The 576,716-nt window shown below is 38.7% G+C and overlaps 2 protein-coding genes across 2 annotated transcripts; both read right to left on the minus strand.

The window, feature by feature from the left end:
- Positions 1–78,368: 78,368 nt before the first annotated feature.
- On the minus strand, positions 78,369–78,809 carry LOC145010650 (uncharacterized). The gene has a single exon (XM_078969166.1). It carries the CDS (start codon positions 78,807–78,809, stop codon positions 78,369–78,371), a length of 441 nt encoding a protein of 146 aa, XP_078825292.1.
- Positions 78,810–353,102: 274,293 nt separating this feature from the next.
- On the minus strand, positions 353,103–356,017 carry LOC145010651 (uncharacterized). The gene is made up of 5 exons (XM_078969167.1): positions 355,288–356,017; positions 355,058–355,155; positions 354,311–354,937; positions 353,853–354,067; positions 353,103–353,406 (listed from the first exon to the last, which is right to left on the minus strand). Exons 1-5 carry the CDS (start codon positions 356,015–356,017, stop codon positions 353,103–353,105), a joined length of 1,974 nt encoding a protein of 657 aa, XP_078825293.1.
- Between the last annotated feature and the right edge of the window lie 220,699 nt (positions 356,018–576,716).

Genomic DNA, 576,716 nt, shown 5'->3' on the forward strand with positions numbered 1-576,716 from the left:
ATTGTAATTATTATCACTATATATATATATATATATATATATATATATATATATATATATATATATATATATATATATATATATGAAATGGTTGTTGTTTCTTGTTTTTACTATTATGAAATTGTAATGATACTGTACATGACGTCCTCCACCCCAAAACGTATTCCGCCGTTTTCGATTTTGGGGTGTGACAAGTGGAAATGTGAAATTGATTCTTTCATTTGTGGTAATGTCTAAATTTACCAAATAAGGAAAGATCCTCATCACCCAAGTTTTAACTGGACCGAAACTTGGAATCATGCATGTCACACCCCAAAACCAAGAACGGCGGAAACGTTTTGGGGCGGAGGACTTCATGTATAATATTACAACAATGTAAAGTAGTAAACAAGCAACAACATCATCCATTGCATTAATAATATAATTATTATACAAATGTGTTCTGTCAAATTTTGATAAACACTAAAGCATAAATCAAAATGAAAGATAAGTCTTGAACAAGCTCCATCTTCCTTTCTCCTTGCATCGGTACCTGTCTATGATGACCTGAGGATACAAGTAATTTTGAAAGCGAGTATCAGCTTTAAAGCTGGTGAGATCATAAGTATTTAGTGTCTTAATTTGTATGTAAGTATTTGTATGTAAGAATTTGTATATGAACAGTAAGTATGAGGATGTTTCTAAAACAACTGTAAACGTTTGAAAAACCCTAGAAATCCCTATAATTCCTACTAATAAAAACAGGAGTCTTCTACCAAGACTTAACTGTACTGAATTTAGTCTTCTACCAAGACCTATCTATAATGGTATTTCCCGTTGGTACTTGGGCAAATAACAATGTTATCTAAAGACATCCGTGGATGTACATTTACCTCTGTTGCTAACAGCTGGGTATAGGAATAGTCAGTCCCCAATAGTATACCTATAATGGTTTCAACCGTTGACATCCGTGGATGTGCTTTTACCTCTGTAGCTAACAAAGATTCTAGGAATGGTCAGTCCCGCAATGTATCCTTGGGTACTAGGATATTAAATCGAATCTATCTCGTTGATTATGTGATTGAATCACAAGGTAAAGATAAGAATGAGGATTATATAATAGAATCTACACATATAAAATGTACTAGTAATTCTTGTAAGTGTACTCATGTAGATGTGATCATGTAATTGTACTTATGTAAGTGTGATCATGTAATAGTATAGTAATGTACTGTTATGTTATAGCTGTAGTGTATGTGCTCTCTATCTAGCATGTATAGTAACGTACTGTAATGTTCTAGCTGTAGTGTACGTGCTCTCTGTCTAGCAAGTATAGTAATGTAATGTAATGTTCTTGCTGTAGTGTACATGCTCTCTATCTAGCAAGTATAAACTCATGAATGAACTGACTCATTGTATGGTATCGCATTCTAGTAATAGTTCTAGTATCATCCTAAACTACCCATATGGTAGTTTACTAGTAATCTAACTGGTACGTATGGACATGGATGTATACCCTTGCTACCCAAGGGCATGGGATGAAATCGAAGGACCTTTTATGACTATATATGTACATATGATATATAACTAATATTTAAACGACTTTCGGATGAATACTCGATATCCCACCAGACCACATCTCAAGCGCGAAAAGGAAATAGGGTGGATAGCCTTCCTAAGTCTTTTAAACATTTCTTATATAAATATACATATAGAGGCATGCAATTTATAATATAAAAGCATAAACAAGTTTTGTAAAACATTTGGAACATAATTATTATCTTAAGTAAAGATCGACTTGATGTCAATTTATAAAACAATTTGAAGGCATGGGTTTGATAAAACAGTTTAGTATAAAGAAACATTTCTTTGAACACAATTGTAAATAAGTTTGAAATGTAATATACAGAGTAAACTATACAGTGTAATAAGGAAATTAAAACATATAAAATGTTTATAAAAATCATTTGAAGTAACGGTTTGGTAAAACGGCTAATGAGTAGCCAAATCATTTGAATGTTGTATATTAATCACATGTGATTTATGTAATAACTAGCATAATTCTACTTGTTAATCACATGTGATTGATATAATAACTAGCATGATTCTACTTGTATCCCCCCCTATAAAACATTTAAGAATAGTTTAAAACATTAGTTAAGGGGGTATGAACTCACCTGCAGTAAGTGACTGGACTTGAACGGACTGTTATCGTAAGGAAGGATCGGGCAAGTGCTTGGTGTCAAGTGAAGACTTTAGACACACACAATGATCCTAATTACATATGAAGACATACGTATATAAATAATTAGTGATTAAATCACTAATTATACAAGTATAAACATTTAAACGCGAGGAAAACACCTTTTGTCAAGTGCTAGGAGGCTAATGGGTTGCAACAAAGGAGTGCAATGCCCCTAATGGGAGTTTAGGGTCTAAAGAACATATGTTTTGGAGTTTACAGCCCAGGGGAGTAAACTCCTGGCCTTAAACTCTCCTTAGGGTCACTAAATGGAGCTTAGAATTACTACAACTCTAGTGGTGAATTGTTTCAAGGTTAAATCAAGTGTTTGGGTGCCATATTAACTCCCTTAAGGAGTTTACGGCCTTGGGACCATATTCCCTTGGAGTTTACGGCTGTAAACTCCCTTGGGAGGGTGATTATGGTGTTTTCAAGTCTCAAACATTTCAAGGTAATGATCTATGTTGGCTTCTAGTCATAAGGAAAGAGTTAGGGTGTCATTTGACCCCTTTATAGGTGTTTACGACCCAAGAGTTTGTCTTGGGCATAAAATCCTCAATACTAGTGATTTCTTATGTTTTCTAGGCATTAAACACTTTAGGGTACTTGTCCTTAATTAAGCCTAACCCTTAGGAAGTGTTTCAAAGCATTTTTGCACTTAAATATGGAGTTCACGGCCCAAGAACTCCTTGGCCGTGAACTCACTTTCATCATTGTTTCCTAATGATTTTGGTGTCCTAAATATGAAATGAAGGCTTCTAGTTCGTGTTCTAAAGCTTTGAGGGTCATTGGAACCCTTTAGGACCTTAAAAGGGAGTTTACTCCTCAAGAACATTCTTGGGTGGTAAACTCCCTAGTCCAGTTGTTTTTATATGTAATTGATGTTTCTAAACATAATCTAAGCTATATAACATACATAGATCGAAGTACTCACAAGTTGGGATAAAAACCCGAAGATCCGTGAGAGAGAATTTTGGCTTCTCTCTAATTGGAATTCAACTAATGAACTATTTGGTTCAGTTTTCTATATATAGTCCTGGGATTTTTGGCAGAAAATGTTTCTATTCTCGGAATGAACTCTAATATCCTAGAGTATTCGAATAACAGTGTTGCACGAAACTCTAGTGCATCCACTCTCCTAATATCTCCTTAAGTGTAAAATCCTGAAAACTGCCAAACTTATACTCGAAATCTGAGTTTTCACTGTAACTGTTCTACTTCTATTGGCTTCAAATGCTTTGTTCAGAATGGAAATTTCGGGTTGTCACATCATCCCCCTGTTGAAGGGAATTTCGAACCGAAATTAGAATTTAGTCAAGGAAGTATGTACGAATGATCGAGTTGCGAGGAGGAAACATCCTAATCGATTGGTTCTAGTGCACTTAAGTGAAATCGGGTTCTCGGTTGGAATCCCAACGAACCTTCACTATCAGGCGATGGCGCTGCTTCGTCCGCTTGACCTCTCAGTCGAGGGTCACTACGGTTCTAATACGAAGGCGAGGATCTCGACGAGTGGACTTACAAGAGTCCTAATGGAAAGGTATGGTTTCACGATCGAGACGCGAAGAGTAGGATGTACGTTACTGAGTTTGCGGAGTAGGTCTATTTTGTGCGAGGCATAGGACCAATCCTGATAAGAAGCTCGGAGGTCCTGTCTATCTTGGATTTAGCTTTCCACGCTTTACGAGACGTATTAAGCTGTTCCTGAGGAAGACTTCCTAAAGAATTTGGTCACTCATTTGGAATCTCTAAGGTTTCTTTTTCTTGTTTAACTTCCAAGACAAAGGCCACCCCTTGCTGGGTCAAAGTCGTACGGGTTTCTATAGTTTGCGAGAAGTGCTAAATGAACTATGATAGTAGGTCGGTAAGACCTGGAATTTGGCGAAAGGCTGTCGGCATCTCTGGTGTCGATAGATGCTCAACGGTTTTGACAAATTGAAAGAGTACTCATAATTTCCCACGTTACTAACAGTGTGTCATAGAAATTTGACTTTTCAATTTCAAACTTGTGCCTAGAGAACTTCACTAAAAGTTCCTCTTAAGGTAATGTTTCCATGGGTTTTCTTCTTACTACGAGGGTAGATAAGTAAGTCATTACATGGAGAAATGACAAATTGATCCAAGTAAGAAAGACGTACCCTATTCATTTAGCTCATGAAAACTATGGGTTATTGGTCCTATCCGAAGGGTATCACTACGGACTCGAAGTGTCCGCATCGAGTTCGGAAGGTAGTCTTCCGGACATCCTTCCCTAACACTCAAACTGGTGATATTCGGATCTCAGATCCATTTCTGAAAGTAATTCTTTCCTTGCGTTTGCTCAACCATTTCATCTATGTGGGGAAGAGATAACAATTCCTACTGAAAATCTTGACGGAGTCCTCGATATTCGAGGCACATACGATGCAATCCGTCGATCTTTGGGAGAATAAGACTGGAGGTTCTCCAGGGTGAGAAGTCTAGTCTTCTTATTCTATTGATGTGCAGTTCGTTAAGTTGTTTGTACTGTTCTGATATCTCCGTAGGTGTTTAGACTATAGGGCGATCTGTTTACAAGGGTCGCACTGGGTTCTAAGTTTGTTCACATGACGATTCGATTACTCGTAGGATTAGGCAGTTCTCCGTCCTGAAGTTCATATTAGGATTCATACCTGGTTTCACAATCACAATTTCGTGTATACGAGTCGTATATAATTAAGATTGAAAAGGTAGTCGAATAACTGATTCTTCTTTAAGCACACATCCCAATGGGGAAAAAGAACTTAAAGTGGAATCATCAATTCTAAACCTGTAGAACCTTGATTATATATCACTTTTGTGCATACATTCCTCAGTGATAGATCAGTCGTATGAATCCTTGGATTGAACTTGACGTACTGCACGAGTGGTACTTCGGGGGTTTCATCGGAAAAGAAAAGAACCATGAGGTACTCCATGCATGAGTACTTCGGCATTCTGATATTACGGCTTCGCTGGACAAGCGATCTAGAAGAAAGAGATGTACGTATGAAGCTGTTTTTGTGAGGATCCAATTGAATCGAGTCTCATGATAATGTCGGAATCATACTGAAACATAAAGACATTAGATTTGAACATAAGTCGTTTTACAGACAAAACACAACCGTGCAACCATCAACAAAGTTCCTACTAGACTATTGATGCTAGAAAGGTATACTACAAAAGACAAGTATACACAGCACGAGCATCCCTAAACCTACGGAATCTCACAAAAGATAGGACTCTAGTTGCACTAGTTTGGGATAGTTTATAAGTCTGTTACAACGAAACGCCTAAATTACATTAACGTGGTTCCGGAGCAGGCTCTCTTGCAACTGTGATCCTGAGAATTTTCCCGTCTTCGCCAGAGTTCTGCGTTATCGGGCAATCCTTCTTGAGGTGTCCAATTTCACTGCATTGGTGACATATCTGGACAGCACTCACATCAGTGGAGGAAGTGAAGTGTCGAGTAGGAGTTATGGCGACACGGTTGCTTTCGTTGATCTTCCCTCTTAGGCAATTTCTGTAATAGTGCCCTACCTCACCACAACTATAGCAAACTAGGCTTGCTCCAGTGGTGGAGGTAGTTCTACAGAAACGAGCAATGTGTCCCATCTTGTTGCAATTATTGCATTGGCAGGCTCGACAAATTCCCTTGTGGTGGTGGTTGCATCGGTCGCACTTCGGGAGTGTTCCTTTATATGGTCTGCTCGATACTAGGATGGCAGAGGTTTCTACTTGTGGTTGTTGCCTGGAAATTCTCTGAAATCATTAGCATTCCACTTTGGCTTGACGTTTTCTTTTCTTGAACTCTGAGTTGTTGTTTTGGGTTGTGGCGACTGTTACTATTTGTTGATTCCTCGGATCGTTAATGCGATCGGGATTGTTAACTCCAGTCTTGTTTGCGCTGGCAGTGCTGCGATTTGCAAGGACTGCTGTCACGGCAGCTGCAACTGCGGCTTGGAAAGTTGCAGCGTCCATAGGAGAAGTAGAGGTTTCATTGCTTGGATGGTTGTTTCTGGATGGCGACATGATTCTGTAACATGAAAGACAAGGAATTTGTGAGCGATTATGGTTGAGTCTAGACGTAGTTCGGCTGTTTATGTAACGAATAGAAGTATGTTCTCGAAAGTTTGACCTACATCCCTATGATGCAGTCATAGTACAGATTGAAGGTATGATTACGAAGGTTTGACCTACATCCCTATGATGCAATCCTAGTACGGAATGGAAGTGAGTTTGTAGAATGGTCTCAAGACATTTGACGTTCGAGCTGAGGTATCTTGGGATGGTGAATAAAAAGATCCAACCACTGAAAAAGACTTGGAAATGTCTCCAGAGCTAAATTACTATAGTCCAATGACTTCACTAAAGCATGTTTCAGATAGACCCCATTGAAAGTATGATAAGAGTACTTGAATAAAGAATGACACAGAAGTTAGCCTGCTGCCAATATCTTGATATTCACGACGTAAAGATTCGGGAAAATGACCTTGTAAAGGTCTTACATCATATCAGAAGAGAAGATGGTTCTTGACAGCATAAAGACCTAACTAAAGTACTTACGGTACAAGATAATTTCATAGAAAATGCCACATCAGGTATAGACAGAAAAACACGATTCCTTTTTTTAAGGAAAATAAAGTAAAGCATCTGCTACTGGTGACGGTTATCCTTATGGTGAACTCTCAGTTCAGCCAATTGACGTTCTACATCAAGTAGGTTTCTTTCGTACAGTCTCTGGCATACTCGGAGCTCTATGACTTCGGCTCGTGATTCAGCCAGTGCTTCCAGTAGGGTTTCCTAGTTTCTCTCTGATCTCTCATGAGCATCTTCTAGACGAATGGTGTGGAGGGTATGCATTCTCGCATCGGCGACAACTTCGGTAATCTGATGTAGGGTTGTCCTGCCTCGAATCTCATTTCGGCCACTCTGCGGACCAAGATTGGCAAGATTCTATCTGTTGAGCCCCCATTGCTCAAGTCGTAAAAGCTTCGGTCGCCATTAAATGGCATGGGCTGATCTTGTCCTTGGTTCCTTGTTTCCAAGCATTCCACCCACTCAGGGTTCGGGCCATGAAAAGCCGGACGGGGGTTAGGAATTGGAAAGGGAGCTGCTCGGGGTAGGTTCTCAACCTTGATGGGTTTTGAGCATTCTAACACTTCCTAAGTGTACATGCAACCCTAATAACCTTGGATCTATGTTTGTCTAATTATCATGCAAAGTTGAATTCCAAGGTTATATTCCTATCTAGTATACATGGGGAACAATTTTAACTTAAAGTATAGATAGAATAACTTACCTTGTTGTTGTTTGTGTTCCTTGAAACCTTGTGAGCCTAGCACCCCAAGTGTGATGCCTCAAATGCTTCACACAACACCAAATGCTCTTGGAAGAACTTATGAGAGAACACACACTTCTTCAAAATCGGCCAAGCCCTCTTATTTCTTAGTGTAGCCGATTTTGGGTGGAGAACATGTTACTTATATAGTGTTGACACATCTAGGGTTAAACCCTAATGTGTCATGACTCTTCATTTCCATGACCCATTGGTTTGTAACTCCCATGGAGCATCCATGGAGCATCCTATGGGTGGAACCCAACTTGATAGTCCATGGAGCCTTTTAGCCCACTATACAAGATATGGATGATTTACATAATCAACCCATATATTTAATTAGTTATCTTTTGATCACATAAATAATTCTAAATTAATCCTTGATCAAACTAATCAAATAATATTATTAATATATTAGAACTTATAATATATTAATAATCTCCAAGTGTTATTTCTCTCATTTAGTCTATCGAATTGCATGATGCCATGCAACCCAAATGGACCATGCTGGGTCGGGTCAAGTACATACCAGAAATAGTTATGGACTTAGACACCTTATCCAACAGTCTCCCACTTGGATAAGTCTAATAACTATTACTGAAAATATAACTTCAGGAACCGATCGGCAATCGTAGCTCTTTACAAGGTTTCTCGAAACTGAGAATATGATGGTACGCCATTTAAGATAAGTGATCATATAATCCTCTGTTCTAGATATCAGTCGGACAAATACATGGAACAATGTCTTACTTATTGTCCAACAATTTGTTTCCCGATTTCCGATTTGTTTGACAAAGAAATTCATTGAACACATCAATTTAGTTCTGACCGGGCCCGGTACATAGGTCAAAACAAAATCATCGAGGGGCCCAGATATCAGCTTCTAATCCAAGAAGGAACAGATAAACTTCGACTCATATGTTTGTTCTACTACTCATTGAATTACACACAAGAGCGAGATTTATAACATCGAGTTACCAATGCATTTTTCGTACAATCAATGCATAGCCAACTTGTAAGTAACAAATCATATCTCTAGGTTTGAAGACTTATATGATATTACCGTCTCACGATCACTTGAGATAGAATTCCACGAAGTGATTCCAGTGAGCGTGGGTTGAGTCCAATGCTCAGAACTTATGAGCACTCATGATTGTTGTAGCCTTGTCCCAGACCTCTACAACCAAACATGACAGTCTTGATTCATACCTACTTCCGACATATGACCGACTGTGGAGGTTTGAATAATATGTTATACCAAACAAAATTATTCTGGAAGTCAAAACATGCAAAAGAAATATAGTAAACGATCGACAAGAGATAGTAACACTTTACTCATAAATAAAACACTTTTATTCATCATCAAATGTCAATTACACTTTACAAATTTCGAGGTTATCTAACTACTAAATCTAATATCATCCTTCAGCCCTATGCTCCGAGCATGCTGGAGATGCTTAACCCGAGTCAGTCCCTTCGTGAGGGGATCTGCCGGATTCTCATCTGATGATACCTTCTTTGCCACGAGGAGTCCTTCTTCAATCCGATGTTTGATGAAATGGTATTTTCTGTCGATGTGTTTGGATCTCCCGTGATCCCTTGGTTCCTTGGCTAAGGCAACAGCACTTTCACTATCACAGAAAATTTCCATTGGCTCTTTAATAGCTGGTACAACTCCAAGGTCTCCAATGAAGTTCCTCAGCCATAACGCCTCCTTTTCCACCTCGCTAGCTGCAATATACTCTGATTCACAAGTAGAATCTGCCACTGTCTCTTGCTTGGAACTCTTCCAAGAAATTGCTCCTCCATTTAGGGTAAAGACCCAGCCCGACTGAGAGCGGAAGTTATCCCTATCAGTCTGGAAGCTAGCATCACTATACCCTACAACTCTCAAGTCATCACTCCCACCGAGGGTAAGGACCCAGTCCTTAGTCCTTCGTAGGTACTTGAGAATATTCTTTACCGCAGTCCAGTGTGCCTTGCCAGGGTTCCCCTGAAACCTGCTAACCATGCTCAGGGCAAAAGCTACATCAGGTCGAGTACACGTCATAGCATACATGATCGATCCTTCAGCCGAAGCATAAGGTACTCGACTCATTTGTGCTATCTCAGCCTCAGTGCTAGGGCTTTGTGTCTTACTCAGATTGGCATTACTCTGGATGGGCAACTCTCCTTTCTTGGAGTCTTGCATTCTGAATCTCTTCAGAACCTTCTCCAAGTAGGTACTTTGACTAAGTCGAATTAGCCTTTTACTCCGATCTCTCAAGATCCTTATCCCCAAAATATAGCCAGCTTCACCAAGGTCCTTCATAGCGAAACACTTTCCAAGCCAGGACTTTACTTCCTACAGGGTTGGAATGTCGTTTCCTATGAGTAGTATGTCATCCACATACAATACCAAAAAGCTAACTATACTCCCACTAGCCTTGACATATACACAAGATTCATCTTCACTCCTAGAAAAGCCAAATTCCTTGACCTTTTCATCAAAGCAAAGATTCCATCTGCGAGGTGCTTGCTTTAATCCATAAATGGATTTCTCAAGCTTACACACTCTATTAGGGTACTTGTTGCTGACAAAACCCTCTGGCTGACTCATGTAAACATCTTTAGCCAACTTCCCATTAAGGAAAGCGGTTTTGACATCCATTTGCCAAATTTCATAGTCATGAAATGCGGCTATGGCTAACAGAACCCGAATAGACTTGATCTTGGCTACCGGAGAAAAGGTCTCATCATAATCCACTCCAGGAATTTGAGAGAAGCCCTTTGCAACCAGTCTAGCCTTATAAGTGTGTACTTTACCATCCATGTCGGTCTTCTTCTTGAAGACCCATTTGCACCCTACAGTCTTTCGACCTCCTACATTCTCAACCATGTTCCAAACTTGATTGTCATACATGGATTGTATCTCGCTATCCATAGCCTCTTTCCATTTAGCAGACTCGAGGCTTTCCATGGCTTCCTCGTAGCTGTTAGGGTCATCTTGACTTACTAGTGTCCCATCACTAATAAGTGTCTCACCTTCTGCAGTAATATGGAATCCATAGTAATGCTCAGGTGCACTCCTAACTCTCGTGGAACGCCTCAGAGGTACTGATTCGTCAATTGGCTCAACAGGAGTTTCCTCCTCAAGTTGAGGGCTAGAGTTTGAAGTTCCTTCACCACCTGACTCTTGAATTTCTTCAAGATCAACTTGCCTCCCACTGTCTCCTTGGCTTATAAACTCTCTTTCTCGAAAGACTCCTCTTCTTGCTACAAAGACCACATTGTCACTAGGTCTGTAGAAGAGGTAAACAAAGGATTGTTGTGGGTAGCCGATGAAAATACACCTCTCGCTTCGGGGTTCGAGCATATCATGAGTCTCGCGTCTCACGAAAGCCTCGCAACCCCAAATCTTGATGTGGTCTAGTTTAGGTACTTTACCAGTCCACATCTCGTGAGGAGTTTTGGCAACTTTCTTTGTAGGGACTAGATTAAGGATATGGGCGGTAGTCTCTAAGGCATACCCCCAGAATGAGATTGGTAGCAAGGCTCGACTCATCATGGAATGAACCATGTCCAACAAGGTTCGATTACGCCTCTCAGCCACACCATTCAACTGCGGTGTCCTGGGAGGTATCAATTGTGAGACAATTCCACATTCCCTTAGATAGTCGAGGAACTCTGAACTAAGATACTCACCACCCCGATCGGATCGAAGCATCTTAATGTTCCTGCCCAATTGATTCTCGACTTCCTGTTTAAATTCCTTAAACTTCTCGAAAGTCTCTGACTTATGCTTGATTAAGTAAACATATCCATATCTACTATAATCATCAGTAAAAGTCAAATAATAACGATTAGCATCCCTTGTGGCATGTTTGAATGGTCCACACACATCCGAGTGTATAAGGTCCAACAAACCTTCACCCCTTTCACACGAGCCTGTGAAGGGTGACTTTGTCATTTTTCCAAGTAAGCATGATTCGCAACTATCATTTGACTTTAGGTCAAACGACTCCAAGACTCCATCCTTTTGGAGTTGGCCTATGCGTTTCTTGCTTATATGTCCAAGACGACAATGCCATAATGATGCTTTATCCAAGTTATTATTATTAGTAGAATCAATACACATAACATTATTTCCTAAGTTATCTACAACAGATACAGCTTCATACACACCATCACAAGGTAATGCTTTAAAATAAAGTACATTATTAAAGAAAGCATTAATCGAACCAACTTCATTATCAAACGAAAAGGTGAAACCTTGTTTGTACAATGCATGAAAGGAAATAATATTTCTTGCCATTTCTGGCGAATAACAACATTTATTCAAATCTAAATTTAACCCACTACTTAGCGATAAAGTATAAACTCCAATCTTGGTGACAGGTGTAACTTTCCTATTCCCCATGATTAAGTTTATTCTTCCTTGCTCCACATTCTCACTTCTTCCTAGTCCCTGCAAGTCACAACAAATATGAATACCGCAACCGGTATCAAGGACCCAAGATTTCGAATGGGGTGAGTTATTAGAAATGATAGTGTAAATACCTGCATGGTTGGGTTTGACTTTCCCATCCTTCACATCCTGCTGGTACTTTGGGCAGTTCCGCTTCCAATGAGCTTTTTCATGGCAATAGAAGCATTCAGCCTCTTTTGGGTCAGAAGAAGGAGTAATGAAACCTTTCTTGGTTCCACTTGAAGAAGAGTCATCAAGGGTCCGAGCCTTGGTACCCTTCGAAGATCTCTTTCTCTTCCTCCCTTGACTTTGCCCAATTGCCAAGACCGGAGTTGAGTCTGGAGTAGGAGTGATAGCAACCGACTTCCCCTTAAGACCTGTTTCTGCGGTCTTGAGATGTCCCTGAAGTTTGCTGAGGGTGACCTCTTCCTTGTTCATGTGATATGTCATGCAGAATTGATCATAGCACGATGGTAAGGAGTGCAAAATGATATCTATTGCAAGCTCCTCAGGGATGTTCACATTGAGCTTCAACAAACGATCCACATACCTTTGCATTTTCTGCATGTGGCTCGTGACGGACTCTCCGTCCTTCATCATGGTTGTTATCATGGAGCAGATGACTTCGTACCTCTCTTGTCGTGCCCTTTGAAGGTATCTTTCCATCAAATCTTGGTGCATTTCATAAGGGTAGAAATCTTCATAAGACATTTGGAGTTCAGCTGTCATTGTGGCCAACATGATGCAAGCCACCTTGGTTGCATCTCGAGATCTCCTAGGGAGTTGCAGTGTACTCATCAATTTCCTTAAGCTCCTTGTCAAGGACATATTCTTTGTTCTCGTAACGGGTAATCATCCTGATGTTTCTGATCCATTTATTGAAGTTGGATCCATCAAAGGTGACTTTCCCACACAAACTCATAAGAGTAAAGGAGCCATTAGGATTCGAGCCAGATGCATTATTTGAAGACATCTGAAAGAGAAGAACAAGTTTAGTTTAGACTTAAGAGAGTCCTTAATAAAACACCCAAATGTAATATTAAGGCTAGGATCCAATCACAATATAATATAACTTAGAAGAGGTATGCCGTAATCTAAGCTATACCATATTTGAAAGGTAGGTGAATGACGATTCACCAATTTCCACCACGAAAACCGAAATATTAGATATTTAGTTTTTATTGGTTTTAGAAATTCCTAGATTCTTTGAGATCCAATGAACTTTTCAAAGGCATGTTTCAATCTCGAGAGTGCCCTCCATGTTTTGTGACTGGGATACCGAGGATCACAAAACGAGGTGTGAAGTAACCATGCAAATCACTTGGTACCCTTAAAGTTTATCACTCAATCGATGTGCCGGTAAACCACACACGCTCCACCGATACTATAATAAACCTTAAGTCACCCTTTACCTACCTTGTTAAGTCCAAGTTAGTGTGCCGGTTAACCACACACGCTCCACCAACGACTTAGACAAAGTGTAAAGTGTAATTTCATGGATTAGCACCTTATTCACATTTTCCTAAAGTAACTAAGATTGGGAATTTAATAAACATTTAGTTACTTTTTTATATTCATCATACTTTGAATGAGAATTTATAAGTCCTTGTCTTACCCGTTCGGCTAACGACCCTCCACCAGTCAAGCAAGCGGTGGGTGAGAATATACACCCATTAAGTCACCATTTTATAGGCAACAACCTTATACCCACCTTATAGACCGGCTTCGTGAATGAGGCGTACTAGCGGTAAGACGACTTTATTCTTATACATATATATATATATATATAATTATTAAATCATCATAATATAAGTATAAGGGTTGAATTTTAACTTTTAAAATTCTAGGGGTTGGAACTTAAAGTTTTAACTTAACTTTACTTGTTCCAAAACTTGAGGGAAAGTTTTGTAACTTTCAAAACTTTTCATTTCTTGTAACTTATGAGTTTAATAGTGTAATAAAATGAAGACTCTTCATTTTTCTAACTCTTGTGTTTTTAATGGTTTTAAAAACACAAGAGTTAGAAAAATGAAGACTCTTCATTTTTCTAACTCTTGTGTTTTTAATGGTTTTAATACAAGTGTGACTCTTGGTTTTCCATAACTTAAGGATAAGTTATGGACTCCATTAAAACACATTATGATCAAGAATTAATCTACCACATAGGTTACAAATAATTCCTATGATCATCTAAAACATCATAAGAACAAGAACATGAATATGAACACAATCAAAAATTACATTTAAAACTTTGTAATTTTGATAAGTAGTTGTTGTAAATGAATTAGCAAGGACATTACACCACCAAAAACAAGTTTTCAATTACCAAAACAGTTTAGGGTAATGTTTCTAATTCATTTCCAGCAACTAAATCGAAATTTTGCACTCAGTCGACCCTACTCGCCGAGTGCATGAACTCACTCGCCGAGTTGGTTGAAGATACTCATGAACTCGACGAGTCCCCCCGATAGACTCGACGAGTCCATTCGCAGACAGTAAGATTTCCGATTCTGTTTTCAACTTTTAACCACAAATAAGAGCAAACAAGCCTAGGCTCTGATACCAATGATGGGTTTTGAGCATTCTAACACTTCCTAAGTGTACATGCAACCCTAATAACCTTGGATCTATGTTTGTCTAATTATCATGCAAAGTTGAATTCCAAGGTTATATTCCTATCTAGTATACATGGGGAACAATTTTAACTTAAAGTATAGATAGAATAACTTACCTTGTTGTTGTTTGTGTTCCTTGAAACCTTGTGAGCCTAGCACCCCAAGTGTGATGCCTCAAATGCTTCACACAACACCAAATGCTCTTGGAAGAACTTATGAGAGAACACACACTTCTTCAAAATCGGCCAAGCCCTCTTATTTCTTAGTGTAGCCGATTTTGGGTGGAGAACATGTTACTTATATAGTGTTGACACATCTAGGGTTAAACCCTAATGTGTCATGACTCTTCATTTCCATGACCCATGGGTTTGTAACTCCCATGGAGCATCCATGGAGCATCCTATGGGTGGAACCCAACTTGATAGTCCATGGAGCCTTTTAGCCCACTATACAAGATATGGATGATTTACATAATCAACCCATATATTTAATTAGTTATCTTTTGATCACATAATTAATTCTAAATTAATCCTTGATCAAACTAATCAAATAATATTATTAATATATTAGAACTTATAATATATTAATAATCTCCAAGTGTTATTTCTCTCATTTAGTCTATCCAATTGCATGATGCCATGCAACCCAAATGGACCATGCCGGGTCGGGTCAAGTACATACCAGAAATAGTTATGGACTTAGACACCTTATCCAACAAACCTCTGGTTCAGAGTTAGCACCATACGAAAAGTCTTCATCATGGTGATCATTCCAGGGGGATAGGATGATCATTCTCTAGTTCTTCTCCAAAGCAACCAGCTATGACTTCGTTCGGAAGATACTGGTTGCCGAGGGGATGGAGTCCAGCTATGTTTTCTATGCGAGAATTTAGGGTAGGAGAATAATTATTAGACGAACTATCTAGATAATTATTTAGAAAACCTTCATCAGTTACATCGCTATTTGTGAAGTGCATACCAGCTATGTGTAATCTAAACAGGATAGACCTTCGAATAAGTGACCTTAATTCCAAATTCACACAGAATAGGGGTAAGGCAAAATTTTCACAGATTCTAAGTCTATAACATCCTAATTACATATAGCCTTAGTGTATCCACTTAGCAACTATCAACTTAGTAATGAAGATCCCGTCTTAGTTCTCAAGTATAAAGTACTTATAGTAACACCAAATACTCCTATAGTATTTTAATTTTTAATGTTATGTTCTATTGTTCTCATTGTGGTAGGGTTGGTAAGATTTTAGCATTGTTGCAACCACATAATTAAACTTAAGCACATGCTAGTCAACCCTCAGAAAAGATCGAGTCAATCTTCGAAATATGTGCCTGTTCGGAGTCTGACAAAGTCAAGTTTGCCGCCTGCACTTTCCTTGATAAAGCCCTGACTTGGTGGAACGGCCGAGTTAAATCCTTAACCTTACCCGTAGCAAATGCCATGGGTTGGGAAGCTATGAAGGAGCTTCTTCTTGCAGAATACTGTCCTCGAGGCGAAATTCAGAAACTGGAACACGAACTCTGGAACCTTAAGATGAAGGGTTCCAATATAACAGCTTATACTTCAAGATTCTATGACTTGGCATTACTCTCTCCGGGAATGGTTACCCCGGAGAGTAAAAAGATCGAGAGATTCATCTGGGGATTGACCCAGCCAACAAAAGGGAATGTCTTGGCTACGAAGCCAGATACGTACGACAGCGCTAAATGTCTTGCGAAAATCTTGATCGATCACGAAGACAACTCTGATGAGGAAACTACCACTCCCGAGTCGGACACAAGTGGAGGTGAAAGTAAAAAGAAATCTCGGAACAAGCGAAAGGCCCAGAGTACGAGAGGGTCTTCTAAGAAACAACAAAAGGTAGCAGTCCATGCTGCTACTACCCCTATTACTGTCTCAGCTGTTGGATCTACAACCCAAACTCCCACCAGTGGATACACTGGTACCCTTCCTTGGTGTGGTAAGTTCAACTACCATCACCGCATCCCTGGTCCATGTCGCGAAAGGAGCTACGACAACTGTGGCAAGAAGGGCCATCTGTCTCGAACCTGCAGAAAACCGGCCAAGTCAACGAACCAATCATCGGGAGCAGGAATCAGTCCAGCCTGCTACAATTGTGGTGAAGCAGGGCACTTCAAAAGGAATTTCCCCAAGGCAACTACCACCACTGATCCCTCTATCGCCGCAGGTATACTTCTCTTTGATAACTCTTATACCTGCAACTCTTTTCGATTCCCGTGTTTGAAGGAAAAACCTGTTATCTATCTATTCGAATGTTCTCTAAACTCAACCCTTCGTATGTGATCGAAATGTGCATCATCGAGACGACTAACCAATGAGATGGAGAACACTAACTTCGTACCTATAGATTGAATCCTCAGTCCAGAGGACTATTCTATTCCATTCGGTTAAATAGGAAACCTTTCGCGATAATACTTTGATGCTACATTTAACATGGAATGACAGAGTCTCATTCATGTTGTTATCCTGGTTTCGAGAGGGTCGCCCGTCTATATCTCTTCCTCGACCTAACTCTCATGATCTTCGACATCGAACTTTCGTATTGTTTCATGCTTTGAAACTCAAGAGTTTTTCTGGTACGAATTACCACATTCCTCGTTTCTGTGATCATCTAGAAACGAGAAGTTAGTAGCTCTTTCTACTAAATGTCTGTCCCGAAGAGTTTCCGGGAATTTCATTCGAACATCTAAAGTTTAGTTCCATGCCATACTCTTCGAAATCTTCGTAGAGACCCAATTCCACTTGAGCAAGTGATGATGCAAAATATCGAATCCATTCGTGTCTCATTTCAAACTCATGATCTATATCCTATTCTTTGAATTTCGGGACGAAATTCCCTCTAACGGGGGGATAATGTAACAACCCGAAATTTGTTCGTCACCAAAACCCGTTCTACCCGGAAAGTCGCCGTTATCGGATTCGTTCCGTTTTCTCTTTGGAGTTAATCGTATAAACTTATATGTTTATTTTATTCTAATGAGTGTCTAAATCACTCAGGAACTTATGTAATTAGCCCAAAAACATTTATTTCATGAGTTTTTATAATATTCCCGTCGGGTGACGGAAACTCAATCGGGTGCGACCAAAAGCCGGGTTTAGCGTCGGTATCAGGTAGAATTCCACCGCGTGCAAATTTTAGGAACTATATAAATGTGTTTCAGGTTTCATTTGAAGCTTTTCCTTCTCTCACTACTCTCTCTCTAACCTCTCTCCTAAATCCAAGTTTAAGGGTCCAAAACTCAAATTTAAGGCTTCAAATCTCTAAGGTACATTCCTTGGCTTGTATTGTAACCTTCTTAGCCTTCAAATCCGAATTCAAAACATAATTTGTGACCACATAGATGAGTTTACGGGCATGGAGCATTCATGGGCCGTAAACTCACAATAAGTGGGTTTTTGATCCCTTAAACCCCTCCTTGACAAGTTTGGGACTTAGATAAGGCTAAATGGCTTCAAGATATGGACTCTAAACATGTAAAACATAATTTTTGTGATGTTTGAAGGAGTTTACGGCCAAGGATCATTCTTGGGCCGTAAACTCATATAATTAGGGTTTTCATGCCCTTAAACCCTTCCAAATCAATTCTATGGCCTAGATATGAATTATAGGACCTTGATTCTAGCATTTGGACACTTGAAACATGAATTTTGGGGGATTTAGATGAGTTCACGGCCAAGGAGAGTGCTTGGGCCGTAAACTCCCCAAAACTTGACATAAATCCAATTCTAAGGTGTTAGAAAGCCATTCAACACCACCAAAAGCCTTGGAATAAACCAAGGGACCAACCAAAAATACTTTGAGGGCCTAAAACACATCATTTGTGGGATTTCTAAGGGTTTACGGCCAAGGCTTGTTCTTGGGCCGTAAACTCCAATATTTTTGGTGTTAGAATGCAAACTAAACACCCCTAAGGCTCTTAGATGAATTTTAGAAGTCCTTCCATGCAAGTTTTAGACGTTGAAACACTTTGTAGCACCCTATATTAGAGTTTACAGCCATGAAGGGGGTTTCATGGGCCGTAAACTCCATAAACACCCCAAAAGTCCCTTGCAAACTCATAATAGGACTTGGATAAATTCTACCAATCACATGTGATTTGTTCTAGCACCATTTAACATCATTTTCTTGGGTAAATAGGGGTTTATGGCCTTCGAGCTATGCTAGGCCATAAACTCCCATAAAGGGGGTCTATTTGATGTTTTGTAATCATTCCAAGTACTTAAACCAAGTTTAGAAATTATCCCCTAAGTGTTGGAAGTCCAAATTGCACCATAAACCACCCATCATGAGTTTACGGCCGTAAACTCATGGAGATGGGTGTTTTGGACGTAAACTCCCTAAAGGGGGGTGTTCCTTTGATGTCCCAACTCATTTCCCAAGTCCCTTGTGTCATTCATGTCCCTAAACGCCACCCGGGTCCTTCCAAATACTTGTATCGGAGTGTTATCGCGACTTGAAGCATTTGTCCCTATCCAACAATCAATCTAAGTCCTAATTAGATACAAATGTGTATCTTTACATGATAATTAGGAACCTCGTGTGTTTACAAGTTCCGAATCAACTCTTAGCATCCAAACCGTCTCGTACCTCGTCCGGTGAGTTCATACCCCTACGGCTTTTTCACTGTTTTTAATGTTTTCAGGGGGGGAATACAAGCAAACTATAACTGTTTTCCAATCACAACATTAATGTGTTTCAAACAATATCTGACAAACCTATAAACTCTTTTACTCCTTATGTATTATGCTAAGAATAAGGAATGACTATTCGATTTCAACTAAATGGATTTTAGTTAAGGAAACAATCAAACTAATCAAATTATTATGGGAATAATTTGGGGGTCTTTACTATTCTTTCTATCATATACTGATGTCTATATCAAGTTATTAGATAAACTATGTCTGATTCAGTTTATCTCCGTATCATTTTAATGCATTGTCAGATAATTTCATGTATGTATCTATACTTTACTGTATTATGTTTCACAATCTTCTGTATATCGATATCTTACAAGAACCCTGTGAATAGTTTATTACTAGTTTGTGAGATAGTCACTACCCTTTATGGATGATCAGTAAATCCTCCCCGGAAGTGTAACCAGAGTCTCCTGGAGGGAGAGCGCGAAATTTGTGAATAGATCTATTCGGGACTGACAATCCCACACCTTAACTACTAGTTACAGTTAGGCGGGCACGCCTAGGGTGACAAATTTCTGGATATCGTTCGACGTCTGACAAACGTCAAGGAGGTCACGTTGTCGTATTAGTATGGTTACCCGACTCACAATATGTATTAATACCAGCTTATTCACAGTTTGGGTTCAGAAACTATATCTCGTTCGGGATAGTGATCCCATGGTTTTGCATCTATATTTTATATCTAGTTCGGGATAGTGATCCCATGGTTTTATGCTTATAACTTGTACGGGATGTCTTTCGCCATGGTCTTTAACTATATCTTATACGGGATAGTGATCCCATGGTTTTGTATCTATAACTTATACGGGATAGTGATCCCATGGTTTTCTAAATCTATATCTTATACAGGGTAATGATCCCAAGGTTTTGTATCTATATCTTATACGTGATAGTGATCCCATGGTTTTCCAAATCAGTATCTTATTCGGGATAGTGATCCCATGGTTTCAATCTATATTTACATATATACATCAACTTATCTCGTGGTTAGTCCGGGATGATAGTTCCATGATATTAAACCTGTACTTTCAGATGTGTCAAACTATCTTATATGTCTTTCGGGATAGTAATCCCAAGATTTTCATTATATAGTTTTGGGTGTTAAACTATACTTTGTGTTATACAACCTATCTTACAATTAGGAAAATATGGGATTTTCCTGGGGAAAAATACAATACATAATCGAATTGGAAACCAATGATAACTTAACCAACTTCACATAAGAAAATATGAGATTTTCTTGGATAACAAACTTTTTCGGAAACTAAAGGAAACCGATACATTTTCATAAAACAAAACCGCTTATGAACTCACCAGCTTTATGCTGATTTTCAAACCGCTTGTATTCTCAGGTCCAAGTTAGACAGGTACCCGGTGATCTCTTTTGATGAAGACGGAGTGCGTGGAAGACTCGTCTCAACTTTTGTTAATATGATGCATATGTATATCTTGTATAACTTTACTTTTGAACAAATGTAAACTTTCATATATATGTAATGTAATGTTTGTTTACTGTGATTACTATGTACATTGGATTTGATACACAACTTGGAGTCAACCCCGGGGACGTTTCCGCCTTTGGTTTTTGGGGTGTGACACACACACATATATATAAACTCCGGTGTGCATGTGTACAAATCATGCCCGCGCCTTCCCGCAATCATCGCTGGTAGCTAAAACACATAACACATAACACTGTAAGCATAAATGCTTTGTGAGTTCCCCAAAATTCCACTCTAACACATAATAGCCACTCGAGGTTGTAACTCTGTTGACCCTCAGGTCTATGTGTCTCAGTGGGGCCCTCCAGCCCCAACTCTCTATGGGCCCTCTGGCCCTAACTCTGTGGACCCGAAAGTCCTAACTCTGTGGACTTAAAGGTCCTAACTCTGTAACTCTGAATCATACATAACACATATCAATATAAATCGTAGCACATAAATAACATGCAATTACACTGGCATATAACTCTAAAATACTCTATCACATAACTCGGGTATCTCGGTAATCTCTGACTCGGTAATGCTGGTCTGACCTCCGCCTAATCAAAATAAATACCCTAATTATTATAACTCTCAAAGGCTGGACTATGTCTTCTTATGACACTGTCAGAATGGTAAAAGACCATTTTACCCCTCTCATATCTCAAAGGCCCCACAATAGACCATACCCTGAAAGTCAACTCAAAGTCAACTTTTCGGGTTATGCTGCACGTACCAGATGTGTACGTTGGGCGTACCCGGCTGCCTCTCAGGATCGTGGGACGCTACCTAGTACGCGGCGTGTACTCGGATTACGCCCGATGTACTACCAACTTCAGCACCTTAAATCTTTTAGGTCTTAAACGGTTAAGACCCATGTCCAACTTTTAGATCTGACCATTTCTGAGCCTCTTAAACCATAAAGTCGATGACTTTAAGCCTTTGCATGGCTGAATAAGTCACTAGCACCGAAAACATTTCATTCTATAACCCTAGAAAGCATAGAACTCAAGCATGACCTCCTATCAACGACCAAGATGCGAACTTTGTGGATCTAGACCTCAAATACCACTGAAAAAGGACAGATCTCGGACCATGAAGAACCTTACACTCATAAAGTCTCCACCTTTAGGGTTTTTAACCCTGGAAATGGCACATGCAACAACAAACCAAAATGAAGAGGAAACTTTTAAACTTTATACCTCTAAAGCAGCTCCTTTCTCTGTAGATCTCAGATCCAAACTTGCTTTTCAAGCTTTTAGTCTCGACAAGCTCCTTTCTTCCTTCTTCACTAACACACCAAGGTACTATTAGCTCCAAGTACACACACACTCACTAAGGGCGATGAAAGGCTCTCTCTTAGGGTTTTACTCACTGATATCGAGGCTGAGAAATGAGCCTTAGCATCCTTTAAATAGTGCACAACACATAATTAGGGTTTTGCAGTTGGGCTGGGTACGCCCGATGTAACTCTTGGTATGCCCAGCGTACCTTGGCGATAACACGTTCTTTTTAAGCGCTTGAGTACGCGCAGCGTACCCCTGTGGTACACCCAACATACTCTCTTGCTAAACAAATGTTCACTCAAGGGCTAAGTATGTACAAACACAAAGACCAAGGATGAAAGAAGAATACCCGAATCTCGGGGTGGTACACCATATGGCAAGAAATCAAGATTAAGAAAGTTCGGTCCATAAGAGTTTGGATTTGTTGCAAACTTTAGTTTTGACGAATTCGTATGGATAGGAACAAATAAACCATTAAAATCTAAGTGTAATATGATTCCTTCCTTCATGAAGATGATTGTGAGGAAATGCTTTCATCAAGAGATATTTTAAGAAGATAGTGATTGTAAAATTGTATTCTCGAATTCGATAATGGTCACGGTATCCCTTTCCATGATTCGAATTGTGAGATTTGGCAATTAGTCTGAATTATTTAGACACACATATGAGCTATCTAAAGCAAAGGTGTACAAGACTAACAAGCTTGATAATAGATTATCAAAGTATTAAGTATTAGAAATATGAACTTAAGAAATTCAATAGGTACTGTTTTTCTGAAAGTTAAGTTGTTTTCTGAATACATGTCAAAGCTAGTGGGAGCATAAGTGATATGCTATTATAATCATCATGATTGTGGGAGCATAAATATTGTTCTTGTATGATTATTAAGGCAAGTATTTCAAGTTAGCAATATTAATTATATAAAACAAGAGTTATACTTTGCAAAGTCGTAAGGTTGAATAGTTGTTTTGCAATAAATAACGGAGAGAGTATTCTGCTTCATTTCAAATCTAAAGGCTTAGGTTGTGGAATGTTAATAAATGAAATCAAAGGGTACATAGTGTGTTGTTAGTTCGAATTGTGAGAACGTGACACATCAAATATTATGCCAAAAGATTCATAAAGTATCGTATCTTTTATTATCGTGTCCTATACGCTTCGGGTATAGGATCGATTGTGAATGCTATAATATTTCACCATTCTAAAATTTTCCAATTTTCTAGCGCATTTAGAGGGAAAAAGGACTAGAATCGGTTTTGACTAATATAATTAAACAACTATCAAAGGACGATCCAAAGCTCGCTGAGGATTGGTCGCCTCTGAGTAGTTGGAAGTATGATATTGGATGGACCATATCGACATTATTATGAATAGATAAGATTTTATTAAGAATGAGTTGTCATATGGTGAATATGGAAATAGTTCCATATTGGGAGTTGGATATTGAGAGTCTATGTCTAGATTAGAGAATTTTATGCAAAAGGATGTTCAAAGGAATGTACTTTGAGAGAGAAACATCATGTCTAGAGAAATGTATTGTAACAATCACAAATAGAGAACTTTGCAATTCATTGGCAATAGTCATTGTGACCTTAGTGCAGTGACATTAAAAAAAAGGATCATTGCGTAAAATGTTAGAATCTAACATATTCTATAAGTGGCAAGAATTTGATATTCTTACACTTATGATAAGTATTGGGAATTGTGAAATGAGTATGATTGAAAATGTGTTCATTTGATCTATTTCACAAAGTAAGGACCATAGGTAAACATTGTGTGCATGCTAAGAGCATGGGACAACTATAGTTATAATTCAAGTAAGAAGTTGATTACCCGAAACAACAAATAATGAGTGATCAATATGGTGATAGATAAAAGGTGTCTTAGTTAGACTCAAAGGTTTAAGGCCATATGGGTTTAGTATTATTCTTATATTTCACTTTGCATGTTTTGACTTCCTGAATAATTCAACTGCTTAAGAATAGTCAAATTATTCGAACAGGCCGCAGTCATTCATATGTTGGAAGTAGATATGAATTAAGACTATCATGAATTAGTGTGTGAATTGTCTAAAGAGTATTAGATATAAGCAAATGTTTGCTGCAACGTTCATGAGTGCTTATGAATATGATTTGATCATTGGATTAAACCCATGCTCACAAGAATCACTACATGGATTTCATCACGCGTGATTGTGAGTCGATAATATTGTATATTCTTGAAACCGAGATGTGTGAGTTGTATCTTGAGAATCGATTGCACATTGATAATATGTAAACGCACCAGTAACTTGGTGTTATAAAACATATTGTTGTATCTGATTCGGTAAGTGAGTGCAAGCAAGCATTGAATCAAATTTTATCCGTTCCTTTTATCCAATGTAGGATAAAAGCGATATATGTGGGCCCCTTGATATTTTAGTGATGGCACCTAAGCGCTTAGTCAAGACGGGACTAAATTGATGTGTTCAATTGTAGTCTGTTTTCAGTCATCATAAATCGGAAGTCGGGAAATAGTACAGAGAGAATGGTTAAGTTCATGTCTCATATCTATACGATATCTAGAATGGAGGAATATATGATCCCTTATCTAAAGGACACGCGTATCTGATAAGATCAGAGTTGATAGCGGCTTTGGAAAGCTACGAATGCAAATCAGGATCTGAAGTCAGACGTAGAATAGTTATTTGACTTATCGAAGTGGGAGACTGTTGGATTAGTGTCTAAGTCCATAACTATTTTGGTATGTACCTCACCCAATGGTGCATGGTACTTTTGGGTTGCCTTCACCAAAGCAACTTGATAGGATGAATTATGGAGAGAAAGGATTAATTATGATTTATTAATATATTATAAGAATAATATATTAAAGGAGAAATCATATTGTTTAATTAATATTAGTCAAGAATTAATAAGAATTAAGTTTGTGGCTAAAAGACATTAATTAAACTTGAGGGACTAGAACTCTCAATTGTGTGATAGTTGAATATTGGGCTAATGGTGTCACACCCCTAAACCAAGAACGACGGAAACGTTTTGGGGCGGAGGACGTCATGTAAGTATCATAACACAGTAAATGTAAATAAGCAAACAACATCATCCATTGCATTAAATATATAATTTTAATACAAGCGTGTTCTGTACAGTATAGACACCAAAAATAATGTATATCAAAATAATAAGATGAGTCTTGAATGCGCTCCATCTTCTCAAAAGCTGGCCTCGGTACCTGTCTATTGATGACCTGAGAATACAAGTTATTTTGAAAGAGTTTATCAGCATTAAGCTGGTGAGTTCATAAGTAGTTTAGTGTCGGTATTTGTCATTCAAAAATGTTTGAACATGTATCAAGTATAAGTTTGTAAAATGTATGTAAAGGTTTGCAATTGTTTGTAACCGTTTGAATCTCTCAGAAAAACCTATATTTTCTATTAAAGTAGCCTTCTACCAAGGCTTAACTGTTTTGTATGCTCGTTTGATGTAAAAGTGTGTAATTTCCCAAATGTAACTATCATTTAACAAAATATAGTTTGTACATAAATGTTTAAGTGAGGTTATCACTAAAAATATGAAATGGGTAAATCATTGTAGTACTGTAGCCTTGTATTATAAGAACTACTGTTGTACTAACTACCTTAAACCGGATTTATATTAAGGCATTACGTGATAAATTGCACCATACTATCGACTAGTAACAACGACAAATGAATGGTCGTAATAACGGAATGACGTTTGGCACCCGCAGACCTGCAGGTCCGGCTGTAGCTAGCAGCAAGGTGTAGGATTGTCAATCCAGTATAGATCTATACGCAAACTCACGCTCTCCCATCAAGAGAATTCTGGCTACAACTCGAGCCATGACAATTAAGTCATGCTCCGATTTAAATCACAATAATAAAGTATTCATGTATATGTACCGTTTCTCGTTCTAGTATAGTTGTATATGTATTGTTTCTAGCATCATTGTATATGTATTGTTTCTAGCATCATTTTATATGTATTGTTTCTAGCATAGTTGTATATGTATTGTTTCTAGTATATGTATTGTTTCTAGTATATGTATTGTGTTACCCCGATGGTAACTAGCTATTGATGTACTGATAAATATGAATACGGAAGTACTTTTATGTCTATACATGTATATATGATATATAACTAATATTGAAACGACCTTCGGATGGTCACCCGAAATCCCACCAGACCACATCTCAGTGCGCGAAAAGGAAATAGGGTGGATGGCCTTCCTAAGCCCTTTAAACATTACTTATATATATATATATACATATATGGGCATGCAATTTATAAGAAGTAAAACAAAGTTTAATAAAAGCATTTGATAAGTAAAAAGAGTTTGTAAAACATTTGAAGTGAAACACTTTGATAAACAGTTGAACAGTGATGAAATCATTGGTTTTCTAGTTATTAATCACATGTGATTAATGCAATCACATGTGATTTATGTAATAACTATAAGTATTTGACTTGTATTCCCCCCCCCCCCATAAAGTATTTAAAACATTTAAAAGTATTTCAAAGGTTGATTTAAGGGGTATGAACTCACTTGTGGTGAGTAGATTGAATTGATGTATCGGGTACCGTGCTAAGTGGCAAACGGAGACTTGTTCACACGTTCGAGCCTAGTTATCATATAATAAGCATATATATAACTAATTAGCCACATAATAACTTAACAAAGTAAGTTAACACAATTAGGAACATGTATACACTTTATATAAGTGTTATAGGTCCTAATGGCTGTATCTAAGTTGATACGGGACAAGGCAAAAGGGTTTAAAGCACAAATGGCCTTGTATATGAGTTCACCACCCAAAAAAACCTACCCATTGGAGTTTACGGCGATGAACCCATGGGTTTACGGCCGTGAACTCCTCACATGGAGGTTTTGGGTGTTTTGAAGTCTTATCTTGGTCCTAGAATAAGCCTAGCCTTGTTGGAATAATACTTGAAGTAGTTTAAGGCCTTGGAATGCTCCTTTGGGGAGTTTATGGCCAAAGGACCATATCCCCTAGAGTTTACGGTCGTAAAATCCTGTGGGGTGTTGTTTTAAATTCATTTAAGGCCCTTGCATGTGTAGGATAGCTTCCATGCTTTTATCTAAGGCTAAAGGGGACAAGATGCACACATTTGTGTCATTACTTGGAGTTTAGGGCCCAAGATATGTTCCTTGGCCGTAAACTCCTTTTAAGGAGTGATTATGTTGTCTTTTGTTCTCCATTCAAGTCCCATGTGTTCAAGGGTAATTGCCTTAGGGCCTTAGGGGTGTTTAGGGTGCATTTTTCCCTTAGAAAAGGGGTATATGGCCCAAGATCTTTCCTTGGCCATAAACTCCTATAAATCTATGAGGTGAGTTAGGGCACACTTTGTCCCTTGGAAATGGGGTTTACGGCCCAAGAAACCCTTGGCCGTAAACTCCAAAAGCCTTATGATCTTGGATGATTTTTGACATGTAACAATGTTATAAAGCATTTAACAAACATTAAAACACATTTAGGAAAGTAGACTCGCAATCCGGGATGAAAACCCGAAGATACGTCAGAGAGAATTGGCTTTTCTCTAGTTGGAATTGTGAATAATGAATTAATTAAATTCAGAAGTCTATTTATAGTCCTGGAATATTTTGACAGAAAATATTTTTATTCCGGAAGTTGGAATATAACATTATGAAACTTACCATGTCCAAGTTTCACAATTACAGGAGCATCCACTCTCCTGATATGTCCATAAATGTAAACCCTAATGTACCCAAACTTGTTCGGACAAGTCTAGAAGTTATAGAAACTGGACTAGCTTCTATTGAATAGATAATGTTTGTACAAATGGAAATTTCGGGTTGTCACATCATCCCCCCGTTAGAAGGAATTTCGTCCCGAAATTAGAATTTAAGCAAATAAGAAGTTAGAAAGAACTAAGCGAAAAGATGAGGATATTTCAGTTTCATCTGATCCTCGCGTTCCTAAGTGAATTCCAGTCCTCGCTTGGCATTCCAGCGAACCTTCACGATAGGGATACGGCTTTGCTTCGTATTCTTGACATCACGGTCCATGATCTCTACAGGTTCTTCCACGAAGTTGAGGCTCTCGTTGATCTCGATCTCGTTGAGTGGGATTACGAGAGTCTCGTCGGACAGACACTTTTTCAAGTTAGATACATGGAATGTAGAATGTACGTTACGAAGTGTGTCGGGTAGATCAAGTTTGTAAGCTACAGGGCCGACTCTTGCGAGAATCTCAAAAGGCCCTATGTACCTAGGATTAAGCTTCCCACGCTTACCGAAGCGTATCAAGCCCTTCCAGGGTGAGACTTTGAGAAGGACTCGGTCTCCCACCTGAAATTCCAAAGGTTTTCTTCGTTTATCAGCGTAGCTCTTTTGTCGGTCTCTAGAGGCTTTCAATAGTTCACGAATCTGAACGATCTTCTCTGTCGTTTCCCGAATGATTTCCGGACCAGTGAGAATACTGTTGGAAGATTGCCCCCTAGCTAATTGGGTATCACCCACCTCAGCCCAACATAGAGGGGATCTGCACTTTCGGCCGTAGAGAGCTTCAAATGGTGCTACCTTTATGCTCGTGTGATAACTGTTGTTGTAGGAAAATTCGACGAGTGGTAAATGAGTATCCCACGCTTTTCCAAAGTCAATTACACAAGCACGCAACATATCTTCTAAAGTCTGGATCATCCTCTCACTCTGTCCGTCAGTCTGTGGATGGTAGGTTGTGCTCATGACCAGCCTTGTTCCCAGGAAATGTTGCAGTGATTGCCAGAATCTTGAGGTGAACCTACTATCTCGATCGGAGATAATGGATATCGGTACACCATGTAGCCGTACGATTTCCCTAATGTATGTTCTCGTAAGTTTCTCCATCTTGTCAGTTTCTTTGATAGGCAGGAAGTGTGCAGACTTGGTCAATCTATCAACGATGACCCATATGGTATCAAGTCCACCCATTGTCTTGGGAAACTTGATTATGAAATCCATAGTGATCCGCTCCCACTTCCATTCTGGAATCTCTGGTTGTTGTAGTAAGCCGGAGGGCTTCTGGTACTCGACCTTAACCTTTGCGTAAGTAAGGCATTTACTTACGAAGGTAGCAATCTCTGCTCTCATATTAGGCCACCAGTATAGCTTTTTAAGATCCAGATACATCTTATCTGAACCTGGGTGGACGGAATACCGAGTGTTGTGCGCCTCGGTCATGACTAAGTCTCGGAAACCACCGTGTTTCGGTGTCCAGATCCGGTCCATGAGGTATAAGGCTCCGTCACCCTTGGCTTCTAAATTCTTGTCCATTCCTCTAAGGGATTCACTCATCACATTTTCAGGTTTCATGGCTTCAAGTTGGGCCGTCTGAATTTGATTAGACAAGTGTGAATGGATGGTTATCGATAATGACTTGACTTTGCGACCAGAATATTCTTTCCGACTCAGGGCGTCTCCTACCACGTTGGCTTTACCCAGATGATAACGAACATCGCATTCGTAATCACTGAGTAGTTCGACCCACCGTCATTATCTCATGTTGAGCTCCTTCTGATCGAATATGTGTTGTAAACTCTTTTGGTCGGTAAAGATAGTGCTCTTCGTTCAATACAAGTAATGTCTCCAGATCTTCAGAGCAAACACCACTGCTCCCAGTTCAAGATCGTGTGTCGTATAGTTAACTTCGTGTGTCTTCAACTGTCTGGAGGCGTAGGCGATGACCTTACCTCTCTGCATCAGAACACACCCGAGCCCTCGGTTCGATGCATTGCAATAGACTATGAAGTCTTCTATCCCTTCGGGGAGAGATAGTATTGGAGCGGTGCATAAGGCTCGCTTGAGCGTTTGGAACGCTCTCTCTTGTTTCTCTGCCCAGTCAAAGGCCACGCCTTTCTGGGTCAGGGTTGTAGGAGGTTTCGCTATTCGGGAGAAGTTCTGAATGAATCTGCGGTAGTAGCCAGCAAGACCTAGAAATTGACGAATTTATGTCAGCATCTTGGGTGCTGACCAGTTCTCAATGGCTTTAATTTTGGATGGGTCCACGTGGATTCCCTCTTCGCTTACCACGTGTCCTAAGAATTCGACTCTTTGGATCCAAAATTCACATTTCGAGAACTTCGCATAAAGTTTCTCCGTTCGTAAAGTCCCTAAAACTAATCGTAGGTGATTGCCATGCTCTTCTTTACTTCGGGAGTAGATCAAGATGTCGTCAATGAAAACGATGACGAACTGATCCAAGTAAGGTCGGCATACTCTGTTCATCAGGTCCATGAAAACTGCTGGTGCATTGGTCAATCCGAATGGAATCACCACGAACTCGTAGTGTCCGTAACGAGTTCGGAAGGCTGTCTTCGGCACATCCTCCTCTAGCACTCGTAACTGGTGATATCCGGACCTTAGATCAATTTTGGAAAAATAGTTCGCTCCTTGCAGTTGGTCAAATAGATCGTCTATGCGAGGCAGAGGGTAACGATTTTTGACCGTCAGTTTGTTGAGTTCTCTGTAGTCGATACACATACGGAATGATCCGTCTTTCTTCTTAATGAACAAGACCGGTGCTCCCCAAGGTGAGAAGCTTGGTCTTATGAAGCCCTTGCTGAGTAGTTCGTTAAGTTGACCAGATAATTCCTGCATCTCTGCTGGTGCTAAGCGGTAGGGAGACTTGGCTAATGGGGTAGCTCCTGGGACTAAGTCGATTCTGAACTCGACATATCGTTACGGAGGTAATCCAGGTAGTTCTTCTGGGAAAATATCGGGGAAGTCGCTCACTACTGGAATGTTTTTGAGTTCTTTCGTTTCGAGGTTCGTGTTGACGACGTGAGCAAGGAATGCGTGGTATTCTTTGCACAGATATTTCTGTGCTTGAATACTTGATATAATGTGAAGACTCGCACCCGGTTTGTCGCCATAGACTATAAGAATTTCGTTAGACGGAAGGTTTAGTCGGACTGCTTTCTCGAAGCACATGATGTCGGCGCAATGAAGACTCAACCAATCCATGTCGATGATGACGTCGAAACTTTTTATGGAGACCGGCATGAAGTCGATTGGGAATGAATGGTTATCTAGGGTTAGGATACATCCTAAGTATATGCTACTGGTGTTTTCTGTTTTTCCATTAGCCATTTCTACTGTGAATTGTTCTTTAAGTGCGTGTGCTTGTGGTTTAAGCATTCGAGCAAATTTGTGGTTCACGAAGCTTCGCTCCGCTCCACTATCGAACATAATGCATGCATAGGAGTTAACGAGGAGGAACGTACCAGTCACCACTGTCGGGTCAGCGACTGCTTCCCCGTGGCCTATAGCTAGTACCCTCCCTGCTCCTCCAACATTTCTCGCTTTGGGGAAGTCCCTCTTATAGTGGCCTGTTTCGCCACATCCATAGCAAGTTGGACTCACTCCAGAGCCAGGGACTTACGTGATCGGTTGCGCCGGGAATTTACAGAAACGGACGGTGTGTCCTTTCCTGTTGCAGTTAGAGCACTGCATTTCACGGCAGGGGCCGTTGTGGTGGAAGTTGCATTTGTTGCACTTCGGTAAACTTCCAGCATACTGCTTCGTCGGAGCAGTAGCAGCAGGGGTTACCGCGGCATGTACTGCCACAATTTGCTGCTTCTTGGTAGCTCGCTGCCTCTTCTTGTCATCCCAGAACTTCCGCTTGGTGTCAGTGGGTTTGGAAGGCTTCGAGATGGCAAGGGTTTTTGTGGTTGCAGGGGTTTTGATACCATGGTCAATGAGTCGTTGTGCCAGTCGCTTGGCACTATCGAAGGTAGCGGGGTTTGATGATAGGACATTCCCCTGATACGAAGGAACTAGCCCCCATATGTACCTTTCAATCTTCTTCCCTTCAGTGGGAACCATATTAGGGCAGAGGGCCACCAATAATGTTGGTGCCCTTCATGGTCAGGCTCCAAAGCTCCTGCTCTAGTTTCTGGATCTCGCCCTTCGGGCAGTATTCCTCAATCATGAGGTCTTTCATTGTATCCCAGCCTATGTCGTTGGCCACGACGAGAGTTAGAGATTTAACGTGGCTGTTCCACCACATCAGTGCCTTCCCTTCGAAGGTGCATGTGGCATATTTGACTTTGCTCGCAGCAGGGCAAGAACAAATTTCGAAGACTGATTCAGTCTTCTCGAACCATTGCGAGAGAGCAATGACTCCGCCGTTCCCATGGAAGGGTTTCAGCTTACAGTTGGTGAAATCCTTGTAAGAGCACTCTCTCGAGCGCACAGGAGTTTCAACCGGAATGGAGTTAACCGGGGTTCCACATCTGCTGGCATCAGTAGAGTGATACTGTGCCATGGCAGTTGCCACTGCTGCAGCTACGGCAGCATTTAGGGCAGTTGTATCGATGACCGGAGGTGGTGGAGGTGTAGGGTTATTCCGGGTAGATTTGCGAGGAGGCATCTTTCAACTATTAAGTTTATAAAGATGAGAAAAGAGTAAGAACCAATCTGTAAGTAATGTGCGAATGACACATGGACTAACTAACCATAGCCCAACAATTGAATGAGTGTTTGTGTTTATAACCAGAAAGATGTGTAGGAAAACCCAAATGTAAAGATTCTTCCCACTGAGTAAGTAGTTGTCAATAATACTGGTATTACTGATGTAATGAGTTTAATGAAAATTGACCTAACAGTAGGTGTTACATTATACCATACGGAAAGTTTGACAGTTCTTAGATTCCTAATTAGAGTACTGAAAGTTAGGAATATTTTACAGATAGTGCTACTTAGAGCACAGATGTTAAAGGCTAATCCTTAACCCAAAAGGTAATGATGTACTAGACATCATCTAACGGCGATGAGTATTCCTCGGGAGAACCTTGAGGTGTCTCATTTGACGTACCACCTCTTGAAGGTGTCGCTCATGAGCCCTTTGACGAGCTCGAAGTTCCATGACTTCTGCTTGAGAGGCAACCAGACGTTGTTGTAGGGTTTCATTGATTCTCCGGGTCCGTTCCATATCTTCTTCGAGACGGCGAATGCGGACTATATTGACACCAGAGTTGGCATCAATCTCCACGATCCGGTCGATGGCTGCTCGACCTTGCTCGACATTACGAGCTATTCTGCGGATAATGACAGGTAGATCTCGGTCAGCAGAGCCACCATCGCTGAAGTTGTAAAAGGTTCGGCCCTCAAAGTATGGTAAGGGTTGACCCTGTTCGTCACTCCAGCGATTCAAGTTATCTACCCACAAGGGAGTGGGACCTAGAAAAGCTGGTCGAGGGTTGTTGTTCGGGGCTTGACCTACTGGAGGTAGGTTGTTGACTTCGGGCTCAGAGTCTGATCCATCTGAGAAGCCTTCAGCTTGATGATCATCCAACGGATTAGGTGTTCATCGTCAGACTCTGCTTCGAGCCATCCTGCGTTGCCTTCATTTGGAAAGTACGGGTCGCCGTGATGGAATCCAACCATTTAAATCTACGCGAGAAGAGAGGTATAAAGATATAGAATACAAGTAGTTGGTAGTACAAAATACATTTATAGTATTTTAAGTTTAGTTTCTATTGATCTTCTTGTAGTATTGTTGGTAAGTTTTTAGACTTGTTAACACATCACAACCATTCTAGGGAATATGCTAATCACTCCTCGGACCAGCATAGTTGATCAGGCTATGCCATTCCCAGGACTGACCATATATCCCCGAGCTTACCTGTAATATTTAACAATCGTAATACTTTTGTTCTTGTCGTTGTGACACTGGTTTTAGTAGAATGTAGACTAGTATACTTAATTAATTATTTTAGTATTTTAAGTATAGACTCTTGGTCAGAGTGTTTTAATCCCAAATGGGTTTATAGTTTAGTATATCTTTTATGGGTTGATACACTTGATTCACTATAAACAATGCTCTGATACCAATCTCTCACACCCCAAAACCAAGAACGGCGGAAACGTTCTGGGGCGGAGGACGTCATGTAAGTATCACAACAGAGTAAATGTAAATAAGCAAACAACATCATCCATTGCATTAAATATATAATTTTAATACAAGCGTGTTCTGTATAGTATAGACACCAAAAATAATGTATATCAAAATAATAAGATGAGTCTTGAATGCGCTCCATCTTCTCAAAAGCTGGCCTCGGTACCTGTCTACTGATGACCTGAGAATACAAGTTATTTTGAAAGAGTTTATCAGCATTAAGATGGTGAGTTCATAAGTAGTTTAGTGTCGGTATTTGTCATTCAAAAAAGTTTGAACATGTATCAAGTATAAGTTTGTAAAATGTATGTAAAGGTTTGCAATTGTTTGTAAAAGTTTGAATCTCTCAGAAAAACCTATATTTTCTATTAAAGTAGCCTTCTACCAAGGCTTAACTATTTTGTATGCTCGTTTGATGTAAAAGTGTGTAATTTCCCAAATGTAACTGTCATTTAACAAAATATAGTTTGTACATAAATGTTTAAGTGAGGTTATCACTTAAAATATGAAATGGGTAAATCATTGTAGTACTGTAGCCTTGTATTATAAGGACTATTGTTGTACTAACTACCTTAAACCGGATTTATATTAAGGCATTACGTGATAAATTGCACCATACTATCGACTAGTAACAACGACAAATGAATGGTCGTAATAACGGAATGACGTTTGGCACCCACAGACCTGCAGGTCCGGCTGTAGCTAGCAGCAAGGTGTAGGATTGTCAATCTAGTATAGATCTATACGCAAACTCACGCTCTCCCATCAAGAGAATTCTGGCTACAACTCGAGCCATGACAATTAAGTCATGCTCCGATTTAAATCACAATAATAAAGTATTCATGTATATGTACTGTTTCTCGTTCTAGTATAGTTGTATATGTATTGTTTCTAGCATCATTGTATATGTATTGTTTCTAGCATCATTGTATATGTATTGTTTCTAGCATCATTGTATATGTATTGTTTCCAGCATCATTGTATATGTATTGTTTCAAGCATCATTGTATATGTATTGTTTCTAGCATCATTGTATATGTATTGTTTTTAGCATAGTTGTATATATATTATTTCTAGTATATGTATTGTTTCTAGTATATGTATTGTGTTACCCCGATGGTAACTAGCTATTGATGTACTGATAAATATGAATATGGAAGTACTTTTATGTCTATACATGTATATATGATATATAACTAATACTGAAACGACCTTCGGATGGTCACCCGAAATCCCACTAGACCACATCTCAGTGCGCGAAAAGGAAATAGGGCGGATGGCCTTCCTAAGCCCTTTAAACATTACTTATATATATATATATATATATATATATATATATATATACATATATGGGCATGCAATTTATAAGAAGTAAAACAAAGTTTAATAAAAGCATTTGATAAGTAAAAAGAGTTTGTAAAACATTTGAAGTGAAACAGTTTGAGAAACAGTTGAACAGTGATAAAATCATTGGTTTTCTAGTTATTAATCACATGTGATTAATGCAATCACATGTGATTTATGTAATAACTATAAGTATTTGACTTGTATTCCCCCCCCCCCATAAAGTATTTAAAACATTTAAAAGTATTTCAAAGGTTGATTTAAGGGGTATGAACTCACTTGTGGTGAGTAGATTGAATTGATGTATCGGGTACCGTGCTAAGTGGCAAACGGAGACTTGTTCACACGTTCGAGCCTAGTTATCATATAATAAGCATATATATAACTAATTAGCCACATAATAACTTAAAAAAGTAAGTTAACACAATTAGGAACATGTATACACTTTATATAAGTGTTATAGGTCCTAATGGCTGTATCTAAGTTGATACGGGACAAGGCAAAAGGGTTTAAAGCACAAATGGCCTTGTATATGAGTTCACCACCCAACAAAACCTACCCATTGGAGTTTACGGCGATGAAACCATGGGTTTATGGCCGTGAACTCCTCACATGGAGGTTTTGGGTGTTTTGAAGTCTTATCTTGGTCCTAGAATAAGCCTAGCCTTGTTGGAATAATACTTGAAGTAGTTTAAGTCCTTGGAATGCTCCTTTGGGGAGTTTACGGCCAAAGGACCATATCCCCAAGAGTTTACGGCCATAAACTCCTATGGGGTGTTGTTTTAAATTCATTTGAGGCCCTTGCATGTGTAGGATAGCTTCCATGCTTTTATCTAAGGCTAAAGGGGACAAGATGCACACATTTGTGTCATTACTTGGAGTTTACGGCCCAAGATATGTTCCTTGGCTATAAACTACTTTTAAGGAGTGATTATGTTGTCTTTTGTTCTCCATTCAAGTCCCATGTGTTCAAGGGTAATTGTCTTAAGGCCTTAGTGGTGTTTAGGGTGCATTTTTCCCTTAGAAAAGGGGTTTACGGCCCAAGTGTAACAACCTGAAATTTCCGTATCATTTATAGTAACTCTTTCGTAGTACAATTCGCGAAACCGATCGTCGTTCCGACTTCGATTTCCGATCTTCCATTTAATTAAGTCATTATCTGGTACACATTTAAAATGACTTAATGGGTATCTTAATACATTTAGAAATCATTTTAGCACCCAACTTTAGTGATCGGAATATTTCTAGAAATTACCGTATCGGCTTACGGTAACTAAATCGGGTACGACCAAAAACCCCGTCTAACGCCGGTATCGGGTAGAATTCCACCGTGTCCAAAACTTAAACACTATATAAACATGTTTAAGACTTCATTTGAAGCCTTTGGCCAATCTCTCACTAAACTCTTACAACCTCTCTCCTCAAGCTAGAATTAAGGTCCAAATCTCAAGTTTAAGGCTTCAAATCTTTAAGGTAACCTCCCTAACATGTTATTCAACACCTTTAGCCTTCAAATTGATGAATTAATTGAGTTTTAGGACCAAGAACATGAGTTTACGGCCAAGGAGCAAGCTTGGGCCGTAAACTCCATTTAATGGGGTTTTAAGCCCTTAAACTCCTTCCTAGACTCAATTAGACTTTAGATATGACTATGGGACTTCAAGATACGTACTTAGAACATTTAAAACTATGATTTTGAGCCATTTAAAGGAGTTTACGGCCAAGGCATAAGCTTCGGCCGTAAACTCAAGTAAAAGGGGTTTTTCATGCCCTAAAACCCTTCCAAATCACTCCTATGGCTTAGATATGAATTGTAGGACCTTGGTTTTAGCATTTGGACACTTGAAACATGAATTTTGTGGGACTTATGTGAGTTTACGGCCAAGGATAGTGCTTGGGCCGTAAACTCCCCAAAATGTGACATAAATCCAATTCTAAGGTGTTAGAAAGCCATCCAACACCACCAAAAGCCTTGGAATAAATCAAGGGACCAACCAAAAATACTTTAAGGGTCTAAAACACATCAATTGTGGGACTTATAAGAGTTTACGGCCAAGGCTTGTTCTTGGGCCGTAAAGTCCAAAACTTTTGGTGTTAGAATGCTAACTAAACACCCATAAGGCCCTTTAATGAATTTTAGAAGCCCTTCTATGCAAGTTCTAGACCTTGAAACACTTTGTATGACCCTACATTAGAGTTTACAGCCATGAGGAGGGTCTCATGGGCCGCAAACTCCATAACACCCCTCAAATGTCACATAAAACTCATGCTAAGTCTTGGAATAATTCTATTAATCACATGTGATTTGTTTTAACAACATTTAACACCATTTTCATGAAGATTAAGGAGTTTACGGCCAGGAGCCTGTACTGGACCGTAAACTCCCATATAATAATCATTTTGATGATTTAAATTCATCCCAAGTGTTCCAATGCAATTTAGATAATCCATTCTAGCAACCCCTATGTCCATTTGAGCCCCTAAACCATCAAAACCACACTCACATGAGTTTACGGCCGTAAACTCATGTATGTGTGTATTCCATAGTTGTAAACTCATTTAAATGTTTACTTATGGAGAGTAAACTCAAGTCCCAAGTCCCTAGTGCCATTACAAGTCCGAAGATGTCACCCGAGTCACTCCAAACACTCGTTTTGAGGTGTTTAACCTCATTGGAGTGCAATGTTCCATATGATTAGTGAATGTATCTCTAATTGTATATATATGGACATTATAGCATTTTACATAGGGTCATCGCGAGTAATCAAACCCCGAACCGACATATAGCATTCAAAACCGACACGTTTCCGAGTCCGGTGAGCTCATACCCCTACCCTTTTTCAATGTTTTCACTGTTTTCAGGGGGGAACACAAGCAAAGTATAAGGAAATTCTTGTACTCAAATCATGTTTTCAAATGTGTGTTTCATATCCTTATACTTTTATAACCGATAACTACAACTGATAACAGATCGAATCTACAGATCACGTAACATATATTTGTGAAATAAGTCTTTAAACTAGTATGTTTTACATGTATTTCACAAATGGTTTTCCACATTTTATCAGTTAAAAGCATGACATTAAAACATTTGAATATAATACCTGTACACTGTTTTGTCCTCGGTAACACTCCACGCACATACGCGAGTGGAGGACTTTCATATTACTACTAGTAAATTTGTTATTCCGGTACGATTGGAGACACGTCCTCGGAGAACACTCCACCTGTATTACGCGAGTGGAGGACTACACCCATAACCAGAATCTCTGGTATTTAGAGAGCGTGACTTGAGTGTATAGATCTATACGGGGCTGACTACCCCACACCTGGCTGCTAGCTACAGCCGAACCGAAATGGTTCAAGGCTGACGAAAGTCATAAGTATGTGGACGACTTATTGCCACATGTGGACTACTTATTGCCACAGGTTTCAGTCTATTGTATGGTTATGGAACTCGCAATTAGGATAACAGAGATTTACTTACAGTAATAATGGATTACTTTATATATCGTTTACATCGTTTACATCTTTTACATCTTTTACTTACTGTAACTAACATTCAGGAAGGTACGGGACCTTCCTGGGGAAAACATGGAATCTAATCATGATTACATCTTTTACATCTTTCACATCGTTTACATAAGATACATACATGCAGGAAAGCATGGGGCTTTCCTGGGTAACACTTACATAACTAGAAAGAGTCACAGAATGGATAACATTACATCTTTTATAATTTGTAACATACAATAAGGAAAGTATGGGACTTTCCTGGTAACACATGATAAGTAAACAGAACAGTTTAACCAGTCAGATAACCAACTATACATTTTCACATGAGTAAACATGTTTTCAGTGTACAAACTCACTATACTTTACATTTGTGAAACAATAACCAACTTTTAAGGAAATACGGAATTTTCTTGGTGTAAATTACATTTCGGAAACAGAAAGGAAACCGATACATTTTCGTAAAACAAAACAGCTTATGAACTCACCAGCTTTATGCTGATTTTCAAACTGCTTGTGTTCTCAGGTCAGCGTTAGAACAGGTACCCGAAGATCCTTTTTCATGAAGGCGGTGTACATGAAGACCCGTTACATTTTGTCTATATATACTATGTATCACAACTGTACAAACTTTACTTTTGAAACAACTGTAAAACTGTTATTATGTAATGTAATGCTTGTTTTACCTTACTTACTATGTACATTGGATTTGATACTCACCACGGTAGTCAACCCCGGAAATGTATTCCGCCTTCGGTTTTCGGGGTGTGACAGATTGGTATCAGAGCCCTTGTTTATAGTGAATAAAGTATACCGAACCTTACATGGTATAAAACTATAAACACTAAAGGGCCTAAGTGCTCTGAATTAAAAGTATCTTCAAAATATAAGTATTTTCAAAAGTATACAAGTATACCGAACCGTCGCCATCCGTAGCCACAAGTAGAACGGAACATAAGTAAATGGGTGTTGTGTACTACGGTTAAACCTGGGCAGTTATGTAGTCGTGTCTAGGGTCAATATAGCCTGGCCAACTATATTCATTCGAGACATGTCCAACATGTGCTTGGGAGTGACTGTGGTATGTGACATGCCTAAAACTTACCCTAATATCCCAAACATCGAATCATTGTCGTAAACAACTCATGAAATACTATGGGAGTATTTCTCGACCTCGATCCTCTGTAATAATCCTCATTCGAGTAGTTCTCTGTGATCACTCTTAGCGATAAATTATATGTTCGATAACTCTTTCCTGCTTTATCGCTTACTCGAATCATATAACTGTCATATCTATCGATTCAATGTAGAGGACTTACCATCCTCTTTTCCTTGATCTTATTAGATCAAGATGCCTCCCCGAAAGAGACCTAGCTCAAAGAACAACAACAATCCTTCCTCTCCGCCACCTCCTCCTCAGTTCGATCTAGCATCACTCCAGACGATGATGACAGCTGCAATGGTAGCAGCTATGTCACAAATGAACCCTAGTGGTTCAAGTGGCAGTCCTCAATCTCAAAACCCTGAAGGTAGCCAGGGACACCAAAGAGGGGGTTCCTACAAGGATTTCATGAACGCAAAACCAACATCCTTTAATGGCGCTGGAGGTGTCATTTCCTTATCTCGATGGTTCGAGAAAATAGAGTCCATCTTTGAAATCTGTGCTTGTGCGGAGTCCAATAAAGTCAAATTTGCAGCCTGTACCTTCGCGGATAAAGCTTTGACTTGGTGGAATGGCCGAGTCAAATCTCTGACCTTACCCACAGCCAATGCCATGGGCTGGGAAGCCATGAAGGAACTTCTCATTGCTGAGTATTGCCCCCGTGGTGAAATGCAGAAATTAGAGCACGAGCTCTGGAACCTGAAGATGAAAAGTTCCGACATTGCTGCATATACTTCCCGATTTGATGATCTTGCACTTCTCTGCCCGGGATTAGTCACTCCTGAAAACAAAAAGATCGAAAGGTTCGTTTGGGGATTATCTCAACCAATAAAGAGTCATGTTCTGGCTGCTCGTCCGGATACCTACGATAGTGCCAAGACCTTAGCACAAATTCTAATTGATCACAACAACGATATTAAGGAAATCACTACCACTTCTGAGCCGACTCAAAGGAGTGGTGAAAAGAGGAAATTCTGGAAGAAGAAGAGGGGTCAATCTTCTCAAGGATCATCCAAGAAACAACAGACGGTAGCAGTCCATGCTGCTACTACTACTCCTGTTGTTGCTGTTTCTGCCATGGGATCCACTGCCTCAACTCCTACCAGTAAATATGCTGGTAACCTTCCTCTGTGTGACAAGTGTAAATACCACCATCATACTGGTCCCTGTCGAGAATTGTCTTGCACCAACTGTGGTAAGAAAGGGCACACAGTTCGGTACTGCAGAACCCCTACTCAATCAGCTAACCAATCATCGGGAGCAGGTGTTAGTCAAGCCTGCTACAACTGTGGCGAAGTTGGGCACTTTAAAAGGGATTGTCCCAAGAAGTCAACTGCTGGTAACACTGGAAGGGTCCTAACCATGGGACGGGAGGAAGCAGTTGCTGATCCCACTGTTGTTTCGGGTACGTTCCTTCTCGACAATTCACATGCTAGTATTCTTTTCGATTCGGGTGCTGAAAGGAGTTTTGTTAGTCATGCATTCAAACATAATCTAAAACCAAATCCTCAACCACTAACTGAAACGTTTACCGTCGAAATGGCTAATGGTGAGAAAGAAAGCGCTAACGACGTATTCATAGGTTGTACGCTTACCCTAAATGATCACTCATTTCCTATAGACCTCATGCCCGTTTCCATTAAGAGCTTTGATGTTATCGTTGGCATGGATTGGTTGAGTCCCAATCATGCTGACATTCTTTGTTACGAAAAAGCTATCCGTCTCAATCTTCCTTCGAATCAAACTCTCATAATCTATGGCGATAAACCCAGTTCCAACCTTCATATCATTTCTTGCATCAAAGCTCGAAAGCTCCTTCGAAAGGAGTGTGTTGCATTCTTAGCTCATGTGATCAATGAGAAACAAGAGGTTAGAGACCTTGCGAGCATTCCCGAAGTCTGTAACTTTCCCGATGTGTTTCCCGAAGAACTTCCAGGGATTCCTCCCGAACGTCAGGTCGAATTCCGTATTGACCTAATTCCTAGAGCTACTCCCGTAGCAAAATCTCCGTATCGCTTAGCTCCGAAAGAAATGCAGGAGTTGTCCAGTCAACTCAATGAGTTACTCAGTAAAGGATTCATTAGACCAAGTTCCTCACCCTGGCGAGCTCCGATTCTATTTGTCAAAAAGAAAGATGGGTCTTTTCGGATGTGTATCGACTATCGTGAACTGAACAAGTTAACCGTCAAGAACCGATATCCTCTTCCAAGAATAGACGACCTCTTCGATCAACTCCAGGGAGCCAGCTACTTTTCTAAGATAGACCTTCGATCAGGGTACCACCAGTTACGAGTCCAGGAGAATGATGTTCCCAAGACAGCTTTTAGGACTCGGTATGGACACTACGAATTCGTAGTGATGCCCTTCGGTCTAACCAATGCACCGGCTGTGTTCATGGACCTGATGAACCGGGTGTGCCGTCCCTTCTTAGACAAATTCGTCATCGTGTTCATTGACGACATTCTCGTTTACTCCCGAAGCGAGGAAGACCACAAGCAACACTTGAGGCTAATGTTGGAAACCCTTAGATCCGAAAAGCTATATGCGAAATTTTCCAAATGTGAATTCTGGATACGGAAGGTAACTTTCCTCGGTCACATAGTAAGCAAGGAGGGTATTCATGTAGATCCTTCCAAGACTAAAGCGATAGAGAATTGGTCGGCACCGAAAACACCCACAGAAATTCGTCAATTCTTGGGTCTCGCCAGCTACTATCGACGATTCATTCAGAACTTTTCCAAAATCGCCAAACCTTTAACCACTCTAACACAGAAAGGTGTACCCTTTTGTTGGAGTGATAAACAAGAAACTGCATTCCAAACGTTGAAGAGAGCCTTATGCAGCGCGCCTATTCTATCTCTGCCTGAAGGGACAGAGGATTTCGTTGTCTACTGCGATGCGTCTAATCAAGGTTTAGGTTGTGTGCTTATGCGAAGAGGAAAGGTGATTGCCTATGCCTCTAGACAGCTGAAAGCACACGAGGTCAACTATACCACACATGACTTGGAACTAGGAGCAGTAATCTTCGCATTGAAGATTTGGAGACATTATCTCTACGGAACCAAATGTACGATCTTCACTGATCACAAGAGTTTACAGCACATCTTTAATCAAAAAGACTTAAACATGAGGCAACGGCGATGGGTAGAATTACTCAGTGATTATGAGTGTGAAATCCGTTACCACCCCGGCAAGGCCAATGTGGTAGCAGATGCCCTTAGCCGAAAGGATAGTGCAGGCCACAAAGTGAGGAACCAGACGATGCCCATCCATTCCAACTTACCAATGCAAATCCGAGAAGCTCAAGATACAGCCCTCAAACCTGAGAACATGTCAGATGAAACCTTGAGAGGGATGGAAAAGAAACTTGAGATCAGAAGTGACAGAGTTCACTGTTTCATGAATCGAATCTGGATTCCCAAATCTGGAGGATTCAGGGAAATAGTCATGGAGGAAGCACACAGAACCAAATACTCTGTTCACCCGGGTTCGGACAAGATGTACCTAGATCTCAAGAAACAATACTGGTGGCCAAACATGAAAGCTGAGATAGCTACATTCGTGGGCAAGTGTCTGACTTGCGCCAAAGTCAAAGTCGAACATCAGAAACCTTCAGGTCTACTCCAACAACCCGAAATCCCCGAGTGGAAATGGGAGATGATTACCATGGACTTCATCACCAAACTACCCAAGTGTTCTAGTGGGTACGATACCATTTGGGTAATTGTCGATCGTTTGTCAAAATCCGCTCACTTCATCCCAATTAAAGAATCATACAAGATGGAGAAACTCGCACGAATCTACATCCAGGAGGTAGTACGTCTTCATGGTGTACCTGTATCCATTATCTCCGATCGAGATAGTAGGTTTACCTCCAGATTCTGGCAATCCCTTCAGAAAGCCCTTGGATCCAAACTAGATATGAGCACGGCGTATCATCCTCAGACCGATGGACAGAGTGAGAGAACAATCCAAACCCTGGAGGACATGCTTCGGGCATGCGTCGTTGACTTTGGAAAGTCGTGGGATACACATCTATCCTTGATCGAGTTCTCGTACAACAACAGTTACCACACCAGCATTAGGGTTGCTCCGTTCGAAGCCCTATACGGTCGTAAGTGCAGATCCCCTCTGTGCTGGGCCGAGGTGGGGGATACACAGTTAGCCAGGAGTCGAGTCCCCGAGAGTGCTCTCACTGGTCCTGAAATCATCCGCGAAACCACCGAAAATATCATTCAAATCCGTAATCGTCTGAAAGCCTCACGTAATCGTCAAAAGAGTTATGCTGATAATCATCGGAAACCACTAGAATTCCAGGTTGGAGACGGAGTCATGTTAAAAGTCTCGCCCTGGAAAGGCACTGTACGCTTTGGTAAGCATGGGAAACTTAATCCAAGGTATATTGGACCCTTTGAGATCCTTTCCAGGATTGGTCCAGTTGCCTATAAACTCCACTTACCTCACGAACTCAGTAACATTCGTCCTGTCTTCAATGTTTCAAATCTCAAAAAGTGCCTATCCGATGAAACCCTAACCATTCCTTTAGACGAGATTGAGATCAATGAAAACCTCAACTTTGTGGAGGAACCGATCGAAATCATGGATCGAGAAGTCAAACGTACAAAACAAAGTCGCATCCCGTTAGTGAAGGTTCACTGGAATGCCAAGCAGGGACCGGAATTCACTTGGGAACGGGAAAACTCAATGAAACAAAAGTATCCCCAACTCTTTTCTTATCCATGATTTGTATCTTGTCTTCTGTTCTAAACCTTGAATTTCGGGACAAAATTCCCTTTAACGGGGGGATAATGTAACAACCCGAAATTTCCGTATCATTTATAGTAACTCTTTCGTAGTACAATTCGCGTAACCGATCATCGTTCCGACTTCGATTTCCGATCTTCCATTTAATTAAGTCATTATCTGGTACACATTTAAAATGACTTAATGGGTGTCTTAATACATTTAGAAATCATTTTAGCACCCAACTTTAGTGATCGGAATATTTCTAGAAATTACCGTATCGGCTTACGGTAACTAAATCGGGTACGACCTAAAACCCCGTCTAACGCCGGTATCGGGTAGAATTCCACCGTGTCCAAAACTTAAACACTATATAAACATGTTTAAGACTTCATTTGAAGCCTTTGGCCAATCTCTCACTAAACTCTTACAACCTCTCTCCTCAAGCTAGAATTAAGGTCCAAATCTCAAGTTTAAGGCTTCAAATCTTTAAGGTAACCTCCCTAACATGTTATTCAACACCTTTAGCCTTCAAATTGATGAATTAATTGAGTTTTAGGACCAAGAACATGAGTTTACGGCCAAGGAGCAAGCTTGGGCCGTAAACTCCATTTAATGGGGTTTTAAGCCCTTAAACTCCTTCCTAGACTCAATTAGACTTTAGATATGACTATGGGAATTCAAGATACGTACTTAGAACATTTAAAACTATGATTTTGAGCCATTTAAAGGAGTTTACGGTCAAGGCATAAGCTTAGGCCGTAAACTCAAGTAAAAGGGGTTTTTCATGCCCTAAAACCCTTCCAAATCACTCCTATGGCTTAGATATGAATTGTAGGACCTTGGTTTTAGCATTTGGACACTTGAAACATGAATTTTGTGGGACTTATGTGAGTTTACGGCCAAGGATAGTGCTTGGGCTGTAAACTCCCCAAAATGTGACATAAATCCAATTCTAAGGTGTTAGAAAGCCATCCAACACCACCAAAAGCCTTGGAATAAATCAAGGGACCAACCAAAAATACTTTAAGGGTCTAAAACACATCAATTGTGGGACTTATAAGAGTCTACGGCCAAGGCTTGTTCTTGGGCCGTAAACTCCAAAACTTTTGGTGTTAGAATGCAAACTAAACACCCATAAGGCCCTTAAATGAATTTTAGAAGCCCTTCTATGCAAGTTCTAGACCTTGAAACACTTTGTATGACCCTACATTAGAGTTTACGGCCATGAGGAGGGTCTCATGGGCCGTAAACTCCATAAAACCCCTCAAATGTCACATAAAACTCATGCTAAGTCTTGGAATAATTCTATTAATCACATGTGATTTGTTTTAACAACATTTAACACCATTTTCATGAAGATTAAGGAGTTTACGGCCAGGAGCCTATACTGGGCCGTAAACTCCCATATAATAATCATTTTGATGATTTAAATTCATCCCAAGTGTTCCAATGCAATTTAGATAATCCATTCTAGCAACCCCTATGTCCATTTGAGCCCCTAAACCATCAAAACCACACTCACATGAGTTTACGGCCGTAAACTCATGTATGTGTGTATTCCATAGTTGTAAACTCATTTAAATCTTTACTTATGGAGAGTAAACTCAAGTCCCAAGTCCCTAGTGCCATTACAAGTCCGAAGATGTCACCCGGGTCACTCCAAACACTCGTTTTGAGGTGTTTAACCTCATTGGAGTGCAATGTTCCATATGATTAGTGAATGTATCTCTAATTGTATATATATGGACATTATATCATTTTACATAGGGTCATCGCGAGTAATCAAACCCCGAACCGACGTATAGCATTCAAAACCGACACGTTTCCGAGTCCGGTGAGTTCATACCCCTACCCTTTTTCACTATTTTCACTGTTTTCAGGGGGGAACACAAGCAAAGTACAAGGAAATTCTTGTACTCAAATCATGTTTTCAAATGTGTTTTTCATATCCTTATACTTTTATAACCGATAACTACAACTGATAACAGATCGAATCTACAGATCACGTAACATATATTTGTGAAATAAGTCTTTAAACTAGTATGTTTTACATGTATTTCACAAATGGTTTTCCACATTTTATCAGTTAAAAGCATGACATTAAAACATTTGAATATAATACCTGTACACTGTTTTGTCCTCGGTAACACTCCACGCACATACACGAGTGGAGGACTTTCATATTATTACTAGTAAATTTGTTATTCCGGTAGGATTGGAGACACGTCCTCGGAGAACACTCCACCTGGATTACGCGAGTGGAGGACTACACCCATAACCAGAATCTCTGGTATTTAGAGAGCGTGACTTGAGTGTATAGATCTATACGGGGCTGACTACCCCACACCTGGCTGCTAACTACAGCCGAACCGAAATGGTTCAAGGGTGACGAAAGTCATAAGTATATGGACGACTTATTGCCACAGGTTTCAGTCTATTGTATGGTTATGGAACTCGCAATTAGGATAAAAGAGATTTACTTACAGTAATAATGGATTACTTTATATATCGTTTACATCGTTTACATCTTTTACATCTTTTACATCTTTTACTTACTGTAACTAACATTCAGGAAGGTACGGGACCTTCCTGGGGAAAACATGGAATCTAATCATGATTACATCTTTTACATCTTTCACATCGTTTACATAAGATACATACATGCAGGAAAGCATGGGGCTTTCCTGGGTAACACTTACATAACTAGAAAGAGTCACAGAATGGATAACATTACATCTTTTATAATTTGTAACATACAATAAGGAAAGTATGGGACTTTCCTGGTAACACATGATAAGTAAACAGAACAGTTTAACCAGTCAGATAACCAACTATACATTTTCACATGAGTAAACATGTTTTCAGTGTACAAACTCACTATACTTTACATTTGTGATACAATAACCAACTTTTAAGGAAATACGGAATTTTCTTGGTGTACATAACATATCAGAAACAGAAAGGAAACCGATACATTTTCATAAAACAAAACCGCTTATGAGCTCACCAGCTTTATGCTGATTTTCAAACCGCTTGTGTTCTCAGGTCAGCGTTAGAACAGGTACCCGAAGATCATTTTGCATGAAGACGGTGTACATGAAGACCCGTTACATTTTGTCTATATATACTATGTATCACAACTGTACAAACTTTACTTTTGAAACAACTGTAAAACTGTTATTATGTAATGTAATGCTTGTTTTACTTTACTTACTATGTACATTGGATTTGATACTCAACACGGTAGTCAACCTCGGAAATGTATTCCGCCTTCGGTTTTCGGGGTGTGACACCAAGATCTTTCCTTGGCCGTAAACTCCTATAAATCTATGATTTTGAAGTGTTTTGAAGTCCAAAATAAGCACAAGTATTAGTGGGTAAAGTCCTTAGGCTTTAGGAGGTGAGTTAGGGCACACTTTGTCCCATGGAAATGGGGTTTACGGCCCAAGAAACCCTTGGCCGTAAACTCCAAAAGCCTTATGATCTTGGATGATTTTGGACATGTAACAATGTTATAAAGCATTTAATAAACATTAAAACACATTTAGGAAAGTAGACTCACAATCCAGGATGAAAACCCGAAGATCCATCAGAGAGAATTGGCTTTTCTCTAGTTGGAATTGTGAATAATGAATCAATTATATTTAGAAGTCTATTTATAGTCCTGGAATATTTTGACAGAAAATATTTTTATTCCGGAAGTCGGACTATAACATTATGAAACTTACCATGTCCAAGTTTCACAATTATAGGAGCATCCACTCTCCTGATATGTCCAGAAATGTAAACCCTAGTGTACCCAAACTTGTTCGGACAAGTCTGAAAGTTATAGAAACTGGACTAGCTTCTATTGAATAGATAATGTTCGTACAAATGGAAATTTCGGGTTGTCACAAATGGACTCCATATTAGAGGAGTGGACGGATTCTATGGGGGAAACCCATTAGAAATCGTCCAAGGCCTTTAAGAAAGGAGTCCATGGTTTGCTTAGGGCCTAAGCATCCAAATTAGGGTTTCCTTGTTAGATAACGCTAATAGCCTCACTATTTAAGGACCCCTTGGGCACCAAAAAGTGGGCAACTGAATCCTTAGGGTTTCTACACGTTTTTGGGTGTCTTCTCTCTCCTTATTCTTCATCCTCTTGCTCTTGGTGTTTGTGAACCATTAGAGGAGTGACATTTGTGACTCTAAGCTTTCTAAAGTCATTACAAGGAGGATTTGAGATTGTTATTGCTACATAACAATCAACGTAATATCTTAAACCCATTATTATGTTAATATTGATTATCATATACTTGATTTAGGGTTTAAAGTCTTGGATGAATAGCATGTACAATAGAGAACCCTAGATCCAAGCATTAGGGTTTGTATGAGCACATAGGACGTTCTTATGGCTAAAACCCATCAAATTTTTCATCTTTGGAAAGTTAAGACTAGTTCCTTGTTCACGTGTATATGTGATTCAAGTGAAGGACTAAGGGATCTAGTACACATTCTTGTGCATTGGCCAAAGTCCACCTCAAAAGATCGATACGATTATTCGTCATAATTTACCAAAGCTCAGTAAATATGGTTATATTTATAAGCCTAAGTGTAATTCTGAGACATTGGAAAAGGTTCCAATGTATGGCAGACCGAATAAAAGTTTCTCAAATCTGAAAAGATGGGAGAGTACTTTAGTATCATCTGATCATCTTAATGATGAAGAGACCTTATCACAATTCATCCTCTAAGTGCATTCTGATAGCTATGAAGAGGAGCTATGAATTGTAGAAGTGGTTAAATCAAGAAGATGAGTCATATTTCATTCCAAAACAATTCTTAGAGTCATACTCCGAGAATGTAATTTGAGTGACATGTCTTAAAGAAAGTTTAAAACACTTGTCAAATGTAAGAATAAAAGCTTTCTACTCTTCTACATTTGAAATTGGTAAGTTGTGATGTTTTAGACAAAACAAAGACCAACTAAGGTCAATTGTGTGAAGTGTTTGTTTTGACTAGAATCCACACTATCTCTTGAATATCTGACAAGAAAGTCTTATATGTCAACAGGACAGTGGGAGTCCTAAGGGTCTTGAAAGTCTCAAGAACTAATCAAGAATAAAACCAGAAGTTCTTCACTAGCACATGACTTGAGGTTTATAACCAATCGTGTTGACATATTATGTGCCCATTCCAATTAAAGTTGGCTTTTCATATGAGTTCTTAGAGTTCTCAATTGGTTGCACAACAACTTGGAAGCAATGGGGGGCCCTTGAGCTGCCAGATGGCAAGAAATTAAGATTGAATTCAGTCCATATGAGTTTGGAGTTGTCATTATCCTTATCTTGTGACTATGGTTTTGAAAATTCACATGGATAAAAACACATACACCATTAAATTTAAGTGTCATAAGGTTTCTCTCCGATTCATGAAAATGATGGTGAGGAAGCACTTTCACTAAGTAGATTTTAACTAGATACCAATTGTGATATTTACATTCTCAAAGTCGTTAGTGGAGCGTGTGTGGTTAACCGGCAGAAGTGGAAAAGGACTAAACAATTGAGACTATGATTATGGCATCCCTTTCCATAGTTCTTAAATTGTTTAGACACACTTGTGCGCTATCTAATGAAAGGCATATGATTTTGATAAAGTCTTATCAAATCAATCTAGTATCATAAATCTGAACTTTGGTAAAAAGTCAATAAAGTATTGATTTCTAGAAGTCCAACTAATTTCTGAGTACATGTCAAAGCTAGTGGGAGCATAAGTGTTATGCTAATAATCATCATGTTAGTGGGAGCATGATAATTATGATATGTATTGCAAGTTAGCAGTGTTAATTATAGAAAAAAAAAAGTTTCAATTCGTTCAAAAAATGGTGTTTTGCTATAATTAAAGGAGAGGAAATTATACTTCGTTTCAATTCTAAAAGCTTAGATTGAGATTTTAATCAAACTTAGTCAAGAATATATATGAATTTCATAAGGAAATTCTATATATCGGTTCATTATTTGCGTTCTAAAATTTGATTATGATTACGACATCCCTTTTCATAATCTGAATTGTGAGAACTTGGCAAATTGAAATGGAAATATTATAGCAAAAGATTGGTTTAGTGTTTATGTGAGACATCATGAATCGTGTTCCATATGCTTCGGAAATAGGATCGGTTACATGTGATATATTCCTCTTTTCTAAAATTTTCCAAATGCTTGGGTCATTAAGAAGGGGAAAGGTCTAGAATTTGATATGACTAAAAGGATTAAGCAATTGTAGAGGACAATCTAAGGTTTACCAAAGATTGGTTGCTCATGGACAGTTGCAAGTATAGTGTTAATTGTTGGAAGGAACATATTGACATATTTTGAAAAGAGGCAACTCTTGTTCAGAATTGATAGTCAAAAGGGGAATGTGGAAATGATCCCATTGGTGGAAGTTGCTCAATAAATATGTGTACGATTAGGAAACTTAATGAAAGAAGGATGTTTCCAAGGAGTTAATCTCCTTTTGAATGCTCTGTAATGTTTGTTGTCAAGTCTTTGTGACTTTGTGCATAATCATTACAAAAGAATCATTGCATATAAGTTTAGAATCTAACAGATTTCGGAAAAATGGTATGAATTTGGAATTCCTGCATTTGCCATAACAATTCGGGACTGTGAAATTAGAATCATTGAATGTTTGGTCAATTGGTTTATTTCACAAAGTAAGGATCATAGACAAACATAGAGTGCATACTTGGTGTATGACAAAGCTATTGTTTAGAAAAAACATAGTGTACATGCTTGGAGCATGGGACAACTAGTGTTTTTAATTCAAGTATAAAGTTGATAAAACCGAAACAATAAATAATGAGTAATCACTATGGTGATAAATAAAAGGTGTTTTATTTATATTCATAGGTTTTGATACCATATTAGATTCAATTAATGTTGTGTTTCATTTTGTATGTTTTGACTTCCAGAATAAACTAGGTTATTCTTCCGGTATGACTAAGTTATTCAAACCATCCACATTCGGTTATATGCTGGAAGTAGATATGAATCAAGAATGTCATGGGTTGGCATGTAGAGGTCTAAGTAAGTGGACAAAGTTGTGCTACAACACCCATGAGTGCTCATTAGTTCTGAGTATTGGATTCAACCCGCGCTTAATGGAATCAATTCATGGTTTTTATCACGAGTGATCATGAGACGGTAATATCTTATATTCTTCAAACCTAGATATATGAGTTGTTACTATGAGTTGGGTGTACATTGATTGCATGAAAACGCATTCGGTAACTCGATGTTATAAAATGTGCCTTTGTGTATGATTCAACAAGTAGTAGAACAAGCCATATGAGTCGAAGTTTATCCATTCCTTTTACCTTCGGGATAAAAGAGATATATGTGGGCCCCTCGATGATTTAATGATGATCGATGTGAGTTGTCACACCCCGAAAACCGAAGGCGGAATACATTTCCGGGGTTGACTACCGTGTTGAGTATCAAATCCAATGTACATAGTAAGTAAAGTAAAACAAGCATTACATTACATAATAACAGTTTTACAGTTGTTTCAAAAGTAAAGTTTGTACAATTGTGATACATAGTATATATAGACAAAATGTAACGGGTCTTCATGTACACCATCTTCATGCAAAATGATCTTCGGATACCTGTTCTAACGCTGACCTGAGAACACAAGCGGTTTGAAAATCAGCATAAAGCTGGTGAGCTCATAAGCGGTTTTGTTTTACGAAAATGTATCGGTTTCCTTTCTGTTTCTGAAATGTTATGTACACCAAGAAAATCCCGTATTTTCTTAAAAGTTGGTTATTGTTTCACAAATGTAAAGTATAGTAAGTTTGTACACTGAAAACATGTTTACTCATGTCAAAATGTATAGTTGGTTATCTGACTGGTTAAACTGTTCTGTTTACTTATCATGTGTAACCAGGAAAGTCCCATACTTTCCTTATTGTATCTTACAAATTGTAAAAGATGTAATGTTATCCATTCTGCGACTCTTTCTAGTTATGTAAGTGTTACCCAGGAAAGCCCCATGCTTTCCTGCATGTATGTATCTTATGTAAACGATGTGAAAGATGTAAAAGATGTATTCGTGATTAGATTCCATGTTTTCCCCAGGAAGGTCCCGTACCTTCCTGAATGTTAGTTACAGTAAGTAAAAGATGTAAAAGATGTAAACGATGTATAAAGCAATCCATTATTACTGTAAGTAAATCTCTGTTATCGTAATTGCGAGTTCCATAACCATACAATAGACTGAAACCTGTGGCAATAAGTAGTCCACATGTGGCAATAAGTCGTCCACATACTTATGACTTTCGTCACCCTTGAACCATTTCGATTCGGCTGTAGCTAGCAGCCAGGTGTGGGGTAGTCAGCCCCGTATAGATCTATACACTCAAGTCACGCTCTCTAAATACCAGAGATTCTGGTTATGGGTGTAGTCCTCCACTCGCGTAATCCAGGTGGAGTGTTCTCCGAGGACGTGTCTCCAATCATACCGGAATAACAAATTTACTAGTAATAATATGAAAGTCCTCCACTCGCGTATGTGCGTGGAGTGTTACCGAGGACAAAACAGTGTATAGGTATTATATTCAAATATTTTAATGTCATGCTTTTAACTGATAAAATGTGGAAAACCATTTGTGAAATATATGTAAAACATACTAGTTTAAAGACTTATTTCACAAATATATGTTACGAAATCTGTATGTTCGATCTGTTATCAGTTGTAGTTATCAGTTATAAAAGCATAAGAATATGAAACACACATGTGAAAACATGTTATGAGTACAACAATTCTCTTGTACTTTGCTTGTGTTCCCCCCCTGAAAACAGTGAAAACAGTGAAAAAGGGTAGGGGTATGAACTCACCGGACTCGGAAACGTGTCGGTTTTGAATGCTATACGTCGGTTCGGGGTTTGATTACTCGCGATGACCCTATGTAAAATGATATAATTTCCATATATATACAATTAGAGATACATTCACTAATCATATGGAACATTACACTCCAATGAGGTTAAACACTTCAAAACGAGCGTTTGGAGTGACCCGGGTGACATCTTTGGATTTGTAATGACACAAGGGACTTGGGACTTGAGTTTACTCCCCATAAGTAAACATTTTAAAGAGTTTACAACATTGGAACACCCACATACATGAGTTTACGGCCGTAAACTCATGTGGGTGAGGTTTTGGTGTTTTAAGGGCTCAAATGGACTTAGGGATTGCTAGAAATAATTATCTAAACACCTTGGAACACTTGGAATAGATTTACAACATTTAAAACATGAGTTTACGGCCACACTCATAGAGTTTACGGCCGTAAACTCACAATGGCTAAGAAAAATTGATCTAAGCTACTTAGGGCAATCACATGTGATTCAAACTAATTTTCTAAGCATTGTTATGAATTTAGAACATCAATTAAGACCTTTGTTGGAGTTTACGGCCTAGAGGTATGTTCTAAGGCCGTAAACTCTCTTTTATCATTGAAAAAGATAGTTTTTGGTGTTTAAAACAATCACATGTGATTCTAGAAATTTGTACAAGCCATTTGGGTGTGTTTGATGCATTTTAAACATTGTTTTATGAGTTTACGGCCAAGGGTATGTTCCTAGGCCGTAAACTCTCATAAATCATACTTTTGTTGTGTTTCAATCCTTTAAACCATTTTTAGATGCATCTAGATTTTACCACAAAGCCATAGATTGAGTTTGGAAGCATTTGAACATGTTTAAAGGCCTTAAATCACCCTTTTAGAGGAGTTTACGGCCCAAGAGTATGTCTTGGCCGTAAACTCTTCTTTATTACTCAAAAATCAAGTTTAAAGTGTTCCAAGTCTAGATTAGCAAGTCCATGGTTCATGTCTAAGTCCCAACTAGGTTTTGGAAGGGTTAATTAGCTTAAATACCCCTTGTATATGAGTTTACGGACCAAGAATGTTCCTTGGCCGTAAACTCACTTTTGTCCCTCTAAATCCATGTTCCACATGTTATAAGTTCTTCCCTTTAAGCCCTTAAGTCATATCTAGTGTCCAACTATGCAAAGGAAGGGTTTTAGGGCTTAAAAACCCTTGAAATATGAGTTTACGGCCCATGAATGTTCTATGGCCGTAAACTCATGAATGTTTGGCCTAATTCATGTCTTAAACTCGAAATTGAATGTCAAATATGTTATAGATTAAGGCTAGGAAGGTACCTTAGAGATTAGAAGCCTTAATTTTGAGTTTTGATCCCTTAAACTTGGATTAGGAGAGAGGTGGGAAATGTTTAGTGATAATTTGGCCAAAGGCTTCAAATGAAGTCCTAAACACGTTTATATAGTTTTTAGGTTTTGGACACGGTGGAATTCTACCCGATACCGGCGTTAGACGGGGTTTTTGGTCGTACCCGATTGAGTTACCGTAACCCGATACGGTAAATTTTAGAATTATTCCGATCACTAAAGTTGAGTGTTAAAATGATTTCTAAATGTATTAAGACACCCATTTAGTCATTTTAAATGTGTACTAATTAATGACTTAATTAAACGGAGAAATCGGAAATCGGAAATCGGAATGACGATCGGTTGCGCGAGTTGATTTATGAAGAAGTTACATTAAAATGAAGCGGAAATTTCGGGTTGTTCCATTATCCCCCCGTTAAAGGGAATTTCGTCCCGAAATTCAAGTTTAGAACATAAGACAAGATACAAATCATGGATAAGAAAAGAGTTGTGGATACTTCTGTTTCATTGAGTCTTCCCGTTCCCAAGTGAATTCCGGTCCCCGCTTGGCATTCCAGCGAACCTTCACTAACGGGATGCGACTTTGTTTTGTACGTTTGACTTCTCGATCCATGATTTCGATTGGTTCCTCCACAAAGTTGAGTTTTTCATTGATCTCGATCTCGTCTAAGGGAATTGTTAGGGTTTCATCGGATAGGCACTTTTTAAGATTTGAAACATGGAAGACAGGATGAATGTTACTGAGTTCATGAGGTAAATGAAGTTTATAGGCAACTGGACCAATCCTGGAGAGGATCTCAAAGGGTCCAATGTACCTCGGATTAAGTTTCCCACGCTTGCCAAAGCGTACAGTGCCTTTCCAGGGCGAGACTTTCAACAGGACACGATCTCCAACCTGGAATTCTAGTGGTTTCCGACGATTATCAGCGTAACTCTTTTGACGATCACGTGAGGCTTTCAGTCGGTTACGGATTTGAATGATCTTTTCGGTGGTTTCACGGATGATTTCAGGACCAATGAGAGCACTGTCGGGGACTCGACTCCTGGCTAACTGTGTATCCCCCACCTCGGCTCAGCACAGAGGGGATCTGCACTTACGACCGTATAGGGCTTCGAACGGAGCAGCCCTAATGCTGGTGTGGTAACTGTTGTTGTATGAGAACTCGATCAAGGATAGGTGTGTATCCCACGACTTTCCAAAGTCAATGACACATGCCCGAAGCATGTCCTCCAGGGTTTGGATTGTTCTCTCACTCTGTCCATCGGTCTGAGGATGATACACCGTGCTCATATCTAGTTTGGTTCCAAGGGCTTTCTGAAGAGATTGCCAGAATCTGGAGGTAAACCTACTATCTCGATCAGAGATAATGGATACAGGTACACCATGAAAACGTACTACTTCCTGAATGTAGATTCGCGCGAGTCTCTCCATCTTGTATGATTCTTTAATCGGGATGAAGTGAGCGGATTTTGTCAAATGATCGACAATTACCCAAATGGTGTCGTACCCACTAGAACACTTGGGTAGTTTGGTGATGAAGTCCATGGTAATCATCTCCCATTTCCACTCGGGAATTTCGGGTTGTTGAAGCAGACCTGAAGGCTTCTGATGTTCGACTTTGACCTTGGCGCAAGTCAGACATTTGCCCACAAATGTAGCTATCTCAGCTTTCATGTTCGGCCACCAGTATTGTTTCTCGAGATCCAGATACATCTTGTCCGAACCTGGGTGAACAAAGTATTTGGTTCTATGTGCTTCCTCCATGACTATTTCCCTGAATCCACCGGATTTGGGAATCCAGATTCGATTCATGAAACAGTGAACTCCGTCACCTCTGATCTCCAGTTTCTTTTCCATTCCTCTCAAGGTTTCATCTGACACGCTTTCAGGTTTGAGGGCTGCACACTGAGCTTCTCGGATTTGCATAGGTAAGTTGGAATGGATGGTCATCGTCTGGTTCTTCACTTTGTGGCTTGTACTATCCTTTCGGCTAAGGGCATCTGCTACCACATTGGCCTTGCCGGGGTGGTAACGGATTTCACACTCATAGTCACTGAGTAATTCTACCCATCGCCGTTGCCTCATGTTTAAGTCTTTTTGATTAAATATGTGCTGCAGACTCTTGTGATCAGTGAAGATTGTGCACTTGGTTCCGTAGAGATAATGTATCCAAATCTTCAATGCGAAGACTACTGCTCCTAGCTCCAAGTCATGTGTGGTATAGTTGACTTCGTGTGCTTTCAGCTGTCTAGAGGCATAGGCAATCACCTTTCCTCTTTGCATAAGCACACAGCCTAAACCTTGATTAGACGCATCGCAATAGACAACGAAGTCCTCTATCCCTTCTGGCAGAGACAGAACAGGCGCGCTGCATAAGGCTCTCTTCAACGTTTGGAATGCAGTTTCTTGCTTATCACTCCAACAAAAGGGTACACCTTTCTGTGTTAGAGTGGTTAACGGTTTGGCGATTTTGGAAAAGTTCTGAATGAATCGTCCATAGTAGCCGGCGAGACCTAAGAATTGATGAATTTCCGTGGGTGTTTTTGGTGCCGACCAACTCTCTATCGCTTTAATCTTGGAAGGATCTACAAGAATACCCTCCTCGCTTACTACGTGACCGAGGAAAGTTACCTTCCGTAACCAGAATTCACATTTGGAAAATTTTGCGTAAAGATTTTCGGATCTAAGAGTTTCCAACACTAGCCTCAAGTGTTGTTTATGGTCTTCTTCACTTCGGGAGTAGACGAGGATGTCATCAATGAACACGATAACGAATTTGTCTAGGAAGGGACGGCACACCCGGTTCATCAGGTCCATGAACACAGCCGGTGCATTGGTTAGACCGAAGGGCATCACTACAAACTCATAGTGTCCATACCGAGTCCTAAAAGCTGTCTTGGAAACATCATTCTCCTGGACTCGTAACTGGTGGTACCCCGACCGAAGGTCTATCTTAGAGAAGTAACTGGCTCCCTGGAGTTGATCGAAGAGGTCGTCTATTCTTGGAAGAGGATATCGGTTCTGAACGGTTAACTTGTTCAGCACACGATAGTCGATACACATCCGAAAGGATCCATCTTTCTTTTTGACAAACAGAATCGGAGCTCCCCAGGGTGAGGAACTCGGCCTAATGAATCCTTTACTGAGCAACTCATTGAGTTGACTGGATAACTCCTGCATTTCTGCGGGAGCTAAGCGATACGGGGATTTTGCTACGGGAGTAGCTCCAGGAATTAGGTCAATACGGAACTCGACCTGACGTTCGGGAGGAATCCCTGGAAGTTCTTCGGGAAACACATCGGGAAAGTTACAGACTTCGGGAATGCTCGCGAGGTCTCTAACTTCTTGTTTCTCGTTGATCACATGAGTTAAGAATGCAACACACTCCTTTCGAAGGATTTTTCGAGCTTTGATGCAAGAAATGATATGAAGGTTGGAACTGGGTTTATCGCCATAGATTACGAGAGTTTGATCCGAAGGAAGATTGAGACGGATAGCTTTTTCGTAACAAAGAATGTCAGCATGATTGGGACTCAACCAATCCATGCCAACGATAACATCAAAGCTCTTAATGGAAACCGGCATGAGGTCTATAGGAAATGAGTGATCATTTAGGGTAAGCGTACAACCTATGAATACGTCGTTAGCGCTTTCTTTCTCACCATTAGCCATCTCGACGGTAAACGTTTCAGTTAGTGGTTGAGGATTTGGTTTTAGATTATGTTTGAATGCATGACTAACAAAACTCCTTTCAGCACCCGAATCGAAAAGAATACTAGCATATGAGTTGTCGAGAAGGAACGTACCCGAAACAACAGTGGGATCGGCAACTGCTTCCTCCCTTCCCATGGTCAGAACCCTTCCAGTGTTACCAGCAGTTGACTTCTTGGTACAATCCCTTTTAAAGTGCCCGACTTCACCACAGTTGTAGCAGGCTTGACTAACACCTGCTCCTGATGATTGGTTAGCTGATTGAGTAGGGGTTCTGCAGTACCGAACTGTGTGCCCTTTCTTACCACAGTTGGTGCAAGACAATTCTCGACAGGGACCAGGATGATGATGGTATTTACACTTGTCAGAGAAGTGTGAGATCATCAAATCGGGAAGTATATGCAGCAATGTCGGAACCTTTCATCTTCAGGTTCCAGAGCTCGTGCTCTAATTTCTGCATTTCACCACGGGGGCAATACTCAGCAATGAGAAGTTCCTTCATGGCTTCCCAGCCCATGGCATTGGCTACGGGTAAGGTCAGAGATTTGACTCGGCCATTCCACCAAGTCAAAGCTTTATCCGCGAAGGTACAGGCTGCAAATTTGACTTTATCGGATTCCGCACAAGCACAGATTTCAAAGATGGAATTGATTTTCTCGAACCATCGAGATAAAGAAATGACACCTCCAGCGCCATTAAAGGATGTTGGTTTCGCATTCATGAAATCCTTATAGGAACCCCCTCTTTGGTGTCCCTGGCTACCCTCAGGATTTTGAGATTGAGTACCACCACCCGAACCACTACGGTTCATTTGTGACATAGCTGCTACCATTGCAGCTGTCATCATTGTCTGAACTGATGCTAGGTCAAACTGGGGAGGAGGTGGCGGCGAGGAAGGATTGTTGTTGTTCTTTGAGCTAGGTCTCTTTCGGGGAGGCATCTTGATCTAATAAGATCAAGGAAAAGAGGATGGTAAGTCCTCTACATTGAATCGATAGATATGACAGTTATATGATTTGAGTAAGCGATAAAGCAGGAAAGAGTTATCGAACAAATAATTTATCGATAAGAGTGATCACAGGGAAACCACTTGAATAAGGACTACTACAAAGGATCGGGATCGAGAAATACTCCCATAGTATTTCATGAATTGTTTACGACAATGATTCGATGTTTGGGATATTAGGGTAAGTTTTAGGCATGCCACATACCACAGTCACTCCCAAGCACATGTTGGTCGTGTCTCGAATGAATATAGTTGGCCAGGCCATATTGACCCTAGACACGACTCCATAACTGCCCAGGTTTAACCGTAGTACACAACACCCATTTACTTATGTTCTGTTCTACTTGTGGTTACGGATGGCGACGGTTTGGTATACTTGTATACTTTTGAAAATACTTGTAGTTTGAAGATACTTTTAATTCAGAGCACTTAGGCCCTTTAGTGTTTATAGTTTTATACCATGTAAGGTTTGGTATACTTTATTCACTATAAACAAGGTCTCTGATACCAATCTGTCACACCCCGAAAACCGAAGGCGGAATACATTTCCGGGGTTGACTACCGTGTTGAGTATCAAATCCAATGTACATAGTAAGTAAAGTAAAACAAGCATTACATTACATAATAACAATTTTACAGTTGTTTCAAAAGTAAAGTTTGTACAGTTGTGATACATAGTATATATAGACAAAATGTAACGGGTCTTCATGTACACCGTCTTCATGCAAAATGATCTTCGGGTACCTGTTCTAACGCTGACCTGAGAACACAAGCGGTTTGAAAATCAGCATAAAGCTGGTGAGCTCATAAGCGGTTTTCTTTTACGAAAATGTATCGGTTTCCTTTCTGTTTCTGAAATGTTATGTACACCAAGAAAATCCCGTATTTTCTTAAAAGTTGGTTATTGTTTCACAAATGTAAAGTATAGTAAGTTTGTACACTGAAAACATGTTTACTCATGTGAAAATGTATAGTTGGTTATCTGACTGGTTAAACTGTTCTGTTTACTTATCATGTGTTACCAGGAAAGTCCCATACTTTCCTTATTGTATGTTACAAATTGTAAAAGATGTAATGTTATCCATTCTGCGACTCTTTCTAGTTATGTAAGTGTTACCCAGGAAAGCCCCATGCTTTCCTGCATGTATGTATCTTATGTAAACGATGTGAAAGATGTAAAAGATGTATTCGTGATTAGATTCCATGTTTTCCCCAGGAAGGTCCCGTACCTTCCTGAATGTTAGTTACAGTAAGTAAAAGATGTAAAAGATGTAAACGATGTAAACGATGTATAAAGTAATCCATTATTACTGTAAGTAAATCTTTGTTATCCTAATTGCGAGTTCCATAACCATACAATAGACTGAAACCTGTGGCAATAAGTAGTCCACATGTGGCAATAAGTCGTCCACATACTTATGACTTTCGTCACCCTTGAACCATTTCGATTCGGCTGTAGCTAGCAGCCAGGTGTGGGGTAGTCAGCCCCGTATAGATCTATACACTCAAGTCACGCTCTCTAAATACCAGAGATTCTGGTTATGGGTGTAGTCCTCCACTCGCGTAATCCAGGTGGAGTGTTCTCCGAGGACGTGTCTCCAATCATACCGGAATAACAAATTTACTAGTAATAATATGAAAGTCCTCCACTCGCGTATGTGCGTGGAGTGTTACCGAGGACAAAACAGTGTACAGGTATTATATTCAAATATTTTAATGTCATGCTTTTAACTGATAAAATGTGGAAAACCATTTGTGAAATATATGTAAAACATACTAGTTTAAAGACTTATTTCACAAATATATGTTACGAAATCTGTATGTTCGATCTGTTATCAGTTGTAGTTATCAGTTATAAAAGCATAAGAATATGAAACACACATGTGAAAACATGTTATGAGTACAAGAATTCTCTTGTACTTTGCTTGTGTTCCCCCCTGAAAACAGTGAAAACAGTGAAAAAGGGTAGGGGTATGAACTCACCGGACTCGGAAACGTGTCGGTTTTGAATGCTATACGTCAGTTCGGGGTTTGATTACTCGCAATGACCCTATGTAAAATGATATAATGTCCATATATATACAATTAGAGATACATTCACTAATCATATGGAACATTACACTCCAATGAGGTTAAACACTTCAAAACGAGCGTTTGGAGTGACCCGGGTGACATCTTTGGATTTGTAATGACACAAGGGACTTGGGACTTGAGTTTACTCCCCATAAGTAAACATTTTAAAGAGTTTACAACATTGGAACACCCACATACATGAGTTTACGGCCGTAAACTCATGTGGGTGAGGTTTTGGTGTTTTAAGGGCTCAAATGGACTTAGGGATTGCTAGAAATAATTATCTAAACACCTTGGAACACTTGGAATAGATTTAAAACATTTAAAACATGAGTTTACGGCCACACTCATAGAGTTTACGGCCGTAAACTCACAATGGCTAAGAAAAATTCATCTAAGCTACTTAGAGCAATCACATGTGATTCAAACTAATTTTCTAAGCATTGTTATGAATTTAGAACATCAATTAAGACCTTTGTTGGAGTTTACGGCCTAGAGGTATGTTCTAAGGCCGTAAACTCTCTTTTATCATTGAAAAAGATAGTTTTTGGTGTTTAAAACAATCACATGTGATTCTAGAAATTTGTACAAGCCATTTGGGTGTGTTTGATGCATTTTAAACATTGTTTTATGAGTTTACGGACAAGGGTATGTTCCTAGGCCGTAAACTCTCATAAATCATACTTTTGTTGTGTTTCAATCCTTTAAACCATTTTTAGATGCATCTAGATTTTACCACAAAGCCATAGATTGAGTTTGGAAGCACTTGAACATGTTTAAAGGCTTTAAATCACCCTTTTAGAGGAGTTTACGGCCCAAGAGTATGTCTTGGCCATAAACTCTTCTTTATTACTCAAAAATCAAGTTTAAAGTGTTCCAAGTCTAGATTAGCAAGTCCATGGTTCATGTCTAAGTCCCAACTAGGTTTTGGAAGGGTTAATTAGCTTAAATACCCCTTGTATATGAGTTTACGGCCCAAGAATGTTCCTTGGCCGTACACTCACTTTTGTCCCTCTAAATCCATGTTCTACATGTTATAAGTTCTTTCCTTTAAGCCCTTAAGTCATATCTAGTGTCCAACTATGCAAAGGAAGGGTTTTAGGGCTTAAAAACCCTTGAAATATGAGTTTACGGCCCATGAATGTTCTATGGCCGTAAACTCATGAATGTTTGGCCTAATTCATGTCTTAAACTCGAAATTGAATGTCAAATATGTTATAGATTAAGGCTAGGAAGGTACCTTAGAGATTAGAAGCCTTAATTTTGAGTTTTGATCCCTTAAACTTGGATTAGGAGAGAGGTGGGAAATGTTTAGTGATAATTTGGCCAAAGGCTTCAAATGAAGTCCTAAACACGTTTATATAGTGTTTAGGTTTTGGACACGGTGGAATTCTACCCGATACCGGCGTTAGACGGGGTTTTTGGTCGTACCCGATTGAGTTACCGTAACCCGATACGGTAAATTTTAGAATTATTCCGATCACTAAAGTTGAGTGTTAAAATGATTTCTAAATGTATTAAGACACCCATTTAGTCATTTTAAATGTGTACTAATTAATGACTTAATTAAACGGAGAAATCGGAAATCGGAAATCGGAATGACGATCGGTTGCGCGAGTTGATTTATGAAGTTACATTAAAATGAAGCGGAAATTCCGGGTTGTTACATGAGTGCTTGGGCAAGCCGGGACTGATTTGATCTATTCAATCAGTCAGTCATCATGAATTGGAAATCAGGAAACAAAAAAGGACAGAGAGAATGATATTAATCCATGACTCAGTCCATATGATATCTAGAATGGAGGAATATATGATCCCTTATCTAATGGATAAGTCATTGACAAAGGTCAAAGTCCATCGACAAGGTCAGAGTTCAACAAAAGCTTTTGAGAGCTACGATTTCAAGTTGGTTCTTGAAGTCATACGCAATAATAGTTTTAGACTTATCCAAGTGGGAAACTGTTGGATTAATATCTAAGTCCATAATTGTAATTGTTAACACTTGACCCGACCTGGCATGGTCCATTTGGGTTGCATGGCATCAAGACAATTGGATTGACAAGATGAGGAAAAAGGATACTAATGATTTATATTAATATATTATAGGTTCTAATATATTAATATATAATCATATTATTTAATTAGTATTAATCAAGAATTAATTTATAATTAATTAAATGATCAAAAGGAACTAATTAAGTATGGACTCTTAGATATATATATGTGTGGTGGCCCAAGGTCATTTATGTTGGGCTAAGCTTCATGGATAGTCCATGGAGTGTTTCACCCATGGATCATATGAAATGATAGGTGATGGGTTTAAACCTAATCTCCACACTATATAGAGATGTCCGTCATTGGTGAAATTGGCGCTAGTGTGTGTACATAAAAGGGCAATGCCGATTTACTAAAGAGAACCAAAGTATCCTTATTCTCAAGGTTATTCCAAGTGTTCATGGTGTTGTGTGAACCATTTGAGGTGTCACACTTGGGGCACTAGGCACTCAAGCTTCATGAAGACAAGTTAGATCAAAAAAAGGTATGTAATCTATCTATTTTATTACCCAAGTATATGATGTGTGTATGCTAGTATAGGGTAATATCTTGGAAACTTCATATTTGCATGTATAATAGAGAAAACATAGATCCAAGGTATTTAGGGTTGTATGTGCACCATAGGATGTTGTAGTATACTAAAACCCAACAGACAGGAAGCGGGAAACACATTATAGTACAACTAACATTGAACAATTATAGATTGTCTGTAGATCTTGCTGCTCAACTTAGGTGGACAACAATATCCTTGGTCGTCGTTAGATTAATGGTCCTTAGGAAGTTTTATCTAGGAACATAGGATCAACTTGTCTTGCCACTTATAGCATGTCGAAAATTTGTCACAATTTTTCGTGCTTAAGTGGACCACAATACCGGCAATCGATAATATCTATTCATTAAGGGGAAGGTACTAACAAATGGATTAAGACTGTCTAGCAACTTTGATCCCAAATATTTTTGTTTTTCTTAAATTTGTTCATAGTTTTCCTCTATGCACAAATTTAGGGAGAGAATTTAAAAATAATAATAATAATAATAATAATAATAATAATAATAATAATAATAATAATAATAATAATAATAATAACAATAATAATAATAATAATAATAATAAAATAAAAAAATTCAAAAATCATACAAAAATCAGAAAAATTCAAAAATCAAACAAAAAAATAGAAAATTCAAAATTTAAAAACTAATAGTGTTATTTCTATTTTAGTTTTTTCAGAAAATATCAAAAATCCAAAAATATTTTTTGTGTGATAATTTTTCTTTTAGTTTTGCTTAGGCTTGAAAAGTGAATTCATGTGTAGATGAGACTCATGGCGACTGTATCGACATTTCTGAGTTAAGGCTTTGTCCGTGATCATCGATGAATTTTAATTCGAAGGAGCCACAAATGAAGATTATTCTTTAAACATTAAATCCTTCAACCCTAGAAGCAAGGTTAAGCTGCGACTGAAGACTATGTGACAGATTGTATTGAAGCCTCCTCAATCAGTTTGCTGCTATCTATAAACCTGCGGAAGTGATCCAGAAGATTTGTTCTCTCTGAAGATTCTCAAACTGAAAGCGCCATCTTTCATGAATCTCTACAGGAAGCCTCCTCACCCAATATGCATTCAATGTCAAATTCTACATAAATCCCAACTGCTCAAGATGAAGTCACTTATTGAAGATTCATATGTTCATCTTGATGCTGTGAAAAAATTTGAAGATTAATGCTGAAGCCAAGCTCCCAATGAAGATTAACAAGAAAAGCCAGCTACTTTTTAGGGGGAGTTTGTTGGGCCAATTAGAAAAGAAAGCTATAAACCAAAGGGTAGATTGTTGGGTCAAAAATATGGTTTATACTTTGCTTTTCTAAGAAAATATATTTTTCTGTAATTTTGTGGATGTGTACGGCTACACATGTGTGTGCGGCCGCACACCCTGTGTACGGGCCACACAGGTGTGTGCAGCTGTACACTCGTGTGCTGCTGGTGTCCCATGTCTCATATATATAGGGAGAGTAGTGTAAGGCTAGAAAAGAGAGACAAGGAGAGCACGTTCTATAGAGAGAAACTAGACAGAAGAATTGTGTGTGTGATAGAATCTTATGTGTTGCAGCATCATTCTTATCGTTGAATACATCACAAGATTCATATTATTCTTCTTCTCCTTCTCTTTTATTTGATCTGACATCATCCAATTGATTGGATTCCGCACCATCAATTAGATTTGATTGATACACAAGCAGATCAGGGACTTACATGACCAATGGTTCATGCCCGGTAAGAACCAAATTGATGTGTTCAGTTTAGTTCTTAGTCAAACAAATCGGAAATCGGGAAACAAACTGATGGAAAATAAGTACGATTTTGTTCCTATCTGGAACAGGGGATTATATGATCACTTATCTAAAATGACATTTCATAGTTGAACTGAGTTTTAAGAGATACCGCTTCTATGAAACTTTTATTGATGAGTAAAATAGATATGGTTATGCCTACTTAATCAAGCATAATAAAGAAACCTTTGAATTAGTTGGGAAGGAACATTAAGATGCTCCGATCCCATGGAGGAGGAGAGTATCTAAGTAAAGATTTCCTTTACTATCTTAAGGAATGTGGAATTGTTCCACAATTGACACCTCCCAGAACACCACAACTTAATGGTGTGGCTAAGAGGCGCAATCAAACCTTTTTGGACATGGTTCGTTCCCTCTTGAGTCAAGTTCCATTACCTATCTCATTCTAGGGGTATGCCTTAGAGACTACCATCCATATCTTTAATCTAGTCCCTACCAAGATGTAAGTCCCAAAAACTATAGATCCAAATCAGTGATCAATTAAGGCAAACAATCAAACAAAGTGTAGAAGGATTAGAAGAATAATTAATCCAAGCATGCACACATCTATTACGAATAAATGTCAGGTACACCTTGGGAAAACACAAACATACGTCACTGACGTCTCTATACAACCGACACAGACACTCTATTTGTAGGACCACCAGCCGCACACATGTGTACATCCGCACACGTATGTATAGCCGCACACATGTGTATGGCCGCACACATGTGTATGGCCGCACACAGAATGTGTAGCCACACATACGTGTAGGGCCGCTCACACTCGCTAACATACTACAACCAACATAGCAAACCCCAAGACCCTACCAAGACCTATACAAGATGAATCACTAGCTCAAACCACAAAATTCTGATCTAACAATCTCCCCCTTGGTTTGAGCTAGCATGGACTCAGGTCTTCTTCGATCAGAAGCACGTCAGAATTATATAGATAGATGCCTATCCCAAACCAACAAATTTTGACCTAACAGTCTTCCCCTTTGTTTGAGGCTAGCATAGACTCTGTCTTTCTAATCAGCATCATCAAGGTGTGCTTGTATCGCTTCCTGAATTGCAGAAGATCCTTAGCATCAAACAAGACGAATACTGTAATCGCTATCTTGAAACTTGATCATTGCAGTTGCGCAAGACTCTTCGACTGTGGTCTTGAACTTGTCACCAAATTCTGCAATAAGTTTGTTCTTCAAGTCAGAGTAGCGTGCTGATAGGGCACCAACATTAAGCTGGAGATTGGAGATCTGTTTAGACTTCTGAAAGTTTTCTCCTTCAAGCTCGGAAACTCGAATATCGTGGTTTCCGATCAGAACGTCTTTCTCGATGATCTTCTGTTTAAGAGTAGTGATCTCCTCCTTGAGCTCTGAGATAGATGCGCCTGCTCCCCCTAAACTTCCTTCACTTATTGATATTTATTTTCCACGAGGTAAAGAATCTGAATCTTGAGAAATAAATTAATAATATCAAAAATTAATTTTGTCAATTAATTTTGTATCAAAAATTAATTTTTGTTTTGTTTTTAAAATTAATTTTGTCAATCAATCTTGAGAAATGAAGCTCAAGATGTACTTTTCTCAAGTACATCATGAGAAAAGTACAACTACTGCAGAGTTCTGACACAAAGCAACTAGTACAAACTGACACAACTTAGTTGCTATAAATAGTACTCCTTCTACCAGCACAAGAGTGTGCTGCCGAACACATGAGTGCGGCCGCACACACATGTGTGGCAGTACACATTACAAGAAAACACACAATCACTGCAAAATGATTCCTAGCTCAAATCACAAAATTATGTTATTTCAGTCTCCCCCTTGGTTTGAGACTAGCATAGTCTTGTCTTCACTCCTTTGGCTCCTCAACAGGCTTCTCAAACAGCCTCATATCTGATCTCCCCATCGATCCCATCCATAATCTTCCATTTATGATTGTAGACACCATTATAGTGTATTCTTTAGCAGCAGCTTCCATTACGTCTTTTCTGCAGATTATCTGGTGACGAGCCAGAGTCCGAATATCCCTTTCTTGAAAACAAAGAAGATCTTTTGCATTAATCAGCCTCAAAACTTGTTCTTGATCCTTGAATTTGATAGCAGCAGTTGCAGTTTCTTCATCGTATGCCCAAAATTCCATATTGTCATGATATCCCTCCTTGAATGCTGAGGGAATGGAATTTCGTTTTGCTTTTTTGTTGCAGGCCATAAAATAATCTTCATAGGTTTGCTTGTTTCTGTGTCGAGAACATCCTTATCCTTTCGATAAAAGGCTTTGGCAGTCTTTATAATGGGAAAATTTTCTTTGACCTACCTATCAAGGAACCTCTTAAAGTTAGATTCACTTGGATCTTGCGAGGGATTTTGAAAGGGGACCCTAGATAATGCAAGAATTGAAATCATGGGTGCTTTTGTAACACTCAGATATTCCTGAGTTTCGCTTTACCACCCACAAATTCATTTCTGGATCGAAAGCCCACATACGGATACCAGATCTATCGCCATACTTGTCGCCAAACTTTCTCTTTTTCAAATCTGCTACAGTCAGAGCAGGGTCTTTTGCTTTGTGATTTTCATTGGTATTTTTGATGAATAAAAGTACTTCACGTTGATTTGCAGTCACAATTCTTTTGCCCTGTTTGATTGTGATTCTGGCTCTGCTTCCTTCAGGTTCTTTTTCAAATCTGTTGACAATTGTAGTTGTTCTTGGAGCAGGTGGGTTAACAGGTAGATCATCAGTTGCAGGAGGTGATTGAACAGAAGGAGGATCAACTACTCCATGAGGCTGTTGGAAGAGGGCTTTAACTTTTTCACCAAAAGTATCATAAAATACGTTCTTGAGATTGAGATAATTAGCTAGAACAGATCCAAGACTCGTTTGTAGATCATTGATTTGTTTGGTCTTTTCTTCATCCTTTGCCCTGAGCTCAAAGATATGTGCATAATGTTGATCCATTTGAATTGACTTTTCAATGAGCTGTTGGCGAAAACTCCAATTTCCTCTTGGAGATCAGACAAAGAGAATTTGTCATCATCTGACCGACCCTCGTTAAATGATGTTCCTTTCCTGCGTGAAGAGGTTGGACTAGATTGAGCCAGATGTTTTACTAATCTGATAGAAGCTTCATCTAGAGAAGTTCGAGTTGGAGAATATTCTGGAATAGAAGAGGATCCACCAGTCTCAAACATGGTACTTGGACCTTCATCAGACTGCTTTGGAGGAGAGTGAGTAGAGGTTGTAGTGATTGTTGAAATAACTTGAGGAGCACATTTTACAGAGGGTAACTCCAGACTTTCAAGATATTAGCTTGTTCTTATGGAAGTCTGAGAAGTCCAAGGTTCAGATAAGACAGAAATGATTGGAGATGATGTTGAGACAAGTGACACAGACGGAAGAATCTCTGATGTCACATCTCCTTGACTTGTTGTGACCTCCAAGGGCTTTGAGGTAGAGAGTAGAATTTTGAGAACATTTCCTTCATCTCTAGTCTTAGTTGGTAAAGAAGCAACTTCATTGACTTTATTTACACGGTTGCTGGGAATGTCAAGAAAAGGAACAAAATCTTCATCACCAAAATCAAATTCTATGTTTGTTGGAATGTCATCATTGATTCCTATAAAGTCGATTTCTTTCAAAAATTTCACATCTTCATAAAGATCATCGTCATCATCCTCTCGAGAAGCTTTTGAATCATTTGCTTTCTGATTATCATGCTCATCAGCTACATAAGCTGTGGGAGAGTGATGAATCTCCTCCACTTTAGGCCCGGAGGGGGAGAGAGAAATATCTTCATTTTCCATTGGCATGGATTGTTCTGCTGATTCTTCTCTGACATCCTCTTTAAAAATTGCAAATTTTATTAATGGAAATTTTCCTTCAAATACGAACTTTCCGCCTCTCTTTTGCTTCATTAGTCCAAAGGCACTTGGACCAATGGATTTGAAATCCAGAGTATCATTTCCTCTCTGCAACTCGGGGTGAGTTACGTTAAGGATAATTTGTAAAAATCTTGGATACATACAAAATTTGTCTCTTTTTCTCCCTTCAAGATTTAGTATCATTTCATTCATTATGAATTTTGAGAAATTAAACACAAAACCTGCTGCCAATGCTGCAATGGCACCAGTGTTGGCTAGAGAAATCTTGTTTGCTCCTGATCTCCGACCCGAAATGCAACTCACGAACACATGAACCAAAAGCTTCCAGCATGGAGGAAGAAACTTCTTGATTGTAGGAGGAAAATTTCCTTCGTATCCCTTATGCTCTAAAATTTCCTCAATTTGTTGAATGTCAATCTCCATGGGGTACTTAGGTCTGTCCTCAATTTGAAGAGATTCTCTAATAATGCTTTCTGTTACTAGAATTTTCTTGTCTTCCATTGTTGCTTCTAGTAATTTTTCACCTCGATCATTCTTCTTTACAACAACATTTCTCTAGAAATCCTTAATCAAACTTTGGTAGATAGCAGGATTTGTAATTAGGGCATGAACCAAGCAGGATTTCTTGAAGCCATCCACAATGAATTTTAAGTCATTGTGGACTGCAGGAGGGTCTTCGAGAACAATTGCAGAATTATGAGCTTTAGCAAATTCCAAGTCTCCCATGTTAATCTGAAAGTGAACACACAAAGTTATTAGTACAAAACAATAAAAATGAAGCCACACACATGATTACACACAGCCGTACACATGCAAGTGTGCGGCCGCAACCGCACATCCACAAAATTATGCAGCCGCACACGCCTGTGTGCGATTATTTTTGAAGACAAACAATTTTTTGTGAAGATCCAACAGCAAACAATCAAGATCTAACAACAAACAATGAAAATTTTTACCGAGTTCCTAAGAATTTACCGAGTCAAATCTTTGATTTCACAAGAAATTTTTGGAATTAAGAATGAGATATAGAGAGAAACAGTGTGCATGTGCGGTTGAGGCAAAAGTAAATGATGGTGAAAAAGGCTCACCGCACACATGCTTTATATATGCACAAAATTTTCAACTTCTCCCCTTTATCTTTTAATCATTAACGCCGATGCCCCTTTCACTCACCATTTTCTCAAAATGAATTATTTTGAGGATTAATGTGAAATTAATTTCAAAATTCCTAATAAACTAAAACTTATTAAAAAAAATTAAACAATAAAAATAAGAATAAAAATTAAAAATACTAAAAAAAATTAAAAATAGAGTAGAATAAAAATTTGATAAGGAATAAACTATTCAATTTAAACCTATATAAACTGTTTTAACTTGATGAGGTTTAGGGATCAAAGTTTTTAGACAACCATTATCCGCTTGTCGGTACCTTTCATATTCACATCTTTATCTGGTCGATTGTCGGTATTGTTATCCACTTAAACACGAAAAATTGTGACAAAATTAGGACACAGTAATGAGTGACAAGACAATGTGATCCTAAGTTCCTAGATAATATATCTTAAGGACCATTCTGCTGACGATGACCACGGATATTGTTGTCCACCTAAATTGAGCAACGAGATCTATAGACAATCTGTGAGTGTTCAATTTTAATTTTACTGGAACATGTTTCCCACTTCCAGATATGCCCGGGTAATCAAGGACTTCCAGAGTACTCCTTACATCGGATGAGCAGACCATCATTAGGGGAGAAGATAGATTCAGAGTATTATCACTTATAGTGCATATGCTGTGTACCAGGTCGGATTGTTAGTCACGCAAAGGAGACAACATATGGCTAACAGATAAGACGAATTTCATATATGTATATGTATAATATGCATAGAAATAGAGTTGCATATGTTACAGTCCAGGTCAGATCTCTTTCAATCACGCAGAGGAGGTAACATATGACTAACAGACAGAAAGAAAGAAAATGATTTTATACAGACCTAATTTATCGGAATTTACCAGTTGCCCCATCAATACCGGAATTAAGGATAGAATCCGAACATGGAGGAAAAGTTAAACCAAGGTTCCAAATACGGGTTCATTTAATGTGACGAGTAGATTCCCATATATATCTCCATGCTCAACCTATCCGAGCGTCGTATTATCAGACTGAACGGATCTAACTAGATCAAGGTTCGTCAAGTCTATAGATTCCTTAAGTTCAACTCTGCCTAGTCATGTTCATTTAAAATCTTTTGTGCCTACTGACACATCAAACCAGAGCATAGACCCTTCAACTTTGGGTACGTTACACAAACTCAGGTTGCCTGTTATCACATAATCATATCACTTCCCCGAACATCTCCCTCAAACATAATTTCTAATTTTTAATGTTTTTAGATTTTCTATTTTTTAATTTTTTGGATTTTCTATTTTTAATGTTTTTGGATTTTCTATTTTTTAATGTTTTTGGATTTTCTATTTTTTCCCCCTAAATTTGTGCATAAAAATAAAATAAAATAAAATGCGCAAATTTATGCTAAAAAAATAAAGAAATAAAATAAAAAACTAATCCTCAAAACGAATAATTTTTAGAAAATTAACCATCACAACGAATCGAGCTTTGTTAAAAGGCTTGGTGAACAGATCTGCTACATTATTATCAGAGCGGACCTGTTCTAGCCGAATGAGCAAACGCTCATAACATTCTCGAATAAAATGAATGTTGTTGTCGATGTGCTTGGTTTTTGAGTGTTGGACCGGGTTTTAGGCAATTTGAATCGCAACCTCATTATCCCAAAAAATAGGGCTTTCTTAAAAATTCAAACCATAGTCCAACAACTGATGTTGGATCCAAATGACTTGAGAACAACAAGCAGATGCAACAACATATTCCGCTTCTACTGTTGAGGTTGAGACTGTGTGCTGCTTCTTGCACTGCCATGACACAAGTCTATCTCCCATAAATTGGCATCCTCCTGATGTTTATTTTCTATCAAGCTCACACCCGCCATAATTGCTGTCAGCAAAAGCATAAAGATCAAATTCGGGATTTTTCGGATACCAAAGACCTAGTTTTGGGCACCCTTTGAGATACCGAAAAATCCTTTTAACACCAATTAAATGAGAGAGTTTAGGATTAGCCTGGTAGTGAGCACATTGACAGACCGCAAACATGACGTATGGGCGACTAGCAGTAAGATACATGAGTGATCCGATCATTGATCGATAATGAGTTTGATCTACGGATTCACCCTCAAGATCAGGAGTCAGAAGAGGCCGTTCCGCCATGGGCGTAAGAGCAGGTTTTGCATCTCGAAACCCGAACTTCTCCAGTACATCTTCCACATATTTTTCTTGATGAATAAGGATTCCGGTTGAAGATTGTTTGACCCGAAGCTGCAAAAACGTGGTCATTTCCCCAAGTGAACTCATCTCAAAGCGCTTCTTCATCACCGCTTCAAACTCCTTGCAAATTTGTTGGCTTGTCGACCTGAAAATGATGTCGTCCAGATAAATTTGAATGAGAATTTGATCTAGACCGACATGCTTCATAAATAAGGTTTGATCAATGGTGCCTCGGAAATAGCCGTGATTGAGCAAATGTTGAGTAAGAGTAGCATACCAAGCTCGAGGAGCTTGATGCAATCCATACAAATCTTTGTCTAACTTATAAACATGGTTTGAAAGAGATGAGGTAACAAAACCAGGTGGTTGGTCAATGTAAATCTCCTCCTTGACTTTGCCGTACAAGAAATCCGTCTTGACGTCCATTTGGTATACAGTAAAGTTCATGTAGGAAGCATAAGAAAGGATGACACGAATGACTTCCAAACGAGCAACCGAAGCATAAACTTCCGGATAATCAAGACCCTCAACCTGTCGAAACCCTCGAATCACCAATCTTGCCTTGTTGCACATAATGACACTTGAATCGTCTTGTTTATTTTGAAATACCCAACGAGTATCAAGAGATTTCTTTCCTTTTGGTAGCTCCACCAATTTCCAGACTCCGAGTTTCTCAAATTGATTTAATTCATCATGTATGGCTTCAACCCAGTTGGGCTCATTCAGAGCCATTTCCACAGATTTGGGTTCTATTTGAGAGATGAAGCAAGAGTAGAGACATGTATTAACATCCCTACTTTGACTTCTCGTTTGAAAACCGTCGCCCAACTGGCCAATCATGTTCTCTATCGGATGATCTCGCTGAATATGTGTAGGGATCTGATAGCTATTATCATTCATAGAAACAGGAAGATTATCACTATTAACCGCTCCATCATTTGCTGTATGATCCATAGAGAATGAACAAGGTTCGTTTGAAGAATCTGCTACAAACTCTTCTGCAATGTTTTCTGGAAAGAGAAGTTCCATCAAATTTGAAGTTACAGAGGAAGTCTCGTGGTTCATGAACTCTCTTTCCATCGGAGTTAAAGAAGTAACAATAGCATCGGGAGAAGGTTGTTGAGGAGACTCAGAAGATTCAAAATGAGCACACATTGAATTTTCAAATTGTTAATAGATCCTTCTTGATTATCTGAACACACATTGAATGATTTGAAAAGAGATGTGTAGTCAAATAACCAATCACGACCCACTCTTGCATCTGTCTCATTTTCCTCGAGCCAACGAACATCAAAGGATTCTACAATCTATTTAGTCTTCTTATTGTAAACCTTGTATGCAATTCGAGCAGCATATCCAACAAAGTAACAGTCATCGTCTTTGGCATTGAATTTGGGATTGGATTCCAAGTGGAGAAGGGTGCAAGGGCAGCCAAATACTCGGAAATGACTGACATATGGTTTGTGTCCAAATAGAATCTCATACGGTGTCTTCATTATGGATTTCTTGATTAGCACATGATTCTGAACATAACACGCGGTGTTAATCGCCTCTGCCCAAAAGAATATAGGAAGCTTGGAATCACATAGCATCGTCCTTGCGGCATCTTTTAGAGTTCGATTCTAACGTTCGGCAACCCCATTTTGTTGTGGTGTTCGAACAGAACTGAACTGACACACAATCCCTTTCTCAGCGCAAAAATGATCAACAACAGCGTTCTTGAACTCTGTTCCACTATCAGTACGCAACTCTTTCACTCGATTTGTAGTCTGATTTTCGATCATCACAATGAATCTTTGGATAAGGTCAGGAATTTCAGCTTTGTTAGACAGAAAGAAAACCCAAGTGAAACGAGAGTAATCATCTATCACAACAAGGCAGAAAGAGTTGCGATTGATGCTTAGAACATTATCCGGACCAAATAAATCCATATGCAATAACTCGAGCACTTGACTTATGGAGTTTATTTGCTTTGGAAAGTGTGGTTTCCGATGATGTTTTCCCTGAGCGCATGAAACACATTTTTCAAAAGTAATGAAGTCTTTAATGGGTAGCCCGTGCACCAATTCATTCTTCGCAAGCCGATTCAAGTTCTTTGCATTTGCATGACCGAGATGACGATGCCACATCATTGCATTTTGTTCAGAAGCTTTGGAGAAGAGACAAGTGACATCGTCAGGGAAGTTGCTATTCATGTCTATAATGTAGGCATTTCCATCCCGCTTAGATCTAACAAGAATCCAATCTTCAGGGATAACAATGCCAGGCTTTAAGATCAGACATTCCTTATCTGTGAAATGAGTAGAGTAGCCCTTGACATATATTTGGGATACACTCAGCAAGCTGTGCTTCAGTTCCGGAGCAAAGTTAACATTCTCAAAATTCAACACTCCATTAGAAACAGTTCCTCTTTGAGTAATTTTTCCACCCTCTCCACCTGCAAAAGAAACATACCCCCCATTAAATGTTTGAATGTCATGCAATTGGGATATGTCTCCAGTCATGTGCCGGGAGCAGCCGCTGTCGACATACCAAGGTCTGGCGACATTCCTCTGCAACTATCCCTACACGATGAATGAAATTATTTAGTTTTGGGAACCCAGGTCATCACAATCCTGGGTTGACTCTTTCCTTTTACTAAATGTTCATTTGATTCTTTCTTGGCTTTTGAATTAGTGGGAAATGGAGATTGATTTGAAAAATATTTTGGAATCCACTGAAGGTTTGTTTTTGAAAATTTGTTAGTTTACTTCGAACTGGTGGATTTTCTACTTGAAGAGTTAGAAAATCCTGTCCTGTTCTTTGAAAAATTCGACTTAGGCTTAGCCTGAGTTGATTTTGGCAAACATCTGTTATTTTTACAAAAAACCTTTTTACTCTCTTGAAATTTTTTGTTTAATGTTGTATTCAAGTCTCCATTTCTAGAATGAGATCTGGGAATTCTTCTAGTTAAAGATCGTCCCCGAAATTCATTCTGATCTCTTTTTGTTGTATGAGATACAAACATCCGGTTTGTACAATTTGTTGCAATGTGTCTAGCAGTGCCACAGTTAAAACAAATTTGTTTGTTTTTAATAGTTTTGGCAATGCTGTTGACAACGTTATTCTTTCCTTTTCCATTATTATCACTTTTACACTTGCAATATTCATCACATGATTGAGTAACAGATGTGTTAGATGCAGAAACATGTAAAACAGGTTTAGCATTTTGATCAGAAACAACACTATGAGAAACAACATTATCATACTGAAATAAAATACCACCCGACACAAAAACACTTGTGTTTGATTTTGACAGAGATTCATTATTGAAATTAACACCAGACTCAATTACAACATTATTTGTCTCAAAAGATTCAGCTGCATGCTCCCCATAAACTATGGAAATATGTGCACTTGAGGTAGAAATGTTAGTATGCAAACTCTCATAATTAGACTGTATTTCCTACTCAGAAGCTGACTTTCCATACACAATGCAAGGTTCTCTGTTAATTTCTTCTTGAGTCAAGGGAATAGCAGTATAATTGTGATTGAAAGGAGGAGGGACACTCTCAAAACCTAATCCGACTTTTATTTGATTACCATGAGTGATATCTCTCCAGTGCGATTGACCTTCGATTAATTTTGCAATTTTTTCACTTGACACATCGAATTTTTTGAAATTAAATTCAGCCTTTTCAAAACAATTTTTTTAATGTGTCAAGTTCCATGGTTACATCAGCAAGTTTTCTTTTGAGATGATCATAGTTCTCGCATTTATTGTTGTAATCTTCTTCCAATTTTTTAAAGTCTTTTGTTTTATTTTCTAATTGAGTTTTTAAGGGCTTTTGATTTTTTCTAAGAGTATATCCCTCATATTTTAAGTCCTCGTTCTCTCTTTTGATTATCTCAATTTGATCTCCCAAAAACTTAACAGTTTTAATACAAGATTGAGAACAACCGAATTCACTAACCTCAGATTTGATTGGTTCAGGACTGGTCTATACCATGAATGCAAATTGCAAATTCATCATCTCCTCCTCTAGATCTGCTTCCATTTATTCACTTGCATCATTGACTTGAGCAAGATTTGCCTTTTCAGGTCCCGAAATGTTTAGGGCCTGAACTTGATTTTCCCAGTTGAACGATTGAGCTACCATTGCCATGTTTGCAGACTGATTGTTTAAAGATGATCCTCTGTTGTTGCTGTGAACGTAAGTTACTGGCACCATGGTTCTTTTGGAGTTTTCTTGCTGTTTTGGACATTCCCTTGCAAAGTGTCCTGGTTCGTGACAATTATAACAACGCAACTTTCCTTTGCTAAACCCCATCTTTTTATCTGAATTTACACCCCAGTTGTTCTTTCCTGTCTTTTTTAAGAATTGGTTAGCCCTGAATACTACCATTGCCATTTGCCAAGTAATATCCATCTCTTCCACATCTTCAGGATGGATTTGATCAAGATCAGTGAATGAGAGTTGTGGAGAGAGCTCTCCAGCAACAAAGGCATTGTAGCAGTTCACTAACCCAGTAGCTAGAGCCATATTTTCCACTTTTTCTTTTGTAAATGAACATTGGGAACCAATTCCATGAGATTGAACTGAAACACATGTGGAAGGACTAACACTAGAACCAACTTGAGATATGTTTTAAAGGATTTGAGTTTGTTACATTTTAGGTATGTTGTATGGTATGTTTTGATGGGCTGCATAAGATTGAACTTGGGGAACCTAGATTTGAGTATTTTGATGGGTGGTGAAACTTGAGAAAGCAATGTTGTTGTTTTGAATTCCAAGATTGGCTGTAGAGTACGAAGTGACATGGTTGATGTCTCTTTGTTTATCATCAAGATCGCAAGCTTTGATATTGTTTCAGATATGCTTAAACAGTTCATGTCTTTTGTCTATTTAATCACCAAGACATTCATGTCCCATTATTTTGGAAGAGAATTTAGTAACTTCTTGTTGATTTCAGACCTAGTAACCATCACACATGCAGAGCTCATTTCAGTGGTTAGTGTGATAAATCTTTGCAATTGATTTTCCAATGTTTCTCCAAATACATAATTGAACATGTTGAATTTCTGTCGGAGCATGTCTTGTCGACTTTGTTTCATGTCTTCATTTCCTTCGTAGACTTCTATGAGTGCTTCCCATAATGCTTTTGCTGATGTATATTCACAAAACCCTTGTGCAATCTCAGGAGACAACACCACAGTGAGTGTGGCAAGTGCCTTCTCTTGTTCTTCAACTCTTTCAAAGTCATCATCAGTGTAATTTTCAATCTGTTTGTCAATTACCGTGCCATCTTCTAGAGTAGAAGTAATCCTAATTGGTCCTCTTAAAATACTTCTCCAAATTTTGAAATCCTTCATTTTGATGTACTTTTCAATTCGGTATTTCCATTCAGGAAATCCTTCAGCTGATAGCAATCTAGGAATACGAGTAGTGGTTCCCATAATTGCATCCAAATCGCGATGAGCAATCATGCATTGAGATTCCATTTGAGCTATCTTCAACCGCACACTAACACTCAATTGCACTCAACCGCACACTAACACTCAACCGCAAACTAACACTCAACCGCACTCACTTTCCAACCGTACACGTGTAACCACACACAATTTAACAGCAAACGCTACACTTGTAACCGTACACACTTCAGCAGCAAACACCAACCGCACACAGCAAATATCAACCGCACACAAAAATATTGGCCGCAGACAAGGTAGCCGCACACTTCTTCAAAGAATACGCTCCACCGCACACTATTGGCAGCAAACCTTCAACAGTTGGCAGCAAACCTTCAATAGTTGGCAGCAAATCTTCAATAGTTCTTCGATCAAAATTCTTAAAAACAATGAAATTTTTGCACTCTCACACTCAAAAATAACTTCAATTGATACCAAATTAGCTCTGATACCAATTGTAAGTCCCAAAAACTATAGATCCAAATCAGTGATCAATTAAGGCAAATAATCAAACAGAGTGTAGAAGGAGTAGAAGAAGAATTAATCCAAGCATGCACACATCTATTACGAATAAATGACAGGTACACCTTGGGAAAACACACACACATACTTCGCTAACGTCTCTATACAACCAACATAGACATACTCTATTTATAGGACCACCAGCCGCACACATGTGTACAGCCGCACACGTGTGTACAGCCGCACACATGTGTATGGCCGCACACAGAGTGTGCATCCGCACACACGTGTATGGCCGCACACAGAGTTTGCAGCCACACATATGAGTAGGGCCGCACACACTCGCTAACATACTACAACCAACATAGCAAACCGCAAGACCCTACCAAGACCTATACAAGATGAATTCCTAGCTCAAACCACAAAATTCTGACGTAACACAAGAAGGTTGCCAAAACACCTTCATGAGACGTGATACTCAGAATATGCTCGAACCTCATAGTGAGCGGTGTATTTTCATCGGCTACCTGCATAAATCTTTTGGTTACTTCTCCTACATACCTAGTGAGAATGTTGTCTTTGTGGTAAGGAGAGGGGTCTTTCGCGAGAGAAAATTTATAAGCTAAGGAAACAGTGGGAGGTAAATTGACCTTGAAGAGCTTCAAGAGTCTAGTGGTGAAAGAACCTCAAATTTGTGACAACCCGAATTTGACCATGAAGAGCTTCAAGAGTCAAGGGTCTATACGAGAGTTCTAAGCCTAGTACAGTAAATGATGGTGTGTTAGGATTCGTTAGCTTAAGTTCTTTGACTGGAAATCAGCCGCTACCACCTTCCCAAGGGGTTTACGGTCGCAAACTAGGGTTTACGGCCATAAACCCATGGCTAGCCATGAACTCTCTCCATTAATATGAAGATCCTTCGCTTTTCTTAATTATTTAAATCTCCAAGTCAAGAACTCTCATTGCTCTCTCAAGTATCAACAAGATTTTCATCCTTTTTCTTCAGAAACATAAGTGATTCATCCCTTTTTCTAGCTAATCTGCATAACCATATGAATCCTTTGAATCACATCTAGAAATTCAACACTTTTGGTTTAGATCTTCAATATCATCATCTTTCACCAAGAACACCAAGAGCACACACTTGTTCTTGGTGGCTGTGAACCCCCTTTAAGCTTCCAAAACATAAGTATTCTTTACATATACTAGTTATCCATTAGAAGCTCTTGAATAACAACTAAGAATCAACCATTTTATGCATGAACATCAACATTTTATGGTTGTAAACCTTTCGTATGGTCATAAACCCTTCTTAGTTCATGAGTTGGCCATGAACCCTTCAAGCCATGGCCGAAAACCCTTGGCCATTAACACTCTTGGGCCGTAAAAGCAATGTTCGTAAACACCGTTGTGTGGCCACGAACACCCTTTATACAATCATATGTGATCGTAACACTTCATTCTAAGTGTTTCCTAGTCCCTAAGGTTGTTCCCTTACAAGATTAATTGTTATACACACTAATGATATACATATATGTGTCATTATATGCTTAATAGGATCCGTTTGTGCTCAAGACTTCCCTTGGCATAAATAGCATTCTATATCGATCTTTCATTTGAATCACTCACTACAAGTGAGTTCATACCCCTACAACTAAGATTTTAAATAATTTTAAATGATCTTAAGGGGGGGGGGGGGATACAAGTATAACACAATGAAATTGTGTTAATCATTTTACATATGAAAACAACATTCAAAAGGATTTCTTATACTCAAACTTGTTGAAAACTTTTTTAAAGCTTATATAAACTTTTTTATATCAAATCATATCTGTCTATATATTTACGTATAAGTATGGTTTAACAGAACAACAGCTAGCTGAGTCTAGGGTTGAATCAAGTACCAACCAGAACAACTCCCCTCGCGAGAAGAGTCTACTCTACTCTGTCAGTTGGATATAAATTAGGCCTACATATAGACTCTAGTACTAACTTCCTGCTTATGCTTAAAACCTTGAACTTTCAGTGTATTAGGTCTTAGTGCTGTCAAAATTTTCTCATTTCTGGTTTGATGTAAGACCTACTCCAAGGTTAATTTTCCCAAACTTATGCATCTATAATGCCAATGATATTGAGAAGCATCTAGTGTCATGGGAATTGTGTATCCTAATGCTTTCATCCTTCCATTTTAGATCTATATTTCAATCATACTCTCCTTTTTTTGTTGGGCTATGGTGATTTAGTCCATAGACCACTCTGATTATTCTCACTATTGAATGCTTACTATCGTCTTCATCTTTGTAAACTTTTAGTTGAAAAATGCCTCCGTGAATAATGACAAGAAGCAACCCCCCGATAACTCTAACTCAACCACCACCTCCACCACAATACGATCTTGCAGCTCTCGAAGTTGCGGTATTTGCGGTTGTTACGGCAGCCTTAGCTCAATTCAGCACTAGCAGTAGTAGCGGGAGTGGAGCAATTGTACATTCAACTCAAGGTGATGCTCCCGTGCGCTCTAGAGAGTGCTCGTATTAGGACTTCACCAACTACAAACCTAGAGCCTTCAACGGCAGCGGTAGGACCATTTCACTATCGCAGTCACTCGAAAAGTATGAGTCGATCATCGAGATCTGCTCGTGCCCGGAAGGAAGCAAAGTAAAATTTGTTACCTGCACCTTCTCGGATAGAGCCCTAACATGGTGGAATAGCCATGTCAAGTCACTTACTCTGGTAGTAGCTAATGAATAAGTTTGTGAAGCTCTGAAGGAGCTTATGATTGAGGAATACTGCCCGAGGGGCGAGGTTAAGAAACTTGAAAAGGAGCTTTGGAGCCTAACCATGAAGGATTCCGACATAGTTGCCTACACCGTCAGGTTCAGTGATCTGGTGGCCTTATGTTCGAGGATGGTCCCTACTAAGGGAAAAGAGGTCGAGAGGTGTGTTTCGGGGCTAGTGCGTCCGTTCCAAGGGAATATCTTAACTTTAAACCCCACTACATTTGACAGTGCCAAACGATTAGCACAGTGGATCATCGATCACGGAGTCCACACACCGGCAATGACAACAACCCTTGCCATCTCAGAACCATCCAAAGCCGCAAACAACAAGCGGATGTTTTGGGACAAGAAGAAAGCAAACATGACACATAACTCTACCAAGAAGCAACAGGTCGTGGATGTTCATGTCGTGATAGCACCTACTACCACTGCGCTAATGAAGCGGTTTGCGGGAAGCTTTCCAAAGTGCAACAAGTGCAGCTTCCACCACAACGGGCCTTGTCAGGAAATGCATTCTGTTAACTTCAACAGGAAGGGGAACACTGCCTGTTTCTGCAAATCTCTGGCTAAGCGAATCACTCAATTCCCCAGCATTGGAGTGGGCTAGGCTTGCTATAGATGTGGCGAGGTGGGTCACTACAAGAGGAAGTGCTCGAATGTGACAACCCGATATTTCAACTCTATGTAACGACCTAAAAAGTCAAGTATTGTAACCACTCTTGATATAATGAAATTAACTTCGAAAATAAAATGTCAAAAAGTCTCTAATTAATTACCTACTATGTTAGATGTCATTAAACCGTGATCGTACGTAAAAAGAAGGCCCAAATCTGACTTCGTATAAGGAAGTTATGAATTTTCCAAGTTCTTCTTAGCAACAGACAGCTAAAAACTCGAAACGGAGATTGAGCGACTTTTGGCCGGAATGACCTAAATGAGAGTCGAAGGTCTCGACAATGGTTTTTCAACGGTAAAAAGTCTGGAAAAAATAGACGTTGGATAATGAGTTATGAGTTTCTAACGAAATTTTCTTACCGCGACCTTTTAAAAATAAATAATAAAAATAATTTCAAAATTTTCCGATGGAATCTAAACGAAAGTTGTAGAGCATAGTCTCACCTATGCGTGGATATAAAGAACGTCGAAAACGGAGTTCGTCTGAAGAAGATATCAATTTTTGAAGTTTATTAAATAATAAAAATATAAATTTTATATTAAATTTTGGTATTATCTAAAGGAGGAGTCACCAGGCCGATCCGAGTTAAGCCCAGCGTACACTCGTACGCCCAGCATACTCGAGGCCTAGGCCTCGGATCGTCCACGTCTCCCCCCTATGCGAGGCTATGCCCCGTCTCATCCAAAGCTCCAAGGCAGTCGAGGAGGCGGTCACACATGATGCACGTGTACGCCCAGCGTACCGAGGCGGTTCCCAATTTCTCTCATCTTTCTTGCGTTTTGTCCTCATTTTCCGTGCACATGATATCCTAAAGCTCCGGTTTCCTTGCTCAAGTCCCGAAGTTCATTTGTGCTCCCGAGATTCCCGAGAATCCCGAGAAAATCCGCTTTCTCGAGTCGAAATTCTGCTCGGTTTTCATCTCACCTTCTTCGATCTTTCAAGTGAGTTCATACCCCTATAATCCGCACATTTAAATGTTTTACAAATGCTTTTATATGCTTTTAAGGGGGGGAAATACAAGTAAAACACACGATTATTACCGTGTGTTATATAAAGTTTCATTATACACTTTTTATCAATAGAATCATATGTAATTCATGACTATTATAGGGAAACTTTCGTATGCAAAATATACCACGATAACATCTTATCTTTTGAAATGAGAAATGATTTATGTGTATATATAAATCAAACACTCTGCTTATACTGTATGTATATGTCTCCATCTTGGGCACTACAAAAATTATACTTTTCATAACAAGTGAGCATTTCACTAGGGATTACTATACAAACGAGACACACTCTTAGAAAACTATAATAGGTATAGTTTTACGAGAACACCACGAACTTTTACATATTAGAAATACTATTTCAAGAAGTTTCTTTCATATACAAGAACAAACGAACATTTTCACACGTAAATCTATTTTATACTAAGTTTTGTGAGACATTAAACTTCACGTACGTTCGAGTACACATTTCAAGTCCTGTATTATATACAAGAATCCCTTGGAGTGGGAGCATAGTGTTTGTGTATAGATCTATACGGGATTGACAACCCCGCACCCTGACTGTTAGCTACAGCACAGTATTTGGGGTGAAAAACGTCAGAACATTCCAACGCCTGAAGAACATTGTGTATAGGCATTTCTAGTAAAATAGCATGGTTATAAAACTAACATGAAGTCACCCGCCCCCGAACGTTTCCGCCGTTCCGGTTTGGGGGTTTAACAGATTGGTATCAGAGCATTGCTTATAGTGAACTAAGTATATCAGACCACATAAGATATACAAACTATAAATGCTTAGGGACTCAAAGTCTCTGACAAAACGTTTATACATGTAAAACCTTGTTTCATTTAAATAGATTATTTTGGGTCATAAAAATACAAAATACTTGCATACAATGATATATTTTCATGGTTAGAACTATACAAAAAGTATTAAGACGAGTTGGACACTACGATTAGTTCTGGATATATGTAATCAAATTTGGGACGAATATAGCCTAATCAACTATATTTATCCAAGATTGGACTAACGTATGTCGAGGAATGATAGTAGTGAGCAACAAGTTAAAGCTTACCAAAATAGACACTAGTATCAAACATAAAAATTTAAATACTATAGGAGTATTTGGTGCATGCAATAGTTTAATTAACATGTTTAGTGTTACATGCTTTCAAATTTTGTTCAAATCTTATAACCCTATGCTCGTATAGTCAAATGGTTGGATTCCACCAACCAGGGGACCCCTACTACCCGAACAAGGGAAATGGAGGATGGGTAGAGGAGGATCCCGAAGAGGATGAGGAACTTATCGAGTTGGAAGAAGGCGATGACTCTGGTACGAACTCAGAACCAAAAGTAGTCGACCCTCCAGCCATTAGGAGGAACTTCCAGGGACCGACTCCCGTTTAGGGAAGTCACCTCCACCATTGGAGCCAACAACAAGGGATACGCTCTCCCTACGGTATGTGTCAGAACTTCTACGACATCAGGACGGAGGTTCAGCCGACCGAGCACTCCCAGTCATGGTAGGCAAACTGACCAACTAGTCCTATCAATCGGGGGTCCAAGCAAATCGACTTTGTGAAGTCAACGTGGAAGTAAAAGTTCACACTTCTGACATCCATCGACTGGATATGTTGCAGGATGACACCCATCTCCATGCAGACGCATTCCAAACACAAATGATTGCAGACCTCGCAGAGTTGAGGGAACAGCAAGCTGCCTTCGATAGGCGTCTTATGGAATCAAAGAAATCAGATGCGCAGTCAAGCTCCAAGCGCAACCCACGTCGCAAGTAGTGCTTGCCAAAATCCCAAATTTTGTTATAAGTTAGGACCTCGGCTAAAAGTTTTATTTTCTTAAACTTTGTAACCAGAGACCCTTTTAGGGGTCAAATTTTCGTGATCGTTGTATCATCTATTATATTAATATAATTGGCACGCTATTATTACTACATTTAGTATTTCGTTCAATCTTCAAAATATTATTTAAAAACCATACGCTTGTTTCATATATTCGGATTTACGAATAAATTTCATTCTTCTATCATTGAGACTCATACTATCATCTGTTGCTGAACTATAACGATTTAGTTCATGAGACACATTCATTTTCTATACTATGGAATTCTTACCTTTGTCTTTTCAATCTATAGTTGAAGGATGCCTCCGCGTAGAAATCCAAGACGAAACAACGGTGGGGAAGCACCGATGCCACCACCGCCTCCACCTCCTCAATTTGATGTTGTCATGTTCCAAGCAGTAGTCACCGCAGCTGTGGCGGCTGCCATGTCATAGATCAATACCCATGTTACTACTGGTTCAGGAATTGGCACACTTCCTTCCAACCATGGCGAGAGTCGTGGGCAACCCCGAGAGTGCACCTGTAAAGACTTTACGAATGCCAAACCACGGATGTTTAATGGAACTGGCGGTGTGATGATTTTGAGGCAGTGGATTGAAAGGACAGAATCAGTCTTTAAAATCTTCTCCTATCCCGAGCACAGCAAATTCAAGTTTGCAACTTACAAACTTATTGATAGACCTTTAATTTGGTGGAATGGCCACATTAAGGTACTTACTTTGATAGTGGCGAATTCAATAAGCTGGGAGAGCTTAAAAATCATGCCGATGAGAGAGTACCGTCCACGAGGACAGATTCAAAAACTCGAGCATGATCTCTGGACTCTTGGAATGATTGGTACCGACATAGCAACTTATACCAACAAATTATGCGATCTGGCAATCCTTTGCCCAAATATGATTGCTCCTAAGAGCAAGAAAATAGAGAGATACATTTGGGGACTATCGCCCCAAATTCATTCAAGCGTGTTAGCTTCAAAACCTGACACTTTTGAAGGTGCCAAACAGTCTGGCACAATCTCTTATTGATCACGGAAGTCATCAGATTTCAACAATTTATGCACCAGAACCACAAAAGGGAAACAACAACAACAATAACAAGAAAAGAGGATGGAATAAGGGAAAGGGTGGGTCTTCCCAAGAATCCTCGAAGAAACAACAACTAGTTATAGTGAATGCAGCTACTGTACCTACTACCGTTCCTACAAATCTCTACCCAACAAAGCCTTATGTAGGTAACCTTCCAAAGTGCACCAAATGCAATTACCTCCACAATGGACCTTGTCGGGAAATGCAGTGATCCAACTGCAATAGAAATGGAAATACTGTCTATTTCTGCAAAGCCCCCGTAAAGCCGATCATTCAAGTTCCCAATGTTGGTGTAGGCCAAGCTTGCTACGGTTGTGGCGAGGTGAGTCACTACAAAAGAAACTGCCTGAAGGCAGCGAATACCGGCGGAGTGGGAAGAGTTTTGGCTATAGATCACGAAGAAGCCGTAGCTGATCCTACAGTAGTTGTTGGTACGTTTCTTCTCAATAATTCATATGCATGCATACTATTCGATAGTGGAGTAGAGAGAAGCTTCGTGATCCAAAACTTTATTCACTTACTTAAACATAAACCTAGCATGTTAGAAAAATCATTCACTGTATAAATGGAAAATGGAAAAACGGAAAACACTAACTTCATATACATAAGTTGTACATTAACTTTAGACTGTCATTCTTTCCCAATCAACCTCATGTCAGTCCAAATTAAAAGTTTCGACGTCATAGTTGGCATGGATTGGTTAAGTCTTCTTCGCACCGACATCATGTGCATTGAAAAAGCAGTTCGCCTTAATCTCCCTAACGATGAAACATTAGTCATTTACGGTGACAAATCAAGTACAAACCTTCGCATCATTTCGTGCATCCAAGCTCGAAAGTGTTTACGGAAGGATTATCATGCATTTCTTGCACACATCATCGATAAAAGGCAGGAAGTAAAGGACATTAAGAGCATTCCAGAAGTATGCAACTTTCCCGATATCTTTCCAGAAGAACTACCGGGATTACCACCACAACGCCAAGTCGAGTTCAGAATCGACTTAGTTCCAGGGGCTACCCCAGTAGCAAAATCGCCTTATCGTCTGGCATCAGTAGAGATACAAGAACTTTCCAGTTAGCTTTACGAACTCCACCAAAAAGGATTCATTAGACCAAGCTTCTCACCTTGGGGCGCACCGGTGTTTTTTGTAAAGAAGAAAGTGATGGGTTTTGAGCATTCTAACACTTCCTAAGTGTACATGCAACCCTAATAACCTTGGATCTATGTTTGTCTAATTATCATGCAAAGTTGAATTCCAAGGTTATATTCCTATCTAGCATACATGGGGAACAATTTTAACTTAAAGTATAGATATAATAACTTACCTTGTTGTTGTTTGTGTTCCTTGAAACCTTGTGAGCCTAGCACCCTAAGTGTGATGCCTCAAATGCTTCACACAACACCAAATGCTCTTGGAAGAACTTATGAGAGAACACACACTTCTCAAAAATTGACCAAGCCCTCTTGTTTCTTAGTGTAGCCGATTTTAGGTAGAGAACATGTTTGTTATATAGTGTTGACACATCTAGGGTTACACCCTAATGTGTCATGACTCTTCATTTCCATGACCCATTGGTTTGTAACTCCCATGGAGCATCCATGGAGCATCCTATGGGTGGAACCCAACTTGATAGTCCATTGAGCCTTTTAGCCCACTATACAAGATATGGATGTTTACATAATCAACCCATATATTTAATTAGTTATCTTTTGATCACATAATTAATTCTAAATTAATTCTTGATCAAACTAATCAAATAATATTATTAATATATTAGAACTTATAATATATTAATAATCTCCAAGTGTTATTTCTCTGATTTAGTCTATCCAATTGCATGATGCCATGCAACCCAAATGGACCATGCCGGGTCGGGTCAAGTACATACTAGAAATAGTTATGGACTTAGACACCTTATCCAACAGTCTCCCACTTGGATAAGTCTAATAACTATTACTGCAAATATGACTTCAAGAACCGATCGGCAATCGTAGCTCTTTTCAAGGTTTCTCGAAACTGAGAAGATGATGGTACGCCATTTAAGATAAGTGATCATATAATCCTCTGTTCTAGATATCAGTCGGGCAAATACACGGAACAATGTCTTACTTATTGTCCAACAGTTTGTTTCCCGATTTCCGATTTGTTTGACAAAGAACTTCATTGAACACATCAATTTAGTTCTGACCAGGCCCAGTACATAGGTCAAAACAAAATCATCGAGGGGCCCAGATATCAGCTTCTAATCCAAGAAGGAACAGATAAACTTCGACTCATATGTTTGTTCTACTACTCATTGAATTACACACAAGAGCGCGATTTATAACATCGAGTTACCAATGCATTTTTCGTACAATCAATGCATAACCAACTTGTAAGTAACAAATCATATCTCTAGGTTTAAAGACTTATATGATATTACCGTCTCACGATCACTCGAGATAGAATTCCATGAAGTGATTCCAGTGAGCGTGGGTTGAGTCCAATGCTCAGAACTTTTGAGCACTCATGATTGCTGTAGCCTTGTCCAAGACCTCTACAACCAAACATGACAGTCTTGATTCATATCTACTTCCGACATATCACCGACTGTGGAGGTTTGAATAATATGTTATACCAAACAAAAATTATTCTGGAAGTCAAAACATGCAAAAGAAATATAGTAAACGATCGACAAGAGATAGCAACACTTTACTCATAAATAAAACACTTTTATTCATCATCAGATGTCAATTACACTTTACAAATTTCGAGGTTATCTAACTACTAAATTTAATATCATCCTTCAGCCCTATGCTCCGAGCATGCTGGAGATGCTTAACCCGAGTCAGTCCTTTCGTGAGGGGATCTGTCGGATTCTTATCTGATGATACCCTCTTTGCCACGAGGAGTCCTTCTTCGATCCGATGTCTGATGAAATGGTATTTTCTGTCGATGTGTCTGGATCTCCCGTGATCCCTTGGTTCCTTGGCTAAGGCAACAGCACTTTCACTATCACAGAAAATTTCCATTGGCTCTTTAATAGCTGATACAACTCCAAGGTCTCCAATGAAGTTCCTCAGCCATAACGCCTCCTTTGCCACCTCGCTAGCTGCAATATACTCTGATTCACAAGTAGAATCTTCCACTGTCTCTTGCTTGGAACTCTTCTAAGAAACTGCTCCTCCATTTAGGGTAAAGACCCAGCCCGACTGAGAGCGGAAGTTATCCCTATCAGTCTGGAAGCTAGCATCACTATACCCTACAACTCTCAAGTCATCACTCCCACCGAGGGTAAGGACCCAGTCCTTAGTCCTTCGTAGGTACTTGAGAATATTCTTTACCGCAGTCCAGTGTGCCTTTCCAGGGTTCCCCTGAAACCTGCTAACCATGCTCAGGGCAAAAGATACATCAGGTCAAGTACACGTCATAGCATACATGATCGATCCTACAGCCGAAGCATAAGGTACTCGACTCATTTGTGCTATCTCAGCCTCAGTGCTAGGGCTTTGTGTCTTACTCGGTTTGGCGTTACTCTGGATGGGCAACTCTCCTTTCTTGGAGTCTTGCATTCTGAATCTCTTCAGCACCTTATCCAAGTAGGTACTTTGACTAAGTCCAATTAGTCTTTTACTCCGATCTCTCAAGATCCTTATCCCTAAAATATAGGCAGCTTCACCAAGGTCCTTCATAGCGAAACACTTTCCAAGCCAGGACTTTACTTCCTGCAGGGTTGGAATGTCATTTCCTATGAGTAGTATGTCATCCACATACAATACCAAAAAGCTAACTATACTCCCACTAGCCTTGACATACACACAAGATTCATCTTCACTCCTAGAAAAGCCAAATTCCTTTACCTTTTCATAAAAAAAGATTCCATCTGCGAGGTGCTTGCTTTAATCCATAAATGGACTTCTTAAGCTTACACACTCTATTAGGGTACTCGTTGCTGACAAAACCCTCTGGCTGACTCATGTAAACATCTTCAGCCAACTTTCCATTAAGGAAAGCGGTTTTGACATGCATTTGCCAAATTTCATAGTCATGAAATGCGGCTATGGCTAACAGAACCCGAATAGACTTAATCTTGGCTACCTGAGAAAAGGTCTCATCATAATCCACTCCAGGAATTTGAGAGAAGCCCTTTGCAAGCAGTCTAGCCTTATAAGTGTGTACTTTACCATCCATGTCGGTCTTCTTCTTGAAGACCCATTTGCACCCTACAGTCTTTCGACTTGGTACATTCTCAACCAAGTTCCAAACTTGATTGTCATACATGGATTGTATCTCGCTATCCATAGCCTCTTTCCATTTAGCAGACTCGGGGCCTGCCATGGCTTCCTCGTAGCTGTTAGGGTCATCTTGACTTACTAGTGTTCCATCACTAATAAGTGTCTCAGCTTCTGCAGTAATATGGAATCCATAGTAATGCTCAGGTGCACTCCTAACTCTCGTGGAACGCCTCAGAGGTACAGATTCGTCAATTGTCTCAACAGGAGTTTCCTCCTCAAGTTGAGGGCTAGAGTTTGAAGTTCCATCACCACTTGACTCTTGAATTTCTACAAGATCAATTTGCCTCCCACTGTCTCCTTGGCTTATAAACTCTCTTTCTCGAAAGACTCCTCTTCTTGCTACAAAGACCACATTATCACTAGGTCTGTAGAATAGGTAACCAAAGGATTGTTGTGGGTAGCCGATGAAAATGCACCTCTCGCTTCGGGGTTCGAGCTTATCATGAGTCTCGCGTCTCACGAAAGCCTCGCAACACCAAATCTTGATGTGGTCAAGTTTAGGTACTTTACCAGTCCACATCTCGTGAGGAGTTTTGGCAACTTTATTTGTAGGGACTAGATTAAGGATATGGGCGGCAGTCTCTAAGGCATACCCCCAGAATGAGATTGGTAGCGAAGCTCGACTCATCATGGAACGAACCATGTCCAACAAGGTTCGATTACGCCTCTCAGCCACACCATTCAACTGCGGTGTCCTGGGAGGTGTCAATTGTGAGACAATCCCACATTCCCTTAGATAGTCGAGGAACTCTGAACTAAGATACTCACCACCCCGATCGGATCGAAGCATCTTAATGTTCCTGCCCAATTGATTCTCGACTTCCTGTTTAAATTCCTTAAACTTTTCGAAAGTCTCTGACTTATGCTTGATTAAGTAGACATATCCATATCTACTGTAATCATCAGTAAAAGTCAAATAATAACGATTAGCATCCCTTGTGGCATGTTTGAATGGTCCACACACATCCATGTGTATAAGGTCCAACAAACCTTCACCCCTTTCACACGAGCCTGTGAAGGGTGACTTTGTCATTTTTCCAAGTAAGCATGATTCGCAACTATCATTTGACTTTAGTTCAAATGACTCCAAGACTCCATCCTTTTGGAGTTGGCCTATGCGTTTCTTGCTTATATGTCCAAGACAACAATGCCATAATGATGCTTTATCCAAGTTATTATTATTAGTAGAATCAATACACAAAACATTATTTCCTGAGTTATCTACAACAGACACAGCTTCATACACACCATCACAAGGTAATGCTTTAAAATAAAGAACATTATTAAAGAAAGCATCAATAGAACCAACTTCATTATTAAACGAAAAGGTAAACCCTTGTTTGTACAAAGCATGAAAGGAAATAATATTTCTTGCCATACCTGGCGAGTAACAACACTTATTCAAATCTAAACTAAACCCACTACTTAGCGATAAAGTATAAACTCCAATCTTGGTGACAGGTGAAGCTTTCCTATTCCCCATGATCAAGTTTATTCTTCCTTGCTCCACATTCTCACTTCTTCTTAGTCCCTGCAAGTCACAAAAAATATGAATACCACAACCGGTATCAAGGACCCAAGATTTAGAATGGGGTGAGTTATTAGAAATGATAGTGTAAATACCTGCATGGTTGGGTTTGACTTTCCCATCCTTCACATCCTGCTGGTACTTTGGGCAGTTCCGCTTCCAATGAGCTTTTTCATGGCAATAGAAGCATTCAGCCTCTTTTGGGTCAGAAGAAGGAGTAATGAAACCTTTCTTGGTTCCACTTGAAGAAGAGCCATCAAGGGTCCGAGCCTTGGTACCCTTCGAAGATCTCTTTCTCTTCCTCCCTCGATTTTTCCCGATTGCCAAAACCGGAGTTGAGTTTGGAGTAGGAGTGATAGCAACCGACTTCCCTTTAAGACCTGTTTCTGCAGTCTTGAGAAGTCCCTGAAGTTTGCTGAGGGTGACCTCTTCCTTGTTCATGTGATATGTCATGCGGAATTGATCATAGCACGATGGTAAGGAGTGAAAAATGATATCTATTGCAAGCTCCTCTGGAAAGTTCACATTAAGCTTCAGCAAACGATCCACATACCTTTGCATTTTCTGCATGTGGCTCGTGACGGAATCTCCGTCCTTCATCATGGTTGTTATCATGGAGCAGATGATTTCGTACCTCTCTTGTCGTGCACTTTGATGGTATCTTTCCATCAAATCTTGGTGCATTTCATAAGGGTAGAAATCCTCATAGGACTTTTGGAGTTCTACTGTCATTGTGGCCAACATGATGCATGCCACCTTGGTTGCATCTCTTTTATGAGTATGAAAGTCAGCGATCTCCTGGGGAGTTGCAGTGGACTCATCAATTTCCTTAAGCTCCTTGTCAAGGACATATTCTTTGTCCTCGTAGCGGGTAATCATCCTGATGTTTCTGATCCATTCATTGAAGTTGGATCCATCAAAGGTGACTTTCCCACACAAACTCATAAGAGTAAAGGAGCCATTAGGATTCGAGCCAGAAGCATTATTTTAAGACATCTGAAAGAGAAGAATAAGTTTAGTATAGATTTAAGAGAGTCCTTAATAAAACACCCAAATGTAATATTAAGGCTAGGATCCAATCACAATATAATATAACTTAGAAGAGGTATGCCGTAATCTAAGCTATACTATATTTGAAAGGTAGGTGAATGACGATTCACCAATTTCCACCACGAAAATCGAAATATTAGATATTAGGTTTTATTGGATTTTTAGAAATTCCTAGATTCTTTGAGATTCAATGAACTTTTCAAAGGCATGTTTCAATCTCGAGAGTGCCCTCCAAGTTTTGTGACTGGGATACCGAGGATCACAAAACGAGGTGTGAAGTAACCATGCAAATCACTTGGTACCCTTAAAGTTTATCACTCAATCGATGTGCCGGTAAACCACACACGCTCCACCGATACTATAATAAACCTTAAGTCACCCTTTACCTACCTTGTTAAGTCCAAGTTAGTGTGTCGGTTAACCACACACGCTCCACCAACGACTTAGACAAAGTGTAAAGTGTAATTTCATGGATTAGCACCTTATTCACATTTTCCTAAAGTAACTAAGATTGGGAATTTAATAAAACATTTTAGTTACTTTATAATATTCATCATACTTTGAATGAGAGTTTATAAGTCGTTGTCTTACCTGTTCGGCTAACGACCCTCCACCAGTCAAGCAAGCGGTGTGTGAGAGTAGACACCCATTAAGTCACCATTTTATAGGCAACAACCTTATACCCACCTTATAGACCGGCTTCGTGAATGAGGCGTACTAGCGGTAAGACGACTTTATTCTTATACATATATATATATATATATATATATATATATATATATATATATATATATATATATATATATATAATTATTAAATCATCATAATATAAGTATAACGGTTGAATTTTAACTTTTAAAATTCTAGGGGTTGGAACTTAAAGTTTTAACTTAACTTTTTTTGTTCCAAAACTTGAGGGCAAGTTTTGTAACTTTCAAAACTTTTCATTTCTTGTAACTTCTGAGTTTAATAGAGTAATAAAATGAAGAATCTTCATTTTTGTAACTCTTGTGTTTGTTTTAATGGTTTTAATTCAAGTGTGACTCTTGGTTTTCCATAACTTGAGGACAAGTTATGGACTCCATTAAAACACATTATAATCAAGAATTAATCTACCACATAGGTTACAAATAATTCCTATGATCATCTAAAACATCATAAGAACAAGAACATGAATATGAACACAATCAAAAATTACATTTAAAACTTTGTAATTTTGATAACTAGTTGTTGTAAATGAATTAGCAAAGACATTACACCACCAAAAACAAGTTTTCAATTACCAAAACAGTTTAGGGTAATGTTTCTAATTCATTCCCAGCAACTAAATCGAAATTCTGCAATCAGTCGACCCTACTCGCCGAGTGCATGAACTCACTCGCCGAGTTGGTTGAATATACTCATGAACTCGACAAGTCCCCCCTATAGACTCGACGAGTCCATTCGCAGACAACAAGATTTTCGATTCTTTTTCAACTTTTAAGCACAAATAAGAGCAAACAAGCCTAGGCTCTGATACGACTGATGGGTTTTGAGCATTCTAACACTTCCTAAGTGTACATGCAACCCTAATAACCTTGGATCTATGTTTGTCTAATTATCATGCAAAGTTGAATTCCAAGGTTATATTCCTATCTAGCATACATGGGGAACAATTTTAACTTAAAGTATAGATAGAATAACTTACCTTGTTGTTGTTTGTGTTCCTTGAAACCTTGTGAGCCTAGCACCCCAAGTGTGATGCCTCAAATGCTTCACACAACACCAAATGCTCTTGGAAGAACTTATGAGAGAACACACACTTCTCAAAAATTGGCCAAGCCCTCTTGTTTCTTAGCGTAGCCGATTTTAGGTAGAGAACATGTTTCTTATATAGTGTTGACACATCTAGGGTTACACCCTAATGTGTCATGACTCTTCATTTTCATGACCCATGGGTTTGTAACTCCCATGGAGCATCCATGGAGCATCCTATGGGTGGAACCCAACTTGATAGTCCATGGAGCCTTTTAGCCCACTATACAAGATATGGATGATTTACATAATCAACCCATATATTTAATTAGTTATCTTTTGATCACATAATTAATTCTAAATTAATTCTTGATCAAACTAATCAAATAATATTATTAATATATTAGAACTTATAATATATTAATAATCTCCAAGTGTTATTTCTCTCATTTAGTCTATCCAATTGCATGATGCCATGCAACCCAAATGGACCATGCCGAGTCGGGTCAAGTACATACCAGAAATAGTTATGGACTTAGACACCTTATCTAACAGAAAGACGGGTCATTCCATATGTGCATTGACTACAGAGAACTGAACAAACTTACTGTCAAAAATCGTTACCCTCTGCCCCGCATTGAAGACCTATTTGATCAACTTCAAGGAGCGAAATACTTCTCGAAGATAGATCTACGATCCGGATATCACCAATTACGAGTGCTAGAGGAGGATATTCCCAAGACAGCCTTCTGAACCAGTTATGGACACTACGAATTTGTAGTGATGCCATTCGGATTAACCAACGCACCAACGGTATTCATGGTCCTAATGAATAGAGTATGTCATCCTTACTTGGATCAGTTCGTCATCGTCTTCATCGATGATACACTTATCTACTCCCGAAGTAAGGAAGAGCATATTCAGCACGTACGAAGACTCTTAGAAACACTACGATCAGAGAAGCTCTACGCGAAGTTCTCTAAATGCGAATGTTGGATTCGAAGAGTCGAATATTTGGGCCACGTTGTTCGAGAAAAGGGGATACACATGGACCCCTCCAAAATTTAGGTCATTGAGAACTGGTCAGCACGGAAGACACCTACATAGATTCGTCAATTTCTAGGTCTCGATGGCTACTATCGCAGATTCATAAAGAACTTCACTAGCACTGCGAAACCTCTTACTACATTAACCCAAAAAGGTGTGGCCTTTGACAGGGAAGCAAAACAAGAGAAGGCGTTCCAAACACTGAAATAGGCCTTGTGCACCGCATCGATACTATCCCTCTCCGAAGGGATAGAAGATTTTGTAGTGTATTGCGATGCATCAAATGAAGGACATGGTTGTTTTCTAATGCAAATAGGGAAGGTTATTGCATATGCCTCCCGTCAGCTTAAGATACACGAAATAAATTATACAACACACGATCTTAAGTTAAGAGCAGTGGTATTTGCTCTGAAGATCTAGAGACACTACCTGTACGAAACGAAGAGTACTATTTCCACCGACCACAAGATCCTTCAACACATTTTTTATCAAAAGGAGCTCAACATACGACAACGACGATGGGTTGAGCTACTCAATGACTACGAATGTGAAATTCGTTATCATCCTGGCAAGGTCAATGTAGTAGCTGACGCCCTTAGTCGAAAAGAATACACTGGTCGGAGAGTCAAATCTCTGACTATGAATATCTATTCCCACTTATGCACACAAATTAAGGAGGCTAAAGTGGAAGCTTTGCAACCTGAACATGTGACGGGTGAATCCCCGAGAGGAATGGAAAAGAATCTAGAAATCAAGGGTGGTGGAGCATATTATCTCATAGACCGTATCTGGACACTGAGACATGGTGGCTTCAGAGATGTGGTCATGACCGAAGCACACAACATGAGGTATTCCGTTCACCTAGGTTCAGATAAAATGTATCTGGATCTTAAGAAACTGTACTTGTGGCCTAACATGAAAGTAGAAATTGCTACCTTCGTAAGTAAATGTCTTACTTGCGCTAAGGTTAAGGTCGAGTATCAGAAACCTTCAGGATTACTACAACAACTGGAGATACCGGAATGGAAATGGGAACGGATTACTATGGAATTCATAATCAAGTTGCCCAAGACAACGGGTGGACTTGATACCATATGGGTCATCGTCGACAGATTGACCAAATCCATGCATTTTCTACCAATCAAGGAGAGTGACAAGATGGAAAGGCTTACAAGAACTTACATAAGGGAAATAGTGCGACTGCATGGTGTTCCAATGTCCATAAACTTCGATAGAGATAGTAGATTTACTTCAAGGTTCTAGCAGTCACTACAAAGTTCCCTAGTGACTAGGCTAGACAAGAGTACAGCCTACCATCCACAAACAGACGGGAAAGTGAGAGAACGATACAAACTTTGGAAGATATGCTGAGAGCCTATGTGATTGACTTTGGAAAGGCATGGGATATCCATTTACCCCTTGTCGAATTTTCATACAATAATAGTGTAACATCCGGATTTTACCAGGTATCTTGTAAGTTTAATTTTGTGGTATTGTGAGGGGGACTCGGCGAGTTGGAGCTCAGACTCGCCGAGTAGGGACGCGGATTTGGGCAATGGAGCGCGCCTGGACTCGGCGAGTCCAGGATATGGACTCGGCGAGTCTGCGCTGTGTAATGAAACCCTAAATTTCCGGGTTTGAGGCCTATTTAAAGGGCCTTATGGTCGTCATTTGTGCTCACCCAACCCTCAGTGAGAGACCCTTGTGTTCTTGAGCGATTTGTGAAGAGAAAGGAGCATTTCTTGACCTTGTGTGTGTTATTTAGCAAGAAGAAGGAGACTCTAGGCAAGAGGAAGCAAAGGAGGTTGCTATTTCGTGGATTTGGGGCTTAGATCATCACTCTAGAGGTATGATCTCGGACTATTTTCTGTTTGGTGAAGCATTATGCAATTTAGGGCTTATGATGGTCATTTATGGGATGATTTGGTGCCCATTGGTTCCCTCCTTGAGTTGAGGTTATGGATCTAGACCCATAGAGGTCCAGAGAGTCTCACTCATCAAGCTTTATGTATGACAATGGAGTCCATGACCTTGTGTTGTAGTAAATGAGTCAAAAACATCATATATGGTCATATAGAGGTTGTATGTGCATCAAGATTGTAACTTTACGTGCTAAATGAGCTTGGAGGGACTGGATCTATGGATTAATGGACTGGATCTGACCTTTAGAGCAAGATTGAGTTAGTGCATGGCACGGACTCGCCGAGTCCGAAGAACAGACTCGGCGAGTAGCATGAATGTTGCCCGACCACATAGTGAGTGGCCTCGCCGAGTTGGGGAGGGTGGACTTAGTGAGTCAAGGGGGAGTCAGAATGGACCGGTGGATTGAGTCAAACTGGACTCGCCGAGTTGTTTTGAGACTCGGCGAGTTGAGTCGTGGTGGCCCCACAACTCATGCCAGGTGGAACTCGTCGAGTTGAGTGAATGCTCGACGTGTCAAGGGAGGATTCCAGGGAAATTGGTGTATACGCCCAGACTCGCCGAGTCGCCTTGGTACTCGCCGAGTCCGGTCAGAGTTGACCGTTGACCGTTGACCAGAGTTGACCAGTGTTGACTCCTTATTGATAGTCAACCTTAGAGATATAAAGTGTTAATTAGAAGCATATAATGTTATAGGAGGATTAGAGCTCGGAGGATCGAGCACGAGGGATTTCCATGATTCGTGAGATACCGAGATACGCGAGGTGAGTCTTCTCACTATACTTTACCTTGAGTAGGTAACCAGAGTTATGTGATAGAGTATTTGTATGCTATGTATGTTGTGTGTTGTACTGCATGATTTCTATGTGATTTATGTGGTGCATGTTTATCAGAGCTAGAACTTGAGGGTTCATAGAGTTTGGGTGCACGGACCCACAGAGTTATAGCCTAGAGTGGCTAATATGTGTTATATGTGGTATTTTGGGGAACTCACTAAGCCTTGTGCTTACAGTATTGATGTTATTTGTTTAAGGTACTAGTGATGACCGCGGGAAGGCGCCGGCTTGATCCGTATACACACACGTTCGGAGCTTGATATTATGATCTTGGGATTTTGTACTGTTTTGTTGGATAATTAAAATGGTTGTTTTTATGAATATCGATGGAATTATGTTTTATAAAAATTGAAAAAATTTGTTTGAAATTTTCGGTGTTACAAATTGGTATCAGAGCCTTGGTTTGAGGGATTCGGGTACACCTTCGGGGGTATTTGAACTCAAACGGAGGAATTGAAGAGATATTTCAAAATAAAACCAAAATTTTCTAAGAGTAAAAGATTTTCCAGGAAGAAACGTGTGTACGATCAGCCAGCGCCCGAACGGTGAATTCCCAAAATACCTTTATATTATGTGATAATTATTATTAATGTGATGTGTTTGCATGCTAGAGTAGGCTAGGTATTGCTAATAGGACTAGAGTGGCCTGTTTTGTGATGCCTTAGCCTAGGGAGGGGTGAGCTGCTATGAGATGCTGAGAGTAATTAGGTAGCAGCTAGGGCTTTGTGTGAGATCTGTTACAAAGTGATTTAAGTATAATAGACTACTTGGGGATTGGGATCCGAAGAGGAAGATTTGGGGTGCGTACTGTAACGGTACGGACAGTAGTATTGGGCTCGTACTACTGAAAGCACCGGTGCGGTACACAGTCCAAATAAGAATCTTCGGATGCCAAGGATCAAGGAGGGGTGGATTGTCGAATGTAAGAGTGTTCGAGTGAAGTCTAATTATCGCATGTTGTATGTCAGAGGTTGATCATGGTGAGGACATGTCATATGCCAGAGGATGCCGGAGCTAGTGATGAGGAGATTCGACATATCATTCATGAGGAGGTGGCTGTGGTCATCAGAGATGAGATACCAGAGATGTTCGGGTCTATTAAGACCGCGTTGATTGAGACATTTGACGAGCGCTATGCTGCTCTTTCTGAGGCTGCGGTTGCAGCGGCTACCGCAGCGATTGCTGCGGCAAGACCCCAGGGAGGTGATGCGACATTGTTTAGGGAGTTCAGCAACACCAAGCCACCAGAGTTTGATGGTACGCAGGATCCGGTGGCAGCTATGAGGTGGATATCTGATATGGAGGGATGCTTCTTCACTTGCTCGTCCCCTAAGCATTTGAAGGTTCGGTTCGCGCTGAACCAGCTTCGCTTGGGAGCGAAGGACTGGTGGAAGTTTGTGACGGCACACTTCACACCAACTGAGCTTTCGGCAGTGACCTGGGAGAGGTTCACTACCATGTTCCGAGATGAGTACGTTCCTCAGGTGGAGAGGGAGCGTCTGGCATAGGAGTTTCTGACCCTCAAGCAGGGTACCGAGTCAGTTACAGCGATCACGAGGAAGTTTCATGAGAGGGCGATGTTCTGCCCTGAGCACGTGTCCACCGAGCAGGCACATATGAGCCGTTACCTGAGCATTCTGAGACGGGATATTCGGGAGTTCGCTGCGAACTCCTCGTATCGGACATTTGCCGAGCTTCAGGCAAATGCTCGGAAGAGGGAGATTGAGCTTGAGACTCAGGCCAGGGAGGAGGCGGAGTCTCTAGGGAGGGATCGGCAGCCGGCACAGTCCCAGCCGGTAGCTAAGCGGGCCAAGCCCGCTGATCTCAGACCCGGGAGCCAGAAGGGCCGCACTTGTGGAAAGTGCGGCAAGGGTCACGATGGAGTCTGTCGATCAGGGTCTTGCTACAAATGTGGCAAGGAGGGGCATATGGCCAAGGACTGCCCCAAGGGATTTACAGTGTGCTTCCACTGCAACCAGACCGGACACCGGAAGGCAGAGTGTCCGCTGCTGCGCGGAGCATCTTAGGGGTTTGCTCCCGCCGCCATCAGAGCTACTGCTACAGAGAGTCGGCCCGTGAAGGCCGAGGCACCGAGGGCTCGGGGGAGAGCCTTTCAGCTGACTGCAGAAGAGGTCCGCGCTGCACCCGACGTTGTGGCTGGTACGCTTCCTTTTTATTATTTATTTATGGTGTTGAGATATTATGCTTATATTATGCTATGCATAGGTACCTTCCTTGTGAATTCTGTACCTGCTTTAGTGTTATTTGACTCGGGTGCGAGTCGATCTTTTGTATCTTTGACATTTAGTCATCATATCAGTGTTAGTCGTGGGGCACTGAGTCGGCCCCTGCGGGTTTCCATAGCTGCCGACAGAGTGATTTGTGCCACAGAGGTCCTCCGGGGATGTGTATTGGAGATTTTTGGGGTTGAGTTCCCGATCGACCCGATTCCTATTGCGATGGGTGATGTCTGTGTTATAGTGGGCATGGACTGGTTGAGCCGATTCGGTGCGGTTATCGATTGCGAGCGTCAGCTGGTGACTATATGAGATCCTAGTAGGGGAGTTCTTTCGGTTTACAGCGAGGGTACACGTTCTGGATCAGCCTTTCGTTCGGCTGCTAGGGCGAGGCAGTGTTTACAGCAGGGCTGTAAGGGTTTCGTGGCGTATGTGATGGATACGCGAGTGATCTCCGAGAGACCGAGTTCGGTGGATGAAGTTCCGGTGGTGCGTGAGTTTCCAGATGTCTTTCCCGAAGAGTTACCAGGTGTGCCTCCCGTGAGGCAAGTGGAGTTTGGTATCGATTTGGTTCCGGGAGCCGCGCCTATCGCTAAGGTGTCGTATCGCCTTGCGCCTCCAGAGATGCAAGAGTTATCCTCGCAGCTTCAGGAGCTACTGGGGAAGGGGTTTATTCGGCTGAGTAGCTCGCCGTGGGGAGCACCCATCCTGTTTGTGAAGAAGAAAGATGGCTCGCATTGCATGTGTATTGATTACCGGGAATTGAATAAGCTGACGGTCAAGAACCGTTACCCGTTGCCGAGGATCGACGATTTATTCAATCAGTTACAGGGAGCATCTTGGTTCTCCAAGATTGATTTGAGGTTGGGCTATCATCAGGTGAGAGTTCGGGACGAGGACGTCCAGAAGACAGCATTCAGGATGCGTTATGGGCATTATGAGTTTGTGGTGATGCCTTTTGGGGTCACCAATGCCCCGGCTGTGTTTATGGACCTCATGAAGAGGGTATGTCGGCCGATGTTGGATCGGTCGGTGATTGTGTTCATCGATGATATTCTGGTATATTCGAGATCTAGAGAGCAGCACGAGGAGCATTTGAGGGAGGTTCTTGGAGTTTTGAGATCGGAGAAACTTTATGCAAAGTTTTCCAAGTGCGATTTTTGGTTGCGGGAGGTCCAGTTTCTGGGACATCTCGTTAACCAGAAGGGGATATTGGTTGATCCGGCCAAGGTTGACGCAGTGATGAGGTGGGAGGTGCCAAGGTCGTCTTCTGAGATTCGGAGTTTCCTTGGGTTGGCAGGGTATTATCGGAGGTTTATTAAGGATTTCTCCAAGATTGCGGTTCCACTCACCAGATTGACCCGGATGGGTGTTACATTTTTATGGGGTCCCGAGCAGCAGACCTCCTTTGAGACGCTTCGCCAGAGGTTGTGTGAAGCTCCGGTATTAGCTCTTCCGGAAGGGATGGAAGGTTTTGTGGTATTCTGTGATGCATCGATTTTAGGACTGGGAGCGGTACTGATGCAGAAGGGACATGTGATAGCATATGCATCGAGGCAGTTGAAGCCTCACGAGACAAGGTACCCCACATATGATTTGGAGTTGGGGGCAGTGGTGTTCGCCCTCAAGATTTGGCGACACTACTTGTATGGGGTTCGTTGTACGATTTACACAGACCATAAGAGCTTGAAGTACTTGATGGATCAGCCTAACCTAAATATGCGGCAAAGGAGGTGGTTAGATATGGTCAAGGATTATGATTGCGAGATCTTGTACCACCCGGGCAAGGCTAATGTGGTAGCCGACGCGTTGAGTCGCAGGGCGGAGAGTACTCCACTGCGAAATGTATGTTTGAGATTGACCGTGATAGCTCCAGTTCTGGACGCCATTCGTGGGGCACAGGTCGAGGCGGTGCGTCCGGAGATGCAGAAGAGAGAGCGGGTCGTTGGGTTGGTTTCTGAGTTTGTATCGGATAGTCGAGGGCTTATGACTTATCAGGGCCGGATCTGGGTACCGTTTGTGGGCGGTACGCGTACTACATTGATGGAGGAGGCTCATAGATTGAAATTCTCGATCCATCCCGGGGCTACAAAGATGTATTTGGACTTAAGAAAGGAGTATTGGTGGCCTTGTATGAAGAGGGATGTCGCATGGTTTGTCGAAAGGTGTTTGACCTGTCGAAGGGTAAAGGCCGAACACCAGAGACCGCATGGCAAGTTGCAGCCATTGGAGGTTCCCGAGTGGAAATGGGAACAAATCACTATGGATTTCATCACCAAATTGCCGAGGACTGCCAGAGGAGTCGATGCAATTTGGGTGATTGTGGATAGGTTGACAAAGAGCGCTCACTTTCTTGCCATCGGTGAGAGTTCTTCAGCGGAGAAGTTGGCGGAGATTTATGTGAGGGAGGTTGTATCTCAGCATGGGGTGCCGATCTCGATTGTTTCAGACCGTGATGTGCGTTTCACTTCCCGGTTCTGGAAGAAATTTCATGAGGAGGTGGGTACTAAGCTGCATTTTAGTACCGCATATCACCCCTAGACCGACGGCCAGAGTGAGCGGACGATTCAGACACTTGAGGACATGCTTCGAGCATGTGTATTGGACTTCGCGGGTAGTTGGGATACGTATTTGCCCTTGGCAGAGTTTTCCTACAATAACAGCCATCATTCGAGCATCGGTATGCCGCCCTTTAAGCTGTTGTATGGTAGGAGGTGTCGGACTCCCATTTGTTGGGGAGAGGTTGGCCAAAGGGTGATGGGCAGTACAGAGATCGTGAATCAGACGACAGAGCAGATACAACTGGTCAGACAGAGGTTATTGACCGCTCAGAGCCGACAAAAGAGTTATGCAGATAGGCGCCGGTCCGAGCTGGAATTTCAGGTCGGCGACTTCGTTCTCCTGAAGGTTTCTCCTTGGAAAGTAGTGATCCGGTTCAGGAAGAGGGGCAAATTGGGGTCCCGGTTTATAGGTCCGTTTCGTGTGATTGCAAGGGTAGGCCGGGTAGCCTATCGGCTGGAGTTACCAGCAGAGTTGGGGCAGATTCACAACACTTTTCATGTATCGCAGTTGAGGAAATGTATAGCCGATGAGTCGGCAGTGGTTCCATTAGAGGATATTCAGGTAGATGCAAGCCTGAATTATGCTGAGAGACCAGTGGCCATTAGGGATCGGAAGATCAAGATTTTGAGGAACACGGAGGTACCTCAAGTATTGGTTCAGTGGCAACATCGGAGGGGATCAGAAATGACCTGGGAGCCGGAGGGTATGATGCGGGAGCAGCATCCGGAGCTGTTTTAGAGCAAGACTTCGAGGGCGAAGTCTAGTTCTAGTGGGGGAGAGTTGTAACATCCGGATTTTTACCAGGTATCTTGTAAGTTTAATTTTGTGGTATTGTGAGGGGGACTCGGCAAGTTGGAGCTCAGACTCGCCGAGTAGGGACGCAGATTTGGGCAATGGAGCGCGCCTGGACTCGGCGAGTCTGCACTGTGTAATGAAACCCTAAATTTCCGGGTTTGAGGCCTATTTAAAGGGCCTTATGGCCATCATTTGTGCTCACCCAACCCTCAGTGAGAGACCCTTGTGTTCTTGAGCGATTTGTGAAGAGAAAGGAGCATTTCTTGACCTTGTGTGTGTTATTTAGCAAGAAGAAGGAGACTCTAGGCAAGAGGAAGCAAAGGAGGTTGCTATTTCGTGGATTTGGGGCTTAGATCATCACTCTAGAGGTATGATCTCGGACTATTTTCTGTTTGGTGAAGCATTATGCAATTTAGGGCTTATGATGGTCATTTATGGGATGATTTGGTGCCCATTGGTTCCCTCCTTGAGTTGAGGTTATGGATCTGGACCCATAGAGGTCCAGATAGTCTCACTCATCAAGCTTTATGTATGACAATGGAGTCCATGACCTTGTGTTGTAGTAAATGAGTCAAAAACATCATATATGGTCATATAGAGGTTGTATGTGCATCAAGATTGTAACTTTACGTGCTAAATGAGCTTGGAGGGACTGGATCTATGGATTAATGGACTGGATTTGACCTTTAGAGCAATATTGAGTCAGTGCATGGCACGGACTCGCCGAGTCCGAAGAACAGACTCGGCGAGTAGCATGAATGTTGCCCGGACACACAGTGAGTGGCCTCGCCGAGTTGGGGAGGGTGGACTTAGTGAGTCAAGGGGGAGTCAGAATGGACCGGTGGATTGAGTCAAACTGGACTCGCCGAGTTGTTTTGAGACTCGGCGAGTTGAGTCGTGGTGGCCCCACAACTCATGCCAGGTGGAACTCGTCAAGTTGAGTGAATGCTCGACGTATCAAGGGAGGATTCCAGGGAAATTGGTGTATACGCCCAGACTCGCCGAGTCGCCTTGGTACTCGCCGAGTCCGGTCAGAGTTGACCGTTGACGTTGACCAGAGTTGACCAGTGTTGACTCCTTATTGATAGTCAATCTTAGAGATATAAAGTGTTAATTAGAAGCATATAATGTTATAGGAGGATTAGAGCTCGGAGGATTTGAGCACGAGGGATTTCCAGGATTCGTGAGATACCGAGATACGCGAGGTGAGTCTTCTCACTATACTTTACCTTGAGTAGGTAACCAGAGTTATGTGATAGAGTATTTGTATGCTATGTATGTTGTGTGTTGTACTGCATGATTTCTATGTGATTTATGTGGTGCATGTTTATCAGAGCTAGAACCTGAGGGTTCACAGAGTTTGGGTGCACGGACCCACAGAGTTATAGCCTAGAGTGGCTAATATGTGTTATATGTGGTATTTTGGGGAACTCACTAAGCCTTGTGCTTACAGTGTTGATGTTATTTGTTTCAGGTACTAGTGATGACCGCAGGAAGGCGCCGGCTTGATCCGTATACACACACGTTCGGAGCTTGATATTATGATCTTGGGATTTTGTACTGTTTTGTTGGATAATTAAAATGGTTGTTTTTATGAATATCGATGGAATTATGTTTTATAAAAATTGAAAAAATTTGTTTGAAATTTTCGGTGTTACAAATAGTTATCATACGAGCATAAAGGTTACTCCATTTGAAGCCCTCTATGGCCGTAAGTGCAGGTCCCCTCTGTGCTGGACTGAAGTTGGCGACACACAGTTAGCTAAAGGACGAGATCCTGAAAGCACTCTCACCGGTCTGGAAATCATACGGGAAATGAGAGGGAAGATGGTTTAGATTCGTGAATGGTTGAAAGCCTCTAGAGATCGACAGAAAAGCTACGCTGACCAAAAGAGGAAACCTTTGGAATTCCAGGTAGGAGACCGCATTCTATTGAAGGTCTCAGTGTGGAAAGGCTTAATATGCTTTTGAAAGTGTGGAAAGCTAAATCCAAGATACGTAGGGCCTTTCGAGATTCTCGCTAGAATCAGCCCTGTAGTTTACAAACTTAATCTACCACGTGAACTTAGTAACATACATCCAACCATCCAAGTCTCAAACTTGAAAAAGTGTATGTCCGATTAGACTCTTGTTATCCCACTCAACGAGATCGAGATCAATGAGAGCCTCAACTTCGTAGAAGAACCGGTAGAAGTCATGGACCGAGAGGTCAAACAAATGAAACAAAGTCGCATACCCATCGCGAAGGTTCGCTGGAACGCCAAACGAGGACCTGAATTCACTTGGGAACGCGAAGATCAGATGAAACAAAAGTACCCACATCTTTTTCTCTGATTCACAAGTATCTTTCTTACTTTAAATTTCGCGACGAAATTTCCTCTAACGGGGGGATGATGTGACAACCCGATATTTCAACTCGATGTAACGACCTAAAAAGTCAAGTATTGTAACCACTTTTGATACAATGAAATTAACTTCAAAAATAAAATGTCCAAAAGTCTCTAATTAATTCCTACTATGTTAGATATCATTAAACCGTAATCGTACATAAAAAGAACGCCCAAATATGACTTCGTATAATGAAGTTATGAATTTTCCATGTACGGCTTAGCAACCAGATACCTAAAAACTCGAAACAGAGATCGAGCGTCTTTTGGCCGGAATGACCTAAATGAGAATCGAAGGTCTCGATAATGGTTTTTCAACGATAAAAAGTCTGGCAAAAACAGACGTTGGATAATGAAGTATGCATTTCCAACGAAATTTTCTTACCGCGACCTTTTAAAAATAAATAATAAAAATAATTTCAAGATTTGTTGACAGCATCTAAACCAAAGTTGTAGAGTGCAGTCTGACCTACGCGTCGATATAAAGAACGTCAAAAACGGAGTTCATATGAAGAAGATGTGAATTTTTGAAGTTTATTAAATAATAAAAATATAAATTTTATATTAAATTTCGGTATTATCCGAAGGACAAGTCACCAAGCCTATCAGAGTTACGCCCAGCGAACACTCGTACGCCCAGCGTACTCGAGGCCTATGCCTCGGATCATCCACATCACACCCTATGCAACGCTATGCCCCATCCCATCCGAAGCTCCAAGGCAGTTGAGGAGGCGGTCACACATGACGCACGTGTACGCCCAGCGTACAGAGGCAGTTCACAGCCCCTATAAAAGGAATGCGAGGGTTCCGAAGAAAAGGCCCAATTCCTTTCATCTCTCTTGCGTTTTGCTCGTTTTCCGTGCACGTGATATCCCGAAGCCTTGGTTTCCTTGCTCAAGTCCAAAAGGTTGTTTATGCTCTCGAGTTTCCCGAGAATCCCGAGAAAATCCACTTTCTCGAGTCGAAATTCTGCTCGGTTTTCATCTCGCCTTCTTCGATCTTTGAAGTGAGTTCATACCCCTATAATCCGCACTTTTAAATGTTTTATAAATGCTTTTATATGCTTTTAAGGGGGGAAATACAAGTAAAACACACGATTATTACCGTGTGTTATATAAAGTTTCATTATACACTTTTTATCAATAGTATCATATGTGATTAATGACTATTATAGGGAAACTTTCGTATGCAAAATATACCACGATAATATCTTATCTTTTGAAATGAGAAATGATTTATGTATATATATATATATATATATATATATATATATATATATATATATATATATATATATATATATATATGTACATATATAAATCAAACACTTTGCTTATACTGTATGTATATGTGTCCATCTTGGGCATTACAAAAATTAGACTTTTCATAACATGTGAGCATTTCACTAGAGATTACTATACAAACGAGACACACTTTTAGAAAACTATAATAGGTATAGTTTTACGAGAACATCACGAACTTTTACATATTAGAAATACTATTTCAAGAAATTACTTTCATATACAAGAACAAACGAACATTTTCACACGTAAATCTGTTTTATACTAAGTTTTGTGTGACATTAAAGTTCACGTACGTTCAAGTACACATTTCAAGTCCTTTATTATATACCAGAATCCCTTGGAGAGGGAGCATGGTGTTCGTATATAGATCTATATGGGATTGACAACCCCGCACCCTAACTGTTAGCTATAGTACACCATTTGGGGTGACAAATGTCAGAACATTCTAACGCCTGAAGAACGTTGTGTATAGACATTTCTAGTCAAATAGCATGGTTATAAAACTCACATGAAGTCATCCGCCCCCGAACATTTCCGTCGTTCCAGTTTGGGGGTGTGACACCGAAGGTAAGGAAAACTGGGAGAGTGGGAAGGGTTGTTGGCAATAGGTCACGAGGAAGCGGTAGCAGACCCTATAATGGTCACTGGTACGTTTCTCCTCGATAATTCTTATGCATGCATACTGTTTGATAGTGGAACGGAGATGAGCTTCGTGAACCAAAAATTTGCACACTTAATTAAACAAAAATCACGTGCACCGAATGAGTCGTTCAGTATAGCATTGGCTTACGGGAAGACTAATTGCACTAGCTATATATACATGCATGCATACTATTCGTCAATACCCTTGTTTTCATGTCTTCATGTAATCGATCTCCATTATTGTGGTCCACTTAAACACGAAACATTTGTGACAGAATTTGGACAATTTACGAACATGACATTTTAACCCTTATTCATAAATAAATTTCCTTGAGACCATTTAACTGACTACAACCAGGGATATTGTTGTCCACCTAAATTGAGCAACGAGATCTATAGAAAATCTGTATGTGTTGAATTTTAATTTTACTAGAACGTGTTTCCTGCTTCCTGATATGCCCCATCATTCAAAGACTTCTGGAATACTCCTTACACCAGGTGAGCATACAATATTAAGAGAGAAGATAGATTTAGAATGCATATGCTATACATTCATGTGGGATCACTTCCAATCAAATAGAGGATGAAACATGTGACTAACTGAACTTTTAGAGGTATTGCGAAGAGAATGATGCATATACTGTGTACCAGGTCGGATTACGAGTCACGCAGCGGAGACAGTATATGGCTAACATATAGAAATAATTGCATAGAGAGAAGATGCAAAGAGATAGAACTGCATATGTTACAGTCCAGGTCAGATCTCTTGATCACACAGAGGAGGGAACATATGACTAATAAACAGAAAGCAAGAAAATAACCTTCTACAGACCTATTTTATCGGAATTCCCCATTCACCCCTATCAAAATCAGAATTAAGGACAGAATCCGCACATTGAGGAAAAGTTAAGCCACATTTCTAGATATGAGTTTTTTTAATGTGACCAGTAGATTCTCATGTATATCTCCCTTCTCAACCTATCCGAGCGTCGTATTGTCAGGCTAAACGGATCTAACTAGTTCAATGTTTGTCAAGTCCTTGAATTCCTTAAGTTCGACTCTTCCTAGTCAAGTCCATTTAAAATCTTTCATGCCTACCAGGGCATCGAGCATAGAGTGTAGACAATGCAATTTTGGTACGTTGTGTAGATTTAGATTGCCCGTTATCACTTGATAATGTCGTTTCCCGTCACAACACCTACAAACAATATTGTTAGCAACATTTTTAATTTTCTAGATTTTTTATTGTTTTTGGATATTTGAATTTTTATTGTTTTTGGATTTTTGGATTTGTTATTGTGTTTTGGATTTTTGATTATTTCTCCCCCTAAATGTGTGCATTGGTGAGAATGAAAATAAAAAAGAAATAAGATGCGCAAAAATTAGACTAACCTATCTACAAAAACTAAAAATAAAAAATTAAGAAAAATAAAGAAAAACTTAAAAAAAAAAAAACATAAAAACTTAATCCTCAAAACAAATCATTTTCAAAAATCCCACAAGCACATCGAATCGAGCTTTGTTAAAAGGTTTAGTGAATAGATCCGCCACATTATTAGAAGTGGGAAGCTGTTCCAGCCGGATGAGTGAACTTTCATAACAATCTCTGATGAAATGAATTTTAGTATTGATGTGCTTGGTTTTAGAATGTTGGATTGGATTTTTGGCAATTTGAATTGCGGCCTCATTATCATAGTAAATAGGGGTTTCTAAGTAATTCAAACCGTAATCCAACAACTGATGTTGGATCCAGATAACTTGAGAGTAACACGTAGATGCAACAACGTATTCCGCCTTCGTTGTTGAGGTTGAGACAGTGTGTTGTTTCTTGCACAGCCACGACGCTAGCCTTTCACCAAGATATTGACACCCTCCTAAAGTAGGTTTCCTGTCAAGCTCACAACCTCCATAATTACTTTCAGCAAAAGCATATAAATAAAATTCAGAAATCTTTGAATACCAACGACCCAACTTTGGGTTGCCTTTGATATACCGAAAAATTCTTGACAACCATATGATGTGAAAGTTTAGGATTAGCCTGATAACGTACGCATTGACAAACTGCAAACATGATGTCTGGACGGCTTGCTGTAAGATACATCAACGATCCGATCATCGATCTGTAGAGTATCTGATTTACGGAATCGCCATCAGTATCTGGAGTCAGAAGAGGTCTTTCACCCATTGGCGTCGTTGCAATGGGTATTATGAGTAGTTCTCTAATAATTAGAAATTGATGATAGTACTTAAAGTACTTGAAAAAACTCACATATTATAACGACAAGGAAAACTTTTTTATTAAAAAGTTCCAAACAAAATGCTATTAATGTTGATTCTATAATGTTGACATATAAAATGTACTTGAAATTAACTAAATTAGCGATGTACGATTTCTTTTAACAATGGTAAGTTGATAACCTTTCCGAAGAAATAAAGCCAAATTTTATTAGGCTCGTCTATATTTTTCAAAATATAAAATTTAAATCTTAATAAAATAAAACGTTAAAATAATAAAAAGACAAGCTTTCGAAAACACCTAATAATAAATTTTATCGCATTTGAAATATACAAATCCTTGATTTTTTTTTAATTACCATCAAATTAATTACGAGAACTAGGAAACGTATTCGCGTCATAATTTTTTTTTTTTTTATTATTATTATTTTTTTATATATATATATATATGGTTTTTTTATTTTTTTATTATATTTTTTTTTTATTTTTTTTTTTTATATATATATGGCATTGATAAATGTATACTTTTAATTAATGCATTTAAAATGATCAAATCCTTGAAATTTATCTTTGACAAAAAGACATCACTCTGCCCCTTAATTTTCTATAATATCCATATTTCTCACCCGTTTAATAATTTACAAGACAGCATTATGGTAAATCCCACTGCCACCCATAACTCTTTGTATGTTTGTAACCTTACCCTCAAGTGCCAAAAAGCTATGCATTAAAACTTCTTTTTCTAAAGGAAGGTTTTATAAAATAAGATAAACATTGATTTTATGTAAAAATTATTGGGACCTTGAACCTTTCAAAATAAAGAAGCTTGATATCATGGTTATATATGACGTGAGGTATAGCCTCAAGGCTAGGGACGGACATGGAGGATTTTGGAGTGGTCCGGGCAACTATTCGACTTTATTTTATAAGAGTAAAAGGATTAAAATTTTATTTTTGCATTGAGATGTAACAACTATTATAGTTTATAGGTAAAAAAAGCAATTTTGTGCAAAAAATATTAAAATAAAAAATTGATATCGATACTGCTACACATTAATGCGTTCATTCCGGATCAATATCAAACATCAAAATTTATGAGACATAACAAAAGAATCAATGTCACACCCCCAAACCGGAACGATGGAAATGTTCGGGGGCGGATGACGTCATGTACAGTATCACAATAATTGAATAATAGTAATCAAAGTAAAAACAACTATTGCATTGATAATGTAGTGTTTACATTGTGTTTGCAATATTGTTTGTATGACATCAAAATGTATAATAAAAACTATAGACCAGACACCATGAATGCTCCGTCTTCTCAAAACCCTGCGGTGTACATGTCTACTGGTTCCCAGTGAATACAAGTGATCTTGAAAATCTATCAACATTTAAGTTGGTGAGTTCACAAATATGTCTTAGTGATGGAATGTTTGTCTTTGCTTCGTTGAAAAACATTAGTATGATCCTCCAGAAAATCTAATATTTTCTTTAGTGAATGAAGCGTAGTCTTAAGCTATAAGACCAAAATATATGTTTGTTACTGTACTCTGTAATAGTATATTATAGTATTATAAATGAGTAAAATTATATCATGAAAGTTTCCCTAAACTGCATGTTATACTAGTGTACTCTATACTAGGGAAGTAGCGTAACGTAGTAGTGTTTGTATGAAAATATTTGTATGAATGTCTGGATCCCACCAGTTGTACTGTAAAATAGTGTATTGTAGTTTCATTATTTAAAATAAAACCATTTAAGTAGTGTTAATCCCGTAAATAATGTTTTATTTAATACTATTGTGAGTTTCATATAATCATGCTAAACTGACTAGTGGCATGTACGACATTCTTCAAGCGTCGGAATGTTATGACATTTGTCACCCAGGCCTATCTACTTAACTGTAGCTAACAGTTTAGGTATGGATTGTCAGTCCTGTATAGATCTATACACAAATTCATGATCTGCCTCCATGAGACTCTGGTTATAATTTATAGGACATGAACGTGTACCCTAGTAGTTACAATTGAAGTAGTGCCTCACAACCTTGTATTAACTACTTTACATGTAGTGTTATAGTGTTCTCTTGTACTTGAAAAAGTATGAATCACCTTGTAGCAATGTACTTTGAAATAGTGAAATGATGTAGTGTTCCATAAACTATACCTATAATAGTTTATATACCCATTTCTGTTTAGTATTCTTGAACTTGTAAAATAGTGTAATGATTCCCAAACTATAGTTATTATTCTTTAAATGTATGTTCTCGTTTCGTTTATTGAACTTAGTAAAATTACATAGTGGTTCACAAAATATACCAATTATAGTTTAAATGTATGCTCTATAATGAACTGAAAACCTTTGCAATTTAACAATGTGTATAAAGTGGTAGTAAGAGATTTTGCGAAAAATACCCTTTTGCTTGACATGTTACAAAAGGATTAAAAATATATAAAAATACTTTTTGATAAAATGCATCGATAATTATATTTTAAACAATTGAAAATGGTTTGAAACGGTTTGAAATCAATTTTTATTAACACAAGAGTCCTTGTCTTCTACTTGTATCCCCCCTTGCCCTAAAAACATTGAAAATTAGTGAAAACATAGGGGTATGAACTCACATGGAGTGCGTGTTCGTGTTCAGGTAGCGAAACTACATAGATGATCCTCGGGCTAGCGTGCATGGAAATAACGGTATCCTAATAATATTTAAACACGTAATCATATTTAATTTAGCGAAATAATTTATCAAAGTATTAGACAACACTTAATTTATGTAAGGAATACTTACAAAAATTATCGAGAATTATTTGGAATGTTGCTTGGTATTTTCAGTATGAAAGTAGGTCCAAAAGGAGAGTTTTTGGTGCAATTGTGGATGATTTTGGTACTGACCAAAATCAGTCTTTGGCCCAGGAAGGGTTCTCGGTCAGGGAGGATTTCATAATGGTGGTTCTCGGTCTAGATGGTTTTAGGTCAACTTGAAGATTTGAAGATTGTTCTTGGTGTTCTTGGTGAAAATTATGAAGATTTGAAGGATTTTGCTTGAAGATTTGAAGATTCTTGGATGATACTTAAGAACAAAATGAGTGTGTTTTCGGTTTGAAAAGTGAGTAATGACTTATTTTTTGAGTGAAATCATATATATATATATATATATATATATATATATATATATATATATATATATATGTAACACCCCAATTTTGGTATGATATTTATATTGTTATTTATTTTTATATTTTCTTCAAGTGTTAAGAGGAACTCGACGAGTCAGTAGCCGAACTTGTCGATTTGGGTCTCGATTTCGAGCACGTTTAAGTTGGCGACTCGGCGAGTCCATATCCCGGACTCTGCGATTCCGCTAGTCTGGATGAAACCCTAATTTCAAGGGTTTGAACCCTATATAAACAACTTTTGGGGGCCTCAAGTCAGCCCCAATCACCCCTCAAAGCTTCATTCTCGAAAACCCTAGAGTCCTTTTTGCATTTTGTGTGATTTTTGGTGTGTTCTTTGAATATTTTGAGAGATAAAGGAAGGTAGATCAAGAGGAGAAGAAGGAGATCCTAGATCCTTGAGGAATTTCAGAAGAAAGTAAGGTATATCTTGGACCTTTTCTGTTTCTATTCTTAAATCTCCTTTATGAAGCCATTCTTGAACCATTTCTTAGCTTAGTAGTAGCATAGAGGACTCATGGAGTTGATTAACCTTCAGATCTAGCTAGATTTGATTTCCAGGAGCTTAGATCTAGCACCTTTATGGATCCATTTTGCATGAAAGCTCTAGATCTACTATTATAGTGTGCTTTTAACCTTAAAACCTTCATTTGATGTTATTTACACGTAAAGTTGGGAACTTTACGTGTAAATCAAGTCCCAAGAACCCAAATCTGTTAATGGCATGGATTAGTTTCAAGCAAAATCGAGTGTATAGTATTTGCATGCATACGACTTGGCGAGTCGTTCTTCTGACTCGGCGAGTCGAGTTGCAAGTCCCCTGTGTTTCCTTTTTCGAGTTATGCTGAGTGGAACCAGTGAGTGAGAAGTAGACTCGGTGAGCTAGATGGTTAGACTCATTCATGGAAGAACTCGGTGAGTCAATGCCCTGACTCGGCGAGTCCAAGGCCATCTTCGTACTTCAAGAACAGACTCGACGAGTTGTTCGTACAACTCGGCGAGTTACAGCTAGAATGATCATCTGAGGAAGGAGAACTCGACGAGTTGTTCTTACAACTCGGTGAATCGGATGCAAATTGTCAGAGTATTAGTAGAGAAGAGGAACTTGCCGAGTTTGCGCCAAAACTCGACGAGTAGTAGCGAGTGGAATCAAGGAAGTAAGAGTAAGGACTCGACGAGTTGGCGGCCCAACTCGACGACTCAGGTCAACTGAATGTTGACTTTGATAATTAGGTTGACTTGGACCAGGGGTAGGAGAGTCATTTTACCCTCAGTATTATTATTATCAGTATTTGATTGATGGTGCTCATGGATATTATAGCCGGGGTGAAACCGGAGACGCAGCAGAGAGATTCTGGAGCAGTCCTTTCAGCAGCTAGGCTACGAGGTGAGTTTTCTTCCAGTAGGAACGGATCCAAGGCCACAATGCCGGCCCGTTTAGTTAGTAGTAGTTTCCGGACTTCGATCTGATGCAATTGTTAGTGTGTTTGATGCCTTCGTGGCTCAGACAGGATTTATGTGTTATGTGTTATGGGCTACAGCGTGACGTAGTATGCAGTATATGAGCTTATGATCATGTGTGTTATGCTAGTCGATATGTGTTTATGCTATGCTGTGATAAGTTAGTTCTTGACTTCGGTCTGATGCAGTCAGTTCCGGACTTCGGTCCGATGCAGCTAGTTTCGGACATCGGTCCGATGCAGGGGATAAGGTCCCAGTCAGTTCCCGACTACGGTCCGATATAGTTTACGGGCTTCGGCCCGATGTAGTGGGCAAGGCCTAGTACATGTTTATATGTGATTGTATGGTATGTGGTAGTTTGGGGAGCTCACTAAGCTTCGTGCTTACAGTTTTAGTTTTGGTTTCAGGTACTTCCGCATGTAAGGGGAAGAGCTCGGGATGATGGCATCACACACACCACAACTTTAGTCTTTATCCTGGGAGTTTGTTTTGATTTGTGTTTTGATTTGATGCAGTTGTTTCACAACATTTTATTATGAGTTGAGATATTTGACAAATGGTCTTTATGATATGACAAACAGTATATGCTTTTTATTACTATTTAAACAAAAATTTTGGGTCGTATTTTTGGGATGTTTCAAGTTGGTATCAGAGCATTGGTTTAAGGGATGCAGTCATACTTCCGGTTGTGTCTGAACTCAAACTAAGGAAATGGTAAAATGTTTTTCGGAAGAAAAGAGTTTTAGAAAAGTAATAAGAATTTTTTTTTAGAAAGATAAAAACCTTGAAAAGAGAAACGGGGTGTGGTGCATGTGATTAGTCAAGCTCAAGTAAGTACTCCCAAATTACCCATACAAGTTATGTTATGAATATCAGCTTCAGTTTCAGTATCAGTAGAACAACATGCTAGTATTGAACTAAGGATCTAGGAGGATGCCTTATATGTCTGATTTATGTGTTTTAGCCTTATAAGAATTGCATACTAGCATAGAGTAGTCAGTAGTAGGATAGCCGATTTAGGTTATGCCTGATAATTTGAACTTAGCATTGTATGTTAGTATTGTTTCCCTCTTATGAGGATAGAATTGCTTGAGTGGTCTCCTATGTCTGAATGCTGCTTGCTTTGTGCTTTGTGGGACTCTAAGTGATGGGGTTAGCCATCAGGTGAATGCATCATGTCACATGTGAACAAGGTTGAATAATCTCAGAGTGCTAGATTTAGCCCTATTGCGTAGCTCTTGTCTGAGTATAGCCGTTATAGGGATGAGTCTTTTACTCGAAGGATTATCTGAGCCTCGCCGCATGTGGTGGTATTCAGGTGATGGCTAATTGGCATCACAGGGAGGCTTTCACCAACTGAGGAGTGGATCGGGTATAGTCAGAGAATTCACTAGGGCAAGCCTAGGATGAGAGTAGTAGAGATTATTAGCAGTAATAGTGACTTGGTGGAGTCAAGGCAGTACTTAAGGAAAGTACAGATAGATGTGGAAGGTAGTATGGGCTCGTACTACTGGAAGTAGAGGATCCGTACTCGAATCAAGGAAAGCTGAGATGAGATCGGGAAACTTGTGGTAGTAGTGATTCCTCGAGATATATCAGTGTTCCTGACATTTATTATGTTGTGTTTCAGAATGGTGGTATTATGCCCTAGACCAGCAGTCGGCAGTTTAGGTGCCGGAGAGGGATCAGGACCAGGCCCGGAGGCCGGTCAGTTGGATGAGCAGACTAGGGAGTTTCTCTCTTCAGAGATTACTCGCACCATACTTGAGCAGACTCTTGTGATCTTTGGTTCAATCAAGGAGGGTATCCTGGAGTTGATGGATGAGAGACTGTGTACTTTCTGTGCTGAGGTAGCGGCCATGATGGGGTCGCGCACGCTTACCTTCAGGGAGTTCCGTGCATGTGGATCTCCAGATTGCGATGGGGCGAGGGACCCCATAGTGAACACCAGATGGTTGGCAGATGTGGCCAACGCCTTCCGCACTAGCAGATGTCCCGAGGGGGACAAGGTCAGATTTGCGTCCTGTCTTCTGAAGGACAGGGCACGGGATTGGTAGGAGGAGATTGGTCATGCCATCGGGGATGATGCAACCTTGGATGCCATGACCTGGGCAAAATTTACTACCAGATTCAGAGCCGAGTTTGCACCGGTTATTGAATTGAAGTAGTTAGCCCGCGAGTTTCAGGATCTTACCCAGACTACTGAGACGGTGGCAGAAATTACCGCCAAGTTCAGGGAGAGGGCACTTCTCGTTCCCTAGTACGTGGCTGATGAGGAAATGAAGAAGGCTCATTATCATGAGATACTACGGAGTAATATCCGCCAGTTCGTGAGCCGGTCCAGCTGTAAAACGCTGGATGACATGATTGCTAGGGCTCGAGAAAGAAAGAGATTGACCTTGAGATGGAGAGGAAGAGGAAGCTGGAGGCGGCTCCAGGTACAGGTAATGCGTGCAAAAATCCCACGGGTTCAGATCATAGAGCCAGGAGTCAGCAGAGCCACGCTCGGTGTGGCAAGTGTGGGAGATTGCACGATGGGGCGTGCAAGGCAGGGAGTGCCGGTTGCTACAAGTGCGGCCGGACTGGGCATATGAGCAGAAATTGTACAGCCACTACCACCGCCGTTTCATCATTAGATATGATTTGCTTCCATTGCAATCAGAGGGGAAATAAAAAGTCCCAGTGTCCAAGTTTAGCTGCTGTAGGGAAGGTGTCAGCACTAGCTCCTGCTACTTTGAGGATTTCAGATGGCTGTCAGGGCCGAGGCGAGACGCCGGTGGCGAAGAGTAGGGCTTTTCAACTGACAGTAGAGGAGGCGCGAGCGACTGCTGATGTGGTGGCGGGTATGTATTTTTCCCTTATCTCAGTGTTTATTTCTTCATTGTTTCTTATGGTTATATCTTTTTTATAGGGATCGTTCACAGTGAACGGCATCTCAACTACAGTATTGTTTGATTCGGGAGCTACCCGATCATTCGTCTCTCTTGCACTTAGCAAGAGGTTTAGCAGAGCTCTAGGGGAGCTAGATTGTCCACTTGAGGTTGAGATTGCAGCTGATAGGATCGTTAGGGTGGCAAGGGTGCACAGAGGGTGCTCTCTGCAGTTGTTCGATGAAAATTTTCCGATGGACTTGGTCCCTATTCTCCTGTGAGGGAATAAAGTCATAGTAGGCATGGATTGGCTAAGCCCGAATGGGGCGGTGATTGATTGCGAGTTACAGTTAGTGAGAGTACGCACTCCCAGTGGGGGAGAGTTAGTGATTCAGGGAGAGAAGCCACAGCGCGGGCCAGTTTTGTGTTCAGCAGCGAGGGCAAGACGCTACTTTCAACAGGGTTGTGTCGGCTATATTGCGTATGTCTGAGATGCCCGGGAGAAGGGAAAGATAACAGTTGATGATGTTCCAGTGGTGCGAGATTACTCGGATGTATTTCCGGAGGAATTACCGGGGGTACCTCCTGAGAGATAGGTTGAGTTCGGGATTGATCTAGTCCCTGGTGCTGCTCCGATTGCCAGGGCACTGTATCTGTTGGCTCCCCCAGAGATGCAGGAGTTGTCTACGCTGCTGCAAGAGTTGCTGGACAAGGGATTTATCAGGCCGAGCAGTTCGCCCTGGCGTGCACCGATTTTATTCGTGAAGAAAAAGGACGGGTCGCACCGTATGTATATCGACTACCGGGAGCTGAATAAGGTAACGGTGAAGAACCGTTACCCAGTTACGAGGATAGATGATTTGTTTGATCAGCTTCAGGGAGCATCCTGGTTCTCCAAGATTGATTTACGCTCTGAATATCACCAGATGCGGGTCAGAGATGAGGATGTGCAGAAGACCGCCTTTATGACTAGGTATGGTCATTATGAGTTTGTGGTGATGCCATTTGGGCTCACCAATGCTCCGGCCGCATTCATGGACCTCATGAACCGCGTGTACAGGTCGATGCTGGATCGGTCTGTGATAGTATTCATAGACGATATCTTGGTGTATTCCAAGACTCAGGAGCAGCGTAAGGAACACCTGAGAGAGGTGCTAGAAGTTTTGAGGAGGGAGAAACTTTTCGCGAAGTTCTCCAAGTGTGTGTTTTGGTTGTGCGAGGTGCAGTTCCTTGGTCACCTCGTCAACCAGAAGGGTATTTCGGTTGATCTGGCCAAGATTGAGGCTGTGATGCAGTGGGAGGTTCCGAGGTCTCCATCCGAGATTCGAAGTTTCCTAGGATTGGCAGGGTATTATAGGAGATTCATCCAGGATTTCTCCAAGATAGTAGTACCGCTCACCCGACTGACCAAGAAGTCGGTAGCGTTTCGTTGGGGGCCTGAGTAGCAGGTAGCGTTTGAGACCCTCAGGTAGAGATTGTGTGAGACACCGATTCTTACCCTACCAGAGGGAGTGGAGGAGTTTTAAGTCTACTGTGATGCCTCGATCACAGGTATAGGAGTAGTGTTAATGCAGCGAGGCCGTGTGATAACTTATGCCTCGAGACAGTTGAGGCCTCACGAAGCTAATTATCCTACACATGATTTAGAGTTGGGGGCAGTGGTGTTTTCCCTCAAGATTTGGAGACATTACCTTTATGGGGTTCGTTGTACCATTTACACGGATCACAAGAGCTTGAGGTACCTCATGGATCAGCCGAATTTGAACATGAGGCAGAGGCGATGGTTGGATGTGTTAAAGGATTACGACTATGAGATCCTTTATCAGCCGGGGAAAGCCAACGTAGTGGCCGATGCCTTGAGCCGCAAGGCAGTAGTGGCCCCGATCAGAGACAATTGTTTGAGGATGATGGTGATTGCTCCATTATTCGAGCAAATTAAGGAGGCACAGGTAGAAGGCCCCAAGGAGGAGAGACAGAAGTGTGAGAGAATCGTGGGCCGAGTAGCTTCTTTTGACTATGATAGTAGAGGATTGTTCACCCTTCACGGGAGAGTTTGGGTGCCGTATTGGGGCGGAGTACGACAAGTGTTGATGGATGAGGCCTATAAGTCTCGATTTTACATTCATCCAGGGACTACGAAGATGTATAGAGATCTTCAACCCTATTATTGGTGGCCCTGCATGAAGCAGGATGTTGCCTGGTATGTGGAGAGGTGCCTGACCTGCAGGAAGGTTAAGGCAGAACACCAGAGACCTCACGGCAAGATGCAGCGGTTAGACATTCCGGTGTGTAAATGGGAAGACATTACCATGGATTTCATCACAAAGCTTCCTAGGACTGCGCGTGGGGTGGATTCTATATGGTTTATTGTGGATCGGTTGACGAAGATTGCACATTTTATACCGATCCAGTAGAGCATATCAGTAGAAAAGTTAGCTGATATTTATGTGAGGGAGGTGGTGGCACGTCATGGAGTGCCTGTTTCAGTGGTGTTAGAGCGAGATTCCTGTTTCGCTTCCAGATTCTGGAAGCGGTTTCACGACGAGATGGGTACTCGTCTCCATTTTAGCACCGCTTTCCATCCTCAGACGGACGGACACAGTAAGAGAACGATTCAGACCCTCGAGGACATGCTGTGGGCATGTGTTCTAGACTTCGGTGGTAGTTGGGATATGTACCTTCCGTTAGCAGAATTTTCGGATAACAACAATTACCACGCGAGTATCGATCGACCTCCTTTCGAAATGCTCTATGGGAGGAAGTGCAGGATCCCGATTTGTTGGAGCGAGGTCGGTCAGTGAGTCATTGGGAGCACCGAGGTGGTGCCCAAAACGACAGAATTGATCCAGAAGGTTCGTGGCAGACTGCAGACTTCTCAGAGTCGACAGAAGAGCTACACTGATAGGAGGCGTTCAGATTTGGAGTTTCAGGTGGGCGATATGGTCCTCCTGAAGGTATCGCCCTGGAAGGGTGTTATCAGGTTTCGGAAGAGGGGCAAGCTGGGCCCCAGGTTTATTGGTCCTTTTATGGTTTTGGCCCGGGTGGGTCGGGTTGCTTATCAGTTGGATCTTCCGTCAAAGCTTAGCCAAATCCATAACACTTTCCATGTTTCTCAGCTGAGGAAGTGTTTGGTGGACGAGTCAGCAATAGTGCCCATTAAGGATATTCAGGTTGATAGCAGCCTGAATTATGTCGAGAAGCCAGTTGCGATCTTGGATCGGAAGGTGAAGACCTTGAGGAACAAGGTGATTAAGTTGGTAAAGGTACACTGGCAGCACCGGAAGGGTTCTAAGTAGACGTGGGAGTCTGAGGAGGACATGCGGGGGCATTACCCCGAATTGTTCTTAGATTCAGCAGCAGCAGACTTCGAGGACGAAGTCTGAGACAAGTGGGGGAGGCTTGTAACACCCCAATTCTAGTATGATATTTATGTTGTTATTTATTGTTATATTTTGTTCAAGTGTTAAGGGGAACTCGACGAGTCAGTAGTCGGACTCATCGAGTTGGGTCGCGATATCGAGCATGTTTAAGTTGGCGACTCGGCGAGTCCATAACCCGGACTCGGCGAGTCCTCCAGTCTGGATGAAACCCTAATTTCAAGGGTTTGCACCCTATATAAACAACTTTTGGGGGCCTCAAGTCAGCCCCCATCACCCCTCAGAGCTTCATTCTCGAAAACCCTAGAGTCCTTTTTGCATTTTGTGTGATTTTTGGTGTGTTCTTTGAAGATTTTGAGAGATAAAGGAAGATAGATCAAGAGGAGAAGAAGGAGATCCTAGATCCTTGAGGAATTTTAGAAGAAGGTAAGGTATATCTTGGCCCTTTTCTGTTTCTATGCATAAATCTCCTTTGTGAAGCCATTCTTGAACCATTTCTTAGGTTAGTAGTACCATAGAGGACTCATGGAGTTGATTAACCTTTAGATCTAGCTAGATTTGATTTTCAGGAGCTTAGATCTAGCACCTTTATGGATCCATTTTGCATGAAAGCTCTAGATCTACTATTATAGTGTGATTTTAACCATAAAACCTTCATTTTGATGTTATTTACACGTAAAGTTGGGAACATTACGTGTAAATCAAGTCCCAGGAACCCAGATCTATTAATGGCATGGATTAGTTTCAAGCAGAATCGAGTGTATAGTATTTTCATGCATACGACTCGGCGAGTCGTTCTTCTCATTCAGCGAGTCGAGTCGCAAGTCCCCTGTGTTTCCTTTTTCGAGTTATGCCGAGTGGAACGAGTGAGTGAGAAGTGGACTCGGTGAGCTAGAGGGTTAGAATCATTCGTGGAAGAACTTGGCGAGTCAATGCCTTGACTCGGCGAATCCAAGGCCATCTTCATACTTCAAGAACAGACTCAACGAGTTGTTCATACAACTCGGCGAGTCACAACTAGAATGATCATTTGAGGTAGGAGAACTCGACGAGTTGTTCTTACAACTCGGCGAGTCGGATGCAGATTGTCAGAGTGTTAGTAGCGAAGAGGAACTCGTCGAGTTTGCGCCAAAACTCGAGGAGGAGTAGCGAGTGGAATCAAGGAAGTAAGAGTAAGGACTCGACAAGTTGGCGGCCCAACTCGATGAGTCAGGACAACTGAATGTTGACTTTGATAATTAGGTTGACTTAGACCAGGGGTTGGAGAGTCATTTTACCCTCAGTATTATTATTATCAGTATTTGATTGATGGTGGTCATGGATATTGTAGCCGGGGTGAAACCGGAGACGTAGCAGACAGATACCGGAGTAGTCCTTTCAGCAGCTAGGCTACGAGGTAAGTTTCCTTCTAGTAGGAATGGATCTAAGGCCACAATGCCGGCCCGTTTAGTTAGTAGTAGTTTCCGGACTTCGGTCCGATGCAGTTGTTAGTGTGTTTGATGCCTGCGTGGCTCAGACAGGATTTATGTGTTATGTGTTATGGGCTACGGCCTGACGTAGTAGGCAGTATATGAGTTTATGATCATGTGTGTTATGCTAGTCGATATGTGTTTATGCTATGCTATGATCAGTTAGTTCCGGACTTCGGTCTGATGCAGTCAGTTCCGTACTTCGGTCCGATGCAGCTAGTTCCGGACATCGGTCCGATGCAGGGGAGAAGGTCCCAGTCAGTTCTGGACTACGGTCCGATGCAATTTCCAGGCTTCGGCCCGATGTAGTGGGCAAGGCCCAGTACGTGTTTATATGTTATTGTATGGTATGTGGTAGTTTGGGGGAGCTCACTAAGCTTCATGCTTACAATTTTAGTTTTGATTTCAGGTACTTCCGCAAGTAAGGGGAAGAGCTCGGGATGATGGCATCGCACACACCACAGCTTCGGTCTTTATCCTGGGAGTTTGTTTTGATTTGTATTTTGATTTGATACAGTTGTTTCACAACATTTTATTATGAGTTGAGATATTTAACACAGGGTCTTTATGAGATGACAAACAGTATAGGATTTTTATTACTATTTAAACAAAATTTGTGGGTTATATTTTTGGGATGTTTCAATATACTGAGAGGGTTTTCGGTCTGAGGGGAGTTTTTGGCTTAAAAGGGGTTTTTGGTGTGAAGGTTCTCGGCTCCAAGAAGACAAGTTTTGATTTTTAAGTGCATTTTGAACTTAACAAAATAAATAAAACTCGAAATTTTATTTAAAAGGTTTTGACTTTTATTAACTTGAAAACAACTGGTTGTTACATTATTCCCCCATTAGAGGGAATTATGTCCCAAAATTCTTTTTCTAGTGAATACATCATGAACTAAGGAAAAGATGTGGGTACTTTTGTTTCATTTGAGCTTCTCGCTCCCAACTGAATTCAGGTCCCCGATTGGCATTCCAGTGAACCTTCACTATTTGTAGGCGACTTTGTTTCGATTGTTTAACTTCCCTATCCTTGATTTATATTGGTTCTTTCATAAATTGTGGACTCTCATTTATCTCGATTTCACCGAGTGGAATCACAAGAATCTCATCAGAAAGGAACTTCTTTAGGTTGGGCACGTAGAAGATAGGGTGTATGTTATTAAGGTATTGTGGTAGACGGAGTGTGTAAGCTATCGGGCTGATTATAGCGAGAATCTACAACGGCAGAATGTACCTTGGATTTAGCTTTTAACGCTTTCAAAAGTGTATCATGCCCTTCCAGGGTAAGACCTTCAATAGAAATCGGTCACCAACCTGGAATTCCCAGGGTTTTCGGCTCTTGTGTGCATAGGTCTTCTCCCTGTCTCTAGAGGCTTTCAGTCGTTCTTGGATTTGAATGATCTTCTCTTTCGTTTCTATAATGATCTTTGGGACAGTGATAGTGCTGTCAGGAAATTGTCCTTTAGCTAACTGCGTGTCACCCACCTCAGCCCAATACATAGTGGATCTACACTTGCGGCCATAGAGGGCTTCAAATGGGGCAGCCTTGATGCTAGTGTGATAGTTAATGCTATATGAAAACTCAACAAGTGGAAAATGGGTATCCTATGCCTTAACAAAGTCGATCACACAAGCTCTCAGCGTGTCTTCTAGTGTTTGAATGGTTCTCTCACTAAGCCCGTTAGTTTGTGGGTGGTAGGTTGTACTCATGTCTAGCCTAGCTCCTAAAGCTTCCTGAAGTGACTGCCAGAATCTTGAAGTGAATCTATTGTCTCTAACAGAGAGTAGATATTTGTGCGCCATGCAGTCGTACTATCTCTCTAATGTTAGTTTTGGTCAGTTTCTCCATCTTATCTGTTTCCTTGATTGGTAGGAAGTGTGTGGCCTTGGTTAACCTATCAACAATTACCCAAATGGTGTCATGACCACCAGTTGTCTTGGGTAACTTGGTTATGAAATCGATTGTAATCCACTCCCACTTCCACTCAGGGATGCTTGGTTGTTGAAGTAAACTTGAGGGCTTTTGCTATTCTACCTTGAATTTGGCACAAGTTTGACACTTTCCCACCTAAGTAGCAATCTCTACTTTCATGTTCGGCCACCAATGAAGTTTCTAGAGGTCCAGATACATCTTGTATGAAACTGGATGAACGGAGTATCGTTTCTTGTGTGCTTCATTCATGACCACATCAATGTAACCACCGAACTTTGGGGTCCAGATCCGGTTCATGGAATAACGACCTTCGTCTCACTTGATCTCTAAGTTCTTCTCCATTCCTCTTAGAGCTTCACCCGCCACATTTTCTGACTTTAAGGCTTCCAGCTGAGCCTCTATAATTTGTATGGATATATGTGAATGGATGGTCATGGTTAGTGCTCTTACTCTGCGACCTGAGTACTCCTTTCGGATAAGGGCATCAACTACTACATTTGCTTTGCCAGGCTGATAACGAATTTCACATTCGTAGTCATTAAGTAACTCTACCCATTGCCGGTGTCTCATGTTAAGCTCCTTGTTTTTCGAGTATGTGTTGTAGGATTTTGTGATCGGTGAAGATGGTGCACTTTGTACCATAGAGGTAGTGCCCCTAGAACTTCATATCAAATATTACTTCTCCCAACTCGAGATCATGAGTGGTGTAGTAGACCTCGTGTTCCTTTTAGTTGTCTCAAGGCATAGGCAATAACCTTTCCTCATTGCATAAGCAGACATCCTAGCCCTTGATTGGATGCATCGCAATATACAACGAAATCCTCAGTCCCTTCTGGAAGAGACAAGATAGGTGCGCTGCACAGGGCTCGCTTCAATGTTTGGAACACATTGTCTTGTTTTTCTCCCCAACAAAAAGTTTCCCCCTTCTGAGTCAGGTTAGTAAGCAGTTTAGCGATTTTGGAGACGTTTTGTATAAATATGCGATAGTAGGCAGTAAGACCCAAGAACTGACGGATCTCTATGGGCATTCTTGGTGCCGACTAGTTCTCTATCGCCCAAATTTTGGAGGCGTCCACATGTATTCCTTCTTCACTGACCACGTGACTGAGGAAAGTTAGCTTGCTAATCCAAAATTCACACTTTGAGAAATTCAAGTATAGCTTCTCCGCCCTTAATGATTCTAGAATGTAACATTTGGTTCCTACTAGAGTAAGAAGAAGGAGGAGCTAGAAGGTTCAAGGAATCATTATATCTAAGGTTCAAGCTACATTTCCAGCCACTTAAATGTATAAAGTTTCTTCCTTGACTTTCCTATTGCTAGATCTCTCCATGTTCGAGTTTTGGGCCATCTTTAAGCAATTTTGTGAACCTTTTTTGAGTATGGAGTGTGATCTTAAGTTGTAACTTCATATCCATATCCCTTTCAGCCCCTATAGCCAGAAACTTCACAAATTTATTATGCTTGAACCTTCCCTTTGGCGTAGACGTCATTTTAGAGTTGGAAATGGTGTTTATGCTCATTACACCTTGCACGCACATAAAGTTTGTAACTTTACGTGTAATATGGACCTTAGGAGGTCAGATCTACGTTTTAGATGTGTTAAGACCGACTAAAAGTGGGTGGATGGATTTGGAAATTGAGGGACTCGGCGAGTCGCTCATACGACTAGGCGAGTTTGGTCGTGACTTCCTTAATCCTTTCCGATATTTAGCAACTTGTAGAGTTTTGAAGAGGACTCAATAATTTAGGCTCATTTATGGACTTGAAGATCATGGAACTCGGCGAGTTCAAGAACAAAATCCATGAGTTCAAGGCGATGTCCCAACTCTATGAAGAAGAACTCGACGAGTATAAGGAAGAACTCGATGAATCAATGACTAAACACTTATACTAGTATAAAGTGGGACATGATGAGCTCAATGGTGAACTCAACGAGTAATGAGCAAAAGGTCCCGATTCTGTATCAAGAAGAACTTGGCGAGTTCTTGAATGAAACGAAGAGTATGAGCGATGTTCCACTACTTTTAGGTTTATGGAACTCGATGAGTTGGGGGACCAATTCCGTGAGTTAGGTCAACCAAATCTTGACCTAGACCAAAAGTTGACTTTGACCTGGGTGTTCACCTTGACTTTGACTTTGATCCTGAGTTGACCCTTGAAAGGGTTAAGAGTATGAAATGGTAATTAAGGAAGGTTATTATGTGTTGGAGTTTGAGAGGAGTTGATGTTAACACCAAGGATAGTTCAGACACTTCACGACATTGAGGTGAGTTACCTTCCAGTAGAAGTGGGTCTAAGGCACCAAGATCGGCCTACTAGTAAGAGTTATTGTAAAGGTAATTGCCTTCGTGATAATTATCTAGTATGTTGTTATCTGTTATGATTGTGTTCTGGCCTGATATGATCTTATGTGATAGTAGGTAGTAGGGGAGTAGTCCCCGTGTTACGTTCTTAAGGACTGGAGGTACTTCGGGCACTCTAGATATGCTGGACGGTATGATTATGATATGTTATTATGTGCTAGTCATAGGGGGTGAAATAGTCCGCGTAGCCAGTTGAGTTAAACTGGAGGGTAGGTCGGCACCCTAGAATTGCCATACATGGTGGGTTGGCACCCTAGAATTGCCAAACAGGGTAGGTTGACACCCAGAATTGCCAGACAGGGAAGGTTGGGTACCCCAGAAATGCCCGAAAGTATGTTAGATAGGTGATATGTGGTATGATGGGGGAACTCACTAAGCTTCGTGCTTAGAGTTTCTAGTTTTGTTTTGATTTACCTCTTCATCGAAGGAAAAGGAGTTGACACGGTAGTAGCGCATCAGACACACAAGATTTCCGCAGTATGAGATTCTTGGGATTGTACACCTGACATTATTACTATTTTTATGATATGGTTTTGAGACATGTGATTGTGGTTTATGAAATGATATGACTTGATGATGTTTTCTTATAAATGTCTTTCTAAAACTTATATCAAAATTGAAATTTTTGGTCATGAAAATTGGGATGTTACAAGTTGGTATCAGAGCCTTGGTTTGAGGGATTTAGACACTCTCTCAGGAGTGTCTGAACTCAAATCAAGGGGTTGAAATATTTTCACAAATAGAATAGTTTTTCCCAAAGTTAAAGTAAAGTGTTTTGAGAAAGAACAAGGTGTGTGATGCGTGCAACCGGCCGATCTCAAGTATGTTTATTCCCCAAGATACATATACATTTTATGTTATGATATGATATGATTAAGAGAACTGCATGCTAGATTAGGGATAATGATCTAGGAAGGATTCATGTTATGTCTATTGTATGTGTATGAGAACTGCATGCTAGATTAGGGATAAGGATCTAGGAAGATGTTTGATATGCCTTTTATATGTGCTTATTGAGCCACATGATAGTACTAATTATTCAGTGATATGATAGTCTGGACTGGATTTTCATGGTCTTGTTTGCTCAATGCCCGAATGCTACTTGCTTTGTGCTATTAGGAGTTCTAGCTATCTTTAATTAACTAGTAAACGAAATCATTACATTACATATTGTGAGGTCTAAGTAATTTCAGAAGGATAGGTCTAACCCTATTTCACAAATATGGTCTGAGTCTAATCGTTGTAGGGTAGGACCTCTCATTCGAAGGATTATCTTGTCTTAGTGATATGTAATGGTATTCGCAAGCTAGATAGGTGAAGGTAGCAGGGACTTCTTACGCAGCTGATGTCAGAGAGTGAGTTGGAGTTACCCTAAGGTAAGCCTAGGATGAGATTAGCACATAGTGTAGCAATATTAGGAGGGACTTGGTGAACTCAAAAAAATCCTTGAGGAAAGTACGGATAGATGTGGAACGTAGTATGGGCCTATATTACTAAAAACAGAGGATTTATACTGGAGTCAATGAGGTCTGATATGGAACTAGGGAACATGTAGAGTATGTGAGACCTCTCAAGATTATGTATAACCCTAGCACTGATGTATTTTGTTCCAGAATGTTAGTAATTACGTGTTACAGAGAAGGAGGATCGGGATTAGGATAGGGATCAGGTTCGGGTTTAGGTTCCGATCGAATTGATGAGGGACTATGCGAGTTCATAGAGTCTGAGATCACCAGGGCATTCTTGAGTCGACCCCGGTGATTTTCGGGTCGATCAAGGAAGGGATCCTCGAGCTGATGGAGGATCGCCTCAGGGCGTTCAGGAGAAACATGGCATCTGACCACGTAGGGACACGTATACTCTCCTTCAAGGACTTCAGGGGATGTGGTGAGCCCGACCTCCTTGGTGTGAAGGACCCCATTGTTGCCCAAAGGCAGATCATAGACATGGAGTCTGCTCAATTGATGAGCTGCTTCCCTGAGGGGTCGAAGGTCAGGTATGCTTCACGTTATTTAAGGGACATAACTAGATATTGGTGGGAGTCAGTTGATGACTCTTTGATAGCCTCACCTATTGAGAGTATGACTTGGTATGACTTGGTGTGACTTTATGACCAGGTTTAGGACTGAATTTGTGCCGATTGTGGAGCTTTAGCACTTGGCCAGGGAGTTTTTGAACATGAGACAAATGACTGAGATGGTGGAGGAGATTATCACTAAGTTCCGGGAGAGGGCCTTATTGGTGCCTCGGTATACGGGGGATGAGGAGATGCTGAAGAGCCACTATGATGACATGTTGAGAGCCGACACTCGGAAGTAGGTCAGCTACTCGACATGCCCCACATTGGAGGATATGATTTTGAGTGAGAGGGAGAGCGATATTGATATAGAGCATATCAGGAAGAGGAAGGTAGGGGATGGACAGGTTACTAGGGTTACAGGGAAGAAACCTAAGGGATCCCACACTAGGTCGAAGGGCCAGTTAGGCCAGAGCCGCTGTAGGAATGCGACAAGCCACATGAGGGAGTTTTTAGATTGGGATAATCAGGCTAATAGAAGTACGGCAAGACCGGGCACTTTAGTAAGGATTGTACTACCCCTACCCCCACATTCCAAACAACATACCTGATTTGCTTCCATAGCAATCAGAAGAGCCATAAAAAGTCCGACTGCCCGAGATTCATAACATCATCAGTGCCAGTAGCGGCACTAGCTCCAGCGACCATGCGGCTTACGGATGGCCGACAGGGAAAGACACATACTCCAGTGTGAGGAGCCAGGCTTTCCAGTTGATCACTGAGGAGGCATGTGTCGTGCTCGACGTGGTGACGAGTATGTTTTCTTCTCCTTAGCTCTTATTATATGGCGTTGATGATATTTATGTATATGTTTTATGTGTTGTTTAGGATTGTTCCATGTGAATTGTATCCCAGTTAACGTATTATTCGACTCGGGGGCTACCCAATCGTTTTTCTCTCCTTTCCTTAGGAAGAGGTTTCTTGAGTCTTCGGGCATGTTGGATTGCCCTCTAAGGGTCAAGATTACTGACAACTGATCAATTCGAGCATCAATGGTTTTCAGATATTATGTTCTAAGGTTGTATGAGGAGCGATACTTGGTAGACTTGGTTCCAATTATGTTACGTGGGAACAAGTTTATCATAGGCATGGATTAGTTGAGACCTAATGGGGTAGTGATCGACTGCGAGCAGTAGTTGGTACGGGTCATGACCCCAAGTGGGGGAGAGCTGTGATCCAGGGCGAGAGGCCACAACATGGACCAACTTTATGCTCAGCAGCGAGGGCTATGCGCTACCTTCAGCAGGGTTGTGTAAGGTATGTTTCCTACATTATGGATACCCTAGGGGTGGGTCAGGCAACTGTGAGTGAAGTACTAGTGGTGCAAGAGTACGTGGATGTATACCCAGAGGAGTTACCTAGAATACCTCCGGAGAGGCAGGTAGAGTTCAGGATCATCCTGGTCCGTGTGTCGCTCCGATAGCCAAGGCACCAGATTTGTTGGCTCCTCCTGAGATGCAGGAGTTCTCTACACAGCTTCAAGATCTGTTAGATAATGGATTCATTAGGCCGAGCAGTTCACCCTGGGGAGCCCTGATCCTATTTGTGAAGAAAAAGGATGGGTTGCATCGGATGTGTATAGATTACCCGGAGTTGAACTAGGTAACGGTGAAGAACCGTTACCCACTCTCGAGGATTGATGATCTCTTCAACCAGCTACAGGGGGCATCTTGGTTTTCAAAGATAGATTTGCATTCAGGCTACCATTAGACGAGGGTCAGAGATGAGGATGTACAAAAAATACTTTTCGGACTAACTATGGCCACTACGACTTCGTGATGATGCCCTTTGGGCTCACCAATGCTCCTGCCGCGTTCATGGACCTCATAAACCACGTACGCAGACCGATGTTAGATCGGTATGTGATAGTTTTCTTTGATGATATCTTGGTTTCTTCCAAGACGTAGGAGCAACATGAGGAGCACTTGCGAGAGGTTTTGGATACCTTGAGGAGGGAGATCTTGTATGCCAAGTTCTCCAAGTGCGAGTTCTGGTTGTACGAGGTGCAGTTGCTTTGGCACATTGTCAACCAGAACGGTATTCTGGTCAACCAGCAAAAAGTAGAGGCCGTGATGAGATGGGAGGTTCTGAAGTCTCCATCTGAGATTAAGAGTTTCCTGGGATTGGCAGGCTATTATTGGAGATTCATTCGGGACTTCTCCAAGATAGTCATACCCTTTACCTGGCTGACGAAGAAAGTTGTGGTTTTACGATGGGGGCCTGAGCAACAAGCAACCTTTGAGACACTGAGACAGAGACTATGCGAGGCACCGATCCTAGCCCTACCAAAGGGTGTGAAGGATTTTGTAGTATACTTCGATGTGTCCATTTCAGTTTTGGGCGTGGTATTGATGGAGAGGGTGCATGTTATCGCTTACGCCTTGAGGCAACTGAAGCCTTAAAAGGTGAACTACCCGACACATGATCTAGAGTTGGGGGCAGTCGTTTTCACCCTCAACATTGGGTGACACTACCTCTATGGGGTCCGATGTATCATTTACATCGATAACAAGAGTTTGAGGTACCTCATAGATCAGCCGAATCTGAACATGAGGCAGCGTCAATGGCTAGATGTAGTGAAGGATTACGATTATATGATTATCTACCACCCGGGGAAGGCCAACATTATGGCCGATGCGCTTCATTGTAGGGAAGCCCCTATCAGAGACATTTGCTTGAGGATAACAGTGGTGACTCCACTTTGGGAGCGGATCCGAGAGGCACAAGTTGAAGGCGTGAAGGAGGAGAGCCAGAAGTGCAAGCAGATCTTAGGCCAGGTGGCCTCGTTTAACTAATACAACCATGGGCTGCTGACCCTGCATGGGAGGATCTGAGTCCTGTATTAGGGAGGAGTACGACGGAGTTTGATGCATGAGGTGCAAAAGTCCAGGTTCTCTATCCATCCCGGGGCAATGAAGATGTACAAATATCTTCGTCCTGATTACTGGTGGCCCTGCATGAAGCGGTATGTAGCCTGGTATGTCGAGAGGTGCCTGAATTTTAGAAAGGTCAATGTTGAGCACTAGAGGCCTCATGGCAAGACACTGTCGTTGGATGTCCCTATGAGGAAATAGGAAGATATTAATATAGATTTCATCATGAAGCTTCCGCAGACCGCACGGGGAGTGGATTCAATTTTGGGTCATCATGGATCGATTGACCAAGAGCAACCATTTCATTCCGTTCCATGAGAGCATTTCGGCCGAGAAGCTAGCTGACATCTATATTAGAGAGGTAGTAGGATGAAACAGAGTGCCAGCCCCCGTGATTTCTAATAGAGATGTGCAGTTTCCTTCCAGAATCTGGAAGAAGTTTGATGTCGAGTAGGGTACTCGTTTGCATTTTAGCCCCGCTTTTCACCCGCACACAGATGGTCAGAATGCATTTTACACTTCTGTGATAGCTGTGATACCTACCTTCCATTGGCAGAGTTTACTTACAATAATAGCTACCACGTGAGTATTAACCGCCCTCCCTTCAAGATGCTATAAAAGAGGAAGTGCCGAACCCCGATATGATGGGGTGAGGTTGGACAAAGTGTCATGGGGAGTACCGAAGTGGTACTGAAGACTACGGAGAGAATCCAGCAAGTCCAGAGCAGGCTTCTGATTTCTCAGAGTTTGCAGAAAAGCTATACCGACAATCGTGGTTCAGACCTAGAGTTCTAGGTTGGGGATATGGTCCTCCTGAAGGTGTCACCTTGGAAAGGTGTCATCCGGTTCAGGAAGCGGGGCATTTTGGGCCCCAGGTACATTGGACCTTTTAGGGTTGCAGCCCGGGTGGGCAAGGTCGTTTATAGGCTGGATCTACCAGCCGACCTAGCAATATTCATATACCCTTTCACGTAACCCAACTGTGGAAAAACCTGGTAGACGATTATGCAGTAGAGCCTCTAGAGGATATTCAGGTGGATGACATCCTACACTACATCGAGTCACCAATATTTATCCTCGATAGGAAGACGAAAGGTCTGAGGAACAACATGTTCGAGCTGGTGAAAGTGCAATGGAAGCACCACAAGGGCTTACAATGGACTTGGGAGCTGGAGGACAAGATGAGGGAGCACTACCCCGAGCTTTTTCCAGATGCAGCAGTAGACTTCAAGGACGGAGTCTAAAATAAGCGAGGAAGATTTATAACGCCTAGCTCCTGGTAGAGGAAGAAGAAGGAGGAGCTAGAAGGCTCAAGGAAGCAGTAGATCTAATGTTTAAGCTACATTTGCAACTCCTTAAATGTATAATGTTGTTTCCTTGACTTTCGTATTAGTATATCTCTCCATGTTTGATTTTAGGGCCATCTTTAAGCAATTTTGTGAATCTTTTTTTAGTATGGAGTGTGATATGAAGTTGTAACTTAAGATCCATATCACTTTCAGCCCTTGTAGCCATAAAGTTCACGGATTTATTACGCATGAATCCTTCCTTTTGGCCTACCCTTAATTTTAGACTTGGAAATGTTGTTTTTTTCTCTTAACACCTTGTATACACGCAAATTTTGTAACTTCATGTGTAATATGGACCCTAGGAGGCTAGATCTACGTTTTAGATGTGTTAAGCCCGACTGAAAGTGGCTGTATCGATTTGTGACATTAAGGGACTCGGCGAGTCGCTCATACAACTTGACGAGTTAGATCGCAGCTTCCCCAATCCTTTCTAATATTGAGCACCTTGTTGAGTTTTGATGAGGAATCAACAAGTTGGGTTCATTTATACACTTGAAGAACATGGAACTCGAGTTCAAGGAAGAACTTGACGAGTTCAAGGAAGAAGAACTTGACGAGTTCAAGGAAGAACTCGGTGAGTCAAGGACTAAACACTTCTACTAGTATAAAGCGGGAGTCGACGAGCTCAATGGTGAACTTGACAATTCAAGGACTAAACACTTCTACTAGTATAAAGCGGGAGTCGACGAGCTCAATTGTGAACTCGGCGAGTAATGAGCAAAAGGTCTCGATTATGTATGAAGAAGAATTTGGTGCGTTCTAGAAAGGCTCAACAAGTAGGAGCGAAGACCTACTACTTTGAGGCTTATAGAAGTCTACGAGTTTGGGGACCAACTTGGAGAGTTAGGTCAACCAGATCTTGACGTTGACCAAAGGTTGACTTTGACCACAGTGCTGACCATGACTTAGACTTTGACTTGAGTTGACCCTTGAAAGGGTTAAGAATATGAAATGGTAATAAAGGAAGGTTATTATGTGTAGGAGTTTGATAGGAGTTGATCCCAACACTGATGACAGTTCAGACACTTCACGACATTGAGTTACGTTACCTTCCACTAGAAGAGGGTATAAGGCACTATGGCCGGCCCACTAATAAGAGTTATAGTAAAGATAAGTGTCTTCATGATAATTGTCTTGTATGTTGTTATCTGTTATGATTTTGTTCTAGCCTGATATGATGTTATGTGATCGTAGGTAGTAGGGGGAATAGTCCCCGTGTTACGTTCTTAAGGATTGGAGGGTACTGCGGGCACCCTAGATATGCTTGACGGTATGATTATGATATATTATTATGTGCTAGTAATAGGCGGTGAAATAGTCCCTGTAGCCAGTTGAGTTAAACTGGAGGGTAGGTCGGCACCCTAGAATTGCCATACATGGTCGGTTAGCACCCTAGAATTGCCAGAGAAGGTCGGTCAGCACCGTAGAATTGCCATACAGGATACGTCAGGCACAACAAAAATGCACGACAATATGTTAGATATGTGATATTTGCTGTGATGGGGGAACTCACTAAGCTTTGTCTTAGAGTTTTTAGTTTGTTTTCATGTACCTCTTTATCGAATGGGAAGGAGCTGACATAGTAGCAGTGCATCACACACACAGGATTTCGATAGTATAAGATTCTTGGGATTGTACTCTGACATTATTACTATTTTTGTGATATGGTTTTGAGACATGTGATTGTGGTTTATGAAATGATATGACTTGATTATGTTTTCTTATAAATTTCTTTCTAAAACTTATATCAAAAATGAAATTTTTGGTCTTGAAAATTGGGATGATACATAGAACTGGTCTCAAGTGTTGAGTATGTTCTTCCTTGCTTCGTGAATAGATAAGTATATCATATATGAATACTACCACAAATTTTTCTAAGAAAGGACAGCACACCTGATTTATTAAGTCAATGAACACGGCGGGTGCATTTGTCAGATCGAAGGGTATCACTACAAACTCGTAGTGCCATAACAAGATTGGTCGATCATTGAAAAGTAGCTCGTTTCTAGGAGTTGGTGGAACAGATCGTCTATTTGCGGTAGAGGGTAGCGGTTCTTAATAGTGAGCTTGTTTAGTTCATGGTAGTTTGTGCATATTCAGAAAGATCCATCATTCTTCTTCAGGAACAAGACTGGTGCTCCCTAGGGTGAGAAGCTCGGTCTGATGAATCCCTTACTAAGCAGTTCGTTTAGCTTACTGGATAATTCATGCATCTCTGTTGGTGCTAGACGATACATGGATTTAGCTACAGGGGTAGCTCCAGGAATGCTCTCGAGGTTTGTTACCTACTTAGCATTTAGGACGAACTCCAGAGAGATCATCGGGAAAGACGTGAAGAAAATTACAAACTTCAGGAACGCTCTCGAGGTCTGTTTACTTCTTGTTTTTCATCCATAATGTTGGTTAAGAATGTGTTTTATTCCTTGTGTAAGTATTTTTGGGCTTTGATGCAAGAGATGATGTGAAGGCTCGTACTGGGTTTGTCACCATAGATGATGAGGATTTCTTCATTTAAGAGATTAAGGCGAATGACCTTCTTATAGCATAGAATATTGGCACAGTGAGGACTTAGCCAATCCATGTCGATGATGGCGTCAAAATTTTTTATTGAGACCGACATAAGGTCGATTAGGAAAGAGTTATCATTTAGTGTCAGGGTGCAACCTATGTATATGTCGTTAGTGCTTCCGGTTTTCCCATTGGCCATTTCGATGGTGAAGGTTTCGTTTAGAGATTTTGGTTTTTATTTGAGAAGGTGCTTAAATATGTGGCTCAGAAAACTACTCTCCGCATCACTATCAAATAGTATGCATTCTTAAGAGTTATTGAGGAGAAACATACCCGTGAACATTGTAGGATCCGCTATTGCGTCCTCCTGTCTCATGGCCATCACTCGTCCTGCACCGCCCGTGTTCTTTGTCTTAGGAAAAATCCATCTTGTAGTGCCCAGATTCACCACACCCATAGCAGGCTTGGCTTACTCTAGTTATGGGGTCTGGGTGTTGGATTGTGTCGGTGCTTTATAGAAACGGATTGTGTGCCCCTACTTGTTGCAGTTGTTGCACTGTATCTATCGGCAAGGTCCGTGGTGGTGGAAATTGCATTTGTTGCACCTCAGGAGGTTCCCAGCATATCGACTGGGAGGTACTTGAGCTAGAGGAATGGTAGCAGGAATAGTGGCAAGAACAGTAGTAGCGTAAACAACAATATTTTGCTGTTTCTTTGAGGGTTCTTCAGATGACTGCCCTTTTCTACTAGGGTCTATGCCAGACTATTTGCGTTATCAAAAGTAAGTAAGTTCGTAGCGATTACATTCCCTTGGATTTGAGGAGAGAGTCCCCATATGTATATTTTTACTTTCTTGCTTTTTGGGGTGACCATACCGCGTCACATAGTAGCCAGGTCACTCAATCTGGCAGTATATGCAGCAATATAAAAGTCCTTCATTGTCAGACCCCTGAGCTCCTGCTCTAGCTTTTGCACCTCACCCCTTGGGCATTCTTCTACTAATATTAGTTCCTTTAAGTCATCCCAGCTCATGGAATTAGCTATTAGGAGGGCCAATGACTTGACTTGGTTTTTCCACCAAGTGAGAGCTATGTCTGTGAAAGTGCATGATGCAAATTTAACTTTGCTATTTATAGGGCACACAAGGATTTTGAGTACCGATCCGGTTGTAACATCCCGAAACCCAGGTAAGCTTTTTAACCCTTCTAATTTTGCAAGTTGTCAAGATAAGTCCCTTAAGTTGAACATTGGACTTATGAGTACGCTGGGCGTAATCAGGTGTACACCGCACGTAATCACGCACTTATTTTGGACACAGACTCACTTGGGTACGTTGGGCGTACGTAGGGTTACGCTGGGCGTAATGTGCCCAGATGCAAACCCTAATTATGGCATGTGCAGTATAAAAGGAACGTTAAGTCCTTTACACCCTGCCACCATACTGTTGGAATAGTGTCTAAGGCTGCAACTATATTTGGTAAATACTTGACCCGATTGAGCATGGTCCTTTTGGGTTGCCTTCACCATAGCAACTGATGGGTTTTGAGCATTCTAACACTTCCTAAGTGTACATGCAACCCTAATAACCTTGGATCTATGTTTGTCTAATTATCATGCAAAGTTGAATTCCAAGGTTATATTCCTATCTAGCATACATGGGGAATAATTTTAACGTAAAGCATAGATAGAATAACTTACCTTGTTGTTGTTAGTGTTTCTTGAAACCTTGTGAGCCTAGCACCCCAAGTGTGATGCCTCAAATGCTTCACACAACACCAAATGCTCTTGGAAGAACTTATGAGAGAACACACACTTCTCAAAATCGGCCAAGCCCTCTTATTTCTTAGTGTAGTCGATTTTAGGTGGAGAACATGTTACTTATATAGTGTTGACACATCTAGGGTTAAACCCTAATGTGTCATGACTCTTCATTTCCATGACCCATGGGTTTGTAACTCCCATGGAGCATCCATGGAGCATCCTATGGGTGGAACCCAACTTGATAGTCCATGGAGCCTTTTAGCCCACTATACAAGATATGGATGATTTACATAATCAACCCATATATTTAATTAGTTATCTTTTGATCACTTAATTAATTCTAAATTAATTCTTGATCAAACGAATCAAATAATATTATTAATATATTAGAACTTATAATATATTAATAATCTCCAAGTGTTATTTCTCTCATTTAGTCTATCCAATTGCATGGTGCCATGCAACCCAAATGGACCATGTCGGGTCGGGTCAAGTACATATCAGAAATAGTTATGGAGTTAGACACCTTATCCAACAGTCTCCCACTTGGATAAGTCTAGTAACTATTACTGCAAGTATGACTTCAGGAATCGATCGGCAATCGTAGCATTTTACAGGATTTCTCGAAACTGAGAAGATGATGGTACGCCATTTAAGATAAGTGATCATATAATCCTCTGTTCTAGATATCAGTCGGACAAATACATGGAACAATGTCTTACTTATTGTCCAAAAATTTGTTTCCCGATTTCCGATTTGTTTGACAAAGAACTTCATTGAACACATCAATTTTATTTCTGACTGGGCCCGGTACATAGGTCAAAACAAAATCATCGAGGGGCCCAGATATCAGCTTCTAATCCAAGAAGGAACATATAGACTTCGACTCATATGTTTGTTCTACTACTCATTGAATTACACACAAGAGCGCGATTTATAACATCGAGTTACCAATGCATTTTTCGTACAATCAATGCATAACCAACTTGTAAGTAACAAATCATATCTCTAGGTTTAAAGACTTATATGATATTACCGTCTCACGATCACTCGAGATAGAATTCCATGAAGTGATTCCAGTGAGCGTGGGTTGAGTCCAATGCTCAGAACTTATGAGCACTCATGATTGTTGTAGCCTTGTCCAAGACCTCTACAACCAAACATGACAGTCTTGATTCATACCTACTTCCGACATATGACCGACTGTGGAGGTTTGAATAATATGTTATACCAAACAAAATTATTCTGGAAGTCAAAACATGCAAAAGAAATATAGTAAACGATCGACAAGAGATAGCAACACTTTACTCATAAATAAAACACTTTTATTCATCATCAAATGTCAATTACACTTTACAAATTTTGAGGTTATCTAACTACTAAATCTAATATCATCCTTCAGCCCTATGCTCCGAGCATGCTGGAGATGCTTAACCCGAGTCAGTCCCTTCGTGAGGGGATCTGCCGGATTCTCATCTGATGATACCCTCTTTGCCACGAGGAGTCCTTCCTCGATTCGATGTCTGATGAAATGGTATTTTCTGTCGATGTGTCTGGATCTCTCGTGATCCCTTGGTTCCTTGGCTAAGGCAACAGCACTTTCACCATCACAGAAAATTTCCATTGGCTCTTTTATAGCTGGTACAACTCCAAGGTCTCCAATGATGTTCCTCAGCCATAACGCCTCCTTTGCCGCCTCGCTAGCTGCAATATACTCTGATTCACAAGTAGAATCTGCCACTGTCTCTTGCTTGGAACTCTTCCAAGAAATTGCTCCTGCATTTAGGGTAAAGACCCAGCCCGACTGAAAGTGGAAGTTATCCCTATCAGTCTGGAAGCTAGCATCACTGTACCCTACAACTCTCAAGTCATCACTCCCACCGAGGGTAAGGACCCAGTCCTTGGTCCTTCGTAGGTACTTGAGAATATTCTTTACCGCAGTCCAGTGTGCCTTGCCAGGGTTCCCCTGAAACCTGCTAACCATGCTCAGGGCAAAAGCTACATCAGGTCGAGTACACGTCATAGCATACATGATCGATCCTACAGCCGAAGCATAAGGTAGTCGACTCATTTGTGCTATCTCAGCCTCAGTGCTAGGGCTTTGTGTCTTACTCAGTTTGGCGTTACTCTGGATGGACAACTCTCCTTTCTTGGAGTATTGAATTCTGAATCTCTTCAGAACCTTATCCAAGTAGGTACTTTGACTAAGTCCAATTAGTCTTTTACTCCGATCTCTCAAGATCCTTATCCCCAAGATATAGGCAGCTTCACCAAGGTCCTTCATAGCGAAACACTTTCCAAGCCAGGACTTTACTTCCTGCAGGGTTGGAATGTTGTTTCGTATGAGTAGTATGTCATCCACATACAATACCAAAAAGCTAACTATACTCCCACTAGCCTTGACATATACACAAGATTCATCTTCACTCCTAGAAAAGCCAAATTCCTTGACCTTTTCATCAAAGCAAAGATTCCATCTGCGAGGTGCTTGCTTTAATCCATAAATGGACTTCTCAAGCTTACACACTCTATTAGGGTACTCGTTGCTGACAAAACCCTCTGGCTGACTCATGTAAACATCTTCAGCCAACTTCCCATTAAGGAAAGCGGTTTTGACATCCATTTGCCAAATTTCATAGTCATGAAATGCGGCTATGGCTAACAGAACCCGAATAGACTTAATCTTGGCAACCGGAGAAAAGGTCTCATCATAATCCACTCCAGGAATTTGAGAGAAGCCCTTTGCAACCAGTCTAGCCTTATAAGTGTGTACTTTACCATCCATGTCGGTCTTCTTCTTGAAGACCCATTTGCACCCTACAGTCTTTCAACCTGGTACATTCTCAACCAAGTTCCAAACTTGATTGTCATACATGGATTGTATCTCGCTATCCATAGCCTCTTTCCATTTAGCAGACTCGGGGCCTTCCATGGCTTCCTCGTAGCTGTTAGGGTCATCTTGACTTACTAGTGTCCCATCACTAATAAGTGTCTCACCTTTTGCAGTAATATGGAAACCATAGTAATGCTCAGGTGCATTCCTAACTCTCGTGGAACGCCTCAGAGGTACAGATTCGTCAATTGGCTCAACAGGAGTTTCCTCCTCAAGTTGAGGGCTAGAGTTTGAAGTTCCTTCACCACTTGACTCTTGAATTTCTTCAAGATCAACTTGCCTCCCACTGTCTCCTTGGCTTATAAACTCTCTTTGTCGAAAGACTCCTCTTCTTGCTACAAAGACCACATTGTCACTAGGTCTATAGAAGAGGTAACCAAAGGATTGCTGTGGGTAGCCGATGAAAATACACCTCTCGCTTCGGGGTTCGAGCTTATCATGAGTCTCGCGTCTCACGAAAGCCTCGCAACCCCAAATCTTGATGTGGTCTAGTTTAGTACTTTACCAGTCCACATCTCGTGAGGAGTTTTGGCAACTTTCTTTGTAGGGACTAGATTAAGGATATGGGCGGCAGTCTCTAAGGCATACCCCCAGAATGAGATTGGTAGCAAAGCTCGACTCATCATGGAACGAACCATGTCCAACAAGGTTCGATTACGCCTCTCAGCCACACCATTCAACTGCGGTGTCCTGGGAGGTGTCAATTGTGAGACAATCCCACATTCCCTTAGATAGTCGAGGAACTCTGAACTAAGATACTCACCACCCCGATCGGATCGAAGCATCTTAATGTTTCTACCCAATTGATTCTCGACTTCCTGTTTAAATTCCTTAAACTTCTCGAAAGTCTCTGACTTATGCTTGATTAAGTAGACATATCCATATCTACTGTAATCATCAGTAAAAGTCAAATAATAACGATTAGCATCCCTTGTGGCATGTTTGAATGGTCCACACACATCCGTGTGTATAAGGTCCAACAAACCTTCACCCCTTTCACACGAGCCTATGAAGGGTGACTTTGTCATTTTTCCAAGTAAGCATGATTCGCAACTATCATTTGACTTTAGGTCAAACGACTCCAAGACTCCATCCTTTTGGAGTTGGCCTATGCGTTTCTTGCTTATATGTCCAAGACGACAATGCCAAAATGATGCTTTATCCAAGTTATTATTATTAGTAGAATCAATACACAAAACATTATTTCCTAAGTTATCTACAACAGATACAGCTTCATACACACCATCACAAGGTAATGCTTTAAAATAAAGAACATTATTAAAGAAAGCATTAATCGAACCAACTTCATTATCAAACGAAAAGGTGAAACCTTGTTTGTACAATGCATGAAAGGAAATAATATTTCTTGCCATTTCTGGCGAATAACAACATTTATTCAAATCTAAATTTAACCCACTACTTAGCGATAAAGTATAAACTCCAATCTTGGTGACAGGTGTAACTTTCCTATTCCCCATGATCAAGTTTATTCTTCCTTGCTCCACATTCTCACTTCTTCTTAGTCCCTGCAAGTCACAACAAATATGAATACCGCAACCGGTATCAAGGACCCAAGATTTCGAATGGGGTGAGTTATTAGAAAGGATAGTGTAAATACCTGCATGGTTGGGTTTGACTTTCCCATCCTTCACATCCTGCTGGTACTTTGGGCAGTTCCGCTTCCAATGAGCTTTTTCATGGCAATAGAAGCATTCAGCCTCTTTTGGGTCAGAAGAAGGAGTAATGAAACCTTTCTTGGTTCCATTTGAAGAAGAGCCATCAAGGGTCCGAGCCTTGGTACCCTTCGAAGATCTCTTTCTCTTCCTCCCTCGACTTTGCCCGATTGCCAAGACCGGAGTTGAGTCTGGAGTAGGAGTGATAGCAACCGACTTCCCCTTAAGACCTGTTTCTACGGTTTTGAGAAGTCCCTGAAGTTTGCTGAGGGTGACCTCTTCCTTGTTCATGTGATATGTCAGGCGAAATTGATCATAGCACGATGGTAAGGAGTGCAAAATGATATCTATTGCAAGCTCCTCAGGGAAGTTCACATTGAGCTTCAGCAAACGATACACATACCTTTGCATTTTCTGCATGTGGCTCGTGACGGACTCTCCGTCCTTCATCATGGTTGTTATCATGGAGCAGATGACTTCGTACCTCTCTTGTCGTGCACTTTGATGGTATCTTTCCATCAAATCTTGGTGCATTTCATAAGGGTAGTAATCCTCATAAGACTTTTGGAGTTTAGCTGTCATGGTGGCCAACATGATGCAAACCACCTTGATTGCATCTCTTTCATGAGTATGAAAGTCAGCGATCTCCTGTGGAGTTGCAGTGGACTCATCAATTTCCTTAAGCTCCTTGTCAAGGATATATTCTTTGTCCTCGTAGCGGGTAATCATCCTGATGTTTCTCATCCATTTATTGAAGTTGGATCCATCAAAGGTGACTTTCCCACACAAACTCATAAGAGTAAAGGAGCCATTAGGATTCGAGCCAGAAGCATTATTTGAAGACATCTGAAAGAGAAGAACAAGTTTAGTTTAGATTTAAGAGAATCCTTAATAAAACACCCAAATGTAATATTAAGGCTAGGATCCAATCACAATATAATATAACTTAGAAGAGGTATGCCGTAATCTAAGCTATACCATATTTGAAAGGTAGGTGAATGACGATTCACCAATTTCCACCACGAAAACCGAAATATTAGATATTTAGTTTTTATTGGTTTTAGAAATTCCTAGATTCTTTGAGATCCAATGAACTTTTCAAAGGCATGTTTCAATCTCGAGAGTGCCCTCCAAGTTTTGTGACTGGGATGCCGAGGATCACAAAACGAGGTGTGAAGTAACGATGCAAATCACTTGGTACCCTTAAAGTTTATCACTCAATCGATGTGCCGGTAAACCACACACGCTCCACCGATACTATGTTTGTCTAATTATCATGCAAAGTTGGATTCCAAGGTTATATTCCTATCTAGCATACATGGGGAACAATTTTATCATAAAGTATAGATAGAATAACTTACCTTGTTGTTGTTTGTGTTCCTTGAAACCATGTGAGCCTAGCACCCCAAGTGTGATGCCTCAAATGCTTCACACAACACAAAATGCTCTTGGAAGAACTTATGAGAGTATACACACTTCTTAAAATCGGCCAAGCCCTCTTATTTCTTAGTGTAGCCCATTTTAGGTGGAGAACATGTTACTTATATAGTGTTGACACATCTAGGGTTAAACCCTAATGTGTCATGACTCTTCATTTCCATGACCCATGGGTTTGTAACTCCCATGGAGCATCCATGGAGCATCCTATGGGTGGAACCCAACTTGATAGTCCATGGAGCCTTTTAGCCCACTATACAAGATATGGATGATTTATATAATCAACCCATATATTTAATTAGTTATCTTTTGATCACTTAATTAATTGTAAATTAATTCTTGATCAAACTAATCAAATAATATTATTAATACATTAGAACTTATAATATATTAATAATCTCCAAGTGTTATTTCTCTCATTTAGTCTATCCAATTGCATGGTGCCATGCAACCCAAATGGACCATGCCGGGTCGGGTCAAGTATATACTAGAAATAGTTATGGACTTAGACACCTTATCCAACAGTCTCCCACTTAGATAAGTCTAATAACTATTACTGCAAGTATGACTTCAGGAACCGATCGGCAATCGTAGCTCTTTACAAGGTTTCTCGAAACTGAGAAGATGATGGTACGCCATTTAAGATAAGTGATCATATAATCCTCTGTTCTAGATATCAGTCGGACAAATACATGGAACAATGTCTTACTTATTGTCCAACAGTTTGTTTCCCGATTTCCGATTTGTTTGACAAAGAACTTCATTGAACACATCAATTTTAGTTCTGACCGGGCCCGGTACATAGGTCAAAACAAAATCATCGAGGGGCCCAAATATCAGCTTCTAATCCAAGAAGGAACAGATAAACTTCGACTCATATGTTTGTTCTACTACTCATTGAATTACACACAAGAGCGCGATTTATAACATCGAGTTACCAATGCATTTTTCGTACAATCAATGCATAACCAACTTGTAAGTAACAAATCATATCTCTAGGTTTAAAGACTTATATGATATTACCGTCTCACGATCACTCGAGATAGAATTCCATGAAGTGATTCCAGTGAGCGTGGGTTGAGTCCAATGCTCAGAACTTATGAGCACTCATGATTGTTGTAGCCTTGTCCAAGACCTCTACAACCAAACATGACAGTCTTGATTCATACCTACTTCCGACATATGACCGACTGTGGAGGTTTGAATAATATGTTATACCAAACAAAATTATTTAGGAAGTCAAAACATGCAAAAGAAATATAGTAAACGATCGACAAGAGATAGCAACACTTTACTCATAAATAAAACACTTTTATTCATCATCAAATGTCAATTACACTTTACAAATTTTGAGGTTATCTAACTACTAAATCTAATATCATCCTTCAGCCCTATGCTCCGAGCATGCTGGAGATGCTTGATCCGAGTCAGTCCCTTCGTGAGGGGATCTGCCGGATTCTCATCTGATGATACCCTCTTTGCCACGAGGAGTCCTTCTTCGATCCGATGTATGATGAAATGGTATTTTCTGTCGATGTGTCTGGATCTCCCGTGATCCCTTGGTTCCTTGGCTAAGGCAACAGCAGTTTCACTATCACAGAAAATTTCCATTGGCTCTTTAATAGTTGGTACAACTCCAAGGTCTCCAATGAAGTTCCTCAGCCATAACGCCTCCTTTGCCGCCTCGCTAGCTGCAATATACTCTGATTTACAAGTAGAATCTGCCACTGTCTCTTGCTTGGAACTCTTCCAAGAACTTGCTCCTCCATTTAGGGTAAAGACCCAGCCCGACTGAGAGTGGAAGTTATCCCTATCAGTCTGGAAGCTAGCATCACTATACCCTACAACTCTCAAGTCATCACTCCCACCGAGGGTAAGGACCCAGTCCTTAGTCCTTCGTAGGTACTTGAGAATATTCTTTACCGTAGTCCAGTGTGCCTTGCCAGGGTTCCCCTGAAACCTGCTAACCATGCTCAGGGCAAAAGCTACATCAGGTCGAGTACACGTCATAGCATACATGATCGATCCTACAGCCGAAGCATAAGGTATTCAACTCATTTGTGCTATTTCAGCCTCAGTGCTAGGGCTTTGTGTCTTACTCAGTTTGGCGTTACTCTGGATGGCCAACTCTCCTTTCTTGGAGTCTTTCATTCTGAATCTCTTCGGAACCTTCTCCAAGTAGGTACTTTGACTAAGTCCAATTAGTCTTTTACTCCGATCTCTCAAGATCCTTATCCCCAAAATATAGGCAACTTCACCAAGGTCCTTCATAGCGAAACACTTTCCAAGCCAGGACTTTACTTCCTGCAGGGTTGGAATGTCGTTTCCTATGAGTAGTATGTCATCCACATACAATACCAAAAAGCTAACTATACTCCCACTAGCCTTGACATATACACAAGATTCATCTTCACTCCTAGAAAAGCCAAGTTCCTTGACCTTTTCATCAAAGCAAAGATTCCATCTGCGAGGTGCTTGCTTTAATCCATAAATGGACTTCTCAAGCTTACACACTCTATTAGGGTACTCGTTGCTGACAAAACCCTCTGGCTGTTTCATGTAAACATCTTCAGCCAACTTCCCATTAAGGAAAGCGGTTTTGACATCCATTTGCCAAATTTCGTAGTCATGAAATGCGGCTATGTCTAACAGAACCCGAATAGACTTAATCTTGGCTACCGGAGAAAAGGTCTCATCATAATCCACTCCAGAAATTTGAGAGAAGCCCTTTGCAACCAGTCTAGCCTTATAAGTGTGTACTTTACCATCTATGTTGGTCTTCTTCTTGAAGACCCATTTGCACCCTACAGTCTTTCGACCTGGTACATTCTCAACCAAGTTCCAAACATGATTGTCATACATGGATTGTATCTCGCTATCCATAGCCTCTTTCCATTTAGCAGACTCGGGGCCTGCCATGGCTTCCTCGTAGCTGTTAGGGTCATCTTGACTTACTAGTGTCCCATCACTAATAAGTGTCTCACCTTCTGCAGTAATATGGAAACCATAGTAATGCTCAGGTGCATTCCTAACTCTCGTGGAACGCCTCAGAGGTACAGATTCGTCAATTGGCTCAACAGGAGTTTCCTCCTCAAGTTGAGGGCTAGAGTTTGAAGTTCCTTCACCACTTGACTCTTGAATTTCTTCAAGATCAAATTGCCTCCCACTATCTCCTTGGCTTATAAACTCTCTTCCTCGAAAGACTCCTCTTCTTGCTACAAAGGCCACATTGTCACTAGGTCTGTAGAAGAGGTAACCAAAGGATTGCTGTGGGTAGCCGATGAAAATACACCTCTCGCTTCGGGGTTCGAGCTTATCATGAGTCTCGCGTCTCACGAAAGCCTCGCAACCCCAAATCTTGATGTGGTCTAGTTTAGGTACTTTACCAGTCCACATCTTGTGAGGAGTTTTGGCAACTTTCTTTGTAGGGACTAGATTAAGGATATGGGTGGCAGTCTCTAAGGCATACCCCCAGAATGAGATTGGTAGCAAAGCTCGACTTATCATGGAACGAACCATGTCCAACAAGGTTCGATTACGCCTCTCAGCCACACCATTCAACTGCGGTGTCCTGGGAGGTGTCAATTGTGAGACAATCCCACATTCCCTTAGATAGTCGAGGAACTCTGAACTAAGATACTCACCACCCCAATCGGATCGAAGCATCTTAATGTTCCTGCCCAATTGATTCTCGACTTCCTGCTTAAATTCCTTAAACTTCTCGAAAGTCTCTGACTTATGCTTGATTAAGTAGACATATCCATATCCACTGTAATCATCAGTAAAAGTCAAATAATAACGATTAGCATCGCTTGTGGCATGTTTGAATGGCCCACACACATCCGTGTGTATAAGGTCCAACAAACCTTCACCTCTTTCACACGAGCCTGTGAAGGGTGACTTTGTCATTTTTCCAAGTAAGCATGATTCGCAACTATCATTTCACTTTAGGTCAAACGACTCCAAGACTCCATCCTTTTGGAGTTGGCCTATGCGTTTCTTGCTTATATGTCCAAGACGACAATGCCATAATGATGCTTTATCCAAGTTATTATTATTAGTAGAATCAATACAAAAAACATTATTTCCTAAGTTATCTACAACAGATACAGCTTCATACACACCATCACAAGGTAATGCTTTAAAATAAAGTACATTATTAAAGAAAGCATTAATCGAACCAACTTCATTATCAAACGAAAAGGTGAAACCTTGTTTGTACAATGCATGAAAGGAAATAATATTTCTTGCCATTTCTGGCGAATAACAACATTTATTCAAATCTAAATTTAACCCACTACTTAGCGATAAAGTATAAACTCCAATCTTTGTGACAGGTGTAACTTTCCTATTCCCCATGATTAAGTTTATTCTTCCTTGCTCCACATTCTCACTTCTTCCTAGTCCCTGCAAGTCACAACAAATATGAATACCGCAACCGGTATCAAGGACCTAAGATTTCGAATGTGGTGAGTTATTAGAAATGATAGTGTAAATACCTGCATGGTTGGGTTTGACTTTCCCATCCTTCACATGCTGCTGGTACTTTGGGCAGTTCCGCTTCCAATGAGCTTTTTCATGGCAATAGAAGCATTCAGCCTCTTTTGGGTCAGAAGAAGGAGTGATGAAACCTTTCTTGGTTCCACTTGAAGAAGAGCCATCAAGGGTCCGAGCCTTGGTACCCTTCGAAGATCTCTTTCTCTTCCTCCCTCGACTTTGCCCGATTGCCAAGACCGGAGTTGAGTCTGGAGTAGGAGTGATAGCAACCGACTTCCCCTTCAGACCTGTTTCTGCGGTCTTGAGAAGTCCTTGAAATTTGCTGAGGGTGACCTCTTCCTTGTTCATGTGATATGTCATGCGGAATTGATCATAGCACGATGGTAAGGAGTGCAAAATAATATCTATTGCAAGCTCCTCAGGAAAGTTCACATTAAGCTTCAGCAAACGATCCACATACCTTTGCATTTTTGCATGTGGCTTGTGACGGACTCTCCGTCCTTCATCATGGTTGTTATCATGGAGCAGATGACTTCGTACCTCTCTTGTCGTGCACTTTGATGGTATCTTTCCATCAAATCTTGGTGCATTTCATAAGGGTAGAAATCTTCATAAGACTTTTGGAGTTCAGCTGTCATTGTGGCCAACATGATGCAAGCCACCTTGGTTGCATCTCTTTCATGAGTATGAAAGTCAGCGATCTCCTGTGGAGTTGCAGTGGACTCATCAATTTCCTTAAGCTCCTTGTTAAGGACATATTCTTTGTCCTCGTAGCAGGTAATCATCCTGATGTTTCTGATCCATTTGTTGAAGTTGGATCCATCAAAGGTGACTTTCCCACACAAACTCATAAGAGTAAAGGAGCCATTAGGATTCGAGCCAGAAGCATTATTTGAAGACATTTGAAAGAGAAGAACAAGTTTAGTATAGATTTAAGAGAGTCCTTAATAAAACACCCAAATGTAATATTAAGGCTAGGATCCAATTACAATATAATATAACTTAGAAGAGGTATGTCGTAATCTAAGCTATACCATATTTGAAAGGTAGGTGAATGACGATTCACCAATTTCCACCACGAAAACCGAAATATTAGATATTTAGTTTTTATTGGTTTTAGAAATTCCTAGATTCTTTGAGATCCAATGAACTTTTCAAAGGCATGTTTCAATCTCGAGAGTGCCCTCCAAGTTTTGTGACTGGGATGCCGAGGATCACAAAACGAGGTGTGAAGTAACCATGCAAATCACTTGGAACCCTTAAAGTTTATCACTCAATCGATGTGCCGGTAAACCACACACGCTCCACCGATACTATAATAAACCTTAATTCACCCTTTACCTACCTTGTTAAGTCCAAGTTAGTGTGCCGGTTAACCACACACGCTCCACCAACGACTTAGACAAAGTGTAAAGTGTAATTTCATGGATTAGCACCTTATTCACATTTTCCTAAAGTAACTAAGATTGGGAATTTAATAAAACATTTTAGTTACTTTATAATATTCATCATACTTTGAATGAGAATTTATAAGTCCTTGTCTTACCCGTTCAGCTAACGACCCTCCACCAGTGAAGCAAGCGGTGGGTGAGAATATACACCCTTTAAGTCACCATTTTATAGGCAACAACCTTATACCCACCTTATAGACCAGCTTCGTGAATGAGGCGTACTAGCGGTAAGACGACTTTATTCTTATACATATATATATATAATTATTAAATCATCATAATATAAGTATAAGGGTTGAATTTTAACTTTTAAAATTCTAAGGGTTGGAACTTAAAGTTTTAACTTAACTTTACTTGTTCCAAAACTTGAGGGCAAGTTTTGTAACTTTCAAAACTTTTCATTTCTTGTAACTTATGAGTTTAATAGAGTAATAAAATGAAGACTCTTCATTTTTCTAACTCTTGTGTTTGTTTTAATGGTTTTAACTCAAGTGTGACTCTTGGTTTTCCATAACTTAAGGATAAGTTATGGACTCCATTAAAACACATTATGATCAAGAATTAATCTACCACATAGGTTACAAATAATTCCTATGATCATCTAAAACTTCATAAGAACATGAACATGAATATGAACACAATCAAAAATTACATTTAAAACTTTGTAATTTTGATAACTAGTTGTTGTAAATGAATTAGCAAAAACATTACACCACCAAAAACAAGTTTTCAATTACCAAAACAGTTTAGGGTAATGTTTCTAATTCATTTCCAGCAACTGAATCGAAATTCTGCAATCAGTCGACCCTACTCGCCGAGTGCATGAACTGACTCGCCGAGTTTGTTGAAGATACTCATGAACTTGACGAGTCCCCCCTATAGACTCGACGAGTCCATTCGCAGACAGCAAGATTTCCGATTCTATTTTCAACTTTTAAGCACAAATAAGAGCAAACAAGCCTAGGCTCTGATACCACTGATGGGTTTTGAGCATTCTAACACTTCCTAAGTGTACATGCAACCCTAATAACCTTGGATCTATGTTTGTCTAATTATCATGCAAAGTTGGATTCCAAGGTTATATTCCTATCTAGCATACATGGGGAACAATTTTATCATAAAGTATAGATAGAATAACTTACCTTGTTGTTGTTTGTGTTCCTTGAAACCTTGTGAGCCTAGCACCCCAAGTGTGATGCCTCAAATGCTTCACACAACACCAAATGCTCTTGGAAGAACTTATGAGAGTATACACACTTCTCAAAATCGGCCAAGCCCTCTTATTTCTTAGTGTAGCCAATTTTAGGTGCAGAACATGTTACTTATATAGTGTTGGCACATCTAGGGTTAAACCCTAATGTGTCATGACTCTTCATTTCCATGACCCATGGGTTTGTAACTCCCATGGAGCATCCATGGAGCATCCTATGGGTGGAACCCAACTTGATAGTCCATGGAGCCTTTTAGTCCACTATACAAGATATGGATGATTTATATAATCAACCCATATATTTAATTAGTTAACTTTTGATCACTTAATTAATTCTAAATTAATTCTTGATCAAACTAATCAAATAATATTATTAATACATTAGAACTTATAATATATTAATAATCTCCAAGTGTTATTTCTCTCACTTAGTCTATCCAATTGCATGGTGCCATGCAACCCAAATGGACCATGCCGGGTCGGGTCAAGTACATACCAGAAATAGTTATGGACTTAGACACCTTATCCAACAACTATAATAAACCTTAAGTCACCCTTTACCTACCTTGTTAAGTCCAAGTTAGTGTGCCGGTTAACCACACACGCTCCACCAACGACTTAGACAAAGTGTAAAGTGTAATTTCATGGATTAGCACCTTATTCACATTTTCCTAAAGTAACTAAGATTGGGAATTTAATAAACATTTAGTTACTTTATTGTATTCATCATACTTTGAATGAGAATTTATAAGTCCTTGTCTTACCCGTTCGGCTAACGACCCTCCACCAGTCAAGCAAGCGGTGGGTGAGAATATACACCCATTAAGTCACCATTTTATAGGCAACAACCTTATACCCACCTTATAGACCGGCTTCGTGAATGAGGCGTACTAGCGGTAAGACGACTTTACTCTTATACATACATATATATATATATATATATATATATATATATATATATAATTATTAAATCATCATAATATAAGTATTAGGGTTGAATTTTAACTTTTAAAATTCTAGGGGTTGGAACTTAAAGTTTTAACTTAACTTTGCTTGTTCCAAAACTTGAGGGCAAGTTTTGTAACTTTCAAAACTTTTCATTTCTTGTAACTTATGAGTTTAATAGAGTAGTAAAATGAAGACTCTTCATTTTTCTAACTCTTGTATTTGTTTTAATGGTTTTAACTCAAGTGTGACTCTTGGTTTTCCATAACTTAAGGATAAGTTATGGACTCCATTAAAACACATTATGATCAAGAATTAATCTACCACATAGGTTACAAATAATTCCTATGATCATCTAAAACTTCATAAGAACATGAACATGAATATGAACACAATCAAAAATTACATTTAAAACTTTGTAATTTTGATAACTAGTTGTTGTAAATGAATTAGCAAAGACATTACACCACCAAAAACAAGTTTTCAATTACCAAAACAGCTTAGGGTAATGTTTCTAATTCATTTCCAGCAACTGAATCGAAATTCTGCAATCAGTCGACCCTACTCGCCGAGTGCATGAACTGACTCGCCGAGTTTGTTGAAGATACTCATGAACTTGACGAGTCCCCCCTATAGACTCGACGAGTCCATTCGCAGACAGCAAGATTTCCGATTCTATTTTCAACTTTTAAGCACAAATAAGAGCAAACAAGCCTAGGCTCTGATACCACTGATGGGTTTTGAGCATTCTAACACTTCCTAAGTGTACATGCAACCCTAATAACCTTGGATCTATGTTTGTCTAATTATCATGCAAAGTTGGATTCCAAGGTTATATTCCTATCTAGCATACATGGGGAACAATTTTATCATAAAGTATAGATAGAATAACTTACCTTGTTGTTGTTTGTGTTCCTTGAAACCTTGTGAGCCTAGCACCCCAAGTGTGATGCCTCAAATGCTTCACACAACACCAAATGCTCTTGGAAGAACTTATGAGAGTATACACACTTCTCAAAATCGGCCAAGCCCTCTTATTTCTTAGTGTAGCCAATTTTAGGTGCAGAACATGTTACTTATATAGTGTTGGCACATCTAGGGTTAAACCCTAATGTGTAATGACTCTTCATTTCCATGACCCATGGGTTTGTAACTCCCATGGAGCATCCATGGAGCATCCTATGGGTGGAACCCAACTTGATAGTCCATGGAGCCTTTTAGTCCACTATACAAGATATGGATGATTTATATAATCAACCCATATATTTAATTAGTTATCTTTTGATCACTTAATTAATTCTAAATTAATTCTTGATCAAACTAATCAAATAATATTATTAATACATTAGAACTTATAATATATTAATAATCTCCAAGTGTTATTTCTCTCACTTAGTCTATCCAATTGCATGGTGCCATGCAACCCAAATGGACCATGCCGGGTCGGGTCAAGTACATACCAGAAATAGTTATGGACTTAGACACCTTATCCAACAACTATAATAAACCTTAAGTCACCCTTTACCTACCTTGTTAAGTCCAAGTTAGTGTGCCGGTTAACCACACACGCTCCACCAACGACTTAGACAAAGTGTAAAGTGTAATTTCATGGATTAGCACCTTATTCACATTTTCCTAAAGTAACTAAGATTGGGAATTTAATAAACATTTAGTTACTTTATTATATTCATCATACTTTGAATGATAATTTATAAGTCCTTGTCTTACCCGTTCGGCTAACGACCCTCCACCAGTCAAGCAAGCGGTGGGTGAGAATATACACCCATTAAGTCACCATTTTATAGGCAACAACCTTATACCCACCTTATAGACCGGCTTCGTGAATGAGGCGTACTAGCGGTAAGACGACTTTACTCTTATACATATATATATATATATATATATATATATATATATATATATATATATATATATATAATTATTAAATCATCATAATATAAGTATTAGGGTTGAATTTTAACTTTTAAAATTCTAGGGGTTGGAACTTAAAGTTTTAACTTAACTTTGCTTGTTCCAAAACTTGAGGGCAAGTTTTGTAACTTTCAAAACTTTTCATTTCTTGTAACTTATGAGTTTAATAGAGTAATAAAATGAAGACTCTTCATTTTTCTAACTCTTGTATTTGTTTTAATGGTTTTAACTCAAGTGTGACTCTTGGTTTTCCATAACTTAAGGATAAGTTATGGACTCCATTAAAACACATTATGATCAAGAATTAATCTACCACATAGGTTACAAATAATTACTATGATCATCTAAAACATCATAAGAACAAGAACATGAATATGAACACAATCAAAAATTACATTTAAAACTTTGTAATTTTGATAACTAGTTGTTGTAAATGAATTAGGAAAGACATTACACCACCAAAAACAAGTTTTCAATTACCAAAACAGTTTAGGGTAATGTTTCTAATTCATTTCCAGCAACTGAATCGAAATTCTGCACTCAGTTGACCCTACTCGCCGAGTGCATGAACTCACTCGCCGAGTTGGTTGAAGATACTCATGAACTCGACGAGTCCCCCCCTATAGACTCGACGAGTCCATTCCCAGACAGCAAGATTTCCGATTATGTTTTCAACTTTTAAGCACAAATAAGAGCAAACAAGCCTAGACTCTGATACCACTAATGGGTTTTGAGCATTCTAACACTTCCTAAGTGTACATGCAACCCTAATAACCTTGGATCTATGTTTGTCTAATTATCATGCAAAGTTGAATTCCAAGGTTATATTCCTATCTAGCATACATGGGGAACAATTTTAACATAAAGTATAGATAGAATAACTTACCTTGTTGTTGTTAGTGTTCCTTGAAACCTTGTGATCCTAGCACCCCAAGTGTGATGCCTCAAATGCTTCACACAACACCAAATGCTCTTGGAAGAACTTATGAGAGAACACACACTTCTCAAAATCAGCCAAGCCCTCTTATTTCTTAGTGTAGTCGATTTTAGGTGGAGAACATGTTACTTATATAGTGTTGACACATCTAGGGTTAAACCCTAATGTGTCATGACTCTTCATTTCCATGACCCATGGGTTTGTAACTCCCATGGAGCATCCATGGAGCATCCTATGGGTGGAACCCAACTTGATAGTCCATGGAGCCTTTTAGCCCACTATACAAGATATGAATGATTTACATAATCAACCCATATATTTAATTAGTTATCTTTTGATCACTTAATTAATTCTAAATTAATTCTTGATCAAACTAATCAAATAATATTATTAATATATTAGAACTTATAATATATTAATAATCTCCAAGTGTTATTTCTCTCATTTAGTCTATCCAATTGCATAGTGCCATGCAACCCAAATGGACCATGCTGGGTCGGGTCAAGTACATACCAGAAATAGTTATGGACTTAGACACCTTATCCAACAGCAACTTGATAGGATGATTTGCAATGAGAGTTGGAATATTATAAGGAATAATAATATTGTTATTTGATTAATATAAGTCATAAATTAATTAGGAATTAATTTCGTGACTTAAAGAGATTAATTAAATAGAAGGGCATAAACTGTCAAGTGTATGATACTTGTACTTTGGGCTATAATCCCTTAAGGATAAAGGGTGGATGGTTTTGAGGCTTTGGATAGAGCATGAAATTGTCCAAGGCTTATCATTAGGGTATTGGATTGCTTAGAGCCTATGTTATCCAATTAGGGTTTAAGGGTGAAACCCGTAGGAGAGTTACAAGTATAAATAGACCCTAGGGGTCATGGAAATCGGTAACCGCTTGTCTCGAAAGAAACCCTGACCGATTTCTTCTTCCCCTCTCCTCTCTCTATAATCATCCGCTTGCTAGTTGGTGTTTGCAAGCCATTAGAGGAGTGACAATTGTGACTCTAAGCTCCAAGGACAACAAGATTCAAGCAAACAACTTAAGGTAATCTTCTAGATCTGTTTTTCTTATGTTATTACCTAGATCTATCGTTCAAAAGACTTGGATTCAATGGATGTTCAATTAGAGAAACCTAGATCCAAGCATTAGGGTATGTATGTGCACATAGGAATGTTCATATGGCCAAAACTCATAAGTGGTATCAGAGCGAAGATTGGTTTCTATTGAATTGATGCATTGGTTGCTTGTTTGATGCTTGCAAAATTTGAATTTTGTGTTCCTGCCTGATGAACTCGGCGAGTTCCATAGTGGACTCGGCGAGTCCATTGTGGTACTCGGCGAGTTTGAGCGTCAGAAAGAGCTAATTTCGGGATTTCTTGTTGTTTATCCTTTGGATACTTACCTTAATCATATTAGGTCAATATAAATCCGATTTTAAGATATATTTGAGTATATCCTTGACCTAATTGAAGATATTTATCAATTAATTAAATATTAGTTTCCTTATGTGATAATTGATTAATTATTTTAATTGAATTGGTAAATTGTTTTGCAAGAAATAATTAAATAAATCAAATATGGATAATTATGATGATTAAATGTTAATTTAGATTATTTGTTATTTGATCCCCTGTGTTTTGAAAAGTTTAAAACCTGCCCTCAAGTTTTGAAATTTATGTTTTATGATTCAAAGTTTAATTTGGACAATTTAAATTTCAAAACCTAGAAATTTACAAGTTTAAAATTCAACTCTATACTAATATAATATTACAAGATTAATATATATATATATATATATATATATATATATATAATTAAAATGCTAGTCTTAACGTTAGTAGGCCTCATTGACGAAGCCGGTCTATAAGGTGGGTATAAGCTTGCTGCCTATAAAATGGCGCTTAATGGGTGTACACTCACACCCACTGCTTGCTTGATCGGTGGAGGGTCGTTAGCCGAACGGGTAGGATAGGGCAATCTTATCTCCTCATTAAAAGTATAATATGAAATACAAAGTAACTACATATTTTTCAAAAATTCCCAATCCTAGTTACTTTAGGAAAAGTGAATTGATGCAATCCCATGAAATTACACTTTGCACCCTTGCTAAGAAGTTAGTGGAGCGGCTGTGGTTTACCGGCACACTAATTGATTCTAAGCAAAAGTGGCAAAGGGTGATTCATGTTTTATCATAGTTCGATGGAGCGTGTGTGGTTTACCGGCACATCGAATATGTGATTGTTACAATGAAGACACCATGTGAATTTGCATGGTAATTCACACCCACTTTGTGATCCTCGGCATCCCAGTCACAAATGAGAGGGAAATATTGAGATTTAAACATGCCATTGAAAAGTTTCAATGAATTTCATCCAAACCTAGGAATTCTCAATACATTTGGAACTTAATGTTATGTTTTCATGGTGGAGAATTAGTGAATCGTCATTCACTTTCCTTCAAATTGTTTGCATGTTAGATTACGACATCCCTTTTCTAATATGTAAATATTATTGTTGGATCCTAGCCCTCATTTTTCTTGGGTAATAATTAGGGATCCAAATTCTAATCTGTCTTTGTCCTTTCTATTTGTAGATGTTGAACGCGAACAACGTTGCTGCTAGCTCGTTCACATTGATGAGCCTTTGCTAAAAGTTGACTTTCTATGGGATGAACTGCAGTGAATGGATAAGATACATTCGCACGATTACTCGCTACGAGGACAAGGAGTATGTCCTCGATGAGAAGCTCAAGAAGATCAATCCTGAAATTGCTACTCCGGCTGAAATCACCGCTTTTGAAACTCATGAGCGTGATCCAACGAAGGTACATTGCATCATGATAGCCACTATGAACTCCGAATTCAGTCCTACGAGGACATGTATCCATACGAAATGCACCAAGACTTGTTGGAGAGATACCACAAAAACACGAGGCAAGAACATTATGAGATCTTCACTAACATGATCTCCGCTAAAATGGGTCACGGTGAATCTCTAATCGTGCACCTGCAAAAGATGCAAAGGTATGTCAATCCTCCTCGCAAGTTGAATGATGACTTTGGGGAAGACTTGGCAATCGACATGGTGCTTCACTCCTTGCCTCTGTGTTACAACCAATTTAGGATGACCTACCACATGAACAAAGAAGAGGTCACCCTATGTAAGCTCCAAGGTCTCCTTAGGGTTGCTGAGAGCAACCTAAAAGACAAGTCTGTAGCACCCACTCCCAATCCACCCGCTGCTCCTGTTTTGGCCATTGGGCAAGGAAGAGGCAAGAAGAGGAAGGCTCCGTCTAAGATCCACCGCAAGGGAAAGTACCGAGATGGTCCCTCCTCTATTGGGACCAAAGTTGATCCCGTTAAGCCTAACTCTAACCCAAAGGAGGCCGAGTGCCACCATTGCCATAAAATAGGGCATTGGAAGAGAAGTTGCCCAGAATACCTGCAAGCTATCAAGGAAGGAACAATCAAGCCGTCTTTCATAGGTATATAGACAATTAAATCTAGTGATTCATCTCATGCTATTTCTTGGGTCCTCGATACCGGGTGTGGTTACCACATTTGTTCTGAATTGTAGGGACTAAGAAGAAATAGGGATGTGGAGCATGGAAGAATAAATCTAATCATGGGGAACAGAAGATCGTCGTCTGTGACCAAGATTGGAGTGTATTCTCTAGTGCTTAGGAATGGTTTATGTTTAGATTTGAACAATTGTTGCTATTTTCCAGAAATGGCAAGAAACATCATTTCATTTCATGGTTTGTTTAGACAAGGATTTAGATTTTCTTTTAATAATGAGAATGGTTCTATTTGTGCTTATCTATATGGTGTCTTATATTTTGAAGCAATACCATGTAATGGAATTTATGAAACTGTTATGATTTTAGATAACCTAGGAAATGATGTTTTATGCATGGATTCTTCCAATAGTATGGATAAAGCATCCTTGTGGCATTGTCATCTTGGACATGTCAATAAGAAGCGCATAGCCCAACTCCAAAAGGATGGAGTGTTGGAGTCATTTGACCTTAGGGAAGATGACACATGCGAGTCTTGTTTACTTGGAAAGATGACCAAGTCACCCTTCACTAGCACATGTGAAAGGGGTGAGGGTTTATTGGGCCTAGTACAGACCGATGTATGTGGACCGTTTAGATCAACCACAAAGGATGGGAACCACTTCTATGTGACTTTTACTGATGACTATAGTAGATATGGGTATATCTACTTAATCAAGCAAAAGTCAGAAACATCTGAAAAGTCCAAAGAGTTCAAGAATGAAGTGGAGAATCAATTGGGTAGGAAAATCAAGATGCTTCGATCCGATCGAGGAGGAGAGTACCTAAGTCTTGAATTCCACGACTATCTAAAAGGGTGTGGAATAGTTTCACAATTGACGCCACCTAGGACACCACAATTGAATGGTATGGCAGAAAGGCGTAATCGAACCTTGTTAGACATGGTCTGCTCTATGATGAGTCGTGCTTCATTATCTATCTCATTCTGGGGGTATGCCTTAGAAACTGCCGCCCATATCCTTAACCGAGTCCCTACTAAGAAGGTTGCCAAAACACCTCACAAGATGTGGACAGGGAAAGCTCCCTCGTTAGCACCTATCAAGGTTTGGGGTTGCGAGGTTTTCGTAAGACGAGATACTCACGGCAAGATCGAACTTCATAGTGAGCGATGTATTTTCATCGGCTACCTGTAGAAATCCTTTGGATCTCTCTTCTATAGACCGAAAGACAATGTTGTCTTTGTTGCGAGGAGAGGAGTTTTACGAGAGCGAGAACTCATAAGGCAAGGAGACAGTGGGAGACAAATTGAGCTTGAAGAGATTCAAAAGTCGATAAATGAAGGAACCTCTACCACTGGCACGCAACCCGAGGAGGAAACTCCGGTTGAATCGATTGACGAGTCCTTACCTCTTAGACGTTCCGATAGGGTTAGTGTTAAACCCCAGTTTTATGGCTTTCATATTACTACCGAAGGGGACACGTATATTAGTGATGGTACACTAATAAATCTAGATGAACCTAATAGCTGTAAGGAAGCCACGGCAGGCCCAGAGTCTACAAAATGGAAAGAGGCAATGGACAACGAGATCCAGTCCATATATGACAACCAAGTTTGGAATTTAGTTGTTTACATACCCGGACGTAAGAGCATTGGGTGCAAATGGATCTTCAAGAAGAAGACTGACGTGGATGGTAACGTACACACATATAAGGCACGATTGATTGCGAAGGGTTTTACTCAAACTCCCGGAGTTGACTATGATGAGACCTTCTCACCAGTTGCAAAGATAAAATCTATTAGAGTGATGCTAGCGATTTCTGCATTTCATGATTATGAGATTTGGCAAATGGATGTCAAAACCGCTTTCCTTAATGGGAATTTGGCTGAGGATGTTTACATGTCTCAGCCAGAGGGTTTTGTTGATCCGAAGCATCCAAATAGAGTGTGTAAGCTTGAGAAGTCCATTTATGGACTTAAGCAAGCGTCTCGCAGATGGAATCTTTGCTTCGATGAGAAAGTCAAAGAGTTTGGATTTGTACGAAGTGAAGACGAATCATGTGTATATGTCAAAGCCAGCGGGAGTATAGTTAGCTTTCTCGTTTTGTATGTCGATGACATACTGCTCATAGGAAACGACATCCCAACACTGCAAGAGGTTAAGTCCTGGCTTGGGAAGTGGTTCGCTATGAAGGACCTCGGAGAGGCTTCCTATATTCTAGGAATAAGGATTGTGAGAGAACGAAGTAAGAGACTAATAGGACTTAGTCAGAACACTTACTTAGATAATGTACAAAAACGTTTTTGCATGGAAAACTCGAAGAAGTGAGAATTACCGATACAATATAATGCCAAGCTGAGTAAGACTCAAAGTCCGAGTACCGAAGCCGAAATAGCATAAATGAACCGAGTACCATACGCTTCCGCAGTTGGCTCAATCATGTATGCTATGACTTGTACTCTCCTGATGTAGCCTTTGCTTTGAGCATGGTTAGTAGATATCAAGGGAACCCTGGCAGAGCCCATTGGATTGCGGTCAAGAATATCCTTAAGTACCTTCGGAGGACCAAGGTATGGTTTTCAGTCCTCGGAGGGAGTTACGACTTGAAGGTGAAAGGGTATAGTGATGCCAACTTTCAGACTGATAGGGACAACTACCGTTCGCATTCGGGCTGGGTCTTTACCCAGAATGGAGGAGCAGTAACTTGGAAAAGTTCCAAGCAAGAAACCGTAGCTGATTCAACGTCCGAATCAGAGTACATCGCAGAAAGCGAAGCGTCAAAAGAGGCAATATGGTCAAAGAACTTTATTGGTGAACTTGGAGTTGTACCTACCATAAAGGAGCCCATGGAGATTTTCTGTGATAATGAAGGAGTGGTTGCCTTGACCAAAGAACTGAGGGATCATGGTAGATCTCGACATATCGACATAAAATATCACTTTCTAAGACATCGTGTAGAAGAAGGACAACTCGTGTTGAAGAGGATATCATCAGAAGATAACCCAGCAAATTCGCTTACGAAGGGACTGAGCAGGGTTAAGCACTTACAACATGCTAGGAGTATTGGGCTGAAGGATGATATTAGTATATATTAGATAGTATTAGAAACGTATGATAGATAAATGTAATTAACATTTGATGATTAAATAAAAGAGTATTATTTATGAGTAATGTTATTGTCTTATGTTAATTGTTTAACTATTGTTTCTCTTTGCATGTTTTGACTTCCAGAATAATTGAGTTTATTAAGAATAATCGAATTATTCAAATTGTCCGCAATCGTTCATATATTGGAAGTAGGTATGAATGAAGATTGTCATGAATTGGTGTGTAGATTGTCTAAATGGTATTAGACATAGCAAAAGTTTGCTGCAACGTTCATGAGTGCTTATGAACTAGTTTTGAGCATTGGAATGTGATAAAAGGGTGATCGCAAGACAATAATATCATATGGTACTAAAACCTAGATATATGGTTTGTTATTTGTTAATTGGTTATACATTGATAATGCTAAACCGGATCAGTAACTTGATGTTATAAAACGCATTGTTGTGTATAGTTGGTTAATGAATAAGTAAATGCATATAAGTCGAAGTTTATCTGTTACTTTTATCCTAAGAAGGTAAGAGCGATATCTCGGCCGCTCGATGATTTGATTTGACTTATGTACCAGGCCCGGTCAGAACTGAATTGATGTGTTCGATTAAGTTCTATGTCAAATAAATCTGAGATTGAGAAACCAATTGCAAGAAAAATTGGTTCCATAGAATTGTCAGCATGATATCTAAACAGAGGACTGTACGATCCCTTATCTAAAGGACAAGATTGATGAGATCAGAGTTTGATAGCGTCTTTGAGAGCTACGATTGCTAATCGATATATATAGTTACTAGACGTATCCAAGTGGGAGACTGTTGGAATAGTGTCTAAGGCTACAACTATATTTCATAAATACTTGACCCGATTGAGCATGGTCCTTTTGGGTTGCCTTCACCATAGCAACTTGATAGGATGATTTGCAATGAGAGTTGGAATATTATAAGGAATAATAATATTGTTATTTGATTAATATAAGTCATAAATTAATTAGGAATTAATTTCGTGACTTAAAGAGATTAATTAAATAGAAGGGCATAAACTGTCAAGTGTATGATACTTGTACTTTGGGCTATAATCCCTTAAGGATAAAGGGTGGATGGTTTTGAGGCTTTGGATAGAGCATGAAATTGTCCAAGGCTTATCATTAGGGTATTGGATTGCTTAGAGCCTATGTTATCCAATTAGGGTTTAAGGGTGAAACCCGTAGGAGAGTTACAAGTATAAATAGACCCTAGGGGTCATGGAAATAGGTAACCGCTTGTCTCGAAAGAAACCCTGACCGATTTCTTCCTTCCCTCTCCTCTCTCTATAATCATCCTCTTGCTAGTTGGTGTTTGTAAGCCATTAGAGGAGTGACAATTGCTAGTTGGTGTTTGTAAGCCATTAGAGGAGTGAAAAAAGACTTGGATTCAATGCATGTTCAATTAGAGAAACCTAGATCCAGGCATTAGGGTTTGTATGTGCACATAGGAATGTTCATATGGCCAAAACCCATTACATACTTCATTGAGTTAGCCCTAAGAGAGCAGAAAATCCGTTTTGAGCTTGTGTGTGTGTTCTTAAGCTTGAAGGTGCCTTCTTAAGGTGAAGAAGGAGAAGCGGATGCCATTGTTGGAGCTAGAAGTTGAAGAGCAAGAGTAGATCCGAGTTCTATAGAGTTTGGAGCTCCTTTTTGAGGTAAAAACCTCAAAGCTTTCCTTGCATTTCATGAGTTTTGTTTATGGACCCGTTTTAAGGGTTTTTGGTTCAAAGGTGGAGACTTTTTGTGCAAAGGGTCTCCATAAGCTTAAATCTGGCCTTTTCCTAGTGTATTATGTGATGAAAGTTCATAAAAATCCAATCTTGGGCATGGATATTAAGTCATGCATGAGATATGGACTTAATATGGAAAGAGGAAAGGTGTTTTGAGGTTGTAAGGGCCTTTATAGCCATGAAAAGGCTTAAAGGTTCCGACTTTATGGAATAAGAGGTTTTGAGGAATTCTGATCTGGAAGTTGGAGAAGTGGCTTAACCGTTTAAAACCAAAATCCATACAATAGCTGAACTGGGACTTACGCTGGATGTAATCCCAGTGCGTGCAGCGTAAGGGATCGCACACCTCGATTCTGTGAAGGCACCGGCTACGCCCAACGTACATGTTAGGTACACGCAGCGTAACCCAAAGGGTTGACTTTTGTTGACTTTTAGGGTATTTAAGCCATAAGAGGGGTAAAATGATCTTTTACCCTCCTGAGAATGATAGGAAAGGAAAGAGTCTAGCCTTGGGGAAATATATTAACGTGAAGTGTTTGTTATGATTAGGCAGAGGCTAGAACTGATTCACAAAGTTCGATATTATCTGAGATACCGAGGGGAGTCTTCTCACTATACTGTACCTGGAAGGGTACCTATGTGTGACTAGAAGGTCTTGTATGATATGATGTATGTGCTATATGCAGTTATATGATATGTATGTGCTATGTATGTTATGTATGATAAGAACCGAAAGGTGAAGATGACATTTATGTATTATTTATGTTATGTATGCTAAGGACCGGAAGGTCAAGAGGATACAGACTGGAAGGTCGATACGGGTAGGACCGGAAGGTCTACCGGAGTGCGGGACGGACGTCCCCTGACACACCTGGATTGGAAGATGCCATAGAGTATGTCCTGGAAAGGCGTATGTGTGGTATGTGGTATTTTGGGGAACTCACTAAGCATTTATGCTTACAGTGTTGTGTTATGTGTTTCAGGTACTAGTAAAGATCGCGGGAAGGCGCCGACTTGACTCATACACAAACCGATGGATTTGGATATGTTTTGATCGTGGGGTGTAATGTTATGGATTGATATGTGATAAAAATGATACTTTTATAACTATTATGAATGACAATGTGTTTTAAATGTGAAAAATTGTTTTGAAAATTTACGTCATTACAAGTTGGTATCAGGGCCTTGGTTTGAGGGATTCGGGCGCATCTTCGGATGAATCTGAACTCAAACTGAGGAATTGAGAAAGTTTTATATAAAATAAACAATTTTTCTTAAAGAGTAAAAGGTTTTGAAGAAAACAAGACAGAGCAGTGTGTATGATCAGCCAGTGCCTAAACGGTGATTTCCCAAAATAACCTTACATTATGTGTTATGAGATATGTTATGATATGATATGTATGCTAGAGTTGGCTTGGTATTCATATTAGGACTAGAGCGGCCTGATTTTTAAATCCTTAGCCTACGAAGGATTTTGCTGTTATGTGATGCTTAAGAGCGAATAGGTAGCAACGAGGAGCTCATGAGAGCTCTATTGAAGGGTAGCCTATGCTAATGAGATGTAGAAGTACTTGTGATCTGGGATCCAAGGAGGAGGACTTGGGATGAATACTGATGCGGTGTGAGCGGTAGTATAAGGGCCCGTACTACCGAAGGCACCATATTAGTGTGCAGTCCAAGTAAGAATCCTTTGGGTACTGGGGAACAAGTAGGAATGTGTTATCGAGTGTGAGTATGCTCAAGCGGTTCTCTGCTATTTTATGTTGTATTTCAGAGAGACATCGTGGTCGGAACATGCCACACACCCATGAGCAGTGGTGTTAGCGAGGAGGAGATTCGCAGGCTGATTCATGAGGAGGTGGCTGCTGCCATCAGGGCCGAGATTCCAGAGATGTTCGGGTCTATCAAGACCACATTGATTGAGACCTTTGACAAGCAGTATGTAGCAGTGACTGACGCTGTGGATGCTGCAGCTACTGTTGTTGTTGTTGCTGCTAGACCTCAGGGAGGTGCCTCGTTGTTGTTTCGGGATTTCAGCAACACGAAGACACCAGAGTTCGATGGAACGCAGGGCCCGATTGCTGCGATGAGGTGGATCTCTAATATCAAGAGATGTTTCTACATGTGTTCTTGTCCAGAGCAGTTAAGGGTACGGTTCGCTCTGAACCAGCTCCGCTTGGGAGCGAAAGATTGGTGGATGTTCATGACGGAGAACTTCACTCTGACAGAGATTTCTGAGGTCACCTGGGAGAGGTTCACAGCCATGTTCAAGGACAAGTATGTTCCCTCGGTGGAGAGCGAACAGTTCATTCAGGAGTTCTTGACCCTCAAGCAGGGTACTGATTTTGTTCAGTTGTTACTAGGATGTTTCATGAGAGGGCGATGTTCTGCCCTGAGCAGGTGTCCACCGAGCAGGCATGCATGAGCCAGCATTTGGGCGTTTTGAGGAGGGATATCCAGGAGTTCATATCGAACTCGACTTACCGGACATTTATAGAGCTTCAGGCAAATGCCCGGAAGAGGGAGATTAAGTTGGAGTCGCAGGCCAGGGAGGAGGCTGAGTCTCAAAGGATGGATCGGCGGCCGGCACAGTCTCAGCCGGCAGCCAAGCGGGCCAAGCCCACCGATTCGAGTTCTGGGGGCCGGAAGGGCCGCACTTTCGGAAAGTGTGGCAAGGGACACGATGGGGTTTGTCGTTCTGGTGCTTCCTACAAATATGGTAAGGAGGGGCATATCGCCAAGGATTGCCCCAAGGGATTTATGGTGTGTTTTCATTCCAACCAGACGGGTCACCGGAAGCCTGAGTTCCTGCAGTTACATCGGGGATGAGCACATGGATCCACACCTACTGCTAAGGGTATTGATGTTCGGCAGGCAAAGGTCGAGGCATCGCAGGCTCGCGGGAGAGCCTTCTAGTTGACAACAGAGGAGGTCCGTGCAATGTCCGATGTCGTGGTCGGTATGTGTTCTTTCCTTTACTTATGTTAAATATGAAGTGTTGTGGATATATTATGATATGTGTAGGTACTTTTCTTGTAAATTTTGTACCTGCTTTGGTGTTATTTGACTCGGGTGCGAGTCGGTCATTTGTTTCATTGGAATTTAGTCAGCACATTAGTATCCAATGAGAGGCAATGAGTCGGCCTCTAAGAGTCTCTATAGCTAACAAGTGAGCGGTGTATGCCACGAATGTGATTCCAGGATGTAGACTTGAGATATTCGGTGTATAGTTCCCAATTGATCTAGTCTCGGTATCGATGGGGGACATATGTGTCATACTGGGCATGGATTGGTTGAGCCGGTTTGGGGTCGTTATAGACTGCGAGAGTCAGTTGGTGATGATACGAGACCCTAGTGGGGGAGTACTTACGGTGTACGGTGAGGGTACCCGTCCTGAGTCAACATTTTTTGTCACACCCCAAAACCAAGAACGGCGGAAACGTTCTGGGGCGGAGGACGTCATGTAAAGTATCACAACACAGTAAATGTAAATAAGCAAACAACATCATCCATTGCATTAAATATATAATTTTAATACAAGCGTGTTCTGTACAATATAGACACCAAAAATAATGTATATCAAAATAATAAGATGAGTCTTCAATGCGCTCCATCTTCTCAAAAGTTGGCCTCGGTACCTGTCTACTGATGACCTGAGAATACAAGTTATTTTGAAAGAGTTTATCAGCATTAATCTGGTGAGTTCATAAGTATTTTAGTGTCAATGTTTTTTTGTCAAAATGTTTGAACCTGTCTCAATGTATAAGTTTGTAAAAATGTAAGTAAGTGTTTGAAAGTGTTTGTAAAAGTTTGAAACTCTCAGAAAAACCTATATTTTCTATTAAAGTAACCTTCTACCAAGGCTTAACTGTTCTGTACGTTCGTTTGATGTAAAAGTGTGTAATTTCCCCAAGTGTAACTATCATTTAACAAAATATAGTTTGTACATTAACGTTTAAGTGAGGTTATCACTAAAATATGTAATCGGTAAATCATTGTAGTACTGTAGTTTTGTATGATAAGAACTACTGTTGTATTAACTACCTTAAACCGGATTTATATTAAGGCATTATGTGATAAATTGCACCATACTATCGACTAGTAACAACGACATAATGAATGGTCGTAATAACGGAATGACGTTTGGCACCCGCAGACCTGCAGGTCCGGCTGTAGCTAGCAGCAAGGTGTAGGATTGTCAATCCAGTATAGATCTATACGCATACTCACGCTCTCCCTCCAAAAGAATTCTGGCTACAACTCGAGCCATGACATTTAAGTCATGCTCCGATTTAAATCACAATAATTAATGTATTCATGTATATGTAATGTTTCTTGTTCTAGTATAGTTGTATATGTATTGTTTCTAGCATCATTGCATATGTATTGTTTCTAGTATAGTTGTATATGTATTGTTTCTAGCATCGTTGTATATGTATTGTTTCTAGTATAGATGTATATGTATTGTATTACCCCGATGGTAACTAGCTATCGATGTACTGGTAAATATGAATATGGAAGTACTTTTTATGTCTATACATGTATATATGATATATAACTAATATGGAAACGACCCTCGGATGGTCACCCGAAATCCCACCAGACCACATCTCAGTGCGCGAAAAGGAAATAGGGCGGATGGCCTTCCTAAGCCCTTTAAACATTACTTATATATATACATATATGGGCATGCAATTTATAAGAAGTAAAACAATGTTTAATAAAAGCATTTGATAAGTAAAAAGAGTTTGTAAAACATTTTGAAGTGAAACAGTTTGATAAACAGTTGAACAGTGATAAAATCATTGGTTTTCTAGTTATTAATCACATGTGATTAATGCAATCACATGTGATTGATGTAATAACTATAAGTATTTGACTTGTATTCCCCCCATAAAGTATTTAAAACATTTAAAAGTATTTCAAAGGTTGATTAAAGGGGTATGAACTCACTTGTGGTGAGTAGACTGAATTTGATGTATCGGGTACCGTGCTATGTGGCAAATGGAGACTTGTTCACATGTTCGAGCCTAGTTATCATATAATGAGAATATATATAACTAATTAGCCAAATAATAACATAACCAAGTAAGTTAAGACACTTAGGAACATGTATACACTTTATATAAGTGTTATAGGTCCTAATGGTTGCATCTAAGTTGATACGGGACAAGTAAAAAGGGGTTTAAAGCACAAATGGCCTTGTATATGAGTTCACCAGCCAACAAACCCCACCCTTTGGAGTTTAAGGCCATGAACCCATGAGTTTACGGCCGTAAACTCCTCACATGGTGGTTTTGGGTGTTTTGAGGTGTTATCTTGATCCTAGAATAAGCCTAGCCTTGTTGGAATGATCTTTGAAGTAGTTTAAGGCCTTGGAATGCTCCTTTGGGGAGTTTACGGCCAAAGGACCATATCCCCTAGAGTTTACAGCCGTAAACTCCTATGGGGTGTTGGTTTTAATTCTTTTGAGGCCCTTGCATATGTAGGATAGCTTCCATGTTTTTATCTAAGGCTAAAGGGGACAAGAGACACAAATTTGTGCCTTCACTTGGCGTTTACGGCCCAATATATGTTCCTTGGCCATAAACTCCCTTTAAGGAGTGATTTTGATGTCTTTTGAACCCCATTCAAGTCCCATGTGTTCAAGGGTAATTGTCTTAAAGCCTTAGGGGTGTTTAGGGCATCTTTAACACTTGAAAAAGGGGTTTACGGCCCAAGATCCTTCCTTGGCCGTAAACTCCTAAAACCTTATGATTTTGAAGTGTTTTGGTGTCCAAATTAAGCACAAGTATTAAAGGGTAATTGTCCTTAGGCTTAAGGTGGTTTAGGGCACTTATAGCCCTTAAAAAGGGGTTTACGGCCCAAGAGAGTTCCTTGGCCGTAAACTCCTATAACTTGTGTTTCTTGAATGATTTCTAGCCTCTAATGATCATACACTAAGTCCTTAACTAGTTTCTTAACAAGAAAATGGGACTAGGTAGCCTTTAGGCTTCGTTTTGGAGTTTACTCCCCAAGAACGTTCTTGGGCGGTAAACTCTTGGATCTTGTAGTTTAGACATGTAATTGATGTTATAAAGCATACAAGAAGTATTGAAACACATTTAGGAAGGTAGACTCACAATCCGTGATGAAAACCCGAAGATCCGTCAGAGAGAATTGGCTTTTCTCTAGTTGGAATTGTGAATAATGAATTAATTAAATTCAGAAATCTATTTATAGTCCTGGAATATTTTGACAGAAAATATTTTTATTCCGAAAGTCAGACTATAACATTATGAAACTTACAATGTGCACGTTTCACAATTATAGGATCATCCACTCTCCTAATATGTCCAGAAACGTAAACCCTAATGTACACAAACTTGTTCGGACAAGTCTGAAAATCATTGAAACTGGACTAGCTTCTATTGAATAGATAATGTTCGTACAAATGGAAATTTTGGGTTGTCACATCATCCCCCGTTAGAAGGAATTTCGTCCTGAAATTAGAATTTAAGCAAATAAGAAGTTACAAATAACTAAGCGGAAAGATGAGGGTATTTCAGTTTCATCTGATCCTCGCGTTCCGAAGTGAATTCCGGTCCTCGCTTGGTGTTCCAGTGAACCTTCACGATAGGTATACGACTTTGTTTCGTCTGCGTGACCTCACGGTCCATGATTTCTACAGGTTCTTCCACGAAGTTGAGGCTCTCGTTGATCTCGATCTCATCGAGTGGGATTACGAGAGTCTCATCGGACAGAGACTTTTTCAAGTTAGATACGTGGAATGTAGAATGTACGTTACGAAGTGTGTCAGGTAGATGAAGTTTGTAAGCTATGGGGCCGACTCTTGCGAGAATCTAGAAAGGCCCTATGTACCTAGGATTAAACTTCCCACGCTTACCGAAGCGTATCAAGCCCTTCCAGGGTGAGACTTTGAGAAGGACTCGGTCTCCCACCTGAAATTCCAAAGGTTTTCTGCGTTTGTCAGCGTAGCTCTTTTGTCGGTCTCTAGAGGCTTTCAATCGTTCACGGATCTGAACGATCTTCTCTGTCGTTTCCCGAATGATTTCCGGACCAGTGAGAGTACTGTCAGATGCTTGCCCCCTAGCTAATTGGGTATCACCCACCTCAGCCCAGCACAGAGGGGATCTGCACTTTCGGCCGTAGAGAGCTTCAAATGGTGCTGCCTTTATGCTCGTGTGATAACTGTTGTTGTAGGAAAATTCGACGAGGGGTAAATGAGTATCCCACGCTTTTCCAAAGTCAATTACACAAGCACGCAACATATCTTCTAAAGTCTGGATTGTCCTCTCACTCTGTCCGTCAGTCTGTGGATGGTAGGCTGTGCTCATGTCCAGCCTTGTTCCTAGGGAATGTTGCACTGATTGCCAGAATCTTGAGGTGAACCTACTATCTCGATCGGAGATAATGGATATAGGCACACCATGGAGCCATACGATTTCCCTAATGTATGTTCTCGTAAGTTTCTCCATCTTGTCGGTTTCTTTGATATGCAGGAAGTGTGCAGACTTGGTCAATCTATCAACGATGACCCATATGGTATCAAGTCCACCCGTTGTCTTGGGAAACTTGGTTATGAAATCCATAGTGATCCGCTCCCACTTCCATTATGGAATCTCTGGTTGTTGCAGTAAACCAGAGTGCTTCTGGTACTCGACCTTTACCTTTGCGCAAGTAAGGCATTTACTTACGAAGGTAGCAATCTCTGCTTTCATATTAGGCCACCAGTATAGCTTTTTAAGATCCAGATACATCTTATCTGAACCTGCGCCTCGGTCATGACTAAGTCTCGGAAACCACCGTGTTTCGGTGTCCAGATCCGATCCATGAAGTATAAGGCTCCGTCACCCTTGGCTTCTAAATTCTTGTCCATTCCTCTGAGGGATTCACTCATCACATTTTCAGGTTTCATGGCTTCAAGTTGGGCCGCCTGAATTTGGTTAGACAAGTGTGAATGGATGGTCATTGACAATGACTTGACTCTGTGACCAGAATATTCCTTTCGACTTAGGGCGTCTACTACTACGTTGGCTTTACCCGGATGATAACGAATATCGCATTCGTAATCACTGAGTAGCTCGACCCACTGTCGTTGTCTCATGTTGAGCTCCTTCTAATCGAATATGTGTTGGAAACTCTTGTGGTCGGTAAAGATAGTGCTCTTTGTTCCATACAAGTAATGTCTCCAGATCTTCAGAGAAAACACCACTGCTCCCAGTTCAAGATTGTGGGTCGTATAGTTAACTTCGTGTGTCTTCAACTGTCTAGAGGCGTAGGCGATGACCTTACCTCGCTGCATCAGAACACACCCGAGCCCTTGGTTCGATGCATCGCAATAGACTACGAAGTCTTCTATCCCTTGGGGGGGGAGATAGTATTGGTGCGGTGCACAAGGCTCGCTTGAGCGTTTGGAACGCTCTCTCTTGTTTCTCTTCCCAGTCAAAGGCCACGCCTTTCTGGGTCAGGGTTGTAAGAGGTTTCGCTATTCGGGAGAAGTTCTGAATGAATCTGCGGTAGTAGCCAGCAAGACCTAGAAATTGACGAATTTATGTCGGTGTCTTGGGTGCTGACCAGTTCTCAATGACTTTAATTTTGGATGGGTCCACGTGGATTCCCTCTTCGCTTACCACGTGTCCTAATAATTCGACTCTTCGGATCCAAAATTCACATTTCGAAACTTCGCATAAAGTTTCTCCGTTCATAAAGTTCCTAAAACTAGTCGTAGGTGATCGCCATGCTCTTCCTTACTTCGGGAGTAGATCAGGATGTCGTCAATGAAAACGATGACGAACTGATCCAAGTAAGGTCGGCATACTCTGTTCATCAGGTCCGTGAAAACTGCTGGCGCATTGGTCAATCCGAATGGCATCACCACGAACTCGTAATGTCCGTAACGAGTTCGGAAGGCTGTCTTTGGAACATCCTCCTCGAGCACTCGTAACTGGTGATATCCGGATCTTAGATCAATTTTGGAAAAATAGCTCGCCCCTTGCAGTTGGTCAAATAGATCGTCTATGCGAGGCAGAGGGTAACGATTTTTGACCGTCAGTTTGTTGAGTTCTCTGTAGTCGATACACATACGGAATGATCCGTCTTTCTTCTTAACGAACAAGACCGGCGCTCCCCAAGGTGAAAAGCTTGGTTTGATGAATCCCTTGCTGAGCTGTTCGTTAAGTTGACCAGATAATTCCTGCATCTCTGCTGGTGCTAGACGGTAGGGCGACTTGGCTACTGGGGTAGCTCCTGGGACTTAGTCGATTCTGAACTCGACCTGTCGTTGCGGAGGTAATCCAGGTAGTTCTTCTGGGAAAATGTCAGGGAAGTCGCTCACTACTGGAATGTTCTTTAGTTCTTTCGTTTCGAGGTTCGTGTCGACGACATGAGCAAGGAATGCGTGGTATTCTTTGCGCAGATATTTCTGTGCTTGAATAATTGATATGATGCGAAGACTCGCACCAGGTTTGTCACCGTAGACTATAAGAGTTTCATTAGACGGAAGGTTTTGTCGGACTACTTTCTCGAAGCACATGATGTCGGCGCGATGAAGACTCAACCAATCCATGTTGATGATGGCGTCGAAACTTTTTATTGAGACCGGCATGAGGTCGATTGGGAATGAATGGTTATCTAGGGTTAGGATACATCCTAAGTATATGCTACTGGTGTTTTTTGTTTTTCCATTAGCCATTTCTACTGTGAATTGTTCTTTAAGTGCGTGTGGTTGTGGTTTAAGCATGCGAGCAAATTTGTGGTTCACGAAGCTTCGCTCCGCTCCACTATCGAACAGAATGCATGCATAGGAGTTATCGAGGAGGAACGTACCATTCACCACTGTCGGGTTAGCAACTGCTTCCCCGTGGCCTATAGCCAGTACCCTCCCTGCTCCTCCAACATTTCTCGCTTTGGGGCAGTCCCTTTTATAGTGGCCTGTTTCGCCACATCCATAGCAAGCTGGACTCGCGCCAGAGCCAAGGACTTGCGTGATCGGTTGCGCCGGGAACTTACAGAAACGGACGGTGTGTCCTTTCCTGTGGCAGGGGCCGTTGTGGTGGAAGTTGCATTTGTTGCACTTCGGCAAACTTCCAGCATACTGCTTCGTCGGAGCAGTAGTAGCAGCAGGGGTTACCGTGGCATGTACTGCCACAATTTGTTGCTTCTTGGCAGCTCGCTGCCTCTTCTTGTCATCCCAGAACTTCCGCTTTGTGTCAGCGGGTTTGGAGGGTTCTGAGATGCCTAGGGTTGTTGTGGTTGCAGGGGTTTTGACACCATTGTCAATAAGTCGCTGTGCCAGTCGCTTGGCACTGTCGAAGGTAGCAGGGTTTGATGATAGGATATTTCCCTGATACGGAGGCACTAGCCCCCATATTTACCGTTGAATCTTCTTCCCTTCAGTGGGAACCATATTAGGGCAGAGGGCCACCAGTTCGCTAAATCGGGCAGTGTAAGCGATAATGTTGGTGCCCTTCATGGTCAGGCTCCACAGCTCCTGCTCTAGTTTTTGGATCTCGCCCCTCGGGCAGTATTCCTCAATCATGAGGTCTTTCATCGTATCCCAGCCTATGTCATTGGCCACGACGAGAGTTAGAGATTTAACGTGGCTGTTCCACCACATCAGTGCCTTCCCTTCGAAGGTGCATGCGGCATATTTGACTTTGCTCGCAGCAGGGCAAGAACAAATTTCGAAGACTGATTCAGTCTTCTCGAACCATTGCGAGAGAGCAATGACTCCGCTGGTCCCATGAAAGGACTTCGGCTTGCATTGGTGAAATCCTTGTAAGAGCACTCTCTCGGGCGCACAGGAGTTTCAACTGGAATGGAGTTCACAGGGGTTCCAACTCTGTTGGCATTAGTAGAGTGATACTGTGCCATGGCAGTTGCCACCGCTGCAGCTACGGCAACATTTAGGGCTGTTGTATCGATGACCGGAGGTGGTGGAGGTGGTGTAGGGTTATTCCGGGGAGATTTGCGAGGAGGCATCTTTCAGCTATAAGTTTATAAAGATGAGAAAAGTGGTAAGAATCAATTTGTAAGTAATGTGTGAATGACACATGGACTAACTAACCATAGCCCAACAATTGAATGAGTGTTTGAGATCATAACCAGAAAGATGTGTAGGAAAACCCAAATGTAAAGATTCTTCCCACAGAGTAGGTAGTTGTCAATAGTACTGGTATTACTGATGTAATGAGTTCAAATGAAAATTGACCTAATAGTAGGTCTTACATCATACCATACGAAAAGTTTGACAGTTCTTAGATTCCTAATTAGAGTACTGAAAGTTAGGAATATTTTACAGATAAGTGCTACCTAGAGCACAGATGTTTAAGGCTAATCCTTAACCCAAAAGATAATGATGTACTCGACATCATCTAACGGCGATGAGTATTCCTCGGGAGAACCCTGAGGTCTCTCATTTGTCGGACCACCTCTTGAAGGTGTCGTTCATGAGCCCTTTGACGAGCTCGAAGTTCCATGACTTCTGCTTGAGAGGCAACCAGACGTTGCTATAGAGTTTCATTGATTCTCTGGGTCCGTTCCATGTCTTCTTTGAGACGGCGAATGCAGACGGTGTTGACGCCAGAGTTGGAATCAATATCCACGACCCGGACGATGGCTGCTCGACATTACGAGCTATTTTGCGGAATATGACAGGTAGAGCTCGGTCAGCAGAGCCACCATCGCTAATGTTGTAAAAGGTTCGGTCCCTAAAAGTATGGTAAGGGTTGACCCTGTTCGTCGCTCCAGCGATTCAAGTTATCTACCCACAAGGGAGTGGGACCTAGAAAAGCTGGTTGAGGGTTGTTGTTCGGGGCTTGACCTAATGGAGGTAGGTTGTTGACTTCGGGCTTAGAGTCTGATCCATCCGAGAAGCCTTCAGCTTGATGATCATTTAACGGGATTGGGTGATCATCGTCAGACTCTGCTTCGAGCCATCTTGCGTTGCCTTCATTTGGAAAGTACGGGTCACCGCGATGGAATCCAGTCATTTAAATCTACGCGAGAAGAGAGGTATAAGGATATAGTATACATGTAGTTGGTAGTACAAAATACACCTATAGTATTTTAAGTTTGGTTTCTATTGATCTTCTTGTAGTATTGTTGGTAAGTTTTTAGACTTGTTAACACATCACAACCATTCTAGGGCATATGCTAATCACTCCTCGGACCAGCATTGTTGATCAGGCTATGCCATTCCCAGGACTGACCATATATCCCCGAGCTTACCTGTGATATTTAACAATCGTAATACTTTTGTTCTTGTCGTTCTGACACTGGTTATACTAGAATGTAGACTAGTATACTTAATTAATTATTTTAGTATTTTAAGTATAGACTCTTGGTCAGAGTGTTTTAATCCCAAATGGGTTTATAGTTTAGTATATCTTTTATGGGTTGATATACTTGATTCACTATAAACAATGCTTTGATACCAATCTGTCACACCCCAAAACCAAGAACGGCGGAAACATTCTGGGGCGGAGGACGTCATGTAAAGCATCACAACACAGTAAATGTAAATAAGCAAACAACATCATCCATTGCATTAAATATACAATTTTAATACAAGCATCGTCTGTACAGTATAGACACCAAAAATAATGTATATCAAAATAATAAGATGGGTCTTGAATGTGCTCCATCTTCTCAAAAGCTGGCCTCAGTACCTGTCTACTGATGACCTGAGAATACAAGTTATATTGAAAGAGTTTATCGGCATTAAGCTGGTGAGTTCATAAGTATTTTAGTGTCAATGTTTGTTGTCAAAACCTTTGAACCTGTCTCAATGTATAAGTTTGTAAAAATGTAAGTAATTGTTTGAAAGTCTTTGTAAAAGTTTGAATCTCTCAGAAAAACCTATATTTTCTATTAAAGTAACCTTCTACCAAGGCTTAACTGTTCTGTACGTTCGTTTGATGTAAACGTTTGTAATTTCCCCAAGTGTAACTATCATTTAACAAAATATAGTTTGTACAATAACGTTTAAGTGAGGTTATCACTAAAATATGTAATGGGTAAATCATTGTAGTACTGTAGTTTTGTATGATAAGAACTACTGTTGTACTAACTACCTTAAACCGGATTTATATTAAGGAATTATGTGATAAATTGCACCATACTATCGACTAGTAACAACGACATAATGAATGGTCGTAATAGCGGAATGACGTTTGGCACCCACAGACCTGCAGGTCCGGCTGTAGCTAGCAGCAAGGTGTAGGATTGTCAATCTAGTATAGATCTATACGCAAACTCACGCTCTCCCTCCAAGAGAATTTTGGCTACAACTCGAGCCATGACATTTAAGTCATGCTCCGATTTAAATCACAATAATTAAAGTATTCATGTATATGTAATGTTTCTCGTTCTAGTATAGTTGTATATGTATTGTTTCTAGCATCATTGTATATGTATTGTTTCTAGTATAGTTGTATATGTATTGTTTCTAGCATCGTTGTATATGTATTGTTTCTAGCATCGTTGTATATGTATTGTTTCTAGTATAGATGTATATGTATTGTATTACCCCGATGGTAACTAGCTATCGATGTACTGGTAAATATGAATATGGAAGTACTTTTTATGTCTATACATGTATATATTATATATAACTAATATGGAAACGACCCTCGGATGGTCACCCGAAATCCCACCAGACCACATCTCAGTGCGCGAAAAGGAAATAGGGCGGATGGCCTTCCTAAGCCCTTTAAACATTACTTATATATATACATATATGGGCATGCAATTTATAAGATGTAAAACAATGTTTAATAAAAGCATTTGATAAGTAAAAAGAGTTTGTAAAACATTTTGAAGTGAAACAGTTTGATAAACAGTTGAACAGTGATAAAATCAATTGTTTTTTGGTTATTAATCACATGCGATTAATGCAATCACATGTGATTGATGTAATAAGTATAAGTATTTGACTTGTATTCCCCCCATAAAGTATTTAAAACATTTAAAAGTATTTCAAAGGTTGATTAAAGGGGTATGAACTCACTTGTGGTGAGTAGACTGAATTTGATGTATCGGGTACCGTGCTATGTGGCAAACGGAGACTTGTTCACATGTTCGAGCCTAGTTATCATATAATGAGCATATATATAACTAATTAGCCAAAAAATAACTTAACCAAGTAAGTTAAGACACTTAGGAACATGTATACACTTTATAAAAGTGTTATAGGTCCTAATGGTTGCATCTAAGTTGATACGGGACAAGGCAAAAGGGGTTTAAAGCACAAATGGCCTTGTATATGAGTTCACCACCCAACAAACCCCACCCTTTGGAGTTTACGGCCATGAACCCATGATTTTACGGACGTGAACTCCTCACATGGTGGTTTTGGGTGTTTTGAGGTGTTATCTTGATCCTAGAATAAGCCTAGCCTTGTTGGAATGATCTATGAAGTAGTTTAAGGCCTTGGAATGCTCCTTTGGGGAGTTTACGGCCAAAGGACCATATCCCCTAGAGTTTACGGCCGTAAACTCCTATGGGGTGTTGGTTTTAATTCTTTTGAGGCCCTTGCATATGTAGGATAGCTTCCATGTTTTTATCTAAGGCGAAAGGGGACAAGAGGCACACATTTGTGCCTTCACTTGGAGTTTACGGCACAAGATATGTTCCTTGGTCGTAAACTCCCTTTAAGGAGTGATTTTGATGTCTTTTGATCCCCATTCAAGTCCCATGTGTTCAAGGGTAATTGTCTTAAAGCCTTAGGGGTGTTTAGGCCTTCTTTAACACTTGAAAAAGGGGTTTACAGCCCAATATCCTTCCTTGGCCATAAACTCCTAAAACCTTATGATTTTGAAGTGTTTTGGTGTCCAAATTAAGCACAAGTATTAGAGGGTAATTGTCCTTAGGCTTAAGGGGTGGTTTAGGGAACTTATAGCCCTTAAAAAGGGGTTTACGGCCCAAGAGAGTTCCTTGGCCGTAAACTCCTATAACTTGTGTTTCTTGAATGATTTTTAGCCTCTAATGATCATACACTAAGTCCTTAACTAGTTTCTTAACAAGAAAATGGGACTAGGTAGCCTTTAGGCTTCGTTTTGGAGTTTACTCCCCAAGAACGTTCTTGGGCAGTAAACTCTCGGATCTTGCAGTTTAGACATGTAATTGATGTTATAAAGCATATAAGAAGTATTGAAACACATTTAGGAAAGTAGACTCACAATCCGTGATGAAAACCCGAAGATCCGTCAGAGAGAATTGGCTTTTCTCTAGTTGGAATTGTGAATAATGAATTAATTAAATTCAGAAATCTATTTATAGTCCTGGAATATTTTGACAGAAAATATTTTTATTCCGAAAGTTGGACTATAACATTATGAAACTTACAATGTTCACGTTTCACAATTACAAGAGCATCCATTCTCCTGATATGTCCAGAAATGTAAACCCTATTGTACACAAATTTGTTCGGACAAGTCTGAAAATCACTGAAACTGGACTAGCTTCTATTGAATAGATAATGTTTGTACAAATGGAAATTTCGTGTTGTCACATTTTTTTCGGCTCTTAGCTCAAGACAGAGTGTACAGCAGGGTTGTAGTGGGTGTGTGGCCTATGTGATGGACATGCGAGTGGCCTTTGGGAGGCCAAGTTCGATTGATGAGGTCCCGGTAGTGTGCGAATTCCCGGATGTTTGTCCCGAGGAATTTCCATGTGTGCCTCCCAAGAGGATAGTAGAGTTCCGTATTGAGTTACTTCCTGGGGCAGCACCTATCACCAAGGCGCCCTACCGCCTTACACCACCAGAGATGCAGGAGTTATCCTCACAGCTTCAGGAGCTGATGGGGAAGGGATTTATCAGACCGAGTAGCTCACCTTAGGGAGCGCTGATCCTTTTTGTCAAGAAAAAGGATGGTTCACACTGGATGTGCATTGATTACCGGGAGTTGAACAACTTGACGGTCAAGAACCGTTATCCGTTACTGAGGATCGACGATCTGTTTGATCAGTTGCAGGCAGTGTCTTGGTTCTCCAAGATAGACTTGAGGTCGGGATATCACTAGATGAAGGTTCGGGATGAAGATATCCAGAAGACGACATTCAGAACTCGTTATGGGTATTATGAGTTCGTGGTGATGCCTTTTGGGCTCACCAATACACCGGAAGCGTTCATGGATCTCATGAACAGGGTGTGTAGGTCGATGCTGGATCGATCGGTGATCGTGTTCATTGATGATATTTTGGTGTACTCGAGATCTAGAGAGCAGCACGAGGAACATCTGAGGGAGATTCTCGGGGTGTTAAGGTAACAGAGGCTCTTCGCCAAATTCGACAAGTGTGATTTTTGGTTACGAAAGGTCCAGTTCTTGGGAACCTCGTTAACCAGGAAGGGATATTGGTCGATCTGGCGAAGATTGAGGTAGTTATGAGATGGGGGGTGCCGAGATCACCCACCGAGATTAGAAGCTTCCAAGGGTTGGCCGGCTATTATCGGACATTTATCCGGGATTTCTCCAAGATCATCATGCTTGTCACCAAGTTGACCCAGAAGGGTGTTGCTTTTTCATGGGGTCTGGAGCAGCAGGCCTCATTTGAGACACTTCATCAGAGATTGTGAGAAGCCCCGGTGCTAGCACTCCCGGAAGGGATGGAGTATTTTGTGGTGTATTGGGACGCATCAATATTGGGGATGGGTGCAGTACTGATGCAGAGGGGGCATGTGATAGCATATGCATCGAGGCAGCTGAAGCCTTATGAGACGAGATATCCCACCCACATGTTAGAGTTGGGGGCGGTGGTGCTCACCCTCAAGATATGGCGTCACTATTTGTATGGGGTTCGGTGTACCATTTACATGGACCACAGGAGTTTGAAGTATTTGCTGGACCAGCCCAATCTGAACATGCGCCAGCGGAAATGGTTGGACGTGGTAAAGGATTACGATTGTGACATCCTGTACCACCCAGGCAAGGCGAACATTGTAGCTGATGCTCTGAGCTGTAGGGCGGAGAGTTCCCCGATTCGGGATATTTGTATGCGGATGACAGTGATGACTCTAGTGTTGGACACCATTCAAGGGGCCCAGGCGGAGGCCGTGAGACCAGAAAACCGCAAAAGGGAGCGGGTGATCGAACAAGTATCAGAGTTCATTACCGATAGTCGAGGGCTTATGACCTTTCAGGGTCAGGGTTGGGTACCGTTTGTGGGTGGAACGCATACCATCTTGATGGAGGAGGCGCATAGATCGAGGTTCTCAATCCATCCCGGGGCTACAAAGATGTACTTGGATTTGAAGAAGGATTATTGGTGGCCATGTATGAAGAGGGATATAGCATGGTTTGTTGAGTGGTGCTTAACATGTCGAAGGGTTAAGGCTGAGCACCAGCGACCGCATGGCTTGTTGCAGCCACTTGAGATTCCCGAGTGGAATTGGGAACTGATTAGCATGGATTTTATCACCAAATTGTTGAGGACTGCTAGGGGTGTCGATGCAATTTGGGTGATTGTGGATAGGTTGTCGAAGAGCACTCACTTTGTTGCTATCAGTGAGAGCTCTTCTGCTGAGAGGTTGGCAGAGTTGTACGTAAGGGAGGTGGTATCGCGATATGGAGTACCGATCTCGATCGTCTAAGATCGAGATGTCGTTTCACTTCCAGATTCTGGAAGAAATTTCATGAGGAATTTGGTATGAGGTTGCACTTTAGTACCGTATACCACCCACAGACTGACGAGCAGAGCGAGCGTAGAATTCAGACGCTTGAGGACATGCTTCGGGCATGTTTATTGGACTTCGGAGGGAGTTGGGATACGTATTTACCCTTGGCTGAGTTTTCCTCTAACAACAACCATCTTTCGAGCATTGGTACGCCACCCTTTGAGTTGTTGTATGAGAGGAGGTGTCAGACTCCCATTTGCTGGGGTGAGGTACGACACCGTGTGATGGGTAGTACAAAGATAGTGCTCCAAAAGATAGAGCAGATACAACAGGTCAGACAGACGTTATTGACCGCTCAGAGTCACCAGAAGAGTTACGCGGATAGGAGTCGATCGGAGCTCCATTTTCAGGTCAGAGATCTTGTACTCCTGAAAGTGTCTCCTTGGAAAGGAGTGATCCGTTTCAGGAAGAGGGGCAAGTTGGGGCCCCAATATATTTGTGCGTTTAAGGTGATCGCGAGGGTGGGCAGAGTAGTTTATCGCTTGGAGCTACCTGCGGAGTTGGACCAGATTCATGATACTTTCCATGTGTCGTAGTTGAGGAAGTGCATAGCCGACGAGTCGGCCGTGGTACCATTGGAGGATATCTAGGTGGACACGAATCTGAATTATGTCGACAATCCAATCGCAATCGTGGATCGAAAGATCAAGGTTCTGAGAAACAAGGAGGGCACTTAGTTTTGGTTCAGTGGCATCATCGGAGAGGGTTCGAGCTGACTTGGGAACTGGAGTCGGAGATGCGAGAGCAGCATCCGGACTTATTTTTGACATGAGACTTCGAGGGAGAAGTCTGGTTCTAGTGAGGGAGAATTTTAACATCTTGAAACTCAGGTAAGCTTTATAACCCTTCTACTTTTGCAAGTTGTCAAGATAAGTCCCCTAAGTTGAACATTGGACTTATGAGTACGCTGGGTGTAATCAGGTGTATGCTGCGTGTACTCGCGCGCTTATTTTGGACGTGGACTCGCTTCGGTACGCTGGGTCTACCCAGGGTTACACTGGGCGTAAGGTGCCCAAATACAAACCCTAATTATGGCTTGTACACTATAAAATGAACGTTAAGTCCATTACCCCCAGCCACCATACTTCATTGAGTGAGCCCTAAGAGAGAAGAAAACCCGTTTTGAGCTTGTGTGTGTGTGTTCTTAAGCTTGAAGGTGCCTTCTTAAGGTGAAGAAGGAGAAGAGGAAGCCATTGTTGGAGCTAGAAGTTGGAGAGAAAGAGTAGATCCGAGTTTTATAGAGGTTGGAGCTCCTTTTTGAGGTAAAAAGCTCAAAGCTTTCCTTGCATTTCATGAGTTTTGTTTATGGACCCATTTTTAGGGTTTTTGGTTCAAAGATGGAGACTTTGTGCAAAGGGTCTCCATAAGCTTAGATCTTGTGACAACCCGAAATTTCTATTCTGCACAACATGTCAAGTCAATAAAAGTCAGAACAGTTACTGTTAATTTTCGAACTTTTTGGAATAAGTTTGAGTATTTCAAGATTAACAGTTTAGGAGATATTAGGAGAGAGGATGCCCTAGGGTTTATTGTGCAACAATAAACTTTCAAAACATCAAAATTTTAGAGTTTACGACCTAAACAAGGAGTTTACGATCGTAAACCCTAATGGGAAGTGGTATAAAGGTGACACGTAGTTATTTTTATCACGTTTCCAACTTTCAAGATCCAAATCCCAAACTCTCTCAAGTATCATCCAAAGATTTCATCCAAATCTTCTTCTAATAAGTGTTTCCAACCCTTTCAAGTTAGCATATCACTTCATCTAGTGATTTAACACACTTCTAACTGTGAAATCATTCCAAAATGTTGATTCTTCAATTTACACCAAAAACGCCAAGAACACACACTAGTGTTCTTGGCCTTTTGGTACCTTTCAAGCTTCCAACTAGTAAGTATTCCTACCCTAGTGTATTGTAAGGCTTGTTGTACTTCTATAAATCAAAGAAACTCCAGGAAACACCAAGATCAAAGGTGTTTATGGTTTAAGAACTCCTTGAACCTTAAACCCTTATTTAAGGGCCAAAGTGTGCCTTAGTCCCTTCCGTCCTTGTGAAACTAGTCTAGATCCCTCCTTATTGTGTATAGGACTTGAAAACATGAAAATACCACTTTCCATATGGGTTTACGGTAGTAAACCCAAAAGGAAATGGTCTTGGGGCCGTAGACTCCTCAAATGAGTGTAATGATGCCCTAATCACTTCCAAAGGCCTAACCATTAAGTGGATATGCTCCAAAGGACTTGCAAAACCTCAAAACACCTTATGGTCAAAGAGTGATGAGTTTACAACCGTAAACTCTTGAGTTTACGACCGTAAACTCTTGATTTTATGATCGTAAACTCATTGGGTAATGGTCATGAAAACCGTAAACTCTAAAGGAGTTTACCCTTGAACCCCAAACACAATAGCAAGGTCCTTTAGCACTTAGATGCAATCCTTATGACTCGTAGCACTTATATAATGTGTTTAAACATGCCTTAGGATGTCTTAACTTTGTCAATTAGTGGTTTAAAGTCTAATTGAATACATATATGTGTGATTATATGTTAACTAGGATCATTGGGTGTGAATAACTCTTCACTTGTCACCTAGCTATCCTACATCATTCAGTTCATCCAAACCACCATCTACATGTGAGTTCATACACCTCAATCAATTTTTTAAATTATTTTAAATGATTTAATGAGGGAGGGGGAAGAAGTAGAAAACAACATGTTAATGAGTCAATCATATGTAATTTATAACTGTGTTTTCATCCAGCTGATTTCACATACTTCAAAATGGGATGCATGAAATGGTTTTCTATCTTAAAAATACTTTGTTATCAAATGTATTACTTTTGAAATATTTATTAAAATGACATTAAGTCATTGTTATTTATTGTTCAAAACTCTTAAATGTCTTACGAAACCATTTTCATCTTGTTGATCAAAAGTATATCTATACACTTATGTTCTTATATATATATATATATATATATATATATATATATATATATATATATATATATATACATATATATATATATATGTATGTATTGATATGATAGCTTTCATCCTTCATTCAGTTCCCTCAATCTTGTGTAGCAAGGGTGTATAAACCTTCTTGACATCAATTACCTTCTAGTAAACTATTATAGGGATAGTTAGGGGATACAAAACATTATTCCTATTACAAGGAATTACACCAGAGTCAGTTCATTCATGAGTCTGTACTAAATGCTATATGAAGAGATACACTTACATGGATACTTGTACCTAGATACTATATGTTGAGATACTATTACATATCATACGAGTAGTTTAGTTCTATCTATCCTAGTACAAAAGGATACTATACAGGACTAACCATTTCGGCACCCACCTGTTAGCAGCAGAGGTAATGGACATCTACGGATGCCTACGGTTAATACTTATACTAGGGGTACCTTTACGGGACTAACCATTCCTTCGACCTGTTGTTAGCTACAGAGGAAAATTAACATCTACAGATGTTTAAGGTTAATACTTTTCGGCAGTCGCGATGTCGTGTTTATCCTAATACAAAAGGATAATACTTATATGGCAATATTTTCCCTATTACCCATATTTTCTAATACATTCACATAAACGATGAGGTAGACTATATATTGTTAATAGTAGTCATATAGGGGAAAAACCATCTTTATTACTTTCAAAACATTCAAGTCTTGGTAGAAGACTACATTTATACTAGTAGGAAATATGGGATTTTCTTGGGTTTTCATACATATATCAAATATTCATTAAAAGATTTACATGGCATTCATAACAACTTTCCTAAACAGAATCATGACACTTAAATACTTATGAATTCACCAGCTTTATGTTGATCTACTCTTTCAAAATAACTTTTATTCTCAAGTCACCAGTAGACAGGTACGATGACCAGGTTTTGACAAGACGGAGCACAAACAAGACTCGTCTTTTATTTTGATTACATATTTTGGTGTCTTATTACTATTAAAGAACACACATGTATTAAAACTTTACTTTTAATGTGATGGATGATGTTGTTGCTTGTTTACTACTTTGCATTGTTGTGATATTGTATATGACGTCCTCCACCCCTGAATGTTTCCGCTATTCTTGGTTTTGGGGTGTGACAAATCTGGCCTTTACCAGTGTATTATGTGATGAAAGTTCATAAAAATCCAATCTTGTTCGTGGATATTGAGTCATGCATGAGATATGGACTTAATATGGAATGAGGAAAGGTGTTTTGAGGGTGTAAGGGCCTTTACAGCCACGCAAAGGCTTTAAGGTCCTGACTTTATGGAATAAGAGGTTTTGAGGGAGTCAGATCTGGAAGTTGGAGAAGTGGCTTAACCGCTTAAGACCAAAATACATACAATAGCTGAACTGGGACTTACACTGGGCATAATCCCAGTACGCGCATCGTAAGGGGTCGCGTACCCCGATATTGTGAAGGCACTGGGTACGCCCAGTGTAGATGTTGGGTATGTGCAGCGTAACCCGAAGGGTTCACTTTTGTTGACTTTTAGGGTTTGGTAAACTTTAGGGTATTTAAGCCATGAGAGGGGTAAAATGGTCTTTTACCCTCCATAGAATTATAGGAAAGGAAGGAGTCTAGCCTTGGGGAAATGTATTAATGTGATGTGTTTGTTATGATTAGGAGTAGGCTAGACCCGATTCACAGAGTTCGAGATTATCCGAGATACCGAGGTGAATATTCTCACTATACTATATACCTGGAAAGGTACCTATGTGTGACCAGAAGGTCTTGTATAATATGATGTATGTGCTATATGCAGTTATGTGATATGTATGTGATATGTATGTTATGTATGAAAAGGACAGAAAGGTTAATATGACATTTATGTGTTATGTATTTTATGTATACTAAGGACCGGAAGGTCAAGACGATATGGACTGAAAGGTCAAGAGGATACGGACCGGGAGGTCGATACGGGTAGGACCAGAATGTCTATCGGAGTGCGGGATGGAAGTCCCCTGGGACACCTGGGTCGGAAGGTCCCATAGAGTATGGCCTGGAAAGGCGTATGTGTGGTATGTGGTATTTTGGGGAACTCACTAAGCATTTATGCTTACAGTGTTGTGTGATGTGTTTCAGGTACTAGTGACGATCGCGGAAAGGCGACAGCTTGACTTGTACACACACCGATGGATTTGGATATGTTCTGATCTTGGGATGTAATGTTATGGATTGATATCTGATACAAATTAAATTTTTACAACTATTATGAATGAAAGTGTGTTTTAAATGTGAAAAATTGTTTTGAAAATTTATGTCATTACACCGGTCTTCTCGAACCAACATGTTAAAGCTATGACACCTCTGATGCCATCAAAGGATCTGCGTTTAGCGTTCGTGAAGTATTTATAGGAGCACTCCCTCGGTTACCCATTACTATCACTATGATTAGAAGGGTTGGCACCACTACCTGCCCCACTAGTGCCGCTTGCATTTATTTGTGTCATGGATGCTGCCACGGAGGTGGTTACCGCTGCTTAGAACACAACACGGTTATATTGAGGAGGTACCGGTGGTGGTTGATTCGTTAGTGGGTTGTTGTTCTTCCTGTTGGAGTTCTTTGGAGGCATCATTCCCTATAATGATTTAAGAGAAAATGATATAAGTCCTATATAGTTGTCATGAGTCAAGAGACATTGACAAGATATATCATATCCTGACTATTGTAGTGTTCTATTAAGCGATTTATAGTGGAAGTCTGCTAATATAAGTAAAAAATTGCAAAATTCGTTTCATGAAATTTATAGCAACACTTGAAATGAATTTGTGTAGTGTGATTCATGCTTGATCCTCCTATAATCAGATAGTGTATACTAACTACATATAACTAAGACTAAATAGGTATTCGAATAAGTGATCCTACTCTAAGTCCACAACCAAACAAGGAATAGGAAGTAAAGCTAAATCACCTATTCTAGGTATATAGAAGCTTACTTATATATAATTTATATGTATACATTTAGCAATTATAGATCTATCAGCAAGGTTTCTTTGTTTTCACATGTTCGATTCTAGTGTTATAGTGCTATAATATACTCTAATAATGTTTTAACTTTTATGTTTGGTTCTAGTGTTCCTTTGTTTAGAGTTGGTAAGTTTTATACTTGTTGCAACACCACTATCACTTCCAAACACATGTTGATCATATCTCAAATAATTATAGTTGATTAGGCTATATTTATCCCAGATATGATTAAATAACTGTCCAGGTTTGACCGTAGTGTCCAACTCATCCAAATACTTTTATGTAGTTTCTTATTGTGATATTGTTTCTGGTATGTATTCATGTTTGTATATTTCTTATAAAATACTTATATTTTAAAAGTACACTTTTAGTCAGAGCACTTCGGCCCCATTGTATTTATAGTTGTATATCATACATGGTTTGATATACTTAGTTCACTATAAACAAACACTCTGATACTAATTTGTCACACCCCCAAACCGGAACGGAGGAAACGTTCGGGGGCGGAGGACGTTAGATACAATGTCATAACAATTCAATAATAGTAATCAAAGTAACAACAACCATTGCATTGATAATATAGTGTTTACATTATGTTTGCAACATTATTTGTATAACATCAAAATGTATAACAAAAACTATAGAGGAGACACCATGAATGCTTTCGTCTTCTCAAAAACCTGTAGTGTACCTATCTACTGGTTCACTGTGAATACAAGTGATTTTGAAACTCTATCAACATTTAAGTTTGTAAGTTCATAAGTATGTTTTAGTGATGGAAATATTTTCTTTGTTTCTTTAAAAAACCTTAGTATGATCCTCCAGAAAATCCAATATTTTCTTCAGTAAATGAAGTGTAGTCTTAGGCCTTAGGACCAAAATGTATGTTTGTTACTGTACTCTGTAATACTATACTGTAGTCTTATTAATGAATAAAACCATATCATGAATGTTTCCCTAAACCGTATATTGTACTAATGTACTCTATACTAGGGAAGTAGTGTACCGTAATAGTGTTTGTATGAAAATCTTTGTATGAATGCTTGGATCTTACCAGCTATAATGTAAAATGGTGTATTGTATTTTTATTATTTAAAATAAAACCATTAAAGTAGTGTTAATCCCATTAAAAATGTATTATTTAATACTATTGTGAGTTTCATGTAACCATGCTAAAGTAACTAGCGGCCTCTACATAGTTCTTCAAGTGTCGGAATGTTATGACATTTGTCACCCAGGCCTGCCGGCCTAACTGTAGCTAACAGTCTAGGTGCGAGATTGTTAGTCCCGTATAGATCTATACACAAATTCACACTCTCCCTCCAGGAGACTCTGGTTAAAATTTATAAGACTTGAACCTGTACCATGGTGGGTATAATTAAAGTAGTGTCTTACAACCCTATATTAACTAGTTTAAGTGTAGTGTTATAATGTTCTCTTGTACTTGAATCTATATGAATCACCACGTAGCAGTGTACTTTGTAATGTAAAATAATTATACTTAAATGATTATTTTATAGGATATCCTTGAAATAGTGAAATGATGTAGTGCTCCATAAACTATACCTATAATAGGTTATATACTTGTTTCCGTTTAGTATTCTTGTTTGACATCCCAAATTTCGAGTCTAAAATTTTCGTTTGTAATTCAGTAATTAGTAAAATTGTTTACTAAAAACATTGTCAATATTGTTTCATATCAATATCAATATCAGTTAAATAATAATATCTGTTATACATTAAATAAAAAAAATACATGTATTTATCATATATAGTAAAACAAAGTGTATATCAATATTATTTAATGATACTATCATTTCGGAGATACGGTAAGACATATAAATTATATAATGTGTTAAAATAATATGCATGTTTTGTTATATATTTCTATTACATTAAGTACTATAATAACAACAAAATATATATAATAGAATTTTTAAAAATAAACTTTATAACATCAATTTTTATATTGATAAAAAAAGCATAAATATAAGTTTGTTAAAGATATGAGATTTCATAAGATATTTTTAGTGGGTTATATAGAGAAATACCTTTAAATAAAGTTAGATTTTTTTATAGATTTGATTTATATTATGTTACTTTCTTTAGTGGTTAAATGTATGTGGTTTCATATTGTGTATATATTTAATCAACAAAATATATATATATATATATATATATATATATATATATATATATATATATATATATATATATATATATATATATATATATATATATATATATATATATATAACCGTTGAAATGTTTGAAACAAGTTTAATGGTTAAATGTATAAAAAAAAATAAAAAATATTGTTGGTAAAATATAAACACAAAACGAAATATGTTTACCCTTAGTATGTTTGGTCCTTCTTCTTCTTGATATAAACTTCCTTGATAGCCAATACGAGAGCACAGGAGTTGGATCATGAGGCTTTACTATGTAAACTTCATTGGTCTTCAACATATCATCTAACTTCATCATGGTTTTTTTTCCATATTATTACTCCGAAGGAAATGGAAATTCAAGACACTCTAGCATATCAATGTATGATTTGATTATCAGTATATATACACTGATAGAAGTTGCCTCATGTATCTTGCATCCTATAAGGGCTTTGAGTCTGTCAAATCGCTTTGTCCTAGTCTGTTCAAGGAAAATTTCCTTGAGCTGATTGGCCAATGAAAATTTCCTATAGTTCGCAAAGTTCTTTTCAAACTCTAGAATGTTTGAGATGTTTTGCATAATTATCTCTTACATCAGGCCGATTTAGCTGGATGAATCTTAGGAGGAGCTTTATCTAACACATATTCTTTATTATCTTAGTACAGCCGGTTGGAAGAACCTTTTTAGAACAATTTTTTATTTATTTTATTTCATTTTTAATTATAAGGTAAATTACTTAAAGTAATTAGTTGTTAAAAGATAAGCAAAATATACATATACTAAAATGGGATTTCTCTAAATTTCCCTTGAGCCTATAATAAAATTGTAGTATCAAATTATGTGTATGATAATTTTTGATAGACGAAGAATAAAGCATACTATTATAAAATAAAAATTATACATGTGTATATGTAAAAGATAATAGTTATGTAATTAAAGTAATAAAAAATTTGAAGGTCATTAACATTCACATAATAAATTTTCCTTTAAAGATCATAATTTTATTAAATATAACAAAAAGACCATAGACTAGAATAACAATAACGAGTTGTAATGCCATTATATATATATATATATATATATATATATATATATATATATATATATATATATATATATATATATATATATATATATATATATATATATATATATATGAATGTTTTTTTTACCACTTATTACACTCTCATTCAATTTGTCAAATGTTATTTTATAGTAATTTTGAATTGATTTTTTTCCACAAATCATTGTATGAGTTTTGTATTTATTAAATTTCATATAATATTATAATGTAATAATTGCAATAAATATAGTAATAAAATGAATATTAATTTATGTAACATCTTGAGATTTGACTGATATTTTCAAACACTCTTCTATCTTTTCCTTGTCATTTAAAGTCCTTGGGGTTGGAAGTGAAGAGCCAAGATAAGTTGAAGGACCAAGTTTCCAAACTTGGGCCAAAAGGGAGTACAATACGCGTACATAAGAGTACGCTAAGCGTATTAAGGCTTGCCTTAGTACGCTGGGCGTACTAACGTCTGGGTGAAACCCTAATATTTAGGGTTCGGCGCCTATATAAGCAACATAATGAGTACCAATCCCCTTTAAGCTCAACGTCCACATATCAAACTCGTCTTTCCCAAACCCTAGCCTTCCCTTTTGTGTGTTTAAGCTTATTTGTGTGTTCTTGAGTGCTTTAAGAGGAAATAATTGCATCAAAGAGTTGAAGGAAGAGACCAAGCTTGTACATCTAAAGTTAGCTCGTGCTCAAGAAGATCCAGAAGGTATAAAGTTCTAAACTTTATGCTTATATGATTGGGTCTCTCCATTTTGCTTTAAAAGTCCCATTTCTTGTCCCCGAAACCACAAGGTGGTGCATGTTGTGTTTTGGACAAAAAGGATTGTCCTTTTAGACTCTTGAAGGGAACTTGAATGATAAAAATGAGGCCGCATTAGCTGAATATGTCCCATGCATGGAAAATAAGGCCTTAATGGATTAAGACCAAGCATTAAAAACTTTATGGACGTCCATAGTGATAAAGTGTACGACTTTACGGATTCTAGGCATGATAGGTCTCTAGATCTGAAGTTTGGGCTTAAGTGCTTAAGCCATTAAGTGCCAAATGAGGTTTTGACAAATTATGCAGTACGCCTAACGTAAATCAAATACGCCCAGCGTACTGGGTCAACCACCCTGATGGTGGTAAACGATTGGATGAGTATGCCCCGTGTACCCAAAGGAGTACACCCCACGAACGTCCTCTGTTAGGATTTTGACAAATGGGCTTCGGGTTTTGGGTTGTTTATGGACTAAATGGAATTGGGCCTTTGTTGGAGATTGTAAATAAAATATTTTGTGCCAGGTAGTGATAGTGGATAATGGGGTTAGGCCCAATTAGGAGGTTGGGCCCAATTTAGTAAATTCATCCGATAATGGGCATTTATATGGACTTTCAAGTCAAAGATTGGGTATTTGGGCGTTGGCCCAATAACGAGAGTGGACTTAATGAATGGTGTGGCATTTAATCAAGAATGTTATTTTGGGTATTAATTTTGGTGTTAATTGTGTAACAGTTTGGGATTCCCGGTGAGACAACAGACATAGATTTACAATATTTAAGTACTACTAGCGAGGTGAGTTATCCTCACTATATCAACAAGGTCTAAGGCACCAAGGCCGGACAATTATGGATTATATCTGGTTATGGCACATTATGTTTATTGGTTTGCATCCTGGTAGTTAGGTTGAATATATGTTATTCTTAGTGACTTGGTTAGGTCAATGTCCTAGTCATAGGGTGGTATTATCTGATATGCTAGTATGATCTGTTAGACTAATATCCTGATCAATTGTTGTCTATAGACTATTTTGTGATTATCTGTTATATATGTGCACATGTTTGTTTGCCGGTTAAGGCTTATATGCTTTGTGCGGAGGCCAACAGACCTGGGCATTGCAACCTGTTGGTTGTGGGCCCTGAGTATTCCATCACGATGATGATTGGACTCATAGTATGTGGTCATTCGAACCTGTTAGTTGTGGGTCTGGGGTATTCCAACCCGATGGTTGACTAGACCCATAGTATGCTGTTTATGATTATATGTATATTTGTTGGATAAGTTGTCTAAGTCCATAACTTATTTGGTATATACTTGACCCGACCCGGTATGGTCCATTTGGGTTGCATCTCATCCAAACTATTTATGGATAATTTTATGAGAGTTATACACATATGATTATTAATATATTATAAGTTATAATATATTAATATGAAGTCATGTTATTTAATTAGTCTTAGTCTTAAATTAATTATGAATTAATTTAGAACTTAAAAGGAAGACTAATTAGATTGTGGGCTATTGGTTTTATATGGTGTGGGCTAACACTCATTTGTTAATGGGCTAAGCTTGTATGGAAGTCCATGGATGATCCATGGAGCTTTTAACCCATGGATCCTTGGAAAAGGAAAGGTCATGGGTTATTAGGGTTTCACCTTAACCTTGCACACTATATAAGCATGCTTATGTAGCATGAAATGGTGCCTAAGTGTAATTAGTGAACTAGTGTGTGTGAGCTTGTGTGTGGCTGAAATATACAAGTGTATACACTCTCTCAAAGTTTTCCAAGAGTTTGTGGTGTTTTGTGATTCCATTTGAAGCATTCACACTATTGGTGCTTGGCCCACAAACTCCTCAAGAACCAAACTCATCAAAAAGGTATGTAATCTCTTCTAACTCTTTATGTTGAAATGTTCCCCATGCCATGTTAGATAGGTTATAAACCTTGGAAAAATTATTATTTTGCATGTATTTAGACAAACATAGATCCAAGGTTTATTAGGGTTGCATGCACACTTAGGAAGTGTTAGATTGCTCAAAACCCAACAGTGGTATCAGAGCCTAGGCTTGCTTGTTTGATACTTGATGCAAAATAGTTGAAAACGTCTAAAAACTTGTTGTTTGACTGATGAACTCGCCGAGTCCATGGGGGGACTCGCCGAGTCCATGTGTATCTTCAACCTACTCGCCGAGTAGGTTCATGCACTCGACGAGTAGGATCGACAGAGTGCATATTTTCGACTTTTGCTGCTGGAAATGGACTAGAAACATTATCCTAAACTGTTTTGGTGTTTTAAAACTTATTTTAGTTGGTGTAATGGTTGTTCTAATCCATTTACAATAGCATATATCAAAATTCTATATTTTATGTGTTCATATAATTCTTGAAATTTTGATGATCATGTTCATGTTCTTATGAATTTAGATAATGATAGGAATTATTTGCTGAATTGTTTAGAATTAATTCTTGATCATTTATTTGTTTTAATGGAGTCCATAATTTGTCCTCAAGTTATGGATTTCCAAAGGTCACTTTTATTTAACACACACTTAAAACACATAAGTTACATGAAAATGAAGAATCTTCATTTTTATGAACCTTTAATTCATAAGTTATGAAATGAAGAGTTTTGCATAGTTACAAAACTTGCCCTCAAGTTTTGGAATTTGAAAAAGTTTCACACACTTTAATAAACTTTAATTCCAACACTTAGAATTTTAAAAGTTAAAATTCAACACTTATACTATTTATAACATTAATGGTTAATTATTATATATATATATATATATATATATATATATATATATATATATATATATATATATGTATAAGAACAAGTCGTTTTACCGTTAGTAGGCCTCATTCACGAAGCCGGTCTATAAGGTGGGTATAAGGTTGTTGCATATAAAATAGCGACTTAATGGGTGTATACTCTCACCCACCGCTTGCTTGATCGGTGGAGGGTCGTTAGCCGAACGGGTAGGACAATGACTTTAAATTCTTATTAAAAGTATAATGATTATTATAAAGTAACTAAATATTTTTTTATTTAATTCCCAATCTTAGTTACTTTAGGAAAGATGTGAATTTGGTGCTAGCCCATGGAATTCACACTTTGTACCTTACCAAGTCGTTGGTGGAGCGTGTGTGGTTAACCGGCACACTAACTTGGACTAGTAAGGACCACGAAGGGTGACCTAATGTTTGTCATAGATCAATGGAGCGTGTGTGGTTAACCGGCACATTGATTAGGTGATAATATTAAGGGTACCAAGTGAATTGGTATGGTTATTCACACCTTGTTTTGTGATCCTCGGCATCCCAGTCACAAAATTTGAGAGGGCACACTCGAGATTGAAACATGCCATTGAAAAGTTCAATGAATCTCAAAAGATCTAGGAATTTCAAATCCAATTAAAACCTAATAAATTATTTCGTTTTTCATGGTGGAAATCGGTGAATCGTCATTCGCCTACTTTCAAATATTTTATAGCTTGGATTACGGCATCCCTCTTCCAAATTATAAAATATTGTGTTGGGTCCTAGCCTTAATATTTCATATTGGGTGTTATATTAAGGACTTTGAATCAACTAACTTGATTTTCTCCCATTATAGATGTCTGGTTCAGACAACTATGATCTTCCCAAATCTCATGAAGATGGTGTCACTCAACATCATGCTTCACTTCCTCCACCTCCTCCAATTATTCTCCCTCACCCACAAGTTCTTGAAAAGTATAAAGTCACTCAATCCCTATTGGCAAGCATAGTCTATGTGTGCTCACATCTTGAAGATAAATTCACATATTGACAAGCCGGGAGAGTTGGGTGTCAACGTCTTGTGAAAGTTGGATGTTCAATCACTTTCTTGGCAACAAAGTGAGTCCCTTTGGGACTACTATGAGACAGACTATGACATGACCCTTAATGATCTTATCTATTTGCTTTGTGCTGCGGAATCAGCAATGATTTGGAACACTAGTAAAGAAAATTTGATTAAAAGAACAACTTCCCAAGTCTTAAATGGACATTGACAATGGTAGCATTGGATATCTAGAAAAGCATTTCTCTTCCCAATGGAAATGGATCGGCCATAGTCAACTCGGTTGACCAAATGGTAAAGAGAAAGGCTAAGTCTGAGATAGTCTCATGTGCCATTACCAAAGGATCCATATGTTTTATTGCCAAAGGGAGGGACATTGATTGCGAAGCTGCCATATTTACCTGAAAGATCATAAGATAGATCAAGTCAAAAAGTTTGACTCTACTTCAGTTAAAGTCCAATGACTAACTCTATTGAGTTCCTATTTGGAGATTCTTATTACATAATGTGCATGGGTCACATGTTGATGTTTTTAAGAATCAAAAGAAAAAATAGGAAGCTTAAAGTAAGTATATGTTGATTCTGATTGCGAAGGTGGGTTTCGATCGCATGGTTCGGTAATCAGAATGTTGAGCTATTGCTTAAGAGTTATAATATATTGCTTATGAATAGATAACGAAAAGGTTTTCATGTGGATTGTAAGGATAAGTTTTTCCGCAAAGTTTAAAATAAAAGAAAAAAAGGGTTTTAGTTTTATTTATTTTAAAAAATATCCTTACAATGGCATCTGTAGAAAATTGTTGCTTATATGTTTCCAGTAATAGCAATATTGGAAAGTGGATTTGATTCTTTCACTTGTGGTAGTGTCTGAATTTACCAAATGAAGAAAGTTTTTCATCACCCAAGTTTCAATTGGACAGAAACTTGGAATCATACAAGTTGTATTGTATGATGAATGAGAATTTTCATCTTTGAAAATTAAGACTAATTCTTTGATCACATGTATATGTGAGTCACTTGAAGGACTAAGGAATTAGGTACACTAGGTTTGCGTTGGTCAAGGTCAACCACAAAGATTGATTTGTCATGATTAGTAAATATGATTATACTTATAAGGTTAATTATAATTCTGTAACATTGGAAAGGTTACAATGTATGACAAAACAAATGAGAAGAGTCAAATTAGTCAAACTGATATCCTGATCAATTGTTGTCTATAGACTATTATGTGATTATCTGTTATATATATGTGCACATGTTTGTTTGGCGGTTAAAGCTTATATGCTTTGTGCGGAGGCCAACAGACCTAGGCATTGGAACCTATTGGTTGTGGGCCCTGAGTATTCCATCGCGATGATGATTGGACTCATAGTATGTGGGCATTCGAACCTGTTAGTTGTGGGTCTGGGGTATTCCAACCTGATGGTTGACTAGACCCATAGTATGATGTTTATGATTATATGTATATTTGTTGGATAAGGTGTCTAAGTTCATAACTTATTTGGTATATACTTGACCCGACCCGGCATGGTCCATTTGGGTTGCATCTCATCCAAACTATTTATGGATAATTTTATGAGAGTTATACACATATGATTATTAATATATTATAAGTTATAATATATTAATATGAAGTCATGTTATTTAATTAGTCTTAGTATTAAATTAATTATGAATTAATTTAGAAATTAAAAGGAAGACTAATTAGATTGTGGGTTATTGCTTTTATATGATGTGGGCTAACACTCATTTGTTAATGGGCTAGGCTTGTATGGAAGTCCATGGATGATCCATGGAGCTTTTAACCCATGGATCCTTGGAAAAGGAAAGGTCATGGGTTATTAGGGTTTCAACTTAACCATGCACACTATATAAGCATGCTTATGGAGCATGAAATGGTGCCTAAGTGTAATTAGTGAACTAGTGTGTGTGAGCTTGTGTGTGGCTGAAATATACAAGTGTATACACTCTCTCAAAGTTTTCCAAGAGTTTGTGGTGTTTTGTGATTCCATTTGAGGCATTCACACTATTGGTGCTTGGCCCTCAAACTCCTCAAGAACCAAACTTATCAAAAAGGTATGTAATCTCTTCTAACTCTTTATGTTGAAATTTTCCCATGCCATGTTAGATAGGTTATAAACCTTGGAAAAATTATTATTTTGCATGTATTTAGACAAACATAGATCCAAGGTTTATTAGGGTTGCATGTACACTTAGGAAGTGTTAGATTGCTCAAAACCCAACAATATTATCATGGGTATGGGTATTTTGGCGGTAGCTCACTTAGCTTTCGGGCTTATAGTTTTAATTTTTTTTATTTCAGGTACTTCTGGTGATCGTGGGAAAGCGAATGCATGATTATACCGCTCCTCCTGTTGTTATGATTTCATGATTTGATACTAGGATACTCTGATATTTATTATTTTGAAAACAAATTATGTAATGTTAAATGGTTTTAAGTGTTTTGGAAAAGTTTAAATTTGCCATGACTTTTATGGGTGTTACAAGTTGGTATCAGAACCTTGGTTTTAGTGAATTGGAGGAACATTCGTTTGAATCTAGTCTCAAATTGAGGAAAGATTTTCAAAGTGGTTTTTAAATGGTTTTCAAAATAAGTAAAGGAGGATGCAGGCTTTACAATCAGTCGGTGCCGGTAAGTAAACCCCAAAATACCATACAGTTATTTGATTATGTGATACGTTAGAACAACATGTTAGTACTAGGCTAGGGATTTTCAGGAAGTGCATGATAGAATTTCATGATTACATGATGCCTTCTAGCATAGGGATTTCCTTTTATGAGATTGACGTCATTACTGTAGTTGCTGGTGTATGTATCACGATTGTACATAATTAAGATCTTATAGCCCTAGAATCTTTGACTTGGCCTTATGTTCTGTTTGTATTGATTAGGCTTAGGGTAGGATCCGATATTCGAAAGTCTATAGGGTCCAGCGTTATTTATGCTTAGCATACACTAGTGCTTCAGGGGTTAGTTGAAGTCTCATGGATGAGTGAGGTCAAGTGACCACCACATGCATGTATAGTATTAGGGTGTTGTGATGATACTTGAGACAAATATGGGTAGGTGTGGAACATAGTATGGGTTCGTACTACTGAAAGCACAGGACCCAAATATGTAGCAAGGATGTGACAAACCCTAGGATTTAGTTGGGAATTGGTTTACAGTTATTTGTGCGGACTGTCTGATATCTTCCTGTTATATTTTCAGTATGGCGGTTACGATGCGTTTTGTATCTGGATCCGGATCAGGATCAGGAGGCCCCAACAGTGCCTAAGGTTATTGGCCAACATGGGCCATTGTTGACAAAGGATCGAGTCAGGGAGATCATCTGCAAGGAGGTGGTTGAGATTATTCGGGGACAGATTCCAAAGTTGTTTGGGTCTATCAAGACCGCTATGATTGAGTACTTCGATGACATATATGCAACCCTTGCGGAGACGGTTGCCGCTGTAACCACATCGAGTGTATCAGCGACTAGGGGAGGAGTAGGAGCCACTCGGGGCTTCGAATACAAGGACTTCGATAACACGAAGGCCCCTACTTTTGATGGGAATTAGGATCCCATTAAGGCTATGAGGTGGATTTCAGATGTGGAGGGATCTTTCTTTACTTGCTCGTGTCTTACTGACCAACAGGTTAGGTGTGCTCTAAACCTACTAAGGTCCAAGGCCAAGGATTGGTAGAGGTTGAAGACAACATCATACAGTGATAATCAGAGAGTTGCTCCTGGGAGCAGTTCATCAATATGTTTCACGCCCGATACATTCCACGAGTTGAGCGGGAACAATTGTCTCATGAGTTTTTGAGTTTGTGACATGATCGGGAGTCAGTGTCAGAGATCACCCGTATGTTCACTGAGAGGGCAATGTTCTGCCCAGAGTTTGCTTCCGAGCAAGCTCAGATGACTTGTTATCTAAGCATGCTCAAGATGGACATTCATGAGTTTGTTGTTACACGACGATGTGATACTCTTCTGGATTTACAGGAGGCATTGGGTGGCGTGAGTTGGAGATTGAACTGCAGTTCAGGGAGCATCGTTAGGCCCCAGCATAGTCTCAACCAGCACCGAAGTGGTCTAAGACCGCTGATACAATGATTAGGGGACAACCAGGCTGCACTTGTGGGAAGTGCAGAAAGGCTCATTCAGGGATGTGTCGATCAGGGAGTGGGTGCCATAGATGTGGCAAGCAGGGCCATCTGGCCAAGGATTGCAGGTTGCAGACTTCGGTTTCAAGAGTTAGACTTTGTTATCATTATGAGTAGTTGGTGATGGGTTTTGGTCATAAGACATCCTATGTGCTCATACAAACCCTAATGCTTGGATCTAGGTTTCTCTATTGTACATGCTTTGAATCCAAGACTATAAACCCTAATTCTAGCATGCAAGTAATCATATTAACATGTAATTAGGTTTAAGATCATACCTTGATTGTTATGTAGCAATAACAATCCCAATTCCTCCTTGTATTGACTTTGGAAGGCTTAGAGTCACAAGTGTCACTCCTCTAATGGTTCACAAACACCATAAGCAAGAGGATGAAGAGGAGAGAGGATGGAGGCTGCCAAAAACGTGTGTAAACCCTTACAAGAAGCTTAGCCACGTTTTTGAGCCTTAAGGGGTCTTTATATACTTGGGCTATTAGGGTTATCTAACAAGGAAACCCTAATTTGGATGCTTAAGCCCTAAGCAACCCATAAACTCCTTTAATTAAGCCCATGGACAATTTCCTTATGGGTTTCCCATTAGAATTCATCCATCCCTTAATATAAGGCAATCCATGGCCCAAATCATAATTATCTTATAATTACAATTCCAGTCCCTTAAGTTTAATTAATCTCATTTAGTCACAAAACTAATTACCAATTAATTATTGACTAATATTAATTAAACAATATGATTTCTCCTTTAATATATTATTCTGATAATACATTAATAAATCATATTTAATCCTTACTCTCCATAAATCATCCTATCAAGTTGCTTTGGTGAAGGCAACCCAAAAGGACGATGCACCATCGGGTCAAGTACATACCAAAATAGTTATGGACTTAGACACTAATCCAACAGTCTCCCACTTGGATAAGTCTAACAACTATTCTGCATATGACTTCAGATCCTGATCTGCAATCGTAGCTTTCCAAAGCCGCTGTCAACTCTGATCATATCAGATACGCGTGTCCTTAGATAAGGGATCATATATTCCTCCATTCTAGATATCGTATGAGATATGATTTCAAATCATTCTCTTTGTACTATATCTCGATTTCCGATTTATGACGACAGACTAATTGAACAAATCAAATTAGCCCTAGCCCGACCGAGCATTTAGGTATGTCATCACTAAACCATCGAGGGGCCCAAAGATATCGCTTTTATTCTTTGAATAAAAGGAACGGATAAACTTTGATACAATGCTTGCTTGCACTCACTCACCGAATTACACACAACAATATGTTTTATAACACCAAGTTACTAGTGCATTTACATATTATCAATGTGCAACCGATTCGCAAGATACAACTCACATATCTCGGTTTCAAGAATATAAGATGTTATCGTCTCACCAATCACTCGTAATACAATTCATGAAGTGATCCAAGTGAGCGTGGGTTTAATCCAATGCTCAAATCATATTCATAAGCACTCATAAACGTTGCAGCAAACATTTGCTTATGTCTAATACTCTTCTAGACAATCCACACACCAATTCACGACAGTCTTCATTCATATCTACTTCCAACATATGAACGACTGTGGCCCGTTTGAATAATTCGATTATTCTTAATAAACTCAATTATTCTGGAAGTCAAAACATGCAAGGTGAAACACAAGAATAATACTAATCCCATATGGCCTCAAACCTTTGAGTATAAACAAAACACGTTTTATTTATCACCATATTGATTACTCATTATTTGTCGTTTCGGGTAATCAACTTCTTACTTGAATTCCAACACTTGTCCCATGCTCCTAGCATGCACACAATGTTTACCTATGGTTCTTACTTTTGTGAAATAGACAAATTGAACACATTTCCAATCATTCTCATTTTACAACTCCAAATCCATTTTCTTAAGTGTAAGAATATCAAATTCTTGTTACTTATAGAATATACTAGATTCTAACACTTTATGCAACGATCCTTTTGTAATGTCACTGCACCAAAGTCTCAAAGACTATTGCCAATGATATTACAAAGTCCTCTAACGTAGATTGTTACAAGACAATTCCTTAGATATGATGTCTCTCACTCAAAGTACATTCCTTTGAACATCCTTTTGCATAAAAGTTTCTAATCTAGACATAGATTTTCAATATTCAATTCCCAATATAGATACATTTCCATATTTTCCATATGACAACTTATTTTTAATAGAATCTTATCTATTCCTAATAATGTCGATATGGTCCATCCAATATGGAAACATTTCCATAATTTCCAATACTATACTTCCAACTACTCACAAGCGACCAATCCTCGTCGAACTTTGGATTGTCCTTTGATAGTTGTTTAATTATTTTAGTCAAAACCGATTCTAGTCCCCTTTCCCTCTCAATGTGCTAGACATTTGGAAAATTTTAGAATAGTCAAACATTAAAGCATTTGCAATCGATCCTATACCCGAAGCGTATGGGACACGACGCATAATGTTTTATTTGCTATGTTCTCAAAATTCGAATTGTGAAGAGGAATGCCGTAATCATAATCGAAATTTTAAGAACACACTATGTACCCTTGACTAAGTTTATTAACATTTCTCAACCTAATCCTTTAGATTTGAAATGAAGCATAATATTCTCTCCCTTAATTATAGCAAAACAACCTTTCAACTCTTACAACTTTGCAAAGTATGACTCTTGTTTTCTATAATTAATATTACCAACTATGCAATACGTGCCTTAATAATCATACAATCATAACATTTATGCTCCCACTATCATGATCATGATGATTATTATAAAACATAACACTTATGCTCCCACTAGCTTCGACATGTATTCATAAACATCTTAACTTTCAGAAAAACAATACTTATTGAATTTCTTAAGTTCATGTTTCTAATACTTAGTGCTTTGATAATCTTTTATCAAGGCTTCTTGAACTTATACACTTTTGCCTTAGATAGTTCATATGTGTGTCTTAACAATTAAGACTAATTGCCAAACCTCACAATTCAAATTATGGAAAGGGATGCCGTAACCATGATCGAATTCGAGAATGCAATTTTACAATCACTATCTTTTAAAATCTTTCTTAGTGAAAGCATTTTCTCACAATCATTTTCATGAAGGAGGAAATCTTATGACACTTAGATTTAAACGGTGTATGTGTTCCTATCCATGTGAATTTGTTAAAACCAAAGTTTACGACAAATTCAAACTCATATGGATCGAACTTTCTTAATCTTGATTTCTTGCCTTATGGTAGCACAGCTACCCACCACGTCTTCCAAGTAGTTAAGCAGCTCACCTTTTTCCTATCAATGTACTTTCCATTGATCAAGCTCCTTGCCTTTTATGCATTCAAATGAGAACTCATAGGACTCATATGCATAATTAACTCGATTGGATTGGCACAGAAACAAAATAATGTCTTCACGATAGGTTGTAAACCTCAACTCGTGTGGTAGTGATGATCGATAAGGTTTATTTGATTTGTTCTTAAAACTTTTCAAGACTATTAAGACTCCCACTGACTCCTTGACATATATGATTCTCTTATCAAAACATTTCTTAACAAACAAATATTCAAGAGTTAGTGTAGATTTTATCAAAACAAAACACTTCATAATTTTGGTCTTAGTTGGTCTTTGTCTTATCCAAGACATCACAACTTTCCACAATTGATGAATGTTATAAACCTTCTTAATACTATTCACTCAATGTCACAATCTTGACTTTAAGACTTGTTTTGGAACGAAGCATGATTAACTTCTTGATTTGACCATTTCTTAAATCTTTGATTCCTCTTCTTGGACATACAATTGTACCAAGACTCAGTTAGAGGATCAATTGAGATATGGTTCTTAATCATTAAGACCTATCATAAAGAATAAAAGCTACTCTCCCTTCTTCTTAGAATGGAGAACCTCTTATCTTTCTGCCTACTTGATTCTTCTTATTCGTTTTGCTATTGATCTAAACCCTTTAATCAATTCAAAATTACACTTAATCTTATAAGTATAATCATATTTACTAAACCTTTAGTAAATCATGACGAATATCTTTGTTACTCTTATGGTGAACTTGATCAACACACAACTTTGTGTACTCGATCTGCTAGTCCTTCACTTGACACTTTGTCAACGAATTAGTCTAATTATCAAATATGAAATTTCTCATTCATCATGCAACCAAGTTCCATGATTCCAAGTTTCTGTCCAATTGAAACTTGGGCGATGAGAAACTCTCCCTATTTGGTAAATTCTTGACTTTCCATAACACAATAAGAAACAAATCCATTATTGCTAATAATTTTAACATCAATTTTTCATACACACCATTGTAAGGATAAATAAATAAAATTTAAAATCAAAAATTTATTTTATTGCGGAAAAATTTGTCCTTACAATGCAACTCATTGAAAAACTTATGCTAATACATCTTTCTTAGCAATCTAATTCTAACTCTAAGTAGTAGCTCAAGAATCTAATCTTCGAGAAATGCGATCGAAATCCATTCCTTCACGATTAGATTCTGTTCACTTCTTCCCTTAAGCTTCTTTTCTTTTCTTTGATCCTTCTAAACATCAATTGTAATCTTATCACATTATGTATTCAGAATCTAGAATGAAGCTTAAAAGAGTTAGTCAATGGATTTTACCTAAATTAGAGCCATACGTTTCGACTCTCCCATCTCTTAGATCTCTTAGGTAAATAGGGCAGCTTCGTCTCCAATGCCCCTTCTCTTGGTAATAAATGCAAATTGACTCTTTTTGGAATAGGACATGGAACTACTTCAGACATCGCCTTTCTCTTATGATAAATCTTTTCAATCATAGCATATCTTTCGTTGCCATTGTCTATATCCATAGAGGTCTCGAAGGCAGATTCACCAATCAACTTTGCTTTTCTATTGCGCCAAACCATTGCTGATTCAGCAGCAATAAGTATATAGGTGAGATCTATAAGGGTCACGTCGCGGTTCATCATATAGTACTCTCTTACGAACTCACTATATGAGTTAGGAAGTGATTGAAGAACCCAATCAACAACCATCTCTTCACCGACAACGGATCCTATCATTCTTAACCTATCAATGTGTGACTTCATCCCTAAGACGTGTGCACACACCGACTTTCCCTCTTTATGTTTACTTGCCAAAAGGGCTTGAGTGATATTGAACTTTTTCAATTTTACAATCTTGTGGGTTAGGGAGAATAATTGGAGGAGGAGGAGGAAGTGAAGCATGATTTCTTGTTCCTCGATCGAATCGTGGAATATCATCTTCATGTGGAATGCTTGTTCCACGGAATTTGAGAAGACCATAGTTGTCGAACTTTGACATCGGGAGAAAAACGAATTCAAGTTAGTTGATTGATTGAGTCCTTGGTAAATCACCCAATTGAAATTCCAAGGCTAGGACCCAACACAATATCCTACAACTCGGGAGAGGGATGTCGTAACCCAAATTACAGAACATTTGAAGGTAAGTCAATGACGATTCACTAATTTCCACCATGAAAAACAAAAAAGAAATTTAAGTTTTAAATCTATGAAAACTCCTAGATCCTTTGAGATTCATTGAACATTTCAATGGCATGTTTAAATCTCGATATGCCCCTCTTGTTTGTGACTGGGATGCCGAGGATCACAAAGCGGGTGTGAATAACCATGCAAACTACATGATGCCCTCACATGTTACAATCACCTATTCGATGTGCCGGTAAACCACACACGCTCCACCGAACTATGACAAACATTGAGTCACCCTTTGCTACCTTTGCTTAGAACCATTTAGTGTGCCGGTAAACCACACACGCTCCACTAACGTCTTCGCAAGGGCACAAAGTGTAATTTCATGGAATTGCATCAATTCACTTTTACCTAAGTAACTAAGATTGGGAATTTGAAAAACATTTAGTTACTTTGTATTTCATTATACTTATAATGGAAGGTTTCGTCCTATCTTACCCGTTCGGCTAACGACCCTCCACTAGTCAAGAGTGCGGTGGGTAAGAGTGGATACCCATTCAATCCCCATTTTATAGGCAATTTCCTTAAACACTCCTTATAGACCAGTTTCGTGAATGAGGCCTACTAACGTTAAGACTGACTTTTACTCATACATATATATATATAATGTTAGACTTTTAATGTTATATATAGTATAGAGTGTATTTTATACTTTTAAAATACTATATGGTTAACTTTAACAATTACACTTTTAATTCAATTAAAAGGTTAACCTAAACTTTTATGGATTTATTAAACCTCTTTTAATTATACTCCTTAATTAATTAGTAAAACCATAAGGGTGTGATTTGAACTTTTCAAAACATTACTAGAGTTTTAGAATTTAACATTTCTAATTAAACCTTTCTATCAACTTTTAAATTCCAAAACTTGAGGGCAAGTTTTGAAACCTTTTTCAAAACATTAGGGTTTTAACTATTTAAATTTAAAAACTCCAAAACTTTTGGGTTCAAATTTAAACTATAAAACCTAAAGGGAAAAATATGAAACTTTTCATAACAACAAGGATGAAATAACAAATAATCTAAACTAACATTTAGTTACATAATTATCCATATTTGATTTGTTTAATGATTTCTTGCAAAACAATTTATCAATTTACTCAAAATAATTAATCAATTATCCTATAAGGAAACAATTATCTTGTTAATTGATAATTATCTTTAATTAGATCAAGAATATAGTCATATATATCATAAAATCGGATTTATATTGATCTAACATGATAAGGTAACTATCCATATGCAAAAACAGCAAGAAATCTCGAGATAAGCATTATCTGACGAGTTGACTCGTCGATTCAGGCATGGACTCGGCGAGTTCAGCCTCTACAATCCAAAAAATCGAATTTTTCAGTTATACAATGCATCAATACAATTGAAACCAAGCTAGGCTCTGATACCACTGATGGGTTTTGGTTATAAGACATCCTATGTGCTCATACAAACCCTAATGCTTGGATCTAGGTTTCTCTATTGTACATGCTTTGAATCCAAGACTATAAACCCTAATTCTAGCATGCAAGTAATCATATTAACATGTAATTAGGTTTATGATCATACCTTGATTGTTATGTAGCAATAACAATCCCAATTCCTCCTTGTATTGACTTTGGAAGGCTTAGAGTCACAAGTGTCACTCCTCTAATGGTTCACAAACACCATAAGCAAGAGGATGAAGAGGAGAGAGGATGGAGGCTGCCAATTGACTTTGGAAGGCTTAGCCACGTTTTTGAGCCTTAAGGGGTCTTTATATACTTGGGCTATTAGGGTTATCTAACAAGGAAACCCTAATTTGGATGCTTAAGCCCTAAGCAACCCATAAACTCCTTTAATTAAGCCCATGGACGACTTCCTTATGGGTATCCCATTAGAATTCGTCCATCCCTTAATATAAGGCAATCCATGGCCCAAATCATAATTATCTTATAATTACAATTCCAGTCCCTTAAGTTTAATTAATCTCATTTAGTCACAAAACTAATTACCAATTAATTATTGACTAATATTAATTAAACAATATGATTTCTCCTTTAATATATTATTCTCATAATACATTAATAAATCATATTTAATCCTTACTCTCCATAAATCATCCTATCAAGTTGCTTTGGTGAAGGCAACCCAAAAGGACCATGCACCATCGGGTCAAGTACATACCAAAATAGTTATGGACTTAGACACTAATCCAACAGTTGGGCCATATGAAAGCCCAATGCCCTATTCTAGCCTCCAGGCCAACGTACGATCCAGCACCGGTTACATTGAGGATTGCAGATGGCAAGCCAATTAAGGTCGAGCCTCTAAAGGCTCAGGGGCGTGCCTTCCAGCTTACGGTTGAGGTTGCCAGGGCAGCACCGGATGTGGTTGCTGGTATGTTTCTATCCTTTATCTCATTTATTATATATTTGTTATGCTTAACTGTTGTACTTGTATTCAGGTATGTTTTTTAGTGAACGCCATTCTTGCATTGGTTTTATTTGACTCGGTGGCAAGTCGGCCATTTGTGTCTCAGACTTTCAGTGGGGAGTTCAGTGTGTTAGTAGGTGTACTTGAGTGTTTGTTGTGAGTCTCTATCGCCCACTTACACGGGGATTATGCCTCTTTGGTCTATCAAGGATTCTACTTGGAGATCATCGGAGTATCCTTTCTGATAGACTTGATTCCTATTCCCATGGGGGATGCATGTGTTATTGTGGGGATGGATTAGCTTAGCTGATTCAGTGCGATGATAGATTGTGAGGGCCAGTGGGTGGCAGTTCGAACCCAAAGTGGGGGAGAACTGAGGGTATATGGCGAGGGCACCAGAGTGGGATCAGGGTTCTGTTGGGATTTGAGTATTCTAAGATTCCTAAGTGTACATGCAACCCTAAATACCTTGGATCTATGTTTTCTCTATTATACATGAAAATATGAACTTTCCAGGGTATTCAACCTAACTAGCATAATAACATGATTCATATTAATATATCAAGTTAGAATTATATACCTCTTTGATTTAGAAAGTATTCATGAATCTTGAGTGCCTAGTGCCCCAAGTGTGACACGTCAATTGGTTCACACAACACCAAATACACATGGAATGACTTGAGAGAAATTGGAACACTTCATAAAATTGGCTTGCCCTTTCTATCACTCATAGTCCCGATTTCTTAAACCATGGGATTCTTTTATATGGTGGTTGTTAGGGTTACACCATATAACTCATAACTTTACCCATTCCTTATGCTCCATGGATTTTAACTTCCATGGAGTATCCATGGGTCACCCCATGGACTTAGTGCAACATCAGGAATCTTGGGTCACAAGCCAACATATATAAGAAGGAATGATTTACACAATCAACCCATATATTTAATTAGTCTCCTTTTGATCACTTAATTATTTACAAATTAATTCTTGATCAATACTAATTAAATAACCTTATTAATATATTAGAACTTATAATATATTAACAAACCTTAAGTGTTATTTCTCTCATTATAGTATATCCAAATGCATGATGCCATGCAACCCAAATGGACCATGCCAGTTTCGGTCAAGTCTTACCAATTATAGTTATGGACTTAGACATTAATCCAACAGTCTCCCACTTGTATAAGTCTAAAACTATTATTGCGTATGACTTCAAGAACCGACTGGAAATTGTAGCTCTCAAAAGCTTCTATCGAACTCTTACCTTGTCGATGAACTCTCACCTTTTTCAATGACTTCTCCATTAGATTACGGATGATATATTCCTCCATTCTAGATATCATATGGACTGAGACATGGATTATAATCATTCTCTCTATCCATTTGTTGTTTTTCGATTTCCGATTTATGACGATTGACTAATTGAACAAATCAAATTAGTCCAAGCCCGGCCGATCACTTAGATTTGTCATCAGCAAATCATCGAGGGGCCCACATATATCTCTTTAATTTCGAAGGTAAAAGGAATGGATAAACGTCGACTCATATGGCTTGTTCTACTACTTGTTGAATCATACACAAAGGAACGTTTTATAACATCAAGTTACTGAATGCGTTTTCGTGCAATCAATGTAGAACCAACTCAGAGTAACAACTCATATTTCTAGGTTTGAAGAATATAAGATATTATCATCTCATGATCACTCATCATAAAATCCATGAAGTGATTCCAATGAGCGCGGGTTGAATCCAATACTCAGAACTTATGAGCACTCATGAGTGTTGTATCCCTTTTTCCAACATCTTAGACCTCTACAAGCGAACCCATGACAGTCTTAATTCATAACTACTTCCAACATATGTCGAACTATGGATGGTTTGTATAACTTAGACATCCAGAACAATAACCTAGTTATTCATGAAGTTAAAACATGCAAAGTGAAACACAATAATAATTTAATCCAATATGGTATCAAAACCTATGAACATAAATAAAACATCTTTTATTTATCACCATATGACTATTCATTGTATACTATTTCAGCTATCAACTTTATATTTGAATTTAAAACAATACTTGAACCATGTTCCAAGCATGTACACTATGTTTTCTAAACACTAGTCATGCCATACACAAGGTATGCATACTATTTTTATCTATGATCTTTACTTTGTGAAATAGATAAACTGAACATAACTCCAATGATCCTCTTTTAACAGTCCCAAATCCTTACTGCAAATGCAAGAATTCCAAATTCATGCCATTTACTGAAATCTCTTAGATTCTAAACTTATATGCATTGATCCTCTTGTAATGATTATGCACAAATTTAGAAAGACTTGACAACAACCATTATAGAGCATTCCAAAGGAAATCAGCTCCATGGAAACATTCTTCTTGCATTAAGTTTCATAATCTTACACAAATTGAATAATTTCTAAATTTGAAACATTTCCAGATTCCATTTTGACTATCACTTCAGAACAAGAGTTGCCTCCTTACATATTATATCAATATGGTCCTTCCAGAATTATAACTATACTTCCAACTGTCCTTGAGCAACCAATCTTTGATAAACCTTAGATTGTCTTCGACAACTGTTTAATCCTTTTAGTCATATCCAATTCTAAACCTTTTCCCTTCTTAATTCCCCAAGCATTTGGAAAATTTTAGAAAGGATGAATATAGCACATGCAATTGATCCTATATCCGAAGCATATGGGAGACGATTCATGATGTCTCACATAAAGACTAAAGCAGTCTTTTTCTATAACATTTCCATTTCAATTTGCCAAGTTCACATAATTCTGATTATGTAAAGGGATGTTGTAATCATAATCGAATTTGAGAACGCAAATAATGGACCCATATACAAAACTTCCTTATGTTGAGCCATTCCAACATCAAATTCATATATATATATATATATATATATATATATATATATATATATATATATACCCTTGACTAAATATGATTAAAACCTCAATCTAAGCTTTTAGATTTGAGATGAAGTATAATTTCCTCTCCCTTAATTATAGCAAAACAACTCTTTCCCAATTGAAATTTTTTGTTTTCTATAATTAACATTACTAACTTCCAATACTTATCATAATTATCATGCTCCCACTATCATGATGATAATTAGCATAACACTTATGCTTCCACTAGCTTTGACATGTACTTAGAAATCAGCTGGACTTCTAGAAATCAAAATTTTATTGACTTTCTTACCAAAGTTCAGATTTATGATACTAGATTGCTTTGATAAAACCTTATCATAATCATACACCTTATCTTAGATAGCTTATAGGAGTGTCTAAATAATTTTAAGAACTATGAAAAGGGATGTCGTAATCATAGTCTTGATCATTTAGACCTTTTCCACTTCTCACAAGTCCATGGTAGTGTTATCGGTTAATCACACACACTCCACTAACGACTTTGAGAATGAAAATATCACAATTACTATCTAGCTAAAATCTACTCAGTGAAATTGTTTCCTCACCATCATTTTCATGAACCGGAGAGAAACCTTATGACACTTAGATCTAATGGTGTATGTGTTCTTATCCATATGAATTGTCAAAACCATACTCACAAGACAAGGATAATGACAAATCCAAACTCATATGGACTAAACTTAATCTTAATTTCTTGCCACTTGGTAGCTCAAGGGTCTGCCATTGCTTCCAAGTTGTTGTGCAACCAATTGAGAACTCTAAGAACTCATATGCAAATCCAACTTTAATTGAAATAGGCTCAGAATATGTCAACACGATAGGTTATGAACCTCAAGTCGTGTGCTAGTGAAGAACTTCGGGTTTTATTCCTTATTAGTTCTTGAGACTTTCAAGACCTTTAAGACTCCCACTGTCCTCTTGACATATAAGACTTTCTTTTCAGATATTGAAGAGATAGTGTGGATTCTAATCAAGACAAACACTTCAAACAATTGGCCTTAGTTGGGCTATGTTTTATCCAAAACATCACAACTTACCAATTTCAAATGTAGAAGAGTAGAAAAATTTTACTCTTACATTTGACAAGTGTTTTAAACATTCTTTAAGACGTGTCACTCAAGTTACAATCTTAGAGTACAACTCTCAGAATTGTTTTGGAATGAAGTGTCACTCATCTTTTTGATTTAACCATTTCAATAATTCATAGCTCCTCTTCTTAGCTATCAGAATGCACTTAAAGGATGAATTGTGATAAGGTCTCATAATCATTAAGATGATCATATAGCATGACACTAAAGTACTCTCCCATATTTTTAGATTTGAGAAACCTTTATCTTTCTGCCTAAGTTGATTCTTCTTATTCGCTCTGCCTTACATTGAAACTTTTCCACTGTTTCAGAAATCTACTAAAACTTGTAAGTATAACCATATTTACTAAACTTAAGTAAATCATGACGAATAGTCTAATCGATCTTTTGTGGAGGACTTAATCGGTGCACAAGCATGTGTACTCGATCCCTTAGTCCGTTACTTGACTCACACATCCATGTGAACAAGTAGTTAGTCTTAATTTTCCAAAGATGAAAACTTCTCATTCATCATGCTATACAACTTGCATGATTCCAAGTTCCGGTACAATTGAAACTTGGGTGATGAGGATCTTTCCTTATTTGGTAAATTTAGACATTACCACAAATGAAAGAATTAATTTCATATTTCCACTCTTGCTATTAACGAAATCATATAAGAAACAATTTTTTCACAAACGCCATTGTAAGGATATTTTAAAATAAATAAAATCAAAATTTTTCCTTTTCTTTTAAAAACTTTGCGGAAAAACTATCCTTACAGTGCAAAAGCACATGAAAAGTTTGTTGTTATCTATTCGTAAGTATTATATTATAACTCCTAAGAAGTAGCTCAAGAATCCGATCTTGAAACTATGTGATAGAAATCCGTTTACGCGATCAGATTCAGCATATTCTTGCTTTAAGTTTCTTCACTTTTCTTTGATTCTTAAAACATCAACATGTGACCTAGTCACATCATGTATCAAGAATCTCAGAATAGAAACTTAGCAGAGTTAAATAGTGGACTTTACCTGAAGTTGAGTCAAACATGTTGACTTTAACATCCTTTGGTAAACTTGGCAGCTTCACAACTACTTCCCCTTCCTTTGGCAATATAAACATATGGACCCTTTGGTAAAGTATGCAGGACTATCACAGACTTAGTTTTTTCTCTTTACCATTTGGTCAACCGAGTTGACTATGGCCAATCCCTTTCCATTGGGAAGAGAGAGCTTTACTGGATATCTAATTTCATTATTGTCAATGTCCACAAGTTTTAGGAAGTGGATCTTAGCAAATAGATAAGATCATTAAGGGTCTTATCATAATCTGCTTCATAGGTGTCCTAAAGGAACTCACTATGTGACTTTTAAAGTAGTTAAGCCACCAACTTTCTCAAGACTTTGGCACCCAACTCTCCCAGCTTGTCAATATGTGACTACATCTCCAAGATGTGATCACACATAGACCTTTTCTTACCTATAGGGCTTGAGTGACCTTAAACTTTTCAATAACTTGTGCGTTAGGGAGAACAATTAGAGGAGGTGAAAGAAGTATGATTTCCATGGGACATCATCTTCATTTAGGAAAACTTGTTTCAAGAGATATGGGAAGATCATCGTTTTGGGAGATATTCAAGATAGTTGATTTAGAGTCCTTAATATAACACCCAATATGAAATATTAAGGCTAGGACCCAACACAATACTTTATAACTTGGAAGAGGGATGTTGTAATCCAAGCTATAAAATATTTGAAGGTAGCTGAATGACGATTTACCAATTTCCACCAAGACAAATGAAATGTATTATTAGGTTTTAATTGGTTTTGAAACTCCTAGATCTTTGAGATTCATTGAACTTTTCAATTGCATGCTTCAATCTCGAGTGTGCCCTTCAAGTTTTGTGACTGGGATGCCGAGGATCACAAAACAAGGTGTGAATAACCATGCAAATATACTTGGTACGCTTAAGTGTTTACCCCTCAATCAATGTGTCGGGTAACCACACATGCTTCATCGATACAATGATAAACATTAAGTTACCCTTTGCCTACCTTGTTAAATATGAGTTAGTGTGTCGGTTAACCACACACGCTCCACTGACCGACTTAAACAAATTGCAAAGTGTAATTTCATGGATTAGCATCTTATTCACATTTTCCTAAGTAACTAAGATTAGGTATTTATAAAAGGTTTAGTTACTTAGTATTTATCATTAATACTTTTAATGAAGGGATAATTATAGTCCTTGTCCTACCTGTTCGGCTAACGACCCTCCACCAGTCAAGGAAGCGGTGGGTGAGAGTGGACACCCATTAAACTGTCATTTTATAGGCAGTAACCTTATACCCCCCTTATAGACCAGCTTCGTGAATGACGCCTAGTAACGGTAAAACTGACTTTACTCTTATACATACATACATATATATATATATATATATATATATATATATATATATATATATATTATTAACTTATAGTATTATAAAGTATAAGGCTTGAATTTTAACTTTTAAAATTCTAAGGGCTAATTTGGAATTAAAGTATTCAGAAGTGAAAACTTTTCAAATTCCAAAACTTGAGGGCAAATTTTGAAACTATTCAAAACTAATTAATTCCATAACTTATGTGTTTAAAGAGTTTTAATTAAAAGACTCTTCAAGTTCGATAACTTGAGGACAAGTTATTCAACATCCCTATTCATACATGGCCTCAAATAGTCTATTCTCAGGTCCAAATACATCTTAGTGGCCCCGGGATGGATCGAGAACCTCGATCTATGTGTCTCCTCCATCAAGGTGGTACATGCCCCACCAACAAATGACACCTAAATTTAACCCTAAAAGGTCATCAGTGTTGGATATAATGTGTAAGTCCATAACTATATTTGGTATGTACTTGACCCAACCCGACATGGTCCATTTGGGTTGCATGGCATCATGTACTTGGATATACTAAATGAGAGAAATAAGACACTTATGGTTTATTAATATATTATAAGTACCAATATATTAATAATAAGGATAATAATATTTAGTTAGTGTTGATCAATAATTAATTTAGAATTAATTATGTGATCAAAAGAAGACTAATTAAATATATGGGTTGATTGTGTCAATCATCCATAACCTATATAGTGGGCCAAGGCTCCATGGATTATCAAGTTGGGTTAAACCCATAAGATGCTCCATGGATGCTCCATGAGAGTTACATAACCCATGAGTTATGGAAATTAAATGTCATGACAATTAGGGTTTACATGGTGTAATCCTAATTGTAACATACTATATAAAGAAAGTTATTATTCACCATTTTCGGCCATTGGAGTGAATCAAAGAGGGCTCGCCAACATTGTAAGAAGTCCTATTGTCTTAAGAGTTTATTCCGAGTGTACTTGGTGTTGTGTGAAGCATTTGAGGCATCACACTTGTGGTGCTAGGATCACAATGTTTCAAAGGAATCCAAGTCACAAAGAGGTATGTAATTCTTATTAACTATTAGAATAAAAGATCCCCATGTATGCTAGATAGGATTATGAACCCTGAAAAATCATTTTGCATGTATCTTAGTTAAACATAGATCCACGATTTCTAGGGTTTCATGTACACCATAGGAGTGTTAGAGTGCTTAAAACCCAAAAGTGGTATCAGAGCCTAGGCTTATTTGTTTGATACTTGATGCAAAATAGATGAAAAACAAATTTTTCTTGTTCACTGCACGTATGAACTCGCCGAGTCCATGCAGGGACTCGACGAGTCCATGAAGAAATGTGTGCTATTCATCGAGTCCGTTGATGCACTCGACGAGTAGATGCTATAGTGTTCATATTTTCGAGTTATGCTGCTATAAATGGACTAGAAACATTACCCTAAACCGTTTTGGTGTTTTAAAACTTGTTTTAGTTGGTGTAATGTTTATGCTAATCCATTTACAATGGATATAATAAAAAATTACAAGTTTTATATATAATTTTGTTATGATTCTTGAAATTCTTGATAATCATGTTCTTGAAATTCTTGATAATCATGTTCTTGAACTTATGAATTTAGATGATCATAAGAATTGTTTATAACCTCCATGTTAGTTAATTCTTGATCATTATGTGTTTTAATGGAGTACATAATTTGTGCTCAAGTTATGGAAAACCAACAGTCACACTTGAATTAAAACCATTAAAATAAGACAACAGTTATAAAAATGAAGAGTCTTCATTTTAATACACTAATAAACTCATAGTTTATGAGAAATGAAAAGTTTTAAAAGTTTACAAAACTTGCCCTCAAGTTTTGGAAAAATTAAAGTCATAATTAAAACTTTAGTTCCAACCCTTAGAATTTTAAATATTAAAATTCAACCCTTTTACTTTATAATATTATAAGTGAATAATAATTGCATATGTATAAGATAAAAGTCGTTTTACTATTAGTATGCCTCATTCACGAAGCTGGTCTATAAGGGGGTATAAGGTTGTTGCCTATAAAATGGTAAATTAATGGATGTCTATTCTCATCCACCGCTTCGTTGATCGGTGAAGGGTCGTTAGCCGAAAAGGTAGAATAAGGACTATAATTTTCATAATAAGTATTATGAATATACTAAAGTAACTAAACATTTATTAATTCCCAATCTTAGTTACTTTAGGAAAACATGAATAAGCTGCTAATCCATGAAATTACACTTTGCACTTTGATGAGGTCATTAGTGGAGCGTGTGTGGTTAACCGGCACACTAACTTGGACTTATCAAGGTAGGAAAAGGGTGACTTAATGTTTATCATAGTATCGTTGGAGTGTGTGTGGTTAACCGGCACTTCGATTGATGGGTAATAAATTAAGTGTACCAAGTAATTTGCATGGTTACTTCACACCTTGTTTTATGATCATCGGCATCCCAATCACAAAACTTGAAAGGGCACACTCGAGATTGAAACATGTCATTGAAAAGTTCAATGAATCTCAAAGAACTTAGGAATTTCTAAGCCAATAAAAACCTAACTAGATTTATTCCGTTTTATGGTGGAAATTAGTGAATCGTCATTCACCTACCTTCAAATATGTTATAGCTTGGATTACGAAATCCCTCTTCTAAGTTATAAAATATTGTGTTGGGTCCTATCCTTAATATAACATTTGGGTGCTTTATTAAGGATTATCCTGAAATCTAATCTAAGCTTATTCTTTCATTTCAGATGTCTTCCAAAAACAATGCTTCTAGCTCAAACCCTACTGACTCCCTCTCTCTCATGAACCTTTGTGGGAGAGTCATCTTTGATGGATCCAATTTTATGCATTGGATCAGAAACATCAGGATGGTTACTCACTATGAGGACAAAGAATATGTCCTTGATAGGGAGGTGATGGAGATTAATGAGGCAACTACTACCCAAGAGGAGATTGCTGCATTTCAGGCACATGAAAGGGATACTACCAAAGTAGCATGTATCATGACTGCCACAATGACAGTTGAGCTCCAAAAGTCCTATGAGGACTATTACCATTTTGAGATGCATGTGGACTTCATGGAGCGACAACATCAAAGTACTCATCAAGAGAGGTATGAAATAATCTCCTCCATAATAACCACCCAAATGAAGGACAATGAGTCCCTCACGACCCACATGCAGAAAATGCAAAGATTTGTGGATCGCTTGAAGAAACTGAATGTTGACTTTCCTGAGGTGTTAGCAATAGATATCATTTTGCACTCCTTAGCTTCATGTTATGATCAATTTAGAATGACATACCACATGAATAAGGAAGAAGTTACACTTAGTAAACTTCAAGGACTCTTAAAGATTGCAGAAGGTAGTCTTAAGGGTAAGTTGGGTGTTCCTACTCCTCCTACTCCTACTGCGGCTAATGTCTTGCCAATCGAGCATGGCAAAGGTAAGAAGAGAAATAACCCATATAAGGGTACCAAGGGTAACAACCTTGAAATCTCCTCTTCAAGAAAAACTAAGAAAGGTTTTTTCACTCCTTCTCCTAACCCTAATGAGGCTGCATGCTTCTGTTGCCATGAAAAGTCGCATTGGAAGCGAAACTGCCCTAAATACCAGCAAGATCTTAAGGATGGGAAAGTAAAACCCAACCATGCAGGTATACACACTATATTGTCTAATTACTCACCTCATTCTAAGTCTTGGGTCCTTGATATAGGTTGTGGAATTCACATATGTTCTGATAAACGTAATCATGGCGAATAGGAAAGTTTCACATGTAACCAAGATTGGAGTTTATTCCTTGTTACTAGATAGTGGGTTTACATTAGACTTTAATAAATGTTGATATTTTCCAAAAATGGCAACAAATGTTATTTCCTTTCATGCATTGTATAAAAAAGGGTTCACCTTTTATTTTGATAATAAAAGTGGTGGTATTGATGCTTTCTATAATGGTGTTCTTTACTTAAAGCATTACCTTGTGATGGTGTGTATGAAATTGTATATGTTGTAGATAACTTAGGAAATAATGTATTGTGTATCGATTCTTCCGCTAGCTTAGATAAAGCATCTTTATGGCATTGTCGTCTTGGACATGTAAGCAAGAAATGCATAGGCCAACTCCAAAAGGATGGAGTCTTGGAATCATTCAACCTAAAGCCGGATGATAGTTGTGAATCTTGTCTACTTGGAAAAATGACAAAGTCACCTTTTACTCGCACTTCTGCTAGGGGCGAAGGTTTGTTGGATCTCATACACACAAATGTGTGTGGACCCTTCAAAACCACCACTAGAGATGCTAATAACTTCTATATGACTTTTATTGATGAGTTTAATAGATATGGGTATGTATACTTAATCAAACATAAGTCGGAAACCTTTGATAAATTCAAAGAGTTTAAGCAAGAAGTTGAGAATCAGTTGGACAGGAACATTAAGATGCTTCGATCCGATCGAGGTGGTGAGTATCTTAGTACCGAGTTCCTTGACTATCTTAAGGAATGTGGTATAGTCTCACAATTGACACCTCCCAGAACACCATAGTTGAATGTTGTAGCTGAGAGGCGTAATCAAACCATATTGGACATCGTTCATTCCACGATGAGTCGAGTTTCGCTACCAATCTAATATTGGGGTTATGCCTTAGAGACTGCCGCGCATATCCTTAACCTGGTCCCTACAAAGAAGGTTGCCAAAACTCCTCATGAGATGTGGACTGGAAAAGTTCCAAATATAGACCACATTAAGGTTTGGGGTTATGAGGATTTCGTGTGATGCGAGACTCACGACAAGATCGAACCTCGAAGTAAGAGGTGTATTTTGATCGGCTACTATCACACACCAAAACCAAGAACAAAGGAAATGTTATGGGGTGGAGGACATCATGTACAGTATCACAACAACTGAAAGTAGTAAACAAGCAACAACATCATCCATTGCATTAACAATATAATTTTAATACAAGTATTCTGTCAAACTATAATAGACACTAAAGTATAAAAAATGAAAGATGAGTCTTGAACGAGCTCCATCTTCTCTAAACCTTGCATCGGTACTTGTCTACTGTTGACCTGAGGATACAAGTTATTTTGAAAGAGAATATCAACTTTAAAGCTGGTGAGATCATAAGAATTAATGCATCTTAATTTGTATGTAAGTATTTGGTTGACAAGTAATGAAAGACAGGAAAATATTTTGAAAGAAAGTTCGTGTAAGTATGAAAATGTTTGTAAAACAACTGTAAACGTTTGAAAAACTCTATAAATCCCTATAATTTCTACTATATTAAAAGGGAGTCTTCAACAAAGACCCAACTGTTCTAAATGTAGTCTTTTACCAAGACTTAACTGTTTTGTATGTTCTATTCTTGTAAAAGTGTGTAATTTCCCCCAAGTGTAACTATCATTAACAAAATATAGTTTGTACATTAATGTTTATGTGAAATGATCACTAACTATATGTAAAGGGTAAATTAATGTAGTACTGTAGTGTTGTATAATAGGAACTACAACTGTATTAACTAACTTAAACCAGATTTATATTATGGTATTATGTGATTAATTGTACCATACTATCAACTAGGTAACACAAAGATGTAGGTCGTAAAAAGGTATGATGTTTGGCACCCGCAGACGTGCAAGTCCGGCTATAGCTAGCAGCAAGGTGTAAGATAGTGAATCCAATATAGATTTATACGCAAACTCATGCTCTCCCTCTAAGAGACTCTAGCTATAACTCGGGCCATGATATTGAAGGCATGCTCTGATACAGTGGATAACAATTATGTTAAAGTATTCATGTATATGTAATGTATTGTTAATCGTTCTAGTATCGTTTTATATGTTCTCTTTCCATTATAGTTGTATATGTTCTCTTTCTAGTATAGTTGTATATGTTTTTCTTCTAGTATAGTTGTATATTGTGACAACCCGAAATTTCCATTCTGTACAAACTATATCACTTCAATAGAAGTAGTAGTAGTCATAGTTAATTTCAGACTCTTCGTATAAGTTTGAGAAATTCAGGGTTTACACTTCAGGAAATATCAGGAGAGCAGGTGCACTTGGGTTTTGTGCAACACTGTTATTCCACCACTCTATTTTATTAGGGATCATTTCGGGAATAAAAATATTTTCTGCCAAAATATCTTAGGACTATAAATAGATTTCTAAACCAAAATCATTCATTATTCACATTTCCGACTAGAGAAAAGCCATTTTCTCTCTGACGGATCTTCGGGTTTTTATACCAAAACGAGAGTAACTCTTTATAGTAATGTTAGAAAGCTTTATATGTGTCTATAACATGATTTAGAAGGCTAAAACATGATATCTAGGAGTTTACACCCCAAGGTGTTCTTGAGCGGTAAACTCCCGAAACGAAGCCAAAACCGACGCTTGTGTTATGATAAGGCCTTAGATGTTTATGTATGCATGTTAGGGACAAGAAAGCAAGCCAAAATCCACCCAAGATTGGGAGTTTACAACCCAGAACTCTCTTAGGCCGTAAACTCCATATTCTAACACCAAATGGTGTTTTGAGGACACTAGGACTTAAGGGTTGTATCTACGCTATTTTCCCAAGTAGCATAAGGTCTTAAACACATCAAATGACACAAAAAAAGTGAGTTTACGGCCCAAGAGATGCTTAGGCCATAAACTCCATTTAAATGGACAAAAGAGTGTTTTCAAGACACTTAAAGCCCTAGACCCCTTCATGGAATTGTTTCCGACAAAAATGAAGAACCAAAATACATAAAAATCACTCATCAAAGTGAGTTTACGGCCAAGAGAATGCTCTTGGGCCGTAAACTCAAAAGAATGGACCCAAAGTGTGCCTAGGGTTCTCATTAGCTTTAAACAATTGTCTAGAACATATCCTTCAAATGCAAGAGACTTGAAAACAACAAAAACCCACCATACTTAGAGTAAACTCTCATATGGGGTCCTTTGGAAATCCTAAATACAAATACCATGTCCCAAAATAGCTTAGATGCAATCCTTATGGCTTAAAATACTTATATAAAGTGTTTATTATGCCTAGGATGTCTTAAAGATTATCAATTAGTCAATTGTGTCTAATTGAGTGCATATATGGGTGATTATATGTTCACTAGGATCATAGTGTGTTCACAAGTCCTCGCTTGACACCTTGCCATCCGATACCGTTCATTTCATTCCAATCACCAACTACAGGTGAGTTCATACCCCTAATCAATGTTTTAAATGATTTTAAATGCTTTAAAGGGGGGGAATACAAGTAGAAACAAACATGTTATTAAATCATTGTTATGTATTTTATAACTGTGTTTGTCATTTAACAGATTTCACACACTACAAAATGTGATGCATGAAATGGTTTTAAATATTAAAAACGCATTGTTATCAATTGTTTTACCTTTGAAATGTATATCAAAAATGACATCAAGTCAATGGTAATTATTGGTTCAAAACCCATAAGATGTCTTATAAAACCATTTTACATTATTAAACTAAGCTATGCATCTACACTTATGTTCTTATATATGTATTGATGTTATAGTTTACAGTTTTCATTTAGTTTCTCACACCCTTGAGTAGTAAGAGTGTATAAACCTACTTGAACAACCAATTACCTTCCAGCAAACTATCATAGGGATAATTTGGAGATATCAAACATAATTCCTATTACAAGGAATCACACAAGAGTCAGTTCATTCATGAGTCTATACCAGTACATTACCTGATACATGAGTACCTTTACATTTGATTACATGATACATGAGTACGTTACATATACTTACATGATACATGAATATCATACATGAATACTGTTACTTAGATACATTATCCTGTACTCAATTACATGGATACTTGTACCTAGAGTTATTAGGAAGATTTATTCGTACCTTCTTTGTAAATTTTCCTGCCTATCCCAGTTCAATGGGATATCTATACGGGACTAACCATTCTGGAACCCAGCTGTTAGCAACACTAGGTGATGAACATCTACGGATGTCTAAGGTTGTTTCTAATATTAGGAGTCAGTTACGGAACTAACCATTCCTCCATCTCCTGTTGCAACAGGGGATGAGATGAAAATCTTCGGATGATCATTAGGTTAACGCTGTTATGGGATTAACCCCCTTCCACCCTGTTGCCGCTACAGAGGGTGAGTGGACAAATCTTCGGATGTTCATTAGGGTATATAGGTCGTGTTAACCCTAGTACCTTGGGATAACAATTACATATGATGTGTTAGTCCTAGTACCTAGTGAGAACACTTACAGTAGTACATTTTCCTGTTTACTTTATTTTCTGATTCTTTCACATAAACAATGAGTTAGACTAAGTACTTTAGTACTAAACAATTAAAGGAAAACTATCATTTTACTTACAAAACATTCGGGTCTTGGTAGAATACTACATCTCAAACTGATAGAAAATAAGGGATTTTCTAGGGTTTTTCATACGTACATCAACATTTTCATTTACCAATTTACATGGCCTTTATAACAGATTTTCACAAACAAGGCAATGACACTTATATACTTATGAATTCACCCGCTTTAAAGCTGATACTCGTTTTCAAAATAACTTGTATTCTTAGGTCATCAGTAGACAGGTACGGAGGCCAGGTTTTGAGAAGACGGAGCAGACAAGTCTCGTCTTTTATTTTGATAGTATATTTTTGGTGTCTTACTACAATGAAAGAAACACACATGTATTAAAACTTTACTAATAATTCAATGGATGATGTTGTTGCTTGTTTATTATATTACACTGTTGTGATACTGCACATGACATCCTCCACCCCTGAACGTTTCCACCGTTCGTGCTTTTGGGGTGTGACAAATTGGTATCAGAGCATTGTTTATAGTGAACTAAGTATATCAACCCATAAAAGATATACTAACTATAAATACATGGGATTAAAACACTCTGTCTAAGAGTTTTACTTTTAAATAATAAAATATTTAACAAAGTATACGTGCCTGCATTCATACTAAAACCAGTGTCACAATGACAAGAACAAAAGTATTACGATTGTTGAACATCACAAGTGAGCCTGGGGATATATAGTCAGTCTTCAGAATAGCATAGCCTGATCAAATATGTTGGTCCGAGGAGTGATTAGCATATGCCCAAGAATGGTTGTGATGTGACAACAAGTCTAAAAACTTACCAACACAACCATAAAGAAATACCATATGGGTATTTGATCTTACTATAATTATCTTAGTTAGTTCGTCTATTTAAACTATTTCTTATATCCCTTTTCTCGCGTAGATTAAGATGGTTGGATTTCACCATGGCGATCCGTACTTCCCAAACCAAGGCAATGCTGGTTGGCTAGAGGCAGAACCAAAATATGATCACCCAATTCCTTTGGATGATCACCATGCTAAGGGCTTTTCCGATAGTTCGGACTCGGAGCTAGAAGTCAACAACCTACGCTGACTTGCTCAAAACCCAAACCTGAACCCTCGTCCTGTGTTTCAAGGACCCACACCCTTGTGGGCCATTAACTTGACTGAATGGAGTCAGGAACAAGGTCAACCCATTCCCTATAATGGAGACCGAAGTTTCTACAACCTCACTGATGGAGGTTCTGCTGATAGAGTCCTACCAATCATGGTGCGTACGATTTCTCGAAACACGATCATCGCTTAAGCAACTAACAATCAAGTTTCGGAAGTTGACGCCAATTCTGGTGTTAACACTGTCCACATTCGCCAACTAGAGTCTGCTCATGAAAGGACTCTAGTCTGCAATGCAAATCTGCAGAGGGAACTTGCTGAAACCCGAGCAGAAGTTAAAGAACTTCGAGCTCAGCAAGCAAGGTCGGACAGGCGTATAAGGGACATTGAACGTCTACTGTCGGGATCGAGGACTCATGCTAGCAGTTCCCGTCGCCGATAGAATATCGTCATCTCATCTTTTGGATATAACCTGTTTTATGTAAAACTTTGGGCTAATTTCCTATCTGTATAAATCTTAGACCTGTTAGGTCTTCATCTAGTCTTATTTTTGTCAAAATTTCCATCTTGGTTGATGTAAGTCCTACTTTTAGGCCATTTTTTCCGAACTTGTTACATTTGTAATTCCAGTATTTTTGACAGATATCTAATTATATGGAAATTATTATCCAAATGTTGTCACTTTCAGTTAGTTATTCTATTCATTATGTTGTTGGACTATGGGGAGTTAGTCCATGGGACACATTCATAAATCATTTATTCTTATCCATGTCGTCATCTTTTAAACGTATAGTTAAAGATGCTGCCACGTAGAAGTACAAGGCGTAGTCCAATCAACGAAACACCGATACCACCGCCTCCTCCACCACCATAACCGCAACCTCAACCTCCTCTACCACCTAACCCCTTTGATGCCAACATGTTTCAGGCGGCTTTCACAGCAGCAGTTGCAGCTACTGTGTCAGCAATCAACACTCTTGTCCCTAGTGGATCGGGAACAGGTGCACCTCCCTCGAACCACGGCGAAAGCCATGGACATCCTCGGGAATGCACTTACAAGGATTTCACGAATGCCAAACCCCGCAGCTTCAATGGAACTGGGGGTGTTATGGTGTTAAGGTAGTGGATCGAGAAGATGGAATCTGTCTTCGAGATCTGTGGATGCCAAGAAGGCAACAAGGTCAAGTTTGCAACTTGTACCTTCTCTGACAGAGCATGAACATGGTGGAACGGCCATGTTAAATATCTGACTCTGGTGGTAGCCTATTCCATCAGTTGGAAACACTTGAAGGACATGCTGATGAGAGAGTACTGTCCTCGGGGAGAAATACAAAAACTCGAGCAGGAACTCTGGAACCTGCAAATGGTTGGATCTGACATAGGAACCTACACGAATAGGTTCTGTGATCTAGCAAACTTATGCCCTGACATGGTTGCTCCCCAGAGAAAAAAGATAGAAAGATATATCTGGGGGCTGTCGCCCCAGATCCAATCAAGTGTTATAGCTTCCAGGCCTATTACTTTTGATAGCGCCAAAGAGCTAGCACAATCTCTCATCGATCACCGCAAACCTCAGAACCCATCAATCCCTATACCCGTACCACAAAAGCCCAACCCCGACCACAACAAGAAGGGGTCGAATAAGAGGAAAAGAGGCGCTTCACAAGGATCCTCCAATAAACAACAACTTGTGGAGATTAATGCTGCCACAGTGACTCCTATTGTCCCTACGAACCCCTTACCAACAAAAACTTATGCTGGAACCTTTCCGAAGTGCACCAGGTGCAACTTCAACCACCACAGACCTTGCAAGGAGATGTTCTGCTCTAACTGCAACAGGAAGGGGCACACCGTCCGTTACTGCAAGGCTCCAACAGCTCAAGCCACCCAGGTTCCTAACACCGGTATGGGCCAAGCTTGCTACGGATGTAGCAAAGTAGGCCATTACAAGAGGAACTGTCCTAAAGTAGGGACGACTGGAGAAGTGGGAAGAGTTATGGCCCTAAGTCACGAGGAAGCAGTAGCTGATCCTATGATAGTTACTGGTACGTTCCTCCTCGATAACTCATATGCTTGCATACTTTTCGATAGTGGAGCCGAGAAAAGTTTTGTAAGACACAAATTTGCACACCTGCTTAAACAAAAACCATGTGCATTAGATAATTCATTCACGGTAGAAATGGCTAACGGGAAAACAGAGAGTACAAACTGCATATACGTAGGTTGTACCTTAGCTTTAGATGGCCATACTTTCAAGATAGATCTCATGCCAGTCACAATTAAATGTTTTGACGTTATCATCGGTATGGATTGGTTGAGTCTTCTTCGCGCCGACATCTTGTGCTTTGAAAAAGAAATTCGTCTTAACCTTCCTAACAACGAAACCTTAATTATCTACGGCGACAAACCTAGTACGAGCCTTCGTATCATTTCGTGCATTCAAGCCCAGAAGTGCTTGCGAAAGGAATATCATGCATTCCTAGCACACGTCGTCGATACCAGTCAAGAACTAAAGGACATCCAGAAAATCCCAGAAGTACGCGACTTTCCCGACATATTCCCAGAAGAACTTCCCGGTTTACCACCACAACGCCAAGTCGAGTTCCGAATCGACTTAGTGCCAGGAGCTACCCCAGTAGCCAAATCTCCTTATCGTTTGGCACCGACCGAGATGCAGGAACTTTCCAGTCAACTTAACGAACTTCTCAAGAGGGGATTCATTCGACCAAGCTTATCACCATGGGGAGCACCGGTCTTGTTCGTCAAGAAGAAAGATGGATTGTTTCGCATGTGCATCGACTATAGAGAACTCAACAAACTTACCATTAAAAATCGTTATCCCTTGCCCCGCATTGACGATTTGTTTGATCAACTTCAAGGATCCAACTACTTCTCGAAGATAGATATGCGATCCGAATATCACCAACTACGAGTGTTAGAGGAGGATGTTCCCAAAACAGCCTTCCGAACTCGTTATGCGCACTACAAGTTTGTAGTGATGCCATTCGGATTAACTAACGCACCCGCTGTATTCATGGATCTGATGAATAGGGTGTGTCGTCCTTACTTGGATCAGTTCATCATAGTCTTCATTGATGACATACTCATCTACTCTCGAAGTAAGGAGGAACATAGTCAACATATCCGTAAAATCTTAGAAACATTGCGAGCGGAGAAGCTCTACGCGAAGTTCTCGAAGTGCGAATTTTGGATTCGACGAGTTGAATTTTTGGGCCATGTGGTTAGCGAAGAAGGTATACACGTGGACCCCTCCAAGATCAAAGCCATTGAGAACTGGTCAGCACCAAAGACACCTACAGAAATTCGTCAATTTCTAGGTCTACCTAGCGACTATCGCAGGTTCATTCAGAACTTCTCCAGCATAGTGAAACCACTTACAACCCTGACCCAGAAAGGCATTGCCTTTGATTGGGAAGAGAAACAGGAAAGAGCGTTCCAAACGCTCAAACGAGCTTTGTGCACCGCCCCGATACTATCCCTCCCTGAAGGGATAGAAGACTTCATTGTCTATTGCGATGCATCCAACCAAGGTCTCGGATGTGTTCTGATGCAGCGACGTAAAGTCATCGCCTATGCCTCGAGACAGCTGAAGACACATGAGGTGAACTACACAACCCACGATCTTGAACTAGGAGCAGTTGTGTTCGCTCTGAAGATCTGGCGACATTACCTATATGGTACAAAAAGCACAATCTTTACGGACCATAAGAGTCTACAACACATTTTCGACCAGAAAGAGCTAAACATGAGACAACGACGGTGGGTCGAGCTACTTAGCGATTACGAATATGAAATTCGTTATCATCCGGGTAAAGCCAATGTAGTAGCCGACGCCCTAAGTCCGAAAGAATATACTGGTCGTAGAGTCAAATCTTTGACTCTAACTATCCATTCACACTTGTCCACGCAAATTAAGGAGGCTCAGCTCGACGCTTTGAAACCTAAAAACGTGGCTGGTGAATCCCTTAGAGGGATGGATAAGAACTTCGAAGTCAAGGGTGGCGGAGCCTTATACCTCATGAATCGGATCTGGACATCGAAACACGGTGGTTTCAGAGACTTGGTCATGACCGAAGCTCACAACACTCGTTATTCCGTCCACCCGGGTTGAGATAAGATGTATCTGGATCTTAAAAAGCTATACTGGTGGCCTAACATGAAAGCAGATATTGTTACCTTCGTGAGTAAATGCCTTACATGCGCAAAGGTCAAGGTCGAATACCAGAAACCCTCCGGTCTTCTACAACAACCGGAAATACCAGAATGGAAGTGGGAGCGGATCACTATGGACTTCATAACCAAGTTGCCCAAGACGACGGGTGGACTTGATTCCATATGGGTCATCGTTGATAGACTGACTAAGTCTGCACACTTCCTACCGATCAAAGAAACAGACACGATGGAGAAACTTACCAGAACTTACATTAGGGAGATTGTAAGGCTGCACGGTGTTCCTTTATCTGTCATCTCGGACCGAGATAGTAGATTCACATCGAGGTTATGGCAGTCATTACAAAGTTCCCTAGGAACTAGGCTGGACATGAGTATAGCCTACCATCCACAGACCGACGGGCAAAGTGAGAGGACTATCCAAACCTTAGAAGATATGTTGCGTGCCTGTGTGATTGACTTTGTAAAATCTTGGGATACTCATTTTGTAAGACCCCATTCACTAAAATTACCATAAAGCCAAACATGCTACATGCATATTCATAATTATAATTCACACTAGTGGTCTAAATACAAAAGCATGGATACAAACCAACTAAAAGGGTTTTTACAAAGTTTCATAACTAGTTGTATAAATACATAACTACCCAGGAATTTATAATCCATATACATATATGTATACCAAGTAAAAACGTAGTAGTGTCAACTACTCTAAGTCCTCCAACATAGCGTGTTTACTCTGGATGCTTATCACCTGAAATAGTTAAACACTAAAAGGGATAAGTGGGCGTCACTTAGTGAGTTCAAAAATAGATACAATATAATGCTATGCCATATACATAACAATATGACAGGAACAAAAAGAAACAAAGGACAACAAAGGCTTATACGTGTATCAAATGAAGGACTTTCCAAATCAATAAACGGTTAGATTCAAAGGATTACAATAATTAAGACACAATAATTTAGGATCATAAGCATCATAAATTCCAGCCCAAGAGGCACATAAAACACAATCCCTTTTAATCATGTTGCTAGAATATACAGGCTTTCAGCCCTACCTAGCCCGAAGCCAATACCAAAGTGATACGAGTCATGCTCTACATGGTCAAAGGCACAAAGCCAATACCAAAGTGATACGAGTCATGCTCTACATGGCCAAAGGCATCAAAATCAATATCAAGTAATAACCACTTAGATCAATAACACAAGAAAGCACATTGCACATATAACACATAACATACAATTGTCCCTATATTGAACTCACTATGCTGTAACCGAATATTGCGATAAAATTCCTCTTTTTCTGATGAAATTACACCATCCTCAGGCCTCTAAAACCTTCAATTATACCCCTGGAGTTCATATTTCAAATTTCATAAGCAATTACTCAACTACTCTCAAGTTATGTTGTTTTCAATTTAGAAATTTTAGTTTTTGTTCTTTGTATAGCTGTCACTTGCAGATCTGTTTTACCCTTATTAAATGTCAAAATAACTAATAAATTATACATATTAATAAAATAGACTCTTATATCTTTCTAATGCCACTGACCTCACATTTTTATGATTTTTCTATAATTTACTATGAATTTTACAAAACAGCATCCTAAAGCTGTCAAAATGTTCCAAAGCTGTCAAAATTCAGCCTTACTGCACTGAACATATAGCTGTTTTCACCCCTTTTAAGTCCGGAATTAGATTTTGGTTTTAAAACAAAAATTAAAGTAGACATTCTCAGCTTTCCAGGGATATATAGCACATCTCCATACGATTTTTCTATAATGTTTGGTGATTTTTACAAAAACAGGACAATTATACCCTTTATAATTTCATTTTACCCTTTACATGATCAAACCTCATGATCAATATCACCAAGTTCTTCTTTTACAATGATAACACTGAATATTTTAGTAATCCATTCTAATTCAAGTATAAACCATGGGTTTCATTATTAATTTTCACTAATTACTCTTAAACCATATGATTAATTCTCAAGTTTACATGTAGTTACTTGATTTCCATTTAAGATTCTAGGTTAATAACATAAACTCATGCCTAATTTCATTAAATCAGTGGTAAACCCACTTTGATCAAACCCTAATCTCTTAATAACTCACTAATTACAAGGGTTAATCCAAAAATTAAGAGTTCATACCTTGATTACTAGACTTGATACTTCAAGAACACTCAAAATCTTGATTTAATCTTCAAAACTTGATCAAGATTGATCATGTATGTGAAAATCTCCCATAGGGATGGTGACGAACTGAAAATGGCAGGAAAATGACTCAAAATCGTGTTTCAATGGGTAAAAACCCGAGTTGGGTCGGGTTTGACCCGGTTTGGGTACCCGTTTTACCCCTAAACACTAAAAATTGCATAACTTTTCGCTCGAAACTCCGTTTTCGATGAGGTTTTCGCCTGTACGTTTCTAACGAGATAATTTACAACTTCCAATAAAAATATCCCAGAAAAGATCTTCCAATAAAATCAGATTTAATTATTTTTAACTTAGACGTTATACTTTCGTTAATTCCGATAGTTGACTTTTTGATCGGAATCATATAAGACTTTCCTATCACCTCTAATACATTCCAAATGATTCTAAACTTAGTTTAACTTCAAATATTATAAACCTATTTCGTTATAAATCAACGCTTAAAACCATACCGAAAATAATATATATATATATATATATATATATATATATATATATATATATATATATATATATATATATTTAAACGCTTACAATTCTATTTTACTATAACTACCTACTTTAAACGTTTAAAACAACATAATATATAATAATATTCATTTTTAAACTAACAATCATATGAAACATGATAATTAAACAAGGTTACTAAAGTGTATGTTACACATTTACCCCTAGTCGAATTTTCCTACAACAACAGTTATGACACGAGCATAAAGGCAGCTCCATTCGAGGCCCTCTATGGCCGAAAGTGCAGGTCCCCTCTGTGCTGGGCTGAAGTGGGTGATACCCAGTTAGCTAAGGGACGAGTTCCCGAAAGCACTCTCACGGGTCCGGAAATTATTCGGGAAGCGACAGAGAAGATCGCTCAAATTCGTGAACGATTAAAAGCCTCTAGAGACCGACAGAAAAGCTACGCTGACAAGCGTAGTAAACCTTTGGATTTCCAGGTGGGCGACCGAGTCCTACTGAAAGTCTCACCGTGGAAGGGCTTGATACGCTTTGGAAAGCGTGGGAAGCTCAATCCAAGATACATAGGGCCTTTTGAGATTCTGGCGAGAATCGGCCCTGTAGCTTACAAACTCAATCTACCGCAAGAACTCAGTAATGTACATCTTACCTTCCACGTCTCAAACTTGAAAAAGTGTCTATCCGATGAGACTCTTGTTATACCACTCGACGATATCGAGATCAACGAGAGCCTCAACTTCGTGGAGGAACCAGTAGAGATCATGGACCGAGAGGTCAAGCGAACAAAACAGAGCCGTATCCCGATAGTGAAGGTGCTCTGGAACGCAAAGCGTGGACCGGAATTCACTTGGGAACGTGAGGATCAGATGAAACTGAAATACCCTCACCTTTTTGTTTAGTTATTTGTAATTCTTATTTGCTTAAATTCTAATTTCGGGATGAAATTCCTTCTAACGGGGGGGTGATGTGACAACCCAAAATTTCCATTCTATACAAACTATATCACTTCAATAGAAGTAGTAGCAGTCACAGTTAATTTTCAGACTCTTCGCGTAAGTTTGAGAAATTCAGGGTTTACACTTCAGGAAATATCAGGAGAGTAGGTGCACTTGGGTTTTGTGCAACACTGTTATTCCACCACTCTATTTTATTAGGGATCATTTCAGGAATAAAAATATTTTCTGCCAAAATATCTCATGACTATAAATAGATTTCTAAACCAAAATCATTCATTATTCACATTTCCGACTAGAGAAAAGCCATTTTCTCTCTGACGGATCTTTGGGTTTTTATACCAAAACATGAGTAACTCTTTATAGTAATGTTAGAAAGCTTTATATGTGTCTATAACATGATTTAGAAGGCTAAAACATGAAATCTAGGAGTTTACACCCCAAGGTGTTCTTGAGCGGTAAACTCCTGAAACGAAGCCAAAACCGACACTTGTGTTATGATAAGGCCTTAGATGTTTATGTATGCATGTTAGGGACAAGAAAGCAAGCTAAAATCCACCCAAGATTGGGAGTTTATGGCCCAGAACTCTCTTAGGCCGTAAACTCCATATTCTAACACCAAATGGTGTTTTGAGGACACTAGGACTTAAGGCTTGTATCTAGGATATTTTCCCAAGTAGCATATGGTCTTAAACACATCAAATGACACAAACAAAAGTGAGTTTAAGGCCCAAGAGAAGCTTAGTCCATAAACTCCATTTAAATGGACAAAAGGGTGTTTTCAAGAGACCTAAAGCCCTAGACCCCTTCATGGAATTGTTTCCCACAAAAATGAAGAACCAAAATACATAAAAATCACTCATCAAAGTGAGTTTATGGCCAAGAGAATGCTCTTGGGCCATAAACTCAAAAGAATGGCACCAAAGTGTGCCTAGGGTTCTCATTAGCTTTAAACAATTGTCTAGAACATATCCTTCAAATGCAAGAGACTTGAAAACAACAAAAACCCACCATACTTAGAGTTTATGGCCGTAAACTCTAAGGGAAATGGCCTTGAGGCCATAAACTCCTAATTGGAGTACTTCTAGACCTTAAACCCTTCCAAGGACTTAGCCACTAAGTTAGAACAATTATAGAAAGCATTTGGGACTTCAAAACACACCAAACACACATGTTTGGGATTTTACGGCTGTAAACTCAAGAGTTTACGACCGTAAACTCCATGTGTGATGGTTTATAGAGAGTAAACTCTCATATGGGGTCCTTTGGAAACCCTAAACACAAATACCCTATCCCACAATAGCTTAGATGCAATCCTTATGGCTTAAAATACTTATATAAAGTGTTTATTATGCTTAGGATGTCTTAAACATTATCAATTAGTTAACTGTGTCTAATTGACTGCATATATGGGTGATTATATGTTCATTAGGATTGTAGTGTGTTCACAAGTCCTCGCTTGACACCTAGCCATCCGATACCGTTCATTTCATTCCAATCACCAACTACAGGTGAGTTCATACCCCTAATCAATGTTTTAAATGATTTTAAATACTTTAAAGGGGTGGAATACAAGTAGAAACCAACATGTTATTAAATCTTTGTTATGTATTTTATAAATGTGTTTGTCATTTAACAGATTTCACATACTACAAAATGTGATGCATGAAATGGTTTTAAATATTAAAAACGCATTGTTATCAATTATTTTACCTTTGAAATGTATATCAAAAATGACATCAAGTCATTATTAATTATTGTTTCAAAACCCATAAGATGTCTTATAAAACCATTTTACATTATTAAACTAAGCTATGCATGTACACTTATGTTCTTATATATGTATTGATGTTATAGTTTACAGTTTTCATTTAGTTTCTCACACCCTTGAGTAGTAAGAGTGTATAAACCTACTTGAACAACCAATTACCTTCCAGCAAACTATCATAGGGATAATTTGGAGATATCAAACATAATTCCTATTACAAGGAATCACACAAGAGTCAGTTCATTCATGAGTCTATACCAGTACATTACCTGATACATGAGTACCTTTACATTTGATTACATGATACATGAGTACGTTTACATATACTTACATGATACATGAATACCATACATGAATACTATTACTTAGATACATTATCCTGTACTCACTTACGTGTAAATTTTCCTGCCTATCCCAGTTCAATGGGATGTCTATACGGGACTAACATTCCGGAACCCAGCTGTTAGCAACACTGGGTGATGAACATCTACGGATGTCGAAGGTTGTTTCTGATATTAGGAGTCAGTTACGGAACTAACCATTCCTCCATCTCCTGTTGCAACAGGGGATGAGATGAAAATCTTCGGATGATCATTAGGTTAACGTTGTTATGGGATTAACCCCCCTTCCACCCTGCTGCCGCTACAGAGGGTGAGTGGACAAATCTTCGGATGTTCATTAGGTTATATAGGTCGTGTTAACCCTAGTACCTTGGGATAACAATTACATACGATGTGTTAGTCCTAGTACCTAGTGACAACACTTACAGTAGTACATTTTCCTGTTTACTTTATTTTGTTATTCTTTCATATAAACGATGAGTTAGACTAAGTACTTTAGTACTAAACAGGTTGCACATGTAGAAACAATCACAAACAAGGCAATGACACTTATATACTTATGAATTCACCAACTTTAAAGCTGATGCTCGCTTTCAAAATAACTTGTATTCTCAGGTCATTAGTAAACAGGTACGGAGGCCAGGTTTTGAGAATACGGAGCAGACAAGTCTCGTCTTTTATTTTGATTGTATATTTTTGGTGTCTTACTACAATGAAAGAAACACACATGTATTAAAACTTTACTTATAATTCAATGGATGATGTTGTTGCTTGTTTATTATATTACACTGTTGCGATACTGCACATGACGTCCTCCACCCCTGAACATTTCCGTCGTTCGTGGTTTGGGGTGTGAAATATATGTTCTCTTTCAAGATGTATCTATGTAAATGTAATCATGTAAACATATCTATGTAATAGTATAGTAATATATTGTAATGTTCTACATGTGCTAGCTATAATGTGTGATCTCTCTCTGTCTAGCATGTATTGACTCATGAATGAAGTGATTCATTGTATGATATTGCATTCTAGTAATAGTTTTAGTATCTTCCTAAACTACCCATATTATAGGTTACTAGTAATTTAACTGTTACGTATGAACATGGATGTATACCCTTGCGACCCAAGGGCATTGGATGAAATGGAAGGACTTTTATGACTATATATGTGCATAAGATATATAACTAATATTTAAACAATCTTCAGACGAATACCCGATGTCCCACCAGACCACATCTCAAGCGTGAAAAGGAAATAGGGTGGATAGCCTTCCTAAGTCTTTTAAATAATTCTTCTATAACTATACATATATAGGCATGAAATTGATAAAATAAAAGCATAAAATAAGTTTTATTATCTAGGAAAAGATCAACTTGATGTCAATCTATAAAAAGGTTTGAAAGCATGGGTTTGATAAAACAGTTTAGTTATAAAGAAACATTTGTTTGAAACACAATTGTAAATGAATTTGAAATGAAACATACAGAGTAAAATGTACAATTTAATAAGGAGTTTTAAAAATATAAAGTGTTTATGAAAAACATTAGAAGGAAACTGTTTGGTAAAACGGCTAATGAGTAGCCAATCATTTGAATGCAGCTTATTAATCACATGTGATTGATATAATAAGTAGCATGATTCTACTTGTATTCCCACCCCCCCCCCCATAAAGTATTTAAAAACATTTAAAATATTGATTAATGGGTATGAACTCACCTGTTGTGAGTGGTACTGATGAACTGAAGAGGTAGAACTGCTAGGAGTCAAGTGAAGACTTTAGACACACACAATGGTCCTAATTACATATGAAGACATATGTATATAAACAATTAGTGATTATAACACTAATTAAACATGTATAAACATCCTAATGCGAGGAAAACACTTTGGTCGAGTGCTAGGAGGCTAATGGGTTGCAACAAAGGAGTGCAAGACCTCTTACAGCAGTTTATGGTCTAAAGACCATGTGTGTTGGAGTTTATGGCCCAGGGGAGTAAACTCCTGGCCGTAAACTCTCTATTGGGGCACTAAATGAATCTCAAAGGTATTAATACTTAAGTGGTGAAGTGCTTCAATGGTTAAATTAGTGTTTGGGTGGGTTTAGGGCCCTAAAATGGCCTTGCTTAATATTCATGGCCTTGGGAGCAAAGCCCTTGGAGATTACAGTCGTAATCTCCCATGGAAGGGTGTTTTTGGTGATTTCAAGTCCCTAATATAACTAAGAATAAATCAAGGCAATTGTCCAAGGCTTTAGGAGTGATTAAAGCACCTTTTGGACCTATTGTTTGGAATTCACGGCCCTAGAACTTCTTGGGCTGTGAACACCTTACTCTTGGTGTTCTAAGGTTATTTTCTAGTCCTAAACACATTAGGGTACAAGTCCAAACAAGTTTCATTGCTTAAGGAAAGCATTTAGGGCATTTTGGCACCATAAAATGGAGTTCACGGCCCAAGAACTTCCATGGCCGTGAACTCACTTTTAGCCCTTGATTCTTAATGTTTTTGATGTCTAAACAAGCCATGGGTAGTTTCTAGGGCTTTCCAAGGTTTGGAGGGACATTGGGCACACTTTGGCCCTTATAAAAGAGTTTACTCCACAAGGTGTTCTTGGGCGGTAAACTCTCGAATCATACTGTTTTGATATGATTTTGATGTTATTAAACACAATCTTAGCTATATAATACAACTAGATAGAAGTACTCATGATTTGGGATGAAAACCCGAAGATCCGCGAGAGAGAAAATGGCTTTTCTCTAGTTGGAAATGCAACTAATGAATAAACATGGTTCAAAATCCTATATATAGTCCTGGGATTTTCGGCAGAAAATATTTTTATTCAGGCATTGAATTCTAATATCAACGAGCATTGGAATAATGGAGTTGCACAAAACCCTAGTGCATCTACTCTCCTAATATCTCCTTAAGTGTAAATCCTAAAATACTCCAAACTTATTCCAAAAGTCTGAAAATTTACTTCAACTTTTCTAACTTCTATTGACTTTTAGGGTTTGACCGAGTGGAAATTTCGGGTTATCACAACATCCCGTTGTTAAAGGGAATTTCGTCCCGAAATTAGAATTTAGGTAAGGAAGTAGGTATGAAGGATCGAGTCGATAGGTGGGAAACTTCCTAATCGATTGGTTCTCGCGCTCCTAAGTGAAATCGGGTCCTCGGTTGGTATCCCAACGAACCTTCACTATAGGGAGGCGGTTCTACTTCGTCCGCTTGACCACTTGGTCGAGGGTCACTACGGTTCTAATATGAAGACGAGGATCTCGTTAATCTCGATCTCGTCGTGTGTGCTTACGAGATTCCTAATGGAAAGGTACGGTTTCAAGATCAAGACACGAACAGTAAAATGTATGTTACTGTGTTCGTGGAGTAGGTCTAGTTTGTGGGATACAGGACCGATTCTGGTAAGAGTCTCGGAGATCCTGACTATCTTGGATTTAGCTTTCCACGCTTTACGTAGTGCATTAAGCCATTCCTAGAGTGACTTTTCTTAAAGAACTTGGTCTCTCACTTGGAATCTCCAAGGTTTTTTTTTCTTGTTTAACTTCCCAGACAAGGACCACCCCCTGCTGGGTCAAAGTCGTAAAGTTTTCTGTGATTTGCGAGGAGTTTTGGATGAACTGTGATAGTAGGTCCACAAGACCTAGAATTTAGCGAATTCCTGTCGGCGTCTCTGGTGTTGACAAATTCTCAATGGTTTTGATAAATTGACAGAGTACTCAAGAATTTCCACATCACTAATAGTGTGTCTTAGGAACTTTTGACTCTTTAATTCCAAAACTCGTGTTCAGAGAACGTTGCGAAAAGTATCTCCAAGGGTAATGTTTCTGCGGGTTCCTTCTTACTATGAGGGCATATAAGTAAGTCGTTACATGGAGAATGACCAACTGATCCAAGTAAGAAAGACAAAATCTATTCATTAAACTCATGAATGCTTCAGGCGTATTAGTCCTATCCAAGGAGTATCACTACGGACTCGAAGTGTCCGCATCGAGTTCAGAAGGTGGTCTTTCGGACATCCTTCCCTAACACTCAAACTGCTGATATGCAGATCATAGGTCCATTTCTGAAAGTAATTCTTTCCTTGCGTTTGCTCAACCAATTCATCTATGTGAGGCAGAAACAATGATTTCTAATGGAAAAATCTGGATGGAGCCCTCGATGGCCGAGGCATATATGATGCAATCCGTCGATCTCTGGAAGAATAAGACAGGAGCTCTCCAAGGTGAGAATCCTAGTCTTCCAATTCTATTTCTGCGTAGTTCGGTAAGTTGTCCGAACTGTTCTTTTATCTCCGTAGGTGTTTAGACTGAAGGGTAATCTATTTACAGAAGTCTTACTGGGTTCTAAGTTTGTTCACATGAGGATGCTATTACTCGAGTCCTGGATAGTTCTCCATCCTGAAGTTCATTTTAGATTCCATACTTGGTTCAACGATCACCATCTCATGTATATGAGTCGTATATTGATGGGTTTTGGTCATAAGAACATCCTACGTGCTCATGCAAACCCTAATGCTTGGATCTAGGTTTCTCTATTGTACATTCAAGTTATCTAAGACTATATACCCTAATTCTAACATATAGAAATCGATATTAACATATAATTTGGTTTAAGATATTACCTTGATTGTTATGTAGCAATAACAATCCCAATTCCTCCTTGTATTGACTTTAGAAAGCTTAGAGTCACAAATGTAACTCCTCTAATGGTTCACAAACACCATAAGTAAGAGGATGAAGAGGAGAGAGGATGGAGGATGCCCAAAACATGTTCTAACCCTAGAAGAAGTCTTCCCCACGTTTTTGGGTCATAAGGGGTCTTTATATAGTGAGGTTGTTAGGGTTATCTAAGAAGGAAACCCTAATTTGCATGCTTAAACCCTAAGCAACCCATAGACTCCTTTAATTAAGGCCTAGGATGATTTCCTTATGGGCTTCCCCATAGAATTCGTCCACTCCTTATAATTACAATTCCAGTCCCTTAAGTTTATTAATCTCTTTTAGTCACAAAACTAATTACCAATTAATTATTGACTAATATTAATTAAACAATATGATTTCTCCTTTAATATATTATTCTCATAATATATCAATAAATCATATTTAATCCTTTCTCTCCATAATTCATCCTATCAAGTTGCTTTGGTGAAGGCAACCCAAAAGGACCATGCACCATCGGGTCAAGTACATACCAAAATAGTTATGGACTTAGACACTAATCCAACAGTCTCCCACTTGGATAAGTCTAATAACTATTATGCGTATGACTTCAGATCCTGATCTGCAATCGTAGCTTTCCAAAGCCGCTGTCAACTCTAATCCTATCAGATACGTGTGTCCTTTAGATAAGGGATCATATATTCCTCCATTCTAGATATCGTAAGACATGATTTCTAATCATTTTCTTTGTACTATTTCTCGATTCCCGATTTATGACGACTAACTAATTGAACAAATCAAATTATCCCTATCCCGACCGAGCATTTATGTTTGTCATCACTAAATCATCGAGGGGCCAAAATTTATCACTTTTATCCTTCTTTGGATAAAAAGAACGGATAAAATTTGATACAATGCTTGCTTGCACTCACTCACCGAATCACACACAACAATATATTTTATAACACCAAGTTACTAGTGCGTTTACATATTTTCAATGTGCAACCGATTCGCAAGACACAACTCACACATCTCGGTTTCAAGAATATAAGATGTTATCGTCTCACCAATCACTCGTGATACAATTCATGGAGTGATCCTAAGTGAGCGTGGGTTTAATCCAATGCTCAAATCTTATTCATAATCACTCATGAACATTGCAGCAAACATTTACTTATGTCTAATACTCTTTTAGACAATCCACACACCAATTCACGACAGTCTTCATTCATACCTACTTCGAACATATGAACAAATGTGGCCCGTTCGAATAATTTGACTGTTCTTAACCAATTAAATTATTCAGGAAGTCAAAACATGCAAAGTGAAACACAAGAATAATACTAATCCCATATGGCCTCAAACCTTTGAGTATAAATAAAACTCCTTTTATTTATCACCATATCGATTACTCATTATTTGTGGTTTCGGGTAATCAACTTCTTACTTGAATTATTACACTTGTCCCATGCTCCTAGCATGCACACAATGTTTACCTATGGTTCTTACCTTGTGAAATATATCAAATTGAACACATTTCCAATCATTCTCATTTCACAACTCCAAATCTTTTTTCATAAGTGAGAGAATATCAAACTCTTGCTACTTATAGAATATGCTAGATTCTAACATTCTATGCAATGATTCTTTCGTAATTTCACTGCACCAAAGTCACAAAGACTATTGCCAATGAAAATACAAAGTCCTCTATCGGAGATTGTTACAAGACAATTCCTTAGATATGATGTCTCTCACTCAAAGTACATTCCTTTGAACATCCTTTTGCATAAAAGTTTCTAATCTAGTAATAAATTTCTCAATATTCAATTTCCCAATATGGACACATTTCCATATTTTCCATATGACAACTCATTCTTAATAGAATCTTATCTATTTGTAACAATGTCGATATGGTCCATCCAATATGGAAACATTTCCATATTTTCCATATGACAACTTATTAATAGAATCTTTTCTATTCATAATAATGTCGATATGGTCCATTCAATACCATGCTTCTAACTACTCATAAGCAACCAATCCTCGTTGAATTTTGGATTATCCTTTGATAGTTGTTTAATTATTTTAGTCAAAACCGATTCTAGTTCTTTTTCCCTCTAAATGCGCTAGACATTTTGAAAATTTTTAGAATGATCGAACATTAAAGCATTTGTTGTCGATCCTATACCCGAAGCATATGGGACACGACGCATAATGTCTTATTTGCTATGTTCTCAAAATTCGAATTGTGAAGAGGAATGCCGTAATCATAATCGAAATTTTAAGAACACACTATGTACCTTTCTCAAGCTAAGCCTTCATATTTGGAATGAATCATAATATTCTCTCCCTTAATTATAGCAAAACAACTTTACAACCCTTACCAGTTTGCAAGGTATAACTCTTGTTTTCTATAATTAATATTGCCAACTTGCAATACGTGCCTTAATAATCATACAACCATAACATTTATGCTCCCACTATCATGATGATTATTATAAAACATAATACTTATGCTCCCACTAGCTTCGACATGTATTCATAAACATCTTAACTTTCAGAAAAACAATACCTGTTGAATTTCTTAAGTCCATGTTTCTAATACTTAATGCTTTGATAATATTTTATCAAGGCCTCTTAAACTTATACATCTTTTCCTTAGATAGCTCATATGTGTATCTAAACAATTAAGACTAGTTGCCAAACCTCACAATTCAAATCATGGAAAGGGATACCGTAACCATAATCAAATTCGAGAATGCAATTTTACAATCACTATCTTCTTAAAATCTTTCTTAGTGAAAGCATTTCCTCACAATCATTTTGAGGAAGGAGGAAATCTTATGACACTTAGATTTAAACGGTGTATGTGCTCATATCCATGTGAATTTGTTAAAACCAATGTTTACGACAAGTAGTTAAGCAGCTCACCTTTTCCTATCAATGTACCTTTCATTGATCAAGGTGCCTTTCCTTTTATGCATTCAAAATGAGAACTCATAGAACTCACATGCATAATTAACTCAATTGGAAACAGCACAGAAACAAAATAATGTCAACACGATAGGTTGTAAACCTCAACTTGTGTGCTAGTGATGATCGATAAGGTTTATTTAATTTGTTCTTCAAACCTTTCAAGACCATTAAGACTCCCACTGACTCTTTGACATATAAGATTCTCTTGTCAATAACCATTTCTTGACAAAACAAATATTCAAGAGTTACTGTAGCTTTTATCAAAACACTTCATAAATTGGTCCTAGTTGGCCTTTGTCTTATCCAAGACATCACAACTTTCCACATTTGATGAATGTTATAAACCTTCTTAATACTTTTTCACTCAATGTCACAATCTTAACTTTAAAACTTCATATTGGAACAAAGTATGATTGACTTTTTTATTTAACCATTTCTTCAATTCTTGATTCCTCTTCTTAAACATAGAGTTGTACTAAGAGTCACTTAGAGGATCATTTGAGATATGGTTCTTAATCATTAAGTCCTATCATAAAACATAAAAGCTACACTCCCTTCTTCTTAGAATGGAGAAATTTTTATCTTTCTGCCTACTTGATTCTTCTTATTCGTTTTGCTATTGATTTAAACATTTTTAATCAATTCTGAATTACACTTAATCTTATAAGTATAATCATATTTACTAAACTTTTAGTAAATCATGATGAATGTCTTTTTACTATTATGGTGGACTTTGACCATCACACAACATTGTGTACTCGATCTCCTACTCCTTCACTTGACACTTTGTCAACGAATTAGTCTAATTTCCAAACATGAAATTTCTCATTCATCATGCAACCAAGTTGCGTGATTCCAAATTTCTGTCCAATTGAAACTTGGGCGATGACAAACTCTCCCTATTTGGTAAATTCTCGACTTTTCCATAAACACCATAAATAAGAATCATATCCATTTGTTGTAGAAATATTCAAACATCAATTTTCATAACGATTTCATTGCAAGGAAGTAAACAAATAAGTACATAAGTCAAACCAAAATTTATTTTATTTATAAAAGCAGCGGAAAACATTTGTCCTTAAAATGGAAAATCCATTGAAAACTATGTATTTAAAAATTTTCTAACAACTCTATCATAACTATCTAAGCTCAAAATCGAATCTTCAAGTCCATGCGATCAAGATCCATTTCTTGTAATTAGATTCATCTTGCTCTTTCACCAAGCTTCCTTTCTTTTCACCGATCCTACAAAACATTCAAATGCAATCTTATCAGATCATGTATTAAGAATCAACAAATTGGAACTTAATTTAGATAGTGGATTTTACCTGAAGCACAGCCATACTCTTTGACTCTCCCATCTTTGGAATCTTCAGGCTCTTGGGGCAGATTGCTATCCAACGCCCTTTCTTTTGGTAGCAAACGCAGGTGGGTTCTCCTAGAACATCCTTGGAAGCATGGTCGGTTGACTTTCCTAACAAATACGCTCCATTGCATTGCCAAATCATTTCTGATTCAGCAGCAATGAGCATGTAAGTTAGGTCAATGAGGTTGTCGTCATGATCCATCATATAATACTTTCTTTTGAACTCATTATATGATTCAGGAATTGACTGCAAAGCCCAATTTACAGCCAACTCATTTGGGAATGACACACCCAACATTATCAACCTATCAATGTGTGATTTCATTCCTAGAACGTGGGCACACACGGGTTTACCATCTTCATGTTTCATTTCCATTAGGGCTTTAGTGATGTTGAACCTTTCAATTCTTCGATCTTGTGGGTTAGGGAGAACAATTGGAGGAGGTGGAGGAAGTGAAGCATGATATCTTGTTCCTCGATCGAATCGTGGAATACCATCTTCATGTGGAATGTTTGTTCCACAGTATTGGGGAAGACCATAGTTGTCGAACTTTGACATCTACAAAACGGGAGAAACAAATTCATGTTAGTTGATTGATTGAGTCCTTGGTAAATCACCCAAAGGAAATTCCAAGTTTAGGACCCAACACAATACACTACAACCTAGAAAAGGGATGTTGTAATCTAGTTGCAGAATATTTGAAGGTAAGTGAATGACGATTCACTAATTTCCACCATGAAAAACGAAAAATAAATTTAAGTTTTAAATCTATGAAAACTCCTAGACCCTTTGGGATTCATTGAACATTTCAATGGCATGTTTAAATCTCGATATGCCCCTCTTGTCACTGGGATGCCGAGGATCACAAAGCGGGTGTGAATAACCATGCAAACTTACATGGTGCCCTCTCATGTTACAGTCACCTATTCGATGTGCTGATAAACCACACACGCTCCACCGAACTATGACAAACATTGAGTCACCCTTTGCTACCTTTGCTTAGAACCATTTAGTGTGCCGGTAAAGGACACACGCTCCACTAACGTCTTCGCAAGGGCACAAAGTGTAATTTCATGGAATTGCATCAATTCACTTTGCCTAAGTAACTAAGATTGGGAATTTGAAAAAAATTTAGTTACTTTTGTACTTCATCATACTTATAATGGAAGGTTTCGTCCAATGCTACCCATTCGGCTAACGACCCTCCACTAGTGAAGAGTGCGGTGGGTAAGAGTGGATACCCATTCAATCGCCATATTATAGGCAATTTCCTTAAACACCCCTTATAGACCAGCTTCGTGAATGAGGCCTACTAACGGTAATACTGACTTTTACTCATACATACATATATATATATATATATATATATATATATATATATATATATATATATATATATATAATGTTAGACTTTTAATGTTAAATATAGTATAGGGTGTATTTTACACTTTTAAAATACTAGGTGGTCAAATTTAACAATTATACTTTTAATTCAATTAGATTGTAAACCTAAACTTTTATGGATTTATTAAATCTCCTTTAATTATACACCTTAATTAATTAATAAAACCATAAGCGTGTGATTTGAACTTTTCAAAACGATACTAGGGTTTTAGAATTTAACATTCCTAATTAAACCTTTAATCAAGTTTTAAATTCCAAAACTTGAGGGCAAGTTTTGAAACATTTCAAAACATTAGGGTTTAGAATTTAAATATACATCAAAATTAAACTATTAATCAAAAGTTAAATTCCAAAACTTGAGCGCAAGTTTTGAAACCTTTTTTCAAAACATTAGGGTTTTAACTATTTAAATTTCAAAACAACAAAACTTTTGAGTTCAAATTTAAACTATAAAACTTAAAGGGGAAAATATGAAACTTTTCATAACACAAGGATCAAATAACAAATAATCTAAATATATACTTAATTACATAATTATCCATATTTGATTTATTTAATGATTTCTTGCAAAACAATTTACCAATTTAATCAAAATAATTAATCAATTATCACATAAGGAAACAAATATTTTATTAATTGATAATTATCTTCAATTATATCAAGAATATACTCATATATATCAAAAAATCGGATTTATACTGATCTAATACGATAACGCAACTATCCTTAAGCAAAAACAGCAAGAAATCCTGAAGTTTGCTCCATCTGATGAGTTGACTCGTCGAGTCAAGCATGGACTCGTCGAGTCAGCATGGACTCCGCGAGTTCAGCTATGGACTCGGTGAGTCCAGCCCCCAGAAACACAAAACACGAATTTTTCAAACATATAATGCATCAATACAATAGAAACCAATCTAGGCTCTAATACCACTGATGGGTTTTGGTCATAAGAACATCCTATGTGCTCATGCAAACCCTAAGGCTTGGATCTAGGTTTCTCTATTGTACATGCAAGTTATCCAAGACTATAAACCCTAATTCTAACATATGGAAATCAATATTAACATATAATTAGATTTAAGATATTACCTTGATTGTTATGTAGCAATAACAATCCCAATTCCTCCTTGTATTGACTTTAGAAAGCTTAGAGTCACAAATGTCACTCCTCTAATGGTTCACAAACATCATAAGGAAGAGGATGAAGAGGAGAGAGGATGGAGGCTGCCCAAAACGTATTTTAACCCTAGAGGAAGTCTTCCCCACGTTTTTGGGTCATAAGGGGTCTTTATATAGTGAGGCTGTTAGGGTTATCTAACAAGGAAACCCTAATTTGGATGCTTAAGCCCTAAGCAACCCATAGACTCCTTTAATTAAGGCCTTGGCCAATTTCCTTATGGGCTTCCCCATAGAATTCGTCCACTCCTTAATTTAAGACAATCCATAGCGCAAATTGCAATTATCTTATAATTACAATTCCAGTCCCTTAAGTTTAATTAATCTCTTTTAGTCACAAAACTGATTACCAATTATTTATTGACTAATATTAATTAAACAATATGATTTCTCCTTTAATATATTATTCTCATAATATATTAATAAATCATATTTAATCCTTTCTCTCCATAATTCATCCTATCAAGTTGCTTTGGTGAAGGCAACCCAAAAGGACCATGCACCATTGGGTCAAGTACATACCGAAATAGTTATGGACTTAGACAATAATCCAACATATATAACTAAGATTGAAATATAGTCGAATAACTGATTATTCTTTAAGCTCACATCCTATCGAGGAAAAAGAAGTTAAAGCGGAATCATCAATTTTAAACCTGCAGAACCTTGATTATATATCGCCCCTATGTATACATTCTTCAGCGACAGATCAACTGTGTGGATCTTTGAATTGAACTTGACGTATTGTACAAGTGGTACTTCAGGGATTTCTTCGGAAGGAAAAGAATTATGAGGTACTCCATGCTTGAGTACTTCGGTGTTTTGATATGACGACTTCGTTGGAAAAGCGATTTCGAAGAAAAAGATGTACGTATGATGCTGGTATTGTGCGGATTTAATCAAACCTAGTTAGATGATAATGTCGGAATCATAAGGAAAATCAAAGACATTAGATTTGAACATAAGACGTAACTGACAAAACACAAATGAGTTACCATCAATAGAGTTTCAATACTTTAGACTTACTACAAGACTATTGTTGCGTATTAGGTATACTACTAAAGACAAGTATACGCAGCACGAGTATCCCTATACTGACAGGATCCCGCAAAACATTAGACTCTGGTTGCACTAGCTTTGGATGGTTTATAAGTCTACTACAACGAAACGCCTAAATTACATTAACGATGTTCCTACATAGTTTCTCCTGCAGCTGTGATCATGAGAATCTTCCCATCAGCACCCGAGTTCTTCGCTATCGGGCAATCCTTCTTGAGGTATCCCATTTCACCGCATTGGTAACATATCTGGACAGCACCAACATTGGTGGTGGAAGTGAGGTATTTATCCAGTGTTATGTGGACACGAGTGTCTTCCGCATTACTCCACCTTGGAAAATGCTTCCTAAAGCGTTTGGCTTTATCACTAATTTTGTGTGGAGGCTTGGTCCCGATGACAGGGACTTGAGTGATGGGTCGTGCTGGTGCTCCACAGTTACGAGCATGGTGCCCTATCTTTAGGCTATAGCAACATTGCATCTCATGGAAATCCCCATGATGAAGGAAACTACACTTATCACACTTCGGGAGTTTCCCTCGTATGGCATGCTCGGTACGTGGATGGTAGGGGTTTCCACCTGTTGTTGCATGGCAAGTTTTTGGGATTTCTTGCATTCTTTCTGGGCTTGGCACTTTTGTTTCTTGTTCTCTGCTTTTCGGCTTTGCGAGCCTGTGACTGTTACCGTTTGACGACTTCCTGGATGGATACCACGATTGGAAACTTCAACCCCATCATCAGCATTGATTGTTCTAGTAGCGCTACGGTGCGCAAGGACAGCGGTTACGGTAGCCATCACAGCAGCTGTAACTATTGTTTGGAAAGTAGCGGCGTCCATAGGAAAAGTGGAGGTTTCGTTGTTTGGCTGGTTGCTTCTGGATGAAGAGATGATTCTGTAAAACGTAAGATAAGGATTTGGTGAGCGATTATGGTTGACCCTAGATCTACTTTGATTTTTCCAGTAAAGAGTAAGAGTATGCTCTTGAAAGTTTGACCTACGTCCTTATGATGCAGTCCTAGCATGGAATGGAAGTGTGTCCGCGAAGGTTTGACCTACATCCCTATGATGCAGTACTAGCAATGGGTAGAAGTAAGTTTGTAGAATGGTGTTAAGACGTTTGTTGTTCAAGCCGAGGTATCTTTGGTTGGTGAATAACATGATCCAACCACTGAAAGAGACTTGGAAATGTCTCCGGAGTTAAATTACTATAGTCCAATGACTTGACTAAAGCATGTTTCAGATAGACTCTAATGAAAGTATGATAAGAGTACTTGAATAAAGAACGACACAGGAGTTAGCCAACTGTCAATATCTTTGATATTCATGACGTACAACTTTGGGAAAATGACCTTGTAAAATGGTCTTACATCATATCCAGGGAAGATAGTTCTTGACAGCATAAGGACCTAACCAAAAGTACTTACAGTACAAGATAGTTTCATAGAAAATGCCACATCAGGCATAGATAGAAAAACAATTCCTTTTAACAAGGAAAATAAAGTAAAACATCTATTATTGGCGACGGTCATGCCTATGGTGAACTCTCAGTTCATCCAGTTGACGCTCCACATCAAGTAGGTGTCTTTCGTACACTCTCTGGTGCACACGGAGTTCTATGACTTCGTCTCATGATTCAGCCAATGCTTGTAGCAGGGTTTCATGGTTTTTATCTGATCTCTCGCGAGCATCTTCTAGATGAACGGTGTGGAGGGTACGCATTCTCGAATCGGCGATAACTTCAGTGATCTGATGTAGGGCTGTCCTGCCTTGAATTTCATTTCAGGCCACTCTACGGACCAAGATTGGCAAGATTCTGTCTGCTGAGCCCCCATTTCTCAGGTCATAAAAGTTTCGGTCACCATGAAATGGCATGGAATGATCTTGTACTTGGCTCCATGTTTCCAAGCATTCCACCCATGGAGGCATCGGGCCATGAAAAGCTAGATGAGGGTTAGGAATTGGAACAGGAGCTGCCTAGGGTAGGTTCTCAACTTCGGGTTTGGAGTTAGCATTGTCCGAATGGTCTTCATCATGGTGATCATTCACAAGGATGGGATGATCATTCTCTAGTTCTTCTACAAACCATCTAGCACTGATTTCGTTCGAAAGGTACTGGTTGATGTGGGGATGGAGTCCAGCCATGTTATCTATGCGAGAATTGGGGTAAGAGAATAATTAGTAGACGAACTATCTAGATAATTATTTAGAAAATCATCATTAGTTACATCGCTATTTATGAAGTGCATACCAGTTATATGTAATCGAAACAGGATAGGCCTACAAATAAGTGACCTTAACTCCAAATACACACAGAATAGGGGTAAAGTAAAATTTTCACAGATTCTAAGCCTATAACATCCTAATTACATATAGCCTTAGTGTATCTACTTAGCAACTATCAACTTGGTAATGAAGATCCCGTTTTAGTTCTCAAGTATAAAGTACTTATAGTAACACCAAATACCCCTATAATATTTTAAGTTTAACGTTATGTTCTACTGTTCTCATTGTGGTAGGGTTGATAAGATTTTTGATTTGTTGCAACCGCACAATTACACTTAGGCACATGCTAGTCAACCCTCGGATAATATAGGTGATTAGGCTATATCTTCCCAGTTTTGACCATATATCTCTAAGTCCACCTGTGTTGCCCAACAATCGTAATTCTTTTGTACTATCCTAGTGACACTGATTTTAGTATGAATGCAGCATGTATACTAAATTACATATTTTACTATTTAAAGTACAAACTCTCGGTCAGAGTATTTTTAATCCCTATGTATTTACAGTTAGTATATCTTTTATGGGTTGATATACTTAATTCACTATAAACAATGCTCTGATACCAATCTGTCACACCCCAAAACCAAGAACGGCGGAAATGTTCTAGTGCATAGGACGTCATGTACAGTATCACAACAATGAAAACTAGTAAACAAGCAACAACATCATCCATTGCATTCACAATATAATTTTAATACAAGTGTTCTGTCAAACTATATTAGACACTAAAGTATAAACAAAATGAAAGATGAGTCTTGAATGAGCTCCATATTCTCTAAACCTTTCATCGGTACCTGTCTACTGTTGACCTGACGATACAAGTTATTTTCAAAGAGAGTATCATCTTTAGAGCCGGTGAGATCATAAGTATTAATGTGTCTTAATTTGTATGTAAGTATTTGGTTGACGTGTAATGAAAGACTGGAAAATGTTTTGAAAGAAAGTTCGTGTAAGTATGAAAATGTTTGTAAAACAACTGTAAATGTTTGAAAAACTCTAGAAATCCCTATTATTTCTACTATATTAAAAGGGAGTCTTCTACCAAGACCCAACTATTCTAAATGTAGTCGTCTACCAAGACTTAACTGTTTTGTATATTCTCTTCTTATAAAAGTGTGTAATTATCCCCAAGTGTAACTATAATTAACAAAATATAGTTTGTGCATTAATGTTTAAGTGAAATGATCAATAACTATTTGTAGAGGGTTAATTAATGTAGTACTGTAGTGTTGTATTATAGGAACTACTGTTGTACTAACTACCTTAAACCAGATTTATATTAAGGTATTATGTGATTAATTGTACCATACTATCGACTAGGTAAATGGACGATGTAGGTCGAAAAAAGGTATGACGTTTGGCACCCGCAGACCTGTAGGTCCGGCTGTAGCTAGCAGCAAGGTGTAGGATAGTCAATCCAGTATAGATCTATACGCAAACTCACGATCTCCCTCCAAGAGACTCTGGCTACAACTCGGGTCATGACATTGAAGGCATGCTCCAATATAGTGGATCGCAATTATGTTAACGTATTCATGTATATGTAATGTATTTTTAGTCGTTCTAGTATCGTTGTACATGTTCTCTTTCAATTATAGCTGTATATGTTCTCTTTCTAGCATAGTTGTATACGTTCTTCTTCTAGTATAGTTGTATATGTAGTACTATAGTGTTGTATTATAGGAACTACTGCTATACTAAATACCTTAAACCGGATTTATATTAAGGTATTATGTGACTAATTGTACCATACTATTGACTTGGTAACACGACGATGTAGGTCGAAAAAAGGTATGACGTTTGGCACGTGCAGACCTGCAGATCCGGCTGTAGCTAGCAGCAAGGTGTAGGATAGTCAATCTAGTATAGATCTATACGCAAACTTATGCTCTCCCTCCAAGAGACTCTGGCTACAACTCGAGCCATGACATTGAAGGCATGCTCCGATACATTGGATCACAATTATGTTAACGTATTCATGTATATATAATGTATTGTTAATCGTTCTAGTATCGTTGTATATGTTCCCTTTCCAGTATAGTTGTATATGTTCTCTTTCTAGTATAGTTGTATATGTTCTTCTTCTAGTATAGTTACATATGTTCTCTTTCTAGATGTATCTATGTAAATGTAATCATGTAAACATATCAATGTAATAATATAGTAATATACTGTAATGTTCTACGTGTGCTAGCTGTAATGTGTGTTCTCTCTCTATCTAGCCTTTATTGAATCATGAATGAACTGACTCATTGTATGATATCACATTCTAATAATAGTTCTAGTATCTTCCTAAACTACCCATATGGTATCTTACTAGTAATTTAACTGTTAAGTATGAACATGGATGTATACCCTTGCTACACAAGGGCACTGGATGAACTGTACGAACTTTTATGAATATATATGTACATAAGATATATAACTAATATTTAAACAACCTTCGGACGGATACCCGATGTCCCACCACACCACATCTCAAGCGCGAAAAGGAAATAGGGTGGATAGCCTTCCTATGTCTTTTAAACATTTCTTATATCACTTTACATATATAGGCATGCAATTGATAAAACAAAAGCATAAAATAAGTTTTATTATCTAAGAAAAGATCGACTTGATGTCAATCTATAAAAAGGTTTGAAAGCATGGGTTTGATAAAACAGTTTAATTATAAAGAAACATTTGTTTGAAACACAATTGTAAATGAATTTGAAATGAAACATAAAGAGTAAAATGTACATTTTAATAAGGAGTTTCAATCAAAATAAAGTGTTTTTGAAAAACATTTGAAGGAAAGTGGTTGGTAAAACGGCTAATGAGTAGCCAATTATTTGAATGCTGCTTATTAATCACATGTGATTGATATAATAAGTAGCATTTAAAAGATTGATTAAGAGGTATGAACTCACCTGTTGTGAGTGGTACTTATGAATTGAAGAGGTAGAATTGCTAGGTTTCAAGTGAAGACTTTAGACACACACAATGGTCCTAATTACATATGAAGACATATGTATATAAACAATTAGTGATTATAACACTAATTAAACATGTATAAACATCCTAATGTGAGGAAAATACTTTGGTCGAGTGCTAGGAGACAATGGGTTGCAACAAAGGAGTGCAAGACCTCTTACGACAGTTTATGGTCTAAAGACCATGTGTGTTGGAGTTTACAGCCTAGGGAAGTAAACTCCTGGTCGTAATCTCTCTATTGGAGCACTAAATGAATCTCAAAGCTATTAAAACTTAAGTAGTGAAGTGCTTCAATGCTTAAACAAGTCGTTGGGTGGGTTTAAGGCCCTAAAATGGCCTTGCTTAATGTTCACAACCTTGGGACCAAACCCCTTGGAGATTACGGCCGTAATCTCCCATGGAAGGGTGTTTTTGGTGATTTAAAGTCCCTAATATAACTAAGAATAAATCAAGGCAATTATCCAAGGGTTTAGGAGTGATTAAAGCACCTTTTGGCCCATCTGTTTGGAGTTCACGGCCCTGGAACTTCTTGGGCCGTGAACACATTACTCTTGGTGTTCTAAGGTTGTTTTCTAGTCCTAAACACATTAGGGTTCAAGTCCAAACTAGTTTCATTGCATAAGGAAAGCATTTTGGGCATTTTGGCACCTTAAAATGGAGTTCACGGCCCAAGAACTTCCTTGGCCGTGCACTCACTTTTAGCCCTTGATTCTTAATGTTTTTGATGTATAAACAAGCCATGGGTAGTTTCTAGGTTCAGTTCCAAGGTTTGGAGGGACATTGGGCACACTTTGGCCCTTATAAAAGAGTTTACTCCCCAAGGTGTTGTTGGGCGGTAAACTCTCGAATCTTGCTGTTTTGATATGATTTTGATGTTATTAAACACATTCTAAGCTATACAATACAACTAAATAGAAGTAATCACGATTTGGGATGAAAATCCGAAGATCCGCGAGACAGGAAATGGCTTTTCTCTAGTTGGAAATGTAACTAATGAATAAATATGGTTCAGAATCCTATATATAGTCCTGGGATTTTTGGTAGAATATATTTTTATTCAGACATTGAATTCTATTATCAATGAGCTTTGGAATAATTGAGTTGCACAAAACCCAAGTGCATCCACTCTCCTGATACCTCCTTAAGTGAACATCCTGAAATAATCCAAACTTATTCCAAAAGTCTGAAAATTTACTGCAACTGTTCTAACTTCTATTGACTTTTAGGGTTTGACCGAATGGACATTTCGGGTTGTCACAACTACCTACATAGATCTTTAGGTTATATCTTCTACAGACCCAGTGACAATGTGGTCTTTGTTGCAACAAGAGAAGTCTTTCGAGAGAGAGAGAGAGCTCATAAGTTAAGGAGGCAGTGGGAGGCAAGTTGACCTCGAGGAAATTCAAGAGTCAAGCGGTGAAGGAACCTCAAACCCTAGCTTTCAACCTGAGGAGGAAACTCCTGTTGAGCCGACTGATGAGTCCATACGTCTGAGGCGTTCCACCAGAGTTAGGAATGCACCTTAGCATTATTATGGTTTCCATATTACTGTAGAAGGTGATACCCTTATCAGTGATAATATACGGATAAATCTGGAAGAGCCTAATAGGTACACGGAAGCCATGGCAAGCCCTGAGTCTGCTAAACGGAAAGAGGCTATGGATAGCGAGATACAATCCATGTATGACAATCAAGTTTTCAACTTGGTTGACAATGTACCAGGTCGTAAGACAGTAGGGTGCAAATTGATCTTCAAGAACATGGATGGTAATATACACACTTACAAGGCACAATTGGTTGCAAAGGGAAATTCACAAACTCCAGGAGTTGATTATGATGAGACCTTTGCACCAGTGGCCAAGATTAAGTCTATTACGGTTCTGTTAGCCATTGTTGCATTTCATGACTATGAAATATGGCAAATGGATGTCAAAACCGCTTTCCTTAATGGAAAGTTCGCTGAGGATGTTTACATGGTTCAGCCAGAGGGTTTTGTATGCACATAATACACTAATAGGGTGTGTAAGCTTGAAAAATCCATATATGGATTGAAAAAATCACCTCGCAGATGGAATCTTTGCTTCGATGAGAAAGTCAAAGAGTTTGGTTTTTCGAGATGTGAAGATGAATCATGTATATATGTCAAGGCTAGTTGGAGTATAGTTAGCTTTTTGGTACTGTAGGTGGATGACATACTGCTCATAGAAAAATGACATCCCAACCTTGCAGGAAGTGAAATCCTGGCTTGGGAAATGTTTCGTTGTGAAAGACCTAGGAGAAGCTACCTATATCCTCGGGATAAAGATTTTGAGAAACAGGAGTAAAAGACTGATTGGAGTTAGTCAGATTACTTACTTGGACAAAGTGCTGAAGAGGTTCAGTATGGAAAATTCCAAGAAATGAGATTTACCTATTAAGTGTAATGCCAGACTGAGTAAAACTTAGAGCCCAAGTACAGGTGAAGAGATAGTTCAGATGAGTCGAGTCCCATATGCTTGGGTTGTAGGCTCGATCATGTATGATATGACATGTACTCGTCCTAATGTTGGTTTTTCTTTAAGCACGGTTAGAATATATTAGAGTAATCATGGCAAGGCTCACTGGACTACAATAAAGAATATTCTTAAGTACGTACAAAGGACTAAGGACTGGGTGCTTACCATTGGTGGAAGTGATGACTTGAATGTAGCAGGGTATAGTGATGCTAGATTTCAGACTGCTAGGGATAATTTCGGCTCTCATTCGGGTTGGGTCTTTACCCTCAATGGAGGGGCAATTACTTGGAAAAGATCCAAGCAAGATACAGTTGCTGATTCCACTTGTGAATTAGAGTATATAGCAGCAAGTGAAGCAGAAAAGGAGGCTATATGTATAAGGAACTTCATCGGAGACCTTGGAGTTGTACCAGCTATTAAGGAGCCCATGGAAATTTTATGTGATAGTGAAAGTGCAGTTGCCTTAGCAAAGGAACCAACGGATCACGGGAGATCTAGGCACATCGATAGAAAATATCATTTCATCAGACATCGAATAGAAGAAGGAATCCTCGTGGCAAACAAGGTATCATCAGATGAGAACCTGGCAGATCCCCTCACGAAGGCACTAAGTAGGGTTAAACATCTTCAGCATGCTAGGAGCATAGTGCTAAGAGATGATATTAGTTTTTAGAAGTTAGATAATTCTAAAATAGGTAAAATGTAATTGATATTTGATGATAAATAAAATTTTTTATTTATGAGTAAAATGTTTCTATCTCTTGTCAATCATTTACTAGTATTTCTTTTTGCATGTTTTTGACTTCCAGAATAATTATGTTATAGTATATATCATATTATTGAAATTCTCCACATTCAGTCATATGTTGGAAGTACATATGAATCAAGACTGTCATGGGTTGGTTTGTAGAGCTCCAAGATGTTTGACAAAGGGGGCTACAACACTCATGAGTGCTCATAAGCTCTAAGTATTGGATTAAACCCATGCTCACTGGTATCACTTCATGGAATTTATCTTGAGTGATCGTGAGATGGTAATATCATAAAAGTCTTCAAACCTAGACATATGATTTGTTACCTATGAGTTGGTTACGCATTGATTGTACGAAAACGCATTGGTAAGTCGATGTTATAAATCGTACCTTTATGTGTAATTCAACAAGTAGTAGAGCAAACATATGAGTTGAAGTTCATTTGTTCCTTCTTGGATTAGAAGCGATATTTGGTCCCCTCGGTGATTTTGTTTTGACCTATGTACCAGGCCCTGTGAGAACTAAGTTGATATGTTTAATTAAGTTCTATGTAAAAGAAATCGGAAATTAGGAAACAACTACTACACAACAGAAAGACATTGTTCCATGTGTTTTTCAGAATGATATCTAGAACAAAGGATTATATGATCACTTATCTAAAATGACACACCATCATCTTCTCAATTCCGAGACACCTTGAAAGAGATACGATTGTTGATCGGTTCCTGAAGTCATACTTGCAACTATAGTTATTAGACTTATGCAAGTGGGAGACTGTTGGATATAGTGTCTAAGTCCATAACTATATTTGGTATATACTTGACCCGACCCAGCGTGGTCCATTTGGGTTGCATGGCATCATGCACTTGGATAGACTAAATGAGAGAAATAAGACACTTATGGTTTATTAATATATTATAATTACTAATATATTAATAATAAGAATAATAATATGTAGTTAGTATTGATGACTAATTAATTTAGAATTAATTATGTGATCAAAAGAAGATTAATTAAATATATGGGTTGATTGTGTCAATCATGTTGGGTTATGAGCATTCTAACACTCCTAAGTGTACATGCAACCCTAAATACCTTGGATCTATGTTTTCTCTATTATACATGCAAATATGAACATCCAAGGTATTATCCTAATCTAGCATACAAAACTAATGGATATAACAAGATAGAATACATACCTCTTTGATAGTGCTTGTCTTCATGAAGCTTGAGTGCCTAGTGCCCCAAGTGTGACACCTCAAATGGTTCACCCAACACCATAAGCACTTGGAATAACTTAGAGAGAAATTAGAACACTTCATGAAATCGTCTAGCCCTCATACATACACATAGTCACGATTTCTTGAGCCATGGGTTTCTTTTATATGGTGGCTATTAGGGTTACACCATGTAACTCATGACTTTACCCATTCCTTATGCTCCATGGATTTTAACCTCCATGGAGTATCCATGGGTCACCCCATGGACTTAGTCCAACATAAGGAATCTTGGATCACAAGCCCACATATATAAGAATGAATGATTTACACAATCAACCCATATATTTAATTAGTCTCCTTTTGATCACTTAATGAATTCCAAATTAATTCTTGATCAATACTAATTAAATAACCTTATTAATATATTAGAACTTATAATATATTAACAAACCTTAAGTGTTATTTCTCTCATTTTAGTCTATCCAAGTGCATGATGCCATGCAACCCAAATGGACCATGTCGGGTCGGGTCAAGTCTTACCAATTATAGTTATGGACTTAGACATTAATCCAACAGTCTCCCACTTGGATAAGTCTAAAACTATTATTGCGTATGACTTCAGGAACCAACTGGCAATCGTAGCTCTCAAAAGCTTCTGTCGAACTCTGACCTTGTAGATGAACTCTGATCTTGTCAATGACTTGTCCATTAGATAAGGGATCATATATTCCTCCATTCTAGATATCATATGGACTGAGACATGGATTATAATCATTCTCTCTGTCCATTTGTTGTTTCCCGATTTCCGATTTATGACGACTGACTAATTAAACAAATCAAATCAGTCCTGGCCCGGCCGAGCACTTCCATTTGTCATCATCAAATCATCGAGGGGCCCACAGATATCGCTTTTATCCTGAAGGTAAAAGGAATGGATAAACTTCGACTCATATGGCTTGTTCTACTACTTGTTGAATCATACACAAAGACACGTTTTCTAACATCGAGTTACCAATGCGTTTCGTGTAATCAATGTACTATCAACTCATAGTAACAACTCATATCTCTAGGTTTGAAGAATATAAGATATTATCATCTCATGATCACTCGTGATAAAACCCATGAAGTGATTCCAATGAGCGCGGGTTGAATCCAATACTCAGAACTTATGAGCACTCATGAGTGTTGTAGCCCTTTGTCCAACATCTTAGACCTCTACAAGCCAACCCATGACAGTCTTAATTCATATCTACTTCAAACATATGACCGACTATGGATGGTTTGAATAACTTAGTCATTCCGGAAGAATAACCTAGTTTATTCGGGAAGTCAAAACATGAAAAGTGAAACACAATAATAATTGAATCCAATATGGTCTCAGAACTTATGAATATAAATAAAACACCTTTTATTTATCACCATATGATTACACATTAATCATTGTATACTGTTTCAGCTATCAACATTATTCTTGAATTTAAAACAATAGTTGTCCCATGCTCCAAGCATGCACACTATGTTTTCTAAACACTAGTCATGCCATACACCAAGTATGCATAATATGTTTGTCTATGATCTTTATTTTGTGAACTAGATCAAATGAACATAACTTCAATGATTCTCTTTTCACACTCCCAAATCCTTACTGCAAATGCAAGAATTCCAAATTCATGTCATTTACTGAAATCTGTTAGATTCTAAACTTATATGCATCGATCCTCTTGTAATGATTATGCACAAAGTCAGAAAGACTTAACAACAATCATTACAGAGCATTCCAAAGGAGATCAAGTCCTTGGAACCATCCTTCTTGCATTAGGTTTCCTTAATCTTACACAGATTGAAAATTCTAACTTTGAAACATTTCCAGATTCCATTTCGACTATCACTTCTGAACAAGAGTTGCCTCCTTACAGATTATGTCAATATGGTCCTTCTAGAATTATCACTATACTTTTAACTGTCCTTGAGCAACCAATCTTTGGTAAACCTTAGATTGTCCTCGACAATTGTTTAATCCTTTTAGTCATATCCAGTTCTAAACCTTTTCCCTTCTTAATGCCCCAGGCATTTGGAAATTTTTAGAAAGGATGAATATAGCACATGTAATCGATCCTATATCCGAAGCATATGGGACACGATTCATGATGTCTCACATAAAGACTAAACCAGTCTTTTGCTATAACATTTCCATTTCTATTTGCCAAGTTCTCATAATTCATATTATGAAAAGGGATGTCGTAATCATAATCGAATTTTAGAACGCAAATAATGGAACCATATACAGAATTTCCTTATGTTGAGCCATTCCAACATGAAATTCATATATATCCTTGACTAAATGATTAAAACCTCACGATCTAAGCTTATAGATTTGAGATGAAGTATAATTTCCACTCCCTTAATTATAGGAAAACAACTTTTTCCCAATTGAAACCTTTTGTTTTCTATAATTAACATTGCTAGCTTGCAATACTTATTGTAATTATCATGCTCCCACTAACATGATGATTATTAGCATAACACTTATGCTCCCACTAGCTTTGACATGTACTCAGAAAGCTCGACTTCTAGAAATCAATACTTTATTGACTTTCTGACCAAAGTTCAGATTTCTGATACTAGATTGTTTTGATAAGACTTTATCAAAAAACATACACCTTCCCTTAGATAGCACATTTGTGTGTCTAAACAATTATGAAGAGGGATGCCGTAATCATAATGGTTAGACCTTTTTGCCACTTCTCACAAGTCCAAGTTAGTGTGCCGGTAAACCACACACGCTCCACTAACGACTTTGAGAATGCAAATATCCCAATTGCTATCTAGCTAAAATCTACTTAGTGGAAGTGTTTCCTCACCATCATTTTCATGAATCGGAGAGAAACTTTATGACACTTAGATTTAATGGTGTATGTGTTCTTATCCGTGTGAATTTTTCAAAACCATAGTCACAAGACAAGGATAATGACAAATCCAAACTCATATGGACTGAACTCAATCTTTATTTCTTGCCACCTGGTAGCTCAAGGGCCTACCATTGCTTCCAAGTTGTTGTGCAACACATTGAGAACTCTAAGAACTCATATACAAAGCCAACTTTAACTAGAATGGGCACAGAATATGTCAACACGATAGGTTATAAACCTCAAGTCGTGTGCTAGTGAAGAACTTCAGGTTTCATTCTTGATTAGTTCTTGAGACTTTCAAGACCTTTAAGACTCCCACTGTCCTCTTGACCTATAAGACTTCCTTGTCAAACATCCAAGAGATAGTGTGGATTCTAATCAAGACAAACACTTCACACAATTGGCCTTAATTGGTCTTTGTTTTATCCAAAACATCACAACTTACCAATTTCAAATGTACAAGAGTGGAAAACTTTTACTCTTACATTTGACAAGTGTTTTAAACCTTCTTTGAGACATGTCACTCATGTTACAATCTTAGAGTATAACTCTAAAATTTTTTGTGGAACGAAGTATGACTCATCTTCTTGATTTAACCATTTCAACAATTCAAGTTCCTCTTCTTAGTCATAAGAATGCACTAAGATTTCCTTAGAGAACTAATTGTGCTATGGTTTCTTAATCATTAAGATGATCACAAAGCTGATACTAAAGTACTCTCCCATCTTTTCAGATTTGAGAAACTTTTATACTTCTGCCTAATTTGATTCTTCTTATTCGCTCTGCCATGGATTGGAACCTTTTCCAATGTCTCAGAGTTACACTTAAGCTTGTAAGTATAATCATATTTACTGAGCTTTAGTAAACTATGACGAATAGCCTTACATCTTTTGTGGTGGACTTAATCAGTGCACATGACTATGTACTCGATCCCTTAGTCCATTACTTGACTCACACATCCATGTGAACAAGTAATTAGTCTTAATTTTTCCAATACTTGAAAGTTCTCATTCATCATGCTATACAACTTGCATGATTCCAAGTTCCGGTCCAATTGAGACTTGGGTGATGAGAATCTTTCCTTATTTGGTAAATTTAGACATTACCACAAATGAAAGAATCAATTTCATATTTCCACTCTTGCTATTAATTGAATCATATAAGCAACAATTTTTGCTCAAATACCATTGTAAGGATATTTTTAAAATAAATAAAATCAAAATTTTCTTTTATTTTAAAACTATGCGGAAAAACTTATCCTTACAATCCATATGAAAACTTGTTGTTATCTATTCCTTAGCAATATCTCATAACTCCTAAGAATTAGCTCAAGAATCCGATTTTTCAAACTACGCGATAGAAATCCATCTATGCGATCAGATTCAGCATATTCTTTCTTTAAGTTCCTTTACTTTTCTTTGATTCCTAAAACATTACCATGTGACCCAGTCACATCATGTATCAGGAATCTGAAAATAGAAACTTAACAGAGTTAGAATAGTGGACTTTTACCTGAAGTAGAGTCAATCTTATTGACTTTAACATCCTTAGGTAAATTAGGCAGCTTCGCAACTAATGACCCTTACTTTGGCAATATAAACATATGGACCCTTTGATAATGATATACGGGACTATCACAGACTTAGCCTTTTTCTCTTTACCATTTGTTCAACCGAGTTGACTATGGCCGATCCCTTTCCATTGGGAAGAGAATGCTTTTTCTGTATTTCCAGTGTCACCATTGTCAATGTCCATAAAGTTTCAGGAAGTTGATCTTAACAATAGATAAGATCATTAAGGGTCTTGTCATAGTCTATTTCATAGGTCTCCCAAAGGAACTCACTATGTGACTTAGAAAGTGATTGAACCACCAACTTTCTCAAGACTTTGACACCCAACTCTCCCGACTTGTCAATATGTGACTACATCTCCAAGATGTGACCACACCTAGACCTTGCCTTGCCATTAGGGCTTGAGTGACCTTAAACTTTTCAAGAACTTGTGGGGTAGGGAGAATAATTGGAGGAGGTGAAAGAAGTATGATTTCCATGGGATATCATCTTCATTAGGAATGCTTGTTTCAAGAGATTTGGGAAGATCACAAATGTCTAAAACAGACATGTTTTGGGAGATATTCAAGATAGTTGATCTTAAAGTCCTTAATATGACACCCAATATGAAATATTAAGGCTAGGACCCAACAAACTATCTTATAACTTAGAAGAGGTATGCCGTAATCCAAGCTATAAAACAATTTGAAGGTAGGTGAATGACGATTCACCAATTTCCACCAAGATAAACGAAATGTATTATTAGGTTTTAATTGGCTTTGAAACTCCTAGATCTTTTGAGATTCATTGAACTGTTCAATGGCATGTTTCAATCTCGAGTGTGCCCTTCAGGTTTTGTGTCTGGGATGCCGAGGATCACAAAACAAGGTGTGAAGTAACCATGCAAATTACTTGGTACCCTTAAGTGTTTACCCCTCAATCGATGTGCCGGTTAACCACACACGCTCCATCGATACTATGATAAACATTAAGTTACCCTTTGCCTACCTTGTTAAATACGAGTTAGTGTGCCGGTTAACCACACACGCTCCACTAACCGACTTAAACAAAGTGCAAAGTGTAATTTCATGGATTAGCACCTTATTCACATTTTCCTAAGTAACTAAGATTGGGTATTATTAAGAGTTTAGTTACTTAGTATTTATCATTAATGCTTTTAATGAAGGGAGAATTATAGTCATGTCAAACCCGTTCGGCTAACGACCCTCCACCAGTCAAGCAAGCGGTGGGTGAGAGTGGACACCCATTAAGTTGCCATTTTATAGGCAACAACCTTATACCCACCTTATAGACCGGCTTCGTGAATGAGCCGTACTAGCGGTAAGACCGATGTTACTCTTATACATATATATTATTAACTTATAATATTATAAAGTATAAGGGTTGAATTTTAACTTTTAAAATTCTAAGGGCTAACTTGGAATTAAAGTATTCATAAGAGAAAACTTTACAAATTCCAAAACTTGAGGGCAAGTTTTGAAACTATTCAAAACTAATTAATTCCATAACTTATGTATTTAAAGTAGTTTTAATCCAAAAACTCTTCAAGTTCCATAACTTGTGGACAAATTATGGAAGACTTTAAACTAATAAAGAATTAACCTTTTTCTTTATTTTATAACTTATGGAATTAATTAAGGTTACATATTTTATTTATTTATTTATTAATGAAGTGACTCTTGAACCTCCATAACTTAAGGACAAGACTCTTCATCTTTTGTAACCATTGCCAACTTTTATGAGTTTTTATGAAACTTAAATGTGACTTTTCATATAACTTGAGGACAAGTTACAAAAACACATTTTAGAATCAACTCTTAGATTAATTTGGATTGAAAACAACTTTTTCACTCAACTTTTCTATTAATCTAAGCAACTCATAAGAACAAGATAATTCAAATCAAACTTTTTCATGTAATTAGTCTAACCTTTAAACTAATACAAAACATGAATCTATTGACAATTATCTTTGAAAATGGATTAGCATGAACATTACCACATTAAAAAACAAGTTTATAAGTTCAAAACAACTTAGGGTAATGTTCCTAGTCCATTTCTAGCCAAAAACCTCGAAGATATGCTGTCTGGGGTCCAACTCGTCGAGTGCATGAACACAACTCGGCGAGTTGGATGCATTTTGCCTTGGACTCATCGAGTTCCTTCATGGACTCAGCGAGTCAGCTGAGCTGACAGCATCAAAACTCGATTTTTCAGCTTCTATTGCAGGTATAACAAGAAAACAAGCCTAGGCTCTGATACCACTGTTGGGTTATGAGCATTCTAACACTCCTAAGTGTACATGCAACCCTAAATACCTTGGATCTATGTTTTCTCTATTATACATGCAAATATGAACATCCAAGGTATTATCCTAATCTAGCATACAAAAATAATGGATATAACAAGATAGAATACATACCTCTTTGATAGTGCTTGTCTTCATGAAGCTTGAGTGCCTAGTGCCCCAAGTGTGACACCTCAAATGGTTCACACAACACCATAAGCACTTGGAATAACTTAGAGAGAAATTAGAACACTTCATGAAATCGTCTAGCCCTCATACATACACATAGTCACGATTTCTTGAGCCATGGGTTTCTTTTATATGGTCGCTATTAGGGTTACACCATGTAACTCATGACTTTACCCATTCCTTTTGCTCCATGGATTTTAACCTCCATGGAGTATCCATGGGTCACCCCATGGACTTAGTCCAACATAAGGAATCTTGGATCACAAGCCCACATATATAAGAATGAATGATTTACACAATCAACCCATATATTTAATTAGTCTCCTTTTGATCACTTAATTAATTCCAAATTAATTCTTGATCAATACTAATTAAATAACCTTATTAATATATTAGAACTTATAATATATTAACAAACCTTAAGTGTTATTTCTCACATTTTAGTCTATCCAAGTGCATGATGCCATGCAACCCAAATGGACCATGTCGGGTCGGGTCAAGTCTTACCAATTATAGTTATGGACTTAGACATTAATCCAACAAATCATTCATAAGTTATATAGTGGGCCAAGGTTCCATGGATTATCAAGTTAGGTTAAACCCATAAGATGCGCCATGGGAGTTACATAACCCATGGGTCATGGAAATGAAAGGTCATGACAATTTGGGTTTACATGGTGTAACCCTAATTGTAACATACTATATAAAGAAGCTATTATTCACCATTTTCAGCCACTAGAGTGAATCAAAGAGGGCTAGCCGAAATTCTAAGAAGTCTTATTCTATTAAGAGTTTATTCCAAGTGTACTTGGTGTTGTGTGAAGCATTTGAGGCATCACACTTGAGGTGCTAGGCTCACAAGGTTTCAAAGGAATCCAAGCTACAAAGAGGTATGTAATTGTTACTAAGTATTAGAAGAAAAGATCCCCATATATGCTAGATAGCATTATGAACCTTGGAAAATCATTTTTCATGTATCTTAGTCAGACATAGATCCAAGGTTTCAACAGTTGCATGTACACCATAGGATTGTTAGAATGATCAAAACCCAACAATAAGCCCTCGAATATCGGTAACGAACTCCGACACTTTCCCAACCACTCGCTCTCTTGCAGTTCTCTTGTCTCACGGCATCTGCCTGGGACTCTCGAATGGTATCCAAAATCGGAGTCTTCACTGTCATCCTCAAACAAATATCTCCTATCGGGGCACTCTCCGCCCTATGACTCAAGGCATTGGCTAAAATGTTATCTTTGCCCGGGTGGTAAAAAATCTCGCAGTCATAATCCTTTACCATGTCCAACTATCTTCTCTAGCATATATTTAGGTTGGGCAGATCCATCAAGTACTTCAAACTCTTGTGGTCTGTGTATATGATACATTGAACCCCATATAAATAATGATGCCATATCTTGATGGCGAACATCACAACCCCCAACTCCAAATCATGGGTGGGATATCTCACCTCGTGAGGCTTCAACTACCTCGATGTGTACGCTATCACGTGCCCTCTCTGCATAAGCACTGCCCCCAACCCTGATGCCGATGCATCACAATATACGACAAAATCCTCCATCTCTTCCGGGAGGGTTTATACCGGGGCTTCGCACAATCTCTGATGAAGAGTCTCAAATGAGGCCTGCTGCTCTGGACCCGAACTAAAAGTCACGCCCTTCTGGGTCAACCTGGTGGGAGGAATGACAATCTTGGACAAATCCCTGATAAATCTAAGATAGTAGCCGGTCAACCCTAGAAAACTTCTAATCTTGGTAGGGGATTTCGGCACTTCCTATCTCATAACCGCCTCAATCTTGGCCGGATCGACTAATATCCCATTCTGGTTAACAAGGTGCCGCAAGAACTGGACCTCTCATAACCAGAAATATGACTTGGAGAATTTGGTGAAAAGCCTCTCCGACCTCAATACTTCGAGAATCTCTCTCAGATGCTCCACATGCTGCTCTCTAGACCTTGAATATACTAGAATATCGTTGATAAACACAATCACCGACAGATCCAATATCGGCCTGCACACCCTGTTCATGACGTCCATGAACGATGTCGGTGCATTGGTGAGCCAAAAAGGCATCAGCACGAACTCGTAATGCCCATAACGAGTCCTGAATGTTGTCTTCTAGATATCCTCATCCTGCACTCTCATCTGATGATATCCAGACCTCAAATCTATCTTGGAGAACCAAGACTCTCCCTGCAACTGATCAAACATATCATCGATCCCCGGTAACGGATAATGGTTCTTCACCGTCAACTTGTTCAACTCCCGGTAATCATTGGACATCCGGTGTGAACCATCCTTTTCTTGACATAACGGATTGGCGCTCCCCACGGCGAGCTACTAGGTCTAATAAACCACTTTCCAAGATGCTCCTGAAGCTGCGAGGATAACTCCTGCATCTCTGGCGGAGCAAGGCGATAAGGCACCTTCGTGATAGGCGCTGCCCCCGGAACCAAATCGATGCGGAACTCCACCTGCCTCTCAGGAGGCACACCTGACAACTACTCGGGAAACACATCCGGGAACTCACGCATTATCGGAACATCATCAATCAAACTTAGCCTCTCCGGGGCCACTAGTGTATCCATCGCATAAGCTACAAACCCATTGCAGCCCTGCTGTAAACTCTGTCTCGCTCTAGCAGCCGAACAAAATGCTGACCCACATCGGGTACCCTCGCCATATACCATCGACACTCCCCCACTAGGGTCTCGTATCATCACTATTTGCCGCTTGCAGTCTATAACCGCCCCAAATCGGCTCAACTAATCCATGCCCACTATAATGCAAACATCCCCCATCGCAATCGGGACCAGATCTATCGGAATACTGATGTGCTGACTAAACGCTAATGACACAAATGATCGACTCGCACCCGAGTCAAATAACACCAAAGCAGACACAGAGTTCACAAGAAAAGTACCTACGTATATCATAAAATGATTGGATAAGGTGCCTAAGTCCATAACTATTTTCGGTATGTACTTGACCCGACCTGGCATGGTCCATTTGGGTTGCATGGCACCATGCAATTGGATAGACTAAATGAGAGAAATAACATTTGGAGATTATTAATATATTATAAGTTCTAATATATTAATAATATTATTTGATTAGTTTGATCAAGAATTAATTTAGAATTAATTAAGTGATCAAAAGATAACTAATTAAATATAAGGGTTGATAATGTAAATCATCCATATCTTCTATAGTGGGCTAAGAGGCTCCATGGATTATCAAGTTGGGTTCCACCCATACGATGCTCCATGGGAGTTACAAACCCATGTGTCATGGAAATGAAGATTCATGACACATTAGGGTTTACATGGTGTAACCCTAGATGTGTCAACACTATATAAGAATCTTATTCTCCACCAAAATCATACATACACATATGAAACAAGAGGGCTAGGCCAATTTCAAGAAGTGTGTATTCTCTCAAAAGTCTTTCCAAGAGCATTTGGTGTTGTGTGAAGCATTTGAGGCATCACACTTGGGGTGCTAGGCTCACAAGGTTTCAAGGAATATAAGCAACAACAAGGAAAGTTATTCTATCTATCATTCAACTTAAAAATTGTTCCCCATGTATGCTAGATAGGAATATAGCCTTGGAATTCAACTTTGCATGATAATTAGACAAACATAGATCCAAGGTTATTAGGGTTGCATGTACACTTAGGAAGTGTTAGAATGCTCAAAACCCATCAGTGGTATCAGAGCCTAGGCTTGTTTGTTTGTTATTCGTGCTAAAAAGTTGAAAAAAGTCGAAAAACTAATTGTCTGACTGCTGGACTCGTCGAGTCCATGGGGGGACTCGTCGAGTTCACTTGTATCCTCAACCTACTCATCGAGTAAGTTCATGCACTCGGCGAGTAGGGTCCACAGAGTGCATATTTTCGACTTTAGTTGCTGGAAATGGATTAGAAACATTACCCTAAACTATTTTGGTACTTGAAAACTTTTTTTAGATGGTGTAATGTCTTTGCTAATTCATTTACAACGACTAGTTATCAAAATTACAAAGTTTTAAGTGTAATTTTTATTTATGAAAGTGTTCATATTCATTTTCTTGTTCTTATGATGTTTAGATGATCATAGGAATTATTTGTAACCTATATGGTAGTTTAATTCTTGATCATAATGTGTTTTAATGGAGTCCATAACTTGTCCTCAAGTTATGGAAAACCAAAAGTCACTTGAATTATAAACCATTAAAAGAACACAAGAGTTAGAAAAAATGAAGAGTCTTCATTTTTATTACTCTATTAAACTCATAAGTTACAAGAAATGAAAAGTTTTGAAAGTTTACAAAACTTGTCGTCATGTTTTGGAACAAGTAAAGTCTTGTTAAAACTTTAGTTCCAACCCTTAGAATTCTAAAAGTTAAAATTCAACCCTTATACTTATATTATTATAATTTAATAATTGTATATATATATATGTATAAGAACAAAGTCGTCTTACCGCTAGTACGCCTCATTCATGAAGTCGGTCTATAAGGTGGGTATAAGGTTGTTGCCTATAAAATGGCAACTTAATGGGTGTCCACTCTCACCCACCGCTCGCTTGACTAGTGGAGGGTCGTTAGCCGAACGGTTAAGACAAGGACTTATAAATTCTCATTAAAAGTATGATGAATATTATAAAGTAACTAAATGTTTTATTAAATTCCCAATCTTAGTTACTTTAGGAAAATGTTAATAAGGTGCTAATCCATGAAATTACACTTTACACTTTGTTTAAGTCGTTGGTGGAGCGTGTGTGGTTAACCGACACACTAACTTGGACTTAACAAGGTAGGTAAAGGGTGACTTAAGGTTTATTATAGTATCGGTGGAGCGTGTGTGGTTTACCGGCACATCGATTGAGTGATAAACTTTAAGGGTACCATGTGATTTTCATGGTTACTTCACACCTCGTTTTGTGATCCTCGGTATCCCAGTCACAAAACTTGGAGGGCACACTCGACATTGAAACATGCCTTTGAAAAGTTCATTGAATCTCAAAGAATCTAGGATTTTCTAAGAACCAATCAAAAACCTAATATCTAATATTTCGGTTTTCGTGGTGGAAATTGGTGAATCGTCATTCACCTACCTTTCAAATATGTTATAGCTTGGATTACGGCATACCTCTTCTATGTTATCATATATTGTGATTGGATCCTAGCCTTAATATTACATTTGGTTGTTTTATTAAGGACTCTGTTAGTATCTAAACTAATCTTGTCCTCTTCCTTCCGATGTCTTCAAACAATGCTGCTTCTGGCTCTAATCCTAATGGCTCCTTTACCCTTATGAACTTGTGCAGGAAAGTCACTTTTGATGGATCCAACTTTAATGAGTGGATCAGAAACATCAGGATGATTACCCACTACGAGGAAAAAGAATATGTCCTTGACAAGGAGCTTAAGGAGATTGATGAGACCACTGCAACTCCTCAAGAGATCGCTGACTTTCAGGCACATGAAAGGGATGCTACGGAAGTGGCATGCATCATGATGGCCATGATGATAGTGGAACTCCAAAAGTCCTATGAAGATTTATACCCTTATGAAATGCACCAAGATTTGATGGAAAGATACCATCAAAGTGCACGATAAGAGAGGTATGAAATCATCTACTCCATGATAACAAACTTGATGAAGGACGGGGATTCCGTCACAAGCCACATGCAGAAAATGCAAAGGTATGTGGATCGATTGCTGAAGCTTAATGTGAACTTCACTGAGGAGCTTGCAATAGATATAATTTTGCGCTCCTTACCATCGTGTTATGATCAATTCCACATGACATATCACATGAATAAGGAAGAGGTCACACTCAACAAACTTCAGGGACTTCTCAAGACCGCTGAATCAGGTCTTAAGGGGAAGTCGGTTATTAACACTCCTACTCCAAACTCCACTCCGGTTTCGCAATCGGGAAATGTCGAGGGAAGAAGAGAAAGAGTTCTTTGAAGGGTACCAAGGTTAGGACACTTGATGGCTCTTCTTCAAGTGGAACCAAGAAAGGATTCGTCACTCCTTCTTCTGACCCAAAAGAGGCTGAATACTTCTATTGCCATGAAAAATCACATTGGAAGCAGAACTGCCCAAAATACCAACAAGATGTGAAGGATGGGAAAGTTAAACCCAACCATGCAGGTATTTACACTATCATTTCTAATAACTCACCCTATTCTAAATCTTGGGTCCTTGATACCGGTTGTGGTATTCACATTTGTTGTGACTTGCAGGGACTAAGAAGAAGTGAGAATGTGGAGCAAGGAAGAGTAAACTTAATCATGGGAAAGTTACACCTGTCACCAAGATTGGAGTTTATACTTTATCGCTAAGTAGTGGGTTAAATTTAGATTTGAATAAATGTTGTTATTCGCCAGAAATGGCAAGAAATATTATTTCCTTTCATGCATTGAACAAACAAGGTTTCACTTTTTCATTTGATAATGAAGTTGGTTCGATTAATGCTTTCTTTAATAATGTTCTTTATTTTAAAGCATTACCTTGTGATGGTGTGTATGAAGCTGTATCTGTTGTAGATAACTTAGTAAATAATGTTTTGTGTATTGATTCTCTTAATAATAATAACTTGGATAAAGCATCATTATGGCATTGTCGTCTTGGACACATAAGAAAGAAACGCATAGGCCAACTCCAAAAGGATGGAGTCTTGGAGTCATTTGACCTAAAGTCAGATGATAGTTGCGAATCATGCTTACTTGGAAAAATGAAAAAGTCACCCTTCACAGGCTCGTGTGAGAGGGGTGAAGGATTGTTGGACCTTGTACACACGGATGTGTGTGGAACATTCAAACATGCCACAAGGGATGCTAATCGTTATTATTTGACTTTTACTGATGATTACAGTAAATATGGATATGTCTACTTAATCAAGCATAAGTCAGAGACATTCGAAAGGTTTAAGGAACTTAAACAGGAAGTCGAGAATCAATTGGGCAGGAACATTAAGATGCTTCGATCCGATTGAGGAGGTGAGTATCTTAGTTCAGAGTTCCTCGACTATCTAAGGGAATGTGGGATTGTCTCACAATTGACACCTCCCAGGACACCGCAGTTGAATGGTGTGGCTGAGAGGCGTAATCGAACCTAGTTAGACATGGTTCGTTCCATGATGAGTCGAGCTTCGCTACCAATCTCATTCTGGGGGTATGCCTTAGAGACTGCCGCCCATATCCTTAATCTACTCCCTACAAAGAAAGTTGCCAAAACTCCTCACGAGATGTGGACTGGTAAAGTACCCAAACTAGATCACATCAAGCTTTGGGGTTGCAAGGCTTTCGTGAGAAACGAGACTCATGATAAGCTCGATCCTCGAAGCGAGAGGTGTATTTTCATCGGCTACCCACAGCAATCCTTTGGTTACCTCTTCTACAGACCTAGTGATAATGTGCTCTTTGTAGCAAGAAGAGGAGTCTTTCGAGAAAGAGAGTTTATAAGCCAAGGAGACAGTGGGAAGCAAATTGATGTTGAAGAAATTCAAGAGTCAAGTGGTGAAGGAACTTTAAACACTAGCCCTTAACTTGAGGAGGAAACTCATGTTGAGCCAATTGACGAATCTGTACCTCCGAGGTGTTCCACGAGAGTTAGGTGTGAACCTGAACATTACTATGGATTCCATATTACTGTAGAAGGTGAGACACTTATTAGTGATGGGACACTAGTAGGTCAAGATGAACCTAACAGCTACGAGGAAGCCATGGCAGGCCCCGAGTCTGCTAAATGGAAAGAGGCTATGGATAGCGAGATAGAATCCATGTATGACAATCAAGTTTGGAACTTGGTTGAGAATGTACCAGGTCGTAAGACAGTAGGGTGAAAATGGATCTTCAAGAAGAAGACTGACATGGATGGTAATGTACACACTTATAAGGCGCAATTGGTCACAAAAGGATTCTCTCAAATTCCTGGAGTGCATTATGATGAGACCTTTTCTCCAGTAGCCAAGATTAAGTCTACTAGGGTTATGTTAGCCATAGCTGCATTTCATGACTATGAAATTTGGTAAATGGATGTAAAAACGGTTTTCCTTAATGGAAAGTTAGATGATGATGTTTACATGAGTCAGCCAGAAGGTTTTGTCAGCAACGAGTACCCCTAATAGAGTGTGTAAGCTTGAGAAATCCATTTATGGATTAAAGCAAGCACCTCGCAGATGGAATCTTTGCTTTGATGAAAAGGTCAAGGAATTTGGCTTTTCTAGGAGTGAAGATGAATCTTGTGTGTATGTCAAGGCTAGTGGGAGTATAGTTAGCTTTTTGGTATTGTATGTGGATGACATACTACTCATAGGAAACGACATCCCAACCCTGGCTTGGGAAGTGTTTCACTATGAAGGACCTTGGTGAAGCCGTCTATATTCTAGGGATAAGGATCTTGAGAGATCGGAGTAAAAGACTAATTGGACTTAGTCAGAGTACCTACTTGGATAAGGTGCTGAAGAGATTCAGCATGCAGGACTCCAAGAAAGGAGAGTTACCTATCCAGAGTAACGCTAGATTGAGTAAGACACAAAGCCCTAGCATTGAGGCTGATATAGCAGAAATGAGTCGAATACCTTATGCTTCCGCTGTAGGATCGATCATGTATGCTATGACGTCTACTTGACCTGATGTAGCCTTTTCCCTGATCTTGGTTAGCAGGTATCAGGGGAACCCTGGCAAAGCACACTGGACTGTGGTAAAGAATATCCTCAAGTACCTACCAAGGACTAAGGACTGGGTCCTTACCCTCGGTGGGAGTGATGACTTGATTGTTGTAGGGTATAGTGATGCTAGCTTCCAGACTGATAGGGATAATTTCCGCTCTCACTCGGGCTGGGTCTTTACCCTAAATGGAAGAGCAATTTGTTGGAAGAGTTCCAAGCAAGAGACAGTGGCTGATTCAACTTGTGAATCAGAGTATATTGCAGCGAGCGAGGCGGCAAAGGAGGCTATATGGCTAAAGAACTTCATCGGAGACCTTGGAGTTTTACCAACTATTAAAGAGCCAATGGAAATTTTCTGTGATAGTGAAAGCGTTGTTGCCTTAGCCAAGGAACCAAGGGATCACGGGAGATCCAGGAACATCGACAGAAAATACCATTTCATTAGACATCGAATAGAAGGACTCCTCATGGCAAAGAGGGTATCATCAGATAAGAACCCAGCAGATCCCCTCACGAAGGGATTGACTCGGGTTAATCATCTCCAGCATGCTCAGAGCATAGGGCTGAAGGATGATATTAGATTTAGTAGTTATATAACCTCGAAATTTGTAAAGTGTAATTGACATTAGATGATGAATAAAAGGTGTTTTATTTATGAGTAAAGTGTTGCTATCTCTTGTCAATCGTTTACTATATTTCTTTCGCATGTTTTGACTTCCAGAATAATTTTGTTTGGTATAACATATTATTCAAACCTCCACAGTCGGTCATATGTCGGAAGTAGGTATGAATCAAGACTGTCATGATTGGTTGCAGAGGTCTAAGGTGTTGGACAAGGCTACAACAATCATGAGTGCTCATAAGTTTTGAGCATTGGACACAACCCACGCTCACTGGAATCACTTTATGGAATTCTATCTCGAGTGATCGTGAGACGGTAATATCATATAAGTCTTCATACGAAGAGATGTGATTTGTTACTTACAAGTTGGTTATGCATTGATTGTATGAAAACGCATTGCTAACTCGATGTTATAAAACGTGCTTTTGTGTATGATTCAATGAGTGGTAGAACAAACGTATGAGTCGAATTTTATCTGTTCCTTCTTGGATTAGAAGCTGATATCTGGGCCCCTCGATGATTTTTTTTTGACCTATGTATCGGGCCCGGTCAGAACTAAGTTGATGTGTTCAATTAAGTTCTTTGTCAAACAAATCGGAAATCGGGAAACAAACTGTTGGACAATAAGTAAGACATTGTTCCATGTATTTGTCCGGCTGATATCTAGAACAGAGGATTATATGATCACTTACCTTAAATAGCAAACCATCATCTTCTCAGTTCCGAGAAACCTTGAAAAGAGTTGCGATTGTCGATCGGTTCCTGTAGTCATATTTGCAGTAATAGTTATTAGACTTATCCAAGTGGGAGACTGTTGGATAAGGTGTCTAAGTCCATAACTATTTCTGGTATGTACTTGACCCGACCCGGCATGGTCCATTTGGGTTGCATGGCACCATGTAATTGGATAGACTAAATGAGAGAAATAACATATAGAGATTATTAATATATTATAAGTTCTAATATATTAATAATATTATTTGATTAGTTTGATCAAGAATTAATTTAGAATTAATTAAGTGATCAAAAGATAATTAATTAAATATATGGGTTGATTATGTAAATCATCCATATCTTGTATAGTGGGCTAAGAGGCTCCATGGATTATCAAGTTGGGTTCCACCCATAGGATGCTCTGTGGATGCTCCATGGGAGTTACAAACCCATGGGTCATGGAAATGAAGAGTCATGACACATTAGGGTTTACATGGTGTAACCCTTGATGTGTCAACACTATATAAGAATCTTATTCTCCACCAAAATCATATATACACATATGAAACAAGAGGGCTAGGCCGATTTCAAGAAGTGTGTATTCTCTCAAAAGTCTTTCCAAGAGGATTTGGTGTTGTGTGAAGCATTTGAGGCATCACACTTGGGGTGCTAGGCTCACAAGGTTTCAAGGAACATAAGCAACAACAAGGTAAGTTATTCTATCTATCATTCAAGTTAAAAACTATTCCCCATGTATGCTAGATAGGAATATAACCTTGGAATTCAACTTTGCATGATAATTAGACAAACATAGATCCAACGTTATTAGGGTTTCATGTACACTTAGGAAGTGTTAGAATGCTCAAAACCGATCAAAAATAAGCACAATATCTCAACTCAGCATCAATAAATGAAAGAATACATACCAGGCACGACGTCGGGCACTGCACGGACCTCCTCCGCTGTTAATTAGAAGGTTCTCCCTCTTGCCTCAGGTGCTTCGGCCTTTATTGGTCAGACCTCCCCCATGCATGGACCTCCCCCATGCTGCACTTCCTACAAGTGCAACCCATCGTGCCTCTAAATCTCGAATCGGCGGGCTTGGCCCGCTTGGCTGCCGATGGAGACTATATCGGCCGTCTATCCTTCCCCTGAGACTCGGCCTCCTCCCTGGCCTGCGTCACCAGCTCAATTTCCCTATTCCGGGCATTTTCCTGGAGCATATCAAATGTCCGGTAAGTCGAGTTCACCACGAACTCCCGGATGTCCCTCCTCAAAATGCTCAAATACCGTCTGATGCGTGCCTGCTCAAACGACATGTGATTAGGGTAAAAGAACACCCTCTCATGGAACATCCGTGTAATCACAGTCACTGACTCCGTCCCCTGCTTAATGGACAAAAACTCATGTTCCAACCATTCCCTCCCTACCACGGGAACATACTCGTCTTTGAACATGGTGGTAAACCTCTCCCAGGTCACCTCAGAAATCTATGCTCCGGAAGTTCACCATCACAAACTTTCACCAGTCCTTCGCTCCCAAGCAAAGTTGGTTCAGTGCAAACCGAAACCTCAGATGCTCCGGAAACGAACAGGTGTAGAAGCATCCCTCAATATCAGAAATCCATCTCATCACAACTTATTACACTCAATTGACAATTTAAAACATATATTTCACAACTTAGTATAAAATTTACAATTTAATGCATAAAATTATGCATTCGCAACCATATTTTCAATTTAATAGACTTGTTCTTAACTAATTCACAACTTAAAACTTATAAAACACATGAACTCACTGTTTAAAACATATATTTTCTAACAAATAATAGTTAACACAAAATTCATTTAAACTTCATAACTCAATACAGTCAATTCACAGTTAAACAGAAAATTCACAACTTAATGTAGTCAGTTTAAAATTTAAAACACAAAAATCAGAATTTAATATACAAAATTCAGAGCTTAATATAGTCAGTTCATGGTTTAAACAGAAAATTCACATCTTAATACAGTAAATTCACGGTTTAAAAAACAAAGTAATAGCTTAATATAGAACATTCATATTCTAATACACAAAAATTATGCATTAACAACTATATTATCAAGTTAAAACTCTTAATGCAGTCAATTCACGGGTTAATGCACAAGATTCACAGTTTAATCCAATCAATTAATTCACAGTCTAATAAACAAAATTCAAAACTTAATATAGTTAATTCAAAATTTAAATAGAAAATTCATAGCTTAGTACATTTAATTTACAGTTAAACAAAAATATCATAAATTAATACACAAAACTCATAGCTTTATATAGTAAATTCATAGTTTAATAAAAAAAAAGTATACAATCACAACTTAATAACTTACCAAATTTCATTGAGGCATTTCCTCAAACAACTCGTGTGTATTTTTTTTTTAGAACTTCATTTTGCATCATCACTAGAGACCATATCTTATGTAGTGTTGGAATTACTGCCAACCTCCATGAAATACACCAACTTTGGTTTTAATTAGACTATATGTATGAAAATTCACAAAAAAAAATGACATTCATTATACCATGAATGTCAAATTATTACCGTTATTAATCTTATAAAACATTAAATTTCTAAAATACAACATTCATTATAATGTGATTTTCAAAACAATAACATTATTAATTATACAAAAATTACGTTTCTTGAAAACTATCCATCAATCATAGTTGAATAGTCTATTAACTAACCAATACTATCAAATTGCATCTTATTCAATTGATGAAACATAAGTTTTTTTTTTATTCATGAACACAATTTATAATTTAATTTAACATTATGTTATTAAATAAATAAAAGTCATTACATTCAATTGTTTTCATTATAATGATTATAATGAACATAAACAATAAAAGTATTATAAAAGCATATAACACAATTGATTATTTCACAACAATCTCTGTTTCAATTACATGCTTCATCTTCTTCGAAGAAAATATCAATTAATGAAGTATGTATATTATATACTATTAAAAAATAAGGCCACTCTCTCCTTAAGTAAACAAGCACAAGGAAGCATACTTACATTAATTCTGTTAAAACTAAAATAATCATAACCTTGTAAACCAAACAATAGACCTTTTATTCCTACTAATATAAAACTAGGTATTTATACAACATACAAAGATGAGTAAAATCAAGAGTTATTAACTTGATAATAAATTATTACTCCAAATTGAACACCATTTGTGATCATGATCTAGAAAGCAAAAACTAGTATCATTTCTTATCTTATTTTTTGTCATACATTCCATTACATCACATGACAATTATCTAAAAATTAGATCGAAAGCTTTTATATAATAAACACACGATGTTTAAAATCTATCAATCATAGTTAAAGAGTGTTTATTTAAAAAAGCAATTGATGTCTAAGATTTCTAAAGGGAAAATGACATAAATGCGCTACGAACTTTCTAGGTTTTACCCGCTAAGTTCCTAAAGTTTTTGTCGAGCTTTATGGGTCCCTAAACTAAAATATGACCTGCTCTTTTAGTCCCTCTTAACCTGAAATAGCCGGCTCAGTGACCTTTTAGACCAAAAAAACTCATTTTGTGCCTCTATAAAGCCAAAAAAATTAGTTCGAGAATCAATTCGTAAAAAAAAAAAAAACTCTTATTTTCTTCTAAAGCTGATTCACACTCAATTTATATTGATCCCCAAACTAATATATATATATATATATATATATATATATATATATATATATATATATATATATATATATATATATATATATATATATATATATATTTTGCTTTATAGGGGCACAATGTGAGTTTTTTTGGTCTAAAATGTCATTGAACCGGCTATTACAGGTTGATAGGGATTATAAGAGCAAGTCATGTCCTAGTTTAGGGACCCTTAAAGTCTAAAAAAAACTTTAAGCACTTAACGGGTAAACCCGAGAAAGTTCGTAGGGTATTTTTGTCATTTTCGCATTTCTAAATCATAGAGTTTGTCTAACATATCTAAATCATAGAGTTTGATTGATTACCTTATTCTTCAGTTTAGACTCAAGTTGTTGGAGGAGGACGATCGTGGTGAAGAAGAGGAGTGGCAACAAAGGAGTTTGCGACTGGTGGAGAAGGGGTGGTGGTGGTGGATTTTGTCGTGAACTAAAATTTATTATCACTAGCTACTAAACCTCACTTTAAACTTTGATTTAGATCCGATATGTTAGAGGAGAGAGACGACTGTCAAGAAGAGAATCGACGAAAGTGGAGGTTGCGATTGGTTGAGTATTTTGGCCCATGGTAGAAAAAGCAATGGGGGAAGATGAGTGTTGGGATTTTCTAGAAAGCTGAAAAGGAAGGAAAGAGAACGACATATTTTCACGGAAGGGATTATGGAAATTGGCTAGTAATTTTTCTATATTTACAATAATGCCACTGTGCGTTTATTTTAAACAATTTAAAATGCTTCTCATTGTTCTTAACTTTTAAGGATTCTCATTTGAACTTTCACACACACACACAACACATATATATATATATATATATATATATATATATATATATATATATATATATATGACGAAGATTTTAGGTTGCCATATAATTTTCGTTCATAGTTGAGGACTTAGTACATATCTTTCCAATGTCTTTACTTTAAAAAATTAAGGCCTCAACCCCCAACAAATGTGTCAGCTAATGGATTATGAAGGTAATGTACTTTTATTATTATTACTAGGTGTGAGACCAGTGTATTACACAAATTGATTTAAAAAAGATTAAACATTAAATTAAAACGTAAATAGAAAATATTTTTTAATGTACAACATTAAAATAGAAAGGAAGAAATGCATTTATTGCAATTTAATATTATATATATGATATTTAATATTTATGTTTTTAATTTTAATAATTTAAACAAATCAAAAATTGACAACTGGATAATATTTATTTTAAAAATACTACAACATGATAAGTGTTAAAACTAATGAGAAATTAACATGTGGCCAAAAAATCTTGATTTATTATTATTATTATTATTATTATTATTATTATTATTATTATTATTTCGACAACATCTTATTCGAATGAACATTGCAAATTATGATTCAGTAATAGAAGTCATTAGTTCTATATATCAATATTCTACCACTTTCAAATTTAAAATTAAAACCATCCCGATAAAATGCATAAGAAAAATAATGTGTTATTTTTTTTTTGCTATTTTTAATAAAAACAAACAACTAACAATAGAAAACACAAGCTCGTAGTCCCAATCCTCGTGCAACAACTCTCTCTGTTGCCCATAATAAAGTTGACCTCACCTCCACATGCATTAGTTTCATACTTCCCTTTAGTCAACGTACATAAAGAAAAATATTAGTATTACATCCTATGGCTCGAACTCAAGACTTAGAAGCGAAAGTACATGAAGTGTGACATACCGTCGGTTTGGATAGTTATACTTTCCGTGCCTTTTTACTATGTCACTCCTGCAAATTTAAATTTAGGTTATAAATAATAATTATTATAATTAAATCCTTGATTAAGATAATATATAGTTTTGCGTGCTGCAGACTATATAATATAAGTTTCCTATTAAGGAAAAATCAATCAAATTATCTATAAATCATAAAAATAATATATATATATATATATATATATATATATATATATATATATATATATATATATATATATGTGTGTGTGTGTGTGTGTGTATAGTACACGTCGTACCGATCACGAAAAATTATATTTTTAAGAAATCCGACTCTGTTTGAATTAAATATGATTTTTATAAAATATAAATATCTACTACGCACAATGAATTTGTGACATTAAAAGGTACGAAGAAAATGATTGACTTTTTAGTAAAGTCACCTAAGAGACAATTGTAGTACTCTTTATGACAACGATTTTGGTTAAAGAACACTAAAATCGGAGTTCGTAGGAGATAGTTATGATTTTTAGCAAAATCATTAAATCTTACAAAAATAGGAACATAAAATAAAGTTACAATTAGTTGATAGTGTCTAAAGGAAAATTATAGATTTCATCGAGAGCTTTCCGAGGATATAAAGAACGTAAAAAACAGACTCTGTATGAAGAAGTCATTGAGTTTACAAAACCTGTGAGTTTTCTCCCGCGCAATGCATGCCAAGTGCGCGATGCGCACTTCTAGAAGGTGAAAAAGCAGACCACGAAGAGGCCGACATGTGGTACAAAGTGAGTGGCGAGACGTAGCCTTAAGATGCACAATGTGCACCCATTGTGCATGTCGTGCACCCCAAAAGCAACTATAAATAGGAGGCCAAGCCTCATTCCCTTCGATTTTAGCCCATTTTCCTTTAGTTTTAGACTTTGGTGAAGCACTGCGATCATTAAAATAGTAGTAGCTAGTGAGTAGATGCTCTGCCAGTGTAATTTAATGACTTTTGTCAGAAAAATATTTGTAACTTAAGCTACACTCTATCACTTTCATTGTAACTTATATTTATAGTCATAAGTCATTATTATGAGCCTATAAATAAGATTTATCAGTAATTTCATGTCGCTATACTGATTGATCTACTTATGGGGACGACTGTTGGGTGACAACAAAACAAGTTAAGTGGTTCAATGTAACATCCGGGAGTTCATGTATTATTTTTATCATTTATTTTTGGAGTCTAAGAGAGAGACTCGACGAGTTGATGCCTAGACTCGTCGAGTAGGGTCGCGTGGTGATGGTTGGATTAATGAGTGGACTCGACGAGTCGGTGAGGGGACTCGACAAGTCCGTGCTGGCGACTAAAACCCTAATTTCCCAGGTCTGAGCCCTATTTAAACGACCTTATAACCCTTCAGTGCGGCTACCTTCATCCTTGAGAGCACCAGAGCACCTGAGAGTCCTTGTGAGTGAGAAAAGAGGCCATTGTTCATCATCCTTGTGTGTTTTAGCAAGAAAGGAAGAGGAAGGTCAAGCTATGAGAGTTGGAGAGCTTGGATCTACTTTCATATGGGCAAAGGAAACTATTTGAGGTATTATTTAGAGCTTATTCTCGTCTTTTTGTTGATATAGTCAAATCTAGGGTTTCTTCATGCCTTGGTTAGCTTGTATTTGGAGTGTGAGAGGTCCCATGGGGAATTGGTACCTATATCTGGACCTTAAAAGGTCCAGAGAGTCCCAAATGCTCGACTTTATGCCTTTCCTTTTGAGTTGTGGACTTAGGTTACCATTTTAGTGTCATTTCACCAAAAAAAGCCTTGTAGGCGTTGCATGGGTGCCAAGATGTGACCATTACATGATTGCCATGTTTGGGAAGGTGAGATCTATAGATTAGACAAGTAGAACTGACCTGAAAAACCTATTTGAGTTCGAGCATGGAATGAACTCGCCGAGTCCATGAGCAGACTCGACGAGTCGGACCGGGTTGCCCGGTGAGTCACACAGTTGATGCCTCGCCGAGTTGCAAGAGTGACTCAGAGAATCAGAGGGGGATTTAGGGGACTTGAGTTCACCGGTTGACTTGTGATGACTTAAAGGCATTAGTCAAATTAATTTAGGAAGGTATTAATGTTGGGTTTTGAGCAATCTAACACTTCCTAAGTGTGCATGCAACCATAATAAACCTTGGATCTATGTTTGTCTAAATACATACAAAATAATATAATTTTCCAAGGTTCATAACCTATCTAACATGGCATGGGTACTTTTAAACATAAAAGAATTAGATGAGATTACATACCTTTTGATGATGAGTTTAATTTCTAAGGAGTTTGAAGGCCAAGCACCAATAGTGTGAATGCCTCAAATGGAATCACAAATCACCACAAACTCTTGGAAAACTTTGAGACAGTGTATACACACTATAAAATCGGTCACACACAAACACACACACTCTAGTGACCCTAGTTTCACTAGTGGCTATTTCATGCAACATAAGCATGCTTATATAGTGTACATGATTAGGGTGAAACCCTAATAACCCATGACCTTTCCTTTTCCAAGGATCCATGGGTTAAAAGCTCAATGGATCATCCATGGACTTCCATACAAGCCTAGCCCATTAACAAATGAGTGTTAGCCCACACTCTATAAAATATAATAGCCCAGAATTTAATTAGTCTTCCTTTTAATCTCTAAATTAATTCATAATTAATTTAAGACTAACACTAATTAAATAACTTCATATTAATATATTATAACTTACAATATATTGATAGACATATGTGTATAACTCTCATAAAATTATCCATAAAATATTTTGGATGAAATGCAACCCAAATAGACCATGCCGGGTCAGGTCAAGTATATACCAAATAATTTATGGACTTAGACACCTTATCCAACAGACTCCCACTTAGATAAGTCTAATAACTATATTTGTATATGTTACTTCAGGAACCAACCAGCAATCGTAGCTCTCGAAAACTCTGTTGAACTATGCAGTGCCATTTTAGATAAGTGATCGTATAATCCTCTGTTCTCATGATATCAGTCGGACAAATACATGGAACAACGTCGTACTTATTGTCCAGCAGTTTGTTTCCCGATTTTTGATTTGTTTGACAAAGAACTTAATCGACCACATCAATTTAGTTCTGACCAGCCCGTACGTAGGTTACAACAAAATCATCGAGGGGCCCAGATATCGCTTCTATTTCTAGAAGGAACAGATAAACTTTGACTCATATACTTGTTCTACTACTTGTTGAATTGTACACAAAGGCACGTTTTATAACATCAAGTTACTGATGCGTTTACGTGCAATCAATGCACAACCAACTCATAGGTAACAACTCATATCTCTAGGTTTGAAGATTTATATGATATTACTATGTCACGATCACCCGAGATAAATTCCATGAAGTGATACAAGTGAGTGTGGGTTTATTCCAATACTCATAACTTATGAGCACTCATGAATGTTGTAGCAACCATTGCTATGACTAAACCTATTTAGCCATCTACAAACCCGATTCATGACAGTCTTGATTCATAGCTACTTCCAACATATTAACGACTGTGGAGTGTTTAAATAACTTAGTCATTCGGAAAGAATAACCTAGCTATTTTGGAAGTCAAAACATGCAAAGTGAAACACAATAATAATCGAATCAAATATGGTCTCAGAACCCTTTTGAATATAAATAGAACCACCTTTTATTTATCACCATATTGATTGCACATTATTCATTGTATAATGTTTCAAACAATCAACTTAAGATTTGAATAAAAGCAACAGTCGTCCCATGCTCCTAGCATGTACACTTTGTTTTTCTAAACAATAGTTATGCAATACTCCAAGTATGCACACTATGTTTGTCTATGATCATTACTTTGTGAAGTAGATCAATTGAACATGATTCCAATGATACTCATTTCACAATCCCATATCCTTATTGTAAATGTGAGAATCCCCGATTCCTGTCATTTACCAAAAATCTGTTAGATTTTAAACTTTTATGCAATGTTCCTCTTGTAATGATTATTCACAAAGTCACCAAAACATTGTAAGCAGTCATTACATAGTATTCCAAAGAAGGTCAACTTCTATGGAACGGAAGTCTCATATTCAAAGTACATTGCTTTGAACATCCTTCTTGCATTAAGGTTTTCTAATCTTACATAGATTGAAAAACTTCCACCTATGGAGACATTTCCATAGTCCCATTTTGACTATCACTTCCGAACAAGAGTTACTTCTTTTCAGAACATGTCAATGCGGTCCTTTCCGACAACTGACATCATACTTCCAACTTTCCCTAAGCAACCAATCTTTGGCGAACCTCAGATTGTCCTCGACAATTGCTTAATCACTTTAGTCATATCCAGTTCTAGACATTTCCCTTCTCAATGTCTTAAGCATTTTTAAAATTTAGAAAAGATGAATATTATAGCACATGCAATCGATCCTATATCCGAAGCATATGGGACACGATTCATGATGTTTGACATAAAGACATGATACTAGACCAGTCTTTTGCTACAATATATATATATATATATATATATATATATATATATATATATATTTTATTTGCCATGTTTTTCAAAATTTAACTATGAAGAGGGATGCCGTAATCATAATCAAATTTTGAAAACGCAATATATATAGAATTTCTTCAAGTTGAACTATTCCAACACAAAATTCATATATATTCTTGACTAAAGATTAAAATTTCAATCTAAGCTTCTAGAATTGAAATGAAGTATAATTTTATCTCCTTTAATTATAGCAAAACAACTTTTCAACCCTTGCAACTTCACGAATTGAAACTTTGTTTTTTATAATTAACATTGCTAACTTGCAATACTAATCATAATTATCATGCTCCCACTAACATGATGATTATTAGCATAACACTTATGCTCCCACTAACTCTGACATATTTCCAGAAATCTGTTGGACTTCTGAAATTTAGATTCATACACTCTTTCTTAGATAGCTCACATGTGTGTCTAAACAATTTTTAGAACTATGAAAAGGGATGCCGTAATCATAGTCTCAATTGCTTAGGCATTTGCCATTTCTCACAAGTCCATGTTAGTGTGTCGGTTAACCACACACGCTCCACTAACGACTTTTGAAAATGCAAATAACACAATTGATATCTACGTAAAATCTACTTAGTGAAAGCGTTTCCTCACCATCATTTTCATGAATCGGAGAGAAACCTTATGACACTTAGATTTTATAGTGTATGAGTTCCTATCCATGTGAATTTGTCAAAACCATAATCACAAGATAAGGTTAGTGACAAATTCAGCCTTACATGGATTAAACATGTTCAATCTTAGTTTCTTGTCGCCTTGGTAGCACAAAGCCCACCAATGCTTTCAAGTTGAACTTTGATAACTCACATGCAAATTCAACTTATTTGAAGTAAGTCCAGAAATAAGAATTATGTCAACATGATAGGTTGCAAACCTTAAGTCGTGTGCTAGTGATAAATTACAGGTTTTAGTCTTGATTAAATCTTGAAACTCTTTCATGATCTTTAAGGCTCCCACTGTCCCCTTGACATATAAGTTTCCCCAGTCAAGAACCATTCCTGGACAAAACAAATATTCAAGGGATAGTGCGGATTCTTATCAAGACTAACACTTTACACAATTGGTCTTAGTTGGTTTGTGTCTCATCCAAGACATCACAACTTACCAACCTCAAATGTACAAGGGTAGAAACATTTTACACTACATTTGATAAGTGTTTTAAACCTTACTTTATGTCACTCAAGGTTACAATCTTGGAGTATGACTCTAAGAATTGTTTTGGAACGAAGTATGACTCATCTTCTTGATTTTAACCAATCCAAGAATTCATGACCTCTCTTCTTAGCCATAACAATGCACTAAGACGTCTTTAGAGTATGAATTTATGATATGGTTTCATAATCATTAAGATGATCATGAAATATGATACTAAAGTACTCTCCCATCCTTTCAGATTTGAGAAACTTTATTTTTCTGCCTAATTTGATTCTTCTCATTTGTTTTGTCATACATTGCATCCTTTCAAATGTTAAAGAATTATACTTAACCTTATAAGTATAATCATATTTACTAATATTTAGTAAATCATGACAAATCAATCTTTGTGGTGGACCTTGACTAGCACACACCCAGTGTACCTAATTCCTTAGTCCTTCAATTGACTCACATATACATGTGATCAAAGAATTAGTCTTAATTTTCAAAGATGAAAATTCTCATTCATCATACAATACAACTTGTATGATTCCAAGTTTCTGTCCAATTGAAACTTGGGTGATGAAAAACATTCTTCATTTGGTAAATTCAGACACTACCACAAATGAAAGAATCAAATCCACTTTCCAATATTGCTATTACTGGAAACATATAAGCAACAATTTTCCACAGATGCCATTGCAAGGATATTTTTAATAAATAAATAAAATTAAAACCCTTTTTTTATTTTATTTTAAAACTTTGCGGAAAAACTTATCCTTACAATCCACGTGAAAACCTTGTTGTTATCTATTCATAAGCAATATATTATAACTCTTAAGCAACAGCTCAAAATTTTGATTACCGAACCATGCGATCGAAACCCACCTTCGCAATCAGAATCAACATATACATACTTTAAGCTTCCTATCTTTTCTTTGATTCTTAAAACATCAGCATGTGACCCATTCACATTATGTAATAAGAATCTCCAAACAGGAATTTAATAGAGTTAGACAGTGGAATTTACCCGAAGTAGAGTCAAATCTCTTGACTTGATCAACCTTATGACCTTTCAGGTGAATAGGGTAGCTTCGCAACCAATGCCCCTTCCTTTGGCAACAAAACACATGGATCCTTTGGTAATGGCACATGAGACTATCTCAGACTTAGCCTTTCTCTTTACCATTTGGTCAACCGAGTTGACTATGGCCAATCCCTTTCCATTGGGAAGAGAAATGCTTTTCTAGATATCCAATGCTACCATTGCCAATGTCCATTTAAGGTTTGGGAAGTTGATCTTCTAACAAAATTTGCTTTACTAGTGTTCCAAATGATTGTTGATTCCGCAGTACAAAGCAAATAGATAAGATCATTAAGGGTCATATCATAGTCTGTCTCATAGTAATCCCAAAGAGACTCACTATGTTACTAGGAAAGTGATTGAACATCCAACTTTCACGAGACTTTGACACCCAACTCTCCCAGCTTGCCAATAGGGATTGAGTGACTTTAAACTTTTTAAGAACTTGTGGGTGAGGGAGAATAATTAGAGGAGGTGGAGGAAGTGAAACATGATGTTGAGGGACACCATCTTCAAGAGATTTAGGAAGATCATAGTTGTTTGAACCAAACATCTATAATGGGAGAAAATCAAGTTAGTTGATTCAAAATCCTTAATATAACACCCAATATGAAATATTAAGGCTAGGATCCAACACAATATTTTATAACTTGGAAGAGGGATGCCGTAATCCAAGCTATAAAATATTTGAAGGTAGGCGAATGACGATTCACCAATTTCCACCATGAAAAACGAAATAATTTATTAAGTTTTAATTGGATTTGAAATTCCTAGATCTTTTGAGATTCATTGAACTTTTCAATGGCATGTTTCAATCTTGACTGTGCCCTCTCAAATTTTGTGACTGGGATGCCGAGGATCACAAAACAAGGTGTGAATAACCATACCAATTCACTTGGTACCCTTAATATTATCACCTAATCTATGTGTCGGTTAACCACACACGCTCCATTGATCTATGACAAATATTAAGTCACCCTTCGTGGTCCTTACTAGTCCAAGTTAGTGTGCCGGTTAACCACACACGCTCCACCAACGACTTGGTAAGGTAGAAAGTGTGAATTCCATGGGCTAGCACCAAATTCACATTTTTCCTAAAGTAACTAAGATTGGGAATTAAATAAAAAAATATTTAGTTTATAATAATCATTATACTTAACGATAATTTATAAGTCATTGTCTTACCCGTTCGGCTAATGACCCTCCACCGATCAAGCAAGCGGTGGGTGAGAGTGGACACCCATTAAGTCGCCATTTTATAGGCAACAACCTTATACCCACCTTATAGACCGGTTTTGTGAATGAGGCCTACTAACGGTAAAACAACTTGTTCTTATACACACACATATATATATATATATATATATATATATATATATATATAATTAACCATTAATGTTATAAATAGTATAAGTGTTGAATTTTAACTTTTAAAATTCTAAGTATTGGAATTAAAGTTTATTAAAGTGTGTGAAACTTTTCCAAATTCCAAAACTTGAGGGCATGTTTTGTAACTCTTCAAAACTTTTGGATATTCATAACTTATGAGTTTTAATTAAGTGTTTAATACTTTTAATGAATAGACTCTTGGAAATCCATGACCTGAGGACAAGTTATGAAGTCCATAAAATATTTATGGGAAAAACTCTTCAAGAAAATGTAACCAATAACTTCTTAAAAAAAAACATTTAAAAGAAAACCTCTTGGAATTCCATAACTTGAGGACAAATTAAGAATTCCATTAGAACACATTAAGATCAAGAATTAACTAACAAACAATTTGCAAATAATTCCTATGATCTAACAAAACTCATGAACATGAACATCCACATCAACAATTTCAAGAATCATATGAACACATATAAACTTGAAATTTTGATTATAACTTTGAAATTGGTCCACCATCATCATTACCACATCAAAAACAGGTTTTATGAGTCGAAAACAGTCTAAGGTAACGATTCTAGACCAATTCCAGCACCAAAACTCGAAGATATACTGTCTGGGGGTCCAACTCGTCGAGTTGGATGAGTTTTGCCTTGGACTCGTCGAGTCCCTTCATGGACTCGACGAGTCAGCTGTGCAGACAGCATAAAATCTTTGATTTTCAGCAATTTGCATCATGTATTCAAACAAGCAAGCCTAGGCTTTGATACCACTGTTGGGTTTTGAGCAATCTAAGACTTCCTAAGTGTGCATGCAACCCTAATAAACCTTGGATCTATGTTTGTCTAAATACATGCAAAAGAATATAATTTTACAAGGTTCATAACCTATCTAACATGGCATGGGTACTTTTAAACATAAAAGAATTAGATGAGATTACATACCTTTTGATGATGAGTTTAATTCCTAAGGAGTTTGAGGGCCAAGCACCAATAGTGTGAATGCCTCAAATGGAATCACAAATCACCACAAACTCTTGGAAAACTTTGAGAGAGTGTATACACACTATAAAATCGGTCACACACAAACACACACACTCTAGTGACCCTAGTTTCACTAGTGGCTATTTCATGCAACATAAGCATGCTTATATAGTGTACATGATTAGGGTGAAACCCTAATAACCCATGACCTTGCCTTTTCCAAGGATCCATGGGTTAATAGATCCATGGATCATCCATGGACTTCCATACAAGCCTAGCCCATTAACAAATGAGTGTTAGCCCACACTATATAAAATATAATAGCCCACAATTTAATTAGTCTTCCTTTTAATCTCTAAATTAATTCATAATTAATTTAAGACTAACACTAATTAAATAACTTCATATTAATATATTATAACTTACAATATATTAATTGACATATGTGTATAACTCTCATAAATTATCCATAAATAGTTTGGATGAAATGCAACACAAATGGACCATGCCGGGTCGGGTCAAGTATATACCAAATAAGTTATGGACTTAGACACCTTATCCAACAATTAATTAGAGATGTATTTGTGCTATAGGAGGAAGCTAGGTCGAAGGATTGAGCATGAGTGATTATTCGACATCTTCGAGGTGAGTCTTCTCACTATGCCTTACCCGATGGGGTGATTATGTGTGACCGGAAGATCTTATGTGTATGATGAAAATGTGATGTATGTTGTATATGTTGTATGTTATGATATGAGTATGATGATATGGACTGGAAGGTCAACAGAGTTATGGGATGGAAATCCCCTGAGACACCTGGATCAGAAGATCCCATAGAGCTATGGTCTGGAAAGGCGTATGTGCAGTACGTGGTATTTTAGGGAACTCACTAAGCATTATTGCTTACTGTTTGCATGTTATGTGTTTCAGGTGCCAGTGATGATCGCGGGAAGGCGCCGACATGATCAGTACACACTTATGGTGGAGATGTTTTGAGATTCTGGGGATTTTGATTTGTACTTATGTTATGTAAAAACAATTGATACACGTTTTTGAGAATTGTAATTGGGGTATTTTAAGTAAATTAAAATGCAAAATTGTTTTGAAATTTCACGGTGTTACAAGTTGGTATTAGAGCTTTGGTTTGAGGGATTCAGATTCACTTGCGGGTGTATTTGAACTCAAACTGAGGATTTGAGAAACATTTTCATAAAAGAAACAATTTTTCCAAAAAGTATAAGAATTTGAGGAAAGCAGAAAGAAGAAGTGTGTACGATCAGCTAGCGCCCGAATGGTGATTTCCCAAAATAGCCTTACATTATGTGTTATGAGATATGATATGAGATGTTATGCATGCTAGAGTAGGCTAGGTATTCATGTTAGGACTAGAGTGGCCTGATTTGTGATTCCTTAGCCTAGGAGATCTCTGTTGCTAAGAGTTGCTTCAGAGCGAGTAGGTAGCAGTGAGGAGCTTATGAGAGGCTTACCGAAGGGTAGCCTATGCTAGCGAGATGTTGAGTATTTGTGAGCTAGGATCCTAGGAGGAGGGCTTGGGGTGAATATTGATGCTGTGTGGGTGGTAGTATTGGGCCCGTACTATTGAAGACATCGGATCAGTGCGCAGTCCAAGTAAGAATCCTTAGGGTACTAAGGAGCAAGTAGGGTTGATTTATCGAGTGCAAGTATACTCTAGCGAGTCCCTGATATTTTTATGCTGTATTTCAAAGGCATCATGGTTGGGACATGCCACAGATCGGGGACTAGCGAGGGTGGTGTGAGCGATGAGGAGATCCGCCAGATGATTCATGATGAGGTGGTTGCAGCCATACCAGCTGAGATACTAGAGATCTTCGAGTCTATCAAGACCATGCTGATTGAGACTTTTGATGAGCGGTACGCTGCACTTACTGACGCTGCTGTTGTCGCGGCCACTGCAGTCGTCACTGCTACCAGGCCACAAGGTGGTGACTCGTTGCTGTATAGGGAGTTCAGTAACGCGAAGCCACCGGATTTTGATGGGACGCAGGATTTTATTGCTACGATGAGATGGATATCTAATATTGAGGGATTCTTCTACACATGTTCGTGTCCAGAGCATCCGAGGGTTCGGTTTGCACTTAAGCAGCTTCGCTTGGGAGAGAAGGATTGGTAGAAATTTGTGATGGTGCATCTTACTTCTGCGGAGATCTCAGCGGTGACCTTGGAGAGGTTCACCATTATGTTCAGAGATGAGTACGTTCCCTCGGTGGAAAGGGAACGGTTGGCCCATGAGTTCTTGACCCTCAAGTAGGGTACTGAGTTAGTTACTGTGATCACCAGGAAGTTTCATGAGAGGGCGATGTTCTGCCCTGAGCACATGTCGTATGAGCAGGCACGCATGAGCCGATACTTGAGCATTCTGAGGAGGAGCGTTTGGGAGTTCATATCAAACTCGACATACGAGACATTTGCTGAGCTTCAGGAAAATGCCCAGAAGAGGGAGATTGAGTTGGAGACTCAGGCTAGGGAGGAGGCCAAGTCTTAGGGGTTGGATAGGCGGTCGGCATAGTCATAGTTGGCAGCCAAGCTGGCAAAGCTTTCCGATTCGAGATCTAGAGGCTGGAAGGACTGCACTTGCGGAAAGTGCGGTATGCGACACGATGGAGTTTGTCGATCTGGTGCTAGCTACAAATGAGGCAAGGAGGGGCATATAGCCAAGGACTGCCCCAAGGGATTCATGGTTTTGCTTTCATTGCAACCAGACGGGCCATCGGAAGGTTGAGTGTCTACAACTACGGGGGACAGCATAGGGAGCACAGTAGGGATCTGCCCCTGTCACTGTGCACGCTAATAAGGTTCGGCCAGTGAAGGCCGAGGCACCCAAGGCTCGTGGGAAATCCTTCCAATTGATAGCGGAGGAGGTCCGCGCGGCACCCGACGTCCTGGCTGGTACATATTCAGTTATTATTTGTTTATGCTGAGATCTTTTGTTTATATTATGATATGCATAGGTAGTTTCCTTGTGAATTCTATAGCTACTTTGGTGTTGTTTGACTCGGTTCCAAGTCGGTTATTTGTTTCATTAGCATTCAGTGGACACATCAGTATCCAACAAGAGGTGATGAGTTGATCTCTATGAGTTTTTATAGCTAACGAGCGAGTAGTGTATGGCACAGACATGATTCGAGGGTGTGTGCTTGAGATTTTTGGCATTGGGTTTCCAATAGATTTGGTCCCGATTTCGATGGGGGACGTATGTGTCATCGTGGGCATGGATTGGTTGAGCCGATTTGGGACTGTGATAGACTGTGAGCAGCAATTGGTGATGACTCGAGATCCTAGTGGGGGAGTGCTGGCAGTCTATGGCGAGGGAACTCGAAGTGGGTCAGCGTTCTATTTGGTTGCCAAAGCGAGGCATAGTTTGCTGCAGGGTTGCAAGGGGTTCGTAGCTTATGTGATGGATACGAGGACTGATTCGGAGAAACTGAGATCAGTTGACGAGGTTCCGATAGTGTGCGAGTTCCTGGATGTTTTCCCGAGGAGTTGTCGGGTGTGCCTCCCGAAAGGCAGGTAGAGTTCCATATCGATTTGGTTCCGGGGGCAGCACCTATCGCCAAGGAGAACTATCGCCTTGCACCTCTAGAGATGCATGAGTTATCCTCACAGCTTAAGGAGCTGTTGAGGAAGGGGTATATTCGGCTGAGTAGCTCGCCGTGGGGACTGCCAATCCTTTTTGTTAAGAAAAAGGATGGTTCACAACGGATGTGTATTGATTATCGGGAGTTGAACAAGTTAACAGTCAAGAACTGTTATCCGTTACTGAGAATTCATGATATGTTTGATTAGCTTTAGGGGGCATCTTGGTTTACCAAGATAGACTTGAGGTCTGGATATCATCAGATGAGGGTGCATGATGAAGATATCCAGAAGACAGCGTTTAAGACTCGATATGGGCACTATGAGTTTGTGGTGATGCCTTTTGGGCTCACCAATGCTGCAGAAGTGTTCATGGATCTCATGAACAGAGTATGTTAGCTGATGTTGGATCGATCGGTGATTGTGTTTATTGATGATATTCTAGTGTATTCTAGATCCCGAAAACAGCATGAGGAGCATTTGAGGGAGATCCTCGGGGTATTGAGGTCGGAGAGGCTTTATGCCAAATTCTCCATGTGTGATTTTTGGTTACGAGAGGTCCAATTCATGGGGCATCTCGTTAGTCAAAATGGGATATTGGTTGACCCGACCAAGATTGAAGTAGTCATGACTTGGGAAGTGCTGAAGTCCGCCATGGAGATCAAGAGTTTTCTGGGGTTGGCTAGTTATTATCGGAGATTCATTCAGGATTTCTCCAAGATTGCAGTGCCACTCACTAGGTTGACCCGGAAGGTTGTTGCTTTTTCATGGGGTCCAGAGCAGCAGACCTCGTTTGAGACTCTTTGCTAAAAGTTATGCGAAGCCCCGGTGTTATCCCTTCCAGAGGGAGTTGAGGATTTTGTATTATACTGTGATACATCGATATCATGGTTAGGTGCAGTTCTTATGCAGAGAGGGCATGTGATAGCATATGCATCGAGGCAGTTGAAGCCTCATGAGGCGAGGTATCCCACTCACGATCTGGAGTTGGGAGCGGTAGTGTTCGCTCTCAAGATCTGGTGCAACTATTTGTACGGGGTTCGGTGTACCATTTACACGGACCACAAGAGTTTGAAGTATTTGATGGATCAGCCCAACCTAAATATGCTACAGAGGAAATGGTTGGATGTGGTGAAGGGTTACGATTGTGAGATCATGTACCACCCGGGCAAGGCCAATGTGGTAGCCAATGCCCTAAGTCGGAGGGCATAGAGTGTTCCAATACGAGGTATGTGTAAGAGAAGGACTGTGATGACTCCGGTGTTAGATACCATACGTGAGGCTCATGCAGAGGTGGTGAGACCAAAGAACCACAAAAAGGAGCGAGTGATTGGGCAGGTATCTGAGTTTGTGACTGATACCCGAGGATTATGACTTTTCATGGTTGGATCTGTGTGTCGTCTATTGGCGGGGCATGAAATGTTTTGATGGAGGAGGTGCATAGATCGAGATTCTCAATCCATCTCGGGGACACTAAAATGTATTTGGATCTAAAGAGAGACTATTGGTGGCCTTGTATGAAGAGAGATGTTGTGTGGGTTGCAGAGAGGTGCTTGAACTGTCGTCAAGTTAAGGCCGAGCACCAGCATCCGCATGGCACGTTGCAGCCACTTGAGGTTCCCCAGTGGAGGTGGGGACATATTTCTATGGATTTCTTCACCAAACTGCCAACAACCCCAAGGGGTGTCGATGCAATTTGGGTGATTGTGGATCGATTGACAAAAAGTGCTCACTTCCTTGCTACCAGTGAGAATTTTCTGTAGAGAAGTTCGCAGGAATATATGTGAGGGAGGTGGTTTCTCGGTATGGGGTGCCGATTTCGATTGCGTACGATCGAGATGTACGTTTTACTTCCAGGTTCTGGAATAAGTTTTATGAGGAGTTGGGTACGAGGTTGCATTTAAGCACTGCTTATCACCCTCAGACCGACGGTCAGAGTGAGCGGACTATCAAGACACTCGAGGACATGCTTTAGGAATGTGTATTAGACTTCGGAGGAAGTTGGGACACTTATCTGCCTTTGGCTGTGTTTTCCTATAACAACAGCCACCATTCGAGCATCGGTATGCCTCCCTTCGATCTTTTTTATGGAAGGAGGTGTCGGCCTCCCATTTGTTGGAGAGAGGTAGGACAGCGTGTGATGGGTAGTACGGAGATAGTACTCTAGACGGATGAGCAGATTCAGCAGGTCAAGCAGCGGTTGGTGACGGTCCAGAGTCGCTAGAAGAGCTATGCTGATAGGCGTCGCTTAGAGCTCGAGTTTTAGGTTGGTGATTTCGTTCTCTTCAAGGTATCACCTTGGAAAGGTGTGACTCGATTTAGGAAGAGAGGAAAGTTGGGACCTCGATATATCGGTCCATTCAGGGTAACAACAAGGGTGGGAAAAGTAGCGTATCGTTTGGAGCTACCTGTCGAGCTGAGTCAGATTCATGATACCTTCCACGTGTCTCAGTTGAGGAAGTGTATTGCTGATGAGTCAGCAGTGGTTCCATTAGAGGACATTCAGGTGGATGCGAGCCTGAAATATGTTGAGAGGCCAATCACGATCCGACATAGGAGAATCAAGGTTCTGAGGAACAAGGAGGTGTCCCTGGTTCAGGCCCAGTGGAAACATCGGAAAAAGGTCTGAGCTAACTTGGGAGCCGGAGTTAGAGATGTAGGAGCAGTATCCATAATTGTTTGTAGAGCGAGACTTCGAGGGTGAAGACTGATTCTAGTGGGGGAGAATTGTAACATCCAAGATTTTAGGTATTATTTTTATCATTTATTTTTGGAATCTAAGAGAGAGGGACTCAACGAGTTGATGCCTAGACTCGTCGAGTAGGGTCGCATGGTGATGACTAGCTTATTGAGTGGACTTGACGAGTCGGTGAGGGGACTCAATGAGTCCATGCTGACAACTAAAACCCTAATTTCCTGGGTCTAAGCCCTATTTAAACGACCTTATAACCCTTCATTGCGGCTACTTTCGTCCTTGAGAGCACCAGAGCAACTAAGAGTCCTTGTGAGTGAGAAAAGAGGCCATTGTTCATCATCCTTATGTGTTTTAGCAAGAAGGGATGAGGAAGGTCAAGCTAGGAGAGTTGGAGAGCTTGGATCTACTTTCATTTGGGCAGAGGAAGCTATTTGAGATATTATTCAGAGCTTATTCTTGAGTTTTTGTTGATATAGTCAAATCTAGGGTTTCTTCATGCCTTGATTAGCTTGTACTTGGAGTGTGAGAGGTCCCATGGGGAATTGGTACATAGATCTGGAGCTTAGAAGGTCCAGAGAGTCCCAAATGCTATGCTTTAAGCCTTTCCTTTTGAGTTGTGGACTTAGGTTACCATTTTAGAGGTCATTTCACCAAAAGATGCCTTGTAGGCATTGCATGGGTGCCAAGATGTGACCTTTACATGATTATCATGTTTTGGAAGGTCAGATCTATAGATTAGAGAAGCAGATCTGACCTCAAAAAGCCATTTGAGTTCAAGCATGGAATGAACTCGACGAGTCGGACCGGGTTATCCAGTGACTCACACAGTTGATGACTCGCTGAGTTGGAAGAGCGACTCAGAGAGTTAGAGGAGGATTTAGGGGACTTGAGTTCACGTCTGAACTCACTGAGTCAGTGCTTGACCAGAGTTGACTTGTCATGACTTAAGGGTATTAGTCAAATTAAGTCAGGAAGATATTACTTAGAGATGTATTTATGCTATAGGAGGAAGCTAGGTCGGAGGATTGAGCGCGACTGATTATTCTACATCTTCGAGGTGAGTCTTCTCACTATCCCTTACCCGATGGGGTGATTATGTGAGACTACCCGATGGGGTGATTATGTGTGACCGGAAGGTCTTATGTGTATGATGAAAATTTAATGTATGTTGTATATGTTATATGTTATGATATGAGTATGATGATATGGACCGGAAGGTCAACAGACTTATGGTATGGAAATCCCCTGAGACACCTAGATCGGAAGATCCCATAGAGCTATGGCCTGGAAAGGCGTATGAGCAGTACGTGGTATTTTGGGGAACTCACTAAGCATTATTGCTTACCGTTTGCGTGTTATGTGTTTCAGGTACCAGTGATGATCGCGGGATGGTGCCAGCATGATCAGTACACACTTATGGTGGAGATGTTTTGAGATTCTGGTGTTTTTTATTTGTACTTATGTTATGTAAAAAGGATTGATACACGTTTTTAGAATTGTAATTGGGGTATTTTTATTAAATTAAAATGAAAAATTGTTTTGAAATTTCATGGTGTTACATTCAGACAAATATAAAAAAAAGTTCGATGAACTTGTGGAAATAAAACATCTGAAAAAGTAAATCAAGCGAACACAATGTTTAACGTGGTTCGTTCAAGGTGAATTACATCCATTGGTGAATGAGAGAGAGAGAGAGAGAGAGAGAGAGAGAGATTGAGAGTGAGAGAGAGAGAGAGAGAGAGAGAGAGAGAAAGAGAGAAAGAGAGAGAGAGAGAGAGAGAGAGAGAGAGAAAGTATGATAGGATTTTATTAACTTCCAAGAACAAATACAATCACACTCAAATGTTACACCTCACTTGATCTCTCAGAATAAAAGAATCTCTCTTGCTTACTAACTAATCCAAATGACTGCTCCCAACCTTACAGTGATTAGTCTCTTGAAATTTCAACACACTTCATAATGATGGAGATATGAGTCTATTTATACTTGGGGTGTCATACCAAAAACCCTAATGGGCCAATCCTATTGGCCGATAGACCCATGAATGGTGACAACCAATCATATTCTGCCATACAGCTAATGGGTTTTGAGAACAATAACATTCCTCTGTGTTCATGCAACCCTAATTGATTTGGATCTAATATTTTCTCTACTTATACATGCAAATAGAATTTCCAAAGAAATAATCCTAAACTAGTATACAATTTTAGAAATTAATATCAAAACTAGGGTCTAATTGTGCCCTCTCTTGTTATCCCGTAATAATAAGTAATCTAATGATGATCTTGACTCTCGAAAGATTAACTGCCTCACACGTTGCACCTCTAATTGAATCACAAACACCAATAGCAAGAGATTGGTTAAAGAGGGGTAGAAATCGGCTAGGGTTTCTCTTTTGTGAAGAAGTGGCCGAATTCTAGAGGTTTAAATACTTGTGGCCGCTAGGGGTTCCTGGTAAAACCCTAATTCTGTACTTAGGCTCCAAGTAGCCTATGGACCTCCCTTTTGGAAGGCCTTGGACATTTTCTAAAAGGCCTCCTATAGATGTCATCAAACACTTTCAAAGGGAGTCCACCAGTCCAATACTACAACTATCATTGATTTGAAATATCAGTCCCCATACTTTTAATCAGTTCCTTTAATCTCAAAATTAATACCAAATTAATTTCTGATTAAATACTAATTAAATAATATGATTTCCCAAGAATATATTATTCTTATAATATATTAATAAATCATTAAATAACCTCTCTCTCTCCAAAGTCATATTCTCAAGTTGCTATCGTGAAGACAACCTAAAAGGACCATGCTACTATTAGATCAAGTAGATACTGATTATAGTTTTGGGCTTAGACACCTAATCCAGTAGTCTCCCACTTGAATAAGTTTAAGAACTAAAATTGCAAGTATGACTTCAGAATCTGATTAGAAATCATAGCTTTCAAAAGTCCTTTAGATAAGGGATTATATAATCCTCTGTTCTACAAGATATCACATGGGCAAAGACATAGAACATAATCATTCTAAATGTCCAACAATTGGTTTCACGATTTCTGATTTTTCTGACATAGAAGTTAATTGAACACACCAATTTTGTCCTGAATGGGCTCGACACATAATTCAACAAAAAATCATCGAGGGGCCCAAGATATATCTTTTACCCTTTAGGATAAAAGGATCAGATCAACTTTGACTTATATGCATGTACTATTTACTTATTAAATCGTACACAACAATGCGTTTTATAACACTAAGTTACTTACGCGTTTATACATTATCAATGCACAACGTATTCATAAACAACAATTCGTATATCGCGGTTTAAAGATTATACGATATTATCATCTCACAATCACTCGTGAGAAATTCTATGAAGTGATTCAAATGAGTGTGAGTTTAATCCAATACTCAAATCTTATTTCAAGAGTACTCATGAACTTTGCAGCAAACCTTTTCTATGTCTAAGCACTTAGACAATCTAGAAGCCGAGTCATGATAGTTTTCATTCACTACTTCCAAAGTATGATCGATAGTCGATAATTTTAACAATTCAGTTATTCTAGAAGTAAAACTACCAAAAGCTAAACACAAAATAAATAATTGACAAAAGATAGTAAACTTTACTCATAAATAAAACTTCCATTAGTTAATCATCAAATGTGAATTGAATTTATGTTGTTACAAGATTCTAACTATCTATCTAATCACTAAAACTAATATCGTCCTTCAGAGCAATGCTCCTTGGATGTTGAATGTGCTTAATCCTACTTACACCCTTTGTGAGGGATCTGAAGGATTCTCTTCTGATGATACCCTCTTCACCACGAGAAGTCCTTATCCACGATGTCTGATAAAATGATATTTCCTATTGCTATTCCTGGATCTTCTACGATCCCTTGATTCCTTGGTTAAGGAAACTGCTCTGTCATTATCACATAAAATTTCCATAGACTCCTTTATGGATAGCACAACTTCAAGGTCTCCGATAAAGTTCTTCAACCATATTAACTCCCTTGACACTTCCGTCACAACTATGTACTCTGATTCACACATTGAATCATCCACAGTCTCCTGTTTGGAATTTTTTTTGTTGGTTTTTGTGCATTCTAACACTTACTAAGTGTACATGCTGATGAGTTTTTGTCATAAGAACATCCTATGTGCTAACATATGATAAGCAATATAACATATAATTATGGTTTAGATCATACCTTGATTGTTATGTAGAAATAACAATCCCAAATCCTTCTTGTATTGACTTTAGAAACCTTAGAGTCACAAATGTCACTCCTCTAATGGTTCACAAACACCAAGAGCAAGAGGATGGAGAAGAGAAGAGAAGGAGGCTGCCCAAAATCGTCCAAAACCCTAGAGAACAAGTTCACCACGTTTTTGGGACATAAGGGCTCTATATATAGTGAGGCTATTAGGGTTATCTAATAAGGAAACTCTAATTTGGATGCTTAAGCCCTAAGAAACCCATGACTCCTTTATTTAAGGCCCTTGGATGATTTCTTATGGGTTTCCCCATAGAATTCGTCCAACCTAATAATATAAGGCAATCCATAGCCCAATTGCAATTATCTTATAATTACAATTCCAACCCCTTAAGTTTAATTAATCTCTTTTAGTCACAAACTTAATTCTTATTAATTCTTGACTAATATTAATTAAACAATATGATTTCTCCTTTAATATATTATTCACATAATATATTAATAAATCATATTTAATCCTTTCTCTCCATAATTCATCCTATCAAGTTGCTTTGGTGAAGGCAAACTAAAAGGACCATGCACCATCGGGTCAAGTACATACCAAAATAGTTATGGACTTAGACACTAATCCAACAGTCTCCCAGTTGGATAAGTCTAATAATTATTCTACGTATGACTTCAGATCCTGATCTGCAATCGTAGCTTTCCAAAGTTGTTGTCAACTCTGATCCTATCAGATACGCGTATCCTTTATATAGGGGATCATATATTCCTCCATTCTAGATATCATAAAAGATATGATTTCAAAATCATTCTTTCTGTACTATTTCTCGATTTCCGATTTATGACGACTGCCTAATTGAACAAATCAAATTAGCCCTAGCCCGGCCAAGCATTTACGTTTGTCATCACTAAACCATCGAGGGTCCCAAAGATATCGCTTTTATCCTACTTTGGATAAAAGGAACGGATAAACTTTGACTCAATGCTTGCTTGCAGTCACTCACCGAATCACACACAACAATATGTGTTATGACACCAAGTTACGGGTGCATCTACATATTATTAATGTGCAACTGACTCGCAAGATACAACTCACACATCTCGGTTTCAAGAATATAAGATGTTATCGTCTCACTAATCACTCGTGACAGAATCCATGAAGTGATCCAAGTGAGCATGGGTTTAATCCAATGCTCAAATCATATTTATAAGCACTCATGAACGTTGCAACAGACATTTTCTTATGTCTAATGCTATTTAGACAATCCACACACCAAGTCATGACAATCTTCATTCATACCTACTTCCAACATATGAACGGCTATGGCCCGTTCGAATAATTTGATTGTTTTGAACCAATTAAATTATTCAGGAAGTCAAAACATGCAAAGTGAAACACAAGAATAATACTAATCCCATATGTCCTCAAACCTTTGAGTATAAATAAAACACCTTTTATTTATCACCATATCGATTACGCATTATGTGTTGTTTCGGGTAATCAACTTCTTACATGAATTTCTACACTTGTCCCATGCTCTTAGCATGCACACAATGTTTAACTATGGTTCTTACTTTGTGAAATAGATCAAATGAACACATTTCCAATCATACTCATTTCACAACTCCCAATCCATATCACAAGTGTAAGAATATCAAATTCTTTCCACTTATAGAATATGTTAGATTCTAACATTTTATGCAAAGATACTCTTGCAATGTCACTGCACTAAGGTCACAATGACTATTGCTAATGAAATTACAAAGTTCTTTATGATTGTTACAATACAATTCCATAGACATGATGTCTCTCACTCAAAGTACATTTCTTTGAACATCCTTTTGCATAAAAGTTTCTAATCCAGACATAGACTCCCAATATGGAAACCTTTCCATACTTTCCATATCACAATTCATTCTTAATAGAATCTTATCTATTCATAATAATGTCGATATGCTCCATCCAATATCATACTTCTAACTACTCACAAGCGACCAATCCTCGACAAACTTTGGATTGTCCTTTGATAGTTATTTAATTATCTTAGTCAAAACCGATTCTTGTCCTTTTCCCCTCTAAATGCGCTAGACATTTGGAAAATTTTAGAATGGTCAAATATTCTAGCATTTGCAATCGATCCTATACCCGAAGCGTATGGGACACGATTCACAATGTCTTACATAAAGATTTGATACTTTTTATCAATCTTCTGCCACAATTTTTTATGTGCTACATTCTCATAATTCGAAATATGAAGAGGGATTCCATAATCATAATCGAAATTTTGAGAACTATGTACTCTTGACTAAATTTATTAACATTCCACAACCTAAGCCTTTAGATTTAAAATGAAGCATAATATTCTCTCCCTTAATTATAGCAAAACTACTATTCATCCCTTAACTTTTCGAGGTATGACTCTTGTTTTTCTATAATTAATATTGCTAACTTGCTATACTTGCCTTAATAATCATACAATCATAACATTTATGCTCCCACTATCATGATGATTATTATAAACATAACACTTATGCTCCCACTAGCTTTGACATGTGTTCAGAAAACAGCTTAACTTACAGAAAAGCAATACCTATTGAATTTCTTAAGTTAATGCTTTGATAATCCTTTATCAAGGCTTCTTAATCTCATAGAGTTTTATCCAAGATAGCTCATATGTGTTTTAAACAATTAAGACTAATTTCCAAGTCTCACAATTCGAATCATGGAGAGGGATACCGTAACCATAATCAAATTTGAGAATGCAATTTTACAATTGCTATCTTCTTAAAATCTCTCTTAGTGAAAGCACTTCCTCACTGTCATTTTCATGAAGGAGGGAATCTTATGACACATAGATTTTTAATGGTGTATGTGTGTGTTCCTATCCATGTGAATTTGTCAAAACCAAAGTTTGCGACAAATCCAAACTCTTATGGACCGAACTTTCTTAATCTTGATTTCTTTGCCTTATGGTAACACGTTGCCTACCATGTCTTCCAAGTACTTAAGCAGCTTACGCTTTCCTATTAATGTACTTTTCATTGATTAAGGTGCCTGCCTTTTATGCGTTCAAATGAAAACTCATAGAACTCATATGCATAATTAACTTAATTGGAATGGCATAGAAACAAAATAGTGTCAACACGATAGGTTGTAAACCTCAACTTGTGTTCTAGTGATGATCGATAAGGTTTATTTTGATTTGTTCTTGAAACCTTTCAAGACCATTAGAACTCCTACTGACTCATTGACATATAAGATTCTCTTGTCAATAAACATTTCTTGACAAACAAATATTCAAGAGTTAGTGTAGTTTTTATCATTACACTTCATAAATTGGTCCTAGTTGGTCTTTGTCTTATCCAAGACATCACAACTTTCCACATTTGATGAATGTCATAAACCTTCTTAATACTTATCACTTAATGTCACAATCTTAACTCTAAGACTAATTTTGGAACGAAGTATGATTGACTTCTTGATTTAACCATTTCTTCAATTCTTGATTCCTTTTCTTAGACATACAATTTTACGAAGACTTACTTAGAGGATCAATTGAGATATGGTTCTTAATCATTAAGACCTATCATAAAGCATAAAAGGTACTCTCCTTTCTTCTTAGAATGGAGAAACTTTTATCTTTCTGCCTACTTGATTCTACTTGTTCGTTCTACTATTGATTTAAACATTTTCAATCAATTCAGAATTACACTTAATCTTATAAGTATAATCATACTTACTAAACTTTTAGTAAATCATGATGAATATCTTGGTTACTCTTATGGTGGACTTGATCAATACGCAACTTTGTATACTTGATCTCCTAGTCCTTCACTTGACACGTTGTCAATGAATTAGTCTAATTTCCAAATGTGAAATTTCTCATTCATCATGCAACCAAGTTGCATGATTCTAGGTTTCTGTTCAATTGAAACTTGGGAGATGAGAAACTCTCCTTATTTGGTAAATTTTGACATTTCCATAATTAAGAATCAGATATTGCTAATAATAGAAACATTCAAACATCAATTTCTCATACACGCCATTGCAAGGATAAATAAATAATATAAAGACAAAATTTATTTTATTGCGGAAAATTTTTGTCCTTACAGTGCAATTCATTGAAAAACTATGCTAATACATATTTCTTAGCAATCTAATTCTAACTCTAAGTAGTAGCTCAAGAATCTAATCTTCAAGTAATGCGATCGAAATCCATTTCTTCACGTTGAGATTCTACTCACTTCTTCCCTTAAGCTTCCTCTCTTATCTTCGATCCTACAAAACATCAATTGTAATCTTATCACATTATGTATTAAGAATCTAGAATAGGAGCTTAAAAGAGTTAGTCAATGGATTTTACCTAAAGTAGAGCCATACGTTTTGACTCTCCCATCTCTTAGATCTCTTAGGTAAATAGGGCAGACTTGTATCCGACGCCCTTTCTCTTGGCAGAAAACGCAGGTCGGTTCTCCTAGAACATCCTCGGAAGCATGATTGGTTGACTCTTCCAACAAATATGATCCATTGCTTTGCCAAACCATTTCTGATTCAGTAGCAATGAGCATGTAAGTTAGGTCAATGAGGTTTCCATCATGATCCATCATATAATACTTTCTTTTCAACTCATTATACAATTCAGGGAGGGACTATAGAACCCAGCCTATAGCCAACTCATCAGGGAATGACACACCTAACATTATCAACCTATCGATGTGTGATTTCATTCCTAGAAGGTGGGCACACACGGGTTTACCATCTTCATGTTTCATTTCTAAAAGGGTTCTAGTGACATTGAACCTTTCAATTCTTCGATCTTGTGGGTTAGGGAGAATAATTTGAGGAGGTGGAGGAAGTGAAGCATGATTTCTTGTTCCTCGATCGAATAGTGGAATATCATCTTCATGTGAAAAGCTTGTTCCACGAGATTTGGGAAAACCATAGTTGTCGAACTCTAACATCTACAAAACGGTAGAAAACATAAATTCAAGTTAGTTGATAGATTTAGTCCTTAGTAAATCAACCAAATGAGATACTAAGGCTAGGACCCAACACAATACACCACAACCTAGAAAAGGGATGCCGTAATCTAGTTGCAGAATATTTGAAGGTAAGTGAATGACAATTCACTAATTTCCACCATGAAAAATGAAAAATAAATTTATGTTTTAAATCTATGAAAACTCCTAGATCCTTTGAGATTCATTGAACATTTCAATGGCATGTTTAAATCTTGATATGCCCCTCTAGTTTGTGACTAGGATGCCGAGGATCACAAAGCGGTTGTGAATAACCATGCAAACTTACATGGTTCCCTCAAATGTTACGGTCACCTATTCGATGTGCCAGTAAACCACACACACTCCACCGAACTAGGACAAACATTGAGTCACCCTTTTCTACCTTTTCTTAGAATCATTTAATATGTCGGTAAACCATACAAACTCCACTAACGTCTTCGCAAGGGCACAAAGTGTAATTTCATGCAATTGCATTAATTCACTTTTGCCTAAGTAACTAAGATTGGGAATTTGTAAAACATTTAGTTACTTTTGTACTTCATTATACTTATAATGGAAAGTTTTGTCCTATCCTACCCGTTCGGCTAACGACCCTCCACTAGTTAAGAGTGCGGTGGGTAAGAGTGGATACCCATTTAATCGCCATTTTATAGGCGATTTCCTTAAACACCCCTTATAGACCAGCTTCGTGAATGAGGCCTACTAACGGTAAGACTGACTTTTAATCATACATATATATAATGTTAGACATTTAATGTTATTTATAGTATAGGGTGTATTTTACACTTTTAAAATACTAGGTGGTCAAATTTAACAATTATATTTTTTAATTCAATTAAATTGTAAACCAAAACTTGTATGGATTTATTAAACCTCTTTTAATTATACACCTTAATTAATTAATAAAACCATAAGGGTGTGATTTGAACTTTTCAAAACAATGCTAGACTTTTAGAATTTAACATTCCTAATTAAACCTTTAATCAACTTTTAAATTCTAAAACTTGAGGGCAAGTTTTGAAACATTTCAAAACATTTAGATTTAGAATTTAAATATATATCAAATTAAACTTTTATTCAAAATTTAAATTCCAAACGTTGAGGGCATGTTTTGAAACCTTTTCAAAACATTAGGGTTTTAACCATTTAAATTTCAAAACTAAACTTTTGAGTTTAAATTTAAACTATAAAACCTAAAGGGAAAAATTGAAACTTTTCATAATACAAGGATCAAATAACAAATAATATAAATTAAGCAATTAATTTCATCGTTATCTATATTTGACCTAATTTCAACTTCTTGCAAAATAAGTTACCAACTTAATACAAATAATCAACTTTAATCATATAAGGAAGTTATTATCTAATCAATTGGTAATTATCTTTTGTTTAATCAAGGATATACTCATAAAATTGATTAAAATCGAATTTTATTGATCAGAAATAGATAAGGAAATTATCCATGAGAAAAACAGCAAGAAATCCCGAAATCCCCTCTTTCTGACACTCGAACTTGGTGAGTACCCAATTGGACTCGCCCACTCCACAATGGGACTCGCCCAGTTCATCAGGCAGGTTGGCTAAAAACGATTTTTGCATATTGAATAAACACATAATGCATCAATACAATAGAAACCAATCTAGTCTCTGATACCACTGATGAGTTTTGTCATAAGAACATCCTATGTGCTCATACAAACCCTAATGCTTGGATCTAGGATTCTCTGTTGTACATGCAAGTTATCCAAGACTATAAACCCTAGATCTAGCATATGATAATCAATATAACATATAATTAGGGTTTACATCATACCTTGATTGTTATGCAGCAATACCGATCCCAAATCTGTCTTGTATTGACTTTAGAAAGCTTAGAGTAACAAATGTCACTCCTCTAATGGTTCACAAACACCAAGAGCAAGAGGATGAAGAAGAGAAGAGAAGGAGGATTCCCAAAATCATCCAAAACCCTAGAGAACAAGTTCACCAAGTTTTTAGGGCATAAGGGCTCTATATATAGTGAGGCTATTAGGGTTATCTAGCAAGGAAACCCTAATTTGGATGCTTAAGCCCTAAGCAACCCATGGACTCCTTTATTTAAGGCCCTTGGATGACTTCTTATGGGTTTCCCCATAGAATTCGTCCAACCTAATAATATTAGGCAATCCATAGCCCAATTGCAATTATCCTATAATTACAATTTCAGTCCCTTAAGTTTAATTAATCTCTTTTAGTCACAAACTTAATTCTTATTAGTTCTTCACTAATATTAATTAAACGATATGATTTCTCCTTTAATATATTATGCACATAATATATTAATAAATCATATTTAATCCTTTCTCTCCATAATTCATCCTATCAAGTTGCTTTGGTGAAGGCAACCCAAAAGGACCATGCACCATCGGGTCAAGTACATACCAAAATAGTTATGGACTTAGACACTAATACAACACATGCAACCCTAATAACCTTGGATCTATGTTTGTCTAATTATCATGCAAAGTTGATTTACAAGGCTATGATCCTATCTAGCATACATGGGGAACAATTCTAAATTATATAATAGATAGAATTACATACCTTGTTGTTGAAAGTGTTCCTTGAAACCTTGTGAGCCTAGCACCTCAAGTGTGATGCCTTAAATGCTTCACACAACACCAAATGAAAAGTATAAACTTGAGAGAATACTCTAAGAAACTCAAAATTAACCAAGCCCTCTTGTTTCTCTTGTGTGTAGCCGATTTTAGGGAGAGACATGGTCCTTATATAGTGTGTTGCATTAGGTAAATCCCTAATGTAACATGACTATTCATTTCTCAATCCATGGGTTAACTCCATGGAGCATCCTATGCGTGGAACCCAAATTGATAATCCATGGAGCGTTTTAGCCCACTATATAACATATGGAAGATTTGCATAATCTTATCCATATATTTAATTAGTTATTCTTATGATGACTTAATTAATTCTAAATTAATTATTGATCAAAACTATCTAAATAATATTATTAATATATTATAACTTATAACATATTAATAAACCATATGTGTTATTTATCTCATTTAGTTTATCCAATTGCATGGTGCCATGCAACCCAAATGGACCATGCCGGGTCGGGTCATGTATTTACCAGAAATAGTTATGGACTTAGACACCTTATTCAACAGTCTCCCACTTGGATAAGTCGAATAACTATACCTGCGATACTTCAGGACCATATTGGCAATCGTAGCTCTTTCAAGGTCTCTCGGAACTCAGAAGATGTTGAAAGGCCATTTAAGATAAGTGATCCTATAATCCTCTATTCTAGATATCAGCCGAACAAATACATGGAACAATGCTTTACTTATTGTCGAGCAGTTTGTTTCCCGATTTCCGATTTCTTAGACAAAGAACTTAATTGAACACATCAACTTAGTTTTGATCGGACCCGGTACATAGGTCAAAACAAAATCAATCGAGGGGCCCAGATATCAGATTCTAATCCAAGAAGGAACAGATAAACTTCGACTCATATGTTTGTTCTACCACTCATTGAATTACACACAAACGCACGTTTTATAACATCGAGTTACCAATTCGTTTTCGTACAATCAATGCATAACCAACTCGTAAGTAACAAATCATATCTCTGGGTTTGAAGACTTATATGATAATACCGTCTCACGATCACTCGACATAAAATTCTATGAATTCATTCCAGTGACGTGGGTGGTGTCCAATGCTCAGAACTTATGAGCACTCATGATTGTTGTAGCCATGTCGAAGACCTTAGACCTCTGCAACCAATCATGATAGACTTGATTCATACCCACTTCCGACATATGACCGACTGTGAAGGTTTGAATAATATGATATACCAATCACAATTATTTTGGAATTCAAAACATGCAAAAAGAAATTATAGTAAACGATTGACAAAAGATAGTAACACTTTACTCATAAATAAACACAAGTTTTATTCATTATCAAATGTCAATTACACTTTACAAATTTCATAATTTATCTAACTACTAAAACCTATATCATCCGTCAGCCCTATGCTCCGAGCATGATGGAGATGCTTAACCCTACTCAGTCCCTTCGTGAGGGGATCTGCTGGGTTCTCATCCGATGATACCCTATTTTCCATGAGGATTCCTTCTTCTATGCGATGTCTGATAAAATGATATTTTCTGTCGATGTGTCTGGATCTCCCGAGATCCCTTGATTCCTTGGTTAAGGCAACCGCACTTTCACTATCACAAAAATTTTTTGTGGGCTCCTTTATAGCTGGTACAAGTACAAGGTCTCCAATGAAGTTCTTTAGCCATATTGCCTCCTTTGCTACCTTGCTCACTGCTATATACTCTGATTCACAAGTGGAATCAACCACTGTCTCCTGCTTGGAACTCTTCCAAGTGATTGCTCCTCTGTTTAAGGTAAAGACCCAGCCCGACTGAGAGCAGAAATTATCCCTATCAGTCTGGAAGCTAGCATCAATATACCCTACAACCCTTAAGTCATCACTCCTACCGAGGGTAAGGACCCAATCCTTAGTCCTCCGTAGGTACTTGTGGATATTCTTTACCATAGTCTAGTGTGCCTTGCCAGGATTCCCCTGATACTTGCTAACCAAGCTCAAGGCAAAAGCTAGATCAGGTCGAGTACACGTCATAGCATACATGATCGAGCCTACTGCTGAAGCATAAGGTACTTGACTCATTTCTGCTATCTCAGCCTCGGTACTTGGGCTTTGTGTCTTACTAAATCTAGCGTTACTCTGGATGGGTAACTCTCTTTTCTTGGAGTTTTGCATGCTGAATCTCTTCAACACCTTGTCAGAGTATGTACTTTGACTAAGTCGAATTAGTCTTTTACTTCGGTTTCTCAAAATCCTTATCCCTAGAATATAGGCAGCTTCTCCAAGGTCCTTCATAGAGAAACACTTCCCAAGCCAATACTTAACTTCCTGCAGATTTGGGATGTCATTTCCTATGAGTATTATGTTATCCACATACAATACCAAAAAGCTAACTATACTCCCACTAGCCTTGACACAAACACAAGATTCATCTTCACTCCTAGAAAAGCCAAATTCCTGGACCTTTTCATCAAAGCAAAGATTCCATCTGCGAGGTGCTTGATTTAATCCATAAATGGATTTCTCAAGCTTACACACTCTATTAGGGTACTCGTTATTGACAAAACCTTTTGGCTGACTCATGTAAACATTTTCAGTCAACTTTCGATTAAGGAAAGCGGTTTTTACATCCATTTGCCATATTTCATAGTCATGAAATGCAGCTATGGCTAACATAACCCTAATAGACTTAATATTGGCTAATGGAGAAAAAGTATCATCATAATCCACTCCAGGAATTTGAGAGAAGCCCTTAGCAACCAGTCGAGCCTTATAAGTGTGTACATTACCATCCATGTCGGTCTTCTTCTTGAAGATCCATTTGCACCCTACAATCTTATGACCTGGTACATTTTCAACCAAGTTCCAAACTTGATTGTCATGCATGGATTGTATCTCGCTATCCATAGCCTCTTTCCATTTAGCAGACTCGGGGCCTTCCATGGCTTCCTCGTAGCTGTTAGGTTCATCCAGACCTACTAGTGTGTCATCACTCATAAGTGTCTCACCTTCCGCAGTAATATGGGAACCATAGTAATGCTCAGGTGCATTCCGTACTCTCATGGAACGCCTCAGAGGTATAGATTCGTCAATTGGCTCAAGAGGAGTTTCCTCCTCAAGTTGAGGGATAGGGTTTGAATTTCCTTCACCACTTGACTCTTGAAGTTCTTCAAGGTCAATTTGCCTCCCACAGTCTCCTTGGCTTATAAATTCTCTCTCTGGAAGGACTCCTCTTCTTGCTATAAAGACCACATTTTCCCTAGGTCTGTAGAAGAGGTAACCAAAGGATCTATGTGGGTAGCTGATGAAAATACACCTCTCGCTTTGGGGTTCTAGCTTATCATGAGACTCGTGCCTCACAACCCAAAATCTTGACGTAGTCTAGTTTAGGTACTTTACCAGTCCACATCTCGTGAGGAGTTTTGACAACTTTCTTTGTAGGGACTAGATTAATAATATGGGCGGCAGTTTCTAAGGCATACCCCCAGAATGAGATTGGTAGCGAAGCTCGACTCATCATGGAACGAACCATATCCAACAAGGCTCGATTACGCCTCTCAGCCACACCATTCAACTGCGGTGTCCTGGGAGGTGTCAATTGTGAGACAATCCCGTATTCCCTAAGATAGTCGAGGTACTCTGAACTAAGATACTCACCACCTCGATTGGATCGAAGCATCTTAATGTTCCTGCCCAATTGATTCTCGACTTCCTATTTGAATTCCTTAAACCTTTCGAAAGTCTCTAACTTATGCTTGATTAAGTAGACATATCAATATCTACTATAATCATCAGTAAAAGTCAAATAATAACGATTAGCATCCCTTGTGGCATGTTTGAATGGTCCACACACATCCGTGTGTACAAGGTCTAACAAACCTTCACCCTTCTCACAAGAACCTGTGAAGGGTGACTTTGTTATTTTTCCAAGTAAGCATGATTCGTAACTATCATCAAACTTTAGGTCAAATGACTCCAAGACTCCATCCTTTTTGAGTTGGCCTATGTGTTTCTTGCATATATGTTGAAGATGACAATGATATAGTGATGCTTTATCCAAGTTATTATTATTAGGAGAATCAATACACAAAACATCATTTCCTAAGTTATCTACAACAGATACAGTTTCATACACACCATCACAAGGTAATGCTTTAAAATAAAGACTATTATTAAAGAAAGCATTAATCGAACCAACTTCATTATAAAATGAAAAGGTAAAACCTTGTTTATACAATGCATGAAAGGAAATAATATTTCTTGCCACTTCTGGCGAGTAACAACATTTATTCAAATCCAAACTAAACCTACTACTTAGCGATAAAGTATAAACTCCAATCTTGGTGACAGGTGAAGCTTTCCTGTTTCTCATTATCAAGTTTATTCTTCGTTGCTCCACATTCTCACTTCTTCTTAGTCCGTGTAAATCAGAACATAGATGAATACCACAACCGTTATCAAGGACCCATGAGTTAGAATGGGGCGAGTTAGTAGATAAGATAGTGTAAATATCTGCATGGTTGGGTTTAATTTTCCCATCCTTCACATCCTGCTGGTACTTTGGGCAGTTCCGCTTCCAATGTGCCTTTTAATGGCAATAGAAGCATTCAGCCTCTTTTGGGTCAGAAGAAGGAGTGATGAAACCTTTCGTGGTTCCACTTGAAGAAGAGTCATCAAGGGTCCTAACCTTGGTACCCTTCGAAGAACTCTTTCTCTTCTTCCCTTGTCCTTTTCCGATTGTCAAGACAAGGGCAGAGTTGGTAGGAGTAGGAGTAGTAATAACCGTCTTACCCTGAAGACCACTTTCCGCGGTCTTTAAGAGTCCTTGAATTTTTTTGAGAGTGACCTATTCCTTGTTCATGTGGTATGTCATGCGGAATTGATCATAACATGAGGGTAAGGAGTGCAAAATAATATCTATTGCTAGCTCCTCGGGGAAGTTCACATTAAGCTTCAGCAAGCGGTCCACAAATCTTTGCATTTTCTGCATGTGGCCCGTGATGGGTTCTCCATCCTTCATTCGGGTTGTTATCATGAAGGAGATGATTTCATACCTCTCTTTTCATGCACTTTGGTGGTATCTTTCCATCAAATCTTGGTGCATTTCAAAAGGGTAGTAGTCCTCGTAGGACTTTTGGAGATCGGTTGTCATAGTGGCCATCATGATGCATGCCACCTTGGTGGCATCCCTTTCATGTGCCCTAAAGTCAGCGGTCTCTTGAGGAGTAGCAACTGTCTCGTCAATCTCCTTAAGCTCCTTATCGAGGACATATTCTTTATCCTCGTAGCGGGTAATCATTCGGATGTTTCTGATCCATTCATTAAAGTTGGATCCATCAAAAATGACTTTCCCACACAAGTTCATAAGAGAAAAGGAGCCATTAGGATTATAGCCAGAAGCAGCAGTGTTTGCAGACATTTGAAATGAAAAAAAGTTTAGTTTAGAAATAGGAATAGTCCTTAATAAAACACCCAAATATAGTATTAACGCTAGGACACAATCACAGTATATTATACTTAGAAGAGGTATGTCGTAATCTAAGTAACAACATATTTGAAAGGTAGGTGAATGACGATTCACCAATTTACACCAAAGTTAAAATATTAAAATATTTAATTTGGTTCTTAGAAGAGGTATGTCGTAATCTAAGTAATAACATATTTGAAAGGTAGGTGAATGACGATTCACCAATTTACACCAAAGTCGGAATATTAAAATATTTAATTTGGTTCTTAGAAACTCCTAGATTCTTTTGAGATTCAATGAACTTTTCAAAGGCATGTTTCAATCTCGAGTGTGCCCTCCAAGTTTTGTGACTGGGATGCCGAGGATCACAGAACGAGGTGTGAAGTAACCATGCAAATTACTTGGTACTCTTAATAAATTACCCCTCAATCGATGTGCCGGTTAACCACACACGCTCCATCGATACTATGATAAATATTAAGTCAACCTTTACCTACCTTGTTAAGTCCAAGTTAGTGTGCCGGTTAACCACACACGCTCCACTAACGACTTAGACAAAGTGTAAAGTGTAATTTCATGGATTAGCACCTTATTCACATTTTTCCAAAAGTAACTAAGATTGGGAATTTAATAAAACATTTAGTTACTTTATAATATTCATCATACTTTTAATGAGAATTTATAAGCCCTTGTCCTACCCATTTGACTAACGACCCTCCACCGATCAAGCAAGCGGTGGGTGAGAGTGGACACCCATTAAGTTGCCATTTTATAGGCAACAACCTTATACCTACCTTATAGACCGGCTTCGTGAATGAGGCGTACTAGTGGTAAGACGACTTTGACCTTATACATACATATATATGTATATATATATATATATATATATATATATATATATATATATGTATATATATATATATATATATATATATATATATATATATATATAATTAACTTATAATATTATAAGTATAAGGGTTGAATTTTAACTTTTAAAATTCTAAGGGTTGGAACTAAAGTTTTAATCAAGACTTTACTTGTTCCAAAACTTGAGGGCAAGGTTTGTAAACTTTAAGGATTTTTCATTTCTTGTAACTTATGAGTTTATTAGGGTATTCAAAATGAAGACTCTTCATTTTATAACCCATGCGTACTTTTAATGGTATTAAAGCAAAGTGAATTTTGGTTTTCCATAACTTGAGGACAAGTTATGGACTCCATTAAAACACATAAAGATCATGAATTAATCTACCACATAGGTTACAAATAATTCCTATGATCATCTAAACATCATAAGATCAAGAACATGAATATGAACACTTTCATGAATCAAAAAATTACACTTAAAAACTTGTAATTTGGATAACTTGTTGTTGTAAATGGATTAACATGAACATTAGACCAACTAAAACAAGTTCTAAAACACCAAAACAGTTTGGGGTAATATTCCTAGTCAATTTCCAGCAACAAGAACCAAAATTCTGAAAACTGCAACCTCTACTCGTCGAGTGCATGAACTGACTCAACGAGTAGCTTGCATTTGGTCATGGACTCGTCGAGTCCCCCCATGGACTCGGCGAGTTCATACGGGCAGAAAGAAGAAAACTTGATTTTTCAAGGAGTTTGCACAAAAATCAAACAAGCAAGCCGACGCTCTGATACCACTGTTGGGTTTTGAGTATTCTAACACTTCCTAAGTGTACATGCAACCCTAAAAACCTTGGGTCTATGTTTGTCTAATTATCATGCAAAGTTGATTTCCAAGGCTATGATCCTATCTAGCATACATGGGGAACAATTACATAACTTGTTGTTGAAAGTGTTCCTTGAAACCATGTGAGCCTAGTGTGATGCCTCAAATGCTTTACACAACACCAAATGCAAAGTATAAACTTGAGAGAATACTCTAACACACTCAAAATCGGCCAAGCCCTCTTGTTTCTCTTGTGTGTAGCCGATTTTGGGGAGAGACATGGTCCTTATATAGTGTGTTGCATTAGGTAAAACCCTAATGTAACATGACTCTTCATTTGTCAATCCATGGGTTAACTCCAGGGAGCATCCTATGGGTGGAATGCAACTTGATAATCCATAGAGCCTTTTAGCCCACTATATAAGATATAGAAGATTTACATAATCTTATCCATATATTTAATTAGTTATTCTTTTGATCACTTAATTAATTCTAAATTAAGTATTGATCAAAACTAACTAAATAATATTATTAATATATTAGAACTTATAACATATTAATAAACCATATGTGTTATTTCTCTCATTTAGTTTATCCAATTACATGGTGCCATGCAACCCAAATGGACCATGTCGGGTCGGGTCAAGTATTTACCAGAAATAGTTATGGACTTAGACACCTTATCCAACATTTTTCCAGGTCACAACTCCATTTAGGGTAAACACCCAGTCCGACTAAGAAAGAAAATTATATCTATTGTTCTGAAAGTTGGCATCACTATACCATGTATCTCTCAAGTCTTCACTTCTACCAAGTACAAGAACCCAATCCTTAGTCCTTTGTAAATACTTAAGAATGTTCTTAACTACTATCATGTGAGCTTTACCTAGGATCCATTGATATCGACTTACCATGCTCAACGTAAAAGCCACATCTGGGCCAGTACATGTTACAGCATACATGATCGAGCCAACTACGGAAGCATATGGAAATCGACTCATTTAAGCTATCTCAATATCAGTACTCGGACTTTGAGTCTTACTCAACTTGGTATTGCTATCGATCGGTAACTCCTCTTTCTTGGAATTCTACATGCTAAAACGTTTTAACACCTTATCCAAGTAAGTACATTAATTAAGTCCTATTAGTATTTTACTCCTATTTCTCAAAATCTTGATCCCTAGGATATAAACAGCTTCCCCTAGATCTATCATAGTGAAACACTTTCCAATCGAGGGCTTAACTTCCTGTAAGGTCGAAACTGTTGGATTAGGTGTCTAACCCATAACTATAATTGGTATATACTTGACCAGAGAGTAGCATAGTCCGTTTGGGTTGCATATTACTAGGACAATTTGATAGGATGGAGTTTTGAGAAAAGGTTATTTATGATTTATTAATATATTATAAGTTCTAATATGTTAAAATGAAATCATATTATTTAATTAGTATTGACCAAGAATTAATTTAGTGATCAAAAGAGATAATTAAACATATGGGGATTGATTTGGTTAATCATTCATTCTTATGGTGTGAGCCAATGATCCATGATTCTTTAGGTTACGCTAAACCAATGTTAGAACCCACATATGGTCCATGGGGTTTTAAACCCATGGAGCCTATGTAATATGGAAGGTCATGGACATTAGCGTTTACATTGTGTAACCCTAATCTTGCTACACTATTTAAGAAGCCCTTTAGCATCCAAAATGGGCTACTACATACACTAGTATTCTTGGAGATCATTGAGACAATTTTTTTTAGTATATTCTCTCAAAAGTCATCCTTGTCCTAGGTGTGTTGTGATTCTTTTTGAGGTGCAACACTTGGGGCACTAAGTTTTTAAAGGCCAAACTCAAAAATTTCTACAAGCTACAACAAATATGTAGTTATATAACTCTCTTTTATGTTGACTATGTCGTTTCCATGCTAGTTGTAGGCTTAAATCTCTAGAAACAATATTGCATGTATATTTAGAGAAAACATAGATTCTAAGCTTTTAGGGTTGTATGTGCACCATAGGATGTTGTAGTATACCAAAACCCATCAGTCGTATCAGAGCCATGGGTGGTTTTCTATTAGATTTGATGCAAAATGTGTTATTTTTCAATGCTGAAATGCTATCTGACTGCCCTACTCGATGATTCCATACTTGGACTCGACGAGTAGGATGACTTTTTCCTTGGACTCATCGAGTCCAGTATGTGGCTCATCGAGTTGCCTATCCAGATGTCACAACTAGGAATTCTAAGGTTTTTGTAAACATTAACAAGAGTAACATTTGTGGCTAAAACATTAAAGTTTGCATGATGTTTATTCGATGACAAGAAAATTCCATCAACCACTCTATACAAACACTTCAAATGGTCAACAAAAGATTGTAAACCCTAAAAATCCTGGTTTAAGTCCATTATGGACTAGGATTTCCTTATTGGGCATAATAGACCAATAAGCCTCCAATCTGATTATTTTGGGCGTAGCATCCTTAAATGGGCCCTAATTGGACCCTCTTTTATGAAACTTAACATTTTGGGCCATAATGGACCCTAAATGAATTGGTTTACCTTAATGAGCCTTGTTGGACCATAAAAAATCCAATTCATCCTAATAGGCCACAAAACCATTCTTTTATGCAAGAGTGCGCCGTAAACCCACCTAAGGGCCCAATGGGTTGAAAAACAACAATTTGGGCTTCATATTATCGGACTAAAGCACTAAAGGCCCAAACCACTTCTCTTCTTTCTCCCTCTCGGCCCAACTATATATATATATATATATATATATATATATATATATATATATATATATATATATATATATTAAGAGATTTAACTTATATAGCCACCTCTTTATTACACAACAAATAACCATGCATTTCTCATGTATCCATACACCCATCAGTTCAACTCTCTTCGACCACCCCCCCCCTCTCCTTTTCTTCTTCGGTCGAGAGTAAGAGGAAAACACACACATACCTTCAAATTTCCTCCAAAACTCGCTCAAGTTTTCAAAGAGCAACTCGTTCTTCAATTCCTTTAAATTTTGAGATTTAGACTGTTTCCAAGGGGATTTTTCACCACAATCACTATCATTGATAATTTGTTATCAAAAACCAACACCTTATTTCATTTTAACACCAAGAACTCCTCCATAGAGAGTTTTATTCCACGATCACACCTTACAAGCTTTATAAGCTCGAGATCCACATCAAGGTGTTGCTAGGACCAAAAATCTTCTTCACATCTTCTTCAAAACCGAAACAACTAAGCAGAGTGAGTTCATATGTGACAACCCGAAATTTCCATTTGTACGAACATTATCTATTCAATAGAAGCTAGTCCAGTTTCAGTGATTTTCAGACTTGTCCGAACAAGTTTGTGTACATTAGGGTTTACGTTTCTGGATATATCAGGAGAGTGGATGCTCCTGTATTTGTGAAACTTGAACATTCCAAGTTTCATAATGTTATAGTCCAACTTACGGAATAAAAATATTTTCTGTCAAAATATTTCAGGACTATAAATAGATTTCTGAATTTAATTAATTCATTTTTCACAATTCCAGCTAGAGAAAATCCATTTTCTCTCTGACGGATCTTCGGGTTTCATCCTGGATTGTGATTCTACTTTCCTAAATGTGTTTTAATGTTTTTTATATGATTTATAACATTGTTTACATGTCTAAAATACAAGATCCGGGAGCTTACGGCCCAAGAACATTCTTGGGGTGTAAACTCCAAAATGAAGCCTAAAGGCTTCCTAGTCCCGATTCCTTGTTAGAAAACTTGTTTAGGACTTAAGGTATAAAAATTTGAGGCTAGAAATCAACCAAGAAACCCTAGTTATAGGAGTTTACGGCCAAGGATATCTCTTGGGCTGTAAACCCCTTTTTAAGGGCTATAAGTGCCCTACATCACCCTTAAAGCTTTAAGACATTACCCTTTAATACTTAGGACTTGAATGGGGAGTAAACTACATCAAAATCACCCCTTAAAGGGAATTTACGACCAAGGAACATCTCTTGGGCCGTAAACTCCAAGTAAAGGCACAAAAGTGTGCCTAATGTTCCCCTTAGCCTTAAGCAAAAACATGGAAGTTATCCTACATGTGCAAGTGCCTTAAATGAATTAAAACCAACACCCCATAGGAGTTTACGTCCGTAAACTCTAGGGGATATGTTACTTTGGCCATAAACTCCCCAAAGGAGCATTCCAAGGCCTTAAACTACTTCAAGGATTATTCCAACAAGGCTAGGCTTATTCTAGGATCAATATAGCACTTCAAAACACCCAAAACCACCAAGTGAGGAGTTCACAGCCGTAAACTCATGAGTTCATGGCCGTAAACTCCAAAGGGTGGGGTTTGTTGGGTGGTGAACTCATATACAAGGTCATTGGTGCATTAAACCCCTTTTGCCTTGTCCCGTATCAACTTAGATGCAACCATTCGGACCTATAACACTTATATGAAGTGTTTACATGTTCCTAAGTGTCTCAACTTACTTTGTTAAGTTATTATTTGGCTTATTAGTTATATATATTCTCATTATATGATAACTAGGCTCGAATGTGTGAACAACTCTCCGTTAGCCACCTAGCACGGTACCCGATACTTCAATCCAATCAACTCACCACATGTGAGTTTCAAATCCCTTTAATCAACCTTTAAAATACTTTTAAATGTTTTAAATACTTTACGGGGGGGATACAAGTTAAATACTTATAGTTATTGCATCAATCACATGTGATTGCATTAATCACATGTGATTAATAACTAGAAAACCAATAATTTTATCACTGTTCAAACTGTTTTACTTCAAAATATTTTACAAACTCTTTTACTTATCAAATGCATTTATTAAACTTTGTTTTACTTCTTATAAATTGCATGCCCATATATGTATAGATATATAAGTAATGTTTAAAGGGCTTAGGAAGGCCATCCACACTATTTCCTTTTCGCGCACTGAGATGTGGTCTGGTGGGATTTCGGGTGACCATCCGAGGGTCGTTTCAATATTAGTTATATATCATATATACATGTATAGACATAAAAGTACTTCTATTTTCATACTTATCAGTACATCAATAGCTAGTTACCATCGGGGTAACACAGAACATATACAACTATACTAGAAACAGTACATATACAACTATACTAGAAACAGTACTAGAAACATCACATATACAACTATACTAGAAACAGTACATATACAACTATACTAGAAGCAGTACATATACAACTATACTAGAAATAGTACATATACAACTATACTAGAAGCAGTACATATACAACTATAATAGAAACAGTACATATACAACTATACTAGAAACAGTACATATACCACTATACTAGAACGAGAAACATTACATATACATGAACGCGTTAACAATTGTGATCCACTGTGTTGGAGCATGCCTTAAATGTAATGGCCCGAGTTGTAGCCAGAATTCTCTTGGAGGGAGAGCGTGAGTTTGCGTATAGATCTATACTGGATTGACTATCCTACACCTTGCTGCAAGCTACAGCCGAACCTACAGGTCTGCGGGTGCCAAACGTCATTCCGTTATTACGACCAGTCATTATGTCGTTGTTACCAGTCGATAGCATGGTGCAATTTATCACATTATACCTTAATATAAATCCGGTTTAAGGTAGTTAGTACAGCAGTAGTTCTTATAATACAAAACTACAGTACTACAATGATTTACCCATTACATATTTTAGTGATAACCTCACTTAAACGTTAATGTACAAACTATATTTTGTTATATGATAGTTACACTTGGGAAATTACACACTTTTACATCAAACGAGCATACAGAACAGTTAAGCCTTGGTAGAAGGTTACTTTAATAGAAAATATAGGTTTTTCTAAGAGATTCAAACTTTTACAAACACTTTCAAACACTTACTTACATTTTTACAAACTTATACATTGAGACAGGTTCAAATGTTTTGACAACAAACATTGACACTAAAATACTTATGAACTCACCAGCTTAATGTTGATAAACTCTTTCAAAATAACTTGTATTCTCAGGTCATCAGTAGACAGGTACCGAGGCCAGCTTTTGAGAAGATGGAGCGCATCCAAGACTCATCTTATTATTTTGTTATACATTATTTTTGGTGTCTATACTGTAAAGAACACGCTTGTATTAAAATTATATATTTAATGCAATGGATGATGTTGTTTTCTTATTTACATTTATTGTGTTGTGATACTTTACATGACGTCCTCCGCCCCAGAACATTTCCGCAGTTCTTGGTTTTGGGGTGTGACAGATTGGTATCAGAGCACTGTTTATAGTGAATCAAGTATATCAACCCATAAAAGATATACTAAACTATAAACCTATTTGGGATTAAAACACTCTGACCAAGAGTCTATACTTTAAATACTAAAATATTTAATTAAGTATACTAGTCTACATTCATACTAAATGTGACAACTGCCAATTCAGGTCATTCTTGGACTCATGCATCTTTATAATAACCATTCTTGCACAACATGCCATGACCTAGTAGTATAAATTAGGTCAAAAGTCTTGCATAAAATAGGATCCAACTAAGGTTTAGGACTAATATACTTGATATTTACAATTCTAGTAAGTTGCTTAGCTACAATAGGAAATGCCAATACTATAATTACAATAAAGCTTCAAGCTTTGTTATAATTGAAATAGGGTATAAAACTCTAAAAATAAATTAAAACATTCTAATTATACTTCAACATGTTGTTGAATATCAAACAATATTCCAAAAACCCTAAAGAGCCAAAAATCCAAAGTCATAAATTATAAAGCTTAAAAACTTTATAAAATTTGGCTATAAACTTCCTAATATCAAATTTTATTAATCAAATTATGGATTATACCAATGAACTAGAAATATAAATTACAAGTATTAATCATAAATTATTTGTTGAAAACAAGATTTTTAAATAAATCAAATTGCTTAATAAACATTTTATAAAAATGAATGTTTTTATATAAAATATAGGAGGGAAGTTTATAAAGTTTAAAATTTAGGAGAGAGGAGGCCAAAATACATGCAAAAACCGGCCATCACCTCTCCCCATACCCTCTCTCTTCCCCAAAACACAATCATTAAGCTTAAACCCTTACTCCACCTCTTCCCTCTTCACTCTCTCACTTCACTCTCTTCACACACTTCACTTTCTTCTTCCCTCTCTCTAAACTCACGAAAATCCTCTCATTTCTCTGAAAAATTTCGAGATTGTGAAGCCCTTGAAGTGTTCTTACTTCTCTCAAGGTCAAAACCAAGGTAAACAACAACATCTTCTTCCATAGTTTCATGGTTACCTCTTTTTCTTCTTAGTCTTCTCTACTTTTCGGATTCTATACCTTTCCATGGCTAGAAATCTTTATTCTCCCCTTGTGGTTTGTAGATTCTCACCATAACACAATGCATGTGTTAGATATGGTGAAAATCCGGGATCAAACCCATGCAAGGAATGGAAAAGATGCACATATGATCATGTGACATCAAAACCTAATATTTCATGTTCTTCTCCATTTCTTTTGTGTTCATGCATGAAAAAAAGCATTTAAACCATTTCTAGTACATCTTGGATGCTCATTCATTCCATGCATGTGTTAGAAATCGGGCCTTACCAAAGACATGCATGATGTTCTTGTTGAAATACCCTAATAATGCACACAAGCAAACATGCAATCTGCCAGATTACTTTGTTCGATTTTGAACAGTCATAACTCAGTCATTTCTTAACCAAATCATGATATTCTTTTTGTATTGGTTAGTTCCACGAGTTAAGTTTCAAAGCCAACTGGTATCACTGTAAAATATTAAATATCCGATTTTTAGCAGATTTTACAAAAAGGTTGCGCATACAGCTCTTTTTCTATGATCACTATTTTTATCTTGCTTAAACAATGGCCTTAAACCCAACCATAAATATGAGGAAAAATACCTTAGAAACTTAACATATCTAGTGAATTGTGGTTAAAATTTCGTGGCTTAAAATACCACTGAATGGACTACAAAAATTCATGAACTTCAGCCACATCTACACTTCATGCATTATTGCATGCAACTTTTCTTAAATTGTTTGAAATCATTACCCTCATTTCTCTTCTGAATACATTTTTTTACATTTTTCCTTCTGAAAGCCCTTGCATGCATGAGATAATCTGGAAAATTTCAAGAGCTTTTGTTATTTGTTTGATTTATTAGAATTATTGCTAAAACTAAGGGCATAAATCATATAAAATACTTCTAGAGGTCAATAAATCGTAAATAAATTCATGGATGATCCTTATGGGGAATAATGACCCCTCACCAAATTTCAGCAATTTTTGTTACTGTTTCATTTGATTTCTAATTTTCTTTTATTTAGGACATGATAAATTACAAAACCACTTTATAGGATGTGAAAATTGTATCTAACAATTTTCGCATACCTTGCCTGTGATGGGTGACTCCAGAAAATAATTTCAAGATTGTCCATCATGTTTTACTATTTTTCCCAATTTTTGGTAATTATAATGGTCTAAAAATAGGAGAAATAGTTCTGATTATCCAAAATTCATGAAAATTTACTAGGATATAATATTATAGAGTAGGAGGTTACTTAAAAATTTTGAATATTTTTCTCTACTGTAAACTATTTTTCTCTTATTTTCTAAAGTTAATTGCACTAAAATACACTTAAATATCCATAAATACCCAAAACCCGTTTATTCATTATGAAAACTACTTTTGATATTTTTCCGAAGATATTTATACTGTAAATGATGTTACAAAAATTTATGGTGATTTATTTTAACTGTTTAATATTATTTCTTTAATTAATGACTATTTAAAGGAATAAAGCAAGGAAAAATAGAAATACCCACTGAAAAATATCTTTTATATTTTTCCCAGCCTATTTATGTATAATAACAATTAAATAAAAAGTTTGGGTAATTTTGGAAACTGTTTTCTATTTATTTCAATTTTTATTGAAATAAATGCTCAAAAATCATAAAATATAATTAAACAGCTTGAAAATCTATTTTTATAATTTTCCCAGCTTAGTATTGTGTAATAACAGTTAAATAAAAAGTTTGAGAATTTTTATCCCTCGAATGCTATTTTCGTGAATTTATGTTGTATTAAGGACTTAAAAATTTGGAAAGTTTATATTTCAAGGTTGTAGTTAATCGCCCGACATATAGAATTTCATTACTTCAGAAAAAGTGTAACTAATTGATATAAAATCCAATACTAAAACATAAATTGGCATTTCCCTATATGTAGAGTTTAGTATATTAGCATTAGATATCGACTTGGAAACTCACTAGTGCGTGTGTTTGATGTCGTAGGATCCCGGTAGTAAGACATTGGTGCATCCCGAAGTACCGCTTGTGTCTACACAAAACATCGTGAGTATTCACACACTCCCCTATTTTCGGTTTTTATGTTTTGGGGTGGAAAAGCATGTCCAGAAAAACTACTGTTTGCATGTTGTATTTAAATTGAATTGTATCAAACATGATTGCTATTGTATTGCTATGTTTCTTTATGTATGTCTATGCAACACGGAACATGAGAACTTATCGTACTAAGGCCCTTCCCTTATCTCTAACCATTAACTCTTTGAGCCAATGGTCGTTATGGATAGCGCTATTAGGAATTGACAACTCCTCACTCGCCCGAATCGCTGGAGTGCATGATACCATATTCATCTATGGAACAATAAGCATAGATTTCGATAGGGCTTCAGTCATAGGTTTGGTTGAGACTCATTGTTTGCTCATACACATACAAACGTGTTTCCCGTTCTAGCAATAACTTGTATACCTTAATAGCAATCAACTTTGTTTTATCATTAAAGCAATGTACTTGTACTTACGAAAAGCATTATTGTACCCTCGATTTATAAACTTGTGATACTCACCAACTATTTTCATAGTTGACGCTCGTTTTACATGCTTTTTTAGGAATAAATTAGTAAGTGGGTGTAAAGATTCATCATCATAGAACATGCTGCATCGTGTTGAAGCTATTATGAAGCTATATTTTGAACAATGTTATTTTGAAAAACTTGTATTTTGATTCTTTTGAAGCTATGGGTTGTAAACTTTTAAATACTACTATGGTGATGTATCTTTATCTTTTGCATTGAAACCGTTATCGTTGTCATACCTTGCGTTTCCGCTGTAGCGGGGTGTGACAGAAGTGGTATCAGAGCTAAAGTTATAGAGAACATCGGTTTTTCTTTAAGAAATCACAACCTATAACTGAAACTTACAAAGAAATTCTTTTTACATCAAACATATTACTAGTATAATTAGGTCGGGAGTTGTATTATTGGACCTTGATTAAACATAGCCTGATCACCTATGTTTAATTAAGAAAAGATTTATACAAAGCTTGAGCTAATTATAATGGGAATATGTTCAACAAAAATATTTGAGAAAACTTTATTTCAAAATTTCAAAAGGTTAATTTTGGTGTGTGTAAGCATTGCATATTATAGGCATGCATTGTCATTTATTTCATATCTCATTGAAACTATGTCATAGTCCACTATGTCAACATCGTCATCTTCCCGCGCTACCGCCTCAGCCGATGAATCCGGCTACGTCACTGTTATCCCTCGACGTAATCCCCCCGCCTCGGTAGAATAAGACCCATCAGAGGATACGGAAGATACTGGGAACTCGGTGGAGATCAGCAATGACAACGCCCCGAGTCAACGACGCGAGGCATCACCGACATCGGTGTTGCCACAGCCACCGCTCTATGGACTTTGCATTTGGAGGACAACGAGGAAGAGTGTTCCCATTCCAGGAAGGATACCCGCCAGCACAGCAGGACATGGCACGGCAGGACCTAGCGGAGCAGAACCCAGCGATGCAGGACCGAGAGCACCCTCACCTCAGCAAGTCATAGGGATACCTGTCAGACAGCCAGGTATGACCCCGGAGGAGTCCCGGAGATTGCAGTCGATAGCAGCGGGCCTACGTCACAGTCTCGTTGTGATAGCTGGGCATCGAGAAGTTTTGGATGAAGTCTTGGCAGGAATGGAAATCCTGTATCAGCATTCGATGGAGATTGCTGACACTGCTAGTGCTACTAGACGAGAGGCAGGTCATGCGATGACAACATATTATGTGTTTGGTGGGCTGTTCCTGATTGTGGTGTTGATGCTTCTTGTTGGGATAGCGATTGGCTTTTGGTTCTGATTTCAGTATTTTGTTTTATTTTGTTTTGAAATGAAAACCCATGTTGGGTGTCTTTTGGGAAAAATATTTAAAACTTTATTTTGGGATTGACGTATTGGTTTGGTTTTAAGATTATTTCAAACGGTAATGAAAAATTTTATTTTATGTTTGAAAACTTTTACTATGAGGTCAAACCCTAAAATTTATTTGGTAAATGGTTGAATAAAAGAGATTTTTCTTTTCTTTCCTTTCTCAAATCTATATGCATAGTATTAATGCAACCCATTAATTTGACAACACTTACGGTTTTCAAAATGGTAGTGAAATACATATTATACATTATTTTATGTATTTATACGTATTTCTTCTCCTGTGTCATAGAACCATGTCAGGAAGGCCTAATCGCGGGCGCCCACAGAACGAAACGCCCGATGTTGCTCAAATGGTAGCACAACAACTCATGCAAGCAATCCCAAACATTGTTACTCAAGTAACTGCAGGACTTAATGCTAACCAAGGAAGTAGTGGAGGAAACCGGGGAAACAATGAAAGAGAATGCAACTACAAGTCCTTTATGGCCTGTAAACCTAAGGAGTTCCATGGAAAGGAAGGTGCGGTCGGGTTACTGAAATGGATTGACAGCATGGAGTCGGTCCTTCACATTAGCAAATGCCTTGAGCGCAACAAAGTTGAGTATGCATCTTGCCTATTCCAAGATAGGGCATTAACCTGGTGGAATACTCTAGTGCAAACCCGAGGCCGTACAGCAGCATATCAGCTAACTTGGGAAGACCTAAAGAAGCTGCTGCTAGAGGAGTATTGTCCCAAGGATGAACTTCAGAAACTTGAATATGAATTCTGGAACCATTCTATGGTTGGAACACAAATAGAGAAGTACACAGTCCGATTTCATGAACTAGCAAAACTAGTACCTCACATGGTTACTCCTGAGGAGAAACGGATAGATCGTTACATCTGGGGTCTGGCACCAGAGATTCGGGGAATGGTTACCCAGCAAACCCAACTACCATTCAAAGTGCAGTAAGCCTGGCAAATCGACTAACCAATGATGTGATAAGGATGGGAGCATCAGCAAAGGAAAGCTCTAGTAGCAAGAGGAAGCCAACAAATCAAGGAGAGAAGAAGTATGGAGGCAAGTCAGGGAGGAAGCAGAAAGTCTCAAGAAAATTTATGGTAAGAGCCCAGGAGCAAGAACCAGTGAAAACTCAAGGACAAGAAGTGCAGGAGCGAAAGCAGTACTCAGGGCCGCTTTCGAAGTGCAATAAGTGTAACTTCCATCACAAGGGAGCTTGCCCGGTGTGCCAAAACTGTAAGCAAACAGGCCATTACTCGAAGTATTGTAAGGTGAATAAGGAGGGAAAAAGGACATGTTACGAGTGCGGGAGTACTGATCATCTCCGTAGAGCATGTCCTAAACTGAACAATGGACCTGTTAACAATGGACAAGGCCAAGCCAGGCAAAACTTTCAAGGAAATCAAGTTGGACAGCCAAGAGGTGTAGCCTTTGTGATTGGTGCAGAAGAAGCTCGTCAGAACCCTGAAGTGATAACAGGTACGTTCCTCCTGAACAACCATTTTGCATCAGTAATATTAGATGCGGGAGCAGATAGGAGTTTTGTTTCTTTAGCATTTAGACCGTTAATTGGCTTGAAATCGGTAAAGATGAGGAATGCTTATGCTATTGAACTTGCTAATGGGTATGAAATTAGGGCTAGTGATATAATTCCTGGTTGCACTTTGAATTTAGCTGATAAACTCTTTAGCATTGACCTAATTCCTATAGAGCTATGTAGTTTTGATGTGATAGTAGGGATGGATTGGTTATCCAAAAATAGAGCGGACATTGGTTGTTATGAGAAAGTCATCAGAGTGCCTCTCCCTAATGGAGAAACCCTTATCATACACGGTGAGAAGCCAGGAAGAAGTTTAAACATAGTATCAAGCGTGAAGGTTCATAAGTACCTAAAGAAGAATTGTATTGCATTCATAGCCCACGTGCTAGAAAGAGAACCTGAAGCTAAGCAACTCAAGGAGATTCCAGTGGTTCAAAACTATCCCGAAGTATTTCCGGAGGAATTGCCCGGTCTACCCCCTTATAGACAGGTCGAATTTCGGAGAGACTTAATTCCCGGAGCGGCACCGGTAGCAAAAGCACCATATCGCCTTGCACCATCCGAGATGCAAGAACTATCTGGACAACTTCAAGAACTTCTAGACAAAGGGTTTATTCGACCAAGTTCTTCACCTTGGGGAGCCCCAGTGTTATTCATCAAAAAGAAAGATGGTTCGTTCCGAATGTGCATTGATTACAGAGAATTGAACAAGTTGACAATCAAGAATCGATATCCCCTCCCTAGAATAGATGACTTGTTCGATCAGTTGCAGGGCGCTTCCTACTTCTCAAAAATCGACCTTCGGTTAGGGTATCATCAGCTAAGAATTCACGAAGAGGACATTCACAAAACAGCATTTAAAACCCGTTATGGACATTATGAGTTCTTAGTCATGCCTTTTGGACTAACGAACGCACCCGCTGTATTCATGGATTTGATGAATAGGGTCTGTAGACCATACCTAGACAGGTTTGTAATTGTATTTATCGATGACATACTTGTTTACTCGCGGACCAAAGAAGATCACAATAGACATCTAAAGCTAGTGTTGGAGCTGTTGAAGGAACAGAAATTGTATGCCAAGTTCACTAAGTGTGAATTTTGGATTCGGGAAGTACATTTTCTTGGTCATGTGATCGGTGAAAGAGGAATCCATGTAGATCCAGCTAAGATAGAGGCAATCAAAAAATGGGAGGCCCCCAAAACCCCGACAGAAATACGACAATTCCTAGGATTAGCTGGGTACTACAGACGCTTCATTGAGAATTTCTATAGGATTGCTCAACCATTAACATCTTGGACACAAAAGGATAGAAAATTTCTCTGGGAAGAGAAACACAAAGAGGCGTTTCAAATCCTGAAAAACAAGCTGTGCAATGCACCAATTCTGGCTTTACCAGAAGGATTAGAGAACTTTGTGGTGTATTGTGATGCGTCTCACAAGGATTAGGATGTGTGCTAATGCAAAAAGATAAGGTCATTGAATATGCTTCCAGACAACTCAAACCGCACGAGAAGAATTATACCACCCATGATCTAGAACTAGGAGCAATAGTTTTCGCCCTTAAGATATGGAGGCATTATTTGTACGGAACCAAGTGCACCATTTATACCGATCACAAAAGCCTTCAGCATATCCTAGATCAGAAAATGTTAAACATGCAGCAAAGAAGATGGGTAGAGTTGTTTAGTGATTATGATTGTGAGATACGATATCACCCAGGGAAGGCTAACGTAGTAGCCGACGCTCTTAGTAGGAAAGAAAGAGTGAAACCTTCCCATATGAGAGCTTTGGGAATGGTAATTCAGACAAGCTTGAAATCTCAAATCATTAATGCCCAGGAGAAAGCGTTATGCAAGGAAAATCTTCCAGGCGAAACTTTACATGGTTTGGAAGAAAGATTTGAAACCAAACCTGATGGAGTTCGTTATTTTAAAGACAGGGTTTGGATTCCAAGGGTTAACAACCTGAGAGACATGGTACTAGAGGAGTCTCATTGATCTAAATACTCCATCCACCCTGGAGCAGATAAGATGTACAAGGATCTTAAAGAGTACTATTGGTGGCCTGGAATGAAAAAGGATATTGCCTTGTACGTTGGGAAGTGTTTGACATGCTCAATAGTCAAAGCTGAACATCAGAAACCATCCGGGTTGTTGCAACAACCTGAAATTCCCCAATGGAAATGGGAGCAAATATCTATGGACTTTGTTACCAAACTTCCTAGAACTGCTAAAGGTCATGACTCAATTTGGGTCATAGTGGATCGACTAACGAAATCTGCACACTTTCTCCCCATTCGAGAATATTTCAAGATGGAAAAATTGGCCCAAATCTACATCGACAAAATTGTTTCTCTGCATGGTGTACCCCTATCTATCATTTCTGATAGAGATAGTCATTTTACATCTCTATTTTGGTGGATGTTACAGAGGGCACTAGGAACCAAGACAGATTTGAGCACAGCTTACCACCCTCAGATAGATGGGCAAACAGAGAGAACAATACAAACATTGGAAGACATGCTACGAGCGTGTGTTATTGAGTTCAAAGGAAATTGGGATACTCATTTACCCCTAATTGAGTTTTCCTACAATAACAGTTACCACACGAGTATCCAATGTGCTCCATATGAAGCATTGTATGGACGCAAGTGTCGTTCGCCATTATGCTGGACAGAAATCAGAGACAGACAGTTGACTAGAGTCGAACTTATCCAAGAAACATCCGACAAGATTGCTATCATCAAGGATAAGCTTAAAGCTGCTAGAGATCGTCATAAAAGTTATGAGGATAATCGTCGAAAACCATTAGAATTCCAAGTAGGAGACAAGGTACTTTTAAAAGTGTCGCCTTGGAAAGCGCTTGTGCGTTTTGGTAAGAAAGGAAAACTAAGCCCGAGATATGTTGGACCCTTTGAAATCCTTGAAAGGATTGGTCCAGTAGCGTATAAACTCCAATTGCCCCAAGAGTTAAGCGCCATTCACGACACATTCCACGTCTCCAACCTTAAGAAATGTCTAGCCGACGAAACATTGATAGTACCCCTGGAGGAAATTAAGATCAATGATAAGCTAAGCTTCGTTGAGGAACCGATAGAAATCCTTGACAGGGAGGTAAAACAACTTAAGCGGAGTAAGATCCCGATTGTGAAAGTTCGATGGAACTCAAAACGCGGGCCGGAGTACACCTGGGAGCGCGAGGACTTCATAAAGGAAAAGTATCTGCAACTTTTCCCTTGCGATGACAAGCGATGACATAGAATGAATTTCGGGACGAAATTCTTTTTAAGTGGGGGATACTGTGATAATTGCCAATTCAGGTCATTCTTGGACTCATGCATCTTTATAATAACCATTCATGCACAACATGCCATGACCTAGTAGTATAAATTAGGTCAAAAATCTTGCATAAACTAGGATCCAACTAAGGTCTAGGACTAATATACTTGATACTTACAATTCTAGTAAGTTGCTTAGCTACAATAGGAAATGCCAATACTATAATTAGAATAAAGCTTCAAGCTTTGTTATAATTGAAATAGGGTATAAAACTCTAAAAATAAATTAAAACATTCTAATTATACTTCAACATGTTGTTGAATATCAAACAATATTCCAAAAACCCTAAAGAGCCAAAAATCCAAAGTTATAAATTATAAAGCTTAAAAACTTTATAAAATTTGGCTATAAACTTCCTAATATCAAATTTTATTAATCAAATTATGGATTATACCAATGAACTAGAAATATAAATTACAAGTATTAATCATAAATTATTTGTTGAAAACAAGATTTTTAAATAAATCAAATTGCTTAATAAACATTTTATAAAAATGAATGTTTTTATATAAAATATAGGAGGGAAGTTTATAAAGTTTAAAATTTAGGAGAGAGGAGGCCAAAATGCATGCAAAAACCGGCCATCACCTCTCCCCATGCCCTCTCTCTTCCCCAAAACACAATCATTAAGCTTAAACCCTTACTCCACCTCTTCCCTCTTCACTCTCTCACTTCACTCTCTTCACACACTTCACTCTCTTCTTCCCTCTCTCTAAAATCACGAAAATCCTCTCATTTCTCTGCAAAATTTCGAGATTGTGAAGCCCTTGAAGTGTTCTTATTTCTCTCAAGGTCAAAACCAAGGTAAACAACATCTTCTTCCATAGTTTCATGGTTAAACCTCTTTTTCTTCTTAGTCTTCTCTAATTTTCGGATTCTATGCCTTTCCATGGCTAGAAGTCTTTATTCTCCCCTTGTGGTTTGTAGATTCTCACCATAACACAATGCATGTGTTAGAGATGGTGAAAATCCGGGATCAAACCCATGCAAGGAGTGGAAAAGATGCACATATGATCATGTGACATCAAAACCTAATATTTCATGTTCTTCTCCATTTATTTTGTGTTCATGCATGAACAAAAGCATTTAAACCATTTCTAGTACATCTTGGATGCTCATTCATTCCATGCATGTGTTAGAAATCGGGCCTTACCAAAGACATGCATGATGTTCTTGTTGAAATACCCTAATAATGCACACAAGCAAACATGCAATCTGCCAGATTACTTTGTTCGACTTTGAACAGTCATAACTCAGTCATTTCTTAACCAAATCATGCTATTATTTTTGTATTGGTTAGTTCCACGAGTTAACTTTCAAACCCAACTGGTCTCACTGTAAAATATTAAATATCCGATTTTTAGCAGATTTTACAAAAAGGTTGCGCATACAGCTCTTTTTCTGTGATCACTATTTTTATCTTGCTTAAACAATGGCCTTAAACCCAACCATAAATCTGAGAAAAAATACCTTAGAAACTTAACATATCTAGTGAATTATGGTTAAAATTTCGTGGCTTAAAACCACACTGAATGGACTACAAAAATTCATGAACTTCAGCCACATCTACACTTCATGCATTATTGCATGCAACTTTTCTTAAATTGTTTGAAATCATTACCCTCAATCCTCTTCTGAATACATTTTTTTACATTTTTCCTTTTGAAAGCCCTTGCACGCATGAGATAATCTGGAAAATTTCAAGAGCTTTTGTTATTTCTTTGAATTATTAGAATTATTGCTAAAACCAAGGGCATAAATCATATAAAATACTTCCAGAGGTCAATAAATCCTAAATAAATTCATGGATGATCCCTATGATGAATAATGACCCCTCACCAAATTTTAGCAACTTTTTGTTACTATTTCATATGATTTCTAATTTTCTTTTATTTAGGACACGATAAATTACAAAACCACTTTATAGGATGTGAAAATTGTATCTAACAATTTTCGCATACCTTACCTGTGATGGGTGACTCCAGAAAATAATTTCAAGATTTTCCATCATGTTTTACTATTTTTCGCAATTTTTGGTAATTATAATGGTCTAAAAATGGGAGAAATAGTTCTTATTATCCAAAATTCATGAAAATTTAACAGGATATAATATTATAGAGTAGGAGGTTACATAAAAATTTTGAATATTTTTCTCTACTGTAAACTATTTTTTTTCTTATTTTCTAAAGTTAATTGCACTAAAATACACTTAAATATACATAAATACCCAAAACCAGTTTATATATTATGAAAACCACTTTTGATATTTTTCCCAGGATATTTATACTGTAAATGATGTTACAAAAATTTATGATGATTTATTTTAACTGTTTAATATTATTTCTGTAATTAATGACTATTTAAAGGAATAAAGCAAAGAAAAATAGAAATACCCACTGAAAAATATCTTTTATATTTTTCCCAGCCTATTTATGTATAATAACAATTAAATAAAAAGTTTGGGTAATTTTGGAAACTGTTTTCTATTTATTTCAATTTTTATTGAAATAAATGCTCAAAAATCATAAAATATAATTAAACAGCTTGGAAATCCATTTTTATAATTTTTCCCAGCTTAGTATTGTGTAATAACAGTTAAATAAAAAGTTTGAGAATTTTATCCCTCGAATGCTATTTTCGTGAATTTATGTTGTAATAAGGACTTAAAAATTTGGAAAGTTTATATTTCAAGGTTGTAGTTAATCGCCCGACATATAGAATTTCATTACTTCAGAAAAAGTGTAACTAATTGATATAAAATCCAATACTAAAACATAAATTGGCATTTCCCTATATGTAGAGTTTAGTATATTAGCATTAGATATCGACATGGAAACTCACTAGTGCGTGTGTTTGATGTCGTAGGATCCCGGTAGTAAGACGTTGGTGCATGCCGAAGTACTGCTTGTGTCTACACAAAACATCGTGAGTATTCACGCACTCCCCTATTTTCGGTTTTTATGTTTTGGGGTGGAAAAGCATGTCCAGAAAAACTACTGTTTGCATGTTGTATTTAAATTGAATTGTATCAAACATGATTGCTATTGTATTGCTATGTTTCTTTATGTATGTCTATGCAACACGGAACATGAGAACTTATCGTACTAAGGCCCTTCCCTTATCTCTAACCATTAACTTTTTGAGCCCATGGTCGTTATGGATAGCGCTATTAGGAATTGACAACTCCTCAATCGCCCGAATCGCTGGAGTGCATGATACCATATTCATCTATGGAACGATAAGCATAGATCTCGATAGGGCTTCAGTCATAGGTTTGGTTGAGACTCATTGTTTGCTCATACACATACAAACGCGTTTCCCGTTCTAGCAATAACTTGTATACCTTAATAGCAATCAACTTTGTTTTATCATTAAAGCAATGTACTTGTACTTACGAAAAGCATTATTGTACCCTCGATTTATAAACTTGTGATACTCACCAACTATTTTCATAGTTGACGCTCGTTTTACATGCTTTTTCAGGAAGTAATTAGTAAGTGGATGTAAAGATTCATCATCATAGAGCATGCTGCATCGTGTTGAAGCTATTATGAAGCTATATTTTGAACAATGTTATTTTGAAAAACTTGTATTTTGTTTCTTTTGAAGCTATGGGTTGTAAACTTTTAAATACTGCTATGGTGATGTATCTTTATCTTTTGCATTGAAACCGTTATCGCTTTCATACCTTGCGTTTCCGCTTTAGCGGGGTGTGACACTAAAACCAGTGTCACAACGACAAGAACAAAAGTATTACGATTGTTAAATATCACAGGTAAGCTCGGGGATATATGGTCAGTCATGGGAATGGCATAGGCTGATCAACTATGCTGGTCCTAGTAGTGATTAGCATATGCCCTAGAATGGTTGTGATGTGTTAACAAGTCTAAAAACTTACCAACAATACCACAAGAAGATCAGTAGAACCTAAACTTAAAATACTATAGATGTATTTTGTACTACTAACTACATATATACTATATCTTTATACATCTCTTCTCGTGTAGATTTAAATGGCTGGATTCCATCACGGTGAGCCGTACTCTCCAAATGAAGGCAACGCAGGATGGCTCGAAGCAGAGTCTGACGATGAACACCAAATTCTGTTGGATGATCATCAAGCTGATGGCTTCTCAGATGGATCAAACTCTGAGCCCGAAGTCAACAACCTACCTCCAGTAGGTCAAGCCCCGAACAACAACCCTCGACCAGCTTTTCCAGGTCCCACTCCCATGTGGGTAGATAACTAGAATCGCTGGAGTGACGAACAGGGTCAACCCTTACCATACTTTGGGGACCGAACCTTTTACAACGTCAGCGATGGTGGCTCTGCTGACCGAGCTCTACCTGTCATTATCCGCAGAATAGCTCGTAATGTCGAGCAAGGTTGAGCAGCCATCAACCTGGTTGTGGAGATTGATGCCAACTCTGGTGTCAACACAGTCCGCATTCGTCGTCTCGAAGAAGACATGGAACGGACCCGGAGAACCAATGAAACCCTACAACAACATCTGATTGCCTCTCAACCAGAAGTCATGGAACTTCGAGCTCGTCAAAGGGCTCATGAACGACACCTTCAAGAGGTGGTTCTTCAAATGAGAGACCTCAGGGTTCTCCTGAGGAATGCTCATCGCCGTTAGATGATGTCTAGTACATCATTCTCTTTTGGATTAAGGATTAGCCTTTAACATCAGTGCTCTAAGTAGCACTTATCTGTAAAATATTCGTAACTTTCAGTACTCTAACTAGGAATATAAGAACTGTCAAACTTTCCGTATGGTATGATGTAAGACCTGCTGTTTGGTCAATTTTCGTTGAACCCGTTACATCAGTAATACCATTATTATTGACAACTACCTACTCTATGGGAAGAATCTTTACATTTGGGTTTTTCCTACGCATCTTCCTGGTTATGATCTCAATCACTCATTCAATTGTTGGGCTATGGTTAGTTAGTCCATGTGTCATTCGCCCATTACTTACAAATTGATTCTTACCACTTTTCTCATCTTTATAAACTTATAGCTGAAAGATGCCTCCTCGCAAATCTTCCCGGAATAATCCTACACCTACACCGCCTCCACCACCTCCGGTCATCGATACAGTAGCCCTAAATGCTGCCGTAGCTGCAGCAGTGGCAACTGCCATGGCACAGTATCACTCTACTGATGCCAGCAGAGGTGGAACCCCTATAAACTCTATTCCGGTTGAAACTCCTGTGCGCTCAAGAGAGTGCTCCTACAAGGATTTCACCAACTGCAAGCCGAAGTCTTTTCATGGGACCGGCGGAGTCATTGCTCTCTTGCAATGGTTCGAGAAGACTGAAACAGTCTTCGAAATTTGTTCTTGCCCTGCTGTGAGCAAGGTCAAATATGCCGCATGAACCTTCGAAGGGAAGGCACTAACGTGGTGGAACGGCCACGTTAAATCTCTAACTCTATTCATGGCCAACGACATAGGCTGGGATACGATGAAATACCTCATGATCGAGGAATACTGCCCGAGGGGCGAGATCCAGAAACTAGAGCAGGAGCTTTGGAGCCTGACCATGAAGGGCACCAACATTGTTTCTTACACCGCCAGATTCAGCGAACTGGTGGCCCTCTGCCCAAATATGGTTCCCACTGAAGGGAAAAAGATCGAACGATACATATGGGGGCTGGTGCCTCCGTATCAGGGGAATGTCCTAGCATCGAACTCCGCTACCTTCAACAGTGCCAAGCGACTGGCACAACAACTCATTGACCATGGTGTCAAAACCCTTGCAACCACAACAACCCTAGCCATCTCGGAACCCTCCAAACCCGCTAACACCAAGCGGAAGTTCTGGGATGACAAGAAGAGGCAGCGAGCTGCCAAGAAGCAGCAAATTGTGGCAGTACATGTCGCGGTAACCCGTGCTGCTGCTACTGGTCCGATAAAGAAGTATGCTGGAAGTTTGCCAAAGTGCAACAAATGCAACTTCCACCACAACGGCCCCTTCCGTGAAATGCAGTGCTCTAACTGCATCAGGAAAGGACATACCGTACGTTTCTGTAAGTTCCCGGCACAGCTGATCACACAAGTCCCCGGCTCCGGTGCGAGCCCAACCTGCTATGGATGTGGTGAAACAGGCCACTATAAGAGGGACCGCCCCAAAGCGAGAAATACTGGAGGATCAGGGAGGGTACTAGCTATAGGCCACGGGGAAGCAGTTGCTGACCCGACAGTGGTAACTGGTACGTTCCTCCTCGATAACTCCTATGCATGCATTCTGTTCGATAGTGGAGCGGAGCGAAGCTTCGTGAACCACAAATTTGCTCGCATGCTTAAACAACAACCACACGCACTTAAAGAACAATTCACAGTAGAAATGGCTAATTGAAAAATAGAAAACACCAGTAGCATATACTTAGGATGTACCCTAACTCTAGATAACCATTCATTCCCAATCAACCTCATGCCGGTCTCAATAAAAAGCTTCGACGTTATCATCGGCATGGATTGGTTGAGTCTTCATCGTGTCGACATCATGTACTTCGAGAAAGCAGTCCATTTAAACCTTCCGTCTAACGAAACTCTTGTAGTCTACGGCGAAAAACCTGGTGCGAGTCTTCGCATTATATCAAGTATTCAAGTACAGAAATATCTGCGCAAAGAATACCACGCATTCCTTGCTCACGTCGTCGACACAAACCTCAAAACGAAAGAACTAAAGAACATTCCAATAGTGAGCGACTTCCCCGAAATTTTCCCAGAAGAACTACCTGGATTACCTCCGCAACGACAGGTCGAGTTCAGAATCGACTTAGTCCCAGGAGCTACCCTAGTAGCCAAGTCGCCTTACCGCTTAGCACCAACAGAAATGCAGGAATTATCTGGTCAACTTAACGAACTACTCAGCAAGGGCTTCATAAGACCAAGATTCTCACCTTGGGGAGCACTGGTCTTGTTCGTTAAGAAGAAAGACGGATCATTCCGTATGTGTATCGACTACAGAGAACTCAACAAACTGACGGTCAAAAATCGTTACCCTCTGTCGCGCATAGACGATCTATTTGACCAACTGCAAGGGGCGAACTATCTTTCCAAAATTGATCTAAGATCTGGATATCACCAGTTACGGGTACTAGAGGAGGATGTTCCAAAGACAGCCTTCCGAACTCGTTACGGACACTACGAGTTCGTGGTGATGCCATTCGGATTAACCAATGCGCTAGCAGTCTTCATGGACCTGATGAACAGAGTATGCTGACCTTACTTGGATCAGTTCGTCATCGTTTTCATTGACGACATCCTGATTTACTCCCGAAGTAAAGAAGAGCATGGCAATCACCTACGATTAGTTTTAGGAACTTTACGAACGGAGAAACTTTATGCGAAGTTCTCGAAATGTGAATTTTGGATCTGAAGACTTGAATTCTTAGGACACGTGGTAAGCGAAGAGGGAATCCACGTGGACCCATCCAAAATTAAAGCCATTGAGAACTGGTCAGCACCGAAGACGCCTACTAAAATTCGTCAATTTCTAGGCCTCGCTGGCTACTACCGCAGATTCATTCAGAACTTCTCCCGAATAGCGAAACCTCTTACAACCCTGACCCAGAAAGGCGTGGCCTTTGACTGGGAAGAGAAACAAGAGAGAGCGTTCCAAACGCTCAAGCGAGCCTTGTGTACCACGCCGATACTATCTCTCCCTGAAGGGATAGAAGACTTCGTAGTCTATTCCGATGCATCGAACCAAGGGCTCGGGTGTGTTCTGATCCAGTGAGGTAAGATCATCGCCTATGCCTCCAGACAGTTGAAGACACACGAAGTTAACTACACGACCCACGATCTTGCACTAGGAGCAGTAGTGTTTGCTCTGAAGATCTGGAGACATTACTTGTATGGAACGAAGAGCACTATCTTTACCGACCACAAGAGTTTACAACACATATTCGATCAGAAGGAGCTCAACATCAGACAACGACGGTGGGTCGAGCTACTCAGTGATTCCGAATGCGACATTCGTTATCATCCGGGTAAAGCCAACGTAGTAGCAGACGTCCTAAGTCGGAAGGAATATTGTAGTCGCAGAGTCAAGTCATTGTCAATAACCATCCATTCACACTTGTCTAATCAAAAATTCAGGCGGCCCAACTTGAAGCCATGAAACCTGAAAATGTGACAAGTGAATCCCTTAGAGGAATGGACAAGAATTTAGAAGCCAAGGGTGACAGAGCCTTATAATTCATGGACCGGATCTGGACACCGAAACACGGTGGTTTCCGAGACTTGGTCATGACCGAGGCGCACAACACTCGGTATTCCGTCCACCCAGGTTCAGATAAGATGTATCTGGATCTTAAAAAGCTATACTGGTGGCCTAATATGTAAGCAGAGATTGCTACCTTCGTAAGTAAATGCCTTACTTGCGCAAAGGTTAAGGTGGAGTACCAGAAGCCCTCCGGTTTATTGCAGCAACCATAGATTCTAGAATGGAAGTGGAACGGATCACTATGGATTTCATAACCAAGTTGCCCAAGACAACGGGTGGACTTGATACCAAATGGGTCATCGTTGATAGATTGACCAAGTCTGCACACTTCCTGCCAATCAAAGAAACCGACAAGATGGAGAAACTTACGAGAACATACATTAGGGAAATCGTACGACTACATGGTGTGCCTATATCCATTATCTCCGATAGAGATAGTAGGTTCACCTCAAGATTCTGGCAATCACTGCAACATTCCCTGGGAACAAGGTTGGACATAAGCACAGCCTACCATCCACAGACTGACGGACAGAGTGAGAGAACAATCCAGACTTTAGAGGATATGTTGCGTGCTTGTGTAATTGACTTTGGAAAAGCATGGGATACTCATTTACCCCTTGTCGAATTCTCCTACAACAACAGTTATCACACGAGCATAAAGGCAGCACCATTTGAAGCCCTCTACAGCCGAAAGTGCATATCCCCTCTGTGCTGGGCTGAGGTGAGTGATACCCAATTGGCTCAGGGGCAAGGTTCCGACAGTACTCTCACCGGTCCGGAAATCATTCGGGAAACGATAGAGAAAATTGTTCAGATTCGTGAACGATTGAAAGCCTCTAGAGACCGACAAAAGAGCTACGCTGATAAACGCAGGAAACCTTTGGAATTTCAGGTGGGAGACCAAGTCCTTCTCAAAGTCTCACCCTGGAAGGGCTTGATACGCTTCGGTAAGCATGGGAAGCTTAATCCTAGGTACATAGGGCCTTTCAAGATTCTCGCAAGAGTCGGCCCTATAGCTTACAAACTCGATCTACCCGACACACTTCGTAACGTACATTCTACATTCCACGTATCTAAATTGAAAAAGTGTCTGTCCGACGAGACTCCCGTAATCCTACTCGAAGAGATCGAGATCTAAGAGAGCCCCAACTTCGTGGAAGAACCTGTAGAGATCATGGACCGTGAGGTCAAACAGACGAAACAAAGCCGTATCCCTATTGTGAAGGTTCGCTGGAACGCCAAGCGAGGACCAGAATTCACTTGGGAACGCGAGGATCAGATGAAACTAAAATACCCTCATCTTTTCGCTTAGTTATTTGTAACTTCTTATTTGCTTAAATTCTAATTTCAGGATGAAATTCCTTCTAACGGGGGGATGATGTGACAACCCGAAATTTCCATTTGTACGAACATTATCTATTCAATAGAAGCTAGTCCAGTTTCAGTGATTTTCAGACTTGTCCGGACAAGTTTGTGTACATTATATCAGGAGAGTGGATGCTCCTGTATTTGTGAAACTTGAACATTCCAAGTTTCATAATGTTATATTCCAACTTACAGAATAAAAATATTTTCTGTCAAAATATTTCAGGACTATAAATAGATTTATGAATTTAATTAATTCATTATTCACAATTCCAACTAGAGAAAAGCCATTTTCTCTCTGACGGATCTTTGGGTTTTCATCCCGGATTGTGAGTCTACTTTCCTAAATGTGTTTTAATGTTTGTTATATGTTTTATAACATTTTTTACATGTCTAAAATACAAGATCTGGGAGCTTACGGCCCAAGAACGTTCTTGGGGTGTAAACTCCAAAACAAAGCCTAAAGGCTTCATAGTCCTGATTCCTTTTTAGACAACTTGTTTAGGACCTAAGGTATAAACATTTGAGGCTAGAAATCAACCAAGAAACCCTAGTTATAGGAGTTTACGGCCAAGGATATCTCTTGGGCTGTAAACCCCTTTTTAAGGGCTATAAGTGCCCTAAATCACCCTTATAGCTTTAAGACATTACCCTTTAATACTTAGGACTTGAATGGGGAGTAAACTACATCAAAATCACCCCTTAAAGGGAGTTTACGGCAAAGGAACATCTCTTGGGCCGTAAACTCCAAGTAAAGGCACAAAAATGTGCCTAATGTTCCCATTAGCCTTAAGCAAAAACACGGAAGTTATCCTACATGTGCAAGTGCCTTAAAAGAATTAAAACCAACACCCCATAGGAGTTTACGGCCGTACACTCTAGGGGATATGGTCCTTTGGCCATAAACTCCCCAAAGGAGCATTCCAAGGCCATAAACTACTTCAAGGATTATTCCAACAAGGCTAGGCTTATTCTAGGATCAATATAGCACTACAAAACACCCAAAACCACCAAGTGAGGAGTTCACGGCCGTAAACTCATGAGTTCACGGCCGTAAACTCCAAAGGGTGGGGTTTGTTGGGTGGTGAACTCATATACAAGGTCATTGGTGCATTAAACCCCTTTTGCCTTGACCCGTATCAACTTAGATGCAACCATTAGGACCTATAACACTTATATGAAGTGTTTACATGTTCCTAAGTGTCTCAACTCACTTTTTTAAGTTATTATTTGGCTATTTAGTTATATATATGATCATTATATGATAACTAGGCTCGAACGTGTGAACAAGTCTCCGTTTGCCACCTAGCACAGTACCCGATACTTCAATCCAATCAACTCACCACATGTGAGTTTCATACCCCTTTAATCAAACTTTGAAATACTTTTAAATGTTTGAAATACTTTACGGGGGGCGGGGGGATACAAGTTAAATACTTATAGTTATTGCATCAATCACATGTGATTGCATTAATCACATGTGATTGCATTAATCACATGTGATTAATAACTAGAAAACCAATGATTTTATCTCTGTTCAAACTGTTTTACTTCAAAATATTTTACAAACTCTTTTACTTATCAAATGATTTTATTAAGCTTTGTTTTACTTCTTATAAATTGCATGCCCATATATGTATAGATATATAAGTAATGTTTAAAGGGCTTAGGAAGGCTACCCGCCCTATTTCCTTTTCGCGCACTGAGATGTGCTCTGGTGGGATTTCGGGTGACCATCCGAGGGTCGTTTCAATATTAGTTATATATCATATATACATGTATAGACATAAAAGTACTTCCATATTCATACTTATCAGTACATCAACAGCTAGTTACCATCAGGGCCACACAGAACATATACAACTATACTAGAAACGATACATATACAACTATACTAGAAGCAGTACACATACAACTATACTAGAAACAGTACATATACAACTATACTAGAAACAGCACATATACAACTATACTAGAAACAGTACATATACAACTATACTAGAAGTAGTACATATACAACTATACTAGAAACAGTACATATACAACTATACTAGAAGCAGTACATATACAACTATAATAGAAATAGTACATACACAACTATACTAGAAACAGTACATATACCACTATACTAGAACGAGAAACATTACATATACATGAACGCGTTAACAATTGTGATCCACTGTGTCGGAGCATACCTTAAATGTCATGGCCCGAGTTGTAGCCAGAATTCTCTTGGAGGGAGAGCGTGAGTTTGCGTATAGATCTATACTGGATTGACTATCCTACACCTTGCTGCTAGCTACAGCCGGACCTGCAGGTCTGCGGGGGCCAAACGTCATTCCGTTATTATGACCATTCATTATGTCGTTGTTACCAGTCGATAGCATGGTGCAATTTATCACATTATACCTTAATATAAATCCGGTTTAAGGTAGTTAGTACAAAAGTAGTTCTTATAATACAAAACTACAGTACTACAATGATTTACCCATTACATATTTTAGTGATAACCTCACTTAAACGTTAATGTACAAACTATATTTTGTTAGATGATAGTTACACTTGGGAAATTACACACTTTTACATCAAACCAGCATACAGAACAGTTAAGCCTTGGTAGAAGGTTACTTCAATAGAAAATATAGGTTTTTTTGAGAGATTCAAACTTTTACAAACACTTTCAAACACTTACTTACATTTTTACAAACTTATACATTGAGACAGGTTCAAACGTTTTTACAACAAACATTGACACTAAAATACTTATGAACTCACCAGCTTAATGCTGATAAACTCTTTCAAAATAACTTGTATTCTCAGGTCATCAGTAGACAGGTACCGAGGCCAACTTTTGAGAAGATGGAGCGCATCCAAGACTCTTCTTATTATTTTGTTATACATTATTTTTGGTGTCTATACTGTACAGAACACGCTTGTATTAAAATTATATATTTAATGCAATGGATGATGTTGTTTGCTTATTTAGATTTACTGTGTTATGATACTTTACATGACGTCCTCAGCCCCAGAACGTTTCCGCCATTCTTGGTTTTGGGGTGTGACATCATACCACCTTGTTTTCATTTTTTACTTGTTTTAGGGGGGGGGGGGGAATTAAAACATTATGTGATGATCTATGTGTGTTTTCATGTTATGTGTGATTTCTTTAGTTTTTGGTTGTGATAATATGAAATATTTTAGATATTTCAAGATATATAGCAAAAAAGGGTGAAAGAATCATAAACAAAAACATAATAAAAAAACATACATCATAGATATAAGGGTCCTTAAGTTTATAAAGTGAAAAACAAAGCCAATGAACCTTAAAAGTGTCATTTTTGCAAAAATAACAAAGATTGGGTGTAAATTGTAAATTATCAGTTGTATGGGGGTTATAAGGTGTTTATTTGTATAAAAACTGATATTTATGAAAACCATACTTTTAAAAGGGCCGAAAACATAAATTTTAGCTTATTTGGCCTTAAATTGGGCCTCACGAGTTATTGGGCCAAAGGTTGCGAAAAAATTGAAACTTTGAGGGGCAGGATTGTAAAACTCAACAAACCATTAGTCTAAAACGTAAAAAACTACTTCAGTGGTTGAAAATGATTTTATTACCAAATTGGACTACAAATGTAAAGTTTTTTATTTTGGGGTCAAAATTGTAATACTTACGGAAATTGGTCCAAAAATGTAAACTTTTTACAAATAAAGGTTGGCAATGAGCAGTGCAATAGTTTTGGACTGAAATTACTATTCAAATAAAGTTTGAGTGGAAAATGTCAAGAAAAATGGTTCAAGGGCCAAAAATGTCAATTTTTATAAAAAGCGACTAGAAGTGCCATTTTTAAAGAAAAAGGGGCCAAAATGGTCAATCTAAATGTTTTTGGGCCAAATTAACGATTATGAATGTTTGGGTTAAAAATATCAAGCTTATAACACATGATTATATATATATATATATATATATATATATGTATATATATATATATATATATATATATATATATATATATATATATATATATAACTAAAGCTTTGTTATAATTAAAACGTTAAGATATTATTTTTAAAACATTTTAAATAAACATTTAGCATACAACAAATACCAACAATATGAACTTAAACTCGATAAAACATAAGCGATTCAATGGTTGGGCTCAAATACCTTCTATTTTTGCTATTAGGCTTTTTTGGCCCAATATCATGATTTTTTGGCCCAATATAATTTCACATGTTTATTAGGCCTCAGGTGACCCAATTACATGCCTAATGGATCATCAATGGCTTTTGCTATTGGGCCATAGGAGCCCATTTGCATTGCTAGTAAGGTTCAATTCAATCATATGCGTGATGGGCTAATGTGTCCGTCTCATACTCGACAACCTATAATAACATACATGATTAGTGGGCCCCCGTAGTCCTCTTCTCTTCGTCTGTTAGGCTTACCTTTTTTTAAGTAAACATAAATCAGGTCGTTAAACAAGATTATTCAATTTTGTTTGGATTTAGTAAGTAATAAATGGGCAACACCAATAAGTGTCGCCCGTAGTCTGTAGTTATAATCTAAGTCTCTTGGAGGGAGAGCGAGAGTTTGCGTGTAGATCTATATGGGGGTGACTCCCCCACACCTAAATTGTTCACTACAGTTAGAGTCGGCCAGTCTAGGGTGACAAAATCTTAATTCAACACCGGCATTCGCAAGAATTCCATGACATGCGAATTAATAATTATTATGCATGGTTATAACGACTCACATAGAGATCCAATGCCATCTAAGTAATCATGGAGAAGCATATTCATTCGATTGTGACGATACAATAATACAAAAAGATCATACTATTCATATCGGAAAACATCGGGTTTTCGGGGGAACAACCTTATTCACTTTTAATTTCAATAACTATAATATGAGAATTTATTATGAGAAACATATCATTTTTACACGTTTTGAAATCATTTACGCGTATACTTATGGATCATCACATCTATTTCGTGAACAATTGTTGTTTCAGAAAATATCGGATTTTCTGGGTTTTAAAAACTATACAAAACATTTTCGTATCAAACCAACTTATGAACTCACTAACATTATATATGTTGACCGTTTTCAAAATAACTTGTATTCACATGTAACAGATACGCTGAAGAAAATTACCAAGTATGTTAGTATGTTATGTTTTATGACTCTAGCAATTAATGCTATGGATATGTAATATTTAGACAATGTACTTGATGTGAACAAGGTCAGTTGTAATGTATTAATGCATGGTGATGTTTATGTCATGATTCATGTATATTCATTGTGATGATATTTCCATGTAAGTCACGCCAGCCCTCAGACCTTCCCGCCGTCTGGTTCGGGGGTGTGACACCAGACAACAATTTTTCGAGTTTAATTTGGCCTGTTTTGGATTAGAATCATTACCACAAAATGTTTTAGTTCATAAAATCTTATTTTTGCTGATATGGTAAGGATGATTATCATCTGAATAAAGATAATTATCAATGTTTCATGATTTGTACTAGTTTATATGATTAGGCTAATTTCTTGAAATTTGTTTGATATGAATTATCTTAACTTATGAGTTTCATTAGATAATAGACAAATAGTTTGATTTTGTTAGTTACAATTTTTTGATCTAAATGCTTTTGAAGAAATCCATGACTTGTCCTCAAGTTATGGAAAGTGAAAACTCTCATTTTTAAATGTCATCATAAAATGGTTTTAAGTCTTCCATATCTTGATGTGAACAAGGTCAGTTGTAATGTATTAATGCATGGTGATGTTTATGTCATGATTCATGTATATTCATTGTGATGATATTTCCATGTAAGTCACGCCAGCCCTCAGACCTTCCCGCCGTCTGGTTCGGGGGTGTGACACCAGACAACAATTTTTCGAGTTTAATTTGGCCTGTTTTGGATTAGAATCATTACCACAAAATGTTTTAGTTCATAAAATCTTATTTTTGCTGATATGGTAAGGATGATTATCATCTGAATAAAGATAATTATCAATGTTTCATGATTTGTACTAGTTTATATGATTAGGCTAATTTCTTGAAATTTGTTTGATATGAATTATCTTAACTTATGAGTTTCATTAGATAATATACAAATAGTTTGATTTTGTTAGTTACAATTTTTTGATCTAAATGCTTTTGAAGAAATCCATGACTTGTCCTCAAGTTATGGAAAGTGAAAACTCTCATTTTTAAATGTCATCATAAAATGGTTTTAAGTCTTCCATATCTTGTCGTCAAGTTATGGAATATGAAAAGTTTTTCATAAATGTTTTATGAACTCCATAACTTGTCCTCAAATTATGGAAAATCAAGAGTCTTTTCATAAAACCTATATTACACTCATAAGTAATGGACACCAAATGTTTTTGAATAGTTCAAAAATTGGTCTCAAGTTTTGGAATTTGTAAATGCAAAGTCTCACTTTGAAACATTTAATTCCAAACACTAGAATTTTAAAAGTTAATATTCAACCCTTATACTATTATAATCTTATAGGTTTAATATATATATATATATATATATATATATATATATATATATATATATATATATATATATATATATATATATATATATATATAAGAGTAAATTCAGTCTTACCGTTAGTAAGCCTCAATCACGAAACTGGTGTATAAGGGGCTTTAAGGTTACTGCCTATAAAATGGCAGTTTAATGGATGTCCACTCTCACCTATCACTTCCTTGACTGGTGGAGGGTCATTAACCAAACAGGTTTGATAGGCCATTAATTCTCATTCAAAGTATAATGAAAATTATAATGTAACTAAACTTTTATTAAATTCCCAATTTTAGTTACTTTAGGAAAAATGTGAATTTCCTGCTAACCCGTGAAATTGCACTTTGCACTTTGTTAAGTCATTGGTGACGCGTGTGTGTTAATCATATATCAATGGAGCGTATGTGGTTAACCGACACATTGATTTCATATTGTGATTTCATTAAGGACTACTATGTGACAATCCATGACATGACCCTTATTGATCTTACCTATTTGCTTATTGCTGCTGAATAACCAATGATTTGGCACCCCGGAAAAAGAATTTGATTGGAAGATCTACTTCTCAAACTTCCGTGGACATTGACAATGGTAACATTAGAAGTCCAAAAAAGATTTCTCTTTTCAATGAGAATGATCGGCCTTAGTCAACGCAGTCGACCATATATTAAAGAGAAAGGCTAAGTGTGAGATTGTCTCATGTGCTAATGCAAAAGAAGCCATTTGTTTCTACTGCCATTTGAAGGGACATTGGAAGCGAAGCTCCACTGACTACCTGAAAGATCTGAGAGAAGGTAGAATGAAAAAGTTTGATTCTGCTTCAGGTAAGTCAACTTTCTGACTCGATTATGTTCCTTATTGTTGATTCTTAATACATAATGTGAAAAGATTGCATTTTGATGTTTTGTAGGATCATGCAAAAGGAAGGAAGCTTAAAGGAAGATTATGTTGAATCTAGTCACAAAGATGGATTTCAATCGCATGGTTTGATGATCGGATTTTTGAGCTGCTTGCTTAAGAGTTATGATAGATCACTTAAAAATTTGAAATAACATAGTTTATCATTTATAATTGCGTTGTAAGGAAAAATGTTTCCGCATTTTATAAATAAATAAAATTTTATTTTATTTTATATTATATCTCCTTGCAATGGTATTTGTTAAAATTGATGTTTGTGTTTTTTTATGTTACCAATATGAATTTGATTCTTTCGTTTGTGGTAGTGTCGAGAATTTTCCAAATAAGGAATGATTCTCCTCACCGAAGTTTCAATTGGATAGAAACTTGGAATCATGCAACTTGTAGTGTGTGAGGAATGACAACCTTCATTTTTGGTAGATTAAGACTAATTTCTTGTTCGCATGTATATGTGACTCAAGTGAAAAACTAGGGGATCGGCTACAATGGGTGTGCGCTGGTCAGGTCCAACTCAAAGAAAGATAAGAGTATTTGTCATGATTTACTAATGTTTGGTAAATATGGTTATATACTTACAAATTTAAGTATCATTCTGAAAAAGATAAAAGTTTCTCCAATCTGAAAAAGATGGGAGAGTACTTTAGTATCTTGTTTTATGATCATCTTAATGACTATGAAAAACCATATCACAATTGATCCTCTAAGGACATCTTACTGAATTTGTATGGATAAGAAGAGGAATCGTGAATTATTGAAATGGTTAAATCTAACCGATGAGTCATACTTCGTTCCAAAATCAAGTCTTAGAGTCACACTCCAAGATTGAGCCTTGAGTGACACAATCTTATGAAAGGTTTATAACTATTGTCAAATGTAGAGTGGAATGTTTTCTACTCTTGTATATTTGAAATTGGTAAGCTGTGATGTCTTGGATAAGACAAAGACCAACTAAGCCCAATTGTGTGAAGTGTTAGTCTTGATTAGAATCCGCACTAAATCTTGATTATTTGTCTGTCAAGTAATGTTCCTTGAAAAAGTGAATCTTATATGTCAAGATGTTAGTGGGAGTGTTAAAGATCTTGAAAGTTTGAAGAAGTAATCAAGGGTGAACCTGTTGTTAATGACTAGCACATGACTTGAGGCTTGTAACCTATCGTCTTGACATGTTGGTGAGATGAAAATACTCTATGATCGTTTAGATCTTACACAGTTTTATCACAATCATGCATAAAAAATAATAAACAAAAGAATGAACCAACAATGAGCTGAATCATTCAATATATTCACGCCTCAGCAGAGCTCGATGAAGAACTTCCACTATGCACTAAGATGCATGCAAGCATCTATAAATACTTAAACCCTAATAATTAAATCACGTATGGACAAGCCTAATCCGGATACAAAACTTGCTAAGGAACGAGCCCAAGACACAACACATACAGACCAAACAATCTCCCCCTTTGCGTCAATTGGGGCGAGACCTTACTTCGGCTTACATGAACTTGTAGCACCAACTTTTTTCGCGGTTTTGAACATGTAAGGGATGATGGCCAAAAGAGTTTGTCTAAAATGGATATATCAGTGGATCATGTCATTGAAGTATTTCTTATCACTTTCAGAATTTTGGTTGCATCCACTGATGATCCCCAGAACATGCTCCAGACAAGAGGTGGTGTAAAGATTTTTGTCAGCCAGAGCAAATAAACATTTCTGGCCTTATACCCTGGTGAACATGACTGAGTTTCGCTTCCGTTCAATCTTCCCCATCTGTATTTTATTCAAATCACTTGCAGAGCCAACTGGGATGATGGTGGTCTTCTTTCTGAGAACACTTACAACTTCCTGATCCAGCTTGGCAACCTCCAAGATGTAACACACCGACATCCTCTTGAAGTGGTCTATGATTGGCTCATATTCCTTTTCATTGGCGAGGAAGATGTTGTGCAAGATGATCTAATCATGAGGATTTAGGTTGGGAAGATCAGCGAGAGAAATGGCATGTTTGGCCTTATCAAATTCCCTTAAGACTTTGAATCTGACATTTGTGAAGTTACCCACCCGAACGGGTTTGAGGACCCGAACGTTGATAATCTTCTTTGCACTCCACGTCTGATATTGAGGTTGAGCAGTCTTCAGATAGATATCAATAAGTTACCTATCAACCTTTGGGTGAGGATGAGGGACTTCAGCTATGTGGGAGAATGCATGAAAGATGAAAGCCTTTCAATTCAAGGGCATGTCGAACTGAGAATCAACCGAATTGACCCTGTCCAAGGAGATCACGGGTTCAAGCCAAAGGATGATGGGGGACTCGATAGCTTCTTTAACAAGCTCTTCAAGAGTCCAAGAAGGGAATAGGGTTTTTCCGCTTTCAAGGAGATCATGAGCCTCCTTCATCATCCTTTCATTTTATTCGGCCTCCCTAGTAATCCTGGCATTTGTATCAAGTTCCTTTTCCATGGCCTGTTTCTTCAAAATGTCGACAATGGTTTCTTTGTCTTCACTCTCATCACTGTCATCAAGAACCCTTTTACCTTTGTATTGAGCACCCGAACGTGATGCAAGGGCAGTAGTTGGTGGTTCGGTTGCATTAGGTGGAACTGATGAAGAAACTGGAAGTGGTTGAGATTGAGCTGTGGAAGCGGGAGAGGTTAAGATTGATCTTTACCCTTTGAAGTCTTTTCTCCCCCTTGTTTTGGATGGACCACTTGTTCAGGAAGCCCCTCAATTTGCAAAGAAAGGAAACGGCAGGAGCAAGCTTCTCAGCAATAGTTCGCCTCACCGAGTAGTTGAGGATCAGGTCATGAGCTTCGATTATATTTGAGAGGGCTCCGTGGACAACTGAAACACAACTTTTTACCATTTCACGCTCGGACCGAAGAGATTCAACCTCATTTTCTAATTGCGAAAGTTCATGACTCGTTACTTGGAGCTCGGTCATTTTGCGGGCAAGCTCATCCTTGGAAGAAGATTCCGTTGCAAGGGCTTGTTGGAACTTAAGCAGACGATCTTCAACGGATGACTGAAATAATTGGTTGTCGTCTATGAGGGTTTGACGAAGACTCGTGAAATGCTGGTTTTCTATTTCTAGGGAAGTGCCATCTTCTCTACAACCGAACTAACCTTGGTTGCATTAGTTGCGGCTGCCCCCTGCAAAGACTCCAAAATGATGTTAGCATCTTGAAATAGTTTTTCGACTTTTTCGGTCGCAACAACACAAGCCTTTGTTGATTTGTCGATGGTAGCAGTAGCGGAGTTGATTGAGGCTTCATGTTCCTGGGTGAAATTATCAACCATCCCCTGAATGGAAGCTTCGCAGATACGGAACAGAGAGGAGGAGGAAGAAGCGATGAGATTATCAATCTTCTCGTGAAGTTACTTGATGTGCTTTTTTGTGACAGGAGCATCATCATAATCATCGCTTTGAACCTGGTAAGGACTGTAGTAAATGGAGTCGAAAGTCATATCTTCCCCTCCTAGAAAAGTCTTGGTTTCGGCTGAGTGAGTGGGAGATAAAGATGATGTGGATGGTTCGGTTGTAGGAGTAGGTTCGGGTGCTGAAGTTGGTTTAGGTGTAGCTGTAGGTTCGGGTGCTAAAGTACGATCCCACGTATCAGATACGTTTGTTCGAACTCCAATAGTGGTTGATTTTGTGGCTTCAGTGAAAACGCATGGTGGTATAGGAATAAAAGTGGGTGGAATGTAAGTAGAGGTAGTTATGGGGGGGAATAGAAATAGAAAAGGTTATGGTGGGCATGGAAATAGAAATGGTGATAGGTGGAGAGGAGATAGGTTTGGTTGTAACAGGTACCTCATGTATAGGAGATCGGGGAGGAGAGTCACCTCGAATCGACTACTCTGAGTCTGAACCATCATCCTCTGATTCGCTCGAGGAAGAAGCAACAACGAGTTTTCGTTTAGGCTGTGTTTTCTTCTTCTTCGGTGGAGGCGATTGAGCTGCATTGGTGGACTTTCTCTTCTTAGGAGTAGGACCTTTCGCTCCTTTTGCCACTTTCTTGATCTTCCCTTTACTAATTTCTTGCCCATGGTAGCAGGTTTGTCTGCGTCATTGATGGATTGAATCATCTCGGCATTCAGCTCTATCGGACACGAAGGAGGAAACTCCTTGTAGGTTTTGAAGATTCGGCTCTCCTTCGATACACCAGCATACATGGACTCTGGAATGGAGCCAACAAAAATAAATTTTGACGGATCAGTGACTATTGTCTTCGTGGTATGAAACACACCAATCGAGGAAAGAGGAGAATTGGCCACAGTGGGGACATGATATTTGTCCATCGCCCATTTGGTGACGAGCATCCAAAATATGGCATAGGAGACTTCGATATGCCGAGAGGTAGAGGCAAGGCTTTGAATCAACTGCTGCCAAAGAACCGAGCCATAGTCGAGATTGACCCCATGATACAGCCCATAAAGAATGGTCATGAATAACCAGCTGGCCCCGTCAGAACCTGCACTCCACTCAGATAATCCTTTGAATAAGATCATGAAAAAGCCATTCCATTGAGGAGGAAGGCATGACTTCTTGAATTTCATCACGGTTGTGAGGATTTCTGTGTAACCGATGTTGTAAAAGATGGAGAAAAGTTGACGCACAAAGATTGAATCAGGGTTAACCCTCGATTCGTCAGGTTGAAACCCTATAATCCAGCAAAATTGCTGCTTTGAGATGGAGGTTTTGTTTTCAAGAATATCGAAGTCGATTCGATCAACAAATTTCTCGTAGTGAGCAGTGGAGAAGACCTGCAAGAGAGTTTCCATTGGCAGGATTTCAACCTTGGAGAGTGCGAGAATTAGTGAAGAGTATTTGAGACACTCCAATATGGGATACATAAAGGCATAATAAGATATTGGGTTGAGATCGATGACCAAGCTTTGCTGAGGTCTGATAGGGAGAATGGTAGATCGAGAAGAGGTTTCATGAACTGAGGAGGAATCCGCCATAGTTGAATGCTTCAAAGAAGAAGATGAACAGTGGGAGAAAAACCTTTGTTTGCCTTCAGAAATGTGGGTTGCAGTGAAGAGGGAAAACATCCAGTGTTGAATCCTTTATATCGGTTATGGAGGAGAGAGAAAAATTCGCTCAAAAATCTTCTAGGAACTCGAAACGGCACTTGATTTGATTGAAAATTGACAGTTAGCATCCCCGATGATTACGCATGAGAGAGAATATTGTTTCCTTTTAGCACGTGTGCCCATCAAATCACTCTTGAACTCGTTAATCTTCCGGCTGAGTCAGCATCTTATCTTTTAAATGAGTTGTCATCAGGAAAGAAAAGCAAAGACTTATAAACACCACAGCATCCCCTTGTTGAGTATTTAATGAATAACCGAAGCTTCATAAGGGAAAGTAGCTGGTAGAGAACTGAACCAGACTTTTGTAAAATCAAAGATTTTCGTGCATAGAGTGTCAAAGATAAATAAATAAAGGGATATCTACGTGGGAATTTGTGATGTCAATATAGACACGAAACAGTGGATCCTGGGCACAAATCTCTTCCTTCAAAGTCATGAGAGACTTTAAAGTATCTGTGTGGTTTCCAGTTGAATTACGATCAAGCACTTGTTAAGAAGTGTTGAAAGGTATCTTTTGATGAGGCTTAAATGGGTGGCTTTCGCTTCAGTTCAGAATTTTGGATGTTGACATAAGACCGAAACCAAACGGAGTACCTGTGAGACCGTTGTGGTCTGTTGAACAAGTAGGTTGGACTATATTCAATGGTACAACCGAACGGAGTACCTGTGAGACCGTTGTGGTGTGTGAGATCGTTATGGTATTTAGCAATTTCATAAGAATCACACAAAAAGAAAAGTAGAGATGTCATGGTACAACCACAGGGGTGGTTTCGTTAAATCATGTGTAAAAACTAGAGCAATTTTAATTGTTCACCATCATTGCACAACAGGTATTGAATGTTGGGTTTCACTTAGCACGTAGTGACACGAAGCTAAGATCATTAACAAAATGATTCTGTAACCATAAACCTCAGTGGTTATATCTGAGAGTCTTAAGGGTTATGTTTATGAGCCGAAATATAATGTACAAAAATTATTGAGATGTTGTAAGGAAACCAAAGTACCTCTGCTATAAAAATAGTAACTAAGCAGAAAACTCTTCACTCATATGAGAGAAGAGTAAGGTAGCTCTTGATTAGAATAAATTTAGCAGCCTAATTGGGAAGACAAAGTTTGTATATACTCAATCAGTAAGGCTTTATTCAAAATCAAGTGAGGCTTTGGACAACATGCAGCAGCATGCATCTGGGGACACATAGGTAGTATAAAGTGTGAGAATGATACCTGCCACATCAATATTCCAGAAACCGCTAACGTGAACAGAAGTAAAGATAAAAAAAGAGAAAATATTTTTGGAATTTCGATATGTTAGTAAAGACAGGAACAAAACAAAAGTATACAACCAAAGACATCACCTTTTTGAGAGAAGCGAAAATAAGTGTAGTGGGACCGAACCCTCAATAGGTTGAGCATTCGGTTCATTTCGGTTCCCGTGTGAACCACGCCCGAAATAGACCAAGCATTTCGTTCATTTTTCTTTCAATTTTTAGTTTCGAGAAGGTGTTTTTGGTACTGAATCTGATTCCATCATACCTAGGCCTTGTAGGATTTTATTGAAACTTTCTTTAGCAAGGGCTTTGGTGAAGATGTCCGCCAGTTGATCAGTGGTTCGAACAAAGTGAATTTTGATGTTTCTATCTTCTACATGATCCTTAATAAAGTGATACTTGAGTGAGATATGCTTGGTCTTGGAATGTTGTACTGGGTTATGAAAGACCCTAATTGCACTTTCTGAGTTACAATATAGTGGGATTTTTTTCATATTGAGTCCATAATCCCGGAGTTGACTTTGGATCCAAATTACTTGTGATGTGCAGGAGGCGGCTGCAATGTACTCTGCTTCAGCTGTGGATAGAGAAACACATGTTTGTTTCTTCGATTGCCAGCTAACCAAGTTCCCATCTAGGAATTGGAAGCCTCCTGTGGTGCTTTTTCGATCTAGTCCACATCCTCCTAAGTCTGCATCTAAGTAGGCTTGAACAAAGAAGCCTGAGTTTGAGGGATACCAGAGACCGACAGAGGTGGTTCACTTCAAATACGGGAAGATATTCTTCACTGCTAGCATGTGTGGTTCACGAGGATTTGCTCGAAACCTAGCACAATAGCATACTGAAAACATTATATTGGGCCTGCTAGCTGTGAGGTACATTTGTGAACCAATCATTTGGCAATATAGCGTGATGTCGACTACTAGTTTCTCCAAAGATGATGTGAGCTTGGTGCCAAATGCCATAGGGACTTTGACCTTTAAATCTCCCATCATGCCGAATTTAGCAAGGAGAGTCTTTGTGTATGCTTCCTCATTGATACAGATGCCTTCGGGTCCCTGTCTAATATTTAAACCAAGGAAAAACTTAATCAGACCCATTGAGCTCATTCCAAATTTAGTCTCCATCAACTTCCTGAATTCAGCTGTTAGGCTAGGATTCGTGGAGCCGAAGATGATGTCATCGACATAGATTTGAACGATCATAAGGTGGTTACCTTCCTTTTTACGAAAGAAGGTTAGGTCAACCGAACCTTGTTTGAATTTAGACATCTTTAAAAACATAGTTAATGTTTCATACCATGCCCTAGGATCTTGTTTCAGACCATAAACTGCTTTATCCAAGATGTAGCAGTGATTTGGATGCTTTTCATTTACGAACCCAGGAGGTTGCTCCAAGTACACGGTATCTTCAAGTTCGCCATTTAGAAAAGCACACTTTGCATCCATCTGGTAGACCTCAAAGTTCTTGTGTGCAACATAGGCAAGAATATTCGAACGGATTCTAACCTTGAAACTGGAGCGAATGTCTCTTCGTAATCGATTCCTTCTTCCTGCCAGTATCCATTCACCACTACCCAAGCCTTTTTCCGGATCACATTTCCCTCCTTGTCCAGTTTGTTTCTGAATACCCATTTGAGACCGACAACCGAGGCATCTTTTGGGGTTGGAATAATTCGCCAGTATTTATTTCTTTCGAACTCATTGAGTTCGTCTTGTATTACCTGAACCCAATCAGAGTGATCGAGAGCAGTATTGATGGTCTTCAGCTCTATTTTGGAGATGAATGTATTAAACATGCAGAATTCAACATTGGAGAATAGAGCAGTTTGCTTTGCCTTTAGCTGTGATCGAGTTAGAACCTTTTCTGGAGCATCACCTACTATTTGAGATACATGATGATCTCTGGTCCATTTGGTGAGAGGAGGATAATTTGGATCATAAGAAGGATCCAATTCAGCATTTACCTCTTCTTCCAACTTTGATTGGAAATCATCATCATAGAGGTTATTGTAATTCTCCCCTTTGACAGATGATGAAACAGGTGGATGTGAACCAAAAAATCCTTCGTCTACTAGGCTTTCGGTTCGTTCCGGACATTCGGGTGCAACAGGGCTTTTGGGTCGTTCTGGACTTTCGGGTGCAACCGGGCTTTTGGGTGCGACCGGGCTTTCGGTTGTGACCGGGCTTTTGGTTCCATCAAAGATTGGATTCTCCCCCTGGATTTGTGAGTCCTGTTGATCTGAAAAGGATTGATTCTCCCCGTCGACTGAAGTATTGCTCTGAGGAGGTTTGTTTGTAACCGGTTCTTCTTCTGCCATTTGTTTGGCTGCGTCTTCGATAACCTTCTTAAGATTATCCACTTTGGTGTCTGCTGCCTTAGCTTCGGAATGAATAGCCTTCTCAGGTTTATCAAATAAATCCATGAACTGGTCAAAAATATTGGCGATTGACCCTGTGACTTGACCGGTTTGAGAGAAAATGTCTCTAATTGTTCCTTCGGTAGTCTTCACCTTCTTGGCATAATTGTCATCGAATGTTACATAATAGGTTATTTCAATACATTTAGAACGCTTATTCAAAACCCTGTACGCCTTTGAAGTAAGAGAGTATCCCATAAAGATACCTTCATCGGCTTTGACATTGAATTTGTTGCGATGCTCCTTGGAGTTGAAGATGAAGCACCTTGAGCCGAACACACGGAAGAATTTGACATTCAGCTTCCTGTTATTATGAATCTCATAGGGTGTGAGAGAGAAACGCTTATTGAGATAAGAACTGTTTTGAGTGTAGCAGGCTGCAACAATGGCATCTGCCCAAAAATATAGAGGAAGGGAGGCGAAACACAGCATGGTTCGGGCCACCTCGCACATGGATCGGTTTCGCCTTTCGATAATTCCGTTCTGTTGAGGTGTATAGGGGGCTGAGAAGTTGTGACTGGTACCTTTTTCTTCTAAGAAATATTCGAATTCTTTGTTCTTGAATTCTAGACCATTGTTGCTTCTAATGTTTCGAACGACCTTTCTCAGTTGCACTTCAACCTGCTTGATAAAGATCTTCAGCTTGGGACTCTCATCAGATTTGAGATTTAGAAAGAATACCCGTGTAAACCTTGAGAAGTCATCAATAATAACAAGGATGTACTTGTTACCGCCAATGCTCTCGATTGATGATGGACTACATAAGTCGATGTGAAGCAACTCAAGTGGTTCAACAACTTTTGTGTTTATGGTCGTTAGGTGACTTTGGCAACTTTGCTTCCCCATTTCACAAGCAGCACATAAATGTTCTCGATCGAACTTAAGTAGTTGAAGACCCCGAACATGATCATCGATGATTAGCTTGTTGATATCTTTGAAGTTGACGTGCATGAGTCTTCGGTCCCACAACCAGCTTTTGTCTGAATGGGATTTAGACAATAGACATATGGATGGATTTCCTTTGATTGGGATGAGATTCAGAGGGAACATTTCACCTTTTCGTTCTAACTTGAGAATAATTTTGTTGCACCTTTTCTCTATTATTTCTGAACGTTCGTCATCGAACGAAACCTTGAGACCTGTACCTCCAACCAGTTGGGACACACTGATGTGGTTATGCTGCAATCCTTCTACATAAGCCACCTTCCTGAATGTAAAGTCTCCATTGGTTATCATCCCATAACCCTTTATCATTCCAAAGGAATTGTTACCAAACTTGACGTTACCACCGTTTTGAAGGGACTGAAACTCCCTTAGCTCTTCCTTTCTTCCTGTCATGTGACGTGAGCAACCACTGTCTATGTACGATTCTTCATCAAACTGCTCGTCACATATAACATGCAAAAATTAAGCAGATTTAGGAACCCAAATTTTCTTAGGACCTCGTGAGCCTTTCACAGAAACAGGAATAACAAGAGAAGCATCAACAAAATAAGTTCGTTTTGTTAATGTTGTTTCATATTTCCTCTTAATAGTAAACACCTTGATTTTATTTGAGTTAGTTTCAAGTTTTTTGGATTTAGGTTAAGGAGTTTGGACTTTGGATTGCTTTCGGTCCTCATTTGCTGAGGAAATCTTCCTTTTTTCTTTCAAATCCTTCATTGATTGTGAGCGAGAATTAAGCTTAGAAGAAGAATGAGAACGAGATGAGTTAGAGGAATAAGAATTAGAATGAGAATTTTTCCTAACTTGAGGTTTGAAATGATCCTTTCATTTTTGATCTTTTGAGGGGCTGAAGCCGAACTTTCGGTTGCAGTTTGTTGTTGGGCCGAAACTGCCTTTTCGGTTGTTGTGAGTTGTTGGACCGAAACTGGGTCTTCTGCTATAAAAGCTTTATGGACCGAACTCTGGTCTTTGTCTGTTGTTGTTTGGTGGACGGAACCCAAGCTTTCGATTGCTGTTGCTGTCAGGAACGAACCTAACCGTTCGGTCTTGTTCTTTCTGTGGCCCGAAAGTCTTCTTTCGGTCCTTTTGATCCATCCGACTGGGGCTCCGTTTATACTTATTCTCTTCTCCTTTTGTCTTGGAGTTTCTATTAAAGTGAGTGTAGTGAGGATTTTGGGAGCGCCAACATTGCTTTTGCTCTGAGAGATTTTTCTTGTATCTTAGATTCCTCTGGAGCTTTTGATTGTTCACCTGTTTCGGTTGTTTGTGAATATTTGCCTTCTGTTTCAGCTTCTGGACAACATGTTCACTTTTCATGGAAGAGGTTTCGCTTGTAGAAGAGACGTATTACACTGAAACCTCTTTTGTGCCACTGGTACTGGGTACGTCAAAGTTGGCAGGTTTATTAGGTGGTTCTACCATGTATCTTCCTTTTACCTTCCATGATGTTCGCTCCGACAGACCAACTGTTTCATTTGCATTGTCTGTCGGTACAGACCAGAAAAACTCATCACAACCATCTGCATTATCTTCATTCACCAATGCAATGAGTGCGGCTGTTTGATGTTCGGTTACTCATGTGACCTTATAAACCTAATTTGAGTGGTTCTTACCTTTTGGTATAAAACATATTTTTTTTAAGGATTGGGGACTTAATTTTGGAAAAACGAGCGAATTCCACAGAATTTTCAGAAATCAAGTTTTTGTGGTTTTCAGATTAGCTCCTAATAAAGTCTGAACAGTCAACCTCATCATCTATAGAGATTTCACTCATATCATCGTCCTCATTAAGTTCAGATGCATTTTCAACATCAATTTTATTTTCTGAACTCAATTTGGTACTCAATGAGTGAAATTTTTGTATGGTTTCGGCTCTGAGTTTCATCCTATCATTTTCGTCCAAAAGGTTTTTAAGCATGTCCTTATGGTCTTTGGACTTTATAAAAGATTCAATTTTGTCCAGAACAAACATATAAGTGGGATTTACATCATCTGAAGATACAACACTTTCACAGTTGTATGCTTCGGCATCAATTTCATCCTCCTTTAGCTCAAGAAAGGGTAAAATCATGCGATGTAATTTCTGGCCAATAAAGTCTTTTTGCAGTCAAACAAAAAATATTTCTCTGGTTTAACAATTTAAGATTGTCTCTTTGCAAATAGATATTTTCATCCCTAGACCTAACCAGCTCCAACTCCTTCTGCTCAATCCACATTCTTCGCTCCTCACTCTTAGATGACATCCTGCTCATTTGGTCAGTAAGATTAGAATTCACGACTCGTGTTTGAGTTAAACAACTATCGAGATTTGAAATTCTTGAATTCAAGTTATTTAGTTCTTTTTCATATGATGTTTGTGGGATTTTAAATGACACAGAAATGGATTGTACCTTCTTGATCAGTTGATCAAGTTCATTGATATGCACACTAAGAGGCTTCACTGTAAAGTATACATCCTCTCGCTCCTTAGTCACTTCGTTTTCACTATCGGTGTTGTATCCCCTCATATGGGATACATCTGTCACCATCAAACATCTTCCACTAGCGTCACCACTCTTCGCCACATAAGCCTTTCCATGAGAAGGCTTTCTCACTTCATCATCTTCTGAGTCGGTCGACCACACATGTACGCCACCGAACTCATCATCATCTACCGAACCCTGCACAATTAGAGCGTTTATAGAGGGATTAGTAGCAACTTTCTTCCATTTAATCTCCTCCAATCATTTCCCTCCATAGTAAAAACAGCTGACAACTGAATCAACTTCACCCTCCGCTTCTTTCTTTGGTTCTTCAGTCTTTGGCTCCTCTTTCACCTTTTCAGAGTTGTAGTTACCTTGACAATTTCGGTTTTTGTTGTTAGGAAACTTCTTCTTGATGAACCTCCTGGGATTTGACACCATCATTGCATAATCTTCAGATGTCAGATCGTAGTCTCCTAGATTCAGATCTTCTTCTTCTGCTATGCATTGACCTTTTGATAGAAGGGCCAAGGAACCAAATTTTGAAAACACGCTCTTCTCTTGTAGCATAATCTTTTCTTGTTATTTCAGAATCCCCAGAAGTTTCACCAAAGAATATGACTTAAACTGTTTGTGTGCTTTAACTGTCGACACAACCACCCTCCATTCGGGTCTTATGCCATTTAGAAAAGTGACCTTCTATTCGATGAGCTTTCTTTCTATGTCATGTTTTATCATCTTAATGAGAAGATGATTGAACCGATCAACTGTTTGTGTAACAAACTCCTCTGGCTTTTGCTTGAACTCTCCAAATTCTGAGAGAAGTAGGGTTTGAATCGAGTGCTCCAGATCTTCATATGTGGAATAAAGTTCTCGAAGCCAATCCCAGATTTCCTTTGCTGTACCACATGAACTGACCAACCGAAACATGTCAGATTGAAAGGCGAATCCAATTAGTCTCAATGCCTTAATGTTGCATTGGAACTTTTCCTTTTCGTCCCGAGTTACGTCCTTCACATCTTTTAAAAGATCATTGTAATCCTTCTGAGTTTTAATGATTCTTGAAGTGCTTGAGTTAGCGAATGGGCCAACGGTGATTGCTTCCCATATCAGATACCCATTATCTTCCAATCCAATAACGTAATCTTCAAAATGGTGCATCCGCACTTTGTAGTCTTGAACGTAGAGAATTAGGATCTTGGTTGTTGATCTGATGTTGTTAGAGATGTTTGGGTTATGAGCATTCTAACACTCCTAAGTGTACATGCAACCCTAAATACCTTGGATCTATGTTTTCTCTATTATACATGCAAATATGAACATCCAAGGTATTATCCTAATATAGCATACAAAACAACGGATATAACAAGATAGAATACATACCTTTTCATGTAGAAAGTCTTCATGAAGCTTGAGTGCCTAGTGCCCCAAGTGTGACACCTCAAATGGTTCACACAACACCAAATACACTTGGAATAACTTGAGAGAATTCTACACTTCATGAAAATCGGCCAGCCCTCTCTAGAATGATCCTAGTGGTTGACTTTGTGAAGAAGAAGATCTTTATATAGTGTTACAATTAGGGTAAACCCTAATTGTCATGACTTTCCATTTCCTTGGATCCATGGGTTCAAATACACCATGGAGCATCCATGGAGCATCATATGGGTTTTGGCCCAACTAGATAATCCATGGAGCATTAGCCCACTATACAAGTATGGATGATTTACACAATCAACCCATATATTTAATTAGTCTTCTTTTGATCACTTAATTTATCCTAGATTAATTCTTGATCAATACTAATTAAATAATCTTATTATTCTTATTATTAATATACTAGAACTTATAATATATTAATAACCATAAGTGTCTTATTTCTCTTATTATAGTCTTATCCAAATGCATGATACCATGCAACCCAAATGGACCATGCTGGGTCAGGTCAAGTCTTACCAATTATAGTTATGAACTTAGACATTAATCCAACAGTCTCCCACTTGGATAAGTCTAAAACTATTATTGCGTATGACTTCAAGAATCGACCGGCAATCGTAGCTCTCAAAAGCTTCTGTCGAACTTTCACCTTGTAGATGAACTCTAACCTTTGTCAATGACTTGTCCATTAGATAAGGGATCATATATTCCTCCATTATAGATATCATATGGACTGAGACATGGATTATAATCATTCTCTCTGTCCATTTGTTGTTTCCTGATTTCCGAGTTATGACGACTGACTAATTGAACAAATCAAATCAGTCCTGGGCCGGCTGAGCACTTCCATTTGTCATCATCAAATCATCAAGGGGCCAACATATATCGCTTTTATCCTGAAGGTAAAAGGAATGGATAAACTTTGACTCATATGGCTTTTTCTACTACATGTTGAATCATACACAAAGACACGTTTTATAGCACCAAGTTACCAAATGCGTTTTCATGCAATCAATGTACTATCAAATCATAGTAACAACTCATATCTCTAGGTTTGAATAATATAAGATATTATCGTCTCATGATCACTCGTGATAAAATCCATGAAGTGATTCCAATGAGCGCGGGTTGAATCCAATACTCAGAACTTATGAGCACTCATGAGTGTTGTAGCCCTTTGTCCAACAACTTAGACCTCTACAAGCCAACCCATGACAGTCTTAATTCATATCTACTTCCAACATATGACCGACTGTGGATGGTTTGAATAACTTAGTCATTCCGGAAGAATAACCTAGTTTATTTAGGAAGTCAAAACATGCAAAGTGAAAGACAATAATAATTGAATCCAATATGGTATCAAAACCTATGAACATAAATAAAACACCTTTTATTTATCAACATATGATTGCACATTATTCATTGTATACTGTTTCAGCTATCAACTTTATTCTTGAATTTAAAACAATAGTTGTCCCATGCTCCAAGCATGTACACTATGTTTTCTAAAACTAGTCATGTCATACACCAAGTATGCTTACTATGTTTGTCTATGATCTTTACTTTGTGAACTAGATCCATTGAACATAACTTCAATGATTCTCTTTTCACACTCCCAAATCCTTACTGCGAATACAAGAATTCCAAATTGATGTCATTTACTGAAATCTGTTAGTTTCTAAACTTATATGCATTGATCCTCTTTTAATGATTATGCACAAAGTCAGAAAGACTTGACAACAACCATTACAGAGCATTCCAAAGGAGATCAGCTCCTTAGAAACATCCTTCTTGCATTAAGTTTCCTAATCATGAACAGATTGAAAATTTTAACTTTGAAACATTTCCAGATTCCATTTTGACTGTCACTTCTGAACAAGAGTTGCCTCCTTACAGATTATGTCAATATGGTCCTTCCAGAATTATCACTATACTTCCGAATGTCCTTGAGCAACCAATCTTTGGTAAGCCTTAGATTATCCTCGACAATTGTTTAATACTTTTAGTCATATCCTGTTCTAAACTTTTTCCCTTCTTAATGCTCCATGCATTTGGAAATTTTTTAGAAATGATGAACATAGCACATGTAATCGATCATATATCCGAAGCATATGGGACACGATTCATGATGTGTCACATAAAGACTAAACCAGTCTTTTGCTATAACATTTCCATTTCTATTTGCCAAGTTCTCATAATTCAGATTATGAAAAGGGATGTCGTAATCATAATCGAATTTTAGAACGCAAATAATGGACCCATATACAGAATTTCCTTACGTTGATCCATTCCAACATGTAATCGATCCTATATCCGAAACGTATGGGACACGATTCATGATGTGTCACATAAAGACTAAACCAGTCTTTTGCTATAACATTTCCATTTCTATTTGCCAAGTTCTCATAATTCAGATTATGAAAAGGGATGCCGTAATCATAATCGAATTTTAGAACGCAAATAATGGACCCATATACAGAATTTCCTTACGTTGATCCATTCCAACATGAAATTCATATATATTTCCTTGACTAAATGATTAAAGCCTCACGATCTAAGCTTATTGATTTGAGATGAAGTATAATTTCCTCTCCCTTAATTATAGCAAAAACAACTTTTCCCAATTGAAACCTTTTGTTTTCTATAACTAACATTGCTCACTTGCAATACTTATCATAATTATCATGCTCCCACTAACATGATGATTATTAGCATAACACTTATACTCCCACTAGATTTGACATGTACACAGAAATCAACTGACTTTCTTACCAAAGTTCAGACCTTTTTGCCACTTCTCACAAGTCCAGGTTAGTGTGCCGGTAAACCACACACGCTCCACTAACGACTTTGAGAATGCAAATATCACAATTGCTATGTAGCTAAAATCTACTTAGTGAAAGTGTTTCCTCACCATCATTTTCATGAATCGGAGAGAAACCTTATACCACTTAGATTTAATTGTGTATGTGTTCTTATCCATGTGAATTGTCAAAACCATAGTCACAAGACACGGATAATGATAAATCCAAACTCATATGGACTGAACTCAATCTTAATTTCTTGCCACCTGGTAGCTTAAGGGCCTGCAATTGCTTCGAAGTTGTTGTGCAACCAATTGAGAACTCTAAGAACTCATATGTAAAGCCAACTTTAATTGGAATGGGCACATAATATGTCAACACGATAGGTTATAAACCTTAAGTCATGGGCTAGTGAAGAACTCTAGGTTTTATTCTTGATTAGTTCTTGAGACTTTCAAGACCTTTAAGACTCCCACTGTCCTCTTGACCTATAAGACTCCCTTGTCAAACATCCAAGAGATAGTGTGGATTCTAACCAAGACAAACACTTCACACAATTGGCCTAAGTTGGTCTTTGTTTTATCCAAAACATCACAACTTACCAATTTCAAATGTACAAGAGTAGAAAACTTTTACTCTTACATTTGACAAGTGTTTTAAACCTTCTTTGAGACATGTCACTCGAGTTACAATCTTGGAGTATGACTCAAAGAATTGTTTTTGGAACGAAGTATGAATCATCTTCTTGAGTTAACCACTTCAACAATTCATAGTTCTTCTTCTTAGGTATAAGAAAGTACTTAGAGGATGAATTGTGATAAGGTCTCTAAATCATTAAGATGATCATAAAAACTGATAGGAAAGTACTCCCCCATCTTTTCAGATTTGAGAAACTTGTATCCTTCTGCCTAATTTGATTCTTCTTATTCGTTCTGCCTTACATTGGAACCTTTTTCCAATGTCTCAGAATTACACTTAAGCTTGTAAGTATAACCATATTTACTGAACTTTAGTAAATTATGACGAATAATCTTATTGATCTTTTTCTGGTGGACTTGACCAGTGCACAAGAATGTGTACTCGATCCCTTAGTCCTTTACTTGACTCACACATCCATGTGAACAAGTAATTAGTCTTAATTTTCCAATACTTGAAAGTTCTCATTCATCATGCTATACAACTTGCATGATTCCAAGTTCCGATCCAATTGAGACTTGGGTGATGAGAATCTTTTCTTATTTGTTAAATTTGGACATTACCACAAATGAACGAATCAATTTCATATTTCCACTCTTGCTATTAATGGAATCATATAAGCAACAATTTTTCCACAAATGCCATTGTAAGGATATTTTAAAATAAATAAAATCATGATTTTTCCCTTTATTTTAAAAACTTAGCAGAAAAACTTATCCTTACAATCCATATGAAAAAATTGTTGTTATCTATTCCAAAGCAACATCTCATAACTCCTAAGAAGTAGCTCAAGAATCCGATCTTCAAACTACGCGATAGAAATCCATCTACGCGATCAGATTCAACATATTCTTTCTTTAAGTTTCTTCACTATTCTTTGGTTCTTAAAACATCACCATGTGACCCGGTCACGTCATGTATCAAGAATCTCAGAATAGAAACTTAGCTGAGTTAGATAGTGGACTTTACCTGAAGTAGAGTCAAACTTATTGACTTTAACATCTTTAGGTAAATTTTGCAGCTTCGCAACTAATGACCATTCCTTTGGCAATATAAACACATGGACCCTTTGATAATGGTACACGGGACTATCATAGACTTAACTTTTGTCTCTACCATTTGGTCAACCGAGTTGACTATGGCCGATCCCTTTCCATTGGGAAGAGAGAGCTTTACTAGATATCCAATGTCATCATTATCAATGTCCATAAAATTTTAAGAAGTTGATCTTAGAAAATAGATAAGATCATTAAGGGTCTTGTCATAGTATGTTTCATAGGTGTTCCAAAAGAACTCACTGTGTGACTTAGAGAGTATTTGAACCACCAACATTCTCAAGACTTTGACACCCTTCTCTCCCGGCATGTCAATATGTGACTACATCTCCAATATTATACATATATACATCTCTAATATGACGCGTACTAGCGGTAAGACTGACTTTACTCTTATACATATATACATTATTAACTTATAATATTATAAAGTATAAGGGTTGAATTTTAACTCCTAGAATTCTAAGGGCTAACTTGGAATTAACGTATTCATAAGAGAAAACATTACAAATTCCAAAACTTTAGGGCAAGTTTTGAAACTATTCAAAACTAATTAATTCCATAACTTATGTGTTTAAAGTAGTTTTAATCCAAAAACTCTTTAAGTTCCATAACTTGAGGACAAGTTATGGAAGACTTTAAACTAATAAAAGAATTAACTTTTCATTATTTTATCAGTTATGGAATTAATTAAGGTTACAGTTTTTATTATTTATTATTGAATGAAGAGACTCTTGGTCCTCCATAACTTGAGGACAAATTATGGAGTCATAACACCAATTAATTAGAACTAGACTCTTCATTTTGTAACCTTTGCCAACTTTTATGAGTTTTATGAAACTTAAATGTGACTGTTCATATAACTTGAGGACATGTTACAAAAACACATTTTAGAATCAACTCTTAGATTAATTTGGATTGAAAACAAGTATTTCACTCAGCTTTTCTATTAATCTAAGCAACTCATAAGAACAAGATAATTCAAATCAAACTTTTTCATGTAATTAGTCTAAACCTTAAACTAATACAAAACATGAATCTATTGACAATTATCTTTGAAATTGGATTAGCATGAACATTACCACATCAAAAAACAAGTTTATAAGTTCAAAACCATCTTAGGGTAATGTTCCTAGTCCAATTGCAGCCAAAAAAGTCGAATTTATGCTATCTGGGGGTCCAACTCGTCGAGTGCACGAACCAACTCGGCGAGTTGGATGCTTTTCGCCTTGGACTCGGTGAGTCCATTCATGCTTTTCGCTAGGCAGATAGCATCAAACCTCGATTTTTCAGCTCCATTTGCAAGTATAACAAGAAAACAAGCCTAGGCTCTGATACCACTGTTGGGTTATGAGCATTCTAACACTCCTAAGTGTACATGCAACCCCAAATACCTTGGATCTATGTTTTCTCTATTATACATGCAAATATGAACATCCAAGGTATTACCCTAACCTAGCATACAAAATAATGCATATAACAAGATAGAATACATGGCTTTTCATGTAGAAAGTCTTCATGATGCTTGAGTGCCTAGTTCCCCAAGTGTGACACCTTAAATGGTTCACACAACACCAAATACACTTGGAATAACTTGAAAGAATTCTACATTTCATGAAAATCGGCTAGCCCTCTCTAGAATGATCATAGTGGCCGATTTTGTCAAGAATAATATCTTTATATAGTGTTACAATTAGGGTAAACCCTAATTGTCATGACTTTCCATTTCCTTGGATCCATGGGTTCAAATACACCATGGAGCATCCATGGTGCATCATATGGGTTTTGGCCCAACTAGATAATCCATGGAGCATTAGCCCACTATAAAAGTATGGATGATTTACACAATCAACCCATATATTTAATTAGTCTTCTTTTGATCACTTAATTAATCCTAGATTAATTCTTGATCAATACTAATTAAATAATCTTATTATTCTTATTATTAATATACTAGAACTTATAATATATTAATAACCATAAGTGTCTTATTTCTCTCATTATAGTCTTACCTAAATGCATGATGCCATGCAACCCAAATGGACCATGCCGGGTCGGGTCAAGTCTTACTAATTATAGTTATGGACTTAGACATTAATCCACCAGTTGATGGGATTGGATTGAGAATCATCCATGCTTGATCGTTTAACCTGTTATAAGATCAAACTCTATAATACGTAATATTAGGGCAAGATTAATAATCAATGACATACGTCAATGGAGTGATGGCTCAATAAATATCAATGAATGCGGAATGAACCCTAATCACTTCTTTGACAGAAGAGATGTGTATGAATTACACAGCCTCCTGCTCTGATACCAACTGATGAGATGAAAATACTCTTTGATCTTTTAGATCTTACACAGGTTTGTCAGAAACATGCAAACAAAAGAATGAACCAACAATGAGTTGAGTGATTCAATATATTCACGCCTCAGCAGAGCTCGATGAAGAACTTCCACTATAGAGGCTTTTAGGGTTACCAACAATATCAACAATAAACGTTATGAATAATCGACTAAACCGCTACGTACTAAGATGCATGCAAGCATCTATAAATACTTAAACCCTAATAATTAAATCACGGATGGACAAGCCCAATCTGGATACAAAACTGGGCTATGGAACGAGCCCAAGACACAACATATAGAGACCCAACACATATTATTGTTGTTATACCCATTCCATTTAAGTTGACTATGCATGTGAGTTCTATTAGTTCTCAATTATTTGCATAAGGCAACAACTTGGAAGCAATGGTAGGCCCTTGTGTTGCCAGGTGGCAACAAATTAAAATTGAACAAGTTCAGTCCATATGAGTTTGGATTTGTCATTAATCTTATCTTGTGATTATGGTTATGACAAATTCACTTGGATAGGAACACATACACCATAAAATCTAGGTGTCATAAGGTTTCTCTCCAATTCATGAAAATGATTCTGAGGAAACGCTTTCACTGTGTAGAATTTAATAGTTAGCAATTGTGATATTTGCATCTCCAATTCAATTATGATTACGCTATCCCTTTTCATATTTTGAATTGTGAGGAATGGCAAAAGGTCTAAACATTTGAGACTTATTGCTATAAGTTATAAAATTGTTTAGACACACATGTAAGCTATCGAAGGAATGGTGTATGATTTTGAGAAGCCTAGATAAAGTCTCATCAAAGCATGTCATATCAGAAATCTGAACTTTGGTAATGAAACACAATAAGTATTGATTTCGAGAAGTCCATATGAATTCTGAATACATGTCAAAGCTAGTGCAAGCATAAGTGTTATGCTAGTAAAATAATAATTATTATTATAGTGGGAACATAATTATTATGGTAAGTGTTGGAAGTTAGCAATGTTAATTATAGAAAACAAAGGTTTCAATTCGCAAGTTGAAGGGTTGAAAAGTTGTTTTGCTATAATTAAGGGAGAGGAATTTATACTTCATTTCAATTCTAAAAACTTAGTTTAAGAATTTAATAAATTTTAATCGAATATACATGATAGTTATCTTGGAATGGTTCAACATAAGGAAATTCTATTTATGGAAATGTTAATTACGTTCTCAAAAGTTGATTATGATTACAACATCCCTCTTCATAATTTGAAATGTGAGAATATGGAAAATAGAAATATTATAGCAAAAGACTGATGAAGTATCGTGTCTTTATGTTAGACATTATGAATTGCATCCCATATGCTTCGGGTATAGGATCAATAACATATGCTACAATATTCTCGTGTTCTAAATTTTAGAAATACCTAGGGCATTGAGAGGCAAAAAAAGACTAGAACAATATTGTAACATCCGGGAATTCGGAGTATATTTTTAACCTTACTTCTCCTTCTAATTGTCAAGTATGATCCATAAAATAGAAATTGTCACAGATGAGTACGCTGGGCGTACAAGGGAATATGTTGCGCGTCCTCATGTGATTAAGTTGGACGCGGTAGCCACACGGTACGTTGGGCGTACCTTAAGCTACGCTGGGCGTAGTGTGCCCATACTCAAAACCCTAATTAAGAGAGAGGCCTTATATATAGAATGAGAGGGTCTCCTTTCCAGCCGCATTCTTCAGTCAAAAACCCTCTCAAACCCTTATACACCTATTCTCGAGCTTGATATGGCCTTGATGAGCTTATATGTGTTCTTGTGGACTCTTGGGAGTTAAGAAGGAGCATGGAAGAGAATGGAATTGAAGTCTAGGCTTTGGATCTGAGCTTTCCTGAGGCTAGAGCACCAGTTGAAGGGTGAGATTAGGCCTTAGGGAAAACCCATTTATTATTGGAACTTGGTAGGCCGAATGGGTTAGGGCAAGAATGGGCCGGTAAATGGTCTATCTTTAGACCTAGTAAGCAAAAGGTTGGACTCAGTTCCTAATTGGGTTAATTGTGGGAGTTGACACAGAGTTAGAGATTGGTGTTTAGCAGCAGCGCGACTAGAGGTGGATTCTTCATGCAAGGTGAGTTTTCTCACTATACTGTACCCGGAAGGGGCTTTTTATTGCGTGACCGGAAGGTCGGATATGTTATGAGTTATATGCATTGGGAAGGTTGGAAATGTTATGAGATATATGCATTGTATGTGATAAGTCAATCGTTTATATGTGCTATGTATGATATTCTTGATATGGGCCGGAAGGCATTATGATATGGGCTGGAAGGCATTATGTTATGGGCCGAAAGGCGAATATGTTATGGGCCGGAAGGCGTTGTGATATGGACCGTAAGGTTGACGTGGGTAGGAACGGAAGGTTACCTAGTCGGGACGGAAGTCCCCTGAGACATATGGATCGGAAGGTCAGGGCCTGGAAAGGCGTATGTGCGTAACTAGTATTTTGGGGAACTCACTACGCATTTATGCTTACAGTTGTTGTCATATATGTTTCAGGTACTAGGGAGGACCGTTGGAAGGCGCCAACGTGATCTGTACACACTGACGGAAGAATTGTTTTATGATCTTGGGATGTATTTTTGTTACGACGGAATTTGTTAAACATGGGATTTTCCAATATTAAATGATGGTTTATGTTGTTTGAAAAATGAAAAATTGTTTTTGAAAAACCTGAGCGTTACAAGTTGGTATTAGAGCCTTGGTTTGAGGGATTCGGCTACACCTTCGGGAGTAATTGAACTCAAACCGAGGATTTGAGAAAAAAAAAATTTCTAATAATAAAAGCATAAGATTTTTTAAGAGGTTTTGAGATAACCAAAGAAGGAGCAGTGTCTACAGTCAGCTAGCGCCCGAACGGTAAAATCCCCAATATACTCTTACGTTAAGTATTATGATATGTGATATGCTATGACATATGAGGAGTTACGTTATGCATGTTAGAGTAGGCTAGGTATTCATGATAGGACTAGAGTCGCCTGATTTGTGATGCCTTAGCCTAGGAGATTGTTGCTGCTACGAGATGCTTGAGAGCGAGTAGGTAGTAGTGAGGAGCTCATGAGAAATTTGCCGAAGGGTAGCCTATGATAGCGAAATATAGAGTACTTGTGAGTTGGGATCCTGGGAGGAGGACATGGGGTGAATGTTGATGCAGTGTAGGTGGTAGTATTGGGCCTGTACTACCAAAAACACTGTATCAATGCGCAGTCCAAGTAAGAATCCTTAGGGTACCAAGGAGCAAGTAGGATTGGGTGTTCGAGTGCGAGTATACTCGAACGAGTCTCTGGTATCTTGTGTGTTGTGCATCAGAGACATCATGGTGGGTATATGTCACCCAAAGAACAGAGGAGCGAGAGATGACAAGATTCATGGGTTGATTCATGAGGAGGTGGCTGCAGCCATGCAGAAAAGTTATACCCGAGATATTTAGGTCTATTGAGACCACATTGATCGAGACGTTCGATGAACGGTATGCCGTGGATTTAGATCATGATGTTGTTGCAGCCGTCATAGCTACTAGGCCACACGGGGAGGTACCTCGTCGCTGTACTGATAGTTCAGCAACACGAAGCCACCAGAATTGATAGGATTCAGGGTCCGATAGCAGATTGAGGAGTGATGCCATGGTTCGAGTACCATGCATTGTAACGTATTAAGGAGTAGTGTCATGGTTCGAATACCATGCGTTGTAGTAGATTGAGAATAGACGTCATGGTTTGGTTATCATGGTTCGTAGTGAATGACGCTTGTTGTTCTCCGGTTATCCGGACATGGTTGAATATGCGGGGATTGCGCGCGATGAGGTTTAAAGCCTAAGGGCCATGATCGAGCCGGAAGAGGCATCCTTTGAGAGGGAGGCCGAGAGCATTTCAAATATTTTTGGTAAGATGTCAGACATAGTCGCAAGACTCAAGGATAAGTATAGTTGGTTACGGCTTGAGAAGAGCAAGCAGCCGAGAGAAAGGGGACACTTTCTGTGACCTGAGTGGTGCTATTCTCGCTTCCTGTGGGGAAGCCTATGAGGTATGAGAATTAGGTGTTTGGGGTTAGGAGTAAACCCTGCGTGTCATCGTTGATGGCGATCTTCGACCAGAGTTTTTGGCAGAGTGTCTGCCGCGAGAAATGGTATACCATGAGCAGGTTGTTGGTGGGACTGAGATGGGCAGGAACAGGATGCACCCTACTTGAGTATAGTAGGACGTATGCTAACTGCAGCAAGGGGTGACCCAGAAGAGTATAGCGGGGCGATGACCCTTATGTCTATGTTAGGCATTGAGTATGGGAGTGGTGACCCTGCTCTTGTGATGATTCATGTGTTGGTGGAGAATGTGAGGATGAGGAGTATGATGATTCGAAATTTCCAGGTTGATAGTCCAGATTATTACTGGACAACTGAGATGTTCGGTAGTGGATGGTATGAGATTTTGGAGGGACTAGAGGTGGCCATGACGAGAAGTTCCTAGGGACTCTATCGGAGATTTATGGGACTTTAGGGTTGCTTGATCCCTATGTAGGGAGATCACGGGGCGTCGTGTAGCGCCTTCCAAGAGTAGTTGCGATATTTTGGTAGAAACTGTCGGTGGGATAGATGTTAGTGCGTCAATTGGTGATGGTTCGAACCCTAAGTGGGGGAGAACCGGACTTTATGGAGAGTACCAAAGAATTGCTCAAGGGCGGTTAGAAATCTGGATATAGAGACCTGCGGTTCGGAATCATGAGACCAAGGTTATTATTAGACAAGGTGAAGTGCAGAGTGAGATTAGATATGAGGTACCTTATGAGTACGAATGTGTATCTCCACGGTAGGTGGCCATTGGCCGAGAATCTGGTGGTGGTGAAGGATGTTAAAAGTGGTAAGCTTGTAGGGAGGGTATTGGCAACTGAGGACTTATGGTTCGGTGTATGGATTGTTTTATTCCCTTTTAAGGTAATTGGGAGATAATCGGGCAGCCAACTCCCGGGTCGGTATGTGTATTCTTGTTTGGGTTGTGAACAGTAAAGGAAGAACTTCGGATGGTCATCAACGCGTTCTGAAACGTTAGCGATTACTTCGTGTTCTAATGGAGTGTTTGAATACACCAAGGCTGCGCGTTGGGTAAAATGAAGGATTATTTATGAGATTCGGAGAGAATGTATTTATGTACCTGTGGGATGCTGAAAATCAAAGTCAGTGGTTGAGGCAGGACTTCGATATGTATTGCAATGGTGGTTCGTGGAATCTGAGTATAATGCCTTGTTTTCCGAATTAATTTTAAGAAGTCTTGAGTTGTGACGGCAGGTGGTGTATCGAGTTTCTATGACTCCAGTGAGAGCCTTCGGGTAGTGTCATCAAGAGGGATTATTTAGAAGAGAGGACGTTATGATGCTACGGGGAGCCGTGGTACTCACTAGCCAGAGGATGTTGTGATTCTACGACAAGCCGTAGTATTCTCTAGTCAGCAAGAGGTGGTTATGAGGGAATACTCTTTTAATAGAGCACGATACATGAGGATCTTGGGCTTGAGTAGCCCTAGTATTGAGTTTTTGGGGTCTCCACCGTTGATGGGTATCATTATGTTCGTATTGAGTGGTGATTGTCGCATCATGAGGGAATTGGAAAGGTGGTATTTGCGTTGGGCACAGGATGAGACATGGAATAAACGTTTCATTGGGACATGAGGTTCCAACGATTGGTACGAACTAAACTCTTAAGTTGAGTTGGCATTAATGGTGTGTGGGTACACGAAGTGAGATTCTAGAATTCTGAGACGAGTTCCGTGATAAGAGGAAGGATTATTACTATCACCCGATATCTTAGACCTGGGTAGGGTCGGTTTGCGGATACAGGAAATGCCATGGGGAAACATGATACGATTCTATCGGGAGTATACTATTCGGTTGGAGTAAAGAGGACCTTGTGTATTATGTATCACTGGGCAAAGGGAGCTGATACAAGAGTGAAGTTAGGGAAAGTTTTCAGCTGAGAGGCTAGCGAAATTGTTCGAGAGAGAGGTGGTATCGTGGCATGGAGTGTCGGATCCGATTGCTTCAGATCGAGATGTGCGCTTCTCTTCCAGGTTCTGGAAGAGATTTTATGAGGATTTGGGACACATTTTTTGTGACAACCCGAAATTTCCATTTTGTACAAACTATATCACTTCAATAGAAGTTGTAGCAGTCACATTTAATTTTCTGACTCTTTGCGTAAGTTTGAGAAACTCAGGGTTTACACTACAGGAAATATCAGGAAAGTGGGTGCACTAGGGTTTTGTGCAACACTGTTATTCCAACACTCTATTTTATTAGGGATCATTTCAGGAATAAAAATATTTTCTGCCAAAATATCTCAGGACTATAAATAGATTTCTAAGCCAAAATCATTCATTATTTACATTTCCGACTAGAGAAAAGCCATTTTCTCTCTGACGGATCTTTGGGTTTTTATACCAAAATGTGAGTAACTCTTTATAGTAATGTTAGAAAGCTTTATACGTGTCTATAACATGATTTAGAAGGCTAAAACATGAAATCTAGGAGTTTACACCCCAAGGTGTTCTTGAGTGGTAAACTCCCGAAACGAAGCCAAAACTGACACTTGTGTTATAATAAGGCCTTAGATGTTTATGTATGCATGTTAGAGACAAGAAAGAAAGCCAAAATCCACCCAAGATTGGGAGTTTACGGCCCAGAACTCTCTTAGGTCGTAAACTCCATATTCTAACACTAAATGGTGTTTTGAGGACACTAGGACTTTAAGGCTTGTATCTAGGCTATTTCCCCAAGTAGCACAAGGTCTTAAACACATCAAATGACACAAACAAAAGTGAGTTTACGGCCCAAGAGAAGCTTAGGCCGTAAACTCCATTTAAATGGACAAAAGTGTGTTTTCATGACACCTAAAACCCTAGGCCTTTACAAGAAATTGTTACACACTTAATGGAGGGACCAAACCACATCAAAATCACTTAAACAAGTAAGTTTACGGCCAAGACATGGTTCTTGGTTCGTAAACTCCTAAAAAGGGCACAAAGGTGTGCCTAATGCCTTCATATGCTAGGAATAAAAGTCCAGAACATAACCCACAAGTACAAGAGGCTTGAAAACAACAAAAACCCACATTACTTAGAGTTTACGGCCGTAAACTCTAAGGGTAATGGCCTTGAGGCCGTAAACTCCTAATTAGAGTACTTCTAGACCCTAAACCCTTCCAAGGACTTAACCACTAAGTTTGAACAATTCTAGAAAGCATTTGGGACTTCAAAACACACCAAACACACATGTTTGGGAGTTTACGGATGTAAACTCAAGAGTTTACAACCGTAAACTCCATGTGTGATGGTTTACAGAGAGTAAACTCTCATATAGGGTCCTTTGGAAACCCTAAACACAAATACCATGTCCCACAATAGCTTAGATGCAATCCTTATGGCTTAAAACACTTATATAAAGTGTTTATTATGTCTAGGATGTGTTAAACATTATCAATTAGTCATTTGAGTCTAATTGAGTGCATATATGTGTGATTATATGTTCATTAGGATCGTAGTGTGTTCATAAGTCCTCGCTTGACACCTAGCAATCCGATACCGTTCAGTTCATTCCAATCACCAACTACAGGTGAGTTCATACCCTAATCAATGTTTTAAATGATTTTTAAATTCTTTAAAGGGGGGGGGGAAACAAGTAGAAACAAACATGTTATTAAATCATTGTTATGTATTTTCTAACTGTGTTTGTCGTTTAAACAGATTTCACATACTACAAAATGTGATACATGAAATGGTTTTAAATCTTAAAAATGCATTGTTATCTATTGTTTTACCTTTGAAATGTATATTGAAATGACATCAAGTCATTGTTAATTATTGTTCAAAAACCCATAAGATGTCTTATAAAACCATTTTACATTATTGAACTAAACTATGCATGTACACTTATATTCTTATATATGTATGAATGTAATAGTTTACAGTTTTCATTTACTTTCTCACACCCTTGAGTAGTAAGAGTGTATAAAGCTACTTGAACAACCAATTACCTTCCAGCAAACTATCATAGGGATAATTTGGAGATATCAAACACAATTCCTATTACAAGGAATCACACAAGAGTCACTTCATTCATGAGTCTATACCAGTACATTAGCTGATACATGAGTACCTTTGCAATTGATTACATGATACATGAGTACGTTTACATATACTTACATGATACATGAATACGCATACATGAATGCATTACATGAGTACCTTTACGTAGATACACTTAATTATGTACATTAACCTGAATACTTGTATCTCGAATTGCGAGGATGATTTATTAGTACCTTCTGTTTAAATCTTCCTGCATATCCCTAGTACCTCGGGATATCTAAACAGGACCCTATCCCCAGTACCTCGGGATACCTAGATGGGCCTCTATCCCACAGTACCTCGGGATATACGTACGGGACTAACCATTCCGGAACCCATCTGTTAGCAACAACGGGTGATGAACATCTACGGATGCCTACGGTTATTACTTATATTAGGAGTCAGTTACGAAACTAGCCATTCCTCCATCTCCGGTTGCAACAGGGGATGATATGAAAATCTTCGGATGATCATTAGGTTAACGTTGTTATGGGTTTAACCCCCATTCCACCCTGCTGCATCTACAGAGGGTGAGTGGATAATCTTCGGATGTTCAATAGGTTATATAGGTCGTGTTAACACTAGTACATTGGGATAACAGTGACATAAGATGTGTTAGTCCTAGTACGTAGTGACAACACTTACAGTAGTACATTTTCCTGTTTACTTTATTTTGTGATTCTTTCACATAAACGATGAGTTAGACTAAGTACTTTAGTACTAAACAATTAAAGGGAAAACTATCATTTTACTTACAGAACATTCGGGTCTTGGTAGAAGACTACATTTCATACTTATAGAAAATAAGGGTTTTTCTAGGGTTTTCATACGTGCATCAACATTCTCATTCAACGATTTACATGGTCTTTATAACAGATTTTCACAAACAAGGCAATGACACTTATATACTTATGAATTCACCAACTTTAAAGCTGATACTCGCTTTCAAAATAACTTGTATTCTCAGGTCATCAGTAGACAGGTACGGAGGCCAGGTTTTTGAGAAGACGGAGCAGACAAGTCTCGTCTTTTATTTTGATTGTATATTTTTGGTGTCTTACCACAATGAAAGAAACACACATGTATTAAAACTTTACTTATAATGCAATGGATGATGTTGTTGCTTGTTTATTATATTACACTGTTGTGATACTGCACATGACATCCTCCACCCCTGAACGTTTCCGCCGTTCGTGGTTTTAGGGTGCGACATTTTTGCACTTGACTGAGTTCTCTTACAACAACAGCCATCACTCGAGCATCGGTATGCCACCCTTTGAGCTGTTGTGCAGAAGGAAGTGTCAGACCCCTTTTTCTTTATGGAGTGGTACGGGTAACGATTGATGGGTAGTACAGAGATAGTGCTTCAGATATCAGAGCAGATTCAGCAGGTCAGACATAGATTGTTGACTGTTCATAGTTTCCAGAAGAGTTATGCGGATAGGAGACGATCTGAGCTCGAATTCCAGGTCGGTATTTCTGCACTCCTAAACGTATCTCCTTGGATAGGAGTGATTCGATTCAGGAAGAGGGGTAAGTAGGGGCCCGATATATCGGGCTGTTTAGAGTGATCACGAGGGTAGGCAAGGTAGCATACTTTTGGAGCTACCTGTGGAGTTGGATCTGATTCATGATACCTTCCACGTGTCTTCTGAGGAAGGGTATAGCCGATGAGTCGGCAATGGTTCCACTGGAGGATATCCAAGTGGATGCGAGTCTGAATTTGTGCCGGAAGACCTGTTGCGATGGTGGATCAGAGGAGAAGCGAGTTATTGTGGTTTGGCATTCGAGGGTGAATATCATGGTGATCGTTTGAGTAGGCGGTCTGGCAGCGGGTCTAACCACTAGCATTTCAAGATTTTGGGTTTGAGTGTGTTAGCTTCGGAGTGGTTGGATTAGTTTTGATTTTTGGGGGTTCTGTGTGGGTTAAGTTGTCCATGGTAGAAGATTTCGGTATTGTATGAGATTCTTCCATTGGTACCGTTCCGAGGCAGTATAAATTTATATGTGGCCAGGGGGCGATTTCGAGGGAGAAATCTAATTCAAGTGGGGAGAATTGTTACATCCGGGAATTCGGAGTATATTTTTAACCTTGCTTCTCCTTCTAATTGTCAAGTATGATCCATAAAATAGAAATTGTCACAGATGAGTACGCTGGGCGTACAAGGGAGTACGTTGTGCGTACTCATGTGATTAAGTTGGATGCGGTAGCCACACGGTACGCTGGGCGTAGTGTGCCCAGACTCAAAAACCCTAATTAAGAGAGAGGCCTTATATATAGAATGAGAGGGTCTCATTTGCAGCAGCATTCTTCAGTCAAAAACCCTCTCAAACCCTTATACACCTGTTCTCGAGCTTGCTATGGCCTTGATGAGCTTATGTGTGTTCTTGTGGACTCTTGGGAGTTAAGAAGGAGCATGGAAGCGAATGGAATTGAAGTCTAGGCTTTGGATCTGAGCTTTCCAGAGGCTAGAGCACCAGTTGAAGGGTGAGATTAGGCCTTGGGGAAAACCCATTTATTATTGGACCTTGGTAGGCCGAATGGGTTAGGGCAAGAATAGGCTGGTAAATGGTCTATCTTTAGACCTAGTAAGCGAAAGGTCGGACTCAGTTCCTAATTGGGTTAATTGTGGGAGTTGACACAGAGTTAGAGATTGGTGTTTAGCAGCAGCGCGACTAGAGGTGGATTCTTCATGCAAGGTGAGTTTTCTCACTATACTGTACCAGGAAGGGGATTTTTATTGTGTGACCGGACGGTCGGATATATTATGAGTTATATGCATTGTGAAGGTCGGAAATGATATGAGATATATGCATTGTATGTGATAAGTCAATTGTTTATATGTGCTATGTATGATATGCTTGATATGGGCCGGAAGACATTATCATATGGGACGGAAGGCATTATGTTATGGGCCGGAAGGAGAATATGTTACGGTCCAGAAGGCGTTGTGATATGGACCGTAAGGTTGACGTGGGTAGGACCGGAAGGTTACCTAGTCGGGATGGAAGTTCCCTAAGACATATGGACCGGAAGGTCAGAGCCTGGAAAGGCGTATGTGCGTAAGTAGTATTTTGGGGAACTCACTAAGCATTTATGCTTACAGTTGTTGTGTTATATGTTTCAGGTACTAGCGAGGACCATGGGAAGGCGCCGACATGATCTGTACACACTGACGGAAGAATTGTTTTATGATCTTGGGATGTATTTTTGTTACGATGGAATTTGTTAAATATGGGATTTTCCAATATTAAATGATGGTTTACGTTGTTTGAAAAATGAAAAATTGTTTTTGAAAAATCTGAGCGTTACAAGTATATGACTACAGTGGTGAACAATGGTTATGGACAATCTAAGGTTCGCCAAGGATTGGTCGCTGAAGGATAGTTGGAAGTATAGTAATGGATGGAACATATTGATATTATTATGGATAGAAAATATTTTATTAATAATGAGTTGTCGTATGGGAAGATATTGTGACAACCCGAAATTTAAGTCTGAGTCTGTAAACGGCTAGTTCACCGCGGATCTTTGTATCTTGACCAAATGAATTTGCATGCTTATTATGTAGTAGAAATATAACTTCTTTTCAAATGAAATACTATATGAAAGGATTATCCTATCTCAAATCATGGAAAATGTCGACCAAAACTTAAAGCGCAATTGTAACTTTGGTTAACGAAAAAAAATAAAAATAAAAAAAATCGTTCGTGTTGCTGAAACCCTGGAAAGTAAGATCTGTTACATAACATGACCAGATAAATTTCACGACATCAAAAATTAAAAATACGAAGAAGAATCTATTTCCAAGACAAAATAAATGTTATGCATTTAAAATAAATAAATAATAATAATAATAATAAATGTTGTAAACCAATGCAGCCCACGTTTCTCCCTCCTTCTCCTACGTCTCTATCCATGTTTTGGACTTTGTGAAAGTCAAACCTCTCCCCTTTGAGGTGGTGCAAAATTTCTTTTCTTGAACTAAAATGGTAGTAAGCTTAAAGGGTGAAAGTGACCAAGTTTTGTTTGTTTGTCGTTGGACTAACCCACGATTACCTTAAAACTTCACCCTCCCACCATTGTTGGATCGTTCAACACCACCTCACCTCCATTTCCCTCCTTCTCCTTGATTTTCTGTCAAAAAAAAGAAGAATAAGAAGAAGAATCAGGGGCTGCCACCCTTGACCACCCCCGCCACCACCTTCGTCGACCTTCCTCATCCATCGTAAGTCGCTCTCCCTCTTCCTCTTACTTTTACGTTCTTTGTTGCTTTGTTTCGCCATATACCTCAACTAGCCAAAGAAACCAAAACATTGTCGTTTTACTTTGAGTTTTCTTCACAGTGGCCATCAAATCCTTGCCTTAATTCTTTCGTCATCATAGAAAATTTCCAATCATAGTGGGTCACACCAAGAGGTGTAAATCTCGTTGAATAAGTTCAAACTTTCGGTAACCCATGCATGTGGGGTTCGAATGAATGCCTAGGAAGAAAAAAATATATATATTTTGCAGGGTTTTAATATCATACCAATTCATAAAACGTTCCCCCCTCACTTGTCGAAAACATTTTCATTTCAGCCCCTATGGTCTTGTATCTTACATTTTGTTCGAAAATAGAAGAGTACTAGGGAGCCACTGTTTCAATTGCTACCCTCGTAAAAAGAACAGGAGAACCAAGCTCAAACTTCCATTTCAAATAAATTTAATCAGCCCCTCCCTTGGAAATGTTAACAAAAGTAGTCCCACATTCTCAAACTTGATGTAAATTAGTTAGGATTAGCCCCTTAATTGATTTATTTTTACAATACAGTTCCAGTTTTGGGCCGTTGCTAGTTCGTGTTCTCGCAGTGTTCCACGACTCAATTCTTATATCTAGTTAATACGGAATCACGCTACGAAGGTGAGTGTTACGGCCCCTTTTTATGTTTTATTATTTTGTGGGGAATACATGTGGAATATATATAAATATATTTTCCGGGTATGAAATGTGTTTATAAACATGCTAAATCTATATATCGGTTATGGAATATGCATATAAAAATATATCTAGTTTTAATACTTATTATTGTCAAAATAATGTATTATAAACCGATTTCTTTACAAAATACATGCGTTTAAAAATATTATTAGTCATGTGCATAAATTTTTACTTACATCGAGCATATACAAACATATTTATTAATTATATATGTACAAAAGTGACTGACATATATTTTTACAGATTTATCGAACTTATTCAGCTTTTATAGTGAAAGTTTACCGTATAACCTAGTTAATGGCCTCTATAGTGAGACAAAATTCATTACCTAAGTTTAACAAATTAGTATTCCCATTTAACTATAACCATTAATCCTCGGAGCGAGATACGTATGTATAGATCTATACGGGTTGACACCCCCACCTGCGGTTGCTAGCTACAACCTCGACTGATCAATCGAAGCGGGTGAATATTTATCCTTGGTATAACTACGACGTCTAATTAAGCGTTGTGCAGGGATTATAACTGGTCACATAGCTCGGTTATAGGACTCACTATAGGCATTAACCAGACTCTTTAACTAGAAACCACGGATTCGGTTTCTCTATTTATCCAGCATTTTAAGTATGGACTTACTTATGGTTTAACTCTTTATCAAGTATTTAGTATGGATTACTTATGGTTTATATATTTATCAAACATTTTAAGTATGGATTTACTTATGGTTTATCTCTTAGCAAACATTTCAATCACGAATTTGTTTATGATTTCTTTCTTTATCAAACCTGGTTTTAAACACTAAAGAAATACTTTCTAGACTTATAAAGTGTCATCACTACGGTTAGCAGAAAACCTGTAACTCTCATCAACCTTGTGTTGACCCTCAAATCACATGTATTCTCAGGAGATCAGTGAACCAACCTTTAACAGAAGATTTGTTCATGGATTTTCGGGCAATCTAGTCTCATTTAGTTTTTGTTATGTCGGCCTACTTGTTAAGGCGAATTTATGAACCTATTAATATATGTATGAACCTTGTATTCGAACTTCAAACTTGAATGTAATTGCTATGTTGTTATTGTTGTAACTTGTGATGTATATTCAATTCGCTTGTGATCCATGAACTAAGTCGCACAGCCCGGTGTATTCCGCCACCTCGGCCGGGGGTGTGACAGATATGGAATGTTTCCATATTGGGAGTTGGATATTAAGTATACATGAGAAAGTTAGAACCTTTTATGCAAGAAGGATGTTCAAATTAATGTACTTTGAATTTTAGACTTCACTTCCTTGGAATTGTAATATAGTTGGTCAAGTCTCTGTGACTTTTGGTACCGTGACATTACAAAGGCTGCATTACATTATATTTTAGTAGTGACAAGAATTTTGAATTCTTACACTTGCAATAAAGATTTGGAATTGTGAAATGAGCATCATTGAAATGTTTCAATTGATCTATTTCACAAAGTTAGGACCTTAGACAAACATATTGTGTATGCTTGGAGCATGGCATAACTATTGTTTTAATTCAAGTATTAAGTTGATTATTTGAAACATTATACAATAAATAACGAGTAAGTAATATGACACTCAAAATATTTGGGGCATATAGGATTAGCATTATTATTATGTTTCACTTTGCATGTTTTGACTTCCCGAATAACTAGGTTATTCAAACCATCAACAATCGATGTGATTCCGTTTAAGGTGTGTTGTGACTCCGTTTGAGGTGCAACACTTGGGGCACTATGTTCTTAAAGGCCAAACTCAAGTACTCTTAAAAGCTACAAGAAAGAGGTAATTCTATAACTCTCTTTTATGATGACTATGTCATTTCCATGCTAGTTGTAGGCTTAAAGCCTTAGAAACAATATTTCATGTATAATTATATAAAAAGCTTTTAGGGTTGAATGTGTACCATAGTATGTTGTAGTATACCAAAACCCATTAGGAACGTCAATTCCTATGAGCAGTATGTTATCGATATACAAGAATAGAAAGCTAAGTATACACCCACTATCTTTAGCATACACACATGACTAATCCTCACTCCTAGAGAAACCAAAATCATTGACTTTCTCATCGAAGTAAAGATTCCATCAGCGAGATGCTTGCTTCAATCCATAAATGTATTTCTGAAGCTTGCACACTCTATAATGGTATTTAGCATCCAAAAAGCTTTTTGGCAGACACATGTTAACATTTTCAGCCAGCTTCCCATTAAGGAAAGCGATTTTGAAATCCATATGAACTTGGCCACTTGTGAGAAGGTCTCATCATACTTAACCCCTGATGTTTGATGTAAGTTCTTCACAACCTGTCGTGCCTTCAACATATTCACCTTTTCATCCATGTTGGTATTCTTCTTGAAGATCCATTTGCACCTAACTATCTTCGACCTGGTACATTATCAACCAAGTTCCAAACATGATTGACATAAATGGACTGGATCTTGCTGTCCATTGCCTATTTCCATTTTGCAGACTTTAGGCCTGCCATGGCTTCCTTGTAGTTAGTAGGCTCATCCAAATTTACTAGTGTACAATCACTGATAAATGTATCACGTTCTATAGTAATATGGAAACCATAAAACTATGGTGCCATTCTAACTTGAGTGGAATGTCGAAGAGGTAATGACTCATCAGTCAGTTCAATAAGAATCTCTTCCTATGGTTAAGCGCTATTGTTAGAGGTTACTTCATCGCTTGAATCTTGAAGCTCTTCAAGATCAATTGTCCTCCCACTGTCCTCTTGGCATATGATTTCTCTCTCACAGAAAACCCCTATCTTTTCTACAAAGACCACGTTATCACTAGTCCTGTAGAAAACATATCCAGAGGATTTCTATGGATAGCTGATGAAAATATACCGCTCACTTCGATGTTCAAGTTTGTTGTGAGTCTCTCGTCCTAAGAAAGCTCCACAAACCCAAACCATGATATGTGCCAACGAGGGAACTTTCCCTGTCCACATACCGTGAGGTTATTTGGCGACCTTCTTTGTTAGGACAAGATTGAGGATATAGGCAGCAGTCTCTAAGGCATACCCCCAAAACAATATCGGAAGCGAAGCTCGACTTATCATGGAGCGAAACATGTCTAACAAGGTTTGATTACAATTCATAGTTACACCATTTAGTTGCGGTGTCCTAGGAGGTGCCAATTGTGAAACAATTCTACATTCCTTAAGATAGTCGTGGAACTTGATACTAAGATACTTACCACCCTTATCGGATCTGAGCATCTTTATCTTCCTGTCCAATTGATTCTCTACTTCTTGCTTAAACTCATTGAAATTTTCAACTATTTTTGACTTATTCTTGATCTAGTAGATATATCCATATTTGCTATAATCATTTGTAAAAGTCACATAGAAGTGTTAGCATCCCTTATAGTGTATCTGGGGGGCCCACAAACATTTGTGTATATGAGATCCAATAATCTCTCACCTCTTTCATAAGTACCAGTGAAAGGTGAGTTAGTCATCTTTCCAAGCAAACATGACTCGCACGTGTAATCTGACCTAAGGTCAAATCACTCTAACACTCCATCCTTTTGGAGTTAGGCTATGTGTTTCTTGTTGACATGCCCAAGATGAGAATGCCACAAGAATGCCTTGTCTAAACGATTAGATGAATCAATATGCAACACATTATTTCGTAAGTTATATACGACGGGTTTATTGTAGTCTAACATCCTTATGATGGACATACAACCACAATGCTTTGGCTTTAGGTATTCTCTAATTATACCTGTAATATTCTTTCTCCAAAAGATGAAGCCTAACTAGCATGCAACTTTGACATATGAATCATAACAACTAGTTAGATGATTACCACTTGTTGTAGCTTGTAGAACTTGGCCTTATAAGAGCTTAGCACATCAAGTGTGATTCCTCAATCACATCACAAACACCACCAACCATTGGATGATAATCAGATAGTTTTAGGAGTCACCAAAGTCCACTATCTTCTTCTTGGAATACTTGTGTATCGATTTTGGAGCTAAGGGAACACATTTATAGTGTAGAATTCCAAGGGTCACTTGTAAATCCTAATTCATAAACTTAGGATTTTAATCCAATAATACTTCATGGAATCTCATATAAACTTAGTCTGTTACTAATCAATAATGGATCATTACCCCAAAGCAAATGTATCACTCATTTACATAACAAGTTCGTGTTTATTTAATAAGTCTCTTTTTATTACATAATTAATTCCAAATTAAATCCTAATCAATACCAATTAAATAATATGGTTTCTTAAATAATATATTATTCTTATAATATATTAATAAATCAAAAATAGCCTCTTTCTTAAATATCCATCCTATCAAATTGTTATGGTGAAGGCAACCCAAAATGGACCATGCTCTTATCGGTTCAAGTACATACCAACTATAGTTATGGGCTTAGACACCTAATCCAACAGTATCCCACTTCGATAAGTCTAATAATTATAATTACCAATGCTTCTTCAAAATATGATTAGCAATATGAGCTCTAAAAATCCGATGTTGAACTCTGACGTGTCCCTTAGATAAGGGATCATATAATCCTTTGTTCTTCAAGATAACGTGCGGACAAAGACATCGAATAATGTCGTACGCTTTATTCAACAATATGTTTCCTGATTTCTGATTTGTTTGATATAGAACTTCATTGAACACATCAATTGAGTCCTGACCGAGCCCAACACATAAGTGAAAACAAAATCACCGATGGGCCCAATATATTACTCTTAATCTTCTTAGGATAAAAGGAACATATAAACTTCTACTGATATGCTTGTGCTAGCTACTCGTTGGTTCATACACAAAAATATGTTTTATAACATCAAGTTACTGATACATTTCCATATTACCAATGTACAATCAGTTTGTAATCAATAACTCATATATCTTTGTTTGAAGACTAAACAATATTATCGTCTCACAATCACTCATGATAAATTCCATGAAGTGATTCATGTGAGCATGAGTTTAATCCAATGCTCAAATCTTATTTCGGGAGCACTCATGAATGTTGTAGCAAAGTTATTCTATGTCTAACACCTTAGACAATCTTACAAAATCATTCATGACAGTCTAGTCTCATAACCTACTTCCAAATTATGGTTGACTATGGATAATTTGAATAATCTTATTATCCTAGAAGTCAAAACATGAAAAAGTGAAACAATAGTAAACAATTGACACAATAAAATATCTTTACTTATAAATAAAACTCTTTTAATCCAATCATCAAATGTCAACTACATTTTAGCTATTAGAAGTTTGTAAAAATCTATCTAATCACTAAAACTAATATCGTCCTTCAACACGATACTCCTAGAGTGCTGCAAGTGTTTAACGCTACTCAATCCCTTCTTAAAGGGATCTGTTGGGTTCTCCTATGACGATACCCCTTCACAAAAAGGAGTCCTTCTACTTGATTTCTTATGAAGTGATATTTTATGTCGATATGTTTGGATCTTCTACGATCCCTTGGATCCTTGGTTAAGGCAACCGCACCCTTGTTGTCACAGAAAATCCCTATATGCTCTTTTACATTTAGTACAAATGCAAGGTCTCCAATGTAGTTCTTTAGCCATATCGCCTCTTTCAACGCTTTACTTTCTACTACGTACTCTGATTCGCATGTTGACTAAGCTACAGTTTCCTATTTGGAAATTTTGCATGTTACTGTTCCTCTATTTAGCGTAAATACCCAGCACGACTGAGATAGGAAATTATATCTACCGGTCTGAAAACTAGCATCACTATACGCTGTCACTATCAATTCATTACTCCCACTGAGGATAAGGACCCAATCCTTAGTCCTTCGTAGGTACTTAAGAATGTTCTTTACCGCAGTCCAGTGAACTTTACCAAGATTCCCTTGATATCGACTAACCACGCTCAAACCAAAATGTAACGACCCAATTTTCATGTCCAAAAATTTCATTTTTATAAATTCCTTTAATTAAAACATTCGTAGGAAAACATTGTCAAATCATAACATCTCATAAACTGGCTAGCATGGCTAGGTGCTAAATTATCTTTGCGGTCCTATCGACTGATAGTCCGGGACTATTTCATCTCGTACTACTGTCACATAATATCGTAATATGGTAGCCGACATTATGGCCGTAGACCCACCGCTACTGGAAGCTAACTCACCTCGTAAGGCTGATTGTTGGAAAACCACTTGACAACTGTGTGACTGCTACTCCGGTAACCATGCAGCTATAATCCTACAAAACACACAGTTACAACTCGTCGAGTAAGGTATGCCCAAGTCTCATACCTCAATTTCCAACATACAACTCTTGACCAAAAGGTAGATCTAAGATCCTTCAATTGTTCTAGCACATAAAGTTACAAACTTTATGTCCATGCGTGGGACTTTGAGCTCAAATGGTCATAAAATAAGCTCTTATGATGCATGGGACCTTAGATGGGTGCAAAAGTAACCCCTAACTGCCTTGTGACTCCCTTAATGGCTTGATTTTGAAGTCTCAACCCCTAACCATGCTTGCAATCATGGTTGGTCACCAAAAATGGCTTATAAAAGCCGTAAATCTCCCCAAAAAGGGATCTAAAAAATGAAAGAGCAAGGTTACAACTTTATACCTCCAATGAACTGTGGAAGATGCACAAACTCGGGTTCCCTTGGTCTTCATTTGTTTCCTCAATCCTATCCCTTCATCCTTATGGTCACAACTAGCAAGATCCACCAAAAATGCCTTAGTTCTTCTCAAAAACGCCTAGAGTTTGCTTAAGGGAATTGTATGGACAACGCCTCATCTAGGGAATTGTATGGACAACGCCTACTCGCCGAGTCCGGATGCAGACTCGTCGAGTAGGTCATTATACTTTTGTGTCCAATAGGCTCCGACTCGACGAGTTGGACCTCAAATCACTGAGTCCAAGGTTAAAATGCAAGATACTAGAATAAAATACATACAGGAACTAGGTGCTAGAAATCTGTCCCACTTATTTTAGACTTTGTCCTCGAAGTTTGCTATTTGTTCCTGGAAGAGTTCTTGATAATTCTCCATCATCTCGTCTTTCGGATCCCACGTCCATTCCAAGCCCTTTCGACGCTGCCATTGCACCTTCACCAGCTCAACCTTCTTGATCCACAGATCCTTCGACTTTCGATCGAGGATCACCACAGGTTGCTCAATGTACTTCATACTGTCATCAACGTGAATATCCTATAGGGGCAGCACTATCGAGTCGTCCACCAGGCATTTGCATAGCTGGGAGACGTGGAAGGTGCTATGAATCTGACTAAGTTCGGTTGGTAGGTCCAGGCGATACGCCAACTTGGCCACCCGGGCTATGACCTTGAAAGGTCCAATATACCTACGGCCTAACTTGCCCCACTTCCTAAATCGGATGACGACTTTCCATGGCGACACCTTCAGAAGAACCATATCCCAGAACTGGAAATCCAGGTCTAAACGACGCTTGTCAGCATAGCTTTTCTGCTGACTCTATGCAGTTTGAAGTATGCTCTTGACCTGATGAATCCTTTCTATCATCTTTAGCACTACTTCGGTGCTCATTATGACCCTCAGGCCGACCTCACCTCAGCATATTGGGGTCCTGCACTTCCTCCCATATAACATCTGAAAGGAAGGACGATCGATACTCGTGTGGTAGTTGTTCTTGTAGGAGAACTCTGCCAATGGAAGGTAAGTATCTTAACTACCACCAAAATGTAACACACACACACACACACCCGCAACATATCTTCCAGGGTCTGGATGGTCCGCTTGCTCTGGCCATCTTTCTGCGGGTGAAAGGCGGTGCTGAAATGCAGACGAGTATCCAACTCGTCGTGGAATTTCTTCCAAAACCTGTAAGTAAACCGAACATCCCAATCAAAAATCACGGAGACTAACACCTCGTTTCGAGCTACCACCTCTCGAATATAGATATCGGCCAGCTTCTCGTCCGATATGCTCTCCTTGATCAGTATAAAGTGGGCACTCTTGGTCAACCGATGCACGATGACCCATATGGAATCCACTCCTGTGCGGTCCTAGGAAGCTTGCTAATGAAATCCATAGTAATATATTCCCACTTCCACAGGGGAATATCCAACGGCTACATCTTGTCGCGTGGCCTCTGGTGCTCAGCCTTGACCTTCCTGGATGTCAATCACTACTCCACATGCCATGCTACAGCCCACTTCATGAAGGGCCACCAATAATCAAGAAAAAGATCCATACACATCTTTATTGCCCTGGGATGAATGGAGAATCGGGATTTGTGTGCCTCCTCCATCAGAACCTGGCACATGTCTTCAAGGTATGGAACCCACACCCTGCAGTGTAGTGTCAATAATCCCCTGTTGTTAAAGTCAAAGGAGGAAACCTGACCCACTATACGCTAACTCTTCCGATGTTCCTCCTTCATATCCTCCTGTTGGGCCTCTCAGATCTGCTCCAATAATGGGGTACTGCTGTCATCCGCATGCAGATATCTCTGATCGGTGCTGCCTTGCAGCTAAGCGCATCTGCCACCACATTGGCCTTCCTTGGGTGTAAAGGATTTCGCAATCAGAATCTTTCACCACGTCCGACCACCGACACTGCCTCATGTTCAGATTTTGGCTGATCCATGAGATACCTCTGGCTCTTGTGGTCCGTGTAAATGGTACAACGAACCCCATAGAGGTAATGACATCAAATCTTGAGGGCAAAAACAACAGCCCACAGTTCCACATCATGCGTTGGATAATTCGCCTCATGAGGCTTCATCTGCCTCGAAGCGTATGCAATAACGTGCCCTCTCTACATCAAAACCATGCCGAAACTCGAAGAAGACGCGTCACAATATACCATAAAATCATCTACGCCCTCAGGTAGGCTAGGATCGGTGCCTGGCACAATCACTGTCTCAGAGTCTTGAATGCGATCTGCTGCTCGGGTCCCCAATGGAAAACTACGACCTTATTTGTCAGCCGAGTCAAGGGTACGACTATCTTGGAGAAATCCTGGATGATACTCCGATAGTAGCCAGCTAAACCCAGGAAACCTCCAATCTCATCGCGACCTCCAACTTGGCCGGGTCGACCAGAATCTCATTCTGATTGACAAGGTGCCCAAGAAACTGCGCCTCGCGTAACCAGAACTCACACTTGGAGAACTTGGCGTACAAACTCTCCCTCCTCAGAGTATCCAAAAACATTTTCAGGTGATCCGCATGTTGCTCTTGCTTCTTGGAGTAAACCAAGATATCATCAATAAACACTATCACGGACCGATCCAGCATTGGCCTACATGTGCAGTTCATGAGATCCACGAACATGGAAGGAGCATTGGTGAGTGCGAGGGGCATCACCAGGAACTCATAATGGCCTTAGCGCGTCCGAAACGCTATCTTCTATACATCCTCTTACCTGACCATCATCTGATGATATCCTGAATGCAGATCAATCTTGGAGAACCAAGATGCTCCCTGTAGCTAGTCAAAGAGGTCATCAATCCTCGGGAATGGGTAACGGTTCTTCATCGTTACCTTATTTAGCTCCCGATAATCTATACACATCCAATGCGACCCATCCTTCTTCTTCACAAACAGAGTTGGGGCTCCCTAAGGCGAACAACTCGGACTGATAAATCCTCTGTCTAGCAGTTCCTGCAGCTGCATAAAAAACTCCTCCGTCTCGGGGGGAGCTAATCGATATGGTGCATTGGCTATCGGTGCCTCACCAGGGACTAGGTCGATCCTGAACTCCACCTATCGCTTTGGAGGTGTCCCAGGAAGCTCCGCTGGGAACACATCTCCGTAGTCTCGCACCACCAGAACGTCACTCACCGCCACCTCATCCGCCTCTCGGGTATCCGTGACATTGGCAACATATCTTGCGCAACCCTACTGAAGGTAACTCCTGGCCCTCGGTGCCTAACATAAGGCTAGTCCTCGTGGTGGTCTCTCTCCCTGAATCACCACCTCTCCTCCACTTTGGGTCCTGATCTGCACCAACTGATGTGCGTAGTCGATCACTGCCCCATTAGGGCTTAGCCAATCCATGCCGATAAAAACCTTGTTCCCCCGTAAAGGTATGGGAACCAAGTCTACTAGGTAGCACTCCTCGAATAATCTTATCACATAATCTTAGAATATCGTTGATGCTCGCACCGATCGACCATCAGCAATCTCTACCTCTAAAGGGCAATCCAACATACCCGAAGACTCGGGAAACCTCTTGCTAAGCACCAGAGAAACAAAAGATCAAGTGGCACCTAAATAAAACAACACCTGCATAGGTATACCGTTCACATGGAACGACCCTAAACATGCATATACAGAGCATATATCGATATCATGAATCATCATATAAATAGATCAGAGGGGAAGAATCATACCCGTCACCACATCTAGCGCGGTGCGTGCATCCACTGTAGTCAACTCGAAAGCCCGGCTCCTAACCACTGGAGCCTCCTGTAACACCTGGGTTTCAGGTCTAAGCATTTTTGACAATGTAATAGTCTAGGTCAACTATTGTAACTCTTTTTGAATTAATAAAGATGAAATATTTAAGTATTATGTGAATTATGTGTATTTATGTGCTTATTATTTAATTATAAATGTATAATTAATAAGGAATAAAAATAAGAATCAAAATTAAAGTGTGAGATAACTCGATATCTTTATATAAAGTTGTAGTGGTCAAAACAAGGATTCTGGGGATATAGAGAACACCGAAATCTGAGTTATAACAAAGAAGTTATGACCTGTTGAAGTTTCGCGATAGAATCGACACGATACCGGAAAGTGTAAATAGTGAATTTACGATAGAACAAGATTTAGGCATAGTGATCTAAATGAAAGTTGTCGAATACGCTAATCTGAGAGCATCCATAAGAAGAACTCCCAAATCTGCCTTGTAATTCCCTTAACGGCTTGATTCTGAAGTCTCAACCCCCAACCATGCTTGCAATCATGGTTGGTCACCAAAAATGGCTTATAAAAGCCCTAAATCTCCCCAAAAAGGGATCTAACAAATGAAAGAGCAAGGTTACAGATTTATACCTCCAATGAACTGTGGAAGATGCACAAACTTGGGTTCGCTTGATGATTACTTGTTTCCTCAAGCCTTTCCCTTCCTCCTTATGGTCACAACTAGCAAGTTCCACCAAAAATGCCTTAGTTCTTCTAAAAACTGGCTAGGGTTTGCTTAAAGGGAGTTCTGGAAGCATCGGGGAGGAATGGGAGACTGAATAAGTGGTTTAAATAAGGTGCAAACCCTCATCTAGGGTTTTGTCCGGATATCACCTACTCACCGAGTCTGGACGCGAACTTGTCGAGTACGTCATTAAACTTCTGTGTCCAATACACTTCGACTCGACGAGTTGGACCTCAAATCGCCGAGTCCAAAGTAAAAATGCAAGATACTAGAATAAAATACATACCAGGAATCTGGTGCTACACAAAAGCTACATTAAGGCGAGTACATGTCATGGTACACATGATGGAACCAACGGTGGAAGCATATGTTACTAAACTCAACATCTGTACTCGGACTCTGAGTCTTACTCAACTTGGTATTGCTCAGGATATGTAATTCTCCTTCGTTGGAGTTCTCCATGTTGAAATGTTTCAACACCTTGTCCACGTAGGCACTTTGACTAAGTCCTATTAGTCTTTACCTTATTTCTCGAAATCCTTATCCCTAGAATGTAAGCAGTTTCCCCGAGGTCCTTCATAGGGAAACATTTCCCAATCCAGGACTTAACTTCCTGCAAAGTTGGGACGTCGTTTCCTGTAAGCAGTATGTCATCTGCATACAATACAAGAAATCTATCTATACTCCCACTAGCTTTGACATATACACATGACTCATCCTTGCTTCTGGAAAAGCCAAACCGTTTGAGTTTCTCATTGAAACAAAGATTCAATCTACAAGATGCTTGTTTCAATCCATATATGGATTTATCATGCTTACCCACTCTATTAGCTTACTTTTCATTGACAAAACCGTCTTGCTAACTCATGTAACCATCTTCAGCCAACTTCCCATTTGGGTAAGCGGTTTTGACATCTATTTTCAATATTTCATAATCATGAAATGTAGCTATTCGTAGCATAACCCTTATAAACTTGATTTTGGCCACCACTAAGAAGGTCTCTTTATTGTCAACTCCAAGAGTTTGAGTGAAGCCCTTCGCTACCAATCATGCCTTATATAGTTGTACTTTCCCATCCATGTTGGTCATCTTCTTGAAGATCCATTTTAAACTGACCGTCTTATGACATGGTTCGTTGTCAACCAAGTTCCAAAATTGATTGTCATACATGGGTTGAATCTCGCTATCCATTTCCTCTTTCCATTTTACTCACTCGGGGCCTACCATGGCTTCCTTGTAGTTGTTAGGTTCATCAAAATTTACCAGTGTACTATCATTGATAAAAGTATCACCTTCAGTAGTAATATGGAAACCATAAACTCAGGTGTCACACCCCATAACCGGAACGGCGGAAACGTTCGGGGGTGTAGGACGTCATGTTTTATATCACAAGGCATGCATCATAGTAAGAAAAGTAATGAACAACCATTTAATTAGAAAAAAATTGTTTATAGAGTGTGTGTTCACAAAACATAGAGTACATAAGTAAATAAGAAAAACAAGACTTGAAGCTATATTGCGCTATCTTCTGAATTCCTAGCGCGAGTACCTGACTACTAGTTTCCTGAGAATACAAGTTATTTGAAAGAGTTTATCAACAATTAATCTAGCGAGTTCATATGATTTTAGTGATGTAAGTAAGTTGTAGAAAGTTTTTGTAAAATTTATTTAAAAAATGTAGTAAGTTGTAAGTTATGTAAGTTGTAAGTTACATTTAGAAACGTTCTCTTGTTCTTCTAGAAAATCCTATATATCCTGCGTTGATGAAAGATAAGTAAAAATGACTCTACAATCCTTTCTATAGTACTAAACAGATACAAGTTATATAAAACTTAGAGTAAACAAGCAATCAATTGTGATGATGCTCCTGTAGAGATTGTGGCAGCTGAAGATAAAATGATGGAGCTGTAGTTTGCGTTGATGGTATCTTCTTCTCATGAACCTAATACAACTGAGGTAGGTTTACCATCACGCTCTCAAGCATGTATTGATTATGTTAAAATTCTGCATGAGAGAATTGAGATATTAGGTAGTGAAGTAGAAAGCCTTAAGATTCTCCGTGAACTTAATGACTCACTAAAAAGGGAAGTAGAAGACCTTATATATGAGGGTTACCAACACAAAAAAGGTCAAAAACCACTTAAAGCCCAGTTGGTGGTTTGGTCTAGGCTTTGCATTGTAATAGTGTTTGCGTATTAATATAGTATTTTGGGTAGGTTTACTGTGTGTTTACACGTCTGTAATGAGTTTACGGTCGTAAACACCTTACAACCGTAAACTCTTTCCGATCGTAGTTCCCTATATATAGAGGGCTAGTCAGTTGTGTTTTGTTGTTGATGCCTAATAGCTCACGATCGTATATCGAGTTGTACCATACGTTTTTCAGTAACAGAATATGTGCAAGCTTGATTTCTTTTCTTCTCTACTCCTATTCTCGTTTCTGTGATTGTGTTTGTTATTGATCACTGGTAAGATCCATTCCCTGGACCTTAGAATTGGTAAATGCGAAAATTATGATTATGTAATGAAACAGAACGCTAAACTTGTGGCTAAAATTGAATCTGTAAAGGGAAAATTTGAAACCGCTGATTTTGATTTTAGGAAATTTGATGTCTTGAGTCAGGTAGTTCCAAGTATGATAGACCATTGCATGCAATTTAAACGAAATCAATCAAAGCGTCTAGGTTATAATGAAGTGCCTCCTCATTTCAATCATTCATATCAGCATTAAGCCCTTGTCCAAGGAAGAGATGGCCAATGAACCATTCATGGTTTATGGCAAGCGATCTGGTTTTGTTTCGGGAGGATTTATTAATGTTGAAAGTACTAACATTTCTACTTCTCTTGCAGATCAATCCTAGAATCAGTCAAAGCACGAAGTTGAAGGATCTGTTTCTGAAAATAAAGCTGAGTCTAACCCTGAAGCTTTAGTTTTCCATAAAGACACTATTTTTTCTAATGTTTCAAATGACAATGTTTTTTGTGGTGGTGTTTGTATTGTTTCTAATAGTGTTTCAGATTTTTTGGAATGTCTACTTTGAACAATTTGGTTGACAGTTCTGATGTGTGTGATAATAAGTTTGAAGAACCACCAATTTCACAATCTTCTCCATCTAATGTACCCTCATTTACCTCACAACCTAATTCTTATCCATGTTCTTGTGAAAGAAGCAAGGGTGTTGGGATGGAAAACAAATCTGATCAATGTAGCACAAGTTATAACAATAACAAACAAATTTGTTTCAATTGCGGAGTTGGTGGCCATATAGGTAGAAATTGTCAAAATCGTATGTTTGTACATTTCGAATTTCCAAGAGGAGAAAACGAATTCAGAGGAAGGTCTTTAACTAGAAAGTCCTCTAGAAATCGTTCCCAGAATGATCATTGGAGAAATGATCGGAGTAGAAAACAGGCCGTTTTTCAAAAACATAAAACGGTTTTTTATCACAAAGTCCCAGGCAGTTTTCCAAAACCGAGCATGGTCAAGCCAAGGTCGGTTTCGTCAAGAAGCGGTAGTGGGTCTTCAACCAACTATGGTAGAAAATCCACATGCATCAAGCAAAGTAATAAACATTCAATCTCAAAATTACCCAGGACTATTAGAAAACCAAATTATCAATGGCTGCCCAAACTGGCTTCCAATTCTTAATATGTGTCCTCTGAAAAATCCGAAAATTATCAATCTGAAAAGGCATCGGGGCCACCCAGGAAAATAATGAAATGGGTTCCCAAATCTAATTAAACCTGCACATTTTGCAGGGATAATTGCGGGGGAGTGTCGTCAGACCATTGTTCGTCGATTGCTGTTGTTCCCAACATACGAAAGGAGATATCGCCCAACTACACAATATTCAATCATTTAATGGGGGATACATCTCCTTTGCGGGTGGAGAAAGTGGCAAGATCACTCAAAGAAGAACTATCACAAATGGGTTTTTAAGTTTCGAGAATGTTAATTTTACTCCCGAACTGAAGCATAGTCTGTTAAGTGTATATCAGATCTGTGACAAGGGCTATTCTACGCATTTCACTAATAAGGAATGCATGATTCTCAAGCCATGCTTTGTTATCCCAGAAGAGTTGATACTTGTAAAATCTAAAAGCGATGGGAATGCCTATATCATTCATATGAATAACAATCTTCGAAAACAAGTTACGTGCCTTTTCTCCAAGATCTCCGAACAAACTGCAATGCTGTGGCATAGAAGACTAGGTCATGCCATTACCAAGAACTTGAACCGTCTTGCGAAAAATGAGATGGTCCATGGATTTCCTATCAAAGACTTTATCACGTTCGAAAAGTGTGTGTCATGGGCCCAAGGCAAGCATCATAGAAAACCACACCTTCCAAAACAGGTCAACTCAATTAGCCAGGTGCTTCAATTGTTACGTATGGATTTTTTGGGATCAATAAATGTTCTCAGCATCAACAAAAATTCTTATTTCCTGGTTGTGATTGATGATTTCTCTCGGTTTACATGGGTTGTCTTTCTATCCAACAAACCTGGAGTTGCTGATTTGATTAAGAAATTCATAGTATTAATTGAGAACCAGACTTACAATCGGATGACGGCGCTTCGTAGCGACAATGGAACAGAGTTCAAGAATTCTGTGCTCGATCACTTTTGCACAGAAAAGGGTATCATGCGTCAATAAAGCTCTTCTCACACACCCCAACAAAATGGTATTGCTGAATGGAGAAACAGAACGTTAAAATACGCCGCAAGGACGATGCTGTGTGATTCAAAACTGCCAGTTTTCTTTTGGGCTGAGGCAATAAACACTGCCTGCTATGTTCAAAATCGTGTGTTGATCAACAAAGCTCAGATGAAGACCCCATATGAAATTCTATATAGTCACAAGCCATCTGTCAGTCATTTCTGTGTATTTGGCTGTCCTTGCACCCTTCTTCACTTAGATACCAACCCGAAGTTTAATGCCACGTCCGATGACTATTACTTCATAGGGTATGCTACTCGCACTGCCTATAGGGTCTACAATAAAAAGACAAAACAGATTGTGGAATCTTATGACATGCGTTGGTTGGTAGAAAATGAGACGGACGCTGGAGTAGGTATGGATTGGTTGTTTGATTATACATCGCTGTTCAAATCAATAAATGTGTCTTCGAGTGGCTCATTTGGATATGTTTCTATTTTGAATAATATTTCTAAAGATGAAGAAAAAGAAGTTGTCTACAGACATCCATCTGCATCCTCTTCATCATCCAAGGGGAAGTCCCCGATTTCGTCTAAGGGGGAGTCCTCTACTATGCCTTAGGGGAAGTCCTCTGTTATGCCTGAGGGGGATTCCTCTGCTATACCTGAGGAGGAGTCATCTATGCAACATGATAGTCCTAAATCTCCAGCCCAAAATGATACTCATGATGCTGAAGCTACGTCACTTTTCCTATAGAAAGAGAGTTCGTGCCTAATGATGCTTCCGCTGCCTCTTTGAATTTTATGGAACTACTCTTTCCCGAACATATCTCAAATGAGTTTGTAGCAGAGCCCTCTGGAGCGGCTCAATCAGAAAATGAAGTAGGTATCAACATTCACACTCTTCCTGTCTCTCTCAATGATATCAGCCAAGAGATACCCTCAAGGATTCAACCCGATCATCCGATCGATAACATTAATGGTCAGTTGGGCGACAATGTTAAAACTAGAAGTCATAGTGGAGATGTTAATACTTGTCTTTACTCTTCCTTTATCTCTCAAATAGAGCCCAGGAATGTCGAAATGGCTCTGAATGAGCCCGGCTGGGTAGATGCAATGCATGAGGAACTACATCAATTTGAAAAACTCGGTGTTTGGAAGTTAGTTGAGTTACAAAAGGGCAAGAAGTCTCTTGACACACGATGAGTTTATCACAATAATCAGGACGATTTAGAGGTTATTATGCGAAATAAAGCTTGATTGGTGGATCGCGGGTTTCGACAAGTCGAGGGTCTTGATTACACTGAACTTTATGCTCCAGTAGCTTGCTTGGAGGCCATTTGTATCTTCTTAGCATATCCTTCTTACATGAACTTTACCGTGTATCAAATGGACATCAAGAATGCCTTCTTGTATGGCATGGTGAAGGAAGAAATCTACGTTGATCATCAAGAATGCCTTCTTGTATGGGTTACATCATGCTCCTCGAGCGTGGTATGAAACTCTAACAAAGCATTTGCTCGAGCATGGTTACTCTTGTGGCACTATCGATCAGAGTTTGTTGATCAAGCATGTCGGCAATGATCAGATACTTGTGCAAATCTATGTTGAAGACATTATCTTTGGGTCGACTAGTCTGGAACTCTGCAAAGAATTCGAAGGTGTAATGAAGAAGCGGTTTAAAATGAGTTCATTAGGAGATTCATGAGAAGTTCGGGTTTCACGACGCTAAATCTGCCTCAACACCGATGGATGAACGACCTCTTCTGATTCCAAATCCAAACGGTGAATCCGTAGATCAGACCCACTATCAATCGATGATCGAATCTCTGATGTATCTTACTATATGCTGACTTGACATCATGTTTGCAATTTGTCAGTGCGCACGTTATCAGTCTAATGCTAACCTTTCACATCTTATTGTTGTCAAAAGAATTTTTCGGTATATCAAAGGCAGCCCAAAATTGGGTCTTTCGTATCTAAAGAATTCCGGATTTGATATATATGCTTTTGCTGACAGTAATTATGGAGGTTGTGAGGTTGACAGGAAATCAACCTCAGGAGGGTGTCAATACCTAGGTGACATACTAGTTTTTTGGCAATGTAAGAAGCAACACACCGTCTCAACTTCCATAGTAGAGGCGGAATATGTTGCTGCATCGGCATGCTGTTCTCAAGTTATCTATATCCAACATCAGCTGTTGGGTTATGGTTTAAATTATTTAGAAACCCCCATTTACTGTGATAATGAGGCCGCCATTCAAATTGCTAAAAATCCAGTCCAACACTCTAAAACCAAGCACATCGACATTAAAATTCACTTTATCAGAGATTGTTATGAGCGTTAACTAATCCGGCTGGAACAGGTCCCTACTGCTAATAATGTGGTAGATTTGTTCACAAAGCCATTTAACAAAGCTTGTTTCAATGCGTTTGTGGCTTTTCTGAAAATGATTCGTTTTGAGGATTAAGTTTTTTTTATTTTTCTTTTCTTAATTGTTATTTTTTAATTTTTTTTTGGTAGGATAGATTAAATTTGTGCATTTTATTTTCATTTTATTTTATTTCATTTTATTTCATTTTATTTAAATCTCACCCATGCACAAATATAGGGGGAGAAATAATCAAAAATCCAAAAACAATAAATAAAATAAATAACAAAATCCAAAAACATTAAAAAAATCCGAAAATAAAAAATGTTGTTGTTACTCTTGTTTGCAGCTGTTGTGATGGAAAATGAAATTAGCAAGCGATAACGAGCAGTCTGAATCTACGTAACATACCTAAGTTGAATCGTCTACACTCTTTGCTCGATGTGTTGGTAGGCATGAAAGTTTTTAAATGGACTTGACTAGGGAAAGTTGAACCTAATGAATTTAAGGACTTGACAAATTTTGACATAGTTAGATCCGTTTAGCTTGACATCACGACGCTCGGATAGGTTGAGCAGGGAGATATACATGGGAATCTATCGGTCACACTAAATAACCCGTATCTAGAACTGTGGATTCACTTTTCCTCGATGTGCGGATTCTGTCCTTAATTCCGATTGGATGGGGTGACTAGGGAATTCCGATAAACTAGGTCTGTAGAAGGTTATTTTCTTTCTTTCTGTCTATTAGACATATCTTGGCTCCTTTGCGTGATCGAGAGATCCGACCTAGACTGTAGCATATGCAACTCTATCTCTCTGCATCTTCTATCTATGCGATTCTTTCTATCTGTTAGCCATATAATGTCTCCTCTGCGTAACTCAAAATCCGACCTAGTACACAACATATGCAACGTTCTCTTCTCAATCCCTCTGAAACATCAGTTAGCCATATGTTTCATTCTTTGCACGATTGGAAGAGACTCGACCTGGATGTATATCGTATGCATTCTAAATCTATCTTCTCTCTTGATAATTGTCTGCTCACCCGGTCTAAGGAGTATTTTGGAAGTCCTTGATGGCTAGGGCATGCGAGGGAGTGAGAAACACGTTCTAATACAATTAAAATTGAACACATACAGGTTGTTTGTAGATCTCGCTTCTCAATTTAGGTGGACAACAATATCCCTGGTCATAGTCAACTGAATGGTCATAAGAAAATTTTATTTAAGAATTAGGGCCAATCATGATAATAAAGAATTATAATCATCTATATGAGTATGTATCATGTCATTAGTAAATTGTCCAAAAATTGTCACAAATTTTTCGTGTTTAAGTGGACCACAATACTGACGATCGATCAGAAGAAGATGTGAAGATAAGAGAACCGACAAGTGGAATAAGGCTGACCAAGAACTTTGATCCCAACGTCAAAAATTCATTCTCTATAATTAAATCTTAAGATGTACATTTTAGTTGGAGTTAAACTATTTTATTTTAATTTTACTTTTATTTTTTATTTTTTATTATATTAACTGTTAAAAATTTATAAGTTATTTTTAATTTTAAATTTTGCAAAGTTAATTTAATTTAATTTTATTTTTAGTTTTAGTTTTAATATTAATCCTCAAAAGGAATTGTTTTAAAAAATTTTAAATTTTTTTTGGACTGTGTTGGACCTTGCTTTATACTGTGTTGCTATCAGGTAAATGTAAAATGGGTATAAATGAGAGTTTACCGCCAGAATCTTCATCAGTTTCATAATTCCGGCCGCAAACACCCGCCCATTCTCTCTCTCTCTCTCTCTCTCTCTCTCTCTCTCTCTCTCTCTCTCTCTCTCTTCGAAAGTTTTTCCTTCAAATCTTGTGAAATTAATGCGATGGTCTCGAAGGTAATGACTTTCGGACCAGGAATATGTATCTTGTTGCGTGATTCACCGTGTTTTTTAGGCCGAAATCGAAAGAAGAAGGTTGTCGAAGCTTGCGGCCGTAACATGCTTGTGACCGTAAACTCCTCACATGGTCAATGGTACACGGTCAAGGGTTTACGGCTGTAAACCCTTGTTGACCGTAAACTTATTTGTTGACCGTAAACATTATTGTTGACCGCAAACTCCAATGTTGACTGAAAAATTTGACTTTGACCTAATTTTAAAATTGTTGTTTCATTATTGGGATCAAAATTAAATCATTTAAACTTTTGTTGCTTGTTTGGTTTTTCTTGTCTTACTTGGGTTGGTTAGTGTAGGTCAATGGTGAACCTCAAATTTGCGGACATGGATAATCTGGCTATTGTTTTGGCGGATCCTCCAGCTGTTCACTCGGACCTCAAGTCGATGATCCACAGACTTAGGGAATATTGTTTGGCATCAGCCATCACTGTGAATCCGGTTGTTTACCAGAATTTGATCAGAGAGTTCTCGGCGACTGCTAAGATGGAAATGGATGATGATGGTGTTGTTGTTATTAATGCTGCTGTAAAAGGATGGGATATTGTAATCACTGAGAGCTTTATCGGACATGCGTTGCTGATTGACGATCAACCAAGTTTTCCACGGAGATTGGGATTGAGGATGCTCAGAAAACTCTAAGTAGGATGGGATATGAAGTCACTTCACCTCTAACTTTGAAGAAGCTCTTAACTCCATAATTGACATTTTTGTCACATATGTTTGTTGGCTGCATTTCAGGAAGATGATCAAGAGCTGATGAAATTTCTCTAAGGAATATTGGAGCGATTGTTTCCCTTGCTGCTGGAGTAAAGTTCAACTTTTCAAGATTTATCTTGAATTAGTTTGTTGTAAATATCAGAGCCTCAACCCGGATACTTTCTTATTGTATTCCAGGTTCATTCAACTGTTTATCAATACCTAGTTTCCAGATATGGTGAAGGAAGGCGATACTCTTGATATGAAATCTTTGGGACCTCACACTATGGGGCTAATCAAGCAAAACCGGAAAGGAAAAGTTATTTTTCAAGGAAAGTATCCTCTAGAGAAGTTTGGAAAGATCGTTGAACTAAATGAGTCCTCAGAATCTTTTGGATCTTTTGACAAGGCATCTTCTGAGCGTGTACCTTCTGAGAAATCATCTCCAAATGACGATGTTATTATAGTATATGCTCACGCTCAAAGTGATTATGAAGGAATGACTGTGGAAACTAAGATGGAAGCTGAGGGAGATAGAATTGATTCTTTTGATGATCTTGATCTTACTGGATTTGACAATAACGATATTGTTGCGTCTCTTGCAAGTGGTTGTAATTTTGTGACAAATGAGAACCTTGACTCGATTTTCAACAACATCAATGAAGTTGTTACTCCACCAACACAGACAAGGGAGCTTGATGAAGTTCTTGAGACTACACCTCCTACCACAAACCAAATGGAGAATATTTCCACTCCAATGGAGACTGTTATTGGATTTCCTCCTCCTGTTTCTGTTCCTCCTACTATAGAGCAATTTTTGAGTGATCTTACAACGACGCATATTGGTCAACCCCCATTTAAAAGAAGAAGAAGGGATCCAAGGCAGAGTGATCTAATTGCGAATCTTTTTAGTGGCCTTCCAGTACCACCTACCACTACTCCTAGTCTTACTACAATGAAACTCTTTACTGTAGGACCAGACAACACTTTTGAAGTTGGTGGATCTTCTTTTCTACCAGGGTTTTCTCCTCCTCGACCTGATCATGATGCTGCTTCCGCCAGATTAGCCATGCATTTGGCTGAGGAGCAATTTTTAATGCCTCCCCCTCGTGGTAAAGGTATTTCTATTGGGGCAATAGTTCTGGAGAAGAATATCACTATCCCTGGGTTGCAGAAGGAGATATTAGTGCTTAGTCAGAAGAATATTGAGCTTGATATTCATGTTTCAAATCTCCAAGTGGAAAATTCAAAGCTTATTGTTTAAGTATCTGAACTTCAATATGACAATTCAAAGCTCGGTGTGCAACTAGATGATCTTCTTAAGGTCAAAGTAGATTTCTGATCTGCAAGACCATTTCAATCTTTTGACTTCATGTTATTTTGAGCTAAAGAAGAAGCTTGAGGAAGACTTCAGTGAAAAATATCAAACGTTTGCCAATGAATACAAAATTAATCTACACACTCAAGCCTTTCTGGTTACCATGCCAACTGGTCATACATCAGGGGTTGTTAATCGCGTTGAGGAGGAGCCTTCCCAAGCTCCTCATGTTTTATCAATAATACGTGATGCGCAGGAAGAAGCAGCTAAGAGGGGACAACTATTCTTTAAAAGAAACCCTAAACAGAATGCTTCTTGGGATGAACCTACAGTTACAGTTACTGATCTTGAGGTTGTTCGATTTAGAGATACATTTGGTGACAGATCCAAAATTGTTTCTTGGGGATTTCATGAACCTATTAAGATGTGGATTGTACTAAGAAAAAGTGGCAACTCTGAGCATTACAAAGATAGTCATGATTTCAACTCATCGACAAGGGTAGATTTGATAGAATTGTCACGAGCTCCTTTTCGAATCTCACAGACAATCCACAGGTGACTTAGTTCAAAAACTTCCTTGAGGATTAGGTTAAAAAGGGGTTTCCTGCCATGAAAACTATTGAATCCATTATGTTGGAGCATCCTGATATTATTGATCCTAAGACTGACAAACCTCTGCAAGTTGTGATGTGGCCTGCAAGTAAACAGGTTAAACAATTACCTATGCTTCAGAACTATCAAGATGGATCTCTAGGCTCAATGGAGTGTTAGGTTTTCGATGAGATTACATCAGCTCCTGTAATGAAGCTCAATAATGGATGCATCCATCTCTATAACTGAAGAGACTTGTTACAATTCCGAAAGTGGGACATTCATCACCTGAGCAACTTTCAGATATTGGTTGCAGAGGATATTTTTGAGGATGCTGCGAAAGTATATACCACCATGGTTGGTGAGATTCTTAATAAACGTACGTAGAATGGGGTGATGGGGCAAGTAGACATTATAAAGGTTAACTTCAAGCTAGCACCAAACCAAGGGGAGATTAAAAGGCTCAATTGATGGTTTGGTCTAGGCTTTGCATTGTAATAGTGGTTGCGTTTTAATAGAGTATTTTGGGTAGGTTTACTATGTGTTTACACGTCGATAATGAGTTTACGGCCGTAAAAACCTTACGACCGTAAACTCTTTTCGTTCGTAGTTCCCCATATATAAAGGGTTAGTCAGTCGTATTTTGTTGTTGATGCCTAATAGTTCACGGTCGTATATCGAGTCGTACAAGACGTTTTCAGTAATAGAATGTGTGCAAGCTTGATTTCTAATATTCTCTACTATTATTCTCATTTCTGTGATTGTGTTTGCTATTGATCATTGGTAAAATCCATTCCCAGGAGCTTACAAAACTTCACTTTATTCCCTTCTGGGTGTGAACAGATTTCGAAGACCGAATCTGTTTTCTCGAATCATCGCATCAGAGCAATGAATCCACTATTTCTATTAAAGAATAGGGGTTTGCAGTTGCTGAAGTCCTTATAAGAGCACTCTTTTGAGTGAATCTGTTTTCTCGAATCATCGCATCAGAGCAAAACATCACTTTGAGTAGAATGAACAAGTGTTACTGTAACATCCCAAAAATACAGATCAAAAATTTCACTTTTAAATACGTCATTATAAAACCAACAGTGTAATAAAACATTTGTAATGTCATGTCATGTCAAAACCAAAGTAGAAATAATTAAACATGTTATCATAAAACAATATCAGAGTGTAATCCCAAAGATCTCATGTGCGGAAAACCATAGTGTGATGCGCTGCGATCAAGCCGGCTCCTTTCCTTTAGACAACAAGTACCTTAAACCAAAACTGAAAACCGTAAGCACAAAGCTTAGTGAGTTCCCCCATCATACCACATACCATACAATCATATCACATACATACTATTAGGCATTTCTGGGGGGCCCGGGCCTACCCGATACGGCGATTCTGGGGTGTCTGACTACCCTTCGGTCCTAACAACCGAACTCTATTACTATCACATACGACATATCATGCTAGCATATAACATATCAGGTAGTAGCAAACCTAGATGATATCACAAAGACAATAATCTATCATACATCTCCTACTGGTGGGCCGACATTGTGGCCTTAGACCACCGCTCCTGGAAGGTAACTCACCTCATACTGCTGACGTCCGTAGACACAACCCCACACTACTGAAGTCCCGCAAACTTAACCCCAACTGCTGGATGACAGATTCCCGAACTGTCAACACCAAAATCATACCCAATTAATAATTGGGTCCCAACACATAACCATAAATACATACTTGGATAATTACTACATTACCCTAAGATTGGCTTTATTCAAACCCAAAGCCCAAACCATAGGTCCAAAGCAAACTAGGAATCAAAACCCAACATATGGCCTAATTTACTAAATTGGGCCCAAATCCTTACAAGGTCTTACCATAAGGCCAAATCATTTAGTCCAGTCCAACATTCAACATTCTAATGTCCCAAAATCACATAATCATAAAGGCCCAAACTATGGCCCAATTTTCCAAATTGGGCCCAACCCCTTACATGGGCTTTACCATAGGCCCATTAAATTATTTTAGTCCAATTGCATGATCTTGTATGGTCCATTATTATCTCAGTTATTTACGCCCAATAGAAAGGCCCAATAATAAACCCAAGTGAAATTAGGGTTTCACATAAATGACGATTAGGGTTAAGTTTCCTACTTAACCCGTTAAGGACTTAATCCTCTAAGGACTTAATCAATTAAGTCCAATATTGCTTGGATTACTTTTTTGCCAATGATTATTATTTATTATCTCAAGTTATTAAATAATTCCCTGCGTGTCCCGATTACTTCCCAAATTAGCGTTTTGATGGCATTAGAGTTTTCCAAACCAAATATTAGCCCATTTATCAATTTGTTGGGCTTTTAGGTCCATTAGGGCTTTATTGGGCCTATTAATCCCACTAAAATATTGTTAAGCCCATTAGGGTTTTATTATGTCCATGAGAGTCCATTAAGCTTCATTAGGCCCATTTGAGCTTCTTTGGTCCCATTAGGGTTTCAAGCACCCCAAACTAATCAACACCACGAGACAAAGCACACCGCCACCCGACACGATGGCCGGTGGCGGAAGGAGGCGGCAGCCACCACCCTAAGGTGGTTTTTAGTTTCTTTTCATTATTAAATTTGTGATTTACACTTTACAATGTTGGAACTCAAAATAAGCACATACACTAAACAACATAACACACACATACAGCCACCCTATGGTGGCCGGTGGTGGTAGAAGGTGTAGCCGTCACCCTATGGTGGTGGTGATGCCTTTTCCAACAATCCAATCAACACCCACATGCATCAACACGCCTACAGCTTGGAGAGGGAAGCCTACCACCCACTTGGTGGCGTATGGCGACGGCAATGGTGATTTCACGTCGGTAACCACCACCTCGTGGTGGTGGTAGTGGTTCCTTTGGGTTCCCTGTCGAATAGCTCCCCCACACTCGAATCTTGAAGCAGAATCACATCCACATGAACTCACGAAAAATTGCAGCAACGATTCACGGTGGTGGCTCGACTGGTCTCGGTGGTTTTGGGTAGAGGGAGTCGTCGGCGAGAGATCAACCAAGAGAAACAGCAGCGCAACTGTGGAATGAAACAGAGACGAAGGAGATTGGCAACCCAAATAGAGAACCACAGCAGCACGATCCTTGATCTCCCGACCAACCCGCATCTACTCGTGGCTCCTTGGTCATCAACGGAGGTGGTGGTGATCGAACTCTAAATCACAGCGGCGGTAGCTCCGGTCCACGAAGTGGCGAGTGGGCGAAGCCTCAACTGACAGCAAATGAAGAAGGATAATGGGGGACAAAGGACGGTCGTTCGATGGTCGTTAGCTGATTAGGAGCGTGGTGGTGGCGGCTCCGGTGATGGGGGCATAAGGGGGATAACGGCCGCTACAAAAGGGAGGGTTTTGGGTTAGGGTTTTACTGATAATGAGGCTATATACTCGGCTCCACTTTGGAGTTTTCCATAATCGCAATAACAGTCCCTCCATGCCCTTTTTCTTACGTATTAAGTCCCATAAAGTACCAAACAACCCTCAATATCTTAATTATGATATAATCAACCCTTCCACCTCATTTCCTTTTAAAATTAAGTTCAAATAATTACCACGGAGCCCCTGACTTCATAAATATTATAAAATGAGTCCCAAACTCACGTTTTTAGCCCCCAACTTCTAAAAATATGGCAATTACTCCTCGAACCCAACACCCCGCATATAAAATTATTTATCTTAGGGTAGCCGTGAAATCATTCCTTACCAATCCTTCCATACCAAGCCACTCTAGTAACATAGTCATCTTCTTGGGTACACCCTAGCCTTCCAAGGGTAGCCGTGACCAATCTTCGCAAAGCCCTACAATATGTAGGTGAACGAATTCCTTGAAACAAGATTACATCCACTTCATCTGAATCTACTATCTCGAGATGTTCTGATTCCCCGACAGACCACTCATACTGAATCATTATCATTGAATCTAGTCCGTTCGTCCATCAACATGCTACTCAACTTATGATAGCTTTAGGTTCTCACTATCAACCGGGTTCACAGACCTAATTTTCTTTGTATATCACTTGTACCTGGTCAAGGCCTAGATACTCCTGTTGTGAGTGACTTGTCACTCCCTAATAATCCAGCTATTTTGTGAGTACTTGCAACCTGAAACAAAAATACTAATACTGCCCAAACACTAAAACTGCCCGAACACTGGACTACCTGAAGCAGTATATGTTGCTACATAGCTGCTTACCAAAGGCTACCGAGACCTCCTAGGTCTTAATTCGCTTGTTAATCCTCTGAAATATTGGGTTTACACCCGGCTGCGGAGCCAAAGGACTCACTACTTAGTCACCTCACACGAGTTCTGAACGAAATCCTTCTCTGGAACTAGTTGCCACTAGTTATCATGACACTGTGCTATACTACTTTCTGATATAACCCATTGGGTCCATACGTCGAATCCTAACATCTTCAAATCCAAGGCTGAAAGTGATTGCTACCTGACCAACGGTACTCGCATGTCCCGAAGTAGTCTGTTGCTTCTCTGATCTCCCAACTGTAGTGACGCTCCTACAGTCCTATCACTAGCTCAACCAAATCTAATCCATCTGGGTAATTTCGAAATCCAATCCATGGATTTCCTTATCCTTACTGCTACACCCGAACTGGTGGGTACTACTGTTCCATCTACGTCCTGATGCACTCACACCATCTACTAACCTAGTCAACGTTACCGCTACACTCGCAGTCTCACAACACTTTATCATTATCTGACCGCTAGTGAATGCTACGGCTACCCCCGCAGTCTTACAACACCTTCCATACTATCTAACTACTAGTGAATGCTATGGCTACCCCCACAGTCTTACAACACCTTCCATACTATCTGACTACTAGTGAATGCTACGACTACCCCCGTAGTCTTACAACACTTTCCATACCAGGTCGGATACGCACTCGACTTGACACATCATTGAACTAGAGTCCTAACCGGAACTCTGACGTGGTTCCCGAAACCTGCTATCACGTGACCCCATTGTATCACTATCGTACCCATGCCCGTGATCAAAGCGTCACAGTAAACCATGAAATCATCTACACCCTCTTGCAGGGTGAGAATTAGTGCCTTGCACAACTGCTGTCTGAGAGTATTGAATGCTACCTGCTATTCAGGCCCTCGACGAAAGGCCATCGACTTCTTGGTCAGTCGGGCCAAAAGAACCACAATCTTGGAGAAGTCACATGTAAATCTACGGTAGTAGCCCGCTACACCCAGGGAATTCTGAATCTCAGATGGAGACCTCGGAATCTCCCACTGCATCATGCCCTCTATCTTGGCCGAATCAACTAGAACACCCTTCTGGTTGACAAGGTGCCCAAGAGATTGCACCCCGCGCAACCAAAACTCACATTTGGAGGACTTTATAAAAAGTCTCTCCCCCACTTAGATTCGACTAAGTCTTCACTGTACGCAAGAATTGAAGGATTCCCAATCCTTCTCGCGCTCTAATATCCTACTGATGACAACCTGTGCCTGCCAGTGCTAGCGTTTAATCACCGATTAAACCTTGAGATCTCACATCCTCGGAAATCTCGATGAGTACTCTTGACATCTGATCCAGTCTGACACCTCGATCCATCTATCATGTTGTCAATTGAAGGTCTCAATCTTCACTCTGGCTAACGAATCCTCATTCTCATTTCCAATCCTGCAGTACCACTGAACTGTAACCGAACACATCCCATGCAAAAATACAATTATCCTGAACATGCGATGACCAAACACTTATGCATCTAACACCCGCAACTGGCACTACCCTTTTCATGTCACCAGCTCTGTCCTAGCAATGATAGTGCCTTGAGCCCCAAATTTCATCCATAGATAATTACCGACCATACCTGAACAATGATAGAATCCCTGAACGCTGACTTCATTGGAGAACAATCACTCCTACCCTGATCGAGTATCCTCTGAATAATACTCTTGCATAGACCCCGACAAAGATCCGGAATGATAATGGTACGCACGAAATCCACTCCGCAAGATGCACCCTTCTGTGGGTTCATTAAGGACCTTTCGGCATGCAAGATGACCTATATGATCCTTGATAACCCAAACACTAGCAGGAAACCGACCCGAGATCTAACTTATCCAAACTCATTCATAACTCCAACGTGATACGTATCCCCAACATCCATCTAGTAGTACTAGAAGATGACATACCCACAACATTTGGAGGAATACTAATCACCTTATGCTGACATGACCAACCCCACTACCCTGTAGCAGACTAAATGCTTGGAGTGACAAAATCCCTTGTACACTATCTTGTACGTGCTGCACGGACTCTGGCCCTGCTAGCCCTTCACCCGATGATCAGAAATCATGGGTCTCTTCCTGAGACCCCTTTATATATGCACCTGGCACACACCTCTCTTTCCAGGGTGTTCCTAAATCGATCCCGCATCTGCAACTCTTGGAAATCGTATCCTTCAGGGTCTGACACCCTGTCATGCTCACTAGCTCGCTTGCCAATGGCTAAGCTGCAACAACTGGAACATCCTCTATCCCAAACTGGGTCACATACTCTTCCCTAAAGCTTCTTAGATTCTCCAACACTCTCACTGATTCGAGTATGGATCCTGTGCTTTCAGTAGTACTGGCCCAATACTACCCTCCACACCTATCCATACTTTCCTCAGCAATTATCCCGGATCCTCCAAGTGACTTCCTCAACTGATACACCCAAGTCTAACTGAGCCTCACTACTAACTCACTGAAATATATATCCTAGGCTTCCCTAGATTCCCGAACTTACCCAGCCCTCATCTACCGAAGGATTCCCAGTAATGTCAACTAGCTACCTCATGAATATAGCCACATGCAACAGAGATCAGATAATCCTTCAAGTAACAGACTCATCCCTATAACAGTTAGACTCAAATGAGAGTTGCGTAATAGAGTCAAATCTATCACCCTAAGATTATCCAGCCTGTGCCACATGTGACTTATCATATTCACTTAATAGCTAGCTCACATTAACAACAGCCTCACAAAGCACAAAGCAAACAACATTCAGACAATGGAAAATCTAACCATCATATTTCAATCAACACATTTTATCCTCTAATCAGGAATCTGTACATGCAATTTAAAGGCTCATATAATCAGGCATAACCTAAACAGGCTATCCTATCACTGACTGAACAGTACTAGCATGCAAGTCTACAAGCACATACAATAGGCATGTAAGGCATCCTCCTAGATCCTTAACCCTAATCTAGCATGCAGTTCTCATAATCATATCATATCATATCATATCATGTATGGGTATCTTAGGGAAAACTAACTTGAGCTCGGCTGATTGCACGCATCACACATTTTGTTCTTCTCAAAGTTCTCGTCTCTTTAAAGATTCTTTTCAAACGCCTTTTTATAAAATAGTTTTACTTTTGAAAATTTTCATACCAAGCCCTTAGTTTGAGTTCAAACACACCCGAGAGTATGTCCGAATCCATCAAACCAAGGCTCTGATAGCAACTTATTAGATCCCAAAAATACAGAACAAAAATTTCACTTTTAAATACGTCATTATAAAACCAACAGTGTAATAAAACATTTGTAATGTCATGTCCTGTCAAAACCAAAGTAGAAATAATTAAACATGCTATCATAAAAACAATATCAGAGTGTAATCCCAAAGATCTCATGTGCGGAAAACCATAGTGTTATGTGATGCGATCAAGCCGGCTTCTTTCCTTTAGACACGAAGTACCTGAAACCAAAACTGAAAACTGTAAGCACAAAGCTTAGTGAGTTCCCCCATCATACCACATACCATACAATCATATCACATACATACTACCAGGCATTTCTGGGGTGCCCGGGCCTACCCGGTACGGCCATTCTGGGGTGCCGACCTACCCATGCGACCATTCTGGGGTGCCGTCCTTCCCATGTCAAGCCATTCTGGGGCGCTGACCTACCCATGTCGAGCATTCTGGGGTGCTGACTACACTTCGGTCCTAACAACCGACCGTCGGGGACTATTTCACCCCCTACTACTACTATCACATATAACACAACATAAACATATTATCAGACATATCTGGGGTGCTTGAGCTACCCTTCGGTCCTAACAACCGAACTCGGGGACTGGTCCCCTCCTACTACCTCTATCACATATAACATAACAGGCCAGCATGCAACATATCATCACATACTATCACACGTACCTGGGGTGTCTGAGTACCCTTCGGTCCTAACAACCGAACTCTATTACTATCACATACGACATATCATGCTAGCATATAACATATCAGGTAGTAGCAAACCTAGATGATATCACAAAGACAATCATCTATCATACATCTCCTACTAGTGGAAGGTAACTCACTTCATATTGCTGAAGTTCGTAGACACAACCCCACACTGCTGAAGTCCCGCAGACTCAACCGCAGCTGTTGGATGACAGATTCCCGAACTGTCGACACCAAAATAACACCCAAATAATCATTGGGTCCCAACACATAACCATATATACATACTTGGATAATTACTACATTACCCTAAGATTGGCTTTATTCAAACCCAAAGCCCAAAGCAAACAAGGAATCAAAGCCCAGCATATGGCCCAATTTTCTAAATTGGGCCCAAATCCTTACAAGGTCTTACCATAAGGCCAAATCATTTAGTCCAGTCCAACATTCAACATTCTAATGGCCCAAAATCACATGATCATAAAGGCCCAAACTATGGCCCAATTTTCCAAATTGGGCCCAACCCCTTACATGGGCTTTACCCTAGGCCCATTAAATTATTTTAGTCCAATTGCATGATCTTGGATGGTCCATTATTATCTCAGTTACTTAGGCCCAATAGAAGGGCCCAATAATAAACCCAAGCGACATTGGGGTTTCACATAAATGACGATTAGGGTTAAGTTTCCTACTTAACCCACTAAGGACTTAATCCTCTAAGGACTTAATTAATTAAGCCCAATATTGCTTGGATTAATTTTTTTGCCAATGATTATTATTTATTATCTCAAGTTATTAAATAATTCCCCGCGTGTCCGGATTACTTCCCAAATTAGGGTTTTGATGGAATTAGAGTTTTCCAAACCAAATATTAGCCCATTTATCAATTTGTTTGGCTTTTAGGTCCATTAGGGCTTTGTTGGGCCTATTAATCTCAATTAAATATTGTTAAGCCCATTAGGGTTTTAGTATGTCCATTAGAGTCCATTAAGCTTCATTAGGCCCATTTGAGCTTCTTTGGTCCCATTAGGGTTTCAAACACCCCAAACTAATCAACACCACGAGACAAAGCACACCGCCACCCGACACGACGGCTGGTGGCGGCAGGAGGCGGCAGCTACCACCCTAAGGTGGTGGTTTTTAGTTTCTTTCCATTATTAAAATAAGAACATACACTAAACAACATAAACACACACATACAGCCACCGTATGGTGGCCGGTGGTGGTAGAAGGGGGCAGCCACCACCCTATGGTGGTGGTGATGCCTTTTCCAGTAATCCAGTCAACACCCACATGCATCAACATGCCTACAGCTTGGAGAGGGAAACCAACCACCCACTTGGTGGCGTATGGCGGCGGCAGTGGTGATTTCACATCGGCAACCACCACCTCATGGTGGTGGTAGTGGTTCCTTTGGGTTCCCTGACGAATAGCTCCCCCACACTCGAATATTGAAGCATAATCACATCCACATGGACTCACGAAAAACAGCAGCAACGATTCACGGTGGTGGCTCGACTGGTCTCGGTGGTTTTGGGTAGAGCGAGTCGTCGGCGAGAGATCGACCAAGAGAATCGGCAACGCAACTGTGGAATGAAACAGAGACGAAGGAGATTGGCAACCGAACCAAAGAACCACGACAGCACGATCCTTGATCTCCCGACCAACCCGCATCGACTCGTGGCTCCTTGGTCTTCAACGGAGGTGGTGGTGATCGAAGTGTAACTCACAGCGGCAGTAGCTTCGGTCCACGAAGTAGCGAGTGGGCGGTGCCTCAACTGACAGTGAATGAAGAAGGATAATGCGGAAAAAAGGACGGTCGTCCGATGGTCGTTAGCTGATTAGGAGCGTGGTGGCGGCGGCTCCGGTGAAGGGGGCATAAGGGGGATGACAGCCGCTACATAAGGGAGGGTTTTGGGATAGGGTTTGACTGATAATGAGACTATATACTAGGCTCCACTTTGGAGTTTTCAATAATGGCAATAAAAGTTCCTCCATGCCCTTTTTCTTACAAATTAAGTCCCATAAACTACCAAACAACCCTCAATATCTTAATTATGACATAATCAAACCTTCCACCTCATTTCCTTTTAAAATTAAGTTCAAATAATTACCACAGAGCCCCTGACTTCATAAATATTATAAAATGAGTCACAAACTCACGTTTTTAGCCCCCAACTTCTAAAAATATGGCAACTACTCCTCGAACCCAACACCCCGCATATATAATTATTTATCTTACGGCTACTATTCGCTCATTTTTTATTTAATTATTTAGTAAATAAACAGGGCTTTACAGTTCCACCTTTGCTGAAACCGGCAGGATGATTCTGATCTATTACTGGTGCCACAGCCGCAGCTACTGCAGCATTCAGAGTTGCCGCATCGACTTTTGGAGAAGGTGTCGGAGTTATCGGAGTGGCGTGTCTAGCTGATCGTCGTGGAGGCATCTTGCTAAAAATGATACAAGATGAAAGGAAATGAGTCTATAGCAGTGGATAAAAGACGAAAGCTGAAAGACTGGATGTATCAAGTCCTGATTTCTATAGGGTTCTAGAAAAAATTCACAAAAGAGTCTATATCTAATAAACTCTATGAATTTGAAATAACTATCCTCGAATGAATATCTGTTGCCTGAATAACTGTTACCAGTTGCATGAGAGAAATTAATCCTACCATATAGTGTGAGTAGTGTCTCCACTCCTTCATTAAATTACCAAGATTATTATTTATTAGTGTGACGTAAAAAACGTTATGAACTTGCTCATGTTCCTCGTGTGAGTAGTGTGACGTAAAAAACGTTATGAACTTGCTCATGTTCCTCCTTGAATCTTCTGTTGTCTGGGTTTGTCGTGCAAGAATGAATGTGACTAAAGAATCTGTGAGATTTAGGGTAACTTTATGGGGTGATCCTTATAGAGTCATGCTTACAATTGTAAAATGTATATAAGTTGTATATAATTTAAGATTAGATAGGCCTTCGAATAAATGATCCTACTCCAAAACCGCAACCTAAAGGCGAATGGTAGTGAAGCGTAGATCAAATATTCTAAGTCTATAAGATCTAAATTATATAAAACCTTGGGAGTATACATTGTAAGATTATATGCCTATCCGTAAGGGTCTTTTAAGTTATGATGCAAGTTGTTTATATAGTGCCTAAAATACTACTATAGTATTTTAACATAATGTACTTGTTCTGGAATATTCTTGACTGGTGCGAGGTATGTTTTAAGATTGTTTCAACACCACATCACTCTCAAGCACATGTCAGTCACATCTCGAATGAATATAGTTGATCAGGGTATATTGACCGTAGTTATGATTACATAACTTTCCAGGTTTGACAACAGTGTTCAACCTTTAAATACTTTAGTTCTGTTCTCCTTATGATACTCGTTCTAGTATGTATACATGTATAAGCAAGTAGGTATATTTTTATAACTTATCGTTATACTCTTAAAATATATCATTTTCTTGAGCACTTAAATCCCATTGTATTTATAGTTGTATATATTTTATCGGTTGATATACTTAGTTCACTATAAACAATTCTCTAATACCAATCTGTCACACCCCAAAACCGGAACGGCTGAAACGTTCGGGGGTGTAGGACATCATGTTTAGTATCACAAGGCATGCATCATAGTAAGCAAAGTAATGAACGACCATTTCATTAGAAAGAAAGTGTTTACAATGTGTGTTTTCACAAAGCATAGAGTACATAAGCAAATAACAAAACAAGACTTGAAGCGATATTGCTGCATCTTCTGAATTCCCAGCGCGAGTATCTATCTACTAGTTTCCTGATAATACAAGTTATTTAAAAGAGTTTGTCAGCAATTAAGCTGGTAAGTTCATAAGATTTTAGTGATGTATGCAAGTTGTATAAAGTTGTTGAAAATGTAGTAGAACATGAAGTAAGTTATAAGCGCTATTTTTAGAAAAGTTCGCCTATTCCTCTAGAAAACCCAATATTTCCTACTTAGATGAAAGATACGTAAAAATGATTCTACAATCGTTTCTATGAGTACTAAATGAATACAAGTTATATACAACTTGGAGTAAACAAACAATCGACTATGTGCATCTGCCCTAAATCCACAACCCAACGACGAACATGAAGTAAAGTGGAAAGCAGACATCCGATGTAGAGTATTCGTTTGTTACTCATGGAGTTAATTGTAATAGTTCCTTTATAATTTATGAAAAATATTCTTTAAGAAAACCCTTATTTCTTATAGTAAAATAGTGACCACAGTAATTACTTGTATAATCACTTAGTTTATATTGGCTATACATAATTTAATATTGAATAGATAGTTAATTGGGTGTATCTAATTTAATATTGAATAGATAGTTAATTGGGTGTATCTGCCCTAAGCCCACAATGCAACAAGGAACAAGAAGTAAGGCGGAAGGCACACATCCAACGACCTACTGGGTATTAATGATGTATAACCATGATGCATAAACCAAGGTATAATAGAGTCAATCACCTAAAGTCCTTTAACTCTACACTGGTTTAATAAAATGGATTAAACCCTTTATTGGGAAGTTTCTAGTTTTGTATACTGAAAGATATGATTTGAAAAGTATGCTTTGTACTAGAAAACTATGCATTGAATTTGTATCCTATGACCTGACCCATACTTGTTACCCCTTATGATGACTTAATGTGTACATAACATATATATATATATATATATATATATATATATATATATATATATATATATAACTAAAATAAAAAATATAATAGGTTGGGTAAGTCTGCTCTAAGCCCACAACCCAACGAGGAATAGGAAATAAGGCGGAAGTCACACATCCTATTATCTGTCGGATACCATTTATATATATCCCTTAATGTAAACATTAACGAATCATAAGGTTAGCATTATGGTCCCTTTCTACTGTGTGTACTAGACCCGACTGTTCCGTTCGTCATTTGTAAAATATAAGTACTGTAGTATTGTAATAAGTGACTATTATGGTACTAATTGCCTTAGATTGAGTTTTAAGGTATAATGTGATGGCCAAATCCCATACTAAAGGCTCTCCCTGTCAAAAGATTCTAGGAACCAAACGCGACCCCTGCAATAACTGCAAGCCATGAACATCCACATTATGATTATATGATCATGTATACCCAATACATCTATCACATTTTGTTTAAAACAATGCGTTAGTGATTCATTGGTATAGTTAGATCCTGTAATTGTTCCATGCTATAGCACCTTATTATGTTTGTTCTGTTATCGTGTATTGAATCTAGAATGAATTGACTCTCTAAACTATACCCATTATAGTTTACTAGGATTCTACTTGAACTGTTATTGAAAAGACTCATTTTACTACCAAGTTATGTTTGAACTTTAAAAATAGATTTTTGCAAAACTATAAAGCAACATAACTATAAACTAGTTTTTGAAATGTTTTGACTACTTAACGAAGACATAAACAACATTTTGAACTATATTTTTAAAAAATAATTAAATAATTATAATAGTGTTCAACTTGTAGTCCCACCCTCAAAAGCATTTGAAATAGCTAAAACATTCATTATAGGGTATGAACTCACCTGATGTGGTGATTCAAACTGGTCAGCCTGTAAGGATGAGAAGTTCCGTGAATGAACTCCCGAGACACAATACGTCCTAAATGGCATATAATGACACACATGGGCATGAATATAATGTTTATAAACAACTATATGAAATGAAACACCTTCCGGGACTAGGAAACACCTTGACCAAGTGTTGGAATCACATGTGATTCAACAAAGGAAGGTAGAATGGCACTCATATGAGTTTACTACCATGGGTTTATGGCCCAAGGGAGTTTGCAGCTGTAAAATCATGGTCAATCATGTATAATATCAAGTTTGAAGGCTAGGGAAGCTTTAGGGACTTTTGCTCTACACTAGGATTAGGAAGACTACCTTCTTTGAGGCCTTTGATGAGTTTACAGACATATGTAGTTTACAAACATAAACTCATGGAAACCTATGATTATGAGAGTTGTTTAAGGTCCTAAACACATCCATGAAGGGTCTTGGTTGACTATGTTTGCATCTAGCAGGGTTAATGGTCAAAATGGCAACCTTAAAGGGGTATACAGCCATAGGATTGCTTGACCGTAAACTCCATTTGATCATGTGTTCTTGATGTTTTTAAGTGTCTAAACATGAGTCCTAGCTAGATATGAAGTATAAGGAAGATCACTTACGATATAGAAGATTGAAATGGTTGATATTAGCCAAGAACACTAGTGTGTTCTTGGTGTAACTTGAGGATCTAAACAAACATGATTTCCACGGATGAAATCAATGTATGTAGCTAGTTAATAAGATGTATCAACTAATCAAGGGATAGAGTACTTTCTCTTTTGAATATCTAAGGTGAAAGTCTTGATGATACTTTAGAGGATTTGGAGGAAAAATCGGCCAAGGAAGGAAGAAATGACTAGAAATGACCCAAAGCCTTATATATGCTCTTGAGTTTACGGCAACATGAGTTTACGACCGTAAACTCATGGTCTTGTGGCCATGACCTCATTTAGATGAGGTTGAGGTTCTATTTGCTACACTGTGGGTCTAGAAGGTACTTTCTAACACTTATTCCTTAAGTGTATTAGGCTCAAAACTCCTTAGAATGACCTTTAACTAGGTTAGAACTCAGTACTAATGAGTTTGACACTCAGTTGAGTTGATTAACTCGGCTTTAAAAGTAAAAAATTTTCAGGTTGTCACATCAGGTGCCATTCTAACTCTACTGGAATGTCTCAGAGGTAAGGACTCGCCAACTAGTTCAACGGGAGTTTCTGTTGCATAAGGTGTCTAAGTCCATAACTATTTCTGGTATGTACTTGACCCGACCCGGCATGGTCCATTTGGGTTTCATGGCACCATGCAATTGGATAGACTAAATGAGAGAAATAACACTTGGAGATTATTAATATATTATAAGTTCTAATATATTGATAATATTATTTGATTAGTTTGATCAAGAATTAATTTAGAATTAATTAAGTGGTCAAAAGATAACTAATTAAATATATGGATTGATTATGTAAATCATCCATATCTTGTATAGTGGGCTAAGAGGCTCCGTGGATTATCAAGTTGGGTTCCACCCATAGGATGCTTCATGGGTGTTACAAACCCATAGGTCATGGAAATGAAGAGTCATGACACATTAGGGTTTACATGGGGTAACCCTAGATGTGTCAACACTATATAAGAATCCTGTTCTCCACCAAAATCTGCTACGCATATGAAACAAGAGGGCTAGGCCGATTTCAAGAAGTGTGTATTACCTCAGAATTCTTTCCAAGAGCATTTGGTGTTGTGTGAAGCATTTGAGGCATCACACTTAGGGTGCTAGGCTCACAAGGTTTCAAGGAACGTAAGCAACAACAATGTAAGTTATTCTATCTTTCATTCAAACTAAAATAGTTCCCCATGTATGCTAGATAGGAATATACCCTTAGAATTCAACTTTGCGTGCATGATAATTAGACAAACATAGATCCAAGGTTATTAGGGTTGCATGTACACTTAGGAAGTGTTACAATGCTCAAAACCCGTCAGTGGTATCACAACCTAGGCTTGTTTGTTTGTTATTTGTGCTAAAATGTTGAAAAAAGTCGAAAAACTTGTTGTCTGCCTGATGAACTCGCCGAGTCCATGGGGGGACTTGCTGAGTTCACTTGTATCTTCAACCTACTCGCCAAGTAGGTTCATGCACTCGGCGAGTAGGAGCCACAAAGTGCAGATTTTCAACTTTAGTTGCTGGAAATGGACTAGAAACATTACCCTAAACTGTTTTGGTACTTGAAAACTTGTTTTAGATGGTGTAATGTCTTTGCTAATTCATTTACAACAAGTAGTTATCAAAATTACAAAGTTTTAAGTGTAATTTTGATTCATGAAAGTGTTCATATTCATGTTCTTGATCTTATGATGTTTAGATTATCATAAGAATTATTTGTAACCTATGTGGTAGATTAATTCTTGATCATAATGTGTTTTAATGGAGTCCGTAACTTTTCTTCAGGTTATGGAAAACCAAAAGTCACTTGAATATAAACCATTAAAGGAACACAAGAGTTATAAAAATGAAGAGTCTTCATTTTGTTACTTTATTAAACTCATAAGTTACAAGAAATGAAAAGTTTTGAAAGTTTACAAAACTTGCCCTCAAGTTTTGGAAAAAGTAAAGTCATGTTAAAACTTTAGTTCCAACCATTAGAATTTTAAAAGTTAAAATTGAACCCTTATACTTATATTATTATAATTTAATAATTATATATATATGTATAACAACAAAGTCGTCTTACCGCTAGTACGCCTCATCCACGAAGCCGGTCTATAAGGTGGGTATAAGGTTATTGCCTTTAAAATGGCAACTTAATGGGTGTCGACTCTCACCCACCGCTTGCTTGACTGGTCTAGGGTCGTTAGCCGAACGGGTAGGACAAGGACTTATAAATTCTCGTTAAATGTATGATGAATATTATAAAGTAACTAAATGTTTTATTAAATTCCCAATCTTAGTTACTTTAGGAAAAATGTGAATAAGGTGCTAATCCATGAAATTACACTTTACACTTTGTTTAAGTCGTTGGTGGAGCGTGTGTGGTTAACCGGCACACTAACTTGGACTTAACAAGGTAGGTAAAGGGTGACTTAAGGTTTATTATAGTATCGGTGGAGCATGTGTGGTTTACCGCCACATCGATTGAGTGATAAACTTTAAGGCTACCAAGTGATTTGCATGGTTACTTCACACCTCATTTAGTGATCCTCGGTATCCCAGTCACAAAACTTGGAGGGCACACTCGAGATTGAAACATGCCTTTGAAAAGTTCATTGAATCTCAAAGAATCTAGGAATTTCTAAGAACCAATCAAAAAACCTAATATTTAATATTTTGGTTTTCGTGGTGGAAATTGGTGAATCGTAATTCACCTACCTTTCAAGTATGTTATAGCTTGGATTACGACATACCTCTTCTAAGTTATAATATATTGTGATTGGATCCTAGCCTTAATATTACATTTAGGTGTATTATTAAGGACTCTCCTAGTATCTAAACTAATCTTGTCCTCTTCCTTCAGATGTCTTCAAACAATGCTGCTTCTGGCTCTAATCCAAATGGCTCCTTTACCCTTATGAACTTGTGTGGGAAAGTCACTTTTGATGGGTCCAACTTCAATGAGTGGATCAGAAACATTAGGATGATTACCCGCTACGAGGACAAAGAATATATCCTTGACAAGGAGCTTAAGGAGATTGATGAGACCACTGCAACTCCGCAGGAGATCACTGACTTTCAGGCACATGAAAGGGATGCTACCAAAGTGGCATGCATCATGATGGCCACGATGACAGCGGAACTCCAAAAGTCCTATGAGGATTTCTACCCTTATGAAATGCACCAAGATCTGATGGAATGATACCATCAAAATGCATGACAAGAGAGGTATGGAATCATCTGCTCCATGATAACAACCTTTGATGAAGGACGGGGAATCCGTCACGAGCCACATGCAGAAAATGCAAAGGTATGTGGATCGATTGTTGAAGCTTAATGTGAACATCCCTGAGGAGCTTGCAATAGATATCAACAAACTTTAGGGACTTCTCAAGACCGCTGAAACTGGTCTGAAGGGGAAGTCGGTTGTTAACACTCCTACTCCAAACTCCACTCCGGTTTTGGCAATCGGGAAAAGTCGAGGGAAGAAGAGAAAGATTTCTTCGAAGGGTACCAAGGCTCGGACCCTTGATGGCTCTTCTTCAAGTGGAACCAAGAAAGGTTTCATCACTCCTTCTTCTTACCCAAAAGAGGCTGAATGCTTCTATTGCCATGAAAAGGCTCATTGGAAGAGGAACTGCCCAAACTACCAGCAGGATGTGAAGGATGGGAAATTTAAACCCAACCATGCAGGTATTTACACTATCTTATCTAATAACTCATCACATTCTAAATCTTGGGTCCTTGATATCGGTTGTGGTATTCATATTTGTTGTCACTTGCAGGGACTAAGAAGAAGTGAGAATGTGGAGCAAGGAAGAATAAACTTGATCATGGGGAATAGGAAAGCTTCACATGCCACCAAGATTGGAGTTTATACTTTATCGCTAAGTAGTGGGTTTAGTTTAGATTTGAATAAATGTTGTTATTCGCCAGAAATGGAAAGAAATCTTATTTCCTTTCATGCATTGTACAAACAAGGGTTTACCTTTTCATTTAATAATGAAGTTGGTTCTATAGATGCTTTCTTTAATAATATTCTTTATTTTAAAGCATTACCTTGTGATGGTGTATATGAAGTTGTATCTGTTGTAGATAAGTTCGGAAATAATGTTTCATGTATTGATTCTCTTAATAATAATAACTTGGATAAAGCATCATTATGGCATTGGCGTCTTGGACATATAAGCAAGAAACGCAGAGGCCAACACCAAAAGGATGGAGTTTTGGAGTCGTTTGACCTAAATTCAGATGATAGCTGCGAATCATGCTTACCTGGAAAAATGACAAAGTCACCCTTCACAGGCTCGTGTGAGAGGGGTGAAGGTTTGTTGGACCTTGTACATACGGATGTGTGTGGACCATTCAAACATGCAACAAGGGATGCTAATCATTATTATTTGACTTTTTACTGATGATTACAGTAGATATGGATATGTCTACTTAATCAAGCATAAGTCAGAGACTTTCGAAAGGTTTAAGGAATTTAAACAGGAAGTTGCGAATCAATTGGGCAGGAACATTAAGATGCTTTGATCCCATCGAGGTGGTGAATATCTTAGTTCAGAGTTCCTCGACTATCTTAGGGAATGTGGGATTGTCTCACAATTGACACCTCCCAGGACACCACAGTTGAATGGTGTGGTTGAGAGGTGTAATCGAACCTTGTTGGACATGGTTCGTTCCATGATGAGTTGACCTTCGCTACCAATGTCATTCTGGGGGTATGCCTTAGAGACTGCCGCCCATATGGTTAATGTAGTACCTACAAAGAAAGTTGCCAAAACTCCCAACGATATGTGGACTGGTAAAGTACCCAAACTAGATCACATCAAGATTTGGGGTTGCTAGGCTTTCGTGAGACGCGAGACTCATGATAAGCTCGAACCTCGAAGCGAGAGGTGTATTTTCATCGGCTACCCACAACAATCCTTTGGTTACCTCTTCTACAAACCTAGTGATAATGTAGTCTTTGTAGCAAGAAGAGGAGTCTTTCGAGAAAGAGAGTTTATAAGCCAAGGAGACAGTGGGAGGCAAATATATCTTGAAGAAATTCAAGAGTCAAGTGGTGAAGGAACTTCATGTTGGATATAGTGCCTAAGTTCATAACTATATTTGGTATGTACTTGACCCGACCCGGCATGGTCCATTTGGGTTGCACTTCACCCGAACAGTTTATGGATAATATTTGAGAATAGTACAAGTTATGATTTATTAATATATTATAAGTTCTAATATATTAATATCAGATCATATTATTTAATTAGTAGTGATCTATAATTAATCTAGGATTAATTTAGAGGTCAAAGATATTACTAATTAAATATGGGCTTCTATATTTATATAGTGTGCGCTAAAGCTTATTTGGAATGGGCTAGGCTTGCATGCAAAAGTCCATGGATACTCCATGAAGGTTTACCTCATGGATCTCATGGAAATGAAGAGTTTTAGGGATGTAACCCTAATCCTCGACACTATATAAAGGAGGCTTTGGTTCTTGAAATGATACTAGTTCACACTTGTTGAGGTGAGAGAAAATTTCAAGATAGTAGTGACTATTCTCTTAAAGTTCCAAGTTTGTGGTGACTTGTGATTTCCACTTGAGGCATCCACACTGTTGGTACTAGGCTCAAAAACTCCAAGAAATCAACTACAACTTCAAGGTAAGTATTTCTTCTAGCATTATTTGATTCATGTTCCCCATGCCATGCTACCTAGGATATAAACCTTGGAAAATTAATTATTTGCATGTATCTTAGACAAACATAGATCCCAGGTTTATTAGGGTCGCATGTACACTTAAGAAGTGTTAGAATGCTCTAAACCCAACAGTGGTATCAGAGCCTAGGCTTGTTTGTTTGATACTTGTTGCAATATTTTGGAAAAAGTCGAAAAACTTGTTGTCTGACTGCTGGACTCGGCGAGTCCATGGGGGGACTCGTCGAGTTCACTTGTATCTTTAACCTACTCGTCAAGTAGGTTCATGCACTCGGCGAGTAGGGTCGACAGAGTGCAGATTTTCGACTTTAGTTGCTGGAAATGGATTAGAAACATTACCCTAAACTGTTTTGGTACTTGAAAACTTGTTTTAGATGATGTAATGTCATTGCTAATTCATTTACAACAACTAGTTATCAAAATTACAAAGTTTAAGTGTGATTTTGATTCATGAAAGTGTTCATATTCATGTTCTTGTTCTTATGATGTTTAGATGATCATAGGAATTATTTGTAACCTATGTGGTAGATTAATTTTGATCATAATGGGTTTTAATAGAGTGCATAACTTGTCCTAAAGTTATGGAAAACCAAAAGTCACTTGGATAAAAAACCATTAAAAGAACACAAGAGTTAGAAAAATGAAGAGTCTTCATTTCATTACTCTATTAAACTCATAAGTTACAAGAAATGAAAAGTTTTGAAAGTTTACAAAACTTTCCCTCAAGTTTTGGGACAAGTAAAGTCAAGTTAATCTTTAGTTCCAACCCTTAGAATTTTAAAAGTTAAAATTCAACCCCTATACTTATATTATTATGATTTAATAATTATATATATATATATATATATATATATATATATATATATATATATATATATATATATAAGAACAAAGTCGTCTTACCGCTAGTACGCCTCATTCACGAAGTCAGTCTATAAGGTGGGTATAAGGTTGTTGCCTATAAAATGGCAACTTAATGGGTGTCCACTCTCACCCACCGCTTGCTTGACTGGTGGAGGGTCGTTAGCCGAACGGGTAAGACAAGGACTTATAAATTCACATTTAAAGTATGATGAATATTATAAAGTAACTAAATGTTTTATTAAATTCCCAATCTTAGTTACTTTAGGAAAAATGTGAATAAGGTGCTAATCCATGAAATTACACTTTACACTTTGTTTAAGTCGTTGGTGGAGTGTGTGTGGTTAACCGGCACACTAACTTGGACTTAACAAAGTAGGTAAAGGGTGACTTAAGGTTTATTATAGTATCGATGGAGCGTGTGTGGTTTACCGGCACATCGATTGAGTGATAAAATTTAAGGGTACCAAGTGATTTGTATGGTTACTTCACACCTCGTTTTGTGATCCTCAGCATCCCAGTCACAAAACATGGAGGGCACACTCGAGATTGAAACATGCCTTTGAAAAGTTAATTGAATCTCAAAGAATCTAGGAATTTCTAAGAACCAATCAAAAACCTAATATTTAAATATTTTGGTTTTCGTGGTGGGAATTGGTGAATCGTCATTCACCTACCTTTCGAATATGTTATAGCTTGGATTACGACATACCTCTTCTAAGTTATAATATATTTTGATTGGATCCTAGCCTTAATATTATATTTGGGTGTTTTATTAAGGACTCTCTTAATATCTAAACTAATCTTGTTCTCTTCTTTCAGATGTCTTCAAACAATGCTGCTTCTGGCTCTAATCCTAATGGCTCCTTTACCCTTATGAACTTGTGTGGGAAAGTCACTTTTGATGGATCCAACTTCAATGAGTGGATCAGAAACATCAGGATGTCCACCCGCTACAAGGACAAAGAATATGTCCTTGACAAGGAGCTTAACGAGATTGATGAGACCACTGCAACTCCCCAGGAGATCGCTGACTTTCAGGCACATGAAAGGGATGCTACGAAAGTGGCTTGCATCTTGATGGCCACGATGACAGCGGAACTCCAAAAGTCTTATGAGGATTTCTACGCTTATGAAATGCACCAAGATTTGATGGAAAGATACCATCAAAGTGCACGACAAGAGAGGTATGAAATCATCTGCTCCATGATAACAACCATGATGAAGGACGGGGAATCCCTCACGAGCCACGTGCAGAAAATGCAAAGGTATGTGGATCGATTGCTGAAGCTTAATGTGAACTTCCCTGAGGAGCTTGCAATAGATATCATTTTGCACTCCTTACCATCGTGCTATGATCAATTCCGCATGACATATCACATGAATAAGGAAGAGGTCACACTCAACAAACTTTAGGGACTTCTCAAGACCGTAGAAACAGGTCTTAAGGGGAAGTCGGTTGTTAACAGTCCTACTCCAAACTCTACTCCACTTTTGGCAATCGGGAAAACTCGAGGGAAGAAAAGGAAGAGCTCTTCGAAGGGTACCAAGGCTCGGACCCTTGATGGCTCTTCTTCAAGTGGAACCAAGAAAGGTTTCATCACTCCTTCTTCTTACCCAAAAGAGGCTGAATGCTTCTATTGCCATGAAAAGGCTCATTGGAAGAGGAACTGCCCAAACTACCAGCAGGATGTGAAGGATGGGAAATTTAAACCCAACCACGCAGGGATTTACACTATCTTATGTAATAACTCATCACATTCTAAATCTTGGGTCCTTGATACCGGTTGTGGTATTCATATTTGTTGTGACTTGCAGGGACTAAGAAGAAGTGAGAATGTGGAGCAAGGAAGAATAAACTTGATCATGGGGAATAGGAAAGCTTCACCTGCCACCAAGATTGGAGTTTATACTTTATCACTAAGTAGTGGGTTTAGTTTAGATTTGAATAAATGTTGTTATTCGCCAAGAATGGCAAGAAATATTATTTCCTTTCATGCATTGTACAAACAAGGGTTTACTTTTTCATTTAATAATGAAGTTGGTTCTATTGATGCTTTCTTTAATAATGTTTTTTATTTTAAAGCATTACCCTGTGATGGTGTGTATGAAGCTGTATCTGTTGTAGATAACTTAGGATATAATGTTTTGTGTATTGATTCTACTAATAATAATAACTTGGAGAAAGCATCATTATGGCATTGTCGTCTTGGACATATAAGCAAGAAACGCATAGGCCAACTCCAAAAGGATGGAGTCTTGGAGTCGTTTGACCTAAAGTCAGATGATAGTTGCGAATCATGCTTATTTGGAAAAATGACAAAGTCACCCTTCACAGGTTCTTGTGAGAGAGGTGAAGGTTTATTGGACCTTGTACACACGGATGTGTGTGGACCATTCAAACATGGCACAAGGGATGCTAATCGTTATTATTTGACTTTTACTGATGATTACAGTAGATATGGATATGTCTACTTAATCAAGCATAAGTCAGAGACTTTCAAGAGGTTTAAGGAATTTAAACAGGAAGTCGAGAATCAATTGGGCAGGAACATTAAGATGCTTCGATCCGATCGAGGTGGTGAGTATCTTAGTTCAGAGTTCCTCGACAATCTTAGGGAATGTGGGATTGTCTCACAATTGACACCTCCCAGGACACCACAGTTGAATGGTGTAGCTGAGAGGCGTAATCAAACCTTGTTAGATATGGTTCGTTCCATGATGAGTCGACCTACGCTGCCAATCTCATTCTGGGGGTATGCCTTAGAGATTGTCGCCCATATTCTTAATCTAGTCCCTACAAAGAAAGTTGCCAAAACTCCTCACGAGATGTGGACTGGTAAAGTATCTAAACTAAATCACATCAAGATTTGGGGTTGCGAGGCTTTCGTGAGACGCGAGACTCATGATAAGCTCGAACCTCGAAGCAAGAGGTGTATTTTCATTGGCTACCTACAGCAATCCTTTGGTTACCTCTTCTACATACCTAGTGATAATGTGGTCTTCGTAGCAAGAAGAGGAGTCTTTCGAGAGAGAGAGAATTTATAAGCCAAGGAAACAGTGGGAGGCAAATTGATCTTGAAGAAATTCAAGAGTCAAGTGGTGAAGGAACTTCGAACCCTAGCCCTCAACTTGAGGAGGAAACTCCTCTTGAGCCAGTTGATGTGCCTGTACCTCTAAGGCGTTCCACGAGAGTTAGGAATATACCTGAGCATTATTATGGTTTCCATATTACTGCGGAAGGTGAGACACTTATTAGTGATGAGACACTAGTAGGTCTGGATGAACCTAACAGCTACACGGAAGCTAGGGCAGGCCCTGAGGCTGCTAAATGGAAAGAGGCTATGGATAACGAGATACAATCCATGTATGGCAATCAAGTTTGGAACTTGGTTGAGAATGTATCCGGTCGTAAGACTGTAGGGTGCAAATGGATATTCAAGAAGAAGACCGATGTGGATGGTAATGTAGACACTTATAAGGCACGACTGGTTGCAAAAGGTTATTCTCAAACTCCGGGAGTTGATTATGATGAAACCTTTTCACCAGTGGCCAAGATAAAGTCTATTAGGGTTCTGTTAGCCATTGCTGCATTTCATGATTATGAAATATGGCAAATGGATGTCAAACCGCTTTCCTTAATGGAAAGTTGGCTGAGGATGTTTACATGGCTCAGCCAGAGGGTTTTGTCAGTACAGAGTACCCCAATAGAGTGTGTAAACTCGAGAAATCCATTTATGGATTGAAACAGGCACCTCGCAGGTGAAATCTTTGCTTTGATGAGAAAGTCAAGGAATTTGGTTTTTCAAGGAGTGAAGATGAATCTTGCGTCTATATCAAAGCTAGTGGGAGCATAGTCAGTTTTTTGGTACTTTATGTGGACGACATACTACTCATAGGAAATGACATCCCAACTCTGCAGGAAGTAAAGTCCTGGCTTGGGAAGTGTTTCGCTATGAAGGACCTTGGTGAAGCTGCCTATATCCTAGGGATAAGGATCTTGAGAAACAGGAGTAAAAGACTAATTGGACTTAGTCAAAGCACCTATGTGGACAAAGTGTTGAAAAGATTCAACATGCATAACTCCAAGAAAGGTGAGTTACCCATTCAGAGTAATGCCAGATTGATTAAGACATAAAGCCCTAGGACTGAGGCTGAGATAGCAGAAATGAGTTGACTACCTTATGCTTCAGCTGTAGGATCGATCATGTATGCTATGACGTGTACTCAACCTGATGTAGCCTTTTCATTGAGCATGGTTAGCAGGTATCAGGGGAACCCTGGCATGGAACACTGGACTGCGGTAAAGAATATCCTCCAGTACCTGCGAAGGACTAAGGACTGGGTCCTTACCTTCGGTGGGAGTGATGACTTGAGAGTTATAGGGTATAGTGATGCTAGCTTCCAGATTGATAGGTATAATTTCCGCTCTCAGTCGGGCTGGGTAGCAGCTATGTCACAAATGAACCCTAGTGGTTTAGGAGGTGGTCCTCAATCTCAAAACCCCGAGGTTAGCCAGAGACACCAAAAAGGGGGTTCCTACAATGATTTCATGAATGAAAAACCATCATCCTTCAATGGAGCTGGAGGTGTCATTTCCTTATCTCGATGGATCGAGAAAATCGAGTCCATCTTTGAAATCTGTGCTTATGCGGAGTCCGATAAAGTAAAGTTCATAGCGTATACTTTCATTGATAAAGCCTTGACTTGGTGGAATGGCCAAGTCAAATCTCTAACCTTACCCGTAGCCAATGCCATGGGTTGGGAGGCCATGAAAGAACTTCTTATTGCTGAGTACTGCCCCCATGGTGAAATGCAGAAACTAGAGCACGAGCTCTGGAACCTAAAGATGAAAGGTTCTGATATTGCTGCATACACTTCCCGATTTGATGATCTCGCACTTCTCTGCCCGGGATTAGTCACTCCTGAGAACAAAAAGATCGAAACGTTCGTTTGGGGGTTATCTCAACCGACAAAGAGTCATGTTTTGGCTGCTCGCCCGGATACCTATGATAGTTCTAAGACTTTAGCTCAAATTCTGATTGATCACAGCGACGACGTTAAGGAAATCACTACCACTTCTGAGCCGACTCAAAGGAGTGGCGAAAAGAGAAAATTCTGGAAGATGAAGAAGGGTCAATCTTCTCAAGGATCTTCCAAGAAATAGCAGACGGTAGCAGTCCATGCCGCTAATACTACCCCTGTTATTGCTGCTTCTGTCATGGGATCCACAACTCCAACTCCTACCAGTAAATATGCTGGTAATCTTCCTCTCTGTGACAAGTGCAGATACCATCATCATCCTGGTCCTTGCCGAGAACTATCCTGTACCAACTGTGGTAAGAAAGGGCATACAGTTCGATTCTGCAAAACACCTACCCAATCAACCAACCAATCATCGGGAGCAGGTGTTAGTCAAGCCTGCTACAACTGTGGAGAAGTTGGGCAATTTAAAAGAAACTATCCCAAGAAGTCAACTGCTGATAACACTGGAAGAATTCTAACCATGGGATGGGAGGAAGCAGTCACTGATCCCACTGTTGTTTCGGGTACGTTCCTTTTCGACAACTCATATGCTAGTATTCTTTTCGATTCGGGTGCTGAAAGGAGTTTTGTTAGTCATGCATTCAAACATAATCTAAAACCAAATCCTCACAACTAACTGAAACGTTTACCATCGAGATGGCTAACGGTGAGAAAGAAATCGCTAACGATGTATTCTTATGTCACACCCCGAAAACCGAAGGCGGAATACATTTTCGGGGTTGACTACCGTGTTGAGTATCAAATCCAATGTACATAGTAAGTAAAGTAAAACAAGCATTACATTACATAATAACAGTTTTACAGTTGTTTCAAAAGTAAAGTTTGTACAGTTGTCATACATAGTATATATAGACAAAATGTAACGGGTCTTCATGTACACGGTCTTCATGCAAAATGATCTTCGGGTACCTGTTCTAACGCTGACCTGAGAACACAAGCGGTTTGAAAATCAGCATAAAGCTGGTGAGCTCATAAGCGGTTTTGTTTTACGAAAATGTATCGGTTTCCTTTCTGTTTCTGAAATGTTATGTACCCCAAGAAAATCCCGTATTTTCTTAAAAGTTGGTTATTGTTTCAGAATTGTAAAGTATAGTAAGTTTGTACACTGAAAACATGTTTACTCATGTGAAAATGTATAGTTGGTTATCTGACTAGTTAAACTGTTCTGTTTACTTATCATGTGTTACCAGGAAAGTCCCATACTTTCCTTATTGTATGTTACAAATTGTAAAAGATGTAATGTTATCCATTCTGCGACTCTTTCTAGTTATGTAAGTGTTACCCAGGAAAGCCCCATGCTTTCCTGCATGTATGTATCTTATGTAAACGATGTGAAAGATGTAAAAGATGTATTCGTAATTAGATTCCATGTTTTCCCCAGGAAGGTCCCGTACCTTCCTGAATGTTAGTTACAGTAAGTAAAAGATGTAAAAGATGTAAACGATGTAAACGATGTATAAAGTAGTCCATTATTACTGTAAGTAAATCTCTGTTATCCTAATTGCAAGTTCCATAACCATACAATAGACTGAAACTTGTGGCAATAAGTAGTCCACATGTGGCAATAAGTCGTCCACATACTTATGACTTTCGTCACCCTTGAACCATTTCGATTCGGCTGTAGCTAGCAGCCAGGTGTGGGGTAGTCAGCCCCGTATAGATCTATACACTCAAGTCACGCTCTCTAAATACCAGAGATTCTGGTTATGAGTGTAGTCCTCCACTCGCGTAATCCAGGTGGAGTGTTCTCCGAGGACGTGTCTCCAATCATACCGGAATAACAAATTTACTAGTAATAATATGAAAGTCCTCCACTCGCGTATGTGCGTGGAGTGTTACCGAGGACAAAACAGTGTACAGGTATTATATTCAAATGTTTTAATGTCATGCTTTTAACTGATAAAATGTGGAAAAACCATTTGTGAAATACATGTAAAACATACTAGTTTAAAGACTTATTTCACAAATATATGTTACGAAATCTGTATGTTCGATCTGTTATCAGTTGTAGTTATCAGTTATAAAAGCATAAGAATATGAATCACACATGTGAAAACATGTTATGAGTACAAGAATTCTCTTGTACTTTGCTTGTGTTCCCCCCCTGAAAACAGTGAAAACAGTGAAAAAGGGTAGGGGTATGAACTCACCGGACTCGGAAACATGTCGGTTTTGAATGTTATACGTCGGTTCGGGGTTTGATTACTCGTGATGACCCTATGTAAAATGATATAATGTCCATATATATACAATTAGAGATACATTCGCTAATCATATGGAACATTACACTCCAATGAGGTTAAACACTTCAAAACGAGTGTTTGGAGTGACCCGGGTGACATCTTTGGATTTGTAATGACACAAGGGACTTGGGACTTGAGTTTACTCCCCATAAGTAAACATTTTAAAGAGTTTACAACATTGGAACACCCACATACATGAGTTTACGGCCGTAAACTCATGTGGATGAGGTTTTGGTGATTTAAGGGCTCAAATGGACTTAGGGATTGCTAGAAATAATTATCTAAACACCTTGGAACACTTGGAATAGATTTAAAACATTTAAAACATGAGTTTACGGCCACACTCATAGAGTTTACAGCCGTAAACTCACAATGGCTAAGAAAAATTGATCTAAGCTACTTAGGGCAATCACATGTGATTCAAACTAATTTTCTAAGCATTTTTATGAATTTAGAACATCAATTAAGACCTTTGTTGGAGTTTACGGCCTAGAGGTATGTTCTAAGGCTGTAAATTCTCTTTTATCATTGAAAAAGATAGTTTTTGGTGTTTAAAACAATCACATGTGATTCTAGAAATTTGTACAAGCCATTTGGGTGTGTTTGATGCATTTTAAACATTGTTTTATGAGTTTACGGCCAAGGGTATGTTCCTAGGCCGTAAACTCTCATAAATCATACTTTTGTTGTGTTTCAATCCTTTAAACCATTTTTGGATGCATCTAGATTTTACCACAAAGCCATAGATTGAGTTTGGAAGCATTTGAACATGTTTAAAGGCCTTAAATCACCCTTTTAGAGGAGTTTACGGCCCAAGAGTATGTCTTGGCCGTAAACTCTTCTTTATTACTCAAAAATCAAGTTTAAAGTGTTCCAAGTCTAGATTAGCAAGTCCATGGTTCATGTCTAAGTCCCAACTAGGTTTTGGAAGGGTTAATTAGCTTAAATACCCCTTGTATATGAGTTTACGGCCCAAGAATGTTCCTTGGCTGTAAACTCACTTTTCTCCCTCTAAATCCATGTTCTACATGTTATAAGTTCTTCCCTTTAAGCCCTTAAGTCATATCTAGTGTCCAACTATGCAAAGGAAGGGTTTTAGGGCTTAAAAACCCTTGAAATATGAGTTTACGGCCCATGAATGTTCTATGGCCGTAAACTCATGAATTTTTGGCCTAATTCATGTCTTAAACTCGAAATTGAATGTCAAATATGTTATAGATTAAGGCTAGGAAGGTACCTTAGAGATTAGAAGCCTTAATTTTGAGTTTTGATCCCTTAAACTTGGATTAGGAGAGAGGTGGGAAATGTTTAGTGATAATTTGGCCAAAGGCTTCAAATGAAGTCCTAAACACGTTTATATAGTGTTTAGGTTTTGGACACGGTGGAATTCTACCCGATACCGGCATTAGACGGGGTTTTTGGTCGTACCCGATTGAGTTACCGTAACCCGATACGGTAAATTTTAGAATTATTCCGATCACTAAAGTTGAGTGTTAAAATGATTTCTAAATGTATTAAGACACCCATTTAGTCATTTTAAATGTGTACTAATTAATGACTTAATTAAACGAAGAAATCGGAAATCGGAAATCGGAATGACGATTGGTTACGCGAGTTGATTTATGAAGAAGTTACATTAAAATGAAGCGGAAATTTCGAGTTGTTACATTATCCCCCCGTTAAAGGGAATTTCGTCCCGAAATTCAAGTTTAGAACATAAGACAAGATACAAATCATGGATAAGAAAAGAGTTGTGGATACTTCTGTTTCATTGAGTCTTCCCGTTCCCAAGTGAATTCCGGTCCCCGCTTGGCATTCCAGCGAACCTTCACTAACAGGATGCGACTTTGTTTTGTACGTTTGACTTCTCGATCCATGATTTCGATTGGTTCCTCCACAAAGTTGAGGTTTTCATTGATCTCGATCTCGTCTAAGGGAATTGTTAGGGTTTCATCGGATAGGCACATTTTAAGATTTGAAACATGGAAGACAGGATGAATGTTACTGAGTTCATGAGGTAAATGAAGTTTATAGGCAACTGGACCAATCCTGGAGAGGATCTCAAAGGGTCCAATGTACCTCAGATTAAGTTTCCCACGCTTGCCAAAGCGTACAATGCCTTTCCAGGGAGAGACTTTCAACAAGACATGATCTCCAACCTGGAATTCTAGTGGTTTCCGACGATTATCAGCGTAACTCTTTTGACGATCACGTGAGGCTTTCAGTCGGTTACGGATTTGAATGATCTTTTCGGTGGTTTTGCGGATGATTTCAGGACCAGTGAGAGCACTGTCGGGGACTCGACTCCTGGCTAACTGTGTATCCCCCACCTCGACCCAGCACAGAGGGGATCTGCACTTACGACCGTATAGGGCTTCGAACGGAGCAGCCCTAATGCTGGTGTGGTAACTGCTATTGTATGAGAACTCGATCAAGGATAGGTGTGTATCCCACGACTTTCCAAAGTCAATGACACATGCCCGAAGCATGTCCTCCAGGGTTTGGATTGTTCTCTCACTCTGTCCATCGGTCTGAGGATGATACGCCGTGCTCATATCTAGTTTGGTTCCAAGGGCTTTCTGAAGACATTGCCAGAATCTGGAGGTAAACCTACTATCTCGATCAGAGATAATGGATACAGGTACACCATGAAAACGTACTACTTCCTGAATGTAGATTCGCGCGAGTCTCTCCATCTTGTATGATTCTTTAATCGGGATGAAGTGAGCGGATTTTGTCAAACGATCGACAATTACCCAAATGGTGTCGTACCCACTAGAACACTTGGGTAGTTTGGTGATGAAGTCCATGGTAATCATCTCCCATTTCCACTCGGGAATTTTGGGTTGTTGAAGCAGACCTGAAGGCTTCTGATGTTCGACTTTGACCTTGGCGCAAGTCAGACATTTGCCCACAAATGTAGCTATCTCAGCTTTCATGTTCGGCCACCAGTATTGTTTCTTGAGATCCAGATACATCTTGTCTGAACCTGGGTGAACAAAGTATTTGGTTCTATGTGCTTCCTCCATGACTATTTCCCTGAATCCACCGGATTTGGGAATCCAGATTCGATTCATGAAACAGTGAACTCCGTCACCTCTGATCTCCAGTTTCTTTTCCATTCCTCTCAAGGTTTCATCTGACACGCTTTCAGGTTTGAGGGCTGCATACTGAGCTTCTCGGATTTGCGTAGGTAAGTTGGAATGGATGGTCATCGTCTGGTTCTTCACTTTGTGGCTTGTACTATCCTTTCGGCTAAGGGCATCTGCTACCACATTGGCCTTGCCGGGGTGGTAACAGATTTCACACTCATAGTCACTGAGTAATTCTACCCATCGCCGTTGCCTCATGTTTAAGTCTTTTTGATTAAAGATGTGCTGCAGACTCTTGTGATCAGTGAAGATTGTGCACTTGGTTCCGTAGAGATAATGTCTCCAAATCTTCAATGTGAAGACTACTGCTCCTAGCTCCAAGTCGTGTGTGGTATAGTTGACTTCGTGTGCTTTCAGCTGACTAGAGGCATAGGCAATCACCTTTCCTCTTTGCATAAGCACACAGCCTAAACCTTGATTAGACGCATCGCAATAGACAACGAAGTCCTCTGTCCCTTCTGGCAGAGACAGAACAGGTGCGCTGCATAAGGCTCTCTTCAACGTTTGGAATGCAGTTTCTTGCTTATCACCCCAACAAAAGGGTACACCTTTCTGTGTTAGAGTGGTTAACGGTTTGGCGATTTTGGAAAAGTTCTGAATGAATCGTCGATAGTAGCCGGCGAGACCTAAGAATTGATGAATTTCCGTGGGTGTTTTCGGTGCCGACCAACTCTCTATCGCTTTAATCTTGGGAGGATCTACATGAATACCCTCCTCGCTTACTACGTGACCGAGGAAAGTTACCTTCCGTAACCAGAATTCACATTTGGAAAATTTTGCGTAAAGATTTTCGGATCTAAGAGTTTCCAACACTAGCCTCAAGTGTTGTCTATGGTCTTCTTCACTTCGGGAGTAAACGAGGATGTCATCAATGAACACGATAACGAATTTGTCTAGGAAGGGACGGCACACCCGGTTTATCAGGTCCATGAACACAGCCGGTGCATTGGTTAGACCGAAGGGCGTCACTACAAACTCATAGTGTCCATACCGAGTCCTAAAAGCTGTCTTGGGAACATCATTCTCCTGGACTCGTAACTGGTGGTACCCCGACCGAAGGTCTATCTTAGAGAAGTAACTGGCTCCCTGGAGTTGATCGAAGAGGTCGTCTATTCTTGGAAGAGGATATCGGTTCTTAACGGTTAACTTGTTCAGCTCACGATAGTCGATACACATCCGAAAGGATCCATCTTTCTTTTTGACAAACAGAATCGGAGCTCCCCAGGGTGAGGAACTCGGCCTAATGAATCCTTTACTGAGCAACTCATTGAGTTGACTGGATAACTCCTGCATTTCTGTGGGAGCTAAGCGATACGGGGATTTTGCTACGGGAGTAGCTCCAGGAATTAGGTCAATACGGAACTCGACCTGACGTTCCGGAGGAATCCCTGGAAGTTCTTCGGGAAACACATCGGGAAAGTTACAGACTTTGGGAATGCTCTCGAGGTCTCTAACTTCTTGTTTCTCGTTGATCACATGAGCTAAGAATGCAACACACTCCTTTCGAAGGAGTTTTCGAGCTTTGATGCAAGAAATGATATGAAGGTTGGAACTGGGTTTATCGCCATAGATTACGAGAGTTTGATCCGAAGGAAGATTGAGACGGATAGCTTTTTCGTAACAAAGAATGTCAGCATGATTGGGAGTCAACCAATCCATGCCAACGATAACATCAAAGCTCTTAATGGAAATGGGCATGAGGTCTATAGGAAATGAGTGATCATTTAGGGTAAGCGTACAACCTATGAATACGTCGTTAGCGCTTTCTTTCTCACCATTAGCCATCTCGACGGTAAACGTTTCAGTTAGTGGTTGAGGATTTGGTTTTAGATTATGTTTGAATGCATGACTAACAAAACTCCTTTCAGCACCCGAATCGAAAAGAATACTAGCATATGAGTTGTCGAGAAGGAACGAGCCCGAAACAACAGTGGGATCGACAACTGCTTCCTCCCTTCCCATGGTCAGAACCCTTCCAGTGTTACCAGCAGTTGACTTCTTGGTACAATACCTTTTAAAGTGCCCGACTTCACCACAGTTGTAGCAGGCTTGACTAACACCTGCTCCCGATGATTGATTAGCTGATTGGGTAGGAGTTCTGCAGTATCGAACTGTGTGCCCTTTCTTACCACAGTTGGTGCAAGACAATTCTCGACAAGGACCAGGATGATGATGGTATTTACACTTGTCGCACAGAGGGAGGTTACCAGCATATTTACTAGTAGGAGTTGAGGTTGTGGATCCCATAGCAGAAACAACAACAACAGGAGTAGCAGTAGCAGCATGGACTGCTACCGTTTGTTGTTTCTTAGATGATCCTTGAGAAGATTGACCTTTCTTCTTTTTCCATAATTTCCTCTTTTCACCACTCCTTTGAGTCGGCTCAGAAGTGGTAGTGATTTCCTTGACATCGTCGTTGTGATCAATCAGAATTTGTGCTAAGGTCTTGGCACTATCATAGGTATCCGGACGAGCAGCCAAAACATGACTCTTTATTGGTTGAGATAATCCCCAAACGAACCTTTCGATCTTTTTGTTTTCAGGAGTGACTAACCCTGGGCAGAGAAGTGTGAGATCATCAAATCGGGAAGTATATGCAGCAATGTCGGAACCTTTCATCTTCAGGTTCCAGAGCTCGTGCTCTAATTTCTGCATTTCACCACGGGGGCAATACTCAGCAATGAGAAGTTCCTTCATGGCTTCCCAGCCCATGGCATTGGCTACGGGTAAGGTCAGAGATTTGACTCGGCCATTCCACCAAGTCAAAGCTTTATCCGCGAAGGTACAGGCTGCAAATTTGACTTTATCGGATTCCGCACAAGCACAGATTTCAAAGATGGACTCGATTGCTGAAGCTTAATGTGAACTTCCCTGAGGAGCTTGCAATAGATATCATTTTGCACTCCTTACCATCGTGCTATGATCAATTCCGCATGACATATCACATGAATAAGGAAGAGGTCACACTCAACAAACTTTAGGGACTTCTCAAGACCGTAGAAACAGGTCTTAAGGGGAAGTCGGTTGTTAACAGTCCTACTCCAAACTCTACTCCGCTTTTGGCAATCGGGAAAACTCGAGGGAAGAAAAGGAAGAGCTCTTCGAAGGGTACCAAGGCTCGGACCCTTGATGGCTCTTCTTCAAGTGGAACCAAGAAAGGTTTCATCACTCCTTCTTCTTACCCAAAAGAGGCTGAATGCTTCTATTGCCATGAAAAGGCTCATTGGAAGAGGAACTGCCCAAACTACCAGCAGGATGTGAAGGATGGGAAATTTAAACCCAACCATGCAGGTATTTACACTATCTTATGTAATAACTCATCACATTCTAAATCTTGAGTCCTTGATACCGGTTGTGGTATTCATATTTGTTGTGACTTGCAGGGACTAAGAAGAAGTGAGAATGTGGAGCAAGGAAGAATAAACTTGATCATGGGGAATAGGAAAGCTTCACCTGCCACCAAGATTGGAGTTTATACTTTATCACTAAGTAGTGGGTTTAGTTTAGATTTGAATAAATGTTGTTATTCGCCAAGAATGGCAAGAAATATTATTTCCTTTCATGCATTGTACAAACAAGGGTTTACTTTTTCATTTAATAATGAAGTTGGTTCTATTGATGCTTTCTTTAATAATGTTTTTTATTTTAAAGCATTACCCTGTGATGGTGTGTATGAAGCTGTATCTGTTGTAGATAACTTAGGATATAATGTTTTGTGTATTGATTCTACTAATAATAATAACTTGGAGAAAGCATCATTATGGCATTGTCGTCTTGGACATATAAGCAAGAAACGCATAGGCCAACTCCAAAAGGATGGAGTCTTGGAGTCGTTTGACCTAAAGTCAGATGATAGTTGCGAATCATGCTTACTTGGAAAAATGACAAAGTCACCCTTCACAGGTTCTTGTGAGAGAGGTGAAGGTTTGTTGGACCTTGTACACACGGATGTGTGTGGACCATTCAAACATGGCACAAGGTTTGCTAATCGTTATTATTTGACTTCTACTGATGATTACAGTAGATATGGATATGTCTACTTAATCAAGCATAAGTCAGAGACTTTCAAGAGGTTTAAGGAATTTAAACAGGAAGTTGAGAATCAATTGGGCAGGAACATTAAGATGCTTCGATCCGATCGAGGTGGTGAGTATCTTAGTTCAGAGTTCCTCGACAATCTTAGGGAATGTGGGGTTGTCTCACAATTGACACCTCCCAGGACACCACAGTTGAATGGTGTAGCTGAGAGGCGTAATCAAACCTTGTTAGATATGGTTCGTTCCATGATGAGTCGACCTACGCTGCCAATCTCATTCTGGGGGTATGCCTTAGAGATTGTCGCCCATATTCTTAATCTAGTCCCTACAAAGAAAGTTGCCAAAACTCCTCACGAGATGTGGACTGGTAAAGTATCTAAACTAAATCACATCAAGATTTGGGGTTGCGAGGCTTTCGTGAGACGCGAGACTCATGATAAGCTCGAACCTCGAAGCAAGAGGTGTATTTTCATTGGCTACCTACAACAATCCTTTGGTTACCTCTTCTACATACCTAGTGATAATGTGGTCTTCGTAGCAAGAAGAGGAGTCTTTCGAGAGAGAGAGAATTTATAAGCCAAGGAAACAGTGGGAGGCAAATTGATCTTGAAGAAATTCAAGAGTCAAGTGGTGAAGGAACTTCGAACCCTAGCCCTCAACTTGAGGAGGAAACTCCTCTTGAGCCAGTTGATGTGCCTGTACCTCTAAGGCGTTCCACGAGAGTTAGGAATGTACCTGAGCATTATTATGGTTTCCATATTACTGCGGAAGGTGAGACACTTATTAGTGATGAGACACTAGTAGGTCTGGATGAACCTAACAGCTACACGGAAGCTAGGGCAGGCCCTGAGGCTGCTAAATGGAAAGAGGCTATGGATAACGAGATACAATCCATGTATGGCAATCAAGTTTGGAACTTGGTTGAGAATGTATCCGGTCGTAAGACTGTAGGGTGCAAATGGATATTCAAGAAGAAGACCGATGTGGATGGTAATGTAGACACTTATAAGGCACGACTGGTTGCAAAAGGTAATTCTCAAACTCCGGGAGTTGATGATGATGAAACCTTTTCACCAGTGGCCAAGATAAAGTCTATTAGGGTTCTGTTAGCCATTGTTGCATTTCATGATTATGAAATATGGCAAATGGATGTCAAACCGCTTTCCTTAATGGAAAGTTGGCTGAGGATGTTTACATGGCTCAGTCAGAGGGTTTTGTCAGTACAGAGTACCCCAATAGAGTGTGTAAACTCGAGAAATCCATTTATGGATTGAAACAGGCACCTCGCAGGTGAAATCTTTTCTTTGATGAGAAAGTCAAGGAATTTGGTTTTTCAAGGAGTGAAGATGAATCTTGCGTCTATATCAAAGCTAGTGGGAGCATAGTCAGTTTTTTGGTACTTTATGTGGACGACATACTACTCATAGGAAATGACATCCCAACTCTGCAGGAAGTAAAGTCCTGGCTTGGGAAGTGTTTCGCTATGAAGGACCTTGGTGAAGCTGCCTATATCCTAGGGATAAGGATCTTGAGAAACAGGAGTAAAAGACTAATTGGACTTAGTCAAAGCACCTATGTGGACAAAGTGTTGAAAAGATTCAACATGCATAACTCCAAGAAAGGTGAGTTACCCATTCAGAGTAATGCCAGATTGATTAAGACAAAAAGCCCTAGGACTGAGGCTGAGATAGCAGAAATGAGTTGACTACCTTATGCTTCAGCTGTAGGATCGATCATGTATGCTATGACGTGTACTCGACCTGATGTAGCCTTTTCATTGAGCATGGTTACCAGGTATCAGGGGAACCCTGGCATGGAACACTGGACTGCGGTAAAGAATATCCTCCAGTACTTGCGAAGGACTCAGGACTGGGTCCTTACCTTGGGTGGGATTGATGACTTGAGAGTTATAGGGTATAGTGATGCTAGCTTCCAAACCGATAGGGATAATTTCCGCTCTCAGTCGGGCTGGGTAGCAGCTATGTCACAAATGAACCCTAGTGGTTTAGGAGGTGGTCCTCAATCTCAAAACCCCGAGGTTAGCTAGAGACACCAAAGAGGGGGTTCCTACAATGATTTCATGAATGCAAAACCATCATCCTTCAATGGAGCTGGAGGTGTCATTTCCTTATCTCGATGGATCGAGAAAATCGAGTCCATCTTTGAAATCTGTGCTTATGCGGAGTCCGGTAAAGTCAAGTTCATAGCGTATACTTTCATTGATAAAGCCTTGACTTGGTGGAATGGCCGAGTCAAATCTCTAACCTTACCCGTAGCCAATGCCATGGGTTGGGAGGCCATGAAAGAACTTCTTATTACTGAGTACTGCCCCCATGGTGAAATGCAGAAACTAGAGCACGAGCTCTGGAACCTGAAGATGAAAGGTTCCGATATTGCTGCATACACTTCCCGATTTGATGATCTCGCACTTCTCTGCCCGGGATTAGTCACTCCTGAGAACAAAAAGATCGAAAGGTTCGTTTGGGGGTTATCTCAACCGACAAAGAGTCATGTTTTGGCTGCTCGCCCGGATACCTATGATAGTTCTAAGACTTTAGCTCAAATTCTGATTGATCACAGCGACGACGTTAAGGAAATCACTACCACTTCTGAGCCGACTCAAAGGAGTGGCGAAAAGAGAAAATTCTGGAAGAAGAAGAAGGGTCAATCTTCTCAAGGATCTTCCAAGAAATAGCAAACGGTAGCAGTCCATGCTGCTAATAGTACCCCTGTTATTGCTGCTTCTGTCATGGGATCCACAGCTCCAACTCCTACCAGTAAATATGTTGGTAATCTTCCTCTCTGTGACAAGTGCAGATACCATCATCATCCTGGTCCTTGCCGAGAACTATCCTGTACCAACTGTGGTAAGAAAGGGCATACAGTTCGATTCTGCAAAACACCTACCCAATCAACCAACCAATCATCGGGAGCAGGTGTTAGTCAAGCCTGCTACAACTGTGGAGAAGTTGGGCACTTTAAAAGAAACTGTCCCAAGAAGTCAACTGCTAATAACACTGGAAGAATTCTAACCATGGGATGGGAGGAAGCAGTCGCTGATCCCACTGTTGTTTCGGGTACGTTCCTTTTCGACAACTCATATGCTAGTATTCTTTTCGATTCGGGTGCTGAAAGGAGTTTTGTTAGTCATGCATTCAAACATAATCTAAAACCAAATCCTCACAACTAACTGAAACGTTTACCGTCGAGATGGCTAACGGTGAGAAAGAAATCGCTAACGATGTATTCTTATGTCACACCCCGAAAACCGAAGGCGGAATACATTTCCGGGGTTGACTACCGTGTTGAGTATCAAATCCAATGTACATAGTAAGTAAAGTAAAACAAGCATTACATTACATAATAACAGTTTTACAGTTGTTTCAAAAGTAAAGTTTGTATAGTTGTGATACATAGTATATATAGACAAAATGTAACGGGTCTTCATGTACACCGTCTTCATGCAAAATGATATTCGGGTACCTGTTCTAACGCTGACCTGAGAACACAAGCGGTTTGAAAATCAGCATAAAGCTGGTGAGCTCATAAGCGGTTTTGTTTTACGAAAATGTATCGGTTTTCTTTCTGTTTCTGAAATGTTATGTACCCCAAGAAAATCCCGTATTTTCTTAAAAGTTGGTTATTGTTTCAGAATTGTAAAGTATAGTAAGTTTGTACACTGAAAACATGTTTACTCATGTGAAAATGTATAGTTGGTTATCTGACTGGTTAAACTGTTATGTTTACTTATCATGTGTTACCAGGAAAGTCCCATACTTTCCTTATTGTATGTTACAAATTGTAAAAGATGTAATGTTATCCATTCTGCGACTCTTTCTAGTTATGTAAGTGTTACCCAGGAAAGCCCCATGCTTTCCTGCATGTATGTATCTTATGTAAACGATGTGAAAGACGTAAAAGATGTATTCGTGATTAGATTCCATGTTTTCCCCAGGAAGGTCCCGTACCTTCCTGAATGCTAGTTACAGTAAGTAAAAGATGTAAAAGATGTAAACGATGTAAACGATTTATAAAGTAATCCATTATTACTGTAAGTAAATCTCTGTTATCCTAATTGCGAGTTCCATAACCATACAATAGACTGAAACCTGTGGCAATAAGTAGTCCACATGTGGCAATAAGTCGTCCACATACTTATGACTTTCGTCACCCTTGAACCATTTCGATTCGGCTGTAGCTAGCAGCCAGGTGTGGGGTAGTCAGCCCCGTATAGATCTATACACTCAAGTCACGCTCTCTAAATACCAAAGATTCTGGTTATGGGTGTAGTCCTCCACTCGCGTAATACAGGTGGAGTGTTCTCCGAGGACGTGTCTCCAATCATGCCGGAATAACAAATTTACTAGTAATAATATGAAAGTCCTCCACTCGCGTATGTGCGTGGAGTGTTACCGAGGACAAAACAGTGTACAGGTATTATATTCAAATGTGGAAAAAAGCATTTGTGAAATACATGTACAACATACTAGTTTAAAGACTTATTTCACAAATATATGTTACGAAATCTGTATGTTCAATCTGTTATCAGTTGTAGTTATCAGTTATAAAAGCATAAGAATATGAAACACACATGTGAAAACATGTTATGAGTACAAGAATTCTCTTGTACTTTGCTTGTGTTCCCCCCTGAAAACAGTGAAAACAGTGAAAAAGGGTAGGGGTATGAACTAACCGGACTCGGAAACATGTCAGTTTTGAATGCTATATGTCAGTTCGGGGTTTGATTACTCGCGATGACCCTATGTAAAATGATATAATGTCCATATATATACAATTAGAGATACATTCACTAATCATATGGAACATTACACTCCAATGAGGTTAAACACTTCAAAACGAGCGTTTGGAGTGACCCGGGTGACATCTTTGGATTTGTAATGACACAAGGGACTTGAGACTTGAGTTTACTCCCCATAAGTAAACATTTTAAAGAGTTTACAACATTGGAACACCCACATACATGAGTTTACGGCCCTAAACTCATGTGGGTGAGGTTTTGGTGTTTTAAGGGCTCAAATGGACTTAGGGATTGCTAGAAATAATTATCTAAACACCTTGGAAAACTTGGAATAGATTTAAAACATTTAAAACATGAGTTTACGGCCACACTCATAGAGTTTACGGCCGTAAACTCACAATGGCTAAGAAAAATTCATCTAAGCTACTTAGAGCAATCACATGTGATTCAAACTAATTTTCTAAGCATTGTTATGAATTTAGAACATCAATTAAGACCTTTGTTGGAGTTTACGGCCTAGAGGTATGTTCTAAGGCTGTAAACTCTCTTTTATCATTGAAAAAGATAGTTTTTGGTGTTTAAAACAATCACATGTGATTCTAGAAATTTGTACAAGCCATTTGGGTGTGTTTGATGCATTTTAAACATTGTTTTATGAGTTTACGGCCAAGGGTATGTTCCTGGGCCGTAAACTCTCATAAATCATACTTTTGTTGTGTTTTAATCCTTTAAACCATTTTTGGATGCATCTAGATTTTACCACAAAGCCATAGATTGAGTTTGGAAGCATTTGAACATGTTTAAAGGCCTTAAATCACCCTTTTAGAGGAGTTTACGGCCCAAGAGTATGTCTTGGCCATAAACTCTTCTTTATTACTCAAAAATCAAGTTTAAAGTGTTCCAAGTCTAGATTAGCAAGTCCATGGTTCATGTCTAAGTCCCAACTAGGTTTTGGAAGGGTTAATTAGCTTAAATACCCCTTGTATATGAGTTTACGGCCCAAGAAGGTTCCTTGGCCGTAAACTCACTTTTTTCCCTCTAAATCCATGTTCTACATGTTATAAGTTCTTCCCTTTAAGCCCTTAAGTCATATCTAGTGTCCAACTATGCAAAGGAAGGGTTTTAGGGCTTAAAAACCCTTAAAATATGAGTTCACGGCCCATGAATGTTCTATGGCCGTAAACTCATGAATGTTTGTCCTAATTCATGTCTTAAACTCGAAATTGAATGTCAAATATGTTATAGATTAAGGCTAGGAAGGTACCTTAGAGATTAGAAGCCTTAATTTTGAGTTTTGATCCCTTAAACTTGGATTAGGAGAGAGGTGGGAAATGTTTAGTGATAATTTGGCCAAAGGCTTCAAATGAAGTCCTAAACACGTTTATATAGTGTTTAGGTTTTGGACACGGTGGAATTCTACCCGATACCGGCGTTAGACGGGGTTTTTGGTCGTACCCGTTTGAGTTACCGTAACCCGATACGGTAAATTTTAGAATTATTCCGATCACTAAAGTTGAGTGTTAAAATGATTTCTAAATGTATTAAGACACCCATTTAGTCATTTTAAATGTGTACTAATTAATGACGTAATTAAACGGAGAAATCGGATATCGGAAATCGGAATGACGATCGGTTGCGCGAGTTGATTTATGAAGAAGTTACATTAAAATGAAGCGGAAATTTCGGGTTGTTACATCTTAGGTTGTACGTTTACCCTAAATGATCATTCATTCCCTATAGATCTCATGCCAGTTTCCATTAAGAGCTTTGATGTTATCATAGGCATGGATTGGTTGCGTCCCAATCATGCTGATATCCTTTGTTACAAAAAAGCCATCCGTCTCAATCTTCCTTCGGATCAAACTCTTGTAATCTATGGCGATAAACCCAGTTCCAACCTTCATATCATTTCCTACATCAAAGCTCGAAAGCTCCTACGGAAGGAGTGCATTGCATTCTTAGCCCATGTGATCAACGAGAAACAAGAAGTTAGAGACCTCGCGAGCATCCCCGAAGTCTGTAACTTTCCAAATGTGTTTCCTAAAGAGCTTCCAGGAATTCCTCCCGAACGTCAGGTCGAGTTCTGTATTGACCTAATTCCTGGAGCTACCCCCGTAGCAAAATCTCCGTATCGCTTAGCTCCGGCAGAAATGCAGGAGTTATCCAGTCAACTCAATGAGTTGCTCAGTAAAGGATTCATTAGACCGAGTTCCTCACCCTGGGGAGCTCCGGTTCTATTTGTTAAGAAGAAGGATGGATCCTTTCGGATGTTTATCGACTATCGTGAACTAAACAAGTTAACCGTTAAGAACCGATATCCTCTTCCACGAATAGACGACCTCTTCGATCAACTCCAGGGAGCCAGCTACTTTTCAAAGATAGACCTTCGGTCAGGGTACCATCAGTTACGAGTTCAGGAAAATGATGTTTCCAAAACAGCTTTTAGGACTCGGTACGGACACTACGAGTTTGTAGTGATGCCCTTTGGTCTAACCAATGCACCGGCTGTATTCATGGACCTTATGAACCGAGTGTGCCATCCTTTCTTAGACAAATTTATCATCGTGTTCATTGACGACATCCTCATCTACTCCCGAAGCGAAGAAGACCACAAGCAACACTTGAGGCTAGTGTTGGAGACCCTTAGATCCGAAAAGCTATACGTGAAATTTTCCAAATGTGAATTCTGGATAAGGAAGGTAACTTTCCTTGGTCATGTGGTAAGCGAGGAGGGTATTCATGTAGATCCTTCCAAGATTAAAGCAATAGAGAATTGGTCGGCACCGAAAACACCCACATAAATTCGTCAATTTTTGGGTCTCGCCGGCTACTATCGACGATTCATTCAGAACATTTCCAAAATAGCCAAACCTTTAACCACTCTAACACAGAAAGGTGTACCCTTTTTTTGGAGTGATAAACAAGAAACCACATTCCAAACATTAAATAGAGCCTTATGCAGCGTGCCTGTTCTGTCTTTGCCTGAAGGGACAGAGGATTTCGTTGTCTACTGCGATGCGTCTAATCAAGGTTTAGGCTGTGTGCTTATGCAAAGAGGAAAGGTGATTACCCATGCCTCAAGACAGCTGAAAGCACACGAGGTCAACTATACTACACATGACTTGGAGCTAGGAGCATTAGTCTTTGCATTGAAGATTTGGAGACGTTATCTCTACAGAACCAAGTGCTCAATCTTCACGGATCACAAGAGCCTGCAGCACATCTTTAATCAAAAAGACTTAAACATGAGGCAACAGCGATGGGTAGAATTACTCAGTGATTATGAGTGTGAAATCCGTTACCACCCCGGCAAGGCCAATGTGGTAGCAGATGCCCTAAGACGAAAGGATAGTACAGGCCACAAAGTGAAGAACCAAACGATGACCATCCATTCCAACTTAACCGTACAAATCCGAGAAGCCCAGTAAACAGCCCTCAAACCCGAGAACATGTTATATGAAACCTTGAGAGGAATGGAAAAGAAACTTGAGATCAGAAGTGACGGAGTTCACTGTTTCATGAATCGAATCTGGATTCCCAAATCCGGTGGATTCAGGGAAATTGTCATGGAGGAAGCACACAAAACCAAATACTCTGTTCACCCGGGTTCGGACAAGATGTACCTGTATCTCAAGAAACAATACTGGTGGCTAAACATGAAAGCTGAGATAGCTACATTTGTTGGCAAGTGTCTGACTTGCGCTAAAGTCAGAGTTGAACATCAGAAACCCTCAGGTCTGCTCCAACAACCCGAGATCCTCGAGTGGAAATGGGAGATGATTACCATGGACTTCATCACCAAACTATCCAAGTGTTCTAGTGGGTACGATACCATTTGGATAATTGTCGATCGTTTAACAAAATCCGCTCACTTCATTCCGATCAAAGAATCATACAAGATGGAGAGACTCGCGCGAATCTACATTCAGGAGGTAGTACGTCTACACAGTGTACCTGTATCCATTATCTCTGATCAAGATAGCAGGTTTACCTCCAGATTTTGGCAATCCCTCCAGAAAGCCCTTGGAACTAAACTAGATATGAGCACGGCGTATCATCCTCAGACCGATGGACAGAGTGAGAGAACAATCCAAACCCTGGAGGACATCCTTAGGGCATGTGTCATTGACTTTGGAAAGTCGTGGGACACACATCTATCCTTGATCGAATTCTCGTACAACAACAGTGACCACACCAGCATTAGGACTGCTCCGTTCGAAGCCCTATACGGTCGTAAGTGCAGATCCCCTCTGTGCTGGGCCGAGGTGGGGGATACACAGTTAGCCAGGAGTCGAGTCCCCGACAGTGCTCTCACTGGTCCTGAAATCATCCGCGAAACCACCGAAAAGATCTTTCAAATCCGTAACCGACTAAAAGCTTCACGTGATCATCAAAAGAGTTATGCAGATAATCATCGGAAACCACTAGAATTCCAGGTTGGAGACTGTGTCCTGTTAAAAGTCTCACCCTCGAAAGGCACTGTACGCTTTGGTAAGCGTGGGAAACTTAATCCAAGGTACATTGGACCCTTTGAGATCCTCTCCAGGATCGGTCCAGGTGGCTATAAACTTCATTTACCTCACGAACTCAGTAACATTCATCCTGTCTTCCATGTTTCAAATCTCAAAAAGTGACTATCCGATGAAACCTTAACAATTCCCTTAGACGAGATCGAGATCAATGAAAACCTCAACTTTGTGGAGGAACCGATCGAAATCATGGATCGACAAGTCAAACGTACAAAGCAAAGTCGTATCCCGTTAGTGAAGGTTTGCTGGAATGCCAAGCGGGGACCAGAATTCACTTGGGAACGGGAAGATTCAATGAAACAGAACTATCCACAACTCTTTTCTTGATCCATGATTTGTATCTTGTCTTGTTTTTTTAAACTTTGAATTTCGGGAAGAAATTCCCTTTAACGGGGGGAGAATGTAACAACCCGAAATTCTCGTATCATTTATTGTAACTCTTTCGTAGTACAATTCACGCAACCAATCGTCGTTTCCAAATTCGATTTCCGATTTTCCGTTTAATTAAGTCATTAACTAGTACGTATTTAAAATGACTTAATAGGTGTGTTAGTACATTTAGAAATCATTTTAACACCCAACTTTAGTGATCGGAATAATTCTAGAAATTACCGTATCGGGTTACGGTAACTCAATCGGGTACGACCAAAAGCCTCGTCTAACGCTGGTATCGGGTAGAATTCCACCGTGTCCAAAACATAAACACTATATAAACGTGTTTAAGCCTTCATTTGAAGCCTTCGGTCAATTTCTCATTTAACTCTCACAACCTCTCTTCTCATCCAAAAATCAAGGTCCAAAACAAAGATTTAACGCTTGAAATCAAAGAGTTAGCGCCCCTAACTAGTTATTCAACCTCTTTAGCCTTCAAATTGATGTTTAATCTGTGTTTTGGGACCATGAACATGGGTTTACGGCCAAGGAACTAGCTTGGGCCGTAAACTCCTAAAAATGGGGTTTTTAAGCCCTAAAACCCTTCCTAAGCATTGTTGGACATTAGATATGGCCTAATGACTTAATGGAAAGGACTTATAACATGTAAAACATTGATTTTGAGGGACAAAAGTGATTTTACGGCCAAGACATATTCTTGGGCCGTAAACTCATATTCAAGGGGTTTTTGAGCCAAATAACCCTTCCAAATCATAGTTGGGACTTAGATATGACTTGTGGGATATTGGTTATAGCATTTAAACACTTTAAACATGAAATATGGGGGAAAAAAGTGAGTTTACGGCCAAGACACATTCTTGGGCCGTAAACTCCACATAAAGGGGGATTTAGTGTCTTAAATCATGTCCAAATGCCTTGAAACTCAACCAATGGCCTTGTGGTTAAATCTAGATGCATCTAAAAATAGTTTAAGGGTTTGAAACACATCAAAAATATCATTTATAAGAGTTTACGGCCTAGGAACATAACCTTGGCCGTAAACTCATAAAACTTTGTCAAATGATGCATTAAACCACCCCAAAGGCTTGGATAAATTCCTAGAAATCACATGTGATTGTTCTTAGCATCAAAATCTAATTTTTCTTACTCATATTGGAGTTTACGGCCAGAGAATATGTTTCTGGGCCATAAACTCATATAAATGTGTTAATTGAAGCCAAAAATTGATACCAAACCTTAGAAAATTAGTTAGAATCACATGTGATTACTCCTTAAGCCTTAAAACAATTTCTTTTGACCATGGGTAGTTTACGGCCGTAAACTCCAAGGTGTTGGCCGTAAACTCCCTTCTTTATGGTATATTTACATTTAATTCATTCCAAGGCATTTTAGAAATCCATTCTAACAATCCCCATTTCCATTTAAGCCATTAAACACCCAAAATCACACCCACATGAGTTTACGGCCGTAAACTCATGTATGTGTGTGTTCAATGGCTGTAAACTTCTTAAAATGTTTACTCTTGGGGAGTAAACTCAAGTCCCAAGTCCCTAGTGCCATTACAAGTCCGAAGATGTCACCCGGGTCACTCCAAACGCTCGTTTTGAGGTGTTTAACCTTGTTGGAGTGTAATGTTCCATATGATTAGTGAATGTATCCCTAATTGTATATATATGGACATTATTTCATTTTACATAGGTACATTGCAAGTAATCAAACCCCGAACCAACGTCTAGTATCCAAAACCGACATATTTCCGAGTCCGGTGACTTCATACCCCTACCCTTTTTCACTGTTTTCACTGTTTTCATGGGGGGAACACAAGCAAAGTACAAGGGAATTCTTGTACTCAAAACATGTTTTCAAATGTGCATTTCATATTCATATGCTTTTATTACTGATTACCACAACTGATAACAAATTGAATATGCAGATCACGTAACATATATTTGTGAAATAGGTCCTTAAACTGTTATGTTTTACATATATTTCACAAATGGCTTTCTACATTTTATCAGTTAAAAGCATGACATTAAACATTTGAACATAATAACTGCACACTGTTTTGTCCTCGGTAACACTCCACACACATATGCGAGTGGAGGTCTATCATATTATTACTAGTAAATTTGTTAATCCTGTATGATTGGAGACACGTCCTTGGAGAACACTCCATCGGAATACGCGAGTGGAGGACTACACCCATAACCAGAATCTCTGGTATTTAGAGAGCATGACTTGAGTGTATAGATCTATACGGGGCTGATTACCCCACACCTGGCTGCTAGCTACAGCCGAACCGAAATGGTTCAAGGGTGACGAAAGTCATAAGTATGTGGACTACTTATTGCCACATGTGGACTACTTATTACCACATGTTTTAGTCTATTGTATGGTTATGGAACACGCAATTAGGATAATAGAGAATTACTTATAGTAATAATGAACCACTTTATACATCTTTTATATCTTTTACATCTTTTACATCTTTTACATCTTTCACATATTGCAACCAACATTCAGGAAAGTACGAGACTTTCCTGGGGAAAACATGGAACGTAATCACGATTACATCTTTTACATCTTTAACATCGTTTACATTAGAAATTAACATGCAGTAAAGCATGGGGCTTTCCTGGGTAACACTTACATAATTAGAAAGAGTAACAAACTAGATAACATTACATCGTTTACAATTTGTAACATACAATAAGGAAAGTATAGGACTTTCCTGGTAACACATGATAAGTAAACAGAACAGTTTAACAAGTCAGATAACCAACTATACATCTTCACATGAGTAGACATGTTTTCAGTGTACAAACTTACTACACTTTACATTTGTGAAACAACAACCAACTTTTAAGAAAATATGGTATTTTCTTGGTATACATAACATTTCAGAAATATAAAGGAAACTTGAAACATTTTCACAAACAAAAACCGCTTCTGAACTCACCAGCTTTATGCTAATTTTCAAACCGCTTGTGTTCTCAGGTCAGCGTTAGAACAGGTACCCGAAGATCCCTTTTGCTCGAAGACGGAGTACATGAAGATTTGTTTCATTTTGTTTATATATATACTATGTATTACAACTGTACAAACTTTACTTTTGAAACAACTGTAAATCTTTTATTATGTAATGTAATGGTTGTTTTACTTTACTTACTATGTGCATTGGATTTGATACTCAACGTGGAGTCAACCCCGGGAACGTTTCCGCCTTCGGTTTTTGGGGTGTGACAAGTTTTCATAGTGGCCATCATGATGCATGCCACCTTGGTGGCATCCCTTTCATGTGCCCTAAAGTCAGCGATCTCTTGAGGAGTAGTAACTGTCTCATCAATCTCCTTAAGCTCCTTATCGAGGAAATATTCCTTGTCCTTGTAGCGGGTAATCATTCAGATGTTTCTGATACATTCAATAAAGTTGGATCCATCAAATGTGACTTTCCCACACAAGTTCATAAGAGAAAATGAGCCATTAGGATTAGAGCCAACAACAGTGTTTGCAGACATCTGAAAAGAAGAAAAGTTTTGTTTAGAAATAGGAATAGTCCTTAATAAAACACCCAAATGTAGTATTAAGGCTAGGACCCAATCACAATATATTATAATTTGAAGAGGTATGTCGTAATCTAAGTAATAACATATTTGAAAGGTAGGTGAATGACAACTCACCAATTTCCACCAAATTCGAAATACTAAAATATTTAATTTGGTTCTTAGAAACTCCTAGATTCTTTTGAGATTCGATGAACTTTTGAAAGGCATGTTTCAATCTCGAGTGTGCCTTCCAAGTTTTGTGACTGGGATGTCGAGGATCACAAAATGAGGTGTGAAGTAACCATGAAAATTACTTGGTACCCTTAATAAATTACCCCTCAATCGATGTGCCGGTTAACCACACACGCTCCATCGATACTATGATAAATATTAAGTCACCCTTTACCTACCTTGTTAAGTCCAAGTTAGTGTGTCAGTTACCCACACACGCTCCATTAACGACTTAGAAAAAATGTAAATTGTAATTTCATGGATTAGCACCTTATTCACATTTTTCCTAAAGTAACTAAGATTGGGAATTTAATAAAAACATTTAGTTACTTTATAATATTCATCATACTTTTAATGAGAATTTATAAGCCCTTGTCTTACCCGTTTGGCTAACAACCCTCCATCAGTCAAGCAAGCGGTGGGTGCGAGTGGACACCCATTAAGTTGCCATTTTATAGGCAACAACCTTATACCCACCTTATAGACTAGCTTCGTGGATGAGACGTACTAGTGGTAAGACGACTTTGATCTTATACACACACACATATATATATATATATATATATATATATATATATATATTAACTTATAATATTATAAGTATAAGGGTTGAATTTTAACTTTTAAAATTCTAAGGGTTGGAACTAAAGTTTTAATCAAGACTTTACTTGTTCCAAAACTTGAGGGCAAGTTTTGTAAACTTTCAAAACTTTTCATTTCTTGTAACTTATGAGTTTATTAGGGTATTAAAAATTAAGACTCATCATTTTTATAACCCATGTGTTCGTTTAATGGTATTAAAGCAAAGTGACTTTTTGTTTTCCATCACTTAAGGACAAGTTATGGACTCCATTAAAACACATTAAGATCACGAATTAATCTACCACATAGGTTACAAATAATTCCTATGATCATCTAAATATCATAAGATCAAGAATATGAATATGAACACTTTCAAGAATCATAAAATTACACTTAAAAACTTGTAATTTTGATAACTTGTTGTAAATGGATTAACATGAACATTACAACAACTAAAACAAGTTTTAAAACACCAACACAGTTTAGGGTAATATTCCTAGTCCATTTCCAGCAATAAGAACCAAAATTCTGAAAACTGCAGCCTCTAGTCGTCGAGTGCATGATTTGACTCGACGAGTGGCTTGCATTTGGTCATGGACTCGTCGAGTCCCCCCATGGACTCGGCGAGTTCATATTGGCAGAAAGCAGAAAACTCGATTTTTCAAGCAGTTTGCACAAAAATCAAACAAGCAAGCCTAGGCTCTAATACCACTGTTGGGTTTTGATCATTCTACCACTTCCTAAGTGTACATGCAACCCTAATAACATGGATCTATGTTTGTCTAATTATCATGCAAAGTTGATTTTCAATGTTATGATCCTATCTAGCATACATGGGGAACAATTCTAAATTATATAACAGATAGAATTACATACCTTGTTGTTGAAAGTGTTCCTTGAAACCTTGTCAGCCTAGCACCTCAAGTGTGATTCCTCAAATGCTTCACAAAACACCAAATGCAAAGCATAAACTTAGTAGAATACTCTAACACACTCAAAATCGGCCAAGCCCTCTTGTTTCTCTTGTGTGTAGCCGATTTTAGGGAGAGTCACGGTCCTTATATAGTGTGTTGCATTAGGTAAAACCCTAATGTAACATGACTCTTCATTTCTCAATACATGGGTTAACTCCATGGAGCATCCATGGAGCATCCTATGGGTGGAACCCAACTTAATAATCGATGGGGCCTTTTAGCCCACTATATAAGATATGGAAGATTTAGATAATCTTATCCATATATTCAATTAGTTATTCTTTTGATCACTTAATTAATTCTAAACTAATTATTGATCAAAACTAACTAAATAATATTATTAATATATTACAACTTATAACATATTAATAAACCATATGTGTTATTTCTCTCATTTAGTTTATCCAATTGCATGGTGCCATGCAACCCAAATGGACCATGTCGGGTCGGGTCAAGTATTTACCATAAATAGTTATGGACTTAGACACCTTATCCAACACATAGGTCAAAACAAAATCATCGAGGGGCCCAAATATCAGCTTCTAATCCAAGAAGGAACATATAAACTTCGACTCATATGTGTGTTCTACTACTCATTAAATTATACACAAAGGCATGTGTTATAACATCGAGTTACTAATGCGTTTTCGTACAATCAATGCATAACTAACTTATAAGTAACAAATCGTATCTCTAGGTTTGAAAACTTATATGATATTACCGTCTCGCGATCACTCGAGATGAATTCCATTAAGTGATTCCAGTGAGCATGGGATGAGACTAATGCTCAGAACTTATGAGCACTCATGATTGTTGTAGCCATGTCCAACAACTTAGACCTCTACAACCAATCATGACAGTCTTGATTAATAACTACTTTCGACATATGACCGACTATGGAGGTTCGAATAATATGATATACCAAACATAATTATTCTTGATGTCAAAATACGCAAAAGAAATATAGTAAACGATCGACAAGAGACAGCAACACTTTACTTATAAATAAAATACCTTTTAATTATCATCTAATGTGAATTACACTTACAAATTTTGAGGTTATCTAACTACTAAATCTAATATCATCCTTCAGCCCTATGCTCCGAGCATGCTGCAGATGCTTAACCCGAGTCAGTCCCTTCGTGAGGGGACCTGCTAGGTTCTCATCTGATGATACCCTCTTTGCCACAAGGAGTCCTTCTTCTATTTGTTGTCTGATAAAATGGTATTTTCTGTCGATGTGTCTGGATCTCCTGTGATCCCTTGGTTCCTTGCCTAAGGCAACAACACTTTCACTATCACAGAAAATTTCCATTAGCTCCTTAATAGCTGGTACAACTCCAAGGTCTCCAATGAAGTTCATCAGCCATATCGCCTCCTTTGCGGCCTCACTAGCTGCTATATACTCTGATTCACAAGTTGAGTCAGCCACTGTCTCTTACTTGGAACTCTTCCAAGAAATAGCTCCTCTGTTTAAGGTAAAGACCCAGCCTGACTGAGAGCGAAAATTATCCCTATCAGTCTGAAAGCTAGCATCACTATACCCTACAACTCTCAAATCATCACTCCCACCGAGGGTAAGGACCAGTCCTTAGTCCTCCATAGGTACTAGAGGATATTCTTTACCGCAGTCCAGTGTTCCTTGCAAGGGTTCCTCTGATAGCATACATGATCGATCCTACAACCGATGCATAAGGTATTCCACTCATTTATATTATCTCCGCCTCAGTACTAGGGATTTGGGACTTACTCAATCTAGCGTTACTCTGGATGGGTAACTCTCCTTTCTTGGAGTCCTGCATGCTGAATCTCTTTAGCACCTTATCCAAGTAGGTACGATGACTAAGCCCAAGTAGTTTTTTCCTCCGATCTCTCAAGATCCTTATCCCTAGAATATAGGTAGCTTCTCCTAGGTCTTCATAGAGAAACACTTCCCAAGAAAGGACTTAACTTCCTGCATAGTTGGGATGTCATTTCCTATGAGTAGTATATCATCCACATACAATACCAAAAAGCTAACTATACTCCCACTAGCTTTGACATACACACAAGATTCATCTTCACTCCTATAAAAACCAAACTCTTTGACTTTCTCATCAAAGACAAGATTCCATCTATGAGGTGCTTGCTTTCATCCATAAATGGATTTCTCAAGCTTACACACTCTATTAGGGTACTTTGTATTGACAAAACCCTCTAATTGAATCATGTAAACATCCTCAGCCAACTTTCCATTAAGGAAAGCGGTTTTGATATCCATTTGCAATATTTCATAGTCATGAAATGCAGCTATGGCTAAAAGAACCCTAATAGACTTAATCTTGGCCGCTGGAGAAAAGGCCTCATCATAATGAACTCCCGGAGTTTGTGAGAAACCCTTTGCAACCAGTTGTGCCTTATAAGTTTGTACATTACCATCCACGACAATCTTCTTATTGAAGATCCATTTGTACCCTACAGTCTTACGACCTGGTACATTCTCAACCAAGTTCCAAACTTGATTGTCATACATGGACTGTATCTCATTGTCCATTGCCTCTTTCCATTTGGCTGACTCAGGGCCTGCCATGGCTTCCGCGTAATATGGAATCCATAGTAATGCTTAGGTGCATTCCTAACCCATGTGGAACACCTTAGAGGTACAAACTGGTGAATTGGCTCAACAGGAGTTTCCTCCTCAAGTTGAGTGCTAGGGTTTGAAGTTCCCTCACCAATTGACTCTTGAATTTATTCAAGGTCAACTTGCCTCCTACTGTATCCTTGGCTTATGATCTCTCTCTCTCGAAAGACAACCCTCCTTGCTACAATGACCACATTTTCACTAGGTCTGTAGAAGAGGTAACCAAAGGATTGTTGTGGGTAGCCAAGAAAAATACACCTCTCGCTTCGAGGTTCGAGCTTATCATGAGTCTTGCATCTCACGAAATCCTTACAACCCGAAATCTTGATGTCGTCTAGTCTGGGTACTTTACCAGTGCACAACTCATGAGGAGTTTTGGCAACTTTCTTTGTAGGGACGAGGTTAAGGATATGGGCGGCAGTCTCTATGGCATACCCCCAAAATGAGATTGGTAGCGAAGCTCGACTCATCATGGAACAAACCATATCCAACAAGGTTTGATTACGCCTGTCAGCCACACCATTCAACTGCGGTGTCCTGGGAGGTGTCAATTGTGAGACAATCCTACATTCCCTAAGATAATCGAGGAACTCTGAACTAAGATACTCACCACCTCGATTGGATCGAAGCATCTTAATGTTCCTGCCCAAGTGATTCTTGAATTCCTGTTTAAACTCTTTAAACCTTTCAAAAGTCTCTAACTTATGCTTGATTAAGTAGACATATCCAAATCTGCTGTAATCATCAGTAAAAGTCAAATAATAATGATTAACATCCCTTGTGGCCTGTTTGAAGGGTCCACACATATCCGTGTGTACAAGATCCAACAAACCATCACCCCTCTCACAAGAACCTGTGAAGGGTGACTTTTTCATTTTTCCATGTAAGTATGATTCGCAAATATCATCTAACTTTAGGTGAAATGACTCCAAGACTGCATCCTTTTGGAGTTGGCCTATGCGTTTCTTGCATATATGTCTAAGACGACAATGCCATAATGATGCTTTATCCAAGTTATTATCATTACCAAAATCAATACACAATACATTATTTCGTAGGTTATCAACCACAAATACAGTTATTACACACCATCAAAAGGTAATGCTTTAAAATAAAGAACATTATTAAAGAAAGCATTAATCGAACCAACTTCATTATTAAATGAAAAGGTAAAACCTTGATTATACAATGCATGAAAGGAAGTAATATTTCTTTCCATTTCTAAGGAATAACAACATTTATTCAATTCTAAACTAAACCCGCTACTTAGGGATAAAGTATAAACTCCAATCTTGGTGACATGTAAAGTTTCCTATTCCCCATGATTAAGTTTATTCTTCCATGCTCCACATTCTCACTTCTTCTTAGTCCCTGAAAATCATAACATATATGAATACCACAACCGGTATCATGGACCCAAGAGGTAGAATGGGGTGATTTATTAGATAAGATGGTGAAAATACCTATATGATTGGGTTTAACTTTTCCATCCTTCACATCTTGCTGCTATTTTGGGCAGTTCCGCTTCCAATATGATTTTTCATGGCAATAGAAGCATTCAACCTCTTTTGGGTCAGAAGAAGGACTGACGAAACCTTTCTTAGTTCCACTTGAAGAAGAGCCATAAAGGGTCCTAGCCTTGATACCCTTCGAAGAGCTCTTTCTTTTCTTCCCTCTAACTTTCCCGATTCCCAAGATAGGGGTGGAGTTTGAAGTAGGAGTGTTAACAACCGACTTACCTTTAAGACCTGTTTCTGCGGTCTTGAGGAGTCCCTGAAGTTTGCTGAGTGTGATATCTTGCTTATTCGTGTGATATCTCATGCGGAATTGATCATAGCACGATGGTATGGAGTGCAGAATGATATCTATTACAAGCTCCTCAGGGAAGTTCACATTAGCCTTCAACAACCGATCCACATACCTTTTTATTTTCTGCATGTGGCTTGTGACGGACTCTCCTTCCTTCATCATGGTTGTTATCATGGAGCAAATGATTTCATACCTCTCTTATCGTACACTTTGATGGTATCTTTCCATCAGATCTTGGTGCATTTCAAAAGGGTAGAAGTCCTCATAGGACTTTTGGAGTTCCGTTGTCATGGTGGCCGACGTGATGCATGCCACTTTTGTAGCATCCCTTTCATGTTCCTGGGGAGTTGCAGTGGTCTCATCAATCTCCTTAAGCTACTTATCGAGGGCATATTCTTTGTCCTCATAGCGGGTAATCATCCTAATGTTTCTGATCCATTCATTGAAGTTGTATCCATCAAAACTGACTTTCCCACACAAGTTCATAAGGGTAAAGGAGCAATTAGGATTAGAGCCAAAAGCAGCGTTGTTTGAAGACATCTGAATGAAGAGAAAAAAATTAGTTTAGATATTAAGAGAGTCCTTAATTAAACACCCAAATGTAATATTAAGGCTAGGATCCAATCAAAATATATTATAACTTAGAAGAGGTATGTCTTATTCCAAACTATAACATATTTGAAAGGTAGGTGAATGACGATTCAGCAATTTCAAACACGAACAACTAAATATTGATATTAGGTTTTTAATTGATTATTAGAACTTTCTAGATTCTTTGAGATTCATTGAACTTTTCAATGACATGTTTCAATCTCATGTGTGCCCTCCAAGTATTGCGACTAGGATACCGAGGATCACAAAATGAGGTGCGAAGTAACCATGCAAATCACTTGATACCCTTAAAGTTTATCACTTAATCAATGTGCTGCTAAACCACACACGCTCCACCGATACTATGATAAACCTTAAATCACCCTTTACCTACCTTCTTAAGTCAAAGTTAGTGTGTCGGTTAACCACACACGCTCCACCAACGACTTAAACAAAGTGTAAAGTGTAATTTCATGGATTATCACCCTATTCACATTTTTCCTAAACTAACTAAAATTGAGAATTTAATAAAACCATTTAGTTACTTTATAATGTTCATCATACTTTTAATGATAATTTATAAGTCCTTGTCCTACCCGTTCAGCTAACGACCCTCCACTGATTAAGGAAGTGGTGGGTGAGAGTGGATACCCATTAAGTTGTCATTTTATAGGAAACAACCTTATACCCCCCTTATAGACCGACTTCGTGAATGAGGCGTACTAGCGGTAAGACGACTTGATCTTATATATATATATATATATATATATATATATATATATATATATATATATATATATATATATATATATATATATATATATATATATATGTTACTAACTTATAATATTATACAGTATAAGGGTTGAATTTTAACTTTTAAAATTCTAAGGGTTGGAACTAAAGTTTTAATCAAGACTTTACTTGTTCCAAAACTTGAGGGAGAGTTTTGTAAACTTTCAAAAAATTTCATTTCTTATAAATTATGAATTAATTGAGTAATAAAAGTGAAGACTCTTCATTTTTTTATAACTCTTGTGTTCTTTTAATGGCTTTAATAAAAGTGTGACTTTTGGTTTACCATAACTTGAGGACAAGTTATGGACTCCATTAAAAACACATTATCATCATGAATTAAACTACCATGAAGGTTACAAGCAATTCCTATGATCATGTAATCTTCATAAGTTCAAGAACAATTTTGATAATTGTCATTGTAATGGGTTAGCATAAACATTACACCATCTAAAACAAGTTTTCAAGTACCAAAACAGTTTAGGGTAATGTTTCTAGTCCATTTCCAGCAACAAAAGTCGAAAATATGTTGTAAGGGCCTCCTACTCGTCGAGTGCATGAACCTACTCGACGAGTAGGTTGAATATACACTTGAACTCGTCGAGTCCTGCTATGGGTTTGGCGAGTTCACTGATGAGACAACATGCAATTTCGAGTTTTTAACACAATTTTGCACAAATAACAAACAAATAAGCCTAGGCACTGATACCACTGATGGGTTTTGAGCATTCTAACACTTCCTAAGTGTACATGCAACAATAATAACCTTGTGTCTATGTTTGTTTAATTATCATGAAAAGTTGAATTCCAAGGTTATATTCCTATATAGCATACATGGGGAACATGTTTAACTTGAATGAAAGATAAAATAACTTACCTTGTTGTTGATTTTGATCCTTGAAACCTTGTGAGGCTAGCACCCCAAGTGTAATGACTCAAATGCTTCACACAACACCAAATGAAAAGGCGTATACTTTGAGAGAATCTTGGACATGCAAAATCGGCTCTAGTCCTCTTGTTTCTTAGTGTAGCCGATTTTGGTGGATAATGACTTCCTTATATAGTGTTGACACATCTATGACGGGTTTTGAGCATTCTAACACTTCCTAAGTGTACATGCAACCCTAATAACCTTGGATCTATGTTTGTCTAATTATCATGCAAAGTTGAATTCCAAGGTTATATTCCTATCTAGCATACATGGGGAACAATTTTAACTTAAAGTATAGATAGAATAACTTACCTTGTTGTTGTTTGTGTTCCTTGAAACCTTGTGAGCCTAGCACCCCAAGTGTGATGCCTCAAATGCTTCACACAACACCAAATGCTCTTGGAAGAACTTATGAGAGAACACACACTTCTTCAAAATCGGCCAAGCCCTCTTATTTCTTAGTGTAGCCGATTTTAGGTGGAGAACATGTTACTTATATAGTGTTGACACATCTAGGGTTAAACCCTAATGTGTCATGACTCTTCATTTCCATGACCCATGGGTTTGTAACTCCCATGGAGCATCCATGGAGCATCCTATGGGTGGAACCCAACTTGATAATCCATGGAGCCACTTAGCCCACTATACAAGATATGGATGATTTACATAATCAACCCATATATTTAATTAGTTATCTTTTGATCACATAATCAATTCTAAATTAATTCTTGATCAAACTAATCAAATAATATTATTAATATATTAGAACTTATAATATATTAATAATCTCCAAGTGTTATTTCTCTCATTTAGTCTATCCAATTGCACGGTGCCATGCAACCCAAATGGACCACGCCAGGTCGGGTCAACTACATACCAGAAATAGTTATGGACTTAGACACCTTATCCAATAGTCTCCCACTTGGATAAGTCTAATAACTATTACTCCAAGTATGACTTCAGGAACCGATCGGCAATCGTAGCTCTTTACAAGGTTTCTCGGAACTGAGAAGATGATGGTACGCCATTTCAGATAAGTGATCATATAATCCTCTGTTCTAGATATCAGTCGGAAAAATACACAGAACAATGTCTTACTTATTGTCCAACAGTTTGTTTCCCAATTTCCGATTTGTTTGACAAAGAACTTCATTGAACACATCAATTTAGTTCTGACCGGGCCCGGTACATAGGTCAAAACAAAGTCATCGAGGGGCCCAGATATCAACTTCTAATCCAAGAAGGAACAGATAAAATTCGACTCATATGTTTGTTCTACCACTCATTGAATTACACACAAGAGCGCGATTTATAACATCGAGTTACCAATGCATTTTTCGTACAATCAATGCATAACCAACTTGTAAGTAACAAATCATATCTCTAGGTTTGAAGACTTATACGATATTACCGTCTTACGATCACTCGAGATAGAATTCCATGAAGTGATTCCAGTGAGCGTAGGTTCAGTCCAATGCTCAGAACTTTTGAGCACTCATGATTGCTGTAGCCTTATCTAAGACCTCTACAACCAAACATGACAGTCTTGATTCATATCTACTTCCGACATATGACCGACTGTGGAGGTTTGAATAATATGTTATACCAAACAAAAATTATTCTGGAAGTCAAAACATGCAAAAGAAATATAGTAAATGATCGACAAGAGATAGCAACACTTTACTCATAAATAAAATACTTTTATTCATCATCAGATGTCAATTACACTTTACAAATTTCGAGGTTATCTAACTACTAAATCTAATATCATCCTTCAGCCCTATGCTCCGAGCATGCTGGGGATGCTTAACCCGAGTCAGTCCCTTCGTGAGGGGATCTGCCGGATTCTCATCTGATGATACCCTCTTTGCCACGAGGAGTCCTTCTTTGATCCGATGTCTGATGAAATGGTATTTTCTGTCGATGTGTCGGGATCTCCCGTGATCCCTTGATTCCTTGGCTAAGGCAACAACACTTTCACTATCACAGAAAATTTCCATTGGCTCTTTAATAGCTGGTACAACTCCAAGGTCTCCAATGAAGTTCCTCAGCCATAACGCCTCCTTTGCTGCCTCGCTAGCTGCAATATACTCTGATTCACAAGTAGAATCTGCCACTATCTCTTGCTTGGAACTCTTCCAAGAAATTGCTCCTCCATTTAGGGTAAAGACCCAGCCCGACTGAGAGCGGAAATTATCCCTATCAGTCTGGAAGCTAGCATCACTATACCCTACAACTCTCAAGTCATCACTCCCACTGAGGGTAAGGACCCAGTCCTTAGTCCTTCGTAGGTACTTGAGAATATTCTTTACCGCAGTCCAGTGTGCCTTGCCAGGGTTCCCCTGAAACCTGCTAACCATGCTCAGTGCAAAAGCTACATCAGGCCAGGTACACGTCATAGCATACATGATCGAACCTACAGCCGAAGCATAAAGTATTCGACTCATTTCTGCTATCTCAGCCTCAGTGCTAGGGCTTTGTGTCTTACTCAATTTGGCGTTACTCTGGATGGGTAACTCTCCATTCTTGGAGTCCTGCATGCTGAATCTTTTCAGCACCTTATCCAAGTAGGTACTCTGACTAAGTCCAATTAGTCTTTTACTCCGATCTCTCAAGATTCTTATCCCTAAAATATAGGCAGCTTCACCAAGGTCCTTCATAGCGAAACACTTCCCAAGCCAGGACTTTACTTCCTGCAGGGTTGGAATGTCGTTTCCTATGAGTAGTATTTCATCCACATACAATACCAAAAAGCTAACTATACTTCTACTAGCCTTGACATACACACAAGATTCATCTTCACTCCTGGAAAAGCCAAATTCCTTGACCTTTTCATCAAAGCAAAGATTCCATCTGCGAGGTGCTTGCTTTAATCCATAGATGGATTTCTCAAGCTTACACGCTCTATTAGGGTACTCGTTGCTGAAAAAACCCTCTAGCTGACTCATGTAAACATCTTCAGCCAACTTTCCATTAAGGAAAGCGGTTTTGACATCCATTTGCCAAATTTCATAGTCATGAAATGCGGCTATGGCTAACAGAACCCGAATAGACTTAATCTTGGCTACCGGAGAAAAGGTCTCATCATAATCAACTCCAGGAATTTGAGAGAAGCCCTTTGCAACCAGTCTAGCCTTATAAGTGTGTACTTTACCATCCATGTCGGTCTTCTTCTTGAAGACCCATTTGCACCCCACTGTCTTACGACCTGGTACATTTTCAACCAAGTTCCAATCTTGATTGTCATGCATGGATTGTATCTCGCTATCCATAGCCTCTTTCCATTTAGCAGACTCGGGGCCTGCCATGGCTTCCTCGTAGCTGTTAGGGTCATCTTGACTTACTAGTGTTCCATCACTAATAAGTGTCTCACCTTCTGCAGTAATATGGAATCCATAGTAATGCTCAGGTGCACTCCAAACTCTCGTGGAACGCCTTAGAGGTACAGATTCGTCAATTGGCTCAACAAGAGTTTCCTCCTCAAGTTGAGGGCTACAGTTTGAAGTTCCATCACCACTTGACTCTTGAATTTCTTCAAGATCAATTTGCCTCCCACTGTCTCCTTGGCTTATAAACTCTCTTTCTCGAAAGACTCCTCTTCTTGCTACAAAGACCACAGTGTCACTAGGTCTGTAGAAGAGGTAACCAAAGGATTGATGTGGGTAGCCGATGAAAATACACCTCTCGCTTCGAGGTTCGAGCTTATCATGAGTCTCGTGTCTCACGAAAGCCTCGCAACCCCAAGTCTTGATGTGGTCTAGTTTAGGTACTTTACCAGTCCACATCTCGTGAGGAGTTTTGGCAACTTTCTTTGTAGGGACTAGATTAAGGATATGGGCGGCAGTCTCTAAGGCATACCCCCAGAATGAGATTGGTAGCGAAGCTCGACCCATCATGGAACGAACCATGTCCAACAAGGTTCGATTACGCTCTCAGCCACACCATTCAACTGCGGTGTCCTGGGAGGTGTCAATTGTGAGACAATCCCACATTCCCTTAGATAGTCGAGGAACTCTGAACTAAGATACTCACCACCCCGATCGGATCGAAGTATCTTAATGTTCCTGCCCAATTGATTCTCGACTTCCTGTTTAAATTCCTTAAACTTCTCGAAAGTCTCTGACTTATGCTTGATTAAGTAGACATATCCATATCTACTGTAATCATCAGTAAAAGTCAAATAATAACGATTAGCATCCCTTGTGGCATGTTTGAATGGTCCACACACATCCGTGTGTATAAGGTCCAACAAACCTTCACCCCTTTCACACGAGCCTGTGAAGGGTGACTTTGTCATTTTTCCAAGTAAGCATGATTCGCAACTATCATTTGACTTTAGGTCAAACGACTCCAAGACTCCATCCTTTTCGAGTTGGCCTATGCGTTTCTTGCTTATATTTCCAAGACGACAATGCCATAATGATGCTTTATCCAAGTTATTATTATTAGTAGAATCAATACACAAAACATTGTTTCCTAAGTTATCTACAACAAACACAGCTTCATACACACCATCACAAGGTAATGCTTTAAAATAAAGAACATTATTAAAGAAAGCATCAACAGAACCAACTTCATTATTAAACGAAAAGGTAAACCCTTGTTTGTACAAAGCATGAAAGGAAATAATATTTCTTGCCATTCCTGGCGAGTAACAACACTTATTCAAATCTAAACTAAACCCACTACTTAGCGATAAAGTATAAACTCCAATCTTGGTGACAGGTGAAGCTTTCCTGTTCCCCATGATCAAGTTTATTCTTCCTTGCTCCACATCCTCACTTCTTCTTAGTCCCTGCAAGTCACAAAAAATATGAATACCACAACCGGTATCTAGGACCCAAGATTTCGAATGGGGTGAGTTATTAGAAATGATAGTGTAAATACCTGCATGGTTGGGTTTGACTTTCCCATCCTTCACATCCTGCTGGTACTTTGGGCAGTTCCGCTTCCAATGAGCTTTTTCATGGCAATAGAAGCATTCAGCCTCTTTTGGGTCAGAAGAAGGAGTAATGAAACCTTTCTTGGTTCCACTTGAAGAAGAGCCATCAAGGGTCCGAGCCTTGGTACCCTACGAAGATCTCTTTCTCTTCCTCCCTCGACTTTTCCCGATTGCCAAAACCGGAGTTGAGTTTGGAGTAGGAGTGATAGCAACCGACTTCCCCTTAAGACCTGTTTCTGCAGTCTTGAGAAGTCCCTGAAGTTTACTGAGAGTGATCTCTTCCTTATTCATGTGATATGTCATGCGGAATTGATCATAGCACGATGGTAAGGAGCGCAAAATTATATCTATTGCTAGCTCCTCAGGGAGGTTCACACTAAGTTTCAGCAATCGATCCACATACCTTTGCATTTTCTGCATGTGGCTCGTGACGGAATCCCCGTCCTTCATCATGGTTGTTATCATGGAGCAGATGATTTCGTACCTCTCTTGTCGTTCACTTTGATGGTATCTTTCCATCAAATCTTGGTGCATTTCATAAGGGTAGAAATCCTCATAGGACTTTTGGAGTTCTGCTGTCATTGTGGCCATCATGATGCATGCTACTTTAGTAGCATCCCTTTCACGTGCCTGAAAGTCAGCGATCTCCTAAGGAGTTGCAGTGGTCTCATCAATCTCCTTAAGCTCCTTGTCAAGGACATATTCTTTGTCCTCGTAGCGGGTAATCACCCTGATGTTTCTGATCCACTCATTGAAGTTGGATCCATCAAAGGTGACTTTCCCACACAAACTCATAAGAGTAAAGGAGCCATTAGGATTCGAGCCAGAAGCATTATTTGAAGACATCTGAAAGAGGAGAGCAAGTTTAGTATAGATTTAAGAGAGTCCTTAATAAAACACCCAAATGTAATTTTAAGGCTAGGATCCAATCACAATATAATATAACTTAGAAGAGGTATGCCGTAATCTAAGCTACACCATATTTGAAAGGTAGGTGAATGACGATTCACCAATTTCCACCACGAAAACCGAAATATTAGATATTAGGTTTTATTGGTTTTTATAAATTACTAGATTCTTTGAGATTCAATGAACTTTTCAAAGGTGTGTTTCAATCTCGAGAGTGCCCTCCAAGTTTTGTGACTGGGATACCGAGGATCACAAAACGAGGTGTGAAGTAACCATGCAAATCACTTGGTACCCTTAAAGTTTATCACTCAATCGATGCGCCGGTAAACCACACACGCTCCACCGATACTATAATAAACCTTAAGTCACCCTTTACCTACCTTGTTAAGTCCAAGTTAGTGTGCCGGTTAACCACACACGCTCCACCAACGACTTAGACAAAGTGTAAAGTGTAGTTTCATGGATTAGCACCTTATTCACATTTTCCTAAAGTAACTAAGATTGGGAATTTAATAAAACATTTAGTTACTTTACAATATACATCATACTTTGAATGAGAGTTTATAAGTCCTTGTCTTACCCGTTCGGCTAACGACCCTCCACCAATCAAGCAAGCGGTGGGTGAGAGTAGACACCCATTAAGTCACCATTTTATAGGCAACAACCTTATACCCACCTTATAGACCGGCTTCGTGAATGAGGCGTACTAGCGGTAAGACGACTTTATTCTTATACATATATATATAATTATTAAATCATCATAATATAAGTATAAGGGTTGAATTTTAACTTTTAAAATTCTAGGGGTTGGAACTTAAAGTTTTAACTTAACTTTACTTGTTCCAAAACTTGAGGGCAAGTTTTGTAACTTTCAAAACTTTTCATTTCTTGTAACTTATGAGTTTAATAGAGTAACAAAATGAAGACTCTTCATTTTTCTAACTCTTATGTTTGTTTTAATGGTTTTAATTCAAGTGTGACTCTTGGTTTTCCATAACTTGAGGACAAGTTATGGACTCCATTAAAACACATTATGATCAAGAATTAATCTACCACATAGGTTACAAATAATTCCTATGATCATCTAAAAGATCATAAGAACAAGAACATGAATATGAACTTATTCATAAATCAAAAACTACACTTAAAACTTTGTAATTTTGATAACTAGTTGTTGTAAATGAATTATCAAAGACATTACACCATCTAAAACAAGTTTTTCAAGTACCAAAAAGTTTAGGGTAATGTTTCTAATTCATTTCCAGCAACTAAATCGAAATTCTGCAATCAGTCGACCCTACTCGCCGAGTGCATGAACTTACTCGCCGAGTTGGTTGAAGATACACATGAACTCGACGAGTCCCTCTTATGGACTCGACGAGTCCATTCGTAGATAGCAAGATTTTCGACTTTTTTCAACTTTTAAGCACAAATAAAAAACAAACAAGGCTAGACTCTGATACCACAGACGGGTTTTGAGCATTCTAACACTTCCTAAGCGTACATGCAACCCTAATAACCTTGGATCTATGTTTGTCTAATTATCATGCAAAGTTGAATTCCAAGGTTATATTCCTATCTAGCATACATGGGGAACAATTTTAACTTAAAGTATAGATAGAATAACTTACCTTGTTTTTGTTTGTGTTCCTTGAAACCTTGTTAGCCTAGCACCCCAAGTGTGATGCCTCAAATGCTTCACACAACACCAAATGCTCTTGGAAGAACTTATGAGAGAACACACACTTCTCAAAAATCGGCCAAGCCCTCTTGTTTCTTAATGTAACCGATTTTAGGTGGAGAACATGTTTCTTATATAGTGTTGACACATCTAGGGTTAAACCCTAATGTGTCATGACTCTTCATTTCCATGACCCATGGGTTTGTAACTCCCATGGAGCATCCATGGAGTATCCTATGGGTGGAACCCAACTTGATAATCCATGGAGCCACTTAGCCCACTATACAAGATATGGATGATTTACATAATCAACCCATATATTTAATTAGTTATCTTTTGATCACATAATTAATTCTAAATTAATTCTTGATCAAACTAATCAAATAATATTGTTAATATATTAGAACTTATAATATATTAATAATCTCCAAGTGTTATTTCTCTCATTTAGTCTATCCAATTGCACGGTGCCATGCAACCCAAATGGACCATGCCGGGTCGGGTCAAGTACATACCAGAAATAGTTATGGACTTAGACACCTTATCCAACAATCTAGGGTTACACCATGTAAACCCTAATGTGTGATGATTCTTCATTTCCATGACCCATGGGTTTGTAACTCCCATGGAGCATACATGGAGCATCCAATGGGTTTAACCCAACTTGATAATCCATGGAGCCTTTTAGCCCACTATACAAGTTATGGATGATTTACAAAATCATCCCATATATTTAATTAGTTATCTTTTGATCACTTAATTAATTCCAAATTAAATCTTGACCAATACTAATTAAATAATAATATTAATATATTAGAACGTATAATATATTAATAAACCACAAGTGTTATTTCTCTCATTTAGTCTATCCAATTGCATGGTGCCATGCAACCCAAATGGAACATGTCGGGTTGGGTCAAGTACATACCAGAAATAGTTATGGACTTAGACACCTTATCTAACAGTTTCTTATCACCTAATCAATGTGCCGGTTTACCATACACCCTCTATTTATCTATGATAAACATCAAGTTACCCTTTGCTACCCTTGTTAGTCCCAAATTAGTGTGGCGGTTAACCACAAATGCTCCACTAACTACTTGGCAAGGTGTAAAGTGCAATTTCATGGAATAGCACCAATTTCACATTTTTCCTAAAGTAACTAAGATTGTGAATTTATAAAAGTTTAGTTACTTTATAATATCATTATAACTAAGATGATTAATGTCCTATCCTACCCGTTCGGCGAACGACCCTCCACTAGTCAAGAGTGCGATGGGTAAGAGTAGATACCCAATGGCGGTCATATTATTGGGCGCTTCCTTAAAGACCCCTTATAGACTATTATAATATTAAAACATAATTACTTTACATATATATATATATGTATATATATATATATATATATATATATATATATATAAAGTATTTATGTTTTAATATTATAATAGTATAAGGGTTGAATTTGAATCATTTAAAATTCTAGGGTTTGGAATTTAAATTTTGATAAATGTAATTTTTGAAATTCCAAAATGTGACAACTCGAAATTTCCATTCTATACAAACAGTATCACTTCAATAGAAGTTGTAACAGTCATAGTTGATTTTCAGACTTTTCGTATAAGTTGGAGTAATTTAGGGTTTACACTTCAGTAAATATCAGGAGAGTGGATGCACTACGGTTTTGTGCAACACTATTATTCCAACACCCTGTTATATTGGAAATCAATTCAGGAATAAAAATATTTCTATCAAAAATATCTCAGGACTATAAATAGATTTCTGAACTAAATTCATTCATTATTCATAATTCCAACTAGAGAAAAGTCATTTTCTCTCTCTCACGGATCTTCGGGTTTTCGTCCCAAATCGTGAGTACACTTCTCTAGTTGTTATTTAATGCTTGTTATGTGCTTAATAACATAGATTACATGTCAAATATGTGTGATTTGAGAGCTTACCGCCCAAGAACGTTCTTCAAGAGTAAACTCCAAAACAAGGCTTAAAGGCTATCTAGTCCCATTTCCTTGATAACTAACTAGCTTAGGGTATTATGTATGCATATTTGAGACTAGAAAACAATCAAAAACAAGGAGTTCATGGCCCAAGAAAGTCCTAGGCTGTAAACTCCAAATTCAAGGGACATAACATGCCCTAATAACTCCTAAGGCTTTAGACTTTAATACCCATTTAACCCTAGCTAATTTATGGACTTTTAAACATCAAGAACACCTCTTAAAGGGATTTTATGGCCAAGGAATTACTCTTGGGCAGTAAACACCAAGTAAGGGCACCAAAGTGTGCCTAGGGTCCTCTTTAGCCTTCTGCAAGGGACTTGAAAGAATTAAAACACCCATCCCTTGAGAGTTTATGGTTGTAAACTCCAAAAGAAAAGGTCTTTTGGCCGTAAACTCCTCAAAGGAGTATTTTAAGGCCCTAAACTACCCAAAGGATTAAACCACCAAGCTAGGCTTATTCTAGAAATCATTTAGCACTTCAAAACACACATTACCACCAAGATTGGAGTTCACGGCCGTAAACTCAAGGGTTTACAACCGTAAACTCCTTGTTTGGGGTTTATTGGGTAGTAAACTCTTATATAAAGCCCTTTGGTACATTAAACCCCTTTAGCCTTGTCCCACAACCACTTAGATGCAACCATTAGGACCTATAACACTTATACAAAGTGTTTACATGTTCTTGAGTGTCCCAACTTATTTCATAAGTTATTATTTGGCTAATTAGTTATATATATGCTTATTATATGATAACTAGGCTCGTGCGTGTGAACAAGTCTCCATTTGCCACCTAGCACGGTATCTGACACTTCAATCCAATCCACTTACCACATGTGAGTTCATACCCCTTTAATTAACCTTTGGAATGCTTTTAAATGTTTTAAATACTTTATGGGGGGAATACAAGTTAAATACTTATGGTTATTACATCAATCACATGTGATTACATTAATCACATGCGATTAATAACTAGAAAACCAATGATTTTATCACTGTTCAAACTGTTTTACTTCAAAATGTTTTACAAACTCTTTTACTTATCAAATGCTTTTATTAAACTTTGTTTTACTTCTTATAAATTGCATGCCCATATATGTATAGATATATAAGAAATGTTTAAAGAGCTTATGAAGGCCATCCACCCTATTTCCTTTTCGCGCTTGAAATGTGGTCTGGTGGGATTTCGGGTAGTCGTCCAAAGGTCGTTTCAATATTAGTTATATATCAAATATACATATATAGACATAAAAGTACTTCTATATTCATACTTATCAGTACATCATCAGTAAGTTACCATCGGGGTAACATAGGATCATACTACTACAATTTCTAGATAAATGAGTCAGTTCATTCATGAGTCAATACTTATTACTACGAGTACTTATACAACTATACTAGAAAGAGAACATATACAACTATACTAGACAGAGAACATATACAACTATACTAGAGGAATAACATATACAACTATACTAGAACAATTCATTACATTACATATACAAGAATATGTTAACAATTGTGATCCACTGTATCGGAGCATGCCTTAATTTTCATGGCCCGAGTTGTAGCAAGAATTCTTTTGGAGGGAGAGCGTGAGTTTGCGTATAGATCTATACTGGATTGACTATCCTACACCTTGCTGCTAGCTACAGCTGGACCTGCAGGTCTGCGGGTGCCAAACGTCATTCCGTTATTACGACCATTCGTATTTCGTTGTTACCAGTCGATAGTATGGTGCAATTTATCACATGATACCTTTATATAAATTCGGTTTAAGGTAGTTAGTATAGCAATAGTTCCTATAATACAACACTACAGTACTACAATAATTTACCCATTACATACTTTTAGTGATTGTTTCACTTAAACTTTAATGTACAAACTATATTTTGTTAAATGATAATTACACTTTGGAAATTACACACTTTTACAACAAACGAGCATACAAAACAGTTAAGCCTTGGTAGAAGACTACTTTAATAGAAAATATAGGTTTTTCTGAGAGATTCAAACTTGTACAAACATTTACTTACATTTTACAAACTTACACTTGGGACATGTTCAAATGTTTTTGGATGACAAATACCGACACTAAAATATTTATGAACTCACCAGCTTAATGCTGATAAACTCTTTCAAAATAACTTGTATTCTCAGGTCATCAGTAGACAGGTACCGAGGCCAGCTTTTTAGAAGATGGAGCGCATCCAAGACACGCTTGTATTAAAATTATTTTGATTTACATTATTTTTGGTGTCTATAACTGTACAAAACACGTTTGTATTAAAATTATATATTTAATGCAATGGATGATGTTGTTTGCTTATTTACATTTACTGTGTTGTGATACTTTAGATAACGTCCTCCGCCCCATAACGTTTCCGCCGTTCTTGGTTTTGGGGTGTGACACAAAACATGACGACAAGTTTTGAAACTCTTCAAAACCTCTTGATTTTTAGAATTTAATGCTACATAAATGAGACTTTCCAAATTCCATAATTTGAGGGAAAGTTATGAAACTTGTCAAGAACCATTTAATTCCAAAACTTGATGGCAAGTTTTGTAACTCTCTAAATTCATTTAGATCAACTATTAAACCAACAAATAATCAAATAATTTATAATTTACCAATTTGACCTAATAATACTCATATAGCAAGATAATTACAAATTCTACAAATAATTAGTTTTTCACAAAATTCATGTAATTATCTTAAAATTATACAATCATCATGTTATTTGATGGGGATAATTATTACCATATCAATAAAAACAAATTTTATGAGCCAAAACAGTTTGTGGTAACGATCCTAATCCAAAATAGGCTACAAACTCGAAAATTCAGCCAACAAATGATCCAACTCGTCGAGCCAGGAAATGGACTCGTCGAGTTCGTCATCATCTGAACCAAATCATTGAGTTCCGTTATGGGACTCACTAAGTTCAGCCTAGCAGAATCTAGAATTGCAATTGTTTTAGCTTTAAAAATAACACAATTCCATCAACTTAACGGAAAACACCCTAATCTCTGATACCACTAATGGGTACAATTTACTATGACATCCCTATGAGGCACATACAACTCTAATGCTTTGGCTTCTAAGTTTTCTCTAATTATACATGCAATATTATTTTTCCAAAGCATGAAGCGTAACTAGCATGCAACTTTGATATATGAATCATAAAAACTAGTTAGATGATTACCTCTTATTGTAGCTTGTAGAACTGGCTTTATAAGAGCTTAGCACCTCAAGTGTGATAACTTAATCAAGCCACAAACACTTCCAATAATTAGAGGAAAATGAGAGAGGTTTAGGAGTCACCAAAATTGGCTAGCTTCTTCCTGGAATACTTGTATATCGATTTTGGAGCTAAGGGAACACATTTATGGTGTAGAATTCCAAGGGTCACTTGTAAACCCTAATTCAGACACTTAGGCTTTTAATCTAATAATACTTTATGGACTATCATATAAACTTAGTCGATTACCAATAAATCATAGATCATTAGCCCAAACCATATGTATCACTGATTTACATAATTAGTCCCTATTTATTTAATCAGTCTCTTTTGAGCACTAAATTAATTCCAAATGAATTCTTGATCAATGCCAATTAAATAATATGATTTCTTAATTAATATATTATTATTATTATTATATATTAATAAATCACAATAACCACTTTCTCAAATATCTATCTTATTGTTCTTGTGAAGGCAACCCAATGTGGACCATGCTACTATCGGGTGAAGCACATACCAATTATAGTTATGGGCATAGACACCATTACAAGGAAATGCTTCAAAATAAAATAAACGATTATAATAAGCATTAATAGAACCAATTTCATAATTAAATGAAAATGTAAAGCATTATCTATACAATCCATGAAAACAAATAATATTCCTCGTCATTTTTGACGAGTAGCAACAATCATTCAAATATAATCCTAACCCACTACTAAGAACTGAAGAATAAACTCTAATCTTTGTAACAAGCGATGATTTCCTATTTCCCATTATTAGGTTCATCTTCCCCTGCTCCATATGCCTAATTCTTCTTAGTCCCTACAAAATAGAACAAATGTGAAAACTAGATCCTATATCAAGGACTCAAGAACTAGCATGTGATGAGTTATTAGACAGAATAGTACAAATACCTGAAAAGGTGGCATTTATCTTCCCATCCTTGATATCTTGCCCTGTCTTGGCGATAGAAGCTTCTCTTTCAATGCCCTGGCTTGGCAATAGAAGCACTTTGCTTCCTTTGGATCGGAAGAGGGAGGAGCAGAACTGGACTTTGCTTTGGATCCACTAAAGGTCCATTCATGGGACTTGATGAAATTAAAAGAACTTTAAGATCAATTATATTCTTAACAAGCAAACCAAGAATGTAAATTAAATGAGAACAAAAGATGATTCAAGACTGATGTCGAATGATTAGTAATCCACAACCTCAGAAGATCTCTATGAAGAATTGCTATTGTAGAGGTTGCGCTAGGGTTACAATACGATAAAAGAAATAATTATCAAAAAGAGTAATCCATATGATGCGTGTATGCACCATTTATACTCTAACCCTAATAAACAAGACACGGATGGACAGGTCGAACATCGTTTACAAAAATGCTATTTTAATAAGCCCAATGATGCAATTTTCTATACCCAACATTCTCCCCTTTGCATCTTTTTGTCACACCCCAACACCGGAACAACGGAAACATTCGGGGCTGGAGGACATCATGTTTAGTATAAAAAGACATGCATCATAGTAAGCAAACTAATAAATAACCATTTCATTTGAAAGAAAGTGTTTACAAAGTGTGTGATCACAAAACATAGAATACATAAGAAAATAACAAAACAAGACTTGTAGTTATTATGCTCCATCTTCTGAATTCCTAACGCGAGTACCAACCTACTAGTTTCCTGAGAATACAAGTTATTTGAAAGAGTTTATCAGCAATTAAGCTGGTGAGTTCATAAGATTTTAGTGATGTACGTAGGTTGTAGAAAGTTGTTGTAAAATGTAGTTGAAAAATGTAGTAAGTTGTAAGTTATGTTTAGAAAACTTTGCCTGTTCCTCTAGAAACTCCTACATTTCCTACGTTGATGAAAGATAAGTAAAAATGACCCTGAAACCCTTTCTATAGTAATAAACGGCTACAAGTTATATAAAACTCAGAGTGAACAAGCAATCAATTGTGTCTAAATACCCTAAGCCCACAACCAAACAAGGAACAGTGAATGAGGCGGATAACACACATCCCATTGTTTGTTTAATCATCGTGGTATATAACCCTGGTGTATTCACTTGTTACTCATGGAGTTAATTGTAACTGTTCCTTTATATTTAATGAGAAGATTCCTTAAGAAAACCCTTATTTCTTATAATAAAATAGTGATTACAGTGATTACTTCTATAATTAGTTAGTTTATACTGGCTATATATGATCTAATATCAAATAAATAGTTAATTGGGTGAATCTGCCCTAAGCCCACAACCAAACAAGGAATAGGAAGTAAGGCGGAAAGCACACATCCAACTACTTGTTGGGTACTAATGATCTATAACCATGATGTATAAACTAAGTTATTGTAGAGTTAACTACCTAAGGTCCTTTAAAATGATGGTTTAATGAAATGGATTAAACCCTTTACTGCTAAGTTTCTAGTTTTGTATATCAAAAGTTATGTTTTGAAAAGCATGCTTTGTACTAGAAAATTATCCATTGACTTACTATCCTATGACCTGACCCATACATGGTACCCCTTATGATGACGTAATGTATATGAAACATATATATAACTAATATCGAATGGATAATAGGCTGGGCGAATCTGCTCTAAGCCCACAACCAAACAAGGAACAGGAAATGAAGCAGAAAGCACACATCCTATTACCTATCAGATATTATTGATATACATCTATTGATGTATACATTAAGGAATCATAATGTTATCATCATGGTCCCTTTCTACTGAATGTACTAGACTTGTCTGTTTTGATTGTCATTTGTAAAATGTAAGTTTTTCCTAGTTTATAACTATATTAACTCGAAAATAGTTTGCATTAACTTTCAAGCGTAATTGTCAGTTTATGAAAGTAATGGAAAAATATAAGTACTCAGTTGTCTTATGAATTGACATACTGACGTACTAATGAGACGGCTTGATCCCATACTAAACGCTCTCTATGTCGAAAGATTCTGGGAACCAAATGCGACTTCAACAAATGAGTTGCTAGGCCGTGTAACTTCACAGTAATGTTATGTGTGATGGGTTTTGAGCATTCTAACACTTCCTAAGTGTACATGCAACCCTAATAAGCTTGGATCTATGTTTGTCTAATTATCATGCAAAGTTGAATTCCAAGGTTATATTCCTATCTAGCATACATGGGGAACAATTTTATCATAAAGTATAGATAGAATAACTTACCTTGTTGTTTGTGTTCCTTGAAACCTTGTGAGCCTAGCACCCCAAGTGTGATGCCTCAAATGCTTCACACAACACCAAATGCTCTTGGAAGAACTTATGAGAGAACACACACTTCTTCAAAATCGGCCAAGCCCTCTTATTTCTTAGTGTAGCCGATTTTAGGTGGAGAACATGTTACTTATATAGTGTTGACACATCTAGGGTTAAACCCTAATGTGTCATGACTCTTCATTTCCATGACCCATGGGTTTGTAACTCCCATGGAGCATCCATGGAGCATCCTATGGGTGGAACCCAACTTGATAGTCCATGGAGCCTTTTAGCCCACTATACAAGAAATGGATGATTTACATAATCAACCCATATATTTAATTAGTTATCTTTTGATCACTTAATTAATTCTAAATTAATTCTTGATCAAACTAATCAAATAATATTATTAATATATTAGAACTTATAATATATTAATAATCTCCAAGTGTTATTTCTCTCATTTAGTCTATTTAATTGCATGGTGCCATGCAACCCAAATGGACCATGCCGGGTCGGGTCAAGTACATACCAGAAATAGTTATGGACTTAGACACCTTATCCAACAATGTGATCATGTATAACTAGTATAACTATCACCTTTTGTTTAGAACAATGTGTTAGTGATTCATTGGTATAATTAGATCCTGTAGTTGTCCCAGGATATAGTTGTTGGGTTTTGATCAATCTAACACTTCCTAAGTGTGCATGCAACCCTAATAAACCTTGGATCTATGTTTTTCTAAATACATGCAAAATAATAATTTTCCAAGGTTCATTACCTATCTAACATGGCATGGGGTACTTTTGAACATAAAAGAATTAGATGAGATTACATACGTTTTGATGAGTTTGATTCCTTGGAGTTTGAGAGCCAAGCACCAATAGTGTGAATGCCTCAAATGGAAATCACAAATCACCACAAACACTTGGAAAACTTTGAGAGAGTGTATACACACTTATAAATTCGACCAGACACAAACACACACACTAGTGGCTATTTCATGCAACATAAGCATGCTTATATAGTGTGCATGGTTAGGGTGAAACCCTAATATACCCCCAAAAAGAGATTGGTAGCGAAGATCGACTCATCATAGAGCGAGCCATGTCTAACAAGGTTCGATTACGCCTCTCAGCTACACCATTTAGCTGTGGTGTCCTGGGAGGAGTCAATTGTGAGACAATCCCACACTCCTTAAGATAGTCAAGGAACTCGGTACTAAGATTCTCACCACCTCGATCGGATTGAAGCATCTTAATGTTCCTGCCCAATTGATTTTCTACTTCTTGTTTGAATTCCTTAAACCTTTCAAAGGTTTCTGACTTATGTTTGATCAAGTAGACATAACCATATCTACTAAAATCATCAATAAAAGTCACATAATACCGATTAGCATCCCTTGTGGCAGTTTTGAATGGCCCACATACATCAGTGTGTATTAGGTCCAACAAATCCTCACCCCTTTCACAAGTTCTAGTGAAAGACGATTTTGTCATCTTTACAAGTAGATAAGATTCACAACTATCATCCGATTTAAGGTCGAATGACTCCAAGACTCCACTCTTTTAGAGTTGGCCTATGCGTTTCTTGTTTACATGTCCAAGACGACATTGCCACAATGATGCTTTATCTAGGCTAGTAGAAGAATCAATAGACAACACATTATTTCCTAAGTTGTCTACGATCGACACAGTTTCATACACACTGTCACAAGGTAATGCTTTAAAATAAAACACATTATTAAAGAAAGCATTAATACCACATTCGTACAAAGCATGAAAGGAAATAATATTCCTCGCCATTTCAGACGAGTACACACATTTATTCAAATCTAATTTTAACCCATTATTCAGCAACAAAGTATAAACTCCAATCTTGGAAACAGGTGAAGCCTTCCTATTCCCCATGATCAAGTTTATCTTCCCGTGCTCCACATCCTCACTTCTCCTTAGGCCCTGCAAATCAGAACATATGTGAATACCACATCCTGTATCAAGCACCCAAGAGTTAGAATATGGTGAGTTATTAGACAAGATTGTGTAAATACCTGTGTGGGTGTGTTTCACTTTCCCATCCTTCAGATCCTGCATGTATTTAGGGTAGTTTCGCTTCTAGTGCCCCTTGTCCTGGCAATAGTAGCAATCAGCATCCTTGGGAATGGCAGAAGGAGTGACAGAACCGCTCTTGGTCCTTGATGAGGAGCCTTCAAGAGACTTTCCCTTGGTACCCTTCGAAGGGTTCTTCCTCTTTTTCCCTTTACGTTTCCCGATAGCCAAAACAGGGGTAGATGTTGGAGTAGGAGTAGTTGAGGTAACAACCGACTTGCCCATAAGACCGGTTTCAGCGGTCTTCAAGAGTCCTTGAAGTTTGCTAAGGGTAACTTCCTCCTTGTTCATATGATATGTCATACGAAAATGGTCATAAGGTAAGGAGTGCAAAATGATGTTAATTGCCAACTCCTCAGGGAAGTTCACATTCAGCATCAGCAAACAGCCCACATAGCTTTGCATCTTTTGCATGTGGCCCATGACGGATTCACCATCCTTCATGCGGGTTGTTATTATGGAGGAGATTATTTCATACCACTACTGACGAGCACTCTGATGGTACCTTTCCATCAGGTCTTGGTGCATGTCAAAAGGGTAGAAGTCCTCATAGGACTTTTGGAGCTCGGCTGTCATCGTGGCCATCATGATGCATGCCACCTTTGTAACATCTCTCTCATGTGTCCTCAATTCAGCGATCTCCTCAGGAGTAGGAGTAGACTCATCAAGCTCTTTTGACTCCTTATCGAGGACATATTCCTTGTCCTCATAACAAGTTACCATCCAGATGTTCCTGATCCAGTCCATGAAGTTGGAACCATCAAAGATGACTCCCGCACAGAGATTCATGTGAGAGAAAGAACCAGTTGGGTTAGAGCCCGAAGCATTAGTGTTGGAAGAGATCTGAAAGAAGAAAGCAAGTTTAAATCAGATATATAGAATCCTTAATAAGACACCAAAATGTAATATTAAGGCTAGGATCCAATCACAATATATTATACTTAGACGAGGGATGCCGTAATCTAAGTAATAATATATTTGAAAGGTAGGTGAATGACGATTCACCAATTTCCACCATGAAAAATAAAATGAATTATTAGGTTTTAATTGGATTTGAAATTCCTAGATTCTTTTGAGATTCATTGAACTTTTCAATGGCATGTTTCAATCTCGATTGTGCCCTTCAAGTTTTGTGACTGGGATGCCGAGGATCACAAAACAAGGTGTGAATAACCATGCTAATTCACTTGGTACGCTTAATATTATCACGTAATGAATGTGCCGGTTAACCATACACGCTCCATTGATCTATGACAACCATTAAGTCACCCTTCGTGATTCTTACTAGTCCAAGTTAGTGTGTCGGTTAACCACACACGCTCCACCAACGACTTGGTAAGGTACAAAGTGTGAATTCCATGGACTAGCACCATGTTCACATTTTTCCTAAAGTAACTAAGATTGGGAATTAAATAAAAGATTTAGTTACTTTATAATATTCATCATACTTAATGAGAATTTATAAGTCCTTGTCTTACCCGTTCGGAAAACGACCCTCCACCAGTCAATCAAGCGGTGGGTGAGAGTGGACACCCATTAAGCTGCCATTTTATAGGCAACAACCTTATACCCACCTTATAGGTCGGCTTTGTGAATGAGGCCTACTAACGGTAAAACAACTTGTTCTTATACATACATATATAATAATAATTAACCATTAATGTTATAAATAGTATAAGTGTTGAATTTTAACTTTTAAAACTCTAAGTGTTGGAATTAAAGTTTATTAAAGTGTGTGAAACTTTTCCAAATTCCAAAACTTGTGGGCAAGTTTTGTAACTCTTCAAAACTTTTCATTTCATAACTTATGAATTAAAGGTTCATAAAATGAAGACTCTTCATTTTATGTAACTTATGTGTATTTAATGTGTGTTAAAGAAAAGTGACCTTTGGATATCCATAACTTGAAGACAAACTATGGACTCCATTAAAACACATAAATGATCAAGCATTAATCCTAAACAATTCAACAAATAATTCCTATCATCTTCTAACTTCATAAGAACATGAACATCAAAATTTCAAGAAAACATGAACACCTATAAGACATGAAATTTTGATATGAGCCATTGTAAATGGATTACAACAACCATTACACCAACTAAAATAAGTTTTAAAACATCAAAACATTTTAGGGTAAAGTTTCTAGTCCATTTCCCGCAGCAAAAGTCGAAAATCTGCATTCTGAACCTTCTACTTGCCGAGTGCACGGACCTACTCAGCAAGTAGGATGAATTTTGCCTTGGACTCGGCAAGTCCCCCCATGGACTCGGCGAGTCCATGATGCACACAGCAAAAATTTAGACTTTTTTCACTATTTTGCATCAAGTATCAAACAAGCAAGCCTAGGCTCTGATACCACTGTTGGGTTTTAAGCAATCTAACACTTCCTAAGTGTCCATGCAACCCTAATAAACCTTGGATCTATGTTTGTCTAAATACATGTAAAATAATAATTTTCCAAGGTTCATAACCTATGTAACATGGCATGGGGTACTTTTGAACATAAAAGAATTAGATGAGATTACATACCTCTTGATGAGTTTGATTCCTTGGAGTTTGAGAGCCAAGAACCAGTAGTGTGAATGCCTCAAATGGAAATCACAAATCACCACAAACACGTGGAAAACTTTGAGAGAGTGTATACACACTTATAAGTTTAGCCACACATAAACACACACACTAGTGGCTATTTCATGCAACATAAGCATGCTTATATAGTGTGCATGGTTAGGGTGAAACAGAAATAACCCATGACCTTTCCTTTTCCAAGGATCCATGGGTTAAAAGCTCCATGGATCATCCATGGACTTCCATATAAGCCTAGCCCATTAACTAATGAGTGTTGGCCGACACCATATAAAACAATAGCCCACAATTTAATTAGTCTTCCTTTTAATCTCTAAATTAATTCAAAATTAATTTAAGATTAAGACTAATTAAAAAACTTTGTATTAATATATTATAACTTACAATATATTAATAAACATATGTGTATAACTCTCATAAAATTATCCATAAATAGTTCGGGTGAAGTGCAACCCAAATGGACCGTGCCGGGTCGGGTCAAGTATATGTACCAAATAAATTATGGACATAGACACCTTATCCAACAATAACACCTTATTATGTTAGTTCTATTATATTATCTTAGTATGTTCTTTCTGTTATCGTGTATTGTATCTTCCTCCATGTTTCTCTCTTTATTGTGTGTTCTCTTTTGTTATCGTGTATTGTATCTAGTATGAATTGAACCTCTAAACTATACCCATTATAGTTTACTAATGTTTTACTTTAACTATTATTGAAAAGACTCATTGTACTACTAAGTTATGCTTATAGTTTATAAATGGAGTTTTATTAAACTATAAAGAAACATAACTTTAAAAGAGTTTTTGAAATGTTTTGATTACTTAAAAGGACATAAGCAACCTTTTGAATGATGTTTATTACAAAAAATTACATAATTATAAATTGTGTTCAACTAGTATTCCCCCCCCCCCCCTTAAAAGCAACTACAACAGTTTAAAAGAATGATTATAGGGTATGTACTTACCTGATGTGGGTGATCAAACTAATATGTGTGTAAGGATGAGAAGTTCCATAAACAAACTATCGAGACTTAGCGGGTCCTAAATGGCATATAGTGGCATATATTGACATAAATATATTGTTTAAAAGCAACCAAAATCAAGCAAATGCCTCACGGGACTAGTAAACACTTTGACCAAGTGTTGGAATCACATCTAATTGAACTAAGGGGACTGTATGGCCAATTTGAGGAGTGTGCGGCCATGAGTGTGCAGCCAGGGAATTTGTGGCCGCACACTCATGGTAAAGATTGCACAAAAACGTTTTCTAATAGTACGGAGGCTTGTAGGACTAATGTTGATCAAGTCTTGAAGTTGGAAAGGAACTTTGAAGGCCCTTAAGCACTAAATAAAGGGGTGTACGGCCAAATGGGGTGTGTGCGGCTGCACACTCCTTGGTGAACTTGGTTTCGAAATTTTCTAAATCTCATATCTAGTAAGTGATAAGCTTAGGGGATGGTACTTACAATATGGAAGCCTTTTAAGGGTGTTTTGAGGGGTGTAGGTTCACACCTGTGTGTGGCAGCACACACCATAAGATTATGAGTTATGGGCCTTTTCTAAGATCAAATCAAGCGTTCTAAAGAAGAATCAAGAAAAAAGGAAAGAATACTTACGTTCTTGAAGATCTAGGTTGAAAATCGCATGCTAGTTGAGAGATAAATCGAGTTCTAAACTTGGAAGAGTGAAAAGGAATGAAGGAAGGAGGAGATTTATACTTATACATGTGATTGTGCTGCCAGGAGAGGGGTATGCGGCCGCACATTCCTTATGTTGGAGTGTAAGGCTCAACTTTGGTGCTTTACGTGTACGCAATACAATACTTTACTCAATTCTTGAATGTACTAAGCTTTCAACCTTTGAACGGAATCTATACAAGGCTAAATGATAGTAAGAACGAGTCTGACACTCAGTTGAGTTGACTGTTTGACTTACGAAGCAAAAAAATTTCGGGTTGTCACATCATCCCCCCATTAGATGGAATTTCGGGTTGTCACATCATCCCCCCATTAGTTGACTATTGGTGTTGTGCTCCTATGATTTGCAGAATACTCACTCGTAGACCTGTAAATTATGCCCTAGTGTTCATGATTGGACTGCTATTCGGTCCATCTATCATTACCTCAAGTATACAAGTCATATATAATTAGGATTAGTAAGACGGTAGGATGTGCGACTCTACCCCAGGTCCACAACCAAACAAGGAACAAGAGATAGGGTGGAAACACACACAATAGGTCTACGTAATCCTAACTATTCTCCACCCTTGTGCATACACTTGATAGTGATAGGTGGGTTGTATGCATCCTTTTCCTCTGTGCTCGAAGTTGATCTGCTGGACGAGTGGTATTTTGGAAAGGTATGCTAAACATATGGTGATGAGGCTTTGGAGATCAAAGTACTCTTCACATGAGTACTTTGGGGATTTAGAATGCGAAAGATAATACTGAGGTTTAGGTCGGACTGTCGACACGAATGATGAAGGTTTCGCGAACTTGACGGTTGAGGCGATAGAAACTTATGAACTTAGTATGGTGAGGACCACACCAACTCATGACGAATGATAGTAACAAACTCTTATACTGAACAATACTTTTGGCCACTTTGAAAGAAACGTTTCTTCTACGATGATGTACCATTAGTGTGCTCGACAATGTACTCCTAGTGTGTTCGACAATGTATTCTTTGTAAATGTTCTAGTGCTTTCTGTTTCCCCTTGATGTTAACATCCTACACATCGTACTACTACATACGAATACATACAATGAAAGTGCTTTGATAACTAGTGTCGATACTATATACTATGATCCAACTTGGTACCACTACGATCGCCTGTCATATACAACTTATGAATAATTAAGATGAATAAGATAGTCAACTGAGTAACTTTGACTCCAATCAACAACCAAACAAGGAACATGAATTAAGGCAGAACCACGCACTCTAAGTCTACAATATCCTAGCTGTGCACAACTCTTAATGTATATGCTAAGCCATCGTAACTTCTCTGAACGGATCTTTTAGTTCTGTTTAATACTTTGACTTGTTTCAATAAGTGAGTTATTATAATTACTTTTAAGTGTTTTCCCCAAGTTTTAATCTTATATATAAATATAAATTAATTTTATTTTATAGTAATTACTAAGTTGAAATTGTACCATTTCTCGAAAGTGACTCTTGGGTTGATTGTCCTGCGGTGATCATCGGAATGTGTCCATCTACGCCTGAGTTCTTCACTATCGGGTAGTCCCTCTGGTAGTGTGCAGTCTCGCCACAGCCATACCAGGCTTGAGTTTCTGCAACTCTTAGGACTTGAAAGATTGGTTAAGCCGGTACCCTGTAGAAACGGACTGTGTGTCCCTTTCTGTGGTAGTTCAGACACTACATTTCCAGCCATACTCCGGTATGATGGTAGTTGCACTTTCCACACTTCGGAAGGGTTCCAACATATTGAATGGAAAGTGCTGGAGTAGAAAGCGTTGTAGCAGCGTACATAGTACTTGCTTGTTTCTCTTTCGGGGGTTCCTGTGTTGTTCGCTTCTTCTTCCTCTTGTTCCCCATCTTCCGATCATAGTCCTCTACCTTCGATGGCTCGGGAACTGGGGCTTCCACACCATGGTGGACTCCATGGTCGATGAGTCGCTGAATGTGGTTGGGTTAGAAGGCAACACATCTCCTTGGGTCGGGGAAGTTTAACCTTGAATGTATCTTTCTATCTTCTTGCTCTCCGGGGTAATCATCCTGGGGCATTGTACTTCCAGGTTGCTAAACCTATCATTGTAGGTCACTATGTCTGAACCAACCATCTTGAGCTCATATAGCTCTTGTTCCAGCTTTTGTAGTTTTCCCCTTGGGCAGTATTCTTCTAGCATCATCACTTTTAGGTTCTTCCAACACATTGAGTTAGCCACCGATAGAGTCAGTGACTTAACATGGCTGTTCCACCATGTTAGGGCTATGTCGGAGAAAGTGCAGGCAACGAACTTGACTTTGCTCCCTTCTGGGTAGGAACCAATTTCGAAGACCGAATATGTTTTCTAGAACCATCGCATCAGAGCGATGACTCCTCGATTTCCATTTGCATCAAAGCGATGACTCCTCGATTTCCATTTGCATCAGAGCGATGACTCCTCCATTTCCATTGAAGGATTTGGGTTTGCAGCTCATGAAGTCCTTATACGAACACTCCTCTGGGTGTTCATGGGTATCTCCATGGTTGGTTGGTGAAGCACCACTACCAGATCCACTGATGCGATTTGCGCTAATTTGGGTTAGGGCGGCTACCGTTGCTGCTGTTACCGCTGCCTGGAAAGCAGCTAGGTTGAACTGTGGAGGTGGATTCTCTGTCATGCTATGGACTACGCATTTCATTGGTCTACCGCAAGGAATCTTTTGCTAGGAATAAAAAGATGAGATGAGATAAGTCTATAGTAGTGGAGATAAGCTGAAAGCCGAATGACAAGGTTATCCTAGTTCTGAATGTATTGGGTCCTGACTTCTACAGGGTTCTGGAAATGTATTATAAAAGAGTTTATACCGAATAAACTTTGTAAATGAGAAAGGCTATCCTCGAATGAATATATGTTACCTGAATAATTGTCACCAGTTTCATGTGCAACAAATAATCCTAACATATAGGGTGAACAGTGTTTCCACTAACTCATTAAGTTAACGTAGATTATTAGTTATTAGTGTGACGCATATGACGTTCTGGTTACCTCGGCTAATCCCTCCTTGAGAACTACTTTGAACTTACTCTTGTTCCTCTTTGACTCTTTTTTCGACTACTATGTGGAATTTGTTACATCCATTTGGGTTTGTCGTGCGAGAATGGAAGTGTCTAAAGAATCTATGAGATTAAAGGTAACTTTATGGGGTGATCCTTACAGAGTCCTTCTATAATCGTACACTGTATACAAGTTGTATATAATTTAAGATTAAATAGGCCTTCGAATAACTACTCATACTCCAAAACGACAACCAAACAAGGAACATATAGTGAAGAGTAGATCACAAATTCTAAGTCTATAAAATCTCAATTAATTAAAACCTTGGAAGTATGCATTGTAATATTATACACCTATCTATAAGGGTCTTTTAAGTTATCACATAATTTATTTATATAGTGCCTAAAATACTTCTATAGTCTTTTAAGGTAATGTACTTAGTATGTTTCATACTTGTCATCATGTTATAGTATCATAGAATACTCCTATGGTATTCTAACTTTCATGTTCTGATCAAGAAATCATTTGTATAGAGTTAGGTAAGTTTTAACACCATTGCAACACCACATCACTCCCAAGCACATGTCGGTCACATATCAAATAAATATAGTTGATCAGACTATATTGATCCCAGATACGATTCCATAACTGTCCAGGATTGACCACAATACTCAACCATTAAATACTTCTGTTATGTTCTTCTTGTGATACTTGTTCTAGTAAGTACATGTATAAGCAAGTAGGTATATTTTTATAACTTATTGCTATATTCTTAAAATATATTATTATCCAGAGCACTTAAGCCCCATTGTATTTATAGGTGTGTATCTTTTATTTGTTGATATACTTAGTTCACTATAAACAATGCTGTAATACCAATCTGTCACACCCCAAAACTGGAACGGCGGAAATGTTCGGGGGTGGAGAACGTCATGTTTAGTATCACAAGACATGCATCATAGTAAGCAAAGTAATAAACAACCATGTCATTTGAAATAAAGTTTTTATATAGTGTGTGATCACAAAACATAGAATGCATTAGAAAATAACAAAAAAAGACTTGGAGTTATTATGCTCCATCTTCTGAATTCCCAGCACGAATACCTGCGTACTACTTTCATGAGAAAACAAGTTATTTGAAAGACTTTATCAGCAATTAAGTTGGTGAGTTCATAATATTTTAGTGATATAAGTAGGTTTTAGAAAGTTGTAAAATGTAGTTCAAAAATGTATTAAGTTGTAAGTTATGTAAGTTGTAAGTTATGTTTAGAAATGTTGTAAAATGTAGTTGAAAAATGTAGTAAGTTGTAAGTTATGTAAGTTGTAAGTTATGTTTAGAAAAACGTAGTAAGTTGTAAGTTATGTAGTTGAAAAATGTAGTAAGCTCTTGGTCATGGCTCTTTCATTTCATTTTGTCTTCCTCGTATTCTTTTTCTTCTTCTTCGGTTCATTGGTGACCTTTGGTTTTGTCCCTTCTTTTACTGAATGATCTCCCCCTTGTTCTGGAAGGACAGGGACCTCCGAAACACCCTCAATCGTGTTTAATAAAGAAATTGCAGGTCGAAGATTATCAGCAAGGTGCCTCCATATGGTGATAATAAGGATAGGGTCATGGGCTTCGAGAAGTTTGGATGTAAAGGAGATTACATCACTCACACAACTTTTAATACGAGTCCTTTCTCACTTGAGATCATCAATTTCCTATTGTGCATTCTTGAGCTTAACTAATTGAGTTTTCAATTGAGTGGTACAATGTGCAAGTTAGTCCATGATTTTTCTTTGAACTGCTAAGTCTTCTTGGAATTTGCATAGTCTTGAAGAAATAGACTTCTGAAACTCAGAGTTGCTAGCAGAGATTTTAGCCCAAATCTTCTCAAGGGACTCACATTCCTTTCGGAGGGAAGCATTTAGATTGACAATGGAATCATTCGCTTGAGCAACATTCTTAGCAATAGCTGTGTGGATCTTGAAAATGAACGTATTCGTCTAAGAGATTAGCTTATCGAATTTTGCAGTTGTTTGGAGGAAAGATGAAGTAGAATCTTCAACTGCTTTGTTGACTTTGGCAAGATTAGCTGCATGTTATGTAACAAGGGTGTCAAGAATACCTTTCATTGTATCTTCATAGTAAGCAGTGTTGGACGATTGGGATGAAGAGGCGAGCAGAGAATCAAGCTTCTCATTCAAATCTTTGAGATGCCTTTTGGAAACCAGAGCATCATCAGCATCATCACTCTGAACAGTGTAGGGGATAAAATGGAAGGTATAAAAACCCATACAATTTCCACCTTGAATAGTGTCAGATTCAGCAGAGTGATTTGGAGATAGTGGGAGTGAACTAATTGGGGTTTCAACACCTGAAGTTCGTGTCCTCGCATCAGATGCATTGACACGAACTGGCGGTTTAGTAGCTGTTGTAGTGGTGGTTATTTCGGTGAATATTGGTGGGGGTAATGGTGTAGAAGTAGGAGTTGAACAGGAGGTTACAGGAGGGAATGGAGCAGTAGAGATTGGAATGGTAGAATGAAGAGGAGAAGGGGTGGAGATGGAACAATGTTAGAACGTGTTACCTTGGGTCAGTCTTTATGAGCCAAATCCTCTAACTGGCTTTGCTCCTTCTTGTGTTCAACCGCATCATCATGATCTAATGGAACATATTCGCTATCACTAGATGAAGGAGCTTTGGTCTTATGCGCCATCTTCTTTAGTTTGCACTTTCTGGGAGCCGAAGGTTCTGCTGTTGAACCATTTTGCTTTTTAGGAATGATTGGTTTAAAAGATTTCCCCTCCTGAAATTAATTCTATGTGTCCTTTTTCTTTCCGTGTTTGGCTGGTTTATCAGCCTCATCTAATGACTTTTGTATTTCGGGGGTCAACGGTCTATGCCCTGTAGCTGGAAGCTTCTTATATTCATTGATGACAGTGCTAGCCATTGAAGGTCACTAGTACATGGACTCCAGAATAGTATCTATGAAGAGGAATTTTGAAGGGTCTACAACGATGATCTTCGTGGTATCACAATTCAAAATTTCAGACATCAGTGAATCCGCCATGACTAGAACTTGAAACTTCTCCATCGCCCTTTGAGTGACAATTGTCCATAATTGCCCACAAGAAATCTCGGTTTGACAAAAAGATGAATTTAGACTTTGAACCAAGTGAGTCTAGAGAATTGACCCATGATAAAGGTAGATTCCATGATACAAACCATAAAGATGGTAATGAAACCCTTGCTTGCACCATCATATCCAACTACTCTTTTAGAAAGAGGCTTTAGAGAGAAGGGTAAATAACCCATTCCATTCAGGATGAAGGTAGGACTTCTTGACCTTTGTTATCGTGGTTAGAACATCATTATAAACCATGTTTTAGAACATCTCAAATAAGTGAGTACTAGTTATCGAGTCAGGGTTCACCATTGAGTCCACATAAGTTAGCCCTAACAGATAGCTAAACTTAACTTTGGAGAAAGAAGTTATTTTGTCAAAAATCTCGAACATAATCCTGTCCTCTTCCTTGACGTATTTTACTGAAGAATAAACCTAAGAGAGGACTGGCATTGGAACAACGTTCACTTTGGTAAGAGCAATAACCACGGGTGAGTATTTCAGGCATTGAACAATCTGGAGCATATATGAGTCATATTTGCATGACACAAAATCGATGATCAGGTTCTGGATGGGTTTGATGGTGAGTAAAGATGATTGAGTTGCGTGTTATTGAATCGAAGATGATTTTGCCATTGTTAAATATCACACCCCCAAACCAGATGGAGGAAACATCTGAGGGCTGGTGTGACTTACATTGATTATCATCACAATGAATATACATGAATCATAACATAGGCATCACCATGCATCAATATATTACAACCGACATTTTTCACATCATGTACATTGTTTTAACATTACAGCTCCATACATAAATTGTTTGATAGTTTTCACAAAAAAAAAATAAAAAAAATAAAAATAAAAAAAAACACACACTAACATACTTGGTACCTATTACCTCAGCTTACCTGTTACGTGAGAATACAAGTTATTTTGAAACACGGTCAACATCTGCAATGTTGTTGAGTTCATAAGTATTTTTGATATGAAAATGTTTTATGTAGTTTGAACGAGAACAACCCAGAAAATCCGATATTTTATGAAAAGACCATCGTTTGTAAAAATGTGTGAAGATTCGTACATATATGCATGATGATTTCAAAACATGTATAAGTTACGAACTTAGTATTGAACATACAAGTGAAAATGTTGAACTTCCTCGGAAAACCCGATGTTTTCCAAATACAAAAAATACAGTGATTTCTCAAATTGATATACCGCCACAATGAATGATTTTGATTACTCTTCCTTGATTACTTGGATGGTTTTGGATTAATTAATGGTTGTGAGTCGTTATAACCACGCATGACGATGACTAGTTATAACTCTAGACTACGAACGATCCTTAGAGGTGTCGCCTGTTATCACTCACTTAAATCCAAACAACCTTGATTAGTTTTGATTAACAACTTGAATCTGTTTACTTTGATTACTCATAAGCCTAAAACGATGAGAAGAGGTGTACAAAGTCATGCTACTTCCGTGAGTTTACTTTAGTTCGTTGGGTGCGAAGGACACACTGGCCCATCTCACATTTGATTACTTTGACCTTACTAGTTTTGCCAATGGGCCACTCAGGCCCGATAGCACTGCAAAGCCATTGAGGGTCCTTCTAATATGGAACTGGGTCATAGAAGGCCCAATAACATAATATCGTTATCCCATAGGCCCAAAGATCACACTAATGGATGTCAAAGGTCCAACAAGCATGATTGAAGCCTTTAAGCCCAAGGTTTTGGAATGTTTACTTGCCATAGGTATTGTACGATTGTTGGTGGATTTGATTGAACGACTGTTATTTTTGTATCGACTCGAGTCCGATCAATTTGTTTATAACGATACTTGGAGTTATGCGTGTATTCATCTTTCAGTTTTTGTACGTCGTAGTTTAGTATTTTTGACATGAATATTCTAGAAATAAAATAGTCGACTTAATAATGTTGGTTTGACCTTTTTTGTCCTTCTTTAATAAAAACGACAATTTTAGTCCCTTATGACTGGAGCATATGGTGTTGATGGAACTTGGGTGGTTGCAGCATTGACTGTCACTGTTTGTTTCTTCTTGGAAGATTTCGAGGCTTGTTTCCCCTTTCTCTTGTTATTCTTTCCCTTTTTGTTTTCACTCTCATTCTTGCCATCAATTTCCACTGGCTTCTCGCCCTTCTTGTTGTTGTGGTTTTACAGTTTCTTGGCCATTCTCTTGGCACTGTTGAAGGTTTCAGGATTTGCACCTATAATATTTCCTTGGATTGGGGAGGTTAGTCCCCAGATGAATCGTTCGATTTTATTTCCCTCCGATATAATCATGCCAGGGCACAACAGAGACAGTTCGCTAAACCTTGATATGTATGCATCAATGTCGGAATTTTGGATGATGAGATTCCACAACTCTTGTTCCATCTTTTGGATTTCGCCTCGAGGGCAGTACATGGCTTCTACGTGTCCATTCCACCAAGTGAGAGCTTGATCGACGAAAGTGCATGCGGAAAACTTCACCTTCATTTCCTACGATAATTCGTATATCTCGAACTCGGATTCCACCTTCTCGATCCATCTTTTCAAATTTAACATTCCCCCAGTGCCATTAAAGGTTCATGGCTTGGCGTTGGTGAAGTCTTTGTAGGAGCATGTCTTAGTAGGTCCTTGATTTATCCCGTTGTTCGAACTTCCTGCCCCTTGTCCGTTGACTCCTCCATTATTCCCTTGGTGAATTTGCGCCATGGCTATAGTAACCACCGCCGATATAGTTTCTTGGAATGTAGCTGAGTTGACTTTGGGAGGGGTTGGCCCAATGTTTCCGTGGGCTGGTCGTCGAGGCATCTTTCAGTCACGAAACGGAAAGATATTGAGTGCCTGTGGTTTTTGTGGGGTTGTGGACTCATGACTAGGTTTATATCATGTATTTAAGTAGTTTCTCTTGTCAACATATAACAAGTAATAACCTCACAACAAAGCACATATATTTTCCATTACTAATATTCGTCCTTTGTTACATGAAAATTTAGTCGAAAGAGCATACATAAGTGGTGCAAGTTTGGCAGCATAACGACTCTATGAGTAGTGTAATCACTTAAACATAGAGTCGATGGTACATAGCATAGATCATAGTACTAGTAAGGTAAGTCTACTCCTAACACTCTATGGGCGCCCTATGACTGCAGGGAGGTCATTTACCGAAGTGTTGTGCCAACAATTGGGCCATGTCAGTCATTTTTCCAATGACTTCATCCCTCTCCTGCTCGTGCTTCCATGGCGAATAGTTGTTGCCGCAGAGCAGCAATCTCAGCTTCTAGAGAGAGATTCTCCCTTGCAAGATTTCCTGATGGGGTGGGGTGGTCCTGCTGCGCCTTGTTGATAGGTGATGTGGCAGAGTCCTCGCCTAGGTCTTGTTCTTCCTCCACGTCATCATCTGTCACATCAAAGTCGTAGTCAATGTCTGTGTAGTCGTCAGGCCCACCACCATGTGCTTCTCCCTGATCTCCCTCGGGCTCGTCCTCTATCATCTAGTGGGCCACTAGGGCCTGATAAAACCAAATGACCTAGTGCTCGACTTCCATAGCGATTGAGAGGAGGTTTATGAATAGACTATTATCACTTCCTAAGATGTTTTAATTATTGTATAAATTGAGTTGATGTTCTCTTCGTTGTAATAGAGGGGTACGTCGTTAGGTTTACCTACCATCACGATTTCCTCGGGGCATGCGATAGTTGTACCTTGGAGGAAATGTAGTTGATCAGGATACATTCACTCCTTAATACGACTATGAACAGTCCCGGCTTAACCGAGATGCTAGCATTACCTTGTTTGGTTTGCTATTATATTATTTTTCCTGTGTCTTAAGAGTAGGAGTGTTTTATCATTGTGTTTTTATTTGTTTTGTTTTGTTCAGAGTTCTTTTGTTCCTTTTTTGGTTTATAGTTACATATCAATGTGTGGTTACATATGGTAGTTCACTATCACATGCCCCGAGGAAACGTCTGATACCAACCTGTCACACCCCTGAACCAGAAACGTCTGAGGGCTCGTGTGACTTAAATTGATTATCATCACAATGAATATACACAAATCCTAACATAAGCATCACCATGCATGTAACACTGTAAAAATTAAGACAATTTTTCACATTTTCAAAACACATTTTCCAATTACATTCATTAATAAAATCTCATTGTAGCGTATCATTGTTGACTAAACATTTCCCAAGATCAAATCATAGTAAACTCCGTAGGTGTGTGTACAGATCATGTCGACGCCTTCCCGCAATAATCATTGGTACCAGAAACACATAACACATAACACTGTAAGCATAAAGCTTAGTGAGTTCCCCAAATTACCACACATAACACAAACTAGCCACTCGAGGCTATAACTTTGTGGGCCCTTGGGCCCTAACTCTGTGGACTCTCTAGTCCTAGCTCTGTGAACGTTCTTGTTCTAACTCTAATATACTCTGATATACACATGGCATAAATCAGAGAGAAATAATGCAGTGCAACACATCACATAAATAGCATATAATAACTCTGGTACATAACTCTAATTACTACTCAAGGTAAAGTATAGTGAGAAGACTCACCTCAGATGTCTTGGTAAATCCTGACTCGGTAGCAGTATAGTCTAGCCTTCACCTAATCAAATAAAGTAAAATACTCTCATAAATATAACTCTTGAGAATAGACCCAACCCTCTCTTAGCACCCTCAGATGGGTAAAAGACCAATCCCTAAAAGTCAACAAAGTCAACGGTCAAACTTTGACCTGACTCGTCGAGTGCACTTGGGCGACTCGGCGAGTCTACATATGTCCACTATCTCTCTAGCCTCTCACGACATGTTGATCCTTCCCCCTACTCGACGGGTTACACCTGGCAAGAATCACAGGGCCACACTAACTTAACTCGTCGAGTTCAATTATGAACTCGGCGAATTCCACATGTAATCCTCTACCCCCTTCTGACTCACTGAGTCATTCCCCCAACTCGACAAGTTACTCACTCAGTGACTTACGGGAAACCCTAGCCCTACTCGCCAAGTCTGTTCTTCGGACTCGGCGAGTTCATGGCATGCTCGAGCTCAAATGAGCTCCTGAGGTCAGATCCGTTCATCTAACTCATAGATATGGCCTCCTAAAGCAATAAAAACACGTAAAGTTTAGATCTTCATGCCCATGCAAAGACCCAATGGCTCTATTTGAAGACATGGACTCAATATGCCATCCAAAACTCATATATCTCCAAGACACTCAATAAAGAACAAGGATTTAAGGTCTCTAGACCTCTTTGGATCCATATTCGAAGCCTCAACACAAGAAGGGACCATTGGTTTCACAAATTGTACTCTAAAAGGGGGCTAGAAACCCTAACACTCAAAATTGACACCAAAATTGAAAGAGGATCGAACATTTACATCAAGATGAAGTACTTAAGCTGTGAAATCCATAGGTTAGCTCCCTCTTCAGTTTCCTATTTCCTTGGTCACCTTCTTCTTGCAAAATCACCCGCACAAGGATCAAAAATGGCTTCCTTTCTCTCTCAAATCGCTCACACACTCTGGGGTCTCTCTCTACCAACTGGTAGCATCAAATGAAGGACATAAGGGCCTTTAAATAAGTCTCAATCCCCGGAAATTAGGGTTTCATTAAATAATAAATAAATAGTGTACCAAGAAATCCAGATGTTACAATTCTCCCCCACTAGAATCAAACTTCGTCCTCGAAGTCTTCTTTGAAAATAGCTCTGGATACTACTCACGTATCTCTCGCTCCGGCTCCCAAGTCAGCTCAAACCCTTTCCGATGCTGCCACTTGACCTGTACCAGAGGCACTTCCGTGTTTCTCAGAACCTTAATCTTCTGATCCCTAATTGCAACCGGTATCTCAACATTGTTCAGGCTCACATTCACCTAAATATCCTCTAATGGTACCACAAGTGACTCGTCGACAATACACTTCCTCAACTGCGATATGTGAAAGGTGTCATGAATCTAGCCCAACTCTGCAGGTAGCTCCAAGTGGCACACTACCCTGCCCGCCCTAGCAGTCACCCTGAAAGGGCCAATATACCGAGGCCCCAACTTGCCTCTCTTACTTAATCGGATCACTCCTTTCCAAGGAGATACCTTCAAGAGTATGAAGTCACCAACCTGGAACGCGAGCTCTGACCGTCATCGATCCGTATAACTCTTATGATGGCTAAATTTGCTTGGTCGTCTGAAGCACAATCTCGGTACTACCCATCATACGTTGCCCTACCTCTCCCTAGCAAATGGGGGTCTGCCACCTCCTCCCATACAACGACTCAAAGGGTGGCATACCGATGCTCGAATGATGGCTGCTGTTATAGGAAAACTCAGACAAGGGTAAGTACGTGTCCCAACTTCCTTCGAAGTCCAATACACATGCCTGAAGCATGTCCTCGAATTTATGAGTCATCCGCTTGCTCTGCCCATCAGTCTGTGGGTGGTATGCGGTACTAAAATGCACCCTCGTACCCAATTCCTCAAGAAACTTCTTCCAGAACCTGGAAGTGAAACGCAAATCTCGATCTGAAACAATCGAGACCGGTACTCCATGTCACGATACCACCTCTCTCACGTACAACTATGCCAGCCTCTCCTGTCACACCCCAAAGCTGGAACGGCAGAAACATTCTGGGGTGGATAATGTCATGTCAAGTATCACAACACATGCATTATAGTAATCAAAGTACAACAAAACATTGCATTAATAGTAATAGTTTTACAAGGTTACATTACAACAATTTAAAGTAATACAAGTAATAGAATAAATACAGCGTGGTACTAAGCTATCTTCATCACAGCTCCGGGGATGTACCTGTCTAATGCTAACCTGAGAATACAAGTTATTTGAAAAGCGAGTATCGGCATTTTTACAAATGCTGGTGAGTTCATAAGCATTTAGTGTCATTTAGTCAAATAACTTTATAAAGTAGTAGTTTAAGTGTTTTCAGTGTATTAGTGTTCTTTCCAGAAAATCCTATATTTTCATTAATAAAAGCAGCCTTCTACCAAGACTGGTCAGTGTAATGTGGTAAGAAGAAGTTTCCCTTAATTGCTATTAGTATCAAAATACTGAATTTGATTATTAAAGAAAGCAAGAGACATCAGGGAATAACTTATGCCTCAGCAGTGAGGACTGCTAGCTAAGGCAAAAGAATCATAGACTCCAGGGGAGTATCGAACTAACATCACACCTGGTTTAGTCTAACAAATGGAGACATAGACCCCAGAAGGTACAAAATGAAAGGTACAACTGGTAAGGTCTAAAACAGTGAACGCAAACCGAAGACGATACCAAATGAAAGGTACATCTTGCAAGGTCATAACAGTGAAGACAGACCGCAGACGATACCAAATGAAAGGTACATCTCGCAAGGTCAAAACAGAGACTACAGACCGCATACAGTGTCACATGAAAGACACATCTAGTAAGGTCAAACATGTTGGGTTATGAGCATTATAACACTCCTAAGTGTACATGCAACCCTAAATACCTTGGATCTATGTTTTCTCTATTATACATGCAAATATGAGCATCCAAGGTATTATCCTAATCTAGCATACAAAACAATCAATAAAGCAAGATAAAATACATACCTCTTTGATGTAGAATGTCTTCATGAAGCTTGAGTGCCCAGTGCCCCAAGTGTGACACCTCAAATGGTTCACACAACACCATAAACACTTGGAATAACTTAGAGAGAATTCTACACTTCATGAAATCGGCTAGCCCTCTCTAGAATAATCTAGTGGCCGATTTTGTCAAGAATAAGATCTTTATATAGTGTTACAATTAGGGCAAACCCTAATTGTCATGACTTTCCATTTCCTTGGATCCATGGGTTCAAATACACCATGGAGCATCCAAGGAGCATCATATGGGTTTTGGCCCAACTAGATAATCCATGGAGCATTAGCCCACTATACAAGTATGGATGATTTACACAATCAACCCATATATTTAATTAGTCTTCTTTTGATCACTTAATTAATCCTAGATTAATTCTTGGTCAATACTAATTAAATAATCTTATTATTCTTATTATTAATATACTAGACCTTATAATATATTAATAACCATAAGTGTCTTATTTCCCTCATTATAGTCTATCCAAGTGCATGATGCCATGCAACCCAAATGGACCATGCCGGGTCGGGTCAAGTCTTACCAATTATAGTTATGGACTTAGACATTAATCCAACAGTCTCCCACTTGGATAAGTCTAAAACTATTTTTGCGTTTGACTTCAGGAACCAACTGACAATCGTAGCTCTCAAAAGCTTCTGTCGAACTCTGACCTTGTAGATGAACTCTGATCTTGTCAATGACTTGTCCATTAGATAAGGGATCATATATTCCTCCATTCTAGATATCATATGGACTGAGACATGGATTATAATCATTCTCTCTGTCCATTTGTTGTTTCCCGGTTTCCGATTTATGACGACTGACTAATTGAACAAATCAAATCAGTCCTGGCCCGACCGAGCACTTCCATTTGTCATCATCAAATCATCGAGGGGCCCACAGATATCGCTTTTATCCTGAAGGTAAAAGGAATGGATAAAATTCGACTCATATGGCTTGTTCTACTACTTATTGAATCATACACAAAGACACGTTTTATAACATTGAGTTACCAATGCGTTTCGTGTAATCAATGTACTATCAACTCATAGTAACAACTCATATCTCTAGGTTTGAATAATATAAGATATTATCGTCTCATGATCACTCATGATAAAATCCATGAAGTGATTCCAATGAGCACGGGTTGAATCCAATACTCAGAACTTATGAGCACTCGTGAGTGTTGTAGCCCTTTGTCCAACAACTTAGACCTCTACAAGCCAACCCATGACAGTCTTAATTCATATCTACTTCCAACATATGACCAACTGTGGATGGTTTGAATAACTTAGTCATTCCGGAAGAATAACCTAGTTTATTCGGGAAGTCAAAACATGCAAAGTGAAACACAATAATAATTGAATCCAATATGGTCTCAGAACTTATGAATATAAATAAAACACCTTTTATTTATCACCATATGATTACACATTATTCATTGTATACTGTTTCAGCTATCAACATTATTCTTGAATTTAAAACAATAGTTGTCCCATGCTCCAAGCATGTACACTATGTTTTCTAAACACTAGTCATGCCATACACCAAGTATGCATACTATGTTTGTCTATGATCTTTACTTTGTGAACTAGATCAATTGAACATAACTTCAATGATTCTTTTTTCACACTCCCAAATCCTACTGTAAATACAAGAATTCCAAATTCATGTCATTTACTGAAATCTGTTAGATTCTAAACTTATATGCATTGATCCTCTTGTAACGATTATGCACAAATTCAAAAAGACTTGGCAACAATCATTACAGAGCATTCCAAAGGAGATCAACTCCTTGGAACCATCCTTCTTGCATTCAGTTTCCTTAATCTTACACAGATTGAAAATTCTAACTTTGAAACATTTCCAGATTCCATTTAGACTATCACTTCTGAACAAGAGTTGCCTCCTTACAGATTATGTCAATATGGTCCTTCTAGAATTATCATTATACTTCCAACTGTCCTTGAGCAACCAATCTTTGGTAAACCTTAGATTGTCCTCGACAATTGTTTAGTCCTTTTAGTCATAACCAGTTCTAAACCTTTTCCCTTCTTAATGCCCTAGGCATTTGGAAAATTTTAGAAAGGATGAATATAGCACATGTAATCGATCCTATATCCGAAGCATATGGGACACGATTCATGATGTCTCACATAAAGACTAGACCAGTCTTTTGCTATAACATTTCCATTTCAATTTGCCAAGTTCTCATAATTCAGATTATGAAAAGGGATGACGTAATCATAATCGAATTTAAGAACGCAAATAATGGACCCATATACAGAATTTCCTTATGTTGAGCCATTCCAACATGAAATTCATATATATATCCTTGACTAAATGATTAAAACCTCACGATCTAAGCTTATAGATTTGAGATGAAGTATAATTTCCTCTCCCTTAATTATAGCAAAACAACTTTTTCCCAATTGAAACCTTTTATTTTCTATAATTAACATTGCTAGCTTGCAATACTTATCGTAATTATCATGCTCCCACTAACATGATGATTATTAGCATAACACTTATGCTCCCACTAGCTTTGACATGTACTCAGAAATCAGCTGGACTTCTAGAAATCAATACTTTATTGACTTTCTTACCAAAGTTCAGATTTCTGATACTGTATTGTTTTGATAAGACTTTATCAAAAACATACACCTTCCCTTAGATAGCTCATGGGTGTGTCAAAACAATTTTAAGAACTATGAAAAGGGATGCCGTAATCATAGTCTTGATCATTTTGACCTTTGCCATTTCTCACAAGTCCAAGTTAGTGTGCCGGTAAACCACACACGCTCCACTAACGACTTTGAGAATGCAAATATCACAATTGCTATCTAACTAAAATCTACTTAGTCAAAGTGTTTCCTCACCATCATTTTCATGAATCGGAGAGAAACCTTATGACACTTAAATTTAATGGTGTATGTGTTCTTATCCATGTGAATTGTCATAACCATAGTCACAAGACAAGAATAATGACAAATCCAAACTCATATGGACTGAACTCAATCTTAATTTCTTGCCACCTAGCAGCTCAAGGGCCTACCATTGCTTCCAAGTTGTTGTGCAACACATTGAGAACTCTAAGAACTCATATGCAAAGCCAACATTAACTGGAATGGGCACAGAATATGTCAACACGATAGGTTATAAACCTTAAGTCGTGTGCTAGTGAAGAACTTTAGGTTTTATTCTTGATTAGTTCTTGAGACTTTCAAGACCTTTAAGACTCCCACTGTCCTCTTGACATATAAGACTTCCTTGTCAAACATTCAAGAGATAGTGTGGATTCTAATCAAGACAAACACTTCACACAATTGGCCTAAGTTGGTCTTTGTTTTATCCAAAACATCACAACTTACCAATTTCAAATGTACAAGAGTAGAAAACTTTTACTCTTACATTTGTCAAGTGTTTTAAACCTTCTTTAAGACATGTCACTCAAATTACAATCTTGGAGTATGACTCTAAGACTTGTATTGGAACGAAGTACGACTCATCTTCTTGATTTAACCATTTCAACAATTTCAAGATCCCTTCTTCTTAGTCATAAGAATGCACTAAGACTTCCTTAGAGAACAAATTTTGATATGGTTTCTTAATCATTAAGATGATCACAAAGCTGATACTAAAGTACTCTCCCATCTTTTCAGATTTGAGAAACTTCTATCCTTTTGCCTAACTTGATTCTCCTTATTCGCTCTGCCTTACATTGGAACATTTTCCAATGTCTCAGAGTTACACTTAAGCTTGTAAGTATAATCATATTTACTGAGCTTTAGTAAACTATGACGAATAGCCTTATATCTTTTGTGGTGGACTTAATCAGTGCACATGACTATGTACTCGATCCCTTAGTCCATTACTTGACTCACACATCCATGTGAACACGTAATTAGTCTTAATTTTCCAATACTTGAAAGTTCTCATTCATCATGCTATACAACTTGCATGATTCCAAGTCCCAGTCCAATTGAGACTTTGCATGATGAGAATCTTTCCTTGTTTGGTAAATTTAGACATTACCACAAATGAAAGAATCAATTTCATATTTCCACTCTTGCTATTAATGGAATCATATAAGCAACAATTTTTCCAAATGCCATTGTAAGGATATTTAAAATAAATAAAATCAAAATTTTTTTTCTTTTATTTTAAAACTATGCTGAAAAACTTATCCTTACAACCCATATGAAAAACTTGTTGTTATCTATTCCTAACCAAAATCTCATAACTCCTAAGAAGTAGCTCAAGAGTCCGATCTTCAAACTACGCGATAGAAATCCATCTACGCGATCAGATTCAGCATATTCTTTCTTTAAGTTTCTTCACTTTTCTTTGATTCTTAAAACATCACCATGTGACCCAGTCACATCATGCATCAAGAATCTCAGAATAGAAACTTAACAGAGTTAGAGTAGTGGACTTTACCTGAAGTAGAGTCAACCTTATTGACTTTAACACCCTTAGGTAAATTTGGCAGCTTCGCAAATAATGACCCTTTCTTTGGCAATATAAACATATGGACCCTTTGATAATGGTACACGGGACTATCACAGACTTAGCTTTTCTCTTTACCATTTGTTCAACCGAGTTGACTACGGCCGATCCCTTTCCATTGGGAAGAGAATGCTTTTTTCTGTACTTCCAGTGTCACCATCGTCAATGTCCGTAAAGTTTCAGGAAGTTGATCTTAACAATAGATAAGATCATTAAGGGTCTTGTCATAGTCTATTTCATAGGTGTCCCAAAGGAACTCACTATGTGACTTAGAAAGTGATTGAACCACCAACTTTCTCAAGATATTGACACCCAACTCTCCCGACTTGTCAATATGTGACTACATCTCCAAGATGTGATCACACCTAGACCTTGTCTTGCCAATAGGGTTCGAGTGACCTTAAATTTTTCAAGAACTTGTGGGTTAGGGAGAATAATTGGAGGAGGAGAAAGAAGTATGATATCCATGGGACATCATCTTCATTAGGAATGCTTGTTTCAAGAGATTTGGGAAGATCATAAATGTCTAAAACAGACATGTTTTGGGAGATATTCAAGATAGTTGATCTAAAGTCCTTAATATGACACCCAATATGAAATATTAAGGCTAGGACCCAACAAACTATTTTATAACTTAGAAGAGGTATGCCGTAATCCAAGCTATAAAACAATTTGAAGGTAGGTGAATGACGATTCACGAATTTCCACCAAGATAAACGAAATGCATTATTAGGTTTTAATTGGATTTGAAACTCCTAGATCTTTTGAGATTCATTGAACTGTTCAATGGCATGTTTCAATCTCGAGTGTGCCCTTCAGGTTTTGTGATTGGGATGCCGAGGATCACAAAACAAGGTGTGAAGTAACCATGTAAATTACTTGGTACCCTTAATAAATTACCCCTCAATCGATGTGTCGGTTAACCACATACGCTCCATCGATACTATGATAAATATTAAGTTACCCTTTTCCTACCTTGTTAAATATGAGTTAGTGTGCCGGTTAACCACACACGCTCCACTAACCGACTTAAACAAAGTGCAAAGTGTAATTTCATGGATTAGCACCTTATTCACATTTTCCTAAGTAACTAAGATTGGGTATTATTTAGAGTTTAGTTACTTAGTATTTATCATTAATACTTTTAATGAAGGGAGAATTAAAGTCATGTCAAACCCGTTCGGCTAACGACCCTCCACCAGTCAAGCAAGCGGTGGGTGAGAGTGGACACCCATTAAGTTGCCATTTTATAGGCAACAACCTTATACCCACCTTATAGATCGGCTTCGTGAATGAGGCGTACTAGCGGTAAGACCGACTTTACTCTTATACATATATATATTATTAACTTTTAATATTATAAAGTATAAGGGTTGAATTTTAACTTTTAAAATTCTAAGGGCTAACTTGGAATTAAAGTATTCATAAGAGAAAACTTTACAAATTCCAAAACTTGAGGGCAAGTTTTGAAACTATTCAAAACTAATTAATTCCATAACTTATATGTTTAAAGTAGTTTTAATCCAAAAACTCTTCAAGTTCCATAACTTGAGGACAAATTATGGAAGACTTTAAACTAATAAAGAATTAACTTTTTCTTTATTTTATAACTTATGAAATTAATTAAGGTTACATTATTATTTTTTTATTTAATGAAGAGACTCTTGGTCCTCCATAACTTGAGGACAAATTATGGAGTCATAACTCCAATTAAAAAGAACTAGACTCTTCATTTTTGTAACCTTTGCCAACTTTATGAGTTTTATGAGTCTTTAATGTGACTCTTCATGTAACTTGAGGATAAGTTACACAAACACATTTTGTACTCAACTCTTAGATTAAAATGGATTGAAAACAACTATTTCAATTAACTTTTCTATTAATCTAAGAAACTCATAAGAACAAGATAATTCAAATCAAACTTTTTCATGTAATTAGTCTAACCTTTAAACTAATACAAAACATTATTCTATTGACAATTATCTTTGAAAATGGATTAGCATGAACATTACCACATCAAAAAACAAGTTTATAAGTTCAAAAACAACTTAGGGTAATGTTCCTAGTCCATTTCTAGCCAAAAACCTCGAAAGTATGTTGTCTGGGGTCCAACTCGTCGAGTTCATGAACACAACTCGGCGAGTTGGATGCATTTTTCCTTGGACTCGTCGAGTCCCTTCATGGACTCGGCGAGTCTGCTGGGCTGACAGCACCAATTTCGATTTTTCAGCTTCTATTGCAGGTATAACAAGAAAACAAGCCTAGGCTCTGATACCACTGTTGGGTTATGAGCATTATAACACTCCTAAGTGTACATGCAACCCTAAATACCTTGGATCTATGTTTTCTCTATTATACATGCAAATATGAGCATCCAAGGTATTATCCTAATCTAGCATACAAAACAATCAATAAAGCAAGATAAAATACATACCTCTTTGATGTAGAATGTCTTCATGAAGCTTGGGTGCCTAGTGCCCCAAGTGTGACACCTCAAATGGTTCACACAACACCATAAACACTTGGAATAACTTAGAGAGAATTCTACACTTCATGAAATTGGCTAGCCCTCTCTAGAATAATCTAGTGGCCGATTTTGTCAAGAATAAGATCTTTATATAGTGTTACAATTAGGGCAAACCCTAATTGTCATGACTTTTCATTTCCTTGGATCCATGGGTTCAAATACACCATGGAGCATCCAAGGAGCATCATATGGGTTTTGGCCCAACTAGATAATCCATGGAGCATTAGCCCACTATACAAGTATGGATGATTTACACAATCAACCCATATATTTAATTAGTCTTCTTTTGATCACTTAATTAATCCTAGATTAATTCTTGGTCAATACTAATTAAATAATCTTATTATTCTTATTATTAATATACTAGAACTTATAATATATTAATAACCATAAGTGTCTTATTTCCCTCATTATAGTCTATCCAAGTGCATGATGCCATGCAACCCAAATGGACCATGCCGGGTCGGGTCAAGTCTAACCAATTATAGTTATGGACTTAGACATTAATCCAACAGTCTCCCACTTGGATAAGTCTAAAACTATTTTTGCGTATGACTTCAGGAACCAACTGGCAATCGTAGCTCTCAAAAGCTTCTGTCGAACTCTGACCTTGTAGATGAACTCTGATCTTGTCAATGACTTGTCCATTAGATAAGGGATCATATATTGCTCCATTCTAGATATCATATGGACTGAGACATGGATTATAATCATTCTCTCTGTCCATTTGTTGTTTCCCGGTTTCCGATTTATGACGACTGACTAATTGAACAAATCAAATCAGTCCTGGCCCGAAGAGCACTTCCATTTGTCATCATCAAATCATCGAGGGGCCCACAGATATCGCTTTTATCCCGAAGGTAAAAGGAATGGATAAAATTCGACTCATATGGCTTGTTCTACTACTTATTGAATCATACACAAAGACACGTTTTATAACATTGAGTTACCAATGCGTTTCGTGTAATCAATGTACTATCAACTCATAGTAACAACTCATATCTCTAGGTTTGAATAATATAAGATATTATCGTCTCATGATCACTCGTGATGAAATCCATGAAGTGATTCCAATGAGCGCGGGTTGAATCCAATACTCAGAACTTATGAGCACTCATGAGTGTTGTAGCCCTTTGTCCAACAACTTAGACCTCTACAAGCCAACCCATGACAGTCTTAATTCATATCTACTCCCAACATATGACCGACTGTGGATGGTTTGAATAACTTAGTCATTCCGGAAGAATAACCTAGTTTATTCGGGAAGTCAAAACATGCAAAGTGAAACACAATAATAATTGAATCCAATATGGTCTCAGAACTTATGAATATAAATAAAACACCTTTTATTTATCACCATATGATTACACATTATTCATTGTATACTGTTTCAGCTATCAACATTATTCTTGAATTTAAAACAATAGTTGTCCCATGCTCCAAGCATGTACACTATGTTTTCTAAACACTAGTCATGCCATACACCAAGTATGCATACTATGTTTGTCTATGATCTTTACTTTGTGAACTAGATCAATTGAACATAACTTCAATGATTCTTTTTTCACACTCCCAAATCCTACTGTAAATACAAGAATTCCAAATTCATGTCATTTACTGAAATCTGTTAGATTCTAAACTTATATGCATTGATCCTCTTGTAACGATTATGCACAAATTCAAAAAGACTTGGCAACAATCATTACAGAGCATTCCAAAGGAGATCAACTCCTTGGAACCATCCTTCTTGCATTAAGTTTCCTTAATCTTACACAGATTGAAAATTCTAACTTTGAAACATTTCCAGATTCCATTTCGACTATCACTTCTGAACAAGAGTTGCCTCCTTACAGATTATTTCAATATGGTCCTTCTAGAATTATCACTATACTACCAACTGTCCTTGAGCAACCAATCTTTGGTAAACCTTAGATTGTCCTCGACAATTGTTTAGTCCTTTTAGTCATAACCAGTTCTAAACCTTTTCCCTTCTTAATGCCCTAGGCATTTGGAAAATTTTAGAAAGGATGAATATAGCACATGTAATCGATCCTATATCCGAAGCATATGGGACACGATTCATGATGTCTCACATAAAGACTAAACCAGTCTTTTGCTATAACATTTCCATTTCAATTTGCCAAGTTCTCATAATTCAGATTATGAAAAGGGATGACGTAATCATAATCGAATTTAAGAACGCAAATAATGGACCCATATACAGAATTTCCTTATGTTGAGCCATTCCAACATGAAATTCATATATATATCCTTGAATTAATGATTAAAACCTCATGATCTAAGCTTATAGATTTGAGATGAAGTATAATTTCCTCTCCCTTAATTATAGCAAAACAACTTTTTCCCAATTGAAACCTTTTATTTTCTATAATTAACATTGCTAGCTTGCAATACTTATCGTAATTATCATGCTCCCACTAACATGATGATTATTAGCATAACACTTATGCTCCCACTAGCTTTGACATGTACTCAGAAATCAGCTGGACTTCTAGAAATCAATACTTTATTGACTTTCTTACCAAAGTTCAGATTTCTGATACTGTATTGTTTTGATAAGACTTTATCAAAAACATACACCTTCCCTTAGATAGCTCATGGGTGTGTCAAAACAATTTTAAGAACTATGAAAAGGGATGCCGTAATCATAGTCTTGATCGTTTTGACCTTTGCCATTTCTCACAAGTCCAAGTTAGTGTGCCGGTAAACCACACACGCTCCACTAACGACTTTGAGAATGCAAATATCACAATTGCTATCTAACTAAAATCTACTTAGTCAAAGTGTTTCCTCACCATCATTTTCATGAATCGGAGAGAAACCTTATGACACTTAGATTTAATGGTGTGTGTGTTCTTATCCATGTGAATTGTCATAACCATAGTCACAAGACAAGATTAATGACAAATCCAAACTCATATGGACTAAACTCAATCTTAATTTCTTGCCACCTGGCAGCTCAAGGGCCTACCATTGCTTCCAAGTTGTTGTGCAACACATTGAGAACTCTAAGAACTCGTATGCAAAGCCAACTTTAACTGGAATGGGCACAGAATATGTCAGCACGATAGGTTATAAACCTTAAGTCGTGTGCTAGTGAAGAACTTTAGGTTTTATTCTTGATTAGTTCTTGAGACTTTCAAGACCTTTAAGACTCCCACTGTCCTCTTGACATATAAGACTTCCTTGTCAAACATTCAAGAGATAGTGTGGATTCTAATCAAGACAAACACTTCACACAATTGGCCTAAGTTGGTCTTTGTTTTATCCAAAACATCACAACTTACCAATTTCAAATTTACAAGAGTAGAAAACTTTTACTCTTACATTTGTCAAGTGTTTTAAACCTTCTTTAAGACATGTCACTCAAATTACAATCTTGGAGTGTGACTCTAAGACTTGTATTGGAACGAAGTATGACTCATCTTCTTGATTTAACAATTTCAACAATTTCAAGATCCCTTCTTCTTAGTCATAAGAATGCACTAAGACTTCCTTAGAGAACAAATTTTGATATGGTTTCTTAATCATTAAGATGATCACAAAGCTGATACTAAAGTACTCTCCCATCTTTTCAGATTTGAGAAACTTCTATCCTTTTGCCTAACTTGATTCTCCTTATTCGCTCTGCCTTACATTGGAACATTTTCCAATGTCTCAGAGTTACACTTAAGCTTGTAAGTATAATCATATTTACTGAGCTTTAGTAAACTATGACGAATAGCCTTATATCTTTTGTGGTGGACTTAATCAGTGCACATGACTATGTACTCGATCCCTTAGTCCATTACTTGACTCACACATCCATGTGAACACGTAATTAGTCTTAATTTTCCAATACTTGAAAGTTCTCATTCATCATGCTATACAACTTGCATGATTCCAAGTCCCAGTCCAATTGAGACTTTGCATGATGAGAATCTTTCCTTGTTTGGTAAATTTAGACATTACCACAAATGAAAGAATCAATTTCATATTTCCACTCTTGCTATTAATGGAATCATATAAGCAACAATTTTTCCAAATGCCATTGTAAGGATATTTAAAATAAATAAAATCAAAATTTTTTTTCTTTTATTTTAAAACTATGCTGAAAAACTTATCCTTACAACCCATATGAAAAACTTGTTGTTATCTATTCCTAACCAAAATCTCATAACTCCTAAGAAGTAGCTCAAGAGTCCGATCTTCAAACTACGCGATAGAAATCCATCTACGCGATCAGATTCAGCATATTCTTTCTTTAAGTTTCTTCACTTTTCTTTGATTCTTAAAACATCACCATGTGACCCAGTCACATCATGCATCAAGAATCTCAGAATAGAAACTTAACAGAGTTAGAGTAGTGGACTTTACCTGAAGTAGAGTCAACCTTATTGACTTTAACACCCTTAGGTAAATTTGGCAGCTTCGCAAATAATGACCCTTTCTTTGGCAATATAAACATATGGACCCTTTGATAATGGTACACGGGACTATCACAGACTTAGCTTTTCTCTTTACCATTTGTTCAACCGAGTTGACTACGGCCGATCCCTTTCCATTAGGAAGAGAATGCTTTTTTCTGTACTTCCAGTGTCACCATTGTCAATGTCCATAAAGTTTCAGGAAGTTGATCTTAACAATAGATAAGATCATTAAGGGTCTTGTCATAGTCTATTTCATAGGTGTCCCAAAGGAACTCACTATGTGACTTAGAAAGTGATTGAACCACCAACTTTCTCAAGATATTGACACCCAACTCTCCCGACTTGTCAATATGTGACTACATCTCCAAGATGTGATCACACCTAGACCTTGTCTTGCCAATAGGGTTCGAGTGACCTTAAATTTTTCAAGAACTTGTGGGTTAGGGAGAATAATTGGAGGAGGAGAAAGAAGTATGATATCCATGGGACATCATCTTCATTAGGAATGCTTGTTTCAAGAGATTTGGGAAGATCATAAATGTCTAAAACAGACATGTTTTGGGAGATATTCAAGATAGTTGATCTAAAGTCCTTAATATGACACCCAATATGAAATATTAAGGCTAGGACCCAACAAACTATTTTATAACTTAGAAGAGGTATGCCGTAATCCAAGCTATAAAACAATTTGAAGGTAGGTGAATGACGATTCACGAATTTCCACCAAGATAAACGAAATGCATTATTAGGTTATAATTGGATTTGAAACTCCTAGATCTTTTGAGATTCATTGAACTGTTCAATGGCATGTTTCAATCTCGAGTGTGCCCTTCAGGTTTTGTGACTGGGATGCCGAGGATCACAAAACAAGGTGTGAAGTAACCATGCAAATTACTTGGTACCCTTAATAAATTACCCCTCAATCGATGTGTCGGTTAACCACACACGCTCCATCGATACTATGATAAATATTAAGTTACCCTTTTCCTACCTTGTTAAATATGAGTTAGTGTGCCGGTTAACCACACACGCTCCGCTAACCGACTTAAACAAAGTGCAAAGTGTAATTTCATGGATTAGCACCTTATTCACATTTTCCTATGTAACTAAGATTGGGTATTATTTAGAGTTTAGTTACTTAGTATTTATCATTAATACTTTTAATGAAGGGAGAATTAAAGTCATGTCAAACCCGTTCGGCTAACGACCCTCCACCAGTCAAGCAAGCGGTGGGTGAGAGTGGACACCCATTAAGTTGCCATTTTATAGGCAACAACCTTATACCCACCTTATAGATCGGCTTCGTGAATGAGGCGTACTAGCGGTAAGACCGACTTTACTCTTATACATATATATATTATTAACTTTTAATATTATAAAGTATAAGGGTTGAATTTTAACTTTTAAAATTCTAAGGGCTAACTTGGAATTAAAGTATTCATAAGAGAAAACTTTACAAATTCCAAAACTTGAGGGCAAGTTTTGAAACTATTCAAAACTAATTAATTCCATAACTTATATGTTTAAAGTAGTTTTAATCCAAAAACTCTTCAAGTTCCATAACTTGAGGACAAATTATGGAAGACTTTAAACTAATAAAGAATTAACTTTTTCTTTATTTTATAACTTATGAAATTAATTAAGGTTACATTATTATTTTTTTATTTAATGAAGAGACTCTTGGTCCTCCATAACTTGAGGACAAATTATGGAGTCATAACTCCAATTAAAAAGAACTAGACTCTTCATTTTTGTAACCTTTGCCAACTTTATGAGTTTTATGAGTCTTTAATGTGACTCTTCATGTAACTTGAGGATAAGTTACACAAACACATTTTGTACTCAACTCTTAGATTAAAATGGATTGAAAACAACTATTTCAATTAACTTTTCTATTAATCTAAGAAACTCATAAGAACAAGATAATTCAAATCAAACTTTTTCATGTAATTAGTCTAACCTTTAAACTAATACAAAACATTATTCTATTGACAATTATCTTTGAAAATGGATTAGCATGAACATTACCACATCAAAAAACAAGTTTATAAGTTCAAAAACAACTTAGGGTAATGTTCCTAGTCCATTTCTAGCCAAAAACCTCGAAAGTATGCTGTCTGGGGTCCAACTTGTCGAGTTCATGAACACAACTCGGCGAGTTGGATGCATTTTGCCTTGGACTCGTCGAGTCCCTTCATGGACTCGGCGAGTCTGCTGGGCTGACAGCACCAATTTCGATTTTTCAGCTTCTATTGCAGGTATAACAAGAAAACAAGCCTAGGCTCTGATACCACTGTTGGGTTATGAGCATTATAACACTCCTAAGTGTACATGCAACCCTAAATACCTTGGATCTATGTTTTCTCTATTATACATGCAAATATGAGCATCCAAGGTATTATCCTAATCTAGCATACAAAACAATCAATAAAGCAAGATAAAATACATACCTCTTTGATGTAGAATGTCTTCATGAAGCTTGAGTGCCTAGTGCCCCAAGTGTGACACCTCAAATGGTTCACACAACACCATAAACACTTGGAATAACTTAGAGAGAATTCTACACTTCATGAAATCGGCTAGCCCTCTCTAGAATAATCTAGTGGCCGATTTTGTCAAGAATAAGATCTTTATATAGTGTTACAATTAGGGCAAACCCTAATTGTCATGACTTTCCATTTCCTTGGATCCATGGGTTCAAATACACCATGAAGCATCCAAGGAGCATCATATGGGTTTTGGCCCAACTAGATAATCTATGGAGCATTAGCCCACTATACAAGTATGGATGATTTACACAATCAACCCATATATTTAATTAGTCTTCTTTTGATCATTTAATTAATCCTAGATTAATTCTTGGTCAATACTAATTAAATAATCTTATTATTCTTATTATTAATATACTAGAACTTATAATATATTAATAACCATAAGTGTCTTATTTCCCTCATTATAGTCTATCCAAGTGCATGATGCCATGCAACCCAAACGGACCATGTCGGGTCGGGTCAAGTCTTACCAATTATAGTTATGGACTTAGACATTAATCCAACAAAACAGTGTGACTCTAAAACAGGTGACATCAGTATACAGTGTAAATTGCTGACGAAATACCGTTACCTTAAAGCCATGAATTATAAGGTAACCCAGGATACTCGTAACCATACTGACTAGAGTTCTAGACGCACTACAAGCATCTATATAATGTGACATTTGTCACCCCTTGGCTTGGTAGGCCGTGGACTGTAGCTAGCAGTCAGGGTGCGGGGTTGTGAATCCCGTATAGGCCTATACACACAATGTCCGCTCTCCCTACAGGAGACTCTGGTTACCAACTAGACGACGGAGAAGGCCACATCCCGAAGATGCATCCCAAATAGAGGATAATGTGTTACTAGGAGGGAGTGGATTTCTTATGCAAGTGACGTATTAGAGATAGAGACTTCAAAACAGTGGATAGTGTGTTTCTAAAGTAAGTGTAGAATAGAGGTAGAGACTCTCAATTGACTTGACTAGAGAATTTCCTGTATGTCCATACTCATATACAAAGTATATAACTAACGAACCAAACGACTTTCGGACGGCCACCCGATCCCACCAGACCACATCTCAATGAAGAAAAGGAAATAGGGCGGATGAGCCTTCCTAAGTCTTTCAATCGTTACTTATATGTATCTATATAAGCACAGACGTACATCTAACTACGACTGAGAGCGTAATAATTGAAGACATATCATCGTGGTGTGAATTCATACAGTGTGGAATAACATAATCGTAAAGTATAAGTGTATCAAGTATAAGTGATTCTTGTGAAGTAGGAGTGTCTAACAAGTGAAGTAGGAGCGGTCGCAAGTGAAGTAGAGGTGTCGAACAAGTATAAGCGTATCACGAAGTAGAGGCGACAATAAGTGAAGCGAGAGCGTATCAAGTATAAGTGAAGTAGAGTAGATATCCAGTATAAGTGAAGTAGAGTCGATATCAAGTATAAGTGAAGTAGATTCGATATTACTAAGTAAGAGCGGGAATAAGTATAAGCGACTATAGGTATAAGTGAAAGTGTTACCGAGTCAGAGTATAAAATAAGTATAAGCGAAGCAACAGTATTTAACAAGTAAAAGTATACGTCAAAAAGGGAAATCTTAAATGAAAAGCCTTTATGTACAGAGAAAATCACCAATTGTATTCTTTTGTAAAATATGTTTAAAAACCTTAGAGGATCTTTCATAAACCAATTTAGAATGAATTTGGATAAATCGGTATAAGTAAAAATCATTATAGTGTCCCACTCGGTAAAACAGTGTAAAGTGGTAAAATCTTGTGCATGCAGGTTATCAATCACATGTGATTGACATGATAACTGGCATGTTTAACTTGTATTCCCCCTTATAAAACATTTAAAAACATTAAAAGGATCATTCAGGGATATGAACTCACCTGGTGTAAGTAGGTCCAACGAGAGTGCTGTTTGGGCGTTCGGTGCCACGTAAGGACTCGAACACACTCAATGACCTATTTAACATATGATAACATATGTTTACATACAATTAGTACATTTAATGCTAATTACAAAAATATGCGCGCTCAAAGGAGCGGAAAACACTTTTGGTTAAGTGTTTGGGGTTCTGGGTAGTGTTTAAGGTTGCTAAGGGTCTCCTATCAGTTGTGGAACTTTGTTAAACTCAAATATCAAGTGTGTGAATGGGTTTAAAGCATTAATATGGACCATTAAGGAGTTTACGGCCTAACCCAAGGGAGTTTATGACCGTAAACTCCCAAGGTCATATTCTTGGGTGTTTAATGCTTCTAGTTTGCTCATTGATTTATTCTAAGCACTTTTCCCAAAAGGCATGAGTGGGTTTGAGGCCTCTAAGGGCTTGATCTATGAGTTTACAGCCAAGGAACCACTCCTAAAGGAGTTTACGGCCGTAAACTCTAATCCTTAGAGTTTTGGGAAGTTTAAAGCCCCTAGTGCATTTCTAGTGATTTCTAATGAAGTATGATGCTATTTTGGAGGATTGAAACCATCATTTGAGTGGGTTTTGGGGAGTTTACAGCCTAGATAAATGCTTGGGCCGTAAACTCCAAGTCATGCCCCAATTCATTGTGTTTAAGCCTTTAAATCCTTCCTAGTATTTTATGGTAAATGTCTAAGGTCATTTGGGGGACAAAAACCAACATTTTGGCTTAGTTTGGGGAGTTTACGGCCTAGGAATGTGCTTGGGCTGTAAACTCATTTTTATCCTTCATTTTGATGAGTTTTGGTGATCTAAACCCAAAATACCAAGTCCCTAAATTATGTACGAAGCCTATGGGTGGTTTGGGAGTGTTTTTGGGACATTTAAGCTAAGTTTAGAGGTGTTTACGGCCTAAGCATGTGCTTGGGCCATAAACTCTCTTTTGTGCCACAAAATGATTGTTTTAAATGTGCAAACACTCCTAGGCTAATTCTTCTATTTATTTCCAAGCCATTAGGGACAAGTTTGGGTCATTTTGGCCTTGTTTTGGGTGATGACGGCCTAAGGAGATGCTTAGGACGTAAACTCCTTTTCCATAGCTTCTAAGTCCGATTTTTGGGCTATAAACATGACTCAATATGTTTAGAATAAGCTAGGGTAAGCGGACTTACAATTTGGAAGCGTTTGGTTGCGGATTCGAGGCAAAAACGAGTCTAGAGATAGAGTGTAAAAAGTCTCCAATGGACTCCACTCACCCTTACATAGGGTTTTGAGTCGGGACACAGTGGAATTCTACCCGATACTGCCGTTAAACGGGGCTTTTGGTCGCACCCGATTTAGTGGTCGTAATAATAAAACTTAAGATTTCCAATTAAATGGAAATATGTGTTATGTATTTTATTTCCTTTTATCACGACTTAATGGCATATAAACATACACCATTGAAATGTTTATTAAACTTGACGACTTCTCATTAAGGAAACTTTTCTATAGTGGGATATTCCGTTAACGGTAACGGAGAAATGTAACGGGGCAACTTGGGTTGTCACATCATCCCCCTGTTAGAGGGAATTTCGTCCCGAAATTCAGATCTAGGCAAGGAAGTAGGTATGAATGGCCAAGTAGAGGTAAGAGAGTACTTCCTATGTGGTTTTCCTTGCATCCCCAAGTGATCTCTGGTCTGTGTTTGTCATTTCAACAGACCCTCGCGTACAGGATGCGGATTCCGTCTCATGTAGCTAGTGGGTTCCAACTGGTGTATCTACAAGGTTAGGGTTCTCGATGGATTCTATCAAGATGAGTGAGGCACGAAGAGTGTTGTCGGGAAATCACCTATCAAGTCAAGTCTAAGAAATGGGTGGTCTGGATGTGAATCCTGTGGTATATCCAAAGGTAGTAATGGCCTGAAAAGGGTCGGACCATGTCTCCATGAGGATTCTCGGATGGTCCTAATCTCTCGGAAAGGAGTACAGCTTTTCAGTACTAAGAACATAGTGCACTTCTATGGCAAGATCAATACTGGCGTGATCGCCATTCCGAAGCTCCTAACATTCTCACTTGTACTGGATGTGTAGTCCTTCAGGTTAGTCCTTAGGAAGCTCGGGTGGTCTTCGGTTTCATGTTTTCTTTCAACTGGCTGATAGAGACTTTCTAGATTTCCATGAGGATTGCATGACTATGCTCATCGGTTTGCTATAGAGTGTCTATCCCAAACTTGTGCAAAATGTACCTACACTAACGACGCTTGAGATACGGAAACCATGAGGATCGAGGAGATAGGGTTTCACTAGATGAACGTTGGACTATCTCGGGAGGTGGTTCTACTATCTCTGCGTGAGATGGTATTCGTGGAACACCTAACAGTCCAATGAATCTCTAAGACTGTGGTTTATCCTAGTGTGGAAGGTGCGTGCTCTTGCATATCCCCTCGACTAACACCAAGGCTGGTGTCAAGTCTATAATCTCTTCGGCACCAGGGTTACGAGGCTTAACGCAACTATGTTCGCACTTTACCAAGTATTCTTGGTTGCGAAGGTTATCCTGTGGTTCTCGGTATCCTAGTGTTCACTTCGGAGAGTGTAATTCTTCGTTTACCGGGCGACAACGATTTCCTCCTTGCGAGAGGGTGGAGGATGGTAAGCACTCCTCGTCTATAGCGAGGTGGACGAAGTGCCTGAGCAGTGTGAGCATATATTGCAATTACTCTTTTGAAGGTTCTGGATTTTCTTGGTCTAGGTCGAATCTAGTGAGTATAGAGTCTTCTCACCCAGAACTTTAACAGTTCAACTCGTAGTGATTTTCTTGACTCCGGCTCCAATTTTATAGATTAGGGTGAAAGTGTTTTGCGAAGTGGTTCGTGGTAGAGCTCATGCTTAGTCTAACCACAAATATCGGGTGTATACGAGCAGTATACGATTGAGGTCTGCAGGACATTCAGCTGTGCGACTCCACCCCAAACCCACAACCCAACGAGGAACCGGGAATAGGGAGGAAACACACACCTTAAATCTTTTTGATCTCGATTATATACTACCTTTATGCATATACCTATTTATAGTGGTTAGTCTCATGAGTTCTGATCTCTAGGTTCACGAACCTAATGTGCGAGGTGCGAAGGGTTTTCCGAGGGAATCTACGGAGTATGCTTTGGTTGGTTGTTGTCTTCTGGAGTATCTTGTAGTGTGTTTTTCTTCGGTGTTCATCTGACTACGAGGGGTCGGTCAACAGTGTATGGTACCCTCCTTTAGGTACTTCGAAAGGCTTGAGATAAGAGGGACGATTGACAGATCGTATTAAGTGGGTTTATTCGTGTTAGGTTTAGGTTCAGAAGAACCTTTATTTGCCGATATGGCTATTGAGAAAGCTCTTTTTACACAGCATTAAGAATGTACACATGGTTGCACAAAGTCAAACCATGATCAATAGAGTCGTTGAAGTTAGCACACTCCAACATGATATAAAGTGAAGATCGATAGAGTCATGTGCTGAACAGGCACACAAGTTCGAGGCGTCTCGGATTTCATCCTACGTATCACTACCGCGGATACCTGGACCGTTAGAGTCAACGCGGAACTATAGAGACTTCTAAGTGTTTCCGAATAGAGTATCCTTTCATGAACGGATTCTCATGAGGCATTTCTATAATCGCCTCACATATACTAGTCATGTATATTTAAGGTGGGGAGGACTGTTGACTGAGCGACCCCGCCCTAAATCCACAACCAAACGAGGAACAGGAGATGAGGGGGCATTCGCTCACTCTAGGTCTGTCCATCTTAAATATACATGGTCGTAACGTATATCTTTAGCCACTATAGTTTTACCTAATGAATTTTAATTTTTATAACAGTGCTGCGACTTTCGCCTTACTGGGAAGAATTTACATTAAATTAGTCTTTTAATGTATTTAGTTTAGTTATCTGAGATCGAGAGACGTACCAAAATCTAATGACTTCCTTGCTCCTTCTCCCTAGGCAGTAGTGTCAGGCTCCTTCTGTGTCTCTGTCTTTCCTTTCGGTTGGGCAGTCCTTAGGGGTGTAAGTGAGCCGAGCTACTCGTGAGCTACTCGGGATCGACTCGTTAAAAGCTCGACTCGAGATCGAATTAAACGAGCCCGAGCCGAGCTCGAGCCTAAATATGAGGCTCGTTTATTAAATGAGCTCGAGCCGAGCTTCAATTAATGGGCTCGCGAGCCTAAACGAGCTTAAACGAGCCTATATATATATATATATATATATACACACACACACATACATACATACACACACACATATATATATATATATATATATATATATATATACACACACACACACACATAGAGGCTCGTTTAGGCTCTCGAGCCCACTAAATTATTCATGAGCCGAGCTTGAGCTTCATTTTAAGGCTCGAATCGAGCTCGAGCTTCCTCAAATTAAACGAGCCGAGCTCGAGCTTTGTCAGGCTCGGGCTCGGCTCGGCTCGTTTACCCCCCTAGCAGTCCTTCTTGAAGTGTCCAAACTCGCCATATAGACGGCAAACCTGAGTGGCCGCCGCATTGGTGATTGATGCAATACGTTCCGCCGGAGTTCTGCATACACGAGCAGTATGCCCCTTAATGTGGCACCTAGCACAATAGTGTTCCCGGCAGGCACCATGATGATGGTAGCTGCACTTGCTGCAGTGGGGAAGGTCTCCTAGATATGGTCTTCTTGGAGTCGGGAGGGAAGGGTTGACAAGGGTACAGACTGCCTCAGCTCGTTTCCCTTCGGGAGGTCCTTGAGCCGATGTACTTCCCTCCTCTATCTTGAGTTTTCTCTTTAGTGGGTTCGGTTGTGGTTCTTAGGTAACTGAGTATGGAAATGTGGGTTGATGCTGTCCATTGTCAGGATTGGAATTTCCGACGGGCACCTTGCTAACATTGGCACTGTTAGCATTTAGGTGAGCCATGACAGCTGCTACGGCTGCGAAGACTGCAGCTTGGAACGTAGCTTCATCGAATAAGAGAGTAGGTTTCTTGCTTGTGGATTGGTTACGCTTCTTCAGTGGCATGGTTTTACTACCCGAAAAGGAATACGAGGCAATGAGAGACGATGATTAACCCTGGACATTTCTGTCCCGATCACATTAGGCATAAATTTTTCCCGTGACTCAAGTATTGGTTGTTTGAACGTCGACCTACATCCCTATGATGTAGTCTTGGTAATCGAAGTGGGTGTATGAGTATCAGAAAAAGGCCATAAGATGCGAGTCGTTCCTACTAAGTTACCTTTATACTGAGAAAAGTTTCACTCTCCGGCCTGGAGAGATTTGAGAACAGTTCGGAACAAAGCTGCGGAAAGAGAGGCTCATGAGGGCTTATGGCTAAACAACCTCACAGAGGTGTGGGGATCCGCTCTAAGCGTATTACTGGCAACGGGAACAAGGCGATTTACCTAACACATAGCGTGAGCAGTGTAACCACTAACTCACTAAATTTTATTATTTTATGGGTGTATTAGTGTGACGAACGCGAGGAAAAGACAATTCTCGGGTTCCATATACTGGCTCCCTCGGTCTGCCTCGTAATCTTTGACTGGTATCGGCGTTGGTTTCCTTTGGGTAGTTTCCTAGGGTTCTCTTCTCGTATGGACATATTGAATCTCTACTCTGCCTTACTCCCGAATTCGACATTGGATGTCATTACTTCATAAGGGCGACTGGGAATCTCAGAAGTTTAGGCAAATTTCTCACCGTTGTCCCTAAAAGAACACATGCACTTGGTGTATTCAATAGTCTCGACCCAGTTTATTTATTTCCGAACAGGAAATATTCTAAATGAACTTCTTCGAGGTTGGAATCAACTCTTCTGTTATGCACTGAAGTGGGTAGGGTTTCTACAGTGTTCATGCGAGAACGGAAATGTCTAAAGAATCCTAACAAATTATTAACATTTCGCTGGATGATCCATATCGAGTCCTGCAATGATTACACAGGGTATACAAATCATATATAGCTTAGATCCGATAGGCCTTCGAATACGTGATACTACTCTAGGACCACATCCTAATGAGGAAAAGGAAATAGAGCGAAACCACACATTCTTAGCCTATGAGATCCTTATTATATAAAACCTTAGAAGTACACCATTAGTAGTTGTAGGTATATCAATAAGGATCTTTTAGTTCTCACACCAGGTTATCTGTGTATCTTAAATACCCCTATGGTATTTTAAATTCTTGTTTGGTTCTCGTCTTTGAATTATGATTCTGGGTTTAGTGTGAATCTTTTAGCATTCTAAAATACTCCTATAGTATTTTAACTTTATGTTTGGCTCTAACAATCCTAGTTGGTAAGTTTAAGACCTGTCGCACACCACAATCACTCCTGAGCACACGTTCATCGCATCTCGAATAAAGGTAGTTGATCAGGTTACATTTATTCCAGCGTACGATTACATAACTGCCCAGATTTGTCTGTAGTGCTCAACATCCGAAGATTTTTATTCTTGTTCTTCTTGTGATACTTGTGTTCGAGCGTTTAGATTCCGGATGTTATTATACTTTGGTAAAATATAGTTATATTTTAAAGTATAATTCTTGGATCCCATTGCATTTATAGGTTGTATATCTTTTATGAATTGATATACTTAGCTCACTATAAACAATGCTCTGATACCAATCTGTCACACCCCAAAACCGGAACGGCGGAAACATTCTGGGGTGGATGACGTCATGTCAAGTATCACAACACATGCATTATAGTAATCAAAGTATCAAAAAACATTGCATTAATAGTGATAGTTTTACAAGGTTACATTACAACAATTTAAAGTAATACAAGTAATAGAATAAATACAGCGTGGTACTAAGCTATCTTCATCACAGCTCCGGGGATGTACCTGTCTAATGCTAACCTGAGAATACAAGTTATTTGAAAAGCGAGTATCAACATTTTTACAAATGCTGGTGAGTTCATAAGCATTTAGTGTCATTTAGTCAAATAACTTTATAAAGTAGTAGTTTAAGTGTTTTTAGTGTATTAGTGTTCTTTCATGAAAATCCAATATTTTCTTTAATAAAAGCAGCCTTCTACCAAGACTGGTCAGTGTAATGTGGTAAGAAGAAGTTTCCCTTAATTGCTATTAGTATCAAAATACTGAATTTGATTATTAAAGAAAGCAAGAGACATCAGGGAATAACATATGCCTCAGCAGTGAGGACTGCTGGCTAAGGCAAAAGAATCATAGACTCCAGGGGAGTATCGAACTAACGTCACACCTAGTTCAATCTAACAAATGGAGACACAGACCCCAGAAGGTACCAAATGAAAGGTACAGCTGGTAAGGTGTAAAACAGTGAACGCAGACCGAAGACGATACCAAATGAACGGTACATCTTGCAAGGTCATAACAGTGAAGACAGACCGCAGACGATACCAAATGAAACATACATCTCGCAATGTCAAAAAAAAGACTACAGACCGCAGACAGTATCACATGAAAGACACATCTAGCAAGGTCAAACAGTGTGACTCTGAAACAGGTGACATCAGCATACAGTGTAAATTGCTGACGAAATACCGTTACCTTAAAGCCATGAATTATAAGGCAACCCAGAATACTCGTAACCATACTGACTAGAGTTCTAGACGCCCTACAACCATCTATATAATGTGACATTTGTCACCCCTTGGCCTGGTAGGCCGTGGACTGTAGCTAGCAGTCAGGGTGCGGGGTTGTCAATCCCGTATAGGCCTATACACACAATGTCCGCTCTCCCTACAGGAGACTCTGGTTACCAACTAGACGACGGAGAAGGCCGCGTCCCGAAGATGCATCCCAAATAGAGGATAATGTGTTACTTGGAGGGAGTGGATTTCTTATGCAAGTGACGTGTTAGAGATAGAGACTTCCAAACAGTGGGTAGTGTGTTTCTAAAGTAAGTGTAGAATAGAGGTAGAGACTCTGAATTGACTTGACTAGAGAATTTCCTGTATGTCCATACTCATATACATAGTATATATCTAATGAACCAAACGACTTTCGGACTGCCACCCGATCCCACCAGACCACATCTCAACAAAGAAAAGGAAATAGGGCAGATGAGCCTTCCTAAGTCTTTCAATCGTTACTTATATGTATCTATATAAGCACAGACGTACATCTAACTACGGCTGAGTGTGTAATAATTGAAGACATATCATCGTGGTGTGAATTCATACAGTGTAGAATAACAGAATCGTAAAGTATAAGTGCATCAAGTATAAGTGATTCTTGTGAAGTAGGAGTGTCTAACGAGTGAAGTAGGAGCGGTCGCAAGTGAAGTAGAGGTGTCGAACAAGTATAAGCGTATCACGAAGTAGAGGCGACAATAAGTGAAGCGAGAGCGTATCAAGTATAAGTGAAGTAGAGTAGATATCCAGTATAAGTGAAGTAGAGTCGATATCAAGTATAAGTGAAGTAGAGTCGATATTACTAAGTAAGAGCAGGAATAAGTATAAGCGTCATCAAGTATAAGCGACTATAGGTATAAGTGAAAGTGTTACCGAGTCAGAGTATAAAATAAGTATAAGCGAAGCAGTAGTATTTAACAAGTAAAAGTATACGTCAAAAAGGGAAATCTTAAATAAAAAGCCTTTATGTACAGAGAAAATCACAAATTGTATTCTTTTGTAAAATATGTTTAAAAACCTTAGAGGATCTTTCATAAACCAATTTAGAATGAATTTGGATAAATCGGTATAAGTAAAAATCATTATAGTGTCCCACTCGGTAAAACAGTGTAAAGTGGTAAAATCTTGTGCATGCGGGTTATCAATCACATGTGATTGACATGATAACTGGCATGTTTAACTTGTATTCCCCCCCCCTATAAAACATTTAAAAACATTAAAAGGTTCATTCAAGGGTATGAACTCACCTGGTGTAAGTAGGTCCAACGAGAGTGCTGTTTGGGCGTTCGGTGCCACGTAAGGACTCGAACACACTCAATGACCTATTTAACATATGATAACATATGTTTACATACAATTAGTACATTTAATGCTAATTACACAAATATACACGCTCAATGGAGCGGAAAACACTTTTGGTTAAGTGTTTGGGGTCCCGGGTAGCGTTTAAGGGTGCTAAGGGTCTCCTATCAGTTGTGGAACTTTGTTAAACTCAAATATCAAGTGTGTGAATGGGTTTAAAGCATTAATATGGACCTATAAGGAGTTTACGGCCTAACCCAAGGGAGTTTATGGCCATAAACTCCCAAGGTCATTTTCTTGGGTGTTTATTGCTTCTAGTTTGCTCATTGATTTATTCTAAGCACTTTTCCCAAAAGGCATGAGTGGGTTTGAGGCCTCTAAGGGCTTGATCTATGAGTTTACGGCCAAGGAACCACTCCTAAAGGAGTTTACGGCCGTAAACTCTAATCCTTAGAGTTTTGGGAAGTTTAAAGCACCTAATGCCTTTCTAGTGATTTCTAATGAAGTATGATGCTATTTTGGAGGATTAAAACCATCATTTGAGTGGGTTTTGGGGAGTTTACGGCCTAGATAAATGCTTGGGCCGTAAACTCCAAGTCATGCCCCAATTCATTGTGTTTAAGCCTTTAAATCCTTCCTAGTATTTTATGGTAAATGTCTAAGGTCATTTGGGGGACAAAAACAAACATTTTGGCTTAGTTTGAGGGCGAACACCACTGCCCCCAACTCCAGATCGTGGGTGGGATACCTCATCTCATGAAGCTTCAGTTGCCTCGATGCGTATGCTATTATATGCCCCCTGTGCATAAGCACCGCTCCTAACCCTGATATTGACGTGTCGCAGTACACCACAAACTCCTCCATTCCCTTCGGAAGGGCAAACACCAGGGCTTCGCATAGTCTCTGGTGAAGTGTCTTGAAGGAGGCCTGCTGCTCTGGGCCCCATGAAAAAGCAACACCCTTCCAGTTCAACTTGGTGAGTGGCATGACGATCTTGGACAAATCCATGATAAATCTCTGATAGTAATCAGCCAAGCTTAGGAAACTCCTGATCTCGGTAGGTGACCTCGGCACCTACCAACTCATCACTGCCTCAATCTTGGCTGGATCGACCAATATCCATTTCTGGTTAACGAGGCGCCCTAGAAACTGGGCCTCTTGTAACCATAAATCACACTTGGAGAATTTGGCATAAAGCCTCTCCGTTTTCAAAACTCCGAGGATCTCTCTCAAATGTTCCTCAAGCTGCTCTTTGGATCTCGAATAAACCAATATGTCATCGATGAACACGATCACTGAGTGACCCACCATCCACCTGCACACTCTGTTCATGAGATCCATGAACACCACCGGTGAATTCGTGAGCCCGAAAGGCATCACCATGAACTCGTAATGCCCATAACGATTCTTGAACGTTGTCTTCTGCATTTCCTCATCTCGCACCCTCACCTGACGATATCCAGACCTCAAATCGATCTTGGAGAACCAAGATGCTCCCTGTAACTGATCGAAGAAATCATCAATCCTCGACAACGGGTAACGGTTCTTGCCCGTCAGCTTGTTCAATTACCTGTCATCAATGCACATCCGGTGTGAGCCATCCTTTTTCATAACAAAAAGGGTAGGTGCTACCTACAACAAACTGCTCGGACGAATAAACCCCTTCTCCAGTAACTCCTAAAGTTGTGAGGATAACTCCTGCATCTTTGGAGACGCAAGGCGATAGGCGCAGCCCCCACAACCAAGTCGATACTGAACTCAACCTGCCTCTCGGGAGGCACACCCGGTAACTCTTCCAGAAATACATCCGGGAACTCACCCACTATTAGAACCTCATCAACTGACCTTGGTCTCTCTAAATCAACCCTCGTATACATCACATACGCTACAAATCCCTTACAGCCCTGCAGTAGACTCTGTCTCGCTTTAGCGGCTGAACAAAATGCCGACCCAAAACGTGTACCCTCACCGTACACCATAAGAACTCCTGCACTAGGGTCTCGTATAGTCACCATCTGTCTCTCGTAGTTGATAACTACTCCAAATTTGCTCAAACAGTCCATGCCCATGATGACACAGACATCTCCCATCACAATAGGAACTAAATCAATCAGAAACTCAATGCCGAAAATCTCGAGTACACACCCTCGGATCACCTCGGTGGCATACAACGCTCTCTCATTAGCTATGGAAACTCTCAGGGGTCGACTCAACGCCTCTCGACTAATACTGATGTGCTGACTAAAATCCAAAGATACAAAAGACCGACTCGCCCCAGAGTCAAATAACACCAAGGCAGGTACAGAACTCACAAGAAAAGTACCTATGCATATCATAATATAAGCACAATAGCTCAACATAAACGTAAATCCATGAAATAATACATACCAGCCACGACATCGGGCGTTGCGCAGACCTCTTCCGCAGTCAACTGGAAGGCACTCCCTCGTACCTTTTGTGCCTCGGCCTTTACAGTTCGACTGTCTGTACCTCTCACTGTAGCAGGGGCAGATTCCTGAGATGCTCCATGAGCTGTCCCTCATAACTGTGGACACTCTGCCTTCCGGTGTTCGATCTGGTTGCAGTGAAAACATACTGCAAACCCCTTAGGGAAATCCTTGTCCATGTGCCCCTTCTTGCCACATTTGTAGCAAGACCGCGCTCTGCACACCCGATCGTGGGTCTTGCCGCACTTGCCACAAGTGCGGCCCTTCTGACTCCCTAATCTCTAATCAGCGGGCTTGGCCTGCTTGGCTGCCAGCTGAGACTGCACCGGTCGCCGATCCCTTCCTTGAGACTCAACCTCCTCCCTAGCCTGGGTCTCCAGCTCCATCTCCCTCTTCCAGGTATTTGCCTGAAGCTCAGTAAATGTCCAGTACATCGATTTCGCCACGAACTCCTGTATATCCCTCCTCAAAATGCTCAGGTAGCGACTTATACGTGCCTGCTCAGAGGACACGTGCTCTGGGCAAAACATCGCTTGTTCATGGAACATCCTCATAATCACTATGATAGACTCAGTACCCTGCTTGAGGATTAGAAACTCCTCGGCCAAAGGCTCCGTCTCCACCTGGGGAACATACTCATCTCAGAAGATAGCAGTGAATCTTTCCCAAGTCACTACAGCAAGCTCAACAGGGAATAATGCTATTGGGTTGTGAGCAATCTAACACCTCCTAAGTGTGCATGCAACCCTAATAAATCTTGGATCTATGTTTGTCTAAATACATGCAAAATAATAATTTTACAAGGTTTATAACCTATCTAACATGGCATGGGGAATATTTCAACATAAAGAGTTAGAAGAGATTACATACCTTTTTGATGAGTTTGGTTCTTGAGGAGTTTGAGGGCCAAGCACCAATAGTGTGAATGCCTCAAATGGAATCACAAAACACCACACACACTTGGAAAACTTTGACAGAATGTATACACTTGTATATTTCGGCCACACAAAAGCTCACACACACTAGTTCACTAGTTACACTAAGGCACCATTTCATGCTCCATAAGCATGCTTATATAGTGTGCATGGTTAGGGTGAAACCCTAATAACCCATGACCATTCCTTTCCAAGGATCCATGGGTTAAAAGCTCCATGGATCATCCATGGACTTCCGTATAAGCTTAGCCCATTAACAAAAAAGCATTAGCCCACACTATATAAAACCAATAGCCCATAATCTAATTAGTCTTCCTTTTAATCTCTAAATTAATTCATAATTAATTTAAGACTAAAACTAATTAAATAACATAATCTCATATTAATATATTATGACTTATGATATAATAATAAACATATGTGTATAACTCTCATAAAATTATCCATAAATCGTTTGGATGAGATGCAACCCAAATGGACCATGCCGGGTCGGGTCAAGTATATACCAAATAAGTTATGGACTTAGACACCTTATCCAACAGACTCCCACTTCGATAAGTCTAATAACTGTATTTGTGTATGCTACTTCAGGAACCAACCAGCAATCATAGCTCTCGAAAACTCCGTTGAACTATGAAGACTCTGTTGAACTATGAAGCGCCATTTTAGATAAGTGATCATATTATCCTCTGTCCTCATGATATCAGCCGTACAAATACATGGAACAACGTCGTACTTATTGTCCAGCAGTTTGTTTCCCGATTTCCGATTTGTTTGACAAAGAACTTAATCGAACACATCAATTTAGTTCTGACCGGAAGGTACATAGGTCACAACAAAATCAACGAGGGGCCCAGATATCGCTTCTATTTCTAGAAGGAACAGATAAAGTTCGACTCATATACTTGTTCTACTACTTGTTGAATTGTACACAAAGGCACGTTTTATAACATCAAGTTACTGATGCGTTTACGTGCAATCAATGCACAACCAACTCATAGGTAACAACTCATATCTCTAGGTTTGAAGATTTATATGATATTACCGTCTCACGATCACTCGAGATAAATTCCATGAAGTGATACAAGTGAGCGTGGGTTTATTCCAATACTCATAACTTATGAGCACTCATGAATGTTGCAGCAACCATTGCTATGACTAAACCCATTTAGCTATCTACAACCCGATTCATGACAGACTTGATTCATACCTACTTCCAACATATGAACGACTATGGAGTGTTTAAATAACTTAGTAATTTGGAAAGAATAACCTAGCTATTTTGGAAGTCAAAACATGCAAAGTGAAACACAATAATAATCGAATCCAATATGGTCTCAGAACCCTTTTTGAATATAAATAGAACCACCTTTTATTTATCACCATATTGATTACACATTATTCATTGTATAATGTTTCAAACAATCAACTTAATACTTGAATAAAACAACAATCATCCCATGCTCCTAGCATGTACACTTTGTTTTTCTAAACCATAGTTATGCCATACTCCAAGTATGCACACTATGTTTGTCTATGATCCTTACATTGTGATGTAGATCAATTGAACATGATTCCAATGATACTCATTTCACAATCCCAAATCCTTATTGTAAATATGAGAATCCCCGATTCCTATCATTTACCAAAAATCTGTTACATTTTAAACTTTTATGCAATGTTTCTCTTGTAATGATTATTCACAAAGTCAGCAAAACCTTGTCACCAGTCATTACAGAGTATTCCAAAGAAGGTCAACTTCTATGGAACGGAAGTCTCATATTCAAAGTACATTGCTTTGAACATCCTTCTTGCATTAAGGTTTTCTAATCTTACATAGATTGAATAACTTCCACCTATGGAGACATTTCCATAGTCCCATTTTGACTATCACTTTAACAAGAGTTACCTCTATTCAGAAAATGTCAATATGGTCCTGCTAAAATTAACACTATACTTCCAAATGTCCTTGAGCAACCAATCTTTGGCAAACCTTAGATTGTCCTCGATAATTGCTTAATCACTTTAGTCATATCCAGTTCTAGACTTTTCCCTTCTCAATGCCTTAAGCATTTGGAAAATTTAGAAAAGGTGAATATTATAGCACCTGCAATTGAACCGATATCCGAAGCATATGGGACACGAGTCATGATGTGTCACATAAAGACATGATACTAGACCATTCTTTTGCTACAATATTTTTTTTTATTTGCCATGTTTTCAAAACTTAACTATGAAGAGGGATGCCGTAGTCATAATTGAATTTTGAGAATGCAATATATATAGAATTTCCTTAAGTCGAACCATTAAGACATAAAATTCATATATATGTCCTTGACTAAAGATAATTAAAATCTCAATCTAAGCTTCTAGAATTGAAATTAAGTATAATTTCCTCTCCCTTAATTATAGCAAAACAATTTTTCAACCCCTTCAACTTCACGAATTGAAACTTTTGTTTTTCTATAATTAATATTGCTAGCTTGCAATACTAGTCATAATTATCATGCTCCCACTAACATGATGATTATTAGCATAACACTTATGCTCCCACTAGCTCTGACATATTTCCAGAAATCTGCTCGACTTCTGAAATTTAGATTCATACACCCTTTCTTAGATAGCTCACATGTGTGTCGAAACAATTTTCAGAACTATGAAAAGGGATGCCATAATCATAGTCTCAATTGCTTAGGGATTTGCCATTTCTCACAATTCCATGTTAGTATGCCGGTTAACCACACGCGCTCCACTAACGACTTTTGAAAATGCAAATAACACAATTGATATCTACGTAAAATCTACTTAGAGAAAGCGTTTCCTCACCATCATTTTCATGAATCGGAGAGAAACCTTATGACACTTAGATTTTATAGTGTATGAGTTCTTATCCATGTGAATTTTTCAAAACCATAATCACAAGATAAGGTTAGTGACAAACTCAGCCTTACATGATTAAACTTGTTCAATCTTAGGTTCTTGTCACCTTGGTAGCACAAGGCCCACCAATGCTTCCAAATTGAACTCTGATAACTCACATGCAAATTCAACTTATTTGAAGTAGGTACAAAAATAAGAATTATGTCAACACGATAGGTTGCAAACCTTAAGTCGTGTGCTAGTGATAAATTACAGGTTTTACTCTTGATTAAATCTTGAAACTCTTTCAGGATCTTTAAGGCTCCCACTGTCCCCTTGACATATAAGTTTTCCAGCCAAGAACCATTCGTTTACAAAACAAGTATTCAAGGGATAGTTCGGATTCTTATCAAGACTAACACTTCACACAATTGGTCTTAGTTGGTCTTTGTCTCATCCAAGACATCACAACTTACCAATCTCAAATGTACAAGAGTAGAAAACACTTTACTCTTACATTTGACTAGTGTTAATAAATCTTCCTTTATGTCACTCAAGGTTACCATCTTGGAGTATGACTCTAAGAATTGTTTTGGAACAAAGTATGACTCATCTTCTTGATCTTAACCAATCCAACAATTCATGACCTCTCTTCTTAGCCATAACAATGCACTAAGACGTCCTTAGAGTATGAATTTTTGATATGGTTTCATAATCATTAAGATGATCATGAAATATGATACTAAAGTACTCTCCCATCTTTTCAGATTTGAGAAACTTTTATCTTTCTGCCTAATTTGATTCTTCTCATTTGTTTTGTCATACATTGTATCCTTTCCAATGTTACAGAATTATACTTAACCTTATAAATATAATCATATTTACTAATCTTTAGTAAATCATGACAAATCAATCTTTGTGGTGGACCTTGACCAACGCACACCCAGTGTACCTAATTCCTTAGTCCTTCAATTGACTCACATATACATGTGATGAAAGAATTGGTCTTAATTTTCAAAGATGAAAATTCTCATTCATCATACAATACGACTTGTATGATTCCAAGTTTCTGTCCAATTGAAACTTGGGTGATGAAAGAAGACAAATGAAAGAATCAAATCCACTTTCCAATATTGCTACTACTGGAAACATATAAGCAACAATTTTGCACAGATGCCATTATAAGGATATTTTTAAAATAAATAAATAAAATTAAAACCTTTTTTCTTCTTTTATTTTAAAACTTTACGGAAAAACTTATCCTTACAATCCACATGAAAACCTTGTTGTTATCTATTCATAAGCAATATATTATAACTCTTAAGCAACAACTCAAAATTCTGATTACCAAACCATGCGATCGAAACCCACCTTCGCAATCAGAATCAACATATACTTACTTTAAGCTTCCTATCTTTTCTTTTGATTCTTAAAAACATCAACATGTGACCCATTCACATTATGTAATAAGAATCTCCATATAGGAACTTAATAGAGTTAGAAAGTGGACTTTACCCGAAGTAGAGTCAAACCTCTTGACTTGATCAACCTTATGACCTTTCAGGTGAATAGGGCATCTTCGCAACCAATGCCCCTTCCTTTGGTAAAAAAACACATAGACCCTTTGGTAATGGCACATGAGACTATCTCAGACTTAGCCTTTCTCTTTACCATTTGGTCAACCGAGTTGACTACGGTCGATCCCTTTCCATTGGGAAGAGAAATGATTTTCTGGATATCCAATGCTACCATTTCCAATGTCCATTTAAGGTTTGGGAAGTTGATCTTCTAATAAAATTTGCTTTACTAGTGTTCCGAATCATTACTAAATCAGCAGCACTGAGCAAATAGATAATATCATTAAGACTCGTGTCATAGTCTGTCTCATAGTAGTCCCAAACAGACTCACTATGTTACTAAGTAAGTGATTGAACATGCAACTTTCACGAGACTTTGACACCCAACTCTCCCGGCTTATCAATATGTGACTTTATCTCCAAGATGTGAGAACACATAGACTATGCTTGCCAATAGGGATTGAGTGACTTTTCAAAATCTTGTGGGTGAGGGAGAATAATTGAAGGAGGTGGAGGAAGTGAAGCATGATGTTGAGGGACACCATCTTCAAGAGATTTGGGAAGATCATAGTTGTCTGAACCAGACATCTATAATGGGAGAAAAACAAGTTAGTTGATTCAAAGTCCTTAATATAACACCCAATATGAAATATTAAGGCTAGGACCCAACACAATATTTTATAATTTGGAAGTGGGATGCCGTAATCCAAGCCATAAAATATTTGAAGGTAGGCGAATGACGATTCACCAATTTCCACCATGAAAAACGAAATAATTTATTAGGTTTTAATTGGATTTGAAATTCCTAGATCTTTTGAGATTCATTGAACTTTTCAATGGCATGTTTCAATCTCGAATGTGCCCTCTCAAATTTTGTGACTGGGATGTCGAGGATCACAAAACAAGGTGTGAATAACCATACCAATTCACTTGGTACCCTTAATATTATCACCCAGTCAATGTACCAGTTACCCACACACGCTCCATTGATATATGACAAACATTAAGTCACCCTTCGTGATCCCTACTAGTCCAAGTTAGTGTGCCGGTTAACCACACACGCTCCACCAACGACTTGGTAAGGTACAAAGTGTGAATTCCATGGGCTAGCACCAAATTCACATTTTTCCTAAAGTAACTAAGATTGGGAATTAAAAAATATTTAGTTACTTTATAATAATCATTATACTTTTAATGAGAATTTAAAGTCATTGTCCTACCCGTTCGGCTAACGACCCTCCACCGATCAAGCAAGTGGTGGGTGAGAGTATACACCCATTAAGTCGCCATTTTATAGGCAAAACGACTTGTTCTTATACATATATATATATATATATATATATATATATATATATATATATATATATATATAATTAACCATTAATGTTATAAATAGTATAAGTGTTGAATTTTAACTTTTAAAATTCTAAGTGTTGGAATTAAAGTTTATTAAAGTGTGAAACTTTTCCAAATTCCAAAACTTGAGGGCAAGTTTTGAAGAATTCATAAACTTTTGGATATTCATAACTTATGAGTTTTAATTAAGTGTTTTAAATCTTTTAATGAAGAGTCTCTTGGAAATCCATAACTTGAGGACAAGTTATGGAGTCCATAAAACATTTATGGGAAAAACTCTTCAAGAAAATGTAACCTACAACTTCTTAAAAAACACATTTAAAAGAAAACCTCTTGGAATTCCATAACTTGAGGACAAATTAATAATTCCATTAAAACACATTAAGATCAAGAATTAACTAACAAACAATTTGCAAATAATTCCTATGATCTAACAAAACTCATGTGAACATGAACATCCACATCAACAATTTCAAGAATCATATGAACACATATAAACTTGAAATTTTCATTATAACTTTGAAATTGGTCCACCATCATCATTACCACATCAAAAACAGGTTTTATGAGTCCAAAACAATTTAAGGTAATGATTCTAGACAAATTCCAGCACCAAAACTCGAAGATATGCTGTCTGGGGGTCCAACTCGTCGAGTGCATGAACCAACTCGCCGAGTTGGATGAGTTTTGCCTTGGACTCGTCGAGTCCCTTCTTGGACTCGGCGATTCAGCTGTGCAGACAGCATAAAATCTTCAATTTTCAGCAATTTGCATCAAGTATTCAAACAAGCAAGCCTAGGCTCTGATACCACTGTTGGGTTTTGAGCAATCTAACACTTCCTATGTGTGCATGCAACCCAAATAAACCTTGGATCTATGTTTGTCTAAATACATGCAAAATAATAATTTCCAAGGTTTATAACCTATCTAACATGGCATGGGGAACATTTCAACATAAAGATTTAGAAGAGATTACATACCTTTTTGATGAGTTTGGTGCTTGAGGAGTTTGAGGGCCAAGCACCAATAGTGTGAATGCCTCAAATGGAATCACAAAACACCACAAACTCTTGGAAAACTTTGAGAGAGTGTATACACTTGTATATTTCGGCCACACACAAGCTCACACACACTAGTTCACTAGTTACACTAAGGAACCATTTCATGCTCCATAAGCATGCTTATATAGTGTGCATGGTTAGGGTGAAACCCTAATAACCCATGACCTTTCCTTTCCAAGGATCCATGGGTTAAAAGCTTCATGGATCATCCATGGACTTCCATATAAGCTTAGCCCATTAACAAAAAAGCATTATCCCACACTATATAAAACCAATAGCCCATAATCTAATTAGTCATCCTTTTAATCTCTAAATTAATTCATAATTAATTTAAGACTAAAACTAATTAAATAACATAATCTCATATTAATATATTATAACTTATAATATATTAATAAACATATGTGTATAACTCTCATAAAATTATCCATAAATAGTTTGGATGAGATGCAACCCAAATGGACCATGCCGGGTCGGGTCAAGTATATACCAAATAAGTTATGGACTTAGACACCTTATCCAACAAATGCACTGTCACAAACTACCACCAGTCCTTCGCTCCCAAGCGAAGTTGGTTCAACGCGAAATGAACTCTCAAATGATCTGGAGATGAGCAGGTGAAGAAACACCATTTGATATCTGAAATCCACCTCATCGCTGCAATCGGGTCCTGGGTCCCATCAAACTCTGGTGGTTTTGTGTTGCTGAACTCCTGGAACAGCAACACATCACCACCCTGCGGTCTAGTTGCAGCTACAGCTGCAGTGGCTGTAGCAACAGCAACATTAGAAAGAGCAGCGTATCTCTCGTCAAATGTCTCTATCAGGGTAGTCTTGATAGACCCGAACATCTCTGGAATCTTAGCGTGGATGGAAGCATCCACCTCATCATGAATCATCTGGCGGAGCTCCTCGTCGCACACACCGCTTCGATTAGTCCATGGTCTGTGGCACATCCCCACTGTGATGCCTCTCTGAAACACAACACCAGATATCATAAACTCCCTCGGGTGTACACACACTCGATATCCCAATCCTACTTGGTCTCCGGTACCCTAAGGATTCTTACTTGGGCTGCGCACTGACCCGGTGCCTTCAGCAGTACGGGCCCAATACTACCGACCACACCGTGTCAGCATTCATCCCAAGTCCTCCTCCCAAAGTCCCAAATCCCAAGTACTCTACTCTTTTTAAACATATGCTACTCACTAGCAGATCTCTCATAAGCACCTCACTGCAATCTAAAAAATCTCGTAACACATATTACAAGGGTATTTTGGGAAATCACCGTTCGGCCGTTGGCTGATCGTACACACGGCTCTACTATGTTTTTCTCAAAATCTTTTTAAAATTGTTTTTTATCAAAAAAATTTCCCAAGGCTCTAATACCAACTTCTAACACCGTAAAAATTAAGACAATTTTTCACATTTTCAAAACACATTTTCCAAATACATTCATTAATAAAATCTCATTGTAGCGTATCATTGTTGACAAAAGATTTCCCAAGATCAAATCATAATAAACTCTGCAGGTGTGTGTACAGATCATGTCGGCACCTTCCCGCGATCATCACTGGTACTAGAAACACATAACACATAACAGTGTTAGCATAAAGCTTAGTGAGTTCACCAAATTACCACACATAACACATACTAGCCACTCGAGGCTATAACTTTGTGGGCCCTAACTCTGTAGACTCTTTAGTCCTAGCTCTGTGAACCTTCTTGTTCTAACTATGATATACTATGATATACACACGACATAAATCACAGAGAAATAATGCAGTGCAATACATCACATAAATAGCATACAATAACTTTGGCACATAACTCTAATTACTTGAACAACGTAAATTTTCAAAACTATTTTTCATTTTTGCAAACATCAAAAACCAACATTTAATATTCTGAAATCATATGTGTAACAAATGTCACTGTAACAAAATACATCCCATGATCATAAAACAGTTCCTTCGTCAGTGTGTACAATCACGTCGGTGCCTTCCCACGGTCCTCGCTAGTACCTGAAACACATATCACAACAACTGTAAGCATAAATGCTTAGTGAGTTCCCCAAAATACTACTTACGCACATACGCCTTTCCAGGCCCTAACCTTCTGGTCCATGTGTCTCAGGGGACTTCCGTCCCGACTAGGTAAACCTTCCGGTCCTACGTGCGTCAACCTTATGGTCCACATCACAACGCCTTCCGGCCCATAACATAATGCCTTCCGACCCATATCAAACATAGCATACATAGCATATACAAACGTTTAACTTATCATATACAACACATACAACTCATAACATATCCGACCTTCCGGTTACACAATAAAAATCCTTCCGGGTACAGTATAGTGAGAAAACTCACCTTGTGGAAAGTCTAGAATCTCGCGTACTCGCTATCTCAAAATCCCATAGAAGACTCAACCTCGCCTAATCATAACGAATATTATTTTAATTAATATAGACTTCCACAACAAGACTTTACCCCTTATCATCATTCCTTAGAGGGTAAAAGACCATTTTACCCTTCCTTAACTTAAAGTCCACATGTTGACCAAAACCCTAAAAGTCAACAAAAGTCAACATTCTAGTACGCGGGGCGTACAGCTTGATGTACGCAGGGCGTACATCGCTAACCCAGAAATCGGGGTCTCCACCCAGTACGCCGCGCGTACTGGGAGTTACGCCAAGCGTAACCTTCAGTTCTAAACACTCTTTATTTTTGGTCTTAATCGGTTAACCCATTACTTCAACTTCTAAATCCGGCTTTATTTAAGCATCTTTACCCATAAAGTCGAAACCTTTAAGCCTTGGCATGATTGTATAGGCTCCTTCACTCCTTAACATCTTTCTATTCCAACACAAGGATCTAGATCTCATGCATGGTTAAACATTCACGTCCAAGATTACATTTTTATGAGTCTACAACTCAAATAGACCAGAAATATGATGGATATAAGCTAATGGAGACCATTTGCTCATAAAGTCTCCACATTTGGGACCAAAACCCTAGAAAATGGTACTTAAAGAATATCACAAGAACTATATGTCAAGATCCGAACTTTTTACCTTAGAATGAAGCTCCAACCTCTGGAAAGCCCGGATCTACCCTTGAACACCAACTTCTAGCCTTCCCAATGAACTCTTCTTCTTCTTTGCTACCTTGAAATGGCACCACCAAGCTTAGAACACTCACAAATGGACTTGGAATGAATAAGCACTCTCTTAGGGTTTCTTTCTGAGAGATGGTGGATGGGGAATCAAGCCATCACATTCCTTTTATAGCCAACCATCACAATTAGGGTTTTTGTGTCTGGACCGGTTACCCCCAGCGTAACCTTGGGTACACCCAGCGTACCCGACGGTGAATGCGTTTAAATGAAGTGCGCGAGTACGCGTAGCGTACTCCTTGTACGCCTAGCGTACTTGCCTAACATGCAAAACCCTAAATGGCAACAATTCGAAGATTAAGGGCTAAATAGAAGGGTACCTGGATTTCGGGCTGTTACAATTCTCCCCCACTAGAACCAGGCTTCGTCCCCGAAGTCTCACACTGAAAACAATTCCGGATACTGATCCCACATCTCAGACTCGGACTCCCATGTCAGCTCGAACCCATTCCGATGTTGCCACTGCACTTGTACCAAGGGTACTTCCTTGTGCCTCAGAACCTTAACCTTTCGATCCCTGATCGCCACTGGTCTCTCAACATAGTTCAGGCCTGCATCCACCTGAATATCATCTAATGGCACCACTGCCAACTCGTCGACAATACATTTCCTCAACTGCGAGACATAAACGTGTCATGGATCTGTCCCAACTTAGCAGGTAGATCCAACCGGTAGGCTACCCTGCTTACCTTAGCGATTACCCTGAAAGGTCCAATATATCGGGGTCCCAACTTGCCCCTCTTCCTGAATCGTATCACTCCTTTCCAAGGAGAGACCTTTAGGAGCACAAGGTCACCAACCTGAAACTCGAGCTCGGACCGACGTCTGTCCGCATAACTCTTCTGGCGACTCTGCGTAGTCAACAATCTCTGCCTAACCTGTTGTATCTGCTCGGTCGTATGAAGTACAATCTTCGTGATACCCATTACCCGTTGCCCCACCTCTCCACAGCAGATGGGGGTGCGACACCTCATCCCATACAACAGCTCAAAGGCTGGCTTACCAATGCTCAAATGATGGCTGTTGTTGTACGAAAACTCTGCTAAGGGTAAATAGGTGTCCCAACTCCCTCCAAAATCCAAAACACATGCTCGGAGCATATCCTCAAGCGTCTGAATCGTTCGCTCGCTTTTTCCGTTCTTCTGCGGGTGGTATGCAGTACTGAAATGCGGCGTCGTACCCAACTCCTCATGAAACTTCTTCCAAAACCTGGAAGTAAATCGTACATCCCGATCTGAAACGATCGACATCGGAACCCCATGCCACGATACCACCTCCCTCACATATAACTCTGCCAACTTCTACGAAGAAGACCTCTCACTGATGGCTAGAAAATGAGCGCTCTTCGTCAGTCTATCCACAATCACCCAAATTGCATCGACCCCCCTCGCAGTCCTTGACAATTTGGTGATAAAATCCATGGTAATCTATTCCCACTTCCATTCGGGAATCTCCAGCGGCTGCAATTTACCATGCGGACGCTGGTGCTCGGCCTTAACCTCACGACAAGTCAGGCACCTCTCAACGAACCATGCAACATCCCTCTTCATACAGGGCCACCAATACTCCTTCTTTAGGTTCAAATACATCTTAGTAGCCCCGGGATGGATCGAGAATTTTGATCGATGTGCTTCCTCCATCAAAATAGTACATGTACCGCCCACAAACGGTACCCAAATCCGACCCTGAAATGTCATAAGTCTCCGACCATCCGTAACGAATTTCGATACCTGACCAACAACCCGCTCCCTCTTCTAGTTTTCTGGTCTCACAGCCTCAGCCTGGGCTCCTCGGATGGTGTCCAAAATCGGAGTTATCACCGTCAACCTCATACAAACGTCTCGGATCGGTGCGCTTTCAGCCCTACGGCTCAACGCATTGGCCACTACATTAGCCTTTCCAGCGTGGTACAGGATCTCACAATCATAATCCTTCACCACATCCAACCATCTCTTCTGACGCATATTCAGATTTGGCTGATCCATCAAGTACTTCAGACTCTTGTGGTCCGTGTATATGGTACAATGTACCCCATAAAGATAGTGCTGCCAGATCTTGAGGGCAAACACCACAGCCCCCAATTCCATGTCGTGGGTGGGATATCTCGACTCATGAGGCTTCAGCTGCCTCGAAGCATATGCTATAACGTGTCCCCTCTGCATAAGCACTGCCCCTAATCCAGATATAGATGCATCACAGTATACCACAAAATCCTCCATCCCTTCTAGGAGTGCAAGCACTGGGGCCGAGCATAATTTCTGACGAAGGGTCTCGAATGAGGACTGCTGCTCCGGACCCCATGAAAATGCAACACCCTTCCGGGTCATCTTAGTAAGTGGCACAGCGATCATGGAGAAATCCCTGATAAACCTTCGATAATAGCCGACTAATCCCAGCAAGCTCCTAATCTTAGTGGGCGATCTCGACACTTCCCATCTCATCACCTCCTAGATCTTGGCCAGATTGACCAATATCCCCTTCTGGTTTACAAGGTGTCCTAGGAACTGGACCTCTCGTAACCAGAAATCACACTTGGAGAATTTGGCGTACAGCCTCTCCGATCTCAATACTCCAGGAATCTCCCTCAAATGATCCTCATGCTGCTCCCTAGACCTAGAATATACCAAAATATCATCAATGAATACGATCACCATCCAATCCAGCATCGGCCTGCACACCCTGTTCATAAGATCCATGAACGCAGTCGGGGCATTGGTGAGCCCAAAAGGCATCACCACAAACTAGTAATGCCCGTAACGAGTTATGAATGCAATCTTCTGGATATCTTCATCCCGAACCCTCATCTGATGATAACCCGGCCTCAAGTCTAACTTAGAGAAGCAAGGTGCCCCCTACAACTGATCGAACAGATCATCGATCCTAGGTAACGGATACCGGTTTTTAACCGTCAACTTGTTCAACTCCCGGTAATCGATACACAACCGGTGTGAACCATCCTTTTTCTTGATAAACAGAATCGGCGCTCCCCAAGGTGAGCTACTCGGTCGAATAAACCCCATTCCCAACAGCTCCTAAAGATGCGAGGATAACTCCTGCATTTCTGGTGGAGCGAGGCGATAAGGCGCCTTGGCGATGGGCGATGCTCCCGGAACCAGATTGATACGGAACTCCACTTGCCTTTCCGGAGCCACACCTGGCAGTTCTTTGGGGAACACATCCGAAAACTTGCACACTATTAGAACCTTGTCAACCGAATTTGGCCTGTCCACAACCACTCGAGTGTCCATCACATAGGCTATAAGTCCACTGTAGCCCTGCTGCAAACTCTGTCTCATCCTGGCAGCCGAACAAAATGCTGACCCACACCAGGTCCCCTCGCCATACACAGTAAGCACTCCCCCACTAGGGTCTCGTATAGTCACTAGCTGTGTCTCGCAGTCAATGACTGCCCCAAACTTACTCAACCAGTTCATGCCCACGATGACGCAGACATCTCCCGTCGCTATAGGAACCAAGTCTATAGGGAACTTGACACCAAAAATCTCGAGTACACATCCTCGAATCACGTCAGTGGCGTATACCGCCTTCTCATCAGCTATGGAAACCTGCAGGGGTCGACTCATCACCTCCCGATCAATACCCATGTGTTAGCTAAAAGCCAAAGATACAAAAGACTAACTCGCACCAGAGTCAAATAATACCAAGGCAGGTAGAGAATTCATAAGAAAAGTACTTACACATATCATAATATAAGCACAATATCTCATCATAAAAGTAAATACAAGAAAGAATACATACCAGCCACGACATCGGGCGCCGCGCGGACCTCCTCCGCAGTCAACTGAAAAGCTCTCCCATGAGCCTTCGGAGTCTCGGCTTTCACCGACGAGTCTCGGTAACCCTACCAGTAGGCGCAGATCCCTGGTGAAGCTGAGGGCACTCGGCCTTCCGATGGCCGGTCTGGGTACAATGAAAGCAAACCAAAGATCCCTTGGGGCGATCCATATCAATGTGCCCCTCCTTGCCACACTTGTAGCAAGCACCTGATCGACATGCCCCCTCATGAACCTTGCCGCACTTTCCGCAAGTTTGGTCCTTCTGACCTCCCATCCTTTCATCGGCGGACTTGGTCCGCTTGGCTGCCGGCTGGGACTGAGCCGACGGCCGATCCATCCGCTGAGACTCGGCCTCCTCCCCGGCCTAAGTCTCCAACTCGATCTCTCTCTTCCTGGCATTTTCCTTGAGCTCAGCAAAGTTCTGGTATGACGATTTCGATACGAACTCCCAAATATCCCTCCTCAGTACACCTAAATATCGGCTCATTCGAGCCTGCTCAGTGGACATCTGCTCAAAGCAGAACATCACCCTCTCATGAAACTTCCGAGTGATCACAGTAACCGAATCATTACCCTGCTTGAGGGTCAAGAACTCCTAAACCAGCCGTTCCCTCTCCACCGGGGGAACATACTCGTCTCTGAACATAGAAGTAAATCCCTCCCAAGTCACAGATGAAATCTCCGCAAGAGTGAAGTTCGCCGTCACGAACTTCCACCAATCCTATGCTCCCAGGCGGAGCTGGTTCAAAGCAAACCGTACCCTCAGCTGCTCCGAACATGAACATGTGTAGAAGCATCCCTCAATATCAACAATCCATCTCATCGCAGCGATCGGGTCCTGCATCCCGTCAAACTCTGGCAGCGGCCACAACTGCGGTAGCTGCAGCGGCTGCGGCCTTAATCACCGCGATGTACCGCTCATGAAAAGTCTTTATCAGTGTGGTCTTGATAGATCCAAACATCTCCGGAATATCGGCCCTGATCGTCGCAGCCACCTCCTCGTGAATCATCTGACGAAGCTCCTCGTCACCCACACCGCTCGTACCAGGTCTGTGGCGTGGACCAACCATAATGCCTCTGAAATACAAAATATAAATATCAGAGACTCCATCGAGCATAATCGCACTCGATAACGCAACCCTACTCGGCCTCCGATACCCAAGGATTTTTACTTGGGTTACCCACTGACCTGGTGTCTTCAGTAGTACGGGCCCAATACTACCGACTACACCGCATCAGCATTCAACTGAAGTCCTCCTCCCGGGACCCCGGATCATGAGTACTCTATTCTTGCTACGCACTGGCTACCTACTCGCTCTCAAAGCATCTCATAGCAGCAGGTTCCCCTAGACTAAGGCATCACAAATCAGGCCACTCTAGTCCTAATATGAATACCTAGTCTACTAGCATGCGTATCATATCATAACATAACTCATAACACATATTGTAAGGGTATTTTGGGGATTTTACCGTTTGGGCGCTGGCTGACCGTACACACTGCTTCTCCTTTGGTTATTACAAAATGTCTTATAAAATATTTTAATGCTTTTATTAATTAAAAAATTTCCCGCAAATCCCCGGTTTGAGTTCAGTTACGTCCGAAGGTGCATCCGAATCCCTCAAACCAAGGCTCTGATACCAACTTGTAACAACGTAAATTTTCAAAACAATTTTTCATTTTTGCAAACATCAAAAACCAACATTTATTATTCTGAAATCATATGTGTAACAAATGTCATTGTAACAAAATACATCCCATGATCATAAAACAGTTCCTTCGTCAGTGTGTACAATCACGCTGGTGCCTTCCCACGGTCCTCACTAGTACCTGAAACACATATCACAACAACTGTAAGCATAAATGCTTAGTGAGTTCCCCAAAATACTACTTACGCACATACGCCTTTCCAGGCCCTAACCTTCTGGTCCATGTGTCTCAGGGGACTTCCGTCCCGACTCGGTAAACCTTCCGGTCCTACCTTCGTCAACCTTACGGTCCACATCACAACGCCTTCCGGCCCATATCATATATGCCTTCCGGCCAATAACATAATGTCTTCCGGCCCATATCAAACATAACATACATAGCACATACAAACGATTAACTTATCATATACATCACATACAACTCATAACATATCCGACCTTCCGGTCACACAATAAAAACCCTTCTGGGTATAGTACAGTGAGAAAACACACCTCGTGGAAAGTCTAGAATCTCGCGTACTCGCTATCTTCAAATCCCAACGAAGACTCAACCTCGCCTAATAATAATGAATATTATTTAATTAATATAGACTTCCACAACTAGACTTTACCCCTTATCATCATTCCTTAGATGTTAAAAGACCATTTTACCCTTCCTTGACTCAAAGTCCACATGTTGATGAAAACCCTAAAAGTCAATAAAAGTCAACATTCCAGTACGCGGGGCGTACAACTTGATGTACGCGGGGCGTACAGCTTGATGTACGCGGGGCGTACGTCGCCAACCCAGAAATCGGGGTCTCCACCCAGTACGCCGCACGTACTAGGAGTTACGCCCAGCGTAACCTTCAGTTCTAAACACTCTTTATTTTTGGTCTTAATCGGTTAAGCCATTACTTCAACTTCTACATCCGGCTTTATTTAAGCATCTTTACCCATAAAGTCGAAACCTTTAAGCCTTGGCATGGTTGTAAAGGCTCCTTCACTCCTTAACATCTTTCTATTCCAACTCAAGGATCTAGATCTCATGCATAGTTAAACATTCACGTCCAAGATTACATTTTTATGAGTCTACAACTCAAATAGACCAGAAATATGATGGATCTAAGCTAATGGAGACCATTTGCTCATAAAGTCTCCAACTTTGGGACCAAAATCCTAGAAAATGGTACTTAAAGCATATCACAAGAACTATATGTCAAGATCTGAACTTTTTACCTTAGAATGAAGCTCCAACCTCTGCAAATCCCGGATCTACCCTTGAACACTAACTTCTAGCCTTTCCAATGAACTCTTCTTATTCTTTGCTACCTTGAAATGGCACCACCGAGCTTAGAACACTCACAAATGGACTTGGAATGAATAAGCACTCTCTTAGGGTTTCTTTCTGAGAGATGGTGGCTGGGAAATCAAGCCATCACATTCCTTTTACAGCCAACCATCACAATTAGGGTTTTTGTGTCTGGACCGGTTACACCCAGCGTAACCTTGGGTACGCCCAACGTACCCGAGGGTGAACACGTTTAAATGAAAATCGCGAGTACATGCAGCGTACTCCTTGTACACCGAGCATACTCGCCTAACATGTAAAACCCTAAATGGAAACAATTCAAAGATGAAGGGCTAAATAGAAGGGCACCTGGATTTCCGGATGTTACAATTACCACTCAAGGTAAAGTATAGTGAGAAGACTCACCTCAGATGTCTCGGTAATTCCCTGACTCAGTAGCAATATAGTCTAGCCTCCGCCTAATCACATAAAGTAAAATACACTCATAAATATAACTCTCGAGACTAGAGACAACCCTCCCGTAGAACCATCGGATGGGTAAAAGACCAATCCCTAAAAGTCAACAAAGTCAACGGTCAAACTTTGACCTGACTCGTCGAGTGCACTTGGGCGACTCGGTGAGTCTACATGTGTCCGCTATCCTCTAGCCTCTCATGACACATCGAGCCTTCCCCCTGCTCGACGGGTTACGGCTGGCATGAATCGCGGGGCCACCCTAGTCCTCCTCGCCGCGTCTATTCTTGGGACTCGGCAATTTCATGACATGCTCGAGCTCAAATGAGCTCCTAAGGTCAGATCCGTTCCTCTAACTCATAAATCTAGCCTCCTAAAGCAATAAAAACACGTAAAGTTTGGATCATTGAAGCCCATGCAAAGACCCAATGGCTCTATTTGAAAAAATGGCCTCAATATGCCATCTAAAACTCATATCTGTCCAACATACTCAATAAAGGTGAAGGATTTAAGGTTTTTGGACCTCTTTGGATCTATATTCGAAGCCTCAACACAAGAAGGGACCATTGGCTTCACAAATCATACTCTAAAAGGGGGCTAGAAACCCTAACTCTCAAAATTTACACCAAAATTGAAAGAGGATCAAACACTTACCTCCATATGAAGTCCTTAAGATCTGAAATCCACAGGTTAGTTCCCTCTTCAGTTTCCTCTTGCCTTGGTCACCTTCTTCTTGCAAAATCACCTACACAAGGATCACAAATGGCTTCCTTTCTCTCTCAAATCACTCACACACTCTGGGGTCTCTCTCTACCAACGGGTAGCCGCAAATAAAGTCCATAAGGGCCTTTAAATGGGTCTCAATCCCCGAAAATTAGGGTTTCATTAAACAGTGAGGACTCGCCGAGTCTACTAGTCGATTCGCCGAGTCCGGTCATCGACCCGAATGAAAATTCAGGACTCTACTCGGCGAGTCTGAGCACCAACTCGCCGAGTCTCTCTCAAAAACTCCGATATAATAAATAAATAATGTACCTAGAAATCCGGATGTTACAATGCATCAATATATTACAACCGACATTCTTCACATCAAGTACATTGTTTTAACATTACAGCACTATACATAAATTGTTTGATAGTTTTCAAAAAAAAAAAAAAAAAAAAAAAAAACACTAACATACTTGGTACCAATTTCCTCAACTTACCTGTTACCTGAGAATACAAGTTATTTTGGAAAATGGACAACATATAGAATGTTTCTGAGTTCATAAGTATGTTTGAGATGAAAATGTTTTGTGTAGTTTGAACGAGAACAACCCAAAAAATTTGATATTTTCTGAAAACACCATTGTTTGTAAAAAGGTGTTAATATTCATACATATATGCATGATGATTTCAAAACATGTATAAATGAAGAACTTAGTATTGAACGTACAAGTGAAAATGTTGAACTTCCTCGGAAAACCTGATGTTTTCCAAATACTTAAATTACAGTGACTTCTCAAATTGATATACCGCCACAATGAATGATTTTTATTAATCTTTCTTGATTAATCGGATGGTTTTGGATTAATTAATGATTTTGAGTCGTTATAACCACGCATGACAAGGACTAGTTATAACTCCAAACTATGAACGATCCTTAGAGGTGTTGCCCATTGTCAGTCACTTAAATCCAAACAACCTTGATTTCTTTTGATTAACAACATGAATCTGTTTACTTTGATTATTCATAAGCCTAGCAAACAAGGAGAAGAGGAGTACAAAGTCTTGTTACTTCCGCGAGTTTACTGTAGGTTGTTGGGTGTGCGAAGGACACATTGGCCCTTGTTGCATTTGATTACTTTGACCTTACTAGCTATCCTAATGGGCCACTAAGGCATGATAGCACTCAAAAGCCATTGAGGGTCCTTCCAATATGGAACTGGGTCAAAGAAGTCCCAATAACATATTATCGTTATCCCTTGGGTCCAAAGATCATACTAATGGATGTCAAAGGTCCAACAAGCATCATTGAAGCCTTTAAGCCCAAGGTTTTGGAATGTTTACTTGCCTTAGGTATTGTACGATTGTTGATGGGTTTGATTGAACGATTGTTATTTTTGTATCGACTCAAGACCGATAGATTTGTTTATAACGATACTTGGAGTTATGCGTGTATTCATCTTTAAGTTTTTGTACGTCGTAGTTTCGCATTTTTGACATCAATATTCCAGAAATAAAATAATTGACTTAAGAATATTGGTTTGACCTTTTTCGTCATTCTTTAATAAAAACGACAATTTTAGTCCCTTATACAAAAAAAATACATTTTTCCCATTAAACACTTTTCTTGACACTTTTTGATTCATGAACTTGATTCAAACCTTCCAAAAAAGTATTTTACGGCAAAAATCAAAACTTCATGCAACTTTTACAATTTTCACCCAAAATCCAAAACTTTACATTTTTTATCCTTTTTGGTAAAGAAAAGCATTTTAATCCCTGAAATGATTTTCTTAACCCTTTTTATCCTCTGTTTTTAGAAAAAAATTCATTTTGGCCCCTTAAAATTCGGAGTTTCGCAACTTTGGGCTCGTTGGGCCGAAAAGCCCAAAAATTAGCCCATTAAGCTAATATTTAAATTTTAAGTCCTTTGAAGTGCATAATATTCATAAAAACATTTATTGTAACTGTTTTGACTCCTTTGACCCTGAATAAAAACATAAATGACAATTTTTGACCCAACTTTTTTATTTGACAATTTAAGCCCTAAGATGGGTTTTATGTTGAAATATGTTTATCACAATCTTATAAGTTAATATTCTTGACTTTTTTTAGTATAATATTACTTAGATCATGTTTGTTTTCCTTCTTATGGCATAGATCTCGAAATTTCTTCCCTTTTGATTACATATTCATCAAAAAAGCACATAAAATCACACAAACATCCATAAAATCATACATAGCACACACATACACATAGATCTACACATTTTGCTTGTATTCTCCCCCATAAAACTTGTAAAAACCAAAAAAGAGAGGGGTATGAACTCACATTGAGTTTGTGGTTTCGGTTTTGATGAAGAATAGAAGAAGTTTGATGCTATTTCTCGGCCTAGCAAGCTTGTTGGAGGATTTTTGATTTAGATGTGTTCTAAGATGTAAGATCACGAGTTTGAATAGATTAGGAGGAGGTTTTTGATGAAATGAAGTAGTTAGATCATAGATTTAAACATCAACCTACCTTAGATGATGATTTTTATGAAATAATCTCCTTGAAAAGCTCCTAAATCCAGAAAATTTCTTGAAGAATGAGTGTTTCTTTGAGAGTGTTTGAGTGAGAGGTATGTGTGTGTGTGTGTCTTTCCTTTAGAGTTCTCGGCTGAGAGTAGAAAAGAGAGAAGAAGAGAAGTGAGTGATATGATGGTTGCTTGGAGATTTGAGTTATTGCATGGAGAACCAAAATGTAATAAGGAGGTGGCAATGCAAAGTCAACTTCTCCCTCCTTTGTATAGTTGGGCCGAGAATAGGAGAAAGGAAGAAAGAAAATTGGGCTTTTTGTTCTTAAGTCCGTCTTATAGCCCAATTATGTGATTTTTGGCCCAAAATATATCAAAGGATGATTTTTATGTTCCATTAGGTCTAATTAGATTTGTTATGGCCCAATAAGGTACATTAGGGTATTTTATTTCATTCTAGGCCCAATATAGCCCAAAATGTTAAAATGAATGAAAGTGAGTCCAATTAGAGCCCATTTAAGAGTTCTAAGCCCAAGATAGTCAAATTGGAAGCTTATTGGCTCATTACGCCCAATAAGGAAATCCTAGTCCAAAATGGACCTAAACTAGGATTTCTAGGGTTTCCAATTCATTGTTGACTATTTGTAGTGCTTGCATAAGGTGTTTGATTGAAGTTTTGTTGCTACTGAATAAGCATCATACATGCTTTCACATTTTATGGTTTACAAAGGTTGGTATAATTGTTGTTGTTACAAAACATCAAAATTCCTGGTTGTGACATTGAAACTTGGTGAAGATGATGAACAGTAGAGAGTTGTTTACCGTTTGAGAGTTATAAGGTTTATGTAAGTGGTAAAGAGGAAAAGGTGTTAAGAGACAAGCCTTTTATATGATTGCCACGAGAGATAAAATATTTATGATGATTGCATGACCAACCCTAAAACAGTGCCTGAAAAAGTGCAGATGAAAACTATTCATCCGAAAAAGTTGTCAGACGGCGTGATGACAAGGACGTTTCAATTTTCACGTGCATTTTTGGATTGAATTCTTATCCTCAAAACTTGTCGTGCCATAAAAAACTTGTTCCCAACGTTTCAGATTCCACACTCCACAATATGACATCCAGTGTTCTTTCGCTTGTATTAACTTCTGGAAGCGAACAATCAAATATCTGCGAAACTAAAAATGCCATAAGTACCACAGACAAGACATTTGGGAAATCAAGAGGTTCTCATGCAAGTGTGTGCCAAAGAAAAAGAAATAATGCAAATTATGTGGGATATTAGTGATGTCTTTAGAGACATGAAACTGTGGATCCCAGACATGAATCGCTTCCTTCAAAGTCAAGAGAGACCTCGAAGTGCTTGTGTGGTTTCCCATTGAATTATGATCAAATACTTGTTAAGAAGCATTGAAATGCATCTTTTTAATATTAGGCTAAAAGGGTGGCTTTCACTTCAACTGATCTACGGAACTTGATATAAGACCGAAAATTGATTGAAGTACTTGTGTCGCCAGTGTAGCCAAAAACATCAAGTAGGTTTGTGCATTTCTCAGTGACTTTGTCATAAATTAGAGAAATGTCAAAACAAAAATGAAACTAGATCTTTTTGGAAGAAATGTCTTGCTTTTAGAACATTCCATGAAGATCTCACAAAAATAAAAGAGATTTCGAGGTACAAACCACAAAAGTGGTTTCATTAATTTATGGGTGAAATACTAGAACGTTTGACTATTCACCATCAATTCATTCATCGTGTGGATTTTAGGTCTCACTTAGCATGTGGTGAAACGAAACTATGATTATTAACACAGATGTTGTGTGACCATAAACCTCAGTGCTAAATTCTGAGACTCTCAAAGGTTACATTTATGGATGCGAAAGTAAAGGAGAAAAATAGTGAGGTGCTTTAAAGAACCAAAAGTACCTCAACTATTTGTAAGTCACCAAGCAGACAACTCTGAACTCAATATGAGAAGAGTAAGGTAGCTCATGACTTAAGTGATTTTACCAGCTTGATTGGGAAGAAACGATTAGTATATGTCAATTCATTAAGGCTTCACTAGAAGACTCAATTGAGGCTTTAGACAACATGCATCAACATGCTGCTAGGGACACTTAGCTAGTAAAAAGAAAAAGAGATTTATACCTGCACCAGCTTCATCATGTGAATTCGTCCATTAACCTTTTAAGAAGATAATTTTGGTAGATACAATAATAGTGAAAATAAGTAATAAAAAAATGATTTTTGTATTTTTTAATTTTGTTGAAAATAATTAAAATAAAAAAGTAAATATTTTCGTAGTTTGGATTATTCTAAAAAATAAAAATAAAATAAAATGAAAAAGAAAATAAAATTGTACAAAAGTATACAAAAATGTTCAACCGACTGTTCACCTTTTGATAAATGAAACGAAATAGACCAAGAGTTCACTATATTTCGCCTATTAAGTTTTAATGAGGCGAAAGCGAAAGTGACACTTATGGAAATGAATATGATTTCGGTATAGTTTCGGCTTCCATCATTCCCAAGCCTTGGAGTATTCTATTGAAGGTTGCTTCGGGTAATGCTTTTGTGAATATGTCAGCCAATTGATCAACAGATCGAACGAAGTGAAATTCAACATTACCATCTTCTACATGATCCTTAATGAATTAATAACGCAAGGCATTGTGTTTTGTCTTGGAATGTTGCACTCAGTTGTGAAAAATACGAATTGCGCTTTCTAAGTCACAGCAAAGGGGAATTTTCTTCATGTTCAGGCCATAATATCTTAGTTGGCTTTGACTCCAGATGACCTGTGAGGTACAAGATGTTGCAACTATATACTCAGCTTTGGCAATGGATGGGGATACACACGTTTGCTTCTTGAACTACCAGCTGACGAGTTTACCATCAAGAAATTGACACCCGCCCGTTATGCTCTTTCAGTCTAGACTACATCCTCCAAGATCAGCATCAGAGAATGCTTGAACAAATAATCCTGATTTATATGGATACCATATACCAAGAGATGAGGTTCGCTTCAAATATCTGAAGATATTCTTATAGCAACCATATTAGGTTCGCAAGGATTGGCTTGGAACCTGGAACAATAGCAAACAGAAGACATGATATTTGGTCTATAGACTGTTAGATACATTAGTGAACCCTATGATTTGATGACAGAGGGTCATATCAGCAGTTGGTTTCTCCAGAGTTGGTGTTAGATTTGTTTTGAATGCCATCGGAACCTTCACTTTTAAATCTCCCATCATATTGAACTTCACTATTAAGGTCTTCGTGTAAGCCTCCTGATTGATTATAATGCCATCTGGTCCATGTCTAATATTTAACCCAAGAAAAAGGTTAACTAGATCCATTGAGCTCATCTCAGATTTAGTCTCCATCAACTTCCGAAACTTAGCTGTTTGGCTAGGATTTGTGGAACCGAAGATGATGTCATCAACATAAATTTGAACTATCATCACGTGTTCACCCTCTTTCTTGCGAAAGAAGGTTGGGTCAACTGAACCTTGTTTGAATTTAGACATTTTTAGAAAGCGAGTAAAAGTTTCATATCAGGCTCTAGGGGCTTGCTTTAGACCGTAAATGACCTTGTCCAGAATGTAGCAATGATCAAGATATTTCTCATTCACAAAACTTGGAGGTTTTTTAACATATATGGTTTCTTCCAATTCCCCCTTCAAGAAAGCACACTTGATGTCCATTTGAAAAAATTCAAAATTCTAATGCGCAATGTATGCCAACAAGATTCACATCGATCCTATCCTTCCTACTGGAGCGAAGGTTTCCTCATAATCAATTCCTTCCTCTTGACAATATCCCTTCACCCACAAGTCTCGCTTTGTTCCTTATGACATTGCCTTCTTTATCCATTTTATTGCGAAACACCCAATTTATACAAACCACAGATGAACCCTTTGGTGTAGGAATTTGTCTCCAAACCTGGTTTCTCTCAAACTCTTTGAGTTTGTCTTGCATTGGTTGTACCCAATTAGAATGATCAAGTGCAGTGTTGATGGTTTTTTGTTCTATTTTGGAAACAAACAAATTAAATATGCAATATTCCACTTAAAAGAATAAATCAGTTTGCTTTGCTTTTATTTGAGACCATGTAACGACTCCCTTAGATGATTCACCAATCATTTGTGTTTTCGGATGATATCTTGTCCATTTAGTGAATGGAGGGCAGTTTCGATCGTAGGCAAGATCTAGTTCAACATTGACTTCTTCTTTGGATTTTGATTGATCATTTGATTCATCATTACTATTGTAATTCTCCCCCTCGAATGATGAGATTTTTTCAACATCTAGTTCAGCATTCTCCCCCTACGGTGGTCATTCGTAGTTTATGGTTGGAGATGGGTTCTCCCCCTGAAAAGGCATATCTGAATTGTCTGTCGTTGTCGAACCCTCCCCCTGCAATGGAGTGCTTTCTTTTGGTGGTTCGCTTGAGGTTGGAGGTTCGCTTCATGCTGGAGGTTCGTTTTCCATTTCCTTAGTGACGTTGTCGATTATCTTCTTTATCTCATTGACTTTATTACCTGCTGCTCTTTCTTCAGAGTTGATGGCGTTTTCAGGTTCATCAAAGAGAAGCATGTACTCTTCAAATATATTGGATATAGGAACTATGACTTGACCTGTTTTAAGAAGGATCTCTTCAAATGGATCTTCGGTTGATTGAATCTTCTTCACAGAGTGATCATCAAACGCGACACAATAGGTTTCTTCAATTTTCTTTGATTGTTTGTTGAGAACCCTATATGCCTTGGAGGTTAGTGAATAACCATGAAAGATACCTTCGTTTGCATTCACATCGAAGTTGTTTTGGTTTTCCTTGGAATGGAAAATAAAACACACTGAACCGAAGACATGGAAAAACTTGACGTTAGGTTTGCAATTATTTAAAATTTCATTTTGAGTAAGAGAAAATCACTTATTAAGGGAGGATCGATTTTGAGTGTAGCAAGAAGTAGAGATAGCATAATCCTAGAAACACAGAGGTAAGCAAGAAAAATGGAGCATGGTTCGGGCTGCTTCACATGAGGATCAGTTTCATCTTTCAACTACGAGTTTCTCCTGTGGAGTGTAGGGAGCATAAAAGCTATGAGTTACTACCTTTTTAGCTAGGAATTCTTCAAACTTATTGTTTTTAAATCCAAGCCCATTATCGCTTCTGATCATGCGAACAAACTTTCGTAGCTGAACTTCCATTTGCATTATAAAGAGATTGAGTTTAGGAGTCGCTTCTGATTTCTGTTTACGAAAAACTACCCAGGTGAATCATGAAAAATCATCAACAATCACAAAGATGTACTTACTACCACCTACACTATCAATTGCCGGATGTCCACAAAGATCGATGTGTAGAAATTCAAGGGCTTCAATAATCTTCGTGTTTACAAGAGTTGGATGACTCTTTAGGCTCTACTTCCCCATGAAATTCAAGGGCTTCAATAATCCTTATCGAACTTTATGAGGGTAAGACCTCGCACATGATCACCAAGAACAAGCTTGTTGATATTTTTAACAAACAAATAGCAAGCTTTCCTCTTATGGGATTTAAGTTCAAGGGATACATGTCCCTTTTCCACTGCGAATTCAATAAAACAACTTTCTTTTCCTCTTATGGGATTTATGTTCAAGGGTAGATCTCCCTTTTCCACTGTGAATTCAATAAAACAACTTTCTTTTCCTCTTATGGGATTTAAGTTCAAGGGTACATCTCCCTTTTCTACTGCTAATTCAATAAAACAACTTTCTTTTTCTTCTCTATGATCTCTGGTCTGTTCATCATCGAACGAAACCTTCAATCCAGTCCCCACAACTAATTGTGAAACACTAATTAGATTGTGTTGTAATACTTCCACAAAGGCCACCTTTCAGATTAAGAAATCTCCATTTGTGATCATCACGTAGCCTTTTGTTGTGCCATAAGAGTTGTTACCGTACTTGACACATCCACCACCTTTGAGAACCCGAAGCTCCCTCAGGTCTTCCTTCCTCTTTGTCATTTGACGCGAGCAACCAATACCAACGTATCGTTCGTTGTCAAACTGCTCGTCACGTATTACCTGCAAAAATCTTGAAGATTTAGGAACCAAAAGTTTCTTGGGTCCTCGTGAGCCTTTTACAAAACAAGGAAAAGTAGTAGCAGGATCAACCAAATACAGTCTTTTTCTAAAATGGTTTCGTTTTTCCTTTTAACAGTGAAAACTTTGATTTTATTATTCGTTTTGTTTGAATCAATTTGTTTTTCTTTAGGTTGATTCTCAACGAATGCTTTCTTATCCTTCCTAAGGTTAGTAGTCGTCTTCTTTGTTGGAACTTCAGAATATGAGACGAGCTTTCCCTTCCCATTAACGTCCTTGATAGGAGTTTAATTTCGTGGAGAGTGTGGAGAATTGTGTTTCTCAGTGAACTTTCTTGGTGACGATGGCCTGTAAGCGAGACTCTCCTTTCGTTTTTGTGAAGCATAGGAATGACACTATGAACACTGTTTGGGGTTCGCTTGTAATTGTACATTCGCTCACTAACTGGAAGCGTTTTATTAACGCACATAGTTGGAGTTTTGGTATTGCCAAAATTGCTTCCTCTCATTAAGATTTTTCTTATATCTCATGTTTCTCTAGGTTTTCACTTTGCAAGTTGTTTGGATGATTTGTGAATATTCATACTTGCTTTCGGTTTCCTTGCACAAGTTTTTCTTCTTTCAACGTGAGATTCGCTAGTATTTTTGGTTTAGTCTTGAACCTTCCTACTACCACTTGTACTTCCTTTCTCGAAACTTTATGGTTTATTTATTGGTTCTGCAATGTAACGACCTTTCACCCTCCAATAGGTTCGTTTTGATAATCTAACTATTTTATCAACGTTATCAATTGGGGCAGAGCAGAAATAATCATCACAACCATCAGCATAATCTTTGTCGACCAAGGCTATTAGTTCAGTTGTTTGGCCTTTGGTGACTCCAACTATAGTGAATACTTGATATGGTATGGTTTGTACCCTTTGGTATACCACCACCTTCTCTTTCATGCCTTTGATCTTGTCTTTAGACAAATGAGCGAACACAACAGAGTTTTCATGTATAAGGACTTTTGTTGGTTCGAGTTCGGTCTTAACAAATTCAGAACACTCAACGTCATCCTCTATAGATATTTCACTCATGCCACTATCCTCATCAATTTCAGATGTATTTTCAACATTGATCTTGTTCTCTGAACTCAACTTGGAACTCGATGAATCAAATTTCTATACAGTTTCGGTCTTTATTTTCAATTTGTCATTTTTATCTAATATGTTTCTAAGCATGTCCTTGTGGTCTCTAGACTTAATAAATGACTCAAATTTGTCTAGACCAATCATGTAGGCATCAAATGTTTCCTCAGCTAAGACAATTGATTCCAGTTATAACATTCAACATCTATTTCATCTTCCTTTAATTCAAGGAAATGCAAAATCATTTTGTGAATCTTTATGCCAATCTCACAATCTAAATGCAATTGTGTAATATTGGTATAAACACGTTTAGCAATTAAACAAAAAATATTCTTTTGTTTAAAGAATTTCAAATTTTCATGTTGCAAGTAAATTAATTCGTCTCTTGCCCTAACCAACTATAATTCCTTCTTCTCTATCCACAATCTTCGCTCCTCAATCATGGAAGACACCCTGCTAATTTGATATGTTAGGTTAGAGTTTGTGAGGTGAGTTTGTTTTAGGCTACTACTTAAACCAGAAATTTTGAATTTTAAATCATTTAATTCATGTTTCATAGTTAGAAGTAGGTATTTTGAGTGATTCGAGGATGGAATTTACCTTCTTGAACTGATCATATTCGTTGATCTGTTCTCCAACTAGTTTCGCTGCGAAACATCTACTTCCCTCTCTTTTGCTTCGTCATACCCGCTATTTGTAGTGTAACCTCTCATTTGTGACACTCCTGCTATCACCATCAGACACTTTCCAGCAAGCTCTGAACCTTCTTCCTTCGCAACAAATGCCCTGCCATGAATGGGTTTGAGAACTTCCTCATCTTCAAAGTTAGTAGACCACACTTCTACTCTACTGAACTTGTTTTCTTTGACATTTTTCATGTATAATTAACATAGGAATAGATTTATCCTTAGAATTCTTTTTCTTGATCTCTTCAAGCTTACGCATGTGTGACAACTGCCAATTCAGGTCATTCTTGGACTCATGCAGCTTTATAATAACCATTCATGCACAACATGCCATGACCTAGTAGTATAAATTAGGTCAAAAATCTTGCATAAACTAGGATCCAACTAAGGTCTAGGACTAATATACTTGATACTTACAATTCTAGTAAGTTGCTTAGCTACAATAGGAAATGCCAATACTATAATTAGAATAAAGCTTCAAGCTTTGTTATAATTGAAATAGGGTATAAAACTCTAAAAATAAATTAAAACATTCTAATTATACTTCAACATGTTGTTGAATATCAAACAATATTCCAAAAACCCTAAAGAGCCAAAAATCCAAAGTTATAAATTATAAAGCTTAAAAACTTTATAAAATTTGGCTATAAACTTCCTAATATCAAATTTTATTAATCAAATTATGGATTATACCAATGAACTAGAAATATAAATTACAAGTATTAATCATAAATTATTTGTTGAAAACAAGATTTTTAAATAAATCAAATTGCTTAATAAACATTTTATAAAAAATGAATGTTTTTATATAAAATAAAGGAGGGAAGTTTATAAAGTTTAAAATTTAGGAGAGTGGAGGCCAAAATGCATGCAAAAACCGGCCATCACCTCTCCCCATGCCCTCTCTCTTCCCCAAAACACAATCATTAAGCTTAAACCCTTACTCCACCTCTTCCCTCTTCACTCTCTCACTTCACTCTCTTCACACACTTCACTCTCTTCTTCCCTCTCTCTAAACTCACGAAAATCCTCTCATTTCTCTGCAAAATTTCGAGATTGTGAAGCCCTTGAAGTGTTCTTACTTCTCTCAAGGTCAAAACCAAGGTAAACAACAACATCTTCTTCCATAGTTTCATGGTTAAACCTCTTTTTCTTCTTAGTCTTCTCTACTTTTCGGATTCTATGCCTTTCCATGGCTAGAAATCTTTATTCTCCCCTTGTGGTTTGTAGATTCTCACCATAACACAATGCATGTGTTAGAGATGGTGAAAATCCGGGATCAAACCCATGCAAGGAGTGGAAAAGATGCACATATGATCATGTGACATCAAAACCTAATATTTCATGTTCTTCTCCATTTCTTTTGTGTTCATGCATGAACAAAAGCATTTAAACCATTTCTAGTACATCTTGGATGCTCATTCATTCCATGCATGTGTTAGAAATCGGGCCTTACCAAAGACATGCATGATGTTCTTATTGAAATACCCTAATAATGCACACAAGCAAACATGCAATCTGCCAGATTGCTTTGTTCGACTTTGAACAGTCATAACTCAGTCATTTCTTAACCAAATCATGATATTAAATATCCGATTTTTAACAGATTTTACAAAAAGGTTGCGCATACAGCTCTTTTTCTGTGATCACTATTTTTATCTTGCTTAAACAATGGCCTTAAACCCAACCATAAATCTGAGGAAAAATACCTTAGAAACTTAACATATCTAGTGAATTATGGCTGAAATTTCGTGGCTTAAAACCTCACTGAATGGGCTACACAAATTCATGAACTTCAGCCACATTTACACTTCATGCATTATTACATGCAACTTTTCTTAAATTGTTTGAAATCATTACCCTCATTTCTCTTCTGAATACATTTTTTTACATTTTTCCTTTTGAAAGCCCTTGCATGCATGAGATAATTTGAAAAATTTCAAGAGCTTTTGTTATTTCTTTGATTTATTAGAATTATTGCTAAAACCAAGGGTATAAATCATATAAAATACTTCCAGAGGTCAATAAATCCTAAATACATTCATGGATGATCCTTATGGGGAATAATGAGCCCTCACCAAATTTCAGCAATTTTTGTTACTGTTTCATATGATTTCTAATTTTCTTTTATTTAGGACATGATAAATTACAAAACCACTCTATAGGATGTGAAAATTGTATCTAACAATTTTCGCATACCTTACCTGTGATGGGTGACTCCAGAAAATAATTTCAACATTTTCCATCATGTTTTACTATTTTTCCCAATTTTTGGTAATTATAATGGTCTAAAAATGGGAGAAATAGTTCTGATTATCCAAAATTCATGAAAATTTACCAGGATATAATATTATAGAGTAGGAGGTTACATAAAAATTTTGAATATTTTTCTCTATAGTAAACTATTTTTCTCTTATTTTCTAAAGTTAATTGCACTAAAATACACTTAAATATACATAAATACCCAAAACTAGTTTATACATTATGAAAACCACTTTTGATATTTTTCCCAGGATATTTATGCTGTAAATGATGTTACAAAAATTTATGGTGATTTATTTTAACTGTTTAATATTATTTCTTTAATTAATGACTATTTAAAGGAATAAAGCAAGGAAAAATAGAAATACCCACTGAAAAATATCTTTTATATTTTTCCCAGCCTATTTATGTATAATAACAATTAAATAAAAAGTTTGGGTAATTTTGGAAACTGTTTTCTATTTATTTCAATTTTTATTGAAATAAATGCTCAAAAATCATAAAATATAATTAAACAGCTTGGAAATCCATTTTTATAATTTTCCCAGCTTACTATTGTGTAGTAACAGTTAAATAAAAAGTTTGAGAATTTTTATCCCTCGAATGCTATTTTCGTGAATTTATGTTGTAATAAGGACTTAAAAATTTGGAAAGTTTATATTCCAAGGTTGTAATTAATCGCCCGATATATAGAATTTCATTACTTCAGAAAAAGTGTAACTAATTGATATAAAATCCAATACTAAAACATCAATTGGCATTTCCCTATATGTAGAGTTTAGTATATTAGCATTAGATATCGACATGGAAACTCACTAGTGCGTGTGTTTGATATCGTAGGATCCCGGTAGTAAGACGTTGGTGCATCCCGAAGTACCGCTTGTGTCTACACAAAACATCGTGAGTATTCACGCACTCCCCTATTTTTGGTTTTTATGTTTTGGGGTGGAAAAGCATGTCCAGAAAAACTACTGTTTGCATGTTGTATTTAAATTGAATTGTATCAAACATGATTGCTATTGTATTGCTATGTTTCTTTATGTATGTCTATGCAACACGGAACATGAGAACTTATCGTACTAAGGCGCTTCCCTTATCTCTAACCATTAACTCTTTGAGCCAATGGTCGTTATGGATAACGCTATTAGGAATTGACAACTCCTCACTCGCCCGAATCGCTGGAGTGCATGATACCATATTCATCTATGGAACGATAAGCATAGATCTCGATAGGGCTTCAGTCATAGGTTTGGTTGAGACTCATTGTTTGCTCATACACATACAAACTCGTTTCTCGTTATAGCAATAAACTTGTATTCATTAATAGCAATCAACTTGTTTATCATTGAAGCAATGTACTTGTATTTACGAAAAGCCTTATTATACGCTCGATTTTTATAAACTTGTGATACTCACCAACTATTTTCATAGTTGATGCTCATTTTACATGCTTTTTCAGGAAGTAATTAGTAAGTGGATGTAAAGATTCATCATCATAGAGCATGCTGCATCGTGTTGAAGCTATTATGAAGCTATATTTTGAACAATGTTATTTTGAAAAACTTGTATTTTGTTTCTTTTGAAGCTATGGGTTGTAAACTTTTAAATACTGCTATGGTGATGTATCTTTATCTTTTGCATTGAAACCGTTATCGTTGTCATACCTTGCGTTTCCGCTTTAGCGGGGTGTGACAGAAGTGGTATCAGAGCTAAAGTTATAGAGAACATCGGTTTTTCATTAAGAAAACACAACCTATAACTAAAACTTACAAAGAAATTCTTTTTACATCAAACATATTACTAGTATAATTAGGTCGGGAGTTGTATTATTGGACCTTGATTAAACATAGCTTGATCACCTATGTTTAATTAAGAAAAGATTTATACAAAGCTTGAGCTAATTATAATGGGAATATGTTCAACAAAAATATTTGAGAAAAGTTTATTTTAAAATTTCAAAAGGTTAATTTTGGTGTGTGTAAGCATTGCATATTATAGGCATGCATTGTCATTTATTTCATATCTCATTGAAACTATGTCACAGTCCACTATGTCAACATCGTCATCTTCCCGCGCTACCGCCTCAGCCGATGAATCCGGCTACGTCACTGTTATCCCTCGACGTAATCCCCCCGCCTCGGTAGAAGAAGACCCATCAGAGGATACGGAAGATACTGGGAACTCGGTGGAGATCAGCAATGACAACGCCCCGAGTCAACGATGCGAGGCATCACCGGCATCGGTGTTTCCACAGCCACCGCTCTATGGACTTCGCATTCGGAGGACAGCGAGGAAGAGTGTTCCCATTCCAGGAAGGATACCCGCCAGCACAACAGGACATGGCACAGCAGGACCTAGCGGAGCAGAACCCAGCGATGCAGGACCGAGAGCACCCTCACCTCAGCAAGTCATAGGGATACCTGTCAGACAGCCAGGTATGACCCCGGAGGAGTCCCGGAGATTGCAGTCGATAGCAGCGTGCCTACGTCACAGTCTCGCTGTGATAGCTGGGCATCGAGAAGTTTTGGATGAAGTCTTGGTAGGAATGGAAATCCTGTATCAGCATTCGATGGAGACTGCTGACACTGCTAGTGCTGCCAGACGAGAGGCAGGTCATGCGATGACAGCATATTATGTGTTTGGTGGGCTGTTCCTGATTGTGGTGTTGATGCTTCTTGTTGGGATAGCGATTGGCTTTTGGTTCTGATTTCAGTATTTTGTTTTATTTTGTTTTGAAATGAAAACCCATGTTGGGTGTCTTTTGGGAAAAATATTTAAAACTTTATTTTGGGATTGACGTATTGGTTTGGTTTTAAGATTATTTCAAATGGTAATGAAAAATTTTATTTTATGTTTGAAAACTTTTACTATGAGGTCAAACCCTAAAATTTATTTGGTAAATGGTTGAATAAAAGAGATTTTTCTTTTCTTTCCTTTCTCAAATCTATATGCATAGTATTAATGCAACCCATTAATTTGACAACACTTACGGTTTTCAAAATGGTAGTGAAATACATATTATACATTATTTTATGTATTTATACGTATTTCTTCTCCTGTGTCATAGAACCATGTCAGGAAGGCCTAATCGCGGGCGCCCACAGAACGAAACGCCCGATGTTGCTCAAATGGTAGCACAACAACTCATGCAAGCAATCCCAAACATTGTTACTCAAGTAACTGCAGGACTTAATGCTAACCAAGGAAGTAGTGGAGGAAACCGGGGAAACAATGAAAGAGAATGCAACTACAAGTCCTTTATGGCCTGTAAACCTAAGGAGTTCCATGGAAAGGAAGGTGCGGTCGGGTTACTAAAATGGATTGACAGCATGGAGTCGGTCCTTCATATTAGCAAATGCCTCGAGCGCAACAAAGTTGAGTATGCATCTTGCCTATTCCAAGATAGGGCATTAACCTGGTGGAATATTCTAGTGCAAACCGGAGGCCGTACAGCAGCATATCAACTAACTTGGGAAGACCTAAAGAAGCTGCTGATAGAGGAGTATTGTCCCAAGGATGAACTTCAGAAACTTGAATATGAATTCTGGAACCATTCTATGGTTGGAACACAAATAGAGAAGTACACAGTCCGATTTCATGAACTAGCAAAACTAGTACCTCACATGGTTACTCCTGAGGAGAAACGGATAGATCGTTACATCTGGGGTCTGGCACCAGAGATTCGGGGAATGGTTACCTCAGCAAACCCAACTACCATTCAAAGTGCAGTAAGCCTAGCAAATCGACTAACCAATGATGTGATAAGGATGGGAGCATCAGCAAAGGAAAGCTCTAGTAGCAAGAGGAAGCCAACAAATCAGGGAGAGAAGAAGTATGGAGGCAAGTCAGGGAGGAAGCAGAAAGTCTCAAGAAACTTTATGGTAAGAGCCCAGGAGCAAGAACCAGTGAAAACTCAAGGACAAGAAGTGCAGGAGCGAAAGCAGTACTCAGGGCCGCTTCCGAAATGCAATAAGTGTAACTTCCATCACAAGGGAGCTTGCCCGGTGTGCCAAAACTGTAAGCAAACAGGCCATTACTCGAAGTATTGTAAGGTGAATAAGGAGGGAAAAAGGACATGTTACGAGTGCGGGAGTAATGATCATCTCCGTAGAGCATGTCCTAAACTGAACAATGGACCTGGTAACAATGGACAAGGCCAAGCCAGGCAAAACTTTCAAGGAAATCAAGTTAGACAGCCAAGAGGTGTAGCCTTTGTGATTGGTGCAGAAGAAGCTCGTCAGAACCCTGAAGTGATAACAGGTACGTTCCTCCTGAACAACCATTTTGCATCAGTAATATTCGATGCGGGAGCAGATAGGAGTTTTGTTTCTTTAGCATTTAGACCGTTAATTGGCTTCAAATCGGTAAAGATGAGGAATGCTTATGATATTAAACTTGCTGATGGGTATGAAATTAGGGCTAGTGATATAATTCCTAGTTGCACTTTGAATTTAGCTGATAAACTCTTTAGCATTGACCTAATTCCTATAGAGCTAGGTAGTTTTGATGTGATAGTAGGGATGGATTGGTTATCCAAAAATAGAGCGGACATTGGTTGTTATGAGAAAGTCATCAGAGTGCCTCTCCCTAATGGAGAAACCCTTATCATACACGGTGAGAAGCCAGGAAGAAGTTTAAACATAGTATCAAGCGTGAAGGTTCACAAGTACCTGAAGAAGAATTGTATTGCATTCATGGCCCACGTGCTAGAAAGAGAACCTGAAGCTAAGCAACTTAAGGAGATTCCAGTGGTTTAAAACTATTCCGAAGTATTTCCGGAGGAATTGCCCGGTCTACCCCCTTATAGACAAGTCGAATTTTGGATAGACTTAATTCCGGGAGCGGCACCGGTAGCAAAAGCACCATATCGCCTTGCACCATCCGAGATGCAAGAACTATCCGGACAACTTCAAGAACTTCTAGACAAAGGGTTTATTCGACCAAGTTCTTCACCTTGGGGAGCCCCAGTGTTATTCGTCAAAAAGAAAGATGGTTCGTTCCGAATGTGCATTGATTACAGAGAATTGAACAAGTTGACAATCAAGAATCGATATCCCCTCCCTAGAATAGATGACTTGCTCGATCAGTTGCAGGGCGCTTCCTACTTCTCAAAAATCGACCTTCGGTCAGGGTATCATCAGCTAAGAATGCACGAAGAGGACATTCACAAAACAACATTTAGAACCCATTATGGACATTATGAGTTCTTAGTCATGCCTTTTGGACTAACGAACGCACCCGCTGTATTCATGGATTTGATGAATAGAGTCTGTAGACCATACCTAGACAGGTTTGTAATTATATTTATCGATGACATACTTGTTTACTCGCGGACCAAAGAAGATCACAATAGACATCTAAAGCTAGTGTTGGAGCTGTTGAAGGAACAGAAATTGTATGCCAAGTTCACTAAGTGTGAATTTTGGATTCGGGAAGTACATTTTCTTGGTCATGTGATCGGTGAAAGAGGAATCCATGTAGATCCAGCTAAGATAGAGGCAATCAAGAAATGGGAGGCCCCCAAAACCCCGACAGAAATACGACAATTCCTAGGATTAGCTGGGTACTACAGACGTTTCATTGAGAATTTCTCTAGGATTGCTCAACCATTAACATCTTTGACCCAAAAGGATAGAAAATTTCTCTGGGAAGAGAAACACGAAGAGGCGTTTCAAATCCTGAAAAACAAGCTGTGCAATGCACCAATTCTGGCTTTACCAGAAGGATTAGAGAACTTTGTGGTGTATTGTGATGCGTCTCATCAAGGATTAGGATGTGTGCTAATGCAAAAAGATAAGGTCATTGCATATGCTTCCAGACAACTCAAACCGCACGAGAAGAATTATACCACCCATGATCTAGAACTAGGAGCAATAGTTTTCGCCCTTAAGATATGGAGGCATTATTTGTACGGAACCAAGTGCACCATTTATACCGATCACAAAAGCCTTCAGCATATCCTGGATCAGAAAATGTTAAACATGCGGCAGAGAAGATGGGTAGAGTTGTTTAGTGATTATGATTGTGAGATACGATATTACCCAGGGAAGGGTAACGAAGTAGCCGACGCTCTTAGTAGGAAAGAAAGAGTGAAACCTTCCCATGTGAGAGCTTTGGGAATGGTAATTCATACAAGCTTGAAATCTCAAATCATTAATGCCCAAGAGAAAGCGTTATGCAAGGAAAATCTTCCAGGCGAAACTTTACATGGTTTGGAAGAAAGATTTGAAACCAAACCTGATGGAGTTCGTTATTTTAAAGACAGGGTCTGGATTCCAAGGGTTAACAACCTGAGAGATATGGTACTAGGGGAGTCTCATCGATCTAAATACTCCATCCACCCTGGAGCAGATAAGATGTACAAGGATCTTAAAGAGTACTATTGGTGGCCTGGAATGAAAAAGGATATTGCCTTGTACGTTGGGAAGTGTTTGACATGCTTAATAGTCAAAGCTGAACATCAGAAACCATCCGGGTTGTTGCAACAACCTGAAATTCCCCAATGGAAATGGGAGCAAATATCTATGGACTTTGTTACCAAACTTCCTAGAACTGCTAAAGGTCATGACTCAATTTGGGTCATAGTGGATCGACTGACGAAATTTGCACACTTTCTCCCCATTCGAGAAGATTTCAAGATGGAAAAATTGGCCCAAATCTACATCGACAAAATTGTTTCTCTGCATGGTGTACCCTTATCTATCATTTCTGATAGAGATAGTCGTTTTACATCTCGATTTTGGTGGATGTTACAGAGGGCACTAGGAACCAAGATAGATTTGAGCACAGCTTACCACCCTAAGACAGATGGGCAAACAGAGAGAACAATACAAACATTGGAAGACATGCTACGAGCGTGTGTCATTGAGTTCAAAGGAAATTGGGATACTCATTTACCCCTAATTGAGTTTTCCTATAATAACAGTTACCACACGAGTATCCAATGTGCTCCATATGAAGTATTGTATGGACGCAAGTGTCGTTCGCCCTTATGCTGGACAGAAATCGGAGACAGACCGTTGACTAGAGTCGAACTTATCCAGGAAACATCCGACAAGATTGCTATCATCAAGGATAAGCTTAAAGCTGCTAGAGATCGTCAGAAAAGTTATGCGGATAATCGTCGAAAACCATTAGAATTCCAAGTAGGAGACAAGGTACTTTTGAAAGTGTCGCCTTGGAAAGGGCTTGTGCGTTTTGGTAAGAAAGGAAAACTAAGCCTGAGATATGTTGGACCCTTTGAAATCCTTGAAAGGATTGGTCCAGTAGCGTATAAACTCCAATTGCCCCAAGAGTTAAGCGCCATTCACGACACATTCCATGTCTCCAACCTTAAGAAATGTCTAGCCGACGAAACATTGATAGTACCCCTGGAGGAAATTAAGATCAATGATAAGCTGAGCTTCGTTGAGGAACCAATAGAAATCCTTGACAGGGAGGTAAAACAACTTAAGCGTAGTAAGATCCCGATTGTGAAAGTTCGATGGAACTCAAAACACGGGCCGGAGTACACCTGGGAGCGCGAGGACTTCATAAAGGAAAAGTATCCGCAACTTTTCCCTTGCAATGACAAGCGATGACATAGAATGAATTTCGGGACGAAATTCTTTTTAAGTGGGGGATACTGTGACAACTGCCAATTCAGGTCATTCTTGGACTCATGCATCTTTATAATAACCATTCATGCACAACATGCCATGACCTAGTAGTATAAATTAGGTCAAAAATCTTGCATAAACTAGGATCCAACTAAGGTCTAGGACTAATATACTTGATACTTACAATTCTAGTAAGTTGCTTAGCTACAATAGGAAATGCCAATACTATAATTAGAATAAAGCTTCAAGCTTTGTTATAATTGAAATAGGGTATAAAACTCTAAAAATAAATTAAAACATTCTAATTATACTTCAACATGTTGTTGAATATCAAACAATATTCCAAAAACCCTAAAGAGCCAAAAATCCAAAGTTATAAATTATAAAGCTTAAAAACTTTATAAAATTTGGCTATAAACTTCCTAATATCAAATTTTATTAATCAAATTATGGATTATACCAATGAACTAGAAATATAAATTACAAGTATTAATCATAAATTATTTGTTGAAAACAAGATTTTTAAATAAATCAAATTGCTTAATAAACATTTTATAAAAAATGAATGTTTTTATATAAAATAAAGGAGGGAAGTTTATAAAGTTTAAAATTTAGGAGAGTGGAGGCCAAAATGCATGCAAAAACCGGCCATCACCTCTCCCCATGCCCTCTCTCTTCCCCAAAACACAATCATTAAGCTTAAACCCTTACTCCACCTCTTCCCTCTTCACTCTCTCACTTCACTCTCTTCACACACTTCACTCTCTTCTTCCCTCTCTCTAAACTCACGAAAATCCTCTCATTTCTCTGCAAAATTTCGAGATTGTGAAGCCCTTGAAGTGTTCTTACTTCTCTCAAGGTCAAAACCAAGGTAAACAACAACATCTTCTTCCATAGTTTCATGGTTAAACCTCTTTTTCTTCTTAGTCTTCTCTACTTTTCGGATTCTATGCCTTTCCATGGCTAGAAATCTTTATTCTCCCCTTGTGGTTTGTATATTCTCACCATAACACAATGCATGTGTTAGAGATGGTGAAAATCCGGAATCAAACCCTTGCAAGGAGTGGAAAAGATGCACATATGATCATGTGACATCAAAACCTAATATTTCATGTTCTTCTCCATTTCTTTTGTGTTCATGCATGAACAAAAGCATTTAAACCATTTCTAGTACATCTTGGATGCTCATTCATTCCATGCATGTGTTAGAAATCGGGCTTTACCAAAAACATGCATGATGTTCTTATTGAAATACCCTAATAATGCACACAAGCAAACATGCAATCTGCCAGATTACTTTGTTCGACTTTGAACAGTCATAACTCAGTCATTTCATAACCAAATCATGATATTCTTTTTGTATTGGTTAGTTCCACGAGTTAACTTTCAAACCCAACTGGTCTCACTGTAAAATATTAAATATCCGATTTTTAGCAGATTTTACAAAAAGGTTACCCATACAGCTCTTTTTCTGTGATCACTATTTTTATCTTGCTTAAACAATGGCCTTAAACCCAACCATAAATCTGAGGAAAAATACCTTAGAAACTTCACATATCTAGTGAATTATGGTTTATATTTCGTGGCTTAAAACCTCACTGAATGGGCTACACAAATTCATGAACTTGAGCCACATTTACACTTCATGCATTATTGCATGCAACTTTTCTTAAATTGTTTGAAATCATTACCCTCTTTTCTCTTCTGAATACATTTTTTTACATTTTTCCTTTTGAAAGCCCCTGCGTGCATGAGATAATCTGGAAAATTTCAAGAGTTTTTGTTATTTCTTTGATTTATTAGAATTATTGCTAAACCAAGGGCATAAATCATATAAAATACTTCCAGAGGTCAATAAATCCTAAATAAATTAATGGATGATCCTTATGGGGAATAATGACCCCTCACCAAATTTCAGCAATTTTTGTTACTGTTTCATATGATTTCTAATTTTCTTTTATTTAGGACATGATAAATTACAAAACCACTCTATAGAATGTGAAAATTGTATCTAACAATTTTCGCATACCTTATCTGTGATGGGTGACTCCAGAAAATAATTTCAAGATTTTCCATCATGTTTTACTATTTTTCCCAATTTTTGGTAACTATAATGGTCTAAAAATGGGAGAAATAGTTCTGATTATCCAAAATTCATGAAAATTACCAGGATATAATATTATAGAGTAGGAGGTTACATAAAAATTTTGAATATTTTTCTCTACTGTAAACTATTTTTCTCTTATTTTCTAAAGTTAATTGCACTAAAATACACTTAAATATACATAAATACCCAAAACCAGTTTATACATTATGAAAACCACTTTTGATATTTTTCCCAGGATATTTATGCTGTAAATGATGTTACAAAAATTTATGGTGATTTATTTTAACTGTTTAATATTATTTCTTTAATTAATGACTATTTAAAGGAATAAAGCAAGGAAAAATAGAAATACCCACTGAAAAATATCTTTTATATTTTTCCCAGCCTATTTATGTATAATAACAATTAAATAAAAAGTTTGGGTAATTTTGGAAACTGTTTTCTATTAATTTCAATTTTTATTGAAATAAATGCTCAAAAATCATAAAATATAATTAAACAGCTTGGAAATCCATTTTTATAATTTTCTCAGCTTAGTATTGTGTAGTAACAGTTAAATAAAAAGTTTGAGAATTTTTATCCCTCGAATGCTATTTTCGTGAATTTATGTTGTAATAAGGACTTAAAAATTTGGAAAGTTTATATTCCAAGGTTGTAATTAATCGCCCGATATATAGAATTTCATTACTTCAGAAAAAGTGTAACTAATTGATATAAAATCCAATACTAAAACATAAATTGGCATTTCCCTATATGTAGAGTTTAGTATATTAGCATTAGATATCGACATGGAAACTCACTAGTGCGTGTGTTTGATGTCGTAGGATCCCGGTAGTAAGACGTTGGTGCATCCCGAAGTACTGCTTGTGTCTACACAAAACATCATGAGTATTCACGCACTCCCCTATTTTCGGTTTTTATGTTTTGGGGTGGAAAAGCATGTCCAGAAAAACTACTGTTTGCATGTTGTATTTAAATTGAATTGTATCAAACATGATTGCTATTGTATTGCTATGTTTCTTTATGTATGTCTATGCAACACGAAACATGAGAACTTATCGTACTAAGGCCCTTCCCTTATCTCTAACCATTAACTCTTTGAGCCAATGGTTGTTATGGATAACGCTATTAGGAATTGACAACTCCTCACTCGCCCGAATCGCTGGAGTGCATGATACCATATTCATCTATGGAACGATAAGCATAGATCTCGATAGGGCTTCAGTCATAGGTTTGGTTGAGATTCATTGTTTGCTCATACACATACAAACTCGTTTCTCAATATAGCAATAAACTTGTATTCATTAATAGCAATCAACTTGTTTATCATTGAAGCAATGTACTTGTATTTACGAAAAGCCTTATTGTACACTCGATTTTTATAAACTTGTGATACTCACCAACTATTTTCATAGTTGACGCCCGTTTCACATGCTTTTTCAGGAAGTAATTAGTAAGTGGATGTAAAGATTCATCATCATAGAGCATGCTGCATCGTGTTGAAGCTATTATGAAGCTATATTTTGAACAATGTTATTTTGAAAAACTTGTATTTTGTTTCTTTTGAAGCTATGGGTTGTAAACTTTTAAATACTGCTATGGTGATGTATCTTTATCTTTTGCATTGAAACCGTTATCGCTGTCATACCTTGCGTTTCCACTTTAGCGGGGTGTGACAGCATGTATTAAGCTTCATCGTCTTCGCCTTGTTTCTTCTCGCTGAGTCTCATTGGCATGTATTCCTTCGCTAGATGGTTTTTTCCATGACAGTAATTGCAGTCATAGCCTGAGTCACCAGCAAGTTTGCTCTCCGTACTCTCTTCTTCTTTTTTTAGGGTGATTTTAGTTTCCTCTTTCGCTTTTTTCGAATTGTAGCTTCCCTGCTAGTTTCAATTCTTGGTCATCTGGAACTTCTTTCTAGTAAACTGGTTGGGGTTAGACACCATCAAAGAGTATTCTTCATTTGTCAAATCACACTCAATAAGATCTGACACTGCTTCTTCTTCAACCACAATTTTGCCCTTGGAGATAAGAGCCAAAAATCCCATTCCGGAAACAACCTTCGTTTCCTTCGTCACAACACTTTAATGCGATTTGAGAATTCCCACGAGCTTCACCAACGAGTAGGTATTAAACTTTTCATGAGCTTTAACAGTCGACACCACCGCCATCCATTCGGGTCTTATTCAATTCATAAAAGTGACCTTCTGTTCGATCACCTCTCTTTCGATTTCGTGCTTAATCATCTTACTGAGAAGATGGTTATAACGATCGAATGTTTTAACGAGACTTTCATCTGACTTTTGCTTGAAGTCTCCAAACCCTGAAAGTAGAACAGTTTGAATGGAATGCTTGAGATCCTCGTCGGTTGAATACAACTCCTTAAGCCTTTCCCATATCTCCTTTTACAATAGTACATGAACTCACTAGACAAAAGGTATCCGATTGTAAATCAAATCGCTAAAGATCCTCATCGGTTGAATACAACTTATGTTTAATCGATTCTTCGCGCTCCCAAGTGAACTTAGGTCCCCGCTTGGTGTTCCAACGAACCTTCACTATCGGGATGTGGCTTTGCTTCGTATGTTTGATCTCTCGATCCATGATTTCGATGGGTTCTTCCACAAAGTTCAAGTTTTCGTTGATCTCGATTTCGTCAAGGGGGATCAAGAGGGTTTCATTGGATAGACACTTTTTAAGATTTGAGATGTGGAAAACAGGATGGATGTTACTAAGTTCTTGTGGTAATCGAAGTTTATAGGCTACATGACCGATCCTGGCTAGGATCTCGAAAGGTCCGATGTACGTCGGGTTAAGTTTCCTGCGCTTTTCGAAGCGTACCATGCCTTTCCAGGGCGAGACCTTCAACAGGACACGATCTCCAACCTAGAATTCCAGAGGTTTCCATTGTTTATCGGTGTAACTCTTTTGCCGATCTCGTGAAGCTTTCAAATGTTCTCGGATTTAGATGAATTTCTCGGTGGTTTTGCGGATAATTTCAGGTCCAGTGAGAGCACTGTCGGGGACTCGACTCTTGGCAAGATGCGTGTCCCCTACCTTAGCCCAGCACAGAGGGGATCTGCACTTGCGACCATAGAGGCCTTCGAACGGGGCAGCCTTGATACTGGTGTAGTACTTGTTGTTATACGAGAACTCAATCAAAAGAAAATATGTGTCCCACGACTTTCTGAAATCGATGACACATGCTCTAAGCATGTCTTCCAGGGTTGGGATAGTTCTCTCACTCTATCCGTCTGTCTGAGGATGATAAGCTGTACTCATGTCCAGCTTGGTTCCAATAGATTTTTGAAGGGACTGCCAAAACCTTGAGGTAAACCTGCTAGCTCGATCGGAGATAATGGACACAGGCACACCGTATAGTCAGACCATCTCTTGGATATAAACTCACGTGAATCTTTCCATCTTGAATGATTCCTTAATCGGAAGTAAGTGAGCGGATTTTGTCAAACGATCGACAATTACCCAAATGGTATCGTACCCACTCGGAGATGTGGGTTACTTGGTGATGAAATCCATGGCAATCATCTCCCATTTCCACTCAGGTATCTCGGGCTGCTGAAGTAGACCTAAGGGCTTCTGGTACTCGAGTTTTACGTTGGCGCAAGTCAGGCACTTACCCACGAAGGTTTCTATCTAGACTTTCATGTTTGGCCACCAGTATTGTTTCTTGAGATCCAGGTACATCTTATTCGAACCCGGGTGAACGGAGTATCTGGTCTTGTGAACTTTGTTCATAACAACATCCCTGAAACCTCAGAACATTGGGGTCCAAATTCGGTCCATAAAACAGTAGGCTCCATCACCTCTGATCTCAAGTTTCTTATCCATTCCCCTCAAGGCTTCGCTCGATATGTTCTCTGGTTTTAGGGTTTCCAAATGGGCTTCTCGGATCTATGTAGATAGGTGGGAATGGATAGTCATCGCTAATGTATTTGCCTTGCGGCTTGAATTCTCCTTTTGGCTAAGGGCATCTTCTACCACATTGGCCTTGCTGGGATGCTAGCGGATTTCACACTCGTAGTCACTGAGCAGCTCTACCCATCATCGCTGCCTCATGTTTAAGTCATTCTGGTTGAAGATGTGCTGTAGACTTTTATGGTCAGTGAAGATTGTACACTTAGTTCCGTAGAGATAATGTCTCCAAATCTTCAGTGCAAAGACCACTGCTCCTACCTCCAAGTCATGAGTAGTGTAGTTAACTTCATGTGCTTTCAGTTGTCTCGAGGCATAAGCAATAACGTTTCCTCTCTGCACAAGAACAAAGCCTAATCCCTGATTGGATGCATCACAATAGCAACAAAGTCCTATGTCCCTTTGTACAGGGATAGAATAGGCGCGCTGCAGAAGGCTTGCTTTAATGTTTGGAATGCAGATTCTTGCTTTTCACTCCAACAAAAGGGTACACCTTTCTGTGATAGAGTGCTTAAGGGTTTGGCGATTCTGGAAAAATTCTGGATGAACCTACGATAGTAGCCAACGAGACCCAAGAATTGACGGATTTCTGCGGGTGTCTTCGGTGCCGACCAATTCTCTATTGACTTGATCTTGGATGGGTCCATGTCTATACCCTCCTCGATTACCACGTGACCAAGGAAATCTACCTTCTGAATCCATAACTCACACTTAGAGAACTTCGCGTATAGCTTCTCCGTTGTGAGTGTTTCCAACACTAACCTCAAGTGTTGCTTATGATCTTCTTCGCTTCAGTAATAGACAAGTTTGTCCTAATGAACACAATGACAAACTTGTCTAGAAAAGGACGACACAACCGGTTCATCAAGTCCATGAACACTACCAGTGTGTTCGTTAGACCGAAGGGCATCACTACGAACTCATAGTATCCATACGGAGTCTTAAAATATGTTTTGGAAACATCACTCTCATGAACTTGTAGCTGATGGTACCCTGACCTAAGGTCTGTCTTTGAAAAGTAGTTGGCTCCCTGAGTTGATCAAAGAGGTCGTCTATTTGAGGAAGAGGATATCGGTTTTTGACGGTCAATTTATTCAGCTCACAGTAGTCGATACACATATGGAGGGATCCATCTTTCTTCTTTACAAGCAATACCAGAGCTCCCCAGGCTGAGGAACTCGGTCTGATGAACCCTTTGCTGAGTAGCTCATTGAGCTGGCTGGATAACTACTGCATTTCTGCTGGAGCTAAGCGATACGGAGATTTGGCTACCGGGGTAGCTCCAGGAATTAGGTCGATGTGAAACTCAACTTGACGTTCGGGAGGAATTCCCGGGAGCTCTTCAGGAAAGATATCATGAAAGTTGCAGACTTTGGGGATGCTCTCGAGGTCTTTAACTTCCTTTTTCTCGTTGATCACATGAGCTAGGAAGGCGTGACACTCCCTTCGCAGAAGCTTTCGATCTTTGATGCACGATATGATACGAAGATTGGAACTGAGTTTATCGCCATAGATCATGAGAGCTTGACTAGAGGGGAGATTGAGACGGATGACTTTTTCGTAACAAAGGATATCAGCATGATTTGGACTCAACCAATCCATGCCAATGATAACATCAAAGTTCTTAATGGAAAATGGCATTAGATCGATGGCAAAAGAATGGTCGTTCAAGGTAAGGGTACAGCCTATGAATATATCGCTAGCACACTTTCTTTCTCACCATTATCCATCTCAATAGTAAATGTTTCGGTTAATGGTTGGGGATTATCTTTAAGATGGAGTTTGAATGAATGGCTAACAAAACTACGTTCAACACCAGAATTGAAAAGGATACTTGCATAGGATTTGTCGAGAAGGAACGTAGCCGAGACAACGGTGGGATCGGCGACTGCCTCTTCTCGTCCCATAGCTAGGACTCACCTAGTGTTGCCCGTTGTAGCTGCCTTGGGGCAGTTTCTCTTGAAATGCCCTACTTCCCCACATCCGCAGCAGGCTTGACCGACACCCGCTCCGGAAGATTGATCTGTTGATTGGGTTGGTTTTCTGTAGTTTCGAGCAAGGTGGCCCTTCTTGCCACAGTTGTTGCAGAGTCTTTCACGACAGGGCCCGGGAGTATGATGATGATAGCTGCACTTGCTGCACCATGGAAGGGTACTAGTGTATCCGTTGGTAGGAGTCTGAGCGGTGAATCCAATGGCAAAAACTGATGGGTTTTGAGCATTCTAACTCTTCCTAAGTGTACAAGCAACCTTAATAACCTTGGATCTATGTTTGTCTAATTATCATGCAAAGTTGAATTCCAAGGTTATATTCCTATCTAGCATACATGGGGAACAATTTTAACTTAAAGTATAGATAGAATAACTTACCTTGTTGTTGTTTGTGTTCCTTGAAACCTTGTGAGCCTAACACCCCAAGTGTGATGCCTCAAATGCTTCACACAACACCAAATGCTCTTGGAAGAACTTATGAGAGAACACACACTTCTCAAAAATCAGCCAAGCCCTCTTGTTTCTTAGTGTAGCCGATTTTAGGTGGAGAACATGTTTCTTATATAGTGTTGACACATCTAGGGTTAAACCCTAATGTGTCATGACTCTTCATTTCCATGACCCATGGGTTTGTAACTCCCATGGAGCATCCATGGAGCATCCTATGGGTGGAACCCAACTTGATAATCCATGGAGCCTCTTAGCCCACTATACAAGATATGGATGATTTACATAATCAACCCATATATTTAATTAGTTATCTTTTGATCACATAATTAATTCTAAATTAATTCTTGATCAAACTAATCAAATAATATTATTAATATATTAGAACTTATAATATATTAATAATCTCCAAGTGTTATTTCTCTCATTTAGTCTATCCAATTGCACGGTGCCATGCAACCCAAATGGACCATGCCGGGTCGGGTCAAGTACATACCAGAACAGTGTGTACGCATCACGCCGGCGCCTTCCCACGGTCCTCAGTAGTACCTGAAACACATACATAACAACTGTAAGCATAAATGCTTAGTGAGTTCCCCAGTATAGCACTTACACATATACGCCTTTCCAGGCCCTGACCTTCCGGTCCACAACACAACGCCTTCCGGCCCATAACATAATCGACTTCCGGCCCATAACATATTCGCCTTCCGGCCCGTAACATATTGCCTTCCGGCCCATACACATACACAGCACATAATACATTTAACTTACCACATATAGCACATATATCATATATCATATTCGACTTCCGATCACATAACATATTGCCTTCCGGCCCATATAAACATACATAGCACGCATAGCAATTATCTTACCATTGATAGCACGTATAACACATATCATATCCGACCTTCTGGTCACACAGTCAAACCCTTCCGGGTACAGTATAGTGAGAAGAGTCACCTCGTAAATATCGAAAGCTAGCAACCCCTAAAATCACTCGTACTCGATCCGCCGAGCTACAGACTCCCTATAATATCATATATCCCTTGTTAACACTTTTATCTTGCAAGACAACTGACCCTAAGAAATCACATGTAGGTCAACCCTGGTCAACGGTCAACGGTCAACGGTCAATGGTCAACTTGACCGGACTCGGCGAGTGCTATGGCGACTCGGCGAGTCTCGACGTCCTCATAACTTCCTGATGTTCCCTTTCTACTCGTCGAGTATCTCTCTTGACTCGACGAGTTCCTCGTGGAAGAATCGCGGGGCCACCCCGACTCCACTCGCCGAGTCTGAAGAACAGCTCGACGAGTCCCAGTTAATCTCCAAGCTACTCGCCGAGTCTGTTCATTCGACTCGACGAGTCCATGCCATGCAGTCGATCAAACTGCTTCCTGAGATCAGTATTGTCCCGACCATTCATAGGTCTGGTCCTCCTAAGCTGGTCCATCACTTAAGGCCTTCATTTAGGTGCTCATGCTACACCCCAAGACTTATAATTTACATTTTAACTTAAGGCATAAGGATTCCAATCCAAAACCTCTATTGATTCCCGAAATATACAAGCATGGGACATTCTGGACCTCTAAAGGTCCTAATACAGGGCTACAATCGCTTGGGGAACAAGGGTAACATCCAATCTAGCCACAAAAGGGTTCCATAAACCTTAAATCCATGCACACATCAACATAGCGGAAAATGAACCGAATTATTACCTGAATAATGCACTCTCTGTGTCCCCAATCTTCAGAACGTGACTCCCTTGCTATTCCTTTAGCCAAAACCCTTCTCTTCCTTGCACAACAACTTCTTCAAGGTCACCAATGGCCTTCAATCTTGCTCTAGATGCACACAACCGATTTAGGGTTCTTCTCAGTAGGCAAAAACGGACAATGACGGCCTATAAGTCATTTTATACGTCCCAAAACCAAACGGCTAGGGTTTCCGCTGAACAGCGCAGACTCGCCGAGTCCATATCTGGACTCGTCGAGTCCAGTCGCGAACCCGCGACCAAGTCTGCGGTCCTACTCGGCGAGTCTGGCTCCAACTCGCCGAGTCCCCTCTTAAAACACCCCAAAAACATAATTATAACAATACCTGAAATTTCGGGCTGTTACACTGAGAAGCTGATGGTACGCCATTTAAGATAAGTGATCATATAATCCTCTGTTCTAGATATCAGTCGGACAAATACACGGAACAATGTCTTACTTATTGTCCAACAGTTTGTTTCCCGATTTCCGATTTGTTTGACAAAGAACTTCATTGAACACATCAATTTAGTTCTGATCGGGCCCGGTACATAGGTCAAAACAAAGTCATCGAGGGGCCCAGATATCAGCTTCTAATCCAAGAAGGAACAGATAAACTTCGACTCATATGTTTGTTCTACCACTCATTGAATTACACACAAGAGCGCGATTTATAACATCGAGTTACCAATGCGTTTTTCGTACAATCAATGCATAACCAACTTGTAAGTAACAAATCATATCTCTAGGTTTGAAGACTTATTCGATATTACCGTCTCACGATCACTCGAGATAGAATTCCATGAAGTGATTCCAGTGAGCGTGGGTTGAGTCCAATGCTCAGAACTTTTGAGCACTCATGATTGCTGTAGCCTTGTCCAAGACCTCTACAACCAAACATGACAGTCTTGATTCATATCTACTTCCGACATATGACCGACTGTGGAGGTTTGAATAATATGTTATACCAAACAAAAATTATTCTGGAAGTCAAAACATGAAAAAGAAATATAGTAAATGATCGACAAGAGATAGCAACACTTTACTCACAAATAAAACACTTTTATTCATCATCAGATGTCAATTACACTTTACAAATTTCGAGGTTATCTAACTACTAAATCTAATATCATCCTTCAGCCCTATGCTCCGAGCATGCTGGAGATGCTTAACCCGAGTCAGTCCCTTCGTGAGGGGATCTGCCGGATTCTCATCTGATGATACCCTCTTTGCCACGAGGAGTCCTTCTTGGATCCGATGTCTGATGAAATGGTATTTTCTATCGATGTGTCTGGATCTCCCGTGATCCCTTGGTTCCTTTGCTAAGGTAACAACACTTTCACTATCATAGAAAATTTCCATTGGCTCTTTAATAGCTGGTACAACTCCAAGGTCTCCAATGAAGTTCCTCAGCCATAACGCCTCCTTTGCCGCCTCGCTAGCTGCAATATACTCTGATTCACAAGTAGAATCTGCCACTGTCTCTTGCTTGGAACTCTTCCAAGAAATTGCTCCTCCATTTAGGGTAAAGACCCAGCCCGACTGAGAGCGGAAATTATCCCTATCAGTCTGGAAGCTAGCATCACTATACCCTACAACACTCAAGTCATCACTCCCACCGAGGGTAAGGACCCAGTCCTTAGTCCTTCGTAGGTACTTGAGAATATTCTTTACCGCAGTCCAGTGTGCCTTGCCAGGGTTCCCCTGAAACCTACTAACCATGCTCAGGGCAAAAGCTACATCAGGTCGAGTACACGTCATAGCATACATGATCGATCCTACAGCCGAAGCATAAGGTATTCGACTCATTTGTGCTATCTCAGCCTCAGTACTAGGGCTTTGTGTCTTACTCAGTTTGACATTACTCTAGATGGGCAACTCTCCTTTCTTGGAGTCTTGCATTCTGAATCTCTTCAGCACCTCATCCAAGTAGGTACTTTGACTAATTCCAATTAGTCTTTTACTCCGATCTCTCAAGATCCTTATCCCTAAAATATAGGCAGCTTCACCAAGATCCTTCATAGCGAAACACTTTCCAAGCCAGGACTTTACTTCCTGCAGGGTTGGAATGTCGTTTCCTATGAGTAGTATGTCATCCACATACAATACCAAGAAGCTAACTATACTCCCACTAGTCTTGACATACACACAAGATTCATCTTCACTCCTAGAAAAGCCAAATTCCTTGACCTTTTCATCAAAGCAAAGATTCCATCTGCGAGGTGCTTGCTTTAACCCATAAATGGATTTCTCAAGCTTACACACTCTATTGGGGTATTTGTTGCTGACAAAACCCTCTGGCTGACTCATGTAAACATCTTCAGCCAACTTTCCATTAAGGAAAGCGGTTTTGACATCCATTTGCCAAATTTCATAGTCATGAAATGCGACTATGGCTAACAGAACCCGAATAGACTTAATCTTGGCTACCGGAGAAAAGGTCTCATCATAATCCACTCCAGGAATTTGAGAGAAGCCCTTTTCAACCAGTCTAGCCTTATAAGTGTGTACTTTACCATCCATGTCGGTCTTCTTCTTGAAGACCCATTTGCACCCCACTGTCTTACGACCTGGTACATTTTCAACCAAGTTCCAAACTTGATTGTCATGCATGGATTGTATCTCGCTATCCATAGCCTCTTTCCATTTAGCAGACTCGGGGCCTGCCATGGCTTCCTCGTAGCTGTTAGGGTCATCTTGAATTACTCGTGTTCCATCACTAATAAGTGTCTCACCTTCTGCAGTAATATGGAATCCATAGTAATGCTCAGGTGCACTCCTAACTCTCGTGGAACGCTTCAGAGGTACAGATTCGTCAATTGGCTCAATAGGAGTTTCCTCCTCAAGTTGAGGGCTAGAGTTTGAAGTTCCATCACCACTTGACTCTTGAATTTCTTCAAGATCAATTTTCCCCCTACTGTCTCCTTGGCTTATAAACTCTCTTTCTCGAAAGACTCCTCTTCTTGCTACAAAGACCACATTGTCACTAGGTCTGTAGAAGAGGTAACCAAAGGATTGCTGTGGGTAGCTGATGAAAATACGCCTCTCGCTTCGAGGTTCGAGCTTATCATGAGTCTCGCGTCTCACGAAAGCCTCGCAACCCCAAATCTTGATGTGGTCTAGTTTAGGTACTTTACCAGTCCACATCTCGTGAGGAGTTTTGGTAACTTTCTTTGTAGGGACTAGATTAAGGATATGGGCGGCAGTCTCTAAGGCATACCCCCAGAATGAGATTGGTAGCGAAGCTCGACTCATCATGGAACGAACCATGTCCAACAAGGTTCGATTACGCCTCTCAGCCACACCATTCAACTGTGGTGTCCTGGGAGGTGTCAATTGTGAGACAAGCCCACATTCCCTTAGATAGTCGAGGAACTCTGAACTAAGATACTCACCACCTTGATCGGATCGAAGCATCTTAATGTTCCTGCCCAATTGATTCTCGACTTCCTGCTTAAATTCCTTAAACTTCTCGAAAGTCTCTGACTTATGCTTGATTAAGTAGACATATCCATATCTACTGTAATCATCAGTAAAAGTCAAATAATAATGATTAGCATCCCTTGTGGCATGTTTGAATGGTCCACACACATCCGTGTGTATAAGGTCCAACAAACCTTCACCCCTTTCACACGAGCCTGTGAAGGGTGACTTTGTCATTTTTCCAAGTAAGCATGATTCGCAACTATCATTTGACTTTAGGTCAAACGACTCCAAGACTCCATCCTTTTGGAGTTGGCCTATGCGTGTCTTGCTTATATGTCCAAGACGACAATGCCATAATGATGCTTTATCCAAGTTATTATTATTAGTAGAATCAATGCACAAAACATTATTTCCTAAGTTATCTACAATAGACACAGCTTCATACACACCATCACAAGGTAATGCTTTAAAATAAAGAACATTATTAAAGAAAGCATCAATAGAACCAACTTCATTATTAAACGAACAGGTAAACCCTTGTTTGTACAAAGCATGAAAGGAAATAATATTTCTTGCCATTCCTGGCAAGTAACAACACTTATTCAAAGCTAAACTAAACCCACTACTTAGCGATAAAGTATAAACTCCAATCTTG

The sequence above is a fragment of the Lactuca saligna genome, chromosome 8 (assembly GCF_052625555.1).
Source record: "Lactuca saligna cultivar CGN05327 chromosome 8, ASM5262555v1, whole genome shotgun sequence".
NCBI classification, from domain to species: domain Eukaryota; kingdom Viridiplantae; phylum Streptophyta; class Magnoliopsida; order Asterales; family Asteraceae; genus Lactuca; species Lactuca saligna.

Bases quoted from the DNA above. Each gene is read 5' to 3' on its own strand.
- LOC145010651 (XM_078969167.1), bottom strand. From the start codon at position 356,017: ATGATAAAGGGTTATGGGATGATAACCAATGGAGACTTTACATTCAGG. The intron at 354,938-355,057 runs GTCAAATTCTTC...CTTACTTCAAAG, and splicing joins ATAATAACAGGAAGCTGAAT to GCGTACAGGGTTTTGAATAA. The intron at 354,068-354,310 runs GTAAATGCTGAA...GATTGGGTTCAG, and splicing joins AATCAAAGTTGGAAGAAGAG to GTAATACAAGACGAACTCAA.
- LOC145010650 (XM_078969166.1), bottom strand. From the start codon at position 78,809: ATGAAGGATTTCAAAATTTGGAGAAGTATTTTAAGAGGACCAATTAGG.